The 488,387-nt window shown below is 55.1% G+C and overlaps 148 protein-coding genes across 148 annotated transcripts; 72 read left to right on the forward strand and 76 right to left on the reverse strand.

The window, feature by feature from the left end:
- Positions 1-14,258: 14,258 nt before the first annotated feature.
- CMQ_6227 (uncharacterized protein) lies at positions 14,259-15,468 on the reverse strand (the record flags this gene model as incomplete). The annotated part of the gene is made up of 2 exons (XM_014315292.1): positions 14,259-15,137; positions 15,361-15,468. The coding sequence occupies 2 exons, from the start codon at positions 15,466-15,468 to the stop codon at positions 14,259-14,261; spliced, it is 987 nt and encodes a 328-aa protein (XP_014170767.1).
- A 1,115-nt stretch (positions 15,469-16,583) lies between these two features.
- Positions 16,584-17,528, forward strand: CMQ_6372 (endonuclease exonuclease phosphatase family protein; the record flags this gene model as incomplete). The annotated part of the gene is made up of 1 exon (XM_014315437.1): positions 16,584-17,528. The coding sequence occupies one exon, from the start codon at positions 16,584-16,586 to the stop codon at positions 17,526-17,528; it is 945 nt and encodes a 314-aa protein (XP_014170912.1).
- Positions 17,529-22,120: 4,592 nt separating this feature from the next.
- CMQ_6268 (uncharacterized protein) lies at positions 22,121-23,824 on the forward strand (the record flags this gene model as incomplete). The annotated part of the gene is made up of 1 exon (XM_014315333.1): positions 22,121-23,824. One exon carries the CDS (start codon positions 22,121-22,123, stop codon positions 23,822-23,824), a length of 1,704 nt encoding a protein of 567 aa, XP_014170808.1.
- A 2,308-nt stretch (positions 23,825-26,132) lies between these two features.
- On the forward strand, positions 26,133-27,452 carry CMQ_5992 (uncharacterized protein; the record flags this gene model as incomplete). Its single annotated transcript, XM_014315057.1, has 1 exon — positions 26,133-27,452. One exon carries the CDS (start codon positions 26,133-26,135, stop codon positions 27,450-27,452), a length of 1,320 nt encoding a protein of 439 aa, XP_014170532.1.
- A 536-nt stretch (positions 27,453-27,988) lies between these two features.
- On the forward strand, positions 27,989-31,679 carry CMQ_6388 (zinc knuckle transcription factor splicing factor msl5; the record flags this gene model as incomplete). Its single annotated transcript, XM_014315453.1, has 13 exons — positions 27,989-28,084; positions 28,147-28,371; positions 28,427-28,484; positions 28,547-28,583; positions 28,754-28,779; positions 28,834-29,001; positions 29,247-29,495; positions 29,574-29,784; positions 29,853-30,070; positions 30,284-30,388; positions 30,470-30,588; positions 30,652-30,975; positions 31,041-31,679. The coding sequence occupies 13 exons, from the start codon at positions 27,989-27,991 to the stop codon at positions 31,677-31,679; spliced, it is 2,475 nt and encodes an 824-aa protein (XP_014170928.1).
- Positions 31,680-32,308: 629 nt separating this feature from the next.
- Positions 32,309-35,442, forward strand: CMQ_6200 (peptidase family m28 family; the record flags this gene model as incomplete). Its single annotated transcript, XM_014315265.1, has 3 exons — positions 32,309-32,616; positions 32,690-33,832; positions 33,897-35,442. The coding sequence occupies 3 exons, from the start codon at positions 32,309-32,311 to the stop codon at positions 35,440-35,442; spliced, it is 2,997 nt and encodes a 998-aa protein (XP_014170740.1).
- Positions 35,443-36,814: 1,372 nt separating this feature from the next.
- Positions 36,815-37,452, reverse strand: CMQ_6157 (uncharacterized protein; the record flags this gene model as incomplete). Its single annotated transcript, XM_014315222.1, has 2 exons — positions 36,815-37,267; positions 37,348-37,452. 2 exons carry the CDS (start codon positions 37,450-37,452, stop codon positions 36,815-36,817), a joined length of 558 nt encoding a protein of 185 aa, XP_014170697.1.
- Positions 37,453-37,932: 480 nt separating this feature from the next.
- Positions 37,933-40,771, forward strand: CMQ_6284 (transcription initiation factor tfiid; the record flags this gene model as incomplete). The annotated part of the gene is made up of 5 exons (XM_014315349.1): positions 37,933-38,046; positions 38,197-38,260; positions 38,459-38,637; positions 38,694-39,499; positions 39,580-40,771. 5 exons carry the CDS (start codon positions 37,933-37,935, stop codon positions 40,769-40,771), a joined length of 2,355 nt encoding a protein of 784 aa, XP_014170824.1.
- Positions 40,772-41,316: 545 nt separating this feature from the next.
- Positions 41,317-43,304, forward strand: CMQ_6010 (vacuolar protein sorting-associated protein; the record flags this gene model as incomplete). Its single annotated transcript, XM_014315075.1, has 5 exons — positions 41,317-41,961; positions 42,029-42,184; positions 42,253-42,411; positions 42,495-43,097; positions 43,149-43,304. 5 exons carry the CDS (start codon positions 41,317-41,319, stop codon positions 43,302-43,304), a joined length of 1,719 nt encoding a protein of 572 aa, XP_014170550.1.
- Positions 43,305-43,514: 210 nt separating this feature from the next.
- On the reverse strand, positions 43,515-44,114 carry CMQ_6400 (50S ribosomal protein; the record flags this gene model as incomplete). The annotated part of the gene is made up of 1 exon (XM_014315465.1): positions 43,515-44,114. One exon carries the CDS (start codon positions 44,112-44,114, stop codon positions 43,515-43,517), a length of 600 nt encoding a protein of 199 aa, XP_014170940.1.
- A 390-nt stretch (positions 44,115-44,504) lies between these two features.
- On the forward strand, positions 44,505-45,542 carry CMQ_5949 (putative oxidoreductase; the record flags this gene model as incomplete). The annotated part of the gene is made up of 2 exons (XM_014315014.1): positions 44,505-44,688; positions 44,785-45,542. The coding sequence occupies 2 exons, from the start codon at positions 44,505-44,507 to the stop codon at positions 45,540-45,542; spliced, it is 942 nt and encodes a 313-aa protein (XP_014170489.1).
- A 1,002-nt stretch (positions 45,543-46,544) lies between these two features.
- CMQ_6405 (heat shock protein 90) lies at positions 46,545-48,733 on the forward strand (the record flags this gene model as incomplete). The annotated part of the gene is made up of 2 exons (XM_014315470.1): positions 46,545-46,805; positions 46,874-48,733. The coding sequence occupies 2 exons, from the start codon at positions 46,545-46,547 to the stop codon at positions 48,731-48,733; spliced, it is 2,121 nt and encodes a 706-aa protein (XP_014170945.1).
- A 710-nt stretch (positions 48,734-49,443) lies between these two features.
- On the reverse strand, positions 49,444-51,831 carry CMQ_6336 (serine/threonine-protein kinase-like protein; the record flags this gene model as incomplete). Its single annotated transcript, XM_014315401.1, has 1 exon — positions 49,444-51,831. One exon carries the CDS (start codon positions 51,829-51,831, stop codon positions 49,444-49,446), a length of 2,388 nt encoding a protein of 795 aa, XP_014170876.1.
- Positions 51,832-56,576: 4,745 nt separating this feature from the next.
- CMQ_6103 (DNA primase large subunit) lies at positions 56,577-58,323 on the forward strand (the record flags this gene model as incomplete). The annotated part of the gene is made up of 4 exons (XM_014315168.1): positions 56,577-56,766; positions 56,829-57,388; positions 57,473-58,083; positions 58,155-58,323. The coding sequence occupies 4 exons, from the start codon at positions 56,577-56,579 to the stop codon at positions 58,321-58,323; spliced, it is 1,530 nt and encodes a 509-aa protein (XP_014170643.1).
- Positions 58,324-59,721: 1,398 nt separating this feature from the next.
- On the reverse strand, positions 59,722-59,946 carry CMQ_5937 (uncharacterized protein; the record flags this gene model as incomplete). The annotated part of the gene is made up of 1 exon (XM_014315002.1): positions 59,722-59,946. One exon carries the CDS (start codon positions 59,944-59,946, stop codon positions 59,722-59,724), a length of 225 nt encoding a protein of 74 aa, XP_014170477.1.
- Positions 59,947-62,420: 2,474 nt separating this feature from the next.
- On the reverse strand, positions 62,421-64,218 carry CMQ_6403 (uncharacterized protein; the record flags this gene model as incomplete). Its single annotated transcript, XM_014315468.1, has 2 exons — positions 62,421-63,989; positions 64,102-64,218. The coding sequence occupies 2 exons, from the start codon at positions 64,216-64,218 to the stop codon at positions 62,421-62,423; spliced, it is 1,686 nt and encodes a 561-aa protein (XP_014170943.1).
- Positions 64,219-65,611: 1,393 nt separating this feature from the next.
- On the forward strand, positions 65,612-66,759 carry CMQ_6186 (serine/threonine-protein phosphatase family protein; the record flags this gene model as incomplete). The annotated part of the gene is made up of 2 exons (XM_014315251.1): positions 65,612-65,843; positions 65,900-66,759. 2 exons carry the CDS (start codon positions 65,612-65,614, stop codon positions 66,757-66,759), a joined length of 1,092 nt encoding a protein of 363 aa, XP_014170726.1.
- Positions 66,760-68,800: 2,041 nt separating this feature from the next.
- On the forward strand, positions 68,801-70,486 carry CMQ_6261 (heat shock protein DNAj; the record flags this gene model as incomplete). The annotated part of the gene is made up of 1 exon (XM_014315326.1): positions 68,801-70,486. The coding sequence occupies one exon, from the start codon at positions 68,801-68,803 to the stop codon at positions 70,484-70,486; it is 1,686 nt and encodes a 561-aa protein (XP_014170801.1).
- A 482-nt stretch (positions 70,487-70,968) lies between these two features.
- CMQ_6494 (sterol O-acyltransferase) lies at positions 70,969-72,669 on the reverse strand (the record flags this gene model as incomplete). The annotated part of the gene is made up of 2 exons (XM_014315559.1): positions 70,969-70,995; positions 71,056-72,669. 2 exons carry the CDS (start codon positions 72,667-72,669, stop codon positions 70,969-70,971), a joined length of 1,641 nt encoding a protein of 546 aa, XP_014171034.1.
- Positions 72,670-73,318: 649 nt separating this feature from the next.
- Positions 73,319-74,584, forward strand: CMQ_6270 (choline/ethanolamine kinase; the record flags this gene model as incomplete). The annotated part of the gene is made up of 1 exon (XM_014315335.1): positions 73,319-74,584. One exon carries the CDS (start codon positions 73,319-73,321, stop codon positions 74,582-74,584), a length of 1,266 nt encoding a protein of 421 aa, XP_014170810.1.
- A 419-nt stretch (positions 74,585-75,003) lies between these two features.
- Positions 75,004-79,499, reverse strand: CMQ_5968 (c2h2 finger domain containing protein; the record flags this gene model as incomplete). The annotated part of the gene is made up of 5 exons (XM_014315033.1): positions 75,004-78,020; positions 78,119-78,248; positions 78,333-79,009; positions 79,101-79,196; positions 79,262-79,499. The coding sequence occupies 5 exons, from the start codon at positions 79,497-79,499 to the stop codon at positions 75,004-75,006; spliced, it is 4,158 nt and encodes a 1,385-aa protein (XP_014170508.1).
- Positions 79,500-83,087: 3,588 nt separating this feature from the next.
- Positions 83,088-84,043, forward strand: CMQ_5955 (casein kinase 2 beta subunit; the record flags this gene model as incomplete). The annotated part of the gene is made up of 3 exons (XM_014315020.1): positions 83,088-83,144; positions 83,245-83,490; positions 83,561-84,043. The coding sequence occupies 3 exons, from the start codon at positions 83,088-83,090 to the stop codon at positions 84,041-84,043; spliced, it is 786 nt and encodes a 261-aa protein (XP_014170495.1).
- A 420-nt stretch (positions 84,044-84,463) lies between these two features.
- On the reverse strand, positions 84,464-85,880 carry CMQ_6058 (pap2 domain containing protein; the record flags this gene model as incomplete). Its single annotated transcript, XM_014315123.1, has 2 exons — positions 84,464-85,565; positions 85,633-85,880. 2 exons carry the CDS (start codon positions 85,878-85,880, stop codon positions 84,464-84,466), a joined length of 1,350 nt encoding a protein of 449 aa, XP_014170598.1.
- Positions 85,881-86,483: 603 nt separating this feature from the next.
- Positions 86,484-87,816, reverse strand: CMQ_6106 (50S ribosomal protein l2; the record flags this gene model as incomplete). Its single annotated transcript, XM_014315171.1, has 3 exons — positions 86,484-86,588; positions 86,654-86,727; positions 86,787-87,816. The coding sequence occupies 3 exons, from the start codon at positions 87,814-87,816 to the stop codon at positions 86,484-86,486; spliced, it is 1,209 nt and encodes a 402-aa protein (XP_014170646.1).
- A 1,550-nt stretch (positions 87,817-89,366) lies between these two features.
- Positions 89,367-91,208, forward strand: CMQ_6457 (g2 mitotic-specific cyclin-b; the record flags this gene model as incomplete). The annotated part of the gene is made up of 4 exons (XM_014315522.1): positions 89,367-89,375; positions 89,440-90,864; positions 90,925-91,063; positions 91,120-91,208. The coding sequence occupies 4 exons, from the start codon at positions 89,367-89,369 to the stop codon at positions 91,206-91,208; spliced, it is 1,662 nt and encodes a 553-aa protein (XP_014170997.1).
- A 1,182-nt stretch (positions 91,209-92,390) lies between these two features.
- Positions 92,391-101,290, reverse strand: CMQ_6145 (calcium channel subunit cch1; the record flags this gene model as incomplete). Its single annotated transcript, XM_014315210.1, has 5 exons — positions 92,391-92,708; positions 93,245-93,578; positions 94,517-95,173; positions 95,235-99,496; positions 99,554-101,290. 5 exons carry the CDS (start codon positions 101,288-101,290, stop codon positions 92,391-92,393), a joined length of 7,308 nt encoding a protein of 2,435 aa, XP_014170685.1.
- Positions 101,291-102,803: 1,513 nt separating this feature from the next.
- Positions 102,804-105,570, forward strand: CMQ_6127 (phd finger domain protein; the record flags this gene model as incomplete). Its single annotated transcript, XM_014315192.1, has 5 exons — positions 102,804-102,977; positions 103,064-103,158; positions 103,226-103,346; positions 103,407-103,514; positions 103,597-105,570. 5 exons carry the CDS (start codon positions 102,804-102,806, stop codon positions 105,568-105,570), a joined length of 2,472 nt encoding a protein of 823 aa, XP_014170667.1.
- A 3,541-nt stretch (positions 105,571-109,111) lies between these two features.
- Positions 109,112-110,965, forward strand: CMQ_6002 (hmg box protein; the record flags this gene model as incomplete). Its single annotated transcript, XM_014315067.1, has 3 exons — positions 109,112-109,396; positions 109,514-110,549; positions 110,712-110,965. The coding sequence occupies 3 exons, from the start codon at positions 109,112-109,114 to the stop codon at positions 110,963-110,965; spliced, it is 1,575 nt and encodes a 524-aa protein (XP_014170542.1).
- Positions 110,966-112,777: 1,812 nt separating this feature from the next.
- CMQ_6160 (uncharacterized protein) lies at positions 112,778-113,264 on the forward strand (the record flags this gene model as incomplete). The annotated part of the gene is made up of 2 exons (XM_014315225.1): positions 112,778-112,842; positions 112,904-113,264. 2 exons carry the CDS (start codon positions 112,778-112,780, stop codon positions 113,262-113,264), a joined length of 426 nt encoding a protein of 141 aa, XP_014170700.1.
- Positions 113,265-113,691: 427 nt separating this feature from the next.
- On the forward strand, positions 113,692-119,481 carry CMQ_6121 (adenylyl-sulfate kinase; the record flags this gene model as incomplete). The annotated part of the gene is made up of 5 exons (XM_014315186.1): positions 113,692-114,142; positions 115,878-116,820; positions 117,925-118,045; positions 118,113-118,504; positions 118,869-119,481. The coding sequence occupies 5 exons, from the start codon at positions 113,692-113,694 to the stop codon at positions 119,479-119,481; spliced, it is 2,520 nt and encodes an 839-aa protein (XP_014170661.1).
- A 175-nt stretch (positions 119,482-119,656) lies between these two features.
- On the reverse strand, positions 119,657-120,973 carry CMQ_6016 (vacuolar ATP synthase subunit c; the record flags this gene model as incomplete). Its single annotated transcript, XM_014315081.1, has 3 exons — positions 119,657-120,356; positions 120,427-120,518; positions 120,632-120,973. The coding sequence occupies 3 exons, from the start codon at positions 120,971-120,973 to the stop codon at positions 119,657-119,659; spliced, it is 1,134 nt and encodes a 377-aa protein (XP_014170556.1).
- A 1,184-nt stretch (positions 120,974-122,157) lies between these two features.
- CMQ_6295 (hmg-i/hmg-y, DNA-binding protein) lies at positions 122,158-125,388 on the forward strand (the record flags this gene model as incomplete). Its single annotated transcript, XM_014315360.1, has 2 exons — positions 122,158-124,275; positions 124,783-125,388. The coding sequence occupies 2 exons, from the start codon at positions 122,158-122,160 to the stop codon at positions 125,386-125,388; spliced, it is 2,724 nt and encodes a 907-aa protein (XP_014170835.1).
- A 1,176-nt stretch (positions 125,389-126,564) lies between these two features.
- Positions 126,565-128,304, reverse strand: CMQ_6271 (frp1-like protein; the record flags this gene model as incomplete). Its single annotated transcript, XM_014315336.1, has 1 exon — positions 126,565-128,304. One exon carries the CDS (start codon positions 128,302-128,304, stop codon positions 126,565-126,567), a length of 1,740 nt encoding a protein of 579 aa, XP_014170811.1.
- Positions 128,305-132,592: 4,288 nt separating this feature from the next.
- CMQ_6398 (uncharacterized protein) lies at positions 132,593-133,925 on the forward strand (the record flags this gene model as incomplete). Its single annotated transcript, XM_014315463.1, has 3 exons — positions 132,593-132,814; positions 132,965-133,586; positions 133,657-133,925. The coding sequence occupies 3 exons, from the start codon at positions 132,593-132,595 to the stop codon at positions 133,923-133,925; spliced, it is 1,113 nt and encodes a 370-aa protein (XP_014170938.1).
- Positions 133,926-138,431: 4,506 nt separating this feature from the next.
- Positions 138,432-139,257, reverse strand: CMQ_6153 (uncharacterized protein; the record flags this gene model as incomplete). Its single annotated transcript, XM_014315218.1, has 2 exons — positions 138,432-138,963; positions 139,037-139,257. The coding sequence occupies 2 exons, from the start codon at positions 139,255-139,257 to the stop codon at positions 138,432-138,434; spliced, it is 753 nt and encodes a 250-aa protein (XP_014170693.1).
- A 367-nt stretch (positions 139,258-139,624) lies between these two features.
- On the forward strand, positions 139,625-140,338 carry CMQ_6198 (prefoldin subunit; the record flags this gene model as incomplete). Its single annotated transcript, XM_014315263.1, has 5 exons — positions 139,625-139,646; positions 139,709-139,861; positions 139,933-140,045; positions 140,117-140,234; positions 140,298-140,338. The coding sequence occupies 5 exons, from the start codon at positions 139,625-139,627 to the stop codon at positions 140,336-140,338; spliced, it is 447 nt and encodes a 148-aa protein (XP_014170738.1).
- A 2,784-nt stretch (positions 140,339-143,122) lies between these two features.
- CMQ_6269 (origin recognition complex subunit) lies at positions 143,123-145,589 on the forward strand (the record flags this gene model as incomplete). Its single annotated transcript, XM_014315334.1, has 3 exons — positions 143,123-143,530; positions 143,606-144,704; positions 144,787-145,589. The coding sequence occupies 3 exons, from the start codon at positions 143,123-143,125 to the stop codon at positions 145,587-145,589; spliced, it is 2,310 nt and encodes a 769-aa protein (XP_014170809.1).
- A 264-nt stretch (positions 145,590-145,853) lies between these two features.
- CMQ_6380 (mRNA splicing protein) lies at positions 145,854-147,377 on the reverse strand (the record flags this gene model as incomplete). The annotated part of the gene is made up of 1 exon (XM_014315445.1): positions 145,854-147,377. The coding sequence occupies one exon, from the start codon at positions 147,375-147,377 to the stop codon at positions 145,854-145,856; it is 1,524 nt and encodes a 507-aa protein (XP_014170920.1).
- Positions 147,378-147,731: 354 nt separating this feature from the next.
- Positions 147,732-148,751, forward strand: CMQ_6071 (proteasome regulatory particle subunit; the record flags this gene model as incomplete). The annotated part of the gene is made up of 6 exons (XM_014315136.1): positions 147,732-147,768; positions 147,834-147,859; positions 147,913-148,041; positions 148,098-148,200; positions 148,301-148,314; positions 148,362-148,751. The coding sequence occupies 6 exons, from the start codon at positions 147,732-147,734 to the stop codon at positions 148,749-148,751; spliced, it is 699 nt and encodes a 232-aa protein (XP_014170611.1).
- Positions 148,752-148,801: 50 nt separating this feature from the next.
- CMQ_6095 (m protein repeat protein) lies at positions 148,802-151,818 on the reverse strand (the record flags this gene model as incomplete). The annotated part of the gene is made up of 4 exons (XM_014315160.1): positions 148,802-148,902; positions 149,037-150,099; positions 150,164-151,590; positions 151,659-151,818. The coding sequence occupies 4 exons, from the start codon at positions 151,816-151,818 to the stop codon at positions 148,802-148,804; spliced, it is 2,751 nt and encodes a 916-aa protein (XP_014170635.1).
- A 1,160-nt stretch (positions 151,819-152,978) lies between these two features.
- Positions 152,979-154,284, forward strand: CMQ_6152 (alkaline dihydroceramidase; the record flags this gene model as incomplete). Its single annotated transcript, XM_014315217.1, has 6 exons — positions 152,979-153,062; positions 153,142-153,328; positions 153,397-153,536; positions 153,589-153,769; positions 153,828-153,974; positions 154,130-154,284. 6 exons carry the CDS (start codon positions 152,979-152,981, stop codon positions 154,282-154,284), a joined length of 894 nt encoding a protein of 297 aa, XP_014170692.1.
- A 365-nt stretch (positions 154,285-154,649) lies between these two features.
- On the forward strand, positions 154,650-155,157 carry CMQ_6465 (prefoldin subunit; the record flags this gene model as incomplete). The annotated part of the gene is made up of 3 exons (XM_014315530.1): positions 154,650-154,679; positions 154,760-154,926; positions 154,983-155,157. The coding sequence occupies 3 exons, from the start codon at positions 154,650-154,652 to the stop codon at positions 155,155-155,157; spliced, it is 372 nt and encodes a 123-aa protein (XP_014171005.1).
- Positions 155,158-156,314: 1,157 nt separating this feature from the next.
- CMQ_6050 (uncharacterized protein) lies at positions 156,315-158,173 on the forward strand (the record flags this gene model as incomplete). The annotated part of the gene is made up of 2 exons (XM_014315115.1): positions 156,315-157,868; positions 157,937-158,173. 2 exons carry the CDS (start codon positions 156,315-156,317, stop codon positions 158,171-158,173), a joined length of 1,791 nt encoding a protein of 596 aa, XP_014170590.1.
- Positions 158,174-158,511: 338 nt separating this feature from the next.
- Positions 158,512-159,579, reverse strand: CMQ_6023 (mitochondrial carrier protein; the record flags this gene model as incomplete). The annotated part of the gene is made up of 1 exon (XM_014315088.1): positions 158,512-159,579. One exon carries the CDS (start codon positions 159,577-159,579, stop codon positions 158,512-158,514), a length of 1,068 nt encoding a protein of 355 aa, XP_014170563.1.
- Positions 159,580-159,875: 296 nt separating this feature from the next.
- On the reverse strand, positions 159,876-161,318 carry CMQ_5963 (dor1-like family protein; the record flags this gene model as incomplete). The annotated part of the gene is made up of 1 exon (XM_014315028.1): positions 159,876-161,318. The coding sequence occupies one exon, from the start codon at positions 161,316-161,318 to the stop codon at positions 159,876-159,878; it is 1,443 nt and encodes a 480-aa protein (XP_014170503.1).
- Positions 161,319-161,937: 619 nt separating this feature from the next.
- Positions 161,938-163,080, forward strand: CMQ_6375 (duf887 domain containing protein; the record flags this gene model as incomplete). The annotated part of the gene is made up of 2 exons (XM_014315440.1): positions 161,938-162,471; positions 162,529-163,080. 2 exons carry the CDS (start codon positions 161,938-161,940, stop codon positions 163,078-163,080), a joined length of 1,086 nt encoding a protein of 361 aa, XP_014170915.1.
- A 555-nt stretch (positions 163,081-163,635) lies between these two features.
- Positions 163,636-170,419, reverse strand: CMQ_5961 (cytoskeleton assembly control protein; the record flags this gene model as incomplete). The annotated part of the gene is made up of 8 exons (XM_014315026.1): positions 163,636-163,661; positions 163,709-164,015; positions 164,229-165,574; positions 165,636-165,693; positions 165,750-167,279; positions 167,357-167,585; positions 167,639-167,834; positions 168,760-170,419. 8 exons carry the CDS (start codon positions 170,417-170,419, stop codon positions 163,636-163,638), a joined length of 5,352 nt encoding a protein of 1,783 aa, XP_014170501.1.
- Positions 170,420-172,022: 1,603 nt separating this feature from the next.
- CMQ_6044 (g1 s regulator) lies at positions 172,023-174,414 on the reverse strand (the record flags this gene model as incomplete). Its single annotated transcript, XM_014315109.1, has 3 exons — positions 172,023-172,142; positions 172,213-173,859; positions 173,929-174,414. 3 exons carry the CDS (start codon positions 174,412-174,414, stop codon positions 172,023-172,025), a joined length of 2,253 nt encoding a protein of 750 aa, XP_014170584.1.
- Positions 174,415-175,320: 906 nt separating this feature from the next.
- Positions 175,321-176,942, forward strand: CMQ_6462 (metallopeptidase; the record flags this gene model as incomplete). Its single annotated transcript, XM_014315527.1, has 2 exons — positions 175,321-175,612; positions 175,669-176,942. The coding sequence occupies 2 exons, from the start codon at positions 175,321-175,323 to the stop codon at positions 176,940-176,942; spliced, it is 1,566 nt and encodes a 521-aa protein (XP_014171002.1).
- Positions 176,943-177,576: 634 nt separating this feature from the next.
- On the reverse strand, positions 177,577-179,480 carry CMQ_6094 (helix-loop-helix DNA-binding domain containing protein; the record flags this gene model as incomplete). Its single annotated transcript, XM_014315159.1, has 5 exons — positions 177,577-177,602; positions 177,670-178,424; positions 178,514-178,555; positions 178,928-179,223; positions 179,427-179,480. 5 exons carry the CDS (start codon positions 179,478-179,480, stop codon positions 177,577-177,579), a joined length of 1,173 nt encoding a protein of 390 aa, XP_014170634.1.
- A 2,987-nt stretch (positions 179,481-182,467) lies between these two features.
- Positions 182,468-183,718, reverse strand: CMQ_6163 (uncharacterized protein; the record flags this gene model as incomplete). The annotated part of the gene is made up of 1 exon (XM_014315228.1): positions 182,468-183,718. One exon carries the CDS (start codon positions 183,716-183,718, stop codon positions 182,468-182,470), a length of 1,251 nt encoding a protein of 416 aa, XP_014170703.1.
- A 616-nt stretch (positions 183,719-184,334) lies between these two features.
- CMQ_6202 (uncharacterized protein) lies at positions 184,335-184,688 on the forward strand (the record flags this gene model as incomplete). Its single annotated transcript, XM_014315267.1, has 1 exon — positions 184,335-184,688. The coding sequence occupies one exon, from the start codon at positions 184,335-184,337 to the stop codon at positions 184,686-184,688; it is 354 nt and encodes a 117-aa protein (XP_014170742.1).
- Positions 184,689-188,067: 3,379 nt separating this feature from the next.
- Positions 188,068-188,793, forward strand: CMQ_6190 (uncharacterized protein; the record flags this gene model as incomplete). Its single annotated transcript, XM_014315255.1, has 3 exons — positions 188,068-188,261; positions 188,317-188,399; positions 188,465-188,793. 3 exons carry the CDS (start codon positions 188,068-188,070, stop codon positions 188,791-188,793), a joined length of 606 nt encoding a protein of 201 aa, XP_014170730.1.
- Positions 188,794-189,541: 748 nt separating this feature from the next.
- CMQ_6327 (uncharacterized protein) lies at positions 189,542-191,722 on the forward strand (the record flags this gene model as incomplete). Its single annotated transcript, XM_014315392.1, has 1 exon — positions 189,542-191,722. One exon carries the CDS (start codon positions 189,542-189,544, stop codon positions 191,720-191,722), a length of 2,181 nt encoding a protein of 726 aa, XP_014170867.1.
- Positions 191,723-191,963: 241 nt separating this feature from the next.
- On the reverse strand, positions 191,964-192,642 carry CMQ_6099 (transferase hexapeptide domain containing protein; the record flags this gene model as incomplete). Its single annotated transcript, XM_014315164.1, has 2 exons — positions 191,964-192,158; positions 192,235-192,642. The coding sequence occupies 2 exons, from the start codon at positions 192,640-192,642 to the stop codon at positions 191,964-191,966; spliced, it is 603 nt and encodes a 200-aa protein (XP_014170639.1).
- An 814-nt stretch (positions 192,643-193,456) lies between these two features.
- On the forward strand, positions 193,457-195,184 carry CMQ_6411 (NADH-ubiquinone oxidoreductase mitochondrial precursor; the record flags this gene model as incomplete). Its single annotated transcript, XM_014315476.1, has 3 exons — positions 193,457-193,876; positions 193,957-194,944; positions 195,015-195,184. The coding sequence occupies 3 exons, from the start codon at positions 193,457-193,459 to the stop codon at positions 195,182-195,184; spliced, it is 1,578 nt and encodes a 525-aa protein (XP_014170951.1).
- Positions 195,185-195,574: 390 nt separating this feature from the next.
- On the forward strand, positions 195,575-196,735 carry CMQ_5962 (uncharacterized protein; the record flags this gene model as incomplete). The annotated part of the gene is made up of 2 exons (XM_014315027.1): positions 195,575-195,614; positions 195,705-196,735. 2 exons carry the CDS (start codon positions 195,575-195,577, stop codon positions 196,733-196,735), a joined length of 1,071 nt encoding a protein of 356 aa, XP_014170502.1.
- An 806-nt stretch (positions 196,736-197,541) lies between these two features.
- CMQ_6407 (uncharacterized protein) lies at positions 197,542-198,984 on the forward strand (the record flags this gene model as incomplete). The annotated part of the gene is made up of 2 exons (XM_014315472.1): positions 197,542-198,038; positions 198,114-198,984. The coding sequence occupies 2 exons, from the start codon at positions 197,542-197,544 to the stop codon at positions 198,982-198,984; spliced, it is 1,368 nt and encodes a 455-aa protein (XP_014170947.1).
- A 1,546-nt stretch (positions 198,985-200,530) lies between these two features.
- On the forward strand, positions 200,531-202,592 carry CMQ_6341 (cecr1 family adenosine deaminase; the record flags this gene model as incomplete). The annotated part of the gene is made up of 3 exons (XM_014315406.1): positions 200,531-201,231; positions 201,296-202,201; positions 202,280-202,592. 3 exons carry the CDS (start codon positions 200,531-200,533, stop codon positions 202,590-202,592), a joined length of 1,920 nt encoding a protein of 639 aa, XP_014170881.1.
- A 1,887-nt stretch (positions 202,593-204,479) lies between these two features.
- Positions 204,480-205,235, forward strand: CMQ_6257 (cross-pathway control protein 1; the record flags this gene model as incomplete). Its single annotated transcript, XM_014315322.1, has 1 exon — positions 204,480-205,235. One exon carries the CDS (start codon positions 204,480-204,482, stop codon positions 205,233-205,235), a length of 756 nt encoding a protein of 251 aa, XP_014170797.1.
- A 518-nt stretch (positions 205,236-205,753) lies between these two features.
- CMQ_6316 (translation initiation regulator) lies at positions 205,754-208,140 on the reverse strand (the record flags this gene model as incomplete). The annotated part of the gene is made up of 2 exons (XM_014315381.1): positions 205,754-207,226; positions 207,304-208,140. 2 exons carry the CDS (start codon positions 208,138-208,140, stop codon positions 205,754-205,756), a joined length of 2,310 nt encoding a protein of 769 aa, XP_014170856.1.
- Positions 208,141-214,555: 6,415 nt separating this feature from the next.
- Positions 214,556-218,567, forward strand: CMQ_6176 (uncharacterized protein; the record flags this gene model as incomplete). Its single annotated transcript, XM_014315241.1, has 2 exons — positions 214,556-214,576; positions 214,680-218,567. The coding sequence occupies 2 exons, from the start codon at positions 214,556-214,558 to the stop codon at positions 218,565-218,567; spliced, it is 3,909 nt and encodes a 1,302-aa protein (XP_014170716.1).
- A 1,185-nt stretch (positions 218,568-219,752) lies between these two features.
- Positions 219,753-221,663, forward strand: CMQ_5936 (beta-tubulin; the record flags this gene model as incomplete). The annotated part of the gene is made up of 5 exons (XM_014315001.1): positions 219,753-219,764; positions 220,100-220,123; positions 220,218-220,243; positions 220,319-220,360; positions 220,421-221,663. The coding sequence occupies 5 exons, from the start codon at positions 219,753-219,755 to the stop codon at positions 221,661-221,663; spliced, it is 1,347 nt and encodes a 448-aa protein (XP_014170476.1).
- Positions 221,664-221,885: 222 nt separating this feature from the next.
- On the reverse strand, positions 221,886-222,869 carry CMQ_6232 (uncharacterized protein; the record flags this gene model as incomplete). Its single annotated transcript, XM_014315297.1, has 1 exon — positions 221,886-222,869. One exon carries the CDS (start codon positions 222,867-222,869, stop codon positions 221,886-221,888), a length of 984 nt encoding a protein of 327 aa, XP_014170772.1.
- Positions 222,870-223,793: 924 nt separating this feature from the next.
- Positions 223,794-224,807, reverse strand: CMQ_5996 (uncharacterized protein; the record flags this gene model as incomplete). Its single annotated transcript, XM_014315061.1, has 1 exon — positions 223,794-224,807. One exon carries the CDS (start codon positions 224,805-224,807, stop codon positions 223,794-223,796), a length of 1,014 nt encoding a protein of 337 aa, XP_014170536.1.
- A 1,738-nt stretch (positions 224,808-226,545) lies between these two features.
- CMQ_6048 (protein phosphatase pp2a regulatory b) lies at positions 226,546-228,567 on the forward strand (the record flags this gene model as incomplete). The annotated part of the gene is made up of 6 exons (XM_014315113.1): positions 226,546-226,589; positions 226,857-226,897; positions 226,980-227,077; positions 227,133-227,841; positions 227,901-228,478; positions 228,544-228,567. 6 exons carry the CDS (start codon positions 226,546-226,548, stop codon positions 228,565-228,567), a joined length of 1,494 nt encoding a protein of 497 aa, XP_014170588.1.
- Positions 228,568-230,193: 1,626 nt separating this feature from the next.
- CMQ_5985 (upd-c transporter) lies at positions 230,194-231,524 on the forward strand (the record flags this gene model as incomplete). The annotated part of the gene is made up of 2 exons (XM_014315050.1): positions 230,194-230,491; positions 230,566-231,524. The coding sequence occupies 2 exons, from the start codon at positions 230,194-230,196 to the stop codon at positions 231,522-231,524; spliced, it is 1,257 nt and encodes a 418-aa protein (XP_014170525.1).
- Positions 231,525-232,205: 681 nt separating this feature from the next.
- CMQ_6482 (AMP deaminase) lies at positions 232,206-235,720 on the forward strand (the record flags this gene model as incomplete). Its single annotated transcript, XM_014315547.1, has 2 exons — positions 232,206-235,195; positions 235,246-235,720. 2 exons carry the CDS (start codon positions 232,206-232,208, stop codon positions 235,718-235,720), a joined length of 3,465 nt encoding a protein of 1,154 aa, XP_014171022.1.
- Positions 235,721-235,895: 175 nt separating this feature from the next.
- CMQ_6055 (protein kinase) lies at positions 235,896-238,937 on the reverse strand (the record flags this gene model as incomplete). The annotated part of the gene is made up of 2 exons (XM_014315120.1): positions 235,896-237,361; positions 237,419-238,937. The coding sequence occupies 2 exons, from the start codon at positions 238,935-238,937 to the stop codon at positions 235,896-235,898; spliced, it is 2,985 nt and encodes a 994-aa protein (XP_014170595.1).
- A 482-nt stretch (positions 238,938-239,419) lies between these two features.
- Positions 239,420-240,724, forward strand: CMQ_6313 (branched-chain amino acid aminotransferase; the record flags this gene model as incomplete). Its single annotated transcript, XM_014315378.1, has 1 exon — positions 239,420-240,724. The coding sequence occupies one exon, from the start codon at positions 239,420-239,422 to the stop codon at positions 240,722-240,724; it is 1,305 nt and encodes a 434-aa protein (XP_014170853.1).
- A 132-nt stretch (positions 240,725-240,856) lies between these two features.
- Positions 240,857-241,348, reverse strand: CMQ_6009 (NADH:ubiquinone oxidoreductase subunit; the record flags this gene model as incomplete). The annotated part of the gene is made up of 2 exons (XM_014315074.1): positions 240,857-240,941; positions 241,053-241,348. The coding sequence occupies 2 exons, from the start codon at positions 241,346-241,348 to the stop codon at positions 240,857-240,859; spliced, it is 381 nt and encodes a 126-aa protein (XP_014170549.1).
- A 140-nt stretch (positions 241,349-241,488) lies between these two features.
- CMQ_6310 (uncharacterized protein) lies at positions 241,489-241,713 on the forward strand (the record flags this gene model as incomplete). The annotated part of the gene is made up of 1 exon (XM_014315375.1): positions 241,489-241,713. The coding sequence occupies one exon, from the start codon at positions 241,489-241,491 to the stop codon at positions 241,711-241,713; it is 225 nt and encodes a 74-aa protein (XP_014170850.1).
- A 94-nt stretch (positions 241,714-241,807) lies between these two features.
- Positions 241,808-246,703, reverse strand: CMQ_5945 (DNA replication helicase; the record flags this gene model as incomplete). Its single annotated transcript, XM_014315010.1, has 2 exons — positions 241,808-245,395; positions 245,483-246,703. The coding sequence occupies 2 exons, from the start codon at positions 246,701-246,703 to the stop codon at positions 241,808-241,810; spliced, it is 4,809 nt and encodes a 1,602-aa protein (XP_014170485.1).
- A 607-nt stretch (positions 246,704-247,310) lies between these two features.
- Positions 247,311-248,483, forward strand: CMQ_6220 (uncharacterized protein; the record flags this gene model as incomplete). Its single annotated transcript, XM_014315285.1, has 1 exon — positions 247,311-248,483. The coding sequence occupies one exon, from the start codon at positions 247,311-247,313 to the stop codon at positions 248,481-248,483; it is 1,173 nt and encodes a 390-aa protein (XP_014170760.1).
- Positions 248,484-248,765: 282 nt separating this feature from the next.
- CMQ_6149 (c6 zinc finger domain containing protein) lies at positions 248,766-251,629 on the reverse strand (the record flags this gene model as incomplete). The annotated part of the gene is made up of 2 exons (XM_014315214.1): positions 248,766-250,686; positions 251,235-251,629. 2 exons carry the CDS (start codon positions 251,627-251,629, stop codon positions 248,766-248,768), a joined length of 2,316 nt encoding a protein of 771 aa, XP_014170689.1.
- A 3,347-nt stretch (positions 251,630-254,976) lies between these two features.
- CMQ_6330 (tyrosinase precursor) lies at positions 254,977-256,643 on the reverse strand (the record flags this gene model as incomplete). Its single annotated transcript, XM_014315395.1, has 5 exons — positions 254,977-255,126; positions 255,196-255,889; positions 255,949-256,121; positions 256,189-256,563; positions 256,629-256,643. 5 exons carry the CDS (start codon positions 256,641-256,643, stop codon positions 254,977-254,979), a joined length of 1,407 nt encoding a protein of 468 aa, XP_014170870.1.
- Positions 256,644-259,726: 3,083 nt separating this feature from the next.
- Positions 259,727-260,902, reverse strand: CMQ_6363 (dihydrodipicolinate synthetase family protein; the record flags this gene model as incomplete). Its single annotated transcript, XM_014315428.1, has 1 exon — positions 259,727-260,902. The coding sequence occupies one exon, from the start codon at positions 260,900-260,902 to the stop codon at positions 259,727-259,729; it is 1,176 nt and encodes a 391-aa protein (XP_014170903.1).
- Positions 260,903-264,927: 4,025 nt separating this feature from the next.
- CMQ_6097 (uncharacterized protein) lies at positions 264,928-265,326 on the forward strand (the record flags this gene model as incomplete). Its single annotated transcript, XM_014315162.1, has 2 exons — positions 264,928-265,001; positions 265,119-265,326. 2 exons carry the CDS (start codon positions 264,928-264,930, stop codon positions 265,324-265,326), a joined length of 282 nt encoding a protein of 93 aa, XP_014170637.1.
- Positions 265,327-266,447: 1,121 nt separating this feature from the next.
- CMQ_6273 (2og-Fe oxygenase family protein) lies at positions 266,448-267,517 on the reverse strand (the record flags this gene model as incomplete). Its single annotated transcript, XM_014315338.1, has 2 exons — positions 266,448-267,149; positions 267,197-267,517. The coding sequence occupies 2 exons, from the start codon at positions 267,515-267,517 to the stop codon at positions 266,448-266,450; spliced, it is 1,023 nt and encodes a 340-aa protein (XP_014170813.1).
- An 865-nt stretch (positions 267,518-268,382) lies between these two features.
- On the reverse strand, positions 268,383-268,753 carry CMQ_6467 (uncharacterized protein; the record flags this gene model as incomplete). The annotated part of the gene is made up of 3 exons (XM_014315532.1): positions 268,383-268,507; positions 268,590-268,675; positions 268,737-268,753. The coding sequence occupies 3 exons, from the start codon at positions 268,751-268,753 to the stop codon at positions 268,383-268,385; spliced, it is 228 nt and encodes a 75-aa protein (XP_014171007.1).
- A 628-nt stretch (positions 268,754-269,381) lies between these two features.
- Positions 269,382-270,718, reverse strand: CMQ_6389 (extracellular cell wall glucanase; the record flags this gene model as incomplete). Its single annotated transcript, XM_014315454.1, has 3 exons — positions 269,382-270,215; positions 270,279-270,553; positions 270,619-270,718. The coding sequence occupies 3 exons, from the start codon at positions 270,716-270,718 to the stop codon at positions 269,382-269,384; spliced, it is 1,209 nt and encodes a 402-aa protein (XP_014170929.1).
- Positions 270,719-276,326: 5,608 nt separating this feature from the next.
- CMQ_6426 (major facilitator superfamily transporter) lies at positions 276,327-278,015 on the forward strand (the record flags this gene model as incomplete). The annotated part of the gene is made up of 4 exons (XM_014315491.1): positions 276,327-276,486; positions 276,546-276,668; positions 276,726-276,770; positions 276,838-278,015. 4 exons carry the CDS (start codon positions 276,327-276,329, stop codon positions 278,013-278,015), a joined length of 1,506 nt encoding a protein of 501 aa, XP_014170966.1.
- A 422-nt stretch (positions 278,016-278,437) lies between these two features.
- CMQ_5940 (duf455 domain containing protein) lies at positions 278,438-279,673 on the forward strand (the record flags this gene model as incomplete). Its single annotated transcript, XM_014315005.1, has 1 exon — positions 278,438-279,673. One exon carries the CDS (start codon positions 278,438-278,440, stop codon positions 279,671-279,673), a length of 1,236 nt encoding a protein of 411 aa, XP_014170480.1.
- Positions 279,674-279,917: 244 nt separating this feature from the next.
- CMQ_6126 (ubiquitin-conjugating enzyme h) lies at positions 279,918-280,985 on the reverse strand (the record flags this gene model as incomplete). Its single annotated transcript, XM_014315191.1, has 6 exons — positions 279,918-280,057; positions 280,133-280,429; positions 280,486-280,523; positions 280,660-280,701; positions 280,881-280,888; positions 280,953-280,985. The coding sequence occupies 6 exons, from the start codon at positions 280,983-280,985 to the stop codon at positions 279,918-279,920; spliced, it is 558 nt and encodes a 185-aa protein (XP_014170666.1).
- Positions 280,986-281,732: 747 nt separating this feature from the next.
- CMQ_5952 (3-methyl-2-oxobutanoate hydroxymethyltransferase) lies at positions 281,733-282,719 on the forward strand (the record flags this gene model as incomplete). The annotated part of the gene is made up of 1 exon (XM_014315017.1): positions 281,733-282,719. One exon carries the CDS (start codon positions 281,733-281,735, stop codon positions 282,717-282,719), a length of 987 nt encoding a protein of 328 aa, XP_014170492.1.
- A 197-nt stretch (positions 282,720-282,916) lies between these two features.
- On the reverse strand, positions 282,917-288,545 carry CMQ_5932 (p-type calcium transporter; the record flags this gene model as incomplete). The annotated part of the gene is made up of 4 exons (XM_014314997.1): positions 282,917-283,006; positions 283,077-283,599; positions 283,896-288,440; positions 288,508-288,545. 4 exons carry the CDS (start codon positions 288,543-288,545, stop codon positions 282,917-282,919), a joined length of 5,196 nt encoding a protein of 1,731 aa, XP_014170472.1.
- A 3,405-nt stretch (positions 288,546-291,950) lies between these two features.
- On the reverse strand, positions 291,951-294,707 carry CMQ_6254 (tubulin-tyrosine ligase family protein; the record flags this gene model as incomplete). Its single annotated transcript, XM_014315319.1, has 3 exons — positions 291,951-293,334; positions 293,606-293,671; positions 293,722-294,707. 3 exons carry the CDS (start codon positions 294,705-294,707, stop codon positions 291,951-291,953), a joined length of 2,436 nt encoding a protein of 811 aa, XP_014170794.1.
- Positions 294,708-295,492: 785 nt separating this feature from the next.
- Positions 295,493-296,933, reverse strand: CMQ_6110 (uncharacterized protein; the record flags this gene model as incomplete). The annotated part of the gene is made up of 3 exons (XM_014315175.1): positions 295,493-296,024; positions 296,087-296,491; positions 296,554-296,933. The coding sequence occupies 3 exons, from the start codon at positions 296,931-296,933 to the stop codon at positions 295,493-295,495; spliced, it is 1,317 nt and encodes a 438-aa protein (XP_014170650.1).
- Positions 296,934-297,844: 911 nt separating this feature from the next.
- On the forward strand, positions 297,845-298,781 carry CMQ_6101 (dash complex subunit; the record flags this gene model as incomplete). Its single annotated transcript, XM_014315166.1, has 2 exons — positions 297,845-298,099; positions 298,209-298,781. The coding sequence occupies 2 exons, from the start codon at positions 297,845-297,847 to the stop codon at positions 298,779-298,781; spliced, it is 828 nt and encodes a 275-aa protein (XP_014170641.1).
- Positions 298,782-298,958: 177 nt separating this feature from the next.
- On the reverse strand, positions 298,959-300,260 carry CMQ_6424 (uncharacterized protein; the record flags this gene model as incomplete). The annotated part of the gene is made up of 1 exon (XM_014315489.1): positions 298,959-300,260. The coding sequence occupies one exon, from the start codon at positions 300,258-300,260 to the stop codon at positions 298,959-298,961; it is 1,302 nt and encodes a 433-aa protein (XP_014170964.1).
- A 611-nt stretch (positions 300,261-300,871) lies between these two features.
- Positions 300,872-305,665, forward strand: CMQ_5982 (peroxisomal biogenesis factor 2; the record flags this gene model as incomplete). Its single annotated transcript, XM_014315047.1, has 3 exons — positions 300,872-300,881; positions 300,956-303,585; positions 303,953-305,665. The coding sequence occupies 3 exons, from the start codon at positions 300,872-300,874 to the stop codon at positions 305,663-305,665; spliced, it is 4,353 nt and encodes a 1,450-aa protein (XP_014170522.1).
- Positions 305,666-306,252: 587 nt separating this feature from the next.
- CMQ_6249 (uncharacterized protein) lies at positions 306,253-308,784 on the forward strand (the record flags this gene model as incomplete). Its single annotated transcript, XM_014315314.1, is given in 5 exon segments — positions 306,253-306,344; positions 306,364-306,617; positions 306,833-307,400; positions 307,812-308,060; positions 308,121-308,784. 5 exon segments carry the CDS (start codon positions 306,253-306,255, stop codon positions 308,782-308,784), a joined length of 1,827 nt encoding a protein of 608 aa, XP_014170789.1.
- A 2,341-nt stretch (positions 308,785-311,125) lies between these two features.
- CMQ_6246 (uncharacterized protein) lies at positions 311,126-312,271 on the reverse strand (the record flags this gene model as incomplete). The annotated part of the gene is made up of 2 exons (XM_014315311.1): positions 311,126-311,575; positions 312,206-312,271. The coding sequence occupies 2 exons, from the start codon at positions 312,269-312,271 to the stop codon at positions 311,126-311,128; spliced, it is 516 nt and encodes a 171-aa protein (XP_014170786.1).
- An 852-nt stretch (positions 312,272-313,123) lies between these two features.
- CMQ_6119 (adenine phosphoribosyltransferase 1) lies at positions 313,124-313,674 on the forward strand (the record flags this gene model as incomplete). Its single annotated transcript, XM_014315184.1, has 2 exons — positions 313,124-313,460; positions 313,526-313,674. The coding sequence occupies 2 exons, from the start codon at positions 313,124-313,126 to the stop codon at positions 313,672-313,674; spliced, it is 486 nt and encodes a 161-aa protein (XP_014170659.1).
- Positions 313,675-315,361: 1,687 nt separating this feature from the next.
- Positions 315,362-316,456, forward strand: CMQ_6292 (bax inhibitor family protein; the record flags this gene model as incomplete). The annotated part of the gene is made up of 1 exon (XM_014315357.1): positions 315,362-316,456. One exon carries the CDS (start codon positions 315,362-315,364, stop codon positions 316,454-316,456), a length of 1,095 nt encoding a protein of 364 aa, XP_014170832.1.
- Positions 316,457-316,639: 183 nt separating this feature from the next.
- CMQ_5977 (peptide methionine sulfoxide reductase) lies at positions 316,640-319,011 on the reverse strand (the record flags this gene model as incomplete). Its single annotated transcript, XM_014315042.1, has 5 exons — positions 316,640-317,318; positions 317,668-318,008; positions 318,105-318,208; positions 318,271-318,328; positions 318,409-319,011. 5 exons carry the CDS (start codon positions 319,009-319,011, stop codon positions 316,640-316,642), a joined length of 1,785 nt encoding a protein of 594 aa, XP_014170517.1.
- Positions 319,012-321,164: 2,153 nt separating this feature from the next.
- Positions 321,165-325,325, reverse strand: CMQ_6047 (WD repeat protein; the record flags this gene model as incomplete). Its single annotated transcript, XM_014315112.1, has 1 exon — positions 321,165-325,325. The coding sequence occupies one exon, from the start codon at positions 325,323-325,325 to the stop codon at positions 321,165-321,167; it is 4,161 nt and encodes a 1,386-aa protein (XP_014170587.1).
- Positions 325,326-325,560: 235 nt separating this feature from the next.
- On the forward strand, positions 325,561-327,324 carry CMQ_6230 (benzoate 4-monooxygenase cytochrome p450; the record flags this gene model as incomplete). Its single annotated transcript, XM_014315295.1, has 3 exons — positions 325,561-325,869; positions 325,995-326,444; positions 326,503-327,324. The coding sequence occupies 3 exons, from the start codon at positions 325,561-325,563 to the stop codon at positions 327,322-327,324; spliced, it is 1,581 nt and encodes a 526-aa protein (XP_014170770.1).
- A 1,105-nt stretch (positions 327,325-328,429) lies between these two features.
- On the reverse strand, positions 328,430-329,763 carry CMQ_6397 (uncharacterized protein; the record flags this gene model as incomplete). The annotated part of the gene is made up of 2 exons (XM_014315462.1): positions 328,430-328,746; positions 329,619-329,763. The coding sequence occupies 2 exons, from the start codon at positions 329,761-329,763 to the stop codon at positions 328,430-328,432; spliced, it is 462 nt and encodes a 153-aa protein (XP_014170937.1).
- A 221-nt stretch (positions 329,764-329,984) lies between these two features.
- On the forward strand, positions 329,985-331,642 carry CMQ_6461 (hexose transporter; the record flags this gene model as incomplete). The annotated part of the gene is made up of 3 exons (XM_014315526.1): positions 329,985-330,097; positions 330,161-330,971; positions 331,028-331,642. 3 exons carry the CDS (start codon positions 329,985-329,987, stop codon positions 331,640-331,642), a joined length of 1,539 nt encoding a protein of 512 aa, XP_014171001.1.
- Positions 331,643-333,319: 1,677 nt separating this feature from the next.
- CMQ_6487 (benzoate 4-monooxygenase cytochrome p450) lies at positions 333,320-335,047 on the reverse strand (the record flags this gene model as incomplete). Its single annotated transcript, XM_014315552.1, has 4 exons — positions 333,320-333,940; positions 333,995-334,249; positions 334,349-334,521; positions 334,549-335,047. The coding sequence occupies 4 exons, from the start codon at positions 335,045-335,047 to the stop codon at positions 333,320-333,322; spliced, it is 1,548 nt and encodes a 515-aa protein (XP_014171027.1).
- A 1,434-nt stretch (positions 335,048-336,481) lies between these two features.
- CMQ_6028 (nudix domain containing protein) lies at positions 336,482-337,953 on the reverse strand (the record flags this gene model as incomplete). The annotated part of the gene is made up of 5 exons (XM_014315093.1): positions 336,482-336,634; positions 336,787-336,992; positions 337,121-337,230; positions 337,523-337,683; positions 337,774-337,953. 5 exons carry the CDS (start codon positions 337,951-337,953, stop codon positions 336,482-336,484), a joined length of 810 nt encoding a protein of 269 aa, XP_014170568.1.
- A 56-nt stretch (positions 337,954-338,009) lies between these two features.
- Positions 338,010-338,204, reverse strand: CMQ_6390 (uncharacterized protein; the record flags this gene model as incomplete). The annotated part of the gene is made up of 1 exon (XM_014315455.1): positions 338,010-338,204. The coding sequence occupies one exon, from the start codon at positions 338,202-338,204 to the stop codon at positions 338,010-338,012; it is 195 nt and encodes a 64-aa protein (XP_014170930.1).
- A 1,211-nt stretch (positions 338,205-339,415) lies between these two features.
- CMQ_6471 (heterokaryon incompatibility protein) lies at positions 339,416-341,248 on the forward strand (the record flags this gene model as incomplete). The annotated part of the gene is made up of 1 exon (XM_014315536.1): positions 339,416-341,248. One exon carries the CDS (start codon positions 339,416-339,418, stop codon positions 341,246-341,248), a length of 1,833 nt encoding a protein of 610 aa, XP_014171011.1.
- A 767-nt stretch (positions 341,249-342,015) lies between these two features.
- Positions 342,016-343,825, forward strand: CMQ_6212 (uncharacterized protein; the record flags this gene model as incomplete). The annotated part of the gene is made up of 3 exons (XM_014315277.1): positions 342,016-343,503; positions 343,569-343,601; positions 343,688-343,825. The coding sequence occupies 3 exons, from the start codon at positions 342,016-342,018 to the stop codon at positions 343,823-343,825; spliced, it is 1,659 nt and encodes a 552-aa protein (XP_014170752.1).
- A 438-nt stretch (positions 343,826-344,263) lies between these two features.
- Positions 344,264-345,796, forward strand: CMQ_6128 (exopolygalacturonase; the record flags this gene model as incomplete). Its single annotated transcript, XM_014315193.1, has 4 exons — positions 344,264-344,576; positions 344,646-344,771; positions 344,850-345,149; positions 345,213-345,796. The coding sequence occupies 4 exons, from the start codon at positions 344,264-344,266 to the stop codon at positions 345,794-345,796; spliced, it is 1,323 nt and encodes a 440-aa protein (XP_014170668.1).
- Positions 345,797-345,864: 68 nt separating this feature from the next.
- Positions 345,865-351,340, reverse strand: CMQ_5979 (c6 zinc finger domain containing protein; the record flags this gene model as incomplete). The annotated part of the gene is made up of 6 exons (XM_014315044.1): positions 345,865-347,364; positions 347,821-347,855; positions 348,130-348,339; positions 348,634-349,930; positions 349,988-350,350; positions 350,441-351,340. 6 exons carry the CDS (start codon positions 351,338-351,340, stop codon positions 345,865-345,867), a joined length of 4,305 nt encoding a protein of 1,434 aa, XP_014170519.1.
- Positions 351,341-352,402: 1,062 nt separating this feature from the next.
- On the reverse strand, positions 352,403-353,874 carry CMQ_6041 (nudix domain containing protein; the record flags this gene model as incomplete). Its single annotated transcript, XM_014315106.1, has 3 exons — positions 352,403-353,004; positions 353,068-353,456; positions 353,522-353,874. The coding sequence occupies 3 exons, from the start codon at positions 353,872-353,874 to the stop codon at positions 352,403-352,405; spliced, it is 1,344 nt and encodes a 447-aa protein (XP_014170581.1).
- A 1,596-nt stretch (positions 353,875-355,470) lies between these two features.
- CMQ_6287 (uncharacterized protein) lies at positions 355,471-357,726 on the reverse strand (the record flags this gene model as incomplete). Its single annotated transcript, XM_014315352.1, has 1 exon — positions 355,471-357,726. The coding sequence occupies one exon, from the start codon at positions 357,724-357,726 to the stop codon at positions 355,471-355,473; it is 2,256 nt and encodes a 751-aa protein (XP_014170827.1).
- Positions 357,727-358,171: 445 nt separating this feature from the next.
- On the forward strand, positions 358,172-358,565 carry CMQ_5939 (40S ribosomal protein s21; the record flags this gene model as incomplete). Its single annotated transcript, XM_014315004.1, has 2 exons — positions 358,172-358,285; positions 358,416-358,565. The coding sequence occupies 2 exons, from the start codon at positions 358,172-358,174 to the stop codon at positions 358,563-358,565; spliced, it is 264 nt and encodes an 87-aa protein (XP_014170479.1).
- Positions 358,566-359,346: 781 nt separating this feature from the next.
- On the reverse strand, positions 359,347-360,989 carry CMQ_6093 (major facilitator superfamily transporter; the record flags this gene model as incomplete). Its single annotated transcript, XM_014315158.1, has 3 exons — positions 359,347-360,343; positions 360,398-360,686; positions 360,740-360,989. The coding sequence occupies 3 exons, from the start codon at positions 360,987-360,989 to the stop codon at positions 359,347-359,349; spliced, it is 1,536 nt and encodes a 511-aa protein (XP_014170633.1).
- Positions 360,990-361,636: 647 nt separating this feature from the next.
- CMQ_6179 (beta-glucanase) lies at positions 361,637-363,075 on the reverse strand (the record flags this gene model as incomplete). The annotated part of the gene is made up of 2 exons (XM_014315244.1): positions 361,637-362,326; positions 362,419-363,075. The coding sequence occupies 2 exons, from the start codon at positions 363,073-363,075 to the stop codon at positions 361,637-361,639; spliced, it is 1,347 nt and encodes a 448-aa protein (XP_014170719.1).
- A 336-nt stretch (positions 363,076-363,411) lies between these two features.
- On the reverse strand, positions 363,412-365,116 carry CMQ_6081 (high affinity methionine permease; the record flags this gene model as incomplete). Its single annotated transcript, XM_014315146.1, has 2 exons — positions 363,412-364,825; positions 364,875-365,116. 2 exons carry the CDS (start codon positions 365,114-365,116, stop codon positions 363,412-363,414), a joined length of 1,656 nt encoding a protein of 551 aa, XP_014170621.1.
- An 870-nt stretch (positions 365,117-365,986) lies between these two features.
- On the forward strand, positions 365,987-367,981 carry CMQ_6164 (uv radiation resistance protein; the record flags this gene model as incomplete). The annotated part of the gene is made up of 2 exons (XM_014315229.1): positions 365,987-366,361; positions 366,461-367,981. The coding sequence occupies 2 exons, from the start codon at positions 365,987-365,989 to the stop codon at positions 367,979-367,981; spliced, it is 1,896 nt and encodes a 631-aa protein (XP_014170704.1).
- Positions 367,982-368,169: 188 nt separating this feature from the next.
- CMQ_6064 (uncharacterized protein) lies at positions 368,170-369,237 on the reverse strand (the record flags this gene model as incomplete). The annotated part of the gene is made up of 1 exon (XM_014315129.1): positions 368,170-369,237. The coding sequence occupies one exon, from the start codon at positions 369,235-369,237 to the stop codon at positions 368,170-368,172; it is 1,068 nt and encodes a 355-aa protein (XP_014170604.1).
- Positions 369,238-369,739: 502 nt separating this feature from the next.
- Positions 369,740-371,353, forward strand: CMQ_6427 (mitochondrial translocase complex component; the record flags this gene model as incomplete). The annotated part of the gene is made up of 2 exons (XM_014315492.1): positions 369,740-370,657; positions 370,715-371,353. The coding sequence occupies 2 exons, from the start codon at positions 369,740-369,742 to the stop codon at positions 371,351-371,353; spliced, it is 1,557 nt and encodes a 518-aa protein (XP_014170967.1).
- A 244-nt stretch (positions 371,354-371,597) lies between these two features.
- On the reverse strand, positions 371,598-374,267 carry CMQ_6007 (uncharacterized protein; the record flags this gene model as incomplete). The annotated part of the gene is made up of 4 exons (XM_014315072.1): positions 371,598-373,420; positions 373,663-373,730; positions 373,797-374,194; positions 374,265-374,267. 4 exons carry the CDS (start codon positions 374,265-374,267, stop codon positions 371,598-371,600), a joined length of 2,292 nt encoding a protein of 763 aa, XP_014170547.1.
- Positions 374,268-374,498: 231 nt separating this feature from the next.
- CMQ_6021 (uncharacterized protein) lies at positions 374,499-375,218 on the forward strand (the record flags this gene model as incomplete). Its single annotated transcript, XM_014315086.1, has 2 exons — positions 374,499-374,961; positions 375,016-375,218. 2 exons carry the CDS (start codon positions 374,499-374,501, stop codon positions 375,216-375,218), a joined length of 666 nt encoding a protein of 221 aa, XP_014170561.1.
- A 474-nt stretch (positions 375,219-375,692) lies between these two features.
- On the forward strand, positions 375,693-377,242 carry CMQ_6384 (proline oxidase; the record flags this gene model as incomplete). Its single annotated transcript, XM_014315449.1, has 2 exons — positions 375,693-376,345; positions 376,405-377,242. 2 exons carry the CDS (start codon positions 375,693-375,695, stop codon positions 377,240-377,242), a joined length of 1,491 nt encoding a protein of 496 aa, XP_014170924.1.
- A 126-nt stretch (positions 377,243-377,368) lies between these two features.
- CMQ_6364 (cgi121 protein) lies at positions 377,369-378,030 on the reverse strand (the record flags this gene model as incomplete). Its single annotated transcript, XM_014315429.1, has 2 exons — positions 377,369-377,674; positions 377,728-378,030. The coding sequence occupies 2 exons, from the start codon at positions 378,028-378,030 to the stop codon at positions 377,369-377,371; spliced, it is 609 nt and encodes a 202-aa protein (XP_014170904.1).
- Positions 378,031-378,531: 501 nt separating this feature from the next.
- CMQ_6173 (groes-like alcohol dehydrogenase) lies at positions 378,532-379,603 on the reverse strand (the record flags this gene model as incomplete). Its single annotated transcript, XM_014315238.1, has 2 exons — positions 378,532-379,529; positions 379,579-379,603. 2 exons carry the CDS (start codon positions 379,601-379,603, stop codon positions 378,532-378,534), a joined length of 1,023 nt encoding a protein of 340 aa, XP_014170713.1.
- Positions 379,604-379,825: 222 nt separating this feature from the next.
- On the reverse strand, positions 379,826-384,606 carry CMQ_6500 (nacht and tpr domain containing protein; the record flags this gene model as incomplete). The annotated part of the gene is made up of 4 exons (XM_014315565.1): positions 379,826-381,715; positions 381,797-382,600; positions 382,660-384,282; positions 384,334-384,606. The coding sequence occupies 4 exons, from the start codon at positions 384,604-384,606 to the stop codon at positions 379,826-379,828; spliced, it is 4,590 nt and encodes a 1,529-aa protein (XP_014171040.1).
- A 19,043-nt stretch (positions 384,607-403,649) lies between these two features.
- On the forward strand, positions 403,650-404,081 carry CMQ_6054 (uncharacterized protein; the record flags this gene model as incomplete). Its single annotated transcript, XM_014315119.1, has 2 exons — positions 403,650-403,753; positions 403,889-404,081. The coding sequence occupies 2 exons, from the start codon at positions 403,650-403,652 to the stop codon at positions 404,079-404,081; spliced, it is 297 nt and encodes a 98-aa protein (XP_014170594.1).
- A 292-nt stretch (positions 404,082-404,373) lies between these two features.
- CMQ_6223 (uncharacterized protein) lies at positions 404,374-404,727 on the forward strand (the record flags this gene model as incomplete). The annotated part of the gene is made up of 1 exon (XM_014315288.1): positions 404,374-404,727. The coding sequence occupies one exon, from the start codon at positions 404,374-404,376 to the stop codon at positions 404,725-404,727; it is 354 nt and encodes a 117-aa protein (XP_014170763.1).
- Positions 404,728-405,543: 816 nt separating this feature from the next.
- CMQ_6453 (fungal specific transcription factor domain containing protein) lies at positions 405,544-407,914 on the forward strand (the record flags this gene model as incomplete). Its single annotated transcript, XM_014315518.1, has 3 exons — positions 405,544-407,006; positions 407,218-407,500; positions 407,549-407,914. 3 exons carry the CDS (start codon positions 405,544-405,546, stop codon positions 407,912-407,914), a joined length of 2,112 nt encoding a protein of 703 aa, XP_014170993.1.
- A 306-nt stretch (positions 407,915-408,220) lies between these two features.
- On the reverse strand, positions 408,221-408,903 carry CMQ_6319 (isochorismatase family protein; the record flags this gene model as incomplete). Its single annotated transcript, XM_014315384.1, has 2 exons — positions 408,221-408,283; positions 408,337-408,903. 2 exons carry the CDS (start codon positions 408,901-408,903, stop codon positions 408,221-408,223), a joined length of 630 nt encoding a protein of 209 aa, XP_014170859.1.
- A 316-nt stretch (positions 408,904-409,219) lies between these two features.
- On the reverse strand, positions 409,220-410,376 carry CMQ_6381 (2-dehydropantoate 2-reductase family; the record flags this gene model as incomplete). The annotated part of the gene is made up of 3 exons (XM_014315446.1): positions 409,220-409,396; positions 409,457-410,124; positions 410,178-410,376. 3 exons carry the CDS (start codon positions 410,374-410,376, stop codon positions 409,220-409,222), a joined length of 1,044 nt encoding a protein of 347 aa, XP_014170921.1.
- A 1,970-nt stretch (positions 410,377-412,346) lies between these two features.
- Positions 412,347-412,790, reverse strand: CMQ_6455 (uncharacterized protein; the record flags this gene model as incomplete). Its single annotated transcript, XM_014315520.1, has 1 exon — positions 412,347-412,790. The coding sequence occupies one exon, from the start codon at positions 412,788-412,790 to the stop codon at positions 412,347-412,349; it is 444 nt and encodes a 147-aa protein (XP_014170995.1).
- A 668-nt stretch (positions 412,791-413,458) lies between these two features.
- On the forward strand, positions 413,459-413,833 carry CMQ_6187 (thioredoxin 1; the record flags this gene model as incomplete). Its single annotated transcript, XM_014315252.1, has 1 exon — positions 413,459-413,833. The coding sequence occupies one exon, from the start codon at positions 413,459-413,461 to the stop codon at positions 413,831-413,833; it is 375 nt and encodes a 124-aa protein (XP_014170727.1).
- Positions 413,834-414,417: 584 nt separating this feature from the next.
- On the reverse strand, positions 414,418-415,212 carry CMQ_5975 (alpha beta hydrolase fold protein; the record flags this gene model as incomplete). Its single annotated transcript, XM_014315040.1, has 1 exon — positions 414,418-415,212. The coding sequence occupies one exon, from the start codon at positions 415,210-415,212 to the stop codon at positions 414,418-414,420; it is 795 nt and encodes a 264-aa protein (XP_014170515.1).
- A 457-nt stretch (positions 415,213-415,669) lies between these two features.
- CMQ_6181 (delta-9 acyl-CoA desaturase) lies at positions 415,670-417,792 on the reverse strand (the record flags this gene model as incomplete). The annotated part of the gene is made up of 3 exons (XM_014315246.1): positions 415,670-416,587; positions 416,666-417,299; positions 417,611-417,792. The coding sequence occupies 3 exons, from the start codon at positions 417,790-417,792 to the stop codon at positions 415,670-415,672; spliced, it is 1,734 nt and encodes a 577-aa protein (XP_014170721.1).
- Positions 417,793-422,124: 4,332 nt separating this feature from the next.
- Positions 422,125-424,571, forward strand: CMQ_6318 (tol-like protein; the record flags this gene model as incomplete). The annotated part of the gene is made up of 3 exons (XM_014315383.1): positions 422,125-422,158; positions 422,432-422,857; positions 422,920-424,571. 3 exons carry the CDS (start codon positions 422,125-422,127, stop codon positions 424,569-424,571), a joined length of 2,112 nt encoding a protein of 703 aa, XP_014170858.1.
- Positions 424,572-424,806: 235 nt separating this feature from the next.
- Positions 424,807-430,067, reverse strand: CMQ_6120 (alpha-ketoglutarate-dependent sulfonate dioxygenase; the record flags this gene model as incomplete). The annotated part of the gene is made up of 8 exons (XM_014315185.1): positions 424,807-425,051; positions 425,394-425,472; positions 425,752-425,918; positions 425,971-426,282; positions 426,350-427,549; positions 427,611-428,148; positions 428,882-429,015; positions 429,074-430,067. The coding sequence occupies 8 exons, from the start codon at positions 430,065-430,067 to the stop codon at positions 424,807-424,809; spliced, it is 3,669 nt and encodes a 1,222-aa protein (XP_014170660.1).
- Positions 430,068-430,876: 809 nt separating this feature from the next.
- CMQ_6329 (uncharacterized protein) lies at positions 430,877-431,773 on the reverse strand (the record flags this gene model as incomplete). The annotated part of the gene is made up of 1 exon (XM_014315394.1): positions 430,877-431,773. The coding sequence occupies one exon, from the start codon at positions 431,771-431,773 to the stop codon at positions 430,877-430,879; it is 897 nt and encodes a 298-aa protein (XP_014170869.1).
- Positions 431,774-432,747: 974 nt separating this feature from the next.
- CMQ_6466 (uv-endonuclease uve-1) lies at positions 432,748-434,360 on the reverse strand (the record flags this gene model as incomplete). The annotated part of the gene is made up of 2 exons (XM_014315531.1): positions 432,748-433,995; positions 434,052-434,360. 2 exons carry the CDS (start codon positions 434,358-434,360, stop codon positions 432,748-432,750), a joined length of 1,557 nt encoding a protein of 518 aa, XP_014171006.1.
- Positions 434,361-436,264: 1,904 nt separating this feature from the next.
- On the reverse strand, positions 436,265-436,848 carry CMQ_6425 (uncharacterized protein; the record flags this gene model as incomplete). The annotated part of the gene is made up of 3 exons (XM_014315490.1): positions 436,265-436,293; positions 436,376-436,713; positions 436,814-436,848. 3 exons carry the CDS (start codon positions 436,846-436,848, stop codon positions 436,265-436,267), a joined length of 402 nt encoding a protein of 133 aa, XP_014170965.1.
- Positions 436,849-440,686: 3,838 nt separating this feature from the next.
- CMQ_5947 (uncharacterized protein) lies at positions 440,687-441,831 on the reverse strand (the record flags this gene model as incomplete). The annotated part of the gene is made up of 3 exons (XM_014315012.1): positions 440,687-440,710; positions 440,773-441,507; positions 441,574-441,831. 3 exons carry the CDS (start codon positions 441,829-441,831, stop codon positions 440,687-440,689), a joined length of 1,017 nt encoding a protein of 338 aa, XP_014170487.1.
- Positions 441,832-442,997: 1,166 nt separating this feature from the next.
- Positions 442,998-444,922, reverse strand: CMQ_6040 (general amino acid permease; the record flags this gene model as incomplete). Its single annotated transcript, XM_014315105.1, has 4 exons — positions 442,998-443,703; positions 443,761-443,973; positions 444,041-444,611; positions 444,766-444,922. The coding sequence occupies 4 exons, from the start codon at positions 444,920-444,922 to the stop codon at positions 442,998-443,000; spliced, it is 1,647 nt and encodes a 548-aa protein (XP_014170580.1).
- Positions 444,923-445,472: 550 nt separating this feature from the next.
- CMQ_6344 (class 2 aldolase adducin domain containing protein) lies at positions 445,473-446,394 on the reverse strand (the record flags this gene model as incomplete). The annotated part of the gene is made up of 2 exons (XM_014315409.1): positions 445,473-445,544; positions 445,597-446,394. The coding sequence occupies 2 exons, from the start codon at positions 446,392-446,394 to the stop codon at positions 445,473-445,475; spliced, it is 870 nt and encodes a 289-aa protein (XP_014170884.1).
- A 376-nt stretch (positions 446,395-446,770) lies between these two features.
- CMQ_6075 (benzoate 4-monooxygenase cytochrome p450) lies at positions 446,771-448,602 on the forward strand (the record flags this gene model as incomplete). Its single annotated transcript, XM_014315140.1, has 3 exons — positions 446,771-446,798; positions 446,854-448,333; positions 448,395-448,602. The coding sequence occupies 3 exons, from the start codon at positions 446,771-446,773 to the stop codon at positions 448,600-448,602; spliced, it is 1,716 nt and encodes a 571-aa protein (XP_014170615.1).
- A 155-nt stretch (positions 448,603-448,757) lies between these two features.
- On the reverse strand, positions 448,758-451,292 carry CMQ_6248 (c6 zinc finger domain containing protein; the record flags this gene model as incomplete). The annotated part of the gene is made up of 2 exons (XM_014315313.1): positions 448,758-451,035; positions 451,123-451,292. 2 exons carry the CDS (start codon positions 451,290-451,292, stop codon positions 448,758-448,760), a joined length of 2,448 nt encoding a protein of 815 aa, XP_014170788.1.
- A 348-nt stretch (positions 451,293-451,640) lies between these two features.
- Positions 451,641-452,096, reverse strand: CMQ_6129 (L-psp endoribonuclease family protein; the record flags this gene model as incomplete). Its single annotated transcript, XM_014315194.1, has 1 exon — positions 451,641-452,096. The coding sequence occupies one exon, from the start codon at positions 452,094-452,096 to the stop codon at positions 451,641-451,643; it is 456 nt and encodes a 151-aa protein (XP_014170669.1).
- A 325-nt stretch (positions 452,097-452,421) lies between these two features.
- On the forward strand, positions 452,422-453,438 carry CMQ_6135 (homoserine O-acetyltransferase; the record flags this gene model as incomplete). Its single annotated transcript, XM_014315200.1, has 1 exon — positions 452,422-453,438. One exon carries the CDS (start codon positions 452,422-452,424, stop codon positions 453,436-453,438), a length of 1,017 nt encoding a protein of 338 aa, XP_014170675.1.
- Positions 453,439-453,513: 75 nt separating this feature from the next.
- Positions 453,514-455,280, reverse strand: CMQ_6196 (amidase; the record flags this gene model as incomplete). Its single annotated transcript, XM_014315261.1, has 2 exons — positions 453,514-455,182; positions 455,249-455,280. 2 exons carry the CDS (start codon positions 455,278-455,280, stop codon positions 453,514-453,516), a joined length of 1,701 nt encoding a protein of 566 aa, XP_014170736.1.
- Positions 455,281-455,431: 151 nt separating this feature from the next.
- CMQ_6446 (7-alpha-hydroxysteroid dehydrogenase) lies at positions 455,432-456,506 on the reverse strand (the record flags this gene model as incomplete). The annotated part of the gene is made up of 4 exons (XM_014315511.1): positions 455,432-455,500; positions 455,563-455,699; positions 455,760-456,360; positions 456,411-456,506. The coding sequence occupies 4 exons, from the start codon at positions 456,504-456,506 to the stop codon at positions 455,432-455,434; spliced, it is 903 nt and encodes a 300-aa protein (XP_014170986.1).
- A 422-nt stretch (positions 456,507-456,928) lies between these two features.
- On the reverse strand, positions 456,929-458,590 carry CMQ_6276 (phenylacetate 2-hydroxylase; the record flags this gene model as incomplete). Its single annotated transcript, XM_014315341.1, has 1 exon — positions 456,929-458,590. One exon carries the CDS (start codon positions 458,588-458,590, stop codon positions 456,929-456,931), a length of 1,662 nt encoding a protein of 553 aa, XP_014170816.1.
- A 480-nt stretch (positions 458,591-459,070) lies between these two features.
- On the forward strand, positions 459,071-459,888 carry CMQ_6459 (short chain dehydrogenase reductase; the record flags this gene model as incomplete). The annotated part of the gene is made up of 2 exons (XM_014315524.1): positions 459,071-459,736; positions 459,802-459,888. 2 exons carry the CDS (start codon positions 459,071-459,073, stop codon positions 459,886-459,888), a joined length of 753 nt encoding a protein of 250 aa, XP_014170999.1.
- Positions 459,889-461,558: 1,670 nt separating this feature from the next.
- On the reverse strand, positions 461,559-463,698 carry CMQ_6350 (arachidonate 8-lipoxygenase; the record flags this gene model as incomplete). The annotated part of the gene is made up of 5 exons (XM_014315415.1): positions 461,559-461,741; positions 462,046-462,441; positions 462,500-462,537; positions 462,599-463,187; positions 463,255-463,698. The coding sequence occupies 5 exons, from the start codon at positions 463,696-463,698 to the stop codon at positions 461,559-461,561; spliced, it is 1,650 nt and encodes a 549-aa protein (XP_014170890.1).
- Between the last annotated feature and the right edge of the window lie 24,689 nt (positions 463,699-488,387).

The following is a 488,387-nucleotide window of genomic DNA, read 5'->3' on the forward strand; positions in this document are numbered from 1 at the left end:
AATAAAACTAACGCTGTGTTAAAGGTGTACTTGGGTAGGCCAGGTAAGTCAGGCAGGCAAGGAGGTATCTTCTTAACAGGAGGAAGCAGCCGTATATTCAATAGCTAATTCTTGCCTTCTGCACTCTAAGGGAGTGCGGGAGGCACTCTTTATCGTAGGCGCACCTCTGGCGCACCAAGTGCGTAGGACAGGCGCGACCCCGTTTCTACTTGGCCCGTGCGCTAGCACGTGCTGTGGCCTGTGCGCAGACTGCGCCACGCAGCCTGCGCCACCAGCACCGCTTCTAGTTCACGATGTGCATCTAATACGCTGTGCGCATACTGCGTACGGCTTGCGCGTAGCCTGCGTCGGTCCCCTTCCTGGGGCGGCGTTACAATTGCTCCCCTCCTGTGCCTGACTCCCCTAAGGCAGGTCTTAACGAAAGGCTTGCAACCTTTGTTCCTGGTGGTGGTGGTGCTTGTCCGTTTGCGGCGGCCCCTTTGTGCTTGCTAAGATCGCTGTTAAAGGCAACTTAAGGCGCTTTTAGTTCTCTTTATTTGAGAGGTTAGTCTTATAGTTAAATTAGATTATCGTAGGGTCTAGCATCCGGTCACTTCTTCTAGAAACAACAAATTCGTCTTCTAGCAGCAACATAGCTGCTCTTAATTCTAACGTTCTTGTGCCTGCGGTGAGCGCCTTTAGCGCTCTAGTACCCGCTGCGGCCCTGGCCTCTGCTCCCCGGCACCCTCTGCCCTCTGGCCAAGGTGCTAGTTCCGGCCGCGCGCAACGTGCGCGCGGGGCTTATGCTGGCACAGTTCGTCGTTCGGCGCGGACTGCGGCGCGCGCCGTGCCCCTAGTTAGGCCTTTGGTGGCCCGTTAAGGTGCAAGAGCTGCCCTCGCTGGTCCGGCGCTTCTAGGGTCGGTGGCGGCTGCGCTACTAGCTTACCTCTAAGTTGCCTTAGACGGCTTGTTATGCGTGCGGTGCCTGCACCGCTTTCTAACGACTCTCCTTACAGAGTTGCCTAGGTTCGCGGCCGTGCCGTGTATTTACAGCGTCGCTAGCGCTAGGCGCTGCAACGGCTACCGTGCTAACAAGCACGAGTATTGCGGGGTAAGTCTCTTTTAGTGGCTATAGGCTGCTCTAGTGGCTAATAGAATGCAGGTTTTCCCGCTAATAGTTAGCAACTAGGCTAACTTTAAGATGGTGCTGCGCGGCCTTAACAAGAAGCTTTACAGCTAGGGTTTTCCTATAGTGCGCGCGGCACTTGCGCGTGCTGTAGGTGCTTTTATTGCTACCTTGTTATAGGTAGATAAGTAGTAGCGGCCTACGTTGCTAGGGGTGTTGTTAGCTGCTAACGTTATGTAGGCGGAGCTTAATTTTTGCTAGGGCATTAAGGCCTAGAAGGAAGCTTAAGAGGTAGCCTACTAGGTAGAGGCTTAGCAAGCTTTATTAGCCTAAATGTACTTGCTATTGCTGTATACGCTCTTTTTGTCTTTACTGCCTAGGCTTGCTACTTTAACCTTTTAGCAGCTCTCTTAGCTACTGCGCCTAATGCCTAGTAACACTAGTTATGCTGCCCTTACTACAGCCTTTAATGCTTTTCTTAAGGCGGTGGTAAGGGCGTATATTATAGATAAGGCTTATGCTAGGGTAGCGGCTAGCGTAGCGTTACTTTAGAGGCTTTTTAGATAGTTTTACGTAGTCTCTTATAAGGCCTTTTAGCTAGTTAAATTAATTTAGGCTCTTGCCTATATATTTTCGTCTTTACGCGCTTGCTGCGCGTATACTGCTTAATTGCTGCGTACGTATTTTCTATATCTTTTTCTAGCACTTACTAGTTATATTTAGTTAGCTAGCTTATCTAACATACTAGGTATTTAGTCTAGCCGGCCTTGCGTCTTTTGTCTAAAACTGTTTCTATTTCTTATTTATTGTCTAGGTTTTCTAACGTTAGCATTGTTAAAAGCGCTTGTTCTACGCTTACCTTGCTCTTTTAGTGCTTTAATAGCAAGACTAAGAAAACGTTGTGTAGTTAGCTATATTGTTTTAGTAGTGCTAGTTAATATGCTTGTTTACCTATAGTCCTAAGGATTCTAAAGGGCTTAATGCGTCTTAGTGCTAACTTCTTTATTTTTTTAAGCAAAGGTTTTTTATAGAAAAGCTTACTAGCTCTTTTACTGTAAAGCTTATAGGCTAGTAGCGTGTATTATAATAACGCTTTTAGCGCTTTATCGCATGCTTCTAGTTTGCCGCTAACCTTTTCTATATAGCTTTTAGTTTTTCTAAGCGGTTGTGCACTGCTAGGATTATGTTGCGCGTGTCTTGCTCCTCTTTTGCAGTTGCGCCGCCTTTAAGGCAAGTTTGTAGGTTTGGTTTTTAACTATATAGCGCTTCAAATAGGCTAATTTTAGTTGTTGCGTTAATAGCGTTGTTGCAGGCGTATTGCGCTAAAGATAACAAAGAGGGCTAATTTAATTACTCCTTTATTATAAAGCAGCGTAAGTACTACTCTAACGTCTAGTTAGATCTTTTTGTCTACTTATCTATCTAAGGGTAAAATATAGTTAATAGCCGCCTATAGATTCTAGTTTAATAGCAATATTTACTCTAGAATTCGCTAGTAAATATACTTTCTTAGTTAAAGACTATACCCTCTAGTGTTATACTATACACTAGTTCTATATATTAGTGTATAAAGTATATAAGGCCTTTAGCCGTTAGGGTAGTTTGTATAGCAAAGAAAAGGTTTATTTTTATAAAGCAGTCAACGATTACTAGAATTGCATTTACTTTGCCGCCTATGCTTACTTTAGCTACTAGTAGCCTAGTAATTAAGTTTATAAAGATTTCCTACTAAGGACCCTATAGTAGTGGTAGCAGGTTTAGCTTACTATATTGCACATGCCGTTTAATCGTCTATCTCTAGCAAACTAGGCACAAGGTAATGTAAGCCTTTACATCCTTCTTTATTTCTTTCTAGTAGAAGTAGCGATAAAGTAGTTCTAAGGTCTTAGCAACTATAAAGTGCCTAAAGATCTAGTTGTTATAATAGAGCTATAGCAGCTTTTAATAAAGGACGTATACGCCGCTTATATATAGGCAGTTTTCCTATAGTAATATACCGTCTAGTATAAGGCTTTATAGCTTTATTGCACCTTTTACGCTTATAGTGCGCTTTACGCGCGCCTTAACGACTTGCACCTTTAGGTCTACGTCTTAAATTCTTGCTATTACTTTGCGAATAGCTTTAAAAACTTTATTTTCTTAGAGGTGTGGATATAGGGCAGCAACGACAGCTAGTTACTATAGTAAGCTAGAGTATACTAAGTTCCTATCTACGCCTATTAAAGGCGTTAAACCCTTAATTAGCGCTATAGTAGTAATATCTCTAAGGTCTTCTTAGAGTCTCTTATAGTTGTCTAGCCTTCTTAGTTTACTACGCTTTGCTTGCTTAGGCAGTGCGCTGTTTTGCGCTATAGTAGCTTACTGCGTAAAATCTAGGGCTACTAAGATCTTAAAGGTAGCGCTTAGCTTCTTTTCCTTGCTAGGTCCTTTTACAGGTGCGCGCATCTTGTACGTTTTATTTGCATAAGCTGCGTTAGTAACTAGCTTAGCGCTGTTATCTTTTACAATAGGTGCGCGCATCTTGCGCGTCTCTTATGCTATAGCTGCAGTGCCTGCTAACTATGCGTCTTTCTTTTATACCTTAGTAATAGTTATTCTAACTTGTCTAGGTTTATTAAAGTAATCTAGCCGTCTTAACGGCGCATTAGCCAGGTTTATTACGCCCGGTCTATGCTTAATTACAAAGTTAAAGAGGGATAGGTATATAGCCTAGCAAGCCTTGCGTCTGTTATACCTTAGCTAGGTTATAAAGATGCATAAGTTGTTATAGTTTAATAAGACTTTAATCGTCTCTTTACTGCTATTAAGGTAGTATTACTATTGCTTAAAGGAGTTTATAATTGCTAGTAGCTCTTAATCTAGGGTGCTATAATTTAGCTCTAGTCCTTATAGTTTTCTTAACTAAAAGGCAATTAAGTGCTAGGCTCTCTCTTTGTTTTGTTAGGAGATAATCTTGCTAATAGCTACCTTTAAGGCATTAGTCTTTACGCGTATTGCCTATTCTAGGTTAAAATAGCGTAGCAAAGATGCTTTTGTAAATGCCTCTCTTAGTATTGCAAAGGCTGCGCGCTTCTTACTCTTTAGCTGCACTAGTCTTAGCTTTTTGCCATTTTTGCTGCCTTATAGCAGCCCTAATAAAGAAGACGAGATGTCTAAGTAAGCTTTAATAAAGCGACGATAAAAGTTGTAGAATCTAAGGAAGACTTGCACCTTTTTAAATGTTTGTAGCGTTAGCTATTCTACGATTGCGCGTACTCTGCGCAGGTCTATTGTAAACCCTTCGCTTCTAATAATAAACCTTAGGAATTTAACTTCTTGTTAGTAAAACAAGTATTTGTTGCTGTTAACAAATAACTAGGCTTGCTAAAGACGCTTAAAGACCTAGTCTAGGTGCTTTATGTGCTTCTTGTTATTGCGTAAGAACATAAGGATATTGTCTAAGTAAATAATATAGATTATATCTACTAGACTATGCAGCGCTTAGCTAATATAGTACTAGAAGGTTGCTAGGGCGTTAGTTAGCCTAAAAGGTAGGACTAGGTATTTAAAAAGACTATATCTAGTCTAAAAAGCCGTCTTTTATTCGTCTCCTTCTTTAATCCTTAGGTAGTAATACGCCTCTTTAATGTTAATTTTCGACATTACCTTTATTCTTACTACATAGTCTATAATCTTAAAGATTAAGGGTAGCGGGTATTGGTTCTTTACTATAACCTTATTTAACCCTTTATAGTTAACGCATAAGCGCAAGCTTCTATCCTTCTTAGGCATAAAAAGAATAGGTGCGCCTATAAAGCTTTTTAATAAGTAAATTTGTCTTATCGCTAAGTTATTGTCTAAGTACTAGCGTAGCTTTTTTAATTCTTTTTATAATAAAGAATATATTGTTCTGTATAGTGGTTAACCGCTAGGTAAAAGATTAATTGCATAGTTAGTAGCCTTGTATAGCAGTAAGACCTTAGCGTTAAATAAATTTAGCACGTTGCTATACTTACGCGCTAAATGCATAGGCAGTGCGCCTATGCCTCTTAAATAACCTTTTACTTTTAGGTCGCCCGGCAAGATTATATATACCTATGCGCGCTCTTTGCGCGCTATAGCAAGGAAGATTTCTTATAGTATAAGTTGCATAGTCTTTGTGCGTGCTTTAAACCACTAGCGGTAGTCTGCTAGCTCTAGGTAAACTTTCTTACTTTAGAGGGTTGTTATTAATAGTAATATTATTAAGCCTTAATACTTAGCAAGTTTAGTAACTCTTGCATAAACCTATGTAATCTTATAGGTATACTCGCAAGAGTTCTTTATATGCAAAGGCACCTTTTATGCTTTTGCTACGCTTATAATGCTCTTATTATACGCTTTAAGGGTTAGTACTAACATCTTTATAGATTCTAGTCTTTATAGTCTTGCAAATTTATAGTTAATAGTATTAAGACTTGCGCAAGTATTCTATATAGCGGATACTTCTATAGTTGTTAGTCTAAGAAGAGAAGCTTAAATAAAAAAAAATTACTAATCTTAATTGTCTCTAGTAACGCCTAAAGGTTTTAGTTTATCCTAGGCGTTTCTAGCTTTTTACTTTCTTAGCATTCTTTTTAGTTAGTTAAACTAAATTTACTAATATAGTCTTTTGCCTTTTTAAGCAGTTCTAGGTAAAGTAGCCTTTACTTTTATAGATAAAGCACTTTATGCGCTTACTATTTATATAAGTAGGGTTCTTTTAGTAGCCTTTAGTAGCTATAGCAGCTAGTCTGCCTCTTCTTTTACCTTAGCCTTTACCTTTAGCACTACTATAGTAGTTGCTGCGATTATTTTCTCAATTAGTGTTATTTTTATAGCTGCCTTTATAGCCTCTTTAATTCTTTTACGCCTTTCTACTGTGCGTGCTATTATTATCTTGTTTTAACTAAGCTTTTAGCTTCTTTAAGCTTTAAAACGTTATTGCTCTAGCTACTGGTTCTGCTCTAATCTATAGTATCTTATTTAATTTTAAAAGATCTTCTTTTAATTCTAAGAATAGCTTAAAGAATAGTAACTACGCTTATTCCTCTTTTAATTTAATAGGCAGTTAGTTTTTAAGGAAGGTAAGGTAGTTATTAAAGTCTTAAAAGGTTTGCCTTAATCTTTAGTAAGCCTTACTAATTCTATTAGTAACAATAAAAGCTATATTATAAAGATTAGCTATAAGGGTTAAAGTCTAGGCCTTAAATGCATCCTAATCGCTCTAGGCCTTCGCCACTACTACGTCTATTATGCTCTATAGGCGCGTTTCCTATATAGTGCAGCATAACTACTTTATATATTTAAGCATATAATTAATCTAGTAACTAGCGCTTCTAAACTTATTAAGAGCTAGATAAAAGTATCGCTTCCTAGCCTATAGCCAAGTAGCACGCTCTTAAAAGCTGCTAGGTATCTTAAAGGGCAGTTCGATGCCGCTTTTTAAGATAATATCTTAACTGCAAGAGCTATCTTCGTTAAAGTCCTCGCTACAAATACGCTTACCCTTTGCTTAGGTTACTTCTATATCTAAGAGCTATTGCTATAGGTCTACTATTCGCTACTTTAAGCGCTCCGCTTTACGCAGTCGATTATTTTTAGCAATAAGGTCTACTACCATCTAGTCTATAGTAAGCCTAATAGTTTGCCCTAAAGGGCCTTCGCTCGCATCATCGTTATCTAGTTGCTTATAATCCTTCTTTAAGAGATTAAAGTCTTTATTCTCTACTTCTTTAACGATAAGGTTAAGGGGGTTCTTAACTATTGCCCTAGAGCTGCTCTCTTCCTACGCACTACATGCGTGCAATGTTTGCTTCGTAGTCTTTCAAGGTGCCATTGCTCCTTCTGCCTCTTAACTCAGGTAGCCTAATAGTAGAAGAATTAAGAATTGTTAAAGGTATACTTAGGTAGGCTAGGTAAGTTAGGCAGGCAAGAAGGTATCTTCTTAATAAGAGAAAGCAGCCGTATATTTAATAGCTAATTCTTGCCTTCTACACTCTAAGGGAGTGCGGGAGGCACTCTTTATCGTAGGCGCACCTCTAGCGCACCAAGTGCGCAGGACAGGCGCAACCTCGTTTCTACTTAGCCCGTGCGCTAGCACGTGCTATAGCCTGTGCGCAGACTGCGCCACGCAGCCTGCGCCACCAGCACCGCTTCTAGTTTACAATATGCATCTAATACGCTGTGCGCATACTACGTACAGCTTGCGCGTAGCCTGCGTCGGTCCCCTTCCTAGGGCGGCGTTACACGCTGCTATTAACTACGTTTTAGCAGCTACTTTTGTTAAAGAAAAGAGTTTAGCAAATTAGCATAAATTCTACTATATATAACAAAGTATATATAAAAAGCAAATTGTCTTTATCTTATAGCTAATTACGCGCAAATTTAAGCCTATCCTTTACTATATTCGCCGATAATAGTATTCTATTTATAGCCTTTCTATTAAAGGTATACTTAAGTAGGCTAGGTAAGTTAGGCAGGCAAGGAGGTATCTTCTTAATAAGAGAGAGCAGCCGTATATTTAATAGCTAATTCTTGCCTTCTACACTCTAAAAGAGTGCAAGAGGCGCTCTTTATTATAGGCGCACCTCTAGCGCACTAAGTGCGCAGGACAGGCGCGACCCTATTTCTACTTAGCCCGTGCGCTAGCACATGCTGTGGCCTGTGCGCAGACTGCGCTACGCAGCCTACGCTATAAGCACCGCTTCTAGTTCATAATGTGCATCTAATATGCTGTGCGCATACTGCGTACAGCTTACGCGTAGCCTGCGTTAGTCCTCTTCTTAGGGCAGCGTTATAATTGCTCCTCTTTTGTGCCTAACTCTCTTAAGGCAGGTCTTAATAAAAGGCTTACAGCCTTTGTTCTTAGTGGTAGTAGTGCTTATCTATTTATAGCGGCCCCTTTATGCTTGCTAAGATTGCTGTTAAAGGCAACTTAAGGCGTCTTTAGTTCTCTTTATTTAAGAGGTTTGTCTTATAGTTAAATTAAATTATCGTAGGGTTTAGCATCTAGTTACTTCTTTTAAAAACAATAAATTTGTCTTTTAGTAGCAATATAGCTACTCTTAATTCTAACGTTCTTATGCCTATAGTAAGCGCCTTTAGCGCTCTAGTACCAGCTATAGCCCTAGCCTTTACTCCTTAACACCCTTTACCTTCTAGCTAAGATGCTAGTTCTAGCCGTGCATAACGTGCGCGCAAAGCTTACGCTAGCCTAGTTTGTTGTTTTGCGCAGACTACGGCGCGCGCCGTGCCTCTAGTTAAGCCTCTAGTAGCTTGTTAAAGTATAAGAGCTACCCTTGCTAGTCTAGCGCTCTTAAAGTTAGTAGCGGCTACGCTACTAGCTTACCTTTAGGTTGCCTTAGACAGCTTGTTATGCGTGCGGTACCTATACTACTTTTTAACAACTTTCTTTATAAAGTTGCCTATGTTTATAGCTATGCTATATATTTATAGCGTCGTTAGCGCTAGGCGCTACAACGGCTGCTATACTAGTAAGCATAAGTGTTATAAGGTAAGTCTTTTTTAATAGTTATAGGCAGCTTTAGTAGCTAATAGAATATAGGTTTTCCTGCTAATAGTTAGCAACTAGGCTAACTTTAAGATAGTGCTATACAGCCTTAATAAGAAGCTTTACAGCTAGGGTTTGCTTATAGTGCGCGCGGTACTTACGCGTACTATAGGTGCTTTTATTACTACCTTATTATAGGTAGATATGTAGTAGCGGCCTATATTACTAAGGGTGTTGTTAGCTGCTAACGTTATATAAGTAGAGCTTAATCTTTACTAAGGCATTAAGGCCTAGAAGAAGGCTTAAAAGGTAGCTTGCTAGGTAGAGGCCTAGTAGGCTTTATTAGCTTAAATGCACCTACTATTACTATATACGCCCTTTTTATCTTTGCTACCTAAGCTTGCTACTTTAACCCTTTAGCAGCTCTCTTAGCTGCTACGCCTAATGCTTAGTAATACTAGTTATGCTGCCTTTACTACAGCCTTTAATGCCTTTTTTAAAGTAGTAGTAAAGGCGTATATTATAGACAAGGCTTATACTAGGGTAGTAGCTAGCGTAGCGTTGCTCTAAGAGCTTTTTAGATAGTTTTGCGTAGTCTTTTATAAGGCCTTTTAGCTAGTTAAATTAATTTAGGCTTTTACCTATATATTTTCGTTTTTATACGCTTGCTACGCGTATACTACTTAATTACTACGTATGCATTTTCTATATCTTCTTTTAGTACTTACTAATTATATTTAATTAGCTAGCCTATTTAATGTACTAAGTATTTAGTCTAGCTAGCCTTGCGTTTTTTATTTAAGACTGCTTTTACTTTTTATTTATTGTTTAGGTTTTTTAACGCTAGCATTATTAAAGGCGCTTATTTTGCGCCTACCTTACTCTCTTAGTGCTTTAATATTAAGACTAAGAAAACATTATATAGTTAGCTATATTGTTTTAATAGTATTAGTTAATATACTTATCTACCTATAGTCTTAAAGATTTTAAAGGGCTTAATGCGTCTTAGTACTAACTTCTTATTTTTTAAGCAAAGGTTTTTTATAAAAAGGCTTACTAGCTCTCTTACTATAAAGCTTATAGGCTAATAGCGCGCATTATAGTAACGCTTCTAGCGCTCTATCGTATACTTTTAGTTTACTACTAACCTTTTTTATATAGCTTCTAGTTTTTCTAAGCAATTATACAATACTAAGACTATATTGCGTATATCTTGCTCTTCTCTTATAGTTATGCTGCCCTTAGAGCAAGTTTGCAAGTTTAGTTTCTAACTATATAGCGCTTTAAATAGGCTAATTTTAGTTGTTGCATTAATAGCGTTATTATAGGCGTACTATGCTAAAGATAGCAAAGAGGGCTAATTTAATTGCTCTTTTATTATAAAGTAGCGTAAGTACTACTTTAACGTCTAGTTAGATCTCTTTGTTTACCTGTTTGTCTAAAGGTAAAATGTAGTTAATAGCTGCTTATAAATTCTAGTTTAATAGCAATATTTACTCTAGAATTTGCTAGTAAATATACTTCCTTAGTTAAAGATTATACCTTTTAGTGTTACGCTGTACACTAGTTTTATATGTTAGTGCATAAGGTGTGTAAAGCCTTTAGCTGTTAAGGTAGTCTATATAGCAAAGAAAAGGTTTATCTTTATAAAGCGGTTAATAATTACTAGAATTGCATCTACTTTACTACCTATGCTTGCTTTAGCTACTAGTAGCCTAGTAATTAAGTCTATAGAGATTTCCTATTAAAGACCTTATAATAGCAGTAGTAGGTTTAGCTTACTATATTACACATGCTATTTAATTATCTATCTTTAGCAGACTAAGCATAAGGTAATATAAGCTTTTATATCCTTCTTTTATTTCTTCCTAGTAGAAGTAGCAACAAAGTAGTTCTAAAGTCCTAGTAACTATAAAGTACTTAAAGATCTAGTTGTTATAATAAAGTTATAGCAGCTCTTAACAAAGGATATACGCGCTGCCTATATATAGGCGGTTTTTCTATAGTAATATACTATTTAGTGCAAGGCTTTATAGCTTTGTTGCACCTTCTACGCTTATAGTGCGCTTTACGCGCGCCTTAACAACTTGCACCTCTAGGTCTACGTCTTTGATTCTTACTACTGCTTTGCAAATAGCTTTAAGGACTTTGTTTTCTTAAAGGTGTAGATGTAAGGCAGTAATAATAGCTAGTTGCTGCGGTAGGCTAGAGTATACTAGGTTTCTATCTACGCTTATTAGAGGCGTTAAACCTTTAATTAGCGCTATAGTAGTAATATTTTTAAGGTCTCCTTAAGGTCTCTTATAGTTGTCTAACCTTTCTAGTTTACTACGCTTTACCTGCTTAGGCGGTGCGCTGTTTTGCGCTATAATAGCTTGCTATATAAGATCTAAGGCTACTAAGATTTTAAAGGTAGCGCTTAGCTTCTTTTTCTTACTAGGTTATTTTATAGGTGCGCGTATCTTGCGCGTCTTATTTGTATAAGCTGCGTTAGTAACTAGCTTAGCGCTATTATCTTTTATAATAGGTGCGCGCATCTTGCACATCTCTTACACTATAGCTATAGTGCTTGCTAACTATGCGTCTTCCTTTTATACCTTAGTAATAATTATTCTAACTTGTCTAGGTTTATTAAAGTAATCTAGCCGTTTTAACAGCGTATTAGCTAGGTTTGTTACGCCTAGTTTATACTTAATTACAAAGTTAAAGGGGGATAGGTATATAGCCTAGCAAGCCTTACGTCTATTATACCTTAGCTAGGTTATAAAGGTGCGTATTAAAGGTGTACTTAAGTAGGCTAGGTAAGTTAAGCAGGCAAGAAGGTATCTTCTTAATAGAAGGAAGCAGCCGTATATTTAATAGCTAATTCTTGCCTTCTGCACTCTAAGGGAGTATAGGAGGCGCTCTTTATTGTAGGCGCACCTCTTACGCACTAAGTGCGTAGGACAGGCGCGACCCCGTTTCTACTTAGCCTATGTACTAGCACGTGCTATAGCTTATGCGCAGACTACGCTACGCAGCCTACGCTACTAGCACCGCTTCTAGTTTACAATGTGCATTTAATACGCTATGCGCATACTGCGTACAGCTTGCGCGTAGCCTGCGTCGGTCCCCTTCCTAAGGCGGCGTTACACCTTTACTTTTATAAATAAAGTACTTTATACGCTTATTATTTATATAGGTAAGGTTTATTTAATAGCCCTTAGTAGCTATAGCGGCTAGTCTACCTTTCTTTTTACCTTAGCCTTTACCTTTAGCACTACTATAGTAGTTGCTACAATTGTTTTCTTAATTAGTATTATTTTTATAGCTGCCTTTATAGCCTCTTTAACTCTCTTACGCCCTTTTACCGCGTATACTATTATTATCTTATTTTAACTAAGCTTTTAGCTTTTTTAAGCTATAAAACGTTATTACTCTAGCTACTAGTTCCGCTCTAGTCTATAGTATCTTATTTAATTTTAAAAGATTTTTCTTTAATTTTAAAAGTAGCTTAAAGAATAGTAACTACGCTTATTCCTTTTTTAATTTAATAGGCAGTTAGTTTTTAAAAAAAGTAAGGCACTTATTAAAGTCTTAAAGAGTTTACCTTAGTCTTTAGTAAGCCTTACTAATTCTATTAGTAATAATAAAAGCTATATTATAAAAATTAGCTATAAGAGTTAAGGTCTAAGCCTTAAATATATCCTAGTTGCTCTAAGCCTTTACTACTACTACGTCTATTATACTCTATAAGCGCGTTTCTTATATAGTATACTCTATATATTTAAGCATATAATTAATCTAGTAACTAGCGCTTCTAAACTTATTAAGAGTTAGATAAAAGTGTTACTTCTTAGCCTATAGCTAGGTAGCGTGCTCTTAAAAGCTGCTAAGTGTCTTAAAAGGTAGTTTAATGCTGCTTTTTAAGATAATATCTTAACTATAAAAGCTATCTTTATTAAAGTCCTTATTATAGGTGCGCTTACCCTTCGCTTAAGTTGCTTTTATATCTAAAAGCTATTACTATAAGTCTACTATTTGCTGCTTTAAGCGCTCCGCTTTACGCAGTTAATCATTTTTAGTAATAAAGTCCGCTACTATCTAGTCTATAGTAGGCCTAATAGTCTGCCTTAAAGGGCCTTCGCCTGCATTGTCGTTATCTAGTTGCTTATAATCCTTCTCTAAAAGATTAAAGTCTTTGTTCTTTACTTCTTCGACGATAGGGTTAAGGGGGTTCTTGACTGTCGCCCTAGAGCTGCTCTCTTCCTGCGCACTACGTGCGTGCGACGTTTGCTTCGTAGTCTTTCAAGGTGCTATTGCTTCTTCTGCCTTTTAACTTGGGTAGCTTAATAGTAGAAGAATTAGGAATTGTTAAAGGTGTACTTAGGTAGGCCAGGTAAGTCAGGCAGGCAAGGAGGTATCTTCTTAACAGGAGGGAGCAGCCGTATATTCAATAGCTAATTCTTGCCTTCTGCACTCTAAGGGAGTGCGGGAGGCGCTCTTTATCGTAGGCGCACCTCTGGCGCACCAAGTGCGCAGGACAGGCGCGACCCCGTTTCTACTTGGCCCGTGCGCTAGCACGTGCTGTGGCCTGTGCGCAGACTGCGCCACGCAGACTGCGCCACAAGCACCGCTTCTAGTTCACGATGTGCATCTAATACGCTGTGCGCATACTGCGTACGGCTTGCGCGTAACCTGCGTCGGTCCCCTTCCTGGGGCGGCGTTACACTTCCATTTTCGTATCCTATTCTTACAAAATACGCGCCGTACAGTAGTACAGGACGGCCAACAAACTATCTGCTTTGCTAGCTCCTTATAGGTAATTTTTAGGTGCCGCTTTGCTTGCTAAATAAGGTAACGTTTATCTTAACAGCTAAGCAACGCAGGCCTGCCGCGGCCAGGTCTGTCCTCAAAGCTGTGTGTTTCTGTAAACCGATTAATCGTCTTTAGTAACTATACTGCGCGTGACGCCAAAAGCCTTAGCAACAGCGCCTTGTGACTGGCCGGCGTATACAGCACCACAGATAGCAGCGCGCGCAGCCAAACTTAGCTGGCCTGTAGCCTTCCTTTCGGCCGTCAGAATGGCACCAAATTCGTTGATTTGTGGTGATTCTAAGTAAGGGTAGGTGTTGGGAGTTAAATGAGAAACGCGAAAAATCGCGGAGGTGGTTCCATATTTTTGGAACCCCACTGTATATAGCGCTGCATGTATCTCCCCGCTTTTAGTGCGAGGGCGTTGGCTCTACGGAGTAGTGGGACAGTTCAGCTGGCCTTGCATTACGAGTCTCCGTACGGATATTGCATACACGTCTCCAGGTCATGAATATGGTAACGAGGTCTGTATTGGACGTAAATGCTGTGCGCAACAAGATGCAACCTCCAAAATGCAGACTGTGGACGCCAGTGTGAACCTGGTGCACATATGTGCTCTAAACTTGAAGATTGGTCTGGGTCGAGAATTATGTGCTTGCAAACAGAGAACGGGAAGAACTGAAACAAGGAGATATTCGGAGCGAGAAGCAGAAAAGAAAAGGAAAAGAGGAAGAAAAAAGAGGAAGAAAAAGAAAAAAAAAAACACAGAGGAGGCCGCCGACACCGGTTGAATATGCAAAAGAAAGGGGAGGAAAGGAGGAAGCCTCCACAAGACGGCGTCAGACGGGTTCAGACCACCTCTTCGTCGGGCAGCACAAAGCGGACATGTTTCTTTGGCTTCAAAGCCGTCGATCCAACGGAACCGACGGGCCGATGGGCAAAGTCGAGCAGTCCACTGTCGACAAGCTGCTGTTCCGTCTCCTCCTCGATCGAGAAGACGTCCGGGCTGGGCACGCGCCAGGACCGAGGAGACCGAGGCGAACGGGCTGACCGAGGAGGCAAGGGAGGTCGGCGCCCTGCGATGGGAATGCCTTTCCAGTCGGCGACGCTGCTGGCTGGAAGGTCGTGACGGCTCGCCGACCGACCCCGGGCCGATGTGGGAGGAGATCCCACCAGGGCTGGCAGGTGGCGCGAAGCTTTGGCAGTGGCCGGCCGCAGGACAGGGAACAGAAGGCGCGTAGACGGGGTCCAGCTGTCGCTGTCGTCAGCATCTGCGTCAAGGATGGCCGGAGCCGGCGCTGTCATCTCGTCACGTGCATCGAGCTGGAAGTTGAAGACCGGCTCGGCGTCGTCGTCATCGTCCGCCGCAGCAGCACCGGCAAAGTAAGAGCGCGGAGGCGTAGGCGGCCGCGGCCGTGGCAGGTTGAGATCAGCCAGCGACGACGGACTGACAGAGCGGACAATGGGCAGCGGGTGGGTGACATCCTCAATGCCCGCATCCAGCTCAAACTCGGTAAAGTCGTCGCTCTCGTCGCCGTCGTAGTCGTCCGTGAAGTAGGTCGTCTCGTCATCCTCCTCGACCATCATGGGGGGGGAGAGAAAGTAGGAGAGAGGACTGTCTTTGTCCACGGCTGCTGAGCCGTCGGTGCTGAGGACAGGCCGGAGCCGCACCTCGGAAGGGGGCCAAGATCCCCGCCAGGTCTGCGATGGAGGCACTGGCATGCTGAGCTGAAGGGGAGCAGACGATGGAAAGAGTCTGAAACGGGGAAACAAAAATAGGAAGAGCAGAGGGGAAACGATCGTATCATATATGAGCAGCGTAGCGGGGGAGAAGAAATAGACCGGCCACGGATGGCAGCAGATACGATAGCCTGGTTTGAAGAGTCGATGGGTGGCCCGGTGCCCACCCTCACGGAATCACATGGAGGCATACCAGCTCCAGCCAACTCACGCTACCTGGTAGGCTGGCAGCCTGGCCAAAAAGAGGCGTGGCGAGGAGTGTGGGCGTGAGCATGGGCGTGAGCTTCCGCACGGCGCCGAGCGAGATAGACGGAGACATGGAGGGGGACGAAGAGAGGGGACGAGGGGAGAGAGGCCACAGGAGCGAGATGATTGGGACGCAAATGTGATTCATCACGTATGTACCTCACTTCTACTTATCGTGATGCCCCCACCAAGAGTTTGCCTCTACATATTAGTACGAGTGTCGCGAGTGAGCAGCCGGACAGGCAGTACGAGTACGGAGCAGTGGTGAGACATGGGCGGAAGTGAAGCACGTCAAGGCGGGACGATGTGGGAGATATGGGAGACAGATACGGCGAGTCCTGCTTGGCTGAGACAGAAACCATGGCAGCCACCGCCCCACCCTTCCTTCCCGACAGGCAGTCGACGAGGGGTGCATCTGACAGTGTGTCTACAAGTACGAGTACGAGACTGGCTGTGCTGCTGACCTTTCTGGCTGTGTTGCTATCGCTGATGCGGCCTTCGTATTGTGCCGGACCATCCCATCTGTGCGCAGCGGGCAGGACGGCCATGATGGGATGACGACGTGATGCAGAAAGAGGGCAGAAAGACACGCCTGGCACATGCACGTGAGAGTCAATGGGCGAGCCGCCTGAGCCGCGTGCTCGCATCGAGCCACCCCCCTGTCTTATCTGGTGCCTTGCATATGTGTGCAATCACCGTGGCGCAGACGGCCTGGGTCCTTTTCGGTGAACATCCCGGACGAATGCCCAGGCGCTGCTGCGATGATTACCTTCCGTTCCTGCAGAGCGAGTTTGGTAGTGGTGGGAGAGCCTGAAGAACACGCACTGGACACGGCGTCCAGGGCAGCCTTGCCAAGACGGCCTGGCCGGCAGAAACAAAAACAGACCAAGAAGGCCACCAACTCGGCCGAACAGGCTCGCGATTGCGATGCTCAGAGTACGACACGATACTCAAATACAGGTGCCGTAGCCTGCTCACAGGTCACCTGTTGGCCCGTATCAGCGCTCCGGACACTCCCAGGCGCTATATTAGCGCAGGCTGGGCAGCGGCCTAGGCGCCACTTCACGGTGTGGAGACCCAACGACCTACCAAAGCAATATTTTGGCTGATCGTCAAGCTCGCGCACATCGCCTTTTCGCTTGACTCATCACGTATTCCCAATACCAGACACCTCTCTGACAAACAGCGATGATTGTCCCTTGTCACGACGGAGCCGGAGTCAAGACCGAAACATCGGCCCTGCCGCTGCGCCTGGTCACCTTGAATGTGCGCTACGCCACGCAGCGTCCCTTGGAGGGCGAGCAGCCGTGGCGGGTGCGCTGTCCCAAGGTGTGCTCGCAGCTGCGCTTTGTGGCCACGGGCCAAGACGGCGCCTTTCTGTGTCTGCAAGAGGTCCTGCACGAGCAGATGCTGGACATCCAGGGACAGCTCAACGACAGCGACGACGACGAATGGACCTACATTGGGCAGGGCCGCCAGGACGGCAAGACAGCCGGCGAGTATTCGCCCATCTTCTACCGGCCGCGGCTGTGGTCTTGCGAGCAGAGCCGGATGTACTGGCTGAGCGAGACGCCGGAGCGGCCGTCATGCGGCTGGGATGCGGCGCTGGAGCGCGTTGTCACCGTCGGCCTGTTCCGCCACCGTGCCACCGCGCAGCCGGTCGTGGTCATGAGCACGCACTTTGACCACCTAGGCGTGCGTGCCCGCCAGGAGAGCGCCCGGCTGATCCTCCGGATTGCGCATGCCTGGGGTCGGCCAGCCGGCAGTGACTCGTCCTCGTTCTCGTTCCTCTCCCGGCCCGTCTTTCTCGGTGGTGACTTCAACAGCACGCCCGACGACGGCGCCTACAAGACGATGACGGCCGTACCCGGTGGCATGGTCGACATCGCCGGCCTCGTCCCGCCTAGCCGGCGGTATGGAAACGACGAGTTTACGTATACGTCCTTTGACGAGCCCGACCAGACGCCCAAGCGCATCGACTTTCTGTTCGTCCAGAAGCCCGGCCACATCCGCTTCCCAACATTTTCCGTGCTGGCCAACCGCTTCGATGACGGCGTCTTCCTGTCTGACCACAGGGCCGTCGTCGCCGACATCGAGATCCCTGTCAGCAGCACTGCCAGCAGCAGACCCTAGTCGGGCTACTCGTGCAAAAGAGCCTCGTCGATGCTTGGCAAAGCTCGCCTCAAATCCCTGTCCATGAAGACATGTGTCGTCCATTCCGGGCAATCACTGCGCCCGGCAGCACCCTATCGCAGTCTCATCGAGACCCAGGAAACTACGAGGACAAGGCGAACTGCAGACGGTCGTTGCCCTGCATTTAGATTCTGCTTACCTTGGCCAGGCCCTAAGCCCAGAATGGAGGTCTCGATGGGAGATCTCTTCGGTGTCTTGGTACAGATGACCACCAGTCTTACATGGCACGATGCGAGGAGAGGGAGGGGGGACAATACTCTTTCCAAACAAGGAAGAATGGCGGGGGAAAAGCGCTGGGGTGACGAGGCAAACCGGTTTGGCCGTTGCAAGCTAACCATGCTGGCCACAGCACGCAGCAGACGGACAGCTGCGCACCCGAGGGGCGTAGGCAGACTGAGCACGTCTCTGGGAAAAGGAAGTGGACGCGTTGTGTACATAGTATGGTGACTTTGGGTGGCTTGGGCATGCCGCTATTCCGACTTCCGACTTGCATCCACCCGACACGGCCGCCTCTTTGTCTTCCTTCTGTGCAGATGAATAGCCGTGGAGATGGGGGAAAAGGCGGTGAGTCCAACTAGCGCTGCTGCATGCTGCTGTCTACAGACTCATGTACAACGAGGACAACGATACGTACGACGTAGCAATGAGAGGCTGCCGTGCTCTGATGCTACCATGTATACATACTAGTGTGCTCCGTCTGCGGCTCTCCAGTCTCTTCCATCATATATAGTAGCCACCATCGTGGCTCGTGCGCTCAGTGGATGCTCTGGCTCCAAGATGACGAGATGGGCCAATATGGGTCAAGATGGGTCAAGATGGACCAGATGGGGCAGATGGGGCGGGCAGATGGAGAACGGATCAGGCTGGGGCCCGATGATCGATGGGCGACAAGCCATATGGGGTCCGTGGACTAGACAGCATGTCTTTGCCTGGTGTGGCGAAATGGCGGCCGTGCTGCTACGATGTGCTATCTTACATTGTCCCAGCCTTGCATGACGTCTCTGTAAATTCTTCCAGCACATCTTCCTCTACGCCCTGATTCGGACCTGCCTGATATGTCCACGGATAGACCGGACCCGCATGCGTTAGTGAGTCACTTACTAGCTCTCTGCCGTGTCTCTTCTGCTTTCCTTCTTTCTTCTCCTGTCCGCTCCGTGCTTTCCCACTGCGCTTCCGCAACACTGACGCCGTCCTGTGAATGTGCGAATACGGTCCGTCGTCCTCTGTGCTCTACTACGTAGCCCCAGCGTAATTTCACCCGCAGCTTTTACCCCCGTTAGCGCCAGCTAAATTCACCACGAGCAGCAACAAGTGCCCATTTCACCCTGGTGTTACATTTGTGTCCAACCATCCTAACCAGAGAGGCCGCATAATACTTACTAAGCTGCAGCTAGACAAGCGGCGAATTTCATGCTGTTCTTGTGTCCTTGTCACCACTGTCTTTCTCAGTCATGCATGTCGCAATATTTCATCGCTCCGCAGACCTGCGTCCACCCGTCCCACCCACCTTATATGATGGTGTCGTCTCCCTCCATCAGTGTGTCACAATACGAGCGCGCACACACCCACCTGCTTTCTACGAGCATATGAGCGCCATCGCAACTCATGGGAGAGCTTGATTCGTTTTCGTCAAACATCGGCTCCTGCTGGCTTGCGTTCATGATATGGTCCGCCTGAGCACTTTTGCCTGTCGAAAAAAATGGCCGGAATCTCCCACAATGCCACAGCGGCGCGCCTGCCGTAGTTGTCCTCTATCATTCAGCCTCTGTCCTAATCTCTTGTCATCAAACTGTTTGTTTAGCGTGACATCGGCTCCTCATCGCCGTCGTTGAGGGGGGGGTATAGCAACGCCTCAGATATCGGGCTCCGGCCAACAAGAAGGCAGCAATGCGAAGAGCACAGCCCAGTCGAAACCGGAAGAAAGTGGAGATGAAACGAGAGATAATGTAGTCGAGTGGCAGCTGGAGAGCCGAGATAGGAGGACCATTAGTAGATGTTTCCCCAGGCAGCGGCGTGAGCCTGCTTTTTTTTTTTCGTATTTTTTCTCCCTGCTCCGCTTCGCATACCTTTCAAACTGCGATGCAGGCAAAACGCGGTCCCAGCGCCCCGTAGTGTCGTGCGATTCTGACTACCGACATGTGAACAACTCTGCAGCTGAGACGTCGAGAGATATCTTGCAACTCAGCCGGAAATGGGCGGTCGCATTATTTCTCTCTGCCTCCCGTGGTGGTGCCTAGTGACCATGTCTCTCTTGTTAGCATCTACATCGGGTCCGGCTGGCGGGCTTGCTAGCCACACTGATGGTTGCCGTTGTAACGAATACATAGTACCGTTGTCCCGTAGAGCCTGGCCGTCCTACAAGAGTTGGCGAAAACAGGATGGTGCGGCTTTGCTTCAATATGCGTCTTAGCTGCATCCCAGCGGCCACAGTCGCCAATGAGAGACGTCTCGTGCTGTGCATGAGGGGAGGAGCTGCCCGCATGGTCGCAGCTTCTATCGGGGCAGCCCTCTAGGTAAACTCGCCGCCACTGCTGCCTGGAAACCAGACAACCGAGAAACCATGGCATATTTGGTCATTTTAAAGAGAAAATAAGGGACGCAAGCCGACACCGGGTAGGATACATAAGAACACGACGCCGCCATTATCGAGCCCCCAGGCCTTTGCCTTTTGCGCCGTCCTCGATCCAAGGAAACCTTTCTAACTCTCACAGCTCTCGAACCTTCCAGCATAATCTCTGTTTCTCTGTCTGTTTTTTCCTTCTTTCTTTTCCCGACATCTTTCGTGTCTGGTGCTCTGCTTCAGACCAACAATACACGCCCAAGACTTACGAATATTGTCTGGCCCAGCTTGACCCACTCGCCGACAGTTGGGCACGAAGAGGGTCTGGCAAACGGTGGAACAACGGTGGTGAGTGGATAGAGCGTGCCCATCTTGTTTTTCCCAAGGCCTTTGCGATCGCCTCTCGTCCGTCGAGCACGTTATATGCGCTCGCATATTTGGCAGCAGCCAACGCGGACGCCGGCTCCGTCTCTGTGATCAACCCTGCAGGCGTTCCGTTTTCTTGCTATCTCACGAGCCCACACCCCCTTCCGTTCGGGTTGTCTTGTCTTCGTCTTCTCCGCTCACTCGCCCCGAACATTGACAGCCAAACGATCTCGCAGGCCTAGTTAGCCAAGCCGCGTTGGGCTTTGACTGCATCGGTCAATTCTTACTCCCAAAGTCAGCCCTTGCCCAACTTGCAGCCCTCTTGGGACCTATTCCGCTCAATTCCGTGTGCGACTGTCCCGGCTGCCGTGGAAACTACGCCCAGCTGGATGTACAACACAGGCCAACACCCGTCAGCTATTCGGCAACGTTGGCTGGCTAGAAGAAGAAAAAACGCCCGGTCAGACCACGTTCTGCTGGATCTTAGCACCACCGTCTTCAATCACGCGGGCACATTTCCCCATACTCCGTACTCCAGCGGGCATTCCATTGCCAAGTGCCCTGTACTTCGTTTGCCACTATCGCTATCGATAAGCAACGGCCTGCAACTTGGCAGCTATCTGACGGCCAGAGCAAACAGTCCAGCACTGCTAGCTAGCTTTCAACCCACACCCCTCCTCTGTCGCGCCTGCTCAACCTGGTTCCACTGTCTCACGCCTCACTTCTTGCCCACGTCTTCCTTGTCCCCTGCCATTGCGCTCTTTCTTTGCTTCCCATCCTCGCTTTACGTCGTATGTCGTTCGTTCGACAGACACCCCACCCCCATCCCCACCTCAAACGTTTATTTCTTGCTCAACCTCAGTGGCGGGCCTCCTCTCCGTCTGCCGTTTGTCTCAGTTCAGTCCTCCTTGTCTGGCGTGGCCCTCGTTCCACCACACCCCCCCTCCTTCCTGCACACACTCAAGACTAATCCAGTGGAGGTCATTCAGACTGGGGAAAAAAAGAAATTAAAAAGAAGAACCCAAAAGTAACAACCTCGTCACTGGTGCTGCTCCTCCCCTTCTGCCTTTTGTTCTTATTAAATATCCCGGAGCCCATACTTTTCGCTCGTTCCCCCATATTTCGTTTTCCCCTCCCTTTCATTTTCAGATTTGAATATCTGCAATCCGCTCCAGCCGGTTTGCCTACAACCCTTCTCCTCTGCTTGCGCAGGTTGGGCTTCTACGGCCTATACGACGCAACGCATATATTTCTACCCTTCCTGGCGCCCTCTTGGGACGTCGGATCACATCCACACTCGTCGCTTCGACGAACAAGCATCTGTGGAAAAACGTCAGACGGCTGCTAGTTTGTCAATCATTTACGCTCAGCGTTCGCCATTCGACTTTCACCTTTCCCTCCGGCACCGCCTGTCGCCCTTGATAGCGCTGTTCTTCACCCGCCATTTTTTCACCTCCTCTGCGATCCGGCATCAGCAACCTCACGCTGCCACATTCCTAACACAGCCTGTTCCCACACGTCTGCATATCGGGAAACAGGCAAAATCCCCACCTTTTGACAACGGCTTTGCCGTCACCGCCACCCCCTCCTCAGGCTGCTCACCGCCATGTCTAGGAGGAACACTCAATCGTCAAGAGTAGCTTATATGGAAGAGGAGGACGACTCCGGAAAAGTTATTGGTGTCACATACGCTGCGTCTGCTGCTCCCAGCTCCAACAAGGAAAGAATGAACACAGGAAAATCACGCCGAGGCGAGTCGCCTGGCCCAGTCCACGGCCACAACGACTCGGACTCGACTGCCCATGCCCGACGTGGCTCGAGGTCAAAGCCCTCGCGAGAGCGCGATCGGTCTATTCCACCAGTAAAGAAGGCTGTCACTCTGGCATCGCGGCCTTCCACGAGGCACTCGAGGACTGCACCCGACATGGAGACCGGACACCACCACAGACGCTCCAGAGACGAGGCCGAATACTACGGTATTGATCCCGACTCCATCACGTCGACATCCTCCCGCCCTCGCTCAAAAACTGCTGCCCCAAGGCCAAGCTACCCTGGATTTACACGCCCGCCTGTCTCCAACTCGAGATACCACCAAATGGGACCGTCACCGCCGCAGTATCAGCCGCCGCCGCAGTTTCAAACGCCGCAGTTTCAGCCGCCGCCGCAGTTTCAGCAGCCGCCGCCTCCCATACAACCGTCCTACGGAGCCGGCCCACCACTAAAGCCGCCCTCCCAGGCCCCACTACCCTGGCACCGCCCCCCCCCCTCTCGGTACGCTCCGATGGGACCGCCGCCACCCATGTCGCTACCGTCTGCCACTGGCCAGTATCCTGAATCTATCTCCAGACCACAGAGTCTTCAGCAGCGATTCGATCTGCCTCGACCTCAGACTTCTTTTGGACACCGTCCGCCGCACTCAGCTGAATACACCCCTCCTGATGGATACTATCCCGAAGAGAGACAACAGCTTCCCGACATGCGCCGCCTATCTCTTTCTGCTGCACGTCCTAATTCGGCACGGCTGCCTCCTCAGGATTCTCCGTTTGCGCCGCCTCTCCATGCGCCGCCAAGGTCCCAGCAGATCACTGAGTATCACCAATACGCAGACGAACCATACGACGATGAAAGTGTGTTTCAAGACTCGGCATCTTCCTACTACGACCTTCCTTCCACAAACTATGTGCCGCGCAGGCGACGGCCCAGCGTTGGTCCTACGACTGTTGGTTACGATTCGAGGGCCTATGGCGCAGAGGCTCCGCGCTCTACCGGCGGCCGCCGCGATTCTCTCTATTCGGTACGATCTGTTTCGGGAGCTGGTCTCGATGATAAGATTCGCCAAGCCAGCTCGTACCAGGAAGAAGTCAGTGGCGGTGTGCGGCTCACGGCCGCGACACTAGATGAGGCGAACAGGGTCGGTGGGCCTCGCAGCCGGTCGACGCGCAGCTCTGGCAGCCGAGATGAAAGCGACTGGCGCAATCCGTCGGCGACGACGAGGACTACACGATCGAGCGCTGCCGAAGACGACCGCACCATGAAGGTCAGAGGCCCAGCCTTTATCAGGATGGGAGAGACCGAAGTGCAGTGCGAGATGGGTGCAGAGGTGGATATCACGCCGAGTGGCATCACAGGCAGACGCAGCGAGAGGAACAACTACATCGAGGCAGATGACCACCGAAGTAGGTTTGACCGGCCCGCTCTGCGCAATCGTGCTGCCTCGCAGGCCGCTTCGTACGCCCAGCATGCGATAGCACCGTACGAGTATTCCTACGGTAACGGGCTTGATTACGCTCGACTGCCATACAACCATTAATTCTTCGGCAACTATGATCTGGACAGCTGGGCAGCGTGACGACGCAGGGCGAGCGACCGAAACGTTGATGATGATGACAATTAATGCGAAACGAACTGCTCTGGTTATCTGGATCGTGCTTGAATCCTTGGGGAATGATGTCTTACGTTCTCTCTATACCTGTCTCTCTACCTACCCTTATCAACCTCTGCTTTTGTCTATCTCTCATTCTTCTGAAATCTTGCCACGTGCATTTCTTTCTGGTCTACCAAGCGAGCGCATGAACGAGCAATGATTTGCTTCTTAGCGGATCTGGCGGTGTAGATGTCATGATACATCATCTCATCCGACCTCCCTTTTTTTTCATCAAGAACTATTACTGTCCTTTTGTGTTCTCGTTGTGTTGATGTTACATTGGAAAAGTTTGGATATACTTCAATACTTCCGGTGTGAATATAGAGCAGGGAAGCGAAAAGCAACTGGTTTGCGTTGTGGTTTTATTGTTCGCCATCTCGTTATATTTTATATCAAGGTTTATACATGGCGACACGCTGAACGCCGAAAGGCGCCGTGACCTCAATGGCTAGCGATGTTGAAGAGGCACTCTTCTGTCTCGCCAACAGCACAACCCACCATTGCGACTTGTCAAAAATATTTCGTGGTCTCCCCTTCACGCTCTGTTGTTTAGGATACCCTTCGGAAAATACTGGACCCTTCTATGCGTTTTGTTTTCTAACTACCCATATTGTGTTTCTGAAATGGGTCTATGTGATGTATGCATGTTACTTATTGTCTGTACTTTTTGTCAACCGGCGCTGGCCTTCGCTGGCTTCTGAATATTTGCTTTGTCCGGTACCTAGCACCTCGGGTTATCATCGCTCTGATATCAGCCCCATGTACTATGGAGAAGAGAGTGTATTTTGAAGTTGATTTATCTATTTTCAGTGCCAACGTGACTACTTCTCCATGTTGTCTCACATCGACAGCTATAGCTAACAATGAAGACTAGCAAGCCGTACTCGTATTTAAGATGCATACTAGTACCACGCCTGGGGTGGGCGTTTACCTGTCAGAAAACACCTCCTATCCCTTCAACAGACGCTGATCTCATTTGTATACGGAGTACGAATAGGGGCTTGTCATGCGCCTGGTGCTAATTCCCGCACCAGTGTTTAACTTTGCCCAGGTCACGTCCGAAGGAACAACTATTGCACTCAGTACAAGGTGATGCCATTGAATGCTTAGCTTGCCGCCTAGCCCTTTAAGGCAATCCCATGGTTGATACGGCGATGAAACGTAGCGAAAAGGCGGAGGTCTGGTGGCGGCAAAGAAGAGGGGGAAAATAAGACAGATAATATGAGGCACTCGTGTAAATGATCACACACGAAGAAAGATCACGTACGGTGTTGCGGGTTTTATCGTAACGAGAAAGCGGCCTTGTCACTAGCTTTGATGCTCCGTTATTGTGCCTATGGCGATACTTGCTCAAGGTTGGTAAGATATACCTTACATACGGCGTACGAAGTATACAGGTGTAGACTGTAGCACGATATGAAACGGTACTTTGGCTTCCATATCAACGTGGCGTAGTTTGTCCAAGTCCGTTGCTGGGTTACCGATATGTAAACATACGTCACATCCCCCGCCAATGAGATTATCTACTGCGATAACACACTCATCTGGGATACGGCGTACATATGTACATAGCGATGCAACAAGTACATATCTCCACATAAATGGTATCGGCGGCGAGACCGATTACCAATGAATGAATTTGAGGCAGACTGTTATGAAGGTATGTAAGATACTCCGTACTAGAGCAAGTTTTGCTGCTTTCTTGCTTGGGAGAGTGCTCCGTAAGATACAGTAGTCAACCTCGCAAGATACGCCATTTTTTAAGCTTCTCATAAGCGCCGCATCCACAGTAAGATACGACACAGGGTGTCCTTCGTCCCAGCCCCGTCAGTTTTCCTGTTTCCGGGGTAACCAAGTATGACTGCGCCAACCGCCTTTCCCGAACATACGACGTACATTGACTGTCTGCATCTCCTCCTTCCATTCTACTGCACCTTTTCTTGACAACATCAGCAATCGACCGGCCTCAGATTCTCGGCCAGAACCTCCCTATCTAGACTCTCGGTCTCCTGCTGGGATCGACACGTACAGCACCTAGCCTGTCACCACTTTCATTCCTGGCCTTTACGGCCTGACAATTTTGCGAGCCACTCTGGCGTAGCACGCCGCCAGAGAACTGTTAGGACACATTCCGAAGCTTGCAAACATCACACATTCTAAAACACCGACGCAAGACACATTTCAGCTTACCAGCATGGCGCCTACTCGTGTTTACCATTTCATTTCCAAGCCAGCGGTTCGGCCCGCTGATGTCCATGCCAATGGCGTCTTGGCTAGAGGTCCCGTTGTAGCCAGAACTGTTCTCTCTGCTCGCGACGCGACCATCGACCCAACCGTCGGCACAATCAGTCCACACAGCATCAACAACACTGGCATGTTTGTGCTGTTCGGTATCCTGGGAGCCGCCATCTGCGTCGGAATCATCTGGTTTTTCTTCTGGGCTAGGAACGGAGGATTCCACTTCCGGGAGGATGACTGGGACGACTACAAGTCAACTGTTCTCCGGCGGAAGGGTCCCAACGGCACCATCCTGTCGAATGCTACGAAGAGCACTAAACTGGGTGGAGGGAGCGTTTACAAGGATGCCGCCGACTATGCGGACGATACGACGACGGTGATCACCGCATCCTCGGGGTCGACCGACTTGTCGGGCGTAACGGCTGGGGCCAGTGACATTGCCGGCCGTGAAAGGCGGCGCAAGAAGCAAGAGCAGCGTGAGCGCGAGAAGGAGAAGGAGAGGGAACGTCGGCGGGTAGAGAAGGCACGAGACAAAAAGGACAAGAAGAGCAAGAAGGAACGTTCACGGCGCCAGGTCAACGAGGAGGGTGTTCTGATTGACGAGAACGCCGAGGCCGAAGCGAAGGCGCAACTGCGGAACTACCGGAACGAAAAGGCGGCACGCGTGGGCGGCATCAACCGCGAGAGCGACTCGTCTGTCTGGGATGGATCCACGATCCCGGGCAGCTCGACGGTCGGGACAGAGAGCACGGTCACGTCTGAGCTGATAAGCCACCGCGAGGTGACGCCGACCAGCTCGCCGACGAAGAAGAAGAGGAGCAGTGTGCCGCCAACCAGCAGCGGCGGTGGCATCCGAAAGGTCTACAGTACGGCCGACCGTAACGAGGTGCGCGAGAACGAGCGCATCCGCCGTGAAGCCAGACGTCTGGAGCGGGAGCGCGAGCGTGAAAGGGAGCGTGAACGGGAGCGTGAACGGGAACGGGAACGAGAGCGTGAGCGTGAGCGTGCAGCGCCCGGCCGCCGTGACTTCAGCTGGCAGCACGGAGAAGATGCCGTCACACACCTGCGCCGGATCGAGGAGGGTCCGCACGACGACGACATCACATCCGATGTTCCTGGCGCTTGGCAAGACAACATGACAGAGAGCGATCTCGGCACCAAGGCCTACCACCACTTTATTCCAGGCCTGTCGAACAACGGGTCGGCCGTGGAGGAAGACGAGGCAGAGTACGATCGGCGAAAGGATCGCCGCAGCCGCAATGGGTTCCGGCGCTGAGCGTTGCAAGAATAGGATGATATGCTCGCGGATGTCAGACATGGAGCAGAGTCTGACAGAGTCTGACAAAGCCGGGTTCTCTCCTGACCGTCCAGCTGTCTTGCGGTGATGAATGTGTGTGATTAGCGGCGTTATACGATGAACGAGACGGACTGATGTTTCTAATACTAGCACAGATGACCAGTAGTATGAATGTAACAACCAATCTAGTTGTGTTGACAACTAAAGATGACATCATTCGATGCAGTAGAGCAACAGCGTTCGATATCTCTGACGTGGTAAAGTCACTAGGCACAAAGTCCGGTTGCACTCTGATTTCTAAGCATGCATTGGCATTCGGGTAGATTAGTTATTCAATAGGCCGGCCTGGACAGAGGTTCAGGAATACTACTTGTATTATAAAGCGAACCAACATCGAGCTCGGCAGATAAAAGAGTCAAAAGTAAGCAAGCAGCTGCCGGAAAGCAAAGCCATTGCGACAGAGACATTCCAAATCGCGACAAATGCTTACTAGACTAGCCTCACAACTCAGAACCATGGCAGCCAGCTCAGACATCCACTTGTACACTGCTCAGACGCCCAATGGCATCAAGGCGTCCATCCTACTGGAGGAGCTGGGTCTGCCATACAAGGTGAGCTGTGTTCTGCTTGGCAAAGAAGGCCTCATCGCCTATTCTAATCACAAGACGATCAGGTGACGGCAGTCGACATAAGCAAGAATGTCCAGAAGGAGCCATGGTTTCTCGCGATCAACCCCAACGGCCGCATCCCTGCTATGACGGACAAGTTCACCGATGGCTCGATTATCCGCCTCTTTGAGAGCGGCTCCATCCTCCAGTACCTGGTGGATCGCTATGACACTGAGCACAAGGTCTCATACCCCCAAGGTTCCAAGGAATACTACGAAGTGAACAACTGGGTAGGTCTGCCCCTCCGCTTGAAGAGAGGGGTCTGTACACTAACAGATCACACAGCTCTTCTGGCAGATGGGAGGTCTAGGACCCATGCAGGGCCAGGCCAACCATTTCTCCCGTGAGTGACGAGTCTGGATGAGGTGGAAGTAGTATGGTGTGCGGCTGACAACTTTTCCATAGGCTATGCCCCTGAGAAGATCCAGTATGGTATTGACAGGTGAGTGCCATTCCAATTGCACCCGTTTTTTGCCTGGTCTCCGATTTTGACCGTCTCCCCCACAGATACCGAAATGAGACTCGACGCTTGTATCATGTTCTCGACACCCATCTTCTAGCATCCAAGTCTGGCTTTATTGTTGGTGACAGACTGACCATTGCCGACATCAGTTGTTGGGGTTGGGTAGCTAGCCATCGTATGTCACTCCTTTTCATGTCGAATCAGCTTCCTTACTGACAAGTGCAACTAGACTGGGCTGGCATCGAGCTCGACGATATGCCCTCACTGAAGGCTTGGCTCCAGAAGCTGCTGCTTCGGCCAGGCCTAGAGAAGGGGCGCCACGTGCCAAGTCCCCACACTGTATTGGAAATGGCAAGTCTCTCGGAGAAGGAGTTGGAGGAGAAGGCTGCAGCCGGACGTTCGTGGGTTCAACAGGGAATGGCCGAAGATGCAAAGAAATGAACGACTTCTCTCTAGTGACGCATTTCCACTCGTACGTAGGCAATACCAGACGATAAATCACACTGTATGAAAACTTTAAGCACAATAAATAAGTAGGACTTTGAAGCGTGGCAACTTGTGAATGCTGGTGCTAAGTAAGAAGTTAAACACGTGACCTCCAAACAACAATTTTTAAGAGGCGAACTTCAACCTCTTTTTCAGAAAGTCCTCTCTTCCACCTCAACCTCTCCGTGTCTCGCAAAACAACCACATATTCGCCAACCCAACATCCGACTTTCAAGATGGCTTGGCGGAATCAAGGAATCACGGGCTCGAACAATATCCCTTTGGGGAAGATGCGCCGCTTTGGCGCCGACGCGTCGCCCGAGGACGACCGCCATGGCAGCAGCCGCGCCAGCGAACGTCCCAGCGAAGACCACGATCTGAAGCGCGGTCGCAGCCCCGAGCCGCGTAAGCTCCCAGCCTGTTTCCATTGCATCGTCGAAAGTCCTTTATGCTTTTGCCCTAAAACTAACTTGCGCGTTGCAGGCATCGACGCGGACGGAACGCGCCGACGCAGAAAGCGAAATCGTTGGGGCGAGGCATCGGACAACAAAGCGGCCGGCTTGATGGGCCTCCCGACTGCTATCCTGGCGAACATGACAAGCGAGCAGCTCGAGGCTTACACCGTCCACCTGCGTATCGAGGAGATCACGCAGAAGCTCAAGATCGATGATGTTGTGCCTGCGGAAGGAGACCGGTGAGCATCTGCCCCTTTCTTCGTCGGCTGTCTGAAGTGTTGCTAACGCGTGTTTCTCCTCTGTCCAGGTCGCCGTCTCCTCCTCCTCAGTACGACAACCACGGTCGTCGCATTAACACCAGGGAGTACCGATACAGAAAACGCCTCGAGGAAGAACGCCACAAGCTGGTGGAAAAGGCGTCCAAGATCTTCCCCAACTACCACCCTCCCCAGGACTACCGTCGGCCCACCAAGACCCAAGAGAAGGTCTATGTGCCTGTGAACGACTACCCGGAAATCAACTTCAGTATGATAGCTAATCCTCTAACCTTTCTAACCCCCTCTCCCCCTCCCTTTTGTGCGCGTCGATTCTCTATGGTAATGCTAGGCGCGTTAATACTTGCATGTTCTCCATGCAAGCCATTTCTGTGCTGAGATGACACCTAACCCAATCTAACGCTGCTTTGCCTACACGATATAAATGACCGGATACTAACACTAACCTTTACTACTACTAAAGTCGGGTTACTCATTGGCCCTAGAGGTAACACATTGAAGAAAATGGAGTCCGAGTCAGGAGCGAAAATCGCCATTCGTGGAAAGGGCTCGGTCAAGGAAGGCAAAGGTACTTGGCGTCCGCGGTTCGGAGCCCCACGCCGGGCGCGTTTTAGGCATACGGAATACGTGCTGACCGGATATACGATAGGTCGATCGGATGCTGCCCACTCGAGCAACCAGGAGGAAGACCTTCATTGCCTGATCATGGCCGATACGGAGGAGAAGGTGGAGAAGGCCAAGGCGCTCATCCACAACGTCATTGAAACGGTGAGTCAGGAGTCTGCTTTCCTCTTCGTCAACAAGTGCAAAGTGACTGACAGGACCACACAGGCCGCCTCCATTCCAGAAGGTCAAAACGAGCTGAAGCGTAAGCAGCTGCGCGAACTAGCAACGCTGAACGGTACTCTGCGTGATGACGAAAACCAAGCCTGCCAGAATTGTGGACAGATTGGCCATCGCAAATACGACTGCCCCGAGAAGCAAAATTTTACAAACATCATAATATGCCGCGTGTGTGGCAATGCAGGACATATGGCTCGAGACTGTCCCGAGCGTGCCAGAGGGACGAACTGGCGCAACGATGGGCCGCCTGTACGCCCTGCCGGCCGGCTGGGCCCCAGCAGTGGCGGAGATGTCGTCGACCGCGAGTACGAGGTGAGTTGTCCCCCGACGTCATGTGTGCACACACCAAAAAGGCCTGTACTAACGAGTGCTTGCAGCAACTCATGCAAGAGATTGGAGGTGGCTCGAGCGCACCAGCACGGATCGAAGCCGGCCCTGGGTCTGCCGGCAACGGAGACGGCAAGCCGTGGCAGCGAGGCCCAACAGGTGGACCGGCTCCTTGGCGACGAAGCAACGGCCGCGACTCCGAGGGTGGTCCTGGCGGTCCCGGAGGGCCTGGCGGATCTGGCGGTCCTGCCCCATGGGCCCGTGATCGCGGCTACCGATCCAACGACAACCGCAACGGCGGCGACTACAACGGCGGCGGATCTGGAGGTGGATCTGGAGGCTATGGAGGCGAAGCGAACGGCGGAGGAAACGGCGGTGCTGCGCCCGGCCTTGCTCCGTGGCATCAGGCTCCAGGAGCCCAGTCTTATCCTGGCTACTCCAGCTATGGTGCTCCGCCTCCTCCTCCTGGCATGGGTCCCCCTCCTGGACTTGCCCCTGCCGGGCTTCCTCCGCCACCTGGTGCTCCCGGGTTGGGTCCTTCTGCCGGAGTTGCGAATGGTCTTAACGCTCTTATTCAGCAGTATTCTGGTTCAGGCGGACCTCAGCCACCACCTCCTCCTCCGCCAGGCGACGCTCCCCCGCCTCCTCCCAGCGATTTACCTCCTCCACCGCCTCCTCCTGGGGCTTAGACGGCCTGACTGGGAGTGCCGGGTTACTAACGCTAACGGACAACTGACAAAGAGGCTCAAGACGCTTACCCTGTATTATCATTTTGTCATTCAGGACCTTTGCTTCTTTCTTTTTTTTCTTGCCTCTGTTTTCCGGCTTTCCTTTCTCTGACTGGCCGCCTCCGCCTCCGTTCCAGACGGATGTTTTTTTGGAGGCTGTACACACTGCTGAGACCTCGATTCGCCGAATGCTATGTTACACTAATTGTAGGAAAACAAAACTCAAGGGAGACCTTGAGATGCGTTTGAGCCAATGGGCTTTCAGGCCCAGTCGCAAGTAGTTCTAATCAGATGTTTTGCTCTTGACCTGAGGCCGAAGTTACTCGTGTGATACTGTTTCATTGCAGGGAGGGGTCAAATGGATAGTCACGCTTGGACCAACAAAGAAAGACATCACACGGTGTTCCGTATTCCGTGAATGTCTTGGCTTACGTAACCGAAGCCTTCCGCGGGGACCGTATTACGGAGTAGATATAGCAACGGCGCGCTGACGTGTAATGTGCTCCATAGACACTTCCCTCGCTCAAGCTCCTGGAACTTGGACTTGGCCAGCAGCGCCTTCCTCTCGGCTCTCTTCTTCGCTGACTACAATGTTTCTCCCCAACCCCTTTGCCTTTCGGCCGGCCCAGGTGACCTTCTGGACGACCATCACGTATCTAGCTCTGCTCGTGCCTATCATTTATCTCCAAGAGGCCGTCCCGGGCGCACCAGCAGAGTCGGCTCTGCCGCGGGGAATCAGCCTGTCGGAAGCATGGGCCGACCTGGCTAACCTGACCGGAGCCTACCATCCGGCGAACAGCCATGCGAACGAGCTTGTTCGCAACTTTCTCATCCAGCGGATCCGCGAGATCCTCGACGACAACGGCGTGACCTGGACCACACAGGAGGACCGTGTCGGGTAAGCAGGAGCACAAGCGATTTATGTTTTGTCTGGCAGGGTTGCTAACGCTGTCATGTCATGCGTGTCTCAGCAATGCTGCTTCCCCGACAGAAATCTCGGCGTCACGTGCCGGTGCTGGTGTGGATGCGGTTCTTTTTGACGACATGCGAGCCAACGTGACGTATACCAGCAGCGGCTCCGACGGGACGCGGTCGGTGATGTACTATGAAGGCACGAATGTGTATGTCTACGTCCGTGGCACAGACGATGCGCCCGGCGAGTGGTGGCAGCCGGGAGCCGAAGCTGGGCCCTCGGCGAAGCAACTTGTGCTGGTGAATGCGCACTACGACGCCGTGTCGTCCAGCTTTGGGGCCACCGACGATGGCGTCGGCGTGGTCACGTCGCTGCAGCTGCTGCGCTACTTCACGACACCGGGGCACCAGCCGCGGCGTGGCATCGTCGTGCTGCTCAACAATGCCGAGGAGGACTTTCTGCTGGGCGCGAGCGCCTTTGTCAACAGCCCGCTGGCGCCGTTTATCGGCTCGTTTGTCAACCTGGAGGGTGCCGGTGCCGGCGGCAAGGCGATGCTCTTCCGCTCGACCGACCTGGAGGTCGTCAGCGCCTACAGGCGAAGCCCGCATCCGTTTGCGTCCGTGGTCGCCAGCGACAGCTTCAAGTCCGGCCTGATCCGCAGCGAGACCGACTACCGCATCTGGGTGGACGTGCTGGGCTACCGCGGCCTCGACATTGCCTTTTTCCGGCCCCGTGCCCGATACCACACCACGCAGGACAACCGCAGACACACGTCCAGGAACAGCGTCTGGCACATGCTCTCCAGCGCGCTGGCGTCCATGCAGGGCCTCTCGGGCGATCTGGGCGGCCGGGTCGACTCGCACAGGACCGTCGGCGTCTGGTTCGACCTGTTCGGCAACAGCCTGGTTCTGTTTGCCCTCCGCGGCCTCTTTGCATGGTCACTGACCATCCTCATCGTCTCGCCCCTGGTTCTGGCTCTCGTCTTTTACGTGCTCTACAGAGCTGACAAGGACTATCTGTTTAGGGCGTCCGTCTCGGTCGGACTGATGGAAGAGGCTGCCGAGAAGGTGCCTCTTGATGGGTGGAAGGGCTTTTCTCGCTTCCCTCTTGCTCTCGTTGTGGCTGAGGCATTCGTCCTTGGCGCCGCTCTCCTCATCAAGAAGGTCCAGCCCTTTATCATCTATAGCAGCCTATATGCAGTGTGAGTCTCCCCACTTCTTCACCTTCCCGTGTCTTATAAATGTTCTGACATGTTGCGGTGACAGGCTGGCCCTGATGACCTCGCTTTTTTACTGCGTCTTCTGGTTTGTCATGCGAGGTGCCGACGCTTCACGGCCGTCGGCGTTTCATCGGACGTATTCTCTTATTTGGCTTTACGTTCTCACATGGCCTCTTCTGGTTTATACCGCCGTCGTGGAGGACCAGAAAAAAATAGCGTCGGGTTATATTGTCGCATTCTGGGCCTCGAGTGTCTTTGTCGCTACCGTCGTCTCCTTGCTGGAGAACCTGAGTCTCCAGAAGAAAGGAGCTTATGCGGAAGGAATTGTTGGCGTGGCAGACGCAGATATTTCAGGCTCAAACCCTGCCGAAGACGTCGGTTTGATTGCCCCGGGTCCGGAAGAAGCTGAAGATGGGTCGCCCGTCCACGAAACAACGGATGACGATGACGAGATCCCTACAGAAGCGAGTCCTCTCATCGGTGGCAATGCCAGAAACGGCCGTCCGACAACGTTTGCCACGAATTACCGACGATCTGTCACGGCCATATTGAATGCAAGACGTCATCATGCCGATGGAGAACGAAAGCCGCAGCCCTTTCCCTCAGAACAAGCATGGTCCGGTCGTCTTCCAACCTGGACTTGGCTTGTTCAGTTCCTGATCATTGGGCCGTTCACAATAATCATCACAGCGCAACAGGGTCTCGCCATTGCCTTGTCGGTGCAGCAGACAGGGACGGATGGCTCCAATTTGCTGACGCCGTATCTTCTCATCGCTTTCTTCACCACGTTTGTCTTCCTACCCATCACACCCTTCATCCATCGCGTCACTCGCCATATTCCGATATTCTTTGCCGTCATTTTTGTGGGCACGCTCGTATACTGCTTGTCTTCATTCCCATTTTCTCCTGCCAGCCCCTACAAAGTTTTCATCCGACAGACATTTTCGGCAGATACCGGGACAACATCCATCATCCTTACCGGTCACGAAGCTTATCTCCTAAAAATCAAGGCGGACCTTCCCTTCGCTGTGGGAAAGCCGTGGACGTGTTCGCCTTCTCGGGGACGGCAGACCGGCCTGGTTGACTGTGCCTTGGATGGCACTGGGCTCGAGCCGCACCTTGATGGAACGGAAACGCCCTTCTCGGATAACTATGCAAGACTCGTGACAATCAATGCCACGCGGTCGGAGTTGAAGAACAAAGCAACGATTGAGATCAACGCGGTAAACAGCAAGTCCTGTGCTTTGCACTTTGAAAAGCCATTCAAGCAGGTTTCTGTGCGTGATAGTGCAAACCTCGACACGCGCTTTCCCTGGGCACCCGGTGCCGAAGTATGGCCAATTACAGACGTCACGCTTTGGAGGAGAGATTGGGAGACGCCGTGGCTTGTGGACGTTGAGCTGGGCGACGACGACGCCGAGACAGTGGCATCAACTGTTTTCGGCTCTGTGGTATGCAGATGGGCTGACGTCAACACTCCTGGCACAGTCCCTGCGGTTGATGAGGCGTGGAAGTTTGCACCAAAGTGGTCAGTCGTGTCGATCAAGTCTAATCCGCCTCTCGTGGAGGGAACCAAAGGTTTCTCGGTGTGAGACAGGTGTGGCAACATCTTATTCGTTCCGTAATCGTATGTAATTGGTTTCTTTGTAATGAATCTCGATCTGTTTTTTCGAATGGTTGGCAACGATCCTTTCTGAAAAAAAAGGCGTTGTTCATGTCACCAGTCTTTTCTTATTCGGGAAGAATGCGGTACTGTCCACCTCTGAAGGTAAGAGCGACCCAACTTTCTGAGCCATGACTTTCCCCGTTGTCTCGGCAAATATTATAAATCATGATCGTCTTTCTTCACCTCTCTCTCCTATAATTTTATCTCTCTCACCACTGGTTATTCTACGGGCAGCAAATAAACAGCAACATCGATTCGCCACGTAAAACCAGCAATGAGAGTCTCGGGTTTTGTACGTGTTGCTGTGGCGGCAGCGACGCTGCCCATGTTCGTCTTGGGTTTCGTATCATACTCTAAGCCAAAGCTTGGGTCGATTCATGACTACACTACAGAAGCTGGTTCGCAGTTCAGCAACACGAGTTCAACTGCCGTGACTCCTTCAAAGACTAGTGCCGTCTATCCTATTGTCGGCTACAAGAAAGTGTTTTCCATTGCTAGCACACCACGATACTTTTCCTTGAACCAAACTTGGGAAAATAACCACAGTATAGGAAATATGGTATACATTCTCACGTTGTCGGTTGATTGCTTCTCTAATTGGTATCAATGAGCAGTCAATCTTCTTGCAACCCGGTAAGGATACCGCGGCTTATGGCAATTTCAAGTGCCAATTTTTCTGCAACGAAGCACCCCATTGTCTTTCTTTTCATGGCCAGTTTGGTGAGATTTTCTGAGATCAAAACCAAACTGCACATACATCACCCACTATATGTTGACACCTTTCTTTCTTAAGCCGAACTAAGGAACGATACTGAAAACTTTTTGTGCTCTCGGTTTGATGAATTGTAAGCGAGGCTGGAGAAGTCTGAAACGATGTGATTGACAATACGAGCCACCGCAACGTCCACTTTGAGACGCGGAGGGATGTAAAAAATAGTGGCTAATATGTCTTGTCAGCATCCACCCGCGCTTATACGTTCCAGCTCGCAACGGGTCCTATTTCCCTGTCGCTGGCTACAACAAGCTGGTATACGCGCCAACACCGAGAAACAGCCATCTTTGACATCCAGGCCGAACATCGCTCTTACCTAACAAATAGAAAATGGAAGGTCAACTTGAACTAAGAAAAACAGTATGGGATCAGACGTTCAATGGCTAAAAATGGAAAACAGAACATTGCCACAGGCCCTGATGTTACTATTATACCTGTATGCCAACCGCATCATTCTCGTTGCGAAAACTGACCCAAAACGCCGCCCCCCTTTGATGTAGCTCATATGTGCCAAGTACATGCTGCATCACATATCGATCTCCATATTTGCATCAGCTGCACCCGCTTTTGCCTCCCCTGTGTGCTTTAGGACAGCTCGCATTTTCGCCCACTGCTCCGCCTCCATGTCGCGGTCGACTTTGTTGCTACGGCTGTTGAGCCAGCCAACGTCTAGCCCCCCTATGTCGCCCACGCCATTGGGTTCTAGCGAGACACCAGCAGACTTGGACTCCTTCAGAGATATGATGCTAGCTTCCTCCAGTCCCCAGATCTGTCGCTTAAGCTGCACGTCGACCGAATGTAGAGTAGAAAGAAAAGAATCCATGGCCTCTTTGAAGGCAGCGACTTGCGTTTCGGTGTGGATTTCTGCCGGGTTGGCAAAGTCTTTAGGCGCCTCAGCTGGCTGGGCTTCCGATCCGGCAATAGGATAGGACAACGGCTTGAGAGCTTTGTTTGCGAGAGACAGAAGGGTCGTAATATCCTATATGAAGAAAGTATGGTCAACAATAAGAGCAGAAAAACCAACACAAGGAAAGATGTGCTCAAGAAAGAAGCACCCACATTATCGATGTCCGTTAGCTGCTGCAGTCGCTCTGCGAGAGTGAAAGGCTCCTGTATGCCATCCTTGGCTTCTCCAGACGCACCCCCAGATGGGGCACTCATCATCCGTAGCCTTGATGTTCCAAATTACTGGAACGTCGGTGGTGAAGCGGAGCAAAGTTGGCGGGGGAAGGACAATGCGAGTTCAGTTGCGACAAGACGTCGAAATATCACAGTGTTAATATAGTTATTTGTGCGCACATACTGTGCTATTGTGGTCCGTGCGCAACGCGCAGTCGCGATCGGTCCTGCTCAGAAATGCATCATCATGTAGCCAACCTCTTCTAGCCTGGATCAAGCCCATCAAACTGATGAAACGAAGCATCGCCGGCTGCGCTTCTCTCCGCGGCTCTTCTGATTTTGCGCTTCAGCACAACGAGGGGATACCGGGACAGCGAACAGAACCGAGCACCACGTCAATTTGGTTATTTCCTCGTGAAATGCCCTCAAGCCGACAAATCTGAAAACGCTAGGATTGTCAATGAAAGAGACGCAAGCTTCCCTGGACACGAAGTGACTGCAGACAGCTCTGCGAGATCCGGAATCATGTCTGCACCCAACCAGCACGGCGGCCAGCATGGCTCGGGGGTTGGGCCGTCGTCGGCTGCCACGGCAACTTCGCAAGCAACGTCGAATTCTCCTTCCGATCTGAACAAAATTGTACGTCATTGCGCTCGCGCCTGGCATTGCAAAAGGGCCATCCACCTACACCAATATTTGCCTCGCGTCCTTGCTATTTTCCTGCACATGTACTTTTACACATTCGTGGTTTCAACCCCTCTACTACCCAACTGATGTCCACCCCGCAAGGCTCACGCCGTGCAGAGCACGGTGGGCGGCAAGGACAAGGCGCCGCGGCCAGAAAAGTGCATACGTATGCGGAAGGGCGCACGATAGTACGTTTCTGATGGCACAGGACGCAGGCATCTGAAGTTTTTACCATGTTCAGCCCTGTCCTGTCTATGAAAGCTCATCCGTACTCACTTTCATGCTTGCTACTCTCCATGCTCCCTCAGCTCTGACTAGGCCCTACTTTATGCGGATACTGACCATCTTGTGCTGCAGGTCACAGACTATTTGCTGAAGAAAGGATTCACGAAAACCGAGGCAACATTCCGCAAGGAGTCTGCAGTTGTCAATGCTGACGGCCGGCCCGTTCGAAGGAGAGTCGACGACATGGGTCCCGAGCGCTACGGAAAAGCTTTTAAGCTGCTGAAGAACTGGATTGAGAATGGGCTGGATCTGTACAAGGTACGTCGACCGTCAGCAGCCAGACTACGGCCACGCGTAGACTGACGTCTTCGCAGTTTGAGCTTTGGAAGCTTTTGTGGCCTGTCTTTGTATACTCGTTTCTGGACTTGGTAGAGCAGAATTTCGTGCCAGAGTCCAAGGCGTTCCTCCTAGAGCGGAAGCCAGACTTCGAGGGCAATCACGCCGACGACCTCCGCACATTTGGCACAATCCAGCTGCCCGTCCACATCACGGAAAACCCGACGACCAGAACCTACCGGCAGAACAGATACCGAATTCCACTGAACCAGCATGTCAGCGGCCAGCTCTTCAGCTTCTTGGAGCGCCAGGAAGAGGCTGGTGGCAACGTGATCACACATATCCTACAGGCCCACTGCCAATTGGATTCTACTGCCCGCGGCCCCATCGAGCCATACAGCTTTGAGGCCATTGCACGTCGTGCTCAGAACATGGACCTGGACGAGGCAGACGCTCAGGAGGGCATTTCGGGTGTGTTTACGGGCGTCAGCAACCGGGATGTTCTCAGCGCGCATACGGCACTGAGACTGGGGCCGCTGCCGATGGAGTCCGACCTGCGGGAAGACGTTCGTGCGGAGCTCGAAGAACAAGACCAGCGGCAGCCGCCTGCTGTCGGTGTTCCGTCTCTGGTCTCGGAGTTTGACGCAAAGATCAAGCAGGAAGAGGGCGTGGACGGGCCTTCTCGTACCGACCTCCCGCTACCGCCATCGCGGGCAAGAGATGTTGTGATGGAGATGCAGAAGATTCGCGAAAACCGGGACCGTTTTCGCATTGATGACCACACTGGCGGTGTCGGGGTGCCAGTTTCGGTGTGCATGTTCACATTTCACAACACCAGTGGCAGGTAAGCCGATCCTTTTCTCCTTTATCGTCGTGTCGCAGGTCAAGCCACAGAATGCTGACGTTTATTGGCAACTCGGACAGCGTCTCATCCATGGCCTTCTCCAAGGACCACCGGCTTGTTGCTTATGGCACGATGGACTCGTACATCCGGGTCTGGAGCGTCGATGGCAAGGCGCTGAAGAGCAAGCTGATCGGAGATGAGGACAAGACAAACAACAGAAAGCTAGTGGGCCATTCCGGGCCGGTCTACGGCCTCTCCTTCTCCGACGCCGTGGCTGGGTTCAAGCACAATCCTTTTGACGAGAGGCAAGCCCCGCTAGAGACAGACTCGAAGCTGCTGCTGTCTAGTTCTGCTGACGGTACGGTGCGACTCTGGAGCCTGGATGTGTGGTCTTGTCTCTGCGTATACAAGTCTCACACCGGGCCTGTGTTCCGGGTGCTTTGGGGGCCACACGGTCATTATTTCCTCACGGCTGGCTGGGACAAGACGGCGCGAATCTTTACGCAGGACCACGCCTCTGCACAGCGGCTACTGGTAGGACACAACACGAGCATCTCGGCCATCGCGTGGCATTCAAACGGGACGTATGTTTTTTCTGCATCTGACGAGACAGACAAGACGATTCGCATGTGGTCTGTAATCAAGGGCGATTGCGTGCGCGTCTTCACAGGACACGCAGATTACATCAGTGCGCTAGAGTGTGCACCAAACGGCAGAATCCTAGCAAGTGCCGATACAGGGGGCAACATTTTCATATGGGATATTGAGAAGGGCACTCGTATCAAGCGATGCCGCGGTCACGCAAAGGGCGGCATCCCGTCGCTGAGCTTCAGTGCCGAATCCACGGCTCTCGTATCAGGTGGGCTAGATGGCACTGTCCGTCTCTGGGATGTCAATCTGCGGAAGGACATCAACAAGGGACCCGCACTCCTCGGAGTGGGTGCATCGGCAACGACGGCAGCGGGAGCAGGAGCAGGAGCAGGAGCAGCGACTGATGCAGCCGGCAACGCAGCCAGTGACTCTGTGACAGTCGGCGGTGTACACGACCGAAGCATCACGGTGGGAGGCCATTCGGCACAGGCCAGCACGAGCACGGGCACGGGCACATCGACAGCAGGTGGAGGCGGCGGTACGGGCAAGAAGAAGGGGAGCAAAGAAGTCATGATCACACCGGACCAGATCAGCGCATTTGCCACAAAGAAGACGCCGGTGCTGCGTGTCGAGTTCACGCGCATGAACCTGGTCGTTTGTGGCGGATGCTTCGACCCATGAGTCGGTGACTGCAGCTGTGTTTTGTTTGTAAAGGAGTTGGGGCACAGGGGACGGCGCATGATGCGGAACTTTCGTGTTGGGAGCTAATAGCGATAGCCACCTGGGACACAGGATAGTTTGTAGGATGCAGAAATAATAAGCATGATGGGGTAGCTTTTAATAGATTGCTATATCTGGGAGAGTGGTCAATGGCAAAGCGGGCACATCATTGTTCTGCTATATGTACGGAGTAGTCAGCATACCGTCGCCAAGACAGTGGACATACTGTAACGTCTAGTGGGATGATAGGCAGTTACGCCCGCTCTTCAAGCACAGTGCGGGAAAGGCAGCCAAGCTCCTCGAGCATTTTGAACTAAGCCGATCAGAAGGTCTGTCTCTGGGGCTCATCTTCCTCCAGCGTCATTCTCCTGCCACAACCACGCGCTACCTACGACAGCGACATCAATCGATAGCAGCAGGCCGTCCAAGGTTGCCGCCCTCCTTATTTTTTTGCTTCCTCCGATCAATCCCTGTTCGCTGCTGGGCGCCAATCCGGTTGCGACACGATGGACCCCCTCGAAGAAGCACCCTGGGCCGATACTCCGCAGTCGACGCCGGCCGCGCACGAAGAGGGATCCGCGGCAGCCCCGTCGTCTGGGGCGGACAAGCCGTCTGCTGACACGACATCCTCGGCGCCGGCCTCATCTGGGGGCCGGCCGGCACGCGCGGCCCCTCGCCGACTGGTGGCTCAGCCCACGCGGCTACAGGCTGTCGAAGACGATCCTCTCGGTCCGCTCGGTGCGCTGAGCAGCAGCACATCGACGCTGTTTGGCGCCGATGTTTCGACCGAGCCTGCCGCCACCGGTCTGGAGTCGCCGCCGGCGCCGCCCCTGAAGGAGCTGCCGCTGCGGTCAACCATGCCGGCGGGTGCCGGCAGCAGCTCTCTGCGTGGACCGGCTGACCCGCATCGCATCGACATTGACGATCTCGACGGTGGCGGCACCGGCGGCTTGTTTGACGGCCAGTCGGCCCGTGGCGCCAGAGTGCCGCCGCCCGTGGCCGCCTCCGTGCCGACGCCTATGCGAACAACAAGCCGGCCGAGCGTGACGATCGAGCAGGCCTCCAAGCCGAGCTTCTACATCTCCGTCGGCGATCCGCACAAGATCGGCGGGGCCACCGGCTCGCACATTGAGTACAGCGTGAAAACACAGGTCAGTTCCGATGTCGTGTAGACATGTCTGTCCCTCGCTACAGGTTCTAATAGGCAATATGCGGCAGACCACATCCAAGGCCTACAGACAGCCCGAGTTTGTCGTCAACCGACGCTATCGCGACTTCCTGTGGCTGTACAGCCAGATGCATGCCAACTGTCCGGGCGTGGTGGTGCCTCCGCCGCCGGAGAAGCAGGCCATGGGCCGGTTTGAAAGCAACTTTGTGGAGTCGAGACGGGCGGCGCTCGAGAAGATGCTCAACAAGATTGGCGGGCCCATCCGACGCTGCAGCAGGACGGCGACCTGAAGCTCTTCCTCGAGAGCGAAGCCTTCAACGTGGACGTGAAGCACAAGGAGCGGAAGGAGCCGAATCTAGGCGAGAGCAAGGGTATCATGAGCAGCCTAGGCCTCAGCGTCGGAGGCGGCGTCAAGTTTGTGGAGCAGGACGATGTGCGTTGGTACCTGGGCGTGGTGGCCTGACTGGCCTACGGCCTGTTCCTTGCGCGGACCGACAGCTAACAGACGTTTCGCAGTGGTTTCACGAACGGCGCATCTACCTGGACGCGCTGGAGATTCAGCTCAAGTCGCTGCTGAAGGCGATGGACAGCATGGTGACGCAGCGCAAGTCTATGGCCGACGCAGCGGCAGACTTCTCGGCCTCGCTGCACGCGCTCTCGACCGTGGAGCTGTCGCCGAGCCTGTCGGGTCCGCTCGAGGCGCTCTCGGACCTGCAGGCGACGATCCGTGACGTGTACGACCGGCAGGCGCAGCAGGACATCCTGACGTTTGGCATCACCATTGACGAGTACATCCGCCTGATCGGCAGCGTCAAGCAGGCCTTTTCGCAGCGGCAAAAGGCCTTTTACAGCTGGCACTCGGCCGACGCCGAGCTGCAGAAGCGCAAGACGGCCCAGGACAAGCTCCTGCGCCAGGGCAAGAGCCAGCAGGACCGGCTGAACCAGATCGGTGCCGACGTGGCCGACGCCGAGCGCAAGGTGCACCAGGCCCGGCTGCTGTTCGAAGACATGGGTCGGCTGATGCACAACGAGCTGGACCGGTTCGAGAGAGAAAAGGTGGAGGACTTTAAGAGCGGCGTGGAGACGTTTCTGGAAAGCTCTGTGGAGGCACAGAAAGAGGTAAGCCGGAGGGCTCCCCGATGGATGTGTCCGTTTACTGACTTGGCGCAGTTGATCGAAAAGTGGGAGACGTTCCTGATGCAGCTCGACGCAGAGGATGACGAGACGGCCTTTTACAGACCCCCGGTCCTGCAGTCGGCAAGCCGGCCGGCCGGCGACACAGCCATAGACCGAGCCAGAGCACACATTGACGAGGACTCTGACTAAGCTGGAAGGCCTGACTGTGGTTGCTGCTACTGCTAGGCCTCTGATCATGAGATGGGAGAGAGAGGACAACACAGAGAAAAGGCAGGAAGTCGGACAGTATTCATAGTGTCATGTTGGTTGTACATAGAAGAGGAACCCGCATTGTCTCTGCGGCGCCGGCTCGGCATGCTAATAGCTCTGTTATACAAGTTTTCTTTCGCTGTGCCTGTGCTACTTTTTCTTCTTGTCCTTTCGTGCCTGTTCCTTTGCGCTCAGGCCTCCGTGTTTGGCCGGGTCCTCCTTGGCGGCATAGCCGCTGAGCAGGTCTGCGAGGCTGTCGAACGGGTCCACGACAGCCGTCTGTCCAGGATCAGCAGCAGAAGCAGAAGCAGAAGCAGCGTCTTCGGTCGAGCCGGCGGTCTTGTTCTGCAGCTCCGGCTCAGCAGCCTCTTCGGAGACGTCCTGCGAGGCGTCCCAGCCGCGGCCGAAGCGGTTGCGAAACGCTGCCAGCCGGCCGGCCTCGTCGACCTCGACGTTGCGCAGCGACTTTTCCGTCGGCTGCCAGAGAATGTGGTTGCGGCTGTCCTTTGTGCTGCGGTGCAGCGCATGGGGGCTGGTCGACCGCATCGTAAACGTGCTGCCGTCCGAGAGCTGCACCATCTGCGTGAACTGATACGGCCGCTGTGGCCGCGCAATCAGCCGCGCGTGGCATGCCGGCGTCGTCGACAGGGCTCGCCGGCCGGCTCGTGCAAGACAGCCCGTCGGTGCTGTGAACATGCCGGTGGACAGAGCCATGCGGCCGGATGATGCCTCGCGGAAGAGCGTCGTCATGGTGAACGGAATGAATCGGTCTGAGCAGCGGAGCCGTGTCTCTCACAGTGGGCGGTGCGATGGAAGAAAGGCTTGCTGTCGTGTCGGCGTGTCGCAAAAACAGAACGCAGAACTGGCTCGGGATCAATGGCGATCCGTTTGCTCGAAAGAGAGGCTTTGGGCTTTTTGGCGCTAGTGTTTTTTGCAATTATTTCTGCTTTATTTAAAACTGTCCAGCAACAACTTCCCCCGCCAGCTATTATTATTTTCTTATCGCTATCGGCGGCTTTCTCGCTACACTTCTCTCGGAACATTCTCCTTCGACCATTGCTCTCGCTCTCTCGTCTTGCTTTCCTGCCCTCACGACCGACGCCCCCCCCTGTCAGACGGCCTCGTCTGCTGGAAGATGCGATGCGATGCTGCCGCGCACATGGTCGCGTAGCCGGAAGCGCAGTCCCGTCCCTCTTGTGTCGAGATGTCACCGGCCGCAGTGTCCCGTCTCTGTTTCGCACCTCAGCAAAGAGAGCAACAGCCAGATACGGTGGCCTCTACCTGGCCTCAGCCCAGGCCAAGAAGACTCGTGCTGACCTATGGCGTGAGACCTCCAAGTCCAATTGGCTGCATGTTTGGCTGCACGCTGGGAAATGCAGACCGTATCTGACATTTTATGGTGCCCGTTTTTTGTTTACAGCTCGCTCGATTGGCTCTTGTCGCCTGTTTACGTCCTCGACAGCCGCGACCCCATTCCCGGCCAAGGCTGCCGGAGAGGAGCGTTCCATCCGTGCAGGGGTCGAGGGAGCCCCACCATCGCTGCCCGAAGACCTGCGCCTGCTGCTGCGCCATCTGGCGAGCTCGGTGGTGGTCTGCACGGCGCTTGCCGGCGCTGGCGATGCGCAGCAGCAGGACGACCGGCCGTCTGGCCTCCCCGTCGGCCTTACAATGTCCTCCTTCACCTCGCTGAGCCTCTACCCGAGCCCGGTGGTGTCCTTCAACGTCGCCATGCCCAGCCGGACCGAAGCTGCCATCGCGCAGACGAGACACTTTATGATCCACATCCTCTCGGGCGATGCCAGCGGCGCACGTGTCGCCGACGTCTTCCGCTCCGGAAACGCACACCCCGAGAGTACGGCCCGGGCGTTGGAAGCCTCCGACTGCCGCCTGGTCTGGCCCCCGGAGTCGCTAGACCCGTCTTCCCCAGCCGGTCAGCCCTTCCTCTGCGGGCCGGGCGTGCTCTTCGTGCTGCGCTGCCGCCTGCTCGACGAACCGCTGCGAGGGCTTGTGCCGGTCCGGGACCACGTAATCGTGCTGGGCGAGGTGCTGGAGATCATACAAGGCGGCGCAGATCACGTCGACAGCAACGGCATCCCACGGGTCGGCTTGGCCTATGCCAACAGGCAGTACTGCCAGCTTCCGGGCGCAAACATCCCGGCAGAGGAAACAGACAGGTGACAGGGACAGCTGGGCACCGGCTGCAGTGTACATGTAAGAATATAGGATACTTCAATGAAGCAGTGGCAGGCAGTTAGACTACTACTGTCCAACGGTCACATGACCGTCCTGCTGGGTGTCCAGCCTTGCGTAACCGGCAAGAGCACCCTGGAAGCTTCCACCGCTTTCTCAAGCCCACTTTCTGCCTGGTCAAGCACATTCACGGGCGTCTCCAAGGGAAGAGGAATACTCCGTACACGCAGTGGTTTGCCTCACACTTCCTCAACTTGGCCCCACTTTCCCCTCCAGCCCCAGCCCCAGCGCCATATCAGCCAATCAGAATCTGCATATGGCTGCTGTGGTGATCCACTCTGGCGAATCAGGTGAACCGTTGCCGCCTAGATTCGATAGAAACTCGTAGAATGTCCAGCGAAAGCTCTAGGCTGGAAAGGACCACCAGAAAAACTTGCCCTTTTAAGCTGTTGAGTTCGACTGGGCTTTTCTCCCGCTTCCTTTCCTCCCCTCTCTTTCTCAACTTCATCTCCTATCTCAATCTATTCACACGTCCTCCTCCGTCAAGAATTTGCCAGGTTCGCAGAGACGGACAGCTCATCAGCTGTAGTACACTGCATTGCTGTAAGTAACGTCCCTCTTTATACTCGCCCCGCGATATGGTCTCCATAGCCTCGTCAAGAAGACCAGAAGATTCGATTCACTTCCCCTCCCACTCTACCCCTGGTCCCTCCCATATTCCATCCGTCTCTAGCAGCATCTTTTCCCTACCCTGCCCCGTCTGATAGGTCCCACCGTTTTGTATATTTATCTCTCCTCTGTTCCCCCTCCCACCCCTCACTTTTCTCTATCTTCATACCACCTACTGCTCAACCAACATCCTCTTCCACTTACCCTAAATCTGCGGCCGTATAATAGCAAACACGAACAAAGAAGGCTGATCTTCCTGAGACATCAGCTTAGGCTCACTCCAACTCTTATTCTCCCCTAATTTCTACAGCAGCCGCCAAGATGTCTGGAGAGACTTTCGAGTTCCAGGCTGAGATTTCTCAGCTGCTTTCTCTCATTATCAACACTGTCTACTCGAACAAGGAGATCTTCCTCCGCGAGCTTGTGTCCAATGCCTCTGATGCTCTGGATAAGATTCGGTACGAGTCGTTGTCCGACCCCAGCAAGCTTGACTCAGGCAAGGATCTCCGGATCGACATTATCCCTGATCAGGATGCCAAGACCCTCACTATCCGTGATACCGGTATCGGTATGACTAAGGCGGTATGTCTAAACCATAAACCACCTTACACCACGATGTACCATTTGGGCCAAAACTAACAAGCGTTCAGGATCTCGTCAACAACCTGGGTACTATTGCTCGGTCTGGTACCAAGCAGTTTATGGAGGCCCTCACAGCTGGTGCCGATATCTCCATGATTGGCCAGTTCGGTGTCGGTTTCTACTCTGCATACCTGGTGGCCGACCAGGTCAAGGTCATCTCCAAGAACAACGATGACGAGCAGTACGTCTGGGAGTCCAGCGCCGGTGGCACTTTCACCATCGCCACCGACACTGAGGGCGAGCCCCTCGGTCGGGGTACCAAGATCATCCTCCACCTGAAGGATGAGCAGATGGAGTACCTCAACGAGTCCAAGATCAAGGAGGTCATCAAGAAGCACTCCGAGTTCATCTCCTACCCGATCTACCTTCACGTCAAGAAGGAGACCGAGAAGGAGATTCCCGATGAGGATGCTGTCGAGGAGGAGACCACCGAGGAGTCGGACGACAAAAAGCCCAAGATCGAGGAGGTCAGCGATGATGAGGATGGCAAGGAGAAGGAGAAGAAGCCCAAGACCAAGAAGGTCAAGGAGACCACAATCGAGGAGGAGGAGCTCAACAAGCAGAAGCCCATCTGGACGCGCAACCCCCAAGACATCACCCAGGAGGAGTACGCTGCCTTCTACAAGTCGCTCACCAACGATTGGGAGGATCACCTGGCTGTCAAGCACTTCTCTGTTGAGGGTCAGCTCGAGTTCCGCGCCGTTCTGTTCGTTCCCAAACGTGCTCCCTTTGACCTGTTCGAGACCAAGAAGACCAAGAACAACATCAAGCTGTACGTGCGCCGTGTCTTCATCACCGACGACGCCACCGACCTGGTGCCGGAGTGGCTTAGCTTCGTCAAGGGTGTTGTTGACTCTGAGGATCTCCCTCTGAACCTGTCGCGTGAGATTCTCCAGCAGAACAAGATCATGAAGGTCATCAAGAAGAACATTGTCAAGAAGTCGATTGAACTCTTCAACGAGATCGCCGAGGACAAGGAGCAGTTCGACAAGTTCTACGCTGCCTTCTCCAAGAACCTCAAGCTGGGCATCCACGAGGACTCCCAGAACCGCCCGGCTCTGGCCAAACTCCTGCGTTTCAACTCGACCAAGTCTGGCGATGAGCTGACGTCTCTGTCTGACTACATCACGCGCATGCCTGAGCACCAGAAGAACATCTACTACATTACTGGCGAGTCGATCAAGGCTGTCACGCGTTCTCCCTTCCTGGACTCCCTCAAGGAGAAGGGCTTCGAGGTGCTGTTCCTCGTCGACCCCATTGACGAGTACGCCATGACTCAGCTCAAGGAGTTTGAGAGCAAGAAGTTGGTTGACATCACCAAGGACTTCGACCTCGAGGAGACCGAGGAGGAGAAGACGTCCCGCGAGGCCGAGGAGAAGGAGTACGAGGGCCTTGCCAAGGCGCTCAAGAACATTCTCGGCGACAAGGTCGAGAAGGTTGTCGTCTCCCACAAGCTGGTTGGCGCACCCTGTGCCATCCGCACCGGCCAGTTCGGCTGGTCTGCCAACATGGAGCGTATCATGAAGGCTCAGGCTCTCCGTGACACGTCCATGTCGAGCTACATGTCGTCCAAGAAGACGTTTGAGATCTCGCCCAAGAACTCCATCATCAAGGAGCTCAAGAAGAAGGTTGAGACTGACGGCGAGGACGACAAGACGGTCAAGTCCATCGTGCAGCTGCTCTTTGAGACCTCGCTGCTGGTTTCGGGCTTCACCATTGACGAGCCTGCCAGCTTCTCCGAGCGCATCCACAAGCTGGTGTCCCTCGGCCTGAACATCGACGAGGAGCCGGAAACCGAGGCCGCTCCGACCGACGCTGGCGCGTCTGCTGCCGAGACTGGCGACAGCGCTATGGAGGAGGTGGACTAAGCTGGGACTAACGAATTGACCAATGGATCTGGGTGGATAAAAAGTAAATGGAGTTAGGAATGGTCATGTATCTGCTTATCATGATGCCCGTGTTTGCATTTTCTAAAAAGGCCATTAATCTGATGCCTTTTCTACCACGTTTGTCATGTCGGTGTTATATCTAAACACGTCTAGAGAGCCGGGTGGTGGTATCCCGTATATCAGGCTGTCTCCAAATGAAAAGACTAAATTAAAGATGAAAATGCCTCTCGTACTGCTCTGCCACGGAATGGAACGACAGGTCGGAGTATGTACGTCTAAGCGCCCGGGCTAGAATCCACAATATAGGCGATGGTACCTGTAATAACGTGTCTTGTACCCCCAAGATCCAATCCAGCACTGAATCTGGCAACAAATCATGCCGTTTGTCACAATATCAGCAGCGTGTGCAGACAATACAATGATAACAGAAACATCATTTCCAACAAAAACCAAAAGAGCCAAAAGACTTCAGGGGACGAGCCAGACCTGCTATTTAAAGAAGCAAAACAAAAGCCCGCGAGACCTAGAAGAATGGGTACACCTATACCATACATATCTTACCAACTCCTGCCTGTTCCTGCGCTTTATAACCCTGCGCTAGAGCCGGTTCCCCGCACACAAAGATATGTCTTGCACAGCACACATGCCCCCCCCCAAGATGGATCCTGTTTTCCCAGCCAGACCCTCGGTCACAAAACCTCCTCTCCCTCTTCTTCCTCGCGAAACCGCAAGCCGTCCTCGAGAGAGATGGCATTGCGCACCCATACCTCTTCTGCCACCTTGCTGAGTGACCAGCGGTGGCGTGCGCGCTTCAGCAGGCCTTCGGTGATATCTATGGCTCCCAGCAGGTTTCGCGCCTCGAATTTGGCCCTGTCTCCTTCGTGGCTGCCATCCTCGCCGGCATACTCTACCCAGCGCCACTCGATGCGCGCGATGCGGTGGCTCGTCCGCGATCGCATCCGGTGGGCGTCGCTCATGCCCGGAGTAGGGTCAAAGGGAAGCCGGCCTTCGAGGAGGGCGTACAGAAGCACGCCTAGCGACCATGCATCCGTAGCACGACCGTCGTAGGGCTGGCCCATGATGACTTCCGGAGCGGCATAGTCATCAGAGCCACAGCGGGTCTCGAGCCTCTCGTCGTCAGCGACGTATCGCGAGAGGCCAAGGTCCGTCAGGGTTGTCACGCTGTACGGGTAGGTTGTCCAATTAATGGACGGATTGGCCAACTCCTGTGGCGTCAGGTTTACGAGCACGTCTACGACGAAACGGTCAGCCGGGTTGACGAGCTGGAGAGTGGTAAAGATACGGGAGGTGAAAGAGGAGGTGACGGAGAGAGGAGATGGTAAGAAGCACTCACTTTCCAGCTTGATATCTCGGTGAACGATATGCATCTGGTGCAGATACTGAACCGCTCCAACCAGCTCGGAGAACATGCGTGCAAGAAGCGTGGGGCTCAAGAGGTTGCGGTGTGTGCTCGCTACGTCAAAAAGGTCCCCACCGGGACAATAGCTCAGCACCAGGATGGCCCGGCTGGGCTCGATGTTCCAGGCCTTGAGATGAACAAGCGATGGGTGACGTATGCTCTGCATGACTTCCAGCTCGCGCTTCAGGCTCATCTCCACCCGCTCTTCGGATGCGCCGCCTTTCGGCCCGTGCTCGCAGACCTTTACAGCCACCAGGGTGCGTCGATCGTATCGTGTATGTGGTTCTTGTACGGACAGGTCCTCATCCTCGCCCGTTGGCGTCTGGCTGGTGGCAAGCATGACCCTGCTGAAGGTGCCTTGTCCAAGCAGCTTGAGGGCACGCCATCGGCGTCGCTTCCCATCGGCTCGACCCTTTGCCTCGAAGTACTCGTAACGCTTCTTTCCGGCTACAGGCTTTGCGTCCGCCGGGGCGGTTGCATCCGCTAGAAGCAATGACGACTCGCTGGGCGGTGGGGTTGGTGGCTTCTCGACGGCCGTCAATCCTCGCGACTCGGACAGATTGGGCTCACGACGCATGCGCCTTTTATATGGATCATCGACGTGGTCCGGCTCGCCGTCCGGTTTGCTGTGAGTTGCAGATACAGTGATCATGCGCCTTGGCAGCTGCATATGGTCGGGAGTATACTCGCTAAGGCTCCTGTTGCGTGTATGTGGTAGCTTCAAGTCAGCGCTGCTGTTCATCGTCTGAGAGTGGCCGTCTGCGTTGTCGGCCGGGCCAGCCTTGTTTGACAACAGCTCTGCGTATGCCTTCCTCTTGGACATGTGTACCAGCGCAGACGTCAGAGACTCGCCATTGCTAGTGACTAGAGCAGACTCAGGCTTCCCGGGTGCCATCCTCGATGGAGCCTCACGAGGTGGAGACCTCGTCAGCTTTTTCCAGGGCCCCGGCGAACCGCCCGAAAGCAGTGGCGACGGCAGGGGAGTGACATCGCCCATGGCCGTGATGATGGGGCTAGGGACAGGCGAGCTGGTTGCGGAGCTGTTGCCGAAGCTGTGATAGCTTGATGCCTTGAGGCTGGGCGTACGGCATATAGGTTTGAGCGACGAGGTCGACCTCTTGTGCTGTGGCCCCAATGCGGTCGGCCAGATGCGGCTCGATGCAACAAACGAGTCCGGGTTGCTGTTTGGGACTGCGAGCTCTACAGAAGACCCACTGTCATGTATATCCGTCTGCAGGCGTAAGGTGTAACCGCCGCTGTTGCGGCTGGGGGTGGCGCTTTGCTGCGAGCTGGCTGAGGCACCGCTGGCCGAGCGACCACGTTGCGGCGAGTCCCAAGAAGACGAAGAGGGCGGCTGGTACTGATGTGATGTCGGGGAGAGGGCGGTCGTCTGAAACTGGGACGGCACGGGAGAAAGTACTCGCAGGTGCGCGCAGCTACCTGCGACTGTCTGGCTCGAAATATGGCCCGATAAGCCGGGCGGCTGGAAAGAGGTGTCGACCACGGTTATGGCAGCAACATTGAGCGAGCTGCTGCGGTTGCTATTGTCGTTGGCAGTGAGTGGGACCGTAGCTGTGTCCATAAGTGTGCTGTCAGGGTGGTGCATTGCATCGGCTGCAGATGTGGCCATCGGCATGGGCGCAGGCTGGCGGGCCATGACTGACGGCAACGGGCCGCTGCAGACAGCGTAACGAGCGAGAGAGCCAACGGCCCTTACCGTGACAGGGCCAGGCAGCTCTCGGCGAGGGTGCTTCAACTAGGGTCCCAGGGCTAGGCAGCACGTCGTGAGCGCTTGCGAGGAAGACAGCGAAGGGGGCTAGGGGGGGCTAGGGACGATAAGAACGGAGGAGACGTCGCACACCTGCATACGGCTCGTACTGCACGCAGCCGGATCACAAATCCAAATGGGAGTTTTGTGGTGTTTGGTGGGCAAAAGCCGGAGGAGGTTGGGTGGTGCTGGACGGCGAACGCAGGGAGGCGATGCAGGAGACGCTTTGCCGGATTGCGTGGCTCGGACGCGGCTGTTCTGGCCACCGTTCACGTGGGGTGCGGGCCTAAGGCGGCTGACACAGAAAGGTCGCGTAAATGAGGGTATTCAGCGTCGACGGACAGCCGACTCTGGAATGAAGCCAATATCGATTGTGCTAAAAAAACAAGTCGTGGGCGAGAGAGAACGCTGGCGCCACCATCCGCCGCCGCCTCTGCTGCGTTTTTCCTCTTTCTTTCGGTGCGCGCACACAAAGGCGCGCGATGGCGTTGCAATTGTTCGGAATGGCTGTCTGGAAGTCTGGTCTCGGACCACCGAAGCGATTGGTATTCTTCTTTAGATTAATATTACGGGGTATGTACTTGGACTAGAGATAACTATCTTACGTGTAGGGTACCCCCCCCCCCCCACGCTCCATCGTACCTTCCGTGTCGATGTATCGAACTCGCAGCCACCTCACATTACTCATCGCCCGCAACTGTAACGTAGCGACGGCAGCCACGAGGCGGGGAGTCATCTGTCCAATCACAGCCTTAGATGCGTAATGTCGCTAGTGTGCTAGCCACTGAAATACTCAAGTGCTGATAGCAATTTCACGACTTAAAATTGCGCTATAATGTCTCTCAGGTGAGCCGCTGTGCGGCCGCTGTCTGGATCGTCGGCCAGAAAACGTGCAAGAGAGATTGGTTGTAGGCAGCGCATTTACCAATGTCGCATTGAGCGATCCTTCCTCAGCAGCTGATTCTGAAACAGCGCACCGCGTGACCACAATAGTAGCCCTCGGCTGCAACTGTATCAGTCATGGTCAAAACATTTATCCGGACGTAGCCATTCCATTTCCACCGCGGTCGGTCACTAGTAGCATTTATATATCTGCGTCACGAAACGTGATCACGAATCAGATCAATCACTCCTGATGGTGTAGTTGGTTCATCACGTTCGGCTGTAATTGTAACCAAATGTAACCGAAAGGTCGCCGATTCGATTTCGGCTCGGGAGAGATTTTTTTGTTTCCTTCTCCATAATTTTCTTTGCGCCAGCCGCAGCCTCACATACACTGTACAGCTTCGGGAAAATGAACTTGTTGCTGATTGTCACTCCAAAAAACGCGGCCCGAGTTTTATGCTTTTACAGCATGCCATTTCGCGTGTACGACTTTTTAAGAAGAAGTGTTTCTTTTTACTAGAAGTTTGCCCTACACCAACCAGTTCGCGCAGTCGTGATAAGCCTCTATACTCTGTACAGAGTATTTTGCTCAAGCCCGCAAGTCCAACCTCTCCTCCCCTTCTCCTCAAGATAAGCATAAGCATATTAATTAGTGGCCATACGTTCGGGGTGCTGGTCATACAGGATAGTGGAATTAGCTTTATCGCAGGTCTCCTGATTAGCAAACCCAGCCTCACCTACTCCGTACGTGAAAGGGTCTCTGGAAAAATGAGCCCAGATAAGGAGGGGTCTTGGTGGAGGCACCCCGATTTCACCACCTTTCTCCTTTTAAAAATAGGGCCTCATCCGTAAGCTCGACTGTTCCGTTATCCTGTTTTGAGCAGATGATGCTCCTTCTTTTTGCCCCGCTCTGAACTTGTACCGGAGACTTGTCTTTTAACTTTGGCGTACGGAGTAGAGCCCAAATCTTTCTATTTGTGCATCTCAGGCAAATAGTATCTTAGGTAAAAGCACGCACGCAATCGTGCTGGTTGTCTGATATCTTGGCCAGTGTTGTTAAGCAACTGGCAACATGCCGACCGTGATGCTCGTGTAGGCCGATGTTGTGTGCCAGAGTACGCATCTTTCTAGGGTTCCCCCTGCAATTCGGTCGGGACGAAGAGAAGGCAAGGGTTTAAAAGGGGTTGGTACTTTGCTGTCACAGGGACAGTTAAGATAATGCCGACTTGACGCCGATCCCATATATTGCTAGACTAATAACAGCAAGATATGTGACAGCCATTTTTATACGCTGTACTTTGAAACTTACTCAGCCCTTCCAAGCCATCGCTCGCAATAAGAGAAGTCATATTTTTAGCTAATCGTCTGCATCGTACTCCGTACTCCGTACCTTACCAAAGAACGTAGTGTAAAAATGACACAATACAGGTAAATTTCACTCCGTACTCTGTACTTGTTGAGCTCCTCCCCACAGGTAGACCACCTTGGCTGGAATATGCGCCCTGAGAGTACTCCGTGGTGCGACTAATATTTTCTCAGCCGGGGTAATACTTGTCCTGCCCATTCCACATGTCGATGTGCAAAGGTCTGGCTTTATAAGAGCTGAGATAGGCAGGTTCACCACCTGAGTAGAAATGCTGTTTTATCGGTGCATGTCTGACTCCGGCGCAGTCCCGTTGGCATTTGGTAGCTGTTGATTCCCGCTCGGCTGTTGGTTTAACATCGGCCGAACTGACGAGCAATTATCACAAATCATGTCTGAAAATACAGATGCTTTGGTAATCACTTGAAACCGGCCTTTTTGCCGCCCGGTCATTATTAGTAGAGAGACCAAGTATGGAGCATATTTGGCAGATGTGACATACTTACTTGATGAGCATAGCGATGGGGAAGGCTTTGATTTATGGTAAGTTTGGATCTAACTGGAGTATACAAGATCTCGTAAGTATAAGACAGCATGACATGAGAAACGGCTCTTTTAGCCATGTCTTTAACCAAATAGTCAGAATCCTGGACCAGAATGCCACGCACTTTTTCTAGTTTTGGGAGCACGTGCAAGATTCTATAAGGAATACGGCAACTTCGTCGCAAGACTAGATTCAAAAGTCAGCAATCTTATATTACCTCTATCTATCACATACATAGCACTATTCTCATGTTTCAAGATTTCATTCCTACACAGCGGATAGTCCCCGGGAATAAGGAGGCGCCGACGTAAGGACAGCATTACATCTTAATGTTCCGCTTGAAGACCTAAGAAGACAGGAACCCGTCGTTGGGGGAGTGCGGTAGGACGTAAACTTAAGAGACCTAAGAACGCGATTATACGTCTCTGATTTATTCTAGTCTTTGTCGTTTGTATAATAACAAGGCTAATACATTGTAAGGCTCTTTGTCTTACGGACACAAGTTTAGTAGATGTTGTCCAGGTGCGCCGTAACGATGCTTTTGAATGAACAGTAGTACTATTACACGTTATAGATAATTGATGGCATATCCAAGTGAGAAGCCAGTAAATATATTTGTGATTTGTATGAGGGAAAATACACCGCGCATATCTACAAAGCTCATTAGAATAACAGAATTGTCCATCTTTATCTTATCCTGGAACAAGATATACAACAATGTAGATGCAAAGCATCGGTGTAGTGGTCTATAGCAGCATTTCCCCACTTGTCCGTGACAAAACCCCAAATCTAAATATACCCAATTAACTCGGCAAAATATATGTGAAGCTTGTTGCAAACACGTATTTGTTGCGTACGTGCCTCAGGGGCGCCGTGTCGAAGATAAATTGTAAGAAAATATTCAACAACAGTGTCCTGCGGGATTTGTCATAGAGCCGAATAATCAACGTAATCTCGTCGTACACCAGCCTTGTCTGGCTGGCAGTGGTCCTTCGCAAGGCGGGTACGTCTTCTGCGTGGCAGGAATGACAACAAAGGACTTGGTTTTGCTAATGCATGCCTGACGATGGTGAAAAGATGGTAAGGTGATGCTAAAAAGCAATCCACTGAAATGAACGCGATCTTGCTGCCTTCATGCCTGGTGGCAATCCACGTAATCCTTCGAGGCAGGATTGGGCGTAGCAGAGCTTGATATTCTATCGAAATAAGTTTGCCATCACGTATCATTTTATGTTCTAAGTACTTGGACGTCCTGGAGACTGCTCTTAGAAAGTTATGCTCTTTAGAAAGAAAAAAAAAAATCTCTCCCGAGCCGAAATCGAATCGGCGACCTTTCGGTTTACATTTGGTTACAATTACAGCCGAACGTGATGAACCAACTACACCATCAGGAGTGATTGGACAATTGTTGAGGGAAGTACTAACTCCTGACTACTTATAATTTAGTGCAAAAGTATGAAAACTTGGCGACACGCTAGGAGAAAGAACAGGTACAGCCACTTCAATCAAAAAGCCGAGGAACTGGATCGGTGAGAAAATGGCAGCATGCGCTTTTATTACTAGCTGATATCATATTTATGTCCTTCATAACGGAGTACAGTTTCCGTATCGGATGTGTCTTGACTACGGAGTACTCCGTACCGGTGCATTGGCACTAGTTCCAAGACTTGCTAGCCGATACACGCGGCCTGATTGGTTACTTGGTGTTTTAATGACCCGTCGCGTCAAGTCGCGTCTTCTGTACAGGGTTCATGGTGGCACTTTCGAGAACTCTTTTAACACACGCGCACGCCGTTTCTTCTTCTCTATTCTCAGAGGCTATCTGAACGCACGACAACGACAATGTTGAAACACGAACCTAGCCGTATTGAGCCCAAGAGGCGCAACGTCCTCGATCACCGCAAGAAGCAGTTTGCAGACCCTCAATATCGAGAAGCGCAGTATCCGACTCGCCTCAACTTCTATACCGATTCGCCAACGTCAGATATCACACTCGAGCAGTTTGAGCAATGGGCCATCGACAGACTACACGGTTAGGATATACGCCTACCGCTTCCGTCAGATTTGCGCCGTGCTGACGATATTGCACTACAGTCCTCGCAGAGCTGGAAGCATGCTCGTTTCGAAATAGATCGTCCGCAGAAACAGCATTGCACATGAAGTCGATCATGGAGAAGTATATGCCGTTAGAGGCCAACAGTAGCTCGTCAACAAAGCTGGCTGCTCAGAGAAAGAAAGACCATTACAGTCATTTCATCCTGAGGCTTGCCTTCGCATCGACGGAAGACCTACGGCGGCGGTTCGTACGAGTAGAGACAATGCTGTTTCGGTTACGGTTCGGTGATGATGACACCCGCGAGCGTGCAACATTTATCCGAGGCCTGAATTTAGACTGGGAGATGGTGTCAGACGAAGAGAAGAGCTCGTTGGCGACAGAACTTGCGGCTGTGAGCGCCTCCAGCTTTGGAGGACAGCGGAAGCAGCAAGCCGTCATAGAAGAAGAGAGCTGGTGCAAGGTGGATTGGATGCGGGTGCCCGAGCTTGTTGAAGGCCGTAGGGTGTTTCTCAAGGCCGGAAAAGCCTACGTGCCTTCGAAGGAGCAAGCAAGTATGGTGGCGACCGAGTTCTCGGGTCGTCTGGAGAGGGCGCTTGAGGTATGCAACACTGAAAGACCCGACACAAGCACAGCAGCGGACAGGGTTTGGTGCTGAATGCTAACGTTGCTGGTTTGCTGTCAGCTCACAGCCCGTGCCTTGCCACGATTGGACGAAGACGACCGCCTGACGCCAATTCTCGACCATCTGTCTAAGAACTTCGTTACGCCCGACGCATCATTTTCGGGGGCTGACGGCAATAATTCCGGTGCAGAGATTAATGCACGCAGCATCGATACGTTGGCCCCAGCGCACTTCCCGCTCTGTATGCAGAACCTGCACCGCTCGCTGAGGCGCGACGCACACCTGAAACACTATGGCCGTCTGCAATACACGCTCTTCCTCAAGGGGATCGGCCTGAACCTGGAGGAGAGCCTGTTGTTCTGGCGACAAGGCTTCCATAAGATCACCGATGACACGTTCAACAAGGAGTACCGCTACAACGTACGACACGCCTATGGCGAGGTGGGCGGCGACATGAACCGGCGTGGGGGCGGTTACAGCCCGTTTAGCTGCCAAAAGATCTTGACAGAACACACGCCAGGTACGGGCGACGCTCACGGCTGCCCGTACCGACATTTCAGCATGGAGAACCTCACGACCTTCCTGCAGGGCGTGGGCATCAATGACCGCGCAGTGCTGCAGGGCGTGAAAGAAGACAAGGACAAGCAGAAGTTTCATATGGCCTGTAATCGGTACGTGCCCCCCATCTTATGTGTGTTCTGCTTGTGAAGGGTGAGATAAGCCGGCTAACCTATCGGCTTAGTGTTTTTGAGCATGTTCACAAAAATGAGCTTAGACGAGCAAAGGATGAGAGCGTTATGACAGCTGCACAATTGGAGACAATTGTGCACCCGAACGAGTACTTCAAGCGCAGTTACCTGCTGAAAAGCCTGGGCAAGAGCACGACAGGTGACGTCCGCATGGAGGGATGAGGTATGAGGGTTAAATTATGTATGATATGCAATTTACTTATTAGCATTACATCCGGGCGGACCGGATTGGGGAAATTGCAGCTGGTGGTGTGACCGTCGGCTTAGAAGAAGGAATGCTGATGAGGCGGGGAGGAGCCACGCTTACGGAGTACCCGTTCCCCATCCTTACGACGTATGGTTGCACGTCGGATTGTGCATCGTTGAGTGATACTCCGTAGTGCGGGTGTGATACTCCTTGTCGCATAATGTGACTGCTGCAAAGTGACGTAACCCGTTCTGGGCCATGCCCCGGTGGGCTAGTTTCATTGCTTTTCTGAGGCACGAACCTGCAGCTTGCAATGACACGGCTTGCAAATGCAAGCTGACGCCACCAGGAGCAGTAAGATTTGTTTTGTTCTTGGTTCTTCTGCCGCGTTTCTGGCTCAAAGACCATTGGGATCAAAGTTGGGGGGGGGGAGGCATAGCGGCCCAGCCAGGGCGGTCAGGGCGGGCCAAGTCACCGGAGGAATTAGTCCGAACAAGCCGAATTTTGTGCGTTGGGACCGACAGCAGCAATTACGAAGTACGCAGGCATTGAATTGAGCGCCGGCTACTACGACCGAGTATCTTGCATCCGAGACGGGCACTGTAGAATACATGTAATACAGGGCAAATTACGGGAAAGGACATTGTTCATAGGGTAGATGTAGGCAGTATCTTACTTGTGTATTATTTCTTATGTATCTTGGTACCTTCCAGGGCAGCTATATAAGACCATGCGCCACGCCGCAATAGCGAAAAATAAACATAAATAAATCAAAGAATCCAGCAGCATCCCGGCGGCCACAAAACATGTCTGGCCGATGGTGGCTCAGGCCTGTTGGTGGCCTCATGGGGGGGGGGGGCATGTCAGAAACAGGGTGTCTCGTGTGTAAGCGATTGCACAGGTATGTAGTAGGCACCAGCCTAGCGGATGTTCGGCGAAAGTAGTTGCCGATGCGGGACTTGATGTTGATGATAGAGGCCCCAAAGGATGCCGAGATCTGTGGAATATCCGTGGACTGGGGGTTCCTGGGGGGCGGGCACAAAACATACGGTTTGTGAGGGGCTATGCTTCCTGTCCAAGGACGCCAATCTCAGTCCATTGCTGTATGCTCTAGGAGATGTGACGGTAGCGGCAGTCGGTACTTTGTCAAACTGGCTAACATCGCACTTCGAAGCGGATGTGCCGAGACCAAGGGAGCGGTGCGGCTTGGCGATCTCGCTAGACACCAGGAGAAGGCAGACAAGGGTAAAAGGAAAGGAGAGAGAGGTGACTGGGGGCGAACGAGACGGATTGGGCGAGAATATGTGGCCTGAGGCATGGAGGGAGAGAGAGGGAGAGAAGACGGGCGAGAGAGGTCGGCGGAGAAAAGGTGTTCAGATGTAGCCGACCAGCTTCGCACACCGGTGGCAGTAGTAGATATTGTGGCCAACACGGACCATTCCGTTGGCCGTGGCGTCGTCGGTAGATGTGGCCTCCTTGGCGCGGGCGCACCGAATGCAGCGCATGATCTCTACTGAGGCAGCCGGCAGATGGCAAGTCTCGGCACCGAGGGGCGAAGTGCTGCTGGACGACGAGGGGGAGGGCGAGGAAGAGGACATGTCCGTGTCTTGGGCAAAGAGTGAGTATGGCAAGGACGAGCTGCCGAGGCGCAATCGAAGCCGAGATCGGGAAAGGATAGGTGTTTGAGAGTGCGAGAGTGTGCAGGTGAGATGGGCGTGTCCGACAATGTTTCGAGAGTGTTGTCGGGGAAGAGATGCTGCAGGAAGCTGGGGAAGCCCAGGAGGGGAGACTGCTGCTCGGCCTTTTTAAGTAAGATGCCGTCAGATATGTTAAGTAAGCCGGGGCTTGGTCGAAGGAATGGGACAAGAATGTGTTGTGTTAGTGCGGTCAGATGTGCGACAGCGAGAGTTGCTCTGGCAGTGTCGTCTGGCAGTGTCGTCTCAGGAAGGCATGCACGGCATGAATGAAACAGGACGCCTTTTTGAGTGTGGGAGAGCGAAGGGAGCGCTTATTTTTACTCTTTTCTCTTCCTGCAGAGCGTATTGCGGCCAGACAGAAAGGGGGGGCGGCGGTTTGATTTTTACATATGTAATCACAAAAAAGTACCTCTGCAAAACTCTGCCGCCGATGGCCGGGCGGTCGGGCACCGATTAGCAGTCCAGAACCCGCGCCAGGGCTCAGCGCAGGCGCAGAGGACTCTGCTAGTTAGTGTCTGTCTGGCCTGACCGAATTTCCCATACCAGCTGTACTCGCGCACATGTCGCCCTCCCCAAATCTGCCGCTCGCCTCGCATTAGTGCCCAGTCTTGCCGTGCAAATCCCGCCAGAAGGATGTTCCGTCCCACAAATCCGGCCTGGCTGGCGACCAAGAACCAATGTGCATTTCCGCCCTGTCCTGCTGCATCTCCCGCCATATCTGGTACGTGTTATTGCGATTACTACGCAGCATCCCGTATACGTTCATCCATGCGCCTCCGCTGCTGAAGATCATCTAGAAAAATGACGGCGTCCGCCGCAGGGAACCGGGGTCTGTGGCTGGTGAGTGCCGAGTTTGCTGGCCGACTGGAATGAGGCCGCCCTCGCCTGGGCGTTTCATGTAAGATGATACAAGTACGTTCATCCCGAGAATTGGGTGGCCCATTTGGCGCTCCAGGACCTTTCTCCGCCATAGACTGCCGGCGACCCCTGCTGGCCCACAATTCATGAAATACAGAGGGGACTGAGGCCTGGATGCCCCACCCCAACCGACCTTCCACCAGAGTCTAGACTGGGGCGCCGAACGCCTTTGTCTTCCATTTTTCTCGGCCTGCTCCTTTCAACTCCTTTTGGCACGCGTGATTTCCCAATCCTTGCAGCCAATGCGCCCAGCGATCCGGAAGCCAAAATTCCCGAAGTAGCCCGCCTACGAAGACGGAGTACGTAACCTAGGCAGATGCCGTGGCTAGGCTCGGGCTACTTTGAATGTTGTATAGGATTTTACTATGTAAGATACATCTTTGGAGAGACACTTTGTCAGCCAACCCCCCCCGGGTGGTAAGTAGGTACATACTTTGGGTGGCACTTCGGTAACACGCGCCGATGACAACGGTTTCCCGTAGCCTGCAGCAGCCTGCATCCGCCTCCTGCCATGAGACTGTTCTGGCCCGATCGCTTTGACCGCTGGCCCCGCAAATTGTCACTCGTACTGCAAACGGGTATTCTTGGTTCTGAGAGAACTACTATATTTCTTGAGTGTGCTGAACAACTGCGTTATTCTGGGTATACAAAACATCTACCTAGTCGATAATCACAAGGAGCAAACGGCAACTGGGACAGCCGTCTATACAGTGGCAGCAAATAGTGGAGCTTGGACAAACAGGACGGTAAAAAGGACGGCCAACACCTGATATGTGTGAACTTGATCGCGAATCCATGCACGATCCTCTTATAATTCCCTGATTATGAAGAAAAAAAAGAACCTGTCGGAACCTGGTGGAAATTGCACCAAAAAAGTGCTGCTGCTTGGCCACTCGAGGACTGGTGGGGGGGACCTGCCTTCTATCGGCGATTTGAACCTGCCGGCCAGAACGGACTCGGAGGTCTCACCGGAACACCATGGATGAATGAAACTGCGCCCCCGTGTCGCAGGGCTCTTGTCAGGGCATACCCCTCTGTCCCTGGGTAGTAAAATAGGCCGGCGACTGTAAAGCTGCAAAAAACAAAACAAGACAGAATGAAATCGTCACGTCGTTAAGGGGTCGATGTAGGAGAGCTGAGAAGGCCGCAGCAGAGGTGAGAGGCGGTAGCTGCAGTTCTGATCCGAATTGCGTCTGTGTCGGACCAATCGAGTGGTTGAGGCTGCTGGCGTTTGCTTGGGTATTAGAATACAGTATGGGTGGAGCAGCCGTCAGCATGACCCATGTGCAGCACATGTCCGAACTGCCGGGAGAAAAAGGAGAGTAATGCAGAATGGACGGGAAAAAAGAGAATATTGGTAAAGCCGACGGGCGTTTGGTCGTCAAAGAAGACGGGAAATCGGTGGGCGAGTGCGAGAAAGGAGAGGCCGGTAGGCAGGGCGTGGGATGGAGATGATATTACATGACGACACAGCAGCCACAACCACCCTTCGCATCGTCTTCGTCTTGCGTGGCAGCAGCTGCTGACGCCGTCTGCGCTGGCTTGGGCCCTGATGCCGATATGTGCGTTGTGGGCCCAAGTGGACTTGGAAGAGGGCTGAGGCCTGGCTGGTCTTGGATCTTGGGAATGGTGGAATACGATCCGCTCCGTCCTATTGGCGATGCCGGGTTCTTCGCCTCGATTTTGAGCGGCCAATGGCCTGCCTCTCCAGTGGCCTCTCCAGTAGTCTCTCCGGTGACTTCTCCGGTGGCTTCTCCGGTGGCTGTAGATGTCTCTGCTGCTGCTGACGCGCTGTTTGATGGCTCTGGCGGTGTGAGGAAACCATTCTCCGTCAGCGGCCGGAACTCCTTGTCGTATATGTTTCCAAACTTGCCCTCACGCTCCCACTTCTCCTGCTGCAGCCTCCTCGCCACGGTAGGAAGCAGCTGTTGGTCAGGTGGAAGCCGCGGGTCTGGCCGGTAGGCATTGATCATCCAGGGCGGCTCGCCCTCGGGACGCTTGTGAGCGGCACCCGACAGTTCTCGTTCACCAGAGCGCGTGGTCGGGCGTGCTGCACCTCCGGCGGCGCTGCCATTGGTATCTTTGCCTATCCCATTTCGAGTCTTAGGGCGGCTGGTCGAGTTTGTCTTGGATGTCGTCGGCTTTCGTCCGCCTCCCGCGTTGGCACTGCCGTTGGTCGCTAGCTTCTTCGGAGATGCTTCGGACACGGAGCGTGATGCGTTGCGTTGTGACGGTGGTTCTGTACTCGATCCTGTGCCTCCGTCAAGGGCTCTTCCGATGCTGTTGCTTCGGGACCTAGACTTTAGACCAATGCTTTCCTCGGCACCAATGCTGTTGCCACGCTTTCGGGCCAGCATGGAGTCCCGCTCGATATGTTCCAGAGGGATGGGGGCTGGGCTCTGCTTTGCAACGGGAATTCGCGAAAGACCCTTGGTGCCATTAGTCGGAACAAAGTAAGCTGCGTCGTCGATTTCGTCCGGTCGGCGAAGATCCCAAGAGGGACGACTTGCATCGTGGGGCTTGAGCTCATTAAAGACCGAGCTCCGTCGTGACCTTGATTCCATAGGAATATCCGTTTCCGGCCCGGTCGACCGGTGACCGTTTGCTTTGTCTACGCTCGCGTCCCGTCGCGGCCTGCTCCGTGCCCGAGACTTGGGAAGGATGATACCTGCCGCCTGAAGCTCCTCGCTCTCGATCCTGGCCAGCTTGTCTCGATGAATCCACTTGGAGCTCACGTCGTCGGGGTCGCTGCTGTGTTGCTCTTTGGTGGCGGCCTTTTTGCTCACATCGTTGACAGAAGCAGTTTGCGTGATTTTGGGTCTTTCCATCGGGCTATCGTCCAGGCCTTTCTGACCGTCCCGAGCTGCACCGAGCGGCACACTTTCAGATAGGTGCGTGGATGACGGTGCCGTCTGCTGTCGGAGTAGCGGTTCGCCTCCAAAAACTCCTTTCTCGCTGGCGTCGTACGCGGTCAGGTCGTTGGTCGAAGCATAGTAAGTACCTCCGTTTGGAGCGAACATGGAGCTCTGTGGGGGAGACACAGAGTTAGTCAGGCAGCAATTTTCTCCGTTGACCGAATGTCCTATTGTCTCCACCTGCTGTGGGAGCCCAGCGGTTCGTGATCGACATGTCACTTACATCTACATGTTGGCTTGATGCATCCCATGTGTACTCGTTGCCGTGAGAACTATGAGGGGGCGTGAGTGCCGTAGCGTTGGCGGCTGTCGTAATCGGGGCAGAAGAGACTACTGCCATTGTTACAGTTCCAAGCCGCTGCCGACAACAACCATCAACGCCGTGTGCCGGCCAGACAGGAGGGTCCTATGAACGGAGCAGCGCAGAGATAGAAGCCGCGGGGCGAGATGTGGGAGGCGCATGCAAAATAGGGGTGGTCGAGGAAGGAGGAAAGACGAGAACCCTGGTACCGATTGTTCCGTGAAGTGATCTTGAGCTTCGCCGATGGCGTCGATGGGTCGCCCCTCTTAAATTCTCCCCAATCTCGCAACCGAATAGGGGCGAGGGCGGAGGTCAAGACGGTGACAAGTGCTCCTTTCAATACTATCGGCAGTTGCTGTTAAGCGCAACAAGAGGCTTTGACAAACGGATGCATCAAACACAGCCGGATGGAGAGTTAGCTTGGTAAGCCTAGCTCCTGGATTGTGAGTGGTGGTGTTGAAGCGAACAAAAACGTGGTTGGTCGAACAAAGGAGACAAAAAAAGAAACGAATCGGAAGAGCGAGCGAGACAGCAACTATGAAAGAGGGAAGTGAAGCAAGAAAACGACAGTAAAGAGAGTCAGAAAGGCAGTGGCCGTGGAATGGCGTCAATTGGCCGACAAAATCACGGTCGCGACATTTGGGAGGCGTTTACAAGGCGAAAAGAAAGCAGCTTGACGAGAACGCGAAGAAATGGTTCGTTTGGGGGGAAACGGTTCTGCACTAGCCAAATTGAGGGGCTTTTTTCTTCTGGCCTGGTAGTGATTCAGGGGTTGGTCCCCTGACAGAGAACAAAAACACCTGCTGATAAGATGTACATTGGCTGGCACTAAAACGGCAAGCTGAAGAGGGCAGGGCGAGGTATCTTAGCAGTAGCACAGCAAGTGGACCCAAGCAATAATGGCACTGTCATTCGTGAGGCTACTCTGATTGGAACCAAGCAGGAGTCATCAATCATTTTATATTGCTCGCATATTACCGTTCGTATGCACACCGATGTCGGGTACTACGATACGAGTACAAGTACTTCACAGCTCCACAGTGTTTGGGTGCTGGAATGCGACTGCGTACTCCGTGCTCGTCCTGGCTACCCGTAGAGTCGTGCTTGCCAAGCACGTGCGACATCATTCTTTGAAGCCGTGCGGCATGGCGAAGAACGTGAAGAAGTTTTGGGTTATTGATGGAAGGCACAAAAGAGCGGCGCGAGCGAGCTGCCTGGCCGAGGGACGTCCCTTCCCGTTACGTTGGCGGTGGGGGAGGTGGCAATGGCGGCTGTTGCTCGTATTTAGCGCGGCTTAGGGCGCCGTTAACCGTACTCGTACTCCGTACTCCGTAGTCTTACGTCTATTCCGAGGAATGACCACCTACAAGCGTATCTTGCTCAGGCTCCCTTTGTGCTCCTCCAAGCCAGGCGTGTCGGCGCTGATAACAAGATGCAGCTGCTAGGACCGACTACTGTCAGCACCTCGCCACGTCTGCCGCCTCTGATGCGTCGCACTCGCATCGTGTGTATATCGGACACGCACAACAGCAGGGTGAAGCTTCCCAAGGGAGACGTTCTGATCCACGCGGGCGACTTGACGAACCAGGGCAGCTATTCTGAGATCACGCGGGCTGTTGCCTGGCTCGAAGAGGCACCTTTCGAATGCAAGATTGTCGTTGCAGGTGAGCAAGTGATGCATCTATGGAGACGACCGGCTGCTGACGTAGAGCCGAAAAAGGAAATCATGACATCACCTTGGACCGGGCGTTTTACGCACAACACAACAGGCGTTTTCACAACCAGTCGCCACAGCCAACAGACGAGTGTCTGGCCCTCCTGACAGCAAGCCCCAGCATCACGTACCTGAGCCACGGATCCGCCTCGGTTTTCCTGAAGGCTGCAGGGGGGCCACACACACAGTTCACCGTTTTTGGCTCTCCATACAGCCCTCGGGACGGTACGAGTTCCTGGGCCTTCCAATACGACCGCATGGGCACTAGCATGTCCGGATCATCGCTCTCTTTCCCGGCTGGGCCCGGCACTGTCCCGTATGCGGATGATTCGGCTGCAGCTGTAGGGGTGTGGTCTGCCATTCCTGCTACTGCCGACATTGTGGTCACGCACACGCCTCCGTTCGGACACTGTGACTGGTCTACAGCACGGGACCGGGCGATGGGCTGCGAGGGCCTCCGTCGGGCGCTATGGCAGACACGGCCGCGGTTGGTCGTATGCGGACACGTCCACGAAGGGCGAGGCGTCGAGCGGGTTCGGTGGTCATCGGAGGGCGAGCAGGGATCAGCGGACGGGGCCGGTGGCGAAGTGGCGGTCGACAGCTGGCAGGATCCAGGCAGAGACGGTGGGAAGCTATCTATCGTCGACCTGACGACACGTGGAACCAGGCACAGCCTCGACGACGGAACAGCTGGGCAGGCAAGCGAGGGGAGATGGACACAGGCCGGGGATGGAAAGGGCCGACGAGAGAGCTGCATCGTGAACTGTGCGATCACGGCGACTAACTACCCGCACGTTGGAGGCAAGCGATTGAACAAGCCGGTTGTAGTGGACCTCGACTTGCCGGTGTGGGAGGAGCCGGGGTGACGGGCCGGGCAGCGGTGCGTGATAGCATTGTCCTGCGTGTCTCTGGCGACTGCATAGTGACGAGTGGTCATTTGGGGGCCCTACAGAGAGCTGCAAGACAGGGTTCCCGACCGGGTCTCCCGACAGATCGCAGGCGACCAGAAATGGCGGCCAGCAAGAGGACCAGCGAGATGGCCAGCGAGATGGCCAGCGAGAGGCCCAGAAAGAGGCCCAGCAGCAGCAGCAGCAGACCCGGCGGACAGATAAGCACAAAAAAACACCGGGGGAAGAGAGGGGGAGAGGGGGGCCTATGCAGAAGACGTGCATTCGGTTTGCGTACGACTACGATTGCTACGGAGCATCATACTCCGTAGTTCAGCAAAGGTGAGCACGCTGATTGGCGGGCGAGCGTGGGAGCAGAATGGGCTGAGCGAATGGAAAAAGAGCACCGAAAAGGCCAATGGGGCGGCTGGGAAGCGGCGACCGTCAGTGGCCACAGGCTGCGTGGACCAGCGCTTGCAGCCACTCGCCTGCAGCAAAGGCTGACTGGCAGCCAGTCAACGGCCGTGACGAGACCGACCCACAGCAGGTTTGTTCTCGTGCACCTTTTTTTCTGCACCAATACCTGCACCTACGACATTTCCTGCACCGTTTCCTGCGCCGTACACTGCACCGGTCGCTGCACCTGCCCTGTCCTGCCTTACCACACTGGGCTACCGCGTCCGGCTCGCCACTCCACCCATCGCTCCTGCAGCGTCCACGCAGCGCCACCTCCGGCCTCCACGTATCCGTCTGTACGGAATACTCGTATCTTATTAGCCATGCACCGCGCCGAGCGCTGCTGCCATTCCAAGCCTGTCCGAGCTGCGCTCTTTTGCCCCATCGGCCTGTCTCCAACTATCCCATCCATCTACCATCTGACTCGCCCCCCCTTCTCTAACCCACAACCCACTCCCCTCAGACCCTCTCTTCTGTCCCCCCCCCTGGTCCCCTCCTCCTCTCCTTCTCCCCGCCCTGAAAGCAGGCGGCCCTCCGGTTGCCCTGGCACACCCATCGACAGCACACCGCCAGTCGTTCCCCCCTCATGTGGTGGTGTCAGTCCTGCATCGCTTCTCTCATCTTCTACCTCACTCTTCCACTTCACCCCTCCTACCTCATCTCATCTCTGTCACCTTTTTCGTCTTTTTCTCTCTCTTTCCTGCTCTGTGAACATCTGTCAGCTCCAACATTACAATCCTCCATCCTGCAGGCATTCGCTTGTCCTGTGTGCTGCTCCTCTACCTAGGCGTTGGCCTTCTGACGTCCTCCCACATCCCCCCACACGAACAGTCTCCCCATCTTCCTGCTCGGCTCTCTGCCCCATCTACTCCTCTCCTTCTCCTTCTCTTTCTCTCATTGCCTTGTTTTGTCTTTTGCCCTTTGCCCTGTACGATCTGCTACTATATCTGGCTCCTGCCTCGCTCACCATCTCTTCTTCTTGCACATTCCGGCTCACATTCAAGCCGCTAAGCCTCACTTGAGCCCCTCTGCTCTCTCACACGGTTTACGACTCAGCAAATCCGGCTACCACTCCACGTTGCCAATCCGTTACTGGCACAGTCTCACCACTGCCCGCTTTGCTTATTGGCATCTTCTTATCCTGTTTCTCTTCTACCTTCTTTGCGGCTGGCCCCAGACTTTACCTCCCTACCCATCTCTACTCTGCTTGCTAGGCGACTTTCGGGCAACTCTTGATATTAGTCCGATGTTATAATCAGCCGGAGCTTGAGTTTGCTTCTGCTCCTTTGCGCCAGCCTCTGCCGAAACTGCATGCAAGATCGAAAGCTTCTGACACGCCTTTGCTTTTTTACTTTCACATATCTTTGTTAGCCTCGCCTGTATCTGCATCCAACGGCACTCGTGCCTTCTTTCCTGCCTCCTCTTTTGAACCCCTCATCCACCCCACTTTGTCGCACTCTGGCAGTGCCTTTATGCTTCTCCTCGGCCGCCTTGCTCTGCCTTTCGAAACACACCCCAGGCTACACTACAGTACAGCAATCAAGCCGAACGTTTGTCAGCAAACATGAACCCCCCGCCACCTGATCCGTACAAAGCACTTGGGGTTGAAAAAAGCGCCGACATCACCACCATCAAGTCTGCCTACCGCAAACTGGTCTTGAAGTGCCATCCCGACAAGGTCCAAGATCCGACTCTGAAAGCGGTCAAGCAGGATGAGTTCCAACGCGTACAGCATGCGTACGAGGTCCTCGTGGACGAGACGAAGCGGAGGGAGTACGATCTTGATGCTAAGATGCGGCGGATGAGGGCAGAGGCTGTTCGGAACCCATCGACGCCCCGGTCCACGGCCAAGGATTACGCCGGGTTCAATGTCCGAACTGCCGAACCCCCTCCGTCCTTCAAACCCGGCCCGCCGCCATCTTACTCACCCTATGGCGCGAGCAGTCCTCTGCATGCGCATTCATGGGAGGACCGGGATATGCCTTATCGATCAAAGACAATGTACGATGAGGGTCGCCGAGCCCGCCGCGCAACGAGCTACGAGAAGCCGCGGTCCGAGGTTCCGAAAGAAGAACGGAGGCGCCAAAAGGAAGCGGATGAGGAGGCGGACCGAGGGTGGGCGCGAGAGAGGGAGCAGCGAGAGAAAGACCGGCGCGAACGAGAGAAGGAGCAGGAGAAGAAGGCCCGCAGCGAGCGCGAGAAGGAGGAGAAGCGTGAAAAGTTGAAGAGGGAGCAGGACCGGCGTGATAGAGAGCGGGACCGGACTCGTCGTCAGGAGCAACAGGACAAGGCGCGAGCGCGAAACAAGACGGCTTATGTCGAGCACTACGAAGAATCGGACGAGGAGCGCCGAGCATACAGCAAGAAGAAGACGTCGGCCAGTGGTGCTGGAGGCGGCGGCAGCAGCAGCAGCAAGAAGCACACGGAAACACCACGCCGTGACAGGTCTGCCCGCCGTGATGATGAGCCGCGTACAGAGCCGCGTGTCGAGTCCGAGGCCGAAGCACCGCCAGCCGATGCAATGGAGGAGAGAATGAAGGCCGCTGCTGACTACATGGTCACGAAGCGACGGGGAAGCAAGAACAACATGCCGACGGCGCAGTTTACCGAAGGGACCGCTTACAATTCCCACTTCCCGGATCCGGACGTGACCTGGCACGTTAACGGGGCTTCTCCGCGGCCACGCCGTGCTTCCCAGGAGGAGAAGAAAGTCCGCAGAGGTGACGGCCCTGAAGACGACGTTGACCGCTTCATGGGGACGCCGGAACGCCGGCCGCCGCCACTGACCAAGTCGTATACGACGCCTTTGGGCACGGTACACGTGTCGAACACTTCTGCGCCTCGTGCTCCTCCACTCAATCGAGCCGCGACCATGGGCTACTCGCGGCCGATGCCGCCATCGGTGCCCCCCGCGGCACCGGAAACGGGCCGGGGCAAGCCGGAGCGTCGACGCCGAGGCTCGTTTGAAGCGTTGGACGAGGAACTGCGGTCTCGCCGGCCGTCGGCCAATCCTCGGGTGGTGCACTATCCGCTGGACGAAAGCTCTCCGATCCCACGCACGGGCAAGTCGAACTACTATGGACACGGGAACGACTATTTTCCGGCGCCTTCACGGGCGAAGACGTTCTCGGGCGGACAGGTATACGAGACAAAGCGGTACTCGAATGAGGATATTGTCTACTCGACGGTCAACCATTCGGCGGACCACCACTACTCGTCATCGCACCCGCCTTTTGTGGCGTACGACTAAGGCTGAGAGTACGCCCTTTTCTAGCGTGTAGAGCTGGCAGCCCGGCGCTCTGTTATGATAATGAATGAATTTCGCTACTTTGGTCTTGTTGCTGTTCTTGTTTGGTTTCCTGGCGCACCGGCGTCTTTTCTGGAGAATATTCCTGGACGCCCACCGTTCGTTCAGATTCTGTCTTTGGGGAAGGAAGCTATTGCTTCCTGTGTTGCTACCAAGAGAGATGGGCGTGCTCTTGACTATGATATATCTTGGATATTTACTGACTTTATGACGAGACTACCATATACAATGCGTCCACGTGTCCTTTCTGTCATACACATGGGCTTGAACGAATCCGGTGCCCTATATGCATCTGGTCGTTTGTGCCCCATATGCTACAGTGATGATGCTACGTCAATACGCGTCCAACAGGTAGAAAAAGACGAGAAAGACAATGGGCGCCGGGATGCTCCGATTTTTTTCAGAAAGCCAACAGGCCGAGTGGGTCAGATGAGAACATAGAGAGAACAGATCTGCGGCAGGCCGGGTTAGCAGGCAGTGGCGTACCGGGACAGGGAGAGCGAGCGACATACCAAGCTCAGGCCGAGGATCATGGAGCACCAGAAGCAGACGTTGTTGAGGGTGTTCTTGCCGCGGACCCAGGGAGAATGCTGCAAAGCGACAATGGGCAATTGGGACATCTGGCAGATGAAGCCGTAGCCACGGAGCTTGCGGGTGATGCAAGCCAGGACGATTTCGTGGCCGATGGCACTGATGAGGAAGGTGATGATGGTGGCAAAGGTGCGGCCGATGTGGGGGCGGCTGGCGCTGTAGACGTGGCGGCGGAGGAAGCTGTAGACGGGGATATTCCACTCGCGACTGAACTCCATCCAGTCGGTGCTGTTCCACCAGTCGCTGTAAAAGTGGCGGTCAGCGAAGCGGGTGAGCTCAGCGAGGGCACCGAGGACGTATTCGAAGATGACGAGGAAGACGAGCAGAAAGGTCATCATGAAGGGAAAGAGCAGCCAGGAGATGGACTCGGCGAGGATGAGGACGGATTCGGAGAGCGGGGGGCCGGGCTCGAGACGGGCACTGGCCTCGACGAGGACGGGGAGAATAAACTCCTCGGAGGTGACGGTGAGGAGGAAGATGCAGCCGAAGACGGCGACGATCTTGGAGGCGAGGACGGACCAGCGGATTTTGTCGGTGCGCGGATACTCGAGCTCGTAGCAGAGGGTCGGGCAGAAGATGTAATCGACGTAGTTTGGCCAAGTCAGATTGGCGGGAAAGGTGACATTGCCGAGAGGACTGGTGAGCTCGCGGGCGAGGCTACGGCGCAGCAGCGAGAGGTCGGCGTCGTCGATGTCAGCATCGGCAGCAGCATGATCGGGGCAGTCGTCGGCGGGCGAGTGGTGAAGGCGAGTGGGCGAGACGAGGGCACCGTCAGGGTGGTCGGCATTGGGATATAGATAGGCCGGGGCCTTGGAAGCGGTGTCGGGATGATCGAGAGCGCGAAGACGGCGCTCAGTCTCGGCGAGGTGGCCGTTGTAAGAGGCGTAAGAATGCATCTTCATGAGCAGGACCATGGCGTGCAGCAGGAGAAAGACCTGGGCAGTCCAGGGCCAGTCGAGGGCGAAGGGGAGGACGATCCAGACGAGCAGCCAGACGGCCTGATAGACGTTCTGGAGGGCCTTTCCGCCTTTAGCCCAGGCGAGGCCGCCAGGACGGGCGGCGGTGGTGCGGAGAAGGCGCTGCAGCGGCAGGCTGACGGCAGTGGAGGTGACCATGACGAGATCGGCGAGGGCGAGGTGTGAGAGCTTCCGGGTGAAGAGGCTCCAAATCTGGACACGCAGTGGATAGCCGGTGTCCTTGATGTTGCGTAGCATGCTGGTGAAGGCCATGATGGCGAGGCCGATCCAGAAGAGGTTGAAGAAGCCGCGAAAGTCGCGATGGTCGCTGCTGGGGTCAAAGTGCGACACCCGGCTGGCGAACTCGATCGTGGGAAAGATGCGCTGCCGCTGTTCTGCGCGGACTTGTTTGCGGGCGACCGAGAGGGACTGCACGGATGGCGGCGCGTCGGCTGGCACCGGTGTCGAGCGGCCGCTGGTCGTGGCCGTCGTCGGGTAGGCCACCGTCGGCTCCGGCAGGTCGAGCGTGTCGGCGTGGTGCGGCCGGCGCGGTCGCGGCTGGGCGAGAAACTCGTTCATGGCGACGAAGAGGAGGATGTGGTGAGGCGGATGGAAGACGATGCGTGATGGGTGACAAGAGTGACTAAGCAACAACAGCGATCAAGCACCGAAGCAGAAGGAGCGACCATCGTGCTCTTGGGCAGACTTATACGGCTGCCCCTGAGGCAGGACTGGCGTGGCAAAAGGCCTGCTTTGACGAGGAGGTCGCCCCCACCAACATCGGCTAGCGAGTGGAGGAAGGGAGGATCTCGCGTATGTATGTACGTCGTGTACCTCTTCACCACGTGATGGTCGTGCAGGAAGTGCAGGTTCGGAACCGAGGGATGAGTCACGTGCTGTGAAGCCTCTGGCTATTCACGTGATCCAGGCTGCCACATACAAGGCTGGTGAGCGGTGTGCATGACGAACCCCTGGCAGATAGCCGTAGAATTGAGGGGAGATGCCACGGCAGCCAGCCAACAGCAGTGTCCTCATCGCCCAACGCCGACGCCGCCATTCCACGACGACACGACGACGAGAGCTGCAGACCGACTGACCTGGGTGTTGGCATGAGCGACAGGACCTGACTTTTTGCACTTTCGACGACAGCAGCCGGACACAGGTGTGCGACGGGCCGTCACGTGCCTTTTTTTGTATTTTGTCTCTAGACTCAACGTCTTTCTCGCCCATGGCGATCACGACGACGGCCGAGCGGCCGGTGCGGTTCCTGGGGCTGCGCTACGATGCGGCCGACTCGGACGGGTCAGCGCGGCGGCTGGTGCTGGCACTGCGGCCAGAGTGGGAGGCGGAGGCGCTGCAGTTTGTCCGATTTACCGACGGGATCACGAACACGCTGTTGAAGGCGGTACGACGACGACAGGGAGCAAGCGAGCAGGGCGAGGATGAAGACGAAGACCAAGACCGCGAGGCCATTCTGCTGCGGGCCTACGGGCCAGGCACCGACGTGATCATCGACCGGCAGCGCGAGGCACAGAACCATGAGCTGCTGATGCGCCACGGACTGGCGCCCGAGCTGCTGGCCCGGTTCGAGAACGGAATGCTGTATCGGTTTGTGCGCGGTGCCGTGACGCGGCCGGACGACATGCGCCGGCCGGACGTGTCGCTGGCCATTGCCCGCCGTCTGGCCCAATGGCACGCCATCGTGCCGTGTGTTGCAGGTGAGGAGGAGACTGGCCAGGTAGACCTTCCAGTCGCCCTCCCCGACAAGCTTCGGCCCAATCTCTGGACCGTGATGCAGAAATGGATCCGCGCCCTGCCCACGGCCACCGACGGCCAGAAGCAGCGTCGCGCCCTCCTGCAGCGCGAGCTTGCCACCCTGGCCGCCGATCTGGGTCCACGGCCTGGTCTTGGTCGCGACGGCCTCGTCTTTGCCCACACCGACCTGCTGAGCGGCAATGTCATCGTGCTACCGCCCAAAACGACCACGACCACGACCACGACCACCACCCCCCCCGAGGTCACCTTTATCGACTACGAGTACGCCGTGCCGTCGCCGGCGGCCTTTGACATCGCCAACCACTTTGCCGAATGGGGCGGCTTCGACTGCGACATGACCGCCCTGCCGACCGTCAGCCAGCGGCGCAGCTTCATCGACGAATATGTTCGGACTTATGCGCTGCACGTGACCAACACCACCACCACCACCACTTCCACCATCACCACCCCTTTTGACATCCCCACGGAGTCTGCACGGCTGCAGCGCGAGGTCGACCTCTTTCGCGGTCTACCCGGCTTCTACTGGGGCATCTGGGCCTGCATCCAGGCTACCATCTCCGACATCGACTTTGACTACGCCTCCTATGCTGAGACCCGCCTGGCCGAGTATTGGGCCTGGAAGGCTGAACTGGATGGCAGCCGTGTCGCTTCTGGCGCTGAAATGTCCCTCCGCGAGCGCCGCTGGGCCCAAGAGACTGACGATGCCGGTCACTTGTGACGACCCGGCCACGATCCTGCGACGATCCTGTGACGCGTTCTGCCCCCATGTCCCCTTATCTCTCCAATACCCCCCGGTAGCATCAGCATTAGGCGAAACACATTCAACATGGTCTGGGAGGGAGGTCGCTCTGCTCGGCGTTGGCTTCTTCTTTCCTTTCTTCGTGCTCTCCCAAGTCCTCTTCCCATCAAAATCTCGTGTCCCGCTCAACAGTCCCATTATATTTCTCATGTCCCCCCCCATTGGCACTTCCAAATACAACTCTATTTCCTGCTTTTGAACCTGCCGTGTTGCCTGTCCTTGTCCACAATGTCCACAATGTCTCCTCCGGCAGCCAACATATCCTTACATCTCCTGCTGAGCTATCTCGCACCCCTGGTATCTTGTAAAAATATGGAAATCCTCTGCTGCCTCCTCCACTACCGCTGAATCCCGCCTGCATAATATCCCTCGCTTTGTTCGTATCGTTGCTGCTCGGGTCTCCGTCCTCGCCCGTAACTGCTCTCCTGCTCTGACGGCAGTCCCGGCAGCAGGTGTCGCAGCGGTGGCTCCGTCTTGATCGTTCCCTCCAGCTGCGCTTCCGCTGGCCGGTCGCCACGCTCTGTGTTTGCCGTTGTCGGTGTCTTCGTCAACGTCGTCTCCTCGCCACTGCCACCCGGCTTGTTTTTTGTCGATGTGGATCCTGTGCCCACGGAAGACGACACTGCGCTGCTTGCTGCCGTGCTGCCAGAGCTCAAGCTCGTAATCGTCCCGGCCGTGCTGACCGCTCCGGCACTCCGTGGCGTCGATGGCACTATCACGTTGAGCACACAGTCGTCCAGATGCTCGTAAAACTCCTGTGCCGTCAAAAACTGGCTCTGGCAGATCGAGCACTTGGCTGGCGCCCTGCCGTCCGGCCCTTCTGTCGCGTTCGCCCCGTGTCGAGCAGCCCCAGACCCCAGCGCCATCTTCCGGCTGTTGGGCGGCGTCTGCTCCACGTTGTGAACTGCTGTCAGGTGCCGCTTGAACACGTCTGCTCGGTTAAATGCCTTCTCGTACACCCCGTGGCAGAACGGACACACCATCGTGCCCTTGTAGTGCGTCAGCGCGTGCCGGTTCTTGTCATACTTGCGCGCAAATCCCTTGGTGTGGTACTCGCACGTCTCGATCGGACACTTCTCCGGCCGCTCCTCCATGTGTGTCAGCATGTGCGCGTTGAGGTCCTTAAACACTCGCCCACACTCTGGATGCGGGCAGCGATTCCGGTTCGGTGGGTGGCCCTCTTCCGACTTCACGCTTGCTATTGCTACTGCTGCTGCCTGAGGCATCACCTTCTGTCCTGGGCTGCTCTGGTGCCCGTGGTGATGGGACCCGCTGGCCGGAGGTAGCTCCCCTGCCATCGGAGTACCAAGCGACCGGCGATGCTGAGGCGGTCGCGGCAGGGGCTGCTGCTGCTGCTGCTGAACAGATGGTATCTGCAGCGGAGGCACATGCATCGGAGCCATGTGCATCGCCGCCGGCCCCGACCCCGGCCCCGGAACCGCGTTCGGTGCGGCCATCGTCGGTCCCAGCAACGGCTGCAGCGACGGCTGTATGTGCATCAGCTGTGTCGGTTGTGGCAGCGCTGGCGACGGCCTGTCTCTTGTCGGCGCTGCCGTGTAGTGCGGTGTCTCTGACGGAGGCGAATGGTGGCCCCGTGGCGGCTCCATGTAGTCTCGCGTCTTGTAGTCACCGTATTCGTCGCCGTCCGACGACATCGGGTCCTCCGGCGAGTCAAACGACTGCACCACCTCCTGCATCCAGTCCTTCAGCACCGTCATCGGCGGCCATTCTCCGCTGATCTTTGTTCCCTTGTACGGGAAGTGAGCCCGCCGCAGATGTGCTGCCGCGTTGTAGTACGCCCCGTACCGCTTCTTTGCAAGACATGCCTTGCACTTTGTCAGCGGAACTGCTGGCCGCGGAGAACTGGGAGCCGGCTGGCCCATTGGCTCCACACAGATCCATCGCTTGACCAGAGCCGCGTGCTTGGCGTCGACGTGGCGCCGCAGCTCGTGTTCGCCGCGAAAGCCTTCCGGATACTCGCTGCACTTGGTGCAGAACACCCGTCCGAGGCTCTGCCGCGGATATGCCGCCCGCATCTTCGGCGTCGGCGACGTGAAGCTGTGACCGTTGCTGCGTGTGTAAGAAGGGCTGCCGATGCCCATCGCGTGATCGCGTCCGCCGTTGCTATCCGACCCAATGCTCTGCGGAGACGCAACAAGGGCAGCACCGCCTGACGGAAGGATAGGCGTCGTCGTCCACTGGTCGCCGGCCTGGGGCGGCCGCATGACCGAACCGACAGCTTGCTGTGTTTGTGCTTGTGCTTGTGCTTGTGCTTGTGCTTGTGCTTGTGCTTGTGCTTGTGCTTGTGCTTGTGCTTGTGCTTGTGCTTGTGCTTGTGCTTGTGCTTGTGCCTGAGCCTGCAGCTGCAACTGCATGGCCGGCTGCTCAGACAGCAGTCTGCCCGAACCATCGGCTGACCGTTGCCGCAGGAATCCATGCCAGACACCGCCCGGAAGTTCAGTGCTGCCGAGAAGCAGCAAAAAGTCCCTTGTCGACGACAACTTCCAGCTGTTCCAAGCGTGGTATTTGACGATCATGGACGCCGTGTTGTAGAGCTCCCGATCGTCGTCTGCCATCGCAGTGGTCGGGTCGTCAAGTATCACCGGCAGCCCGGAAACAAGCATCTCCACCATCGCCTTGTAGATGGCCTGGATCGACGCTGCAGGGCTGGAAAGAGTCCCGGCTGTACCGGTTGTGCTCGTGGCAGACTCTCGCCGCTGCGGCAGCGACGCCATGTCGGCCAAGATCGTCCTCGTAATGCTGCATATGCAGAGCGAGAAGAACAGCGACAGCCATTGTCGGGGGTCCACCACCTCTCTCTGTGCCGTCGCTTTTTCAAATGACTGCAGGAACTGGCTGACGCAGCCGCGAACGGCCCGGTGGCGGATATGGCATTCGTACTCGTCGGCCAGGCTTGGCTGGTCTGCGCTGCTGGCAGCCTCCGGCAGGAGGGACGACCGCGCTTGTTGGAGGTCGAAGAAGAGCACCTCTCTCAGCAGCAGCTTTGCCTGGTGCAGCACCGGAAACGACACCGCCTCGGCATGTCTCGTGACCGACAGGAGGCCGCTCAGCTGCAGAAGCTGCCAGAAGTTGTAGGCCGTGCCGCTCATGCCCCAGCTGCAAGCAAGCGCCGCCAAAACCGGTGGCGGTCTCTGCGCACGCTCCTGCGACAAGGAGCCCGGTCGGTTCGGATCCGCCGACGACATGATGGCCAGGTCTTCAGTCCACCAGAAGTCATCGTCAAAATCGAGGTTTGTCTGGACAACCTTAGCCGCATCCGGACTCGTCCGGTGCGTCCTCTCTAGACGGTCGTTTATGCTGAGGCGCCGAGCAAGAGGCGACGTGGCCGGCGTGTCTGCACGACCAGGGGATAAGAAAGCTGCAAGTGGTCGTCTGCGTGAGCCATGGCTGTGTCAAGATCACAACGATCGCTGACGGACAGGGGTTTCCTACCTGGCACCAGGATGTTGACAAGCGAGTCAAGAGGTGCTCGATAGCAGCCAAGAAGCCGCCAGAAGTCCGAGCCCTGAGCAGGATCTTCTGCATTTGGGTAGCACGATGAGCAGGGGTCGTTTGCGTCACACTAAGCACATCTGTCAGTGCACGTTCGGCATAAAGGGGGGGTGGGTATAACAAGCATGGTGCTTCCACCACCACGAGAACGTACCGGCTGCTTTAGGACTTTGCACCGAAGACAAGGCTCGGCGCCCTGCAAGAGCCTAAGCTCCCCGATGGACTCCAGACGAGACGGTCCCCTGCGGCTGCGTTTGAGAGGTGGCAGCAACGGGTCTACCTCGGAGTCCACCGAGTCTCGTGTCGGGTGGCTTGAGGAGTAGTCGGAGATGAGGGAGTAGCCTCGCAAGGTGCCACGGTGCTCCTTGGTCTCGCCGCCTTGCGGCATGGGCGGGGGTGGCAGTTGCAGGCTGCCGCCGAGCCCACCGCCGACCGGGTGAGTGGGTGACGGATAGCCGATAAAGGACGACGACGACAGCTGCTGGCTGCGGGCGAGCGAAGACGGCGGAAGCGACGGTGGAGGTGTGCCTCCCATGGACAGGCCGGAGTCCCGCTTCGCCTGGGTGGAGTGGGCTCTGGTGTGCAGGTCGCGGTCTTCGCGGTGCAGAAAGCCGTAGATGTAGTGCAGACAGTTCTCGTCCGGGCACTTGTAGGAGTGGAAGGCCGCGTTGCCGGGCTCGGCAAGAGGACCGCCTCTTATTTTCCAGGCCCGCATGGCGACATCGCAGCTGGCAAAATTTCGGCGCAGCCAGTCGCCAAAGCCAGCAGGGGCATCATGCATATGGGCCGATTCCAGAGCGTCTATAACGCGGGGGTCGTGGAGGTCGTGGCCTGGACGGACACGCACATAAGCATCACGAGCACAACGAGGCTTTTTCTTTCTTTCTTTTCTTTCTTCTGTTTTCCTTTCACCGCAGCTTACCGTGGTCCAGACATGCAGTCTCAATGCATTCAATCTGATATTGAAGCTGTCGAGCTTCTTCCATCTCGGACAATATCGGGATTCTGTCCAAGAAGCCTGTTCACGGGCGAAATGTCAGCAAGAGAAAACGAGCACCAGAGGCTGGGCATAGACAGACGTACGATGGGAGTCGGCAAAGGCCCGCATAACGCGCAGTTTGTGGCGCAGATGCTCCAGCTCGACGCGCACGTTGGGGCCGTATTTCTGGGGGAGCAAGACAGCAAGCTTGGCGTGGATGTCGGCCTGCTGCTCGAGGAGCGCCTCAATGGTCGGGTCCAGAGGTGCCGGGTTGTTGTAGGGGGTGGTGGCGGGCGTGGCGCCGCGGTCGGCCGTATGGGCTGCAGAGATCTCAGCGGCCATGATGGCGGGCAGATGCGGCTGAGCCGGCCGAGACAGTAAGAGCGGTAGTGGGAACCCACGGGCGTCGAGGCCAGGGATCAGAAGACGGTAGAGCCGGATGGGAAAGAAGTGTGCAAAACGACAGGTGCAGCATCAGCATCAGCAGCAGCAGCAGCAGCAAAGCCGGGCGGGCAGGCTGACTTTGTGTGGCGACGCATGCTCACTGGGCCATGGCCACGTTGCCAGACGAGAGTGACGAGAGAGATGGAGACAGAGACGACGGAGAGAGGCAGACGGACGAGGTGAGAGAGAGAGAGAGAGAGAGAGAGAGAGAGAGAGAGAGAGAGAGAGAGCTTCCTGGGGTCCGATATCGACGGGCTGCCGGACGGTCGGATCTGATGGCAGTTCTCCTGGCTTAGCTCCTGGATCTCTGCGCTCGCATCGTCGGTTGGATCTAGCGGGCTCGAGTTGACTAGATTCGCATCGTGGCCGTCGAGCTGTATCTCGTATATCGACCGGACTTGCAGCTGTCAGTCTGGTCTGTTCTTTCGGGATTGGATGTGGCGCGTTGAAGGCGGTCCTGCCGTCTCGTCGACTTGTCAGACTTGTCAGACTTGCTGTCCGCTTCCCTCGGATCGATTCCACTCGCGCTCTCGTCTCTGCGCTTCCCTGTCGCTGTGTGCAGGGGAGGGGAGAGATTTAATAACTGGATGAGATATGGAGAAGTGGGGCTGTGCCTGAGGCAAGAAGGAAAAGAGCCACCGACGCACTGCAGCAGATTACACACGCCGAGTGTGCTTGTGCTTGAGGTGCTGTGATAGGAAGGAACGATTCGTCTATGAGCGTGTACGGATAATACGTCGTAGTAGGTAAAACTGTTAGGTGAACCGGGGGGAGAGGAAGAGCTGGCTGACGGGCTGTTAACAAGGCGAATTTGAGTACAAAGCATGTTGGCTATAACATGGGCTATAATATTGACAAGGACCAGGACAGAAGACCGGGCCGGGGAAGGGGGGGGGGGGGGGGGACGATATACTATGAGTATCTATCTTACGCGTACGAAGTTACTGTGCGAGGGAAAGTTGCTGCACGGCAGAGCCTACAGGCAGTCGTATCTTACGAGTGACATGCACGAGGCGATGGTGTTTGCATGCAGGGCACACAACAAGAAGGCAGCAGCAGCTCACTGGCAGGCTGCATTCGGAGCAGAAGCAAAAGATGGATAGAAAGTAACAGCAGCAGCAGCAGCAGCAAACAAGAGCGACAGCCGAAGACACGGCAGAGTGAGCGGGAGCAGCAGCAGCAGCAATGTCGTGAGCGACAAGGGACCCTGGCAAGAGGAGAGACAAGGGGAGGGCGATGGCGAGACGAAGACCTGTTGCGACAGGGACTGGCAGAGTGATTGAGGGAAAAGGCCAGACAGGGTGCAGCGAAGAAGAGAAAAAAGGCGCCAGGCCAACTAGTGCTAAAGAGGAAAACCGTTGAAAACGCGGCCGGGCCGCGGCGACTTATGGGGGGAAGAGAGACAAAGAGGCAAAGAGGCATGTGCGGTACCTGTATCGAGACGGTGGAATGGGTCTGGGTACATGCGTTGGGGTGCGTGGACCAGCCATGCTTCATGTACTCCGTGTGTGGGCCTGGGTACCCGCTCAGTGCGGTCGCCGAGTTGCTGTGGCAGGCGCACTACGACAAAGGGGGCCACGCTGCATAAAAAGCTGCTGCCAAACGGCCGAGCTGGTTGCACCATGGATGGGGCCAGTACGGAGTACCACTACCAGTCGCGCCAGTCTGACTCGTACACCAGGATCTGTGGCCCATTTGTCCTCTTGTTCTTTTGCTCTTTTGCCCTCTTGTCCTTTTGCCATTTCGTAATCTTCCGAGACAGTGCGAGCGGGACAGTGTGTCGGCTGGCTGCTGGATGTCTGCGCAAAAGTGCTCGTCTCTCCCGGCAACGAGCTCGCTGTGCATACATGGTGCGAGTAAGATAAGAAACATCGTTCTGTACTATGTAGCGTACGAGCCGCTCGCGAGCCGCACGGTCGCCTCTGCAGCTGGTCACTGTGCACGCGCTGAGCCAGGCCCATCCCTGTCGCTGCAGCTGCAGCTGTCTGGCGCTCCACCCCGCACGAGGACTGGAAAAAGGGCGCACCACTGGTTGGCCAGCTGGTACGGAGTACTACGACTCTGCAATGAGATAACCACGGTAGATGCAGCCAGGCGGCTGTTGCCAGTGTGCGTACGAGCGGTATCGTACGTGCGCAGAGAAGCCCAGAGCACTGCCGCATGCGAGCAACGCTCTGCGCGTACTGAGTACGGCTTGTGTGTGTAATCGCACAAAGCATCGCTTCTGTGCGGCAGACTTGCTGGAAAGTACTCCGTACAGAGTACCCGTTGCCTGTGCTCGCAAGGGACCGTGGCCTGCAATAATAAAAAAAAGGGGGGTTACATTCATAACGTCTAGCAAAACGCCGCCTTTCCTACTCGGCCCATTTCGCCGGCGAAGAAGGAAAAATCGGAGCTGGACCTCGTCTTCATTGGCCCCCCGGCGTTGCATTGAAGAACACAACACCACCGCTCTGCTCGCACATGAGCAGGCCAGCTGCCAACCACAGTCTCTTGCTGGGCCACCGCCGCCGCCGCCGCCGACATCCCCGTCAGAGCCCGTTTCTGGCACTGTCCTGCCTGTATGGAGTACGAGTACGCCTGCGTACATACGACGTACTCAGTAAATTGCCCCCCCCCCTTCGCCGATACGGCCATCGCCGCTGTTTGTTTTTCTTCTTATAATTTTCCTTTCTGGAGAATGCCGCTGCGGAGTACGAGGGTAATCCGACTAGTTGTATGCCTTACACATTATCGTAAGATGTCTGTTCTTACAAAGGACATGGTAGTGTCCTAGCCAGGTACAGCACCCGCTATTCATTTGGCTGAATTCACCCATTTTCCCGGCTAGAACTCAAATTGTAGCTTGCCAGCCGTCGGGCTCGTAATGCTTCGGAGACGCGCCCTCATCGCCCGGAGTCTCAAAACTCAAACGCGCACACGACTGTGCCCCGTACGGAACATGCGCGGACAGACAGAAAAATCTTACGATATGGGACCGTGTAGAGAGAAGACTGAGTCCTGTGACGGCCAAACCTGCCATTGCCTTCGTCCACATAACGGCACAAGGTAACCCTTGCGGGGCACGTCTGCAATTTACCCACTGCGCATTCTCTTCCCCCAGCCGCATGTGTCCAGCTCGCCTCATGGGGGCCTGGCTGAAAGATGTCAGTGGGCCGCCGGAAGAATCGAGTTAAAGGCGCTCGCTCACACACCCCAAGGAGCCCTTCTCCGCCTCTCCCCTGTCCTACCAGCTGAATTCTTTTTTTGCGAGCATACCCCCCCCAGCCCCTGTGGCTCGTGCTTAAAGCACCGCCACAGTGAGTTTGGCTTGGCCGCACCGCCACAGCGTCTTGGGGCTCTTGGGCTTTTTACGCCACGAACCAGCCGCCTAAGCAACAGTTTTGTCACCCCGCCTCCATCACACACGAAAAGGCCGTGCCGGCACGCGTGCATCTCGCCCTTTCCACGTTCGCATCGCCATTCGAGCGAGGCTGCTGTTTGACGATGGACGACTTTGTCAGCGAGACTGACAGCGAGTACACCAGCTATTGGCGCGACTGGGTGCGTTCCTGGCTTCCTCCCTCTACCGCCTCGTGCTCTCCTCCTCGACTTTGACCCTTGAAATTGCCATGTAGCTGACCAGCTGTGCCCATGCTTGCAGTTTATATCCTCCAGAGGAAACGAGTACTTCTGCGAGATTGACGAGGACTACCTCACTGACCGCTTCAACCTCACCGGGCTCAACACCGAGGTCCAATACTACCAGTATGCGCTGGATCTGGTTACCGACGTGTTCGATCTCGACTGCGACGATGAGATGCGCGAGACCATTGAGAAATCGGCTCGGCATCTGTATGGCTTAGTGCATGCGCGCTACATTGTCACCACGCGCGGCCTGTCTAAGATGGTATGCTGCGTGGCCCCCCCTTTTGGCTGAAGAAGGCGTGCGCATTGGCTAACAACAGTCTGCCCGACAGCTGGACAAGTACAAGAAGTCCGACTTTGGCAAGTGTCCGCGCGTCAACTGCCACTCCCATCCTCTCCTTCCCATGGGTCTCTCGGACATTCCCAACGTGCGGCCGGTGAAGCTGTACTGCGCCCGGTGCGAAGACATTTACAACCCCAAGTCTACGCGCCACTCTGTGATCGACGGGGCGTATTTCGGCACATCCTTCCACAACATCCTCTTCCAGGTGTACCCGGCCCTGATTCCGTCCAAGTCCGTGGAGCGCTATGTGCCTCGCGTGTTCGGCTTCAAGGTTCACGCGTCGGCAGCCCTGGTCAGGTGGCAGAACGCAAAACGAGATGAGATGAGGCGGCGACTCCGGAGGATGGAGATCGACAGCGGGTTCAAGGACGTGGACGATGACGACGTTGAGCTGGACGAAGAGGATGAAGACATAGACATAGATGAGCATCACGTGACCGGGGAGAACGGCACCTTGACGGTCATGGTTTAAGGATTGCAGCTCTCGGCGTTGTTTCTTATTTTGCTTCGGATCGTTTATTGTGAGCATTACAGGCATTGCCACCTTCCTGCGGTGTGTTGAATAGGACGGGTTTTCTTTCTCAATGATGACATGGACACGGCCATATTGGCCAGCTTTCACATTTGCTGCTTGGTTGCATGCGTGTGCTCGGTGAAGTAACCAGAAAAGTGAATCCTTTGTTATCTCTCTCTATCCCTCCATGTTCTGTCAAATTTTAACCCAAAATAAAAATATAAACAACATAATCAAGACACAAAGTCTAAAGATGAAAACCAGAGCTTGTCCAGATATGCCAAAAATCGCGGCGCCAGGCGCAGGTCGGCCTAACTGCCTTCGTGTTGGGGGACAGTCTTTACGTAATGTGATCATGAGCCGCGAGCGTTGCCTTTCCTAAGGAGCGCCTCTTCGCGGCTCGAGATTAGACCGTTCAGGCGACGAGTATTGGCGGTAGTCTCCGACCGGACTAGCAAATTCGCCGCCTTCCTCTTCGTCGCCGGAAGCGAACGACCACGGCTGCCGGGGCAGCGCCCAGCTTTGGCTGCCAACGCCAGCCCAGAAAGCCTTGTCCGAGGACCGCGGGCCCCAGGCCCAGCCGGCACCACGGCTCATGGGCAGCTGGTACAGACGAAAGGCGACGATGCTGGTGACGGTGCCGATGAAGTAGCCAAACAGGATATCGAAGCCGTGATGCCGGTAATTGAACCAGCGGGAGGCGGCAATGAAAAAAGAGCCGCCGAGGGGGATGAGGACGAAGACGAGGAGATAGACAGGCGGAGCTGCGCCGCTGCGCCGGACCGAATGGACGGCCTGGTCGCGTGCCAGCTCACCGTAGTTCTTGGCGGACCGGCCTGCCTCGCCGCTGCTGTTGCCGGGGCCACGACGGCGATCGGTGAGCTCGTAAGGGTCCGACCGCGACGAAGCGGACACCAGGGCGGCCGCGCGGTCAGGGAAGGCCGAGAGCGCGCCGACCTGGTCGTATGCAGGCGGGGCGGCATAGGGGAAGACGACGCCGAGCTTATAGGCAAGGTAGAGGGCGAGGTGGCCGAGACCAGCGGCGGATGAGCCGCTGTGGCCGGACGGGTAGCTGCGGAAGCCATCGTGAAGGACATAGGAGTCGGTGTTCTTGCAGATGGATGCGCTGACGAGCTGGCCGTTGGACGTGATGTTGGCGATGCCACCGACGATATACTCGGACAGGTGCGCCAGGTCAGGCTGGCAGCGGGAGATCAGGTCCGGTCGCGGCTTGCCGCACAGATTCTTGACGAAATTGATGATGAACCACTGGGCGACCATGCCGACGGCATACGACTGCAGGGACGCGTAAAACTCCCACAGCTTGCGGCGCCACACGAGCTTGGCAGGTGTGCCAGGCGGGACGGACAGGCCGGGCGTCGTGAGCAGGGAGAAGACGAGGATAGTGGCGACGGGAACGGCGACAGTGGCGATAACGAGAGTGCCCGATGTGACGGTCTCGTGGTGGCGGTACGGGAAGCTGGGAGGCGGGGTCAGAAGCGAGCACCGGAACAGAGAGGGCGAGAGCGAAGACGAGAACGGCCTACGAGATATCTGGGTCCTCTAGCTGAAAGGGCCGCATATTCGGAGTGAGATTGCCCAGATAGTAGCCACCGACGCCAGCAGCCACGATGATGATCCAGTCGACGATGCCTGCCGCGACGACCATGGGCGAGATCCGATCGGAGGACCGGCGAGGGGCCATGGCTGCAAAGGTGACGGGCGATGCAGAGTCGTTGGTAGACGTCTGGAAGCCGGTCGACGAGATGAGCGGAGTGGCGCTTTGGTCGGTCATTGGGGAAGGGAGAGGCAGCGTGGCGTTATTAATGCTCGGCGGAGTGGCAAAGGGGGACTACTGTATGGCCTAGAACGTTGGCACTGCTGGGGCCGTTTTGGGCAAGAACAACAACAAGGCCCCTTCTCCAACAAAGAAGCTGAAAAAAATAGGAGAGGGGACAAAGACTTCAAACGGTCGGTCTGGACGGTGTTCATTGTAGCAATTCGGTGGATCCACCTAATAAATAGCGGGCAACAGGCTTGCAACGTCGTACGGAGCAGTCCGTATTTCTCGCAGATCCCAGGACGAGCAAGATGACATTTGCGGTGGAATTACTCCGTACGGAGTACATAGTAAATGATACGAGTACGAACCGACCAGAGGAGAGCTGGGCGAGGCGGTGCTGAAGCGCACTAGCGAATGGGTTGCCTTGCGCCTCCCCTGACTAGCTGAAGTCGGCTTATGGAAAGACGGCTGAGCCACAGAGGCACACGACGCGTAACAGGCAAGTTTGGAGAAGCATTCGTCTCAGCAAATGCGGGGTTTTCCACGTTGTATATCCTACATTGGAATGCATGCATGCTGGCCCGTACTCGTACTTTGACTGGGAGCTCGTCACGATCAGCTGGATCCCTTGCTCTTGCGCTTCCCCATATTGCGCACCCGCGGGACGACCACCCAGCGATTGATGTTGTGCGTCCGCCGGGTCTTGTATCCGCCCTTGGCCTGTTGCACGTGTCAGCTCTCAGTTCTGCATTCTGCCTCTTCGGCTGCGGCACACATCCACGTACCGGCGTGCCCCAGGGACTAGTTGGGTGGCGGTTGCTCTTGGATTTACCACGGCCACCACCGTGCGGGTGGTCGGCTGCAGACAGGTCAGTTCAGCTCGGGCAGCGGCCGCGGAAAAGCAAGGGCTCGACGTACCTCTATTCATGGCCACGCCGCGAACGGTGGGCCGAATGTTGAGCCAGCGGCTGCGGCCGGCCTTGCCCAGCTGGCGGTACTGGTGGTTGGGGTTGCTGGCGACGCCAATGGTGACGCAGGCGTCCTTGCTGACGCGGCGAATCTCGCCGCTCTGCAGGCGCACCTGGACGAAACGGCCGACCTTTTGGGCGCCGGTCCCGTCAGCCTCACCGTCACTGGCCCATGTCCTCTCCTCCTTGGTCATGACGACGGCATACGTGCCGGCGCTGCGACAGAAGACCGCGCCCTTGTTCGGCTGCGAGCCGACGTTGTAGACGACCGTGCCGATGGGCACCATGTGCAGCGGCAGGCAATTGCCCCGGTGAGCCGTCCGGGCAGCCAGAATGCCGGGATCAATGGTGCCACCCATGCTGTCGAGCAGGTCCTGCGGGATGCCGGCGCGATAGCTCTGCACAATGTCGCCGGCCCGCATGCCCTCGGCCGCCACAATGTACGACTTGCGGCCGGTGGCCTGGTCTGTGATCAGCGCAATGTGTGCTGACCGGCCGGGGTCGTGCTCGATCCGCTCGACCAGCTGCGGTCCCGGCGCCCAGCGCTCAAAGTCCACCGTGCGGATGCGCCGCTTGGCGCCGCCGCCACGGTGACGCACCGTCACGCGTCCCGTGTTGTTGCGCCCACCCTTGCCGTGGCCTTTTTTGGGAAATGTCAGCGGCAGGAACGGCCGCCCTTTCCAGAGGTGGTCGTTGATCGGCCGCTTCAGATGCCGCACGCCCGGCGTCCGCGGCTTGTACGTGCGCATCAGCACCGACTCGCGGTCGATCTTGGTCGGCGCCGGGATCGCAAACTGGCTCGCAAACGCTGCGCTCGCCGGCTCTGCTGCTGCTGCCGGTGGAAGCGTCGATGGTGATGGTGATGGTGATGGTGAGGGTGGCGGTGGTGCTGCCGCTGTCGTCGAGACAAATCGCCGGGCAACACGGAGGCGGGCCCAGCTGGCGCTGGCGGCCAAAGCCCCCGTTCTCGGATTCAGCATGGCGGCGTGCAGTCTTCTGGCGGCAGGACGTCGGCCGGGGATGCCTGAACTGCTCGTTCCGTCTTCACACCAAAGCTTGCCATTGGGAAAAAAACCGGCACTCTTACGACGTCGAAAATGGAACCTCTGTTAATCCGTTCCGCTCTTTCCTCAGCCACACCCACAGAACGCGTTCAGCCACTACCGTTTCTCGCTAAAGTGGCGTGGCCGACAGACGTGCCACGGCAGCCAATAGGAAACCCGTTGCCCTGTGGTTGCTATTGTTGATGGTGGACTCGGCCTATGACTACGATGGGATTGGCTCCGGCGCGCGTCTACGATAGTGCCTCCCCAACCCATGCTCTTTTGGCACTCTTCCCCACCATCCGATGACTTTGGAGGACCTGTGCCGCCCGCGTTCTCGTGGCCTTCGTCACCGCCCCTGTACGATGTAACTACTTTACTCGTATGGACTCCGTACGGTGTGCTCGTACTGAAAAGCAAGGCTTCTCTTGTCCTTTCTGGTGCAGCTTGTCCAATCTCTCTGCACGTCCTGTCATCAGACGCCTGATCCACCCGATAGGGGCCTCTCCTTCCGGCGCCCACAGCGAGAACGTGTGTGGGTGCTGTTTCACCGGATTGGCCCAGCTCATTGGCCCGTAGCACGGCTGCAGGTGCTCCAGTGCTCCTCTCTGCCCCAGCAACGGCACCACCGTCCCCTGTCTCTACGCGTTCGGCGCTCTCGTTGCCCACCAAAGCGCGCTTCGCCCTTGCTTCGGCCGTGCTCTGCACTCGTATCTTACAGGCGCTGCATGTACCGCCACCACCAATCTCTCACCGCAAGGGTACCTGCGGGGCCATACCGCGTTCTTCCTGGCCCTCCTGGCCTGCTTTGACCTGCCTGTCCTATCTGCCTGTGTCTGCCTGGTTCTCTTTCAGAAAATAACACTCACCCACGCCCAAAAAACCAGCCCGCCCTTTGTCTCTCTCTCGACTCCACTGACGCCAAAACATTCTCTTCTCTTTTATACCAAGTCTCTTTTTGTCTGCACGTCTCCATTACCTGTGCATTCCTCTCCGCCTCTGTTTTTTTTTCTTGCTCTCGACTTCATTCTCCTCTCTACCACCTCGTCTGGTCTTTTCGTCACATCGGTCGCCTCTTAGTTTATCGTATCGGCCTCTTCGAACACGTCTTCACCGTAACCGCCTCGAGCCTGATTTGTTGATACATCACCTCGCGACCGCGATCAGCTGTTTGCTCGGCTTCGCTTCATGGTACGCTTTGCTTTCTTCTCTCTCTTTCTCTTCATCGTGCTCGCCTCGTTCCTCCCTATCCGCCGGAAACGGCATTCGGCACGCCAACGTGGCCTGCTTTTCTGCCTCGACCGAATCCACACCGACGCGCAGATTTCTTGACGCGTTCATACTGACAATTTCGACAAATAGGGATAAGGCATTCTCAGCATTGACCCGAGTTGGAATATTTTTAGAGGCGTACGCACGTCTCTTCAAAATACGAATATCCTCCTCAGCACCGCTTTCTGCGTGCCGTAATCCACCACACATCCAAGATGCCTCCGGTGAGTCGCGTAAGCACACCCTCCCACTCTCGGCCCTGAAGCAATGGCTGCTGACCCACACCAGGCACGTCCCGTCAGACAGCGGCTCGTCACCAACGAGAATGACGAGAATGGCGCAGTCGCCGCCCGTATGACGCGTGCAAAGACGGCTTCGCTTCACACGGAGGATCTCGCCGTCCCCGCCAAGCCCCTCCAAACCAAGCGGTCTGCTCAACCCGCTGCTGCGCAGCCCGGCCTGCGGAAGCGCGCCGCGCTGGGCGATGTCAGCAATGTCACCAAGACCGACGTGGTCGAGGCTAAGAAGGCCTCCGGCAAGGTCAGCCTGGTGTCCAAGGCTGCCCAGCCAACCGGAGTACAGAAGGCCACGTCCCGTCCCACCACCCGCACAGCCCTTGCCACCAAGGAGGCGGCCAAGAAGGCCACCGAGGTCAAGAAGTCCGGCCACGGCGCAATCAGCACCGTCCAGAAGAGGAAAGCCGCCGCTGCAGCAGCCGCTGCTGCCGCTGCCGTGGTGAAGGAGGAGACGCCAGCCGACGAAGAGCCTGCCCGGAAGAAGGCCCACACTGCGCCAGCGCGGGCCGAGGAGCCAGTCAAAGCCAAGAAGGAGCCTGTTGTCGAAAAGGTCATCGAGAAGGCTGTCCAAAAGGCGGCTGCCGAGAAGGCTGCCCAGAAAGCCGCTGCTGCCGAGAAGGCTGCCGAGAAGGCTGCTGAGAAGGCTGCCGAGAAGGCCGCCCAGAAAGCTGCCGCTGCCGAGAAGGTTGTCCAGAAAGCTGCCCAGAAAGCCATCGTCGAAAAGGCTCTCCCAGTAGAGGAGCCCGTCGAAAAGTATGAATCGGTCGAATTCGTCTTTCCCGAAGGCGTCAAGGATCTCGATAGCGAGGACCTGCACGACCCGCAGATGGTGGCCGAATATGCTCCGGAGATCTTCGAGTACCTCTGCGACCTGGAATGCAGCTCCCTGCCGAACCCTCGCTACATGAACCACCAAGACGAGCTGGACTGGAAGACGCGTGGTGTCCTCATCGACTGGCTGGTCGAGGTCCACACCCGCTTCCACTTGCTGCCCGAGACGCTCTTCCTCGCCGTCAACATTGTCGACCGGTTCCTCTCGGCCAAGGTAGTCCAGCTCGACCGCCTGCAGCTGGTCGGCGTTACCGCCATGTTCATTGCCGCAAAGTACGAGGAGGTCCTCTCGCCTTCGGTCAGCAGCTTCCGGCACGTGGCCGATGATGGATTCAGTGAGGCCGAGATCCTCAGCGCCGAGCGCTTCATGCTGGGAACCCTCAACTACGATCTCAGCTACCCGAACCCGATGAACTTTTTGCGCCGTGTCTCGAAAGCGGACAACTATGACATCCAAACCCGGACCGTGGCAAAGTATCTGACGGAGATCAGCCTCCTCGATCACCGGTTTATGTCCTACCGACCCAGCCACGTTGCCGCTGCCGCCATGTTCCTGGCACGATTGATTCTTGACCGGGGTGAATGGGTATGCATGATTCCGTGTCCCCTCTGTGCTGTGTCATGAGTTTGCTGACACGATATACAGGACGAGACCCTGTCCTTTTACGCAGGCTACAACGAGGAGGAGATCGAGCCGGTGGCCATTCTCATGATTGACTACCTGGCTCGACCGTCTACCCACGAGGCATTCTTCAAGAAGTATGCCAGCAAGAAGTACTTGAAGGGTAAGGCCCCCAATCACCTGCTCTGTTTCCTGCCACAAAGGTCTAACATGTTGCAGCTTCCCTCATCACTCGCCAGTGGGCAAAGAAGAACGCAACTCACTTCGGCATCACGGATACAGACCTGTCCGTGGACGAGATCTCATGATCGACGTTGTCGGCGATGATGCATCGCAGCAAGGCCACTCAAGCAAGCTCTCTTTTCTTGAACGGCCGGCCCGGTGCACGCATCACTGGATCGGCGTGGGCAACGATCGCACGATGTGCGGCTCGCGATTGGCACGCCGCAAATTTAAATGAACAAAACTTATTTAACCATCACTGGCTTGTGTTGGGGGTGGTTACTAGCGTCATTGGATTCCGCTCTCTTGTCATTGACACCGGCGCCTGGAGTTGACACACGGTTGCAAACTGGATGTGCCTGTTTTATTGACTTCTATTCATATTTCCATTCTTCGTGTTCATGTTTCTGTCTTTCCCTGCGTACCAATGGCTTGCATGCTTTCAGAAGTCCCTGACTGGGATGGTGGTATATTAATTAGGGAGCCTGTCGGCCTGTCTGGCACGAGGAGGCAGGACAAAGTCCACCATTAATGAATGATCCTAGGGTAAGGGTTGGTGAGGCAAGCTTTGTGCAGTGTGAGGGTGGGACAACCCGGAGCTGATGACCTGCATATGTATCTCACATGGTCTGGTGTGGATGCCTGTTTCTGTCTTTCGTGGTTTTGGTCTATGGCCAGGCATATCTTGGGTTTGAACAAAAAGGCACTGAATGAATCTCTGTTACATGATACTACGCATTTTACGGTCCGGTCTGTCTTCTGATGTTGTGAAGTGGAAGTAGAAGTGAAACCAAGGTCGGCTTGTCGTCGATTAGCTGCCGTTAGTGTGAAACTGCAGGCAGGGGTGCCTGGAAGCAGTCGATTAGACAACGGTCACATTCTCGCTTCTTGTGGCATAAAGTGGTCCTTCCGTTGTATTCAAAAACGCATACAGTCATTAATCAAAGCACGGGCGCCCCGCCTTCCTCCCAGCTCGTATAACCGTAAAGCGCCGTATTGCGCCCCTTGTGGCCATTTGAGATCCAGTTCAATCATAGCAAGTCCTTCGTCGACCATCGGTGCACCCTGGGACAGGGGCATACGGTCGTTACGCCGCCGTTTGTGTAAAGTGTAAGTCTCCGGGCTGGAGAGAGAAAGGTGAAGAAAGAAAGAGAAAGTAGGACCAGCGTTTCGTCTCTGAAATGTCCTCGTTGTCGCCCTGCTTGATGTAGGGTGGGTATCAAATAAGAAATATGGGTGAGAGCAGCTGCCCCAGACTGGGAGCAGACTCAGAACGAGCCCATCCGCTCCTCCATACCGCCCCAGTAGACGATGGGGCGCGGTTCGAGAACGGCGAGGCCGCTGCTGAAGATGCGGCGCTCCTCCTCCATGTTGACGATGGAAGGCTGCCGAACGATGACGCTGTTGACGGTGGAGACGGGGGACGAGGTGGCGGAGCCGAACGAGCTGGTGCTGCTGGTCGACGAGGCGGAAGCCGATCGCAGGCGGAAGGATGTGCGGATGCCCTGGGGCGAGAAGCGGGCGGCGATGGCGTGGAAGCGCGAGGACTGCATCATGATGGCTTGGCGATGGTGGTGGTGGCGTGACTGGGATGGGAACAGACAGGAATTTTGGTGATGCAAGGCGGAGAAGGAAAGTCAAAGGCACAGCCTCGAGGTAAGAAACAGAAGAAGAGAACGAAGAGTGAACTGAAAGATAGGACGATATGTCGATCTGCTGCTGCTAGGATGAAGTGAGGCCGATCAAAATCAGGTGGTAGCCGCGGTACGGGAAAACCGGACGAAGAGAAGGGTGCGAAGAGGAAGGAGAAAAAAGGTCCTAGTTGGTGCTCTTGGAGAGAAGAGGAAGCAAGAAGGAGAGATCGGGAGGGTATGGGACCGCTTTAAGTATCATCAGGAGACCATTTGGTGGAGGCACAGAAAGACCAACGGCTACGAGAATAGACGGGCGTAGTCCGCCGCTCAGACACGTAGAGCATGGCCAGGATAGGAAAAAAAAGATCTATCAGACTGCGAGGGGCTACAGAGTCAGGGGGGCTAGAAAGAATGGAGGACTGTGTTAGTGTGGGAGTCGACGCAGGGATGCGGCATTATGCAAGTCCAGTCCGTCGTGGCTTGCGTACGGAGTAGGCGACGGTCGTCTTGCGGTCACGTGCAAGGGGCCGCTGTTTGGGGCCCGGGGTTGCTGAAACACCTGCACCGGTCACCCAGACGGACTGGTGCGGCGAGCGCGATCCGTGCGGCCGCAAAACGTGCAGCCAGACCGAGCCCGGGGTCTGCTGGAGCGTTGGAACGTGTGGGAGCGTTTGAGGTCTGTTGCCGTGCTTTGCCGTGCTGAGCCTGGCCGGAGGACCGTCTTGCCTCTGCAACGAGGACTCGCAGGATGATGCCTCTCGGCCGCGGGCCAGCGCCGATAAGAGGCCACGCGTAATCCAGACGTCGTCCTTCTTGCGTGCTCTGCAGTCATGGCAAGCCGTAGCTTACGAGTACTTTTGCCTTTAGGTAGCCCCGCTTCGAATATTCGGCCATCTTGCTGTAGCTTCGTCCTTTTGACAAGGAGGTACGAAGTACACGGCAGGGTTTGCTTCTTTTCTTCTCTTTACTGTTTCCTTTCTCTTCAAGCTCCCGCTCTGGCTTCCCTCCCGGACGGACACGGCTTGTTTCAACTTCTCCCAACAGGCTCGTCGAAATGAACAAGGGCCGTGGCAACTGTTCGTCCTGACCTCTGCGACAAGCGGGGCTCCTATCCACCCGAACGCGGCCTAGCTCTCCCTGAAAAGTGAAACACCCTGATATAGGCCGATCAAGGCCAACGGGCAGGAAGCGGCCATCCCTTCATGCCTCCGTTCTGCGCTGCAGGGGCAGAACCTGTCAGGACTGTGAAGTCGTGCTGTAGCGCATTCGCTACGCCCCTTTGCATGGCTGCGGAATGCAATGCGCGTATAATAATTCATTGTCACCTCATGACAAGTCGGATGGCGTGGCTGGCGCTGCCTGGTCTGCATTCTTTGCGGAAAATAGTTTGAAAAATGAAAAATGAAAAATGAAAAATCTTTCACCGAGGTCGACTGGCGCATTGAGCGGTACCCCAGCCGACAGTGCCACTCCTTAAAGGGGCGCAGAAACAGATTTAATGCTAACCTGCTTGCAATCCATGTGCTTTGCTCATTGTATCGCCGGGTTGCCCGTCTTCACAGCCATCCGGCGTATGCCGTTCTTTGTATCCTTGCAAACGCATAAACACTTTGTATTAGTCTGCTCGCTCTAGATGCTGAAAATGGGAAACCAAAAAAAAAAGAGCATGCGCCTCGCTTCCGCTCGCTGGCAAACAAAATCAAGAAATAAACGGTGGACAGAAATGCCGCTGGGCCGGTCGAGACCTTGGTGTCTCTCACTTGTTCCAGCCGCCGTCTCGTCGGTGTGTGGCGCTCCTGCGGATGCTGTCCATCCATACGGAGTCGTCTAGCATCGCGCTCACGTGTGCCGGACTGACGGCGCTTCCACGCCTGCTGCTGGCCCCGCTGACCGGCTGGCTGCCCGGCTGGCTGCCCGGCTCCTGCAGGTCGAAGCTGAACGCGCTCGACGAGTGGTGGTGCTGCTGCGCCGACAGCGACTGGTGCAGGAAATTGCCGCTGCCACCGGTACCACCACTGCCGGTGCTGATGGCACTGCTCATCGCGCTCGTGCTCGCCCGCACGCCCGACGTCCACGGCAGGCTCAGCGGGTGTGCGTAGTTGGTGTCGTGCAGGCTGATGTCCATGCTCGCGCCCGACCAAGACCGGTGGTGCAGCTGGCTCTGGCCGTTGCTGTGGCTGCTGGCCGCCCGCGCATCGTCCGCGCTCAGGAATGACGACGGCTTCGGCGGCGACGGGAAGAATGGCGCCGGCCCGGCCGTCGGCGTCGTCGGTGTTTGCTGTCTCTGCCGTACCTTGTTTGTGTGGCCGTCGTCGTCTGCGTCCACCAGGATGTCCGGGATGTCGAGCCGTGGCACCGTCGTCATGCGCGACGCCCGCTTCATCTCGAGGTGTCGTCGGAAGCGCCTGGACCAGTATCTGTCACGTGTTAGCACAAATCATTACTAATGTATGACTAAGCATAGCGAGGCAGACGTACAGCGTATCGAAGAAGCCCTGCACCGTTCTGCGGCGCAGCTCCTCGTCGACGCGCTGCAGGCGGGCACGGCGCCGCAGAAACTCCTCGAGCCGGAGGCTCTTGCTGTCGCTGATGATGTTGTAGTGGGCGATGATCATGAGCACGGTCGTGAAGGAAATGCCGTTGTCGGGGTCGGCCGAGACCATGACCTCCTCGTAGAAGAAGTTGAAGCGACGGCGGCGGCTGCGCACGCGTTCGACGTCGATCTTGCCGATCCGGTCGTTGAGCTTCTTCAGGTCGACGCCGGTGAAGGTGGGCGGCGCCGAAAAGGGAATGGCCAGCGAGGAGTGGCGGGCCAGCGACCGCGAGTCGTCGTTGCGCACGTGCTCGAGGATGCTGCCGACCGAGTCCTCGTGGTCGTAGATGCGCATCTCAAACACGCCCGAGAGTTCGGCCAACAACTGGGGAAAGGCATCGCGGCTGATGAAGCCGGTACCGTTGGGGTCGACGCTGCGCCAGGCCTCCTTGAAGCGGCGGATCTCGTCACGGTTGATGTCGACGAGTCCGCTCGATCGCTGGTAGACATATGAGAAACTCTCGTAGATCAGCGAGACGAACAGGTTGACAAAGATGTACATGCTGATGATGTTCCAGCCGATGAAGAGCACGCGTGCCCAGGCCTTGCTGCCACAGTCACTCTCAAAAAAGGTGTCGGCCTCGACGCAGAGCGGCGGCCGGATGTCGGCGTAGTCCTCCATCAGCTGGTTCCAGCCCTCGCCACAGCTCATGCGCAGCAGCAAGATCAGCGCCTTGGGCACCGTCCGCAGGTTGATATTGCTCGACTCCTGGCTGCCGAAGCGCGTGAGACTGAAGGATTGCGTCATGGCAATGGCAAAGACCATGAAGAAGACCAGCCAGGTGGCCACGAGGCTGCCAATGGTCGACAGACTCGCAGCGGCCGTCTTGAACAGCTGGTCCAGCGCGTCGTTGCGCGGGATGAGCATCAGCACAATGGCGACGAGGAAGATCTTGTGCAGCTGTACCAGCGTGTCTTCACGGTGTAGCGAGAGGAAGAGCACGGACGTGATAAAGGCGCCCGACACGGAGCACATGCTGAAGATGTCCCACGAACTGCGTCGCACCCGACTCCAGCCCAGGCCGATGATGCGGATGGCAATGTTGACCATGTAGACCAGCGTCAGGGCCAGGAAGAGGTAGTCGCGCGTGTTGCTCCACCACATCGGCTCACCCGCGTACTCCAGCACCAGCAGGATCAGGTGTACCACCAGCACGACCGTGATGCCCAGGTACCACTTGCCACGCTTCTCGATCGCCCGCTTGTGGCACCAGCGCTTCAGCCGGTTCTTCGAGTCGTCGTACGAGCTCTTGGACGGCGAGATCTGGCGCAGCAGCTTGCGCAGCTCCAGCCACGACCGCTGGTCGCCCGTCAGGAAGGCCACACCCGTCTGCTCAGTGTAGTTGCGCATGAAGACGGAGATGAAAAGCGTCAGTATGAAAACCGTTGCCAGTAGGTTGAATACGATAAAGAAGACCGCGTTGCCCTGCGCGGCCCCAAACTGCGGCTGCAGCCCGGTGCCGGTGATCGCCTGCGCCTGAAACGACACGTCCACCCAGCCCTCTTGGCTGACGATCTCGAACAGCACCACCAGCGATGCGCCAAAGTCGTCGAAGCTGAAGTACGGGTTCGACGCCACCCGCGGCGCCAGCAGCTGCCAGTCGCTGCTGAATGGCGCGCTCAGGAACTCGCCCGAGCAGTCGACCAGCTGCAACAGGCTGCCATCGTTGCACGTGACCATCTTTCCACGGAACAGATTCAGCCCCAAAACAGCAAACGGGATCAGCAGCGAGATCGATACAAAGGCCGCGCTCAAGATCTTCCACCCGCCCACGATCATAAGCGAGTGGAACGTCTCGCGCGCGCTGTCGCTGATGTTGAGCAGCCGCAGCGCCCGCAACGCCTTGAACGCGCCCACCGCCCGCGACACCGCCCCGTCGTTGGCAAAGAGCGTCGCCACATTGATCCACAGCGTGATCAGCACCACCGCGTCGATCACGCCCCATGTGCTGCGGAAGAAGGCGTTGGGTGTCCAGAGGAAGCCGTCCGCGATCACCTTGACCAGCATCTCGAACGAGAAGACGAGCGCAAACGCCAGGTCCGTCCACACAAACCAGTTCTTGGAGCTAAACGTGTGGCCCGCGTCAAAGTACTCCTTCTGGTACAGCGGCGTGGTGATGCACGCAATGATCACCATCGCCACAATCGACGCATAGATGAACGCCGAGAAGATGTACCACGGGTACTTGTGCGGATCGGTCCCGTCAAACCGCTCCGACCCTCGCCCCGGTCCGACGATGCTCTGGCACATCCGCCGGATTGGATTGCGCGGCGAGAACACAAAAAGCGAGTTGTTGTACGACGGATGGCGCGTCAGGTACTCGCGCTGCGCCTTGCGCCGTGCCGCCGTCGCCGAGACCGCCTCGCGCGCCATCTGCCGCGGGTCCAGCGCCTCGTTGATCGCGTGCAGCCGGATGCTCGAGTAGAATGGGTTCGGCTCGCGGCTGGTCGTTATCCGTACCATCCGCGACCACACTGCCGACAGGATCCCTGGCTGCATCACTGTTGCCTCCTCATGGCCGTGTCCGTGGCCGTGCCCATGGGTCTCCGGCGAGTCGGGCGACTCGAGCGAATCCGACGCCTCGTTCAAGAACTCGTGCACCACCGCCTCCTTCAGCAGCATCTCCATCATCGCCGGGCCGTAGTCCAGCGGGTCCTTGCGCTTCTGCCGCCGACCAAAGGAGAACATGGCCGACAGCGAGAGGTTGCTCGCCGAGCTGCCCAGCTCCTTGCGCTGCAGGAATGCCTTGACCTGCTCCAGCCGCTTCTGGTCCTCGCTGACGTCAAAGTTCTCCTGAATCACCGCGATGAACATGTTGACCAGGATAAAGTATGCCAGCGTGAACCAGCCGATCAGAAAGATGGCCCCAATCCACGCGTTGTGCAGCCGCGTCGTAAATGTCGTCACCGTGTACAGGATCACCGTCCAGTTCTCGCTGGACATTAGCTGGTACATGCCCAGGAACGAGTTGAAGATGTTGCCAAACGTGATCCGGATGTTGTTGCCGTCGTCGTCCAGCGGCGTGATCTCGCCGCGGAACAGCTGCACCGCAAAAATGGCCATGAGGAAGGTGATGAGGAACACAAACAGCACCAGGTTCGCGATACCCGTCGAGTTGCCCAGCACCAGCTTGATCAGGCCCCGCGTCATCGGGATCGCCAGCACCAGCCGGTACGTCCGCAGGATCTGAAACACCGTCAGCCACGCGTACAGCTGCTCCCGGTGCCGGATCTCCGGGATCAAGATCACCGTCGTGATCACCGCCAGGCCGAGGTCGAATATGTTGCGGAACGCATGAGGGAAACGCCGCCAGTCCTGCGCGATGCGGAGAACGATCTCGACGTCTAGCAGACTAGTCACCATGATTTCGATCGCATTGATGGCCGGGATCCGGTTCTCGTGCGCTGCGCTGCGAAAGGCCTGCGCAAACAGCCCGAGCGCGATCATCAGCACGAAGAACCAAGCGATCTTGTCGTAGATCCACTTCAACGACCACCGGCGTAGCGGCGCCTCATCCACGTGAGCGGTCGTAAAGTTCTTCTCGTCCGCCGTGAAAGCGCTGCCCTTGTTCTCCTCGCGGATGAGCAGGAACGACGAAGTGATCACGGCGATCAGCAGGTTCGTCATCCAGAGCATCATCACCACGATGCCGGCCGCAAAGAACAGCGCTGCCGGCAGGTAGTCCGAATCGGTCGTGTAGTACATCAGGTCGCTGAACGTGTTCGCGCTCATGATCACAAACACTAGCTCGAGCGAGTGGAAGATGTCGTCAAAACTGACCGTCGCGTTGTAGGGCGCCGTCTGCTGGAGGCAGATGGACCCACGCGGGCAGATAAAGCCCTTGCCCGACGACGAGCCGTTGACGAGGATGGTCAGATCATTGGGCTCCTTCATCTGGACCCAGGGAAGCGTAGTCGGTTCGACGTCCGTGTTGTTCACGAGGTAACCACCGCAGAACTGGAACGAGTTCGTGTACGAGGCCGACAGGTTGGTCGGCTGCATTGGGTCAAGCCAGACGCACTGGCGGCTCAGACTCGACTTGAAGCTCTGGACGCCAATAATGGCAAACAGCAGCCAGAAGAAGCCTATGAGGAATGAGACCCGCACCAGAAGGGGGGAAGCCTTTTTCAAGCTCCGCAAGATGATCTATACGTGTCAGTGGAGAGAAGGAAAACAGAGGGACAAAACTGGAAAAAAACGTACGGCGTTTCCTTTTGTGATACCCAACAGCCGGAGGATCCGGAGGCAGCTCAGCATGCGGAACAGATAGATGTGGTGGGCGTACTCGATCCCTGTGCAGGCGAGCACAAAGGAAATCCAGAAGGAGACGACAGCGACAAAGTCAAGGCGGTTGAAGCCGTGGCGCAGAAACGCACGCCGGGCAAGCTGCATCCGACGATGCTCGTCGTAGGACTCGGGCGCGCGCTGGCTGTGCATAAAGGTAAAAGAGCGGGCAAAGGGCGAAGGCGTGAAGGTCTCGGTAGGCGGCCGGCGGGTGGACTTTTGGCGTTGCGGCTGGAAGAAGTTGCGGTACTGATCGGTGACGGCGGCTCGGAGGCCGTGACGGATGCCGGCCTTGCGATCGATCGTGCTGTACTCGGGGGCGTTGAAGATGAAGCCGGACACGATGACGCGCACAACGATCTCGGCCGTAAAAACGATGAAGAGTCCGAGCATCGACCAGTTGTACCACGACGAGCTCCACCGATCGGTGCGTGCATTGCCTGGCGACCAGACGTCGGGCGCCGCCTCGACGGCCAGCAGCACGGCTTGGAAGATGATCAGCCCGAGAATGGCCGACTCGACCCACGGCTGCATCAGCAGCTCCAGCATGGCCGTACGGATCGGGTTGTCGGCCGAGAAGATCCCCAGCGACTTGCCACGAAGCGGATTTCCCATCGGCGTCCGGTGTCCGGAGACCGGAGTCGGCAGCGGTGTCATGTTGCCAGGCACACCGGACTTCTCAGCCGGACTGCCGTATGCCTGAGCCGAGTAGGACGTATCGACCAGCATCGGCACCGCGGCCACGTGCTGCGAAACTCGGCCGTCGACGCTCGAATTGCGCGACCGTGACAGCGACCGTGACCGGCGAGCCTGCTCCTCCAACGCCTCGCCACCACCGCTGATGTCAACCACACGCTGTGACACCTCTCGCATGATGGACGCCGTCCGGTGCAGCGCGCCCGACGCCGACGTCGATGCCGACCGCGAGCGCCGGCTATTTGTGCTTGGGGACAACGAGTCGCCGTATCCGCGGCTCTGGCCCGTCTCCAGGTCGAAGCCCAGCATCCGCGTGTCGCGGGACCGCGACGGGCTGCTGTCCAGATCGCGCACCGTCTGAAAGCTGTCCCGCGAGTACTCCTCGGTCGGCGTCACGACGAGCTGCGCCCTTGCCCCCGAGATGGGCTGCGCGCTGGTCGTCAGCGGCACACGATCCGACTCGTTGCCGGCGTCGTGCTGGTCGAGGTGGCGCATGGTCCCGTCCAGGGAATCGTCGAACGACCCGCCAAAAGGATCGTCCAGCGGTCCACCAAACGGCCGGTCGAGCCGTTGGTCGGCGTAGTACGAAGAGGCCGAGGATGTGCGCGGAAACGCTTCGCTTGACAGAGGCTGCAGCCCCAAAGACGGCACTCGGCTCCGGACTGACTGTGAGATATTGGGAGGCAGCGCGAACTGCAGGGCCGCTGCATCGATGGGAGAGTCGACGCTGTCCCCCATCGCGTCGTCCTGGCGAGCATGGTCGCTGTACGGTGCCGGTTGCTGCCAGTAGTCGTCGATGCCGTTCAGACTCGCCGCCAAGTGTGCTGGGTTCACCGAGACCTGCTCGTATGGATTTGACGCTGCCGAATACCCTCTACCGCCAGGGTAGGAGGGATCCCCAGAGCCGTAGCCGCCATCGCGGCCGTGGCCCGAATCGGATTGGTCTCGACGACCAGACATGTGGCTGTGGTAGGTGATTGGTGGCTGGTATTAGGAGAGGGGATTCTCGTGAGGATTCGTCGTATCGTCGACTCATATCAAGGAAAAGAAGGACGTATGGCTATGGAGACATGGCCACAGAGACGGACGACCAGAGAAAGCTGTGTTCGAGCTCTGTTTATTGCGCTGCTCCACACCAGGTCGACAGGCGTCGTGGACGAAGAGGGAGACGAGCAAACGAGCGGTTTATATATGGCCGGCTGAATATGGCCGCTCTCAAATGCAGAGAACAAAGTCGATAAAGATACACCACCCGAAAAGAAGACGCCAATCAGAAAGGTCGTTCGCAACAATGCACAGAAAGTTTCGCTGGCAATCACAATTCAGAGAACATCGTTTGGTGAGATAGGACAACGAGGCCTGGGATCCGTTTTGCCGTGGCGACAGTCCAAAATGCCAAGCGATAGGCCAAACGACAGTGCCTGCAGGATTGGTTGGGGTCTGGTGGAATGGGGCTCTTGGCGTACGAGTCTGCGCCGCTGATCGTGGTCCGGATGAGAAGAATAGGATTAGGAGGCTGTCAAGACGAAGAAACGCGACCGAGCTGCGTCGTCCCTGCTTTACGAGTACGAGAGCAGAGTTCTACAGGGCAGTTGCCAGCTTCTCCAGGGGGAGGAGCTACCCGCTCGTAGTGCGACGCTTGACACAGTGCCGTATCTGACTGGTCCGCCGAGCCTCTGGGTCTGACCTGCATTGGCCTCCCCTGAGTATTGCAGCAGGCTACGTGAAACGACCCCAGAATAGACATGCCGAATATCTCTTGCGCTTCAGAACAGAGGACCGTCCAGCCACCAATGCGGTCGCGAAAGACGCATTCGCGAAAGGCAGGGCAGACGGGCAGTGGCAAACACGACAAAAACATGGCGAAAACTCCAGATGAGCAACGCAGGGAGACACGCAAGAATTGTGCACATAAGACAGAAAAGTCCGCTATAGTAATGTGATATAGCTTCTTACGAGAAGAACCAAACTCCATGAAACAGAGCCAGCGCGATCCCTGCTGCTTCTCGTTCCAGACAACATTGGCGCACGGCTTGTATCATTAAACTGTTCACGTGAGTTTTCACGTGCAGATAAGATTGCCAGGGGAAGCAGGAAAAAAAGCAAGCGCCAATTAGCTTTGCACGCCCAATTTAACCCCTGTCGTCCAGAGCGCGTCGCTGCGTCGCGATTTCCTGCAAGCAAATCACTACCAGTACGAGTACTCCATACTGTACTCCGTACAACCTCCCCCCCCACGACGCAGCTCTACCTCACGACATAGACTGCCAGCAATCAGCAGTGACAACGTGCCGCTCGTTGACGCTGTCCACTCTCCCCTGCGTCCGACCTGCAGTTCTCTTCCGATTCTATATCAACTCTCGCCGAGCTTTCTCTTCCGGACTCGTCGGCGTACTGTCATACCACAGCGCACGGTCTCGCCGGTCATCCAAGCAGCCACTGCGCCCTCCCAGCTCGCTCTCTTTGGCGCATCATGGTGTCCGTCAGGAAGCGGCTTCTCGACGACAGAGGCCCGGCTGCCGCTGCCGACGCGCCCCGGCCATCTCCGGAACTGCGTCGCCTCCGAAACATGTGGCAGTTTGCCTGTCTCTGCCAGTGGCTCTACATCTTCGGCCCGGTCATCAAGCTGGACGCCCCGGATATCGATGTGAGTGCTCTGTGCACCACTGCCTCCTGTCGAGGTCTTACGGCTTCGACCATGCTATTTGGTGCTGACAGGCCTTGGGAATCTAGGAGCTGGAAGCTCAGTGTCTGAGCCCGCATTCGACTACTCTGCAGGAGATCGGGCTGGCAATGCTCAAATATCTGTCTTCGCATCGCGGTCTCACGTACGTATAATCCTGTGTCGTCACCCCTTGGGAGCCATATTGGCTGTCACGTGCTCATCATCGACAGAGCCGACCTGTTTGACGAGTACACGCGGCGACAATACGTGGCCAAGGCGCCCGAACTGCCAAACCCCTTCGGGACCGATGAAATCCCGGACAAGTTCTCTGGGTTTGATGCCTTCAAAAAGGTCAGCTCCCGCCCCTCCTTAGCCCAGAGCCGTCACGTGGTTGCTGACGCCGTGCTCTAGGTTCGCGTCCTGCACCAGATGACACAGTTTATCATGATGAATTCCGAAAAGCTGCGAGAGAAGATGGCGGAGCAGAAAGACGTCGTCGACCAGGACCAGACATCATGGGTGAGTCGCCATGCCTCGCCAACGGCGTGCAGGTCCAGGATGGTTTCGCAGACGTATACTGACATGCAGGTGGGGTGCGCAGCGCATTGAGCCATTCGGATGGGACAGCAACGATGACACATACTTTGTTCTCGACGACAACCGGGTGTACCGCTTAAAAGAGCTGCCGCCCGCGCCACCGAGGCCCAAGAAGAACACCAAGAAGGCCAGGGCTCAGGCAAGGCGAGCCAGCAAGAGACGGCGTGTTTCTACGGCCACGTCCAGCAATGACATGGAAGATGAGGCGGAGGACACCGTCGTAGAGGCCGAGGCAGAGCCAGAGCTAAAAGAGAACGATGAAGCGGGCGACGACGGGCTTGGAGGCATGAAGTGGGAGTGCGTCGCCGTGTCTCTGGACGAAATACGGCAGCTACTCGGCACGATCCCTGGCAGAAAGGACGCGAACGAAAAGATCTTACATAGTAAAATTGTCGACCACCTGTTGCCCATCATCGAGCAGCAAGAGGAAAAGCGCAGGAAGCGCGATAAGGAGCGCGAAAAGGAGCTGCTCAACATGGCGAAGCTGGCCCAGGCGAAGAGATCGAGCCGTATCGCCGGCCGACAAGAGCAGATCAAGCAGGAGGAGCTGCAGCGCGAGGAAGAGACCAAGCGGCGCCACGACGAAGAGGTGCGGCGGAAGGAGGAGCAGAAGCTGCGCAAGCTGGAGAGAGACCGGGATAATAGGCTTATGTCGAGGGAGAACCGGCTGCGAGAGCGGGAGCTGCGCCGGCTGCAGCACCAGGAAGAGCTGTCGCAGCTTTCGGAGGACAGCAAGAGCGTCAGCAGTGCAGGCGGACCTGGGCGCATCTCTGAGCGGCAGCGCGCAGCCGAGATTGAGAAGACCCGAGAGGCACTGCGCGAGCTCGAGCAGGAGGAAGACGAGGAGTGGGTGTTCGACTGCGTCTGCGGCCTGCACGGCAAGGTGGACGACGGCCAGCACAGCGTGTCGTGCGAGCGGTGCAACATCTGGCAGCACAGCCGGTGTCTGGGCATCAACGAGGAGGAGGCAGAGAAAGACGACTTCCACTTTGTCTGCTCATCCTGTCGCCGGCGGTCACGTGAGGCCGAGACGGGAGTGCGGTCGCCCATTGTCAAGATCAAGGTCAACAGGCCGGCAGTGGCGAGCAACAGCGCCAACGGAACGGCTGTCCCGCAGCCGGTTGTCCGCTCAGCGCTGGAGCCTCCGAGAGAAGGCGTCAACTCGGGCATTCCGGTCAAGATCGACGCGGCACCACAGGCGCTGACCTCAGCCAGCAGCAACATTGGAGCCGATCCGGTCCTGAAGCCGGCAGAGACGTCCAACGGGATCCACAACCCCTTCTCGTCGCCGCATCCCGAGCTGTCCCCACCAGGGCTGTCGCCTCGCAAGTCCCATGCATACGACACGATTTACGAGCAGGCCAGCCCTACGCCGGTTGGGCTGATGCGCAAGTTTGGCGACCACTCGCTCTCGCCGAACATTGCCATCCGTGCGCCGGCTCTTCTTCTGCGTCCGACCAACGAAAAGACGGCCGGAGGACCGCCTGCCTCGCCCACCAAGCCCAGGGCTGAAGGCCCTGCCGGAGAGTCGTCCGGATCGTCCCAGCCGTCCGCTCAGACCGTACTTTTCCCGCCGCCTACGCCCTCCTCGGCCTCCTCGACCCGGGTCAAGAACGAGCTGTCCGGGCAACAGCAGCAGCAGCAACGGACGCCTTCGGTGGTCATGACACCACGCCTGCACCATCCGCAAAGAGACGACCCGGGCAGCGGACAGCGGGCCCGGACGTTGTCACCGCTGCTGCCGTCTCACGGGGGCTTGTCCCCGACAAAGCAGTCGCCCTCGGTTGCGAATGACTTCAGCGCAAGCTTTCCCAGCTCGAGCCCGACTCCGCCCATCTTCCCTCCAGCTGCAGCGCTGTCGCCTTCTGCGCCAAAGCAGGACCCCACGCCGCCCATCAAGTCGGGAAGCTTTGGGTACCGACAGGTGTCAGGCGGGCCGCCCTCTGACAGGAAATCATCGCCTGCTGCGAGAGAATAAGGGAAGGGGAGGACATGGTTTTTTTTGGTGTTGCTGGAGTTCGCAAGAGGTCGCCGTCCGACTGTGTGTGGATGGCCATATGTTTAGATATGGGATAGAATGGCATGAATTACAAAAGTGCAGACAGCCACCCGGCCTGTCTTTTGCCGTTGGGTCTCACTTGCTCCACCATCACTCTTGTTCGTTTGTCCCGCTGTACGAAGGACACGTGGGCGGTCAGTCTGAAGTACCGCCGCCTGTCCTGTTCTCCAGCTCGAACGGAGGGAGAGGTTGTCCGCATGCAGCAGGGACTGGCGGCACGACATCCTTGCCACCGCTCGCACCAGCACACCAGCCGAGCTGGTCTATGCCACATGCGGCTGCTGGCGTCCTCGCGGATTACAAAGACCAAACTGTCCGTCCGGCCGCGATGCCGAACAGGTGGGCCGTGCTGGCCGGGCGCTTTTTGCGCAATCATAGCACAGTTGCAGCACGAACGGGTCGGCGGCAGCGTTCGTGCTGCGCATTTGCCCAGGAAGATGGGGAAGCCCTGTCGGTGCACAGGAGCACGAGAAGAGAGGGTCGCTTTCCGGAGGACGCACGCTGACTACACACGAATGAGGGGAATCGAACGAGGTGGGGTCCTGTTATCAGTTATCAGCCAATCCGGCCGACCGTAAGCCATCCGGCTCCATACACAGTACAGTGTACATAATAATAGTAGTGCCCCAGCACATCATCCCTTGATTGCTCCTCTTGCACAAGCGACTCAGACGCCTTTGAGTCCGGACTAGGACAGGGGGCCTGCTGTTCGTATCAGTAGCGCAGGTCTGTTTGTCTGGAGGAGCGGGGCGGCCGGCGTGGCTCTCTCGGCCGCACAAGAAAGCCGGAAGAGGCTTCGCTTGCATGACCTCTCCTGCAGCTGAGCTGCCTTGCCTGCAGGAGAGAGGGGGGAGAAAGCATGCAAGGTACGAGTAGACCGGCCGTTCGCCCAAGCAAATCGCCCAGTAGAATAATTCCCAAAGCGGCATATAGCGGGTCCGAAGGGGGGATTGATGACAGCCGTGTGTGTGTGTAATTCTAGACACTGGAATGCAGAGGCCAGAGAACAGGCCGCTTCCGGCAACAACCGTTGACATTCCGATGGCTTATCAGAATCTTCATCAACGCTTGCATTTCCATCCATGACTGGCACAGTCGGTCCAGTGCAGGGCGCCGGCCTTGAGAGGAGGGGGGACCAGAGAGAGGCTGGATCGTCTCGCATGGTTCCTGTGAGCTTCGTCTGGGCTTCTTTCTTCCTTCTTCCAAACTTGTTTCATTTGTTCTTTTTTCCTTTTCTTTTTTTTTTTTTTTCTTTATTTTCTTTTCCTTTTTGCTTTCCGAGCTCCTTCCGACATCTGACACCCTTATTGTTCCTATTCTTTGCATCTGTGCATCTGTCTTTGCTCTCTGTTATTTTTATCCGCGATCCTCAGGGGCCGTCTTCAGTGGTCGGCGAGGCCCTTTGTTGCCTCCCACGTTTCGTTTCGTCCGTTCCTTCTTTTTTGTTCTTTCCTGCCGACCAGGGGAAGAAGAGCAGCAGCAGCAGCAACGGCAAACAGCGGCGTAGTGGCGCATCAGAGTGGAGACACCAAAGGGCAGACGACAAAGAAGCGACAGGTGAGAGCGAGCAGCAACGGACGGACAGTCACGGAGAGAGAAGGCGCTGCCCGAAACAGCGTAGAACTGCCGTAAAAATAGACCACACATAAAGACAAAATACGAAGTTGCAAAGGCGTAAAAGAAGAGGGGGGGCAGGCAAGAAAGAGACCAGCTAGAGGAGGTGCTGCAGAATGTTCGTGGAGATCTGCCAGGCGGTCGTAGGCCAACCTAAAGCGTCTTGGGGCAGCAGAAATATGGGTAAAATTGGGTACTAATAGTGGACTAGCGCGTTTGCGGCCGTACAGCCTAGCGCAGGTGTTCGTGGGTGTTAGTGGCGGTATTTGCTGCGCCGAAAACGGCAATGGGACAGACGGTGTGTACACCAGCATCGACAGACCAACGACACTACCTTTCTGGCTGTGAGAGGAGCAGGCCGCCAGCCAGTGCGTTGGGCCAGACAGCCAGAAGAAAGAGATAAGCGGTTATACAAATAACGGCCGTTGTCCGGCTCGATGAGGGGCGGATGCGAAAGAATCGGAAAAAAAGAAGCACTCTGCGAACGAACAAGAGCACACGAGAAACGACCCGTTGCGAGGCCAGACGCAGAGCGAAGAGGACCGAGGACCGAAGACCGCAAGCGACTGCCAGCCTTGGCACGACAACCCCCGAAAGCGACGGATCTGTCAGGCTCAGCTGGAGAGTGGGCTCTATGGCATAAGGCGAGACAAGTCTCAGGCCCCTAAACGTCGCTAAAGAACGCGCACGACCCGCTAGAGAACAGCGCCATACCTGTCACGGGCCAAGCACCGCCAGCACCACCGCCGGCAACACCGCCGCCAGTCGAGAGCCTGCGTGAGAGCCGCTGTCAAGCCACAAAGCCTCATTACGAGCGACAAGACAAGACTTGCAGGAATTGGTCTTGGTCTTGATCCCCACAGCCACGCACCCCCCCCCTCGTCTTCTTGTCTTCTTGTCTCTCTTGTCTCGTTTTTGCCTTATTCAGCCGTCGTGTCGACTGGCCGCATCCGCTTCACCTCGTCGACAGAAACGGCTTCGAAGCAGAAACAGGTTTGGCCTAGACCCGCTGCAGCATCACGCTCGAATCTTGCTGGCAAGACGAGCCCGGAATCTAGGAAGAAGACAAGCCGGCACGAAGGACGACACCACGGACGACTTTAACCTGCAGACAACAGACTAGACAGAGCGCAGCCTGCATAGTACACAGACCACAACTTACCCCCCCCCCCCCCACAAAGGACCACCTCAGGCAGTAGCCGCAAAGATCGACCGCCAGCCTTTCTCTCTGGCCTCCCGCCCCGTCTGGCTTACCTTTTGTCCTGCTCCCACAACTCCTTCGCGCACGCCCTCTTGCGTTTACCGCATCTGGTTCGCCGCCTTGTCTCTCACGGCCGGAAACGTTCCCTTTTGCCACCCCGGTCTCCCTTCTCCATATGCGCTCTTCCCCTTCGACCACACAACAGACACTCACACCACCCCCCTCTTCCTCCTGTGAGCTTCTGTCATCCTCCTCCACAGCCTCCGGCAGTAGCAGACAGTGCAGTCTGTCTCTGTCCGTTTTGGTCCAAATCGGTTGCTTCTCTGAACCTGACCCGACCAGCTCCCTTAGCCGCATCAGCTTGGCCTGTCCTCTCGCTCGTCCGCCAGTACACACCGCCAATCACCAGAGATTATCGACTCCTCCACCATTGCTTCTGTCGTCTCTGATCTCTTCCTGTCTATCCTCTCAAACAGACCTTCAACGCTCGCTCGTCATCTGCCGGCCTTTGCTCATCCCTATCGTCTTCCCCCTGGTCCACCTCCATTCCTAACCGCTTTTCTCTTCCTCTCTCCCTCTCCTGTTCTTCCCGCTCTTCCCGCAGCAGTCGTAAAACATTCACACCCTGCTGCACATCTCTGCCAAATGGACCAGACCATTCCTCCTTCCCCTCCACCTTCTCTGTTCGATCGCTCCTCTTCCACGCCCAACGCCTCCTCGAACTACGAAGATCCAACCCTCCTCTCTCACACGTCGGCTTCCGCCTACAGATTCCAATTTCCTGATCTGGCCGGCACGGCTTCGCACTTCGACTCCATGATGGCAAACACACAGGCACCCCATGGCCTCCCGCTCCATTATTCAAACCTCCACCCTGTCGACGACGCCGGTGCATACGAGATCACACCGGGAACTGCATCTGCACCAAATGTAAGCCCCCGGGGTTCTCGGGGCCCCTCAGAGTATCGGGACTCTCAGAGCCCTTAGAGCCCCCTTCGGTCCCGTCCAAGTAAGCGCGCCGAGCTGCAGCTAACCTTGTCCCTACAGCCTTACACTCTGACAACACCCGAGGCATCGCCTCCGACTGCGGTACAACATCTGCCCGGCATGGCCGGTGGCGCAGCAGCCCCAAGAACAGCACAGGAACTCAGAACTCTGGGCGTCCGGTCGGGCCGCATAGAAAAGAACTCGAAGAAAAAGACGGCACCATCCCCACCCGCTCCAAAAAAGGACAAGGCCGCGGCAACGGCAGCAGAAGCAGCAGCAATGGAAACGGAAACGGAAACGGCGGCCGAGGTATCGGGCCCTCCTGGCCTGTCCACGCTGGACAGACCACTTAGCATCCTGACCAAGGACTGGGAGATCCCGGTTGTTGACATTGCCACATACGTCCACCGGTCCGTCGAAGATCGCCGCACTGAGGTCGAACAAGGCAAGGTGCCTGGCAAGATCAAGCGGGCCATGAACGCATTCATGCTCTACCGCAAAGCATACCAGGACCGCGCCAAACGGTGGGCCCAGCAGTCGAACCACCAGATAGTGTCCAAGGTGTGCGGCCAAAGCTGGTCCATGGAGCCGAGAACTGTGCGTACCCAGTTCAACGAATGGGCCAACATTGAACGCGACAACCATCGCATGGCTCATCCGGAATACAAGTTCACCCCATCCAAGCCCCGTAAGAAGATCGGCGACACGTTCGATGACTTCTCTGACCCGGAAGACCCCGACTGGGACGTCGGACGGCGTCGCTCAAACAGCAGAACACCCCTGCGCGACCTGGACGGCGACTACCGACCGTCCCATACTCCATACACAAACCCGTACGCCACTAGCGTGTCCCACTTGCCGTCGTACTATCCTCTCCAACGTCCCTCTCACCTGTCGGGTCCGGCCGGCCACTCGGTGTCCATGGCATACGACACAGACCCATACGGCACAGGAGAACTGCACTACCAGCCCGTTGCGGTCGCAGGAGGCCACCCTCATCAACCCCAACACCCACTGGGTTCTGGGCTGAGCTTCACCACGGCTCCTCAGAGCATGGACCTTGGCACAGCTCACCACTCCATGGACGCTCACCACCGTGCACAACACAACAGCTTTGACTATGGCGATCACTATACGCAGCAGGTTCTGGCACAGCAGCAGCACCAACACCAACATCAAAACCAGCAACAACACCAGCAACAGCTGCAACAGCAGCAACAGCAGCACCAGATGGCCGGTGCCACATCTCACCTAATAGGCTTGGGCCAGCACGTCGATCCAGCTTTAGCCCACTATGACATGTCGGGGCCACTCATCGGCGACAACTGGCAGCCTGGCATGCCCCTTGGCATGCCGCCCAACAGCGCCGAACAAGACATGTACGCTGGTCCATACTTTGCTGAGATGGACGAATCCTACATGCAGGACAACCAACTGCAATATCTCCGCGGGGGTGATGAGACCTGGAAGATCGACACTATCAATGAATCGGAGGTATGGCATCCGGAGTGAGTACCATAAAGGAGGAACGGATAATGTAACTTTACAGCTGGAGCGAAGGCGCAGATGATTGCGCCACCGCACTGGAGGCGGATTCGGCATGGATAGGATTGAAAGTGTAAGAGGGGGAAAATTATGGCGTCCAGGTTTTGAGGCAGCGGAACACTTGTTCTCTCCTGATGTATTCGTCTTGCTTAGCCTCTAATTTGGCTTGGCTTTTGTTCTTTTGGATTTGCTTTTTCTGCTGCTGGTCCATTGGATTAATATGTCACCGGCACTGGCGGCCAGTTTCTAGGATTTTTGTTTGTCATTTCTTGTCTCGTTCTCGCTTTATTGGCGCTGTCTTACATGCTTTTCTTTTTTGCATGGCCTACGGCGTGAGGGACTCGGGTCTGAGGTCTTGAGGTCAGTGTAGTTAGAAGACCTGTGTTGCGCAAGTCTTACTTTGATCAGACTTCTAGGCTTATTTTAGGAAGCAATGGTAATCTTTCATTCCTCTGCGAAGTTGCTTCCCCTTCAGAATTACTGTCGTGCAGATACTTAGAAATTTTTCAAGTATGACGCTCTAAATCAAGGAAGAAGTTGGAAAAATATATTAAAAAGTAGCAATGATCTCGCGTCACCGCATAATATCAAGCAGGGGATGTATCGTTTGTTTACTGAAAGAGAGGAAGTGGCGACAAGCCTGTTCAGGGGTATACGGAGTACACAAGACAATACTCCGTATTAACAAATAATCTTGATTCGGAGCTCGTGTGCCGCTAAGCCCCGCTAGTCACGATTTTGGTAAGATCATTTGAAACAAAAGGCACTCGATAATTGCATAGCAGTGGTATATCGTATGTACATACTTGCTCCGTAGTTCGACAAATGTGTACGCCAAATGGTAAGCAAGTTGAAAGGCATTGTGAATTTGCGAGGCGACAGATGAAGGAACTACGCATAGCAAACGCCGACTCCGATGGTTGGCAGCTGGCTACTCGTTCTAAAGGAATATCACTTTTATTAACTATTAGCACAGCTGTCAGCGATTTTAGTGCTTAATTAAAATACTGCTGGACTATGCGGCTGCTGTCGTAGATACATACTCCGTGCATTACGAATGCAAGATACTAGTTGACAACTCGTCAGCATGCAATCCCCATGGTCAAACAATTCCACACCACTAAACTTATTAGGTAGACTACGTAATAAGATACTAATAGTGTCATGCCACATCTGACACTGTTCTTACTTATATAAGGAGGGTTAGAAAACCAATACCAGCCAGTGCCACAACAGCTCTCCCCACAGCAACGTACAGTGGCTGTCGAAAGCTTCAGCGATTATACGGAGTAGGCTATTCCTATTGTGCGGCCCAGAGAGCATTGTCCACTTGCAAAACACGACTCGCACCCATGTAAGGATACACATTTTATTTAAAAGATCTCAACTTCAGTGTTTTAGTGCCACTGTTGAAGGTGCGAAACCATACCAAGGAAGAAGTTTGAAGATGAAGTTTCTAAAAATGCATCGAGAACACCTACAACGATGCATTCGTATAATAAAAATAAAGATAACATGCTGATTAAGGATGTGTTTGGTACTCCATACATGCAGCCAGTTTCTGAAGAATCGCACGAGGCAGTGCGGAGAGAGCAAGTATGCACGTATCCGACAATTCCAGTATATGGGTTATACACTAGCTATTTCCAAATCACAAAATAGTGGCGTCTTGATCACACGTCGCATCTTCATCGCCAGCAAGCCAGCAACAGCATTCACAGGCACGTGCAAAAGCGGATCCGATTCCCGCCGCTTTCTCACAACCGGCGATCAGTCTGTATGCCCAACATGTCCTGGTTTTCAGCCCTGACGACGGCCTTTGGCTCTATCCTGCTGGCACATGCGTATGCGCTTCTTTCTGCTCTCGAACCCATTGCTACAGACTGACTCTTGCTTCCTCCATAGATGCTACTCGGCGCAGGAGTTTTCTACCTTCCAGTCCCTTCGCTCTTCAGCAGGTGCGGCTTCATCGCCGTCGGACTCTCTTCCCATTGACATTACCATCGAAACCATTGCCGCATTACTCGTCATCAGCCTGGGCCTCGTCCTGGGAACGAACGATCTCCGCCCGATCCACTGGCATGTGTGGGCCGGCAAGATTGAGCGTGAGGGTGAAGAAGGAGCCAAGAATGCTGAGGGCGAGGTGAGCAAGGACTTTATGGGGAACCCGTTCAGCTACCTGGAGACACGGCCAAGTTTCGTCGACGTCCGCCGGCAGAGAAAGGAGTTTGAAGAATGGGTGCGGACGGGTGGCGAGTCGAAGTAAAATTGCAGCAGCTGAACTGCGCCGGGACTGGTTAATAACTGTCTCTGGAAAGGGGAGGGGTGAGACGAAAGTACCAATACTTTTTTTGATGCAGGCGCCGACCTAAAGACGCCGCCGTTTGCCGCACGAGTCTGTACGAGTCTGCTGGAAATCATCTCATATCGTCCCAGCCTCAGTGCGCTTTTCCGGGGCCATTCGGTCTCAATACGCCCACATCTGATAGGCGATGTCTCTGGACATAGGGGTGATGCTCTACATGAAGGGAAGTCACCCACCTGCTCGCTCCTTCCTAGGACTGCAGCCGGACTTGTTGCACGCGCACATTATCACAAACTGTAAATAACAATGCCACATTCCCTCTTCTTTGCCAAAACCATCCTTGTCCTCCCACATTCCACAATACATAAAGTACATTGCACAGTTGACCATGCCTCCGCGTCGATTTGTTGGCCACCGCCCCTCAAAGGCTCCGTTTGCATTTCGACAGAGACGTCCAGGGACCAGCAGGACGCCAGACATACCGGAAGTTATCCAGACGGTGCCCTCATCTCCTTCAGGCCTGTCGCCCGCGCTATCTCACGGTGTTGGGACTGAATTCTCGGACGATGTCTTCGACATAGAGGACGACACTGTGGAAGTAAACGACGTCGTGATGGCGCTCGAGATGAGAAACAATGGCGCAGTTGGCTGTGCATTCTATGTTGCCGCCAATGAGACTCTGTATCTTCAGGAAGATACACGTATCACAGGTCTTGAGCTTGTAGAGTCCCTTCTCCTCCAAGCACAACCTGCATCGGTTATCATTCCGAGTCGTTCGCCAGAATCTGTTGTTGACTACCTTGAGCGACAATCGAGCCGTGATGATGCAGGTGTACATGGTAAGTTGCTCTTTCTAAAAAAAAAACAGGTGGTTTTCTTACCATTTGTTCAATGACATGCTTGCCACATCTAAATATAGCAGAAGACCGAGGAAATTCCTTTACCGTCCGCACAGCTCTGTCCTGTACATTCAGTTCTGAATCTGGCAAAGAACGCCTTGCAAAGCTCGGGAGCCTGCAAACTCATGAGCCATATGCTGCACAATTCGTAACTGCCACAGAGGATGGCTTCCACAGAAGTTGGGACGACGGAGAGGGCGAAGGACACCAGCACAAGAGACATAGACGCAACGGACTCATGCGCCTTGGTACTTCTATCAGTCTTGACAGTGCTATCACTGTAGGCCTATGCTAGCCGACCCTGCCATACTCGAAAAAGTGCTTGTTCACAAACAGTTCTCGCTAACTAAAGCGACTTGCAGCTTGGCTGTGTAAATGCTCTATTGTGTCTCTTGGAGCAAAGCCAGGAGGAAGCCAGCCCCGACAGCTCTCCTCCTACAAGAATCAGGACTGTCCAGATGATATCATACAAAAATTGCATGTTTGTCACTGCAGACACCATGTTAGCGTTACAAATATTTCGCCTGGATGGCCGAAGTAAAATCCAACGGCCCGTGTCGGATCGAAGGGCTAACGGGGAACACGGAAAGCAGCGAGCAGTTTTCGATATATTTCGTGCTTCCGTTATAACCCCACAAGGACACGCCAGGCTGCGGGAAGTGTTTCTTCGGCCTAGCACCGACCTGGCGATCATCGACAGGCGCCACGAAGCCATCTCAGTCCTTCTTCATGCTGACAACACGGGCACTGTGAGCTCTATTCGCGCAGCTTTGAGAAAAATCAAAAACATACACTCGCCGTTTCAACATCTAAGAAAGGGTGTTCTTCTTCCAGGCAGCCGTGTCTCGATGAAGCAATGTGCCTGGACAAGTCTAGGGGCTTTTTGCAAGCATTCGGCAATTCTAGCCCGTCTCGTACAGCAACTGCCACATACAGGCTCTAACTTTGTTGCAGAGGTATGCTAGTCCAACTCATACGGCTTATACAAGATCCAATACACGATCTGTAAGATATATGTGGCTGACAGTGTCTTAATCAGATCTTCTCAGACGTCTCAAGAGAAGAAATTTCTAAATTGGGTGCGAGGGTTGACCGAACGATTGATTTCGAGAAATCCAAGTCGACCGGCTGCACCGTAGTAGCCGAAGGAGTTTCACGGGAGCTTGACGGTTTCAGAAAAAACCACGACAGTCTCCATAACCGCCTCGACAGTATATGTGACGGGTACCGTTCTCTGCTTCCTCTCGGACTGCCCGATGTGATTATTGGATGCATCTTCCACCCACACATGGGGTATCTCGCAGTTACTACCTTGGATCCCAGAACCCTGGAGGAGACTAGAATAGGGCAAGCTCACAGTCGCAGGGGTGGCTTTGACACCTGGGAGGAAGCCCTGCAAGAAGATGGATTGGTCTATTTCAAAACACCGGAGATGGATGGGCTAGACAGCCAATTCGGAGATTTGGCAGGTCGAGTAATCGGTAAGTACTGTCTGCCGTGCTCCTATTCGATAGTTTTGCCCCTTTCGCATCCTCGTATATGTTCATTGATAATGCAGAGTTTGAGGCGAATATTCTCCACAGTCTCAGGCTCGAGTTTCTATCAAATGAGACGGTGATATTTCGGGCCTCAGAAGCAATTGGAGAGCTTGATTGCCTCATGGCTCTGACAGCAGGAGCTGAGAGTTTCGGCCTCTCTCGTCCACAGATGTCGGCCGAAAACGTGCTAGAAATTCAAGGAGGCCGACACATGCTTCAGGAGCTCGGCCTCGGAAAATTTGTTCCTAATGACTGCCGACTTGTGGGAGGGCTAGGGTCGGAAGACGACAGGGATGCCGATGAAAATGAGCTGTTCAGTCGACAGCCTCCGATGCAAGATGCACCAAGTGCCATAATTTTAACGGGCCCCAACCATTCGGGCAAGAGCGTCTATATCAAACAGGTGGCCATCATCGTCTATCTGGCCCAGGTGGGGAGCTTTGTGCCAGCCAATAGAGCGGTAGTTGGCATAACGGACAGAATGTTGAGCAGGATTGCAACGCGGGAAAGTGTCTCGAGGGACGAAAGCGCCTTTGGCGTCGACCTCCGTCAGGCCGCCTTTTCCATCAACTTTTCAACACGGCGTAGTCTGATCCTAGTTGACGAGTTCGGAAAAGGGACAAACGAGGTTGACGGGGCTGCTCTCTTTCATGCCCTGATGGACCATTTTCTGGGGCTGGGTCGCAGGAGTACGCCGAAAGTGTTGGCTGCAACACACTTCCATGAAATATTTGACAGCGGTTCTCTGCAGCAGCACCCAGGACTGAGGCTGGCGCACATGAGCGTCAGTATCGACACGGGTGCATCACAGGCAGAAGACAAGGTCAAATTCCTCTACAAGCTTCAGCCGGGTCACAGCTCCGACAGTTTCGGCTGTCACTGCGCGGCCATAAATGGCGTTGATGCTGCTGTTGTCGACAGGGCCAGGCGGATTGCCGAGTCGCTAGCACACGGCGGGCGGCTCGAAAAGATGTGTCTGGAGCTGCCTGCCGCGGAAATTGGGAGGCTTCAGGACGACGAGAACCGGGCACGAGTGTTTCTTTCAGAGATGGAGCACGAGGACTTAGTACGGCAGAAGTGGTCCAGCCCCCAAGATCTTCTGAGGCGTGTCTTAGACGATCAGGCTGGTTGAGTACATTTGAGTGCAAGTACAGACGTTTTCGACAAAGAGTGGTGGGCGGTCGATGAGAGATGCATGGCCGAACAGCCGAGGTACAACCTCATAGGATCTGTCCAGCTTGAAGAAGAGTATCATGTATTTTTGGGAGTGCGTCACGTCTGAAACGAGAAAGCGTTGCGTTTTAAGCAGACTCTTTTCACATGTATATTACGCGTGCACTCCTGAGAAGGCTGGTGTGAAACGGACCTACTGGTAATCCATACCGTAACTGTTTGATGCTTATAGGGAGACTTATAGGTGGTTTTTAGTTGTATACGGAGTGCCAGGCCAAGTTATTGCTCAGCGGTAAGATGGCTCTCCATTGTGGACGGACCCCCCAGGAACAGGCATGAAATGCAACGCAAAAGCCAGTTATTGAAGAGGAGGCATTGATAGGACAGCAAGTGGAGGTCGGTCTTAATCGGCGTAATATGAATTTACAAGCATTGACAATTCGGATATACGATTGCTATGGCATGGACTAAAAAGAGGCGGAGGAAGGAGCAGAACGGTGCATGATTGATGAGATGCTGGCCTCTCATTGGTGCGATTGTGTATAGTTCCTGGGGCAGCTACATAATAGGCTCCGAACGGCAGTAAGATGCATAGTAGTGTTGGCGATGGATACTGGCTTGCAAAAGGTGCCTGCGGCGAGTGCCCGACAGTGGTGCGACAGATGGCCGGGAACAAGCTTCTTGGGGGTGGATTTCAGCGTGGGCTTGGGCGACGGCAACCAGGGGTCTCCTTGAAACAGGGTCGAGGTCTGGCGTTTTGTTTCTTCTCCGTCAGGCGGGCACATCTGCAACAAGCAGGGCTGGAACGAGTGCGATGGGGCATATTCTTGGAACTGAGACGTCTGTTCTGCGCACGGCAATAGAATTGGACGCGTGGACAGGTTGTCGGCCAAACAGCCCATTAAGCTATAAATCACAAGGCTCTCGTCGTCTTATTTACAGTATTCGATATCATATTATTCCAATACCAATCTGCAACACCATCTTACAATCAGATCTCTAAATCATCAGCCTATCACACAATCACTACACCCAACACGACATCACAAACACTCACCACCACCACACCACATTCAAAATAAAGTTCACTGCTGTTCTCATCTCTGCTCTGGCTGCCGTTGCGGTCGCTCAGGTGAGAAGTCTTCGCCGGGCGCTGCCCACACTGCTTCATCGGGGACAAGCAAGCTAACGAGAGGCAGGACTCCTCATCCACTGAAGTGGCCACCACCAAGACCAAGAAGTCCAAGAACACGGACACGGCAACTGACGCGACCGTTGCGACGGCAGCGACGGCAGCGACGGCAGCGACTGATGCCTCTACCACGTTGGTAGCCACCACCAGGACGAAGGGGTCAGGCAAGAACTCGACTGCCACGACGACCAAGTCAAAGGCAGAGGGCACAACTAAGGTCTCCGGGGCGACGACGACCAAGTCGTCAGGGAAGAACTCGACCAAGACGGGCGAGAGCAGCTCTGCCACAGCCTCATCTACAGGCACTGTGACGGTCAGCGGTGGACAGACGCTGTTGGGTCCTGGCGCTGGCGCCATGATGACGATTGCCGGGCTGGCCCTGGCTTTCACCCTGCTGCTGTAAGCTGGTACGGGGGATATGTGGGATATGGACATGGGACATCAATATCATTAGCATCTATGGAAGACCAAGATTTGTGGTTGGGCGTTTATTATCAGCAGCTACTACTAGCAATCGTTTATAGTGATTATTTATCTGCAGAGCAGGGAATTTTCTGCCGCCGCAGCACTAGTGAGAATGACGTGCCTGGAACCCCGCCATTGGTCGAATTGAGTTTTGGGGCGAGTTTTGTCTCTGCGCCGAAACCGCAGCCGGGTGAAATTTCTGCGACATCCATTGACAGACGACGCAATGGCAACGTGAGTGTTTGCCAGCAGAGAGAGAGAGAGAAAGAGAAAGACAGGAATTCTGACGCTGTGACAGTAACATCACGTGGCATGCCGGGTTGACGCGCAGCGAGCGCAACGCAGCGCGCGGCCAGAAGGGTTTTACGATCTGGTTCACGGGCCTGTCGGCGTCGGGCAAGTCGACGGTGGCAACAGCGCTGGAGCAGCACCTGCTGCACCTGGGCCTGTCGGCATACCGGCTGGATGGCGACAACGTGCGGTTCGGGCTCAACAAGGACCTCGGGTTCTCCGAGAAGGACCGCAACGAGAACATCCGCCGCATCGCCGAGGTGGCCAAGCTGTTTGCCGACGCGTCCACGGTGGCCATCACGTCCTTTATCTCGCCGTACCGTGCCGACCGCGACGTGGCCCGCGCGCTGCATGCGCAGACGGCCACCGCGGCTGACGAGCCGCTCGCTTTTGTTGAGGTCTACGTCGACATCCCGCTCGCTGTGGCCGAGCAGCGCGATCCCAAGGGCCTCTACAAGAAGGCCCGGGCCGGCGAGATCAAGGAGTTCACCGGCATCTCGGCACCCTACGAGGCACCCCTGCAGCCCGAGGTGACGATCCGGACGCACGAGCAGACGGTCGAGGAGTCTGTCGCCCAGATCGTCGCCTACCTGCAGGACAAGGGCCTCATCACAGTGTAGCAAAGCAGACAGGAAAAGAGAAATGATTCATGGCGGCCATTTCGGCCTGCCCTCGACAGAAACAGTTGCTTTGGTGATTCTATGGTTCCACGACTTGCCCGCGCCCAAGAGCGCACGACCGTGTCCGGAGACGGAGAGAGACAAGAGAAGAACATGCGAGGACGAGCAGAGAAGCCTACGGAAATTCAAACTCATAGTACACGTACGCGGTGTACTCGTGGCCATCGCTAAAGCCGACACCGGCAGCAGCCATCTCGGACGACAGAGCGGCATCGTCCTTGGTGATCTTGCCCTTCTTGTCGCGGCCAAAGGCATTGCCGCCGAGATAGGCGTAGGCCGAGTCGAGGGCGGCCTGGACTTTCTTGACCAGCTTGGGCGTTGACCGGACCAAGACGGTGATGAATTCGAGCGGCAGTCCGTAGCGCAGCACCGTCTCGACAAAGACACGCAGCGTCAGCACGTGCATCCACACGCTGACGCTCTCGCTCCAGCCAGTGCGGGCCAGCCGCAGCGCCTCGCCCCAGACCTTGCGCTCCTCACGCTCGACGCGCTCGAGCTCGCGCTGCTCCTCCTCCCGACCGCCCTCGACGTATGTGTACTGGCGTGGGGTCCACTTCTGCTCCCGGCACTTGTGCACAAATTCGGCGCTGTGCTTCTTGAACGTCGTCACCGCGAACAACGCAAACTCGTCGTCCGTGGCCACCTGCACGGCCGACCGCGGCACCACCATCGGCGCCAGCGTCTCGTACTCCTGCAGGAACTCCTTGCGTGCTCCTGTCGGCACTACCACCAGGTGTGTCTCCAGGTATTCCGAGTCCTGCACCAGCAGCGACGGCTTGACGATGGGCGTCAGCGATTTTGTCGCCAGGTTTCCGCTGGAGTCATGTCAGTTTCTTCCCCGCTTTGGTTCCTGGCTTCAGTCTTCTCCTCTCCACGGGAACTCACGTCTGCTTCCTCTGCAATGCTGCCAGATTGCTCTTGACCGAGCTGTACTGGGTGAATTTTGCCTTGACGTCATTGTCGATATTGACGAGCTCCTAGACGAATTAGCAACTTCCTCTCTCTTCCTCTCTTTTCCTCTCTCGCTTCCTCTCACCTTTTGCAGCGTGTCGATGAGCTCGCCCAGCGGCCGGTCTGCCCGATACCGCACCTTGTTCCAGGAAAACGAGTTCAGGTAGCTCTCGGTCGGCTTGTCGTTGACAATCTTCTGCTGGGCAGCCTTTTCCTCGTCGCCGTCGAGGATGTTACGAAGCGAGTCGGCCACGCGAGAGACCACGCCGGCACAGCCAGTGTCGAGCCGGGCCAGGTCGTCAGCCTGCTGCACCAAGGCGTCGAGCGTGCCGATCTTGAAGTCGGGTATGGGGAAGAGCTGCAGGGAGCCGTTGTCGGGCGACACCGTGGCACGCAGCGATGACAGTGCACTGCTCAGGTCGCTGGACTCAAAGGTGCGCAGCGGCAGCGAGACGACAGCGTATCTGGTGAGTGTGGGCATGCTTGCGGTGGTGCTGCTGCATGCCGCAGCAGGAGGAGCTGAGGGCGGTGGAGGATGGCGGCGAGAGAGCACGGGCGGGCACGAGGGGTAATTGGCAACGAGCAATTGGCATTCGACAATCGGCAATCGACAATCGACGTGAGATCGAGGCAGCTCTGCTCTCCGGGTTGGATCGTCCTGCGGCGGGGATGAAGAGTACAAGTACGAGCACTTTGTAGGGATGCGTGAATTTGAGCTAGCCTGGAGATAGGCTACATATGCACTCGCCAATTGGCAGCTGGCAGCAGCTGCCAATTGCTCACAGCTAGCGCTGAGGAGCAATACAGAACACGGAGTACAGCGCCTTCCTCGTTTCGTTTGGCGCTTCGCTTGTCCAAATCGAGAAGGGACCATCACCCCGTGACCGCCTTTTTTTTAAATCGCCCAGGTTTCGCTCCGTCGCGAAATCGCTTCTCACCAGCCTCTTCTTTTTTCTGCCCGTCGAACCAAGCTGCACGACCGTGTCCGTCCGCACAACAACTCGCACCACACGCACAACACGCACATCACGCACAGAACGCACAGAACATACCACAGAGCCCCCAGTCCACCCACGCCCTCACACGCACCGCCCACAGTTCCTTCTCGCTCTTCCCCTCCATTTCTTCGCCCCATCATCCACCACCCCCTCTCTCTTCTCTCTCGAATCAGCATTCTCTCCCAGACGACCCTTCTTGCCCGGCAACAAAACCGAATCACCGCCGGCAAAGCCCAACAGTCACCTGGGAACAGCACCGCCACCGCCGACACGATACCCAGATCGGCCTGGCTGCAGCAGAAGAAGACTACCGGCTCCCCTCTGCCACCAGGACTGGTCCGTCCGTTGAAGAGCGGTGCATGGAGTGACCGTGTGGCGCCTGGGGAAACTCGTGCACCCCTTCTTCGGCTCGTTCCGTCCTCCTCCTTCGTTTCCTCTTCGCCTGCACGCTCGCTACCGCTTCTCCATCCCACGCTACTATGCTAGTGCTCCATCCCATCTGACAGATCTCCTGTCTTGGCAGCCGTTGGCGGCTGCCCCTTGAAGTCCTCTGTCTCTTTTTGCTCCTTCCTCCTTGCTCCTTGCTCCTCACCGAGATCTACAGGCGACCTTTTTCTCTCTCCTCTCTCTCCTCCCAAGGACAGGCTGGGCTGCCACGCACGCCAACATGTCGACATTTACGTCCGCCGTCGGCCTTCCTCCGCTCTCCACCATTGCCCCCAACGTGGCCCACGAATCGGGAGCATCCATGGCTGTTGGCGGGTCCGCACTCAGCTCCCTGTCCGCCATCGAGCACCGCGATGCCCGGATCAAGGATCCCGTGCCCAAGAAGCTCAAGGGCCAAACCGGCAACATCAAGGGCAACTTTGGCGTCATTCAGATGGACCTGACCGGTCACGACACGTCCGTCGAGCGAAACGAGCTTGCCAAGCGGGCTAGCGAGAGCACCGAGATGGCCGCCCTGCGCGCATACCAGAGCGGCCACGGTGTTTCCTCGTCAAAACGCTTCGTCCGCCTCCCCGACGAGCCGCCCTCCTCCGTCTGGGATCCATACTACATCACGACCACCGCCACGGCCCAGGCCATGCAGCCGATCCAGCACGTCCAGCCGGTCCAGTCTGGTCAGAACAATCACAGTACACAGAACAGCCAGGCTGTCGGCCCGACATCCCGCTCACAGTCACTGAGTCCCGGCGAGACAAAGGCAGAGCAGAAGCGTCTGCTGGCTCTCCTCCGCAGCCTGCCGTCACCGGCTGTTGTGGACCAGATTTGCAAGGCAGTCGAGTACTTTGGTGGCAGCCCCAGCGCTGCACCGCCAACAGACGGAGCGTTTCCGCGAAGCGACCTCACAAACGGTCTCGGCAGCACGTTCATCGGTTGGATCGCCGAGATCTTCCCCAGGCTTCCAAACAGCACAACGAGCGCGATCACAGCCGTGCTGACATCACCCCACTTTGCGACAGCAAATGGAAGTACCACGTCTGCGAGGCTGGACCAAGCAGCAGGGGACTCACACGCACCGGGAGACTCGGCCATGGCCGGTGCCCCTGCTGCGACAACAGAGAAACGCCGGAGGGGACGGCCAAAGGGAAGCAAGGCTACCAAGGTCAGAAGGGACAAGGGCATTAAGAAGGGGCCCATGAAAGCCCGCAAGGCTGCTGCTGCTGCAGCCGCTTCAGTTGCCAACGGCGAAGGCAGGACGACCGAGGAGGATGGCTGGGTCGACGTGGACGACACGGCGATGGACGTCACCGGCGGCGTGGCAGACAGCATGTTCTTCCACCCCGGCACATCGATATCCACACCCGAGCGGCAATCTGCTCCCGCTCTGTCCACACCGTCAGCGAGCATGGATGTCGGTACAGGTGCTGGTCCAGAGGTCGGTGCAGGCACGGCTGAAGGAAAGAAGCGCGGACGACCAAAAGGCTCCAAGAACCGGCCAAAGGCAGCGGACGTCGTCGAAGCTCCCAGCAGTAGCAAAGAGATCCCCCCGGCGCCTGCTAACGTCACGCCCATCTCGCCGCCCGCTGTTCCGGGTGCTTCTACGCCGGCGAAGAAGGCACAGATTGGACGACCAAAGGGCTTCACGGCGAAACCAAAGGAGCTTCCGACTCAGACGACATCCCTCGGCAGTGGCAGTGACAACGATTTCGGCCTGTCCCACCTGAACCAGCAGATGTATGCTGCGTCTGCTTCTGCTGCCGTGCAGCCCGCGGACGCTGTGAGCATGGCCACCGGGGCCAAGCGCAAGCGAGCAAAGGCAGTCAAGAAAGACGAGCTTTCCTCGGCCGACCTAGCACAAGGCTACCCGACCGGAGTCCAGCAGCCTTCTGGCCAGCTTGCCGAGATAGCTAACACGAGCACGAACATGAACACGGCGAGCACGAACCCGTCTGCTGCGGTGAAGCGGCAGCGGAAGTCTGCCGACGCGAGGGCCTCGATGCGAGGCAGCAATGCTAGTAGCGCATCTCCAGCCACACAGGCCGCCGCTCACAGCATGGCCGGCATAGGCAGCGACCAGCAGCAGATTCTCGCTCCGCTCGATGCAAGCGATGCCGCCGGGCACCAGCTGAACGTCGCCTTTGACACGCTGTCGTCCCTCGGACAGGCCACACAGCAGGCCGATCCCTCACAGTCGCTCGTTTCACAGCAGCCTCGCCACCAGATGCAGCAGCCGCAATACACCACACAAAAGGCCATGTCGGCCACACCACCGCTTCCGACCATCGAGCAGGGCCAGGCACAGAGCGTGCAGAGCGTGCAGAGTATGCAGGCAGTCCAAGGAGTGCATGGGCTACAGGGAATGCAAGGACTCAATGCTGGACTTTTGCAGGGCAGGCAGCATCCCCAACAGCACCACCAGCACCAACAACAGCAGCAGCAGCATCATCATCAGCACAGCTCGCAGGCGCAGATGGCTGGGCCAATGGCTACCGGCGGTACCATGACCTCACAGCAGCTGCCCCGACCCAACAGAACGCCCCAGCCGTCGTTTTATACTGCGAGCAGACCAGAGGCCACCCCGTTTGGCCAGACGCAGTCGCAACACCAGCAGCAACAGCAACACCAGCACCAGCACCAGCACCAGCACCAGCACCAGCACCAGCACCAGCACCAGCATCAGCATCAGCATCAACATCAGCATCAGCAACAGCAACAGCAACAGCAACAGCAACAGCAACAGCAACAATCGCAAAAACAACATTTCGCACCACAGTATCAGCAGGCCAGCCAATACACGCCACAGCAGCAGTCACCGGTGTTTGCACAACAACAGCGACACCCGTCTCAGAGCATGACTGTTGGCTCGCCCGGTTTGCTGACTCCGAACAGCTCCCACCGATCGCCCCAGTTCACGACGGCGACGAGCACAGCAGGTCTGGGGACGACGCAGAACACGTATGGGGCCGGCTTCGGCTCCTCGACCTACGGTCAGCCGCGCCGGACAAACAGCGGGCCTGGGCCTGCAGGCGCCGGATCGCCGTCCCTCAACGGGCCCTACGGCACAGGTGGCAGTGCTGCTGGAGCCACTTCGGTACCGCACAGCCTCTCTCACCACGGCTCGCCCTCCTCCTTTGGGGCGACAGCACGACAGCAGCCGCAGCCGCAGCCGCAGCCATCGCCCGGAAGCGCCGGCAGCTCGGCAGCCCAGGGCATCCAAGGCTTTCACAACTTCGACAGCCAGTCGCTGTTTGACGGCATCGGCCTGGATGGCAGCACCGGCAGCGGTGGCTTGGGTCTCGGCGGCCCAGGGACCTATAGCTTGGGCGGCAGCGTGCCGAGAACATCGGCCAATCCGGCATCAGCATATGGAGCCCCGCCATCGATGACCTCGTTCGACACAAACATCCGGACAGCCAGCCAGCTGCGGGACCGCTTCTACAACATTCGGCAGTAGCACGACTGCAGCCGCAAGGAAGACCGGCGTTGAAGGCATCTCACCAGACGGCAAAGATCATTTTGGGCAAGCGTTGGGCAGGAGCATGGCAAAAGCTTGAAGGGGCGGTGGGATAGCGGGGGCCTGGGTTAAGAAAATGGGTTATACGGCACATCTCTGGAAGTTTGGAAGGCTTCCCACTACGGATCATTATTGGATAGTATGCTGTTCTTTTTGCGTGGATGTCGGGACAGGGCTGGGAGAGATACTTCTGCCAGCTCCTTGCCGGCGTCTCTGTTTTCCTGCTTCGTTTCTGCTTCTTGTTCTGATTTCATTTGCATTGACGCCCCACGCAGTGAACGACTAACGGCCATGGCATGACATTACCATTGACGACGATTATTAATACAACCGGAACAGTTCCGCTTTCTAATGTACTATACTATATCTTACCACTGAATTCTAGTTTGCATACTACCACTACTCTGCTGGCTGCTGGCAGCAGCAGACAGCAAATGTGAAAAGAACATTATGTTTCTTGTGTGGTATGGATTTCGTCTTTGCTTGTCTACTACTAATAAGCATCTTCCGTCTGAACGTGGGCCCATATCCGGGAGAAGAGCAGTGCGGCGATGCGAGCACAATACAACAGGGGAAAACAAGTAAATCGAACAAACAGATGCTCCCCATCACTTCTTGGCTCAATATAAGCCATGGACAAACGCCTTGGTCCAGCCTCGCCTCGCTCGCCATATTTCTTGTGCCTGTCTGGCCCGAAATTGTACAAATCTATATATTCCTTTGTGGGTGTGCAAACACGGCAAAGTAAAAGAAGGAGGGAAAAGGAAAGTAGGATAAACACAGAAGAAGACCGGCTGGATTTTGTATGCTAACGCCATGCACTGCGCACATCGACTAGAAACGAGAAGGATGCAGAGCTGAAACAAAAGAAAACACGTCATGTTGATACCCCAGTCCGGCTTCCACGCTGAACCGTAAATGGCGCCCGGATCCCCGAGCCCCAAAAGAAAACGCCTAGAAATGCTCAGAGTACAGTAAAAAAGAAAGATTCACGTCTGGAATGCATAGCATAGAAATGCCAAAATTTGAAAAGGAGGGAAAAGAAACGAAATGAATCACGACGAGACCAATCACGACATCCGTCGATCGAGACCGACAGCGGCAGCGTTCTCTTCCTCACGCCGGCAGTCTGAAGTCGTTGACATCATCGTCTATCGAATGCATCGGTGGCCGTACGGACTCGTGAGCGCCGTGTCCATACCACCACTCGTCTTCCTCGGCAAAGCCATCTTCGCGAATCAGCTCCAGCATCACCTGGGCGTTTCTCCGTATGTCTGCTGCCCTGTCGACCACCTTCCGCTTCAGAATGAGAGCCTCGGCCGTCACCATCCACAGCTGCTGCAGAACCGGCAGGTCGGGCAGGAGAAGACGCAACTGATCGCGTGACAGAGGTCCCATCGGCATGCCACCGGCCAAGCTCGTGTGGAATATCAGGTTGTCCATATGCTCCCACGACGTCTCGTCCATGGAGTTCGTGGAGGTCACGTGTCCATCAAGACTCAGCTTAGCTGCTGCCGCCGTGAGAGTGGCAGAAGCATCGTCCTTCATCGTCGTGACCGATCTCTTGCGCCCGAGACTCGCTAGTCCCCGCCGAGGCTTCGCAGCCGGCTCCACGGTCACCTTGGTGATGGAGTTGTACCAGGTGTCCACGGCACCCCTTCGATTGTTGTATCCGTTGATCTCCCAGAAGCGTTCGACCTGGCGGAGTCCACCAATGCACAGCGCTGCAGTATGCACCTCATCGGGAGGCTTGTCTTTGAGGTATCCTCGAAGGGACATCTCCACCCGACCGACATACGACGGCGGCCGCAATCGACGGCAGAATGAAGCCACGACCAAGGGAAATACCTGATGGACCTGCAGCAGAGTCCGGTCATCATACATGCTCATGATCTCGACCTCGATTGGATTCATGGTGTACGGCGTGTGCCGCAAGCCCTTGCCGTTGTGGTCGATGATGTACTGCAGATGCTTTGTCCGGTACGTCTCGAAGAAATGGAAGATGGTGAACAGCAACGGGATTAGGCGCCGGCGCATCCTCTCGCGCTGTGGTGCAAACTCCTGTCTCTGGGCCGCAGTTACCCGCAGAAAAATCTCTTTGGTGACCCATTCGCAAATGTAGAACGCCAACTTGGCGGCGACGTGGAGCCGATGCCACAGGCCGCAGAGATAGCGGAGGTTGAGATTCTTGTAATCAGGAGGATAAATGCGCTTTGCGTATTCGGGTATGTTGTGCTTGAGATGGAAGCGTACAATGGGCGACTCGTTTGCTGTCACCATGGCGTGCCAGGCTCGGGATGTCTGACGAAGTCGTAGGATGTCGGCGAGAGGCATAGATGCTATAACCTGGATCTGCAGCTCAGCAGGGAGGCGGAGGAACAGGAAGTCAAACGGCTGTGACCTGTTCGGCAAGGTTAGCAGGTCGGGACTGAGGCGGGATGCTGGACCAGTCCAGTCGTACGGTTTTCGGTGACCAGCCGATTCGATGGCGGCATGTAGCTGCGTCTCCGAGACAGCTACCGGCGAGTGTATCAACGTCGGTACGGGGATGTGCTGTGGCTTTGAATGAAGTAGGCGGCCAATGAAGCGACTCCTCTTCTGTTTGTGCTCAACATGGGCGGTATCGTCTTGTGGTGCCCCCTGTATGCTGGCGTCTCGCAGTGGAAGAATGAACAGGGATTGGGCCGTTTGCGTAGTCGACGATGCGAGCAAAGAACCGCTCGTAGAGGATTCGCCATTCTGTTGTTGTTGTTGTTGCTGCTGCTGCTGGGCGAATTTTGCAAAGTACTGATTCGAGGCAAACTCAGTGGCCTGAAACGGATTTATGGCCTCTGGCCGAGATGGTGTTGGGGCCATGGTCGTTGTGACAAGGACAAAGGCGTTTGGTCACGGCCTACACACATGTGTTTGCGTCGTGGGTCGGAGGCAAATCTTCCCTAAGTCTAGCAACGAACTCAGACTGTGGAGAGAGGATCAAGGCTTCGGATCGAGAGTGTGATCATTCATGATGCGAAAAACATGACGCTCGAGCGGGGAAGCGCGAGAGAGTCGTGGCTGTCGACTGGCTGTTGCGGAGGATCCGGCAAGACGGCGACAGCTGTGAAGTGGTTCGACTTTCTGGCACGCCAGTCTCTCCGTCGGCAGTCGAACAAGGGCGAGGTAGACGAGGCTGAACGGATTGGTCGAACGAACGAGAATGTCCAGAAGACGTGACTGAGGATGAGGAACAAGGTCGGATCGGATCGAGCAGGAAGACGATGGTGCGAGAATGAAGGACGATGCAAGAGCAAAGCGTTGCGCTGAACAGATTCGGGTTGGCGGGCCGTACCAAGGTGGGGGGGGTGGGAAGAAATATACGGAGCACGAAGACAGTGAGCAGATCCAGATGTGAGGCGACGACGAGAGAGACCGGGGGTAATTATCGGTTGTAAGAGACGGAGATGGCAGAAGACAAAAAGGATAGGATGGGAAATAAGACTCTAAGATTATTGGAAGATGAACGGGAATTAAGGATTTGTAAGGCCTAAAAAGGGAAACACCGCTCGTGGGATGCTCCTGCCTTGGAAGAGCAGAAATAGGGTGAGGGAAAAGGTGGACGACGGCGGAGTGGACTTTCGACGCACTGCAGAGGCCATCGCGGCATGAGCAGCGGGAGGGGGGGGAGTGTGAGAGGGTGTGAGAGGTGTGGGCGTGCAGAAGGGCCACTGGAGAGCGGGCAGGATGACCTTGACGAAGTGCGAGGATGTGGCTACGGCGGTTTGGCCGGCGAAATAGTGGAGAGTATCGGGCCAGACCAGAAACCAAGGGTTCAGGCCACGGGCGGGTCTCCCCTGGCTGAGGTACCTAGAGCACAGCGAGGAATGCGTGGGAGGGTACAGACATCGTAGGCGATGCTGGGTGCGACGACAAGTATCCACCTATGCTTGCCCGAAGTACCGCGAACCAGTCTGAAATGAGGTGTATTTCTCCGTGCGCGCGCCCCCCCTGGTCGCTCTTTCCATCCCCCATAAAATGCCGTCTGAAATTCTGGATTCGGCCCTGCTCCTGCCCAGAGTAGCGCCGTGCTCGTATGAATCCTCGTCGATGCTATCTGCTCGTACGGAGTACTCCGTAAGCAACTTGTATTGCCAGCACGGCGGAGGCGTCTGCAGAGACGAGGCCTGGGCCGGCTATTGGTCTGGGCCATTATTCCAATGAGCACGAGCACGAGCACGAGCACGAGCACGAATACTTCTCTGCAACAACGCCTGTTGCACCTGCTCTGCAGCGTCGGTCGCAATTTAGCCGCGGCCAATGAGCACGTCGCACACTGTCCGCTGCTCTCTCCTGGCACTGTGCGCTTTTGCGGGGGAGCATGCGCGGATCACACAGTAGCCGATAGTGCCGGTGGGCGGAGCGGCATGCTGCCTAATCCATCACCACTCCGACAGATATGCACACTCATGCCGATCTTGTCGAAAGAGGCGCGCCGCGGATCTCTCCTGTCTCAAAGACATGGAAAAAGGCGACGCCGTCGCCCCCTTGCTCTCTTGTCACGGATCGCCATTGCCACTGCCGAGTTGCTGCTTCTCCAGATCACCGCTACTTGAATAGCCGTTAAATTGTAAGCGCAGGCTTTGTACGAGTACGGAGAATGCAACACCAGGTGATCACGGCGTTATTAGTGGGGACCGCCTATCTCTTAAGGTAAGATATGTACGGAGTACTCCGCACCATGTAGTTGTTTGATGAGAGAGGACGAGCATGTAAACCGGCATGAAACAAGCTGGCAGATATGACGCCCAGCCAAAAGGAAATACGCGACAGAGAGGAGGGAGACGTGAGAAGCAATGCAATGATACGCGAGGCGCTACCAAGTATGTATGCCTTCGTCCCACGCAAATCTTCCGGCTTGGTGACCATCCCGCGCCCGTTTCTGTGTATATCTCACATCTCACGGAGTACATACAACGGTCTCTTGGCCAGAGAGCGGGACGGCAGAGCCGCGCCAGAGACGATGTCTCCCTCCCGCCCCTGTTTTGTGTGTGCATCTCTGGTATACGGCCAGTCGGCAGCAGGCCGATATTAAGGTTAGCAGATCTGCAAAAACAGGAGGCGAGGCAATTTGCGTTCTAGCACAAGAGCTGTATTGCCCGATTGCACTGCCCAGTTCTCCAAGGGGTGGCCTGTCTCTGGCCAATTTGGCCGTGCCACAAATGGAGACGAGCAGAATCAAAGTCAGATTACGGAGTAAAAAGCCGTAAAACACAAAAATGTACGGTCGCAGAAGAGAAGAAGAAAGGAGAGACAGAAAAAGAAAAAGAGTCCAGTCATGCTCAGTAAGGATGGCCCACCTTTGGGTGTACGGCCCGACTCCGGCCTTGCTGAAAGAGCGCCGGGTTGGTGGGGCAGGAGAATCGGCCGAGAAGGTGCCAGCGAGCTACTCCGTATTACTGTGTACAAAATGGTGGAATGGCGGGACAGCGAGCATTAATGCGCCCTTCGCGTTAGCAACACACCCAGACAGTCGCAACCATGCGCTGTTTACGCGTTCGGAGTACGACAATACGCTACATAGCTTATGCACGGTTATATAAGCGGCTGCTCACGGCCCCGTTTTTTCCGGTGTTTTTGCAGTGACTTGCCGAAAGACGCCGGGCTCTGACGGGCCTCTAGGTCACTCGCCGCGGTTTTTATATCCCGTGCAATCCGTGCTCGTACATAGTAAGATACGTCGTATATGTCTCGCTCCGTACTAGCTCTCTTCCCATAGCCGGCACTGCACTGTCCCGCCGTGCAAATAAACACAGCGGCCGATCGATGCGACTGGACGTTGCATTTTGCCAAGGGCAGCTCATCGTTCTTCTTTCTTCTCTCTTTTTTCTCTCCTGCAACCCATACCGTTTCCTCCCCACTCTAGGCCCCAGCATTTATTATACTCGTATCTCACATATAAGCTAATTCGTGCCATGCAGTGCCTTCCGTTGTAAGGGTCTACGGCGACTGTCCCGTATTTGGCCTAGCACCACTCGTCTAATATGGGTAGAAGAAACGTGGCCTGGCGGGCGGCAATGTCCTATTTCGGAAGTTGTGATTGGATAAATCAAACACAACTTGTGTATCTTACGAGGGGCAAGAATGTTTCATTATGTAAGCAACCCGTCAGCCGGGTTTCGTCTTGTTCGTTTTCCTTCTCCCGACCAAGACCGGAGTTCGGCCTGTGCCGCAGGGTTTGGCGCCGGCCCCTCCGCAGATGTGTTTTCCGGCCTCCGGCCTGCTTGCCGTGTCTCTCTGCCTTGGCTGGTGCGGCTCTGCTCCGCTGTTTCTGGCTGCTTACGACGTATGGTCTTCTTTGCAGAATTGGACCCCGGATCTATTTTTAGGATATTCTAGACATATCATCGAGAGTCAGGGACACAAGGTGACCGAAGTCAGACCAGAGACACAAGACAAACGCAAGATGAGGTCCAATGCTAGATGCCAGTGCCAGGCGGTCGAGGACGCACAAAAGACGTGCAGTGTCTGCTTCTCCTGTCCGTCATCCTCGCCCTCCCCCATATCTTACCGTCTTTCCCGCCAAGACTTATTTTTAAACATTAAAAGAGGGAACCTGCCATCGCTCGTATGCCCCCAGTCCATCTGATTGGCCCGGCCCATCCATCTGCCTGTCGTATCGTATAATACGAGTACTGGCCTCTTTTCCCCCCTGGGTGCAACCGCATCCGATTGCGGGTATTTGTCGTCATCCTCAAGTAAGCAGAGAGCCACACGGCGGAATCAGAAAATCAGGGCTTCTCCCCAGCTCGCGTCTTGCCTGCCGTCTCCATCTCTGCTTCCCCCTTTAATAGCCGACTGCTCTCTCCTGTTGGGTTGCATGTCTTGTACTCGGACTATAGCCGCCGAACACGTCCGTCCGTCCTCGTTTTGCCCGTCCGAATCCAACCGCATCGACGATCCCTGTTGCGTTGCGCAAAAGGTGGAAGCCAACGCCCCCTTTTTCTTCTGCCGCAGCCTTGCCGCCCGATTGCAGACGCCTGGTCCGGCCCAACATCCGCACTCATTGTCGTCTGCCGCGGCCTGCAGACGAGGGCCTGTGCTTCTATTGGCCTCTCCCACGCTCCGAGTCTGAAATTACTCCGTCCCGGCCTACTGTCGCGCGTCCGCGATGTCTACACACACCAGGTTCTCAACCTTCCCACCCACCCCCGGGGGTGATGACGGCGATATCGGCAGGCCAGAAAGCGACAGCCCGTCCTCCAAGCTGATGCTGGAGCCGTATTCCCCGCCCTTCGTGGTGGAGACGCCCACGTCACCGTCCTCGGCCTTCGCTCTGTCGCGGTTTGAGTTTGAGACGGGCAGGGGAAACGAGGGCACCAAGATCCTGATGGTCGAGTGGAACAGCACTGCAGCAACTGCAGCTGCAGCTGCAGCGGCAACAACAACAGCAACAGCAACGACAGCGACAGCAGCTTCTACCGTTACTACCAGGCAGGACAATCCGACGACGGACAACACTACGAGCTGCCTAGCGGTCCAGGACGACGGCCACGACTGGGCCGGTTGGGAGGTCACGTGGGACGGCAAGACGGACGCCAATGCAGTGCCCGCCCGAAGAAGCACCGGCGGCACTGACGGCGAGGATGGCACGACGCTGCGGGTGTACTTTCTGCTGCCGCCTGGCCAGCACATCCCGCCGCTGGTGAGCATTCGCCAGCGCGTGGGCCGCGTGGGGGGTGATACCGCAGCAGTCCTGTGGACCAAGCCCATGCCGGCTATCTTTCCGGCCAGCAGCAGCACGACGACCGGACAGCGAGGCGTGCTGCATACGATATGGGCGCAGCAGCGACTGGCCGACCTGGCCGCCGAGATTGCGGCCGAGATGCAGGCCAACAGCGAGAGTGTCGGCCTGCAGATCGCCATCCAGGAGCACGCGTGGATCACAGAGCACTTTGGCAATAGCAACGACGCAACGCCGGCTGCAGCTGCAGCAGCAGCGCGATCACCATCCGAATCGGAACCGGAAACGGACACAGACACAGAAGCAGCTGCCGCTTCGTTCTCGCCACACCCTCCATCCGGAAATACGAGCAAGCTCGGCGAGAAGCTCAGAGGCCTGCGGCTGGCGACGTCACCGGCCGACCTCGAGGCCGCGTCACGAGGTGAGTCTCCTCCATGTCGACATAACAGGAGCCCTATCATCCTCACCCCACCCCCCTCCTTTCTCCCCAGCTGACCTCCCGGGAGCAAGCAAAGGATCCGCCAGTACCACCCTCTGGACCCACGTTCACGCCACGCAGCAGACAAGGTCGCAGCCGCAGCAACAGCAGCAGCAACAGCACACGGCCCCGTCACACGTCTACTCCCTCGATGCTGTTCTGCAGGGCGGCCGCATCCAGGCAACCGACACGGCAGATGCGGACGGCGAGGATGAGCTGTTTGCCCTGCCTATGAGTCCGCGCAGTCCGGACATGGTGAAGAGCCCGTTCAGCGTGCTGTAGGAAAGCATGGCCGAGAGCACGGCCGAGAGCACGGCCGAGAGCATGGCCGAGAGCATGGTCAAGAGAGCATGGATCCCCAAAGCCACAGGTTGGACGCCGCATTGCACAGCGTGCCGTTGCTTTCCTCTTTCCTCTGCCCTTCCCTGTCACTTATCGGTTTACCCATTTGTATAGGCGCCTTCCATAGCGGCTTTCTCGTCTCGCTTGTCATCGTTTCTTCCTATTCCTGCTTTCTTCTTTCTCTACTTGGTCCCTTTTCCTCTTTTCCTAACTTTAATCTTGTTCTCCTTCTTCATATAGATCAAAGGGCAAACCAAATCTACGGATATATACAGAATATCATGAGATCACATGCCTCTTGGTCCGAATGTGTCCATCAGGCCGTTCCCCAACCCCCATGTCGTGCTTCTCTTCGTATTTTTGGCTCGAGATGCGGGATACATCCTTGACTGTCGGCTAAATACAGTCAGATCCGATGCCAGAGCCAGGGCCTGCAATTTAGCCTGCTCCAGTTTTCATTCGTTCTTCGTTACAATGCCTATTTCCGTCTGCTCTGCTCGTAAGATACCACCTCCTTGCATCCTGCTGCGGGCAGCAGACCTTGGCTGCCTCGTTTCTAATTTTCGCCTTCTCGTTGATCACCTTGCGTCTTGGCCGTCGTGTCTGAGACCCTTCGAATCGCTCATGGTCCACTCACACGGATAGCTGCACCCACGGTCCCCTCTCACCGCCCCCGGAGCCATGTGATAGCACCGGAAAGTGCAGTATGAGCGCAGAGCTGCCTGCGTGCTCCGTTTTCATATCTTGAAAAGAAAAAAAAGAAAAAAGGGGGGCAAGACGGAGTAATGTCCGCCAAAAATTCGAATCGGCCCGTGTTGTACGGCACCAATGTCTCATGGGTCCCGTGCAAACCAAGGCTAATCACGTGGCGTGCTGGATTTCTGAATTATCAGTCGTCAACCTCTGCCAAAGCCTCTTTCATATCCACAATTAAGAGACATTCTTATCGATGCAGCGACAACAATATCGAACCATTTCGAGCTGCGAATTCGACCCGCCACCGAGCCACCCCTCTCTCCCCGTCCTTGTAAGGTTACTGGCAAGATGTGCGCCAGAGCCTAAACAGGAATGTCCGACAGCCCTCTCGCGCAATGTATAAAAACCACGGTAATTTCGCTGGCTAAATATGCCCGGACCCTCTTGCTCGGCTGATGTCCAGATGCAGCACAGCCGCCGCTTCGCTGGCCTAGCTACGTAGTAGAAAGTACGCGTACGGCTAAGTGGCTTAGGCTAGCAATCGGGTATCGTAGAGAGTCAGCCGGCCTAATATAAAGGTACGGCCGCGTAAACGTTAATCGACATTAGAGCTTCTGTAGCTCGTATATGTAGCTAGTTACATGGTAAGTGTCCGATCGGTGAACAGTGCTGTCAACTGCCATTAAGAAGTGGCCTTTCGGTGGTCCAAGAGCAAGTCGGCATCGGGCAGCTCGGTGTGTGAGCACCGAGCATGGCCCATTACCCCGTTTTCTGAACTAAGCCTTGCCAGCTTCCTGGTTAACTGCTCCATTGTTTTGGCATACCATTTATCCTACTACACGCCTATAGGGCGTATACATCTCAGAAAGCTTGTGCTATTCGATTTAAGCGAGTTTTGTCTGATTTCTCTACTTCAGTCTTATTTGAGAATCTTCGTGGCTTCTAATAGAATAGTCTAGAATCGCAATATTGAGCAGTAGGTAGGATAGAATCGACGCGTCTGTGGACAGTAAATATGACGTTCCCTGGTGTTACGTAGGATCTGACCATCTGCTCCTGCTGGTCTGTGGCACCAAAATGATGTCAGCACATTCAAAACGATGTTTAAAACTGCAGCCTGGGCTCTTAACGTCATCCATAAACTGGATCGCAGTGGATGTCTGACAAAGGACACTCAATCGGGTTTAAACGGCTAGGCTTATATCGGTTTCTTATAACGGTTGTAGTGTATTTGGCCTGCACTCTGAACTCACTGTCAATTTTGACCGTCGACAGAGATCTTTTGCACCAGGGCATTACATGCCACGTCATACAGACATGTATGTGTGTCATGCAACCTGATACTGAATAATTGTTTAGCTTACTGTTTCCCGATAACACAGCATCTCATTCTCTGGCCTTGGCTCGTAATTGCTTACACTATTACGGGGCTCTGATTTACCACCAGCAGAACATATGATTTGGAAGCAAGGGACATGCAGCTAGAACTCATTTATGAAGTTGGCCCGCCTCGTACTCGATCCGGTGCAGGGATATATAAATTCAAAGATATATAGAGCTTTTGCGATTCTTCGGGTTCGAGACAATCCTTTGGACAATAAATATCAATTTTCGACAGAACTAAAAACACGTCATAAATTGAGCTTATCATTCTTTCATTGAGAAAGCGAAATATGTGGAGTATTGGATTTATATTTGATCATTTGAATAACTTCCCTAGGCGGGTTAGAGAAATAGATACATTTCCATCAAAATAACATCACCCCTTGGAAACAAATGGATTCGTTGGACACTTGCCCCAAAAAACAATTGACTTGGCCCTGAAAGACGTAGATAATCTCTCATGATTGCCTCCGCTTATAATGTGCCTCAGTTCATTTGGGTACTTGAGGCAGCTTATGGCAACCCAAGTCGCCTACCAACGAATATCAGCACCGGCGCAAATTGTTATGACTTTTATTCTTTGAATTATCCAGCCCACTCAGCTTTGGTTGAAGGAGAAGCCCATGTTTATATACCGAGTTGTATCAATTGGCAGCGAGAAGGCATTAACAAACACTAAGCATAGCACAGAGTAATCCGTAGCTAGATACCTATTCAGAGGCCATCCTTGTATCTTAACTTACCTTTGTCACCACTAGATATGTCACAAATTGGCAGTGCCACCCATAACAGAGGATTCCTGCGTTGTTCAACTTTTGGTATGAAGGGTGGTGGCAAGAGTCAGCACCATCAGCGGTGGGAATATTTTGCGTCGCTGAGGATGTGCCATTATAATCACACCTTGGGTGATATTAAGCAACCATGTACAGAGTAAGCAATCTTCAAATAACAGTCTATCGTGCATAGCTCTACGACAAACATTGCGTAAGTCTTGTTGCTAATTTCCGAAATTCGGCCGCCGAAGGAATTCATTGTCGTAACTTATGCCAAGTCAATATGATTTTTATGACATGAAATGTTTGCCTAGACTTGTCATCTGAGCTGATAAAGCAACTGTTCTGATGACTCGAATATGATTCAAGAGACCCGCTTGCTTCTTGTGACAAATCGCAGCCTTTAATCGGATCAGACACAGGGGGTATCAGGCTCCTAATACGATTATGGGACAAATCATTTATGAGTAAGACTAAAAGTTCGGCAAAGAAGTCGAAATACAAAGGCAACGATATCAAACTCGACTTTTTCCTTTTGTAGCGATCGCTTTGCATAACAGACTTCACATTGTATCTATTCAAAAAGCCGAGAAAAAAATAGGAGGCCGAGGCCGAATAAACTTACGTGAAAAGTAAGAGCAGCTGGCTTGTCGCTTAGACGTATTGATGCGCGATCTGTGACAATAGCAGCATATCATAGGAGTTTCTTCAACAGACTAGGACCTCAATTTACTATAGCGCATAGCTGTTTGCAATATTATTGACCTTCGACCCCGACTTTCAACAATAAGGGCCATCAAGAATATGCAGTGGGACTTTTTGTATCTATTCTTGAGCAGTTTGGCGGTCACGAGGACTACACGATGCCATTACGACAAGCAGTGATGACTTGCTTTATGATATGTCTTCGGCATAATGATCCCATCAACGGACTAAAATTGACCTGAAAAAGGACAGCTTGTCATCAGCCTACTACAGTGCTTTTCTTTTGGCTCGTTCTACGCATAATTTGAAGAAATATCTGAGCTTCACATATATCGCCATGTCTGCCAGCAATTCACGTACACCTCGCAGTCTGTGACGAGAGCAATGTCAATGTCAGACACAACCGCCCCGCTTCGTCCCTGACTGTTCGCCATTTAGTCCGCCATGCGCAAGAGTCCGTACTGCCGGGTACATTGCGACGACATCCTTCAAATAGCAGAGGAACATCATCGGAGCCGACGGCTGACTAGCTTGAATGGACTTAAGGCTCTATGGCTCTGCGGCTAGTGAATTGGTATTGCTATGCAGCGACTTCACTATGCGGTGTAATTTTCAAACATTATGTCTAATTATCAACATAATAACGGCCATCTGACTTGACCCATTCACCTTTCGAGACAATGCAGACCCAACGACTACAGCTGGGATTCCGATATTAACAAAGCAAGATTGGCTGTAGAAACATACACACACAAAGCATGGCCTTCCGCAGGAATGTCTGAGCCGAATTCTCTGTTTAAGCTGAAGCTAGCAGCCTTGTGAGAGTCTGTGATTTTTGCGTCAGTCTCCAGCTCTCTCGGTTCCTCTCGGCCAGCCGTTCAGCTGCTGGCTATCGCCATCCGCCCACGCGGCCTTCATCCCATCGCTCTCTTCTCTCTTGTCGTAGGTAGTACAGCTTCCGTGCCTCGCGATACCGTCGCACCCAGTCGGCCGCCTCCCGCTCGCTGGCCGGTGCTCCGTCATGGCCGCCCAACGCCGACGGGTCGCCACCGCTGCCGCCGTCCAGGAAGCTCTCCTCTAGTGCCTGGCACACTTGCTCCTGCTCGGCCACGCCGGCGGCCAGCCGCTGGTACAGGCTAGCCGGCGCAAACGGCGCCAGCGCCGCGTCCATGTCCGCCTGCTTGCTGCGCCACGAGCGCTCCAGCGCGTGGGCACCCATCAGCTGAGCCTGGGTTGCTGCCCGCTGGTGTGCCAGTCGTGCCTCGAGCTCCTGCAGGTGGGCGGCGAGCTGCATGTTCTCGTCGAGGGCGGCGGCCAGGGTCGCGTGCGAGGCCGCCAGCGACGGATGACTCGTGACCGTGCTGTGCGTGAGGGCATCAAGAAGCCCTGGCGATGCCAGGATGTCGGCCAGGTCTTGCTTTCTGGTGGGGATAAGCGGTCAGCCAACAGCCCAGAGAAAGAAGACGATCAGAAAGAGGTCAACACAGCACGCACGATTTGTCTTGTAGAATCTTGGGCAGCCAGTTCTCGCCCGGGTCCGGAGTATCCGGCAGCGCCGCAATCTGAGCCTGCATCACCGCCTCTGGAAGGCTGGATGATGTCGCTGGGACCGGCGGCGGTGGTCTGGGCGATTGCGTAGCTGCCGGAGTGCTGCGTCGGCTGACCTCATGGCTGCCAGACTTGGGCGGGGGGATTGGTGCCGTTGCCGTGTACATTTTCTCTTCTCCGGTTTACATCGTCTCCTCTCTGGACTTATTTTCTCCGTAGTCCTGTCTTTGCTCTGCGCCGTGAGGTCTGGAAACGAATGACGAGAGCATCGTAGCTTAGCTCTTGATAAGGAGGCTGGAGACATACATAGCTCTGTGCTTATCGCATTTGTACTGTATATATGCATATCTGGATGTGGGGTGCTGAAAGTCATGTCTACCAACCCCTCATAGGCCGGTTATCTTCATTGATATTAAGCTTTCAGGCTCGACATTCTCGTGTACAGAGCTCTGGACTTTTAAAAGGCTTTTTTCCTGGATTCATTCATCCTCCATAGAAAAAGATACGCACTCGAAACCCGTACATATCGCCATCATGGCTGGCCGACAGGAATCCAGTAAACTTTCACTCTCACCCGTCGTCCTGGTGATTCGAGCTCATTGCTAACCACACCTCTAGTAAATCTCGACAGTCTCAGCCCACAGCAGCTCAGCGCTGTCAAGAAGCAGCTGGACGATGAGGTTGAGCACTTGACCTCATCCTTTTCGCAGCTCGCAGCTGCCCAGGGCAAATTCCGGGAGTGCTTGCGCTGTGTGCAGGGAAAGCCACGGGGTGCGTTATGTACCTGCAGGCTCTTCACTGTTCAAGTCCCACTGAACCCGGAAAAGCTAATTCGACTATAGAAGCTGGGAAGAAAGTCCTTGTACCGTTGACAAATTCCCTCTACGTCAGCGGCACGCTGTCTGATCCGAACCGGGTCATTGTCGATGTCGGCACTGGATTCTATATTGAAAAGGTTCGAACCGCCTTGGGGTCTTTCAGAAACTGTCGTAACTTGGTTCTATGAACTGACATGCAGTTGTACAGGACATCAAGAGCGCTGCACAGTTTTACGAGGACAAGATAACCGAGCTTACTGGGAACATCCAGGAGCTGGAGATCATCGTCCAGGGTAAAACAAACAACTTAAGAGTTGTAGAAGAAGGTAAGCTACTCAACTTTTATTGTTCTGGTACTGTTCCCTGCTTGATTTCTAATAAACGGACAGTTTTACGGCAAAAGGTCCTCGCAAGTCCGCCTGCGGCATGAAGGATCCTCATGACTTTGATATCTTATTATTATAGTCCAGCGATACCATTGCGCTTGTGTTTATCAGTACATGACATACATACATACATGAACGCTTCCACTTGCTCTGCCACCTCAGTCAAACACGATCAAGTCATCGACCAACTGTACAAAACGCTGATCCACGTCACGGGCATCGATACCTCCTGTCATCTTCATATCACTCTGGGTATCATTTTTCGTTATGCTCTCTAGCACTATTTCGGTTGGTACATCTTCCATCGTAAATTTCCTAACAAAATCTTTTGCCCTGATAGTTCTGTGATCTGCCATATCAAAGGGAACCATTTCTGAAAGTTCGTTATCGTTTGTGTCCACGACAGGAATGACCATTTCTGACAATGCACTGATCCCCTCAATGGCGGAAAAGAAGTCTTTGATCCCGTCTCTGGTCTCAGCCGGTGCAAACATGGCACTGAAGTTCTGGCCGAAATCTCTCGACTCTAGCGAGCCATGCTTTTGGTCGAGAGCCTCATCCCAGCTGTCGCAGTGGAGAGAAATACCGGTTGCCCATACATGGGTTTGAGTCTCTCTCGGTAATGACCACTCGCGACATAGAGATAGTTCCAGCAGATACCGTGTGCCTTTGCAACCCACGGTCCATGTCTTCTTGCCGGTGATTCGCTTGATCCTGCTGGGCAGAATAGACTCGTGACGGACAGTTGGAACCGGAAAATCGTCATCTTCGACCACGTAATTGACAGAAATGTAATTCCCAATATTTCTGATTGAGGGGGGAACGTCCTCGAGATTTAGCTCTTGCAAGAAGCACATTCTCCAGTCTAGGCGCCTGCCAAAAACAGTTGGTTTGATGGATTTTTCCGGTACTTTAGAGTGAAGATGGGTACATACTGGTTGAGGCACACCGCTTCCATGTCGATGTTACAATCAGCCATGCGGCGCTGAAAAACACGCATTTGGGACAGCTTCGTGGAGCTGTTTCTAGCCGTATCATAGTTTGGCACGACAAACTCAATAAGGAAAGCTTCGGTACAGATGATCAGATAGTTCCGTGGCTGGGTGTCGTGGAGATATGTCATTGCCGAAGAACAGGGGTCAAAAGTACCGTCTGCATCAATCACCATCTTCTGAAGAGCATAGAACATGTCTCGGTCTCCGATACTGACGGACAGTCAGCTTTTAGGTTACTTGAACCAAAAGGGGCACCGCTCTTACCGGTAGTCAAACATGGTACTCCCCTTGGCTGATGCCCTTTCCAGGAATGTTTCCAAGCCTCTAATCCCCTGAGAAGCATCAACGCCATTGTTTCCAGTTACGTCAACGAGTATCGTCCCCAATTCAAAGTTCATATGAAGACGGCGCGGATTAGTTTTGATATTGTCCGCCACTCTGGAAAAATGGGCACAGAACTCAGCTATTTGTGAATGCGCTGAACTTAAGCCTACCGTCCCCAGCTGCCACCCGTTGGCATGGCCCGGATCCGAATGATGGAGCTGTGTGGGTAACGCAGACTTTATACATGGCATTTCGCTGTCGCTAGTGGCCGTTTGAATCCAGAAGATTACCTGCGGACTATGACTATTACCAGCTTCTTGGATAAGTCCGCAAATTTCTCCGTGAGCCATCCGGACGCTAGAAATAAGAGTGCCATGCAGCACAAGGCTGCGAGGCACGGGTGCTTCATATTCGACCTGTACATGACATCGTTGGCTCACCAGACCGATCAGGTCTACCAGGAGAGGGTCGCAAAAGCCTGCAGGATACTCGTTCGAGACCGGGCCTTGAATTAGGAGCTATAAACCGAATGTGAGAGCAATTCGGACGGATAGTTGTAAATTGATAAACATGCACACCTTCACTTGGGGAACTTTCGCGGGCGAACGAATAGGGGCGCCCAAGGGCTGTGTTATTTGAGCAGGCGCTTTCCCATGTAATTTCACAACTTCCTTATTTTTTGGACGCACGACAGGCAAAGGAGGAGCGAAAGGCAAGATTTTGCCATATGTTGCTGTGGTACTTATTGTAGGATTGGGGGGAGCTTCGTTATTCGGCCATTTTTTATTGCTGTCGCCCTTTTTGGAAGCTCGCCTTTTCGCTTTACGCCCTTTTGAAGGCATATTTAAGTTCGTGCTGTGTAGGTATATTGTTGTACTCTACTTCCGAGCCGTTCGCGGGCTGTTAAATGCTCGCACAGAGTAGTCGCAAGGCTACTGTCGCAAGGAAGGACAGCGACAGAAGTCCACGATGATACGCATATATAATCGTATCTACGGCAATAAAACTTCTGGGACCATCACACATGCTAAGTAAATTGGAGTAAGGAAAGAACTACCGTGGCCGACGTCGCGTGCCTTCCGTCTTCGAGTATCACGATTGTACATCTCGATTCATCTCGGCTCATTCGCTCTTTCTTAACTTGCCTATAGCAGTTAGGAATACAGTGCAAAACGTGCATTTCAGATGTTCGTATGAGTTAAAGAAGGGTGCTATTATCAAGATGAGGTTTGCGACAAAATTGATTGTACTCCGTAATACGGAGTTTTATTTGCAAAATCAGACTTGTTTGCATACTCCGTAGTTGTTGAATTTGGTCGGCTAAGCAACCTAGCAGCGGTTGGTTTAATTGAAACGCGAAAAATCGCGTCGAAGCGCGCCACATTCACTCGGTACTCAGCCACTAATCATTAACGGCCAGCTTTCTTCTAGCTGTACGGAGTGTTGACTTGCATATCAGTTGAATTCTTTCAGAATTGCACACCGCCGCTGACTTCTGCGATTGTGAAAATGCCTCTCCTCAAGCCATCAAAAAAACTGTCCAGAAAGCCGAGGACACGCAAGATAGTGCCTGGGATTTTGCGCGAAGATTCAGACGACGAACTTGGCGACAGTGACCTTCCATGGGAGTGGATATACGAAAATGCAAGCACTACGGCAGAGCCAAACGGGCGAGAAGCGTCTCAGAAGCGGAAACGATCAGAGAAGTCCAGCAGGATTATCGGCGCACGGATGGGCGAGTTCGAGTGCAGACACGGAGACACTGTGTTGCTGAAAGCTGAGGGCTCCAACGAAGCATGGGTCGGTTTGATATGTGACTTCCTCGAAGAGGATGACCAGAAAAAGGCACATTTCATGTGGTTCTCGACCGAGAGGGAGATCCGCAACAAGATAAAGAAGAGGACCGACTTTTTGCCTGTAAGCGGACGGATGGCGAGCGAAGGAACAGGATGGTATAATTAGTGGGAAGGCGTGCTGACATGGAGGTTGCAGAACGAGTTATACATCTCGCCGTCGTGGGATTATAACCCCTTAGCATCGATCAACGGACGAGCGCAGATAATGTCCCTCGCGACTTTCTACCAGAAGTACCCAAACGGCCGCGTGCCGCGAAACGCAAAGGAAAACGGCAAGGTGTTTGTATGTCGGCGCGGTTGTAACACGCGGACAGCAAGCTACACGGAAGAGTTTGTGTGGGAAGACCTGTTCTCGGGCTCGGCAGAAGACATTGAGAATCTAGTTGAGATGATCAAGACGGGAACAAAGGCGACACGGAAGAAGCGACAGACAGCCAAGGACGAGGATGCGGAGGATCCATACGTATTTGCTGGAGACGACGAGGGCGCAGAGGAGCGGGAGTTCCAGACACCCAAGAAGAAGACCAAGACATTTGAGGCTACGACGCCGACGAGCAAGGCACCACGCAGCGCGTCCAAGTTTATGACGCCATCGCATCGGCGGGTGATGGTCAAGAAACAGCTGGAGTTTACGCCGCTGGCGACACGCACACTATCACCGGGCCACTTCCAGGCATCGCCTTTCCAGCGGGCGCGGGCGCAGCTGCACGTGGCCTCGGTGCCAACGAGCCTGCCATGCCGAGAGAGCGAGTTTTCGCTGGTGTACTCACACCTGGAAGCGGCAATCACCGAGGGCACGGGGTCGTGCATCTACATCTCGGGCACGCCCGGCACAGGCAAGACGGCGACGGTGCGGGAAGTAGTGGCACAGCTGGACTGCGCGGTGCAGTCGGACGAGCTGGACGACTTCATCTTTGTGGAGATCAACGGAATGAAGATCACGGACCCGCATCAGTCGTACTCGCTGCTATGGGAGGCGCTCAAGGGGCAGCGGGTCAGCCCGGGCCAGGCTCTGGATCTGCTGGAGCACGAGTTCAGCAATCCGAGCCCGCGACGGGTGCCATGTGTGGTGCTGATGGACGAGCTGGACCAGCTGGTGACCAAGAACCAGGGCGTGATGTACAACTTTTTCAACTGGCCCAGCTTGCGGCACAGCCGGCTGATTGTGCTGGCGGTGGCGAACACGATGGATCTTCCAGAGCGGACGCTGAGCAACAAGATCAGTAGTCGATTGGGTAAATAGTGGCTCGGCCTGCCATGGCGTTTTTGCCTTTTTTGCCTTTTTGGCGTCTCTCCTGCATGCTAACTTTGTTGCAGGATTGACTCGCATTACGTTCCCGGGCTATAACCACGAGCAGCTGATGAAGATCATCCAGTCGCGCCTAGAGGGTGTGCCGGGTAGCATGGTGGACCCGGACGCGATCCAGTTTGCGAGTCGGAAGGTAGCGGCTGTCAGCGGTGATGCGCGACGTGCTCTGGATATTTGCCGGCGGGCGGTGGAGCTGGCGGAGGCGGAGAGCCGTCAGGCGCCGGTGCCAGGGACGCCGACGAAGCCGAAGAGGGGCGAGACCTCGTTGACGGTGGCGGCAACATCCAGCAAGCGGAGCAATAGCAGCGGCCGGGTGACCATCGACACGGTGCGGCGGGCCATTGCGGAGGCGACGTCGAGCCCGCTGCAGCAGTACCTGCGGGCGCTTCCATTTGCGTCGCGGCTGCTGCTGGCAGCTTTGGTGGCGCGGGCACAGAGGACCGGCCTGGCCGAGAGCACGTATGGCGACGTGCTCGAGGAGACGGAACGGTCGCTGCGGATGGCGATGGCGATGGCGGCCGGCACAGCCGAGGGTCGGCCGCTCGAGGTGCTCGGCGGTGCGGACGCAAAGGCGGGTGCTGACGGATCGCGCAAGCACACAGGCGGAGCAGCAGCTGCGGCAGCCTCGCGGGGGGTCCGGCTGGCCGGGCTTGGAGGCGCGGCGGCTGATCTGGCCGGGGCGGGCATCCTGTATCTGGAAGGGCAGCGGGTGGAGCGGCCGAGCAAGATGCGGCTGGCCGTGGGCGATGAGGACGTGCGGTTGGCCTTTCGCGACGATCCGGAGATCAAGGCGACGGGGTTGGTGGCTTGAGTGGAGAGGGTGGTCATTTACTGGGAAAGCATACGGAGTACTCCGTATGCTTATATAATCATTGGCGAGCATTGTAGAGCACTGAAACAATAGAGCAATAGGTACCACGTTTGATTACATAATACACTCGGAGCCCTTCCATTCTAGTTCGCTGTGCAGTCACAATTCAATTACTTAGTATACACGCCGTACGCCTGTTTTCCTACCCGTCTGCCAGCAGCATCTTCGGTCTTGGCCCTCCGTGTCCACCCCCCCGTCTTCTCCCTAATACCGGCGCTGCATCGGCGTCGGCTGCCAGTCGAGCGGATGGGTCTGGGGCGTGGCTTGATCATCCTGGCGCCAGATCTTGATGGTCTTGTCGGCCTCGCCGCAGATGAGACGCATGCCGGAGCGATCGTAAGTGGCGGCCATGATGCCGGACTCGGCGTCGAGCGAGCCGGGCTGCGCGATGGTGTCGAGGGACTGGAAGCGATGGCCGGACTTCCAGTCCCAGAAGCTCATGGAACCGTTGTCGGCGCCGGAGAAGAAGACGTTGTCAGCGTTGACGGCGAGGGCGTTGATGATAGCGTTGTGGCCGGCAAAGTTCTGCATGAAGGCACCCTCGGGGCACTTCCACTGCTTGATGCTGCCGGCGCTGGCGCTGGCAAAGGTGAACTCGGCTGGATGGACGGCGAGCGCGCGGACGCCCTTTTTGTGGTGGGTGAGCACGCCCGACGACTTGCCGGCAGCCAGATCCCAGAGCCGGACGGTGCTGTCGAGCGAGCCAGTGATGACCTGCGGGTCAGCCTCCTGGCAGCGCACGTCGGCGATGGTGCCGGTGTGACCGGCCAGCACGTGGATGTTGCTGCGCGTGCGCATGTCCCAAACCCGGGCCACGCCGTCGCGGCCGCCGGTGACGAGCACGTCCAGCGTCGGGTGCAGCGCCAGCGCGTACACGCCGCTCAGATGGCCGTGATAGTGCCGGATCACCTTGTTCGTCTCCAGGTCCCAGCACTTGACCATCTTGTCCTCACCGCAGGAGAAGAGGTACGGGTGGCGCGGCGACACCGCCAGTCCGCGCACCGTCGAGATGTGGCCCGTCAGCGTCAGTCGCAGCTGTCCCGACGCCAGGTCCCAGATCTTGATCGTCCGGTCACCTGCCCCGCTGGCAAACCACTTGTTGCCCGGCTCCACCGCCAGGCTGCGCACCCACCCCAGGTGGCCCGAGATGACACGCATCAGCTTCCACGGCGCGTGCCACTCTGGCCGTGGCTGCGCCTGCACGTCCTGCATTCGCATCAGCTGCTGTCCTGCTGAGAATGCAGATGTCCCTGTCGCGGCAGCTCCTGGGAGCCGTCGAATCGGCATCAGCGCCGTGCTGTGTGCTTTCTCGTTTGGCTTCTTGCCGCTGCCGTTCTCCTCGATGCCTTCGATCAGCTTCCGTGCCGCCACGTCCTCGCCGGCCCCGTCGCCGCTCGCCACCGGCTTCCGCTGCAGCAGTGCCTTCTTGCGTGCTGCTGCCGCGCCCACGGCTGCTGCCTGCTTCGTGGCTAGCGCTTCGGGCAGCGTCCGCACGTTCGCGTACTCGGCGTTCAGTCGCAGCGCCACCGCCGTCTCTGTCAGATCTGGGTCGTCGCTGCTCGCCGATGCTGGGTCGAGGCGCAAGCGCTTACGGCTGCCATCTGCATCTCCCGTCGGCCGGCTGTCAAAAAAGATCGCCTTGGCCGTGTGGGCGTTGCGCTTGATCAGCGTCGCCAGGTCGCCGCTCTCGACGGCCGTGACGGCGCCCGTGGCCACCTCTGCAGCCATTTGGGGCGGAGACTGTCGTCGCCTGTGGGCGGCTCGAATGCTCGACAGACAAGGCGCGAAGTCGAGAAAGAAGGCCGTCACGTTTCGAGATCTCGTGGAGTGTCGAAGCTTGATGGCGGCGAAGAAGGCGCGACGTGAATTTCCAACTGGATAAAAAAAGCAGGTCTGGTTTAGTGCAAACAGACGCCCCGGTTAGCGCATAATGGGATCTTAGTACCTTACATAACTGCTCTTCGGCGACAACCTCAACTCAACCTTGGACCTTTTATGACAAACTGCGGCATTCATTCTAGTTTCTGATACCTGCTGGCTGAAGAAGGCCATACCGAAGCATGGACACTCAGAGCGAAAAGTATGCGCTTCATGCGGCATGCCGCGAAGGCAAAGGCGAGTGCACTCGATGAATGACTTGACCAAATGGAACGACCGACCGGGGCTGACCACATCTGAATCTAGTGACGGTTGTCGAGTCGCTTTTGCATGTGAGTCCTGTTGTGTCTTTCTCGCGGGGAGACGTATTTTGCTGACTCTCCAGGCCGACCCGAAGCTGGCCCAACGCAAGGACGACGACGGCCGGCTGCCGATCCACTGGGCAGCATCGTCAAACCAGCTGGAGATTGCCCGCATGTTGGTGCAGATCAAAGGCTTTGACCCGGATGTCCAGGTTTGTCTGCCTTATTCGGTGTCTGTGCATACAGGCAGACGGCTGACCCGGTCCAGGACGACAGCGGGTGGACGCCGTTGATGATTGCGGCGAGCGTCAAGGATTCGGAGCCGCTCGTGGAGCTGCTGCTCAGCCGGGGGGCGAGCGTGGATGAGAAGAGTGAGTAGGGAGAGAGGAAGGAGGAAGGAGAGACGAGAAGGAAAGACGAGAAAGAGAGAGGAAAGAGGAAAAGAGGAAAGAGATTGCTAACAGGATGCAGACAATAGTGGACAGGTAGGCTCGCACTCTCCATGGAACGTCGTCCCTCCTAACGCTCGCAGACGGTCCTTCACTTTGTCGCCTCCAAGGGCAAGCTCGAGCTGGCCCGCCTGCTGCTCGGCCGCTCGCCGCCGGCATCGGCTCGCGTACGTGACCGTCGCGGCCAGTACGCGCTGCACCGAGCGGCTGCCGTCGGCTCGGCGCCCATGGTGAATCTGCTGCTGCAGCACCGCAGCCCGCTCAACGCAACAGACAGCGCCGGCCAGACGGCACTGCACCACGCCATCGCTGAGGGCCATGGCGACACGGCCGTGGCGCTGCTCAAAGCCGGTGCCGAGACTGACAAGAAGGATGCCGACGGCGCCCTGGCCATGGACCTGGCGCCCGACAAGGAGGTCCGCAAGTACATCCTCCGCCTGGCCGAGCAGGAGGGCATCGACATCAGCCTATAGGCAGCTTGGTGCACGACCAGATCACATGTAATACCCGATCAAGACTGCTCCTATAAAATACACTGGGGCGTTTCTGCTCCTCCCTGGCGCCTTCCCGATCCGGCGCCGTTGCTGTCCGTCCCTGCCTGCTTGAGTTCCTGCCTCTGCTGTCCTGGTATTCCGACTTTCGATCTCTTTAGCCTCACTTTTATCATCTACATCGTCCTCTTCTTCCTTTCTCTTCCTCTTTACATCCATCCGCCTCCTCCATCCCCCCCGCCCCCCCCCCCCCCCCCCCCCCCCTACCTTTGATCGACCGCTCCACCAGGTCCCGGTACATGGCCTTGACATCCTGCACGTCTGCCTGCAGCTCCTCGACCAGCTCGCTCTTCTCGCCGAGCAGCTCCAGCGTGGTCTCGTAGCGCTCCTGCATCGCGCTGACGTCCTTTTCGAGCGTGGCCACCCGATCGGCTGCCGCTCGGCCGGCTTCGGCGTCCTTGAGCAGCGCCAGCACCTCGGCGCGCGCCTCGTTGCGCTGGCTCGAGATGCGTGCCAGCTCCTCGCGCGCGGCCACCTTTTCGCTTTCGAGCCGTCGGATGGCCGCACTCATCCGCTCCACCAGCTGCACCGACGGGCCTGCCGCCACCGTCGACACCGACACCAGGTCCGTCTGCTGTGGTGTGCCGCCGCTGCCACCGCCACCACCACCACCGCTGCCTCCCATCATGTGCAGCTGCGGTGATGCTGATCGATCCGGCTCATCCACCGCGTCTTCGGGCCCGATTGCCGTCGGCGACATGGCCATGGGCGACATCACTGACATCACTGACATCACTGACGACAGCGGCGGCTGTCCCGACGGCCGCCGCAGCGAGAACCGCTCGGCTGCGTCGCCGTGGCTCGACGGCGTCGACGTCTTGCGAAGCTTGTTCGGAAGGCCCTGCAACCCCAGAAAGTCGGAGCTCCATGTCCGCGTCGGCATTCCGGGCGTCACTCCACCGCCTCCCTGCACCAGCGGCGACTCGGGCCGGCTGTTGCTGCTGCTGCGACCCGGCAGGTCGTCAAGCCAGGTGCGTCGAAGATCTGTCGGTCCTCGACCTCGCCCCTGCTCTCGCTCGCGCTCGCGCTCTTGCTCTTGTTCTTGCTCCTGTTCGAGCTCCTGCTCCAGCTGCTGCTCCTGTCTTTTGCGTGCCTGCACCCTCTGGCTATCCAGCTCGGCCCGGGCCTGCTGTAAAGCTGCCTCTGCTTCTTCCGCCCGTCTGTTCAGAGCCGCAATCCGCGTCTCATGTGCGCCGACCGCTTCTTCTGCTCGCGGCAGTTTCGACTGCACATCTTCGAGCTCCTCCTCCAGACGTTTGGCACGCAGCGCCTGTCTGTCAGCGAATCCAGTTCAGAGTCGAGAAATGCAATCGACACCGACACCAGCCACTTACCGCTTCTCGTGCCTTCTTCCGCATCTCCGACTCCCGCTGCTGTGCCTCGTCACGCTCGGTTTCCAGCCCAGATACTCGCGACAGCAGCGTCGCCTCGATGCCCTGCCAATTCTCGCTCGCAATCGCATACTGGCTCTGTAGAGTCTCCACCTGCCGCAGCAGCTTCGCCTGCGAGTCGCCCTGCGCGCCCGACGATGCCTCTTCGGCCCGCGCCCGTGTCGCCTCCAGCTTTCCCTCCATCACCTGCACCTCCGCCATCGCCTCGACCTCAGCAATGCGCGCCCGCTCCTCAGCTCGCTCTGCCTTCTCGCGCCACTCTTCAACCTGCGCTTTCGCCCGATCGGCAGTCAGCGACTTTTCCAGCCTCAGCGTCGCTACCTGCTCCTCGAGCTCCTTTATCTGCTTGCGTGCCGCCTCCAGAGCCTCGTCTTGCACCTTGGCGGCTGCCTTGTCAGCCCGCTCGATGGCTTCCTCCAGCTGCAACCGCAGAGCTGCCACCGTGCCCTCTCGTGCTGTCAGCCCGGCCCTTGCCTCTGCCAGGTCCGTCTGTGCCTGTGCCAGTTGTCGCCGGCCGTCCTCCTGCATCTTCTCCAATTCTGTCACCCGTCGTGCTTTGGGTCGTAGCGTCTGTAGCTCCGCCTCGGCCTTGGTTCGTGCTGCCCGCAGCTCGCCCGCCGCCTTCTCGTCTTCGGCCATCTTCGTCCGCAGCTTCTTTAGCAGTGCCCGGTGCTTCTGCTCTGTAACTCCCAGATTCTTGCCCTCCTCCATCAGCGCCGCGATCTGCTGGTCCTTCTCCGCCACCTTCTTCTCCAAGCTGCCCGGTGTTGCTGCCTGTCCGGCCTTTTTGGCCGCCTCTGCCGCCTCGCGCGACATGTATTGCAGCTTCGCCTGCAGCGCATCTATCTTTTCCGTAAACTGGTGTGTTTCTTCCTGGTGCTCTTGCTGTTCCTTCAAGAGTGCCTCCTGGAGCGTCTTGGCGAGTTGCGCGCTATCCTCATCCGTGATACTGCCAGGTTCCAAGGTACCTTCTGCTGGCACTGGTGACGTCGTACTGGTTGCGATCTCCAATTCTGCCGCTGGTGCTAGTGCTGCCGTGTCCGTTTGGGTGATCTCTGTAGCACCACTTGCCTCCGTCCCGTCCCCGTTGCTCTCATTTTGGGTATCCATTGTCGAGGGTGGGCTCCTCGCGCTGTCTGTAGATAAGCGTGTGGTTTCAACCGGCTCCTTATCCTTGGAGACCGGTCGAGCGCCGTCGAGAGACGTTCGGCTGGCAATGTCGACGCTTTGCCGCGGGCTGTTGGCTGCTGTAGACGAAGGTGCTGGCGACTGTCCGCGGGAACTGCCCGCATTTTTGGCGGCCACTGCTCGGGCCAGGCGCTCCTGAAGCCGTTCGTTGACCCGACTAGACGAGCCGGACCGTACAGAGGCTGCAGGGAACACGTGTCAGCGCAAAGCCGGGGGACAACGGGGACGGAAGCTGTGAGAGTCGGCATACTGGAGCTCTGCTTGGCCGGCGACTGGGGTGCGCCCGGTGACTTTGGCTGCTTGGACATTTCGTCTGCCTCGGCAAGCATGGTGTCGAGACGGGCCTCGACGCCGGCGACGGCCTGCGAGAGCAGAGAGCCCCATCGCGTGCCCTTGCCTCCGGAAGCCATCACGGCCGATGGCTGCTCGTCCTTCCGGTCGCTCTTTTCCCTTCAGGGCCACAGCCCCGCAGAGGCGTCAGAAGAAGACTGCAGCAGGCACGGGCATCCGCATCCGCATCCGCACTCGAATCCGCCTGCGTTGTAACGTGGAGCGGTCGTGGTCGTGGTCGGCCAGCTCGTCTTGCTCTTTGATGGTTACGGTCGCTGATATTCGCTTTCTCTGCGCTCTCTGGACTCTCGGCTTCCTCTATTTTCTCTTGCTGCGTGTATCATTCAGTCTGGGCGTCGGCTTCGGCCGCTTTTGTGGAGTTTGTTGTCGCGGGCTGTCCGTCTGCTGTTCGGTGGCTGGTCCCAGACTCGGCTACGTTTGGTCGTCACGAGTGGATGACGAGTCCCTGGTCCAATCCGTCAGGCTACGTTGGCGTCTTTTGCAGGATCGTCGCGCTACTCGTATACTCCGTACGCCGTGAGCATATAGTGGGGTACCAGCTCTAGCACAGTAAGCTCCCGCACGGCCTGGCGCAACCCACACTGTGCACCCTGAAGCAGGGGACTAGCGCACATTACGAGTGCAAGTGCATCACTGGAGGCACACCTGTAGTATAACGTATTTTGTGCACTGCAGAAAGCCTCAATTGTCCACTAGCTAACAAACCTTGTTGCCAGAACTGCCAACGTAGCGTGGCGGCCGGATATGTCGGAGGAACTTGCGACGGTACGCGCAGGGCCGCAAGTACGAGTAGTGTCCCCGTGGTCGTTGGCAGGCTGACTGTTCCTGAATGACAATATGATCTCATTCTTTTCCTGCGAGTCATTAATTTAATTCTGCTTTCTTGGGCTGTTCACCTCGTTCTTGGAGCCACCTGCTGCTATTCTTAGTCTTGATACGTGGACGAACTGTTTCGTTACCCACGCGTATACAGTACGTCACGCCTTCCCAAATCTCTTTCACGACAGCTCTCCTCTGATTGGACCGCTTGACCTCGGCATCTTTATTGGGGGAATTGTCTCCATGATGCTTTCCCTTATTACGGCGGCGAGACGGTGTCTCGCTGGAATGTGTCCCAGCATTGACTCGTACTGTTTGGACTGGACCGGAAGCTGCCTCGTCTGTCCTCGTTCAGCAACTGATAACTGGATCAGACTGCAGACCGCACGCCCGTTTCGTCATGTCGTGGTTCCAGCTACCCTACCGTGAGGCTCGTGATGGCTTCTGGGGCGAGCAGACGTCCACGCTCAACTGGTGTGAAGAGGTATGAACCTCTCTGCTTTCTGCTTTCTGCTGCGGCCATTGGCTTCTCCTCCGCGCTGCTGACACCACGGCACGCCCAGGACTACAACATCACCCACTACTGTGCCGAGCTCGTCAACACCCTGACCAACCTTACCTTTATCTGGCTTGGGGTCAGCGGCATCCGCGACTGCATGCGCTTCTCACACCCGAGCATCTTCTTCGTCGCCTTTGCTGGATACATCATTGTTGGCATGGGGTCCATGGCCTTTCACGCCACTCTTAAATGTCTGTTCCAGCCGATCCGGGCCACCCCTGCTCTCCACCCCCTTTGCCATGCTGACACGTGATGGCAGACTCCATGCAGCTTGCCGACGAGCTGCCAATGATCTATGCGACGTGCATCATAGGGTATGCGACGTTCTCGTTTGGCAAGAGCCGCGCCCTCCAGACGGTCGTGGGCCTGTCTCTGTTCAGCCTGGCCCTCTTCATCACGGTTCGTGCTGGTGCTGCTTTGTTTGCGACCTGTCGGACTAACCAGGACACAGGTCGTCTACTACATCACCAAGGATCCCGTATTTCACGAGGTGTCGTATGGCGTGCTCACGGCAGCCATCGTGTTCCGTGCCATGTTCATCATGAAATACCAGCTGCACCCGGCCTTGGAGCTTCGCAGCACAGATCGGGCAGCGGCCATCATGTCGCAGATGTGGAAGATGTGCTTCACCGGTCAGTTTTCCCCAGCGACCGGCTCTTGCTTGTTGTCTCGCATGCTCACCATCTCAAGGCATCGGGATGTTCCTTCTCGGCTTCCTGATCTGGAACCTCGACAATGTGTACTGCAGCCACCTTCTGTCGTGGCGGCAGATCCTGCTTCTGCCATGGTCTCTTGTCCTCGAGGGCCACGGCTGGTGGCATCTCTTTACCGGGCTAGGTAGGTACACCAGGGCGCCATTTTTTTGTGGTGCACAGCTGACATCGTACAAGGTGGTACGTTTATGCCGATTGGGCCGAAGAGCCGACCAGACAGCAGATCGAATTTTGTGTTTCCCCTTCTCCCCGCCCGTGATTTCTTGCTAACAGTAGCAGCGTACTACTTTATTGCTTGGCGTATCTGGTTGCACCGATGTCTTGAAGGTAAAGAAGACGAGTACATGCTGCAATGGCCGTCACCGTATACGTCGGTGCCGCGTGTGGTCCCGATTTATGAAGGGGACAACGGCAAGGACCGAAAGATCCTCTGATTATGGTGCAGCATGACTCCCTGAGAGTAGAGCGTGGTCGACGTAGCCGGCCAACGAACCCCAACGACGTACATCGCCAGCAGACTGCCAGCAGATTGAAGAGCGAACATTACAACAAAGCATACACAGCCCGCCCAGGGCACCATTACAATAGAGACTAGACGTTAGAGATACCTTTTTTCTGTCTTCAGTGTTGCATACATCAACAGTGCGAATAGCATATCATGCAACTATACACTGTATTAGTAGCAATCTCCCGTTGGAATTTTAGCATGGGCTTCCAAAGCGTTCTGTCCATCCCACCTTTTCGTTGACAGCACCATCTCGCCGCTTCGGGTGCTATCGTGCAAAATCACAGTCGCACAATGTCGCTGTCAAACGAGGCGCTGCAGAAGGTAAGCAAGCGGTCGTGCGAGCAGGGCGCACGTGTTCATGTCCATGTCCATGCCGTCTGGCTAACGGACCGGGTCGACAGCTGGTGAGGGAGATCGAGACGCAGGCGATTCAGGCGCAGCAGCAGATCACAGTGGCGCGGTCACAGGTAGCCAGCAAGCAGCGAGAGATGCGGCTGGCCCAGCTGACACGAAGCGAGCTGGCGGCACTGCCGACCGACACGGCAGTATACGAGGGCGTGGGCAAGATGTGGGTTTCTCTTTCTGTCCAATGTTTGCGTCTGCCTCTCTTGCTAACGCGTGCAGGTTCGTGGCCGAGCCGGTGACGGAGCTGAGCGCGAAGCTGGACAAGCAGATCAAGGGCCTCGAGGGCGACGTCGAGGGCCTGGGCAAGCGGCTACACTACCTCGAGACGACGGCCAAGAACAGCCAGGAACACATCAGCCAGATGCTCCGTCGCGGCGGCGGTGAGGCGGCATAGCTGTTGCGGAGCCTGGAGCAGTGCTCTTGTACTTTACGCGCCGCGACAGCGATAATACTACACAAATCGATCTGGACAACCGCGCGTCAACATGCTGGACGAAGAGCCAAGATAAAAAATGGTCGATCCAACTAGACATGGGCCGATGGGGTGCGGTTGAAACATCGCAGCAGCAGGTGGCCCTGTTTGACGGCCCTGTCAGATGACAGCTGAAACGAGAGAGGGTGGATGAGAAGAACAAGCAGACACTACGGAGCACGCGAGCTGAGCACGAGCTGAGCACACGGGAGACAATGTACAGAGGCTTCTGCAACGGAACATGGAACGTGACCCTTCAGCCTTACGGACTATGGAGTAGTGACTCGAGTGATCGTGCCGTATGAAAGAGCCCGGAGACGCAAAAAGGCAAGAGAGGCAAGAACAAGACGGAGACGACAGAAGGAGCGGTCGCTCAGCCACCCCCTCCAGTGTGGCTCCCCCCTGTCACTACTTCCCTTAGCAGGCTTATGCCTCCCCACTTAGGTTGCAGCAACACAAGTGACGACGGGTCAACGACAGCCAATCCTGCTACCCGCCCACACACCATGTGTCCTTGCTTTTTCGCAGTTGCTGGCCGTTTCCCCCGTGTCCTTTTCTTTCTGGCCAGGCCACCTGTGAGGAAAAAATGAAGAAGCGGACCGTCGGGACACAGAAAGGGCCAGAGCTCGTCTGTTAGGTGGGTACGGGCAGCTGAAACGTGCAAGCAGTATGTTGGGCCCGTAGCTGGTTGTATTTGCGTATCGCGCCTGCCGAGTGCTGTGCTGTACGAGTGCTCCGTACTGCTGCGCCTTCCCTGTGGTTCTTCCCTACCGCTGCCAGGGCTCCTTCCACACGAGGACAGACGAATAAATAGCAGTTGGGCCCCGGATCCTGTACACCCCGCTCTCCCAGCCTTCTTTCCTCTTCCCCTCCATCCGTCAGCAAGTATACAAATAGCGCCAGTAGACGCTTTCCCCGTCCTTCTTGTTCCTGTCTTATACACAAACGCTACACCGCTCGCAACCGTGTTCAAGTAGACAGCACCTACATTCACTGCACACACGCAAGGTTACGGTGTGGTTCCTCTACCATCGGCATCTTGCTCTTTCGTTTGAGCGACACATCCGGTCGCCGGCAACATGAGCTACTACAGCAGCGACGACGACATTGACGTCCGCGTCCGTCGTCGGCGGGACTCTTCGTCGCCTGGTCCCCGGCGCCCGCTCCGCGGCTATTATGCGACCGGGCCGGTAGCCAATTTTGTGCCGGAACGCACAGTTGAGCGCACGGTGGCGGTGCGCGAGCGTTCTCGTGAGCGGCGGTCCAGTCCGCCGCCGACTGTGATTGTCAACAACATCACGAATCGTTCGCACGACGATGACGACTTTTCTGACGCGGGCACGGGCGTCCGTGGCGGGGCCATGGTGCGGCGGCCACACTCGCGTGCCCCGTCTAGTGACTACATGACGCGCGAGGAGTACGAGTTGGAAAAGGCGCGGCGCGAGCTGCAGGACCTCAAGATCCGGCAAGCACGCGCGCAAGAGGAGCTCGAGCTGCACGTCCGACGCAACGATCGAGAGGAGTGGGAGCTAGAGCGTGCACGTCGGGAGATTGCGGCGTATCATGCGGAGGAGGAAGAGCGTGCGCGGCGGCTGCGCGGACAGGAAGAGATGGAGACGGCGCGGGCTCTGCATGAGCTGGAGGAGATCAAGCGACGCGAAGAGCGCGAGCGGATCGAGAAGGAGCGCGAGCGGATCGACAAGCTGCGGGAGAAGGATTACCACAGCCAGGCGGAGCTGGACCGGGCGAAGCGCGAGCTGGATGAGATCAAGAGCCGTGAGGATCGCGAGCAGGCCTTGAAGGAGCGTGAGCGGTTGGAGAAGCTACGGGAGAAGGAGTACCGCAACCAAACAGATCTGGAGCGAGCCAAGCGCGAGCTAGACGAGATCAAGAGCCGCGAGGAGCGGGAGCGGGCAGATAAGGAGCGGGAGCGGATCGAGAAGCTGCGGGAGAAGGAATACCGCAACCAGACGGAGATGGAGCGGGCCAAGCGAGAGCTGGACGAGATCAAGCGGCGTGAGGAGCACGAACGGTCAGAGAAGCTGCGGGAAAGCCAGTACCGCAACCAGACAGAGCTGGAGCGGGCGAAACGCGAGCTGGACGAGATCAAGCGGCGCGAGGAACGCGACATGGAGGAGAAGCGGCTGAAGAAGGAGCTGGAGCTTCGGGCGCTGGAGAAGCAGAAGCGTGAGATGGAGGAGCAGGCAGAGCGCGAGCGGCTGGAGAACGAGACGATTGCGCGGTACAAGGCCAGAGAGGCGGAGCGCAAGGCCAAGGAAGAGCGCGAGCGGGCAGAGAAGGAGAAGGAGTACCAGCGGCGACTGCGCGAAGATCTGGCGCGATCGGGACTGGACGAGAAGGAGATCCAAGCGATCCTGGAGAAGAAGAAAATCAAGCGCGAGAAGGAAGAGAAGCACGAGAAACACGAGAAGCAGGAGAAAGAGAAGCACAAGGAGGTGGTCGAGGTGGAGACACGCATCTCGACACGGCCACCGATGCCGATGCCGATGCCTATGACGATGTCGATGCCAATGCAGCCACCAATGCAGGCGCCGACATATACGCGGATGGCCCGGCGGCACCTGTCGATCGAGACGCTCAACTACTATCACGTGGACTACGACTTCGACCAGGTAAGCGGCGAGGAAGGGAAGATGAGCAAAACGAGCAGCGACGTGTGCAGACATGCTGACAATGGCAGGATCCGAACTACATTCTCATCAAGCGCTGGGTGCCAGAGAACGAGCGGGAGGATTGGTGGCAGCACACGAAGACGATCCGGGAGAACCGCCGGGTGGTGCTGAAGATCGAGGACGAACGCCATCACCGCCACCATCTGGAGCCGGAGTACGAGTGGGTGCGCAAGAAGGAGCGGCGCCACAGCCGCAGCCGTAGCAAGTCACCGGGCCTGCTGATGTACCTGGCAGGGGCGAAATAGGCGAGAGACTGAATTGGTTGGGATAGGATTACGTTTTGTTTGGATGTTGACGACCGTGCAGAGAAGACGATTGCCGGTCTCCAGTCAGTTTGTCAGGCAATGAAAGAGGCGTTATCGGAAGAATGTACAGGAGGAACTCCCATGAGATGATTACGATAGTATGAAGAAGAGTCTTTTTATGCCCAGAATGTAGTAGAGAGCGCCAAACACCAGACTCCAAGATATGGATGACTAAGCAAAAGACAGATGGAAGTCCTCTATAACCACGTGACAAGAAGCCGACCGTCATCACGATACGATACACTTTCCGACGAAGCCACCCCGGCTGTTGAAGCCCCTCAAGACCAGCGCCGGTCGGCGCGACGAATAAGCTCCTCATAGACAGTCCAGGCCAGGGCGGAGCTCATAGCCTTGCGGCTCATGCGCAGGGCGAGGCCGTCCCACATGGAACGGGCGCCTTCCTCGGCGAGCATGCGGCGGGCGGTCTGCAGCATATTGCGGTAGCGTGCGGGCTGCAGCTGGATGCGGGTCTTGACGGCGTCGAACGGGTTAGACACGACAGAGCAGGTAGCAGCGGCGATGACGGCGGAGGAGAAGTTGATGCCGGCAGCAGCGGAGAGGGAGACGTGGGAGGCCGAGGTCGATGCAGACGGCCCAGCAGCAGCCCAGCGGTTGAGCCGGCGCTTGACCTGCTCGTAGAGCAAGACGTAGAGGCCGGCATAAGGAGCGTCGCGCAGGGCAGTGGCACCGAAGCCGACAAAGAAGCCGCGCAGGCCGTCGGCACGGGCAATGTCAGAGGCGGCTGCAGCGAGCGAGCGATAGGCGTATAGGCTGCTCTCGTAGCGGACCTTGATGATGGTGAGCGGCATGAGAACGAAGCCGGCGGCAGCACGGGCAACGGCGCCGGTGAGCAGGTTGCCGGTGTTGGAGAGGCGAACGAGAGAAGAGGAAGAGGGAGTGGGTGAAGAAGGAGAAGAGGGAGATGAAGGAGATGACAAAGACGAAGCCCTCCCAGACAGGACTGGAATGGTGGCGGCACTCGACCGGATCGCATTCAGGCCGGCAAAATAGAGAGCCGAGCCAAATCCGGTGCGCAGAGCCGAGGGCACGGTACCGCGATAGAGGCTGGCGACAAAGCTGCGCGGCTGGCCTCTGGCCTCTGGCTGGGACGAGGCATCCCGCAGCTCGGCCAGCACGCGGCGCAGGCTGTGGTGGCCGGCCTGCTGGACGCGAGTCTTGAGCAAGTCGATGGGCTGCAGCAGCACGGCCGAGAGGACACCGGAGCCGAGGCCGGCCAGAAGGTGCGAGGCTGTGATGTGAGCGGAGAGGCAAGGCAGAGAGAGAGACGAGAGACGAGAGACCCTCAACCTACTGGTCTTTGCGCCCTTGCGCGAGCCATCGGCCATGGTGACGTCGGCTCGGTGTGGAGACGAGGTGAGGTGAGAGTCGGCCGCGGTGCGAAAACGCTCGAGCTCGGCCAGGAACGGACAGCCGCGTCGACTAGGACAGACGCAGGCACGGATGCGACGGTGCCGAGCAGGCCATGGCGGGGAGGACAGCGACACGAACGACGGAGGAAAAAAAGGAGGAAACACGGAAACGGAAAATCCCTGCAGAGGCCTGACTGATGTGTGTACATATTTTGCGCTCGCGATTTGCTTAGTCATCCACACTAGTTCACTACGCCCTTCCCTTCAGGCTTTCATCTTTTCTTGCCGTCGCCGACGATGGACTCGAGCCGGCCGGCGAGCTGGCGGTGGCGGCGCACGATCTCAACCCACTCGTCCTCGGCGCTGTGGCCGACGTCCAGTGTGGCCAAAAAGAGGCCAAAGTCAGCGCCGAGGCGGCCGAGGCTGCCGGCACAATAGAGCACCTGAGTCAGCAGGCTGTCGCGGGCAGCCTGATCGCGCACCGTGGGCAGGTAGCGGCGCAGCGTGGCGAGCAGCAGGTCGACGAGGTGGAGGGGAAAGCCGGCGAGCGCAGGCGGCAACGGCTCGAGAGGGTCGTGTGGGTGTAGGGGTGTGTCTGTGTCATTTTCTTTCTCGGACTCGTTCATGTCGCCTGTCTGGCCTATGCCATCGATCTCGGCGTCGGGAAAGATGCTCCGGAACATGGACACGATGGCGAAGCTCTGCTCGCGGAAGATCTCGACGTAGCGTTTGAGGTAGCGTTCGGTCTGCTGGCCGCCAGACCAGGCGCGGGAGCCGGTCGAGGAGGCGAGGGGGGGTGACGATGCGGCCAGACGAGCGCGTTCCTGGTCAGCGAGCTCGCGGAGTGGTGCCAAGGCGTCGAGCATGCTGGTCAGCGTAGCGAGGCGACAGACGAGGAAGACGGCGCCGAGGGTGCGTTCCTGTGCGGGAGTGGACGTGGTAGTCGTTGCCGCGATGGTCGTGTTTGTGGTCATGGTCGAAGCGGTCGCTTCGAGGTCGGGCAGGACGCGGCGCAGCCAGCTGACAGTGCGCAGCGACGCGGCCAGCTTGAGACCGGGGGCCTGAAGCGAGAGCACGAGGCTGGCGGCGGCGGCGCGCATGGCCTCATCGGCAGCGGCGGCGACAGACTGAACGAGGGCCGAGTGGGGGTAGAGAGCATGCAGACGGCGAATATGGCCGTTGAGGTCGAGAGCGGCAGCATAGTTGTAGTGGGCGGCAGCGCCGGCTGACGAGGCCGTGGTGGTCGTCAGCGAAGACGGTGCAGCGGTCGAGCCGGTGGCCGCGGCCAGGAGCGGCGGCAGGTCGAGCACGTCGAGGAGCCGCTCGGCGTTGCGGGCGAGCAAGAGGGCCTGGCGTCGTCGGCCGTTGGTCTCGCCGGTTCGATACGATGCAAAGCGCAAAGAGGCGCCGTCCAGCAGCGGCAGAGCCGCACGCAGCTCGGCCGTGTGAGCGGCCAGCGTCGGCAGGCCGCCACAAAAGGCTGCGTGGTGTCGCTCCGACGCCAGCACCGGCTCGCACGACCGCCGTGCCAGCGCCTGCAGCGACAGCAGCAGCGACTGCGACGCCTGGGCCAGAGCCGGCGGCTCGTCTGCGCGCAGAGACGCCAGCGGCCGCGCTGCTAGGCTGCCTAGATAGGCCAGGGCGTCCGGGTCGGGCGGCGAGACAATGCCCGGCGAGGGCGACGGCACCAGGAGGTCGTAGAGCAGGTCGGCCATGGCTTCCGGACGTCCTCGTCGCGCGTGTCCGAACAAGACACGATGGCGTCACGCAGTACAGGCCTTCGTTTGGACTACGTGTTTATTACATAAGGCAGTTGACACAACACGTGCCGCTGTCAGACACGTGCGAGCTTGCAACGCGTGACCCACCCCACAACCAACACGATAAGATAAGCGCCCAGGCCGCCGTTCCCAACAAAACGACGGCCAGCTGCATGGGGCTGTGACTAGACTGTTTTGTGTTGGTCCTCCGCCTCCTTCTCCGACTGTGAAGAGAGGAGAAGGTGCTCTCGACACGACCACGTTCCCTGCTGGCAACAGACACCTTGCCTTTCTGCCTGGCCACGCACCCTGTGGGCCACCTCCCTCTTTCTCTTTCCCCCTCTCTCTCCTCTCTCCTTTTTCTTTCCCTCTTCCTCTCGGCCTACCACCGTTTCCCCGTTTCCCTGCCTTTGTCCCGGTGGAATCCCTCTTTCGGGTGCTGTCCGAGCTCTGTCTGGCCGGGTTAGTCAGCTCTGGACGTCTTTGTCACCAGTACCATTTTACAACCACAACCACATTCTCAACCAGCACGACCATCCACATTCACAACCACATTCACAACCACAACCACACCATGATCGACCCCTTTCCCTTCCCGCCCAACCCGGCGCTCGGCGAAGCTGTCCGGCCGCTGGCCGCCCGCCTCGGCCTTCACTCGTTTCCCATGCACGTTCACGAGCTTCTCATGGCCACGCTCTTCTACACCTTTGTCCAGCTGGTCGTCTCGCCCGTGCTCTCGCGCGCCCTGATGCCTCACATCTACAACGCCAGCATGAGCCGGCTCCGTCGGGCCAACTGGGATGCCCACGTGGTCTCGCTCGTCCAGAGCGTGCTGATCTGCATCCTCGCCCTCTGGTCCATCGCCGTCGACGACGAGCGTCGCGCCATGAGCGGCGAGCCGACCACCGATCCCGCCACTGCCCTGCCGCTCGCTGCTGGCTGGCGTGGTCGCGTCTACGGCTATTCGGGCGGCGCGAGCCTCGTCCAGTCCATGGCCGCCGGCTACTTTCTCTGGGACCTCGCCCTCACCCTCGTCTACTTTGACATCTTCGGCTTCGGCATGCTTGCCCACGCCGTCAGCGCCCTGGCCGTCTACTCCCTCGGCTTCGTGAGTCCTTGTCTGCTTCCGGCCTGACCTCCTGTCCGCTTGCTAATCCCTGAGCAGCGCCCCTTTCTCAACTACTACGCCCCCAATTTCATTCTCTACGAGCTCTCCACTCCCTTCCTCAACGCCCACTGGTTCTTCGACAAGCTCGACATGACCGGCTCCCGTGCCCAGCTGTACAACGGCGTCGCCCTCATCGTCACCTTCTTCGGCTGCCGCCTCGTCTACGGCAACTACATGTCCACCTGGGTCTACTCTGACATGTGGCACGCCATGTGGGATGGCCCCGGCGAGTTCGCCATTGCCGGCAGCAGCCCCGATCCCATCCCCGCCTGGCTCATTGTCGTCTACGTCGCCAGCAACCTGACGCTCAACTCGCTCAACATCGTCTGGTTCTTCAAGATGATCGCCGCCGTCCGCAAGCGCTTCGTCCCGTCCGCCCACAAGGACGCCGCCGACGACAAGTCCGCCAAGACCGACGACAAGTCCACCACCGACGATTCCACCGCCGCTATAGCCTCCGCCCTGGACGACGCCAGCCCTGTCGCCCGCCTGCGCGCCGTCGGCGAGAGGCTGATGATGGTCGAGGACGACTTCACCGAGATACCGTAACCCCGCCAACTCGGATCGGCTCGGCTCGGATCTAATACGATCATTTACGCCCTACACATGTACTGCTGGGCAGGTAGGCAAGCAAGCAGGCAAACATGCAAGCAGGCAAGCAGACTTTGGCGTGATTCTCTGTACGAGTACTATTTTATTAGAAATTTATCCTTTGGGGGAGACGTTTGGCTCGGGCGGGTTGGAGGACAACCAGGTTTCATTTTCGTTTTCTTCGCTTGCTTTTCCTTATTGGGTCTCGTATTGGCGCTCCTTGTCATCAGAAAGCGCGCTGGGGCCAGCCAAGGGAAACGAATGCTTATTATATATACGGGAAAGCTCTATCTGTCCACTTAAAGAGAAACGAGACGCGTGACAAACGAGCAAGAAAGTAAAGGCAAAAGAGAGAGAGGGATGACGGAAGAGGCCGGAGAGCATGCACACAGCATCCTCTGCCGCTCTTCGGTGGCGCACGTTTGCGATTAAGGCCCTTTCCCGCCGGAGAGAACGGAACACACACATCTTTGACCACATCGGGGCTGTTCATGTAGCTGCCCTGGCGTCTATTTAAAAGCCAAACGGATTGTCGGGCGCTGCACAATTAGCCTTGGACCAGGAAGAGACGGCCGGATACACTTACTGGCTGCTGACAGGTTTGCCCGTCGTCCGGTCGCTTGCGGCATCAGCTTGGAGCCCTCGGTGACGCCGAAGCGAACCGGTGGTGCTGGGCCGGTCTGCTGCGGCATCAGTGGCGCCGGAGCTTGCACAGGAACCGCTGGCGGTGTCATGCCGTAGTTGCCAAAACCCTGTGTGAAGTGGCCTGTCGGCTGCGGCTGCAGAGCCTGTTGCTGCTGTTGTTGCTGCTGCTGGAAGCCCGTAGGCTGCATCATCATCGGCTGTGATGCAAACTGGCCCTGCATGCCCGTCATCATCGGCATCATGCCTGTCTGTTGGGGCATCATGCCCGTCTGCTGAGCCATCATGGCCTGCATCTGCTGCTGTTGTTGTTGTTGTTGTTGCTGTTGCTGCTGCTGCTGCTGCTGCTGTTGCTGTTGCTGTTGCTGTTGCTGTTGCTGTTGCTGTTGCTGTTGCTGTTGGGCAAACTGCTGCTGCATCCGTGCCTGAGTAATGTCGTTGAGGCTCTGGCCCAGTGGTGCCACCTGGCCGGCCACGAGACCGGTCATCTGTGGCTGCAGTGGCGGCGGTCCAAACACGCTCGGCTGGGCCGACAGAGGAGCCGACAACGGTCGCGACGGCGGTGGAGGCGGCGGCAACAGTCCGACTTGGCTCTGGCCGTACTGCGGCGCCATCGGCCGGGCCCGGGCATATGCGCCGGTCTGCTGCATCTGCAGGTTGTTGACCGTCATGCCTGTCGGCTGCTGCTGCTGCTGCAGTCCGTTCATCGTCATGCCCGTCGGCTGCTGTTGCAGTCCGTTGACCCCCATCATTCCCTGCTGCTGCAGCGAGGTGAAGAAGCCCGGCGTCGCTCCTGGCATCGACATCGGCGGTGGCGACGTCACGGCTGGCGCCATCACCGGCTGCGACACCATCACCGGCATCGGAGCCGCCGTCGGCATCGGGTTGAGCTTCTCTGCAGGAAGCGGCTGAGTCAGCAGCGACAGCTCCTGCAGCGATCCTGTGAGGGCCGGCATCACCGGTGGTGCCGGAGGTGGAACTGGTGCTGGTGCCGGTGCCGGCGCTGCTGCCACCGGAGGAGCTGCCGGAGCTGTCGGAGCTGCTGCTGCTGCTGCTGCTGCTGCCGGCTGACCTGTCTCGGCCTGTCGCGACGGCTTCACGTCCCATGCATCGTCATCGAAGCCGCCACCACCTTGTGGCGGCGACGACACGCTGCCGTTGCTCTCGCCGCCCGGCTTTTGCGAAAAGGCCCCCACGTCCACCACGTCGCTCGTCTGCGTCGTCGGTGCCGGCCGTCCGCGCCGCGTGTTGTTGCGCAGTGCTCCACCCGGACCGGAAAACAGGCCGCCTGCATCGGCGTCGCCCTCGCCGGCCGTCTTCTTCGTCCGGCCGTATTTGAGGTCCAGACACCGCATCACCTTGATGATGTCGCCCTCCCGCAGTCCCAATGTTCGCAGCACGGTCGCGTCAATGTCCGACAGCACGCTCTCGTCCATGTTGTCCTTGACAAACGCCTGGCTGTAGCGCTCACACAGCCCCACGGCCACTTCGCACGACAGGAAGAACTGGAACCAGTCGTAGTCCGGCTTCCGCGGCTCGATCGACGCGCCTACCTTGCCCCCCGCGTCCCGCTGCTGCTGCGTCTTACGTTTCAGACTCGACAACGGCTTGTCCTCGTCCAGCGACACGCCCGTCATCCGCTCCACGTACTCGAGGTCCTCCAGCGACATCTTGGCCACCGGCACCGCAATCTTGACCCCGTTCATCTTGTGCAGGCTGATCTTGCTGTCCTTGAGCCCGAGGAACTGCGCCTCCACGCTAAAAGACTTGGTCCTATCGGTCCATGTGCGCACCTTGGTCGCATCGGGTTCTGTTGGTCGCCTCGTCAGTATATGCCAGAGGACCTAATCACGGCGAGAACAGCAACTCACTTGTCTTCGTCCCGGAACTGCCGCCGTTCGCCCGGCCACCCTCGTGCTTAGCCGATCGCTGTTCCCGTTAGCCTCGCTTCCTCTCTCGTCGCTAAACACAGCTGCTGTCCTTACCGGCACCTTCCGCGCCAGATTCAGGGGCAGAGCATCCTCGGGAGAGTGTCCTACCTCGGATCCGCGGCGCGACGACTCTGCCTCGTCCTTGACCGCCAGCCGCACCGCTGCCCGCGTCATGCGCTCCTCCTCCGCCCGGTTATGCGCCACCGTGCCCCTGGACGTGATCGATGCCCCGGCCCCGTCTTTGGCCTTCACCTTGGGCGATACCGGCCGCGGCGTGTAGTTCGGCGAGTAGTCTGGCGACTCCGGCCGTCCAATGTACGACGGCACCGGTGGCAGCACCGTAGCCGCCGACGCTACCGGTCCCGTCACCTCCACGTAGCTGCTCGGCACCACGCCCTCCTTGCCGTTCTTCACCCGCCGCACCTGCGTCCACTCCTCGCTGCGGGTGTCGTCCAGCACCGTCACCTCGTCGCCAGCCGCCACCGTCACCTCGTCGTCACCCTGCGCCATGAAATCGTACAGGATCACGCCCTTCTTCAGCGTGTAGCCCGTGCCGGCCATGATCACCTCGCGCAGACCCTCGGCCCGCGACGCTCCGGCCAGCTCGCCCAGCGCGGCCACAATCTCCTCTGCGGTGTCCTTAGCGCCCGCGTGGAGGTCCAGGCTCTTGCTAGGCCGCACCAGCTCCATAAACACGTGCTTGCCCTCCCGTGAGTAGTGCGTCATCCGCTCTGCCGACCACTCCTGTGACGGCCCGTCCTGAGCCTTCTCCGGCGCGATCAGGATCTTGCCCGTCTTCAGGTTGATTCCCAACGTCGTCGGCATCTTCTTACGCTTGCCCATGACCGACACCATCTCCGAGATGTTATACAGGTGGAAGGCCCCCGGACTCAGCACATTTTCCCGCTCCGGCGACATCTCGTGGCCGCCCTGGTGTCTGTTGGCGTGTCTCCTGCTCTCATCGTGGCCTAGGCCCATCGTGCTGCTCCGCTGCGGCAGTGGTGGTGACAGTTCTCCGTCGTCCTCTGCGAACCGTGCACGCTGCTGCTGCTGTCGCTGTCGCTGTTGCTGTTGCTGCTGCTGCGATGGTGGCTGCTGCGGCCGTGGACGCGTCGGCAGCGGTGGCGACTGAATGCTTTCGTCATCGTCATCGTCGGGAAAGTGTTGTTGGCGCGTCGGCGTGCTAACCGCCGCCTGACTGGCTGGGGCCGACCGCCCGGCCAGCACACCGGCCAGGGCTGCAGCAGGCCCAGGTCCGGTCGGGCTGCGCGGTGGGAGGCGAGGACTGGGCTCGGCCGGTTCGACAGCAGCAGCAGCAGCCTGTCGCGTGGAAAGCGATGGCGGTGCCGGCTCTTCGTCTGCCGCTTCGTGCGCGGCCGACGACGACGCCGGAACACCGCCGGCATCGCTCTGGTCGATGTAGTTGACGGGCACAAAGCCATACTCGCCCTCATAGCCGGCAAGGATCCAGTCAGGGTCTGTCGCGTCGTAGATGGCGAGACGCGCGTCCTCGGGAAACGACAGCTCCTCGTCCGTCTGCCGCGTGTAGTCGTAAAGTGCACGAGCTTGACCAGTCGGTTCGGCCTAGATACCTCTGGGTTAGCACGTCCACATCGTCCACATCGTCCACGTCGTCCAAGGTAACGACAGCTCTCTCTCACCTCCTCAATGTAGTTGGTCGGCACTAGACCCTCAGGTTCCTCATCGTCATCGCCAGTAGCCTTCTTCTTGGCTTTCCACCAGCCGTCATCGCCGTCCTTGCTGAGGACATAGAGCAGGTTGCCCTCGCCGATGGCGAGCTCGCCCTCCGACTGGGGAACGTAGTCGTATACGGCCTTGTAGACTCCGACAAAGACCATGATAGCGGTGTGGGTGATTAGATGGTTGCGTCTGTGTGTGTGAGAGGGTTGTCAAAGCCTTACGAGGACGCAGGCGCACAAGACCGGCGGAACCGGTCGACAGGGGCAAGCAGGCTGCGGCGGCAATCAGCGGGTGCTCGGATGGCGCAGGGCGTCATGCTAGAGGGAGCGGAAAAGTTGAAGCAGTTCTCGTCGTCTCCTGCCGTTCTGCGGCCGGGGAGGTCCGGGAAGAGACGGGACTTTGGACCGAGGCCTGGGGGCTGTTTCAAACCGATGACGGCTGCATTGATCTTGTGTCAGCGGCGAGCCCGGAGCAAAAATAGCAGAAAGGGGGGCAGCCGGAAGATGGCCTGCCCAGACAGATGGAAATTCACGCACGCACCCGACACGAGCCTAGATGGGATTAGGAGAGCTGGAGAGCCTCCTGTCTGGCAGAGCCGGAACGAAGGCACGAAGCCGACAAGCGAGAGCCGATCAGAAACAGGGAGAAACAGCAGGAGATGAGCAGAATAGCAATGATGGATAAGGAGAGGGATAAAAATGCATCGGCAGATGTGCGTGCGCAACGCCGTCGACGGAAGCAGGGTGAGGACTCGATCGAGGTCGACGTGGTGATTGCGATGGGGCCGGATTTGCCAGGAGAGTCTGGGAATGGCGGGAGGAGAAAGAAAAGCTTGTGGTGGTGCTGCCTGCGCTGGAGACTGGCCGTCTGTCCCGTGGCAGGGAGCACACTATACTCGTACGCGAAAAGTGGGCCTCGTGTATGTGGAACCCCTCCCCGCTAGTCATGTGTGGAGCTAAGCTTATGCACGTGATATGGACTTGTCTAGGCGTTGGCATAAGTACCTCCGTACATACTCCGTACTCTCGAGATCTCATTCATGCGTCAGCCGTACCCTACGTATCGTAAGTCTGTCTAATCTACGCACGGTTCATTACAGCGTGTATGCAAACCCCCAATAAACAAGTCCTCTAGCCTTCTCGTAACTGTAGTCGTCCGCTCTTCGCTCATGCACGAGCCCGTGCTGCCTTTGACTTGCGTAATGGCAGATCCTCCTTCACCAGACTCTTGCTCTCCATTTCTTTGGGTTCCTTCTTCCCCGTCTCCTTCTTCTCCTTCTCCTCCTCCTTCTCTTCCTTCTCCTTCTTCTCATTTTTTCCCTCCTCCGTACTCCCCATCCCTTCCTGCAGCTCTTCCGACCCACCCTCCTCCTTCACTGCCGCTTCCTTCAACTCCGTAAACGTATGCTGACTGCCGTGCACGCCCAGCGGTGTCTCGATGCGCACCTTCTGGCCCGCCGGCACCATCTCGTGCTGCAGGTCCCAGCCCAGCCGGCGACACAGCTCCGCCACCACGACGTCGCAGTCGCCCAGCAGGTCGATGTCGAAGTTGATGTGGTGTACCGGCGTGCGCGAAATGTAGATCTGCGGCACGTGCGGCGGCATGAACGGCACCACCTCCGATACGGGTGCCACCTTGAGCGACGTGCCGATCACGACGACCAGGTCCGCTCGGTCGCGGTCGTGCTCCGTCAGCCGCTGTGAGAACTCGTCCGGCAGTGGTTCGCCAAAGAACGTAATGTCCGGCTTCATCACCCCGACGTCGCCGTCCTGGCCCAAATCGTCGTCGTTGTCCGAGCTGCCGTCGCTGCTGCTGCGTCCCCGTCGATTCAGCCGCCGCATCTTTGACCGCCCTGCTCGTCCTCCGCGCGGACGTCCTCGCGGCCGTGGCCCATCTACTGCCGCTGCTGCTGCTGCCGACACCCTTGCACTGTCGACGCTCTCGCTTCTGCTCAGGGACCCGTTGCTGCCACCGCCGCCACCACCACCGCCGCCGGCCTTCCGCTTCCGGCTGTTGCCCGCTGTCGCAGACTGGAACCGGGCCGCGCACTCGGGACAGTGCGGGATGTCGCCAGCCTTGATGGTCGGAAAGATGGACTCGCCATCGACGCGGTAGCCGCAGGCGACACACGATGCCGTGGCAAAGGAGCCGTGGCACTGCACCAGCTTGTCGGGCCGGATGCCGGCCTTGGCCTCCAGGTTGTCAATGTTTTGCGAGTAGTTCGTCAGCAGCTTCTCCCTCTGCTGCAGCATGGCGATGAAGGCGTGTGTGGGCGTGAAGCGGTCGGTGGCTGGCAAAATGTCACGTGCCACCGAGTAGAAGATGGACGGGTCCTCGCGGAAGACGTTGATGTCAAAGACCTCTTGCGGATCGCTCAGGCCCAGATGTTCCAGGCGTGAGTACAGCCCGGTGTCCTTGGAGCGAAAGTCGGGAATGCCCAGCGACGTACTGATGCCGGCACCCGTCAGCACGATGATGTTCTGGCTCTTCTGCAGCAGCTGCACCGCGTCATCGACCGAGTTGTAGCGCTGCAGTTTGGCGCGCTTCAGCAGCTCGCGGCTCAGCGCCAGGCTCAGCAGCCCAAAGTACGACTCGTCCGGCTCGCCCTCGAGGAAGGCTGGTGGCCGCACGCCAAACGCGGTCAGCAGCCTCTTGGCCGAGATCACGCCCGCGTCCACCGTGCGCCGACAGAACTCCTCGGGCCCAATCGCGCGCAGTTCCTGACGATAGCGCACCGCCTCTTCGGGCGTGCAAATCTCGGGGTCGCTGCCCAGGGCGCTGTCGGCCAGCCCGCCCTCTTCGATCAGGTCGTCAAGCACGTCCTCGAAGAGTGACTCTGTCTCCCACGAGTCACCCAGGTCGTTGACGCGCTCCTCCAGCTCCGTCAGGTTGCTATGCGTGTTGTCACCGTCCTGGCTGCCCGCCCCGCTGCTGTCGCTCTCCTGTTGCCGCTTGGACTTCTTGCTGCCTCCGCCACGGCTACCCGCCTTCGCGCGGGTCGGTGGGACACGGGCATCAGGCATGAGGGGCGTGTTGGCGGTATGAATGGGCCGGGGAACGGGGATCCACGAGACCGAGAACAGGAATCGATGGAAGAACGATGAAAATCTGGGTCGGACTTTTTTAGTCCTTTTTTGTTGTGCTGGGGTATGATAGGAGAGGAAAGGCTGCGGTGGGTAAATCGGTTGAGATAGTGATAGTTCTCTTAAGAGCGTGATCCCAATTATGAATCGCGATGGTGACGGCGGACCGAGAGAAATGGAGCAAACCCAGGCCAGGAATTACACAAGCCCTAGAACCAAGTAATACACTCTTGACAGATGGCCAGACAGGGTGTGGTTTTCTTCGTTCAGATCCAACTAAAAGCAAAGGCTCCAAAATGGAAATAAAAGGAGAATCGAGAATACAAACACGTCCCCCAAATCAGCTCATTGATGACGAGAGTCGTGACGAGATTGGAAGAATTACTAGACACGACCCAGGCTATCCAGACGCAACTAGAGCCAAAAGGTGGCGACAGAATACGTTGCCAAGAGCCGACCAGATCCCAGTAAAACCGGGCCGGGACAATTAACAAAAAAGGCAAGCAGGGCAAGGTAGAAACAGGAATGGGACAGAGTCGCGTAAGAGAAAGGCAGAGACGACCGAGCCCTGTGGCGAGGGAGAGAATTAAAATTAATTATGGACTGCAAGAGAGAGAGATATGAGATATGCGAACGGGGAGAAAGGCCGAAAAGAGACCAAACCGACTTGCAAAACACGTGCTGCCGGTTGTGAAGAGCAAGACTGCTAAGACCACCATTGCGAAGATGGAAAGCCAATGCGTGGCAAACAGACTAGCTTGGACGCCAGCCGAGCGCATGGATGGATGCTCCTCGGCTCGTCTGCACTACCACCAAACAAGCGATTCAGGCGACCCAGAATGGCGTGGCCAACAGGCAAGAGCGTTTCGCATCTGTATGGTCGTCTCTTACTTCCTATTGGCTATGCTGGATTGATCTCATAACTTGTACTCCTTATCCTATGTACGGAATCTACGAGTATGTATGGATATGCCTCTAGTTTGTACTTGTGTTGGTTTTTGTTCCGTGCCTCCACATCGGCTCGCCCAGCGACAACTGTCCTTCTCGCGTCCCCGGGTCTCGCCATCTACCATCCGCCCATTATCTCATATTGTTTTAGATGAATAACACGACGGGAAGCCGAGAGGAAAATAATACAAAAATCGACACCAAAACACCATGAAGAAGTCCTGCCAATGCTGCCGAATCCGACCATGCTACCGTGCCGACATGCCGAGGGAGACCGTGCTTGAGCAAGGAAAGAGGTAAGAAGAAACGATGAAGCGGTAAGGAAAATCACCGGGCCAGAAGTGGCGGCTGTTTGGGGGATCGAAGCGGACGGAACGACGCTCGTCTTCGCTTGCATTGTGCAACAAGGAGATAAGCCAAGATGCACCAGAAAATATCAAGGCCCTCAAACGCAAATACTAAGCAACAGAGCTGGATGCAGCCAGAGTGATGCAGGAACGATGATGCGGAAAGTCTATCTTATGCGGAGGCAAGCAAGTAATTTGTGGGTGTTGTATTAGGAGAGGCCTGACCATCAGGACAGTCAAATAGACGGTCACTGCCACTGATGAAAGCCGTACTTCGGGCAACGCGTCAGCTGTTTCAACAAATCGTCAAGGTCCGTCCAGTTCCGGTCGTCATCGGCAAACTTCCGGTGCTTGTGGGACATGATGTGCTGCTTCGTGTTAGCTGCTGCTGCGGCTGCTGCATGAAATAGACACAGGATACAGGGGACATCCACTTACGTCTTCAAAGTCATCAAATTTGTCCTGGCAGTTCTCGCAGTATCCCGGCTTGGGGTCGCGTTTCTTCTGCCGTGGCGCCTGCACCGTAACGGGAGCACTCACCACCCGCTTCTGCTGCTTCTCGTCCACGTTCGACGTGCAGTCGTCGTGTCCGGCGTTCTTTGCACCCAGGTGGGCGGCCGTCGAACGGCTCACGCTGGTGGACCGGCTGCATCCGACCTGCTGCTGCTGCTGGCTCTGGTTCTGCTGGTTCTGCTGGTTCTGCTGATCCACGGTTATCTCCGCAAGACGTCGCGAGCTGAGGTCCTGCTGCGATGTCGGCGCGGTCGTCGACTTCTGCAGCACCTTGCGCTGCAGCCCGTGAATCTCTTTGCTCGTGCCGGCACGAGCACCCAGTGTCCCAGTTGCCGACGAGATCATCTGCGAGCGGATCGCAGACGTGATGCCCGCCGCTTGCAGCCCGGAAGCCACCGGCTCGCCGGCGAAGCACCGCGCTGACTTGGCACGGCTCGTAAACGCATTTTGGAAGTCCATGGCCACAGCTGTGGGGACCCCAGTCACTGCCGATGACGAAACCGAGCCGACAGACGCAGCTGCAGACGCAGACGCAGCCGCAGCCGCAGACGCAGCCGCGGCAGCACTTCCAAAGACACCCTCAACCGGCCCAGCACCACGACGACTCTGGGCATCCTGCATCTCTGTCAGAGTGCGCTTACGGCCAACAGGCTTCGCCGCAGCGGCCGCCGCATATCTGCTCGCGAGTGTCTTCTGCAGCGACGAGCCGGTAGAGGCGCTGCCGGCAACGGCGACAGCCCCAGTACCTGCTGCCGCTGACGCAGCCTCTTTAGCAGCAACTGCAGTCATCCGCATCTTCACTCTGCGCTTCTCGGCACGCAGCTCCAGCTGGTCGGTGTCTTCGATGAATGGACAACGCGACCCGCCGCTGGGCCGCAGTTGGGGCCAATCACCCTCTTCCTTATCGGCAACCTTGGTGTACTCACGAACCATCATGGGCCTCTGCTTCTCCTCAATGTCGTACACGTAAATGTACGGTCCTTTGAAGTAGATCAGCTCACGCGTGGCCACGGTTGGATCCCGATCTGACGGCCCGCTGTGGCGCTCCTTGTCGAGCATTTGCAGGAGCACCTGATCACCGGCGACACGGGATCCTACCGCGTGGCTGGTTGTGCTCCTCGTTCGCTGGCCAAGCTCAGCACTGCGGTATGGATCCGGCTCGAGCAGAGCGTCTAATACCCTCTGTAGCTTGTCCAAAGACCATATCTTCATGCCCATATCCCGAGCCCGCTGCAGAATGTCGGTGCTGCGCGCTGGTTTTGGCTTTCGGATGACATCTTCAACGACGCCGAATGGTGTCAGTGGCATTCGCCGTGTAGTCGCAGTCTCAAAGAGCTTTCGCTTCACGGGAAGAGACGTCGACAGCACGCCAGAGTCGAGGCTGTTTCGGCTTAGCAGAGACGGGTTGATCGTCTGCAGATGTTCGTGCGCAACGTCGGGTGCGTGGTGTGCACTGATTTCCTTCCTGTGCTGCTGCTGCTGCTGCTGCTTGGTCAAAGGCTTCTCTTCCGGCGGAATGGAACGCGTCGTGACAACGTGGGTTATGTCGATAGAGAAAAATTTGTCCTCTCTCTGTTATTGCCCAACGCGTTAGTTTCCACCGGTTGGGCGGCTTTGCGTAGACAGAGACGAGAAACTCACAGCTCCTAGGTGTGCAATCTGCTTGGACAACCGGGTGGTCTGGTCTTCGGGCAGACTGTCAAAGTAGAAGACCAGCTTAGGGAACCGTAGACGCTGGCTCTGCTGCCACCGGCGAACCGCCTCGGCCTCTTTCTCGGAGACCTTCTGAATCTCCTCCTGCTGGTGGTGATGGTGGTGATGGTGAGACGAGACCCGGTCGACCTGATAGATGCGGGACGAGACACCACGCTGGCTGGTCTGGGCCCGCTTGACCGTGGGAGAGCGCAGGGTGATGGCCCGGGCAGTTGTAACAATAGCATCTAGCATCTGCTTCTTCGCGGGTGGCGGATGGCCGTAGTTCTCTTCGCGTTGCATGCTCGCGTGAGACCGTTTCTGCTTGGCAAAGGCAGCAGCTGCAGCCGAGCCGGCGGCCGTCCGCAGAGGCGAGTTGGCGGCATTGGGATTGGACGAGAGCGGCACCCTTCTCGCGGACATGGTCGAGGACATGGCAGAGAAGGGAACGGGCTTGGACGATAGTGATACTGCTGCCATATAAGAAAGAAAAGGCAGGACACGCGAGCTACCACACCGATGCCACTATCATGCTCTGGAGCAGGAGGCCGGGGTGACTCGACAGGCAAGGGTGTTGGAAAACAGGCAGGTCAAGGTGGAGGGTTGAATGGAAGCCTGGAAAAAACTAGACGCCTGACGCGATGCCAAAGATGGGTCGGGTGCGTGTTTTGTCTAGCTTTGGGAAAAGAGGAGCAAAACAAAGGTGGTAACGAGAGGATCCAGCGAAAAAGGCACGCGGAACAGGGCTTAATCACGCCGAGGCATTGATTAGCACAGGGAGCCGAAGACAGTACAGGGGGGGAGAAAAGGAGAATTGGGAGGCGAGAAGGGAGACGAGAGCGCCTTGCTGGGACGAGGAGAGCAGAAGGCAGGGTCGGTGAGGAGAGAATGAGGGGGAAGATGTGAGGGAAAGAGGTGGTGGTAGTGCAGAACACGGAAGAGGTGCTCTTGGTGTGTGTGCTCGTAGCGGTCGGTGGTTGTGTGTGTGAGAAAAGCACCTTCCCTCCATCGCCCACCACGGCCACGCGCTCTCAGGGCGTCTCCTAGGCGGTGCCCGGATTGGTCCGCCGTCAACAATAATAATGCCCGGTAAGGAAAGGTTTGGGCGCTCGGGCCACTGACGCGGACCAACTGGCAACCAGTAGCAACACCCGATGTTTTTCTTTCCTGCATGGAGCCGCTTGCCCAAACCGGAAGGATAGTGGAACGGTTCTGGAAGAAAGAGCGAGTCAACCCCGCTAACTGCGGACGCTGACCAAAAAATTGAAGCCGTAACGAAGTACTCCGTATTATTACTCGATAGCAAATCGCGATACACATCGAATCCGCGACACCACCGCCATGGAACACGCCCTGCCTATACGCCGACCGACGGCAATCTGTCTACAGCAGCTGGGGCGGTTCGTGGCGCTTCCGCTCTGTGCTGCTGCACAGCAGCAGCAGCAGCAATGTCGGCCGTGCAGCGCGCAATTCCACCAGAGCCGATTGATCTCGTCAGCACCGTGCCATCCCAGGCGAAAGGGCAGCTGTGCTCGGCCGAGCCACAGGTCGTACGCCTCTGTCTCGGCAGCCGATCTGCTCTTTGGCCAGCCGGTGCACGAGACACATCCACACCTTCTGGAGGCAGGCGAGCGTGAGTGTTTTTCTGCTGTCCTCTGTCCAGTCCATTGACACCCCGCTGACGTCCAGTCACCCCCGGCATCTCGGCCCAGGAGTACTATGAGCGTCGTTGTGCTCTTGCCGCCGGGCTGCCCGCCGACTCGGCCGCCGTGCTGCCTGCTGCCGACATCAAGTTCCGCTCCGGTGCCGTCTTCTTTCCCTTCCGCCAGGAATCCGACTTTTTTTATCTGACCGGCTTCTCCGAACCGGAGGCACTGGCCGTCGTGCGCAAGACCGGCCCCGGTCGCGAGGACTGTGAATTCTCGCTCTTGGTCCGGCCCAAGGACGCCCGCGCCGAGCAGTGGGCCGGTCCCTGGAGCGGCATCGACGCCGCGCGTGACGTCTTTAACGCCGACGAGACGGCCAGCATCCACGCCGCCGAGACCGTGCTGCCGCGGCTGCTACAGGGCGTGAGCACCGTCTACACCGATGCGCCGCCGCAGTCGCGCGTGGCTACAATCCTGCAGGCTGTCTCTGGCCTCGGCCGGACGCTACCGCTGGCTCCTGTCGTCGCCCAGCAGCGCGCTTTCAAGAGCTCCGCCGAGATCGCAAACATGCGACGGGCTGGCCAGCTCTCTGGCCGCGCTCTCACCGACGCCATGCGCCAGCCGTGGACCCGCGAAAAGGATCTCGCCAACTTCCTCGCCCATGGCTTCACCCGCGACGGCGGCGACGGTATCGCCTACGTCCCCGTCGTCGCCGGAGGTCCCCGTGGCCGCCTTATCCACTATGTCCTCAACAATGCCGCACTCACTTCCGGCGAGACTGTCCTAGTCGACGCTGGCGGCGAGTACGGCACCTACATCACCGACATCACCCGCACCTGGCCCGTCAGCGGCCGCTTCTCTCCTCCCCAGCGCGATCTCTACGAAGCTGTGCTCCGTGTCCAGCGCTCGTCCGTCTCGCTGTGCCGCGCTGCTGGCCGCCTCTCCCTCGACCAGATTCACCGCATCACAAGCGAGGGCCTGCGCTCTGAGCTGACTAAGCTCGGCTTCGACCTCGGCTCCGGCGACTCTGCCCTCAACGTGCTCTTCCCTCACCACGTCGGCCACTATGTCGGCCTCGACGTCCATGACACCCCAAGCTACCCGCGCCACATCCCGCTGCGTGCCGGACACTGCGTCACCATCGAGCCTGGCATCTACGTGCCCGACGACACCCATTGGCCTGCCCACTTCCGCGGCCTGGCCGTTCGCATCGAGGACAGCATCTGCGTCGACGAGGAGGACCCTCACATACTCACGACGGAGGCAGTCAAAGAGGTCGTCGACATAGAGGCACTACGCGAGGTTGCAGAGATATAACGCGCCACGTGCTCAATCTCGTATCAGTAATTGTTCTCGTGCTTTTGTCATAGAACATCGTGTGTATTTCTGCCACACTTGGTTGCCCTTCTCAAGCCCGAGAACAACAATTATCTAGCCGAGCACACGATACAAAACAGTATATGCCAGCGTTCCCGAAACACCGTGACGGTTGGGACAAATGCCCTCTGTCGTTAATTCTTTTTTTTCCCACCCGAATTTATACGTACTTGAGATACGTAGCGCCATTAACGAAAAGAGAACAAGAAACGGGGAGAGCCCCAACCCCAATGGACTTCCGTCCTGACCAAAAGTAGAGACTCAAAATGTACAGTGAAATTAGGAGCGTTTAGGATGTTCCAGTAATCCAGTAATACCAGGAAGCCGGCTTGATTCGCTTCGCAAAAAACAATGTATGAAATCAAGAAAACAGTAGGCAGCTGAGGGCGATTCGTTACTTCCGCGTAAGTATCAACAGAATGCTCGGGGGTCGAATAGCGTTCGGCTGTACGGCATCTGGAAGGAAGGCTGTGCGGCTGCACTCAAAAGCTGTTCAAAAGCCTGCAGTCTCCGTGACAGCTCCTGGTGTTGCTGGATGATTGCCTTGTTTTTTTTTTCCAAATAGTGTATGTAGTCAGTTGCCTTCGTTAGGACCGTACCCTGTAGATAAATCAGTACGCGGTTCCATAAAGAGAAAGGCACAATACTCCAACATGCAGCCCGAAACTCACCTTGCTGACTTTGGGGCCCCGGCCTGGTTGGTTGCTGTCATCTCCGTCGTCTATTGCATTTTCAGGTATAGTACGAAGAGCTGGAACGGCGTCACGCAGCTCAGCGATCTTGTCCTTCAAGTTGGTACGGTACTTCCGCTCAATATCGTTGTGGGCGGTGCGGTCAGCCGACTTGGGCTTTTCCCGTTCCCTTTCCTTTCCCTTCTCGGACTTCGGGTTTAGTGTTGGAGAGGTCGGAGGGGCTGTGCTGGAGTTGGATGGTGTGATCATCGGGTTCATCATGCTGCCAGAACTATTCGACAATTGGCTCAAAGAAACTGGACCCAGCCCCGAACCCAGTCTCGAACCCAGTCCCGAACCCAGACTTGGCCCCAAGAAATTTCCTTGCATGCCGAAGTTCGCGTTGATGTTGCCACCCAGGCCACCCAGAGTGGCGCCCGAGTTCATGGCTATGGCAATCAGGCGCCGCTGTTCATCGTCGCTGAGGCTCGGCGTTTGAAGGCTAATGAGTGAGTCGAGGCGAAGTCCCATTTGTGGTCTTTCCCAGCTCAAGGGCGTTGAATACAGTCCTTCCCTCGGCGGTATCTCAGGTGGTGGCATCGATTCAATCTTGGACATGTGGTCCGCAAGATTTATGGACGAGTACGAGAATCCGTCATCCGATAGCGCCTTGTCGAGGGCACTGTCGTCGAAGCTGTCTTCTCGTTTCTTCTGTCCAGAGGATGGGGTCTGAGACACCAAGGTCGCAGAGCTGTATGTTCATTAGATCTTAGATTTACACCATAATTTATAGTCTGTCCCCAGGCTCGGTCGTGTTTTTGTTTCGGGGCCCAGGCTTACCGCTGTGGTGTAGGGGGTTTTGTCTGTGACAGGGAACCAGAGCTACCCAGGTCAACTTCAGCTAGCGCATCATTCAACTGCTCCTTTTTCAGTTCGTCCTGCTCGTTTTGCTGCTCCTCCAAGCTCTGCTGCTGCTGCTGTTGTTGCTGTTGTTGTTGCTGTTGTTGTTGCTGCTGCTGCTGCTGCTTCTGCTGTTGTCGCTGCTGCTGCTGTTGTTGCTGTATTTGTTGCTGTTGCTGTTGCTGTTGCTGTTGCAGTTGCAGTTGCTGTTGCTGTAGCTGCTGAAACTGCTGCTGCTGGGTCCGCTGCTGCTGCTCTAGTTGCTTCTGCTGCTGCTGCTGCTGCTGTTCTTCATCAAACTGTATCCAATAGTCGACCGAGTCAAAAGGTGTAGTCTCGGTATTTAGTCTCGACCTTTTTTTGTCGTGGCCTTCCCTTGTCCGCTGATTGCGAGGCGGGATAACAGGCCGCGGAGTCTGGCCGAACATGGGTGAAGATGGCATAATTGGGCTAAAGAGGTTAAAATTCGAGCCAGGTGTGGAGGCAGCCAGGGAATCTAGTGATATGCTAGGAGATCCCGATAGAGATGCATCTTTTGGTCTGCCGAGGGTGGCAGCCGCCAGGGCAGACTCGTCCCATAATGACTGCGGCTGTGATGGCGCCGAGCCTAGGGCGGATGTGCTGCCAGACTGGTCAACAGGGTTGAGGGTCTGATAACAGTGTTAGCAAGAAAAGAGCGATTTCAGGCAGTGCGATTATAGAAACGGCTGAAAGGGCGACAGTGGGTGGCATGTTTGTCTCATGTCGTCTGGGCTCAGACGTTGAGTCTCTCCAATCATCATACCCTATCTGCCAGTGCCAGTGGAAGTCATCGCGTAGATGCCTTGTGCTATGAGGAGGCAGATCGGCGTACCTGGTTATTTGGCACGGAAAAGTAGCCAAGATTTCTCAAAAGGTTTGGGTCCATGGCGACTTGCTTAGTTGTACATCCCGACCTGAGAGAAGAAAGATGTTCGCAAGAAGAGATGCCTCAGTTGCACAAAATCCGAGTCGAGATGGCCAGCTGTGAGATCGATCTCGGGAGGTTGTATTCGCGATAAGAAAGACTGTCTCAGACAAGGAGCCGGGATATTCAGAGACAATTGGACACGCGCCTGGCCGGTCGCCAAATGCAGGAGACAGAAAATCCCCTCAGGGCGAATTCCGGCAGAAAACACCCCACAGTAAGACAGCGGAGGGGATATCCTCAGTCTGTACTGGTGGAGACCGCAGCGGGTGGCTTAAGACAACTCTGGTACTAGCCCAGAACGCGATAACTGACAAAAGCTGAGGGTGGGAGTTTGGGAAACGGTGGCGGATGTGGGATCTGCTTTGCGCAGAGGTGGCGACAGGAAAAGTCAGGTGCTTTTTTGGCTGGTGATGGAAGACTTCGGTAACACCGCTGCAATGCGACGGGTTTGTGCAGTAGGCCTTTAGCTGCCGGTGTCGCTAAGAGCTGTCGCATAAATTGGTGTGCGAAGGAAGAGATAGCAAGCACAAGAAGATTGGGAGGGGGGTCAAGGTATCGGAGGCAGGCTGAGGAAAGGAGGCGAAGGTGGGAGAAAACGAGAGGCTTGGGAGAGGTAAGAAACAATTGAATTGCAACAAGCCGTAACCAGCCAGTCTCAAAAGAGCAAAGAATACACCGACGGACAATGGATTCGGAAACCCGATCGGGAACACTTTTGGAGGGGGAGAAGACAAGAGTTTGTTTGGGGAAAAAAGGCGAGAATAAGGGATGCGGTAGAAACGACAGATCGGCTGGCAGACGGCAGCGATGGAAGGCACAGGTAGAGCGACCTGTCCGAAAAGGGGAGAGAGAAAGATTCGCCCCGAAAAAAGGAGGTAGGCAGTTGCTTGAGCAGCGAGACAAGCAGAAAGCCGGTAAGAACAACGGGCGCCTCTGACGTGCGGGAGTGGCCGAAAAATGTCACAGGGACATTGGTCTATAGGCCGGCGGTAGGGACGACTAGTTATTATTTTGCAGGATCGTATAGGGAAGGGAAGATGGGCCCGTGGGCGAAAATGGACAGACGCGTGAGGTCCGAGAGGTGAAATCGTAAGGCGACACAGGTACAGAGTACAGCAGGAGTACGGAGTTAGAGTACGAACAGAGCCTGGGAGTAGGAAGGTTGGGGGTGGAGTGCGGATCGTGAAGGAGAAACGTCTGTCCGACTGGGATGGGAGGAAGAGAGAGGAAGGAGGAAAAAAGGAGCAGAGGAGGGCGCAATTGCGATTGGGAACAGGGGTTTAGCAATTGGCAGCAAAAAAAAAACAATTGGGAAGATGGCCTGATACTTGCCATCCAAGTCCGGGGAGGGTAGGTAAAGGGTGGTGCAGCAATTGTAGCGAAGACGGCAAAATCAGGCCACTCTACCAGGCTTACGGAGGGGAATCGTACAATCGCCAGCGAGCCAGACCATCCGCCAAAAAGTAGCGTGTGGACTGTGCTTGTGTGGCCGAGGGGTTTTCCCTGGTTTCTTCAATTGCAACACAACCTATTACGGAATTGTTGGGTTGATGATCGTGATAGCCTTCTCGGTAGTCCTTCCTTGCCATGCGCACGTTGTTGAGAGCAAAGGTAGTCGTTTCGTGCTTTCCCATGCCCCGTGTCACTTTCTGCCTCGTGCCTGCGCTTTTCGCCAGTGATCGACGCCCCAGCCGGATCCACTGATAATAATAATCTGCCGGCCTCACAAAAATACGGCCCCCAGGCGATACGGAGTTGTATGGGCGCGTTACCAGAAACACGGACTCCTTTTGCAGTTGCATCTCCTATACGACGCAGGACGGAAGCTCGATTATAATGGCAATGGCTTGCTCTTGCGAGCACTCCCGTAATATGCACCTCGGCCTTTGCTGCTGCTCTCTGACCGGACGACAGCCAATAATAAGGTGTGGCCTGTTTCAAGGGCCTCTCCATAGGGCTGTCGCGACCAACAACGGGTCCTTTTCCGTTACGTGTGCCGCAACTCTCCGTTCGACCTTCACACTAATGCACTATAACTAGCAACCGACGTCCAGTGGGAGTCAAAAGCAGGGCGAAAACTAGACTATGAAAAAGCAATGCACGCCAGACAAGCGATGCATCCGCTTCCTTAGATACATGGCTCCAGCCAGCTATGGAGTATTACAGACATGGCTGCTTTGCACTGAGCGAAAAGCAACGGTCACCGCTGTCTGGTTATAAGATACGTCGTAGCAACTACGCTAGCTCCCTTCTGTTAGCGGTTGTTATTCCCTACCGCCTCTGGCCAAGGGTGAAACTACGTCCTCGCATCCTTAGTGCCACCAGAATAGCGAGCGTGGATCCTGCAGGCTCGTGGCAATGTTTATTGATACTGAGCACGATAACACCGTTGTTAGCACAACTACTTGTATACCATTACGCGTTGCTTGTGCAGGCTCTTCCCCGAATCTTCATATCGCGAACATGGGCTGACAGACACATCCTCGACGAGCTATTCCTCATGTATGGACCAGGGGCAGGCATAATCGCTCATAAATTACCACCAGCGTTGTCTTTCTCCGTACGGCTCAACCTCCACCGCTAAAGCGGAAGAGACAATTTGCCGTCCGTTCTAGAACATTGAATCGGCAGGGTCCAGCAGCAGGAGAACTCGGGAGGTGGGTCTTGAGCATGACATTGACAGGCTTGATCGCCGTAGTGCAGAGTGCTGCAATAGTCAACCAAACTCCAGGTCTCAAGATTGTGGATGCGTAGCCACGTTCTATGGCGTATAAGACGGAATCACCACTAATCAAGGCAGGCATATGCGCGTGTTAATACCGTTTGTATTGATTCCTGGCCTAAAACAGAATGTATATGAGGGACTGTTCTCGAAATAAAGCATGATGCATGAAATGGAAGGATTGGTACTATGTATATCTGGAGTAGAACCCCTCCTACCTATTTTAGAAAAAGGAGCGGAAGAGGGCCTGCAAGCGTGAGACATCGTCCACCGGTAGGCAGCCCTCTATGGTAAGGTGTGTATTGAAGCGGAACAGGACCGGTTCGGCTAGAAAAATAGCAGATTCGGCCGACAGTACTGACCGGGGGCTCCCGTCGTGAAGCTGGTTCATGTGGGCCACAACGCACTCGCGGCCGGACTCGGGATCGAATTGGGACTCGCTCGTGGACTCGGCCCCGGAGTCGACAGATTCCCTGTCACGACTGTCGCGGCTGTCGCGGATGGCCATGTACTCTTCCCCGTTAAGCTTGTGGGCAAGGCCTGTGCCGTTGTGTGAATAGATGGGCAAGCAAAGGACGCCTAGCCCAAAGGAGCGCAGGACGACAAATTTGCGGTACTTACTGAAGACAACCCCAAAAGCGGTGGAGGTGCGGTGGGGGTCATCATAGGCAATGGTAGCGTCAGGCCGCAGAAAATTGGACTCGTAGTTGGCGGTGTGATGGGCGGTGCTGAAAATAACGCCGGGATGGAGATGCAGACGGTCGTGGATACGATCTGAGGTTCGGGTTTGGACCATGGCCCGGCCTTCATACCAGGTCTGCTCGAGATTACCCTGTTTGAAGTTACGGGCCGTTGAGACAGACCAAGAGGGAGAGCCTGGGAAAGGGGAGGGAACAGGATAGTGGAAATCGGAGATGCACTCACCATCGCTATTGTCGTGACTGTGATGAGGCTGGGAGAATACTGGCGATTGGTTCAAGAGCTCTCTATCATCTTCTTTCTCCCAGTCGTCGTAGTGATCTTCGTCACTGCTGCTGCTGCTGCTGCTGCTATGGCATTGGTAAGCAACAGCGACAGCAGCAGTGTGCACTCTCTGTGAGGGAAGGTAGCTGTTTTGACTGTGATGCCCTGAGGTCAGCTCGTGGCCGTTGCGGCTGTATGGAGTTGAAGTCGACTTGCATATGCGGTACCGATCATAAGGGGTGGCCAAAGCAGGAGGTCTATGATGGCCATCGGAGTGGTTGCGGCTGTTGTTACTGCGGCCATGATTACCGGTCCGGGCATCGCCTATTTGATGCCATGCAGCCCAAGGAGTGGACGCCACATTCTCGGGAAAGGTGGTAGCTGCGCAGTTGCCAGAGTTATCATAAGTGTGAATGTACCGCGGAGACTGGTATTGGCTGTGATCGTGAGAGCTAGTGTAGTGACGGTGAGAGCCGCTGTGAGACAGCGCGGAATAAGAGTGATGAGACATACCTAAAATAGTTCCGCTGTGATGTCTGTTCTGCACTAGTGGACGCCAGGGAGTATGTATATCTGTATATCTGTCTCACGAACAGTCAGTCCAGTTGAAAGGGGCACTTGGGGGGCAGGGCTGCGGTGGGGCAGATGACTTTGTGCCGGCGGGATATGGATGAGAATGGTTTCGGTAGCATGATGGACAGGGCATTGGGAAAGAGGAGATATTTATGCTTGTCTGTGTTCAAGGAATGTGGTATTTTAAAGGCGGTGGAAGTCTTTGTCTGGCGGATGCTTGCATTGACGCAATGAACATGAAAGAGCAAATTCAGAGAGACAAAGGGTAGACAAGGGGTTGTATAAAAGGGTTCGAACGCGCACAATGGCCCAGGTTGTCAAAGATGATGTTCCAATTGTTCATGAACAAGACATGGCTAGTTCATTGTCCACGGGCTGCACCTATATAGAAACCGTGGACGCACTACCCAGGGCTGGATTTGCTTCAACATAGTCATCAACATCTCTTCACATCGCAACTCCCAACTGACCAGAACGCAGCCATACAGAAACCATTTCCCCTACCCTTCTTTCTTACACGTCTCCTATACAAGCTAATTTCCACGAACAGCATCATGAGGGCTAATTACAACGGCTACATTCCCTTGTCCAAGGAGATGCGAATCCGCTCCTGGCTAGCCGGTGTGCCCGACGACCCGGAGTTGCTGGCTCCGGTTCTTGAGCCGTTCCAAGAGTATGATGGCTTTGTCAGCCGATCAGCGAACATGCAAAAATGGCCGGAACTGTCTCAGTGGGGAGTGCCCGGCAGCCCTGGCCGATGGAACAAAGAATTCGGAGTATTCCAAGCAACACTACCCACGCCTCTGGAGGCTGCGGGCCAGATCACCGATCGCGTAATGTCTACTAACCGGGCCAGGCCCAAAGTCCCAATCCGGTCGCCGAAGCGGCCGATATGGCGGCCGTTATGAATTGTCGAGACGCCTTTTTGTATTGCCCTTATTAAAGCCCCTTTTGAAGGGTGGTGGTATTCGCCAGTTTGAATAAAATAAAACACAGTACGGGGTATATTGATGAAACTTGTGTCCAGCCGTCTGTCCCACTGAAAAGTAAGCAACTCGTGATAACACGTAAATAACACCTGATGCCCCGATTTGCCGACCGGTATACGACTGAATCATAACGGGTTTCGCCACCTTGCCAAGCTTCCGAGCATACCAATGTATACGAGTACGTGTATACAAGTACGAGTATTCGTACGCGTAGGTATCTTAACTGAGTCTGGCCAGAGTCCTAGACAAAAAACCGAGCTGCTCTTTGCGTCCGGCAATTCGCCATGTATTCCCATGCTGTCGTGGTTACCGAGGCTGACAACAGCAGCGGTCAACAAACACATCATCATTGATCACTGCCCGTGCTCTTCAGATCCACCAGCTGCGAACCTTCAAGGATGGTGACGGGTACTCGTAGACATGTGCAAGATACGAGGACGAGTACTCGGTACTTGTCCCAAAATGGCAATCCATCTTGGACAGTGGTGTGAATAAAGGAGAGAATACCCCTACTTCGAGACTTTGCCTGTTTCCAGATCTGATTATGTATCTTCAGATAGCATTTTTTCGCCTGATCTTAAGCCCCGAAAGGGCCGCCCATCTGCCGAGGGTATAGGTTCTATAGTTCGGGGCTCTTCCCCTGAGATTCGATAGTCGGGATATTATTTCCCATGTGTCTGGCCCCCAGACTCGTATGCTCTCAGATGCCATCGGCTTATGCTCCCCCAAGGTGGTGCGTGCCCTCGCGCTCGCCGGACCCTGTAACCACACCTGCAAGACCTATGTACCTGGAATGTACGAAGTACTGGTTCCTGCTTCTTTACGGAGTGCAGTCTGCTGTTTGAACCCATTGTATCAAGTTGGGGAGAACACGACTTTAGGGGAGCGGGTGAAAATGAAAAAAATAGTATAGCATGGTATGAATTCAAGTTCACGTGTTTCTGGGCTTCCATCTGATCATCCCCTGCGGAATCGTTCTTTCTCCTTTCGCAATTCCCGCTCTTGCCGGTTTGGGTTGCCAAACATGTACAAGTGTTACAAATTTCATCTCTCTCTTAGCCACTTGGCTCCAGCATCTCAATAAACGCGAACCTATATTTCAATGTGTGGTTTTTCTGTCCAGAGGCCTGTGTTCGCCCATCGCCTACATGCCGCGAGACTTGGCCTGCTTCTGCGATGATCTCAATTTTCCTCATACAATTATTGGTCATTTCCGAATATGTGTTCCGCTGCAAAGTAGTATCCGATCATCGCTGAGTATACTCTTTCGCGTTCAAGCTCTAGCCCGGCCAGCTTACAGCGGTACGACGTAGGCACGACAATGAACAGCAGTATCATTTCTCACAAATCCAGCACTGGTGTCCGTACTGTACCAAATTCGGTAATCTTTGTCTGTGCATCTGAAAGCATGCCACTGGGTTTGTATCCTTATCCATTTGCCCTTTACAACGGATAACAACAGCGGAAGTTCTACGCAATTTAAGGAATCATTTGGCATCCATGACAGAGCGATAGCTAATAATGCTTCTTTCATCTCATATAGGGCTTTCCTTTTCTTGCAAGCTTTCTTGTCGTCAAGAGAAAACTGCCTCTCTTTGATCTCTCCGTGATTTTTCCTGGCTTACATGGGAGATCAACTTCTCTTGACAGAAATTATCTGACAGCTCCTACCCGCAAGCCAAGTACACCTTACTGTATCTGCATGGCCGATATTCTCACAACAAATGGCGTCAGCATATCAGTGATCTTCCGCACACCCTTTGAAACCGAGCACGCATAAAAAAGCGGAGGCACACCTGCGTGATCTATTGCCGACATATCGGCATCGTGCATGACCAGGCACCCCAGTGCGACAATGCTACATATTAGACAGGCCTCACGCATGAGGCCCCTGTATATGTCTTCTTTAGTGTGTACGTTCAGAATCTGACGCCGCACTAGAAATGTGACGAGTTTTTTCTTCAACGAGTCAAAACAGTAGGACATTTTTCCACTGCTTTAGCTCTCCACGTAATCAAGATCTAGGAAAGTTCTTCCTGACATGATGTGTTTGAATACTGGCTGACATGATATTAATAAGGCCAGCTACCTGTCGAAACGACTCGATGTACGCTTGGTGTACGCTTTGTATACCCCTTCACCTTTAATATAGTCATAACCCAGTTTCTCATGATGGGCAAGATGCATGAGCAGAGTGCCAAGTAATACTTTTGGTTTGAGACCCCTCGTGAACTATATTGTGACTCTGATCAGCAGTGCAGCTCTTGGGTCGCCAATCGGTGGGTCGCCAATCGGATTCGGCTGTGGCGCCTCACCTCTCTCGACCGTCAAATAGCAAAGATCGTCTGGTTGCCATGTTGGGGTCCCATCACATCGCTTCCAATTTACCATCACTCGCCGACTTATCATATACGACGTAATGTGCCAACAAGCGAAAACACCGCCAAACTTTGATTGTCCACACTTCAGTGTGACCATACTAGCCAGTTGTTAATTCGTCTGCTCGACCCTCATTGGTGGCTTAATCGCCTGATTGTGGGTGATGGCTGCTTTGTGCCGAGCATTTCTTGTCTACTGAACGTATTTCAGTGGCCATCTCATCCTGAAGACCCTTTAGTTCTTGAAAGAGACCTAATGAAGGGGTCCAAAGAAAAAAAATCAAATTATTGCCCTTTTCAATCTACGGACGAGCTGTGGCGCCTACTGTTTTACACACCCAGGGCTTGTGCATCAGAGTTGCTCCTGTTTCCAGCAACAGCCTCTCCGCTAGTTGCGAGCCACACGACCGGCATTTCAAGCAAACGTGCACATCGTCACAGCGTTCAGAAGCCAGTTTTGATACGTAGCCATTCGGCACAGTGGTCGGATCCGCAAGCTACGACGTATGAAGTTATATAAGCAGAAAGCCGCATATCCGACTCAATATCAGAAGCGAGCCTCTCTGCTTCTGGGACATCTGTCACCTTTCCTGGCACTTTTCGAAGGACAGCCGTCTTATTCATTGCATTAAGCATTACAGGATCGGACCGGGGAACAGAAATGTGAGGGCTAGGCGGTCACTGGACGAAAGACTACTCCGGCCGAACGACCGGATCGCCTATTACAGGAAGATGGGGTCATACTGACTAGCTGATTTTGCAAGCCAAGTCGGCCGAGTCGTCGGCTCTGCTGACAAATCGGCCATCACGTAATCGTGATATATCTTGGCAGCACCACATATTATTAGAGGATGCTGCGATCCTCTATTGCTCACGACACCGCAGCCAGCTCGGCCACAAACCCTTTACAGCCTACCAATATGTCTGGTACCGACTACCTCAACCCACCGGTCTCGTCCTACGTGTCGCCACTGGCCGGCTACGAGGGCCTTCCACCGCTGAGCGAGGAGCGCGCTGAGGATGGCAAAAGCTTCAAAAACGCACCAGCCGAGCGGCGCAGCCCGGCCTACGACGCCTTTGTCGACCCGCTCGACAAAGGCAAACGGGGTGGCTTGTGAGAAAGAATCCCTCTGTTTCACTCTATCCGCTTCTCTGCTGACAACGTCTAGCGACGTCCACATTTACTACTACCAGAACAATGAGGCCCACAAGGCCTATGCCCATGCTCTCTGGGAGCGGATCCGGCGAGAGTGTAAGTCAAAGAGAAGGACCAATGGAGAGTCACCTTCACTTGCTGATCTGTGTTTCATTTCCCAGTCCCCGAACTGCGTATCTACCAGCTCTGGGACCGTCCTCTCGGTCCCCACCCGGTAGCCATGTTCGAGGTTAACCTCTTCACGCCGGCCCAGTTCGGCGCGTTCATCCCCTGGCTGGCCATCTGGCGAGGCCCCCTGTCAGCGCTTGTGCACCCCAACACCACCGAGGGCACCGAGGGTGATGAAGTGGGTGAGAGCCGTGGTCGCTCGGTCACTGAGGTTGCCATCGAACGTCGCAACCATACCCAGCGTGCCATCTGGATGGGCGAGCGCGTGCCGCTGGATCTTTCGACATTCGACACGATGACTGCGCGGGTGGAGCAGAGCTAAGGAGGCCCGAGTCCTACTCCGTACTACTCCGTATGTATGTAGGATATCTAACTCGTATCTAGCAGGCAGATGATACCCGTCAGCTGTTCTCCACATGACATACACTTAGGAATCCTGCACTCGGTTCACAAGCGCGTTTCGGACGATGCTCGCCTGGTTTTTCGCCGTGCTGGGGCCATGTTGAAGATGACTAAGCATCAGGAGATCTCGTGGTAAGCAGGCGAGCGGCCGAGCCGGCGCTGATTGGCGCAGCCTTCCGGCCGTGTTTGGGCCACAATATGATGACTGGGTGCCGTAAGTGGGGCAAGAGCGCCGTTTAGATCAGGCGGTGGCGCGCTATGCAACTGTCGTCACAGCTATGCATGTAGGAGGGGGGGCATATTTAGCAGGAACCAGCCGAAATGAAGTACGTATGTAGTACGGAGTAAAAAAAATCAAAATTAGTCGGCATAGACGTGGAAAGGGACTGACAGCCGAGCGTAGCCAGCGATAAGCCATGGTGATTCGAAAGGGAAAGGCTGCCATTCAACATACACACACCGACTCTTTGATCGGACGTTTGACCACACGCATATGCAGTGCATGTAACGTATTACTTCATTGACCGATTCTGCTGGCCCTCCTATTAAATCAGCCGTCACCCTGTCCTGTCCGACTTTTGTTGGGCTCTCACTTCTCTATCACCAACCCCCGACAGGTTCACGAAACAGAGAAATATTATCAACCAACACACAACGCACACTTCACTATGGATATCTCGTCGGACGAACCGCCACCTCCATTTGTGCGATTCCTCCCCAAGACGTCGTCGACGACGTCCTTTTACGAGATGCCACACTCACCCCGGCTCAAACTTCTAGTGGCAGCCAATGGCCCGAAGGAGGTGGCCTATGCACAGGCCATTGCGGTACGGCTCTCCAAGGAGCCCAAGATCTCGATTCGGGTGATTGTCGACGACCTGACGCATCGGCTGGCGCAGGAGTTTCCGACGCACGAAAACCGGAGCCTACGACGACACGATCGCGGCAGCGGGTGCGTGATTGGCAACAGCAGCAGCAGTTCGCTCAGCGCGGGCGACGTGGCGCGCGACATTGAGTGCGCGCGCAAGCAGGCGTTTGACCTCGTTGCATGGGCAGACCTGCTGGTGTTGGCGCCAATCGACGCGGACCACATGGCCAAGATGATGGCAGGCGTGACGGACACGCTGCTTCTGGAGTTGCTGCGCAGCTGGGACGCATCGAAGCGGATCCTGCTGGTGCCGGGCATGTCGACACACATGTGGGAGAACCCGGTGACAAAGCGACAGATCAGCAAGCTGCACCGCAAGTGGCACTGGGTGCGGGTGCTGCCGCCGATCCTGTGGCACTACTACCAGCTGCCATCGACGCCGCCGCCAGGCCGGAGCAGCAGCAACATGGGGATGACCAGCGCGGCCAACAGCGGCAACAGCAGCATGAGCAGTAGCATGGTCGGGCTCGACAATGTGGCGGCGGCAGCGGCAGCGGCGTCAGCAGCAGCAGCAGCGTTTGCGGGCGGCCAACACCAACCACAGCAGCGCAAGAGGGTGGTGGAGTGGCACGGGTTCGCGGACCTGATCGGCATCATCAAGAACCAGGCAGACCTGCTGTCGCTGGGCCACGATGTCGATGTAGCAGCAGGGCTGCTGAGCGGACACGGATCGCTGCTGCTGGCAGGCGGAAACGGCAGCGGCAGCGGCAGCTCGAGCCCGCTGCACCGACCTGGCGGCAACTCGAGCGATAGGGACAACGTGGGCGATGGGGGCGCGGATGCGCGGCCACAGCGGCCACGACAGGTGCGGCGACTGCCGCCAGAAGTGTGGACGATGATCCTGGAGTACGCGGACGATTGGGAGCTGGCACAGGCGCTCAACGTGTTCACGCACCTGCCAATGCCGACTTGGCACGGGTGGCGGACGCAGCCGCGAGACACGACAGACGCACAGCAGGTGTTTATGCACGAGCTCGAGTGGACGCTGCTGACGGCCGACACGGATCGAATCTGCGCGAAGCTGGCACAGGCGCCGGCGGCAACGGTGGCGGATTTGTCGGCACTGGCAATCCGGTTGATCTTCAAGTTTTCGCTGACGAACGTGCTGGCTCACATCGAGGCACACTGCCCGCTGGTGTTTCGCAGCTTCGACGGCAAGACGGTGCCGACCAAGGCGTCGGCATATTTTGGGCGGACCGACATCCTGGACTGGTGGGCACGGTCGCCGTCGTTCCTGGAGAAGCAGTACGACGCAGAGGCGCTGGACGGAGCGTCCAAGAATGGCTACGTGCACGTGCTGGAGTGGTGGCGGCGGTCGGGGCTGCCGCTCAAGTACACAGAGGCAGCGATGGAACAGGCGAGCGCTCGAGGTCACGTGCAGGTATTAGAGTGGTGGCGGCAGGCGTCGCTGGTGGGCGGGGCGGCAGCGCAGCCGATCATTGCGCGGCCGGGGCGGTCGTTGATCTGCGCGGCGCAGTACGGCCGGGTCAACGTGCTGCGCTGGTGGGAGGAGCAGGGACGTGAGGACGAGGATGAAGGCGGTGGAGGGCCACCACGGATCAACCCAGGCCACCAGGACGCGGTGTGCAAGGTGGCGTCACGCTGGGGCCAGGTGGCGGTGCTGGAGCTGTGGCGCGAGCTGCGTGGCGACGGCAAGCTCGTGTTTGGGCCGCTGATCCTGGTCGAGCCGACGATGTATTCACACATCGGCGTGCTGGACTGGTGGCGGGCCTATGCGCATGGCGAGCTGCCGGGAATGGGCGGACGGCGGGCCAAGCAGGTCGAGTACCGCATCATGGACATTGAGGAGGCGCTTGAGGATGCGCTGGGCGACCAGACGACGGTGCGGCGTTGGTGGGCGGCCAACGGATTGAACCTGGGCCTGGGCACGAGCGAGTGGATGAAGGCACAGTATCTGTAAGAGACGGCATATCACGTGACGACGTGACGGCGTTTGGGGACCCTTTTAGCGGAACCGCAGCATCAGGAACAGGCATTGGGACAGGCACGGCGCATCGGGAGGACGCATCTTTGGGCACATAGAATGACAGGCCCGGTGGTAATGCAGGCGGTCTTTAGGACGTGTTGAGTGTGCATTGTTTGAATAGCTCATCAGACGCCAATAGTACACCACACCACACACACGTACGCACGTACGCACTTCAACTCCTGTACTTGTCGCGCATGTTGGGGATCAGCTTGCGCAGCACCTCGATGCGTCGGGTCTGCAGCCGCTGGCGAGACTCGGCCGCCGCTGGACGATCGTCGCGACGGCGCCGTCCGTTGCCGAAGACGACGGAGTAGTCAGGGAGGCGAGTGCCGGGGGCGATGACGGAGCGGGGCGCCAAAGTGCAATACTGAAGCAGTCAGAAGCGGGTCAGCAGCGTGTTCTTCTGTGGTCTCGGCTCTCTCGGCATGCTCTGCCCCTCTCACCTGTCCGATGACGGCTCCTCTGCCAACGATGCTGCGGGCTCCCACGACGGTTCCGCTGCCAATCGTGGCGCCGGCCTCGACCTGCGCACCCGTCTCGACCGACACGCAATCCTGCAGCGTTACCGTCGTGGAGGCTCCCCTCTCAGACGGTGGTCCGCCGCCCAGGGTGGCCCGCTCCTCGATGATGCAGCGCCGCCCAATGTTGAGGGGCCCGGCTCGGGCGTCCAGCCGGGCCCGCGGATGCACCACGCTGTCGCTCGCAAAGGTCACCGGAAACGTGCCGGCAATGGCCACGGCGTCGGCCAGCACCACCGTCACGGCCGCGCTCTGCGTGCCGTCGCTGCTGGTGCCGACAAAGACAACCGGCGTGGGCGGCGCCGCTGGCAGCGCAGACGGACGCTTGGACATGGTCGAGAGCCTGGTCAGTTCGTTGTGCGGTTCGTTCGTCGGCTGTCGATGGCAGTCGTGCCTGTCCCAGCCAGTCGGCGGCAGACAAGGCCCGGCCTGGTCGACAGCTGGAGCTTCGCTGCAAAGACTCCCAAAGCTGTCTGCTCACCGCGTCCAGTTATCAACCAATCAGAAGTCGAATATGCAGAATCTCCACTTTTACTCCCTCGGTCGTGCCAGACAGTCGGCCGGCAGAGCCATGCTCGGACGTCTGACAATGGACAGGCTGTGGCACTCGCATGCTTTTTGAGATATGGTATTCCGGTGTGTTTTCATAGAAGCAAGTCGGTTTCAATCGTGGAGCTGTTTGCAAGTGATGGAAGATCTGGCATCCGTCCGTCCGTAGATGTGTCCCAATCACCACTGCTACCATTGCCACCGCCATTCCTTGTCAAATTGTATTTAGAATACATCACATGGCCGCCCGAAATCTACAGTACCGAGTGGGCCAGCATCCAGACGGCAGTGCTGTCACTGGCACGGATCCGTCGCCGAGAACATGCTCCTCTGCCGTATTAGCTTTCGCGGCTCTCTGATTGGGCGTGCGGGTCTCCACCGGAATTGTCACGTGACAAAATTGGCGAGACAGGCAGCTTTTCCGATTCTCCACGAAGGCCCGTCCACCCCAAAAAAACCAAAGCCGTCCGCCAAATCCCTCGGGACGAAGATTGACGCCCTCCACATCGCCGTTGGCAATTGAGCCTCCACCACCGCTCGATCGAGCCGCCGACCAGACCCCGTTCCTATTGACCTGCTCATCCGCATCTCGCACGCCATGCTGCTGTCCCGCAGCGCAGCGGCCGGCCCTTCCAAGGCGTCGGCCCAGACGCTCGCCCGCGTGTGTGTCTCATCGCCGGGATCGTCCGCAACAGTGTCGGCCTCATCGACGGCCTCCTCCTCTCCCGCCTCCGCCTTCAGATCTGCTTCAAGACATCCGTCGTCAAGGCGGGCCTTTGCCACGGTCCAGGACGCCGCGCCGCCAAAGCGGACGTATGGCGGACTCAAGGACCAAGACCGCATTTTCCAGAACCTCTACAGCCGCTACCCGCCCGACCTGAAGCACGCCCGCAAGATGGGCGACTGGCACAAGACCAAGGAGATTCTGCTCAAAGGCCACGAATGGATCATCAGCGAGGTCAAGGCGTCCGGTCTGCGCGGCCGCGGCGGTGCTGGTTTTCCCTCGGGTCTGAAATGGGTGTGTATAAGGTTGGGCCAGCTGGCCTTGTCCCACTATCTCCTTCCCCATCGTGTGTTCTCTCCCCGCTAATGGTCCAGTCGTTTATGAACTTTAAGGACTGGGACAAGGACAACAAGCCTCGCTATCTGGTGGTCAATGCCGACGAGGGTGAGCCGGGCACCTGCAAGGACCGCGAGATTATGCGCAAGGACCCGCATAAGCTGGTCGAAGGCTGTCTGATCGCTGGTCGGGCCATGAACGCCACGGCCGCCTACATCTACATCCGCGGCGAGTTTGTGTACGAGGCCGAGGTGCTGCAGGCAGCCATCAACGAGGCGTATGCCGAGGGCCTGATTGGCAAGAACGCCTGCGGCTCGGGCTACGACTTTGACGTGTTCATCCACCGCGGTGCTGGCGCCTACGTCTGCGGCGAGGAGACGTCGCTGATCGAGTCGATCGAGGGCAAGCCGGGCAAGCCGCGGCTCAAGCCGCCCTTCCCGGCGGCCGTCGGTGTCTTTGGCTGCCCGTCGACAGTGACCAACGTGGAGACGGTGGCGGTGGCGCCGACCATCTGCCGTCGTGGCGGCGCCTGGTTCGCCGGCTTTGGTCGTGAGCGCAACCAGGGCACCAAACTGTTCTGCATTAGCGGCCACGTCAACAACCCGTGCACGGTCGAGGAGGAGATGTCCATTCCGCTACGCGAGCTGATCGACCGCCACTGCGGCGGCGTGCGCGGCGGCTGGGACAAACTGCTGGCCGTCATTCCCGGCGGCTCGTCTACGCCCATCCTGCCGAAGAGCATGTGCGAGGACCAGCTGATGGACTTTGACGCCCTCAAGGACAGCCAGTCAGGCCTCGGCACCGCTGCCGTCATCGTCATGGACAAGAGCACCGACGTCGTGCGCGCCATCAGCCGTCTCAGCCACTTCTACCGCCACGAGTCGTGCGGCCAGTGCACGCCCTGCCGCGAGGGCAGCAAGTGGACCGAGCAGATCATGAGCCGCTTCGAGAAGGGCATGGGTCGCGAGCGCGAGATCGACATGCTGCAGGAGCTGACGAAGCAGGTCGAGGGACACACCATCTGTGGTAGGTTTTTCGTGTTTTTTTTCGTGTTTTTTTTCTCTCCCTTTCTCTCTTCCTTTCTCTAACATCACAGCTCTTGGCGAGGCTTTCGCATGGCCCATCCAGGGCCTCATCCGCCACTTCCGGCCCGAGCTGGAGGCCCGGATGCAGAAGTTTGCGGCAGAGAACGGCGGCGTCCCGCTGGCTGGCGGCTGGCCACACGACACCCGGAAACAGGGTCACCTGGTCGCGCCCGGTCAGTAGAACAGCAGAGTGCAGGCAGCAGAGGACGGCCAGGGGTTAGTCATAATAGACTGGGTCAGAGAACGAGGAGAACATATAACAGCAACGACAAAAAATACTTGTATATTGCGCTTGAGCAAACTGTGTCTTACTCCTTTTCTCCCTGACGAGCAGATGTCCATGTCGTCGTGTCTTACGTCTACGAGCGGTTCTGGCATTACAAGTAATATTACTCGTAACACCGCGACGCAAGACTAACCGCTTTCAGCAATTAGTAATCTCTGGTTCTTGGCACCCACCCGCACATCAAACACACGGCAGTACGCAGCTTCAAGCACGTAGTAGAGCAGAGCAAAGGAAGGCGCTCGTCTACATCGTCGGCACGCGCACCGTCTTTGAAATTCCCCAGCCATGTCGCTGGACCATATCATCCGCTTCGCGACCGATGTCGGTGTGTTTCAGCCTGCGATGCCCTCACGGCCCCCTTGAGCCGCTGCCTTTTTGTCTGGACCATTGCTAACTCCTTTTGCTCCGGGTGCAGTCGGGCTCGAGCGCATACTTCGTTTCTGGCAGTCTGTGCTGATGCTCACCGTCAGCAGCCCGACGCTGTTGGGATGTCTCGTCGCCGTCCTCAGCCCGGCTCTGGGAACGGCAACGGCAACGGCAACAGACCCAGCAAAGTACGGTCTCGTTCTGGCGCAGTACCAACACGTCTTTGTCGGCCTGCGCGACCAGGTGAACATTGTACGGCGTTACTTCCGCATCTTCCGCACCGCCGAGAGCTTCCAGATGGCACATCGGCTGTTCGGCGAGCTGCTGCTGCTGCCAAACGTCGCCGTGGCAGTCAAGGGGCCTGAAAAGGAGGCGAGAGAAGCGACGGAAGACGGGGAAGCCAAAAAGACCGACGAGAAGTCAGGGAGTCACCAGGACCACAAATGCCACAGCCACACGAACCGAAAGAGCCACGAGAGCCTCAGAAGCGTCCTTCCACCCTGGCTCAGCGCCTTTGGACGCGCCTTCCACGGCATGCACCTCCTCCTCGAGCTTGTCACCCTGCCGGATAACCTCAACATCGACGGGCTGTCGGCCTGGGGGCCCGAGACTGCCGGTCGCCTCATCATCGAGTCGCAGCGCTTCTGGTTCCTGTCGCTGGCCTGCAACCTGGCGTCAGGGCTGCTGCGACTCAGCCGCCTGACCAAGGAGCTGCCGCTTTCCGAGGTGCCGATCGAAGAGCCGGCTCAAGAGAGCCCGCTGCCGGTGGGCAGCGACATGATCGACGATCCCGCCGCCCTGTCCGACGACATCTCCAGAGAGCAGGCCCGTCTGCGCCGCATCGCACGTGCCCATCTCAACCAGCGCCGCGCCTGGCGCCGCCGCCTTCGGGCCCGTGCCGCCTTTATCTTCCGCCACGCGCTTGCCGACGGTCTCGACATCCTCTTGTCCGGAACCAACATCGGCTGGCTCTCATTGCATCCGGCCACCGCCGGCGCGGTCATGATGACTACCTCACTGCTGACCGGCTGGGATGCCTGGGAGAGATGCGGAACAGAGGTGCTAAAGAAGAGCGGCTAAAGAGGGAGGAAAGGCAGCCGCTGAAGAAGCAAGGTCAAAGAGAACTGTAAGATGGATACACGACATAGCGTAGGATTTCTCGCCGGTCTTGTGGGTATTTTTTCGCGGAAACACACTGTTCATAGACTAGTACGTTTGTATATACAAAGCAGAAAGATATAGAAGGATAGAAGGGAATGGCAAACGGAACTGTAGAAAATCCAGGTAATCATCGTCAATAAACACCAGCAGAAAGGAGCTTGACGCCTATTGTGTAGGCTGCAGGGCATACACATGCTCAGGCCACAATATGCAGCCTTATCTGAAAAAATGTTGTGTCACAGTGGCCATGTGACTCATGACTGGCATCAACACCTGATGCATGGCCGCAGTCTTGAGCCGCCTCGCCTATATTTCACCAGTGGCAGGTGCTCGACCTGGGATGTCAGCCTTGCCCGTTCTCCCTATTGATTCTGCCGTCACACACCGCTGTACATCCCCCAGTGTCCACTCACGTTATCCGTAACCAGATTCTGCCGCCCAGAGCGGTGAAAATTTTCACGGCTGCAGCCAACGAACTTTTTTCGCAGAATTCGACAGCCTCGAAATCTGACGCAGGGAGACCAATCCGTCCATTTTCACGTCTTTTGTCTTTGTTCTCTCACCCCCCGTCCGACCAACCTCCCATGTCGGCTGAGAACAACACCGGTCGTCCTCCCGCCTGGCTGTTCTCAACCAATTCGTCCACATCCACATCTGCTCGGCAAGTTGCGACCGAACTCCAATCCCCGACACCAAAGCCAACGAGAACACAAAGCCACAGCACCATGGCCAAGGCACCCAAAGCCGAGAAGAAGGCCAAGCCGGCAAAGAAGGCTGTTTCCGAGAAAAAGGAAAAGAAGACCAAGAAGCAGGAAGCCGCCCCCTCCTCGCCTCCTCCGCAGCTGCTGGACCTCGTCGAGACCTTCCTGTCCGACAATGACTTTGCCAAGGCGCACGACGAGTTCAAGCAGCAGCGCGAGATGAAGGGCTGGCTGACGCCAAAGAAAGGCGCCGCTGCTTCTGGCGCCTTCGCTGCCGCCGATGCCCCGAACCAGTCGCTCGTGGGTGTCTTTGAAAAGTGGGAGACCACGCTCCAGAACGGCGAGGCCGCCAGCAAGCGCAAGCCTGTCGACAAAAAGGCGGCTGCAGCCACCAGCTCTGACAGCGACAGCGGCAGCGAGAGTGACAGCGAGAGCAGCAGCAGCTCGGAGAGCGAGAGCGACAGCGACGACGACAGCGATGACGATGTTGACATGAAGGACGCGGCACCCGCGGCGGAGACGTCCGACAGCGAGAGCAGCAGCAGCAGCAGCAGCAGCAGCAGCAGTAGCAGCGATAGTAGCAGTGAGGATGACAGCGAGTCCGAGGCTGAGGCCAAGCCTGCAAAGGCCGCAAAGGCTACCAAGGCAGACAAGCCTGCTGAGACTCCCAAGGCGAATCCTCTGAAGCGGAAGGCAAGCTCCAGCAGCAGCAGCAGCAGTGACGACTCTTCCGACTCATCTTCGTCAGAGTCCGACAGCGACTCGAGCTCGTCTGATGACGGCAAGCACAAGACGAAAAAGGCGAAGCTCGCAGCTGAGGCTTCATCGTCGTCATCGTCGTCTGAGGAGGAGGATTCCGATTCGGAGTCTAGCTCCGACTCAGAGTCTGATTCATCCGACAGCTCTGACTCTGATTCGTCTTCGTCTTCCGACTCGGATGCCTCTGCAGAGGTCGCCGCGGCCTCTGCGGTGGCACTTCCAGAATCGGGCAGCTCGTCGGGATCGGACAGCGACAGCGACAGTAGCAGCAGCAGCAGCAGCAGCAGCAGCAGTAGCAGCGCTGGTGACAAGTCCAAGGCCACAGCGTTGTCCACGGCTAAGAGCGAGTCTTCGGACACGTCCGCCACGGTCGGCAAGACGTCACCGGAGCTCACAGCGGCCGCGCCGGCCAAGTTTCCACCCTTCCCGCCCGACCCGGCCGTCAAGCTGAACAACCGTGGCCGCGGAACGCCAAAGGGCGACGGCGCCAGCGAGCGTTTCTCGCGCATCAAGCAGGACGTCTACGTCGACCCGCGGCTCGCATCCAACGCATTCAACGCGCATGACTGGGGCCGCAAGGCACACGAGGACCTCATCGTGACCAAGGGCAAGGGCTTTACCAAGGAGAAGAACAAGAAGAAGCGTGGCAGCTACCGGGGCGGCTTCATCGACACAGGCGCCCGCAACGGCGTCAAGTTTGAGGACTGAGATGCGCCTAGGAGCAGGAGCGGTTAGGAGTTGTATTTCTTGAAATATATTTGATGCTCTTTCTGCTTTATTATTATCGGCTTTGTTGGCATCTCTTTTTATTTTCCAGCTCTCTTCATCTACAGCACGGCGTTTGATGGAAGACACAATGGGAGAGACGTGGTGTAGTCTGCTGGGCCTACAAAAGTAAGTGTCAAACCACAAGCACCGAGTTAGTTGAAATCAAGCTTAGCACGAGGCGCTGTAGGAAAGGTCGCCCGCTATATTTGGAAGTACTTAATATCCGGCGCGTGGCTTAGGATGCGAAACTCCAGGCGCCAACGGCCTGTAAAATCGCCTGTTCAGGACTTACCAGGACACGATATCCGTGCACTTAGTTCCACTGCTAGGATTGGTCAAGACTAGGTCGGACGGACCTTGCAGTATTATGGTGCATAGGCAGACTTCAGTCCTTAGGGCGCTCAAAAGAGCAGGTGGCCTCCACTAAGCTTTGGCTTCAGCAAGGGGGGCTCCCTTTACAGTGTCGCAAAGAGTCATGCAGCAAAGAGGCCTCGCTGCAAGCGGCCAGCCCTCAAGCAACATTTGTGCGACAAGCAGCTGGACAAATGCCGCCCTGATAGTTGGGACGCAGTAGGCGCGTAATCAATTAAATGTGGACTTGAACGTATTGAAAGCGCTTAGTTTTTTCCCTTTGGCAGGACCAGACTGTGGCTGTGCATATCGATCTGCCGCGTTTGGTCACCGTTGGCAATACAGCCTTCCTCTCTACCTTCTTTCAGGCTTCTCATCGCACGAGCTCACGTCTATCAAACCCTGTCCAGTGCGGTTTTGTGATCAGGAGTGCTGTGGCTGAAAACTTCAGTTTTCGCTCGCCCAGGAACTGTGGGCGTGTCATCTGAACTCTTGTCGATTGGAAACTAAGATATAATCTGCCCCAGCGAACCGCCGTTGTTGGGCTGGAAGCCGTGGCTCTTTCAATACCAAACCGGTTTATGCCAGTTTATTTCCACGTTTTCAAAGCAGCGGTACTTTAATCAACTTCCGTTTTCAGATCTGCCTTTGTCTGCAGGACCGACGAGAGGCCAGGGTGACGGAAGGGAGAGGAAAAAATTGAAAGCGGCCAGTGGCCAGTGGCCTAGCGCAGCCCTGCATCCCATCCATGTGTCCTTGTTTTGATGTCACCAGACTCAAAGCCACAGCTTGTTGGACGCAGATGGATAAAGACAGCCAAGAAATAGAGTGCTGCCCTCGACCTCGCCAGAATCCGCCTCAAGGCCATATGCAAAAGCCTTTCAAAAACGCGGCTAGGACAAAGAAAGCAGCACAGGCTTTTTTTAAAGAGGCACAGCCGGTGGAAACTATATTACAGTCCAAGCTGCCCTCTAGGATGCCAACGTCACAATCCTTACCAGATGTGCCTCACATACGAACAGCACTAACACCACCAGCTTCACCAATTTCACAAACATTCTCAAGATCACCTGGCTTGCCAGACTCACCAACGTCGCCGGCTTCACCAATTTTTCAGGAGAATAAGGCCCTCGGCATGGCATCCACCGTCAAAGGAGATAATAAACCGTTGAGTACCCGGATCGAGGAGTACGAGGCACATCGCAAGGAAATAATCGACGAAGAGGATGGTGTTGCTTTTGACTACGCATGCAAAAAGAATGCAACTGCTGCCGAGATACTGGCTGATGCCGTGATAAGGAAACTGAAGACGGATGATAAGGAAGCCTTTTATGATTCGGCAGCCACGAGAACAGGCTTTGGCAGGCAGGAGCATCCGCATTTCCCAGGCGACCATTTCCTGACAAATGAGCCTATTATCGCTAAGACTGAACTGCTAAAGGTAGCCAAGGCGATGCCGAAGGGCGCACATCTGCACATACACTACAATGCCTGTTTACTACCAACCGTGCTGTTGGAGGTGGCCAAGGGCATGGATCGCATGTTCATAACGAGCGATCTACCGCTCGTGTTGACCAAGACGTCCGAATCAGACAGCTTGGTCGGCACCGAGAATTTCTTCCTCTGCGAAATACAATTTTCTATCCTGTCCAACGAAAAGGTGACCGACCCGGGTGACATTTTCAGCCCAGCCTACAAGCCGCGCCAGACTATGCACTTCAAAAAATTCTTGAAGCGCTTTCCTAGCGCGTTCGGCACCCCGGCCATGGAATGGCTGGCGTCGAAGCTGGTCTTCTGCGAGGAAGAAACCTACGACATCCCTCAGACGTCGAGAGGGTAAGCATACGTTGAGCATTCAAAGCGAGCAGGAAAAGCGAATCGAGCTGATACAAAGACACAGGGCCTGGGAGCGTTTTAATGGACGGACGCGTATGATGAAGGGACTCTTCAATTATGCGACTGCATACCGGGAATACACAAAAGCTTTTTTAGAGAATCTTCTGGAAGACAATATACAGTACGCAGAGATACGGCCAAACTTTATGCCAACCAACCACCTGTGGAGCGACGATGGGACGAAGCAGATCACCAACGCTGGCATCATCGAAATAATCATTGAAGCATGCAAGGCTTTCAAGGCGCGAAAGGAAGATGAGAGGAATAAAGCTGAGCAGAAAAAAGCCAAGCAAGACAGAGCCGAGAAGGACGGAGCCAAGCAGGACGACAAGCAGGACGACAAGCAGGACGACAAGCAGGACGACAAGCAGGACGACAAGCAGGACGACAAGCAAATGCGGCACTTTGACGGTATCAAGATCATATACTGTACGCCGCGATCATTTTCGAACGAACAGATAAAGAGCGCGCTGGATGAATGCCTTGAATTTAAAAGAAGGTGGCCGGGTTACATAGCCGGTTTCGATCTGGTTGGCGAGGAGGCCAAGGGCCATCCACTAAAGAGGTTTGCAGTTGAACTGCTTACGTTTCGACACCAGTGTATTAAAGAGGGCTATGATATCCCCTTCCTCTTCCACTGTGGTGAGACGCTCGAGATGGGCACCGACGTCGATCGCAATCTGGTGGACGCCCTGGTGCTGGGCGCAAAGCGCATCGGCCACGGCTTCGCGTTGCCTCGTCATCCGGTCATCCTGCAGCGGATGAAGGAGGAGGATGTCTGTGTCGAGGTCTGTCCGATTTCTAACGAGATATTGGGCCTGACGCCTCGCATCGGCGGCCATGCCGTCTACAGCCTGCTGGCCAACAATATGCCTTGCACGGTAAACAGCGACAACGGCACGCTCTTCAAGTATGTGTCTTGATGATTTGGCATATTCTGTCTGCCTCATACTGAATGCTCAGCCCTATGCTAACAGCCCCCCGGCAGGTCCACTCTTTCCCACGACTTTTACCAGATCCTGGTGGGCAAGGAAGACATGGGTCTCTTTGGCTGGCGACAGCTGGCCGAGTGGAGCCTGAAGCACGCCTGTCTGAACAAGTCCGAACTGGCCGAGGCCCGGGTTCACTGGCTCGCAGCTTGGTGTCGCTTCATTATCTGGTTGCTCGAGACGTACGGTTTGGCAGACAAAGATACAAAAATGGTACTGGCAGAAATCGCAAATGGAGATAAGAAAGCAGCGATAGCCTTGGACTCAAAACAGACTACTGCGGCAGAAAACCCGGCCACAACCAAGCAGTAGAAATCATGGTCCGGAGAGGCGTGCGATATCCACTTCAATTCTTATGGCAGCTGGGCTTTACGACGGAGTTTCTCCTTCCTGTCTTCAACGTTTAGCTGACACGGCTGCGTTCGGTTCTATCCATTATAAGTGTTTGATTTCCCAATTTATGATTTCATGACACGGATTGCCACCGTTTCGAGGTTGCTTGTAGTTTTATCGTATTACGAGTATGGAGACCCATCGTAATTTATGCTAATATCCGTCACTCTATGACTAGTGAGAGGAGTGCGCAGTGGAAGCGATGGAAAATTACAGGCCCGATTATCATGTCATGCACATCTTAATAGCGCACCCTTCCTGGAATGGTTGCAGACTAATAGGCGAAAATTTTAGGCGACCGTCTGCCAGGGCAAACCAAAACAGGATTTAATTGCTCGCAGTCCAGACCACAGTCGGACGCCGTCTTCTCCGGAAATCGGTTCTCTCTCCCTTACTCGTCCCTCAAGTACCCCAACACTGGTTCATCTGCATAAGCCAAGCTATCTTACGTTGTAGTCCGTCTTCCCATGCTGCGATGAAACGCAAACTCCTGCAGTAGAGAGACTGTTCCGGGGAAAGCAAAACGGAGAGATGAGATATGACTCACACGGTCAGCAGCGTAAGACGGACGCTGATTACGCTTGCCCCTCTATGAGAGGGGGAGGGGCAGGCGGTCCACACCTTGGGAAATTACGGTGGTTTCCCAATCTTTAGGGCTCGCCTTGGCTTTGACGCCCTGCAGTGTTGTCCATACGAGCACTGCCCTTATCGGGCTATGTTTTGCCCACCAGCCGGCTCGTCTAACGGGTCCAGACTGACCTAGGCGTCCTGTTGTAGACTAGCGCTGAAAATGTGACTCACATGCCCGCTCTTTTCGTAGAAACTGTTTTGCGACGCGACAGCAGACAAGTACCGTCTCGAGTCTTTTACATGCATATGTACAAGTGGCATGCTGTCGGTGGGTCGTGTGGGCTTGGAGGGCGCCCTTCCACATGTCGTTTTGTCCTGGCGCTTTCTCGGTTCTTTCTGCCTGTGGCCACCACCATTGCTGCCTGATACATAATTTCGCCCCGCCCACATCTATTCCGATTTTTTTCCCTCCTCCTTCTTTCTCTCCTTTCTGTCTTCACCCAAACTTCATCAATCAAGAGCCAGAACCAGATCAGACAGCAAAGATGCGTTAACCAACCCCCCTTCCCCGTATACCTCACACCCGCCGACAAAATTTCGTCGTCTACGCAATACCGTTTTTTCACTCCCCACTCTTCAACCTCAGCTCCTCCTTCCCAGGTCGATCTGAACGTCTGCTCTGAGCAACTGCCTCGCCGCTTTCCACGTTCCTCCGCAACCATTTCCCCCCAAGACTTTACAGTCTTCATCACGGATTCCCAACCGTCAACATGGCTTCCCTCCAGTTCACCCCGCCTGCCGGCCTCATCCGCGCATCCAGCACAACCGCACAACAACAACCTGAACGTGCCTCTGCAGGATTTTGTCTTGTTCGATTCACCGAAGCAGCCCCAACAGCGTCCACATAGTCGGTTTGCCCACCAGCCTGCCACCTCAGGAAGTGTTAACCCGTATCAACAACATCTGCTGCCTGTCACACCTCCACCGCAGATTCAGCGTGTCAGTCAAATCCAGTCCGCCGCAGGCCAGCCTTGCACTCCGTCTCCATCCGTTTTCCCACGTCATCGGTTTCCGTCTGTTGCTCAGAATCATTTTTACGCGTCTTCTGCTCCGTCTTCTGCTATTGCCCTGAACAACAACAACCAACTGCAACCCGCGGCTCAGATCCGGCCGCCCGTCCCGCCGTTCCCTGTCCAGCACAACAGCACTGGTTCTATCCCTCGTATTCCGAGCAAAATGGTTCTCGAAGGTACGCTGGACCCCACCACCACTATCACTAGCTCGCTGCGCACATTTGCTTACATTTATGATGTAGATTTGACCGACTTCCCGGCCGGCTACGATAGTGCCGTGTTCTCCTCGCCGGCCGTGGGTGTCTATGACCTCCACGCCGGCGGGTCGAGCAACTCGAGTCACGTTGGTACTGTGTCGCCTCACGATCTCTTTCTGCATGACTCGTTTATGTCGGCACCGAACTCGACTGCGCTCACCTCCTTGACTTCGCCCTCGGATTACAATGAGTCTCCGTACGTCGACAGCTACGACGTCTCTCCCAACTTTGGGACTGGCGACGCCGAAGCTGTCAGCGGACAGGATGCAGCATGGTTCCCACTCTTCGATCAGATTAACAATGCGGTCGCCGGCGCTGCGGCTGCTGATGACAAGATATCTCCAGAATCGGACTTTGCTGATCTCTCTGAAGACAAAGTCGATAGCAGCAGTCGCCGGGGGTCGGGCCACACCCGGTCGGCCTCTTCGTCAACAAAGCACTCCTCTGTTTCTGGTGTGAACTCGCGGAGGCGGGATAAGCCTTTGGCCCCCATCGTGGTTGAGGACCCGTCAGACACGGTGGCAATGAAGCGTGCTCGCAACACTCTGGCTGCCCGGAAGTCCCGGCAACGGAAGCAAGAACGCTTGGAAGAGCTAGAAGAGGTGATTGCGAAGCTGACAGCAGAGCGTGATCACTGGAAGAAGGTGGCTCTTAATCAGTAGTCTTGTTGGGACTCGCTCGGCTGCCTTTCCAGCTGATTGTATTTTTGCGCTGTTGTGCTTTTTTCTTTACGGAGGAAGACGGGGTAAAAGTTTCTTTTGAACTGGAGGGAGGTGCGCTTTCTATTGGGGTCTAACATCTCCCGTTTCTTTGTTGTCGTTATCATTTTTACGGATATCGCTCAGTCGCGAACATTTCCTGTTATCATATTGAGCTGTCATCTCGTATACGGTCAACATGAGCATTATATTATTAATACCCAACTGCACTCTGCACTGCACTGCTGCATTTAAGCTATTCCCATTTTGGATCACGTGACATATCATGTGCATTGGTGGCATAAGGTACGGTACTTCGTACTCTGATGTTCAAGCACAATCAACTGCCATTTGATTTGAGTCGATTTAAGATACATAGTAATTGTCCTGCCCACCGAGAATATCCACTAGTATTGATGCACTCCGTATTCGCGTAAATCATCTCGCATGAGCGGGCCTCTCTCGCGGCCACGACGACGGGTCTAGTGGGCCTTGACGACGCCGGCAGCGTTGGCCTGAGCGGCAATGCGCTTCTTGTACTGCTGGACGTCGCCGGGGAACTTCTCGACGGTGCCACCGTCGCAGACCCAGAGGCTGGTGCAGACGTTTTGCAGCATGGTGACGTCGTGGCTGACCATGAGGACGCCGCCCTCGAAGGAGCGCAGGGCGTCGGCGAGAGCGTCCATGGCCTCGATATCCAGGTGGTTGGACGGTTCGTCGAGCACGAGAATGTGAGGGCTAGTGAGGGCGAGACAGGCAAAAGCGACGCGGGATTTCTGACCACCGGACAGGACGACCATCTTCTGAAGGCCAGTGGTGCCGGTGATGCCAAAGGCGCCGAGCTGGCGACGATACTCCTCATCGGTGCGGCCAGGATACTCGCGGGCCATGAAGGAGACGGCCGAGATGGTGAGATCGAGGGCGTCGACGTGGTGCTGGGCGAAGAAGCCGATGCGCAGGCGCGGATTTGTGGACACAAGCCCGCTGACAGGCTGCAGACGGCCGGTCAGCAGATGCAGCACGGTCGTCTTGCCGGCACCGTTGGGACCGACGATGCCGATGCGCGAGTCGAGCTGGACGTCGAGATCGACGTTGCGCAGCAGCGGCACGCCGCCCGGACCGCCATAGCCAAACGACACATCGGACATCTGGACGATGGGCGGCGACAGCTTCTCGACTTCGGGGAAGCTGAAGTGCACGCTGTACTCGGTCTCGGGGGCCTCGAGCACGGGCATGCGCTCGAGCTTCTTGATGCGCGACTGCGCCTCGGACGACTTGGCCGCGTTGTAGCGGAACTTGTCGATAAAGGCCTGCAGGTGAGCACGCTGGGCCATCTGGTTCTCGTACTCGCGGCGGGCCGTCTTCTTGCGCTCCTCGCGCGTCGCATAGAACGAGTCGAAATTGGCACCGCGGTAGTAGTCCAGCCGTTGCGAGTGCTGGTGGATGATGTCGGTGGCGACCTCGTTGAGAAAGGCCCGGTCGTGCGACACCACCAGCACCGTGCTCGGATAGTTCTGCAGGTAGCCCGAGAGAAAGGTGATCGACGGCACGTCCAACATGTTGGACGGTTCGTCCAGCAGCAGCAGGTCCGGCTCGCAGAAGAGTGCTCGTGCCAGCGCCAGCCGCATCCGCCAACCGCCTGAAAACGTCTTGGTCGCAAACTGCTGTCGCTCGGCCGAGAAGCCCAGACCGGCTAGGATGCTCGCCGCCCGCGACTCTGCCTTGTCTGACTCCATCTCCGACAGCTTGCCCTGGATGTCGCCCAGCCGCTGGTCCTGCGCCTCGCGGTCACGGTCCAACCGTGCTGCGTCGGCTGATGTGTCGGCCAGCGAGGCCCGCTGCGTCTCGATCTCCGCCAGCTTGGCCGTAATCACCGTCTGCTCCTTGAGGAGGTACTTTCGCCACACATCGGCGTCGAGGACGGCCTGCAGTGCAGACGTGTCGTCACCCGTGATCTGGCAGCTCGGGTCAGCAGTCTGTTTCTCTCTCTCTCTCTCTCGCCTCACAATGCCTCTCGTCCGCCATCTCTCACCTCTTGCTCCACATGCAGGATCGAAATGTGCAGCGGCACTGCTAGCTCGCGTCTCGACAGCGCCCGCAGCAGCGTGGACTTTCCGACACCGTTGTGGCCGACCAGACCGTAGCGGTGGCCGTACGAAAGCGCCAGGTTGGTGTCGGTCAGGATGCGGATCCCGCCAATGGTGACGTCGATGTTGTCCAGCTTGATGTCCTTGGGCTTGCCGGCTGAGGCATCGCCGGCTGCTCCGAGCTGCAGCGGGTTGACGGCCATGTAAAAGTCCTCGTACGACTGCGCCTCGTCCTGCTGGTTGAGCAGCCGCGACGCCTCGTACTCGACCGTCTTGTACGTCTTCTTGTTCTGCTTGGCCGCGATCTTGCGTTCTGCCTTCTCCAGCTTGCGCCGGTCCACCTTGGACTCAACCTTGCGTGCGTTGACCGACTCCAGATCAACGCTGCCGCCCGTCGCCACCGCCAGCGTCGACGACATGTTGCGCTGCGCGCTCACCTGAATCGTCTGGTCCAGCCGCCGTACCGCTGACGGCGCCCCTCGCCGTCCGTTGGCTCCCGTTGCCTCCTCTGCATATCGTTCTACCCACTTGGCCACCAGCTTGCTGATGCTGTCCTGCTGTGCCGTGCTGGCCGTGTCGCCCGCTGCCGAGAGCAACAGGTCTGTCACCGCCGTCGCCGCATCGGCTAGTGGCTGCGCTGCATCGCCGCCGCCGGCCTCCTCCTCGCCGTCGTCGCCGCTGCCGCCTGACCACGCCGTCGAGGCATGGGTCAGGTAGCCCACCGAGTACTCCGACACCACCGGGTCAATGTTCGGGATGATGGCCCTGATCTCCGTCTCCATCTTGAATTGTCAGACGCGAGGCGGGGCGAGCTGCTGTGGGTGTGTGCGTGGGAGCAAGGGTCGTGTGGCCGCCTCGATGCTGAAGAACCATCGGATTTCCACTTCTGGGGTTGTGAATTTTCAGGCACGTGACTTCGCGATAGCGAACCACAGCGGAGGCCAAATCGCCCGCACCAATTTCGTGGAGCTGCACATGAATGCCCCTAGGGTTCATTGCTATTTTTACCACTGACCCGCCCGCCGGCGTACGCTGACAAGCACGCCTGCATGTGAACTCTAGTCGTGTATCTTCCTCCTGGCTGTGTGCATGTGTCTGACTGGCTGCAGAGCAAATCTTACGATGCAAGGGCAGCTCCACTCCAAGCCCACTGCCATTATCTTACCTGAAGAGCTGGTGCTCCGTAATGCAATCAGAGCATCGCGCCCGGCTCCACTGTCACACTGCCCTGGCAGCTTAGCCGCGCAGGTGACCATCTCTTCAAGAGCTGGGACCCCCCTGCATACATAGCATGAAATTGGCAGACAAAGAAACAGCGCGAAAGCATGTTACATAGTACGGTGCTGTTGTTGTTGAGGGATGAGTGGCTTTGGCGTAATGGTTCTCGTCGGTCCTTTTCTGGGGCTGTTCTGCGTCAAATCGGATCGCATCTGGTCGCCTGTCTCTTGTTTTGTTGTCGTGAGACAGGGCGTCTGTCGTGGCTGCGCCGCATTTGCACCTGGTCTCTTCTTTCTCTGGCCTTCGGGTCGCCAAAGTCGTTTGTATTACCTAATGACGGCCGTCGTGATCGCTGTAGCTTTCGTTACGGAATTGCAAGGGGGCCAGCCCTGCTATCTTGCCGCAGGTAAGATATGTATGTATCCATACTACGAAGTAGGGAAGCACGAAGTACTCGAAGGGATGGCCGAAAAGGCAGGAGCTCGGCTCAATGACATAGTAAGATGCATCAGCTTGTGCTTACTATGTACTATATGGACGACAAGAGGCATATTTCGTCATAGATCCTCCTTGTGTCAAAGTCATCTCCGAAGCAGGGAAGGAGGTTCTTCCTGGCGCAAACGTCCGTGTCGCGTGCCCAGCTAATCGCCGCGTGCCTCTGGTTTTAACCTTTTATTTAATTCCGCCTACCGGCTAGTCGCTGACCGTCCACGCTCTTTTTCTTCAACTCCCACGTCGGCCTCTCCTGGTGCAATCTCCCACCGCAACAATACGACACAACTGCTCTACGATCCACCTGTCCCATCTTGTCCACGGCGACGGTACTCGACGGGTGGCTCTGGGGGCGTCTGGTGAAACCTGACCCACCAAAGCCGGTAGAGACGGCTGCCTGCCTTACTTTTATACGGAGTGCTATGTACGGAGTATGTACGGACTACGGAGTACTCGTATACGACGTACGAACGAGGTTATCATTTTCTCCTGTGTGCTCGTACTTGTAAATGCCCGCTCTCGTCCCGCCCCCTCGTGCCCCCGGCTAGCTTGTCGCGTACCCCGCTGGAGCCGGCCCCTGTTTATTGTGAGTAACTAATATGGTGACGGAACGAGTTGCCACTGGACGACCCGTCGCTCAGAGCTGCATGCCGCCTTTTCCCCCTCTCTCTGCATGTAAGGTGCGAGTGCCTGCCGGTGGCCAGATGAACACTAAACACAAATCTGCTCAGACGGCTCACCTCAGCCAGCGACATTCGGTAATAGAGAACCTATCCTCCATTTATAGACGAGACAGCCACTCCACATCCCGGTTTTCCGGCAGACACTTCCCGAGACAGCTGACTTTTGCGTGAGCCCATCGTATTGTTCATGCTGGCGATCATTGTTTCCATAATCATCCCAGATGCTGAGCTGGCAGCACTGGCATATTGCATTGATACTACTCCCTTGCCTTGTGACACTCGATCACTCAGGTGAGCTGTCGGTTAGGTAATTTCCATGACGGCTACCGGCATTGGAGGAGTCCTACGGGCTTTTTTTGCGTCATGTTTCACGCACTTGCAGCTTTATTTGTCTTGTTATCACAAAGATGTCCAGCTAGACCGCTCTTCCGTCAGCTAATTAGCCCCTACAAGACGATCACGCCGGCAGTCCACCTGACTGTGAAAAGGGACCGCCCGACGCCTGAGCCGGACTCTCTTCTCGAATGACAAGTTGCCTTCTCCTTGGCTCGTCTCTTCCAATGTATATCACTTGCAAACGGGTCGCAACAACATGCGAAATCCGTGACAGCGCCCCGTCCCACAAACTAAACGAGAAGCACAAAGGCCATGTCGTCATCAGCACCTGACCGGCAGGCCAAGGTGATCGGAGAACGGCACAACGGCCGTACGCCCTACGAGTACTTCTCACCGAGCGTCGACGTATTTCCAGACGCCCTGTCCTTGGATTGTGGTGTGTGTGGATAGTCGGCAAAGGACGGTTAAACAAGTAACCAATCAGCCAAGCATCTGGCCCAATTGACTGTTTGGCGAGCTGACACTCTTTTACTAAACCCCCTTAGCGTATATCATCGTGTGGCTTAGGCTGGAGATCAATATGGTGAGGGAATAATATGGCTCGCGAGAGTGGTCCACGTCATCTATCTTGTGTAGGGAGTACTCTGTGCTATGTACGTCGTATGTACGTAATGCAGGCATAGAATATACTCGTACCCCGTCGGCCTGCACAAAGGATTGCCTAATGCATGTGCGTAATTCGTAAGGTTGAGATGCAGCCACATTTCTCGATCTTGCTTGGCCGGATTGACGAGCAACTTTGTAGCGGAGGCATCCACTACGGAGAAATACTCTGGAATTATAGTGGAGCCACCTTATTTTTCGATGCACAAGATACTATGTAAGAATAGACACAGCCTCTTTCAGCTGGCAACAGCTAAATTACAAGTATTCACTGGCTTCTGGCCGCTAGTCTCGAAGTAGTTATCTAAGCAAGATGGCACGCCTCCGACAAGCTGAAAGCGGGAGAGCAACGTGCATAGTAGGCTGCCCAGAGAAAAAGCAAAAGAGGATACAGGCACGGCCTAAGGCGCCAGGCGTCAGTGCAAAACGTCACAAAGAGACGGGACGACGTGTTGCACAACAACATACGTAAGTAAAGGAGTGCATCGCAGCTCGATATCTGTGTCATACGCTGTGCGCCAGAGGCGTCAAAAAGGCGGTGCGATGGCTGACGGCAGCTTGCAAGGCGCGTGCATGAGTGCAGATATGGGAAGGCGTTCCGGTTCACCGCCGAAAGAGCGCCTGTTCTGGCAGCTCACCCGGCTTGCCTACCGAGATACGACGTACTATGTAGGGGCGGATGGGTGGCAGCGTGTGACCTTCCCTGCTTGCTTCGCTTTCCGAGATGACGGTGGGAAAGAATTTTCTAGGGTCTGCAAGAGAACTCCGTACGATGCAACAATGCAATGTTTCTAATTGGCAGAACAACAGCACGTACACCGTCAACTCGGTGCACTTTCTTTTTGTGACAGAAAACGCCAGGGTCCATGTCCGTGGGGCCGGCAGGGCGAGAATATTGGAGCATCGTAATGTTAGCAAGACGGAGCCTTGCTAGGGAGAGAATAGGAGATGGTTTGGAAGCAGACAGCCACGTTGTGCAACAAAGACAGGATACGAGACAAAAGCCATCGCAATTTGAACCGAGGAGAGCAGGTGCAACAATGTGCAAGAACAACCGGAAGGAAATGTGGGCAAAGTAGAGAAACATGACATCTCAAGAGGTGTAATGATATCAACGCTCACTTCGAAGTGGAGACAAGGAAGCCCAGCCGAGGCGTCTTTGACTGTGCTTTTCCCACAAAAGACTGCTGAAACATGAAACGAAGTGCGCTATGGCCGGGACCCAAATAGGCCAGTTCCGGGGCCTTGTGCTACTCGTACTCGTAGTTGCACCGAGTTGCACTGTGCGCTATCTTAACCATAACAATATCAAAGACCGAGATAATCCAATCCCACCATCGTCCTAGCCGGGAACAGCGGCTTGCCGCAGCTTGGCTGCAGCAGCGCGTGCTCCATACGAGTGCTCGTACATAGTACTACGGGGTATGTAGTCCAGCTGGCCAGCTGGCCGACCGGTACTGTTGACCGGAGGCCGAGGTGCCACACAAGCATGCAAGGAGGCCGTCTTCAGAGGCCGTTCTTGGTGGCCGTCCATGGCAAGGTCTTGTTGTTGTTGTTGTTGCTGCTGCTGCTGCTGTGGTGGTTGTGCTTATCAGTCGCGGGGAAGCGGCCTGTTGTGCAGGCCAGAGCCTCACGATTACATCGAAGGTGCCCTTGTTCGCAACAAGCCGTTGACGAGTCGTTCCAACAAGCCGACCAAGCCACATATCTACGCCGGCGAGGCCGGTGGCCCAATCCCGGTGTCTAGTATTATCTCTCGTTGCGCTATTGCTTTTGGCGTTGGCTAGCTGGCCACTTACTCCGTATGCTCATTATGCCCCTGGAGCAGCAATATCAATCTCCCTCAGGCTTCGGGCCGTCGTGCTTCTGCAGAAAGCCACACGTCACACGGGAGAGTCTGGCCGGACAGCCATGCTCCAATGGACACTCGCAGAGCCGGTATCTCTCTCTACCATGTACCGTGCCGTGTCACGCCCTCCAACAGGCCCAACAGCCATCGCTTAATGCCGGCGATGGCGAAAAGAAGCTGGCAGGAAGCACGCGAACGCGGGAACGCTGGCGAGAATACGGCCAGAAACACGCCATCGAGAGGCGACGAAGAGACGCGATAATATAGAATGTGCGATGCTATGCAAAAGTACGCGATGAAATTGCACCGTCGCGCTGGCAGTGCCTATAATCAATGGGGCCTGCATGCAGGACGGCGAAGAATGGCTGCTTCTCTGTGGCCCATAATCTCCTCGCCGCAATCTCCTCGGCCTCTGGTTGGCTTTCAGCGACACACCCAGGCTACGTATCATCCCAAAATCTGGTTGGGCAAATGACAGGTCTCGGGCGATCCGCTAGCAGACAAGATCGATCTGCTCTGGCAGGACCGTCTCCAGCGCATTTGGCGCTGTATCACGCATCCGCCGCATGCCTGCGGCCAGGGCCACAACGGACGAGCGCCGTTGCTCCAGCGGCTAGCGTGTCTCCGTATCTGCACGAGGTCTGCATACCATGTATTCTCTGCGTGTCTGCGTGCCTTCCGTGGCTCGCATATTACATATTACATAGTAGGCAGGCGCGTTCCAGCCCCCCTCTCTCAGCCGGACCCGGCTCCTCCAACGTGCCTATCGTCTTTCCTGGTTTCCCTCCGCACCAGCGCATGTACTCCGTAAGATACTATGCAGCCCGTGTCTCTCGTCATTGGCTCTTACTTCCATCGCCGAGCCGGTTTTTAGCTTGGACACGCTCTGCCGCCCGCGACTTTTGTGCTTCAATGTCTTGTCCCTCCTAATCTGCAGTCTGGCTCTGTCTGTGTGCTTTCCTTTCGTTTTCTCCCGCATATCCTCATTTCTCGTTGCTGACTCTACCTTGTCTCGCCAGACGTTTTTCCCTTCGACTCGTAACCAAGGTTGTGCTGGACAATTGCCGACCAGAGGATTAGAAACGAACAAAGCACGCCAAAGGAACCTTGCTTTCTCCATACATCTCCGCCTCCCCTCTCTCTAGAAACACGCCCCTCCCGACACGAACAGGTACTAAAGTAGCCGTACTTTTCTTACCCCTGGTCTACGAGTATCTTACCAGCTGAGCCTGCCGACCCATTGAGGCATCGCGCTTCTCTGCCAATTGCTTGCCCTAAAGAAGCCTGGCGGCGCGATGCAGGCCACCCCCCCGTTGTCGAAGAGAAGTGAGAAAAGCAAAAAAAGGCCCGGGCAACAAGATCCCGGCAGGACTGGAAGGGCGGAACAGAACAACAAACAACAAAACAGAGGCTCGACAGCCCAGGCCGCCCCTAACCCACTACGGAGTAGCTGTATGTCCATCATGGGTCTCTGCCCTCTCACCCCATTCCTGGAGCAAAAAGGAAAAATATGTACCAGGAAAAGAGAGTAATAGAGACATGCTAGTCGCGTCTCCCGTCACTTTCTTCTAGATTACGACGTGCTCCATTCTTTCCCGTCTCTTTTCTTTTCTTGTCTCATACGAATTGCTGGTCAAGAGATTCGCGGTCTCCCACTAACTCGTCTTGTCCTTATTGCATAGAGCCCAGGCCTTTTCCTCTTGACAGACGCCTTCTCCATTCCGTCCTCCCTTTTCTCCTCCACGTCGTTGTCGCGAGCCGCACGCCTTCTCTTCCTTTCTTACACACACATTCTGCACTCGCACCACCCACTTCCACCCTCGTTTCAAAAAACAATGTCATGACGATGCAAACGACGACATCAATACCGAGTGCCGACCTCCTCTCCACGAGCACCGCCTTCTACGGCCGCTGCGTCCGCCACTCTCCTCCGTCTTAGCGACCCAGAGAGCTGCCATGATGCAAGCAGTGCCAAGCGTAAGTCGCCGTCGCGCCGGGCTTCCATCATGTTGCCCCGTCTCCTTGAGTTTGTTGACATCCGCCGATTAGCGTCGCTGACTCTTAACCTCTCCCGATGCAGCTTGTTGGGACGGGCACAGCCGTTGCTGCAGCCGCCTCCGGCTTGGTATTCGCACAGTCTACCGACGAGCAACCGCGCCGACGGCCTGCCTCCGCTCTTCCAAACTGGTCCTCCGCCTTCGACAATCCCTCTTCTCCATCTTGTCCGATCCCCACATCACGACCGCATGCGAAATCTGTCAGCTATGCCATGAGTACTGAGTACACAGGCTACAGCTACAGCTACAACAGCCAAGATAGTTCGTCTGCTGGACAGCACCCGACGCCTGCCCCCTCAACTGGCGCCACTCTTCCACAATTGGCTGTCGCCACCCCGATCCCTACCCCAAAAGGCGTGGGCCGTCGCCGTTCTCTTATCCACAGAGGCGATGCGCACGCCGTATCTGACGCCTCGCGCGACTCCGTATCGTCTAATGGTTCCTGGATACGGCGTCTTTCCCTCCGGCCACTCTCCCATGTTGAGAGTTCGCGATCAAGCATTGGCCCCGACTCACACTCCATGAACTTCTCTCTCGGCTCTTCTGCTCCCATTGTCTCCCCTGGACCTGCCACCTCTGCTCAGCAGCAGCCTAGAAATAAGCTGGTGAAGCGAACGAAAGCTGTCCGGGATGGAAGCTCAGACTCGCTTAAAAGGCGTGGCTCCCGTTCCCAGTTGCTCACCCTACGACGGCCAGCAACGAGCAATCAGCGCTCTGCTACCCTGCAGCACTCGCCGCTAGCGGCAGACAGCTCCTCCTTCGTCCCATCCACTCCTTCCTATCCCAAATGCTCCTTCGAACGGTTATCCTGCACCCCGGAACTGGACGACGAAGTGACGCGGGGAAGGAAGGACACTATGCCCACAAGGTTGCTGTCGTTCTTCCACGAACGGGTAGCTAAATCATCCGCGTCAAGTCGCGGGAACTCTCCCTTTCCCAGGGAGCGGAGCTCTAGCGTCTCTAGCTTCCAGCGCAATCCACTTCCGACTCGAACGATCCAAGTCCAAGGCGGCCAGTCCTCGCCAGCAATTCTCACCAAGCCGAGCACACTTCGCCCCCTGCGTCTAGGATCAAAGCACAGCAGAACACTGTCTTCTCTGAGCTATGCCAGGGGCACGGGAGAAGAGCACGAGGAATCCTATTCTCAGTTCACACGTGCAAGGCGTTCTTTGTCCATACATCTAAGCTCGCCCATTGGCTGGATATCAAGGGCCAGTAGCTTACGTCGGTCAAAACGGGGATCGGAGTATTCTGCGAGCAGCAATGCCTCCAGCAGCATCCCCAATCTGTCCAGCCCACCCACCAGTGGCAACAAGCGGCATGTCTCTGCTCCATCACCAACGACGCAGCTGCCGTCTCCACTGCACACACATATGCAACCGCGTAGTGTCACTGCACCTACAGATTTACGCCTACATAGGGTCATGGACGAGTCAGGCTTCGCACAGTCTAATCGGGCGTCGCATCGGGATCAAGACATGGTGGTACGACGGAGCAGCCCCATCCCGCCCTACTCATCGGACAGCTCCCGCTTGGTACCCGGGCGACAGCGAAACTCGTCTTCGCCTCTGCCTATAATATTGGACTTGTCAAACTTCAATGACCTCTCTCGGTTAGGTCTAGCTATAAGTACATCAGAAGCGGTCGTACTCTCGGCAAAGGAGGGGGGGAGACAGCGCTCGCAGAGTGCTGCAGCGTTTGCAGGTTGCGCATACCCAGCAATACCGAGAGCGTTTCCACTGGTCCCACACAGCAGAGAGGTTTCGTACGAACGCTCTTTTACTGTTGCCGGCTCGGAAAGTGAAATGCGCGGCTTCGGATCATCTGGAGACGACGACGACACGGACTTTAAAAGTGAAACGCTATTTGACTCTGTACGAACGGCAGCCTCGGCTCGAATTCGAATAACAGACACTCCGATCGAATCGATGTTTGACGAATCGCCACCGGGCACAGCAAGCAATACCAAGTCTAAGCGATTATCTATACAGGAGATTTTAGGCCAGTCTTGGGACAGCGATACCAGGATTCTTGAGGAAGACGAGGGAGCTTCTACGCCCATGAACGCAGCGGTTCGCAAATCACTGACACCTACGCTGCCTGGTGATCAAGTGCACAGTTTCGGAGCCTTGAACTCTGGGGCAAATGCCATTCTTGCGTCATCTGCAACAGCTTATCGGGTAGATCCCAGCCTCGCATTTGCGCATGAAATGAGCTTTGCTAGACTATCGCTGGACGACGATGATGCTGACGATGACGACAATGAAGGCTGGGCCCGCATTGATGACAGCGGCGTGACAAACAACCTGTCGCCGCCTTCATCACAATCGAACTCGCTTCGTGGCTTACATGGACTGCACGCAGCTGGCATCGATATCAGCGGTAGCCACCGCGCATACCCCGGCCAACGGCCGGCACTGGCATTCATGAGTGGGAATGGTACTTCTGAAGCGGGCACTCACTGCGGTAGCTCAGTGCACGAGATCGAGCGGGTGCGAAGCAACCTGTTTGACTGGAGCGAGTCTACAGCACAGACGGATAAAGCTCACGCGGATGGTCACTCACCCCGGCCGAAGACGGTGCATGGCAAGCAAGAGATGGATCTGCGGGGTGGACGCCCGTCAAATCGAAAAGGGCCAGGAGCTGGTCATGTGCGGAGTCAGAGCGTGCCAGCTCTGGCAGATTTTATAGACGGAGCAAAGCCGACCACATCCAAATTTGGGACCTGGGCTTCATCGGGACCTAAGAACCCCAGCGAGGACTGGGATGACGATTTCGACTTTGAGGCAAACGGTGATGATGACGCCTTTGTTGCTTTTGGCAGCAGCCAACTGGGTGAAGCAGCAGGTTCGATCAAGGGCCCTTCTACTCCCTTTGCCATGATAGTACCGGCCTCGATTCAGGCGACACAACCAACCGTCAAGGCCCATTCGGGCCAGATACGAGAGCTGTCCCTTTTGGTGGACGGACTAAAGCGTCTGTGTCGCCACGCCCGAGACCTGGAAATCGTCAACGAATCACCTGCGCTATGGAAAGAAGCCGAGAACATCATTGCATTGGCGTCGCCCGATGAAGAGGTAGAAGGGACAGCGCCGACCAGCTCTGTAGAAACTGATGATACCGGTACCCACAGCGATGGTGACTGGAGCCGCCGAACGTCAGCCGAATTTGGGCTCTCGAGCACCGATGCCCGCTTTGTGGACGACGGCTTTGATGCGGGCACCTTGAACAGTTTCGACGACGTTTTAAGCTCGCCTCGTTTATCGCATCAGTCGGCAACATCGCCACCGCACGAGATGAGCAGGACCGCTGTCGTTCGCGAGCGTCAGGGCTTGCGCAGGCGATCGGTCTTTTCACCCGAAGACGACATCTTTGGTGGGGGCTGGCCATTGCGCGATGAGACGGCAGTGGGAGTGACTGAGCAGCAGAACGTGGAGGAACAGGAACAGGAACGACCTCGGACTCCCGAACGACCTATGGCTGCCAGCGAGACTCCCGATAGTGCGATGATCGAGTCTATCATGGAAGCCATGCAGCAGCAGCGGTCGACATCAGCTCCGATCAGAAAGTCGCCGGTCAAGACCAAGTCTACGGAGCTGTTCTTCAACACTAACACGCTGCAAGAACTTGTGAAACGGGCCAACACGCTCTACCATTCGCTGTCAGACCTTGTGCGCCGAGCAGAGCTCCTGACGCAGAGCCCTTCTTGCACCCCGAAGCACGACCGGCCTTACCGACGGGATGATGGTAGTCCCGCCTTCACACGCGTCTTTACTGACCCGTCGACTCCTTCCAGGCGGCTGCCTAATAGCCAGAGCGCCGGCTCATTGCTTTCACGAGCATCGCCTTCAGTTGAGTCGCCCGCATCAACAGGCATCAGCCGGCGCCTACAGCTGATGACGGTGAACTGATGTCATGTACCCGGGACACACGATAGCCCATAAGACTTGGCATAGGAGATCAACGAAGTTGATGCATAATCGTGTACAAATACACAAATGGGGGTAGAGATAGTGTTTAATACCTGCTCTTCACGGCGTTCTTTTTTTCTTCTTCGTTTTTGGTGTTCGTTTCATTTGTCTACTTTTCATTTCGGCTTACGGAATTGCATAGAAAGGGACAAAACCGCCATAGTGAATCGGCTGTGTGACCTTTGAGCATTTTGCATTTGGCCTGTTTTGGTTTTCGTTTGGAGGGAAAGCATTCATCGAGGGTACAAAAGATCGGACCGGACCAGGCCCCCAAAAAGGGAAGTTGAAGAGAACCGAGTGAGCAGACTGAGTTGACGAGCTTAAAGGGGTTTAAAGAAGCGGCCACTGCCCTTGGCAGTGGTGGAAATCCATGGGATAAGGTGGTTTTTTGATTCTTTTCATCATGTCTGATTGACGAAACTGGTAGAAAAACGTCTTCATCCATGAACAAATATCGAGGCTAATGGGAATCGGCCCTCCTCGCTCTGTCTTCATGTTTACATGCATAGAGTCCAATGACATTACGCTTTTCAAGATGCTTGTTGATATTGAGGCTTATGTTATTGTTGATATGATATATGAGTCGTACGCCAGGGGTGTTTGTAGCAACTGAAAAGAACGCTCATAGCTCTGCCAACGCGGGGCACACACGCTAGCCCAAAACAAGAATGTAGCTGTGCACGGGCCAGGGGGCGACCAGAGACGCGACTGAAGGTAAACAGTGGATGGAGAACGCGCTATCGCATTCGCTGGATCTTCATTTGTTCCTGCCTGAGGCAAGGTCAACGGCGGTGAACGCTCCGTAATATGAAGGGGAAGGGGAAAAAAAGGAGGGGTGTTGAGAGACAGGGTCCACTTGTAATCAGAAGACAACAAATGAACTGCCCCTATTTTCAGGTCCCTATTGCCTCTCCACACGCACAAACCACTTGCTGTCGCCCAGCACACAGACCACTGTAGAGAGCGACCCAATTTCGTCTAAAGCTATTACTTCCCAACTCCTTTTTTCCTTTTTTTCATATTCCATCCTCTCACACCTACATAATACAACGGCGAAGGAACACCGTTTCGCACTCACGTCGACCACTGCATACCCTTAACAACATCGAACACCAAATCGCCAACATGCGTGAAATCGTAAGTTCGACCCCTGTTTGCTTGCTGCCGTTGTCCCCTCCAGCAAAGGCCTCACCGTCTCTTCGCGATGAAGACGGGGTCGAGATACGGAGACGTGAGACGGACGGAGTCGGGCTTCGGTGCCTGTCCGACATCGTTTGCACTCCGGGTTTTTGACCCGTTTGCTTGATCTTGATCTCGAATCTCGTTGTCGATGGGCCTGGGGAAGGGACATATCTGTGTCCACTTGACTTGCGACCTGGAGACAACGAGAACATTTCTTGATAGCAGAAGTGCCAGCTGCCTTCACGTTGTGTCCTACACAGATTCGAGAATCTCAACTAACGTTTTAACAGGTCCACCTCCAGACTGGCCAATGCGTACGTTTCGCCCTACTCCGAATCAATCGACCCCTACAGGCCCCCAGGCTCCGACGAAACAAACCTTAAACTGACACGGGCTATGGCATAACAGGGTAACCAGATCGGTGCCGCTTTCTGGTAAGTTTTATCTGAGCTATAAATAACGCATCTGGGCAATCAGCTTGAAGTGACAAATTCTAACCTACTTCACAGGCAGCAGATCTCCAGCGAGCACGGTCTCGACAGCAATGGAGTGTAGGTTTCCGGTTTCGGAAGAGTCTATTGTGGTGTATATCATCTAATATGTTCTATCAGGTACAACGGCACGTCTGAGCTCCAGCTGGAGCGTATGAGCGTGTACTTCAACGAGGCCTCGGGCAACAAGTATGTGCCCCGCGCCGTCCTGGTCGATCTCGAGCCCGGCACAATGGATGCTGTGCGCGCCGGTCCTTTCGGACAGCTCTTCCGGCCTGACAACTTCGTTTTCGGCCAGTCGGGTGCCGGCAACAACTGGGCCAAGGGTCACTACACGGAGGGTGCCGAGCTTGTGGACCAGGTGCTCGACGTCGTCCGCCGCGAGGCTGAGGGCTGTGACAGCCTCCAGGGCTTCCAGATCACGCACTCCCTGGGCGGTGGCACGGGTGCCGGTATGGGCACCCTGCTAATCTCCAAGATCCGCGAGGAGTTCCCCGACCGGATGATGGCCACGTTCTCGGTGATGCCGTCGCCCAAGGTGTCGGACACGGTTGTGGAGCCGTACAACGCGACTCTATCGGTGCACCAGCTGGTGGAGAACTCGGACGAGACGTTCTGTATTGACAACGAGGCGCTGTACGACATCTGCATGCGTACGCTGAAGCTGCCGAACCCGTCTTACGGCGATCTGAACCACCTGGTGTCGGCGGTGATGTCGGGTGTGACGACGTGCCTGCGATTCCCGGGCCAGCTGAACTCGGATCTGCGCAAGCTGGCGGTGAACATGGTGCCGTTCCCGCGTCTGCACTTCTTCATGGTCGGCTTTGCGCCGCTGACCAGCCGGGGTGCGCACTCGTTCCGGGCGATTACGGTGCCGGACCTGACGCAGCAGATGTTTGACCCGAAGAACATGATGGCGGCGTCAGATTTCCGCAACGGTCGCTACCTGACGTGCTCTGCCATCTTCCGCGGCAAGGTGTCTATGAAGGAGGTGGAGGACCAGATGCGCAACGTGCAGAACAAGAACTCGTCGTACTTTGTGGAGTGGATCCCGAACAACGTGCAGACGGCGCTGTGCTCGATCCCGCCGCGCGGCCTGAAGATGTCGTCGACGTTTGTCGGCAACTCGACGGCGATCCAGGAGCTGTTTAAGCGCGTGGGCGACCAGTTCACGGCCATGTTCCGGCGCAAGGCTTTCCTGCATTGGTACACGGGTGAGGGCATGGACGAGATGGAGTTCACGGAGGCCGAGTCCAACATGAACGATCTTGTCTCAGAATACCAGCAGTACCAGGATGCCGGTGTGGACGAGGACGAGGAGGAGTACGGTGTTGAGGAGGATGGTGTTGAGGAGCACGAGTAAGCGGCAGTTGTGTGTTATATGGCGCCGGCGAAGGGCATTCAGTGCCTTTCTGCACGGGCGGGCTGCGAAACTGCGGCGGCCCTGTTGTGTCTCTTCTTCGTGACTTGATCACCTAGCCCTTTCTTAACTTAATTTGAAACGAACCAGAAAGACATATTTAGTCTCAATCTTAGGTCGATGTCTTGAAAGTAGTAGTGCAAGTAGCGGGCTAAGAGCTTCGGCTCATTGGCCCGGTCTCCAGGAGATGACAGACTGGATGGAACCCCGCCAGAAGGAGTCGCGTTTGTGACTGTCTTTGGCAGTGCTGTAAGCTTCTTTGTCGTAGGCATGTCGCTGTGGTGACAGCGGTGGAGTTGGAGGTGGTGCCGGGCTGGAGATGACAGCAGCAGGAAGCTGTCGGAGAGGTGAAGGCGGCAGCTGAGGTAATTGCAAAGCCTGGGGTTGTGGCTGACGCTGAGGCTGGGGCTTTGGCTTGCGCGCGACAGGGCGGTTGTTGCTGCTGCTGCTTCCGCCGAGCTGTACGGTCTGCAGGGCGAATTCAGTTTCCATCTTGCGGCTCGCGAGAGCGGCGATGGCTTTTGCAATGGCCGAGTCGACGGGGTAGGGGCTGTCGCCATTTTTGTCGTCGTCATCCACGTCGCCGAGGCTGTAGCTGTAGCTGTAGCTGTAGCTGTGACGGTGACTGTGATCGTTGCCGACTCGTCTGTGGCGCCGGGACCAATCGGTCCTTTGGTCGAGCAGTGCGTTTTCAGCCTGGGCCAGCGGGCCGAGCAGCATAGCGCGCATCTCGAGGTCGCCCTCAGCCACATAGCGGGGGCCGTCGAGGCTGTCGAGGCTGTCGGGGCGATGGTTCCGTTGCTGCAGCCGCGCATCGCGGGCGGCGAGTCCGGCGATACGCAGCCGCGCGATCTCGTCGTAGTCGTGCACCTGTCGCGAGAGCTGGAACGGACGCAGGGCAGAGGCTATCTCGAACGGCTGCTCGACCGGCTGCTGTAGCAATCGTAAGGGTGGAGGGGGGGACGTGAAGATGCGCCGTCGGCGGCCGGTCGTGGCGATGCTGATGCGACTGACCGGACGGCTGGCCAGACGGCATGACGAACGTCGACTAATGGACGTCGCCGAGGAGGTCGATGGCGGACGGGTCGACGACGGCGGAAGGCGGGGATAATGCCCCATAGGCGGGGCAGCATCATCGTCAGCCGCCATGATGGGATGGTGCGTGACAATGGGACCGGCGGCTCTCCAGGCGGTTAGCGAGACAGGCAGAGCAGCAGCGGATTGTCGGCGCCGTGGATGTGGTCTCGTCCTGAGGATGCAGTGTTGTGGATGATGGTGTCAATGCTGTTGTAAGATAGTTGCTTTACTCGCAAATCTGGGAATGTAGAGCAGTGAAGAGAACAGAGAAGAAATCGCGGCGCACGAAGAATAGATTGCAGCTAGACCTGTGAACGGAGAGAAGAGAGAGAATAATACCAAAGAGTGTGTGTGCCAAGAAAGATCTATTTTTGGGACGAGTGGGCTGCCGCTGTTGGGCTATTCTTACTCAGCAGCTGCTCCCCCTTGCCGCATGGAGGAAGTGGTTTCACATACGAGCTCGACCACCTGTCTCACGTACTGCGACCGCTGACTGACAAAGGGCCGGACAATACGGAGTACTCCGTGTATAGTAAAAAAAGGACAGGAGGCCTTGTCTCGTCTGACTTGGCAACGATGCCTCTTTTAGAGCAGAAGCAGAAGCAAACCAGCCTTTAATGGCTCTGTGCTATGTGCCAACATGAACCATGTTGTCCATCGCTGACTTCTCCGTCGGGCAATGTCTGCCACACACATGTCTCTTCAGACAGGCATCTGGTCTGGTCGTGCCCATCTGATACGTGGCAGCGGGCGCATGGCCCTGGTTCATCCAAGCACCTGCCATGTCGTCGACTGCGCCACGTCTACAAGTACGAGCAGGTCTGCCCCCCATCCGTCCCGGACAGTTGTCCGAACAGAGCAGTGCACGGCACTTTGGGCATAGCTGCGATTTCCCGTAGCCTACAATACAAAGAGTTCGTTTGTATTGATGATGTCATCATCGTTTTTGGGCGGGGCTGTGGCGTGATGAGTCATCACGTGAGATACAGGAAGAACTCATTGGCTGCCCCGAAGGTGGCCCAGGATCTGCTGCAGCCGACCGAGTGCCCTAGTGCTGTGCGAGGGGCCATCTGGTGGCTTTATTGAAGCCGCCTCGTCCAGCTGCTCAACCTCGTCGCGCGCCTCTGCCACCAGCGGGGCCAATCCGCCCCAGACTTCTTCATCGTAGCGCGTGAGCACATCGCGCCACTGGCCCAGCCACAGCCGAGTAGCCTCGGGCGACTGGCCGACACCCAACAGGGTATGACTGTCGCCGTCGCTGCTGATGCTTCCGGGGGTCGGACGCATAAACGCGGGGGTGAAGTTGAGAACGTGGTCCCAGGAGGTGACTGTGGTGGTGGAGCTGACGGCCAGCGGGCTGCTGCCAAAGAGCGCCCGCTGCAGGCCGGCCACCTCATCCTCGGCCAGCTCCACGTCCTGCCCGTAGTCTGGCTCTTCCTCTGCGCCGTGGCCACCAGCCAGCAAGTGGACGACGTCGATCCCGTCACGGGACTGCTGCTCGGCGACAGCGGCAGAGAAGGAGGTCGGCGCCTCCGATTCCGGCTGGACAGCCGGAGGTGCAACGTCTTGGAAGCCGACCAGTCCCGGGAGGTCGTCTGGAATCGAGGTGTCGATGTCGGCGCCGTCCAGAAAGCGAGCAAACGCGTCCTCCTGCGCGGCAATGTGCTGCCGCGTGTGTCCGGCCACGAAAGCCGTCGACGACGTAGCCGCGTGTCTCTGTTCTCCCGACTGGTCTCTGGCGTAGCCTTCTGTGCTGCTGCTGCTGTTGCCGCCGGCTGGCGACGGCCCTGCCTTGCTGCTGCTATTGTTCGAGGCAAGCCCGACCAGATCGCCGCTGTGAGGCCGGCCAGCTAAGGCGTCACGGCCCAGGCCAGCGGCCGACCGGACGATGCGTGACAACACAGACGGACGCTCTGGATCTGTGCTTCCCGATGACGACGTCGCGGCTGCGGCTGGGGTTGTGGCCGGGGCTTTGCCTTTGGGGTCCGGTGGGGGATTGCGGTCGTCCATGGCAAAAGAGTGGTACGTATTCGTAGGACGTCCTGGGCCTGCTGCATCATGGTTTGTAGGATGGAGTCGGACAAAGACGACGAGGTGCGCATGGCCCCCAAGGAAAGACGGGATCGGGTGACGGGAGAAAGAGACGGTCAAAGCACGTGAATATTCAAGAAGGGGGGGACGGCAAGAAAACGGGCTGAAGGATTTCCCAGCACTAGCACTAGGCGACTGACTGGGGTCTGGAGAGCTGGAGAACGAGAGAGAGAGAGAGCAGTGCTCTAGCTCCCCACGACGACGAGGGGGGCGACCGAGAGCAGGAATGAAAAAAGAAAAGCGTAGAGGAATAGGAAAAAGAAAAACAGAGAAAAGAAGAGTAACGAGAGAATAGGCGAGATAATGAGACAAGCAGAACAGCCAGATGCAGCAGGTACCGTCAAGTACACGTGAGCAGCATAGCTCGCCGGATAGCTCCCAGATCAGCTTGCTAAGCTACCGGATTAGTACTTGTCACGCCTGGGCCCGACGTATGCAGCAGCAGCAGGACCAGGCGAGCTGGGCTACCCCGCACATACCACTTTTGCTCTGGCCCCTCCCCGTAAAGTGATTACTACAGTGCTCCGTATAAATGTAGGATAATATCTTATCTTACTGAGCAGCAAGGTCTGTTGCTCGCTGGCCATCCGCTGGACAGGCCCGCCAGGCCGCTCTCGGGCGCCCAAGCACGCAACGCCTCCGGCGATTATCGCCCGCCACTCGCAATTTTCTGGGCGCACTCCCGCCTTTTCTCTCTGCCTCTCGTATGCTTTTTTTCTGCCGTAGCCGGGACCTTTCCCCCCCAACTCTTTCCTCGTCCCCATTTCCCGTTGATATTGGCACCTGAATCCCCCCCCATCTGCATCCAGGCATTTATTGTAGGTTTTTTTTTTCAAACTCCTTCGCCGTCCTTTTGCCTCGACTTTCTCTGCATTCCCTCTCCGTCCGTCTCCGCCTGCCTCTCTCTCTTCCGGAATACACAGTTTATCCCCTCCTCCCTCCTCCTCCTCCTCCTCCTCTCGACCGTTTCCCTCGAACCTGCGCGGCCACACCTTCCTCAAGTCGCCCACCGCCTTCCTCCGGTATTTAGCTTCGTTTGTCGCCAAACACAACCTGAAGGTGCCACTAAGCCCAACCCGCATCTCTTCCCTCACTCTCACCACCTCTCTTCCTGGCCCTCGTCCCTCTCTGCCTCTCCGTCCGTACATGTGCCGCTCCGCGCACAGCTTCCCCAAATTCCCATCTCCTCCGCTGCCTCGCACACATACCAGCACATCAGCACATCTGGCCCCGCCTACCGGCCGTTATCTGGAAACACGCGCCTGCTCGGTGTGGCCCATCTCCATCTTCCGATTCCTATCGTCCTTTTTTTCTTGTCTACTACACCGTCCGTCTGACGCGACAGCTTCCCTCGTCTGTCCACACCCCCACACCTCCCTGCCCTTTCTTCTATCACTTGTCTCTTGTCGTCTTGGTGGCGCTCCATCTCTCTTTGTGCCTGGCTTTGGATATATCTTTGACACTCTTTCGACACCTCTTCTGCAGCTCCCCCCCCCTCTTCGTCGACCTTCGATAAATATCTCGCGTTTTCTGGGCCAGATCTCCGGCTCCGTGCTCGACCCACTCCTTTCCTGCCTCCGACACCGATACACGCTTTTTGTCGTCGAACAGGGAGGATTTTTGTGCCGCCCTCCCTCGAGAAGCTGGGTCAGAAAACATGGGGGATACAGAGCCGAACTCCCCCACGTGGAAGTTCACACAGTACGTCATATGAAGCTCAGGCCGCGTTTTGATGCAGCCCGCAATGGTGGTGGTGGTGGCTGCCAGATCCTGTTATAATATTGGTGCTGTGTTGTGCAGTTACTGTGCTGCTGGGTCGCTGGGTCGCTGGCCATTTTGGTTCTGCAAAGCTTCTTCCAGCTCTTTCCCAGATCACCGGATCTCCACCACCCTGCTCCATCCTAGATTGTCTTGGCACCAAGCATGCTTCTTTTTGCCACCCAATGGCTGTGGCTAACAATACCACAGATGCTTTGGTGATAAGGGAGACGTGGAGGATATCACAGAAGGTAAAGCGTGATGCTGCTTCCCAAATCTGGGGGTGGGACAAGATGGTAGGCTGGAACAGGGTCGGCTAACACATTCTCGCAGCGGATATCATCTCCACCGTTGAGTTTGACCACACCGGAAACTACCTCGCAACGGGCGACAAGGGTGGGCGCGTTGTCCTGTTCGAGAGGAACGAAACAGTGAGTACAGCCCTAGAACGCTGCACCATAGTGTAGGCGTCCTGTTAGAGAGCAGGACGGAGAGCGAGCGGCTGCTGATATAGGGCCGGCGGCGTCCCCCCCCCTCGTGCAGAAGAAAACGTGTGAATACAAATTCCACACCGAGTTCCAGTCCCACGAACCCGAGTTCGACTACCTCAAGTCCCTGGAGATCGAGGAGAAGATCAACAAGATAAAGTGGTGTCGGCGGCAAAATGCGTCACACTATCTGCTTTCCACAAACGACAAGACCATCAAGCTATGGAAGGTGTTTGAGAAGTCGCTCAAGGTTGTGGCCGAGAACAACCTGTCCCACGACCTGACACCCGGCGGCCTTGCCGTCGGTGGCGGGGCACCACGGCCGTTGCCCAGCGTGCACTTCAGAAATGCAAGCGACCTCAAGCTGCCACGCTTGACGCACCACGACACCGTCGTTGCGGCCGTCCCCCGCCGGACGTACGCGAACGCCCACGCATACCACATCAACAGCATCTCAGTCAACAGCGACGGCGAGACCTTTATCAGCAGCGACGACCTCCGCATAAACCTGTGGAACCTAAACATTCAGGACCAGAGCTTCAACATTGTGGATATCAAGCCAGCGAATATGGAGGAGCTGACCGAGGTCATCACTGCTGCCGAGTTTCACCCCCTCAGCTGCAACTGGTTCATGTATGCCAGCTCGAAAGGCACCATCAAGCTGGCCGACATGCGGGAGAGTGCGCTCTGTGATCAGCATGCCAAATGTGCGTCACCTAGCCTTTCACGTGCGCCTGCGAGTGCGATGCTAACCTGTCCCAAATAGTATTTGAGCAAGAGGAAGATCCACAATCCCGCTCGTTCTTCTCCGAAATCATCTCCTCCATCTCCGACGTTCGCTTCTCCTACGACGGCCGCTACATCCTGTCCCGCGATTACCTGACGGTTAAAATCTGGGACGTGAACATGGAGCGGCAGCCGGTCAAGACCATTCCCATCCACGAGCACCTGCGGCCACGGCTATGCGACACATACGAGAACGACAGCATATTCGACAAGTTTGAGGTTGTCTTTTCAGGCGATGCCAAGAACGTCATGACGGGGAGCTATAATAATAATTTCATGATCTATCCGACCGACCCCGACAAGGAGATGGAGGTTGTATTGCAGGCGGACAAGTCTGCTTTCAAGGCCAAGAAGGTCGGCGTGCCCACGCCGATCAACTCGTCGACGAGCCCGTCGGCAAATGGAAAGAAGGACAGCTCCAGAGCGGGAAGCCCTGCGGGACAAGGCCAACGGATGCGGAAGGAGACGGATGCGGACCAGATCGACTTCAACAAAAAGATCTTGCATATGAGTTGGCATCCATTCGAAGACAGCATTGCCATTGCCGCGACGAACAATGTGAGTACCCCAAACCCGGGTGTTTGCGCCATTCACGACATCGATATTGACTAACCTCTGTACAGCTGTTTGTCTTCTCTGCTCTGTAAGCGTACCTGGGAAAAAAAACAGGTACATTTGTTGGGCAGGATGCGTTTGGAGACAAGGGCCGTTTGTTTGGTTTCCAAAGCTGCTGGCAAGAGGTTGGGCTCTCTTTATATTCTGCTAGATGGCATGAATGGATAGGAAATCAGCATGCATGGCCATGGAGCTTGGGGGGTAGAGAGTCATCACGAAGGGGCTTGGTGGCGGCTGTGCAGTTTGCCGCATGCGAGCGGTTCACAAGGGCAATGCGCAGCAGACAGCATACCCTTTCTCTTTGCATGAGACTATATGGCATGAAGGCAGTCCGTGATCGTGGCGCGGTACCGTGTACAGTCCCGTACGAGTAGATTCTATACATACATGGGGGGAGGAATGCCAAGCAGAGAAGCAAGTAAAAGTAGACGGCGTAAAGTGACGTTACTGACGGCTGTGAATGGGGCATTAGGATATTGCTTGTCGGGAACCTCGCAGCACCGATAGCTAGTGGGCGATCTTAATCTCCAATTGGGATAATATAAACGGAGCAGTCGGGAATACGATACCACGATCTCCGTGCTCGTAAGATACGACGTACTCGTACGGAGTACTCCGTACCAATTATGATTAATACGAGGCAGGTTCGGGACGCGTTAGCAGGTTCTTACCAGGGAGCTGTGGCTCCGTGCCCGATGATTAATGGGCTGCATTACTGACACGGTGTCAGCTGTTAAGCATGTGCGCTGATTACTATTCCGTTGCTGCCGGGCTGCTAGATACGCCCAAAGGCTGCAGCTGCTGTTATTTGTTAGATGGAGGTTGCATTGTGCAGTCAAGGAGACCGTTCCTTCCTCCGCGTTGCCTTGCTCTCTCTCTCTTCCGTGAGCCCTGCTTTCATTTCACAGTACTCCGTTCAGGCTCCTCAGACTCTGCCTCTTATTTTCCATTTCTCCGTTTCCGTTTGTCTATTTTATTGCAGAAGATGACGCTACCCAACCATTTCGCCCCCACATAGCGATCCTGTTGCCCAATTGATACATTCACCTAGCATCTCTACCGCCGAGTTTCGCAGGGTTTTTTTTACTGGTCCCTCTTTCCTACGGCAGAACAGCCTGGGCCAACTTTAATACTGACAGGGACAGTTCCAGAGAGACCAGACTAACCACTGAAAGAGGGGGGTGTGCAGACGCACAGAAGCAGCACACATATCCACCTTGGGACCCAAGAACAGGACCCAAAGAACAAGACGCCGAGAGGGCGAGAGAGGACGGGCAACGTGACATGGCCCTTCCAGGCACTGTTCTGACTGCCGAGCTGGACACGATTCAGACCGCGTTCTGAGGACGGAACGAAGAGTTGTCTGTTTACCATTTTCCTCCCTTCTCTCCTTTCAGGGCCATTTCCTTCTCTCTGCATTGCACGCTCTCCAGCAACATCGGACGGATCGCATTCGCGCACATTGTCAGCTTCGCATTTCACGCGCCTTCTCTTTCATATCGAAAAACCGTCGCCTCTTTCGTTTACCTCTGCGAGCAACGCAAGCGTCCATATTCTCTGCTGTCGAGCGCCAAGACTTCCGTATCTACACCGACCCACCGGCCCTATCGTCTCACTGTCACCACGCCCACCGATTCCATCATACCGCCACCGTGTCCATGACCTCCAATTCCTACCCTCGCCGCCGCCAGACTCCGCACAAACCCCCCAAACATGCGGCCCCGCCTCCGGGCCCTCGAGTGATCAACGCCGCCCCTTCTCTGGAAAAGGCTGAGATGTATGGGGTTGACGATGATCGGCCCGTGTTTTCGCGGGCCATGGCTCTGGCTGGCCGCATCTTCATCGAGACCATCCCGCAATGGATCTCGGTCGGCGCCATGCTAGCCCTCATCTTTGGCGGCTGCTGTTCGAATGTGTTTGCGCTCGAGGCCATTATCAAGGTTGAGCCTGGAAGTGGTGGGTTACCGTCCTTCCCTGTCATACCGTCTGCCTGCCACCGCATTGGCTGCTCTCCTGCTGATATGCCACAGGCACGCTCCTGACGTTTGTCCAGTTTCTGTTTGTGGCCATCACCGGCTACATCTCGCAGCTGGACCGCGACCACCCCCCCTTCTTCTTGCGTCCGAACAAAGTGCCGCTCCGTCGATGGCTGGTCAACATAGTACTCTTTTTCAGCATCAACATCCTGAACAACCACGCGTTTAGCTACAACATCTCCGTCCCCGTCCATATCATCCTGCGCTCTGGCGGAAGCATCACTACAATCCTTGCCGGCTTTCTCTACGGAAAGAGGTATTCGCGTATCCAGGTCGTCGCTGTCCTTCTGCTGACAATTGGCGTCGTGATGGCTGCCTGGTCGGATGCGCCGGACAAGAGCAATGCTACCGAAGACAGCGACGAGGCTACGGACCACGGGGTTCGTTTTCTCAGCGGCCTGGCCATCCTGTTCGTGGCTCAGGTGCTGTCGGCCATCATGGGGCTTTACACGGAGGAGACGTACCGCAAGTACGGTCCCCAGTGGCGGGAGAACCTGTTCTATTCCCATCTGCTATCGATGCCACTTTTCCTCCCGTTTCTGCCGTCGCTCGTGCGCCAGTTCGCACGCCTCGCCAGCAGTCCACCGCTGACATTACCGTGGGGCGAGACGCTGGATGCGGCACCTGTGGCGGCAGGGATCCGCAAAAACGTCGAGCGCATTCAGATCCCGAGCCAGCTGGTGTTTCTCATGATGAACGTCCTGACCCAGTACGCCTGTATCCGCGGCGTCAACCTGTTGGCGGCGGCGTCGTCGGCGCTGACCGTGACGATTGTGCTGAACATCCGCAAGCTCGTCAGCCTGCTGCTGAGCATCTGGCTGTTTGGGAACCGTCTCGCACCGGGCACGCTCGCGGGAGCGGCGGTGGTATTTTTCGCCGGCGGGCTGTACTCGCTGGACGGTCGCAGGAAACCGGTATCGCGCACAAGGGCGGCCAGTGTCAAAGGCGGCTGACGTTGGGCGCGACGGCTTGGAAAGGGAGGACTCGGCTCACCGGTGGCTGTATGTGCATATATCTTGGCAGACACGCTCTAGTCATTAGTGGGTGACTAATAGACGATCGTCTTTGTCGCAATCATCGAGGATGAGACTGCGTGATGTACCAGTGACGTCTTTCAGGTACACTCACTGCCTCTAGGACCATCCGGGACTTAGCGTGCTACGGCTGTCGTCGATTTTGTCTGCAACCTATCGGCTTTTGTGTCGTCTAGCTGCATTCTGATCACACCGTCGCAGCTGCCAAGCCTGTTTCCCGACCAGTTGGTATTACAAGGCTCCTTCCATCTCTGCCCATTCCCCCTTCCCTGTGTGTAAATATGAGCTGGCTTCTGCTCACCGCCTGTCCTGGCACGTGCATCGAGACATTTTCGATTGTCTCTGATGTGACACATATATTCGAGCATATGTACAGACGTTCTGAGGGGCATCACTCGTTAATACTCGCTACTTCTTCCTCTTCTTCCCCGCTCCCTTTCCCAAGCCTGAGCTATATTACTTGGTGGACCCGCATCCACAAAGACATCTGATTTTCACCACGGTTCTTCCTATCTCTAGGCTTTGGGTCTTATCTTCTTCTTTACATACGTCTGCTGTCTCTCCATCGGCTTCACCTTTACGCACACGAAGCCAAGGACTATGAGCGAATTCCAGGCGCCGAAATTTGGTGGCAGGCCCGCTGAGAGCGCAACAGACTTTCTGCGTCGTCTCAACGTCAAGTGCTTGACAATCGGCTGCAAGTCCGAGAGCGACAAGGATGATTTTCGGCTCGTGTATTTTGTCGACGGCCTCCGAGATGGGGCTAGAGCTTGGTACGATGACGAGCTGTCAGCAGCAGAGCGCGAGTCGTGGCCGCTGCTGGCTAAGGCGTTCTGCGAGCGCTGGGGTGGTCGCAGCGAGGATGACGGCCAGAGGGACGAGGGGACCGAGAGAGTTGGAGCTGCAGGCGAACTGATTGGTGACGGCGTCGACACGGTCGTTCCCCACTACGACGACGACGACGACGACGCTGCGGTGACGGCCATTATTGCAGCCGGCACAACACAATCCCCGACGGCGGCTGAGCTGCCTCTCGAGGGCGGCATGCTGCTTCGAGATATGCCTCAACGGACGGCATTTTACGACTCTATCGACGAGCGTCAGATGAGCCAGAGCGATGCCAAGCTGTTCTACCAGAGGAGCCAGCTAGACCTGCAGCAGCTGAAGCAGCCGGCGCTGCAGTTTGATCCCGTCGGAAGTCCACTCGTCAGCGTGCCCACCGCCTCGTCTGTTGCTGACCCAAGCCACGGCTTACCGCCATTGCCAAGCAGCGATTACGGCTTTGGCGAGGTGGATCTTGACGCAGCAGCAGCTGCTGTTGGTGCTGCAGGTGGTACTTCGACTATGCCTGGCGAAAGTGGGCCTTCGAATCTGGGTGCTACGGCAGTAACAGCAGGCATGACAGCGACTGCTGCGGCGGTGACGCCGATCATGGCTCCATCAGCCACGATGATACCCACAGCAGCAGCCATGGCTTCGGGGTCATTGGGTGGTGGCTTGAGCTCGCTCACAGGGCTGAGTATCGGTGAGCCGTCAGGGATCGGCAGCAGAACGTACGCCGATGCGGATCCGCAGATCACGACGGAGCTGGCGGCGATCTTTGTGGACATCAAGAAGTTTATCGATCTGCGACGCAAGTACATCGGTCTCTCACTGCAGGGGCCGACGGACAATCCCAAGGACGACCCCAGCTGGAGGATCTACCCACCCCCACCAGATCCGGCTTGGGTGGCCGAGCACGGCACCGGGACGCACGATGCCAGCAACGGGGCAGACAGCCTCGCTGCCAGCACGGTGCTGCCGGAGCAGACGGGCGACGGCAGCCAGGCACAGGAGGCACAGCCGCGGCCTCCTGCACAGAACAAGAAGCGCAAGCCTGGGCAGGACATCGGCGAGGACTTCAACATGGACGACCTGATGCCGCTGCCGGGCGAGAGCAAGATGGTGTACCGGCTGGACAAGAACAGTGTGTACCAGGTGTACGAGGACGAGCAGGTGGCAGCGGCAGCGGCAGCGGCCGAAGAAGGAGCAGAGAGCAGCGGCGCGGAGACAGGAATGACAGCGATGCCGATTGTGCAGGTGCCGACGCTGCGGGAGTTCTACATGGACCTGGAGCCGATCCTGGCGCTGTCTGCGGACGGGCCAGCCAAGAGCTTCGCGTACCGGCGGCTGCAGTACCTCGAGGGCAAGTTCGGACTGTACACGCTGCTGAACGAGTACCAAGAGACGGCAGATACGAAGCGGGTGCCGCACCGCGACTTTTACAACGTGCGCAAGGTGGACACACACGTGCACCACTCGGCATGCATGAATCAGAAGCACCTGCTGCGGTTCATCAAGAGCAAGATGAAAAAGTGTCCGGACGAGGTGGTGCTGTACCGCGACGGGCAGCTGCTGACACTGGCGCAAGTGTTTAAGAGCATCAAGCTGACGGCATACGACCTCAGCATCGACACGCTGGACATGCACGCCCACACGGACTCGTTCCACCGGTTCGACAAGTTCAACCTCAAGTACAATCCGGTTGGCGAGTCGCGGCTGCGGACCATCTTTCTCAAGACGGACAACGACATCCAGGGGCGGTATCTGGCCGAGATCACCAAGGAGGTGATTGCCGACATGGAGTCGAGCAAATACCAGATGGTGGAGTGGCGCATCTCGATCTACGGCCGGTCGGCGGACGAGTGGGAGAAGCTGGCGGCCTGGGTGGTGGACAACAAGCTGTTCTCGCACAACGTGCGCTGGCTGGTGCAGATCCCGCGGCTGTTCGACGTGTACCGGGCGAGCGGGCTGATGGGACGGTTCGAGCAGGTCGTGGCCAACGTGTTTGAGCCGCTCTTTGAGGCCACACGCAATCCGGCAGCGCATCCGAAGCTGCACGTCTTTCTGCAGCGGGTGATTGGGTTTGACAGCGTCGACGACGAGAGCAAGGTGGAGCGGCGGCTGTACAAGAAATTCCCGGTGCCGCGGGCATGGGACTCGCGCCAGAACCCGCCGTACAGCTACTGGATCTACTACATGTTTGCCAACATGGCGACGCTGAACGCGTTTCGACGACGGCGCGGCTTCAACACATTTGTGCTGCGGCCGCACTGCGGCGAGGCTGGCGACAGCGAGCATCTGGCCGTGGCGGCGCTGTGTTCGCACAGCATCAGTCACGGGCTGCTGCTGCGAAAGGTGCCGCTGCTGCAGTATGTCTTCTACCTGGAGCAGATCGGCATCGCTATGTCGCCGCTGAGCAACAACGCGCTCTTTCTGGCGTACGAGCGCAATCCGTTCCACCAGTACTTCAAGCGCGGGCTCAACGTGTCTCTCTCGACCGACGACCCGCTGCAGTTTGCCTTTACCAAGGAGCCGCTGATCGAGGAGTACTCGGTGGCCGCACAGATCTACAAGCTCAGCCCGGTCGACATGAGCGAGCTGGCTAAGAACTCGGTCCTCCAGAGCGGCTACGAGTTCGCCATCAAGCAGCAGTGGCTGGGGCCCGACTTCCACCTGCCCGGCATGGCCGGCAACGCCATGGTCAAGACCAACGTGCCCGACCGACGCGAGCACTTCCGCTACAGCACCCTGATGGAGGAGTGGGAGATGTGAGTCGAGCGCTGTGGTGACAATGCTTAGTCATTGCTGACATAATCAGGATCAAAAAGTACACCAGCACCGGCTCGACCGTGGCAGCCAGCGCTCCGGGCACGGCGGCACCCCGGTCGCCGGTTGCGCCCTCGCCGCTGCCAAAGAGAAGCACCTCTGTAACCGGAAGCAGCCCGGTGGCCAGACACCGGACGACGAGCTTTGCGGCTCTGCCAGCAGCCGGCCAGCTGCAGAGCCCCTATCTGGGCCCGACGTTGACGCCGGGGTCTGCCTCGGCTGCTGCGCTCGGCATCTCCGGGAACATGACACCCTCGTCGCTGCTGGCGGCGACATCCTCAGCCACGTCGTTGCTGCCACCGCTGCCACCACCCACACTCTCCGGCAGCGAGCCGCGGTACTTTCCGGGCGTGGTGACACGCAGCCAACGGCGCAACAGCATCAGCAACGGCATCAGTGGCAGCAGCTTGAAGACGACAGCAGCAGCAACGGTGCGGCTGCCAGACGACAAGGTGGCAGAAGAGTGATTTGCATTTGCATGCTTGCTGCCGTATAGTGTGAGAAGTCACGTGAGCTCTGCGATCAATATCAATACCACTCTGCCTGTGCCGCTGTGATGCAGTGCAGATGTATACAAAACAAAGGAGAAACATCCCAGAAGTCTATGTGTGCTCGCCCCATTATCCTTGTTCATGTCTTCCCCTATAGCAAGCTTTCGTACTTGTCCAGTCCTGTCTTGCCGGGCAGCGCCGACATCATTGCACCATTATTGTTGTTGTTGTCATTGTTTGAATTCAGGCTCATCATGCCCATTCCCATGCTCATGTTCATACCCATATTCATGTTTGACCCCATCATGCCTACAGCTCCTGCACCACTGCTGGCCGACGGTGCCAACCCGAGGCTCGCTCGGTTGTAGTTGGGAGCTGCCATTGAGGAAGCAGCCGGTGTTGCCGAGAGCGCTGTCATGCTGGCCATGCCATTGCCAAAACTGCTGCTGCTGCCGCCTGGCGGTGGCGCCAGGCTAAAGGCGGGTGGTGGCGGCAGCGAAAAGGCTGACGATGCTGGTCCGTTGTTGTTGGGGGTGGTCCAGCTACTGCCGCTGCTGCTGTTGCGGTTGGCCATCATTGGCCGTGCCGGCAGCGCCTGGGAGAACTGTGTGGACGACGGGGTCATGGAGGGAAAGCCACCGAGATCGGACGGAGCGGGTGGACGGGCTGCGGGCATGGAGGCAGCGGTGCTGCTGGGCGTGGACCAAGAGAAGGAGGGCGTGACGACAGCAGCAGCAGCAGCAGCAGCCGACGCGGTGGCGGTAGCAGACGACGACGAGCTCAGCCGAGAAGCAGGCAAGCCGCGGGGCGAGCGCAGCGGTGGTGAAGTTGAAGAGCCAGCCCAGGTGCCCTCGAGGATGCCGCTGGTGGCAGCAGTGGTGCTGCTGCTGGCGGTGGCCCGTCCCTTGACCAGGCGTTCAAAGTCGTCCTCGGTCTCGCCGGCGCCATCCCAGGCAGACAATTTGTTGTCGGTGACACCGAGGGCAGACAGATCATCCATCAGTGAGGGGGTGCCGTTGCGGGAGATGGAATCGAGGCCGCCATCATGGCCGGAGCCGGTCGACAGGTCCTGCAGTTTGCGGGACTGTTCGTCCTCGACGCGGGCGGACAGCGAGCGGATCAGCTTCATGAAGGCTTGAAACTGCTGCAGGTTGAGCAGCGGCCCCAGGGCCATGGTCCAGAGGATGGGCAGGATCTCGAGGGCGACAAAGTCGGCGTCGGCGGCGCGGCCGACGACACGCAGAACGCGCAGGGCCTCGACCATGACGGCGGGCTCCTTGGTGCGAATGGCCTTGACGAGCGGGACGATCTTCTCCTGCATGGTGTACTTGTCGAGGGCGGTGGAAGGGGCGGATGAGTGGGCGCCATTCAAGCCGTCGTCAGCATCGGGATCACCGTCAGGACGACCACCACAGAGGATGGCAAAGGCTTGCAGGCCGCGGACCTTGATGGCAAGGCTGCTGGTCTTGGTGAAGATGGCGCCGACGACGGGGAAGAGCTCGTGCTTGACGGTGCTAAAGTCGAGGACAGGCAGCATGACGGGAATGCTGCGCAGGGCAGCATCGACGACAGACGGCGCAGGCGACTCGAGGGCAGTGGCCACGATGGGGATAACGTCTGTTTTTTGTTTTTGTTAGTGCCGAGAGGGAGGGTGGGTGAGAGTGTGGCACGCACCATCTTTGAAGTCCTTGCCGGTGGTGTTGGCGGCTAGAGTGGACAGATGCTCGAGGACAACCATCAAGGCGGCATCCCGGGCAGGATCACGTTCGGGCTGCTTAGCATTGGCAGCAGCAGCGGCAGCAGCAGCAGCAGCAGTACCAGAAATGGTGGGGACAGAGCCAGCAGGACCAGCAGCAGCCGGAGTGCCGGCAGCAGCAGCGCCGAGGAAGAGGACCTTGAGCCCAGGCAAGACACGATCAGAGACGGCGCGACGAGCAGACGGTAGCAGGTCGACCATGGCGAAGATGTTGTGCAGGATGGCGGGTGCGAGTTCGCGGTCCTTGAGCTCGTCGAGCAGAGCGGGCAGCAGCTTACGCTCGACGACGGAGCGGGGAAAAGAGGGCAGGACCTTGCGAAGGCCACGCAGGAACTGAGTCTTTTCGCCGTGGGTCTTGGCAGGAAAGGCGTCGAGAAAGCGGATGGTGGAGACGAGGATGTTGTCAAAGTACTCGCTGGTCTGAAACTCGCGGGCAGTCATGCGCTGGGCAGGACGACGGGCGATGAGCCGAGGCAACACATGGGCGACGAGATCGCGAGGAAGAGGGCGAGCAGCGAGAAAGTTGTTGGCTGGCGAAGGAGTGGAAGAAGGCGAGGCGAAGAGACGGCGATACGCGGCGACGCTGTTGGTGTTGTTGCTAGTGACAGCAGCAGCGAGCGGCGAACGATGAGGGTCGTCGTAGAGGGCGACACAGAGGAGGCCGAGAGCGAACATGTCGGCAGCCGGGCCGAGCTGACCGTCAATGACGACGTCAGGAGCAGCATAGTCGAGGCTGGCGAGCACAGAAGGTGGAAGCCGGAGATCACCACCAAAACAAAACATGTCAGCGACAGCGGCGGTGCTGCTGGTAGCCCCAACACTGAAGCCGAGACCGCTGAGCTTCCAGTCGGACTTGGCATTGACAAGGACAGCGTCGGGGGTCAAGTTTCCGTGCACGAGGCCAGCTTTTTCATGCAGAAACTCGAGGGCCTTTCCGAGCTGCAACAGGCCTTTTTGGATCTCGAGCACGTCCATCTCGTCGCGACGACGTCGTCGGGTCCGCGGGCTGTCTGTCGCCATCTCGACATCGCCCTCTGCCAACAGGCTCGCCAGCGATGCCGTCACGGCTTCTGTGGCAAACTGCAGGCCGCCGCCGCGAGTCTCTTCGACCGGCTCGACCAGCTCCAGCACGCTCGGGTGGCGCAGCCGGGCCAGTGCCGATGCCTCACGCTTCAGCCGGGCCACCACCTCGTCGGCTGCCCGCCGGAACGCCGCCGCCCCCGCTCGCTTTCCCAGGCCGCCGCCGCTGCTGCTGCTGCTGCCGTGCGCGTCCAGCACCTTGCGGTCAAAGACAAAGACCGAGCAGGCCTTGCCGCTCGACCGGTGCCGGGCATCGTACACCTTCCACGGGCCGGCCGTGCAGGTCGGGGTGGCGGCCAGGCTGTAGTGGCTGTTGATGTTGGTCGACGAGATCGACTTGAGCGCGGACGAAAACATGGTGGAGGTGGAAAGGAGGCAATGGAGACAGATCGAGATGCGGTGGAGAGGAGGCCAATCGGGTCCAGTCGCGATGGACAATGACACGATCGAGTCGACTGCCGATAACGTGCCTCACGTGCCGTACCGTGTCGATGTCCGCATGTCGCTCAGGCTCGTGTGCAGGGGATCAGGTGCTGTCGTGGTGCTCGACCATTGCCAGTCGAGGCCAGTTCGCGATACACTGCAAAGGCTGGTTGTCATGTGACCAGTCACGTGGTAACCGAAAACTCCGATAGCGCACGTTTTGGCTGGAAAAAAAGAAAGAGGCGGCTGCGTGGTGACTCCCGCGGACACCTGGCCAGCTCCGCAGGTCGTTCTTTCCTGCTCGGGTTCCACTCCACCAATTTTGTCTCTCTCTTCTTGTCTCCCCTTGTCTCTCTCTTTTTGCCTCATATTCTGTCTCTCTTCTTTCATCCGTCCACATCTGTCCCCTCGTCACAATGCTCCGGCCATCTTTCCGCCGGCTCGCTGTGGCGGCCTCACCGCTCCGGACGTCAGCCACGGCCAGCCGGACCGGCAGTCTCGCCCGACAGCTATCACGACCAACATCGACGACGCAACAGCAGATGGCACGACGAGCAGGCATCACCGGACAGCGGCCATACAGCGCGGCAGCGACAGCAGCAGCGACGCTGCCGGACATCGACCCGGCCCGGCTGGTGATTACGGAGACGACGCGGCCGGGCGAGCTGCAGAAGCACGAGGATCTCGTGTTTGGACGGACGTTTACGGACCACATGATGACGATTGCATGGAACGCAGAAGACGGCTGGCAGGCGCCGCAGGTCGGGCCGTACCAAAACTTGTCGCTGGACCCGGCCACGTGCGTGTTCCACTACGCCTTTGAGTGCTTCGAGGGCATGAAGGCCTACAAGGACAGCCAAGGCCGGATCCGGCTCTTTCGCCCAGACATGAACATGGCCCGGCTCAACCGGTCGTCGGCACGCATTGCGCTGCCGACCTTTTCGACGGAGGCGCTGACGAGCCTGATCGCGCGCTTTGTCCAGCTGGAGAGCCGCTTCATCCCGGACCGTCGCGGCTACTCGCTCTATCTGCGGCCGACGATGATCGGCACGCAAAAGACGTTGGGTGTGGGACCGCCCGGATCGGCGCTTCTGTTCGTCATCGCCTCGCCGGTCGGGCCCTACTACCCGACCGGCTTCAAGGCCATCTCGCTCGAGGCCACCGACTACGCCGTGCGAGCCTGGCCTGGTGGCGTCGGCGACAAGAAGCTGGGCGCCAACTACGCCCCGTGCATCGTGCCGCAGCGTGAGGCCCTCAGCCGCGGCTTCCAGCAGAATCTCTGGCTCTTTGGCGAGCAGGAGTACGTCACCGAGGTCGGCACCATGAACTTTTTTGCCGCCCTCGTCAACAAGCAGACTGGTGCCCGCGAACTGGTCACCGCTCCGCTCGACGGCACCATTCTCGAGGGCGTCACGCGCGACTCTGTTCTCGCTCTCGCCCGCGAACGTCTCGTGCCCGAGGGCTGGACCGTGTCCGAGCGCAAGTACACCATGCACGAGCTCGCCGAAGCCGCCGCCGACGGCCGCCTGCTCGAGGCCTTTGGCTCCGGCACCGCCGCCATCGTCAGCCCGGTCCGGTCCATCAGCTGGCGCGGCAACTTGGTCGATTGCGGCCTCCGTCCGGACCAGGAGTCGGGCGAGATCACCACCCGCATGAAGAACTGGATCGAGGGCATCCAGTACGGCGAGGAGGAGCATCCGTGGAGCGTCGTGGTGGGATGAGCCTCTAGAGACAATGTAGCAATCCAACACGGCCATTGCAAGTAAAGTAAATCATCGATTCAGGTAGCAAAACAAAGCGATCCGTCCCAGCCTTCTACCGTCTATCGGTCTTCTCTGCCGTCTGCCAGCCGTCTACTTCTTCTCCGGGAACGGGTCGGCCAGGATGCCCTCGGCCTCTAACCGCCGCCGTGCCTCCTCGAGCGCCCAGGTCTGGATGCTGCGGCAGGTTAGCAATGCCGGACGATGCGAAGACTGATTTTATGATTGTTCAAGTTCCAAAAAATAAAAATAAAAATAATAAAAATAAAAAAAAACGAACCAGACTCACGAGCTGTCCGGCTTAAAGGGCACGATCGCTGCAAACAGGACCAGGCTGCCGCAGAAGCCCCAAAACATGGGTTTCTCCCAGCCCTCGTTCTTGTACTTGTCGCCTGGCTTGACGCCGAACAGCCAGCCGGTCGGCGCGTCGTACGGCGACTCGTGGTGGTGGCCGGCCGACCGTCCGGCCGCCGTGCTGGAAAATGCCGCGCGCCCGCCAGCTGCTGTGGTCGTCATCGTGGTCGTCGTCGCTGGGCGCCGCGCAATCGATGCAGCCGCGCGCCGGACCGCCGAGGATGCCGTCATGACGGAGGCGATAGGATGAAAAGAGAAGCAGAAACAAAAACAGAAACAGAAAAAAAGAAAAAGAAAAAGCGAGATCAATCCGGCCGGAGACGCGCGGAAAACTGGTCTTGGCCCCGCCGACAAGCGGAACACGGCGCGGAATGGAATGGGGAAAAAAGAGGACAGAGCGGAGAGCGGAAACGGTCCAGAGGGTCGGTCACGGACAGGCAATGGGAGAGGAGTTCGTCGTCGTGGCCAGCTACGCTTGTCTGGTGTCGGTCAAGAGGAGCGTCAAAAATGGTCATCCTCCCGTTTGGACGCCGCCTGCTGATTGGCCGGTGGCGGAAATCTTCGGAACCACTGGCGGGCCGGAATGGGTCACGTGAGCTTTCCAATGTCTGTATATCCTATTCTCGCCAAGTCTCCAACGTCCAAAACACGTAGACCAAACGCCAATTGACCTCCCTTACCTCGTCCCCATCAATACCTCCCCCCCATCATGTCGTCCAGGATCCCCTGCAACACCGGCCTCCCCTTGAGCAGGATGCCCTCGGCCGGCCGCACCCGCCGCAGTGGCTGCCGGTTCTCCTTGTCCCGGCTGCTCCGTGCCAGAGGTGATCGGCCAACCGCCGCTGGCGACAGCATGGACGATGGCGGTTGTGTGGCCGGCACGTCGTCCAACCGGTGGCTCTCGAGCGCGTCGGCTGGCAGGTTGTAGATCCAGTCGCGGGCGTCCATGAGAGCGACGAAGCGGGCGAGCATGTCGCCATTGGGATCGGGATTGGTGTCGTTTTCTTCTGTACTTTCGTCTCCCCATCGTCCTCCACTTCCTCCTCCTCCTCCACTCAACGTGCTCCGACTGCCGACCACCAGCAGCTTCGTCTTCGCCCGCGTAAAAGCCACGTTGATCCGCCGCCAGTCCTTGAGCAGCTCACCGATGCTGCAGGCTTCGTTGTTGCGCACCAGCGACAGCACCACCACTTCCTTGTCACGACCCTGGAACCGGTCCGCCGTATGCATCTCAAGGCCGCCACCACTGCCACCACCCATCCCGCGCAGCCGATGGCGCAGCAGCGCCAGCTGCGACCGGTAGTGCGTCATGACACCAATGTCCGATGCCGCCACGCCGACGGCCAACAGTCCGGCCACCAGCTGGGCCACCAGCTCGGCCTCGCACGGGTTGACGATCCGGTTGCCCTTGGCCTCCTCGCGGCTGCCCGCAATGGCGTCCGTGTTGACAAAGACCACCCGGCAGGCCGGCTGCAACAGGTCCCTCAGCCAGCAGGGCTCTTCGGGCCTACCTCGGCAACCAATCATATCACGTGACCCTCCCCCATGACACACCCCTAGGCCCTCCAGCTGCACTGCCAGGCTGCGGTGCCGCAGCGCCTCGTAGCCGCAGCGCAGACGGCCGCCGTATATGAGCGTGTTGCTGAGCGTCATCACGTCCTCGCACATGCGATACTGGTGCGCCAGGCTGGCCACCGATGCCGGATGCGCGTCCGACAGGCGCTTGAACAGCGACACGTCCAGGCCGCCGGCCCGGGCCTCGTCGTTCTGCACCAGCGGTGGCAGCTGGTTGTGGTCGCCGACCAGAACAAACGTGCGTGCCATGCGGATCGGCCCTAGGCAGATGGGCAGCGTGATCTGGCTGGCCTCGTCCACGATGCAGTAGTCAAACGTGCGCTCGTGGAAGAGCGCGTGACCGATGCCGAGACACGTTGTCGCCACCACCGGACTGTCGTGCCACGCCCTGCGGATGGCCTCGAAGCTGGTCTGTGTTGCTGGTGCCTCGGCCAGCACGGCAAAGTCGCGCACTTCGGGGTGCACCTTGGCCGGAGCTCCGAGCCGAAGAATCGATATCTCCGAGTGATCCACTTTTCCCACTTTCTCGGCCGAGCTGCCCGGCTTCAGCTTCAGCAGGATGTTGTCCACGGCCGTGTGCGTGTACGAGGCCAGCAGCACGCTCTTGCCCTGTCGCACCAGCGCCCGGATGATGTGTGCGATCGTCGTCGTCTTGCCGGTGCCCGGCATCCCCAGCACCAGCGCGTAGTCCTGTGCACGCATCACCTTGGCAATCGCCTGGCGCTGGTCCACGTTGAGCTGGCCGTCTGAGCCACTGTCTTCTGTCTCTGACCGATTCTCCGTCTTCACTTCTGCCCGAAACCGTGGCGCCTCTAGGTCGACGACCAGCCGTCGGATCGCCTCGGCCGCGTCGCCGGCCTTTGGGCCTGCCATGATCTGCACTAGGTTGTTGCGCACCGTCGCCATCCCGTTGCTGAACTCGTCCTTGTCCAGTCGATAGCGTGTCGGCCTTTCTTTCACCTGCTCTCCCTTCGCTTCTGCCTTTTCGCGCCCGCCCACCTCCATGATCCCGGCAAAGACCTGGTTCGTCTTTTCGTCAAAGCCAGGCTGCCGGATCCGCGCATTGTGCAGTCGCCGGTCCACGGCCACGTCGATTCGTTGTCGTCGGACTGCTGTCACAAACCCAATCGCCAGGGCAAAGTGGCCTTTTTCGTCCGACACCACCACCGGCTCGCCCACCACCAGCTGTGAGTCCATAAAGCTGAAGCCTGCTGGCGGGTCCTCTTTGACGAAGGAGTAGTGAAACCGGTTGATCTTTCCACTGGATGCGGCTTGTTGCTCTCTTCCTCCTTTCCCCCCCACCCCTCCCTCTCCACCCTCTCCCCCTAACACCACCTCCCCGAAACAGCGTCCCAGCCTCTCCCGCTCGGCACTGCTCATCGTCCAGAGCTCTCGCCGCAGCCGCTGGCTCTCGCGCTCCTCCTTGGTCAGCAGGTCCTCCCAGCGCAGGAAAAAATCGCGATGCTGGTCCGTCAGATGGCGCACGGCCTCGTCAAACGGCGCGCCCATCCCGCTCGTCTCGCCGTCGCCGCCGTCGGCCAGCCGGTGGTACACAAAGCAGGCGGCCTGCGCGCAGCACCGCCCGCACGCGTTCGCGCTGCGCTTCATCGGCGGCAGTCGCACGCTGCGCTCGCGCACATGGCCGGCCAGCTCGTTGCGCTGCATGATCATGTGGCGCAGCTCGTGTCGGATTGCCGGGACCCGCAGCATCTGCGAGCTCTCCATGTAGAAGAGCACGCCGTACTGCACCGCAATGTCGTACCGGTCCGTCAGCAACAGGTTGTACAGCACCGTCTGCGCCTGATGGCTGCTGCTCATGTTGCGTCCCGTCTTGAGCTCAAACGGCACCGTCAGTGTTGTCGTCTTTGTCGTCTGGCCCCCTTGTTGGCCCTGCTGGCCCTCCTCCATCACCACCTGCACGGTCGCGTCAATGTTGCCCTTGAGCCCGTACATGGGCGACCACACGTGCTCCTCCACGTCCAGCAGCTTGTTGATGCTCATCCGCACCCGCTCGCCGTTGCGTCCTTGCACGATCGAGCTTGTCTTGGGTGTCGTCGCCAGGAACGTGTCGGCCCAGCCCTGCAGCTCACGCGTCTGCGTCAGCAGGTGCTCGCGCGCTGCTGCCGCCTGCACCCGGATCGTGTACAGCTTCTCCAGGTGCTTTTCGATCGCCCGGTCCACCGTCGCCGCCAGAAACGCCCCGTCCCACCGGTTCGCCATCAGCGCGTCCTGGAAGATCTCGTGCAGCACCGTCCCATACACCAGCGCCGGTGTCGGCTCGCTCGTCGCCTTGACCCGGTCCTGCAGCACCGCTCGCCGCGTGCACGTGAACGAGTCGGCCACCACCGTTGCCGACACCAGCTGGTCCGGGTGCAGGATCAGCATATTGTGCTCGTTGTCCACTACGCATGTCCGCGTCTGCCCGTCAAACTCTCCGATCACGTGCACAAACGCCTTCTCGCTTGCGGCTGTTTCGGCCCAGTCGCCGCGTAGCCGCACCGTCATCGCCGCCTGGGACCGTTCTCCCTGCACCACGAGCACCTGCGCGACTGTTAGCCGGCCGAAAGCACAGCCACCACCGGACGCGAACAGACTCACCTTCTCCTGGGCCTCTCGCCCGCGCTCGTCCGTGTACCAGCTCGTCGTCACACTCGTCACGAGATATCGCTGGATCACCCTCGGCTTGGGCCCGCTGGCGGCGCACTACACGAACACAAATAGTCTCCGTTTAGCCTCTTGCTTCATCGTCTCGTCGTCTCATCATTTGCGTCTACCTGGATGCTCTCGTACGCTTGGGATATCGGCCCGTGAAACCGTTGTGTGGCCGGCCTGCGAGACCGCCTGTGTCGCCGCCTTCTCTGCCGCGTCAAAGTCAAAGTCTGCTCCAAACTCATCGCCGTACATGTCTTCCATGTCGTCTGCGGCGGCTGGCGGCGTGCGTGGCTGCGGCCCCCGAGTCTGCGGCAGTCGTGGCTCTGCCTCCATCTCGGCCATCAGATCCTCGGCTGCCGCGAAAAGGTCGTCGTCGAGGTCTTCAAACTCGTCCGCGCCCCGACTCTCCTTGCTCCCCGGCCGTGCAGGTTCCGGTGCAGACGGCGCTATGGATGCATCGATCTCGGCCAGGATGTCCTCGTCAAAGAAGTCATCGCCGTAGTCGGAGAGCGTGTCGGCGTCTGTCTTGGCAGGCTCTGCTGGAGCCGGCTGACCAAACGACTCTGTATCTACCAAGGTCTCGGTGGTGTTAGCCTGTGGTGCAGGGTGTAGCTGCTGTGCTCTCGGCTCGTGCCCAGAAAAGAAGGCGTCTGCTTCGTCGGCGATCTCGCCCGGCCGTGGCCGAACGGGTGGCCGGACATCGTCCACGCGCTGCCGCTTTGCCACGGGCGTGCCGCAGCTCATGGCGCGGCGCAGCGTCGAGTCGCTGCGGGGAGATGGATCGTCGTTGGCATGTGCCGTCTGTGGTCCCGGTCCCGAGGACTGTGTTTTTGTTGCTGCTGCTGCTGCCCTGGTCTTGACCGTACCTGTGCCGAGGGCCGTGTGGTGGCGCGTGAGCCGGGTGCGGGCCACGGGCGGTACCGGATTCGCCAGCGCCGTCTTGAGGGCCTCCTTGAACTTTTGCACGTTCAGGGCCACCTTGCGTGAACGCGCGCTGGATGGAGACGACGGCGGCGACAGGCTTCGTGGCCGCTTGGCACCGCGACTGCCGCCCAACGGCGGTGCGGCCACGGGCTCCGGCAGCTGAACCGTGCCCGCATCCGTGTCTGCGTCCGTCACCCACGACAACTGCGCGTTGGGCGATATCCCCAGCGACTCCCGCACACGTGGCGCCACCGGCGTGCCGGCCAGATCTTGCCACGCAAAACGGGCTCGCGGTGTCGCCACGTGGATGCTGAGAAACTCGGGCGTCACCTTGTCGGGCTGCGTGCACGGCCTGTCGTTCTCCTTGTCCGAGTCGGCCTGGTCCACGCTCTTCTGGCAAGGCCGGGACGCTACTGCGGCTTCGTCTTCCGGCATGGCCGTGCTCTCACAGCTATCGGTGGCCGGCTGGAACGCAAACTGCTTCAGCTTCGTCTTGGTCGTCGTGGATATCTCAACGGGCGGCGGCGGCGGCGGCGGTGGTGGAGCATAGGTTGAATGGCTCTTGGCCCGTCGCCATTGCTCGCCTTGATTCGGTCTCTGTTTCAGTCAGATAGAAAGCCAACAGACAGCTGGCCAAAAAAGGGGATACCCACCCAGGATCGGTTCTGCTTCTCCGACAAGGACTTTTGGAGGGGAGACATGCTAACCGCTCAGGCCACACCATTCGTGGGAGGAGCTGACTGGCTGAGGACCTTGTGGTCTTGTTGTGTGCTCCATTATGAAAATCGCGGGTGGGATGCTAGCTGCTGCATAATAGGCATAACCGGAGACGCGACTTCGACGCGTGTTGCCCCGGACCGTTGTATTTTTGCAATTAAATTCAGAATGGTCTCCACGACGCGTGCAGCCACGCTGTGGCGGTGCAGATCTGCGCTTACTGAGTTCACGTGATGTGATCTCATATCTTACATAGTTGCAGCTCCCCACATCCGGTCGTTCCAGCAGGCTCACCAGCCGGAAGCACCATCCAAACGACGACAACATGGACGACAACAGCGACGGCAGCGCCGCCGACGGCGGGCTGGACGCCAATTCGATCACCAGCATCAGCAATCTGCACGTCAAGTCACTGGGAGATCTGGCACGGCTGTCCGGCCACCTGCCGATCAGCTGGCCGGATCTGCCGCGCATGCCCTTCTTCGGGCCTCTGCTGGGCTTCAACGACCAGTGGTACCGTGCCGCCATTGCGCTGAGCGTGCTGGAGACGCGCTGGCGCGGCAATCGGTCGCTGACGCCCGAGGAGGTGCAGGTCGTGGCCGGCCAGACGGCCAAGGCTGTCGCCACCATGGCCTACGAGGTGCCCGTGCTCTTCGGCACCACTTGGCTGTACGAGCGTCGTGGCCGTGCCACCTTTCGCTTCCCCTTCTTTCAGCCTGGCGCCTCCTTCAACCCCGGCGTCTTCCCCTCCGCCCGCTGGCCCGCCCTTCAGGGTACCGCCGCCCGCTCCATGTGGCACCTCGCCCGCGTCTGCCTCTACACCAGCCTCTCGCACTTTGCCCTGCGCACCCTCTTCATCTCTTACGCCATGGCCGTCAAGAACGTCGAGTTCGAGCGTGATCCCCGCCTCGGCTCTCTGCGCGCTGCCATCCGCGACCACATGGCCGACCGCCTGGCCAGCCGCGAACAACAGCTGCATCCCACCAGAGGATCGCCCGGTTTGCCGCTGCCACCACCGGGACATTCCACACAGCCTTTGGCCCATCCTCGTGAGACTGACAGCTCCGCCTTCATCTCTACCTCCAACACCCCCACACCAGCTCCCGTTCAGCCCTACGATGATCTGTCCGACGAGACCGACAACTTTGCCGCCGACACCCATGACGAGGCCTCACCCGTTGCGCCCATCGCCCGTCACCGTGGCTGGAAGCGTGACGTCCGCCCAGACGACGGCGCCAACAGCGGCTCGGCCTGGGACCGCGTACGCAATCAGGCCTCCTCCGGCGAACCCCGGCCTGTCCCGGTTGCCCACAGCTGGGGCGCCAGCCGGAGAGCAACGCCACAACCGGCGGCCGCGAGCCAGAAACCCACAGACGACGACCGCTTCTCCGAGTTCTCCGTCGAGAAGCCGACTGAACGCCAGATCGAACAGAAAGAGTTCGACGCCATGCTGGAACGCGAACGCCAGGGCCAGGGTGACGAGAGAAGGAGGCCGTAGCCGTAGCAGATATTCAATCGGTCTCAATATGGCATGACTTAATAAACGCACTTTTAAAAATTGTCCCCCATAACATAAATACGCTCTATGCAACTCAGGGTATCGCAGAATCGAACAGCCTGTACATAAGTGCATGCCCAAAGCACCAAAACCACATACAGGAGCCCTGACAGCGTGCAAAAAGTTCCCGTCCTTGAATCCTAAAGGGTCAGAAGTGGATGGATTCCTGCCTGCCCACTGTCGTATCTCGTCGCATGGCATCCAGTCACTTGTCTCCTCGTCTCATTCCGGCACGCTTGCCATCCCCGATCCCGGCACAAAGTGCCCATACACTCCGTCGTCGCTGCTGTCCGTCGACTTGGGGCTCTGCACCCCGTTAATGTCCACGCCCGAGAAACTGCCAAAACCTTCGTGCTGGCCCAGCGTGCCAAACCCGTTGCTGTTGCCGCCGCCCATCCCCCCGATCCCCATCCCCAGCGCCAGGATGCTCTGCCGCCGCGCCGCTTCCATATCGACCGCGCTCGAGCTGCGGCTGAAGCTCGGCTTCTCCGGCAGCTTCTTGAGCAGGCCCGTGCTGATGTCCAGCATGCCCATCGCAAACTCCGTCAGGCCCTTGCCTTCACCTGGCTTCGAGCTCACCGAGAGCGTCCAACGATACTCGCCCAACCGTCGCCGGTACCACTCGGCCTCCTCGCGTCCCGGTGATGTCGCCCACAAGAGGCTGCCAAACGTTCCGATCAGCGCAAAGTTGGTCTTGGACGCAAAATACCAGAATGACTGCAGATGGTTCGGCGTCAGCCGGTTAACAAAGTCCATTGCTGAGATCAGCCGCGCCTTTGCCGCCGATCGGCAGATGTGCTGCACATATGGATCAGGCCCATTCTGGCTGCCACCGCCTCTGCTGGTCCCGTTGCCGTTGCCGCTGCCGCTGCCGCTGTTCGAATGCACCGGTGACGCCGGCGTGCTCACCGTCGAGTGCGTCATGCCGCCTGGTGGCGTCATCGACCGGATGATCCGTCGGTGCAGCGTGATCTCGGCCGCAAAGTACGCTAGGTGTAGGTAGCCGATGCTACACAGCCGGCCGCTGCTCAACGGCCCCGATGAGATGGACGAGTCCATCCGCACCGCTGTCGGCAGCGCCGAATACCACTCTTTAAGCTTCAGCTGGATCGGCTTGGCCAGCGCCAGCACCGTCTGCGTGCCCTGCGCCCCTGCCGCCGCCACATTGTGCACCGCCTGCAGCGTGTAGAACGTCTCCAGGATCTCTGCCAGCACCTGTGTCAACTGCACCATCTGCGCGAACAGGATGCGGCCGCGCTCGATCTGCAGCCGCTCTTCTGTGTCCTCCTCGTCCCACTCCACATCCTGGAAGTCGTTCGGCTGCAGCTGCCTCACCGCCCAGTTGTTGGCAAATATGTGCGATGGCCGCCCGTGCACAAGTGCCCCCCATTTGTCCTGCATGTACAGTGCCCACGCTAGTCGCTTGCGCAGTCCACGTTCCCACGGTGGGATCTTCCAGCCCGAGCAGTCCAAGTGCAGACCTAGCTCCTGCCCAATAGCCGCCAGCTGTGCTGTGGGTGCCCACTGGTCACCCTCGGGCCGCTGCGACAGCAACAGTCCCGCCTGCACTGTCGAGAGTTTGGGTCGGAACATCGCATCCGCCAGCGTTGTCCGCACAAGCCGCTCTAGCTCGCGCATGTTGGGCCGCGGCTGGCCGATGAGCTCCTCGTCCTGGTCCCACCAGTTGATCGCCAGGATGTATATGGTCGCGAGCAGCGGCGGCGAGATCTCGTGCGGCGATGTCTCGTACTTCTCGTAGAATACTGTTTTCTGGATGATGGGAAAGGCCGGATGCACCACACGGAAGTATATGTCGACGAGCCGGCGTCCATTCGGACCTACGATTCGCTCAATTTCCTCCACATCATCGGCCACGTGCTCAAAGCCGGGCGTGTTGTAGTCTGGCAGAAGCAGGAACGTGTCGCTATCGCTGACCTTGCGGAGCGTGCCACGGGCCAGAAGGCTCTCGTCTTGCGGGTCAAAGGGCGAGAGATTGATCAGAGACGGCTCGAAGTCGGTCGTTGGCCCGATATATTGGGAATACCGGTCCTGCTGTAGGCCTAGTGTTCGTTTCAGCATAGTGGCACCGCCAAAGTTGGCCATGTCCTCTGTGAGCGAGTTGCTGGCGGCTGTGCTCGAGAAACTGGCGTTTTGCCGTAGTCGTCTGTTATCATATCGTCCAGAGAATCTGTGCGCCAATCAAACATTAGGATCTTGGCCATATAGAACCAACACTGACGGTCTGTGCTCTCTGCACGTACTGCGACCCGTCCGCGTATCTCCAGTGCACAATCACAACCAAAGGAGACGGAAGGGGCAAAAAACCAATAAAAATCACGGACGGTCATGTGAAGTGTAAGGCTGCTAGGGGGTGTGGGGGGGATAGGGGTGTGGGAGACAAATCAGGCACTGCCTCAAGAGGCAATAGTTTTTACGACGTAAGGAGAGAGAGGGCAGAAGGTAGAACAGGAGAAACGGGGGGGAGGAGACGGGAAGGTGGGAGCACAAGCCATAGTGCTCTAGTATGGATAGTTTGGGGGTGGTGCATTGGGGTGGGCTTTGGTAATCCACATCTCCCGATTGGGGTGTCTCAACTTTGGGCGTCTTGCGAGGTCTCGCGAGGTTTTGGGATTGGGGAATGTTTTTGGAGGTCTTGGAAAGTCTGTGAAGTCTCGCTTAGGTTCGTCTTACCCTCTCTTGCTGTTGCCATCGTCCGGATCGCCGGCCAGCTTCCTCTTGCGAGGTTGGGGGCTTTCTGATAAAGAGCATTCGAAGTTGCCCACCTGGCAGGACACACAGACGTCATCGTCCTCGCCCATAACGCAGCGGATACGACGTCTCTGGCAGGCCTCGCAAGGTGTTGCGGCAAAGGTGGTAAAGGGAGAGCTGGAAGCGGACAAATCGAGGCGGGCGAGGCTTGCAGGATAAGAATCGGCGCTGATGCTGTCCTGGCGGCTCGGCGGGTGGGAGCGTCGAAGTGCGGTGAAGCTTGTAGTAGCACGACCGAGAGGATCGGAATATGAAGAAGCAGGCTTGGGAGCTATGGGAATAGGCGCCGTTCTGGCCATGGCACTCGGGGTGGACATGGCGTCCGTAATAGGTCCCAGCGATGCCGAAGACCGTGGGACAGCAGAAGGCGGAGATATCCACTCTCACCAGTAACCTGACCGGGCAGTCCGTGGGGACCTGGCTCGGGAACGCACCGAGCGAAGCCAGGTAGCCACACAAACACGAGATCTTCTGATAAGCACCAGGGTCCCGCGGCTGGCTGCTCAAAACGGTGTCTCGTTGCGTCCACTGCTTGCCCGTTTCACGTTCCGGCACAGGCCCTGGTCAGACAGGCCCGCTTTGTGGGAGCTGATAAGAAAAACAGGACACCTTCCTCAGCCGCTCGCTCGCTCGCCCGGCCACCAGAATACGGACAAGATAAGGCCGTCTTTTAGGAAGGGCGATGCGACCCAGAGAAAAACAGAACTAGGAAGTCTGTCCCAGCGCCAAGCGGGGTATGAAATATGCAAAGACTGCTTCTGTTCCTGGGGATGGATCTGGACGTCTGTCTTGCCAGAAGAGCAGACGACTGCACGAGATCGCGGCAAAGCTCGCGTGTCCGGGTGAGCTTTCTAGACGGCAGAATCACCGGCAGCTCCGATAGGACAGTCCTCACGTGCCCTCGCACAACTGAGACGAGCGGTATAGAAAGGTGAAACTTTCTCTGACGTGGCCGTGAAAACTACGACGAGAATGCAGCACCACTGCGTATGGAGCGTGTGCTATACGCCGAGACCCGAGAAAGCAGAGGAAGAAGGCGAACGACAGCCCGGCGCGATGAGCCGTGGCTGGCCAGATGTGACAAAGCCGTTTGTAAACGTTCGGAGAAGGTGTCCAGTAACGGGACGAGAGAGAGAGGAGAAAACGGGGGGGAGCTCCGGGGACGGTTAGGTGACAATTGAGACGAGGACGAGATAAGCTTGGCTTATCGGCGTCATTGGGGTGATTATATCGAGAAATGGGAACTGTTCCGTAAGGAGATCGAACAGAGTGGGATGGGCGCCTGCAGGACACCTCATCTGGCAAACAAAGCTGGCAGAGAGGACGGACTGGGTAGACGGGGAGATAGCGATATAAAGATAGGATATGAGATGGTGGGGGTCGGCTTGTTTAAACAAGTGCAGAAAGGGAAAGGGGACAAAGTGAGCAGATCTAGCAAGTCGAGATGCCGGCTCTAGAATTGGCGCCAAAGATCTAGTGTCTGTGTGAGGCAAAGGGGCAACTCGTGCTAACTGCTTAGGCTATTGCAAGGCCATACGTCGCACTGGCTCTGCCGCAGCGCACGGGATTCCGCGTGGTGCTAGTGCTGTGCGTGTTAAGTGGTGTCTGTCCGTGATGCCGATAGGAGCCGTGTTGGTTTTTTTTTTCATCCTTCCTTGCAGCTCTGCTCATGAAGGATTCCGGCACAAATTTTCCTCACCGACAACAGCAGTATTTCCACCGCCCGGCGGCAGTGCTCACTCTTTGTCAGCTTCGGCGGTTCGTCGCTTCCGCTTAAGCAAATTACGCATCTTACGACAGGCGAGTTCCCGTCTGCACCTGCCCGTTTGCCAACTGATAAGAGCCCGAGCTGGGACGTAACAGCTACGTCGTAGAAATACGAATTGGAAGGAACTGGCCTTATCGGCTGCATTAAAACACAAAATACATAATGGGAAAGCACAAGCCGGGGCTAGATACGAAAAGCGCAAATCACAGTACAGCGTGTTACCTACAATGGTGGCAGTACTCCGCAAAGAGCGAAGAGAGGGCGGGGAGATGTGCTGCTCCTCTGTATGCACAGTACACCATCGCGCACGGCTGGTATACACAAGTACTTAGTACAGCATGGCTGGGCTTATCAATACCGCGACGAATTCTGCGCTCGGAACGTCTCGGGTAGAAGCGACCTGCCAGGGACCCGCAGCTCTTTGTTCGCATGTCGAGAATACAGTGTCCATGGGACAGCATATCGGCAGCGATTTCCAGATATTCCCAAGGTCAGCGTGTGGGGTCCAGTCAGAGACAAGGCAATTGGAATTGGCAGGCAACGTCACAGACGCTATTACCAAATAGAAAGCGCGAAACGGTAAGGCCAAAAACACGCTGCGCCTGCGATGGATACATTTAACGTAATGGTTCCGGCCATCCACCGCATCCACTTCATGCACAGCAATCAAACAGTGACATCATAGTTTGCGTTGCACGTGCCCAGCCTGGAGCGTCTACTCTATTAAGCGCACCAGGCGAACAACCGCAAAGAATGAGAAGCAGACCGCCGCGGCCAGAGACCATGGGATGAGATCGGAGACCAGATGGCTGCACAGCCAGGACGTGCGCGATAACACGGCGTCGGCCAGGCCGCAACAGATCAGGTGGAACTAGACCCAGACTGCGAAATTGCGGATTCCAACTATAAATCGCACAGAGGTCCAGGTTGGGGTTATAATGTATCGTCAGACTCGGACGAGATACTGACTCGGACGAGATGCTCGTACTCTTCAAGTCCAGATGGACTCACGTGAGCCATCCCTGTATGTCAAAATTGTGGGGTTCCCGACCCTTCCAGATGGTCTGCATCTCATATGGTGGGCACCCTGCATTGCACAGCGCGGGGGCGTCTGCTACATACGAGCAGTATTACTCGTACACTGCCTGCGCACGCGGCTTTCACGCGGCTCTGTGCACGATGCGGCAACTGCCCACACTTTGTTGCTGCTCGTTGCTGCCTATTTGGTAGCAGCCGAAACCATAGTCTGCCTGTGGCCCAGTTAGGCCTCTGCAACTCCTCTACGACGTAGTCAGCCGTTGTCGCGGGGGTCAGCCCACGAAGTTAACCGACGGCGAATGCCTGCCTACCTCCCACGATACTTGTTGCCCTCGTGCATAGGCCAGTCTCAAACAATATGATCACAGTTCCAATTTCTTTCTCTTCACCAATTGGATCACTGCCATTTCGGTAGAATACGACTCGGCCTCGCTATCCACTTCTGCGCCTGCATTCTCCGCGTGGGAGAACAAGTATGAGAGGACGGGATGACAGACGAAACACGAATAACCCCATGCTCAGACCATTTCGTGAGGACACCTTCTACTTAGTTCTTGATCGTTTACATCGTCTCCCCCCGCCCCTAACAGCAGGATACTGCCGCGCAAATTTGTCTTAACTCATACGCTTTCGCATAAGACAGGCTGCGTCCGTGTTGGTCTCTTCCCTTTGCAAAATCCGCATTGTCCGGTTTTTGACATCACGGCACCATGTCGGCCGAAAAAGTAACGGTCTCACGCCGGTCCCAGATCAGACCAAACACCACCTCTCCTCTAATCCAAATCATGTGTACAACGCAATATGGGACCATGCCCATCCACACATAGCACGCGAATCTCATACGAGCACAGCGTGCATCTAGACCAACAAACCCGGCTCGAGCAGCCAATGAGTGATGGGACCATATTCTGGAAAATCGTCACTTGTAGCAGCTGGCTTGTAACTGCGTTGTTGCAGCTCGACATGGAGGCTCGAGACCGAGTCGGTCGGAAAGGACGTTCCATCGTCCTAAACACTCATTAGATGAGACGACAGAAAACGAGCACAAAATAGGAATGGTCACCAAGCAGAACCTACCGACAGGACGACGATGCGCAGTTGCTTGTGCAGCTGTGCAACAACAGAATCGGAATCAACGAACGACGGGGGCCTAGATCCCCGCTCTTCGGCTAGCAAGGCATGCCGTAGCGGCACCAATGTGTAGCTGGTGCCTGTCGACGGCATGGTTAACAGAGAGGCACCGCCAAGCTTGTTACTGCTGGTGTTGGTGCTTACACTGCCGTTACCGCTGTTGTCTACAAGATGCAACTCAATCGAGCACGGCAGCGGCAGCTGGGCCCGGTCGACGGACAGTTCGATGGAATAGTCGGTGGTGTCCATGATATTATTGCGCTTGGCCTTCTGTTGCCATCGGCGTCGACCACTTCCTGATGCGGTATTTGCGGCCTGTCCGTACAGGCTGTTGACGGCCGCGCGGGCAGAGGCGGCCAGCTCGTCAGGTGACAGGGACCAGTCGGGCAGCTCGGGGTAGGTGTAGCCGAATGTTCGGGTGGCCTCCACAGAGCGGCTGGTATGATAGACGGAAGTGCTATCATCGTCGCTGCTGTTGCCAGGAGCCCGAAAGGGCAGAAGGGGACTGTCGGCGGTCTGGAGCCCGGCGGCTGTACCAAAGACGGAATGACCCATTTGGCCCGAAGTGAACACGGAACTGTTAGGGTGGATAGCTTGCCAGAGCGCAAACAGGCGGTCGACGTTGGCATGATGGAGGAAGCTGGTAGTCAGTTTCGCGGCGCTTTCCCATTTCTCAGCCCTCAGCACCGGCGTACTCACAACACTGGATCGAAACCCGAATAGCTCAAATCACCCATGTGTCCGATACGTCCTGACTCCGACAGACAGCCTATATCATTATGCACATAGTTGTGCGGGTCCTCGAAGCTAGCACCTGCATTGGCTGTGGAGGCCATGGACTCGAACGTCGTGCTTTGAGTGAAGACGGCATACTAGGAGAGAGTCAGGCACAGCCACCACGGGGCCTGGGATATCTCGTCGGCCAGTTTTGACACCTACCACTTTTCGTGTCAGCATCGGCCCGTCACCAAGGAGCACGTTATCGGCCTTGGTCGTATCGCTTTTGCCAACTGCTGCGCCACTCGTAGTTGTGCAACGTTTTGTCGCACTGAATCGAGCGAGAAAGCCGCCGAAGCCACCACCTTTGAAAGGGTAGTTTGGAAATTGGTAGCCGTACAGTGGATTGGGCATAGTGTCTGGGCCCGCTGGACCGTTAAAATGAACCGTCGGAGCAATTACAGCATCAGGCAATGCCGCATTGCTGGCCCAGTCCCAGAAAGGCAAACGAAAAGTCTGGGCGGCCGCATCATATTCACCGATAGTATCGTTAGGGTACTTCTTCGCAGCTTTGCGCGCATAAGAGGCGAGTATTTGCTTATAAGTTAGTCAAGTCGTGCTGCTGATAAGGTTATAGACCAGGCTACAGCTAAGAAACTTACCTCGAACAGCGCCATATACGGACGGTGCCAGGTAATAAACGTTGTTTGCTACATGCAAGTTAGCGGACTGTACCGTGGTACGGATGATTTTCTTTGGGACCTGACACCATGAGGACAGTATCCCGTTGTGGAACCGCCAGACACTTGGCCAACACCATCCCATGATGTGTATGGAAGACCGTGAATTCCTACAGCCCGTTAGTAACAAAACGGGAAATCTAACGGTTGCCGTTGCCTTAAGAACGAGTCTAACCAGCTATTTGATAATATGACTCAACCTCGGTCATTTTGTCGCTTTGAAAGAGATCCAAAGCCTGGACGAGGAGGTCCCTTTGAAAGCCTCTATCAGTATGGCTATGCGTATAATGATCATAGAGATATTACTCTGACATACCAGTGTGCACCAGCCTCATCAGAGACATCGTCAATATTTCTCCGGCTCGGTCGTTCACCAGTAGTGTGGTCAACCCCGGTAGAGACACCAACAACAGCAACAGCTTCAGCTGATGCCACTGGGGAGAAAGCCATCGCTACCCAAATAGATGTGACCAGACCCCAAAATGAAAAGTAAGTGAAAAGGGTCGATGTGCGCGTACTTGACGTGTCTAGATGCATGGTGTCGTATGAATTTGATCGAGATAGGGCGACAACCTCTCCACTTCAAACAAGGCAGGAACAAAATATATTTCTTGTCCAAGTGAACAAACAACAGTTGGGAGAGGCGATCATCCAAAAGAAAAAAGAAGAAGCAACGAGTGAGGAACAAGGGACGACGGGGATTGTATAGGGCTCACATAAACAGGCTTATAAATACCTCCGTCATCGGTTCTTTACAAGTGTGAGTCGCCACCAACTTATATACCAGTGCCGGCCAACGAGCATATGATTGCGAAGATACACCCAGCCTGCACCTGGATCAGCGAGTGCTGCAAAAGACTCTTGGCCCGGAGAAAAGTTTGGTGGTCTCACCTGGCACGGAGTCAACGAAATGCAAGGTGATGATGTATATGGCATACATTCACGTGAACACCGCAACCTCTCGTTCTAAGAGAAAAGTAACTGCTTCGTATAAACAGGGGGACTGTGGAGTGGGAACGGAGGACAATGGGAAATATTGAAATGATGGGATGTGCTGGAAAATTCTATGGCTTGCACAGAGCCCAGTGAAAAGTCACAGGAACAAAAGTGTTACGGCACAGAAAAATAAGAGGCAAGCACAGGGAAGTACCAGGGTTGCAGAGTGTTTTGTCAAGTGATAGGGCCGATTGCTACGTGTCGGTGAAGCCCCTGCATCTCAATGGACAAGGGGTCTGGATTACTTCACAGATGCTGTCTGCCACTTGGTGGGCATATTCACACCAAAGGCTGAATAAGAAGAAGGCAGAGTGGGGACGATAAGGCGTAACAAAGTTTGGTGCCACTGGAAGAACTTAACTGAAGTGCACTGCAGTATACAAGAGCGTACGAGAGTTCGTATGCTGCCTGCATTCGTATATGCTTGGGTGTAGAGTCTGTGCACTCTGTATGAGTGGACGTGTGAGCGAGTGTGAACAAAGCTACTCAAATCCAATCGTTCGCAAAAACGACCTTGGATGGATCGCACAGGAGAGTGGAAATGGACAGCAAGAAAAGAGAAGTCAGGATAGGACGGCACCAAAAAAGGGAAGCGTTTCCGTAGCTTTCAAAAGCTATGCCGAAAAAAAGGCAACATAAGTGTCGAGAGAATGGCACGACATGTGGCCGGAGTGGTGAGCACGAACCGTGGACATCCAAGCGGTAATATCATAGTACCCAAGGAGGCAGACATGATGAAACGAGGCATGCAGAAAACTGTATATGTCCCCAGCACTTTCTTAATATTCTGTTTTCCGCTATTGTGAGCCTCTCCATCACGGAGAGGCTGGTGTGAAAAGCAGTGGTCGACACGGGAGAAGCAAGTAGTATCCCTGTGGTGCAATGTAGGACGGCATTGTGCTGATTGTATTCCTGGATCCGTGGAGAGTCGGTCAGACAGCACCGTCCTTCTGTTCAACCCACGACTGTGTTTGTCTTCTTAGCGAAGAGCTGGCCTCGGATCATTGCTAGGACATTTGAATCTCCAAACGGATGCAACAAATACTAAAGGGGCTAGGTGTTGGTCAGCGCATCGGTAGTCCCGAACTCCTAGGGCGTTGGTCATCCTGTGTGACGTTTGATTCTGAATACGTTCCCCTCTGGTAGAAGACTGAAAAAAGAGAGCATGGGGAGCATTTCAGCCGAAATTACTCCGTGAAGTCTCGGATTTTAGTCGGTCGCACAAGCACCAAGAGGGAAGGGGCAGCACATACTATGTCCCATTTGAACGCTGACCATCCTTTTTCTTTCCTATTCAGGATGCCGCCTGAGAAGGGGGTCAGGCAGAATTGCATCTAGGAGAAGGTGCGATGGAGAAAGAGACATTGTGTGGAACTAGAGTGAGAGAAAGGTGTGCGATCCCAGTGCTGAGCTGAGCTTCCGCACCGAAATCCATTTCTCTTCTGTGGTATAATGCCGAGGCTAAAAATATATCAGAGAAGCATCTGTCGGTTCGCGAGACACCTGGTTCCACGACGACGTTGTGTCCCCGGACTCCCTCATTTTTGCCCAAGCTTCCACATAACAATGCTGGTCTTACGGGTTCCGTTGAAGACACAGAATGTCTTAGCAAATGATCAAGGGTCTCAATGCTTATGGTAACGGCTGTATTCATTCTTCGTTTCGCTTCTGCTTCCTGTGGGAATCTACACAAGATCTCTTCCATAATGCATTATTTCTCTTTGCAAGCCCAAATGTATATCCAGTCCCTTTCTTTGTCCTACTCCCCTTTTCTCTTTCGCGTTTGTCTTACAGACCCAGAAAAACTAACCAGGAAGAACAAACTAGCAAATGCAAATCAGAAACAAATCAACGCCGGGGCCTCACTGTGCCTGTCTAACAGCAGGAGGTACAGGGCTCAAACCAACAACAAAGAAAAAACGGCCAAGAATGTGGGGAAGAAAAGCAGAGCCAAAAACAAAACGCTGGTAGTGACGCGATGAGGAGGCGGTTATGAAGGATACTCCCAACAGTCCACCGTTCCATTACAAGGACTTCTCCAGCATGACCAGTTCCCGGAAGCCCTCTTTCCACTTTGTGGACTGCTCGACGGTCGGGCGCGGCAGCGGATGCCGCGTGTACCCGCCATAGCCAGACCAGGCCTGCATACCAGTCTTGACGCCGATGACGCCACCCTGGATGGCGGTCCAGTCGCCCTGGGCCACGGTCTCCTGCATAGCCCGCGCACCGGCCAGGTCACCTTTCTGGAAGAGCTCCATGGTGCGGACGCAGGCCTTGGGTGCGATATTGGCCAGACCGGCCAGGATGCCGTGACCACCGACCGCCAGCGACTGCACAGTGAAGTCGGCAGAGCCAGCGAGGACGAGGAAGGGCGGACTGGTCGACGTCTCGTCGGCCGACTGTTTGCTGGTCATCTTGCGAGTGGCAGCGACGACGCGAGCGAGCTTGCCGGTGTTGCCACAAGTCAGCTTGACACCGGCAATGTTGGGGTGTGCAGACAGGCGCACGATGGCGTCGGACGATAGATCGACACCGTTGGCACCGCCAGGGTAGTTGTAGATGAGGATGGGGATAGGCGAAGCGTCGGCGACGGCCTTGAAGTACGACTCGATCGTCTCGGACGCAAAGAGAGGTCCATAGTAGGAGGGCGGCAGCACCAGGGCAAAGTCGCCACCGCTGGCCCAGGCCTCGTGGCAGTATGCAATGGTTTCGCGTGTGCTCTGGCAGCCACAACCGACGATGATGGGCAGGCGAGAGAAGCCGGCTTCGTCGAGGGCAACACGAGTGGTGCGTGTGACAAGCTGGCGCTCAGCGTGCGTCAGCATCACGGCCTCGCCGTTGGAGCCCTGTGTGGCCAGGCCGGCAACACCGGAGCGGGCCAGTCGCACGGCATGGCGCGCAACAGTGTCCGTGTCAACATCTTCAGTCTCCGGGTCGAAGAAGCAGACCGTCGGCACATACACGCCGGGCTCCAGCCGACGGACTTCTCTGCGGCGGCCGACAGCGGCAACAGCATGAGAGTCGCCTAGTGGCAACGTGCTGTCATACGAGCTGCTGAGCGGCGAGGCCGACTCGAAGCCGACATCAGCCACGTCGAGGTGGGCCGTGGCTGGCGTGCTTGTTGGTGCCCGGAACGGAAAGCGGTTGAAGCCTGCCGTGTAGCTGCCAGACGGCGAGGGGGCATCGTTGTGTGGAGACATGATTGTGTATAGAAGAGGAGGATGGAGGATGAGACAAATGGTTGAGCAAGAGTGTGTTGTTGTGGAAGTGGCAAGAAGGGCAGATGGAATGGAAGACGGCGATGATGATGGTAAATAAGAAGGGAATACTTGTCAACTCGACAGGCAAGGAAGGGGATGTGCCAGATATATACCGGAGTACCGGCAGGCGTACTCAAGGAGACGCCGACGAGACTGGAGAGACATGGACAAGAAGAGTAAGATGACTGGGGGGGGGCGTGTGCCAACACTTGCTAGTGTCGGAGAAAGTTGGCGCAAATCTAAGAAAGGATACGATACTCAAGCAAGGATATCTTACGCCCTGGCCTGGTCGGGCTAAGAAGCAAAACGGAACCAGGACTATCCACAGGGCTGGGAGCAGGTGGTAGCATCGGAAGCATGTCCATCTCCTCTTGTTCTTTGTTCGTTCTTTACCGTTGTTCGGCATCTCTGATGCCACCCATGCTTGTACACCCAAGTCCTGAAAGTGCCCTTAGACCACAGTCAGATCAGGTTTGGTGGCGTGGCGCTGATGACGAAGAACACGGCCCTTGTTGGCCTTGTTTCATTTCCAGCTTGGGCTGGCTACCATCCGCGGGCGACATCTGAGGACTGCCGACATCCCACGGCGTTTGTAGAGTCTCCAAGCGATCTGTTGCCCTGGCAGAAGCCGGGCTCCACGCTGCCCGTTTTTTGAATTTGTCTCTCCCCCTTTTCTGAATGGCGGTGAAGCCAGCAACGTCAGACAACGGCCGAGTCAGAGAGGGCAAGGAAAGCAAGAGCGAAAGTGTGTCAGGAGGACAGCAAAATTGGGGCTCGGGAGAAGTGGCAGCTGGGGATGAAGAGAGTACGAGTACTCGTACTTGGCGCGAGCAAGTGGGCAAAGCATGTACTCCTGATGTGGTATGTCAAGCATCTGATTGGACTGGTCCGCCTTTCATCTTCTTTTTCCGGGCAGAAAGAAGCGGAGGAGAGCACGAGCACCTGTACACGTACGGATTTAGCGTATGGAGACGTACTGTTGGGAGGGGGTCGTTGAGAAAAGTGGTTCTGTGTGGGGGTTAGCGCGAAGAGAGGCGACAGGGGATTAGGGGAAAGAGAAGGGCCTGTCCACGTAGTGGCATCGCATCTTACAGCGCAGAGGGTGGGTGCTCCAACAGAGAAGAGGGAAGCCGGCAGGCTGAGGCTCTACGGAGTAGGGAGGCCGGGGTGGGGGGGGGGGGGGGGCATGGGAGAGAAGAAGGCAGACAGACAGGAGGTGAGAAGAAGGCGACAAGGTCTGCGCGAGATCGTGATGAAGATGGGCTTGGCCTAGCCAAGAGGGGAAGCCGATGGCGGCCTTGATTGCGCACACCTCGATTGAACCCAGGCACATCGTCGAGACTCCCCCACCCCGGCCCATAAAAAAGGGAAAAATAAAGAAGGAAGACAGGGGGTGCGCTCACTAACACACCGTGTTGCTGGTGCTGGAGGATCCACCGGTCGCTTCCGGAGAGGCTCTCAGGCCAGTTCCTGCAGAGGTCTGCCCAGGCTGGCAGGTGGATGGCCTGCCTGCCCGCGGATGCCGCTGTCGGCCATTGGAGCTGCCGGGCAGAGGATCGGAGGCGGTCGGAGGCTGGCAATAGGCTGTCGGCGGAGAGGCAGAATGAAGCAGCGGAAAAAGAAACGGAAAAAGATGGAAAAGAACTGGAAAAAATCCATGACGAAACTACTCGTACACCAGAGGGCGGCAAAACGGAAGCCGAACGTATGACCTCCACGAGTCACCCGCCCGTTCGCTTGTCTGTGCCGTGTCGGGCCAACAGGCCAGGGCGTATGTTTCTGAGCCTCACCTCTCCAGCTGGCCGCAGACAGAGGTAAAAGAAAACAAGAAAGGTGCACATCTCAGCCTCATCAGCAGGGCCCGCGAAAGCCACACGCTCACCGCCAGACGGGTCGCAGAGGCTTTACTGGTTTACTGGCTGCCAGCAAGCCACGGGATGGAGCGAAATGGCATGAGCAGATCGCTGTCGCCGACGACGCGGACACGCATTTCTGACGGCCGGGTCGATCGCGCAGGATACATCACCATCTTCTCATCAGGTGATCACGCTTACGGAGTAGACAACGCGTCTTGTCCTCTTCGAGTACGATACGGGTTCCACCGCACGCCCGAGTCGGTCGGTTTCTGGAACTCCGTGTCCTGCCTGTGCAAAAGACGCCTTCCTGCCTGTAGTGTCTGCTGGCTGTATAACGTATCTCGAATTGGCACGATGCTGATGAGCGGTATTACGTGGGGGGCGAATTGGCCTGTCTGCAAGCGGTTAGGGCACCTGTTGGGGGAGCGCAACATGCGACGTACGATGTATGGCGTATCTTACGACGCGGACGCCGCCAGCAGGAGCCAAGAGCAGGGAGCAGGGACGCTGTGCAGAGGACGTGCTCGCAAGTATCGTACATACTGAGTAGTAGAAGCTGGCCAGCAGAGACGGGTGGAGACTGCTGTACAAGGACAGGGGACGAAGGCCGGATGATAGATAAAATAAGACAAATACGACGTACGCGATGAGAGATAAAACAAGAATGGCCCATTTCGATGGGGTCCCAGGATCATGGCGCTGGATTCACCTCGCTCGATTGTCGCCGTGGGGGTTTTTCTGGGCAGAGAAGGGGCCAGTAAATACGGAGTACTCATATGGAGCACAGCGCTGGCCCAGGAGGCCCACAAGGGGCAGGCAATGCGCTGTGGAGGGACAGCAGGGCAGCCAGACGGGAGGACTCGGGCTTGTTCCCAGGCCGTCTTACAGCGGGCTGGCAGCCTGTTTGCGCTGTGATTTGCTGCTGTTGCGGGCATTTGTCGGCCCCCCGCCAGGCGGTTTCCCCTACTGCCAGACAGGCAGGCAGAGCCGGCAGGCCGGCCCAAACAAAGGAAAGAAAAAGAAAAAGAAAAGGCTCTCTCTCTCCACTTCCTTCGCTTCTTCCTCGCGTTCTAGACGGATCGATGTCAGGAGGACAGCCACTAACCCCCACACTACGGAGCACGATACGCAGACCAGGATAGTCTGTTCTCCTGGCCCACAGGCCCAAATTATGTCATCCCAGGAACTGTCTCAGCTCGCTCTGCCACACTCCCACAACTTGTCGTCGTTGTCGTCATATGACGCCGCAGAGTCCGAGGCGATGCTCGTATCCTGGATCACCTCTTGTTCATCTGTAGCTGCCCAACCGAGATGAAAGAGGACTGACAATGGCCTCTAGTTGGGTAGCAACAGCTTCGTCAAAATAAACCTCCGCACTCTAATCCTCCGCACGATGCCAACCTCTCCACCCACACTTTCTTGAGAACGGCCGTTCTTGTCGTCGCCTCCCCCATTGAAGGCCGGCTACAGCCAACTAATGCCGGCCAAGGCCAGCTAGGGAAACAGATCCGTCTGTTCCGCTGTCCTACGTTCACATAGACAGGAAAACCTGCTTGCAGCCTCGCATCGCTGTACTCGTCATTCAAGACGAGCCTGTCGCGATCCTACACGATGCTATTCTCATCTTTCCCATCTCGCCCACCACCTCCCTTCATCCTAGGTCGGATGTGGAAATAATACCATCCCAAGACAGCAAACACCCTGCCATCTGTTTCTGTTTCTTTTTCTCCAGGCGTCCTGTACTGCCTATACGAGAACGGTATACCCCGTACCCCGGTCTTCCCCGCTTCCTACCGGGTCGGTTATCGACTATCGGCTGCAGCCTGTTTTCTTTGCCACCACTCTGCCCAATGATACTTGCTAATATGTCGCCGAAATCTGATCAGAAGCACCCTTGGCTTTCCTCCTGCACCCCGCACTGTTCCTTGACAGTGCTGTAACTGTCTATTTCTCTGCTTCGAGCTCATCGCGTCGAGATGTTCGGAGCGGCTTCAAAATGACCAGACGGCAGACAGCGCCCGACTGATTTCCACAACGCCACACACCACATCTGCCAGCCAGTCGTCCGAGCCAGACTCGGCGCAACACGTAGCCAGACCTAGAGGACATATGATGAAGAATAATGACCCGTCCTTTTCCGGCGGTGATCTGCCTTGCCGCGTTCTCTCCTTCAGCCCGACGGGGTCAGCTTGTCAGCCGTCTCGCTACAGATCAGGCCAACGGTTGCCTTTCCGGCCTGCACTCTGGGTCTGGCAGCAAGACGTGTGGCTCTGACAAAACCACGATGGCCTCCCTGATAGGCAGGCGCAAGGTTACAGGGTGAGCAGAGAGCACCTTGTGCCCTCTTTTGTGCGGTCCATTATGACAGGAGGAAACGACTTCGACAGTGAGACGCATCCTCCTTCTGGCCTGCTTCTCGTCGGACAGCTCGTCCTGCCCGCAGGAAGCGGCAGCCGAGACTTCCGCGTCTGGCCCTTTCCCGTCACCGCCTCCCAGACGGCCGTGTGAGCATCGAGAAGAATACGAGCAGTCGTTGCGCAAAGCGGGCTGTATGCAACCAGGACTCATATTTACAAAGTCGGAAACATACGGCCGGATCAGTTTAGACGACCGAGCCAAGCACATCAGGACCGATGAAAGAGCCGTGCTATGGCATAGTATCTGACCACAGTCGTGCTGTCCAGCACGCCATGACGTCCAAAAGGAAAAAGAGGCAAGAAACACCAAGAGCCCGGCCCGGGTTGTCTTCTTTCCTGGCTGTCAGCCCGGGCCGGCTGTTATCACATAAGCCTGATGAATATCGCTCGAGTCCCAGTTCAGTCCCATGACTCCGTCTACGTGTTCCGACAGAACCTTTGTCCTTACGTGGGGGACAGTGGAAGAATGCAAGATGTTCCCCACACGTTGTGTGTTCCTGCCGAGGAAATCACCACCACTCGTACTTGGGTCAGGATGTTTGCTCTGCTCGTATACTACGTGGTTCCCTGCCGTCCTCTCTCTCCTCTTTACCGCCCCCCCAATCGGCAGACTGCCAGCAAAGTACCAGTACAAAGTCCACTCTGGGAAAACCAACTGCTCCAATTCTGCCGCAACGCGGATGACCACCGCTGCACATTATGTAGCCGAAACTCCAAAATAGCTGCCAGGGGGGAGGGGTGTCTTTTCTACGGGCGCTAGGCCAGTGGGTGAGTGGGTGACTTGTCTCTGCGACCTGTCTCTGTGACTCGTCTTCGTGACTCGTATGCGGTCGGTCTTGCAGCTCCGACGGTACATGTAGTTCCCGCAGCTGAAGCAAGACTGTTACCTGCACGTCGGCCCCTTCTAGCTACTTGACGATGGAATAGAGCCTAAAAGGCAAAAACGGCAAAAATCCCGACTCTGCTCTCGTCGGAATTAATTGGGCCAGACAGGAAGGGAAGCACGACGTTTGCCGCATTCGCTCTTCCCCTCCCCACAAAAGTCATCACACGATCAGACACTTTTTTCCGATGCTCGTTTTACTTTGCCATTGCTTCTGCCATATACCCTGAGCTGACACATAACAACCAGAAACAGATTTAGCCTCGGAAAGTCGGTCACCAGGGCATCTCCGCGGAAGATGAGGACAACAGGCACATGCAAGGATCTGTTTACACAGAGGCGGTCACGGTCTGCTTCTGCCTCTCTGCCCGCTCAAATGTCGTGCCCAGCCGCTCCAGCATGTGATCCTGGACCGTCAGGACGTCGCCCGCCGGCTCGTCCTCCGTCCCTAGCGGGATCAGCTTTGTGTCCAGGTTGCCGTCGAAGAAAAAGGGCAGCGAGTAGCGGTCGGTACCGCTGTAGTTAATGACCCGGTGCAGGTTGCTGCGGTAGGCGCCGCGAGTCCACAGCGACAGCATGTCGCCGACGTTGACGATATAGGCGGCCGGGTTGGGCACGACGGGGACCCAGGTATCAGTCGCCTGGTCGAGCACCTCGAGCCCGCCCTTGTCGTCCTGGTATAGCAGCGTGATGGCGCCAAAGTCGGTGTGGGCGCCGGCGCCGAGCTGTTTCGGGGATGCAGAAGTTGGCGACTCGTTTGTCGGGGGGTAATGCAGCATCCGTACGCTGCACAGGGGATCGTTGGAGGTGAACTCGGCAAAGACGTCGTCGCCGTACGGCAGGCCGCGGGCCAGGATGTCGAGCACGGTACGTGACAGGCTCAGCGCGGCCGCGTGATATTCCTCTAGAGGCTCGCGCAGGTCGGCAGAGGCGATAACCGATGTCGGCGGGAAGATGTTCTCGCCCACGAAATGTGGATGAAGGGAGACGCACGGATCGTCGGCAGGAACGTGTCGGCCGACATAGTAACCCTGCAGAAGTCAGGAGATTGTTGGTGAGTTGACGCAAGACGGCTCACCTCCTTCATATCCGGCAGAGTCTCCGGCTGCAGCGCCTGCGATCCGATCAGCTCGTAGCCCCGGCTCTTGAGGATGCCGGCCGGTCGCAGCGCCAGTTTGGCCTCCAGCGGCAGCGCAAACAGCAGCCGGGCTGCCTGCAGAACGCGTTGCTGCAGCTCGGCCGGCACGTCGTGGCCGACGAGCGAGAAGAAGCCCGTGGTCATGCAGGCGTGGCGGACGTCGGCGATCACTTGCGCCGCCGCTGCCGAGGCCGGGTTGGCGACATATGGCGCAATGTCAATCGTCGGGATGACAAAATCAGAGCTCGCGTCGATTGCCATGGTTCCAACGCGTTGGCTTTGTCGAGGTGGTGTGGTATTTCTTGTTCGTCTCAGAAAGACGTCGTTTGTTGTCGTCCAGCTCTTTCATTCATTCTTCTGTCCGCCCTGCTCCTGGTCGCCGTATCTGGACGGAAATAGAGAATCCGGACAGCGCCGGCTCCCTATCTGTTTACAGGTCCGCTCGTGGGCTAAAGGCTTAGGGAATTGCTGCAACTTTGCAGTTTCCCCACGTCCCAGAAGCTTCACGTTTCAACATAGCTCGTACGACGATCGGCAGTTCTCTGTAACACAGCGATCGCATCACGGAATACACAGCTCCGTCTCTCGTATCGCCATCGCGGTGCTGCGTGATGTCACTCGTCCCAGTGGCTCTCTGCCTAATCAGACGAGAGGGGCTTATCAGCTACGGCACTTGCCGATATTGTAGTAAGGCGCCTCTGCCCTCTGGCTACGACTGCGGATGTCTGCCTTTCGAGTCTGATGTGGGGGTAGAGAAATCGTGTGGCTACTTCGCACCAATTGCCCTGTCTGATTCCCAGTTGACGGTCGGTCCTCAGTGCGCGTGCCCAATGCCAGAGAAGAAGTCGTGGCCCAACAAGTCATGGTGTGCAGCAGACGGCAGAGACGGCATGAAATGTTGAGTTGGCACCGGTGCAGCGGGTCGTGATGAGGTACACGTTGTGGTCAGTCACAGAAGTCGCCCGTGGTACCGAAGTCGTCGATGGATGCGTACTCAGATATGCGCAAGATGCTGCACGTGTTGGTGCTGAGCCGAAGTGCTTCCACGAGGCCGGCATCTGCCCTGGGCGTGTCCTTGTGGCAGGCTTGGGTATTACCGATGAAGCTGACATCCATGTGGACATTGTTAGTGGGGACGAGGTGTCAGAGCAGACAAACCCGCCTCCAGGAAGAAGAGCCGCCGGTAGCAGGTTGCGTTCACGGACACGCTCTGGGTCGTGACAGAGATATCGGACGACAAGATGGCCGCATCTGGAGAGGAACATACGTGTTGATGGAGAGCCAGAAGCTTCGTCGCATCGTTGCACAGGAAGAAAGATGCTATCCAGTCGACTTGGACAGGAGCTGTGCGGAAATTGTCGTGACATGTTGGTCGCAGCTTCCCTCTTGGTCTTGGTCTTGGCTGCCTGGATCCCGTGACTGTGTGAGAGTTGTATGGAACGATTACGACAGCTTCGAGAACAGCCAGATGATCACGAACTGATCCTCGCCGGCCATTGCCCAGCCATTGTTTTTAGCCACACAAACAAAAGCCTCCTACGCAATACAGGATGACCGCTGGCCCGTTGCCGTCATGCGTGACAGCAGTATGTAGAATACGTAGATCGCCTAGGTGGACCCTGATGACCCACAAAATAGCAGTACGGAGGACAGAAAGAGACAAACTGCATGAACCCAGCCAAGGCTCTCCGTTCTGATGGCTTGCTCCTTTGCTGACTGGTACCTGGACTAGCGCCACGAGATCTAACGTCTTGAACACGTGCACTTCGCATACACATAAACTCTACGAGTCTTTGGCACTTGATGACAGGATTGTTGGCAGTCTCTTCCCTTTACCATATAATTAAGCTTTGTTTATATTCGCCTGCTTTGTAGCTAAGCTATGCCCAAGGTTCGCTCTAATCCAATTGTCATTCCTACTTACTCAAGAACCCACGGTCTCGGTCTAATTGCTCGGATGCCCTCCACAGAGGTACGCGTAACGATATCACGTCGCATGTCTGTTGTTCGTATCCAGGAAAGACTCCGGAAGCGGCAAAAAGAAAAAGAAACAAAAAAATGCAGGAAATAGATATCACAGAATGCTAACACCACGTATCACGCACTAGATCTCAGGTCCTGTCCTTTACAGCAGGGCAACGGCAGCCAAGAGAGCGCTGACAGCGCCGAAGATGCTCATGGAGGCCTTGCCACCAGCGCTGGTAGTAACGGTGGACGAGGTGCCGCTCGCCGACGAGCTGGCGCTGGTGCCAGTGGCCGTGCTAGACTTGCCGGTCGTGGTAGCCGTGACCAGCGTCGAGGTCGACTTGGAAGAGCCAGTGGCGGTAGCGGTGGTCTTGCCGGTAGCGCTGGTCTCCGTGGTGTCCTTGGTGGCCGACGAGGAGTCCTTGGTAGCCGACGAGCCCTTGGCGGAACCGCTGGAACTGGCGCTGCTGCTAGAGCTGGAGCTGGAGCTGGCGCTGGAGCTGCTGCTAGAGCTAGAGCTCGAGGCGGCGGTGGAACCACCAGTGTTGACCTTGATGTTCTCGTACGTGCCGGTCGTACCCTCATACGTGTACGACGACGCGTCCTTGACACCGTTGCTGTTGTTGGTGATCTTGATGCTCTTGTAGTAAGCCTTGTACGGGCCGTTGTTGTCATCAAAGGGCGTCAGACCGCCAGCCCAGGTGATGGTACCCTTCGGCTGCGTCGACGCACCGCCGTCCCAGGTGCCGAGCTTGATCTGCATCGGCGTCTGCGGGAAGGTCGCGCCGTTGTTGGCAGAGGCGGACGTCAGGGTGCGCGTGACGGCGCCGTCAATGGACCAGACAATGGCGGTCGGCGACCAGTCCACGGTGTACGTGTGGAAACCCGTCTGCGGGTTGCTGACCTTGGAGAATCCACCGCGGTCAAAGACCGTGTCATTGCCCTTGCTGAAGTAGTTGGTCTGCGCCTGAGCGGTATCACCACCAAGCCACTCCTGTCCTGATGTTAGCATGGATCGTCACGAGAAAGATGAATAGACAAAAGCGGGAAGTCGTACCCAGTCAACTTCGTCAAGGTCGTCTGACTCCAGCACAAAACTGGACACGATACCCGTGCCAGGGGCGACCTGGATCACAGCCTCCACGGTGCCGAAGAAGATGTACTTCGTCGAGGTGATAGTCGGGGCATCGCTCTCCTTGGAGATGGTGAACACGGCACCCATGTCTTTGTCGTACTCCAGCGTGGTACCGGCAGCAATGGTGAAGTAGTCATTGGCGCCCTTGGTGAAGTCGATGGTCAGGGACTCCGGGAAAGCCTCATTGTCGGGGCACTCTGAGGACAGCGTCAGTAGGCGCACAATGCTTAATGCATCAGATTCGCGTCAGAAAACAACTTACTATCACCCTTCACTGGGTTGCAGGCAGACGAAGTCTGGGCAGACACCAGCTTGCTGGCCAGGAGAAGCAGGGCCGAGGTGGAAAGGACGTTGGAAAGCATCTTGGAAAAGTATGGTGTTGATATTATGCAAAAGGTATGGTTGAAGGGGGGAAGAAGAAATGGACGAAGTCGAGAGTACGGTCACTCCAAAGAGATCAGCTGCTTGAACGAGAGACTTTAAAGGAGAGGCGTCGGTGACAGACGATCGTGAAGAGGAAGAAGTTGCGAAGAGGAAGGAGAGAGGACAGTCGAGGAATAAAAAGGAAAAGACCGTGACTGGGGCTGTGGCGTGGAGATTCGCCTCTATTTAGACTCGGTAGCATAACTTTCTTTCCTAGCATGCGGCAGGGGTCGGAGGAAATTGTCTCCATCGTACAGGCTATATCAATTTATCACGAGAGGCAAAGGTACTGTGTACCAGGTACGCAAAGCCAAGGCCGTGGGATACAAATCCCCACAGCGCGCCACTGCCAGATGCGCTGGGCACTTCTGGGCATTGCTGGGCATTGCTAGGCATGCAGGGAGCCCAAAGGGCTACGCTGGGCGCCCAGAAACTGCTGAATGAGCAGTATTAGCCAGTCAACTCGCTCGTAGCGTTCTTCTGGCGCACAGCATGGAGAAACGATGGGACGGCAGGCAGGAGACGCTGGCCGCATTTCTCGTACTAGTACTACGCGCTAATAAAAATACGACAGAGCCCCTGACTAGGGTGGAATGCAAACTATTTCCCTTTTTGGAATAGAGCCGTGGCGATCTATAGGCACAGCAACGTTTTGAAATACGAACATCAATGAAATGCGCGCGCGCGAGTGACACCTCGGCGGTAGAATACGGCAGCGGTACAATTCGTCGGACATACTCCGTATCCAGGCCCAGGCATCACGAGCACGATGTCATCGGATCCGAGCAAGCGAGCAGCGAAAAGAGGACGCCTCGTAAAGAGAAAGCGCCGTCGACAGGCAGACAAAGACTACGAAACTACGGAGTATGGGTGCAGCACAGTCTACGGAGTACAGAGTACAAGTTTGACGGCCACGCGAACGCTAGACCTGAACTAGGCAGCGAGGGAGAGTGTGAGGCAGAAACATGGTACCTGCGTCGAAACAAAGCAATCTCCTCACCAAAAGGGGGCAGCTCTGCGAGAGCTGTGAATGGCTCAATGCGACTCATCCTGCGGCAGCATATCGAAGCGCGGATCCTTGGCGGTGAATAAAGTGTCCGAGTGAGACCTAAAGCGGCGAAGCCACAAGACGGAGTCCTTAGCCGTCGTGACCAACGACTCTCAAACACAAAGGAGACGACGTAGAAACCGCGTGATGCGACCGGAAGAAGGAAATGTTAGAGCGGCGGCTATGAGAGCCGATCTCACTCTCCGTGTGTGGAGCGCGGCTTCACACTGTGTGCAACGTCCCGTAGTCCCGTTATTGGTGGGCTGTGTTGGCAACAGATACGAGCTTTTGCAATGACCGCCGCCACATACTATTGGCGGAGCAGTCCGGAAAGCGCGATGCCCTTTCTTTAGGGGAAACTAGGGAGTATTCGTACGTATTCTCCGTAGGGTACCAAGCTTGCCACTCTAAAATTAGGCCTCCGTATTGGAGAGGATCTACTCGTACATAGTACTGAACTCGAAGAACAGCATCACCGTTGAGGCGCAGAAAACGAGCTACAACATGTCTGTGGGCTTTTGGCCCGCCTTCTGTTAAACTATGACGACAGAAAATGCCAGACGAGCATGCCACAGGCCGCAGCCACAGTCGGACAAGATCCAGATCTCACATGGGTCCAGGAAATGGGAGAAATTTGCCCAAACGCTATAATAGCACGTCTCCGACGTGGTACGGAGTACTCCTATGGAGCACAATTTCTACAGAGTACAAGCTTACGGAGTACGGTGGTTTGCTGTTGTAATGACCTGTATTTCGTTTCCCTGCCATCTGTTACTGGTGTCCACTTCTTGCTCTATGAGGGAAGCTCGGCGAACGCTATATTCTAACGGCCATCAGCACAGGCACTCTGCTGCCTTGCGGAGACTCCGTAGAGCGATTGTATCTCAGAAGGCCCAGGATTTTAGATGAGTAGGGAGCGAATGTCATCAGATCCATGGATATGTGCATCAAAGGGCTGAAACCAGGGGAGAAAGCTTGGCGGTTTAATACTGCCTAATCGCACTTAGCGGGAGGGAAAGACCCACGATGAAACAAGGCAGCGCAACAAAGTGTCCGTGTGCCCTTCGACTCGGCGTCCTTTGGGGGAGTAGCGGATTTCATCACGGAGCTTGGGATCGTCCGACAAATTGCCGTATTCTGACCTTTTGGCTACTAGGTGACAATCCAATCCAATATGGACGACTCAGCCCTCACGATGGCTTATATAACCGCATCCTAGCAAGTAAATATACTAGGCTTATTATGTATGATACCATAATCCTAGTGGTACGAAGTACGACGTGCGATACAACCCAGGGGCCCTTGTCCCCGGTTTTATGGTCGTAGTGTAGAAGGTAATGGGCCGAGCAATGAAACCCCAGCATGCTTTTGCGAGTTCAACCATATACGTCGTAGACATTGAAAATGCTTTCAGCTTTGAGTACTCTGTACTTCGTACCAGTACACTTCTACTATGTAGTGTTCTATCAAAGTAAGCGTCAGGAGGCCACTTCAAACTCGCGGCTCTGCTGTATCGCGAAGTTTCAGATGCATCCGAGCTCCAAGCATGCATATAACAGACCGAGTATTCTGTAACGGTTCTGTGTCTAGTCCCCCTGGGCCCGTCAGGTTGCACATCTCGCATTGTATTTTGGCTTACCGACAGAGATGCAGCAGATGCATCGCGACTGGTCAACCCCCGTCCTCCGGTATAGGCTTCTAGCAACGGCCGGAACATTCGGTCTACAGCTCTTTCTACAACGGACTAGTGCTCTGTCCAAGAAAACCCACGAATTTTTACTGGAATATATGTGGCAGGTACCGGCTAACTCGGAGAAAGAGATGGATCAAGCGTGTCGGCCGTTGGACATGGACACCGAGAAAAGCAAGCAAGACGAGAGGAACATGTTACTGGTTGTTCCTCGTGTGAGCCTCGCGCCTGGATAGGCTACTTAATTAACTACAATGTCAGCATTACAGGACTTGAATTGCCGCCAATGAATTCACCTCCTATATTGTGTTACCAAAGTAGACGAAGCTACACAGAACATGCAAGTCATACAAGTACGCCACCAATATATACACCTCTACACCCTCAACATGAGAATTTGTGAGAAATGACTAGCCACTAAGACTAGCCATATCAGACATACCAACTGCCTAGGATCCGTATGTACGGTCTCATTTTTATTGACCGTCTCAGATGGTTTGCTTTTGCGAGAAACATGGTGAAGCGGTCGAGGGGGTGTAGCAGCCGTTATATTGGCTGGGAGAACGTAGGACGGTTGGCCGCGGCTCATTGTAATCTAATATCACTTTTCACAAAAATGTATCGAATATTGCAATCTTCAGATTGCTTTCTGACCGACTCGCAAGGATATTGTATAGGTCATGATCAATCAGATTACTTCCGTAACAACTGGAACTGACGTTTTTAGTCTGTTGGGTATGTATGTTGTAAGCCGTAATATGTTCGGCTGGATAAAATTGTAATTTTATAGCTGTTCTTGATCATGCTTACTTTTCCTTTCTTTGCAAGAACCACCCTAATAAGTATAATTGAGACGAGGCGTACACATAGTATGATATACAAAGCTGACCGTAAAAAAAAAAAAAAAAAAACAGAAGCTCAGCTACAAATAGGAGAGAATGCGCAATGCCGATGAGCGCTCAAATGTTTTTGGGAATAACAGAAATTAGGTTTCGATAAGGTTTCCTAAGGAGTCGTAGGCGCTATAGCGGCTTTTGAAGTCTCTTACTTGTACAATGTCACGTGATACAGGTACAGTGCAGTACGTGCATTGGCTGGGAGATTGTGGAGCGGAATATAAATGAGCCGTGAAATTATGTGGGCCTGTCAGGTGGACAGTTTTGGAGACTTTTCACAAGCAGAGAGCAATTCTCGTAATCTCTGGCAGTATCGGGAATGTCTAGGTCACTGCTAAGAAACCTCTTTGCTAAAGCTATCATGACATCAGAGAAAAAGTTCAGTCACGCTATTTCACATCACGGCAGTCATGTGCCTTGTGACGATTGGAGGCCTTAATAATGAGAAAAACCCCCGCCCCACACCTTGCATTCACCCTACGACGTCACCGAAAAGTGGAACCCCGAGAAAGACTGGTGCGACAAGACGGCGATGAAAGCGGACTTGGCTGACTATGCCCAGGAGGATGCGTGACTTTTCGGCGTTCTATCCTCACAATTTCCTTCCTCCTACTCAGAATCCCACTCTAATCGCCAGCCTTAGTATTAGCCCTATGACTGTTTTCTTAGGCTGTTTGTCCACTTGCATGATTTTTCGACTTCCCCATATTGTTACCGGTCGCGCTCCACAGACAATATTGACATGCCACCTTTACGCATTATCAAGCGGTCTGGGCCATCTCGATCGCAGTCTCCTGCTAGCTATATCCGGCTAATCTGTTGTATGTATGCACAGCTGTCATCTATAGTACTCGTACTCCGTAGACAGTTGCCAATTACACAAAGCGCAATCGTAATTCAACGAGTGAAAACTAACGGCAAGCTTTCAGGTTATTGCCGGGCGGCCGGCAATATGACGCTTCCTAAAACCGGTTAAAGTCAGGAGACCTAATATGTAGAGCCAAGACGGCAGGGATTGCACGTAGTCCTGGATCTTGCCTTAGGCCCACGGGAAGCTGTTGCGAGGCGCCACAAACACAATGCTAGTAGAGATATCGCACGTCAGACTCCACCTAAAGACTGCGAGTGCTGACATAATATGCACATCGTAACAGGATTTTCGTCCCGCTGCCTTGTCGTGACCGCAAAGGGAATTTGGATAGGTCTTTTTAAGAGCAGGGAGGTGGCATCATCTGACGATGTACGACGTATAAGAAAGAAATTGGCAAGAAAGCCATCCCCAAATGGCACTAGCGGCCCAAGAACCAACAGTTTATTGTCCAATGGATAGGTGCCAAATGACCGCTAAGGAGGGACTAAAGTCGGGGAACTTATGGCCGAGTCCTTTTCCCCATACCCCGCGCACTGATGCTTTCGGCGTGGATTTACGGAGTACGGAGTATGTTGCATTTTCTTTTTCTTTTTCTGTTTTTTCCCTTTTTCTTTGTAAACGAGTCATCATGGCTGTCGTAACAGCTTTTCACACTTTCCCGCATACGGACTTTTGGCGGGGAAAGTACGTACACACACGAAAAAATATGACTGTGTTACAGGCGAGGCAGATAGCAGGAAGGCTCCTTCCCCCCAATGTGTTTCTTCGGAGAACAGGATGCATATTAGTAGTAGACCTCGGCTCCCCTCCTGCCGTGTCAGCAGTCGTCTCTTTATAATTCTGTCCTCTTCCTGCAGTGCTCTTTTGTCTGTGTTCATCCCATCGCACTTCCATCAACAAGATTCTTCATTCACCCGCCAAGTCTTGGAGTCCCTCTGCCAAGCCGGTGACTGTCAAAATCCCCGCACAGTTCATCAACATTTGCCAAGCTCCCGCTTCTTGGCAGCTCTTGTCCTCTTGGCAAAGCTCCCACACTATCAACATGGAGAAACCAGTCGAAGAGCACCGGGAAGTTGGCACGTTCGACGCCGAAGCCATTCCCGCTCCCGAGGGCTACCAATATATCGACATCGATCCAGTTGTCGAGCGCAGCCTAGTGCGTAAGCTGGACCGGTCGCTGATGCCGCTGTTGTTTGTGAGCTGTACGTCTGTCCATGTCCCCGTGTGCCTCATTATTCGTCTGCTGACCGCCCGCCACCAGATCTCCTCGCCTTCCTCGATCGTTCCAACATTGGCAATGCCCAGACTGCCGGCATGGGCGAAGCACTCGGCTTTAACGATGGCCAATACCAATGGCTTCTGACAATATTCTACATTCCATACAGTGCGTTCCGGTTACGTGTTCTCCCGTTTCTGGCTCTCGTATGCTAACATCAGCCAGTTCTCTTCGAATGGACCGCTGTCATGTGGAAGATCGTGCCGCCCCGTAAGAAGTTCCATCTACCCGTCTTTCCCATGATTGAGCACTGTCCTAACATGCCTTTGCGCACTAGACCGCTGGGCCGGCATCGCCGTACTCATCTGGGGCATCGCAGCTACGCTACAGGCGACTGCTTTTAGCTGGTCTGGGCTTATGGCCTGCCGCTGGTTCCTCGCCACTGCCGAGGCTGGCTGGGGCCCCGGTGTGCCATACCTGCTGAGCTTCTTCTACCGGCGCCACGAGCTGGGCGCTCGCTGCGGTATCTTCTTGTCGGCAGCGCCGCTGGCCACCACCTTTGCCGGCGCACTTGCCTATGGCATCACGTCTGGCCACTCTAAGCTGGCCAACTGGCGGCTTCTGTTTCTCGTCGAGGGCCTCCCGACGCTCGTCATGGCTGTTGCCATTTTCTTTTTCCTACCGGACTCGCCTGACACGGCCAGGTTCCTAACGCCGGAAGAGCGAGAGGTTGCGGCTGCTCGTGGCGTCTTGCAGACGGGCCAAGAAGGCCATAAGCGCATCGGCGGCATCAACCTGGGCGAGGTGCTTTCGACGTTCAAAGAGCCGCAGACACTTATTCTGCCGCTGATGTACTTCTCGTGCAACGTCTCGTTTGCGTCTCTTCCCGTCTTCCTGCCTACCATCCTCACCACGATGGGCTACTCGAAGATCAACGCTCAAGGCTTGACGGCACCACCCTACTTCCTGTCGTTCCTCGTCTGCATTGGCAGCACATTCCTTGCCGACCGTCTGCGCCAGCGCGGCCTTGTCATTGTCGTGCTGTCTATCATGGGCGGCATTGGCTACCTCCTGCTGGCCACTGTGCACACGGTCGGTGTGCGCTACCTGGGCGTGTTTTTGGCAGCGGCCGGCGTGTTCCCTGCCATCTCTAATATCCTGCCGTGGGCGACCAACAACCAGTCTACAGATACGAAGCGAGGCGTCAGCGTTGCCATGCTCAACATCATCGGCCAGTGCGGCCCCATTCTGGGGACACGCATGTTCCCTACTGGGGACAGTCCGTACTATGTCAAGGGCATGTCTGTTTGCGCAGCCTTTATGTTCTTTAACGCCCTGCTGTCGTTATCTCTGCGCCAGTACCTCGCATACAAGAATAAGCAGTTTGCGCTTGCTGAGGCCGAGCAGGCAGCAGCGGCAGAAGCCGCTGGCGAGGACACTAAGCCTGACAAGGCTGATTGGGGCCCGGCTGGGCCGGAGATGATGGGTATCGCTGGATATCGCTACATCCTTTGAAAGACATTTATTGCGGGCTGGTACGCCCTGGTCATTTGCAAATAAGTGGTATACATGCTGACAAATGTCTATAAAATGTGGTATAGCTGGCAGGCTAGAGGCGGATTTGGCAATAAAGCTACGATTGATGATTAAGACTGAACAAGGACAAAGCGGGTCGGATTTACTGATGTTCCGCCATTGCAGTCCGTAAACGGAGTACAGAGTACTCCGTACTTTCAGTGTATTATTCGCCACTACTCCGTATCCCCTCTGAATATAAACCCTTCCACCGAACAAGCCACGACAGAACTTGATGTGTTGATGATCGATGGGCGAAGGCTGCCTGGAAGCTTTCTGTCGGCTGAACTGACGAACGAGATAAACCCGCGTGGTCCTGCAGCCACTTGTGCTTCAGTCTGCCGTTGGCTGCCAACGCGACGATGCAGGGCTTCAACATGGGGCGGTACGTGCCGCCGGAGCAAGAGGGCGTGGTAGCGTCAGGCAACCGGCTGCACGGGGTGCGGGCGAACAAGGCGACAGCGGCGGGTGTGCCGGTGGTGCGATTCGAGATGCCCTTTGCGGTGTGGTGCGACGGCTGCGAGGCGAAGACGGCAGCACGGCATCCAGTGCTGATCGGCCAGGGCGTGCGTTTCAACGCAGAGAAGCACCGGGCGGGTGCATACTACTCGACGCCGATCTGGTTATTTCGCATGCGGCACCCAGCCTGCGGCACCTGGCTAGAGATCCGGACGGACCCGGCGACGACGTCGTATATGGTGGCCCAGGGAGGCCGAAGGCGGCGAGAATACGACGACGACGACGGCGACGAGGGAGCAGAGGGAGCGGGAAGCGATCCACAGGCGCGGGCGGCAGCCTCAGCGGCAGCCCTGGCTGGGTTGTCGGCGGAGGAGGCGTCGCTGTCGTTGTCGTCCTCGTCGGCAGCTGACCGGGCCTCTGCCTTTGATCGTCTGGAGCGCACCATTGTGCACCGGGTCGCCGTCGACTCGGCCGCGGAGGCTGCGCACCATCGCATCGACGGCCTCGCCGCCGACAGCGCTCGCCGCTGGCAGGACCCCTATGCGCGCAACCGGGCGCTGCGGGCGGCCTTTCGCGCTGGCCGCCACGCCCGCGAGCAGCAGGCCGCTGCCGATGACGACCTGCGCCATCGCCTCGGCGGGCTCGACCTGCCCCTGCTCCTGCCACCGTCGGAGGAGGACGCGCGACGGGCAGCCCTGGTCGACTTTGGCACGGACGGCACCGCGGCCGTACACGCTCGCTCTGATCGCACCGTACTCGCACAGCCGCTCTTTGGCGGCGTGGGAGCCGGAAAGACGACGGGCAGCACAGACAAGATCACAACGACAACCGGATCCGGCAACCGCTTCGGTACCGGAACGGCCGTGGAGAAGCGGCGACGCGCCGTGCGAGACCATCTCGCCGCAACGGTGGCGACCAACACCCGCCTCAAAATAGACCCCTTCCTCGACGGCCTCTTTGACGGCCGCGTCGGACGACGGCAGACGGACACAACAGCAACGACAACAACAACGGAAACACCTCCAGCTGCAGGCACAATCCGTCTGCCGGGTGTGAAGCGGAAACGCGCACTGGACGACGGACCCGGGCCGCCAGCATGCAAAAGCATGCCGGCGTTGGTCAGCTACGACTCGGACTGACTCGGGAATTCTTGGCTTGACATTCTTTGCGTGATACCCAATTAGACTTTGATTCGTTTCTGGAGGGGTGCTTTCGACATGCAACAGGTCCTGTGCTTCGAATGAATACGAATATGTGCTATCCTAGACAGCACGACACGATTACCAGACAGGAGTTTCTGATTCCTTCCCATCCGATAGAGAGTACGCCAACATGCAAAAGCCAAGGGAATGAAGGGAAAGCAGAAGATGACAGGGTCGCTGTTTATACGTCGTCCATCTGGCCGGCCGGCTCGTCATCGTCGTCGTCTCCGAAGCTTCCCACCGACGACATGTCATCATCGTCCTCGGACTCGGCGCCGGCATCGTCGGCCGCCTCCTTACTGGCGTATTTTTGGACGTACTCTGTCGAGCTGGTCAGACGGGGAGACTGGTAGGTTTACGATCGCGGGCAGCACATGGAAAGGCGCAGAGACTCACCCTTGACCTTGGCATCGTAGCTCCGGGGCTCGCGCATCAGCAGGGCGGCAGCCTCGCCGTTAAGCGGGTCGGTGGGGTTCGGGTAGCGCAGCAGCTGTGGCAAGAAGACCTCAAAGATGTTGATCATATCGTACATGGGTGACCAGGTCTGGTTGATGACGTCGAGACAGACAGAGCCTGACAGCTCGTCAATGTTGGGGTGGAAGATGCGGTTGATGAAGCCGATGCTGGGCGACTTGTAGGGATACTGGTCGGGAAGCTCGACGTGGACCTTCCAGGTGCCGCCCTCGAACGGGGCTGTAGCCGTTAGCCAGACGAGCGGACGAATCGGGCGGGAAGGAGGTTGTGCGCACTCTCTGCCGGTCCCTTGAACCGGACGTAGAATTCCTGCCTGTAAACATGCGCCGAGTCAGAGAGCCGGTCTCTCGTTGTGGAGCGGAAGACAGAACGGGGGCTCACACTGCAGCAGAGCCACGGTCAGTTCAAGCCCGGCAAGATCAGCAGACCCAAAGCAGGGAGGACACCCACTGTTGTCGTTCACCAGAGTGACCTCATAGTCGCTCATCAGCCTTGTTGTCGGGAGTTAGTGGCAGCACGGTCAAGGGATCTCGGGAGAGAGAGGCAAGGGGCAGCCGCCACGGTCATACATCCTGGAAAGAATCTGGTCAGCACATCTTCAGGACAAGGGAGGCGAGGGGACGAAGGCCGAGGGTCGAGGGGTGAAGGTGGCGCGAAGACGGCAACCCACTTCATAACCTGAAGAATGTTGTCAGCACGCAGAGAACGATGGCGAGGAGGGGACGAGAAGCCAGACACTCACATCAGTCTCGATCCGGCGACGAGGGCTGCTCATCGTGGCGATGGTTGGTATGCTTTGCGGGAGGGAGGAGCAATGGGTTTTGCTTCCGCGCCGCGACGGGAAAACGAATGTGTTCGGGTGTGGTGGATCGATGCGCTGCGAGATCGGGACTCCGGAAACGGCCGCGAGATCGGCTGAGCCAGTCGAGCTGAATGGGCGGTAGGTCGGCTTGGGAGTCGAGAAAGCGGTGCTTCAAGAAGAGAAATGTATCTGCGTATGTATCTGCGTATGTCGCGTGGCGACAGGAGGTCAAGAATGGGGCAGAGGCACTGTTGATCAAGGAGAGCTGGAACGTTGTGAGAGCCCGAGTTCAGGCACCATTTCGACCGATTTGAGGGTGAAGGGGGGGGCGTGACTTTGCTGAGTCATAGCCGCTGTACGAAGTACGTCATGGTGCGATTTTGAGCCACAGGCCTTGGCGACCTCGGTTCCTGGTATTGATTACATAAGCCAATATAGATAGAAATTGGCTCCGAACTTGTATTAGTTGGTATTTTTCCGGCCTCGAGGACTGAATTGTACACGGTAAATACCATCCTGGTTCTGCCCATAAAAAGAGGAGATGAGCGACGGGTCCCGAGGAAACAAGACCAGTGTTTTCCTGTCCGCACACGACGCGGTGCAATCGAATCCGAGGCTTTTGCTGGTGTAGCGTAACGACGCCTGTGTGCGAACCGTCCTGCACACAGATCCACATCCACACACAAACACACGGCGAGCATGAGCAGAGCAGCAGCCAGCATGCTGGGGCGACTGCGTCCAGGGCTGGCGGGCGGAAAGCGGTGGCAGGCGGAGCTGGTGCGGCAGCTGTCGGGGAGCAGCAGACGATGCAGCGCGCACTCGCCGATGGGACAGTCGGTGGAGGCGGGACGCAAGAAGGTGACGCTGACGTCGTTGCGGGCGCAGTACGATCGGGGCGAGGCGATTGCGGTGCTGACGGCGCACGACTTTCCGTCAGCGCACGTGGCAGATGCGGCCGGCATGGACGTGATCCTGGTGGGCGACAGTCTGGCGATGGTGGCGCTGGGAATGGAAGACACGAGCGAGGTGACGGTGGACGAGATGCTGCTGCACTGCCGATCGGTGGCGCGGGCCACGCGGACGGCCTTTGTGGTGGGCGACCTGCCCATGGGCTCGTACGAGGTCGGCCCAGAACAGGCGCTCGCCACGGCCATCCGCTTCGTCAAGGAGGGTCGCGTGCAGGCCGTCAAGCTGGAGGGCGGCCGCGATGTGGCCCCGTCGATTGCTCGCATCACCGCTGCCGGCATCCCGGTGCTGGCCCACGTCGGCCTGACGCCCCAGCGCCAGCACGCCCTCGGCGGCTTCCGCGTGCAGGGCCGCACGGCTGGCAGCGCCCTGCGCGTGCTCGAAGACGCTCTCGCCGTCCAGGATGCCGGTGCTTTCGGTGTTGTCGTCGAGGCGGTGCCGGCCGAGGTTGCTGCCATCGTCACCGACCGGCTCGACGTGCCCACGATCGGCATCGGTGCCGGCAGCGCCTGCGATGGCCAGGTGCTCGTCCAGGCCGACATGACCGGCAACTTTCCGCCAGGCCGCCACCTGCCCAAGTTTGTGCGCCAGTACGGCGACGTCTGGGCCGAGACTCGTCGTGCCATTGAGGCCTATGGCCGTGACGTCCGGTCGCGTGCCTATCCGGCTCCCGAACACTCGTATTCCATGCCGGCCGAGGAGCTGGCCATGTTTGCCAATGCCGAGCGACGACGGGAGTAGGTGTGGCAATAGGCTGTTTGGCTTGGCTGCATGGATGGCGTTTTGGATAAGCTGTATGCAGATCTAGTGTCAGGTATTGTGTTGGTTTGTGTGTTGATCTGTCTGCGTCGTGGCTGCATATCGAGCCTCTAGCCTTCTTATTTGACTGCATGTACGGAGCAGTCGTGTCGTCGTATCGTCGTGGCGTCTGTCGTGTCTCACTCGTCTTTCCTTCTTTCTCCACCCCATCTCTCCCCATCTCCCCCCACCTCTCTTCTTCCTTCTCCTACTCCCCCCTCACCCAAATGCTGGCGTCAGCGAATACGCCACGTTCAGCTGGTCGTTGGCGTCCCGGAAGCACCGATGCAGGTTGCCCACCACCTCGTCCAGGGCCGGCGCGAACGTCGAGTTGACGTACAGGAACACGCTCTCGCCTGGCCGCACCCGTAGCGCCCGCCGCACATACGCCACCACCGCGTCGAACCGCTGCGTCGCCGCAATCTTGCGCCGCACATCGCCACCACCGCTGCCATTCAACGGCGGCGCCCCGACTGCCTTGAATCGCACCACGACCTTGTCGTGCGCAAACGAGCCTGCCGCCGCCAGCGCCGCCGTCGCGTCCCGCGGCAGCTCCAGCAGCATTGTCGACGCGCTCATCGTCAGCGGTAGGTCTGCTGTCTTGTCGTCGTCCGCGTCGTCGTCCACGTCCACGTCCACGTCCACGTCCACGTCCACGTCCACGTCCACGTCCACGTCCACGTCCACGTCTGCATCCATGGCATCGTCCAATACCGCCGACGCATCCTTCTCGCCCCCTCCAACTGTCTGTCTCGGTCCTAGGTATGACATCGCACCGTCGTTGCTCTCACTTCTCGCCCTTTGCAGGAGGACTGGCTGCCGACTCTTTCAAATCGACAAGTCATGTCGAAAGATTATGTAATCACATGGTGGGGTCGTCTTACTAATCACTCAGTACTCACTCATATACTCTGACACTAATAACGGATCATGGATCTGAACGAGATATTACAAATATGTGCAATGGCTGCGGCACCCGGCCGTAGCACAGCCTCTCTAAACCGGAAACGAGGACGAAACAAACAAGACACGAACGCCGTTTTATGGGTCATGGTATCTTAACGCCTGACTTTAGATCCTTTTCTCTCCTCTTCCGGAGATGCCTCCTCTCCTCCTCACTCCTGTGCCTGTCCACTCCCGCCCTCGTCGCTCTCGTTTGGCTGCCGCGAGGCCGACGATGTCGCCGACACTGCCGACGGTTCGCGCGACAGCAGCGGTCGTCCGCTCGTGCCGGCGCTGCTGCCGGACCGATCGACGGGCGACCAGCCGACAGCCACGCTGCCGGCGATGATGCCAGCCATGACGGACGGCGCGCCGAGTGCGGAGTTGGACCGCGACCGCGACGGCCGTATCGACCGAACAGACCGCATTGACCGCGACCGCGCGTGCTGGGGAGACGTCGGGTTGGATGTCGCTGCCATGCCACCGAGACCGAGACCAGTCGTGATGATGGAGAGCCCACCAGACGTGCCGCGCGTCGATGTCTGTCGGGGTGACGCACCACCACCGCCCAACGAGCTGAAGCTGTTCTCGCGCGAGGGCGTATGCGGCGGCCGCGGCCCTTCGTTGCCCTCGACATCCTCGACGGCGGATCCCGAGTGCGATCGCGAGTGCGTCCGCGACGGCGCCAACGACGGCGTCTTGGATCGTGGCAGCACCGCAAACGTCTCGCGTGGGTGCTGCAGCGCGTACTTGAGATTGTTCAGCCGGCCACCACGCATGCGCCGCAGCCAGGCTAGCTCGTCGCGCACTTCGGTCAGCGCCTCCGGATAGTTGCGGAACCGCTCGTCGTCTAGCACCACGTGACCACCGTTGCTGTTCGCATTTGCGGCTTCTGATTCGCCCGTTGTTCCGGCTGCCGCTTTCTGGTCTGCTCGCCGCATCACACCCTTCAGCCAGGCCGGCACCAGCTGCTCGCATAGCTCATCCGGCACCAGACGGATCAGGATGCCCATCGGGATGGAGATGAAGCCAAAGGCCAGCGCGTAGGCCCACATGACGCCCGTCTGGTGGTGGATGTTGAAAGCCACACCGCCTACCATGCAGATGAGCACCTGGCCGCCCATCATGATGGCGCTGATGCCCAGGAAGAAGTAGTTCTTTGTCAGGCCCTCAAAGATGTTGAACCGGTTGTCCAGTCGCCGGTTGTTCCACTGGTTGAACACCTGCATCCACACAAACGTATTGAACACCAGCGTCTGCACCTGGTCGTCTGTCGCGTCCTGGTCTGACGACGGCAGGATCTGCTGTCCGCCAAAGTAGAGCATGAACGTAATCGCTAGCTGGTACAGCGCCTGACCGATGATCATCTTCCACATCGTCGTCGAGATGATCGACGCCCCCTTGCGCTCCGGCAGCCGGTCCAGCACCGTTGGGTGTGGCGGGTCTGTCGCCAGTGCCAGTGCCGCCAGCGTGTCCATGATCAGGTTGACCCAAAGCAGCTGCACTGCTGTCAGCACGCTCGTCTCGTCGCTGCTCGACACGGCCGACACAAATGTCAGCAACACTGCCGTGATGTTGACCGTCAGCTGGAACTGCAGGAATCGCTTGACCGCGTCGTTGACCGCCCGTCCCCATCGCAGCGCCTTGATGATCGATGCAAAGTTGTCGTCCATCAGGATGATCGCCGATGCTTCCTTGGCCACCTCTGTGCCTGAGATCCCCATGCTGAAGCCCACGTCCGCCAGCTTGAGTGCCGGCGCGTCGTTTGTCCCGTCGCCCGTCACCGCCACCGTCTCGCCCATCTCCTTCAGCCGCTGCACCAGCACCCGCTTGTCCTCCGGGCTCGACCGTGCCAGCACGTGTAGCCGTGGAATCACGGCCACCTGCTCCTCCCGGCTCATGTTGCGGAATACCGGCCCCTCCAGCACCTCGCTGTTGGTCTCTCCCGCCTGCAGAATCCCGCAGTCCAGCGCGATCGCCTGTGCCGTCAGTCGGTTGTCGCCTGTCACCATCCGCACCACCACCCCTGCCCGCTGGCAGTCTGCCACTGCCTCGCGCACGCCATCGCGCAGCGGGTCCTTGATGCCCACCAGGCTCACAAACGTCATCTCCCGGAACACGTCCTCGAACACTACCTCGTCCGCCCCGTACCGGCTCTTGCGTGCCCATGCCGGCGGCCATTGCGGAAAGTCGCGCGACACCAGTCCGATCGTCCGCAGTGACCCCGACGCGTACCGTTCGATCAGCGCTGACAGCATCGTCCGGTTCTCCTCTGTCATCGGCCCCGCTGCTGCGTCACGTGCCGGCTCTCGTAGCACCTGCGTGCACTGACTAAGCAGGATCTCCGAAGCGCCCTTCACCAGAAGCCGTGCGCCTTTGCCGCCCGCCAGCTCGACCACCACACCCATGCACTTGCGTCCCGAGTCGAAGGGGATCAGCTGCAGCGTCCGTGCCCCATTTTCCCGCTCCTCTGCTACCGGTCCCATTGCCAGGTGCTCCCGCCCAAACGTGAGCAGCGCCGACTCTGTCTTGGACCCGACAAACTCCATCGCTGCAGTCGCCACCGGCGCCTCCTTCTTCTTGCTCTTCAGGCCCAGAAGGCCCTTTTTCTTCTTCTGCTTACTCTGGTCGTCGCTCTCGCTTTCGCCCGCCGACACGTTGCCCTCAAAGGCCGTTGAGTTGAGCACAATCGACTGCAGTAGCAGCTCGCGCACTTCCTTGCTCAGCGTACTCGTAAGCTCCTGTGCTGACAGCTCGCGCGAGCTCTCTTGTGATGGTGAGTCCGGCGATGATGCCTCCCCCTCGGCCACGCCGCCAAACCGGTGCGCCGTGCCCACCGTCCCTGCTACCACCCGCATCCGGTTCTGCGTCAGCGTTCCCGTCTTGTCCGAGCAGATCGTCGTCGCGTTGCCCATCACCTCGCATGCCTTCAGCTGTCGCACCAGGTTATTCTCCCGCAACATCTTCGCCGTCGCGTAACTCAGCGCCAGCGTCACCGCCAGCGGCAGTCCCTCTGGCACCGCCACCACGATAATCGTGATCACCACAATGAAGATGTTGATAAAGTCCTGTCCTTTTTGCGCTGGCGTCACTGATGGCGGTTGTTTCGGCAGCCGCACCAGAAACTCGATGAACAGCACGATGAACAGCAGCAGTGCTGCCGCACCGCCCATCTTCGCAATGTAGTCCGCGATCACGTTCAGCTTCATCTGCAGCGGCGTAATCTCCGGGTCGTCCTGCAGAGACATCATCGTCTTGCCGTATGTCGAATGCACGCCCGTTGCTGTCACCATGAACGTGCCCACGCCCTCCATCACCCGCCCGCCCGACTGGATGAAGGGGTCCATCTTGCGCAAGCCTTCGTTGCCGTCATTCTTCGCAATCGCCGCCCAAACCTCGTCGGCCGACCGCTTGCGGATCAGGTCTGACTCGCCCGTCGCCTGTGACTCGTCGCACTTGATGTTGTGGCCCTCGATCAGCACTCCGTCCACCGGGATCATGTCACCCGTCTCCAGGTGCATCACGTCACCCACTAGCACCTGCATGATCGAGATCTCCTGCAGCCGCCCCGAACGCACTACCTTGACCAGCCGGTCCGTCTTCTTGCGGTTGAGCTTCGCAAACTGTCGCTCCTTCTGCCAGTCGTTCAGCGAGCCCACCACCACCACGATCAGGATCGCCACAATGATCGCCACGCCCTCAATCCACTCCACTGGCGGGTTCGCCGCATCGTGCTTCTGTCCAAACGTCTGGTACAGGCCCACCGCCAGCGAGACGGCCGCCGCGATCGAGAGCATGATCAGGATCTTGTCGTTGAACGTGATCCACACTAGCTGCAGCAGTGACTTGGCCTTCTTTTCCGGCAGCCGGTTGTCGCTAAACACCCGCTTCCGGTCCACAAAGGCCTTGTCCTTGCTTGGTCCGGAGGGTACTGGTCTTGACGCGTCCACTGCCACCGGTGTGTCTGCCTTCTTGCCGTTGCCCAGCCCGTTGCCATTCTCGCTCGCAAACTCGCGCGCAGGCCGCGTGGCTTCCTCAAACGACACCGCCTTGCCCACCGTCGTCTCGTCCACGCTCAGCCCGGCACGCCGGTCAGTCTGCAGGCCCTTCTCCAGTCCACTGAGGCCGCCCACAGCCCAAAAAGCCGATAGGCTCTTGGGCTCAAACATTTTGTTCATATGTCCCGGCGCAAAGGCAAACGGGTTGTCGATCACCGTGAAGTCGTCGTCTTTGCCCTGGTCCGGCCTGAGTGCTTGTGGGTCGTGGATGATGTGCTCGTTTGTCACGTTCACCGACGTCGACTGCGACCACGACCGCTTGCCGTCGTCGCGACTGTTGCTACCACCGCCGCTGGAGCTGCCAACCACCGTGTCGCCCTGGGACACGGCCACTGACCGGGCTCCGTCGTCCGAGTCCACCGAGTTCTGTCGAGACCGACTCCTGTCTGGCACCTCCAAGAAGCCGTGCGTCCGCACCGGACTGGCCATCAACACGTTGTGCGGGCTGGTCGGCCGGCTGTCCCGAGGTCCCACCCCATTGGACGACCCTGGTGTCGAGCCCCCTCCCGGCCAGTTGCTTGCCAGCATTTCGGCTGCTGTGAGTGGGCTCTGTGAGCCATCGTCTGATACGTCTGATATCATCAACGTGGGAGACTGCGCGAACGCCGGAGTGCCGTCGGTCTGCATGTTGGGAACGTATGATGTATCTATCGTTATGGTAGGGCTGACCGTCCATGTGTTAGCTGCACTGTTGCTTGTTATTTGATGCTTGGTATTCCTGGGAAACTTACGCCCTTGGCCGCCTCTTATCATTGCTGCTGTCTGCCATATTGTGGGCTGTGCGTGCCTGTTGCTTGCGGAGTACTCCTACAAGCAGGCAGAAAACGTCAGCTTTAGTACGTAAGCCCGTTAAGCCATAGCTTTTTTGCTGGACGGAAAGGCATACCTGTGTACGCGCCCGAACCTAGAGGCTTGGCGAAGGCGAGGGCAACAGGTTCCTCAATTTCACCAGAGGCTGTGTCGTTTTGTCCGTGGTGATCGTCCAAGGCAAATATCTTATGCTCGTATAGAGAGCTAAGCTGCTGCTACAAGCATCTACCAGCTTCAAGTTTCCAAATCGCTTGAATGGGTTGCCTCCCTAGTCGGTGGCACAGCTCGCAGGCGCCGCAACTGTCGTCCTGAAGTGTGCTGTTGTGAAAGAGGATGGGCCATACGCTGCAGGCTGGAGCAGCTTGTGCTTATTCTTGCCAGGTCTTGTGCTTTCTGTGCTGATGAGAGCTGCCTTTATGAATAGATGTCTTTCCACGGAATAAACGATCCGGTTGGGGGTCCAAATGAATTTGACCTTTGATAAATAATATCGAGATGCGGAATCCAGAAGGCAGCCGTACTATACTGTGGTCTGAGAGTCCGGCTAGTCGAGATCTGTCTGGCAGCGACAATTGGCCTGAGGGGGCAGTGCACTCAGAGATTGAAAAGCAGAAGAGAGAGAGCGAGAGAATGACGAGCCAGAGGCGAAAGAAACGGTTGTCTTAGCTGACAAAACACTTGGCAGTACGGAGCTCTCCGTATCTTGTTTTATTCCCTTTTTGCCCTCTCCAACCGCCTGTTCTCGCTCTTCTTTCTTTTCCTTGCTTGGCAGAGCAATTTGTTGCTAGTGAGTAACATACATAATGTTAGGCGTACAGGTACGACAAAAGAAGGGGGACCGGTCTCTTTGGCCTTGAGAAAAAAGAGATGGAGAAGGGGGCTGTGCAAGATGTCGATAGCCAATCATGGATCCAGTCCGTGTGGGGCTTAGCGCCGCCAAGGCTGCCGGGTCGCGAATACATCACCTAACTTTGGCGCCACTGAAGTCTGGCTTGCTCTGACGACGGTTATAAATCGCGCACTGTATGGGCCGCGTACTAGGATGGCAGCGTTACACTCGGCAATGTACATATGTTGGCACTGTGAATCGTACTGTATATAAGTGCGAGGAGAAATCTGCCATATCGTAAATGGCGGCCCATCATCTCGACGCAGGAGCAATCAGAGCAGTGCAATTTGTGGCTCAGTGCCAGCCTGTGCTCACGTTGAACCTGACGCAAGCTAAGCAAGGGGTACCACCACGGGACACAGCGTACTGGCGCCTTCAACATGTGAGATATCTTTCGAGTAAGAGACGGCAACTAATGCGGGCAAAGCGCAGCCGTACGTGCTAGACGTCGAGCACTGGCCAGGCCAACGTCTAGGCGACTTTGGTGTGCGAACTAACCGATAAGAGCAAGACGAAGCAGCCAGAAGACCCACAGAAGTATCGTTGGAGGCCACTATAATGTCTCGACGGGAACGGCACTGTGACAATTGGCTGGTCTGGAAGAGCGAGAGGAAGGACGAAGGGTGAGCTAGAGAGATGGCACATTTCGCGGGCGTTGCACAGCCTCGAACAGGAGCTTGGCAAAGGCCGATCGTAAGTACACTCAGAAGGTGCTTGGTGGTTGTCACCGCTCGTACTGAATATGTACTCGTAAATGAGATAGGATATATCGGATAAGAGCCAAGAGCGGGTTATATTGCCGCTGGTATTGGCACGAGGCATCTTTCAGCTAAACGTGCAAGGCTGAACGGATTATCGCAAGAGGCAGCCGGCCAAACTGCATCGCACTTTGCTAGTGAGGTACGTTATGTGATTCCGGGGAGGAGCCACGACCACACCGACGGCCAGCCCGACACCTGCTAGGCCGTAGGGCCGGCTTGCCACCGTGCCGAATGGTTTTCGAGCTCCCCTTTCCGATCTGAGATAAGAAATTTCGTTGGTCGCGCCAAGAACGTGCTAATTCGACAGCTACTAGAATGGGAAGTTGGCGAGATGACATGATGGGCCGTGCCATCAGACGATAACGCTGCACTAGCAGTAGAGAAAGAGCAGATACTTCGTACTTTCGTACTTGGTAGAGAGAGAGACAGAGCCAGAGAGAAGGAAACAAGCAGAGGAGGGGAAGCAGGCGGGTTGCAGTCGTGCCGCCTGCCAAGCCGAGCGGTTGGGCGTGGCAACCGGGCAGTGCATAGTTAGTGGATGAGATGACAGTACAATATTGAGATTTTGATAACAACAAGGTAGATTGATATCTTGCTTTGATGATCAAGCGTATCGTGGCTCTTGGAGCGACGCCACACGTGGCAAATGCATGTCACGTGCATTGAATTCAATCTTAGGACGGTGATGTGTTCGTTCCAGAGCAATGCGAAAGATGAGAATTGCTACTATGTAAGCCCAGCTTGCTTTCCAGCGCTTGCAGGGGCCGGAAACGGCTTGGCGCGGCGTTGGGGAGAAAATGCGTCGACACCCAAGCGTAACAAGGAGCTAATCACCGGCTGCCACAAAGCGGTACATCAGCAGAACAGAAGCCGAATTGTTTTGTCTGTGGAGCAGAGCGTGGCAGATCGACCATGGTCTCGCCGCTGCTGTCAGAACGATAAATGGGAGTGGAGCCGTGCCCAGGGAGGTGGCGTTTGGGGCCAAATCCCAACTGCGACGCTTCATCTTACTTGGACGATCGCAGGCCTGCGGCAGCAGTGTTTGTCGACCTCTTCGGAGCAGATTCTCTTTGCGGCCAAGAGGGGGCTGGGAGTGGGGATTTCGTCCTCGTTCTGTCGCGGAAGCTCTGGCGGGCAGGCGATGCAAACAGGGGCAATTTTATGCTGGCCGGCCCCTAATAATGTTCAATGTCTAGCCTGCCGACTCGCTGTCGTTGCTTATTGCGGGGCTCATTTCAGAGATCCCAACAGGGGACCTGACCTGCCGGATTGGTATACGCAATAATACGGAGCCATAGTCTGCGATACAGCATGTTATGCTTACGTAACCGGTCGAGCCACGAAGGGTCCCTTGTGTCGGCGCCGAGGTCAGTGACGAAGCCGTTCACGCGCAATGAACAGAACTCGTCATGTGCTGTGTGCCATTCATGGGTCGAGACCCGGTGAAAGCGCCCAGAGTTGGGCCGCTCCCGTTCCATCCTCTCTCCGTCGCTGTAGTCTATCTGGGATGGCACATGTCCAGGAACGGAGACGTGTCGCACAGCCCAAGTACCATGAGGCAAGCCAAGCCAAGCCAGGCTGTGCCTCGAAGCTCTGTCCGGATACGTGGCTGCTGCTTCACCGCTCCACCATCTCACCGTCTCACCGATTTTTCCTCTTTTTCCTCTTTTTTTTTTTTTTTTTTTTTTTTTTTTTTTTTTTTTTGGCTCGCCCCTCACCGCCGACCCAGGTCGAGGTTCTTGACAAGCACGAGCAGTCCGAGACGGCCGGCGTCGTCGTCGTCGTCGCCCAGGAGCCGACGCACGACCAGGCGTAGTGTGTCGGACCAGAACTGGGCGACGACAGACTGCAGGGCAGCCCCGGTCTGGCGGAAGTCAGGGAAGGCGTTGACCTCGAGCAGGTAGGCGGTCGCGCGGTCGTTGTCGTCGGGGTCGAGGCCGATGAGAAAGTCGAGGCCGTAGACCTCAAAGGCGTGCGGCAGCGGCTGGAAGTGGATGGGCATGCCGACAGCAGCAGCTTCGAACAGCTCGCCGGTGACGCGGCAGATCTGGTCGAAGATGGCGGACGAAGACGAAGACGAAGACGAAAAGTCGAGGTCCCAGAACAGACGGACGGCGTCGCCCTTGTCAGCCTCGTCCTGGAGACAGGTGTTGGTGAGGTGGCGAGCCAGACGGTCAGCATCGTCGACGTCGTCTTCGCTGCTGCCATCCGCGGCACCGACCCACGGCGGCTGATAGGCGGCGGCGGCAAAGAGAGCCAGCATATCGCGGCAGACGTAGACCTGCAGGGCGCCGACGCAGAGGACGTAGACGCGGACATGGAACTTGCGGCCGTCGGTAGCTGGCAGCAGCAGCGGGGGATGGATGTAGGGCTGGGCGACAAAGTGGCGAAGGTGTGAGGTGGTGATGTTGTTGTTTTCTTGACTGTCGTCTCCATCGTCGTCGTCGTCGTCGTCATCATCGTCATCGTCGCTCTCCTCCCCCTCCCAGCCGTCAAAGACAGCCTGCAGCTCGTCCATGGTGCTGAACAGCCGGATGCCCTGGCCGCGATCGCTCATGCTCGGCTTCAGGATCCACCAGGCGCGGCGATCGGGTGGCAAGCCGTCATTGGCCTCGAGGCTGGCGCGCAGGTCAAAGGCCTCGACCAGGGCGTCGTCGAGGAATTCGGCGTAGTCGACCTCGAACGACTCGGTGCGCCGCACGTGGCGGGCCAGCATCGATGTTGGCCGCTTGGCCACCCAGTGTTCGACCGTGGAGGCGAGAAAATGCTTGCGAATGAGCGCCTTGCGGAAGACGTAGCTGTTGATCCGGACCGACGACGGATGGGCGGCCGCGTACGCAAAATCGACGGCCTCGTATGCGGCCACCTGCACGATCGGCGGGGGCGCAGATCCGGGACAAAGAGCACCGGCCATCGCCAGGCTGGCCTCGAGCGATGCGGGCTCCTCGTCGACCGCTTGGCTGGCTGGCAGCAGCTGCAGGCGATAGCCCGACGGCACAGCCGCGCGCACGGCGTCTAGCAGGATCGGCTGCACGTAGGGATCCTCGTAGGCGATCAGGGCGCAGAGCGGCTTTGGCTCTGGCTGGAGAATGGCATCCCTAGCACAAGGCAGACGGCCGCGGATCAGCACTGGAAGGACGACAACAGAGCAGCAGCACAGCAACAAAACAAACACGTGGAAGACGTGCCGGGTTCATGAAAGAGAAACGGCGGCAGGTCCCCTGCAACAGGGCCATGTCTGCTTGTCTGGAGGACTCTATAGGATCTACCATACGACCCTCTCTTGTTCGGTTCCGGCAGTGCATGCGCCTGCCTCTCGCTCTCTCGGCCTCCGCTCCCGACGTCTGGCGCAGCGGCCATGGCACTCACAGCTGAAGCTCGGTCCCGTGCAGCTCGGTGGCTGCCTGGAAGAAGTTGGCCTTGAGTGGAGAGACGCTGTGATGTTAGCACAAAATACAAGACAAAATACACAAAACACAACACACCTCGTCAGTCCCTCGCGGACGGCCCAGCCATCATTGCCGGCCGGTGCATCCTCGACGCTCTGGTACACGTCGTCGAACCGCGGCTGCCACTTGTAGAGGCTGTGTCGGAGGCTGTTGCAGTCGCCGTCGGTCTCGGTCTTGGCTTCGGTCTTGGTCTCGATCTGGGGCCTGGCCGACGCCTCGCCGCCGTCGCCCTCGCGCAGCTTCTCCTCGGCCTGCGAGGCCTCGCCGTCGATAGCACTGGCACTGGCACCGGCCACCTCCACGAAGCAGGCGCTGTGCCGCCAATAGTTCTGCAGCACCGGTGCCCAGACGGTCTTGTGACCGGCCACGCCGGCGACCAGCGGCACGTTGACGCTGTAGAGGTCGACACTGCCATCAGCCGGCCAGGCCGCCGCCAGGGCCGTGATGACGCGCACGGCGTGACGGCTGGCCTCGGCCACTACGGCACGATCGTGGTCCGTGTCGCGCTTGAAAAAGGCAAACGATACCGCGATCGCCCGGACGCCGCAGGCAGCTGCCTCGAGCGCGCCGCCCAGCGTGCCGCTGCTGAGTGCAAAGACTGCCGTCGTGTTGCGGCCGTAGTTGGGCCCGCTGACGACGAGATCGAATGGGCCGCGCGACCGGAAGACGTGGTGCAGCCCGATCTGCACACACGATGCCGGCGTCCCGTTCACCAGCACCCATTCCTCCGGCTTGTCTTGGCCTCCGTCCCACGGCCGCTCATGCACGGTGCCCCCGTTGTCCGCCTCGCCTGCCGCTGGTGCTAGGCCCGCCGGCGTCGCCTTCGACCCTGGCGGCCGGTAGTACGTCGGCTCTACCGTCTGCCCGATGATGTGCGCCTTGCCGATCCACGATCGCTGCGTGTGCGGCAGACACACCGATACTCGATGTCCCGACGCTTGCAGCTCGCGCACCAGGCTGTGCACGTATGGCGATGCGTGCTGCGACGGCGGACCGTCGTCGTTGACGACCAGAATGTTCATCGCGAGGTCGATGTGGTGGTGAGACGTCGATGTCGGCTGGTTGTGCCGTATGAACAGATCACTCTCGACGCGAGATGTGTCGAGATGCTGCTGATCCAATGGACTATTGGCCTACTCCCAAGACCACAGACTCGCACGCAGACAGGCAGTTCGTGCAACACAATGATCAGACTCGTCGCTCCTCTCTGCTCTCAGGTCGGTTTTCTACAGTCGTCACAACACGTCTGAAAAATCACTAAATTCGACCTATAGCGGGGGTGGGGCACCCACAGAATATCGTCCACGCTATCTCCTAAGAGCCTAATGGCGACATTAGCAATGCCGAGCTCCTCCGGCTTTACGGATCACATCACCGCCTGTTGCTTTGGTAAATCTGGTCCATTCTTTCGTCTCCCATCCTGTCCACTCTGGGGCCCCGTTCTGCCCTGATTAATAAAAACCCCAGGCACTGGGCACTGATCCTATAAAAAAAGATAGATGTCCGCCCTTTGCTCGATTGCCCTCGGTCTTGTGCTGCTCGACCGTTGCCTAGTGAGAGCTAATGAAAGTATGTATGTAAAATGAACATGACTAAAAGTGCAAGGGGATGTGAACCGCGGCTGCGACAATACTGAAGAAAAGGTGAGGCTGAGAAGAGAAGAGAAGAGAAGCGGAAAACAAAACAAAACAAAGGAACTAAGAAAAAAAAGAAAGAAAACCCATTCAAAGAGAGCATCTGGGTGTGGCCAGTCCGATTGATAACGCCAAAAATCGAGTCCTGAGAAGAGCGTCCAGAGATAGACTGTCTAAGACGCCCGGGTGCGCTTAGCTGGTGCCGACGCGGTGGCCCCCAGCTCTCCTGCCGACCGCTTGTGGCCTGCTGCTGCTGCTGTGCTGCTCTTAGTCTGTCGCCAACCGTCGAACGGGCTGCGCTTCTTAGCTCGCGTTGCTCGTGCTGAGATCGGCGGCGATGCCGGCGCAAATCGCGGTGCTCGTGGCGGTGTGCTGGGCGTCTTTGCAGCGACCAGAGTGCTGTCCTGTGTCTCGTGAGTCTCTGTCTCCTCCGTCTCCGTCTGCTCCTCCTCGTCGGCCACGTCGTTGCCCTCTTCGATATCCGTCACGGCCTCTTCGTCCTCGGCCGTGCCTGCAAACGGCGCCTGCAGCTGCTTCTCGGCCTTCTCGTTTCGCGGAAACAGCAGTCGCGGTTTGATCGCAGACCGCGTCAGACGTCTCCCTGCTCCTGCCCTCTCCGGGCTGCCCATCCTGCCGCTGGCCCCCGGGCTGTCCTGCTCCTGTGCAGACACATCGGCGAACTTGCGGAAGATTCTCTTTCCACGGCTGGACACGTATTAGCGATATTGTAGTCACGGCATCAGAAGAGTGAAAAAGAGAGAACGTACAAGACATAGATGAGGCCGTCTTCGCGGCGAGTGGCCTCTTCGACCGACTGCTTGCCTTCGCCTGGAATCGACACGTGGTTGCGTCTGCTGCTGCGGCGCCGGGTTGGCGGCTGCGGCTGCTCTGTTGCCGGCAGCACGGCGCCGTTGCCGTAGAAAGGGTTCTCCATGCTGCCATCGGCCTCGGGCACGCGGTCCTGCGAGTCTGTAAAGATGGGGATCGTCTCCTCCTCCTCAACTGCAGTGAAGCTGTCCAGCGTGTAGCCGGTATACTTCTTGGGCCGTCCGCCTGTCTTGCGCGAACTGCTGGTCGGCGATGCCATCACCTCCTCGACGTTGGTGTGGAAGAGATTGCGGGCAATGGCCGCGATGTTGGACTCATTCTGCGACGCGGCGTGCACCTTCTTGCTCGGCGTTTTGGCTGGCGTCGGCAGCATTCCCAGGCTGGCACGGTGCGCATGAGCGTGGACTTGCTGGGCAGCAGAGAGCTTGCTGCCACGGCCAAGGGACCCTCGGGCGTGGACGAAGATGCCATCGTTTTCTTGCGCGGTGTGGACTCGGGCGAGATGGCCGGACCGTGAAAGAGCGCCTTGGTCACGCGAGGCGAGCGGATCTGCGCGCGGGTGTGTGCGCGTCGCGGCGTGGCAGGTGCCGCAGGTGCTGTCGGGGCCGTTGATGAGGCCACAGCAGCGGCGGCGGCAGCAGCTGCAGCAGCAGCAGCAGCGATACGAGATGATTTGCGAGGAGAAAAAGGCTCCCACGAATCTGCGAATCCGTGCTTGGGCGTGGTAGGAGTGTGAATGTTGGGCGGCGGAGACGGCGTCGCGGCGATTATGCGTGTGGTTGCCATGGTAGTAGAGGGAGGGAGGGGAGAGAGAGGGAAAAAAAGGAGGAAAAGAAGGACGAAAAAAGGAGTCGAAGAATTGAATGAGTTTGCTGAGGATGTTGGAAATGTCTTGTTTTGGCGGTCAGAGATGGGCGAGTCGAGGCAGCACCGCGATTCCAAAAGTCAGGCGCAGTGTCCAGACGTCCGTCCAAGAGACGACACGGCTTCGTCTTGTGGGAAAGGGGCCGGAGAAATCGGACGGAGTCGATGATCGGCTGCTGTCGGTCGTTTGTGCTGTTCTTTTTTCGCCTGTCGGCTTCAGCCCTGAAGAAAAAAACAGGCTGTCGATTGACTCGATCGGGACGAGGTGGGAGATTGACGGCAGGAAGCGAAAAATGCTGGAAATAGCGAAACTCGTGGTGACAATAGCAGAATACGAAGCGCAAAGACGAAAAAGGGAAGAATGCGAGACTGGTGGGAAAAGTGGATGGTGGCTTTGGGCGAGGACGACAGCGAGGTGGATGGCGCAGAAATCGGTGGCTGGGAAGTCTCTGGCTGCTGTGGTGCGGCAGGTCCCATTGTGCGGTCAAGGAAGCAAAGTGGAGCATGGCTCTGCGAGCCCCCTGTTCCGGCATGAATGGTGCTGGCAAGCCGCCCGACAGCCAAGGCAGCAGAGGAGCGAAACTGACGCGTCCGCGGCGCGTGCAGAAACCGCGCTAGTCTGTGTTTGTGGTCTGATGGGCCAATGGCGAGCAGCCCATCTGCGGGGTCAGCCTTGCTGCAGCCTGCAGCCGACGAGGATAGAAAGAGGGACAGCCGATAGACGAGAGAAGGTCATTGCGGCCCTGAAACGGTAGACAGGACTGACGCCACGATCTTGTCGATCTCGTTTCCGCCGCCACGGACAACGATCCACCGGCCAACTGCAACTGCCGATGATGGACGACTCGGCCCTCTTCTCGTCGCCGGTGCGGGACTACCGGCCACGCTCGCCGCACACCCCACGAACACCACATACACCACGCACACCACGCACGCCGCAGTCGCCGCCGCCAGGCGCTGGAGCTTCCTACGATTCTGAAGAGACGCGCGAGACTGCTCTGCAGCGCGAGCTGGCTGGCGTGCGCCAGGTCAATGAGGCCATTGAGGGCATCCTCGGCACGTTGGAGCAGTCTAGAGGGAATATGAAGGTGAGAAGACAGGACAGAGACAGACTGGACAGAATGGATAGAAGAGGCAGAATGAACAGAAGAGACAAAAGGATTCGAAATAAAATAACCAAAGAAGCTAACCCCCCAGACCGTCTCCCAAACGGTTTCCAATGCTTCCGCCCTCCTCAACACCTGGACCCGTCTCCTCTCCCAGACCGAACACAGCCAGCGTCTCATCCTCGACCCGGCTTGGCGTGGCGCCTCTCAGGACCTGGCCGAGGCTGAGGCCGAGGTCTTGCAGCGCCAGCAAGAGGCCGAACGCCGTGCCCAAGAGGCCCAACGCCGTCGCGATGAGGCCCGTCGCCAGGCCGACGATGATGACCGCCGTCGACTCGCCGGCCACTCCTCGTCTGCATCTGGATCTGCATCTGGATCCTCATCTGTCTCAGCTACCCGCCGCGGCTCTGGCCTGCGTAGTCGCGGCCGCATCACCTACAGCGCCAGCGGCATCTTTCGGCGCGGCAGCACCGGCGGCAGCTCAGCTGCTGCAGCTGGCTCTGGCACCAGCCGCTATGGACGGGGCGCTAACACTAGTAGCAGCAGCACCGCCGCCGACAACAGCACCGCCGGCCCCTCCTCCGCCTATGGCTACCGTGGCAGCTCCGGCATCGGCCGCGGCGTCTCAAGAGGCAGCAGAGCCGGCGGCCGTGGGGTCCGTTGACAGAGAGAGAAAACCGGGATGAGGACACGTAACGATTCACGAAGGATGGCATAGACAGAGAGAGGCTCATGTGCTGATGTACCAGAAGCGACAATTTATTCGTTTGTCGAAACAGACCAAGCCCAGTTCCCTGACGCCGTTCTCTATATACACAACCCTGTACACCGTCCATCTGCCCTACTTCTTCTTGAAAAACTCGCTGAGCTTCTTCATACCGCTCACGTTGACCTTTTTGAGGTCCCGCACGCCACGGCTCGCCGACGCCTTGCGGCGCCGCTCCTCTTCCTCGCGCTTGCGCCGCTTCTCCGTCCGGTCGTCCTCGTCCTCGTCCTCGTCCAGTCCCCGCTTGTGCGAATAGTCCAGCGCGGCCGACCGCGCCAGGGTCACCTCCTGCTTCACGGCGGCCAGCCGGCTGAGATAGGCGTCCAGGGGGGCAAAATCGGGGAGTTCGGCGGCGATGGTGGAGGCAGACAGCCGCTCCTTGAGCGCCGTGGTTAGTGCTGGCGGCACGTAGCTGGAGCAGATATAGTCGAGCGCCACGCGCAGCCGCTGCAGCGCGACGACGTCGTCGGACGCCTGCATGGCCGTGCGGATGGCCGGGTCGATGCTGGAGGCAGATGTGGAGGTGGAGGCTGTAGAGGTGATCGTGGCATCGGTCGCTGTCGAGGAGTCACCAGAGTCGGTCGGTGTGGATCTTGTCGTCTCTCCCATCACCTCTGCCCCCGTGTTTTCTCTCTGGATGCTCAGCACCGGTGCTTCCAGCACCTTGGCCACAAACCGCTCCTCCATGCTGCATGGCAGATGTGTAGCCATGCGGCCAGCTTTGGCCAGCAGCTCCCGCAGCAGCCGGTCCTCGTTGAGGCGGAACATGGGCTCGTCGCCGGCCTCGACGGTATCGCAGACAGCTGCTATGCGGGCCTCCAGCAGGCGGCGCACGCGCGGCTGCCGCCGCAACAAGTCGGCCAGGTGGGACGACTGCGGTGGCAGGGCATCCAGGTGGTCATCGGTGGCGAGAAACATGCGCTTGGCGGACGAGGACGCGGCCAGGGCTGGAAGCACGAGGAAAAGGGGGTCCACGGGCGAGGCAACGTAGAGATCGGCGCTCTTGGTGATGAGGGATGGAAAGGCGTCTGTTTGTGGTGATGCTGGTGGTGCTGGCATCGTTTCTTCCTCTGCGTTTGTATCTGGTGCCTTTTCTGCTTCTATCATCCAGCTGCGAGGTGTCGTCGCCGGACAGGCAATCCGTGTGAACTCGTACATGCCCGTCTCTGGACACACAAGATACCGCGTCGGCCGTGCCGCATAGCGTGGATGCGGCAGCGTGACGATGCGGGCATCGGCTGTCGCTCGCTTCGGCAGGATGAACAGCTTCGGCGGCTCGCCGCTCTCGGCTGGCAACGTGTACTTTGAAGACGATGCCGGCGCAGCCACTGGCACAGACACGGCAGCACCCCTTGATCGGGTCGCACGGGGAGCCATTGCGCTGTTTGGAGATACTGTCGCTGACCGTTTGCCAGCTGAAGAGTTCTGGCAGAAAGACTCCGTTCAGGCTCACGAGAGGACCCAAGCCAATTAGAGTATTACATAAGCAGACGCGTCTTTTGTGAGAGGACCCGCGTAGGCAACGCGCCAGATTGCGCATTATCTCCGTCCTCATCAAACACACAACTTTCGGTCTAGCCTCCCCCTCTGACGAGTCCATAGTATCGCAAGCCACAAGCTACCATTAAGACCCTGATGTCATTGGCCAGGACAAGAAGGCACAAATTTGCAAAGTACATGTCTAGGACTTGTGCTGGCGGAGTCTATAGCACGTCACAGCCGCCCTCTCTTTTTTTGCGGCACTTGTCCACTTTTCTCGGTTCTCTCTATTTTTTTCTACCCGCCAAATCGACTGGACATCTCCGCGACAACGGCCTGCTCACCATGCGTGGCCGGTGCATTAACGCTATAGTATAGACAACAAGGCGACGCCCCTGCCTGCATGCGCACGGGAAACAGAGGGCAACGGATAAGGTCGGCGTGTTCTTTCTGAAACATCCAGACGTGAGACGATCTCGACCTATACCTCTCTATCGAACCTGAACATCATGCTGCCGAGTAAGAGCCGCCCTGCTGCTTTCTTTCCTCTGCGCTTTCGCATGCATTCGTACTTGCTTACACCTGCTTTCCAGAGTCCCCGGCAGCCGAGCCCCAGTGGCCTCCCCGATCTCCCCGTGATGTTCTTCTCAGTACGCCCAGCGGTCGGGCACGGCTGCAACGCATGGCCGCGCAAACGTCCCCCTCGCCGCTCCGGACACGTGCTTACAGCGTGGGAAACGACGGCCTGAATGAGGACGGAGACGGAGACGGAGACGGAGACGGAGACGAAGACGAGGACGAAGAGACGCTCCAGCTCAAGCTGCAGGAGATCCAGGCCAAGTTGCGGCTGAAGAAGCTACAATCAGCCAAGGCACAAAAGTCAGCGACAGAGGCCGCGGCCATACGACCGTCGGCGTTTTCCGCATCAACATCATCGACACCAGCACTGAGGGTCAACCCGCTGCCACAACGGCCGCGCTCGTCTCCCACGAAGGCGGTCGAGGTGCCGGCATCGCCCGTGCGGCGAGCCCAGCCGGCGGCGGAGGCGATGCTGGCATCGCAAAAATCGCCGCGACGTGTTCTGCTGGGCATCGACAAGGGTCTGCGCGGTCAGGACGTGTCGCTAAAGCGGCCGCCGTCGGGGATGCGACGAGGACTGAGCCTGACGGAGGGCTCGCGAGCAGCCAGCAGTCTGGGTGTGGTGGCCGAGACGTCGAGAGAGGCCAGGCAGTCGGAGTTGCGGCCGCTCAGCTTCAACGAGCGGCTCGCGGCAGCACGGGTGCAGGAGACGGCCTTGCAGGACCGGAAGGAGAAGATCCAGAAGCTGCGCAGCGGGGCCTTTGCGGTGGGCAAGGAGGAGGTCGAGGTTTACAAGACGCGGGCAATGGACATTCCCTTGGCTCCGGAAAAGCCGCAGCAGTTCACCCGCGAAGACATTATCGACGTTGCCGTGAGAGGGAAGAAGCCGCCTGGCGACAGTCAGCTGCTGCATCGCAGCCGGACGATGCCCAGCCTGCGAGCTGATGGTGATGGTGACGGTGAGGAGAGGGCTCGAAGCGGGACGCCAGCGCCAGCGCCAGCAAACAGAGCGGCCGACGGAACAGGCGACGGAACGACGGCGGATTCGCCATCGTCGTTTGAGCCATACAGCGGGTTCCACCTGTCGAGACGGATTCTGCCACACACAGTGGTGGCGCGAGCAGTGGCAGGCAAGACGATATACATGTTGCAGGATCTGCTGCGGGAGGTCAAGGCGCCCAACTTTGAGCTGCCAGACGTGGAGACGGACGTGGTGGTGCTGGCAATCGTGGCGTCCAAGTCGGATCCACGAGCACATAAGCCGGTAAGCAGCGGTGGCGCCGACGGAGGATCATCGGCATCGGCATCAGCATCGGCGGCGGCGAAGAAGAAGGAGGAGGACCGCGGCAAGTACATGGTGGTGACGCTGGTGGACCTGACATACCAGGTGGACCTGTTCCTGTTCAAATCGGGCTTTGAGCGGTACTGGAAGCTATCGACGGGAACGGTAGTGGCAATCCTGAACCCGGTGGTGATGCCGCCACCACCAGGACGACACGACACAGGGCGATGGGGTCTGGTGATCAACTCAGACGCGGACACGATCTTGGAGATTGGGACGGCGCGGGACTTGGGCTACTGCAAGTCGGTCAAGAAGGACGGACATCTGTGCAGCGACTGGGTCAATGCGAAGCGCACCGAGTTTTGCGAGTTCCACACCAACGAGGCAGTGCGACGGATGCGGGCGACCCGCAACGAGATCAACGGAGCGGCGGGCTTTGGTGGCGGGCGACAGCAGCAGCAAGGCGGACGGCCGGGCAGCAGCTTCTCGTCGCGTGGGACTCGCAGTCGTGGCGGCAGCGGCAGTGGCTGGGGCGGCCGCGAGCCGACATCCAACACGGGCTACGACTGGACAGCACACAGCCGATACTTCATGTCGGGAAGCGCCAGCGCGAGTTCGCTGCTGGACGGCGACGGTGGCGGATATGCAGACAAGGTGGAGCGGCAGGAGGGCATCAAGCGGCGGCTGGCGGCCAAGGAGCGCGAGACGGACATTGCGCGCAAGCTGGGCGAGCTGGGAGCGGGAGCCGGCCGCGACTACATGCAGCTGACAGCACTGGATCGAGCGGTGGCAGCGGTAGGGAAGAACAGGGCGGCGACACCGCGCGAGGGCAGCGGATCTCGAGCGGCGATGGCGACGGCAACCACGGGAATGTCGGCAGCTGAACAGGCGGCAGCATCGCGGGCGAGCTTGTTGGCGTCGGTGGCATCTCGACGAGGAGCAGCAGCAGGAGCCGAAAACACAGGACGATCGACGTCATCGGCAGCAACATTGGCGTCTCACGTGATCCAGCTCGGTCCGCTGACAAAGCGCAAGCGATCGCAGTCGGTGCTATCGTCGCGGTCGCAGTCGAGCGTGACAGGTGGCGAGACGGAGCCGACAGCACGTGACCGGATGGCTGGACTCGGCTGGGGATCGGGGCTGCGAAACAAGCTGGGCCGCATGAAGGAGGGCGAAAGGCTGACGCCGGCGACGATGACGAAGACGACAATGTCGGCCGCATCAGCATCAGTAGCAGCAGCAGCGGCGGCGGTAGCAAAAAAGGGACCGTCACCAGAGCGGTCGCCAGTGCGGAAGAAGACGAGATTTCTGCTGGGTGGCAAGGGGATCCGCGAGGCTGGACGCGAGAGCCTGGGGATTCCGGTGTTGGACCACGGCAACGACGACGACGACGACGAGCTGATCATCATATGAGGGCACATACTGTTTGGGATCGGATGTATTACTATTACGAGCAAGGACGGGAGATTGTTTATGAGGCTAGGCTTACTAATGAGGAATGAACAAGTACAGATGTAAGATACGCTCTTGTGCTAGCAGTGAACTCCGCACTATTTCTTACGTATGGGCCAATCAGCGGTGACGGTCCGGCTGCGGAGGGAAAGCTTGGACCAGGCGACTGCCCCATACCTCGGCTTTTCAGGTGGTTGCCCCCTGCGGCAGCAAATTGACCCCTTCCCTTGTGAGCGGATATTCTGACATTCCCACGGAAGACATCCAACGCGACTAGCAACACAAAGGCGACAGCGGCGCCCGAATTCATCAGAACAACGCGGATGTGGACCCGATGAACAACCGGACGAGCTCTGCTTCGGCGCCGTCGTTTGCGGAGGCGCAGCGGCGGCTGGCGGAACGACGACGCGACCGGGAAAGAGGAGGCGGTGGACAATCAGCTCCTCTGAGGGGAGTCGGTAGCCGGCCAGCTTCCGAGAGACACGGGAGAGGCGTGGGCCAGTCAGCGCTTCTGCAGCGTGTAGGCGGCAAGGCGATGGCGGCGTGGGAGCGGCTGGGCGGGTCGTCGCTCTCATCGCTGTCGTCGCTGTCACCGCCTTCGTTTCGCGTCGGGCAGGTGGACGCGGAGCTGCTGGACGAGGAGCTGCTGTCGCTGATGCAGACGCAGGTGGGCGAGGCGCTGCGGCACGTACGAGGCGGCACGCTGGGCGACGACTGGGGCGCGGAGATTTTGCTGGGCCTGCGGGCAGCGCTGTTTAAGCTCTCGGTCTGGGACCACGACGCGACATACGGGGCAGCGCTGCAGAACCTGCGATTTGCCGACGCGCGGCAATCGGTGGCGCCGGGCGTGGTGGTGGCGCCATCGCGCTGGCAGAAGGCGCTGTACGGCGTGGCCACGGTGGGCGGACGATACGCGTGGACTAAATGGGAGGACTGGCTGCGCGACAACGACGGAGGAGACGAGGACGAGGACGAGGATGAGGCTTACAGCGAGGTCTACAATGACCGGACGCGCGGGACACGCATCTCGGCGCAGATGGTGCGGCGGCTGGCGCGCGTGACGGGCTGGATGACGGACGCGTACGCGGCGGCAGCGCTGGTCTCGTTCCTCGTGTTCCTGCGGCACGGGCGCTACCGCACGCTGCTGGACCGGGTGCTGCGGATGCGGCTGGTGCCGCCGACAAGTCAGGTCAGCCGCGAGGTGTCGTTTGAGTATCTGAACCGACAGCTGGTGTGGCACGCCTTTACCGAGTTTCTGCTGTTTGTGCTGCCGCTCGTCGGCATCCAGCGGTGGCGGCGCTGGGCGGCACGGACGTGGCGGCGAGCACGATCATGGGGGAGCAAGGGGACAACGGCAAAGGAAGAGATGGGGACAGGCGGCGTGCTCAGCTTTCTGCCGGAGCGCACGTGCGCGATCTGCTACCAGGACCAGAACACGGCGACGAGCGAGGCAGACGTGCTGGCGCAGGCGGCCGCATCGAGCGGCGTGGTCGGCTCAGCCGAGACAGACGTGACAAACCCATACGAGGCAGCGCCGTGTGGCTGCGTCTACTGCTACGTGTGCGTGGCGACGCGGATCGAACGCGAGGAGGGCGATGGGTGGACGTGTCTGCGCTGCGGCGCGGTGGCACGCTCGTGTCGGCCCTGGAGCGGCGACGTGCTGGAGGCAGCCGGGAGCGGTGACGGTGACGAGACGGCAGCAAGAGCATTGGGAGCAGTGGCTACAGTGACTGCAGACCGACCGTCCACGTCTTCATCGACTGCATCCCACCACCCGCACAAGACGGTCGGGTTTGCCGACGACGTCAAGGCGGTCGACGAGGACGAGGACGAGGGCGAGGACGGCAGCCAGGACGAGGTGATCGTGGATGAGGCCGAGGACGGGAACGGACTGGCAGATGCAGACACGAGCGCAGGCGCCGTCAGCATGAGCGACTCGGGATCCGAAGCGTACGAGGAGGACGAGGCGAGCGGAGAGATGGACGCGTGAAGGATTTCCATGGCTGGCAGTGGCCTGATGGAAGGAATGCGGGCGCGCTCGTATGAGACATCGTACGAGCGGCACTAATCAGAAGCTGTGCATAGAAAGGCGTTGGCTGTCGGGACGGGAAATGGGAAACGGGACAATCGGCAGGCGTGCACAACGGGCATTGGGTTTTGTGCTGCTGCCAACTGCCAATTGCAAACGGCAACAGATGGCAGGGTGGCATTGGAGAGATGAGCTGTCGTGTTCGATAGGAGATCAGATGAGATTGGAGGGTCTATCGGCCACGAGTCAAAATTCGCAGGGCCGTCTTTCCGGGCAGCACGACATCGTACATGTTTACTACTCGTAGCGCCAGAGCCCCACCCTTGGCACGAGCCCCGTGACCAGCCGGGCCCGCCTGATAAGTGGCAGGTGGCAGGAAGCTTGGTGGTCTTGATAGCGGGCGAGGTTGGCCGCGCCTTCCGTTTCAAAGGCACCTGTCTTTTCGGCGTGTCTTGACGTGTCTGGGCCTTTTTCATTTTCTGTCTCGTTCTTGTCTCTTTCGCTTTTTCTCTTCTTCTCTTTCTGGCATTCTCCCCCATCATCTCGCCATGCCCGAGTTTTTTTCCTTTACGCTTGGCGCTGAGACGAACCCGCGTGTGCTGCGCGGACCGGACGAGGAGTCACCGCTGCTGGTTGGCCGGTTCCGGGCTGTGGTGCAGTCAGACAGCGGACGAGCAGGAAGGGGAGCAGGAAGAGGACGAGCAGGGCGAAGAGCCGGACGAGCTGGACGAGCTGGACAAGCAGGAGAGAGCAGCCGGGATGGCGGCAACCCACACCAGCCCCATGCCAGACGGCATCCGCGCTGGCCGTCACGCTGGCCACAGCGCTGGCCGCTTGCAGGGGGACAGATCGGACAGATCAGTCAATACGAGCGAGGACGGCCATACGGGGCCGTTTCGACGTCGTGGGGGTCGTGGGAAGCGGCCGAGCAGGAGGACGATGAGGATGACGGGTACGATGAAGATGACGAGGACGACGAAGAGGGGGCCGACAGCATCGAAGTGGACGACGACACCTGGACGCTTCCCGGTGGAAAAGACGCACGACGACCACCACGCCGACGACGACGGGTCCTGCAGCGATGCGGCCGCCACGTGCGGGATGTCTGGCTGACGCCGCGGCCGGCAGCCGTGCACCGCGTCATGGGCCGCTGGTGGACGCGCTGGGCGCTTCTGGTGGTGCTGCCGGCCGTCGTGGCGGTGACCTGGTGTGCGGTGCCGATGCCGCAGTGGGCATTGGCCGATGGCGAGAACGGAGGGTTGGGCAGGAACGGCGAACCGAAAAGACCGCCCGGTCACGGCGAAGCCCGCGTTCGCATCGGCTTCTGGCACTTCCTCCTGGCCTACTACGGCCCCTACAACGGCGTCGCGCTCGTCTGGATCACCAAGGTCTTCAACCTCTACGGGCTCAACTGGTGGGCTGACTCGCTCGGCTTTGTCGCCAGCGCCGTCCTGCTCGCTGCCGCCTCGCTCGCCGCACCTGCCCTGTTCTTTGTCGCCGCTCCCCAGACGGCTCGCCGGCTGCTGTCACACAATACCGTCTGGGTCACGTGGACGTTTGCCGTCATGGCCGTACCCGCGGCCGCTGCCCTCGCCCTGCTGCTGCTGCATGAGCGCCATCTCGGCCTGCGCCACGCCCTCTCGGCCACCCAGCGCATCTTCACGACTGCCCGCTGGGCCGGCGAGCCGGACGGACAGTCGCCACAGCTCCGGGCCTCGAGACAGAGCCAGAAACAGAATCAGAATCAGAAGCAAAAACAAACGCAAAAACAGAAACAGAAACAGAAACAGCCACAACAACAAGGCCCCGACAGAGAGCAGGAAGCAAGACTGATCAAAACAAACCAGGATAGACAGGCCGACCTCGTCAACAGCTGCGTCCTGCCTCCGTCTTCTGGCTCCTCTCAGTTCTTCCCGGCCGATAGCCCTCGATCGGGCTCTCCTACAAAGTCTGCCATCATCGCCACCTCTGTCCGTGCCACTTCCTCCTCTGCCTCTTCCTCTTCCTCCCCCCTTCCCCCCCTCTCTCCCTCCAACTTCTCCTCCCTCGCCCCCCTTCTTCCCCTTCGTCCTGCCGTCGCGATGCGCCGCTCTTGGCTGCCCGCCAGTTTTGTGCGCTTCCTCTGGCTCGTGAGTGCCCTCTTCATCTCCTTGCTCGTCTTTGAGCTCGGCGAGGCCTCTGCCTCGCTCTTTCTTTCCGCTCTGCCCGCCATGCGCCACGAAACGGTCTATGCCGTTGTCTATGTCTGGGGCTGGACCGTGACCGTCTTCCTGCTCGACCTCCTGACCGCCTGGATCCTGGGTGGCCATCAAGGCGAACGTGTCGGTAGCTATCCATTGGGATGGGTCTTCAAACTGTGAGAATCCATCCTCTCCTCTTTTTTCCTTTACCTTCCTCCCTCTCACTAACCCTCCAGCTACTTCATGCTCACGTACCAAACCTACGTCCGAGCCCTCTACGCCCGCCTCCGCTCGCCCTCCCAGGTCATCATGCTGCAGGTCCTCTCCTCGTCCACGCTCATCGTCCTGACCCCCGTCCTCATGTCACCCTGGACCCATCGGCTGCTCGTGGCCCTCGGCCTCAATGGACTCGCCTACGGCGCCTACCAAAAGGTCTGCGCCCGCAATGTCTTTGTGCGCTTCGTCGCCGAAAACGCCACCATGCTCGCCTTCCTCGGCGCCCTGCTCGTCCTGCACTTCGGCCCCAATCGCGACGTCTATCCCTACTTTGGCTTCGACGACGAGCCTGTCAATGCCACCGCCAACGCCTTGGGCAGCCTCCTCGATCGTTTCGCCAGCCAAACCTACGGCTACACCCCCTCTCTCCCTGACTACCCTGTCCCACCCCCGCCCGCCTACACCTTCTCCTTCACGCTCTATGCCGCCACCATTACTTGGGCCTGCGAGCTCGTCGCCGCCGTCCTCGTCTCTTCGCTCATCCTCTGCTTCTACGGCATCGCCGTCGTCGCCGAGGCCAAGGCTGATCTCGCCGCCTGGCCCGAACTGCTCCCTGCCAGTGTCGCCGTCACCGTTCATGTCCTGCAGAATATGCTCTTCTCCATCATCCGCCTGCGCTTCTGAGATCGGAGAGAATTGAGAAGCCCCAGAACAGCTGGTTATGCCCCTCCACCTCTCGTCCAATCATGCCCCGTCCCACTCCTCCTTACAAACCACCCCCTCCCCACCCTCTTACGGCCCGATGGCTTCGCCCCTCCATCCTCTCCTTCTTCCTCTCTCGGCACTCCGACTCGGTCTGCCTTTCGCCAGCCGCTGTGCTCTCTTTATCTCTGCATTGGGCCCGTCCAGACTGGGCCAGGCCAGCGTGCCTCACCGCGTCATGTGTTCTACACCAGCCTAACTCCGTCTTGTTGTTCCTGCCACTTTGCTCTGCTATACGTGTGCCCTCCCTCCTTGGGTCTCGCTATCATGCATGTGTTTCACCTGTGCCTTGTCCGCATTTCTGCGCCATCTTTCCTCACAGCGGTTTGTCAATGATACCCCCTCTTACATAGATCTCGTTCCTTTCTCACCTGCACATACACAATGCAGACGATAATGATGAAACATGCCCCTCCGTGCTCGCGTGCTGCCAATGACCCTGCCGCTCCTTGCCATTCTTGATGCCCAAGGACGTCCCGTTCCAACAAGTATACGTTGTCGTAGCCGTCCAGCCGTCGTCCGTCATCCGTTGCCTGCTCTGGAACAGTCTGTCCGTGTTACCCAAAAGTGCTGACGGTGCGCTGTCATCTCTTCGACAGCCAATACAAACGCAATGCGAGATACTGCTGAGCAGCGCAAGACCTGACTGGTTGGGCTGCACGATATGCTTAGCTGCCTTTGTCATTGGCCGTATGGCAGCCGGTAGGCTGATTCTGTCGGCCGTCCTGGCAAGGCGCCATCCTGATTGTTAATGGCTTGACCGGATGAGGAAGCTCTGGCATATTTGCTTTGTGCAGTGTATGCGTCAGTGACTGACGCAGCTTTTTAGTGCCCAAAGTGGAACGCGTATAAGCCGCGAGTTGAGCTCGCTAAATGCTGAGCGAGGCTTTGAACAGGTGGATTTATTTCCCTGGGCGATAGCAAGACCAGGTAGCAGGGCAAAGCGGCCATGTTCTACGTAAAGCTGCCTAACAAGGGCAAACCCGAGTAGATACGAACCAGCAGTCAGAAGAGATGTGCTTGGCTCGCTGAGGAAAGAATGAGACAGCTTGATGCGCTTACAGCAACTGGTGGGACTTCTGCCTTTGCGCTGGCAGATACACGAGGCGTCTGAAAAAGTTAGAAAGCCCTGATGTCTCAGCATGGCTAGATAAGTAGTGCATGCTATGTAGTAGCAGTCTATCGTAGCCGCTTTCCTGGCCGCTTTTACGAGCCGCGGCCAGCCGAAAGAGGACATCGGCGCGCTGGCTTGCAGCTGACTTGCAGCTGGAAATTAGCTCTTCAGGACTGCGAAAACGACATGTCCAGAAGACGGCCCCTTCTCGCGCACCGCCCCATTTCACGCATCTGCCGCCTGCACGCGGATGCACACAATGTTGACTATGGGTATGACCATGCCTAATGACGAATTGCACAGTTAGAGTTGGATGATACATCGGTAATGAGCACGCGTTAAAGCACGACACCAACAGCCGTAAGTTGGACGTGCGATAAGAGGCCATCAGTCAGGGCTCATAGAGCTAGCGTGTTGTCTCATCCTTGCTGCTGACGCTCGCTTTCGATAGAGACACGGGAGATCCCGGTGCCCGCTATCCAGCGGTTTTGCTTACTGCAGCCGTTCTTGCCTCTGGCATCTGCTGGCAGATATGCATGTTTCCCTTTCTTGCGTATAGAGTCTGCCTGCTTGCGTTACGGAGTCAGGAAGCGGCTGGACCGGCTGGACCGAGTTGCCAGTGCCACCCAACAGAATAAACCCAAGCAAGGGGCAGAAATAGATAGTTGACGAGACACGAGCGGAAGCGGGCGAGCCGAGCACATTGGCTCGTCGTATTCATTGGGGATTTCAGGACCCCACAGACGAAACAGCAATGCATCGTTTTCCAGCATTCGGTAATGGCGGCGCTCACACCCGACCGTCGCGGTGGACTCCTCCAGTGCTCTGAGTGGCTCCGTGCGAACGGGAATGGCGTGAGTGGGCTGTGTGGATAGACGGCTAACGCTGCTGATGCACTGATGCAGGCGGCAAGCGTGGGATTTGGCTCTGTGCCAGCGACAACATGGCCAACCCTGTCTAGGCTGTCTAGGCTGTCTAGGCTGTCTAGGCTGTTTCGAGAGCCGGTGAGCCGCATTGGTGTGATTGTGGTGCCATGTTCTGGAAGTAGGCGAAACGATGAAGGAGGCCGGCGAGTCGTCCGAGAGGCCTGCACGGCTGCCCTCAGCTGCTGTTTTGCCAGACGGATGCGACGTGGAGCCGGGCTGACCACTATCGCATGAGGCATACGACGAACGTGAGGCCGGGTCCACCGTGCTGTACGTCGTATGTACGAGTACTCCGTAGCAGGATGTGCGGGAGATACAAGGCAAGGGGAGGGGTGGAGAAGTGGGTTAGAAGCGGGTGGTGTGGCTCCAGAGCGATGGTGATGGGCTTCTCGAAGATACGTGTGCCAGCCAGCCCATACGACATGGCTGCAAGTCCGTGGACGGTAAACCGACCTGGTGCGCGTGCGTGTTCCTGGTCCACGGCTGATGGCAGATTTTGTGCAAAGTTCACGGAGGGTCGAGGGGGCGAGATCGTTCTTCTGACTCGGAGGACCTGGTGCATGGGTTTCTTGTCGTCAAAGACAAAGTCGAGCGGTCCATCAATACGATAAGCCTGCTGCGGCCCACCGCCTACCATCGGCACACGGGCCTGCAGTTGCCTGATCTGCCTGATCTGCCGCACACATGTGCGGCGGCTCGCCCACTTCTGGGAAAGAGCGCCCGGGGCGAGGATGAAGAAACGGTTAGGGGGAAGGAGCGACGGCGAGTTGTTGCGACATGTAGATTACAAGTACGAGTGGCTTGCCCGCTGAGAATGAGCACTCTCACCGTCATTTGCGCACGGCGTTATGCAGCAGTTCTTGCTTTAGCATCTCCTCCAGGTCGCCGCTTCTAGCGGCGCCGGCTGCAAATGGCGACAAATGACAGAGCAGAGCCAGCTTTAAAAGTCAGCCATAAATTGGTTGTGGCACTCGCTCTCCGTGATGGTGGGTCGGAAACGGAAGGTAAGATACTAGTGGGAAAGAACGGGGGGAAGGGAAGACCATGCAAGACAGAAGAGGCAAGACAGCAAGGACAGCGGGGAAGGCAGGGCAAGACAGGCAACTGCGACGCATATACTCCGTACTGTAATACATGGTAGGACGGACAGGAAAGTTGGCGTTATCGACCCCTCGTCAACTGGCGATATCTCATTTCCTCCTCTCTTTTCTGCACTTCTTACTCCGTATATCGTGCATCGTCCACGTCCCCCCAGTCAGCTCCTTGGTGTTGGCCTGGTAGCGCAGGCGTCTTCATCGCCCACCACCTCGGTCAGCTGGTCGTCGCGCAAACCCTCTGCGGGCGGCTCCGACTTGTCTGGCCTCCTCATCCTGCCCCTTCATTCTATTTTATTTGCCTCGTTTTTACACCACCGCGTCTGTCTGACACAGCATCCTGCTATCACTCCCCGACCCCCCCCCCCCCGCTTATCGTTTATGGCCAACCTGTTTGCGCTTATGCCGTCCTCAACCTGGCCTCTTCACATGTATTAGTCGGCCTCTCCATTTTATTTTAATCTACTGCCTCCTAATGCTGTTTCTTTTGCACTAGCGCTCGCGTTCATTTATTCGCAAGCCTCTAGCTCGCTTTCTTCCGCTCCTCTGTCTGCACACCCCTCCACTACAGCCTGGCCTGGTTAGTTGGCACCAACAATTTTTTCTTCCTCTTCCTCTCTCGGATTGCGACCTCGTTCTTCAACCGCCTCAAGCACCGCCATATTTGTCACCCCTCTACTGTCGGGGTTTCTGTCTCTCTCGCTCCGCTCTCTCTCGTTTGTCTTCCGTGTACTCCTTTTCTCTCTACCCCTCCACCTCGCCTACTTTATCCCTCCCTCTCCTTCTTCCCTCCTCCTCTCCCCTCCTTTCCCTCCTTCTCCCCCATCATGACCTCACCGGTCCCTCAGACTGCCCAGAGCCTGGATACAAGTCTAGACGTTACTCAATCCGTCCCATCTGCTGCTCCGTCCACTACCACAACGGCGCCTGCTTCTTTTGCGACGACCGCGACAACACCATCCGCTGAAACCATTACCAACTCCTCATCCGCTCAAGATGCCTCGGGAGGACAGTCCACCACCGCCGCCGCCGCCGCCGCCGAACTCGCCAGTGCAAAGATAAGCCTCTTCGGCGCTCTTCGCCGTTTCGCTGACTTCCCCATCAAGGGTGTCACCTTTCTCGACATCATGCCCCTCTTCCGCGACCCCGCCATGCATGCAAAACTTCTCCGCGCTCTCGAGCTGCAGGCTCTCCACTTTGCCCCTTTTTCTGCCGCCTCTGGTTCCTCCGCTCCTTCGGTCGATGTCATCGTCGGTCTCGATGCCCGTGGCTTTCTCTTTGGCCCGGGCCTTGCCCTGAACCTCGGTGCGGCTTTCGTTCCCGTTCGGAAGAGGGGCAAGCTCCCGGGCCCTTGCGTCACTGCCAGCTACGAGAAGGAATATGGCGCAGACTTTTTCCAGATGCAGGAGGATGCCATCAAGCCGGGCCAGAAAGTTATTATCGTGGATGACATTATCGCAACAGGTGAATTCCATCCTGCCAAGTCCGCTGTCACATGCTTATTTTGTACTAATGTCCCCCCTTCGCAGGCGGATCCGCTGCGGCAGCAGCCGAGCTTGTTCGGCAGGTAGGCGGCCAACTGGTCGGCTACCTATTCATTCTCGAGATTTCCTTCCTCAAGGGTCGCGAGAAGCTCGGCGGTGTACCTGTTGTTACACTCCTCGAAGAAGCCGAATGAGTCCCTGCACTACTTGCTACCTCTCCCATCTGCTCGTATTTCAACAATCATAAGGGCGACCAACAAAGAAACGGGGCGACGATATCTAGAAACGCGAAAGAGGCCACCATACGCCACTTTTACCAACACTGCATGATTCACCCACCGACTTATTATCGACCGTGCCGCTTACCCAGACTGCGAGGACGACTGCACAATTTGCTGCCCCCCGTTCTGTGATGTGATCCCGCTCATCACGACTAGCTTTCTCCATTCAACAACGACAGGAAGGATTTACAGAAGTTTTTTTGAATTTTGCTTTTCCAAGTCTGCTTTGTATGACATGGCATGACAAAGAGTCATGTCCTAGAATATTTACGTTGTGCTTATCTAGCTACCCCCCGTCTTTCTCTCTGCCTTTCCCCTGCTTCTTCTTGCTTGGTCTTCTGTCAATGTGCTTGTGCGAATGTGCAGAAAAGCGTCAGATATGCTGGACATGTCATTGAAATTGGCCGCATTGTGCACCCGTAACATCAATGCGCATGGTGACTCGGCAGCGGGCATATCGACAGAGCCATGCTGCGAGCTGCCTCAAGTACGTGTAGCATATAGACAACAGTGAGGATAATAACATGAGTGATACAGCGTAGTTGCAGGACTAGACGGACTACATAGACCTGAACGTGCCAATGCTATCTAAACATATAGAATCAAATAATTTACCATTCTACGAAGTACTACTAGCGGAAATTGATACCAGGCGAGACTCCAAAGCAAAGAGCCGAAAGTCCTGCCGAATTTTGACAAAAAGTCTAACATACGTGTAGCTTCGAGGAGGGTGCATTTAATGTGGTACCATGCATCGGACCTGGGCCAGGCCTCTCCGATCGATCCGACCAAGCTGGAACGTCTCCACCGATAGGCTGGCATTGCTCCGTACAAGTACGGAGTACATGAGAATAGGCTTCCCTTTGCCCCTGATTCATCGTCCGACTAACCGTCCAACAGCCCCTAATGGTACGGGCAGTCTAATAATAGACAAGAAGTCTTACCATTCCCCGTCGTCGTCAGCCAAAGCACGACACGGCACGGATCGGCGTACGACGCGTTTCACAGGCGTAGATATAGAAGACTCCAATCAGAAGGTAACGTCAGTCTTGACGACACAATACGCTACAGTATAGAAGTACGCCTGCAGTGAATCTCAAGAAGAAAACAGTCTACGGATGGCATTCAGGAGAACAGTCGTGCCATATCTTCCAAGGATTCCCTCCTTGGGTATCTTGCTCTTCACAGGCCGCATCAGATGACGATAAGCGTCAGCCAGCCTTGTGCGGCTCACTTCGTTCCATAAGGGTTTTGGTACGGGAGTATTGCTGGAACACTTCGTGTGCTTCTATACTGCTTAGTAAAGAGTGGATTGACCACTGGGAGCGCAGACAATTCTAGAAAGAACGATGGCGACGACGACCTTAAAAGCCGATCGCTAACCCCGCCAAGTGGGCACGTGCAGGGAGTTGCCTGTCGATTAGTCAAGCACCGGAGCTTCTTCCAAAACTTGCCGAACGTCATTTTGCCTCTCAGACACAGTTAAAAACCAGACAACAACTGGCCACGGCCTGCAAAATTTTCGCCACAGCCTCCTCAGCGACTTCGACGAGATCTGATACTGCATCTGTGCAGGAAGACGAAACATCGCTTGATCAAGATGATGCCATTAGTGACATCGATAGGCCAGGCAGCGGCGATGCGACGCCTGGCACCGCAGCTTAGCCGAGCCGTGGTGCTTTCGCGGACGGCGGCGGCTCAGGCAGGACCCCGGGCGGGCGGCTCGGCGGTGCGGGCATTCCACCAGTCGACACGGCTTGGTGCAGGCTTCTTCTCATCGGCGACACGGACCTCACTTCTCCCGTCGTCGGCCAAGACGGCAGCAAGCCGCAGCCTCATTTCGCGGCTGGCCGGCGGCAGGCGGAGCTATTACCAGCAGACACAGACGGCGGCAGGCGGCCAAGGGGTGCTGCGCAAGGTGCTGGTGGGTGGAGCGATCTTTGGTGGGACGCTGGTGCTGACTAACGCGATGTTCAACCGGGAGACGCGCGAGGACGGGGGGATGCCGGTGTTCGAGCGCGAGTACCTCAACAACACGTTCCTGCACACGGGTCTGGGTGTGGGCATCATCGCGATGACGGCGCGACAGATGGTGCAAAGCGGGTTCGTGTACCGGATCATGATGACGAACCCGTGGGTGATGGCGATCGGCGGCATGGCGCTGAGCTTCGGCACGATGATCGGCACGCGGGCTATCGACCCGGACAACTACCTGCCCAAGTACGCGCTCTGGACGGCGTTCAACGCGACACAGGCGGCATTTGTGGCGCCGCTGGTGGCGTTTGTGCCGGGCGCGCTGCTGGCCCGCGCTGGTCTCTACACGGTGGCCATGATGGGCTCGCTCTCGCTCGTCGGCGCCACGGCCAAGCAGGAAAAGTACCTCTACCTGGGCGGCCCGCTGCTGGCCGGCTGTGCCATCGTGCTGGTGTCGGGGCTGGCGCCACTGGTCATCCCGGCGACGGCAGTGCGGGCATTGGCCTTTTCCGAGAATATCTGGCTGTATGGCGGCCTGGCCGTGTTTGGCGGCTTCACGCTCTACGACGTGCAAAAGGTGCTGCACCACGCGCGGCTTGCCGAGCGCGGCGTCATCAAGCGCGACCCCGTCAACGAGAGTATCTCGCTCGAGCTAGACTTTCTCAACATCTTCATCCGCATGGTGCAGATTCTGATGATGCAGCAGAACCGGCGGAAGTGAGGGTGAAGCATGGGTTTGGAACGGTTTTCGCTTTTTTCAGTGTTCTGTGTAGCTCTCCCGTCTTCTCCACTGTTTCTTTGTAGCTCTCTTCTCCATTCCATACAATAAAGGACCATAATATACAGAGTCCGCACAAGCCAGTTCCATCCGTCCTCGTCTGCCTCCGCGAATGTGTTTGTGCTCCTACTTGAGCTCGGGAAAGGGCCGGACGTGATGGCTTGAGCATTGGTAGCCGTCCGGGTTCTTGACGAGGTACAGCTGGTGGTACTCCTCCGCGTCCCACCACTGCTGTGCGGGCAGGATCTCGGAGACGATGCGGCCGCCCCACCACTGGGCGTTGGCCTGGGCGGTGATCTCGCGGGCGATGCGCTCCTGCTCGGCGTCGTGGAAGAAGAGGGCGCTGCGATACTGGGAGCCACGGTCGGCGCCCTGTTGATCGGGCGTCGTGGGGTCGTGCATGCGGTAGAAGAACTCGACCAGCTGACGGTAGCTGATGCGGGCGGGGTCGTAGACGAGCCGCGTGGCCTCGGCGTGGCCGGTAGTGCCGCTGCAGACAGAGCGGTACGACGGGCTGGTCGTGTCGCCACCGACGAAGCCCACGCGCGCGTCGTAGAGACCGCCGTCCGCTTTAAAGTGCTGCCGGTAGGCGTGCTCGACGCCCCAGAAGCAGCCTGCGGCGACCGTGGCGATCTGGGCGCCCGGGGGCGTGGGCGCAGACGCTGCAGACGCAGGCGCAGAGGTGCCTGAGCCGTCGACGATGGACATCTTGCCGGAGCCGCGGACAGACAGGTGGACGAGGCGGGTGATGGCGCTGAGGAAAGCTGTCATGAAGCGTGAGGCTGTAGTGGATGTGGTGGATGTGCTGCGTACGAGCGATTGCGAGCTAGTTTAGACAAAATCTCTTCTCTGCGTCTTGGCCAGGACGTGTCGCTCTTTATAGGCGGCCTGCGACCGGCAATTCGGGCAGATTTGGAATCAAACTCAGATGCTGCTGCAGTGAGAATCTTGGAGCAGAACTCGTTCCAAGTGCTTACGTAATGCGGGGTGCATCTGAAAAAGGACAGTATCTTCGGGACCTTGTCTTAACGAAAAATACACTGGACCACAAGCATGGATTCAAACAACTCGACAGGAAATAACAAGCAGCAAACAACTAACAGCAAAAGAAAAGCCATCAATCCTGCTTTCATACATTCTCATCCTTCACATACACCTTCCCCTCCTTCTCCTCCACCCCCTCTTTGGACACATGCCAGGACGGCACTGGTGCCAGATCTGCTCCGTCTGCTCGTGGATACTCCGGGTGCTCTGCATAGATGGCCGCATCTATCTCCCCCATCTTGTCGTAGGCATTTTGTAAGGAGCAGACGGTGTCGGGGCTGCGCTGCATGATCACATCGCTCTCGGCCCGGATCCGTATCAGCTGCTTCCACAGCAGCCATTGCTCCGGAGAATGTCGACGCACGTCGCCGGCACTTCGAAAGAAATCTTCGGTCATAAAGTGAGTAGTTGTGTCCTCGTCGACGCGACCGGGGATCATCGTGGCGCAGAACTGCTCGCCGCAGATTATGATAGCTTCTGCAACATGGCGCAAGTTTCTGCCAAAGAGTAAAGTACTCTCCAATTCCCTACCCACATAATCGCATACCTGGTCGCATTCCATCTCCCCGAGACGTGCGACGTGGGCGAGAAATGTGACTTTGTTTCTCTCTCTCTGGAGGGCTTTCGTCCTCGAAGAACTTGGATCGAAACCTGGTCATCAGTCAGCATCCTCGTGCCCTCCCGCGTGCCCCTGTTCCTATTGCCGCACTTACTGTCCCATTGGTCTCTGAACAGAAACCAGAGATCGTCAATGCCACTTCGCCTATACTCCTGTCCGCAAGAGCGCAAACATCAGAACATGGCACGAGCAGCAAGATAATCTTGTCTCGGGGACGCGACACGATACTAACCTCGGGACCGAGACTGTTCTCGCGTCCTCGGAAACACTCCTTGGTCAAGATGGCGGCGCATTTTACCAGCGTTTGCATCAGCGGATGCATTTGCACCAGCGGATAGTCCTGAGGGCATTGCTGGATGGCTTCGTAGTACCAAGTGAAAATAACCTGTGTCTCCTCAGGAAACATCTTGAACCAGGCGTAAATGCACTCGGCCAGCATATATGCCTTTTTGTCTGGGTCGCCTGGAAACTCGTAGATGGAGGTGACGGACTGAATGGCAAGGCTTTCCCGCACATACCACAAAGCCTCGCCCTGACGATCTGTGCAGATATAGCGTGATGGCCATTTGAAGACGGGATAGTTATACGAGTCGTAGTCGTCGGATCCTACACTGGAGTCCGTCTCCGCCTCTGACCCCGACTCCGACTCTGGCTCACACTCCATCTTCCCGTCGTTCTCCGTATCTGAAAGCTCTGGCTCGGATTGACTGTCCCACCGTTCGAGATCTTTCATCTGACGTCGCTCCCAAACCGGCTTTGTCGTGGCTTCTGGGACATCCGTAGCCGTTGAGATCTCGTCCGGCGACGCCTTTTCCATCGATTTTGCGTCCGTCATGTTGCAATTCGGGCAATTTATGGTCAGTAAGGAAACTGACGAGGGAACTGCCACAGCACGGAGAGACTCGACGCAGGAGAGCTGCTTTATAGCTATCTCAAAGTCTGTCCTGCTGCCCTTCCGCTATCTCTCCTATTGCGAGATGTTTTCCGCATCCGGCTTCACCCATCCCTTCTCTGCCGTTGGTGCAACAGGCAACGACAAAGAAGTCTAGCCATCGTCTTTCTCCCGCCCTTTCCAAAGTTGTGTTGGAATCAGAGGGTTGCTGCATGCGGACATCCCCGACCTGCAATAGATGAAAGAGAGAAAAGGAGGATATGGAGCTGGGATGGCTGCCTGGCGGCGTTGCCGACACTCTGACTGTCTTTAATGAGGAGAAAAGTGAGCCATCCCATTTTAAGCGAGAGTCACACCGAGCTGAAAATCCAAGCCCACATCTTGTCACATATCACAGTTCGCATGCCTTTTCGCTTCCAGTCATTACTGACCACACCTTTGAAAAACGAAGATGAGGAAAGCGATCGTTTGATATTCCACTAGAGGGATTCACCGCCATGTTGACATGTCGTGCGAACCTTGTGGCAACCCACGCTTCCAAATAGCTCTGTTCACAGATATGAACGTTCTGGAAGCTCTGGCCAGTGATCATGAACATGTCCCGCTTTTCCCTTTCTCGTGGGCCGTGAGCTACAGGGGAGAGAGTGCATACTTAAAAAAACGGGAGGAAAGCTGCAAGAAATGGAGAGGGAGAAACTTCTCAGACGCAACCGCGCAAGAAAGGACTACCAAGAGATATCACAACATCAGCGCCAGCTAAGAGTCTTCCCAACCAGTTTCACCCATCATGGTCCTGCAAGTTTCAGTCGATTTACCAGATAAGGACCCGGAACAGCCATCCCCTATGCCATGTCCGGGCTCAGCTGTCTCATACGTGAGTGCCAAGGACCCGGTCTCTGACCTAGATCGGACTTTGAGCTAACTCTCTTGTAGTACAGTTTCGATGGCATTGCATGGAACGAGAAAGATGCGAGCAAGACCTCGCAAGTGAGAAGAGGGCAGACTTGGATTCTTGCTTCCGAAGTGAGAGCTCAACAGAGCACTATACCTCCTCTTATTCAACATTCTTACCCCTCAAATTTCTATAATCGTTCACCGCAGTTGCCTCTCAGTACAGCCCCCCAAAGACTCCCAAGTGACACGATCAGATCAAATGCCCCGGTCGGATGGATGCATCATCCACTCATACCTGGTCAGACTACTGCTTGGGCTCCTACGGCTTCCAACGAGACGGCTTCCCGGCCGAAGGGGACGGCTTTTAAGCCAAACAAGATCAATAAGAAAAAGAAGAAGAAGCCGCCGAATTATAACCCTGTCGGAGGCGTACGAGCAGTCTACAATTGTAGTGATCCTTCCAAATTTGACGTCATATGTCATGACCCAAGAACTGGCACGACACGATATGGAAGACATTTGGACAATTTTGCCATGGCCAGGAAACATGAAAGAAAAACTTCTTTCGCGCCGAGTGCATCGACAGAGACACCTGATAAGCAACCGTGTCCGGAAACGGGATCGTTGGATGGCAAAGAGATCAAGGAGGATAGTGTGGAGAAAGGATCGACTCAAACGGAGGATTTGACGTCAAAAAGCAGGCTTTAGTGGACTGATATTGGTCCTTCTTTGGCTATCTGGTTTCTGATTCGTGGTGTTGGAGAGATGCGGCTGTATTACATGGATACCTATTGCGGTAGATGGGCTTATACTTTCAATCGAGATTCATTTAGTGACAACGTCCAACACCTACAGTAGCGATTTCAGAAAGACCAAATACACCCTTTGTGCTGTTGGAAGGGCGTGACGGATTCGGAAGCCCAATAGTTCGAGGTCATGTAGCTTGGCACGAAGTCCGCGATCTGGCCGTTGGTTTGGTGCTAGCGTAGAGTATACAAGAGATGAAGTGCGGAAGAAGACACTAGGTAAATGATATCCGTAAAAGGCAAAAAGTCCTTGGCTCCATGATGAGCTTCTTGAGTCTGGGCGACTCCGTGATAAACAAATTCACCGCCTTCCGGCAGAACCAGGTCCCGTCTCCTACGTACTCCGTACAAGATCCCGTAGACTGTTCCTATCGCTTACATAATCACCATCTACCGCTACTCCCGCGCAAACTTGACGCTCTTGCGCCGCTCGCGTTCTCTCGGCTCACCGCCATACCGTCCCGGGCTTGTCCCCAGAATCCGGGTGCCGTCTCGGCTGGCGGTCAAGGAGTCGCGGACGACGTCGACGGCCCTGCTCTGGTGCACTTCGTGTCCGTCTGCCCGGACGTCCTGGTCTCTGTTCCAGTTTCGGCCTGGATTGGGGTTTTGGTTTTGGTCTTGATCTCGGTCTCGGTCTCGTGCCCGCTCGCGCTCCCTCTCGCGCTCAGCTGCACCGCCCAGCTGCAGCAGCGACGGCGCCGAAGCCGAGGTGGACGACTTGCCTCCCAGGGGCGAGAGCACGGCAGACTCGCCAGTCTCCCTCTCTCTGGCCTCCCGGACCTCTCGGACGGCCGAGGAGAGCTCTTCGCTGCGCCATAGCGCGGTCTCGGCGCGCCAGCGGCCCGGCAGACAGGCGTGGCCGCAGCCGTCGAGCGGACAGCAGCCGTCGGAGAGGTCATCCGATTCGGTCGTTGTCGTCTGTCCGTCTCCGTGCCAGCGTGCCAGACAGGTCGAGTGGCCCCCGTGGCCGCAGCCGACACAATGCCACCAGGTCGACATGGGGCGCTCGTGCTCGTCTTCGTCAGGCTGTCCCTGTCCGCCTAGCGGCGAGGCCTCGCGGTGGCCACAGACGGCACAGGGCCCCATGACGGCGCCGCAGCGCTCACATCGCCACAGGCTCACGGCGACGGTCGGGTCACGTGACTTATGGCACTGCGGACAGGTGTAGCCGACAGCGACACCGTGCTGGGCCTGCGACGTGATGGCCTTGTACATGGCCGTCTCGCCGTCGTCGGTCAGCAGGGGCGTCGGCCTGGCGGCGGCCCCCAACAGCTTGCGCAGCAGAGCAGCCTGCAGGAAGAGCTGCATGCCCATCAGCCGGGCGTGGTGCTGGCGCAGGATGGCGGCTGCCTGAAGCGGGTCGATCACGTCGGCCGGCACCAGCGGCCGCAGCAGCAGGACCATGGCCGACGCGTTGAGCGGCGACGTGCGGGTCTCAAACGCCAGCGCCCGCCGCACGATCACGTACGGGTTCAGCGCCGGGCTGACGTCCGGCTCGGCTCGCGCGGCTTCCACGCCGACATCTGCCCCGCCTGCTGTGGTTGTGCTCGACAGCGCAAAGGGAAAGGGCGGGTCGTCCGGCCAGGCGAGGTAATCGTCTTCGGTAATGACGTTGGGGTTCGTCTGGTCGGTCTGGTCGAGCCTTTTCGTTTTGTCTGTCTTGTCTGTCCTTTCTGTCCTGTCTATCTTTGGTCCGCTGCTCGCCGTGTCCTGCGTGGCCGACGGGTAGTACGTGTCGTCTTCCAGGGCGGCCGAGCCGGCCCAGTCACGCGTTGGTGACGAGGCCAGATCGGAGCCGCTCCATTCGAGCGCCATCAGCGCCTTGTTGAGGTGGACGAGCCGCGACGGCCGCAGTGACTCGCGTGGCCGCCCGACGATCGACATGGGTGTCGGCGGATTCGGGACCGAAGTTGCTGGCGTTGGCCGGTCGTCTGAGATCTGCGAGATGAGAAAGATCTGCTCCGAGTCCTGCCGGACGATCGGGCGACGCTGCTGCTGCTGCGGCGGCGGCGGCTGTTCCTGCACGTCTGTAAAGTTGGACGCGGTCGAGTCCTTGCGGCTGCTGGCTGGCGGTCGACTGGCCGAGGAGCGTGGCACGTCGACAGCCCGTGCTAGCACCTCGGTGTCGTAAAAGTCGTATCCCTCGAGGCTGGACACGTGCGTGTTGTCGCTCCCCTGGCTGGCTTCCGAGATGGGCATCGAGCTGAGATGGCGGCGCGGTGGCAGACTGGCCATGTAGTCGTGGTGGGCTGCGGCCGGGAGGGTAAACCCACCATCTGGATAGCTGCTGCTGTTGCTGCTGAGACCACCGGCCGGCTGTGTTGGCTGTGCTGGCCGGGCCAGTGGCGTCGGCATGTTGGACGTGCTCTCGATCTCCTCGGTCAGCAGCGAGCGCGTCGACGACATCGTCACGGCAGTTGGCGTCAGCAGGCCGCCGTTCTTTCCGGTTGTGACCGTCGTCTTGACTGCGTCATCGCTGTCGCTGCGGCCTTTGAACAACCGCTGCTCCCGGTGGTACTCAGCCCGTCGTCGCAGCAGCAGGTCCATGGCAAAGGCTAGGATGCGCCACACTTGAGCTAGGCGGAATTGGCTGACCTCCTCAGCTGCCCGCGCATAGCAGTCCAGGATGACGGCCAGACGCTCTGGCAGAGGGGCAGCAGCTGCAGTCCTGTCGACCGTCACAGCTGCACCTGGAATGCCGCCATGATCAATCAGCGCGTCTAGGTAGTGCGACGCCAGATATCCATAGACGTCCTGGCGGGCAGCCGAGGGCACGTGACCAACTGCCATGATCTGCTGTGGCCGGTAAGTGCCGGTAGCCCGTAGGGCTTGTTCGAGCGAGAGGACAGGCGGCTGGGCAGAGGCAGTGTTTGTATTTGTATTGTTGCTGTTGCCGTGGCTGTAGTGGCTGCTGTTGCTGTCGGGCGTGTGCAGCTGCTGCTGCTGGCCCGAGGACGGAGGTGTGGAACCGCTGAGAAGCGGCTGGATGGAGCTGGCACGGCGCTTGCGCAGGCGACGGCCACGACGTCGAGGAGTGAGGAAGCTGCGGAGGCCGTCGTCGTCAGAGTCCGTGGTATTGGTGGTAGCAGCCGACGTGGAGGGCGTGGAGGGTGTGGAAGGGGTATTGGCAGCAGCAGCAGCGACAGCAGCAGCAGCAGCGGTGACGAGGCGTGACCGCATGGGCGGACGCTCGTCGAGAAAGGTGAGGACATCGCCACGGGCGGAAAAAGCGAGGGTCGAGACGGCGGAACGGTCGAGAACGCGGGCGGCAAAGGCGACGTCGCACTGGGAGAAGAGGCCATCCTGACCGGCCGTCCAGAGCAGCTCGGGCGAGGTCCAGAGAAGGGCCATGGGCGAGCAGCCAAAGTGCTCGACGACACGATACGGCAGCGTAGGTCGAGCGAGGTCCCAGACGTGCACGGCGCCGGTGCCACCACGTTTCGGAGCCGCCGCCACATCGTAGGACACGGCCACCTGGGCTGCCCGCAAGCCCTGGCTCGAGGCCGACCATTGGGCCGGTCGCCAGGCCACCGCTGCCACCGGTTCGGCCGTCATGAGCGAGTGCTGTGCTTTTTGTCGCTTGTCGGCTGTGCGCGAGACATCCCAGACGTGACACTTGCTGTCGCTGCCACCGCTCAGCAGGTGCTCGCCGTCGGGATGCCACGAGATGGTCGTGCAGGCCCGGTCGTGCGCGTTGATCCGCAGAATCGGTCCTGTTGCCCGTCGGATGTCCCATTTGAGCACCACGCCCTGCTCGGTCCCGCACGCAAAGTAGAACCCGTCGCGTGGCGACCACTGCACCCGGCGCACGCTGTCTGCATTGCACCGGAACGCCTGCACAGACCGGAATGTCGGCCCTGTCCGTGAGGCAATTGCTGCTCGGATGTCCAGACAGCGCACCACGCCGTCCTGTCCGCCCGAGAGCAGCAACGAGCCCCGGTGCGGGTTGATGTCCAGCGTGTTGATCTGCCGCGAGTCCTCTTGCGTCAGCACAAAGTCCACCGCCCCCCCGTTGGTATTGCCGCTGCTGCTGCTGCTGTTGTTTCCACCTGCTCGCCCTCCGCCTGCTGTCGCTGTCGTCGTCGTCGTCGCCGTCCCGCCTCCCATCGTTCCTAGCCGGCCGAGATCGTACTGGAAGATCTTGCCCGCCAGACAGGCCGTGAAGATGCGCGTGTCGTTCGCTCCTCGCCCCCATTTCACGTCCCGGATCGAGAGCTGGTCCGACATCGATGCCGTCGTCGTCCCCGTCCGTGATGATGCCGACTGCTGCGCCGTGATCAGTGCTCGCAAATCGATCCCCTCCTTCACCTCCAGTCCCTCCAGCCGGACTGTCTTGAGAATGTGCCGCCCTCCCAGCACTGCTAGCCGTCCGTCTGGCGACCGGTCCAGCGCCGAGATCGGCACCCCCGCCTGGTACACCGCGTCCTGCCGTCCTGCAGGCCGGTATGCCAGCAGCACCGGAGGGGGACCTCCTCCTGGGGCTGCTCCATCTGCCGCTAGCCCTACGCCTGACGCCTCGTGCGGCGAAGTCGTCGGCTTGCTCAGCAGCTTGCGCATCGTTGGTCGCTTTTGTACACCACAGACGCAGTCTGTGGTGTCGGCGTTGTTGTCGATGGATGCAAACCGGTCTAGGGTTGTGCATGTTGGATCGATTGCGCAATGAGTGGAGCTATTCTATTGTCCATTTGGATCACATGACAGCCACGAGCCTATACTCACGTGATGACTCCCCACACAACCGCCGCTAGCAAGTGTCGATGCAAATTTGCGCCCTCATTCGCTCACTTACACCATGCTCGTCTTCCTACTGGCTCTGCTCGTCCTGTGCCTCTGCGTATACAGACGCTGTTTCCACAGCCTCGCTGCCGTTCCCGGGCCACCGCTGGCTGCTGTCACCGGTCTCTGGTATGCCTACCATGTCCGCAACGGGCACATGCTGCGTCTCGCACAGACACTGCACCAAAAGTACGGACCCGTCGTTCGTGTCGGCCCAAATGAGCTCTGGTTCGACTCGGCCGAAGCAGTCAGACTGATCTACAGTACCGCTCTCCTCCCCTATGCTTCCGGTAGAACAGCATTGACGCCAGAGCAGATCCGAGTCATGGCTTTGACAAGTCCGACTTTTACCGTAAGTCCTCTCTTCTTCTCGGCAGCCTCTCCTTTCTCGGGCAGACCTGACCGACAGTGGCGACGGCCCTCTTCCGGCCACTGACCAGCTGGCGCCACCCCCTCCGCCCGACGTCTCCGGACACGCTGGACCTGCTGTCGGAGCGCAACACCAAGCGCTACCGACTGCAGCGCCGCCTGATCGGTCCCGTCTACCACGAGGCCAACATGCAAAAGTTTGGCGGCGCCGTCGACGCCGTGCTGCAGCGTGCCGTCGCCGAGCTGCAGCTGCTGGACGGCGCTCGCGTCGACCTCAAGGAGTGGATGCACATTATCGCCGTCGAGTGTCTGGGCGCCGTCGTGCTCTCATGGTCGCCCGGTTACATTCAAGACCGGTCCGATCATGGCTCCAGCGCGGCCGGCTACTACAATTGGCGCCGCAAGAGCGTCTTCGGCCTCTTTCCCGTCCTCGTCCTCGTCGACCTGCACTCACGATGGGTCAGCCGTGGCTTCGCTGCCGTCTGGCGTCTCAACTACGAGCGAAGGGCCGACTACAAGCCCTTGTTTGCGGTATGTCAGGCAATGCCCTCGAAAAAAACGAGCTCTAACTCTCCAGGCTGTCGGACAGCGCGTGGCCATGCGGATTCGCAGGGCCCTGCGGCCCAAGGTCCGACCGGCGAGCGCCAAGCAGTCTCGGAAGCCATCTCCGGCGCCTCGACGGGCCAACGACCTGATGGCCGACCTGCTGGACTTGCACGAGGCCAAGCCCGCCTTCAACGAGACGTACCTGCGCCGTCTCGCTGTCACCAACTTTGGCGCCGGTCACGAGACGCTGTGCTCGGCCCTGACGGCCATCGTGGCCATGATTGGCTCGCACCCCGACGTCTTCCGTCGCGTCGCCGCCGAGATCCGCGAGGCTGCCACTGCTGCTGCTGCCATCACGTCGGCTCGTCATGTCCACGACCACCTGCCGCTCACGTGGGCGAGCATCCGTGAGGCCCAGCGCCTGCATCCAGCCATTGCCATGTCATTGTCGCGAACGGTCCCCTCCGCGGACACGGGGCCTCCACTGCGTCTGCATGGTCATGTTCTGCCGCCAGGCACGACGGTCGGCTGCAGCCCGGCAGCCCTGCATCGGAATCCGGCCATCTTTGGGGCCGACGCAGACGTTTTCCGCCCCGAGCGCTGGCTGCTGCCAGACGACGCCGACGAGGTCCAGCAGGCCCGGCTGCGCGACATGGAACGCCTCAGCCTCGTTTGGGGCGGCAGCTCGCGCACGTGTCCGGGTCGCCACCTTTCCGAGATGGTCCTGTACAAGACCGTGGTCGCGCTGTTGGCCGCGTTCGATATCGAGGCCTTTATGCCGTCCGACGACCAGATCCGCTACTACTTCCTGGCCATGCTGACGGGCGCCCAGGCAGAATTCCGGACGCGCGAGCAGAAGAGATGACGAACACACAAGATGGAGACACGCGGCCGTAAGCGGACCGTCCGCTGGTTCTTGATATGGCCAGTAGATAAGCCAGACAATAGCAACGTCGTACATATACAGACGGATTCGCCGAATACTGTGGGAGGACGTGCTGACCCGTATTTATTTTCGCGACCTTTCTCCGTACTCCGTACTCCGTAAATGCAGCAGGATTGCGCTAATTACTAGCAGATCCACTTAGCATGGGGGCCCGGAGCACAGACACCTTCCTACGGAGTATGTATCAGGCCCGACCTACCTCAGCATGTACCATCTGCCGGCCCGTTGTGGTGGCTGCCGAGCTCACCCGAGCTCGACCGAGAATGACGGCTATCCAACGGGTATGTCAAAAGGCTGGACTGGGGACGATCGCCAAAGAACCATGCGCCCTGCATCCTCTAGCAATAGCGGCAAGCTTCGAGCAGCAATGGTGGCACGTGTAGTACGATGGGGTCCGATTTAGAGTCAAGCACGTGGCGATGAGCACGTCGAAAATCGGTACAGTCGGATGCGAGGGAACAGGGGTCTTCTCTTCAATGTATAGACTGCCAATACGGATGCATCAAGGTGCTAAAACACGCGTCATACTCGACATATCATCTCTTTTATTCACAATCATTGCTTCGTACGTGTCATATCTATCCAGTGCTATGTACACAGCCTACTTCTCAGGTCAGGATGCAGGGAGTCCGCCGGCCAGCATCGCCGTTCAGCATGAGGTCGACATTGCCGGGTAGCTCTTAAAGTCACGCTCGACCGAGACGTTGGAAAAGTCATGGCACATCTAGCGGGTTAGCCGACGAGACAACAGTACAGGAAGCTAGCTCCTGCGACTTGGCGTGCCAGAGCCGGTTGAATGAGCCTCGTGCAGGGCCATCGGCCGTGGGTGCGACCGGACCTCGACTTGGGCCCGGGACCAGTACAGCCGCAGGATGCAGGGAGACTCGGCCGGCCATCCTGGGGCTGTCAGAAGTGGAATGGAGAGGGAATGGAGAGAGGAAGTGGAGAAGAGGAGAAAGATGAGTCAGACTAATAAATGAGAAGAAAGTCCCCCCGCACTCACATAGCCGTCTAGATCGGTGAACTAGGCCTCGGCCGTCTCCTTGGGAACGGTGTCGCACATGACAATGCAGCCGGCCTTGCGCATGCGCTCCTGTACCGCTTCGCTTGGGCAAATGGTCTCGTCGTACGACAGCTCCGGGATGCCAGCCGTCTGCTGGACTGCCATCTCGGCCGTCAGCTCCTCCAGCCGGGCACACACGGCCAGCCAGCTCTGGCGCAGCGCCGCCTCGCTGTACTTCGCCGCAATCTCCTGCTTGTACTTGGCCTTGTCTGGGTACAGCTCCGCCCATTGGGGCCAGGCCTCCTCGGGCTTCTTGATGGTTGCAGGATATTCAGATGCTATGTAGGATATCAGACCGGATTGGAGTCCACTGGACTAGAGCGGCCTCAAGATAGCGATTAACGAAGCGATATCCACCACACAGTAGGGAAGCACATGGCTGTACTCCGTAGGCTAGACCATTTATAGCCCCCGTGGCAACAAGACACTATGTACACTACCGTTTCGCATGAGCTCTGCTGCCTGCCGGACGCAAGTCCCAAAACGGCACAGAACCCACAATACCCCATCGAAAAAGTGGCAACACTAACTGAGGGTGGCCCTGTCGAGTGAACAAGCTTCCTGCCGTCCTCTTATCTGCAGCTAATTGCTTGTCCTTTGTCTTGTATTGCTTGTTCGTCCGGCAGCTGCCAAACGGACCGCTGAGAATTTCTATCGAAGTGGAGCACGAACACTTTGCCACTCGGTGTATTCCTTGAGCGATATGTTCACCGTCGTGTAAGAGGTTCAACAGAGGATCGGTGTGAGAACTACGGCTTGTTCAAAAATACATAAGTCGCAGTCTCCGCTTCAGCCGCTTTTTTCCAGCCATTCGTCTACGTGTAACCAGCATCCCTCCAACTGATACATGACACGGGTACATTGGTCAAAGAATGGAGGCTTGTTGTGCGCTACTATCGTAACGAACATTAGAAACGCCTAAACGGCATAGGGCACGCACTTACGGAGTATATAGCACTCTATAGCGCCTCGCGACTTTGTGGAGCTTTTTGGTGGAAGAATCCGGCGTCTAGACCGCAAGCAGCTAGCTCTCATGATAGACCAATCAGAGTACACGCCTGGGACCCGTCAAATGTGACTTCCCGCTTATCATTGTCCAATTTACAATCATCCTCTTTTCAATATCTTGTGTTCCTTTTTCCTCTTCTACCCCGTAGGCGGACGATCCGATCTCTTGACTGGCTTGGCCTTATCTGCCACCCCCTCTTGTCCTCGTCGGCATTGCCACCAAAGCCAGCAGAGCTAGCAGCAGAGACCCGCCTCAAGATGACCCCCGTGTTCAGACGCGACCACATGGCTGCTTTCGGGAGAGCTATGGCGAAAAGAGGATCTTGCATACCGACTGATAAGGCTGGCCTATATAGCCAGCAGCATCGCAAGGCCTCATCTGTGTCGGCCCCAGGTCTGCTCCCAGTCTCTCTGTCTCTCGCCCACGTCTCCTGCTTTGCTGTCTAGCTCCAACCACTCAGACAAAGCGTGTTGCCGACCTCGCGTCTGCACATCCTCGCCTCTCACCATGGGTCTCTTTGGCAAGACGCTGATGACCACCAACTCCACATTCAATGTGTGGCTGTTGCTGTGGTCTGCGGGCATTCTGTCCACGAGTCTGGGCTTTGACGGAAGCATGATGTGAGTCTTGACAGGCTTGTCGTCTAGAAGATGGCTTTGGCACATCTGCTAATGCCCTGCCAGGTCGAGTCTCAACATTCTGCCCTCCTACACAGACTACTTCCACCTCGACACCACTACCCTGGCGCTTCAGTCGGCTGCGTCGTGGGCTGGCAGCACCGTCGCCGGTATCTTCATGGGCCAGGTCGCCGATTTCTTTGGCCGCAAGAACGGGCTGTTGATCAGCGCCCTGCTCACCATGATCGGTGCCATCATCCAGGCCTGCTCACAGAACATCGGCATGTTTGTGGCCGCGCGCTTCATCGTCGGTATCGGCAACGGTGCCACCTACGCTTGCGGCCCGACCTATCTGGTCGAGATGTTCCCGCTGCAGTGGCGTGGTATCGGCCTGGCCATCTTCCAGGATTTCTTCTACATCGGTGGCCTCATCTCGTCCGGCGTTACCTACGGCACCGCCAAGATGAACTCCACCTGGGCCTGGCGTCTGCCGTCGGTCCTGCAGATCGTGTTCATGATCATGGGCGTCATCGTTCTCCCGTTCATGCCCGAGTCGCCCCGCTGGCTGCTCTACAAGGACCGTCACGAGGAGGCCATCGAGTCTATCGCCGCCGTCCAGGGCAACGGCAACCGCGATGACCCCATCGTCCTGCTGACGTACCAGGAGATTGTCGAGACGCTGAAGCAGGAGGCTGAGGCCCACCAGAAGACCAACTTCCAGCAGCTGGTCAAGTCTAAGCAGAGCATGCGCCGTCTGATGCTCGTCCTCTCCGTTGCCATCATCTCCATGGCCTCAGGAAACAACATTGTCACCTTCTACCTCGGAAAGATGCTGGACAACGCTGGCATTACCAACAGCACGACCCAGCTGGAGATTGTACGTACTTGTGCCTTGTAACTCGACTGTTACGCCGCATCCTCTAACATTACTAGAACATTATCTTGAACTGCTGGTGCCTGGTTGTCGCCTGCTGTGGCACGCTCCTCGTTGACAAGGTCGGCCGTCGGCCGCTGGCCATCTGGTCGTCCGTGGCCATGACCGCCTTCCTCTTCATCATGGGCGGCCTGACCAAGCTGTACGGCGACTCGACCAACACGTCTGGCATCTACGGCACCGTCGCCATGATGTTCCTATTCATGGGTGCCTACAGCTTCGGCTGGACTCCGTTGTCCCAGCTCTACCCGCCCGAGGTGCTCAACTACTCCGTCCGCTCTGTTGGCATGGGTGCCTACACCTTCCTGGCCAACGGTATCGGCCTGATGGTCGCCATGGCATTCCCCTACGCCCTCGACGCCATCGGCTGGAAGACGTATATGATCAACGGCTGTTGGGACGTCCTCCAGCTCGTCTTCGTGATCATCTTCTGGGTCGAGACCCAGGGCAAGACCCTCGAGGAGATTGATGAGATCTTCGACGAGCGTGCCGCTACCGCTGGCATGGTGCACATCCAGGACGTCATTGAGGGCCGTGACGTCGACGTCGCTATCAAGAACGCTCATGCCGTGTCTGTGAGCAAGGTTGATGAGGCTGGCGCTACTGCTGCTTGATTGTGTTTGATGACTGTTACGTAAGCTGGAGAACGCTGGCCGGGAATGGCAGATGTATTTAATTTACAAGATCGATGCACTCGAAAGTGCTCGATGGAATGTCGTGATCATCTCATATATCACGAGTACCACATACTGCATTGTCCCGAGTGACGTTAGCGTTTACATATTTTGCCATTACTATTCGGCCGTCTGCTTATTCTGAACAACACAGATATCATGAGGCTTAGAAGAGACTCAAAACCACAGCTCAGGCCGCGTAGGCCATGTGATCTGGAGGTGTCAGTCATCTTGACATGAGACGATCAACGTGGAAAAGGTGGATATCAGTCTTGTTGGGATAGTGGCAGCCTCATCAGCGCGACTGCAGCTGCGTATGCAGGATGAGGTATGCATCAGGCCCGATACGGCAGGTGCGTATCAATGAGAGGAGGCTGCTGTCGATCTTGTCAGGACCGGGTGGACAGTTGCAAGATTCTTGGGAGCCACTGCGGGGATACCATAGAAAGCTAGCGCTTTGGGCGTGGGCCCACTGCTACTGTGCTTCCAAGGCCGCGGTGTCGGTGACCCAGCCCAGGAAGGTTCAGCCTGCATGAGTGACATTGTACAATGCCGTATCGCGGAGGGGGGATGGTTGAGCTATACGGCAGTGACAAGCGTCTGATTACTACTAAGAGAGCAGGACAGAGTCATGAAAACGGCTGTCGTAAGAAGCGGGAACCCGGTGTCCACAGTCAGTCAAATAGCATAAGGAAAGTGACCAATTGTAGATCGGTGTACGACAAGTGATAGGCAACATAAAAGCAGCATGATAAGATCATACACAGATCTGATACCTCGGCCATAGCGGTCAACGGAATGTACCATTCAAGTTTGAAACTCTACACTTACGATGTGTGAAAAACAAATAGTTGTAGATTCGTTGCTACGTGCCGTGTAATTCTATATAATGCAGTTCCTCTCTACAACGAACGTTTCGAGTCGTCCTCATATAAACGGCAGATGGCTAGCAACTAGAGAGGTCAATAACCGGGAAGGTAATACAAGCACGTACGAAAAAAGATACAGGTCCAGAAGCATCAAGACAAGAACTATCTTACGAGTGTAAAACAATGGACTCACATGCCTGTATTGGAAGAATATAATGAATAATAGCATCCATACGCGCAACAACTTGCAACGCATTATATTTCGAATCAAATGGCGCTCTCGGCACCAACAGGGTTTGAATAAGGAACTGGATTACTAACTATATAGCCAAGCTGTGGCCATGTCCACATGGTGTAGATGAAAAACAATTACTACTGTTTGAACTCGAGCTAGATCTGTCTATTCTCATTATTTGCATGCATCCGTCTTGCTTTAAAGCAGATAAGCAAATCGTGATACCCCCTGCTCCGAAATTTATTTTCACTACTCCGAAGGGCTATACCAATTATACCTTCGGTATCGTGCATCGGCAGCCACGAATCACATGCCATATATCAAGTACCAGGCGGATTACGGACATCTTGGAAGTGCTCAAGTAGACAAAATCACTTATTCATAGGAAGGAGTTCCCATGCCTCCTTCCTCTTTCGCTAAAACACTCTTACTAATCAGACATTTGGAATCTCTGCCATCATCACTTCTATCGCTTAACATGCATCCCGATCATCACCTCGTGCCTCCCACCTCTCACGAAAACGTCAGCAGGACCTCCTCTCCGATAACGCGGGAATTAAACCACTCCAGAATGTCGACGTGATCGCGCACGGTAGTGGCACCGCGCAGGGCGTCCGACTGGGCGAGTCGAGCCGTTCCCAGCAGCATCTCGGACATGGCGAGGTTCTGGCCGATGCAGGCGCGGCCGCCCTTGCCAAAGGCGAAGAAGGAGTTGAGCATTCGCTCAGTCGGCTGCAGCCAGCGCTCGGGTCGGAAGGCGGTGGCCTCGGGAAAGACGGCCTCATCCTGGTGCAGCTGAAATGAGGCCACGCCGACAGAAGTGCCGGGTGGGAAGACGTAGCCGCCAAAGGCCCAGCCAGCCGATTCGGTCTTTCCGCCGGCTGGCACAATACGAGGCAGCCGTGTGGGCGCTGCCCAGGACAGCCGCAGGCTTTCGCGCACGACGCCGCGCAGGTACGAGTTCGTCGTGATGTCAGTCGCCGGTCCGTTGGCCTCGACCTGGGCGGCCAGCTCCCTCTGCAGCCGAGCATACACGTCCGGATGCCGCGACAGCTGCCACAGCATCATGGCCATATTCATGCCGCTCGAGTCGGTGCCGGCAAAACAGACATCCTTGCACTCGGCCTGCACCTGCTTGCGCCAGGCCATCTCCTCGGAATCCATGCTCCCGTCGCCGCCAGACTTGGCTCGCGTCTTGGTACCGGCGGCCAGCAGCCGGCTCGCATAGCTGCCGCTGCCCGGTACCGCTGTCTCGACCAGCCCGATGGTGTACTCGTCAATCTTCTGCATGGAGCCGTCAGTGTCGGGTGTGACCATGGTGCCGGTGAAGCGGTCAATCAGATCCATCAGTTTCATATCCCAGCCCGGCAGCCAAGCGTGCAGGTTGAAAAAGGCGCCCACACCCACAAAGGCGTCGACAAACGGTGCTGCCGACATGTTTTCGTGTCCGTGTCCGTGTCCGTGTCCGTGTCCGTGTCCGTGTCCGTGCTTCTCAGCCGCCTTCTCGGCCCCGGCCTTGTCCATCGTCGCCAGCTTGGCCATCTCGGCCAAGGCCCCGTACGTCTGCTTGAAGAGGTGCGTGCTGACGGCATCCAGGGCCAGGGACCGGCCGAGCAGGAGCGCGTTCACCGGACGACCGGTCGCACGGCTGTGGTCTGCGTGCAGCTTGACACACTCGACAAAACGCTCGACAATCATGGCGACCGCATTGTCCCCTCCGCCTCCGCCTTCTTCGTCTTCGCCCACGCCCGACGCTTTCCGGATGGTGCCCGTGGCAAAGAGTGGTGCCACGGCACGAGCCCGTGGAAGGCGAGAGTCCCGGGTCAGCGACGAGAAGAGCGTGGCGTGACCGTCGACGTCAAACTTGGAGTAGTTGGCCGTCTTGGCGAAGCCGCCACGCTCCACATAGATCGGGTTGACGGCGTCGGCATCGGCAATGTCCACATCGTTCGGTCCCACACGCAGTACGGGACCATACTTCTCGTGCAGCCGGAAGACGGCCGTGCACTCGTCGCCCACAAAGGAGTGCCAAGCTAGCCAGAACGACGAGCAGGCGGCCAGCCAGGGACCCGGCACACGCGCCAGTGGGTGAAACCAGAGCCGGTAGATGCAGAGGCTCACTGTCGACAGCACTGCAGCAGCTGTGAGGATGGCCGGAATGACCAGCACAACTGGGATTCGGTCGGAACCGGGCAGCCGCGCCCAGGCAGCCTGAGCACCGTGCCACAACAACGCGGACATTGGTGGAGTCTATAGATGGGAATATCTGGTCTGAGCGGCAACAATGGCTGGCTTCGGAGGCCCACTGGTGATCCTGTGCAATAAGCAAGCACAGACTTTTCAGTTGGTCGACTGTTGTGTCTCCTCGTCTACACTCGTATCAGGACGGACTTTGCACTTCTAAAAGGCAGCAAAACGGACGGAAGCCGTGGCACAGTGTGCCTACCAGCGGATCCGCTACTATCTGGCAAAGATATCGGGCGATAAAGCGTGCGGTATAATGGGGATCAGAGACTTATAAGTCGCAGCAGCCGACCGCAGATTTCCGCCCCACATCTTCTCACCAAAGATAGTAATGTCGGACTTTCCGATCTGCGATTACTGTCTGGGACATGCAGAAGCAAAACGACATTCTTGGACAGCTCTGACAGGCAGGATGTGGCAGCTCAACGGTGTATACATCGGCAGTCATTCCTGCAGATCCAATAACACGGGGCAACTTCGATTTCGGAGAAATACGTAACTGAAATTAGAGCTTCCAGTAGGGCTCGGTGGGTCTGTGAGAGAGTGGGCCATTTCGTCCGCGATTTATACGTAATATGTTCACGCTCAACGTATCATGAAGAAGTACTACTAAGTATATGAGCAATAGAGATATTCCTACCCCGTCCTCCGTATTTCTAGTTTATTTCAGGGGAGGAGCGTGGGCTGCACCGATACGCAAGACCCTCTCTTGAACTGCTTGATCCGTTTAATAATGCATATAGGAGCCGATGTGCTGGTCCGGCTGCCGGAAATAGATCATCGGGCCGATGTCCTTGGCCTGCCGCGAGGCGGCAACTTGCATCACATCATACCATAGATCGCCCAATAATTACCTGAATCTAAGGAAGCTTTGGGTGATGCTAAAGCTCAATGAGCGCGTTTTCCGTGTTCCCAATAAGCTTTTGCTGTCAATATATCCCACTTTGTGACGGAAACAATACTCCCAGGTTAGTACACAGAAGGGCGTAATCACCGAGAATTTTGTATCATTCGAACGACTAAGTGGCTTGTCGAGGTTTGCCACGCAGGAGATGTCTGTCTCCAAGCCAGATCTTGTGGACTTTGGAACCAACGAGAAAGGAGAACGGTCTGAGGAGTTCGTTCATATCCCACTTACCGAGGCTCAAGAGGCCACCTAACCGGTATAGCCCTTTGCCGAGATTTTTGCATTCATCACTTCACAATGACCTCGACGAAAAAGTCCTTCAAGCCTTATCGATCTAGTTGGACTTTGGCGCCACCATGGGGCTTTCTCAACGCCCGGGGGCCGGTCCGGACAAAGCTGTGGTTTGTGCTAAACTTTGTTTCTCTATATCAGCGACTCTAATACTACTTCTAATGAAAAGGAAAGTACCAACAAAAACAAAACTCGACACTAAACTGTAACATCGTGTGGGAAAGGACAACAGTTTACTCTCGACAGCCATCGAGGTCGATCCAAGGAGGGTTTTGTAACTGTTCAATCATGTGGATGATGGGGAGGAAAAGGCCATCGGCGGCATCAGGGCCCTTCTTGGCCAGCTCTTCTATGACCGACCATCGCTCCCAACGCCAGCCTTCGCACTTGAGAGGTTCAAGATTCTAGCCGATATGTCAATACACACCAACGACACATCCTGGCCCTTTGACTGCACCCAAGCTCTTCTCTCATCGCGTTCTTTCCATCAATCCGCATTTATTTATTTATTTTTATCTTCAGTCCTTTGTTGACGTACCTGGGGTTGCTGCTGCTCGTCCTCACGGACACAGACAACACATATTGTAATGTAATGCTTGTTGTCTTGCCCAAAGATGTCGTTGGTCACGGCGATGATTCCCAACGGCCGTACCCTGAGACCTGTCTCTTCAAGCGTCTCGCGGCGAGCACAGGCAAGGCTGTCCTCGCCAAATTCTAAGTGGCCACCTGGAAACTGCCATTTTCCTGAAAGTTCGTAGAGTCAGTTTCTCAGTGGAAAGGAGACGCGCCCGTGCATAATTCCGTAAGGCTTATTTTTGACCTTGCTGACTTTCCAACCATGGGCACAAATTAGAATAGGTATATTCACACACCAACACCATGGGATCCCTTCCTTCGACCAATGCAAAAGTGCCCATCGAGGCTCTTGATGACGGCAGCGACGCCGACGCGCGGCTTAGGAGCGGAAGTTGTGTCTGCCATTCTTTTATTCTTGCTTCAGCTCTCAGACTGCTCACTTTCATATATTTCTTGAGGGTTTGATGGAAAAGTTGTGCTCGAAAAGCGTAATATGTGATTTTATGCGTGAGCAAGTTCTGTTGAGTCCCCGATCTTGCGAGATCGGTACGAGATGAACCTTGCCAAAATTATGACTCACAAAAGTTCCTTTTTTCACAAGCTATGTAACAACTGATAAGAAATGCAACTATTTTAAAGCCCGTAATTGGCTTGAGATGTTGCAAAACTGGTCCGCAGCCACAATCGGTATGACAAACTGGTCAATCTTGCGCCGCGGCCGTTGGTCGGCGTCAATGACCATAAGGGGGTCGTCAATGGCCATAAGGAGGTCGTCAGTAGCCATAAGGGAGTCGTCAGTCGGTGTCACCACCTCGACGCCAGCGTAAGACGATGACACGTTCACCAAGATGCTTCCCGTCTTCTTATTGGTTTCGCTCCGTCAAAGGATTGAATATTCGGGCGAGTGAGCAGGTATTTCCCAGGTGTTTCGCTTTTCTCATCCACCCACCTGCACTGGCGGTGCTGCAGCTACCACTATTGGTGACACCGCCGCTGCGGTCAAGACTACTGCATCTAGCACTGCTACGGCCTCCTCATTTGGTACGATGGCTGCCTCCGCGGTTACTAGAGCGGCTGCCAGGAACTGTGCCATAGTTGGCGCGGCCGTCGCTGCTGGCAGCCTCTTCATCATAGCCCTGTAATTGTGGCGGTGGAGATGTGCCAGCTGTTCGGATGGGATAGCCGCTAAAGATGAATCATGACTTTCTTCGGGCTGGTGGCGATGGTAGCCAGCACGAGGAGAAGTTGTGCAGGTAGAGATAGACAGTCAATATTGGCTCCGTTTTTCCCTATGAGTGCCTTCAAGTCTCCTTGCTTGAGCACGTCGTATAGATCGGCGTTGAAGGGCATGCCGTCCATGTCGATGGAGCAGACGGTCATGTATGAAACAAGCGCACGCGGAGCGGAGCTCGCTGGTCGGCTGGAACTGGTCAGTAGTTTAAGCACCTAGATACAACTTCTGATATCTCGGCACAACTCCCATCGAAGTCCGTACAAAAAACCACAAACACCACTCTAATTAGTCTGCTGCTGTTTCTTGCTGCCCAACGACTCGCCTTTAGGCCTGCTTTCTTGCTGCCCAACGACCCACCTTTAGGCCTGCTTAACCGGATGGAAGGAAGGGAGTTACGTATCTTGATAAGAAGGCCTAATTTCTCCCTATTGTGTAAGTTTTTCAACTCAATTTATAATTGTGAAGCTTCCAACACTGACTTCGCTTGATTTTCGTGTGTCTTGCCGTGGTGAAAGTAGGCGCAGAGCTCTGATTATTGGATGGTTGTATCAATGAAATCAAATCGTTTCTAAAGTAGTAGATCGAAAGGATATTTAGGCTAAAAAGAGCGTGGATTAGCGTGGTGCATAGGACGATCTTGACCTTCTCTAGGCCTTATCCCGTGGTGGCAGTATTGTGGTTTAACAGTGATTGGCCTAACGGAGTATAACTGGCCAAGGTCTATAGAGGGGTACAGAAGACAACTTCTCGGTCTTATATAAAGCTCTGTTCCTTTCCATTTTGTAGATATTCATGTACTCGGTCTTAACCTAACTGTTTGATTTTGCCTCATGTTCTTTGACGTTTCACTGTTGTTCTATCGTACATATTTTGCGCTTAACGTTCTGCCATTTCTACTTGCTGTGTCCGCTTCACGTTGTGTTCTTTGGCAACTGTTCCTATGGACCACGCAGAAAAGGAAGCCGTGTGTGCGACTAACCTGTGCCAGCTGTGCAATACCGTTGGAAAGCTCACTACAGACACAGGGCATTCTTTAATCCTGGGAACCCTTGACGACATCAAGAGCCGCGTCTCATGTACGATGTGCCGCGTTTTGGCAGTGGCCATAGAAAGCCATCGTGCCAACCGGCCTTACTTGTCTCATGATGGGATTATGGAGCAATTCCTAATCACGGGAGTGGAAGGGCTACCGGTTGACCAACATACGCATAACTACGACTGTGTCTGTCGCTATGGCTATCGTGTTGACTCTCGCATGTTTAACCCTCCGCAGCCCATTGCTATAATACGCCATACCCATCTGCGAAGTGGCTGCGTCCCCGGTAGAGGTGACTGCAAATTGATATCACCAAGTGCGATGGACAAGCTATACATAGAAGGCGAGACTGGTTATCACGAAGATGGCCACTCGATGGACATACCCCGAATTCGCTCATGGCTTCGGCTGTGCGAGGAGAAGCATGAGAGGTGCCGGCTTCTGCCATATGGAACGAAACCCTCGATAGCAAAACTGACCGTCATCGATGTTGAGCTCATGTGTCTCACCGAACAGGCGGCCCCGCGCTACTTCGCCCTGAGCTATGTGTGGGGGACAGGAGCAGTATTCCGAGCGGTAAGCGCCAACGTTGAGAGGCTTAAGATCCCTGGCGAGTTGGAGAAACTGGGCAACCAGATTCCTCTGGTCATCCGCGACGTCTTTCTCCTGATGCGGCGTCTGGGCGAGCGCTATCTCTGGGTCGACTCTCTCTGTATTGTCCAGGACTGCGAGGACATGAAGCTCAAGCTCATCGGGAAAATGGACATCATATACGCCGAGGCAGCCTGCACAATTGTCGCCCACGGAAGCTTTGATGCCAACTCTGCCATTCCCGGTATTAGACAAGGTACGCGGCGACCTTACCGGGTCACAGCCTCCAACTGCCATAGCGCAGCGGCCGGGATCCAGAATGAAATGATAGTCTGCTCTCCGTGCGACTACACTCAGTTTTCGACCGCCTATGACACACGGGCTTGGACCTTCCAGGAGCAGCTGCTTTCAAGGAGGAGGCTGGTTTTTGGCGCCGATGAAGCATTTTTTAGCTGCCAGTCACAGGACGCAAGCGACTGGTGCGAGGAGCCCCTTACGTACAGTGACCGCGAAGCAAAAGCCAGGCCTTCAAAAGTCCTTTTCGACACGGACGGCTCTAGGGTCGCATTTCTGCCGAACTTGAACCCCGATCTTACAGGAATGGCTGATACAACCAAGACACGGCAGGCCCTCATGTCTTTGTCTCGGCTGGTCTCTAGCCGCATCGACAGCAAAGACAAGGCTGAAATGTTCAGCACCATCTTCTTCGCATACACCTCAGCCGTGACACACTATACCGGCCGGCATCTCACCTGTCAGTCCGACATTCTCAAGGCCTTCTCCGGCATCCTGTCAACCATCGAGCGTACCTGTGACTTCGGTCCAGACTCGACCATATATGGTCTTCTTGGGAACTACCTTTTCTATTGCCTTAACTGGGTGGGTAAGGCGGTGGTGCGCCGTCCGGGATGGCCATCCTGGTCATGGATCGGCTGGGAATCTCAGGCGTTCTTTCTCGAACGTCACAACCCGGCTGAACTAGCTCCTCAAATAAACGAGGCGTACTTGGTGGACCGTGGTGAAGTAAGGACGTTTACGCTTAATAGCGAGGCTTCTGCTGCTAATGACAATGCTTCAATTTCGCAAGTCTCTGCAGCAGGCCTTAGCTCTTCTGCACAACTCCAATGTCTCTCCAGTCACAGCCCGGACCTCCCGGCTCTCGCATTTTGGGGCCAGGTGACCGCCCCGGGTGCGCTCCAGATCCGCTTCCATCCGACTCGGAGGCATCAAGTTCGCTTATGGGCAAGTCGGGAACCCTATCACAACATCTGTGGGCACATGCACGAAAAGTATGACTTGGACGCCAAGAACCGGCCGACCGACGCAGAGTTTGACCAATTCCGATTGGTGTACCTCTCGCACAGCTCGCGGCGCTGCGTCTACCATATCTATAAGGATGTCGTATGCGGAGGCTCGTGTAACTCGTTGGTTGTGGCCCAACTTAAGGGACCGGCCTTAGGTAGTCCCAATATTGTGTACTGCGAACGAGTTGGAATGGCGGAGGTGTGTGGAACTGCGTGGAAAGATGTGGTCAAAACTCGCGAATTTGTTGCTCTAGTTTGAAGAGAGTAATCGTTTAGCCATAATCAAGGCGTTGTGAACAGAAAGTACTTTTATGAGATTTATGAAGATTATTTTAGTTAAAGGGAGCGCGTATATCGCCCCAAATATCTGCTTATTCCCCCCCGTGACTGGTGGAAACATGGGGCTGTGTATGGAGTACAAGAGCCACAAGACAGTCTAAAAGATACATTAAACCACAGGGACCTAGTGTACGGAGTACTTTACGGACAATGCTGTCTAGCCCCTATGATCAATTATGAGATACTTATAGCAACGAAATGGCATTGCTTTATAGCCCGCTACCGCCTACTCTAACCTAGTAACGAGCTTGCTATTCCAAATAGCTTTCGTTCAGTAGCTATAAAGCAATTTAGGCCTCTAAAAGCGAAACTTACAGCTTATTATCACGTCTGTTATAAGTTAAAAGTATATTTACACCCTAATATAGCAAAACACCCACACAAAACGGCAAAAAACCAGTACCTAAAATTTGTATTTAATGTATCTTTTAGACTGTTTTGTGGTTCTTGTACTCCGTACACAGTCCCACTTTTTCACTAGTCGTAGGGAGAATAAAGCAAATGCCTAGGGCGATATACGCGATCCAACATTAAGAGCTCCGTGATTGGTCAGCACCAAGTGCACGGACCGGTTCTTATCCGTATCGTACATTTTGGACATGGAGCCGCAAAGACGCGAAAGAGGAACGAGAGCTAACTTTCAGCGAGACGGCAGACAAACTATTCTGTTCGATCGACACAGACAAAATGGATCCAGGACGAGCAGCAATGATTTCGGGCACGAAGTCGCCGACTGGGAGAGACAGAGACATCACGGCCCCTCGACGGGACACAAACAACCGGATAACAAAGCCGTCTTGGGAGAGGCGGCCGCCAAATACGACGTCGACTGCAGGCACGACAACACGAAATGCAAAGAGCGGCGGAGGCGGCGGAAACAACTATATGACAGAGGAGCAGCTGTCGGAGAAGTTTGTGGCCGAGGAGGACAAGTTTGTGCTGCGGCAGTCGAAGAAAAAGGCGGACATTCGGGTGCGGGAGCGACGAGCGAAGCCGATCGATTTTCTGGCATTCCACCTGCGGTTTGTAGACTCGGACCGCGACGTGTTTGACGACGAGCCGACGGATGTGGAGACGGACGTGCCGGGGCCAGAGGCGGTGCTGGAGAGCGCGAACGCGGAGCAGCTGGCCGAGCTGGAGGCGGACATCCGGTCGTTCCACACGTTGGAGCAGAACGGGGCGAACCGGGCGTACTGGCAGGCGATGCTGGTGCTCTGCCGGGAGCAGCGCGAGCTGGTGGGCGGGCCGCAAGGGGGGGAGGCGCGGCTGCTGAGCACGGTGGCGGGCGACATTGACCGGATTCTGCGGCCGAAGGCGCTGGTGCAGCTAGAGGCGCTGGAGGCGAGCATCCGGGCGAAGCTGCGGTCGGACGAGGCCATCGACACGGACTACTGGGAGCAGCTGCTGCGGCGGCTGCAAGTCTGGAAGGCGCGGGCGGCCGTGAAGAAGACGGGCGCGGCGGTGCGGACAGCACGGGCGACGTTGCTGCGGGAGCGCGACCCAGCCAAGGCGGAGGCGGTGGAGAAGGGACTGCCGGTGGCCTCGGCCGGCGAGACAGTGCGGAGCGAAGAGGAGACGGTGGCAGCAGACGACGACATGGCCGGCGGCATCGGCGCCGGGCTGGACGACGACGAAAACGAAAACGGGACGGCCGCGCCGCCGGGAACAGCCCGGTTTGCGGCCGTCAGCGGCGAGGATTTCTCGCAGGCAACCAAGGCGCTGTACGACCGCGAGGTGGCGCGCGGGGTGCGCGAGAACGAGGAGATCTTTGCGGCCGAGGAGGTGGTACCGTCGGCCGGCAAGCCCAAGTGGGCGGACAAGTACCGACCGCGCAAGCCGCGATACTTCAACCGGGTGCAGATGGGGTACGAGTGGAACAAGTACAACCAGACGCACTACGACCACGACAACCCGCCGCCCAAGGTGGTGCAGGGCTACAAGTTCAACATCTTCTACCCAGAGCTGATCGACAAGACCAAGGCGCCGACGTACCACATCATCCGCGAGGGTGGCCGGCGGCGAGGCGAATCGTTTGCGCCGGCCGGCGAGGAGGACACCTGCCTGATCCGCTTCTCGGCCGGACCGCCGTACGACGACATCGCCTTCCGCATCGTCGACCGCGAGTGGGACTACAGCGCGAAGCGGGAGCGGGGGTTCAAGAGCAGCTTTGAAAAGGTAGGCTTGGATTGGACTCGGGCGTGTCGGCCAAGTGTTGCGTGTGCTAACGATCTCAACCACAGGGCATCCTGCAACTGCATTTCCAGTTCAAAAAGGTAAGCACTCGGTCGAGACGGTGGCGGATGGCTTGTTTCATTGTACACGTTGCTAACAGACGCCTCAGATTTACTACCGGAAGTAGATATGGGATGGAGGGAAGCGAGAACTGCATACCGATTCTGGACTGACCACAACTCCGGCAAACGGAACGGCCAGGCAGGGTCATAACGGCGCCGAGACGTGTGATAGCAGGACGAAAATCGCCATGGAAGAGGCTTAGTGGAGCTGCCAAGGCATAAGGCGGAGAATGACGCCCACAACCATAGAGTATCGAATAAAACCAGCGACGATCTGAAATTCAGACGTGGGTCCATCAGACAGCAATGCTGGAGCAATAGCGGATAAACAGCCATTGCAAATCCACCAATCGTGCCTGCAGTGTACCCCTTCCTGCCCCATGGGGAAAACGGGGCTGTTCTGGCCTTGTGCGTTAGGGCGACACTATGCTGGAGGAAACCCCGCTTTGGCTGTCTCTGGTGACACTGTTGATTTCGACGACAATCTTGAGTTCAGGCTGAAAAGCCCCTCACAGCGTGCAAAATGTCAGAGAGGGGGAGAGCGGAGAGAAGATGACCAGGGTGTCGGACTGAGAGACATATAAGCAAGTCGCTCATCGAGACTGGTGGATCAAAGCCAGTACTTTGTTTTGCATCCAGCCATGAGACCGCTCTCGCTGCTCTTTGTTTTCGTATCGGCTGTTGCGTCCGGCAGCACTCGTCCGCCGTGTCTGAGTCGACGGCCGGCCGTGGTGCCGCGTCCTGCACATCCACGGCTGCCCGTGCCTCAGCCGCCGAAGCGATCGCGCGTGTGCGAGGTGCAGACGCACGGCGACGGCCAGACGGACGACTCGACACTCATCCTCGAGGCCCTGCACGCCTGCAACAATGGCGGTCACGTGCTGTTTGGCCGGGACGCCACCTTTGTCGTGGGCACGGCCCTGGACCTGACCTTTCTGCAGCATGTCGACATTGGTGAGGAGATGGATCCAACGCCCACCTGCTGACTGCTGAGCTGACAGCTCATTGCTGACTGCTGGCCAGACATCCAGGGCCGCATCCTCTTCTCCAACGACACGGATTACTGGCAGGCCAACTCGTTCCGCTTCGGCTTCCAGAACGTCACCTCCTTCTTCAAGCTCGGCGGTAAGGACGTCTTCCTGTATGGTGGTACGTCGTTTCTCTTCCTCTTTGTCTCTGCCTTTCCCTCTCTCTCTCTCTCCTCTCCTTCTCGTGGTAACCCTTCAGGTGGCACCCTTGACGGCAACGGCCAGGCCTGGTATGACCTCTATGCCGCCGACATCTACACGCTTCGGCCCGTCTTGGTGGGCATCGACGGACTGCACGACAGCGTGATTGCAGACCTGCAGCTGCGGTATAGCCCAATGTACTATAGCTTTGTGGCCAATGCGAGCAACGTCGTCTTTGACCACATCAGCATCGCCGGCGCCTCGACCAGCAAACACGTGGCCAAGAACACTGACGGCTGGGACACGTATCGAAGCCGAGACGTGACCATTATGAACTCTGTCATTGACAATGGAGATGGTGTGCTTTTTTTCTCCTCTTTTTCTCCTCTTCCTCCCTCTCTCTCCCATCCTAACTTCCCAGACTGCGTCTCCTTCAAGCCCAACAGCACCGACATGCTGGTCCAATCGCTCGTCTGCACCGGCAGCCATGGCATCTCTGTCGGCAGCCTAAGCCAGTATCCCGGCACCTTGGACATTGTCGAGCACATCCACGTGGCCAACGTCAGCCTGCACAATGCCACCAACGGCGCCCGCATCAAAGTCTGGCCCAACGCGCCCACCGTCCTCGCGGACGATCTTCAGGGCGGCGGTGGCAGCGGTCGCGTCAACAATGTCACGTACACCGACATTGACGTCGCCAACGTCGATGACGCCATCGAGATCACCCAGTGCTACGGCCAGAAGAACCTGATGCTTTGTGTCAGCTTTCCGTCTGCCCTGACCATCAGCAACGTGCGCTTCCGCCGCTTTACCGGCACTACGTCCGCCACGTATGCGCCCGAGATCGCCGCCTTTGCCTGCTCCTCCACCGCCGTCTGTGGCAACATCTCTGCCGTCGACATCGCCGTTACCAGTCCCCAGGGCAGCCGCCAGGCCTACTGCCTCAACCAGGACACCACCACCCTCGATGTCGACTGCACGGACGTTTGGAAGGGCTTCAACTGAACTGGGAGGCACGGTTGAATGGCTGGATCGTGTATCCAGTTCTTTCTTTGTCATCGTGCGCTTCTCGTCTAAAACTTCCTCTTCTTCCGTACTGGTGCCGCCTGCTTCTCTACTACCTGCTGGAGCCGCTCCTTTTGCTTCGCCGCGTCTTCGGCCTTCTTGTCCTCTGTAGCGACTCGTACCGCAGCCGCTTCTGCTACCGCCTCCACTGCTGCCGGCTTCTTGCCCTTGCCGATCCTTCCCAGGCTGCGGCCACCTGCTGACTTGGGACGCACTGAGACGTCTGTTGCAGACAGTGCCGCCTGCTGCTGCTGCTCTTCCGCTTGTTTCTTGGCCGGTGGTTCAGCCGTGTCTCCGGCCTCCGATGCCGTATCGGACCCGTCTGCTTCCCCGACCCCCTTGGCACTGTCTGCTAGCGGTGGTGATGGCACGGCTGCTGCAGCCTCTGGTTCTGCGGGTGGTGGCGCCGGTGGTGTCGATGCTCTCTTCTTGCCAATGGCTCCTAGCCTGCCGAGCTTGCCAGCTTTGCCAGTCGGCCTTGGTGGTAGTGGTGGTGATGGTGAGACCGCTCTTGGAGTCGGTGAGGATGGTGGCTCAGCAGCAGCACCTCTGTTCTTCTTTGGCGTCTCCCGCTGGACGTAGTCGTCGTCCGCGACAGCAGCAGCATCTTCAGCCGGAGGAGGCTTCTCTGCCAGGACCGTCTCCTTTCTCACCGTGGGCTGCAGCGAAACGCCCAGGCCGCTGCCGAGCGTCTTCCACCAGCCGTCCAGCCGGGGCTCCGAGGGCTCGCCGATCTCACACGTGAGCGAGTCGCCATCGCCAAGCGCTTCTTCCACCAGCGATCTGTCCGCTGTCGTCTCCTCTTGTTTCTGCAATTGTCTTCGGAGACTGTCAAGAGAAAAGGGCGCCAGCCCGGGCACGCGCTCCTCCATGGCCGCACGCATCAGCTGCTGCTGCTGCTGTGGATGTCGCCCTGCCAGCGCCGGAAACACGCTGCCGAGCCCGGCGCCCAGCGCCTCGAGCTTGTCGGCCAGCCGGCCGATCACGACGTCCTTCTCGCGCAGGGCTGCAGACAGCGCGGTCGCTTCACGCGCGCGCACCAGCCGGTCGTGCAGCAGCGGCCGCACCAGCTCATCCGCCACCGCGCTGGCAGACTGCCGCCGTGCCAGGCACATGGGCCAGCATAGCGGCCGCAGGCCTCCCGGCAGCTCCACGCTCAGGTGCAGAATCAGGTTTGCACCATCCGATCCGTCTGCAGAGGCCAGGCTCAAGCTCAGGCTCGTCATCCCGTGCTCGGTGTGCTCCGGCTCCAGCGCTGCCCGCAGCTTGTCCAGGAAGACGGCCATCTGCTCGGCATCGTAGCTCGGGTCGATCGGCGTGTCCTCGCGGAAACCACGCATGCAGATGTCACGGCGACTCAGCTCTTCCGTCCAGACGTGCACCAGGTCGGACACGTGCACCGCATACGAAGCCACCCCAAACGTCGCCGACACCACCAGCTGCGGCACTTGCGCATGTCGCGCCGGCAGCGGCCGCCATGTCCGCTGCTCGTCCATCCCGTCGTCGCGCTGTCAGTCGTGTTGCTGCTGATCAAACAGGAATGCGTCACTTCGTGCAGAAAAGTACTCGATAAAAAGCTGTACGGCGTGCTTTCACTTGGGGAAGGCGCAGCCCAACCTCCTCCATCCATCCATTGCACGTGTTTTGTCCGATGACTCAGCCGTCTACTGGACCATGTCACGCAAAGCAGCTGGAAGCTATTACAAACAACAACTTCGTACTAAGATCTTGGGATTAAAGCTTCATGCAACTGTAACATGCTTTACGCACTACACAACCGGGTATCCGTTAACCTTTACAAAATAACGGCGCGCAAAAACTCGACGAGGTATCTCTGCTCCCACGGTACAGCACATGAAAAAAAACGAAAAAAAACCGCAACGAACAAATACAGACGACTCCTATATGCACCATCCATCCATTACCTCCTTACCATCCAATCCAACCCCGTCATACATGCTTACCGTGTCGTTCGTAGGTTTGCCTTTTCCGACCGACCCTGCCGCCCACATGTCTAATTGTCTCTACTCTATTTCGGTACCAACGCCCTCACAACCCTTGCGAGCTCCAAACCCCATTCGACATCCCCCCCAGGTTCTGCCCAAAATCTTGCCAGTCAAAATTGTCATCCATGGTGATGTCCTCGTCGACGAGCGATCCCGGGAACTGCTGCTGCTGCATTTGCTGATGTTGCTGCAGCTGCTGATGTTGTAGCTGCTGTGACGATGCCGGACCCGGGGGCGTCCACAGCCAAGCTGGCGGGTAGTCCTTACCCATGCCATCAACGAGCGCTGTAGAAGTCGATTGCTGCGACGACGATGTCGTGGGAACATTGCTCCCATTGCTTCCTCCAGTTCCGTTGCCCATACCGCCGCCAAACGATGCATTTGCAACAAAGTGGGAGAGCGCGGTATCTTGGCGTGGTATATCAGAATTTGCATAGGTCCCGTACAGATTGCCTTCCGGCAGCGCCTTGGCAAGTTCTTCGGCCATGTACACCGGATATAAGTCCGATGACTCAAATGTCGGCTGCGCGAACACGCGGTCCAGAATGTTGTTGGCCGTCACCTCTGTGCTAACGGGCAATTGCTGCTGTTGTTGGCATTGCTGTTGCTGTTGCTGCTGTTGTTGCTGCTGTTGTTGTTGCTGCTGCTGTTGTTGATGTTGTTGTTGCTGCTGTTGATGTTGCTGTTGCTGCCGTTGCTGTTGCTGCTGCTTCTGCTGCTGCCGTTGTCGCCTTCGTTGTTCTAATTGCCGCTGCCCATCCGACTGGGCACTCTTCTCGGTCTTGGCTGCGTCCACACTGTCAGCGACCGACCCTTCGCCCGTCGAGGGCGGTGCCGGTGACTCGGCCGCCAGCTCAGGGGCTCCCATCAGTTCGAGCCACTGTTCCCGCCAGTGAAAGCCGTCAATACCGCCCTCGGCGGCAGAGAAGATGGTAGGTCCAAGGCGGACGTGGTCCTCACGGTCCAGCCGGATGACTTCACTGCGGTCCGCCCGGAGCCGCTGTATCTCAGCTTCACGGTGCTTGCGTGCTTTGTTGTACAACATCTTGAATGGCAGCCAGATGGACGCGTTGGCCGTCATCTTCTCGATCTCCTGCGACTTGGGGCCCGCCATGATCGCGGAGATCGCCTGCCACGACCGCTCGACAGACGCGCTCCAGGGCCGTCGCGACTCTTCCATCAAGATGTATGCCACCGCGTGCCACTGCATGTACGTCTTGAACAGCCAGCGCCACTGCTTCGTGCGCGAGTCCGTCGTCAGGCTGGTGGTGTACTCAAACAGCTCGGTCGAGCCGGTGAACAGTCGGTCACGCAGCTCCCGCGACATATCCTCGTTGCTCCCTGTCGGAAATAGAATCGGCTGGTACACCGCCAGGGTCATCCGCGTGCAGATCACGCGAGCAATGATGCCGGCCACCCAGAAAATCGGATCTGACGCCGTCTCGCTGCTGCCCAGGTACTTCTCTTGGATGTGCTCGTAGATGTCGTGGATCATGCGTTCCCGCTCCTCCAGGCTGGCCGTGGCGTCTACGGGATAGATCGAGCCGATGCCCCCCGACTGCATCACATGCATCCGGCGCACCACGCTGAGAATCTCGTACCGGATGAGTGCAAATGTGACGTCCGTGGCGCCCTTGCGGGGGGGCGGAAGCGTGGTGCTCTCCGGGCTGATGTCGCTGTCGTTGATGTTCAGTGGCAGCTGCGTGTCGAAGCCATGCTCAAGAATGGACAGATCCGTTCCCAGATCCTCGGCCGAGCGCATGTCGATGATGCAGATCGCCCAGAACAGGCGCCGGCGCATCTCGACCTCAAAGGGCGAGAGGCTGGGGAAATTGCTGCCGTCACGGTGCAGTCCGATGGAGTGGCTGATGCGAATAGCGAGGCCCGTCATGGTCCACGCAAGTCGGGTCTCGTCATTGCGCCGGATAAGGACAATGTAGATCACAAACGCCTGCAAGACAACCAAATCGGCCGAGACGAGGAACTGGGCCTTGGCCAGAGCCTGTTCCAGGGCGAAGCGGTACTTGTTCACCAGTGCCTCCTTATCGGCCATAAAGTTTATTTTAATCTGCAGTCACAAGTCAGCGTGGGAGAGCCTTGGGGGAGCAAGGGTATCGAATCTCACCTCATTTTCATCTAAAGATGTAACGGCAGCATAATAAATAGCAAACATCAATGCCTCCGCTGCAGGAGAGATGTCATCCAAGTTTGTGCGTGCATTCCTTATGAGCTTGCTGGTCGAGACGGTGTGCAGCACCTTGACCACGGGATCGACGTTTTCCAGATACACCTGCCAGATATATGGAATTTGGGACGGCAGCGGATGCAGCGGTCGCAGGTCGACCGTAGTAGACTGAAAGCCGAAACAAAAGGCGTGGTGGTCTGCTTCTGGTCGTTCGTCGGTGTCGTGAGGCGGCGAGCTCTCAGTCTCGGAAGCTTCAGTCTCTGGCTCGGAAATCCGCTGGGCTTCTGACCGCAACTCGTCCAGCTAGTTACCGTTGTCAGTCATCCGCAACACAAGCAGAATCAAGACAGACAAGAGGAGAGGGGGTGTGATCGAGATTATCACGATACATACCTCGTCGCTGATCTTGCTCCAAAAAGCGCTGCTGACATAGCGCGAGCGCCCATGATCGTTGATGACGAGGCGGCCAAACTGTCGCTCGCCGTCCTTTCCAGGCTTCATCTTTCCGTTACTGTCGCTGATCAGTCGTCCAGGACTTCCGACGGCGGGCATATTCGTCATCATGGGCGACTGCTGTCCTCTTCCGGCGCCGTTGGCAAGGCCATGACCACCATTTGCGATGCCGTTGCCGTTGACGGAGCCGTCGGCACAGCTGCTGCCGTTCATGCCTCCGACGATGCTGCCTTGGGTTCCGTTGATGGCCTCGGGCGAGCCGCCGTTGCTCGAGTGCTGCTTCGTGGCCTCCAGCTCAACCTGTCCGCTGAGCTCCTCGACAATGCCTTCCAACTTGCGCAAGCGCTTAAGCAACTCGATCTCGCGCTCAGTCGACTGGTGTGGGCGCAGAGCGCTGGGGTCTTTGCGGCGCGGCCGGCGCGGCGCACGTTCGGGTGCGGGAAATATGCACGGAATCAAGGCGCGGCGACAGTTGGAGCAGGGCATGTGCTTGTCACAACGGACCTTGCGGCGACGACAAGTAACGCAGCTGCGCGGATTCAGCTCGATGCCAGGAATGGCTGTGGGCGTGTAGACGGTGGCGCCAGGGATCTGAGGCAGTGGCTGGCCGATACCGGACTGGCTGAAGCCATTCTGGCTGAGCACGCTCGGAGAGTTGATGAGGCTCGGTCCATGGGTGGTGGTGCTGCTGGCCAGACTAGCCAGGCTGGTCAGGCTGGTGGTGGAGGGAGCGATCTGGACGAATTCATGCTGAGACGGGGCGTTTGACGGAGACGACTCAGCATCGGGGGTGAAGGCCAGAGGTGGCGTGTGGTTTGCAAATGAATTGCCTCCCGCCATAGTGTTAGCGACCCCTGTGTGGTGCTCGGGGCAGTCGCTAGAGAAGATCCAGAGGGGAAGGGAAGGGTAGGGGAAAATAAAAGGAAGAAAATAAAAGAATCGTGTTGAAGGAGCCCGGTTATGAAATGCCAAGCCGGGAGACAGGGGGGGGCGTGTGAGGTAGAGTTGAAGAAATAGGGAGAAGGGGAGGAAAAAAATAGCGAGAATAAATGGCAGAGCAGCCTAGAACAGCTACAATGGCCGAAGGGACAAGAAAACAAAAAGAAATAAAAACAGACAGGAAAACGGTAAAAAAAACGAGAGAAACCCAAAATGGATATAGCGATTAAGCGTGCCAAGAGAGGAACAAAGTCAAAACAAGACCCTGAACCCCCCCTTTCTGAAGGAGGAGGGTAAAACGGGTGGCAGACGCGTTGGGCCAAAAGGGAGAAGCTTATGATCGCCTCATGTCTCAGGTCTTTTCACGGCTCAGTCGTAAGTGTGTGTGTGTGTATCTCATTGCAGCGTGGGCAGCGCGAGCATTCTGTCTGTTGACCGTTTTGATTCCAGGCAGTGAGAGAGGGGTCTTATTTTGGGATGTTTAGATGAAGAGGGTGATAGCGTGGAAGGGAAAGTCCGTCATTGGGTGGCGGTGGAAAATTGGGAGCGCCTATGACTGGGTCGGCAAAAAAAAAAAACCAGCAGGAGGGAGCTAGGATCGAGGAGGGATATGGACAAAGGGCGTGGAAGCAGGGACGGTGCTTATGTCATGGCCGATCTAAGGCGCTGAGCGGGGCGGAATTAGCTGGAAGCTGCTAGGACCGAAGCCGCGGCGTTTTCCTTGGCGATAACGGCAGAGAAGTGCAGCGAAGTGCGCCCCCAAGATGGGCAATTCGGGAATTCGCTCGTGGCCCGATCACGTGCATTTAACCAATTTCGGAGCAGGACGGAGTTGGCAGAGAAGCCATAGTAAGCGTCGTGCGTTGCGACATGGCTTGTGCGTCTTTTCCCTATTTATCTCTGTACGGCGACCCCCTGGTCAGAGAGGCGACCCGCCGCGGATGCGCCGTAGAAGAAGTGCGACTACAACCTTGTTTTGCCCTCCGGTCTCACCGCCTGCGCCGCTGCAGCTGCTCGTATGGCATCCAGCACCTCTGCCCGCGACTGCAGCTGCACGTCCCGAGGCGAGCCTGACGATGTGCTGCCGACCACCATCACGCGATGCAGGTCGCCCGTCCTGCCGCTGTTCCTCAGCTCTGGCCCGGGCTGGTCCAGCCTCAAGGCGGTGCGGCCGTCGGGCAGCCGTGCCAACATGCGCGGACTGATCACCAGCTCGGCCCAGGCCTGGCCGGCTTCCGGTCCGCTTCCTTGGCGCAGCAGCTCGGCCAGCCGTTGCCGCTCGCCGGCATGGTCTGCCATCTGTCCGTCTGACCTGCCGAGAATCGGTGCCAGCAGCGCCAGGATGTACATCTGCGGCGGAAACAGGATGATCTCGTTGCGCTGCGCCCGCTGCACCCACGTTGCCGCCGAGGCACACTCGGCCGCCGACACCTCCGTCTGGTCGGCCGTGGCTTTCATCCCTGTCGCGGTCGCTGCCAGCGGCATCAGGTAAAGGTACATCTGCGTCGTGAAGCGACGTGCCAGGTTCGGCGGTGTGATCCAGCGCGTAAACGGAATCAACCCGTCTAAAGAGACTGGTCAGCAACGAGAAAGAGGATGGATGGATACGGTGCTACACGCAAACGCACCGCTGTCGGCCTCTCCACCCACGCTGGCCAGCCAGTCAACAAACCGCACCTCCTTGCGCTCGACCTGTTTCCGTCCTGCGCCGGCTATGTCTTCGGGCACCTGCAAGAGCAGCCGCTCATCCGCTGCCGGCTCGCCAGCACTGTCACCCCGGCTCGTGCCCCGTGGCCGTGCCAGCAACACGCCGCTTTCCTCAAACGTCTCGCGGATGGCTGCCAGCCGGTACGCCGGGCCGTCCACATGTCGCTCGGCACTGTCGCTGGCCGGGATCAGCCCGTCCTCGTGGAAGCTGCTGAGGTTGCCACCCGGGAACACGTGGGCCGCTGCAAACGTGCCGTTTTGTATGCGGCGCAGCAGCAGCACCTCATTGGCCGGGGATATCACCACGATGCTGCACGCCCGCCCGTCAGCGCTTCTCTCTCATGTCCGAGGCCTCTGTTCGGCTCAGCAACACACCTGGCACTCGGCGCTGCGGCGCTCGGCGCTGCCGGATTCCGAACCTGGGCCGATCCTCGGCCCTTCTGCGTACCGGCCATGACTCGAGGAGCGGTCAGATGCTCTGGCCCCGAGTCTGTGTGCACCGCTCGAATATTGCTCCGTCGTGTCATAGCCTTGCTTAGTCGATGCGCTAACGGCCACCAGTGTAACCGCTGTGCAGCTGGCCGGAAGACGGTCTGAGCAAGCAGGGAAACAGCACGCCGACCGCATGCAAGGGCCTGCAGTGGTGGATGTCGTGGTGGGTGCAATGGTGGGTGCAGTCGTGTCCGCTCACGGAATGGGCCTGTTCGGATGGGCCGGATTCCACGCATGGCTGTGGCAACGTTGAGGAGGCAGCTTTTGTTGGTCGTATCGCCTCCTGAACGTTGCCCGATGCATTGTCAAGAGTCGATAGACGTTGGTCGGCTAGCCCACGGAACTACCGAGGTTCATTGCATTAGTGTCTTGTAGGCGTAGCTCTGTTCCGCTACCCCACATACGGAGTTTCTCTGGGAGCTAACACTTTGCCACATCATATCGAGCATGCTATGTAAGACACGAGTACCTGCACAACTCGTCATCGACATATCCGATTCGGGACCTCGGCCAGTGTCTAACGGCTAGTTCGTGAAAGTTCCGTCTGAGGATACACATGTCATGTTATAGTAGCGATCAACCATAGGCACGAATGAAACGGCCAAGAGCAAGAGGATGGGGGAAAGAGGGGAAAAATAAAACGGGATAGCAGATCAGCTACTCCGTACATAGTAGATGTCTGTGTTTCGTACGGAGTACATACATCCCATTGCAGATCTATACCGCTAACAATTTCTCCGGTGTTGTGACTCTATGTTTGACTCTACCCCGCAGGGCATCATACTGTACAAGGCTTAGGTTTTTTTTCTTATTTTTACCTGTGTCGCATAGAGATAGTGGAGGAGAACGGAAACAAGACCCATCGAGATGTCTCTCGTGCTTCTGCGTTCGCTTATCATGAAGCGTTGGCCTATCTTCTTAACCCGTATGATATAGGATAATACAACCTAAGTCCGGTGTATACCCGGACGATATAGTACTTTCGGATTACGTGACCCAATAAGATTTCGATGGTGTTCCACTATGGCGTCAACGCTTGGTCTTGTGCTCATGATCGCCAATGTCGCAAAGGTTGAACGCCGTTTTGGTTTCCTGAAGTATTGCCGTGTCTAAATTTATTGCCCTGCTTTAGAGATACAATTGTATCTTTGGATACTGAGTCATGCACAGTTGAGATGGTAGGTGATGGCCTATATTGTCAGACTGGAGTACAACCCAAAATAACAAGCTAAAGGAGTATGGAGTACGGAGTTTAAGAAATATGGAAAGAGTTAGGGTTATATTGAGCTGCATCAACTAGCAGAGCATGGCTATAAGTTGTCAGAATTCATGCTTACCTTTTTTCCGCCAAGAATATGAGCACTACGCAAGAACTGCAGATATGCAGATCGGCTCTGGGATAATCACTCTACCTCGTGCTCGTACACTGAGCCGAGAGCTGTTGTTTGGTACGTAAAATATCATAAGCAGCTGCACATCTATGTGAGCTTGACAAAATCGCCGATCAGGCTGAAGCTGAGTGGCTACTGGAAGTAAATCTCGACAACTGGCCAATTAAATTGTAACTTACGATAGATAGCTTCAGTCTGCTCGTAAGATGTCTGACGCTTGCGCCGGAAACAAGCCGGCACTTCCCTAGTTGATGTCCGATGGTGGGGAAAATAGCACAAGGCAAAAACGGGCCCAGTTGCATTTCGAAACGTATCTTTACTCGAATCTTACGTTAATGCTCGCCGCAGTGCCAAATCAGCGGGTTAACGCCAAACGCCATTAGTAATTGGCCCAGTCCGAGCATCGTACCCAACGTCCCAAAATCCGACTACCGCCCCATATCACAACTTTCTTTCTGTCCCGCGCTGGGTGCACAGCCAGGTGCAGCAGATGCTCTTGGACTCACACCACTTCTTGACTTGAAGCGCAGTCACCGTGTCGGTGTAGCCCACCCCAGATAGCGGGCCGTCGTTCAGCCAGGCCGTGAACGGCTCTAGGATAATCGTATCGTACATCAGTATCTTCTCGTGCCACGAAGGCTTCAACGGGTCGTTCGTCCGGGGCATTGCGGTTACTGTTTTGGTGATCAGCGCAAAAAGCTCAGACTCCTCGCCAGTCAGTGCTGCCGCAAGCGACATGTCCTCGTCGTCTGTCGGATCCGTCGAGAGGTCATCGTGGGACGAAGGCGAAGACGGCGGCTCAGGCGAAGAGGACAGCCGGCCATCTGACTCTGAATCTTCAATCTCAAAAATAAGCGGCTTTGCCTTGGTCCGTGGCGTTCTTGGCCGTCCCACCTTTCCGGTGTCGGCTGGAATGGCGGTGGCGCTTGGGCCCGCGGCGTCGTTCGGTACCGCTGTGGTGGCTGCTGTTTTCTTGCGTTTGGCACCAGATTTTCGCTTTGATATGCTGCTGGGGGCTGCTGCACTCCCCGGTGTCAAAGTGTGAAGGGCCCTGGAAAGCGGCTGATTCTTGGCTTCCCAGCACTGGCTCAGCAGCGAGACCATGGCTTTGCGCCCTCGTATTGGCTTGTAACCGAACGAGGCCACTTGCACGGCCATTTGCGTGGCTGTCAACTCCTCAAAAATTGGCCGAGCTGTCTCCGTCTGTGCTGTCCTCTGGTCTAGGCTAGGCAGACTGTCAACCTGACGTGGGGGCGAGGCGGTGACAGGGTCTCTGCTCTCTGGCGGAGACTTGACCAGGGGCTCCTTGCTCAGAACCTTGTCCGCTTGCTCATTAGGCTTCTCACTAATGGTCGTCTCGAGCTTCTTCTGCGTTTGTGCTTCCGCAGCTCGCTGTGCTAGCACGATGGCCTCTGGGTCGTCGGGAAAGCTGATGTCATCTTCAAGATCGACCACGTGATCGAATGTCAGCTTGCCGTCCATCCGTGCGCCCACAGTCCAGAGCCTGGGTCGTGTTGCGGTTGCTGTTGCTGCTGTTGCTGCCCGAGAGGGCAGGTCAACCGAATCCATCTCTGCGAAAATGTCGGGGTCTCGCTCGTGATGGTTCGACGACCGCAAGGCCGTATGCAGGGCGCGCAAAAACGTTGGCGATTCGTCTCCCGCCAGCTGACTCGATGTGCCAAAGACAAAGTCCTGTGCTGAGGACTCCGCCAATGCCGACTGTGGAGAAAGCAATACGGCCTGGCCTGCAGGGGCTGTATTCTTGCCTCTCTTGACCTTTTCTTTCGGCCGTGCCTTCATACCTTTCCGTGCCTTGGTCAGGGGTAGGCCTGGATTGATCACGACGTCCTTGGCTCTGCCCGTGGCAACTCTGCTCTTCTTGGCAGTCGCCTGCGCACGAGCGCCGTCATCGGCCGAGGATGGCGTCACATAGGCAGCAACAGCCAGCTCCGTGATCGTGCGAGCCTTTCTCTTCGGGGCCTTTGTCTTCACAGGGGAAGCTCCGCCGTCGTTAACTGGTACCATATCAATCGCTCTCCGCGCCGTGAATGTATCTTCCTTCTCCCCAACCGGGCGTGCTGTATCGTTGGCTGTGTTTGCGGCGTCATCTTTGCACGTGAAGCTGTCTCGGAGGCTCTTGAAGATTCCCTGTTGCTTGTTCATGGCGGTCGACTTACGGGGAGACGACCACGCCTCGGCAACTGCGGCAGAGGAGTCGGAGGAGTTGAGAATGATCGTGTCTGCTGGGGGTGGCGTCCAGTCTCGTCGCCTTCGCAATGCTGACTTTGCACCCACCACTGCATCCTCGACCGCGGCGGTGGTGTTTGCGTGACCAGGCTGCTCGGAGACACCAGGAAATGTCCAATCATCGATGTAGTCTGACTGTTTCTGACGTGGTTTCCTGTCCGTGGGAGATCCACGATCGTTCTCCGACGCTCTCTGGCCGCGCTTCTCTTCTGTGGGTGATGGGCTGGACTCGGGCGTGGAGGGGACAAGTATAAAGTCGTGGGAATATTCGCCATTGTTTGCTACCACGCCGGTGGAAAAACTCGTACGATCTCTACCGGGCGACACCTGGTCTGGCGTTACTGACCTCCGGTGCTGAAAGGACGGCAGCTCGGGGGATGATGGGATCACAATAGACCCAGCCTGGTCGTAGTGCCCACCCAGCAGCAGATTCGTGTTGACGTGAACCATTGTTGGGCGCTGGGGGGCACAGATGCGCAGAGCGCATTGGATCCGACTTAATCGATGCAGCGTTGTTAGTTGCAAGAGGCTCGTCGGTAACATCCAATACACGCTGAGCTGGAGACGTGTTGGATTGGGAGTCGCCGCACGGATGATGACAGAGCTAGTTGGAGGGGCGAATGAACGTGAAGAGCACAAAGGCATGGCGGTCAGAAATACGTGGGGCTATCGCGAATTAGTCGCGCGGTCAGATGATGGGTCAGCTGACATACTTAAGCCCCAGTAGTCCTAGTCCACAAAAAAAAATCGAATTTTGTGCGGCCTGTCCAAAAAATTATCCCAGAAGGACCCCCTCCTGAAAACAGCAACCGAAATTCTTGTTTCAATCCACGCGAACCAGCTCAACGAACCCCTTTTTCACCACCACCACCCAACCACCCCCGAATCATTCAAAATGGAGAACGAGAGAGGCGAGATTGTCGACCTGTACGTGCCGCGCAAATGCTCTGCGACCGGCCGTATCATCAAGGCCAAGGACCACAGCTCTGTTCAGATCTCCATCGCAAAGGTAAGAAGATAATACAAAAATGCCACCAGATGGCACACCCGTGTCTGCCGAAAGCAGCCGCGTACCAGCAGTCGAAATCGTGGGATCGTGGGATCTTGGGGCTCTGGACTGACAGCTCGCTCCTGTACAGGTTGACGAGAACGGCCGCGCGATTGCGGGCGAGAACCACGTCTACGCGCTGTCCGGCTTCGTCCGTGCCCAGGGCGAGAGCGACGACTCCATCAACCGCCTCGCTCAGCGGGACGGCTTCCTCAAGAACGTCTGGAACCCGATCCGGTAAATGTTGCTCGTTGCAGACATGACTTCAGGAGCGGCGCGCGCGTGATGAAAAGGCACGGGGTGGAATCGAAATGAAGAACACGCACCAAAAAAAAAACGAGAAAAATAGAGCCAAACGAATCCACGATATCCCGTCCAGTTATTCTGCGTGAGGGCTGGCGATGCCAGGCAGCTGTCAACAATATGAATGTGGGCATCGGCCTGCTCTTTGATCTGGCCGTCAAAGAGACCAATTAGCATCATGGGCGGAAGGAAAATAATACATTTTGGTGTATCAAAACGGTGTTCTGTCTGCTGCTTTCCGTTTTGCCTCTGCCTTTGCACTACGCAATACAACCAACAAAACTCGACCAGAACCAAGATGATATCGTGTGACTAGATTTCCTTGCTTCTAGCTTCTTATGGTTTCCTTTTCCTCTTTATTTATGTCCAGCCCATCTGCCCACTGCCCGTCGCTATTCCTTGAAGCCCTCTTTTCCCCAAACCGGCTAGTAAAGTCTCCTTGGATGCATGCCTCAGTGCGCCCTTCGGTGGGTATCCTTGGATTCTGGGGCTGCTCTGACAGCCTCCGTTGCCGCAGATTGACCTTTTTCTACTGGCCTTGATAAAGCCGTGCTGTGCTAGGATGTCATCATGGTACAGATACGGGTCAGACATTTTTTCTATTTGTTTCGCGAACTATCATTCACGAATACGGAGTATTTTCCCGTGTAATTTCGCGTTAAAGCAACGAGTTCTTTGACTCTGTGCCTATCCTTCCCCCCCTCTGTCTTCTCGCCCCTCTATAGGAACCAGCGGAAGTCCGGCGACGAAGGACCGTTGTAGAGCTTCTCCGTTGGGATGTCCTTGGCCTTTACCTTGAAACCCTGTTTGCGATCGCGCCGCTTGTTGTCAAAAATCATGTACATGCCGAGCAGGAAGGTCAGCACGGCGCCGGTTCCACCAAAGGCAGCAGTCGTTGCCAGCGCGGGCAGATAGCGGGGTGCGTCTTGCTTCCGGAAGATGTTGGAGCTGACGAGGCCCATGACGTTCGCGACAGGAACGCCAAAGCTGGTCAGGACAACGCGGCGGCCCTCGTGCACAATGTTGTTGTTGTAGAGCACGTCCAGCAGCACGCTGGGGGCGCTGGTGCCCCAGGTCATCATGAAGCAGGCAAAGTAAGCAACATGCAGGTCAGTCTCGACGTCGATGGCGGCGTAGATGACGAAGCCAATGAAGGTGAAAAGGAAGCCGGCGACAACAAAGGGGAAACGCAGGCGGGTGTAGTCGCTGGCAAAGGCCAGGATGAGAAGCATGGCGGCACCCGATACGTTGGGCGCAACTGTGTAGAGATTCGTCTTGACGGTGGAGTACTTGAGGCGGGCGATGATCTGCGGCAGGAACAGACTGACGCTCTGCAGCGGTACGCCGAGGCAGATCTCAATGCCCAGGATGGCCCAGCTGGTGGGCTCGCGGAAGATGCGAAAGGCCTCACGCCACACAAACGGCTCGTTGACAATGCCGGAACTGTCGACGGCCATGCGGTGGTAGGCCAGCTGCTTCTCCTTCTCGTCCAGGAATGTCGCCTCAGCCGCCGAGGCCGGCAGGTAGAAAAAGGCAAAGACGGAGAAGACCACCGTAGCCGAGCCTTCGATAACGAACAGGTACCGCCAGTTGGCCATGTGACCCGACTTGATATGGAAGACGCCAAACGCCAGAAGGCCGCTAAAGGCCGACGCGATGTTGGAAGCGGCGTAAAAGATGGCCAGACGGCGGGCAAGCTCGCCACGGCGGTAGAACCTAGGGTTTGGTAAGTCAAGAGCGAAGCAGCAACCAATAAGATAGATTACGTACATTGTCTGGTAGTAGATGACCAGCGGGAAAAAGGCCGACTCGCTCATGCCCAAGAACCAGCGCAGCGTCATGATGCCGGCATAGTTGGAGGCGGCAGTGGTCAACAGGGTGAAGGAGCCAAAGGAGAACATCATGATTGGCAGCACACGGCTGGGGCCAAACCGCTTGCCCAGAATGCCGAGAAAGGGCGCGGTCAGCACGTAGGGCACGAAGAAGACGCTGAGAAGAATGTTGTACTGGTTGCCGACCAAGCCGAGCGACTTTTCGAGACCAGCTGTCTTGGCATTACCTGTGATCTGTCAGAATGTGGATGAAGCATTGGCCGTGAGACAATGGGCGCACCTAGATTGGACTTGTCGAGCGCATTGAAGAGGTACATGACGGCCAGGATGGGCAGCAATCGCATGTCGAACTTCCGCACGAGGGCGCGCTCGGCCTTGTGGTCAAGCACGTGTGGCGTGTGCTCGTCGTCGACGGCATCCGGGGCTTCGCTATCGGATCCCGTGCTAATGACGGCACCATTTTTGACCGTGGTGTCGGTCCGCTCGAGATCCGAGTCGAATGGGACCTTGATCGGGTCTAGACTGGCCATTGTGCTAACAGAGCCTGGCTGTGGCTTCTATCTTGACAGGCTTTTTGGTGGCCGAAGCTGCAGGAGAGTAGTCGAAGGCGGAGAGGCAGTTGGCGAGACACACAGAACGAGCAGAAGCAAGCAGAAGCTTCTTCGCTTCTGAATCGGGTGGCGATCGTCGCCTTTATAGCCCTAGACGCACAATGCAAGAGGCATATCTCGCTTCAAGACCCGATAAGAAGCCAGTCGGCACGCCGTCCCGGCCACGGTACTATGCAACGACACCGTAGCTCTGACGGCGGCTTTTTGGTAGTTTGATAGGCCTGTTTAGCGGACTATGCCGAGCAAAGATAATAGGGATACATCGGGAAAATGGTCGCTGCCACATGTTTCGGTGCTCGTGGCACTGTGCAAAGCCCCTGCCAAAAGTATAGAAAGGCCGGCCAAGACGATAAGAACATTGCGATCTGCAGATCTGGAATATTAGCTTTTGCCATTATCTACATCTAGTAGACGCCTACATAGAGGAGATAACGGCAGCTTGTTCTGCTTCTGGAAATGGGTCTAGGCAAGGCCTTAGTGGTGTAGACTAGGGACTTGGCCGAACTAACCCCCCACCTAGCCACCTGGTCAACTTGCCGTTGTATGTTTGGCTTAATACCCCAACTTTACGTGGGGTACTTCGATGCTTTCATTTCGCGTATCTTTGGCTTCAGCTTAAGCGATTCTCCTTTTGGATTCCAATGGCTGCCGAACGTCGACCCAACGTCTCCCCATCTGACGTTGGACCAGGTTACCGACGTGCCGGGACTTTTGTTCAATATGGTGGCTGGGTCGCCGGCCTTGTTATCGCAAGGCCCAGCTTCGTTGCTGTCCAGCCAGTTCATGAACTGGCTTTCATCGTTCCAGATGCTGAAGACAAGCACCATGCCGCGCTGGAGCGCCTGGCCCATGCCCTCCAGCCCGCCGAGCTTCTCAAAGACACCATCCCCACAAAAAGCGTCGTCGATTACCATGGCTGCGGAAACTGAGGACGACGCGCCTGTAATGACCTCGTCGTTCTGAATGTACAAGCGGCGGATCTCCTTCAGAACGGGCTGGCCGCCTCCACTGTTGCTACTGTCGGCAAAGAATTGCGTGACAACCGTGAATGGCTTGGTCGTGTCCACGACGCCCTCGGGGCCGTAGAAGTTGTGGTACCCTTGGCCGTAAGTGTTGTAGACGCAGCCGCTCTTGTCGCAGATGCCACCGCTGTCGCCACCAACGCAGTCCTGGCCAGAACAGGCATACACCCCGGTCGTGTTGCAGGGGTGGGGGGTCAGGGCTGTTGCTACGGTGTTAGCTTCCCAGACATCCAGCTCGTTGCAGCAAGCACCTCTGCTGTTAGTATTGGCCTGCAGGCGGTCAGCTGAGCCGGCAAACATACTCACATATGCGTTCACACGCTTACTTCGCCGTCGATAAAATTCATCACGGGACACTGTGCGTCGCAGTAGCCAGTACCCATGGACGCACCCGCACTGTTGAGATCGCTCCTGCCGCCGCTGAGACTCATCTCCGAGAGATAGAGCGCACCATTTGTGCCACACGGCATCTTAGACAGGTCCACGTCGAATGTGAGCTCCTGGCCAAAGAGTTGCAGGTCTTCGTAGTCGCCATCTTCGCCGAGCAGATACACGCGCGGGCTAGACTCCTGACCGTCAATGTACATGTCCAGTGTGAGCGAGCTGCTATCGCTGCTGGACAAGCTGTTGGACCATGTATGCACACCCGCAGAAGCGTAATTTGCGCCTTCGATTGCACAGTTGCGCGCGCAAGTAATCGCGTCGGGGCAGATGGTCTTGCTTAGTTCGCCACTGGGCACGGTGCAGCTGTCGTAGCCGTCAACGACGTGAATCCAACGGAAGCTGGCGTCAAGCACCACGGATGTGTTTTGCGGTAAGCAACCCTCTGCGGCATTGCATCGCCATGTAGTAAGTCGAGGAGGGATCTCTGCGATTCTGTCCCCGATTTGCTGTGCCTTGGTGGCTAGCCTGAAGAAAGTAGAAATGGAGGCTAGCATCAGATGAATCGCATTTCGAGCGGTGATCTTGTAGTGAGTACTCATGCTGATTATGGGCGACAAGTGTTTTGGGAAATTCAACGTTGATGGAAGTTAATGTAGATTCTGCTATGAAATCATAAGGAGAACAATCCTTGGCTTGTTGCTATGGCGCAAGTTTCACGCAAAACGGAAGGAAGGTACAACCAGCCGGCCATTTCCGAATAGAAATGCTTCTCCCCCCGGAAAAACGATGTAAACCGGAAGGAGGCCAATCTGTGAACGGAACCCCTTTCGAAGGTACTCTCGCCGGCGGTATACACAGCTACACAGCAGTGAATAATCTGCAGAATATGATCTTTTTGTGTATTATAACGTAAAGTGAACGAATCGGTCATATAATCACAGTTTCTTGATGCGCTTGAATGTAGTCACGATGGTGCCGTCGGCCAGCTCGACTTTGACCTGCTCCAAGTCGTATTTACCTAGCGACGGCAGAACTTTGCGCCATACAAGCCAGTAGACGGCGCCTAGGCTGAGCACGACGATGCCGATGATGGGATAGAGCCAGTACGGAAGGCTGGTGTCGCCCTTGCCGCCCGGGGGAGTCAAAAAGGGGGCGACCAGCAAAAAGGCCTGGCCGGCGAGAAAGAAGACGGCGACGGAGATCCAGACGCGAAACGGCCGAGGCATATCGGGATGGCGCCAGCGATGGATGAAGAGTCCAACGGCGACAAAGGCAGCGATGATGCTGGACGGATAGCCCTCGACGTCGACGATAAAGTTGAAGGCGTCACCAAAGGGGATGGCGACGATGACGATGAAGCTGGGGATGAAGTGCAGCAACAAACCGGCAGAAGGAGAACCGGCGGGCCATGTGCTGGCCCAGAAGCGTTGGAAGGGCATGACGCCCTCCTTGGCCAGCTCCTGGTTGACGCGGGCCTGCGCAAAGGTGATAGTGAGGACGTTGCCGAGGGCGGAAATGGCGACAAAGACGCTGAGCACGCGCTTGGCCGTGCTGCCAAAGACCTTGCCGACAAAGTACGAGGCGACGGTGGTGCCGCTGTGGGCGATCTCGGTGGGCGTGGCGGCGGAGAAGTAGGCGACGTTGGCGAGGAGGTAGAGCACGCCGCAGATGCCGAGGCCAAGGGGTCCGGCGATCTTGAGGGTGCGCACAGGGCGCTTGACCTCGTTGAGGACGTACGCGGCATTGGACCAGCCGGCGTACGAGTTCAGAACCTTGAAGAGCGCGGAGGCATACAGGTTGCCCGACGTAGCGCTGTTGGCAAAGGCGTTGCGGAAGCTGGCGTGCGGATCAGGAACGGCCTTGACGCCGCCGGCCAGCACGACCCAGCCGGTGACGATGATGAAGAGTAGGATGATAATCTTGACGGAGCCGATCACGTTCATCAGGACGACGCCGAGCTTGGGCACGAGCGTGTGGATGAGCGTGACAAAGACAATGACGGCGATGGCGATGCCGCGCTTCTCCCACTCGCCCGGACTGCGGCCGGCAGCAATGACAAGATTGGAGGCGAAGACAATGCAGCCAGAGGCTGTGAAGCCCAGGGCGATGGCCTGCACAGCAAAGATGACGGTGGACAGATAGCGCGGGCGGCGGTAGACGGCCTCGAGGTAGTTTTTTTCGCCGCCGCTGCGCGGATACATGCAGCCAAACTCGAGCCAGACCAGGAGGCCGCAGTAGGAGAGGACGAGGCCGAGAACCCAGAGCATCAGGGCCGCACCGACGCTGCCGACGCCCTGTGTGATGGACGAGGGCGTCGAGAAGATGCCGGTGCCGATGATGCGACCGACACTGTCCGTCAGCAGGGAGGAAGAGGCAAAAAGAAGAGCCCAGGTCTTACATCAAAAAGGTCGTCGAAAAGAGGCCCAGATGTCGACCCATGCCACCGTGCGCCGATTCTTCAAGCGACAGCTCGCCTGCGTCGCCCGCATCAAATGGTTGCTCATCGGCCTGGTAGTCGGCCGCGATGGCTGCAGCCGGATGCTTTTGGGTCCGAGACTCGGAGGCTCCTATGGAAGGCGGCCGGGCCGGGCTTCGCTGTGGCCATAGCCGTAGCCGGGCTGTAAAGTCTTGCCAGTGCATGGCGAGAAATATGTTATTGTACGAGGAAACGAGCTGCCCTGCAGCGAACAAGGATATTGAACGCGAATAAGGAGAACAAAAAGATGAAATAATTGTGAGGGTCAGGCCTGATTATATCGAACTCAGAGGCAATCACAGGAGAAAGCAGGGCTATATACAGGTTGGCATGGCATTCCCGCTGTAAAAGTACTTGTTCTCTGGCCAAGGTTATTCAGCCTATAATTTTACACGTACCTGCTGTTTGATGACGCAAGGCAGGAAGCACGTCAGTTGCGTTGCTGCAGACTCCAAAGGGAAGGTGCCTAAACTGCGGGCCGATTGTACAGGGCAGTTAGTCGGTGTGTGAGAAGGAACGACGACCATAAATCTTATTAGTGCTGATGCTGGAAAATGGCGACATATGGCGTCAAGTTTCAGGCGGGCATGCATGTGCTCGCAGAGACGGCTGCTGCAGCTCTCGAAGATGGGGCTGGTGCTGGAGGCCAGGCTAAGAGCGAAATGGCTAGGCGCTGAACCTTAAATGTCGAGGGCGGCGAGCCCCACTAGTTCGATTACGTCAGCATCTGGCTCGAGCGAAACAAGGAAGAAAGCGAGAACGCAAAGCAGAGCTGCAGGAGCGACGCCATCCTCTCGTCCTGCAGCCAAGCGCCACCAGCCGACCACACGTCTCTGGGACCGAACCAGGGCCTGCTACGGGACCTGATTGAAGATGCCGGAGCGGCGAAAGCGGCCGCAACGAAGCACCAACGACAGCGTGACCAAACGACCAAACGACCGACGTTTTTGTTCCCCTTTTTGTCCTCTTCCCACCCCTTCTTCCCTCCTTTCGACGGGCCTCGCTACGGGGGCCGAGGCCATGCTCGCCCGACCATGGCGCACCAAGGCCCCTCATTTCTCCTGCCGCAGAACCGGAAGCTCCGCCATCTGCGCGGCGTCTCGCTTCGCAACCTGACCTTTGCGCGGCCGCGTGGCCGCACGATTGACGACAGCAGCATCCAACGCTCCTCCGACACGCGCGAGCCCCTGCGCTTTCCCCCCTCCCTCGCCCATGCCCACTCCAGCGACGACATCCGGGTGGATCGCGCCCGCGGCCGTCGCGTCACCCTGTCCGGCACCAGTGCCAATGCCCGCCAGCGCATCCTCGAACAGGCCCTCGAGCCCAACACGGCCGATGCCTTTTTTTCCCTGCACCACCACGCCGCTGTCGAGCCGATCTACGTCAGCGAGGTCGAGGACAATGCCACGGTACGACGCTGTCCGCCAGAGCGAGCCCGCACCACCTTCTCACCCTTCCTCTTTCATGCCGCGCGGCTGGCCTTTTCCCTCATGCTGACTAATCACTAGAACTTCAACTTCCGTCTCTTTGATCTGACCGACGTCGACCCGCACGTCTCGCGCGGTGCGCGGCTGGTCGTCAAGGTCTGGGTCCGCCGCGCCGGCGTCTGGTACTTGCTGATTGAAGACCACGTCGACCTACGCTGCCTCGGCTGCATCGGCCCATCGCTGCAGGGCAAGAGCCGCGGCCCCGGTGCGGCGACCAGCAGCACGGCCGGCACGGCCATGCACTTCCCGCCCAACAGCATCGTTTTCCATCTGGTCGACGGGATCTACATGTTTGGCGTGGGTGCCGACGGCGATGCATCGTCACCGCTGCCACCACCGTCGAGGAAGCAGGCACCCCCGCTCTCGACGGCCTCCTACACGGCCCTGATGCGGCTCGCCAACCTGGAGAACTCGCTGCAAGACGCGCTCGCATCCCAGGTCCGTCTGGCCGTTCAGATCGACGACCTGCTGCGACAGCTCAGTGACGCCGAGACCACCGCAGCGACGGCCGTGCCCGACGCCGAAGCACGCACCCGTCGGGTCCTCCGAGGCGCTGCCCACCAGCGGCGTGGCGCCGAGCTGGCTCGCCAGAAGCGTGATGACATCGGCCGGTCGTTGCGGGCGCGTCGTGCTGCCATCGCCGCCGGCCGGGCGCTGCAGCAGACCGCGCTGGACGACATTGAGCATGCAGCCCGCAAACTGGCTGTGTCACGTGAGACGGCCTTGCAGACGGCCGACGACATCCGCGGCCAGCGGCGTCGCGTGTGCGAAGATCTGATGCGTATCTTCGCCATCGAGCCGATACCACCACCGCCGGACGGCCAGCAGCAGCTGCCACCGCCGCTGTCGTTCCAGATCTGCGGCATGGCGCTGCCCAACACCGATTACGGCCCGGCACTGCTCTCGGGCAGCAGCGCGGGCGGCTTCGTGGCCGAGGAGGTGCTCTCGGCGGCTCTCGGCTTCGTTGCCGTGCTGGCCCATGCGCTGCAGACGTACCTCGGCGTCGTGCTGCCATACCGCATCACGCCCTACGGATCGCGCTCGGCCATCCGGGACGACATCAGCAAGATCCCCGACCAGCAGCGCGACTTTCCCCTACACATGCCACGAGGCGGCCTCGGCGCCCAGTACCGCTTTGACTACGCCTGGTTCCTCCTCAACAAGGACATCGAGACGCTCTGCAGCGCCCAGGGCATCCGCGTCGTCGACATCCGCCACACCTTGCCAAACCTCAAATATCTCCTCTACGTCTGCAGTTCCGGCTCCAAGGAACTGCCCCAGCGCAAAAAAGGCGGCGTCCGTGGTTTGCGGGCATTACAAAAGGCCGCTACCGATGATAGCATCCCTAGGAATCTGGCGGTTTCCGCAGAAGGAAAACAGCAACAGCAGCAGCTACCACAGGGCTGGGACGCCAGCAGCAACGGCAAGACTGCAGCTTCGCTGGCGCAGGCAGTCAGCCTGAACCTGCCGTTTTCCGACGACGGCGCAGTGCTCACGCTGCGGACAAAAGGCATGCGCGAAAACGTGGACGGCCGATTGTAATCCTGTTGTATTCCCTTGTCTTATGTATACACTAGAAGCAGAGAGAAACCGAGCGATGAGAGGAACACATGGGAATGACACCGAGTCTTGGCATCCATGTGTCTAGCTACATACAATACATTATGATTCATGAGTATGACAGTCTATTGTTGACCCTTTGATCCGCAATGTGACATGCGGAATGTTGGCTATGCTGCAAGCACGAGCTCGCTGCCTTGGTCGAGAAGAGCGGCGATTGCCTCCAGGGACGGCTGTGTGGTGGTGCTGTTGGTGGCTGCACGGCTGTTGGCCTCGTTATCGGCAGTTTCGGTCCAGCCATTGCGCGGGCCCCAGACAATTTTCTTGCCGTGGTCCCGGGCGACCTGGACGAGCGCCTGCATGATAGGCGCGGCCTTGCGGACGCTCTCGTAGCCGTCTAGCTCGACGACCTCGACGGCGCGTGCCTCCTTCAAGATGTCGTCCAACAGGCCGCTCGAGAAGGCTTCGTAGAAGCCCGGCTTGCGGAAGCCGTCCAGCCAGCTGACGCTCGGGTCCAGCTGCACGAACACGCGGATCTTGCGCACATTGGCGCACTCGTGCAGGCCCAGCTTCCGCGTCACCGCCCAGCACTTGGGTGGCTTGTTGAAGCCCGGACCCAGCCGCAGCTCCAGTTCTGTCAGGTCGACACGCTGGTTGCGTCGCAGCCGCGCCAGCAGTGGCCGCCGCGTCTTGAAGAAGCGGCCCGGGTACGTCGGAAAGATGCGGAAGACGTGTGCGCTGTAGAAAAAGTGCGACGCCTCCACGTAGATGTGCCGGCACGTGCGCAGAAATGCCAGCTTCCGGTGCACTTTGCGGTAGTTGTCCGGCGAGAGGTCCAGCACCGGATCCACGCCCTCAAAGTGGTAGCCGTACACCCGTACCCGCAGCTCGGATGGGAGCTGCAGAAACGGAAACGGCTTCGCCACCTTTTTCCCCGCCGCTTTGTCCTCCTCTGCTGCCTGTGCCACGTCTGTCTCGGCGACCTCGTCGGCAGTGCCTGTCACCGGATCCTCCGTCGGGTCATCGAGGGTCAGTCGGTGAATAGGTATGGTGCTGATGTCGAACTTGGCCTCTTCTCCATCGTCCTCGTCCGAGGAGTGGTTGGAGATGTGGGCAGAGCTGGAAGGTTTCGTGCGGCTGGAAAGTTGCGGCTTTGGTACGGCTATAGGCTTGGAGAGCTTCGGCTTGTCCTTCCTAGCCGTTCCTGCTTTGCTCCCTGAAGCTGTCGATTTCGGCATTGTAGACAAAATCTTCGGGCCGTCCTCAATATCGAGGTCGGGCTACGCAGTGTGTGTTGGTCTAAAAGGCTGTCTGTATTGCCTGGAAGAGGTAGGTCAAGAGAGTGGCGCCATTGTGAGTGCAGATCGCTCTTCAGACGGGTGGCCACCCTCTAGATAGTAGCACCCGCCCCGGCCATGGTGCCTGCGAGTGTGTAATTAAAGGTGGGCAGACGACGTCGATGCTGTATGCTCCGTGCAGGGAAGACAAAAGATTAGGAATAAGGCTGGAGAGAGACCCTTGGCGATGCACCTATCGCTGAAGTGATGTGGAATGGCGGGGCGGAAAAACCACATTCCGGCGGGTGCGCACTTTCCGAATGCGGGACCGCCATGACCTAATAAATTTTTCGAACGAGGCTGTATGGGCAGACCATTGGGAATCCTGACAGCGTCGCGTGGTTTATGTTCTCGTTGGCCAGACGCGAGTCCATTGTCCATTCCGATCCTCACACTGCCAAACATGTTTCTGCGAGCCGCATCCCGCGGCCTGCGGGTGCCAGTCCTAGCACCAGGCATGCTCCGATCTGCGATTGCCCAGCCGAGACCAACGACGGGTTCGATTTCGGCACGGATTCCAGCACGATGCCAGTATTCGACGCGGCCAGACAAGCCAAACAAGCCAGCAGGCCGGCCTGACTCCAGAAAAAATAAGCCGGCCGCTGAAGCGCCCAAGGAAGACGTCCCGGGCCCGGTCGAAGAGGAGATTCCACTGTCGTCTCTGCCCGACCTGACGCAGGGCATCCCGTCGACGCTGGCACAGGAGACGGCCGGGGTGACCGACAAGGCGGCACTGGCAGTTCTGGAGCAGACGGCGTCTGCGGGAGGCCGCGGAAAGGGCGAGCTGCCGGCGTCGGCGTATGTGTCGTCATCGGAGCGGCGGCGTCAGAAGGTGGCCAACTACCTGTTTGCCGGTGCATTTGGGCTGGCCATGGCCGGCACGGCGTACCTGGGCCGCGACTGGGACGAGGAGGAGGGCAAGAGACACACAGAGGTGCCCAACGGCTGGGGCGTGGGCCTCTGGTGGAAGCGGGCATCGGCGCGGATGGGCGAGCTGCTGTCGTACTACCACGAGCCGGCATTTGAGAAGCTGCTGCCGGACCCGGATCCGATCTATGGGCGGCCGTACACGCTCTGCATCAGCCTGGAGGATATGCTGGTGCACAGTGAGTGGACGCGCGAGCACGGCTGGCGCATCGCCAAGCGGCCGGGCGCCGACTATTTTCTGCACTACCTGAGCCAGTACTACGAGCTGGTCCTCTTCACGACCGTGCCATTTGCCATGGGCGAGCCGATGCTGCGGAAGCTGGACCCATACCGCTTCATCGTCTTCCCGCTGTTCCGTGAGGCGACCAAGTACAAGGATGGGCAGATTGTCAAGGTGGGTGGACCTGCGGCAAAGGTGTGCTTCGATTTAGGAAGATGCTGACCGATGCAGGACCTCTCATACCTCAACCGCGACCTTTCCAAGGTGATCATTCTCGACACGGACGCGGGCCACGTGGCAACACAGCCAGAAAATGCGATCGTGCTGCCCAAGTGGACGGGCGATCCGAAGGACAAGCAGCTGGTGGGCCTGATCCCGTTTCTAGAGTACATCTTCACGATGAAATACGGCGACGTGCGCAAGGTGCTCAAGTCGTTTGAGGGCACGGACATCCCGACGGAGTTTGCGCGGCGCGAGGCGATCGCGCGGGCCGACTTCCAGAAGCAGCTGGAGAGCCACCGCAAGAAGCGGGTGCACAAGAGCGAGGGCGGGATCGGCAGCCTCGGCTCGCTGCTGGGCCTGAAGACGAGCAACATGAGCGTGATGGTGCAGCCGGACGGCGAGCCAAACCTGGCCGAGCAGCTGGCACAGGGCAAGATGCTGCAGGACATTGCGCGCGAGCAGGGCCAGCGCACATACGAGCTGATGGAGAAGGAGATTCGCGAGAACGGCGAAAAGTGGCTGAAGGAGGAGGCCGCCATGCAGGAGAAGATGCAGCAAGAGGCGATGCAGAACATGAAGCAGTCCTTCAGCGGCTGGTTCGTCCAGCCGTCGAGTCCGGCAGCGGCAGAGGCCCCAAAGAAGCCGTGAAGGGCGGTGTGTTAATTTGCCTGACGGCCGTGACGCCGGTATCATCTGGCGGGTATTGTGTTTTGCATGGATGGTGCAGTTGGTCTTCTTGTCCAATCTCTTCTCATATTCCCAGGGGTTCCTAATTGCTTAGTAGGGAGTTCGGTATGTACATATATTGTGTTGGAACTAGAGAGGGTGGGAGGATGTATAAACGACAAAAGATGGGGACTATGAATAGCGAGTCGTTGATTCCACATGTGTCCTATGTAGCCGCCTTGGACGGACGTTGCTTTGCGGTCCCGGCCGCCACGAACTTCTTCGCAGATGACACCGTCATCTTGGCGGTGGGTGTGCTGCTGGTGTTGGCAAAGTCGGCCGGTGTCTGCAGGATGGCCGTCTCGACGAGCCGGGCGAGGCCGTAGACGAGGACGGCGGCGAGGACGAGGACATCGAGCACGTGGACGACCCACCAGAGGTGCTGGCGGCCGAGAGCGCAGGTGGCAAAGTCGAAGCGCCACTCCCAGGCGGCCTCGTCGAACCAGGCGCTCAGCAGGCCGGCATTGCCGCCATAGTCGCCCATCATGCTGCGCACGGTGATTTCGCGCACGCCGGGGAAGCCAGCACGGCCGACAATCGTCTTGTTGGTGGCCGCGTCCCAGCGGACGGCTTCCCAGACGGGCCCTTGCGACTGGTTGACGTAGTGGAACGTGTCGCAGCCCTCGTGGTCGTGGCCGTTGAGGATGACGCCGACACGGCCACGACCACCGGCCGGAGCACCGGGATCGCCGTGCATACCGAAAATGCCCTCGAGAAAGCCGCGGCTGGCATCGGCACTGAGCTGGTTCTGCTCGGCCAGCAGGCCGCCATCATCGTCGGGGCCAAAGGCAAAGTATGGCTCGTCCACGCAGGTGCCGGCCGGCTTGTACAGCGGTACGTGGGTCAGCACGACGGTGAAGTGGCCACGGAACTCGACGGCCGACGCCGTGTTGATCACCGCGTTGATGAAGCCGTACGTCTGGTCCTGAATGGCGGCGCTGAGCGCCGGCGTGTCGAGGTTCATGTCGTTAAGGTTGACGATACGCAGCTCGGGCACCAGCCGGTTCGACCATGGATTCGTCTCGCGGTCGAACAGGTCGTGCTCGCTTGCATTCCCGCTCAGGGCTGCCAGCGGCAGCTCGAACCGAAGCTCGTAGTTGGCCTTGCCAAAAGCCCGCTCGAATCGGCCCAATCGCTCCTCCGTGATGTCGCCCGCATAACCAATATCGTGGTTGCCCGCCACGTTGATGATCCGATCCGACCAATCGTCCGTCTCGGACTCGTTCGTCCCGTTCGTCCCGTTCGTCTCGCTCGTCTCGTTTTTGCTCACGAACCCCCCCAAGTAGCCCGACAGGGCGTACTCGTCGGCCGGGTAAAGTGCCAGGCTGTCGGACACACGGCGGCCACCCCGCACGACACGATGCCAGTAGCGGTGGGCGCGCTTCTCAAACTCGTCGTCCGCCACCCACTGGCTGCCCAGCAGGTCGCCCAGCACAGCCACATGTGTCGGCCTGGCCCACCAGCGCATCGTGCGGTAGATGTGTGCGAGATAAAAGTCGTTGCCCACCAGGTCGATGCGCTTGCGCACCGAACACGCTGTGTTGGGCACGTCCTCGAACCAAAAATCCACCAGGTCGTGCAGCGTCTGCTGTATCCGTCCCCGCAGGCTCAGGCCGCTGCTGCGAAACATCGCATGCTCCATCGCTCGGACCAGGTGTGGGAACGAGTCGCCGTGTGCGTTGGGGATCGATGTGTCGCCCTCTAGCTGCGGGTCGCCCAGCGCCAGCAGCCGGAACGGTGCCAACCTGCCGGCTGCTGTCGGTGCTGCCGGCAGGTGCTGTCTCGCGGTCGAGAGAAAGGCCGCCTGGTCGGCTCCATCTCTGCTGCCATTGCCACTGTCACTGTCGTTTTGCGGCAGCGGAAACGCACAGCCGCCGATCACCGGGTACAGGTACAGGTATGTCGTCAGCACGGCCGACAGGGGCAGCAGCAGGAGCAACGCCAGCCGAAGCCGAGCCAACGTGGTCGAGCCGGACATGTGAAGATGAGCTGCATGGGGCGTCTGCTATGCTGGGAAGAACGACAATGCCCGACGACGCGTGTGCGGCTGAACTGGAATCAAGAGACGAGCAAAAATTAAAAAGAACAACCGCTGCTGTGGCCTTTGTCACTGCCCCCCTTTTCCTCTCGCTCTTTATGGCCGACTGGGGGTTGTGTTCTCCTTTTTGATGACCCTAACATTTAATTGTAGGTGGGTGTCCCTCTATGAAATTAAACGCGTCTACACTAACTGAAGTGACAGACCCACTTTTCCAGAGGAAGGCAGAGGACGACGACGGTTTCCGTGCCAGCTTGAGCACTGAAGAAGTACGGAGTAATACGGAGTACTCGCGAGACACTTTGAGACACCTTCTTGCCCCCTCACTCCTCTTCGTCCTGCGTCGGGATCGCAACTTCAAAAAATGGCTCTTCCTCCATCATCTCGCTCGTCTGGATCTGGAACGCCAGAGCTGCATTATCCTTCAGCTTCAGGCTGGCCGGTGTTTGGCTGCCGTTAATATTCAAAGGCTTCCAACCATACGACAAGTCTTTCGGGTTCTTGGGCAGGGCGTAGAACACTCGGTATTCCTCTCCTTTTACCGGCACTTGCGTGCGATCCGACGCCAAGACCGACACTGTCAGTCCGTCTGGGTAGCACTCGCGCAATACATCAAGCAGGTCTTCTGATATGGTGGAGAAGGGCGTGAGAGGGTCGACCGAGAGGAAGACAGTATGGATGCCATACTTGAATCTCAGCGCGAGCGTGTCGTCGGTTATCTTGGCCTGGCGTCGATGACATTCGTTAGCTTTGTCTTGACTTGTCCGCGAACAGTTGTGGCCGGAATTGTATTACCATCTTGTCGTATTGCCCGGTTGTGGCAAGGGCATGGTGTGAACAGTCAAGGGAGAGCAAGCTCAAAGAGCAAAAGAGGCATCACGAGCGATTATCACTGTAAAAGATATATGCATGTAAACGACTGCTGTGGAACAGAATACGCCGGCCAATCACAGTGCGCCAAACGGCTAAATTCAATTCCATCCAGCAGAATCAGAGTCAGAACTGTTACGGTCTGCACACAGACAAACGATGGCGACAAATGACGGAGGAGAACGGCGAGCGACAGAGGCCAGCACCGCTGCGGCTGCTGCGGCTGCACCAAAGACTGCGTGGGACGATGCGGCCTGGGCCCAGTCCCGCCTCTCCCTGCCAGATCCCATTCGCATTCCTCTCGCGGCCACGGCAGCCTTTGCGGTCGGCATGGGTCTCGGGGCAGCGCAGGGCAGCACGATGGCTGGGATGCGGTTCCGTGCAGAGCACGCGCACAAGCTTCCGCAGACGACGACCGGCTGGTACCTCTACCACAAGTCCAAGAACTACCACGTGGCCCACGGCGGCATCCGTGAGGGTCTGAAGATGGGCGCCCGCGTGACGGTCTGGACGACGGCCATGTTCGCGATCGAGACGCTGTTCGACAAGTACCGCGGCCAGATGGACCTGGCCAACACCGTTCTCGCCAGCGTCACCGTTGCCGGTGGCTTTAGCTTGTGGAGTAAGCTGGCCGTCTGGAGCATCGTGCCATGAACGGATTGTTAACCCCAAACAGACCGGTTCCCTCTGGCCACGGCTGCACGCACGACGAAGACGGCTCTGCTTGTGGGGCTGGCCTATGGAGGCGTGCAGGACCTCGCCAGCGTCCTGAGAGGCCGACCTGTCAGCTATGTCGACTTTGTCAAGAAGAGATTCCGTCGCGCCGGAGCCGGAGACGTGGCGCCACCAGCAGATAGCCAACAAGAGCACTCGCTGTGATGCAGATGCTCGATAGTGTGCTCCGTGCCTCCAGACCAGACCAGTTGAGCCGACGGCCAGCTAAGCCGCTACCGACGTCGGCAGCTTGTCCATTTTTAGGGCGATTTGGCAATGGGCGCACGGCTACTGGCGGCATTTGGGCCAACCCCAGGTGGGTCTCTCGATGATCACTGCCGCACGGCTTATGAGACAAAGTGCCGCGGCCAAGGATAGCCACGGCGAAGACGTGCATGGCGCGTCGCCGATGTGCGCTCATCGGAGATAATGAGAGGGAAGGGACGTTGGGCTGCAGTGCCGTGCCTGTGTATTTATTTACTCCAGCAGCCCGATCTGGAAGCTGCACTGGCCGTCTCTCTATGACGATTTCCTGATAAGGATTGCCTGGCTGTCGAATCCCAATACGTATCAGCATCTTTTTACCCCATTTGCTGCTCTTTCAGAACCCATTTCCTCCGTCAAAAGCACCCATTTAGAATGCCGTCAGTGGCTCCGCCTCGCGTCCGCCTGAAGGCTCCGGCCTGTCTCCAGGCCCGATCACGGCCTAGACATCAGCCAGCCATGCTCCGTGCATTGGCCGTCCGTCTCGTCCAGACGACCAGAAGCCGGCAGAGCCTGCGTGCGACTTCTGCAGACGGATTGGCAGCAGCCAGCAGGCCCAACGAACCCGAGCACAAGTCTCTGCAGACGACAAACAAGCCGGCTCCCTTATCGGTGCTGCCCCTCACCAACGTGATGCGGTCGTATTTTGTCACCTCCATATCGTCATCCAAGATTCTGCTGCCGCCGTCACTAGCGCTCACAACTTGGATAGCAAACAGCAACAACGCGCTGCTCAATCCGGACAGGAACCCGATCCTGCACTACATCCTCAAGAAGACGTTCTATGCGCAGTTTTGCGCTGGCGAGACAGCGGCCGAGGCCCGGAAGACCATAGCTGGCCTAAAAAATATCGGCTTCAGCGGTGTCATTCTGGGATACGCCAAGGAGGCCGTTCTCCAGGACGGGGAGACCGAGAGCCTGTCTGTCAAGGGTGCCGACGAGGCCACGAAGCAGGAGATTGCATCCTGGACAGAGGGCACGCTGGAGACGGTGAGAATTGCAGCACCGGGAGATTTTGTCGCACTAAAGTGAGTCTCCTTTGCAGTTGTAGGATGCAGCGACCGCTCGCTAACATACTCTCCCACAGATTCACGGGTGCCGGCCGCGAAGCACTGTACCATTTGTCGGAACGCAAGCCACCAGCACCGGCTCTGGCCGAGGCCGTCGACAACATCTGCGACCTGGCTCTCTCACGGAACGTGCGGCTCTTGTTTGACGCAGAGCAGGCCTCTCTGCAAAAGGGCATTGACGACTGGACATTGGCATACATGCGCAAGTACAACGCGGGCAAGCCGGCTTTGGTGTATGGCACATACCAGGCATATCTGAAGTCGACACCGAGCACGCTGTCAGGCCACTTGCGGGAAGCTCGCGATGGTGGTTTCTCGTTGGGAATCAAGCTGGTCCGTGGCGCGTATATCGGTTCGGACCCAAGGCAGCTGATCCACGACACCAAGGCCAACACAGACATGGCGTACGACGGAATCGCCGAGGCCGTACTGCGGCAGAAGTGGCAGGCACCGCTGGTGCTGACCGAGAAAGGATCAAAGGAAGCTTTCCCTAACGTCAGTCTGGTGGTGGCCTCGCACAATGCTGTCAGTGTCCGCAAGGCCAAGGCCATTGTGGCTTCTGGGGAGGCCAAGATCGATGTTGCTTTTGGACAGTTACAGGGAATGGCCGACGAGGTTAGCTGCACGTTGATACCAACGGAAGCGATCACGAAAGAGGTGGCGGCGGCAGCACCTGAGTGCACACGGGTGCGCCCATACAAATACCTGGTATGGGGGTCGACGGGCGAGTGCATGAAGTACCTTTTACGGCGGGCACACGAGAACCGCGATGCCGTTCAGCGGACTAAGGACGGCCGCGACGCAATGCGTGCTGAGCTGTGGAGACGGACCAAGAGTGTCTTTGGGCTGGCCTGAGGAACACAAAAGAAGGGGGCTACTGCAGCGTTGCGTTTATTAGGATTTTATGGAAAGTAATGCAAAGCGAGAGGTATAAAACAACGAGCAGACAGTCATAAACATTGCCCTATAGCTTGCCAGAGCTTACAATCCTCGCAGTGCCATGGCGCCCAGTGTCAAGACCTCGAGCTCCCTCCGCTTTTCGGCCGAGTCTGTACGGCCGGCGAGCGAGGGAACAGAGTTTAGCTTGAAGTACTTTTTGACCTTGTGGACGTCGGTGCCGCTCTCGATGGCGGCCTCGGACGGTGGAACGGCAGTGCCCTCGACGTTGCTGCTGAGGTGCAGCCAGATGTCGTCGGCGGTGGTGGAGGCGTTGGGCAGCAAGATCTTGACGACCAAGACGTTCTTTGTGTCGGCAGTGACGCCGAAACGGCGGTAGGCCTCGGCGATCTGGGGACGTTAGTGTAAAAGAGGAAGACTAGAGAAGGAGGAAGAAAACACACATTGAGCGACGGACTCAGCGACAGCACCGTCTCCGAGTGCACGTTGGGTGTCTTGAGCGAGCCACCGACGTGGGCGAGGATGGCCTTGTGGACGGCGGCGAGCAGGTGTGCTCGTGACACCACCGTCGACGCGTCCACGAGGGCGTACTCGAACGCGGCATTGCGGGCGACCAGCTGCGCCTGCAAAAAGGCGGCGTTCTGCACGTCGCGGAAGAGCACCGCGTGCACGGCGTAGCCCGGCGGAAGGTGCTCGACAGCCACCGTCTCGAGGGCCGAAGCGGCAGCTGTGGCGGTGGCAGACATGATCTGGCAAGCAGGTCGGCCGGCGGGGTCGAAAACGGACGAAAAAGTGGCAGAGCGAGGTCGCGATCCTGAGGCTCAGCACTTGGTGGGGCAGAAGAAAAGAGTGCAAGCAGGGCCCACAATGTGCGGCCTTACAGCAGTTGTGCCCGGGGTTTTAGCGTCTGTATTGCTGTGGGGTTCGACGTGTATAAGACTATAGGCGACACATGCTGTAATTATGGGTGCTTCGGGACTTCCGAGCTATGTGACTTGTACAGAGTATGAAATCCCCCACTAAATAGGCGGGTCTAGACATTCTGCCACATGGTACAAGCATCTTTGCATTGCACTGCACAAGTCTTATATATGGCCCAATTCGTTCGACACGACGAGAACGGATTGTAGAGAGGGTGCAACCCCGTTTATTTCGCCAGCATCGGGATATCTACGGGTGCAGCGCCCTTTTGAAGTAGCTGGATAGATATGTTATACCGATTGCACCTATCACCAGTCTCCCTGCTCTTACAGCACGTCCTGTCCGGCGCCCTCCGTGTCGGCAATGCGGAAGACGTACTTGACAGCGTGTGCCTTGCCAGCCTTGAGCCGGGCGAGGGCGTCCTGGATGCCGGCGAGGCCACCGGGCTGGACCTCATGGGGCTGAGGCCGGAGCCAGCCCTGCTCGAGGGCGCGGGTGAGGTAGCGGCTGTAGATGTAGCCGAAATCCTTGTGCTTTCCGTGGACGGCGCCGACAAACGTCCGGACGCGTCGAATCGACGCCGGGATGTTGTCATGCTCGACCCACGGCAGCACCACGTTGATCGTGCCGGTGGGCTGCAGGGCCTGGCTGACGATGTAGTTGCTGTGGTGATCGGCCACGGCGTCAAAGGCATGGAAGACCTTTTGGCTGCCGACGGCCGCCCGAAGTGCCGCGATGGCCGCCTCGTCGCCGCCCCGGTAGTCGACGATGGTGTCGCCGCGACTGCGGTCCAGCAGCGTCTCGACATGGGCGGCCGAGCTGCCGGCCACGGCGATGATGGGGTGGATGTTGCTGCGCGCGGCCAGCTGCACGGCATACGACCCCACGGCCGTCGCGGCGCCATACACAATCAGCGGCGTCGGCTCGCGTGCGCCGATCCACGGCTCCGGCAGCCGCTGGTCCGCATACAGGCCGATGGCCGCCGTCATGTAGGCCAGCGGCAGCGCCGCGGCTGCCTCCATGGTCGTCGTGGCCGGGATGTGCATCGTCGTGTGCGCCCACGCGATCGCGTACTCGGCAAAACTGCCGTGCGGCGTCTTCATCTCGTGGAAGGCCGCGACCCGGTCGCCTGGCTGGAACTCCCGCACGTTGGCCCCGACACGCACCACGATGCCCGCCAGGTCGTCACCCTCATTCTTGCTCTCGCCCGTCCATTCCGGCACCTTCCAGTCCTTCGGGTTGCTGCCCGACACCACCACCCGGATCAGCACCTGGCCCTCGCCCGGCTCCGGAACGGCCGAGTCCACTATGGCGACCACGGGGCCTGTCGGTCAGCATGGCGCACGGCGTGGACGCTCGACAGGAAACCTCACCTGCAGATACGATTGCTTCCTTCATCTTGACTCTCGTGCGCGGATGAGCGTTGGCTTGTCAGTACGCAGTAGTCACGAAAGATTCGGATGGCTTTACGTCGTATGCTGGACGTCGGATTAGTAAGCTTATAAATGCACAGCTGTCGATGGGCGAATAGTAAATCCGCGAGTGTAAAGCCGGTGAAAATTCCGAATTAGCGGCAGTGATGTTCAGCTGAATAGTATAAGACTGGTACGGAGTATATGCTCATGTCGACTTGTCGGCTCCACCCATATCCTCCTGTCCGTCGACGGACTTGTCATTCTCTACGTATCCCCATTCGCGCTTCAGGTCTGCCAGCCAGGTCTTTGTAGACACAGCCTCTCCGCCGACACACACTCCCCCTTCGAACTGGCCGCCGGTCCGTGTGTTTCCGCTGACCACATCTAGAGTGCGTTGCTTGTCCCACTTGGGCAGGAGAAGCCATTCGTGGCTCTTGTTGCACACGAGTCCGGAGACGGTCGGGCTCTTGAGCTGTCCCTGCTGCAGCATCTCGAGACATTGGTCACAGAAGCCGCGGTCGTAGCAGAATTTGCAGGCGTGCATCGCATTCTCAAAGTCCCATTTCCTGCCACATGGCCCATCGCACCAATAGCCGAGACTGCCGAGATTTTTGCTCACAGTGACCTGGCGCAGTCTCGCCTGGATTTCTTCGTACACGCCGACAAGTGTGGCGTCTGCACCTACTCTAATCCGCTTCCCCACGAGGCCGAGAGCCAAATCGATCTGCTTGTTCAGAGATGATGAATTGTCCTCCTCCTCTATGGCCCTGATCAGACCAAGGCTTGCGTCGCGTGCCGGGTCCTCTTCGAAATCGAGCAGCCAGGCCAGGACGTTTCCCTTGTCTGGTCGTGGAGGCAGCATCGAGAAGGCCGAGATGGCATTGCGCTCGTCGCCGCAGTGCATCAGGATACAGGCGATCATGTAGATGGCGTCCGAGTCATTCTCTTCCGTGTCGTCGGAGAGAAGGTCAAAGGCAGAATAGAGACATCCCTTGACCACAGTTCGGGCGCTTGTCCACTCTCGGTTGATGGTGTAGTAAGACGCAAGATACGCCTTGGCTGCCGACATGGAAAAGAGCCTGCTGCGGGTTTCGGCCGTCTGCAGGTGCTTCAGCCGCTCGACATCTTTCTGCCGCACGGCCGTCTCGTCTGACGCTCTCGCCCGGTCAAAGTGGTAGGCACTCAACAGTCGGGAGGCTGTGCTGTAGTTGGACGACCAGTCCGAGTCGATCTTGACGTCGAGGCACTTGCTCCAGCAGGCAATGGCTGACGTGGCCGATGCCGTGTCGTTGCTGTAGTGGTAGATCGCAGCGCCCTTGTAGAGCAGCATCTCGGCCATGGTCGGAAGATCCTCGGCCTTTTGTGCCCTGGCGATGGCGCGGTCCAGCTCTTGCAGAATGCGCGCGAACAGGTTGCTGTTCTCGGAAATCGCCGTGAAGAGCTTCGGAAGCACCGTCTCGTGCTGCCAGTCCCCAAACATGTCGCTGACAATGTTGCCAAAGCGGCCTGGCTCATCTTGCACATCTGAGGCGCCGGTCAGGTCCTCCAGGAACTCGGCTGCATGACTGCCGTCATCCGACATCAGATGGAGCTTCAGGAGAGCATAGCATGAGGCGTGATCGTCTGGAGAAAGACCAATCACCTTTTTCATGTACTCGGCCGCACGCTTGGGCTCGTTCAACGAGGTGTACCACGTCGAAAGATGCGTATAGATGCGGATCAGAATCGGCCTGTTCACCCCATCGTCTTCGTCGAGCAGCTTCAAAGCCTCATTTACACGGTCACACGCCTCTGGCAGTTTTCCCTGCATTGCCAACGCCTTTGCCAATCCCTCGTAAACTTCCGCGCTCGCGTCGCCGAGGCTGAGAGCTGAGTGGAATGCATCGACTGCTAGTCCCGGTCCTTGGACCTCGTAGAACGTCTCGCCAAGGCGTCTGTACCAGAGAGAGTCCAGCTCGGAAACGACAAGGACTTGTCGGCACCAGTCGGCAGCCGACTCGACCGTTATTTCGGTGACTGACTCAGCGACTGCCTCGGAACTTTTTGAGCTATCAGGCGTGTCACTTGGCCTTTCGGTGCTTTCCGGTGCTCCCGACTGAACGGTCAGCAATATGCCCCTGCCGGTATTTTTTTTTTCAAAAAAAGCAAATAAAAAAAGAACAAAATAAAAACTTACCAACATCAAAAGGCCGCGCAGCCACTCGTACGAAATGCGCACCTCCCAGTCGGTGTCTCGCAGCCAGTGTCGTGCCACCGTCTTGGCCAGCTTCGCCAGAAGTGCTCGGTTTGGTCTCTGGTCGGCCTCGACATCCCTGAGCCATTCGCGGTCCAGTCGGCCGAGGCGCGAGGTGACGGACGGGTCGGCGAGCCAGCGCCGAAATACCCGAACCTCGTCATCTTCGCGGAACCAAACGAGAGCGTCGCAGCTGCCCCAGTGCCTCTCAATGACCTCGCCAGATACGACGAGCGAGAAGAGACCTTCGCCGACCATCTGCTTCTCCGCCGGCGTCAGCGCATCGATGCCCGTCGCCTCCTCCAGGACCTCCAGGTGCTGAGGCAGATAGTTGAGGAGGTATGACGCCAGCGGCCGTGTCCTCAGGTCCGGCGCCTCGGCCAGGATGGAAAATGTCTGCTGGACAATGCTGAGGTGGGCGTCGAAGCGGTTGACCCCGATGGTGCCCTTGATACCGGTCTGGTCGGTCAGCTGCTGGAAGCCCAAGGTGTCCTGGTTGGCCTTTTGCATGAAGCTCCAGAGAAACGACTGCACACTTGTGAGGTCAGCCTTGGCGATGGTGATGGTGGCCGAGAACGTGGGCGCCTCATCCACCACCCGTGACTGCGTCCTCTCCTTCTGCAGGTTGGCCTCCATGTCTTCGGCAATGTCGACGTAACCGTCGGACAGCACGTGGAAGATCTTGCCGTATTTTCCCTTCAACTTGTTCGTCAGCTTGAGCAGGGTCCGTGTCTTGAACCGGAGAGACTAGAGACGATCAGTCAGCCAAAGTCAACACAGCATCGTCTGAGTCGGACGGAACTCACCAGCGCGGCATCCAACAGGTCGAGATGGAATGTGCAGAAGCCAAAGATGACCCAGACGAGAAGCTCGTTGAGCTCGGCGATCTCGCGCGCCTGCAGCGTCTCTTCCAGCGTGCGGATGACCGTCTGCGAGATGGCCCTCTCATCCTTGCTCGACTCGTCGAGCACCCGGTCCACATCAGTCTCCTCGCCGTCGTTGAGCACCACCTCCTCGATCTTGCCAATGGCAGACGTCACCTTGTAGTAGCTGCCACCCACCTCGTTGGCCAGCCGGTCTCGGATCCGCGTCCCAATCCTGACCGAGCTGTCGTCGGCGTCCTGGAACATGTCCTTGGCCTTGAGCTCGTGGTCGATGTACCTGCGAATGTCCTCGGCATTGTGCTTCTCCATGTCGATCTTTGGCCATTTGCACGCACCCATGGTCGCAAGACTGTCCGGCCTGACTGACAGGAGCACTCGTATGGGTGATTGTTCTGAATCCAGCCGGTCCAAGATGGCAAACAGCATCTCCATCGTGGCCCGCTGTCCACTCGGCAACGAGCCTAGTCCGTCTAAAAGCAGAAAGTGTGCCGTCGTCTTGGCCCTCGGCACGCACGCGCTGATCAGGTCCCAGAGGCCCTCACAGGTGGCGTCATGGAAGAACGTCTCGGCATCGGTCCGGCCGTCACACGCCTGCGACATCTTCCTGGCACAGACACCGTCCTGCTCGGCCAGCTGCATCGCGATGCACTTCAGCGCCGTCTCTACCGGTCGCCGGTCCTCGTCACTCTTGCCCGTGAAGCTGGGGAAGAAGTAGGATGCGACCAGGGTTCGAGGCGATTGTCTGTCCGGCGCCTCGTAGATCGATCGCAGGTGGTGGCTGATGGACGACATGACGACCGACTTGCCCGTGTTGGGATCGCCGTTCAGCAGGAACATCGGCTTCGCCTCTGCATTGTTTCGCTCGGCCCACTCGCGAAATGCCGGATTTCCGTCCGCATTCACCATCCAGCTGCCCGTGCCAGGGACACAGATATGCCAGAGCTCGTCGTAGGCCTCCTTCGACGCCTTCAGTGCCTTTTCCTGTATGCCAAGCTTGTCTCGTATGTTGACCAGGTGCTTCCGCCTTGTCTCCTCCGACTTCCGCTTGTCGTCTGCGTCCCGAAGACCGATCACGTAGACGGCCATCTCTTCTATACGTCTGCCCGTCTCGGATGCTTCCGTCAGAAAGGCCGTGAGGCTGCTATTGCTCTCTAGCACCGTCTTGAGCGTTTGCGTTGCCTGCACCGAACCATGTGCTGCTGTCAGCGTCTTGAAGTGCTCAACCTCACTCTTGACGCCGGAGTCGTCGTCTAGGAGGATGAGCTTCGTCGCGGCCTTGAACTTGCGCCACCTCCCCGAGTTACGCAGCTTGATGTAGAGCGCGCATATGTCAATGAAGCTGATCATCACCCGCTGGATGGCCTGCTTCAGCTCAGGCTCGATGTTCTTGAACTGTTCGATCCTCTCGTATATCCTGAAGACGCCGAGACTTGGACCAAGCGTCTCGAACAGGCCGTCCACCGCACTGTGGAAGTCCTGGATGTTCTCTGGCACGTCCAGAAGAAGCGACAGCGCATTGAAGCAGAGGCTCGACGGCGCAAATACCTGGCATCACCTTAGTCACAATGGACGAGCGCATAAGAGGCTCCAACGTACCATCTCTGCCCCTTCTGCAGCCACTCCGCCCAGCAGTTTCAGACACCGCAGAATGTTGATTCCATACTGCTTGGCCTTGTCTCTTGTCGATACCGTCTCTGTCGACAACGACGGCGCCGGCAGCTGGCGCTTCTCGATCTCTGCAATACAATCGTCCAGCGTTTTTGCAGGCTTCAGGCTTAACGTCGTCCCGGTCCGTTCCTTGAACCTGACTGCAGCCTCTTGCCACATCTCGGCCATCGAGAGGTCCTGCTGAGAGTCTGCATTGTCCATACTTGCCGCCTGTAGCTCGCTGTTGTCAAGACTGGTAACGATGCAAGCACACTACTTCGACAGAGTAAGAGGACGTGCAACCTTATGGGCTGCCTAGCAGACTCCACATCCATTGGTGGTCAGCAAAAGTAGCATTGTGACCCCTGTCTGCTTAGCCGCAAGGCACAGCCTCACAAAGAAGGATGCATGAAAACGCCCGCTCGTGGCGTTGTATTGGGCCGGAAAACCCCATGACCCCATAGGACGCTGCATTATGTCTCAATTAGCTTGCTCAAGTGCATATCTCGTAAATGCTTCAGGACAACGCTTTTGCACATTTAATTCAATTTTTCTTACACTCAACAGGCAGAATCTTCGTAAACATGTATTTATGCGTATGCAGTGCCATTCTAGACCTCACACAGTAAGGACCCTCTCTAGACGAGCCTGATCGTCCAAGCTGTAAGGCTAGCAGTCGATCTGGAAGGTGTGATGATCCGACAGGGTCTTAGCCCAGGCACCGTACTTGAAGCGTGGCCCCCAGAAACGTAATCGATATGGCCTGTCACGCTGGCCCAGGACCACGACGGCGCGATATTCAGTCATAGACGGTGGCCACTCGAACTGGGGAACACAACTCGGCGGAATCGCTCAGCCAGTATCGTCTCACTGGCATATTTATGAACACGTGCCAGAGTTCTCTTATGCAGCAATAATCCGAAGACAGTTATGTTAGACGAGTCCCACCTTGTTTCTCTAGTCGTCCCAGTCGACGGTGGAATCCTAAATGATACAGACCAAGTCATCTAGTGGTGGTCCACTTTTAGAACTCGACAACTGAGTATAGCGTCTCGGAATATCATGGAAATGTCTCCAAGCTTCATCTCTTTCTGAAACGAGGCCAGGCTGTTGTTTCTAAGCTGAAAGAGAGCCCCCCCTGCAGTGACTCAGGTATATATATTACCCATGGCCTCAACGCTTTTCGACAAGGCGTAGTTTCCCGACATCTATCGGAGCAGCTCCGTTGCTGTTTCAGCGAAACTCTTGGTGCAAGCTGAAATTGTTCTTGAGCACACCTCGGGACGATTTCGCCGCCTCTCGGCTTCTATGGCCAATTAGATCACCTTCTTTACCTACTTTCTCTGTTCTCGTGGCCTTTTTTTAGTCGCACTTTGTACTCCTCTCGATATCGTTCCCGCGGTCTGCATCTCAAACGTGCATATAATTGGTTATCATTCCGATTTGCTTCATGATGCCGTCCTATACAGTGTCTAGCCAATACGTGACGTTGTATCAAGCTTTCCATATTACTTCACTCCGCCTGCACTCGGGTTATATGACGTGGCTTTGCCTTGCCAAGGCCTGCACCACCAAACATGTGGCATGCCAAGCATATGTGCACTTTCTCCACAAGACGGCATGACCACACGGTACTTGTATCGCCTGTTTTCCGACACAATTCTTTCCCGAATCCATAAATTTTGATGGCCCGAGCACAACTACGAGCAATGCGACAGCTTTACCACGACCGCTTACCAATACGCAACTTTTCAAGACCCAATAACAGATACAGGCTTGCCAGATTTCTGCCCGGCCTAATGGACGGCTTAGCTGCAGAGAGATTCATGCTGTACTCGGGAAACCCGCGGCGCAAAAGCAGAAGAGGTAGTGCCTGAAATAGATCAGAGCGTTTATGCCGGCAAAAATTCAAGCCTTGGAGCTATTAAGGGATGCTACATCTTCCAAGATGCCGACACAAAAGTTACGCATTGGGAACATCCCGACCCCTGCATGAGACTCGACAACATATGGCAGCTCTTCCCGACGAAGTCGGGACTAGCAGATGTTTTCTCGGGAAGAAATGACCAGACGGCCCACGGTATAGGCTACTTATTTAAAACAGCCCTACGATACTTGCGAAGTGGGATAGCGAGTCGGACGTTGTGGGCTACGCATACGGGCCCCCTGTCATGGGTTGCGGCTGCGAGTCCGTGCTTTGGTCATGTTGCACGGGTCATGTTTCCATCGGACCAGATCCACCCCGAATACGCAGCACCGGTCGCCACTGTACATCTGCTGAAATGCTGGAATGCTGGCTACTCGCTCAACATGTGCACCGATTTCATAATGGCGCTGTGGTCTCTGAAAAGTGCCATCTTCTCTGTCTTGGATTCCCAACTTCGCCCAGACCGGTAGTCTGCGCACCAGCAGCCTCAGCTACTGTTTCGCCATTGGTGCTTGTACCTCCTCCGTACCGCCTTACTCTCTTGAGATATGGGGAGTGACGTGTGACTTTTTTTGCAGCGTCAGTGGCTCTCTCTGTCACGAGGATGTCGATCCCTTGCCCGATGTGCGCCTCGGGGCCAGGTAGCATTGGACACGACCTCTCTGTCCAACCGGAGAGAGCGTTACCCTTGGTGCACGCTGTCCTCTCCGGACTCAGTGGCAAGAGCAGCTGACCGACTACGTGTGGGACATTTCGAAAGGCAGTGTATCAGAGAACCTACCAAACCACTTTTCCAAAACGTTCTGACAGTTGCAGCAAGTAGTGGCAATGAAACAAGGCCACTTGGGACTGACTTCTACAGATGCACAGCCGGGTAAGCTGGCCAACCCTCTATTCCTTTGTGCGGTAGAACCTGATCATTGTGTGTGGGAGATTAGATCTATGCTGTCCTTGGTTGCAGAGGCATGGCCATGACCCGACTAAAAGACTTGGACACGTTCGAAGCTGTTAGATTCGTCGACAGAGAAGAACGCCTGAGACCTGTCCCGCCGATGGGTCAGGTCGTGTACAAGTTCTTACAACTCCTGAACCAGAGGCTGATCTCAACATTCCGGCAGGTCGCAAACACTGGCCCACAGCTCACACCAGTTCCATTGGAGTGGGAGCGAGAGACTCGAGAAAGCCACCCGAGTCGATCCGGCTGGACTCTTGTCCTCGGAAAGTCTTATATCTACGACTAAGACTCCCTTGCTTTACAGAAGAAGAAAGTTTGGATGCAACTGGTTGCTTTATAATCACACCGACAATATGGAAACACGGTTACAGGATGATTTTGTCATGACTGGCAAGATTGTGGCTATATCGTGCAGGACTCGAAGCATCTGCTGCGATCAGGCGGAGCTCAGTGGGCCTTGACAGCGTGCAGCTGCTACAGAGGCTTTGAGCTGAGCGGACGTGGCGGTGAAGAAAACCGGTGTAAGAAGCTACCGGGGGAGATAAAGAAGGAAGTCCTGTTTCGCCAATGTAAGATACCTCGTTTTGATCACCATGATTATTTAATACGTTTTTGTCTTCTGGATTTCACAAAGGCTTTGTAAGTATTTTTATCCCGCGGAGAAACTAAAAGGTCTTGTCTTTGTAGAAACAAACGGCATGGCCCACTAATCAACTTGCGTAAAAAAAAAAGCATGCTTTGGGGCCATGCAGCATATATTAGACGTGGCATGCGAAAAAATGAGTCCTATCAATAATCTAGAATGTATTTTATTGCCGAACTGAGTCCGCTACAGCAGACAAGTAGTTTTATTGCCATACGCTGTCGCGGCGGGCCTTTTGATACGTGTCTAACAAGGCAGTGTACTCTGCTCCACGTTTGTAAAGGTGCTCTGTACCCACCACTTCCGAGCCGTGGGTTAGCTGAGGTAGTCGTGTGGCTATGGCTTAGGTCGCACGCTTATATACCGGACTCGGGCGACCTGAATAATGAGCAAGTCTTAACACCGTTTCTCCCAAACTCAAAGACATATGGCCCCTCTCAACATCTTTCAATATGTTTTTCTCTCGACGCTTATCAAAGTGGCTGCCTAGCTTTCTTATCGCTAAAACGGCAGCGTCTCTTGGCCGTCTCGTGCTGGATCCTGCATATCCCGAGAGCTGCTATATCGACACGATCGAATCAGACAAAGACGGGCAAACAGAAAGAGTCTCGGAGATTCGAGTAAATTCTTTTCAAACTACCACAACCGAAGCCGAGTCATACGGACTTTCTGCGCTCCTTACCACCCTTCTCGGAGCCACATATAAAACCAGACAGGAGCAAAGCATCGACATTGCAGCTGATGGGTGCACTACACGGAGCCTGAATGATCCTTATAGAAGCTTTCAAAATGCCACCGAGCGTAGCGAAGTGGTTGACTGGCTCTACGACGCGTGGAAGAAGCGTAAACCCGTTTACTATATAACAGGCATTCAGACCTTGACCGACGCCAACATTAAATTTCGGACTGCAAGTACCTTCGAAGGGGGCTTGAATGTTAGCCTCCCTACTTCTGTGACTGTAGCAGCAGCTACTTCGGGTGCTGTCCTCATTCCCGGCTGCGACGCAATGGACTTAGAAGTCGGTATATCGAGAAAAAAGGAGCCAAGTCGAGAAAGCGGTGGGTTCATAGCGGGAGAGCATATATATGCCATTCAATTTCGCAAGGTCCGGTTCTCTTGGCTTAAGAAGCCAAAACGCGCCAACACAGGACTTATTCCGCACGACTGGAAGATTTTCATCGGCACCAGGGGTGGTACTATCAACACAGATTCGGATTCAGACTCGGAGAGCAGTCAGGATGAAGGAAGGATGTTCACACTTGTGCCACAGCTTTCTCCCGACAATACGGAATCAAAATTCGGCCTGTTCATGAAAAATATATCGTGAAGATAGCCTGAATTACTGACGCTCATGTGTTGAGAAATACCAGTGTCTGGAGATATCTGAATTGAGCTATTTTAGACTGGCGTGTGGGCGAAATCGCGTCCCCCCTTTTCCTAACTGTTACGTCTTTCCTCTCTCCCATATAATCAGCGCCATACATTTGGCATATTCGTATAGACAAGGCGTTATGACTCTCAATATGGCCGCAGAGAAATAAACCATTATATCCCGTGAAATGCTGAGTTAAAGTTTTTTTTTTTTTATAGAATATCGGAGAGGCAATCATTAGAATCGAGGCCTGCGGAATCCTTAAAGCGCCTCCCATCGTAAGGCGACGTGAGCCATGTGCAATCGCATTGATATTAGAAGTCCATTTTGTATGCATGTGTACATGCAACTGTCATTGGCCATATGTACTTTAGTTAGCCAGAGAGTCTCATACATACGACGTAATACTTCATAAATGTCACCCTAGTTTCGAAATAGGTGGACCTAGCCGCCTTACACTACATAAGATACTGTGGCTTCTACTCCGTGCACCACTAGTCTGTCACGCACGTTCTGCGTGATCACCAGTGTAAGACCCGTACGGTAATCCTTGTGGGATATTCGTCCGGACCGGTTGCACGTATCGTAGTAAGCTCTAAGGCCTTCAGAAGATCTAGTGATGGTATTTCGTTCGGTGGTTGACTCATTGAAGACCAGACTGTGCGCAGTATGCGCGCAGATCAGGGCTTCGTCTTATCTAGTAATTTCGGCGGCCGAGGTCAAGTCAGGTGACCTCGGGGAAATCCACACGCCCCCTTCTTAAACGAAATCGTCCCCGATTTCTCCATATTATATACAAAAAGGTACTCCCAAAACAGTGTGATTTGCTAGCAATTTGGGGTACCGGCCAAGTCACTCGTGTGTTTGGCCGGGGGGGCAGGAAGATAATAATAGGGGCGGTGAAAAATAAAACAAGGAAAAGTATAAAAAATCGTTACTTACAAGCCAGCTTTCTGGCTCCAGCGTCTTCGGTCAGCTTCCAGCATCGTTTTCGAGCCATACCAGAGGCTCGGGACGGGTTCGTGATCCCAGACGTACGCCGGGAAGACGTTATCGGGATGCTGCGGATTCGGGAGTCTGGTGCCGTTGGGCGTGCAAAGCTCAAGGCGGCCGTTCGGGAGCACCTGGGTCACCTGGAGCGGTCCTTCGTAAAAAGGCTCATGCTTGTGCTTCCGGGGTCGGGCCCGGAGCACCCAGTCTCCGATACCGAAGTGACGAGAGGCGGCTTTGTCAGCTTGCAGGAGGCCTCGTATGGCCATCCGGACGTGCTTCACGGAGGCCAGCCGATCCCGAATACCACCAAGGTCCGTCAGATCACGGGCCCGCTGTTCAGCTGCTTCCGCCTCCTCTGCACGGGTGAGCTCCCGCACGTACTGCGCGTGCGTTGCGTGCACGGGAGGCTGGCAGCCGAAGGTCAGGAAGTACGGGCTGTAGCCGTGCTCCATAGGGCGGTGGCGGTATATGAGAATCGCCGTACTAACCAGGTTCGGGATTGTAACGCCGGGATGGGTCTGCATTAGCGGGTACAGTATGCCCTTTAGGGACCGGTGGAAGCGTTCGATCCGCCCGTTGCTTTGCGGCCGGTACGGGGCCGTCGGCAGAAGGGCGATACTTAGCTGCTTGCAGCGGGCACTATATGCTCCGGTCTCCGAAAAGGCAGTGCCGTTGTCCGTGATTAGCTGCAGGCCCGTCACCATAATCTCTTTTGGAGCTCCGTGGCGCTGGATTATCGTTTCTAGCAGCGCCAGAGCCTCTGCTGCGGAAGGTGACGTGCATGGCCGCACCTCCGGCCAACCGGTCGCGTAATCAACGGCGGTGGCTAGGTAGATCGGAGTCTCTCTCTCCCGGGCCAGAGGGCCGGTGAAGTCGACTCCCCACCGGGAGAACGGAGCTGCCGGGGGCGTTGGCTTCAGCGTAGTCTCTAGGTTTGGCCGGGTCTTATTAATCTGACAGCTTGCGCATGTCAGACTTACTCGACTGGTCAATACCAGGAGATACGGATGCCAGTAGCGGCCATTAGCTATCCCAAGAAGCACACCGGCGCCGCAGTGGCCTTGCTGCTCGTGCAGGGTCTGGAGGCGCTGTAAAAGCTCCTCCTGATCCAGTACCTCGAGCGGGCGGTCTCTGTCCTTGATGACGTAGAGGGCGCCGTTGATGATCCCAAAGTGGGCCTTGATCCAGGCCAGTGGCAGTCGCGAGTCGGGCTTGATATCACGCAGCAAAACGTCCATGATCTCCTGGATATCCCATGACGTCAATGTCTCCAGACTCGGCCCTGGCGGGCTAGGTCTAGGAGCCGGCATGGGCTTCTCCAGTGCTGGCGGTGCCAAGGTCCCGTTGGCCGGCCGCCGGAGGGTCTCCGGCGGGGGTTTCATCGGTTGCCACCGTGGAGGGTGGGTCCCGGTAAGGTCGATTGGGTTGCCCTTATAGCTTCCCGCGCGGGTCAGATCTATTGGCTCATCACGGTCTCCGATCGAAGTCACCACTTCTGCTTGCGGAGGGCGTGATAGCCAATCAGCGACGACGTTTTCACGGCCTGGGCGCCACTTGATGACGGGGCTGAAGTGCTCTATTTCGTTCAGAAACTTCATTAGCCTCGGGGTCGGTTCAGCCTTCGTCCTCATGCCGGCCAGGCTCTCGTGGTCTGTCAAGACGGTGATATCAAGGCCTTCGATCCAACTGCGCCACTTGCGCAGGGCCACGATAATTGCGAGTCCCTCCCTCTCCTGCGTTGAATAGCGTTGCTGCGTCGAATTCAGCGCGTGGCTCATGAAAGCCACGGGGTGAAGCACGGTACGCCCTGGGTAGCCGACTTTTGGGTGCGGTTGGTACAGGGCGGCGCCGATATATCTAATTGACGAATCAACTTCGATAATAACAAGCCGCCAGTAGCTGAATGGCTTCAGCAAAGGAGCCGTTGTCAAGGCCTTTTTCAAAGCTTTAACGGCCTCCTTCGCCGCGGGGCTGAATACTATTATCGTGCCAGGTCGAAGGTTGCCCACGAGGAGGGCATTGAGAGGGAGTGCGATCTGAGCGAAAAGCTTTATGAATGCGCGGTGGTAACCCACGGCGCCCAGAAAACCTCGCAGATCGGTAATCGTATGCATTACCGGCCAGTTGACGATCGCAGCGACCTTTTCGGGATCAGTTCGCAGACCCTGAGAGTCGACTATCATGCCCAAAAGCTTAACGCTATTCACAAACCAGCGGCATTTGCGTGGTTGGAGGACTAAATGGGCCTCATCCAGCGTCTGCAGCACTGCGTCTGTGTACTTTTGGAGCTCCTCTCGGGAGTCTGCGAATATGCACAGGTCGTCGATCAGACCTGCGCAGTACGCGCGATGCTCCTCCATTAGCTCATCGATCAGCTGCTGGAAGGTAGCAGGGGCGTTGGTCAAGCCAAAAGGCATGACGTTGAATTCGTACAGGCCCCAAGGGGTGACGAAAGCGGTCTTTTCGGCCGAAGCAGAGTCCATAGGAATCTGCCAAAAGCCGTCCCGGAGGTCTAGGAGCGTATACCACCGGTGCCCAGCGGCGCGCTGGAGCTCGCCGTTGACGTTCGGAAGCGGGTAGGCGTGACGCTTCGTGCGGCGGTTTAGCGGCCGGTAGTCGATACAGATCCGGACGGTGATACCGGGGGGTAGCCGGTCCATGGTCGGCAGCTGTTGGATCTGCTCCGGGGAGAGGCGGGGAAACTTGGCCCGGCCCTTGGGTACGGCCAGGGCCCGTGATGACCACGGGGACTTGCTCCTGCGTATAACGCCGTTGGCGACGCCGTCCCGAACGAACAGCCGTATCGCCAGCTGCTGGAGCGGACTGTATTCCCGTGATCCCGTACGTATCGGGGGAGAGTCTCCTGTATCGATGACGTGACGGGTCCGCCTGGTGCGGGCCACCGCTCTACCTTTCGGGTTGAATAACTCTGGGTATTTCGCTTGAAAGGCGATCACCTCCGGAGGTAGAGGGGGGTCTGCGGGCGCTTCTGGCGCCGGTAGAGGGCTAGTCTCGACGTTAAAGGTGTGTTCACCAACGTGATACGCTGTCTTCGTGCACGGAGACTGGCGGAGGGGGATGCCTGAGGCAGGCCGTATTCTGGCGGCCTCTGGCGACGTAAGGCATATCGTGCCTCCGGGCTTGCATAAGAAGCCCAGTTTTTCTTGCACTGACCGGCCTATCAGGAGGTCTCCTGGTATCCGGTCGTCTGGCACGATACCCACGCAAAGGGAGATGGGAAGGCTTGGTGCTAGGCTGTTAGGACCGTCGAAAAGGAGGTTAAAGTCGATGACGATATCCTCTGTTACGGTGGGCCCTGGGCCTATGCCCGAAAGCACCGTTGGTGTTGCTGGCAGGCGCGTATTTTGTATGCGCTGCGCCAGGGATTCGGTAGCCCAACAGGCTGCACTTCCATTGTCCCAAAAGATGCTGAAATTCGCATTCAGCGGCTGTTTTTTCTTGTTTTCGTCGTTTTTCTGCGTCTTCCTTCGTCCTTCTTGACTGACGTTTGGCACTTGCGCCGCGTCAGTCGACTTCGCTGTGCTACTAAGGCACCCAGGGTAGAGGTTGTGACCTCCAGAGGACTCCCTGGGAGGTCTGAGCGGTGGGATTTCACCGATCAGAGTCATCCAGTATGCACAGCTTCTTCCCTAATCAACGTCGGTATCGTAATCAGTAGGTTCCCGCAGGAAGTCAGGGTCCCACGTGCCGTTGCTTATTTCAGCTTCATCGGCCTGATCCTGCTCCTCCTGATCTGCTTCACCGTCGACGTATTGGAGACGTTCAACCGTACCGTCTGCCTTGTGCCAGAGGAGGCCCTCCTGCGTGGTATACAGGGTGGCGTTTTTGATCAGCATGCGGCGGTCTGTGATCTGCTGACCTCTCTGGCGGTCACGGGGTGCACGCAGCGCGCTCCTTGCGGGAGGCCTGCGCGAAGACGTAGACGTCGCTTTAGTATCAAAAGCGACTCTCTTCCCTGGGCTCTGACGTCTGGCGGGAGGTTCTTCGCCGCGCGGTGAGCGGCGGCGTTGGGGACAGTCAGCAGCGAAGTGACCAGTCTGACCGCACTGGTAGCACTGGGCTGCTTTTCGTGACGTGACTGCCATCGGACCATCCTCCTTTTTAGCTTGCTGATCAGACTCCTCAGCACCGTAAGGTGCTTCCACGCTGATCGAATTCGTGGAGGGTGTACCCTGCAAGCTGAAAAGACCGAACATCGCGGCGATCCCGCGATAGTAGTCTGTTAAGCTCGTACGAAGCTCCTCTATCCAGAGGCCGTACGTCGGTCTGCCGTAAGGGTCAGTCCACGGGAGGGGCACGTGCTTCAAAGCATTTCGATCTGCTTGAAATAACGCAGCCTTTACGTCGGCTAGACGAACGGAAGGCGGCTTAAGCACAAGAGGCGCGAAAGCGAGTTGATTACACCATTCGTTAATGCATTCGATCGGGCCTCTTTTATCCAGCGTCAGGTTTATTGCACGATCCCGCTCCCAGACGTATTGTTCAAGGCCGCTTTTCGATATCACCGCGAAGACGAAGTGATGCCATTCAGCGCCCTGAGGCCAGTTGTATAGGTGGGAAAGGGGTCCCGTGCAGCTGACGCCTGCGTATACGCACCACTCCGTGACGGCGATTTGCTGCTGAAGCAATTCGCTTTGAATCTTCTTAAGCTTCACGTGCAGCTCCGGGTCGTTGGTTCGATCGAAGGAGGGCAGGGTAAGCTTTTTCCGATTCATCGTCGGCGGCGTAACCTGGGGTTCGCCTTGGGAGACGTGCCAGAGTGGTGGGAAGATGGCGCGCACCAGTTGCTCACTGGGTGCGCGCCCGTATCCAGGCTGGTACTGGTGCTCCTGAAAATATTGGTATTCAGAAGCAAGGTCCTCGGCCGTTGACGTCGTTGCCTGCGTTGCTGCCGCTCCTCCTGCTGCATGAAATCTGGTGATATTACCAGGGATGCCTAAGGCAGCTTGCGGCGAGGTTTTGAATAGTCTCGTCGCAGGCGGCGGGGGAGGTGTAGCGGGAAGGGTCTGGGCAAGGGGTCGTGGCGCCGGGCTTGGTGATACCGTTCGAACTGTCACCGGGGCCGGCGGCGGTACTGGCAGAGGCGGCGCTTGAGCAGGTGGCGCCGGTGCTGGCGGCGCCGGTGCGGCTTGTGCCGTTACTAGAGTTAGAAGCTGCTGTAGGAGAGCTTCTTGGTGCGCGTAACGATCGTTGGCAGCAGCGTTTTGAGCGCGCATTTCGTCCTCTAGAGACTGGAGACGAGCTTCCTGGTCTGACAGTCGGCCAAGGTGCTCCGAAAGCCGGCCTAAGAGCTGGGGACTGGAGGACCTAGTAGGGACTCCGATCGTGACGTCGCTGTCACCTTCGTTGCTAGGTCCGGGAGTCCCGGGCTCGGCGGCAGCGGCGGCTCTCTTTGGCGGCATGACGGCGGGTTAAGGGGTTTTTTTTTTTTTAGTTTTTTTTTTTTTTTTTTTAAAAAAAAATTTTTGTTTTTGTTAAAAAAGCAGAAAAAATCGTATAAATATCGGATTTGCTGGAAAAGAGGCAGCAAATTCGTCCCTTGCTAATTAAAGCAGTAGATCTTGTTCCAGTAGATACTGGTACAAAAAATCGATTTTTTGTGGCTTCTACTCCGTGCACCACTAGTCTGTCACGCACGTTCTGCGTGATCACCAGTGTAAGACCCGTACGGTAATCCTTGTGGGATATTCGTCCGGACCGGTTGCACGTATCGTAGTAAGCTCTAAGGCCTTCAGAAGATCTAGTGATGGTATTTCGTTCGGTGGTTGACTCATTGAAGACCAGACTGTGCGCAGTATGCGCGCAGATCAGGGCTTCGTCTTATCTAGTAATTTCGGCGGCCGAGGTCAAGTCAGGTGACCTCGGGGAAATCCACAATACGTCGTAGTGGATGGCAATGCACGTGTCTCCACATCCATTATATCCGGCCTTATCCTGTACGAGGTTTCTTTCCGACCCTACGGGCAGTTTCTTTCTGCCCAACCTAACAGATAAGGGAAGATGATTCGTCACGGCTGCCGCTGTTAGGCAAATCTGCTGTCTGCAGCTATCTGCCTTGTTACGTGAAGTTGAATCAATAAGGACGAAATAACAAGTGGCTTGTTCCAATTTGTTGACTGACCTATACTCGTGCCACGCCCCACCTATTTGTTGACGAAACGTGCACCACCTAAGGTGCTGCTGGACACCTTTTGAATCAAGACGCTCTTTACACCAAAAGGCCGGGTTTTGAAAAAACACCCATGACAACTCTTAAACAAGTATAGTAACTAAGCGGTCTTTATAATGATGAATATTACATAGTTAAGACATTATTTTAACTATACATGGAGCTTGTTATATAAATTTATAGTATTTTTACTATCCTTACTTATTTTTAACCTTGTTAATAGTATATTACCGTAGAAAGACTTAAAGCTATTTACTTGTATAAATAAATGTGCAACACTAATAGATTCTCGCTGTACCATGTAGATGTCTGTAGATTGACAGATTACGATATCGGCCAAGTTTCAGCACGTCTATCTATGTACTTGTAGACAAGAAAACTTGGATGTTGAATCTTTCTGTGATACTAAAGAGGAAGCAAAAAGCAAACAAAAGAACCAAAATAGCGGTCAAGGAAACAGGAACGAGAAGGCGATAGGAATAGCTAGCTGCGCAGGGTTAGAGTCAGAATCCAGAAAAACAAGGAAAACATCAAAGCAAAAAAAAAGAAAAAAGACGGATGAGCCGATCAACAAGCATGACAACCCCGTATTCGATGGGAAAAAGCCCGGAACAAATGCGTGTGGGCCACCCTTGTTTCTGACACCGGAATTCATACCAAAGGAAGGGTTTGAATGCGCAGTTCTGACGTATGCCACTCAAGGGGTCGACCGCCGTTCATAAGGACCCCGCGGTCACGTGTCTCGAGCTGATCCAAAATGTACTGTAAGTCTTCGGATCCGTTTCTGGCGGCACCTCTCTGAATGCTGTTCAGACCGAAGGGCAATGCTGCTGGCCTCCTGGTAGCAAAGGCCTTCAATGTGTCGACAATTGCAACATCTCCCCCGATGGGCCGAAGACTCTCTTCGAGGCACATAGTTAGGCCTTGTTCTATCAGAGCTTCTCCTCCGCTACGTATGAAGCTGGAATCCTCATCGTCCGGCCAGATCTTTTGGATTCCAAACTCGGGCGAGAGGTCGAACAACGCCACGTAGAGGTCATATGCGGTAGAGTTCTTGATACGCAAGAACAGCCGGGTGCCCTCCATTACCTGAATGTTCAAGTCGTCAACTTGTATCAGGCCGGACTGGCTGCAATCGTCAGCCTCGCAGATGCCACTGCTGCTAACACTGCTGCTGTCGCTATAGCTCCTGTCGCTTCTGCTGCTGGCACCACTGCTACTGCTGCCATCGTCGCTTCTGATGTCGCCAATGCTTTCGCCGATCATATTCATGGCTACAGGTCCCTCAGAGTTACAAATCTCCATAGCGAATCCCCGGTTGAGCTGAGAATGACTTTTCAGGGTTTGCACTATTCGGTACTGTGCTATGTGCATGATCCGCCTCAAAACCTTCGATTCCGCATCCTGTTCATGTATCGAAATGGGAATGAGAAGAGCGTTGAGGATGGGCATCGTTCGTCCTGTACTTTCCAGGATTTCATAAACGCCCCGTTCTTTGTCCTCAGAAATAAGGACAGAAGAGTCTTTGAGTGGACCGTCGTTCAGCTTGAGTAACTTGTAGTGATTGTCTTGGCTGGCTCTCAACGCAGAGGTGAACTTTTTGAAAGCCAGAGTGTTATGTTGCATGAATCCGACACTGAACTTCTTGTTCAAGGGGAGACCGGTGAGAACTGCCTGACATCCATAATCAAGCCCAGTTGCATCATGGCCCTCAACTATGCTGGCCTGGGAAGTGTACAAATACACGTTGGTGACGACCGCATGGGCCAGAAGAGCGTTTGTCGATTCAAAGTCCAGACAGGTATTTGCAAAGATAGAGTACTCTGCTCCTTTACAAACGCCATGTATTGTTCCCGCATCAAGAATGACTGTTGTCATTTCAGGCATGATATTCACCTCCTGAACCGTGATCGTCATCGTAGTAGGAACGTCCAGAGAGCTGAAGAAGAACTTGCTCTTGTCTCCTGTAATCAGCGGGACCTGATCGTCGTGTTTAGAGCACACTCTGGCGCGAACTTTTCGAAACAGCATATCTGCAGACATATCCTCTTTACTATCCTTGCGCAAAGACTCCAAAAGTGAATGAGTCAACAGACCGACCGAAAGTCCATTCCTATCGACGTGCTCATTCGCAACCTGGTTCTCACAGCAAGCTGCGAGAAGGGTGTAGCCGTGCGGCTTCAAGCTCAAGGGATTTGGCCTCTCTGCATTGTCAAATTGCAGGATGTTTCCGTCTCGTATTTCAGCCGGTCTGAATGTGACCAGGATCTCTTCCCGCGTAGCAGGGAAGTCTCCAAGGCCTGCCGACCGATATTTTTGTGAGACTCGCCGTGTGGCATGCGCGCCTGGCTGTCGTGTGAGTCCACCGGAAAAGCAGCAATCAAGAACGATCGTCACGGCCAATCCTTTCTGTGCCATCTTATGTAGCATCAGGGCCATCTCGAGATCGCGAATAAAGTTTCCTCCCCCAAAAACGTCACACGGCACAAGGCACTCGTCCGTGGCGTTTTCCCCTTTAAGCTCTGGAAAGATAGTCGTGGCGAGAGCCCCATGACCGGAATAATGGATGTAGACATGGTCACCTGGCCTGGCCGTCTCAGTTATATTGTGAAATGAATCCACAATGTTCCGGTAGGTTGCTTCCTTGTAGCTCCCGGCTCTTCTTTCTGTTGTAAAAAACCCCACGTCCTTTATTGCAGCATAAAACCAGCTGAAAGCGTTTTCAAAAAACTGGACTGTCCCACTGGAAGATTCTGGTGAAAGCAGCTGCGTGATGTTCGTCTCTGGAACCTTCATAGTGCCGGTGAGATATGCTCTCATTTGTGCGATATCTTCATTGCAACCGTGCAAGGGGTTGAAGGAAAGGGGGGCACCACGTGCATCAAAGCGCCGTGTGGTGTATTCCATCTGTGTATCTACCCCGATGAGGAGGGCGAATTTTTTCGGCCCCATTTGCAATGAAGTCGTCATCTTGATTTAGGCCAAATTGAGTATCCGAAAGGAGGGAATTGAATGGGGAGTGTTTTTCAGCAAGTTGAGTGCTGTCTGGGCTTGGGGTGAAAAAGCTTCCAGAGTTCGAACTGAAGTTGTTGCCCGCTTCATATATACGTTCGCTTGGTATGTTGGGCAGTGCTGGTGAAAATCTGTGCTCGTGTTTCTAACCATCCCAAAGATGCCGTTATCCAATCGATCTGTCGTCCGCCTCACATAATGGACGAGAAGAAAAAGTACGGTTCATCACCGCATTGAATTGAGGCTCTACAGATATGAAAATAAAGAACAACTGTTGTATCAACTTCATGCTACGACTGAGATCAGAGAGGGCTGCATCCCAAAGATGACATGAACGGCAGAGCCTCATTTTCGTTGGTTGGTCTGTTTGATTGTGACCACAACCACTCCGATTTACACCGGCTCAAGACTTCTGTCCGCCTCACTTTCTGCGGTGTAACACCTACTGTCTCGGTGTTGTCTCTGCCTGAATTTGGCATTCAGGCCTTAGATGCGCGGAAGAAAATAACTTTTCCATGGAATCAATCAGAAACCTCATCGTCAGCTTATTCTCTACACTTTCTCACCCGTCTTTTTTAATTATCCCATAGAAAAGAACTTAAAAAGAGCCGCAATGTCGCACTTGGGCGCCTATGAAAACCGTAGTAAGATTCTTGGCGGTGTAACTTAACTTTTGGATAGGAAGAATGAACGGTATGGTGGGTAGCAATTATGCGCCGAAAGTATCGAGTCGATTGATAAACTCAGCCTCATCCCCGCAAAATTCATGCTTTATGCTGCCTCCTTAGAATTACTTATTTGTACCAAGTACGGTGCCCCCCTTCTCCAGCTACCTATCCTACCTCAAGCTCTGTGTACTCCGTAGTTGTTACGGAAATAGACAAATACGTTAAAATGCATAGTATATAAAAGATCTGCTTATCTGCTATGCTTACGTTTGATTTTATCATGCGACGCTGACCGCGTAAGCAGAATACACACAAGAACAACACATTTTATTTCAAATATGACGTGTAAAGATAGTACGGGTAGTAATGCATGTTACCAATAAGACTACAGCGATATCTTTCGACGCTATATTGTTGTTTAAGGCATGGCTGCATGCTCAAATGCACTCTCCGCACTAGATGGCGCAACCATTAGGCACCAATGCAGACGACATGATTATTGTCCAATCATATTAGTTTTGCAGCCCGACGGTATGCCTCTGTCACTCGAGGCTGATATCTTGTTCGTCGAAATGGCTGCATGCATTGCCCGCCATTCAGGTTCTGGGCTGGGCTATTAGAATTACCACGACCGTAGCAGCAACCACAGACGGTTAGATTCAGCATGTGTTTTTCTTATCTTAGCTTAGACTTAGAACTATGTCGACTAGTACGCAGAGTATGATTGTACTACTCCGTATGTTCCATGCCGTATTTCCATGGTTGTCTTTGAAGCGCTGTCGTTAACCCCGTCATTAGCCGTGCTCGTGAGCACTATACCTTCCCCTATTGCACGCTGCCCTCCCCGGACTTAAGGGCAAGAGCATCTAGCAGACTGCATATTAGACGTGCCGAGGGGCAGTGCATCAAAGGGCCTACGAAACCCTTATTCCGAGATATTTCGACAACCGCAACGACTAGTAGCAACGGACTAAGGCAATACGTGACTAGCTTACGTAAATGCACTGCCAGATAGACCAACCGATCCATTATTTCATTAGGCGGCAGATAGAGGATTCTTATATACGTAATTTCCGACGGGGAAGCAAGTCTAAGACCTGTATCGTCAATATGTCAGGCCGTGTATAAATACAACTACGAATCTAGAGGGGCTGATATCCGACATTCGACAGCAGTACTATAGGCTAGGTTACAGAGACTTACCTACGAGTAGGGCCAGTGCCCTTAGAGTGGGATCGGGCTACCAACTTAACCAAACGGCTGACGAGTCTTTGTGCGGCTAAAGATAGAGCTTTTGGAGATGTTATCAACTATAATCCACACTTTTTTAGAGGCAATAATTCAGTGAGGGATCCCGTTGCAGGAAATTGAGATTCAGGTTCTAAGCTGTACCCATCGCTAACTACAAAGAAGTTGTCCAACTTTGACACTGCACAGGATCTTGGGACACAAAAACTACAGATCCTAAGCTACTGAGTAAGACTCGAAGAAGACCGTCCCGAGTCGAACCAGCTAGACCCTTACCTTTAGAAAGCCCTATATTTTAATATCAGACTCGCTGTCTTGCGCTACAGAAGGAAAAAGTAAATCTGAATACTTGCCGAGATAAGAGACGATTCTAGACAATATACCTCATATCAATTCCTCGCCGCTATCAGAGGCCTAGCAGGTCAGCACCGACCCTGACGTTGGCGCTAAATACCTTTGCACCAGCCAGCGCTAGCACTGTGTTGTGTCCGGTTATCAAAGGTGAAATTGATGATCTTAATTCAAATGGCACAACATTTTGTCAAGAACTTGGAGTTATAGATGTTAACAATACTACTCCGTATACATCAAACTAATAGTACGGATACACGACCCAGCCCGATTCTTATTACATCTAAGACTTTTAGATATCAAATATCACAGAAGCCAAGTTTGTTAATCATTGAGCAACACTACACTGTAGTTTCCCACCTGTTTCCGCAGGTATCATTTTAATATCTGTGACAAACTACTTCTTCAGTAGTCAGATTTCTCTCACAGATAACGGACGGCATAATATACTAGTCAAGAATATAGCAGAAGAACTTTACCGGCTGTTGTCTGAAAGTTATATTCTGAAAAAATAGCATCATCGTCGTCTGGTGCGACCTGGCCTTGCCAGATGGATCTCATCCGCGCGATCGAAACGATTTCTGGGCCCTGACGGATCATATGGTGGTATAAGACGCCCTGTATCTCTCTGTCTCGGTTCGTGATGGTACGGGTAACCTTGGCTGCTCCAGCGCCTTGGCCTGGAATATTTCCCCTTATATTATGAAGGTGATAATCGTAGTTCATTGTTGGGAACTCATAAAGACTTTGGCCACTGGGAAAGTGCTTCTCTAGATCTCTGTAATGCTTTGGGTACCGCTTACCCGAGCGTCCAGGTCTGATGGGAGGTGCAGCCTGCATATGGCGCTCTACGCTGGAATATCGACGCTCATGCACACCTGCACCAGCCTCTTGGTGACGTTGCAGACGGTAGGCCTAGGTGACAGGTCGAACGTTGGATTAATATCGTTTTTGGAGGACGATGGTACAACCAAGAAGTAGATAATACTCACATCTGGGTGCATAGTCTGCTCCGAAAGTTCGTTGCCGGAGAGGCAGCACCCCATCATGGAAAGAAGCAAAAGCGTTGTTATTATAAACAAGAGTTGTGAAATCTTTGGCAAAACGAAACAGAAAAAGGCAAAAAGAGCAGCAGCCAGGTATAGTGAGTTTCCTGACGTCCCAGGGCATGGAAATGGCCATTGAAGGCTTTACATACACATTACGAGTGGCTTTAATTGCTGTATTTTGCAAGGTACATTTCTGTTGCTCGTACGAAGAGAAAGGACCAGGCTGGACCTTTTCACGGCGAGCCGCTTCATGGGTCAACTGATGGCGAACCTGAGGAGCGGCTACAGAAGAGGCCCCCCTCTGTCTTACTATGTTTTACTTCAGGGAGCGGTGCACGAGAACGACGTCTTATCATTAAATAGGCCAACGATCGTAGGTCCCGTTACCGCGACCGAAGGATTGGTGAGGATGTACTGTAGCGAACTAGAAGTGGTAGTTGAGGTAAGTTCTAGGGCTATTTCGGGAGCATTTCAAAAAAAAAAAAAAAAAAAAAAGCCGTGGTCCAAATGGAATCATGGCGTTAATGGCTCTGTTTGCCAGCCATAGAGAAGCAAAGTTCAGTTGGTGGTTGCCTCTAATGTATTGGATGGTGGGAAATCAAGCGGGGCACAGCTGACTAACTGCACACAGACGGTGGGGCAGTACCCACCTACACGCCCTTCTTGTCCTTTTGATTTGTCGTTTATTTTTATATCTCCTTTAAGAAAGCGCTTCTCTCCAGCACAAGGTAGCCTTTCCACCTCAGCCGCGGTATCTCGGTTCCTTTCTCCCCCATTTCAATTTTCCTTTTATTTTATCAATCTTTATGTTACTCTTAGTTTTTTGTCTTTTTTCCCTCTGCATCAACCCTTCAGCATGTCCGCACTCAATCCAAGTGTAGACCTCGTCGACAATGCAGCAGCCTATAACGCTGCCATTGCTGACGCGGAAGCAGAAAAGAAGAAGAACCGCGGCTCGTAGTTCGTAGCGCTCCTATGAAAACAACATAAACTCATTCCACGGCAAACTTTTAAAGGCGGCACCGAATATTCAGATGTCAAGGTGGCGTCGATCCTACGCGACTTTTTGCAGCCGGACTGCAAATTGCCTCCCAGTCAGGTGGTGACGTCAATCTTGGAGCTAATACCTACAGATGCATCTGAATATGGCGAGGTTTGCGGATTTGGCCAGATTTGCGTTGAGCTCGCTGAGCAAATCCCCTACTACCACCCATCGCAGCTTAAGCTTGTTAAGCTCCTTCAAGAGCTTGGACAGTCCTCCAAGTTCAAGTCCAAGTATCCGCTCTAGGTTTGTTTTTCTGTATTACTGGACCTTGGTAGAACTTTACTTACTTTTTATACACGTGTTAGAACTCTAGAGATACGATTTACCAATCGTTTCAACTTTTGGGAGAGTCTATTAGTGACGTGTCAGGTATGTCTGTTTTATGAATGGCTTGCCTCCTCTCTAAAATTAACCTGGCGTCTTTTCAGGGCCAGATAAAGAGTGCCCCAACGAATGGGTTAATATCAACGCTTTTGAGGCCAATTTATTTGCGTCGGGCATTTGGGGCTTTACGTCCGGTCCGTCTTTTACCGTGATGCGTCATGTTTTTGAGACACGGAAACGAGATGAGGAGGCCTGGGAGAGAGACGCAGAGATCATGGCAGCGGCTCAGTGGATCCTCTGGCACGGCCAGACCATGTTCAAGTTCATCATCTACAATGACGACAGCAGTAAAGACGATGCGCGTAACAAAAACCATGGATTATACAAAGTCGGCGATGACCTTGGTGGTACTGAGACCTTTCTGCCACGTTCCGTTGAGCGGTGGCGCTACTGGAAGGCGCGCTTTGAAGCAGTTGATAACTTGCCGGCTACAGATGAGTGCAAAACGCTCGCCGCACGCTCAGCCCGGATGATGGGCGCTTTGGAGGATAACATGTTGTTTTAAATAGTAGGCGGAAGAATTTAGACCGTTTTTCTTGGCAGGATGACTGATAAATATTTTCTTGATAACTTGAAAACTGTTGCTCTGGATGCTAGTGTTGACTCTTTTAAGTATTCAGGAAACTAATGATACTGTCCTTCCTGGCGTTGCAATACACAATTGAAACTCTTTTCTCCGCTGTACAGTCTAGACGGCCGTGCAGCTAGTGAAAGACGTCAGTGGATTCAGTACACAATTCAGTTGTCAGTGGTCAGAATTAAGTGGTCAGAATAAATGAATACTAAGTCAACTTACCATCCACCTACTTCTTGTGCACCCTTAGACAGCGATAATGGCGACATGGGAGCTTGTGTGCAGTCCGATAGCCATCGGTAGAAACAATGGAACGTGAGACAGACAACAAGCATATAGATAGCTTTTCTCGTAAGAAAGACGCTAGAAGAAAACCACGTAGATGCCCCGTATAATAGGCCGGCTTAGTGGTTTTTTTTGTCTTTATTGCGCTGTCGGCAATTTAATCTGAAGATAATCGCTGGACTTACAGAGTAGACACATGCAAAAAATACAAGAACGCAATGCAAAGTATACAAACTAAACTCAAACAGACGAAACACTAAAAAAGATAAAAAAGTTCAAGTCACAATGCACGTTTTTTATGGAAGAGAAAGGTATAATTAGGTTACAACATCTGTGTAGCCAACAGCAAGCTGAAACGGCTCTCAGCAGCACGTGCCCGTTCACGTGCCGAATTCTTCCATCTTATGTTTTCGATGCGTTTCGCCGTTTTCCCACGCGCCCGTCTGACGGATAGGCAACACGATGTATCCGTCCATGACAGCGCCCCAGAAGCAGCGCCGCCAGGCGACGGCCTGTGACTATTGCCGCTCGCACAAGGTCAAGTGCGACGCCGAGCAGCCGTCCTGTCGGAATTGCGTGCGTCGCGGCATCGAATGCGTCACCGTGAACCTGCGCAATCCCGGCCTCGACGGAACACGCCAGCTCCCGCTGGGACGAAGGCGAAAGGATGCTCCGAGGACGCTGGACAACAGCTCGGCCGTCTGGGGCGAACGGATCGACACGGCTGCCAGGCCGGCCGACGAGCCAGAAACGGTCAAGTATCCACCCTCACCCCTGCAGCCAGCAGAGCGCACGTTCGAAGCTCGGTCGCCCAGCAGCATCCTGCCTGGCGTCTTTACCAGTCCGTTCCACGAGGACACGCGCGACCCGACCGCAAGCGTGTCCCGGACAGGTTCGCCCAGCACCCGGTCGCTCAACAACAGCACCCCCAGCTTGCCACTGCTGGCAGACAAGAACGGCTTCCGGGCTCAGGCCGTCGGCAGCGGCAGCAGCCTCTGTTTCCTGGTGCAGTGGCTGGACCTGTACTTCTCGCAGTGTCCCACCTGGACGCCCATCTTGCCGTTCATCCAGCAAGGCCTGGCATACTCGATGGAAGTTCCGCTGCCCTTTTCCGTTGGGCCACCCCTGTTGCCATCCAGCGAGACGGCCAAAAAGTACACCGCCCTGTTCTTCTCCCGAGTTCACCCGGTCTTCCCCGTCATCAACCGGGATGCTTTTGAGGCGTCGCTGGACGTCCTCCGTGCAAAGGTCGCCTGTGTACCGATGAGCCTGGAGTCTCGTGACTATCCTCTGCTGGCCTGTGCATATGCCGTCTTCAGTGCAGCTGCGGACGAAGAAGCTAGCGCGGTGTCTCCAGAGGGCACAAAGTACTTGCAGGGAGCGTACCTTTTATATGGTCAACTCGTTGCCACGCCACACTATACTTCTGTGCAGGCGCTTCTGCTGCTCACGTTGATCCTCTACAACCGCAGCAAGAATGGTGCTAGTTGGGGCACTCTGAGTCAGGCAGTCCGCATCGCCCAGTCCATTGGCCTTCATCGACATGTCCCTCCGTCCGGCTCTGTGCCGGCGACCTTGCCGATGACACCTGGAAACGCAGCAGACGAAAACTTGTTTTCCCGAATCTGGTGGGCTGCATACACGCTGGAGCGCATGATGGAGCTGGAGAGTGGACGACCGTCGGCTATCTACGACGGCGAGTGCAATCAGATCATTCCGACCGTCACGGCTGGCACGCTGGCTCCCGGGTGCTCGTTTGATTACTTTCGTGCCCTCGTTCAGTTGTCACAGATCCAGTCCCGCGCCATCGTTCTCCTCCACAGCAACAAAACACAGCGCAAGTCCTTCCGACTAATGTTGCGCGAGCAGGGACGGATCGACCGTGCCCTTGTGGACTGGACCGAAGGCTTTCCAGAGTCGATTAGGTTTGTGTTTCTATTAGCCAGGAAAATCTCTCTCTTTTTCCTTTTCTTTTCTTCCCATTTCTGACAAAAACGAGACCTGGCCGAGATATATTCTGTGGCGCCGGTGAGCTACACTTGGCTACCTACGTCTCTCTTCGTTACCATCAGACGTAAGTCTTATCGTTGTAAAGCTCTGCGTGGCCGATGGACGCCCACTAACATAGGTGTAAAGGATGATTGCCCTGCACCGGCCGGCACTAGTGTCTTCTCCCGGCTTTCTGCGCAACCGCATCAACGAGTACTGCGCCGGAACTCCTTGGCGAGACCGGCTGCACTTCAGCCTATGCATCGGCGTGGCGTCGGCACGTGCCATGCTCAAGGCCTACAACGATCTGCTGATGTATGTCGGCCCGACGCGTCTCATCACCGCCAATCAGATCCTCCTGGCCACTCTTGTTCTGGGCATCTATATAACAAAGAACCCGCTGAGCCGTTTGAAAAACTCCGACCTAGCGGTATGTCTGTTCCTCTCCATGTTTGATGCCATCCAAGCTGATAGTCAGATGCTTTCGACATTCTCTGAGAGCATTGAAGAGGAGTACGTGATGATGGGCCAGGACTTGGAGTTTGCAAAGGGCATGCAGACTCTCCGACAGCAACTTAGCGACAACATCGGCAGCCACCGACCGGGTCCCCTTGGTATCGACCAAGTCGCAGAGGCTGCAATCCAACCGAAGGGGGTGGAGATGGACTCGCTATTGCCTGGATTTGACTTCAACACTACTGTGGACTTCAACACTGGCCTTGCCAATCTAGAAGACTCCTGGTCGCATTTGTGGAACGAAGACTTTGGCGGATGGACGTACAGCAATGACGAGCAGGATACGACAAATATGTATGTGTTGGGCCTCCCACAGTCATGGACATAAGACCGGACTGGCTAGAGGTTTAGTTTGGTAGGAGAGCTTCGTTCTAGAAGCGGTCAGTACTTCTCAGCACCAGTTTAGGTACAAGTTCGTCGGGGTAAGCACTTGTAGGCTTTGGTGAGCTCAACAGCGTACTCTGGAGTAACACGATGCAAGAAGAAGAAAGTACGTAAACAACATTGTGCTATTCGAAAAAGTGTGATACAGACGAGAAGGCTTGTAAAGAACGAACGAGAAGCATTGAAGTTTGATGACGTGCAGTCTATATCGGCCAAACTGCTTGACATGTGAGAACTGGGAGTTCTGCTCCTACCGGATGTCCTTGGACTCGACGATGACAGACACAACATCTGCCACCTCGGCAAGAGAAACCTGCGGTCTGTCAGCTGAAAAGTATGCTTCTAACGGCAAGAGGGATAACGTACCCGAACAAGCTCCTCAGCCGTGGCACCGGGAATGTCACGGTCGCCAATGGCATCACGGACGGCGTAGACGTCGTATCCAAGCTCGGCAGCCACGCGAATCGTGGCAGACACACAGTTGTGGGCCATGTAGCCTGGGCTGTCAGCACTGGATGTCCAGTATGGACAGTGGAGTGGCACCCTACCGACGACAGACAGCTTCTTCTTGCCTGTCTTTACCAGAAGCTCCTGCAGGTTAGTGCCGGTAAAAGCGCTTGCGTGGGTCTTATGCACCACCTGCTCGTCCTCGGCCGGCTCAAGCCCGTCTAGGATCGCAGCTAGAGGCGTGCCGGGCGTGAAGATGGGTGCTCCCTCAGGCACGTCCATGACGACGTGGATGACGCTGCTGCCAGCCTTACGGTAGCGGTTCAGCAGCGCCTTGATGGCCGTGTTGGTCTCTTCTAGACGGGCAACCTTCAAAAGGCCGGCGGCATACTCGTTCTGGGCGTCAATGATGAGGAGAATCGAGTCATCGATCGTCGGTGGCGTTGAGGGCGCACCGAGAATAGAGCGTATAGTCTGGACAGACATTATGTGGTAGAGAAAAGGATGGTGGCAAAAGGTAGATGGCTGAAGTACAAACAGTAGCGAGTGGTATGATAGCAGACTATGCGTTTAGAGTATGGATGTAGACGATGAGATGGGTGCAAAGAGAAAATGTGCCTTCCCAGATCAAATAGACAAATATTAATACAAGAACAGCCTACTTGGACATGCCACCGAGCCGATACCACGATTTCGGTTGGGACATCGGCTGGGACATCGGGTCGGACAAGGAGCACTGACAACTCCACCGAAACTCCGCCGATCGCTCTGTCTTCTGCAGCAACATGTTGCCATTCCCAGCTCATGCCAATTGGGCTCGGGCGGACTCTAAAGTAATCAAGCCCTTCTGCTCCTTTGTGCGCCATTGCATAGCCCGCAGGATCCCATACAGAACCGTCAAAGTCGGCGCAGGAACGCCGAGCTTCCGAGCCGTCCGAAGTGGCTCGCCCACAATGTTCTCAAACTCGGTATAGTTTCCCTACAGTCAGACAGTTAGCAACCGACACGACCGATTGCGCCACCCACCTGCACTCGTCACCTTTTCCACGTCTTGCTGCATGCTCGGCTTGAAGTAGATCTCGATCGGCTCAGCCTCGATGATCTCTTCGACGAGTTCCAACGGCAGCACATGGCCCTGGGCCTTGGCAATGGCCACAATCTCCAGCATAGCCGGTCGCAGCAGCTCCACGACGGGCGACCGGGCCAGGCGGAGACGCCCCGAGTCCAGCAGCGTCACGGCCGCAATCGAGTTGTAGCAGGCATTGTAGATCAGCTTCCGCCACCGCGTCCAGGCGACCTCTTGCGCTGTCGCGCCAAACTCCACCACCACCTTGCCCGAGGCCCCGTACATGGTGGCAAATCGTTGCGCCGTGGCCGTCTGCAGCTCCGCCGGCAGGTTCGCGTTGTCAAACGGGCCAATGTGCAGCCGGTCCCGGTCGTTGTGCACGATCACGCCGTGACTCGTCTCGGCCGCGCCGATGCGCGAAACGCCCGAGATGACGACATTTTGCGGAAATGCCGCGATCACCGGCACCTCGATGTTCAGTCCGTTCTGCAGCAGCACAATGGCCGTGTGGCCAGCCGTCACGGCTGGCGCGATAATGTCCACCACCGTCGGCGACACGTCCGCTACGTTCTTCGTCGACACCACCACAAAGTCAAATGGGACAACACCCTCATCCGACACGTCTGGGACCTGGCTGACGACTGCTCAAGTTAGCGTTGTGGCTCACGGCCGGCGGAACTGGCTCGACACCCACTCTTTTTCGGCTTCCACGCCTTCACCTCGCCGTGGTCGATCGACGAGATATCGAAGCCCTTTTCGCTGACCGTGCTGAAGTTGGACCGCAGCACAGCCGTGACTTCGGCCAGGCCTCCCGATTCGAGCGCGTAGGCGCCCATCGTCCCGACGCCTCCGCTTCCCACCAGAAGCACGTTTGCCTTGCTACTGATTGCCATCGTATCTGTCCGCAACAATACTTCTGGACTGCCGGTTTTATGGAATACAGTAACGATACAGTTGGCGCTTAAATACACCAGAGAAAGAAGACAGCAGAAAGCACGACCATATAATGCGCGGATAATCGCAATCTCCGACAGACTCGGCTCTGCGCAGCAAGTTGCAAAAGTCCTTGAAAACCGGCCCGGTCCACAAAAACGTTATCGTTGTTAGGGCCGTTCTCGGACGCCTCTATTCGGCGCTTCTTTTGCTCCTGTGCTGACAGTACTACAGGCCATCAACTGTATGTCCAATAACCAACAATACACACCGAGGCTTTTCAGGTTACCCATGCCTTACCAGCCTTTTGTTCTGCTCGCTAAAGTTTGGCAATTATAGCTACTTGCTTGCCTATTTAGCTATATCTAAGCAATTATATGAGACGGACCGGGGCTTTGACTTCGCTGGACCTGATCTGATCTAACCAAAGACCCAATCGTATCCGGTTTTTCTTCTTCATGGGGGCTTGCTGGAACGATCGTCACAGATACTGTAAACATGTTTGAGGTGCTACATTGTTTGCTTAAGCGGTCGGCACGAGGCTACGCTTGTTGGTAGCTGGCACGCAGTACAGAAACGAAGTGAAGCTCATGAGAACGTTCAAGAAAAAAAAAAGCAATTCTCTTTGTGTCTGCCCTTGACATTTAGGATATATTGTCGACAGCACGATTTATAATGGCGGTAGCTATGGCACCACCGAGCGGCTACAAGGTAGAAGTGGCCTCACTGGGCAGCATTTATGATAGACACTAAAGCAATTAGGGGATGTGTAAATGTATCGAACAAATCATGCTAGGGGCTAGGAGTGGGTGTGACATACCTATGCCCATTTGTACGTGTTTAGTTGTAAAAGCTACAAAAGGCCGCCATGTACCTAGGACTAATTGGTAAAATGAAATTAGTTGGTTATAGTCCTGCCTACCATGATGGAAGGTAGAATCCTACTTTGGCACATTGTGCAGGTGGATTGACTATTTTAATACCAACACCACCTGGTATAATGATCGATTGATATGGGGTATAGTTCGCTGATATGCAAACGAGTTAGTGGACACATACTTTTGTCTAGTCTAACGTGAATTGCTACATAGCAGCTATTACTGGGTAATCGGAACCAGAGACCCGGACCTGCACTACCTCTACCACTCCGGCACAAGTTTGTATGCGCAGGTTGCATGCCAAGGCGGCAACCTAGGACATCTGTCACCATACTAGTATCAAACTGACTTTGGGAAAAGTGGCAGAGGTAACAGTAGACAGTATCAAGTAATGCGGTAGATCCGATAGCATAAAAGAACATCGTCCACGCTTCTTATGCCCGTATGTTTGACTTCTAGGCATTGACCTGCCGATATTCTAGATACGTCCTGAAATATACCTTCATATATGTCTCCCTTTTCCGTACACGGAATCCGTGCGTCTATAATTTGTTTCAAAGTGACCTTGCTACGAGCAAGAGGCCAATAAAGTAGCTGTAGTTGATAGTAGAGCATTGGGAACTACGGCCAGCGACTAGAAGAAGGTACGCGATGCAGCAATGCACTATTTCGAGAGGGGAACACGCCGTTTTGACGGACAAAGAGCTTATAAGACGAAAAAAGTGGCGACTTGGGACTTTCTTGAGAACAGAGAGATTTGTCCCTAAGTAAAGATACACGTTTCTGACTTACACTTACACTTACCTAAAAGGCCCCGGAATACTTACGTCGTATATCGTCCATCTGTCGTTCGCGTAGCATCGGGTCAAGAAGCGGCTGACCTCTTGTTGCCAAAAAATAATCTTGCGGGTTTGCGTGCCGCACAGAGACATATGCCCAGTAATATGGTATCACCCAGCCGTCCCCATTCGACAATACCAACCACTTCGTCACCCGTCGCTGATATATTCGGGCTGCTAATGTCGCCGTGCGTCAAAACGACAGCGTGCCTTTCACAATGAAAGGTAAAAAGGTCGGCGAGGTCGGGGGGCCAATGCTCTGTCAGCTTCGCTATAGGTTTGCGTGTCGATGCCGTTTCGAAGCTCGGTGTAAAATTCAGAGACCGTCGTGAACGGACCCCATAACGACTTGGTCAGCCAGCGGCGATCGTCAATCGGCCCACCACTTGTACTAGCGACGCCCACATCATCCGGCGGTCTGACGTAGCGAAGCTCTTGTATAATACCGTGTAACTGCTTGAACTTCTGCGCCTTCGACGCGTCGGAACGGCGAGTCCATCCGCCTTGAAGCATTTCCCCGTCTATACGCTTCATCACAATGTATGCTCGGCCAGCGCGCTCAAAAGCACAGTATATCTTGGGGACTGGAATCGACGTGCGCAACGCCACTAGCTGCATCGTGTGCGCCTCGTTCAGCCGAGAGTAAACAGACCGCATTTGATGCAAAACTTGAATACAAACAGTGCGTCGCTGGGGTGGTTCCAGATCCGACGTAGACAAGGTAACGTCTCTACCCAGACTGCGAAAGTGTCAGCGTGCGTCCTCACCAAGCTTCGGAGCCTCTTTAAACGTGTGTCATCTTGCTCAGCGAGGCAAGTAAGCGAGACTCACTCTGGGCCGCTAAAATAAATATATTCACTTCTGAAAATAAGGCGCAGTGGTAAGCGAAAGTGCAGCGCATTTCTCTGCACGTGATCATGCGAGCCGCGGCAACGTCCCTTTACGAGTAAAGCAAAAGTGATTACTTTATTGTGCACTGTACTTACTGCGACGTAGCAGTCGTGACTCAACGGAGGAATCTGCTCCAGAATACCAGTCGACATGCCTTCCTATGTCTCAACGTACTCAGTAGACATGATGTTTATACGTAAAAGAAAAAGAGGGGTGTAAGCGGGGTGTACGTCACGTGATATGGCCTCATCTTCGGATCTGCAAATTCCGTGCTTCAGAAATGACGGTCCTTCCCACCTTGACCCCTCTTCTCCTGTGCATTAGTAGACAAACTGTACACAGGATTTCGAAATTTCACAAGACGACAGCATAAAATCCGTTTTTCCATACTCACCACTGCTTTCGCGCAAAACCCGGTTTGCTTCAGCTCCAACATGTCGGACAAGGTCCAACACATTAGCTCGCTCGCCGAGCTCAACGCGCTCTTCGCATCCACCACCTACGTCGCCATTGATTTCACGGCCACCTGGTGCGGTCCTTGCAAAAGCATTGCACCCATCTACTCCGGCCTCTCTACCAAGCACAGCATCCCCAACGTCCTTGCTTTTGCCAAGGTCGACGTCGATGCGGCCCAGGATGTCGCCGCCAAGTACGGCATCTCGGCCATGCCGACCTTTCTCTTTTTCAAGGACGGCAAGCAGGTTGGCGTGAACGGACAGCCCTCTATCCGTGGCGCTGACCCGCGTGGTCTGAGTGCCGCCGCCGAGAAGCTCGCCAGCCTGGCAAAGGCCAAGGCTGGCCAGTCGTAAAGTGAACCGGCTTAATGACTCGATGACTTATCGTATACTACTCATATGCCATCACAATTCTACATATGCAAGGAGTTTGGGGTCCCAGCTGTCTGGTGCTAGGATATAGCTACAAAGCAAAATACACACGAAGCGCTTAAAAGAAAAGATTTTCCGTTTTAACTTTCGTTCTATCGGTGTTATATGTTGCAGGTTTTAGGCGTTGACATACAGTGCATTATAAGAAATAGTGTATGCGGGAACGGATAGTTTCTGATAAGGGAAACGTCTTCTAGCAGATTTAGGTATACCCTCTACGTTACCTGGGGTGGGTGAGCATCTTGCAAGTGTACCTTGACATCAGTTTACGCGTTTTTTTCTGAAGCCTCTAAACATACACGTTCCGATTGCTACTCGATGGATAACTAGGTTATATAATTTCCGAAAAAAAAAACCCCCCATGATGGCCGTTATGATGGAGATAGTATATAGTGTGGAGCGTACGGGCTGGACCGCAAGTCACGGTTGAAGCGTGAGTTGGACCGCTACAGTCAACTGGAGAGAGCATTAATTTCTAAAGCCGCTTTAAAAACACAACAGAATGTTCACAGTTGCTCAAAATCTTTGGGCAACTCCGAGCCACTGACCCAGGCCTGAACACCGGCGGCGAATAAGACAGGGAGTTGTATGTGCCACGGGTGATAGCCCTCACGGACGACAACGGCCTTGTTCTCGACACCAGTCTTGGCCGACTCCTTCAGCACCAGCCCCATTCCAGCAATTGCGTCTACCTGGTCCATCTTGCCCCCGGCGATGACAAGTGTTCTCACCCCAGACTCGGCCACAGCGCGCACGTCGTCCATGCAGAAATTGCTGAGCTCCTGAACCATGACCTTGAATCTATCCCATGAAGCGTTCTTCTCCGTTTCCGCAATCCACTCCTCGTTGTCGATGCCTTGCTTGCGAAACATCATCGCCGTGAGTCCGGGGATCTCGATGTTCTCGAGAAACCAAACGAGCCTCGGTCGTGACATTGCCCACTTGAACATCCCCGTGTACGGATACGCGCCGGTGGAAAACAGGGAGAGGACGCCATCGGGATGTCTCGGCGCAAGTTTCAAGGCCACGAACCCGCCGAAGGAAAAGCCGACCACGTGTGCTTTTCCGCCGCGTGCATGCTCTCGAATCATCTTTTCCGTTTCGTCCGCCGCGGCCTCCAAAGTATACGACTTCAGTTCCTCAGAGCCTGAATGTCCTGGCAAATCTACCAAGATAAGGTGGTAAGAAGCCAGAGACTCTTGCTTGGCGACGACTTTCCATTCCACGTGACTGCCTGCCCCACCATGGAGGAAGATGATGCTCGTGTGTTGGTCGGTGTTGCGCTCTTCTAGAAACAGCATCTTCACGCAAAGGCGAGAATAATGTTTCGATTGTGTGTTGCTGAAGAGAGCATGTTTGCGAATGTGACGACCGTTTACGCTGTTACATCGCATAAGCACGGTCGCGGAGAAACTGCGTGCCGTGCTGAACGTCTGACACCGACAAAAACCGCATCCAACGCAGTACAAGGAACAATCGTCAAGATATGATACGAGACATGGGAAATCTCCAAACGGTGATTGGCCACTTGGACTTGTCAATGAGTACAACTTTCAGCATAGATTACTGCAGAGACTAGCGATAACCATGAAATTCGTAAGCAGATGGACGATGTGCAAACATGTCCTGAATGATGCGGTCTATTTGGGAGCGAAAAATTACAAAACAATAAACCCTTAAACAACCGGTGGGTGGGTGAGGAAAGCAGCCAAACTAAATCAAAAGAAATATCACGCTGAGTCTTTTGCTTTTCCCCATCTAATGCAAGCCGCTCGTGCGGGTTTCGGCCATGTACTTTTGACATTGGACCAGGATGCGGACCTGGTCGCCCACCTCGCCAAGGCGGTCGATCACCTTGCGGTTGCCGTCAACAAAGTTGAAGATGGTGTAAGGAACGCCAGTCTCGCGCGAGAAGGCCAGGCCGAGCTCCTGCACGCGGCGCAGGTTGTGGCGCGGCACGCGGGGAAACAGATGGTGAACAGCCTGGAACTGCAGGCCACCGTGGATAAAATCGAGCCAGGCCGGGCAGTCGACGTCCATGGTGGTGCGCAGCTGGCGCTGGGCAAAGGACTCAGACTCGCCGAGCTCAGATGTCGACATACCCCAGTGGGACAGCGTGATCTGAATGTGCAACGGCATAGTAACTATGTGCGAGACGAGAACGAAGGCAACGCGGACCGGCCAGTTCGGCAGCGTGCGCCACACCAAGCAGTAGCCAAAGAGGAACCAGAAGCAGGTCATGAAGACGATCTCGGTCCACCGAATCCACCAGGCCTTGGTGTTGCCGAGCGCAGATGCCTTGGACGACAGGACGTGCAGCCAGGAGAGAAAGTAGAGATTGAAACGAGCAACGCCCATGATGGGATAGTACGTGTAGCTCTGGTACGGGACCAAGAAGTTGGCCACGGCATCCCAGGCAAATGTGAAGTCGTAGTATGTCGAGTAGACGGACCTGAAGAACGATGGGCAGGTGGCAAAAAGCGGCACGTTCTGGATGTCCGGATCGTGTTCCGGGTGGTTCGTGATGAGATGATGGACGTTATGGCTGCGCTTCCACCAGCCGATGGACAGCCCGCAGCAGAAGTCAGCGACAAAGAGGCCGATCAACGTGTCAACGACAAAATTCTGGGTGATTGCTCGGTGTCCAGCATCGTGCGCAGTAAACATAATTTGGTGCTGTTGAATACGAGGTCAATATCCACCTGAAACGGGAAGCGAGCAAGGAAGGCGAAAGGTGAAATGGAGAGAACCTACCCAAAAAAGTCCCAGGAAGACAGCAGAGGTTATGTACCAGCTGTAGTGCAGGGCAACGAGGAAGAGAGCGAACAGACTGGTGTACCGGACCATTTCTTTGCCGTATTCGATGTACCTGCACTCGTAGAGGCCCTCGTCGATGACCTGTTGGTGCATGAGCCGGTATTTGCGCACAATGTCCTGCTGCACCAGGGGGTCTAGAGACGGGTAGTCGCGGAGGCCCTGTTCGATCTCTTGCTGCACGGCCCAGTCGGTGTATTTCTCAGGCGTCATAAGGATGGTGGGGATGTCTCCCGCCCTCCCACCGCCAGCGAGCAGACCGGTCTTTTCGTCGGCATCGTCAAGGCCGGCTACCTTTTCGGGATCGGGCGTGCCGGGGCTCCGAATAGCCGCGACAGGCTTACGGGCAAGACAGGGACTGAGGTCAATGACGTGGTCACACCCAGTGGATGCACCGTCATCGGATAGAGCCGCATCGAGAACGTGGAGGGTGGGACTGTCATCGCCTAGTGAGATGCTGGGCCGGCGGTAGATGCCTCCTCTTATTGGTGGTGTCATGTTGGCCCAGGGTCCCATTGGCTTCCGGCCTATCCGGTAGGCTTTCATCGTGCTGATTGTCCCAGCAAAATGGTACCTGCAGATTTAGTGTCAGCACCCCATTCAAAATGTACCTCGTCTTATTCAGGCACAGGATGGGCAAAAAAGGAAAGCGGCTAGAAAGCTAGGGGGAGGACATTCAATGACTTGTCACGGCTGTTGCCGTGGATCTTGAAACTTAATCGCAGTGCACAGTTCCTACCTAGTCAAAATGGTCCCTCCCGTCCTACCTCCCTTTTGCTTTTGTCTTTGTTCTCAATCTCATCTTGGGCAGTGCAGCGACAGCGACGGAATGGGGCTCAATTGGGTAAGGGCACGAGGATGTGAGATTTTGTGGAAATTATTTACGCCATGATTTCGTCGGTTGCATCTTTGCCAACAACGTGCTGGATCGCCAGACGGCCACCAGGATGTTTGTCGGCCCACGAGTCGAGTCGCAGGACGTAATCTTCGAAGATGACAATAATGCCACCGTCTGCAATCATGCCCTCGACCGCTCGTGGCGACAGGATCTGGTCGCGGCTCGACATCTTGGCGATGCGAGGAAGGGAATCGGTAATCTGGATGGACGGATGCTCAATTGCCTGGTGAAGAACGGCTGTATTTGGTTCGTGAGAGTGAGCGCGCCTCGGATGTGCGATCGACAAACTTCGTTTACTGTTTATTTCGCAAACGAGTGAAAATATCCAGAAACCCGCCTGTTCCTGCTGGTATGTGGCGAGATAATGAGTGAAGTGAGCGATTTTGAATAGAAAATATGGTCGCCTGAGCAAAGAAAACGGTCCCGTCGATTCGGGTGTGACGCAGGTAGACAGCAGCAACAATGACAGTCTGACAAGATGGCGCCGAACTGAATCAGAACAGACTGGACGACAAGCTGGCTGTACTTGTACTGATGGTACGCAATGTGGATGCAGGCACGAAGAGGACAGGCCCCGGGAAATAGGAGACGTTCGCTTAGCTCGAGCAGTCAACAGCGATGGGGACAAGGAGCTATTCCAGTCCGAAGTCCAGACGACGCCAGCATGTGAATTGGCGGTCTTGCGGTCGTCAATGTCCGGCTTGCTTGGTTCGCAATACGAATACGCGACGACGCCGCTTCCTTGTATTATTTCCCGCTTTTTCCTCTTTTCCCTCTTTTTCCTCTTTCTCCCTCCTTGATTTTCTCCTTGTGGCCCCCCTTCGTTCCTTCCCCTTTTCCTTTCCTTCTTTCTCCTTTCTACTTCCGTCTTTTCCCCGTTCTAATCTCACCCCTTCCTGTTACTGTACGTCCCCTCGTTGTATCTGTCGCAAATGCATACTAGCCAACTGTCCTTATCCGTCCAATCCTGCTAGCTTCTCCGCGTTTATTAGGAAAATTCAAGAAAGAAGGGTCTAGGCTGGACGCACGCGCGTATTTTTTTTAATAAATAAAGGTGGGATGTGGCTTGGCTTTGTTGAGAAACGACGCGGCCACCTGTCAGTAGCAGTCTAACAGCCCTGTTGTTCACAATGCGCCTTGACAGGTAAGAAAGAGGGCAATGAAAAGGCAACGATTGGCAGTACTGTTCTTCCATGACTCATGATAGCAGTCTATCTGCTGTCTGTCAACAGATTGGTCTGTGGTGCCGTTGTCTACTTTCCCGTATGTATTTTTGATGCTTTTTTGCCCTCTGTATTTTCCTTGTATCTTACCTTCTATATCAAGAAATTCCCCTTGTCTGCATGATCAGCACAGGCTAGCTAGTCGGTACGGGGGCAATCAGGGGACGACACACACTAAAGGGGCTGTGAAATCTGAGGGGCTCCCTCTTCCCCCACTTAAATCTTGGTATGAAATACGTCTAGATGTGACGTACGACGTGCAACGTACGACGTGCACCCGGGCCGTACGACGTAGGCAGACACTGAATAAATCAAAGGTGCGTTACACGATACAACACGGGCTACGATACGGAGACAAAAGACGGCACGGCAAGTGTACGAGCACGTCTGCACCTACGCATTAAAGACGCTAATAGTCACGGAGACTCTTTGTAGCGGTCGGTCTAGGCAGCCATTTAAAAAGGCGGTACGGGGTACGAGTACGAGACATTTTACTCTGTACTCCGTATGCATACCTTGCTTGTATCTACATGCTTAACATTGTACGGTTCTGTGTCTTTTTAGAGGCGCCTACGGGGTGCTCCGTGCATTTCATGATGACTTTGGTGACGTGTTGACCGCTTCTTCCCTGTTTCCAGGCCAGATCCTCTCCATGGCCTGATCAACAAACCATGTTCTTGCAGCAATACAATCATCAGGCCCTGGCTATTGGAGAGAGCAGTGACCTACGGAGTATGCAGACAAGTCGTCGGCCGAAGGGGTAAGGGCACGGACCTTACTTTGGGCCCCCCTTTCAAATATTCCAGCTTAAGTACGGAGTACTCCGTATCACGTCGTAGTCTCAGCCATTTCTAGAGCTCATCTATTATGGGGTTGAAAAAGACCAGGTACCAGTTTGATATAAATTTTGCTTGATTGGGGTTTCAAATTCCCCACTTGTTTTTTTTACCTAATTGAGATTGTCAACCCCCTTTCCAAATCACTGTACATAGTAGAAGCACGTGGCCAGCGTTCATATTGATTCAAGTTACTAATACTCCGTACGTTCTCACGGAAATTTTGCGAAGAGCCTCGACTCTATCTTATCTGATTGTGCCGTTGGATTACGTACGAGTATGTACATACAAACAAACATAAACATGGCCTATTACGGAAATGTATTTGCACTAACTATCTTCCACTCCGTACCTGAATAATGCTTATTATGTCAGGATGCACGGAAAAGTTTTATTTTTACTTGACACGTGAAGTAGCGCGTGTACATAATGCTGCCCCAGACGCGAATTAGCACTAGAGCGCCACCTTTCAGCTGAGTAAATTTCTCGGAGGCGTCGTTGACGCGGACACTATCGTTTGGCCGGCATTACGGACTCGGCATTGGCAGTGCGAATGTAGCCCACATGTCCCCCGCAGCCAGATCATCCCTTTGCGGCATTCCAGGTGGACTGTTGCAGGAGGGCAATTGCGGCCGAACCTGTTAGTGGACTCCGGTTCATAACCGATCCATGTAACATTTTCCGGTCCCTGTCGCGAATGAGTAGGAAGCCGTCGGTGCTCATGACAAGAACAGCGGCCATTTTTATGCATCGCAACACGGACCTGATCTCGGTCCCGAGGGCCTACGGCATCCTGTAGTGGGCAAACTTGCGGCTATCGGTGCTTAAATCAATAACAATTACCGAGGCTTGCAGGGTCTTTGAATTCCTACGGAGCCATCGTAGCTGCGAACAACGATAGCCTTCTTGTCGGGGCGAGTGTCATTGCGAACCAGGGTACACGGTAAGGAGCACTCCGTACGGAGTACTCCGTAGCAAATACGAACAAAAGGCAGCACAAAACATTGAAGCTGCAAGATCAATGCGCTGAGCCCTGCGATGTGTCAAGTCTCCGTCTTGGCAAAGCTTTGTTACCTACGACGTATGCACATCCAACTGCTATCGGTCACGACCTCTAATTTCCGCTTGCTTCTCGTAAATGAGACGTACCATTGAAAGTTTTTCTATGCAAGCGGTCTGAGTAGGAAAATTCGACAATAGACGGGGAATTAGACAGAATAAACGGGGCAGAACTGCTACGGGCGAACCTTGACAAATTCCCACAGCGTGTTTTCGTCCTTCGTTGCAAAGATCCCAGTGCCATCAAATCGAGCGGCTACATACTTTTGAGTGAACCAGTCCAAGGTCTGAATCCAATAGTAGCCATCCGCATTTCTGGCAAAGAAGAAACTTTCCCGCCCTTTATGGTGCGGAGCTTTGGCACCGAAATTTCGCCGGCTGTCACGGCCTAGATACTTTTCTTCTGCCACATTCCTGAACCCTTTAAATCCATTATTTTTGGTGCAAAGCCACTACCAGTTTTTGTGAATGGTTTCCTCGGGGCGCATGGTACTAAGAAACTCAAGATACAGGTCACCGTCATCAGACGTCAGAACACGATTTCGAATCTTGTCAACAATGAGAAAAACGTCGTCGGCGCTAGGATCAGACCTGCGGGTGACGGTTAGTGACCCAAAGGGAACAATTGCATCTTGCTGACGATTGCTGCAAGAGGTTGTAATATTTGAGCAATCACCAACGACTGCGGCGGTTTGGGGAATGGGATAGTAGAAAATGTAGTCGATGATACAGAGAAGTGCTATACAAAATACAAGTAGCCCCTGAACAGTAGCGAAGTTGCAATCATTGGCTGCAGGCCAACTCATTGAAGACGATTCTGCAGCTGTCTTTCGCAGGGCCATATTGAGTCGCTAACAGGTCTCGAATGCTTTGGTGCTGGAAGTAGATGTGCTTGCGCCGTACCAGAAAACGAGTCGACAGAAGTTGTCTCGATGTCGAGTGCGCTCGGGAGGACGCTCTATCAGAACACGAGACTCACGGCTGTTCGGTTCAAACGCAGCTATCCGTTTTTGGAGTATCGAAAAGAATATCGCAGCAATGGTGGTGTAGTCGTTAACAGCTGTAACCGTCTCAATGAAGCAACTAGGATGGATTTAGCCAAGTGCAAGATTTTCTGAACAGGTTGCCCCTCTTTTCCCCGCTCAAACGTCGCTCAAAAGCGGCACAATAGTATTAGAGAGAAGAAGAAGTTTATTACTCCGTACTCGTAGCTTTCTGGCTTTCGGCCTAAATCCCCTTGTTGCCTCTCGTGGCACACTGCCAGTCATGGCACGTTTGAAGTTGATTCAAGGCTTTGTTTACAATTACACGTGTATACCCAAGACACTTTCAGCTTATGTAAAAGACCAAAGGTGCTTTGAACGACCAATTCTCTGCCATCTAATGGTCTACACGGAAAGCTGCAAACAAAAGGGATGTGCGGGAGTGCTTGTCTCGGTATAAAGTCCACCATAGACTTGAGATCCACGGTACGTCTATTGGCTGGTTTGATAGCCCAATCGGTGGCAGATAACCGTTTAGCTTATTTTCCCTGTACGAAGCCGTCGTGTTTTCTGCTGGAAATTGCTGCTCAACATCTACCACTGGATGTAGAGCTTCACGATGCCACTTGGGCGACTCAATATACCCCCGGATTTCCCGCCGGTGCATTCGTGTCGCCACTGTGACACTCTGATTCTCGATGCACTAGCGATACGGGAGATAGATGAGGGTGAGAGTGAGGATTCTATCCAGATCTTTGACGAAGATGGCGTCTCTATGCGTGGACCTGATATTCCATCGCTTTCTTTCGCCGAGGCTATGGAAGCGGCACGAATACAAGAGGCGAAAGCCGACTCGGACTCGGTCAATATTATCGAGTCCGACGAATGGACGCCATTCAGCCCGGATCTGACCACCGACGAAGTGCGGAGATGGGCAGAAGACGGCTGCCTATTCTGTGCTGAGCTCATATCATCCGAAGGAGTGGAAGAAAGCAGTGGCAATTCTACGATGGTCTACTGGATGACAAACGAACCGTACGAGAAGATGGGCATTATGGTCTTATTTGCGTCTCGGCAGGAAGACGGGTCCGTCAGCGATGCCTGGGGCTGTTTCAACCTGCTCACATTTCCAGGTACGTGCTATATTAGCTGGACGACGAGCATGCTGCTGGCTGACGAGATGCGCGGACTGAAGGCGGCGTTGCTTCACAGGTGATACCCCGGCATCCGATCAACACCGACCCGGCATCTGAGCAGTCATTTAAGCTCGTCAGAGGGTGGCTGCAGACCTGTCAGAGTAGCCATGAGGGCTGTCCGAAGGTGACATCAAAGTTCATGCCGACTCGAGTGATTGAGATTGTGGGCGATGGAGAGGACGGGATGCAGCTGCGGCTGCTAGAAACACGTGGGTTGATTGTCCAATATGTGGCCCTGAGCTATTGTTGGGGCGGGGAGCAGGAGCTGAAGACCACGGCTGCGGTACTGCCCCGGTTCAAGGAGAGTCTTCCGGCCTTTGCGAAGCTGCCAGCGACGATCCAAGACGCAGTAAGGGTGACGCACGAGCTGGGCCTGCGCCACCTGTTTGTCGATGCCTTTTGCATCGTGCAGGACGACGGCGACGACATGCAGCAGCAGATTGCGCAGATGCCCGCGATCTACAGCGAGGCGGTCGTGACCGTTATCGCGTCGAGAGCGGCGAGCGTGGCTGATGGGTTCTTGCAGAAGAGGCCGTCGTCGCTGCCAGACACAGACGAAGAACGCTACGAGGCTGCCTTCCAGCTGCCGATGCGATGCGCCGGAGGCGATCTGGACAGCGTCGTCCTGCTTCGGCTCGCCTACAAGGGCCTGACTACAGATCCGATCTACACGCGCGCGTGGACGATGCAGGAACAGCTGCTGGCAACGCGCATAATTGCCTATAACCACAACCACACACGCTGGGGCTGCTGGTCTGCCCACACGCCCACCGACGGCTGGATCCAGGCCGGAGGAGGCGACGATTTTGTCCAGGCATGGGAGCCGGCCGTCTTTCGGGCCCCGTCGCTGTCGTCTGGGCCGCCTGTCCGTCCGGATGTAGAAACCGTGCGGTATGGATGGCGTCGGCTGGTGATGCAGTACACGTCCCGGTCGCTGAGCTTTCCGGGCGACAAGCTGCCAGCTATTGCCGCGGCGGCTGTTCGTGTTGGTGAGGCCTTGCGCCAGGACGACTACGTTGCCGGACTCTGGAAGTCCAGCCTGATCCATGACCTGTTCTGGAAGACGGTGCAGACAACGCGACAGGTCCGGCCGAGAGAATTTCGGGCGCCGTCATGGTCTTGGGCCGCTGTGGACGGCGAGATTGACTATTTTGCACGCATCGTGGATCTGAAGTCAGCGACAGTCGAGGTCTTGGATTGCCGTGTCGAGCCGGCACATCAGATGCTGCCGTATGGCGCGGTCAAGGGCGGCTGCTTGGTCGTCCGGGGGCGATTGCGGCGTGTCGTCTTGCAGCTCGAAGCAACCGACAGAAATTTTTTTCATGCCACGGAGCCGGACCGAGAAGGATTGGAAGCTATGCTTCCGGTGTCTTTTGACGCGATCGAGCCGGAATTCGCAAACACTGCCGGAGATTCCATAGATGTTGCCCTTTTGGAGCTGCACGACGAAAGTTCGGGAGAACCAGTGAGCCTTGTCCTGCGTGATCTTGGTAACGATACGTTCTGTAGACTGGGTGTATCGTTTCGGTCTGCTATGGTGAGATTTCAGATCGGCGACAGTGTAGACGACGGTCGGGAACTGGCAAGATCGCATCTCGACTGGGTGAAAGGGTTTGAGAAGTGTGTCCCAACGACGATTACTATTGTGTAGAAGTGATGCACAATGTTTGGCATTTTCGATGACATTCATAGGAACAATCCAACTAGTCTAGTGGTTACAATGGTTCTAACATCCGGCCTTGTAGTCACGGGATGTTAAACAGATAGTTGTATATGTCGTGCCGCTTTGCTTATCCCGGACCAGATTCCCATTTTGGGACATTATTTCGGAGCTGGATTGCTTGCTACCACAAATCCACAGTTTCATAAACGCCTGGGGGTCCTCGTCATTGCGTATGACCATGTAGGTTGCATTGCCGGACACGATCGTGCCCTGAACAGGCTTCCAGTTCAGTGAGTCGGAAGGTGGGAGTACAGCGGCCGCTGCGGAAGTCAGTCACGTGATGGGTGAGGTTCATGGGGGGCCTCGACCAGTCGGCGTAGAAGCAGGCCGAGAGCAAGACGCAGTGCGTGGCCTCGACATCCTCGAGACCGATAGAGCCGTCACAAAATCCCTCTGGGACGGTCACAGCTAAATATGTGGTAGGAGCAGTCACTTTCTCACTGCGTGCAGAGATAGTTGCCCGTGCCAGTGGAAAGCATCAAGCCACAGCCGAATTGGTGATATACTGTTTCATACTAGCGGCTGCTAGGCTGCAGTCGTTGACTTAATGAAACTGTTTGTGTCTTGTTCGAACCACGAAAAATACGGTAAGGAAACCCTTTATTGAAATACATGTAAATTTTCATACAAATCAGCGGTAAAAGCACAATTCGATATCTGCTAAATGTAGTTTGGTCTGAAGGATGCGACGTAATAAATTATATCAACCACCGGGATACATTCAGTTGTAGAGTTGGATATAGACTAAACCAACGACAGAAATATCGACCGAAAGATCAAAGTCTGGCTGCTCCGTAGTTGTGGCTGGATGTCCGCCACATGAGTTAACCTGTGCGCATGGTTAGCAATGCTGGTATTAGGGAGCTGTTCGACATGGGGCCACCGAACAAGACTTACATCCTCCTCCTCCTCCACCACCACAGCCACCACCACCACCTCCACCTCCACCGCAGCCACCGCCACCACCGCCACCACCCCCACATCCACCACCCCCACATCCACCACCGCCGCTGGCACAGCCTGTACCTCCCGCAGCACCGCCGCAATTCTAGAAAGCCACAAGTTAGCCGAGAGGCAGCAATGAGAGATTCGACGGACTGATACTTACACCACATCCACCAGGTCCACCGCAAGCGCCAGCTGCAACGCCACTACCGCTACAGGTGCCACCAGCACAGCTTCCCCAGGTGCCCGAGCCGGTCGGCACACAGCCCGGATCGCCACCGTAGTACATTCCGGGAGTGAAGTAGCCCGGGTAGACGTAGGGAGAGTACACTGGCACGTGTCAGCAGTCTGCATGTTTCAGCAGGAGAGTTGGTCGCCTTACTAAAGTACGCGTAGCCCCAGTGGTCGTAGTACTCGTCGCGAGGCGGCAGCTTGCGGCCGCGCTTCTCGGCCCGTTTGACGGCCTTGTTGTAGTTCTGCTCGAGGCGGCGCATCTGGACGTCATGAGCTTTCCGCGCGACGGACGAGCTGACGGTATCAGCAAAGGTGACTGCGTTGTGGGCCGAGATGTGGGCAGATCGATCTGGCGGGCAGAACTGGGCCTGGCCGGATCGGTAAAAGGTCTCGGCGATGCGGTCTTGCTTGGAGACGCCGAGGAGCTTGCCGGCTGAGCTGACGTGGGCCGCTCGGATGGCTGACGGTCAGTCTGGAGAGAGAAAGAGAAGGAGCGGGAAAGAGAAACGAACATTCACAGTACCAACAGGTGCACTCGCTGTAGACCTCGTCGTACTGCTGCTGGTACATCTTGCTGGTGAACTCAAAGGCGAGGTTGAGGCGGTCCTCGTCGATCTTGTCGTCGTGGTCGATGAGCTTCGGCACGCTCAGGTGAGGCCGGTACTTGGTCAGCCGGAGGCTGTATTTATAGTAGGCCTGCGGGCTGAGCTGGTGCGTGTGCCAGGCGAGATCGACGTCGAGCGTCGGCACGCAGGTCTGCTCCGGGTTCTCGGCCATGATGCTGAAGAAGCGGCCGTACTTGACCACGAGCCGGGTCATGGTCTCAACGGCCGCCGGGCTGTGCAGCCAGTCGATGCGTCGCATCTTGTCGCCAAAGACGCCCTGGCGCAACACCGCGCCGACGAGGTCGAGCGCAAATGGGCCTACGTTGTCCCAATATCGGCTCATCAGCCGACGCACTGCCAGCCGCGACTCGCGCGACAGCTTCTTGGGCCGGTATCGCCGGTCGGCGACGAACTTGAAGAGCTTGTCGGCATCTTCCACAATCTCCTCAAACTTGGCGCGCACAAGCTCCATCGTTGGGGGCGGCTTAATTACGCCAGTTTTGTCGTCCAGCTCCGGCCGCGCCGGGATCAGGCTCAGTGTCCAGCCCAGCATCTCCGACTTGATCAGCTTGTTCGGATATGTCCGTGGATCGTCGCCAACGTTACCCGCAATGTCCTCTGGCTGTCCTGTATTGGCTTTGAGTACCGTGCCTGGCATCGGCTTGTCGCTGCGGATGAGGTCGCTTGCGTCTCGCACAAACTTGGCGACCGAGAGCAGCCGGTTGTCGATCGGGGTTTCACACACCATGCATTTGACGAGAAACTTTCCGTCGCCGTAACCCGTGCCAACCAGGTCTTCCTCCTTGTCTTCGTCGCTCTTCTTCTGGTTGTCCTTGTCCGTGCCGCATGTTGTCCAGGGCACTATCACCTTCTGCTGGCACGCCGGGCACTTCAGCTCCTTTGTCATTGGGTCGTCCACGTTGTCCCAGCTGCAGCCCGTCAGCTGTGTCCATCGCTCCTTTGTCGTGTCCGGAACGCTGTAGTCAAACTCGGCCTGAATGGATTCGTTGACTATGGCCCAGGGAAAGCCGGCCGCCCAGAGACCGCTGAGGCCGTCGCGCATGCAGTCTTCGAGAAAGTTGCGCGGGTTGAGCATATGGGCATGAAATACCATCATGACATCTGTATGGAATAGCTGTCAGCACGCAACCACAACGTCGCCAAGGCTACGCCACCAACGTACCTAGTGGAGGGATCATGTCTTGGCTCCAAGTCATCGGTTCGCTGGCCGTGGGAAAGGTGCTGTAATGGGGGCTTTTCTTCTGCCCCATGTGCGTTTGCTGCAAAATGTTCTTTGGAAACGTGTTCCACCAGGCCGTGTACCGGTCAACTGCCCGTGTGACGAAGAGAGACCACCTCTTCTCCCTCACAAGACTCAGTCGGGCCTGCAACCGTTCCTGTTCTGTTTTCGGCTGTGGCTGGCCGTCCGGCAGCTTTGGCTCAAAGCTTGCAAGGGCACGCGAATCCCACAGGCCCCAGAGGCCATCTGTGTAGCCAATGTCCTCCTTCAGTGCGTGCAATGCATAGAGGAAGCGAAGGTGAGCTAGACATTTGTCGTTATCTGGATCTCCAACAACATTTGACAGCTTCAAATTTCCCAGCGCGGCAGCCAACTGGTCACCCGGATCGGCAGTGCTGTCGTCCCCGGGCGACTGAACAGAATAGGCGGGTGGGACACCGGAGGAGGAAGTCAACTCGTGGGCTTTATCCTTGGCCGCCTCCTGTTCCTTAGACTTGGATTTAAAAAAGGACGGCATCTTGGTCCTGCTGCGTTGTGGTGTGATGTTGCTTGAAAGGATATAGCGCTTTGCCAAAATGTCCTTTTCAGAGGTGTAGTGCCTCGTTCCTTCTCGGCTATTATGTGCAAATATACGCCCTCCTTGTCGAATCACTGGATAATGCTTGAATGAGGTTGGGCTGACTGACTTGTGAGGCGGAGCAGTTTGGTACACCGATGTGATTTGAGTTTAGTGCACTCAATTCGCCTGATTCTCGATAGACTCAGGCAGGTCTGACCTGTCGTGTGCCCCGCCTTCGGCCTTGTAGTGTACCCCGCTAGCTCTAGCGCTGATACAAAGACCGAACCACGACTGCTTTCAGTAATTTACAGCGCCTATCCCGATACTGCCCGCAATTTGTGCCTTGATTTGCGCCGGCGGCATCTCGACCAAACCGTGGATATTAGCGTATGAACCCCAGATCTACAGCGATTATCAACCGGTGCCATACATAGCCGCAGAGAAGCCTGCCTTGTGCCCAACATTGGAGTGGTCGGTGACCACAAAACAAACACGTCTGACAAAAGGCTGTGCAGAGACATTGTTATGGATTTTGGTTTGTTTCTGCCTGCACAGCCGCTTTCTCGGTTATCTCTGCTCCTTGCGATTGGACGAGAAACATGCCACCCTGCACTAGGTAAACACATCGCCTGATTTATGCTGCCGTGCTGCTGACCTTGCTTTTCTCAGATTGTATTTCCACTTTGTTCGCTTCCGCCTCGACGATATGAGCAATTGGTTCGACCACCCGCTTACCCTTTAGCCGGTCCTCTCTTTCATATCGGCTCTCGCTTTTCGGGTCAAAGAAGGCTGCGGGTTCGTTAGCAAATGCGCCATGCAGACCATGGATATGAACGAGAACACATACGCTTCTCGCCAAACACAGTTGTCCGGATGCCGCGCCGATTCGCCTCGTAGCGACCGGGGATGACACGATGGATTGTGCACCGATTGTCCCACATGGCCACGCTGCCGACTGTCCACTTCCAGCGGACCAAGTGGTCGTCGGCCGAATGGATGTGGCCCGCAAAGAAGTCGAGAAGCTTGTCCGACTCGGGCTTCTTCAGCTCGGCAAAACCGATGACGAAGCCTAGGTTGATATTCAAGGCTTTGAGGCCGGTGACTGGATGTGTGCGAACGGCCGGGTGATGCGTATCGATCGGTGGCCGGTTGGGTCCCGATCCCCAGAGGTCGAGGATGGTGTCGTACTGCAGCCGAGAAGTGTGCACGGCATGCAGCTCGTCCACGAATCTCTTCAGCGCTTCGCTGAGCTCGTCATAGAGGCCATACTGTGAGACCCAGGCGGTGTCGCCGCCAACGTCCGGGTGCTCCTCCATGCGCAACATTGAGTACGAAGGCGGGTTCAGCTCAAAAGAGGTGTCGGCATGCCACTCAGACGAGCCCCAGGGCGTGTACTTGGATATCTCCCGGTGATCATCACGGCTGCCACGAATAACAACGTGCTTAGTGTCCCTCTGTGCAGGGTGGCGGTCCAAGATTCCATAGTGCTCGAACACCTCAACTTGCTTCTCTGTAGTAAGGTCCTGGTCTCGAAAAAATACAACGCCACGCTCGGCAACCAAGAGGGCGAGCTCGTCTAGCTGCTGAGGTGTAAGCTGCGAGATTTGCACGCCTTCCAGCACGGTGCCGAGAGACTCCGTCAGATGTACAGCCTTGGCAGCTGAGAACAGTGCCTTCTTTTCTGGATCAGCAAAGCTCGCCCGGTCCTTGTCGGGAGTGAACGCTTTTCGTAACGGCTCCGGAGGGGTCCAGTCACGGATCTTGGGGTTGAAATGGGGATGGATCGAAATGGGAAACCCTGAATCGGGCGAGATGTGTTTGCGAGACTCGAGATTGGCCATTACGATGTTTGTGGAAGACCAAAACAACTGTAATGGTAGACTGCACGTTGAAATGCAGTTGGAACTTTCCAATTTTCACAAAGAGAGAATATATCAAAATTTGTAAGGAGACAATATGTTTATCAGTAAGTTCGTTCCCCGCAGTTCATAGGACTGGCAAAAGACCGGACCGCATCTATGCTACGAAGATTGTGGATCGCGCGATAACATGTGTGGATGAGCACATGTGAGCACGACATCTACAGCCTGTTGGATGTCTCGCTAAAGAACTTAATTTCCATGTTGTCACTTCTAGAGACTAATTAGCATTCTTCCAAAGCTGAAGATGAAGTCGTATCACGGATAGGCTGTCTTTGCTGAGTCAGCAGAAAGGACATCCTGAAATCTGTTGTCCACACGACAAGATGAATAGGTTTCGGACCCATATAGACTCAGAATTTACTAGAGTATTTCACGTACGGCCATAGATACTGGAAAGCACGGGATCCCGTCCGCTCTCCCCTAGTTAAACCAGTAATCGGCGGATTAGTAGTTGGGTCGGTGACGACCAGCGAATACCCGCTGCTGTACGTTTTTGATATTATTTTTGCTCTTATTTGTTTATGTATCCTTTTTTCATGCTATTGCTCCATTTGGACTCCATTTTTTTTCCAATTGTGTATATTCCAATCACTATGGAATATAAGGAACGCGTATCAGAATCTATATGCTGCCATACTACAGCCTCAAACTACCCGACAATCAAATTAGAGCGAAACGTGTGTTAAAGCAAAAGAGAAAGTAAAACATAAGAGAAGAACGACAGAAGTTTAAATCTTTGCCACCGCCACAATTGGCCCACCGGCGCCGGCTTGGACAAAGGCGACCGCCTCGACACCACCAGGCATGGCCGAGCGAGCCGACGGCAGGCTCACGGTCACATTACCACCGCTCCACTCGCCAATTTTGGTTAGGCTAGTGACGACGTTGCGGTGCAGCAGCTTCTTTCCCTTGTTGACACCCTTGCCGATCTTGACGGTCTGGTCATCGGTCTGGTAGACGGCCACCATGATGTCGTGGGTCATGACGGACGGCGGAGGCGGCTGAGGCGGAGCCTGGGCCATGCCCTGATGGCCTTCGTGGCCGACGAGGCCGCCGAGCCCGTCGAAGCCAACATGCGTGTATCCGGTGATGGGCACGGGCGCGTCCGAGTCGATGTGGATCTCAGTGTCGTTGGCGTCGAGCAGGATGTGGAAGGGCATGGCGGTGTGGACGGCCTCACGAGCGCGCTGAACAACCTCATCCATGTCGGCGGCCCCGTTGGCGCCCGAGGTGTCGGCCACACCGTTGACGACGACCTGTGGCGTGAACAGGCTCTTGCGCTGCCAGCGACGGAGGTAGGCTCGCTGTCGCTGGTCCCAGGTGCTGCGGGCGAGTGTGTCTTTCCAGTCGCCTCCGTCGAAGGCGGTGACGTTGTAGGTCAACAGCAGCCGGTTGGGGCTGTTGGCGGCGGCCTGAATGCTCGGAACGGCCGGCGGGCACGAAGCGCAGCCCTGGGACTGGAAAAGCTCAAGCAGGGCCGGTGGCTCAAAGTCAATGAAGCAGGCGTTTGTGTGCACGTGGTCCGGGCTGTCCATGAGCGGGCTGCCGTTGTCGTCCAGAGCCAAAGCACAGACCAAAGGCGGCTGCTTCTTTCGGCGGAACAGCCGTCGGAAGATGGAAGCCATAGTGGAGGAGATTGTAGAGGGTAGAGAGAGAGTGGGTAGACAGAGACAATGGTTGAGATTAGGAGCTGTTGTCGATCTTCACAAGAAACTGAAAATGGAAGACCTGGAGACCAACAGATCAAGACGAAAGTCAGTATAGCAAGGGAAGAGGAGGGATGGAGGAGATGCGAGAAGTAAGGTTCAACCAAACCAGACTACAACGTCCTCTACTGTTTTATATCCAGCAAAGACGGAGGGAAATTGAGATTCGGGTGCACCACCCGGTATTTTTGCAATGTCCCTGTCCCACCCGGATTGTCAGCAGCTGCCAACGCCATTCGCAATTGAGCGTGGACCGCCTTCGGCGGACGTCAGCTTATGCTCCGCCGAGAAAAAGTACGCCGTCAGCACCAATGTCGACGCACTGCTCTTCCCCTGCCGCTGTGTGGGTATCGGCATCGCAGTATGCTTTGCTGGATGGAATCATGGCCGTGAGGAATCAAAGTCGAATACGTCCTGAATTGGGAGAACTGCACAGCCCAATGCGTTTTCAAGGTGGATAGAATCTCACAAGCTTGAAAATAAAAGCAGTGTGAGATCTATCAGAAAGCTTCCGGCCCCACTTCGTGTTCCTGCCATATCGGTGGTGAGACGATGGGGGGACAGCTGGGCAGTTTCTCGCCTGATGAGCTTTCCGTGCCGGCGTAAATAGCTGGTATATCCCGATCATTTTCCATGCGGCGCAAGAGACATCTTTCTTGCAGTACATGTTGCTGATTGGCCTTGGGTAGCATCAGTTCGGGCTTGGCGTCAGATACAACATGACAATATATGTGTCTAGGCTGATAATTGCCGGCTGACACGAACTGCTTGCAAAATTGTTTAAACTTGACGATCTAATGCATTACAAAGCCTCCCTGCGTATCTTATAAAAATAACTGCATGTTCTATTGGTCGTCCGGAAAGCGACAAGCTAACCGAATCGTGACTGCTGTTCACTCCTCTTCCTCTTTGTCTTCTTCCTCCTTATCCTCAACCTTTCTAGACTTCTTCTTCGGCTTGAGCCAATCTTCGTGTCCCTCCGGCCAGTATACGAGTCCTTCCGGCCCGCCTACATCGACCCCATCAAAATTCTTAACAGCGGTAGTATCTCGCTCGTGTGGCGGCACGTCGCCGATGCGCTCAAATCCCGGCAGTTGGAAGCGCCGCATCAGATCAAACACAGCCTGCTCCTTGTCCTTGGCCTCGATCATCAGGTCGGCATCGGCCAGACATGGAGGCAATGTGACGACTCGTGCGCTATGCTTTCGTCGCTGATGTGGTGTCGCCAGTGGGCCTGCACTGGGCTCCGAGTAGTGCATCTTGGGTGTGATGCCTTTGGCCGTCCAGGTGGCCCGAATACGCGCAGCGAGATCTGTCCGTGCGGCGACTGAGGGTGGACTGGTGTCTAGATCGGCGTCCTCGTTCTCGCTCTCGTTATCACCCTCTTTCTCGTTCTCGTTGTTGACGTGGACGATGCTGTGGTGGTGATAGTCAAGCACCAGCGGAATGCCGAGCTCCTCACAGACAGGCAGAAGGTCGTGCACGCTCCAGGCGACGTCGTCGTTCTCAAGCACCAATCGGGCTCGTACCTCATCCGTGAGCTTCTCGCGGTAGACCTGGGTGAACCGCCGCAGCGTTGCCGCCTTGTCACCAAATACACCGCCCATATGTAAGATCATCACGGCGTCGCGGTCCTGTTGTGGCGGCAGCTGCAGCAGTCGCAGCATCTCAGCGTGGTAGGCCAGGTCGCGCAGCGCTGCCGTGACCACGTCCTCGCGGGGTGACCCCAGCTGTGTATATTGTCCCGGATGAGTCGTCAGACGGTGGCCGTACTTCGCGGCGACGCATCCGGCCGCCGCCAGTGTCTCGGCTGCAAACGGCGCCAGCGCATAGCCATGCTCGCCATGGCTCGCAAATGGAAACATGTCAGAGCTCAAGCGCAGGAACCGGATGCCGAACCGCTCGTTCCACCGCAACATTGCCGCCAGGTCTCGCGCGTTGGCCAGCCCCAGCGCCTCGACATATCGCTGGCCACGGCACGTGTCTGCCGGCTGTGTCCGGTCTGGCCGGTTCTTCGTCCGGTGCGGTGGCTGCTCCGGGTCTTGCAGCGGGTGTCGTTGCTCCAAAATGGAGGAAAGGCGACACGTGCGCGAGCAGAACACCGGCGGCGTCGCCGTCCGCAAATAAGTGTTGAGACAGGCCTGCAATGGTCAGTATACATGCAGAGTTCGAGAGCCAATGTGCAAGGAGATCCTACGTAGCCTAATCTGCCTTTCCAAGGAAGTGGGAGGTTTCCTCCTTCCAGAGGCGATTCATATTTTAGTCTTGGGCCAGGCTTCACAACGTCCACTTTTGCCTTTGTTGTGAGCGTGGTTTTGGGCTTGGTAGTCGTTGCGATGGGTGTATACGTTGTGTCCTTCCCTGTGGCCTGGGATTTAATCCTTTTGGATGCTCGAGTGGATTTTCGCTCTTCTTTGATCACAGTGGTAGATGCTGCGCTGATCTTGACATCGTCTTCATCGACACGCACGCTAGATAATCTTGCGCGCGTCCTCTTTGTCGCCATACTGACAAGGCTAGGTTTGGCTGTAGTCGAAACGCGGTAGATTCTTCCGAAAAGAGTGCTGTAGGCGATATATGACCGCATAGTGTACTGTTAAAGAAAGGTTACGAGACGGATTGGAGATCTACTTTGATGACTTGCGCTCTGTACTTCAGCCCAGGCGGGGGCGAATATGCTGCCTTGTGGAGTAGATCTGCAACCAACATCCGAGATCGACATCGGGTGGGTCTTGGTACTGGATCTGAGATGTACTTCTTGTTGCGTCATTGCTCAGTTCCTGCTACGAGAACTATAAACGTCTGCCTCGTCGTTGTTCTTTTCCCGGATCGACAAGTCTGATGCATCGTGCGGCACGACAGCGATGTGTTTCCTGCTCTTTGGACCGGCTCGGCTTTCGGTTCTTATGTGACTCGATATTTGCTACAACAATCACCAGTACATCGGTATCACGGCAATTTAGTGTGCACCATTAGCTTTTGTAGTGTTGTGCTTTCCCGTGCAGAGTGTGGTGTGTTTTCATCGTTGTAAATGATATCGAGGTCGAACTGTCCTGGTTTGCTGAATAATTCGAAGCTGTAAGCGAAGGCAGTGTCGCGTGACGAGGCTTAAAGCTATCGATGTAGCATTCGAAGCCAGAGGTGTATACTACCAGACAGCAGTCTGGTCTAGAGTAGGTGTGTATGAAAGCAGTATATCGGCGTGGGCGATCGTGCGGTGGCAGCCTTGAATCGGTAGGATGAATGCATACCATAAAACTCGCAATAATGGTACTAGATCACTCGACTTTGTCCATACGGTCGCCCATATGAAACTGACCACAAGATCAGTATCTCTTGCGAAGACTGATGGTCTCTATGATATGCAATCCAATCAGTTAGCGGAAAGGGATTGGAGAGTCACAGGTAATATGAACTTGCTATCGTTGCATGTCTGCCAAGTAGATGAGACTCTTCCGAGTAAACGCGACGTCGTCAGCCAAACAGTCAGTCCGTCTCGTCCTTTCCAGCCAGGGACAAACAAAACACCGGACGTAACATTGAAGCATGCGCCGCCATAACTGGAGCTCCAAAGTACGACTTTTTTGTCACATCGCTCTAGGCCAAGCAGAGTACATGTAGTTATGCACAGGTTGGCGTGTTGCAGCAGTTATTATGCTCGACCGCCAGATACCTGTCATTGCCACGTACGTCTTCGTTTTATAGCTCTCGCCACCGCTTTGACAAACACAAGGATGGTTGCTTTTTCTTTTTCGGCAAGCCGTATCAACGAAAACTTACGCACAGACAAATTACTGGCAAAAGGTGGACTTCATTGATCAGACTCTTACGATTCAAGCCGGCACAGTTCAACAGTCACATGATATATCACGTGACTTATTTTAATGTTTAAAAAAAAAAAAAAAAAAGAGCACTCGCACTTGCTGGCGCCCAAAAAAAAAAGAAAACTATCTACAGGATCACCATAATAATACAGGAAAAGTATGCAGCAAATATATACAGCAAAAAAACAAAGGAAGCAAAACTCGCTCGCTGGCTATAAAACAAAGAAAGCAAAACAAAAAGCAAAACAAAAAAAGCAAAACAAAACATGCTCGACTAAAAAAAAAAAACAAACGCTGAAGTCGCTATCTAGAGATACAGAAAAAACAATACCAGAAAAACAATGCAGAAAACAAAAACAAAAACAGGAACTGCAAAATATGTACAAGATAAAAATGCAGAATGTATATACAGGAACAAAAGCAAAACCCCTTCCTTTGTCTCTGCGCCCGCCGGATCAAACCCCCTGAAGGCCCGACCCCAACGCAGTCAGCACTCCCTCCCCAACTGACTTGCCCACCAACAACGCAAAGACAACCAATAACAAAAATACGAGCATCGTCTGGTTGCTCGTGTAAACACCCGGCATCACCACAGGTCGCCTCTCCCAACTGCCCCTGGTCCACTGTCGGTCGTTCCCACTGACGGGCTCCCCATCTGGGGGCACTTGACCTGTCACGTCAGTCAATTGGGACGTACCTGTACTGTTCGTCGACGATCCGTTCGATGAGGGCCTGCAATTGAGACGCCAGATAAATTCAGAAAAAGATCCGAAGGGCGGAAGAGTGTGAAGCGCCGTGCTGGATGGCCGCTCGGTGAGCGATGTGCTGGATGGCCGCTCGGTGAGCGATTCCACAGGTTGTTCGCTTATCGGCACAAAGGGGAGCTGCTCGGGATTCTGCTGCTCTGCCGGTTGTGTCTCGGCTTCCGTCCAGTTGTCTTCGGTCTGCGTAGAGGCTGTCGATGATTCGTAGGGCGACGGCCAGTGGGACCTGGGGCTGTCGGGGCGCAAAAAGCCCACGATGAGTACCGGGTTCCTGTAACAGATCAGAAATGATCACAATTGAAAGATATAAAGAGAGAGCATGATCTGTGAAATATGCGTGGACAGTGGTTGATTGATGGGGGTGTACGAACTGTAAGATGTTGTATAAAGCTGAGGTGAAAGTCATGATTGCGGTGATCCTGGAGAGTTGCAGAAGCCAAGCCAAGCCAAGCGAGGAACAATGCTTGGTATTTGTAGCTCTCTGCTGGGAGTGGGGAGTGGGGGGGAGGGGGGGTTCTTTCCTCAGTAATGCATTCTAATCTTTCCTCTTTCAAGGAAACTTTGAACTTATTGGACCAGGTTTGGAAAGAGTAAAGAGGTCGAGAGAGGAAGGAGTAAACCACTAAAATGCGACTGCTTGCATGAGGTATCGTTAGCCCAAGAACGGTAGGTGCAGTGGCAGCCAACTATTTGTACCACAAGCAAGAACGATCTTGATATGGAACATGAAGTGCCATTTTACGGGTTAATATCAGAGATGAATACCAATTTCCCTTGTATTATCGTTTTCTCGTCGTCTTGTACACTATTTCCAAAACGCTTTGATACCTAGTAGGTAATCCCTTTTAGCTTCATCGCCGCTTCCTGAGACCTGCTGCTTCTCATTCTCTCCGAAAAAGTACCGACTCTTGTTTCTTTTCGGCCATGGCCATTGACCTTCAAGCGGCATGTCATCATAGACGGCATTGATGAAATTGTGAGGGCTAAATGGACTGTATAGATAAGCTAGATGTTCGTTTTGTAGTGCAACACAAACATCAAGCTTTTCTAATGTAAGATCTGCAGGGCGAAACCGAGATAATACTCGCATATCACCGGAAGAGCTTGTAGCTATCAAACATGCGGTCCAACGGCAGTCTTCCGATAAATCGGTCAAGAGATAGCGGCGGTTCTCGTATGTTTTTCCGGGAATTTGTACTTCATCAGGGTACATTATATTGTTGGGTTTCCATTTGCAGTCGACTTGAGCCCCATTTAGCTCTGGGACAATGTTTTCCGAAGACCAATGGAACCCCTCGCGCATCAAGCGAGGCACATCTGGAGTGTATACCAAGAGGACTGCAGTCCAGGTCTCGGGACCATGTTTCGCCCCTTTGAAGCTATTTGAGCCATATGCAAAGAAAATAGCGCATTCTGCTTTGTCTCCATCATCAAGCCAGGTATCTTTGTTTTTCAAGTGGAATATTCTTGATAGCTCCTGCAGAGTTGGGGGCTGAGAAGACGACCCTGTTTCGACTGTGGAAGATATGGAAGGCGTGTAGACCGTCGTCCCGGGCGTGTCGACCGACAAGCAAGAAGAATTCGGCGACATAGCGGAGTCTATCAATGGGTTGGAGGGCCGATAAAGAAGGAAACAAATTGGAAAAGGGGGGTCGATATCACGGCGGAAGGAACGGATGGAAATTTGTTGTAAGGAAAGGGGAGTTTGGGGATTAGAAATGGAAGGAGTGAAGAGTGGAATATGGAAGAGAAGGAGGTACTGGCGAAAAAGCTTGAAAGGTAAATTAAATAAGCGTAACGTATTGCTTACGCGAAACCCGGTGTGTTCGAATGGTTTCCATGTTGTTAGGTTGACTAAGAGTAGAGCTATGATTACTCCCGTCTCTGTATCTTGCTACAGCTCTGACACAATGTCGTGCTCACCCGCTCTCGTCGACTAGTACTTTGGTAATTGTTTGTCAGCAACCTTCTATTTTTGGGGAGGTTCTCATGTTCGTTCTACCATGACCACTTATCAAAAGTATTGGTGTTGCCATTCATTATGCATCCTTTTCTGCCTCTTATAGCACTCCAGCGGGCCCTTCTCTCCGATGGCAAATTCTTGATCTTCTACGCTGGGCAAGGCACTTCAGTCACAATGGTACAGGCGTTTCGAGAACAGGAATAATTTAGTAATATGATAATCAAGAAACACTTATATTAGTACGACCGGTAAAGAACTCCTTATGTTTTTGCTCGTATTTCTTGATACGAAATGGCTATATGATTTTGATTTGAGACTTGTTTAGAAACTTCCGAAAGGAGAAAGCTGGCTAATATCTATCTGCAAGCTATCAACGAATAAAATTACACAATATTGGGCTCAAGGTTAATGTGCGAATTGATTGAGCAATATGTTGGAACGTCTCCACTCGTTCGAGCAAAGTACCGGGGCTCTGGCTCTAGCACTTGAAGTTCCGGCTCCGCGCCTGCTTCAGTATTCACAAACACATGGTGTATGACTGGAGTTGTAGAAAGTCAAGCCTTTGTCAAGTAAAAGACATTGGCCCGCTAAAAGCCATGCCCTTTTCACAAATGTTGTATTAAAAGCTGCGGGGCCACGGGCTACACTGCCCGTATGGTGAAAGATGCTGCTAGGAGGCTCAGAACTGATGCCGAGCACTTCTGAAAAACCCGACCGTTTGCTTCTCCAAAATGACACCACAGCTCAGCGAGGGCCGGTGCTGTTTTTGGTCAATCTTTGTTCTTTCTAAAAAAGGCGTTCTTTGGCTGACGTGCCCCAGAACAGCTCTCATACTGAGTCAGACATCCTAGCCACGACCCAATCTCTCGTCATCCGGTTGAACCTTCTTCTCTACCTCTTCTGATAGACTGTTGCGATGGGAAAATGACAAAACATGTTCAACTGCTATTGGACTCATGGGCCATAAAAGAACAGTTGGGCGCGGCAGGCCTGTTCCTCCGCAGGAGACAGACCATGTCATTCCTCTGTGGCGGCAGTGGGCAACGGTCCCAGCCCGGTGCCATCCTAGAATTCCACCATCTCGAGTGGTACTGGCCATTGCTGCACGGCTACCTCGTGCTGGCCTGCTGGCTCCCTGTGCCGCTCATGTCCGAGCCAGTATGGATGAGCACGTTGAAAGTGTTACTATACGAGCTACCTCTGACAGTGGCGCCATGGAACCCCAAATAATGGCGCAGCTCTTCCGTCTCAATATTGCTTCGGGTGCGGATGCAGGTGTGGGTGTAGGTCTTGGCTCGCCGAGACAGCTGAGTACAGCACACCACCAATGTCCCCCAAGGTATGAGTTCCATTCTCTATTCTACTCCCACCCATAATGGCTCGATTCCATTATGCCAATCCGTGATGTCGGGAATGAGGCCTGATTTTGCCAGAAACCCCCATTCGAAGTAGCAGGTAGGAATTCGGCATTTGTTCTGTCGTGTCGGATGGCGGCACTGGAAATATTAGGGCAGAATTTAGTGCTGGAGGCCGCCCACTGTGCGTCAGATCTACGACGTAGTTGTGATGGTAGATGTTTCTTGACAATGTAACAAACCTCTACTGGCGATGATCGACCCCTGTGGAATTTATCTATCAACAGCAATTCCAAGATAAATATAGAATCAGAAGACGACATAGAGTTGGTGTAGAAGCGAGGACTGTTGCAAGATACTAGGCAGGAGACAGAATGATCTAGCCAAAAAAAAAAATGGCAATTGCCCTTGAAAATGCACCATGAGCAACACCGGGCGGTCGTTAGGCTAGGCGACCACTGAAAACATAAAAAAAAACAGGTAATACAAAGGGCTCAGTCGGGGATCGAACCCGAGACCTCGCACATTTTACATTTTGATGTAAAGGGGACAACCCGAAGCGCGAATCATACCACTAGACCACTGAGCCGGTCTCTGTTGGTTGACCTGCCGCCGTTTCATTGGCACATGATGCCCAGCGCCCGGATTGATGATTCGACGAAGCGTCACTACAACGACAATTTGAATACCTCGCCCCACCACAATTATTATCGACTCACATACATAGTTGGATACCTGATGATAATATTGAAGACTCATGTCTGCTTACTTGTGGCTGGAAGGACAAAAATATAAATAAAATTGAAGCAGAGCCGCAATTGTCTCGTGACTGAACAAGTAAAGCACAGGCACTTTCACAAGCCAGTCACAGATTTCTGCAGAAGCATCAATGTACTACTCAGTCCTTGTTGACAGGTTGCACATGTCTAAACTATGTATTTATCTTCGTTCTGTACTGTAGCAAACATATGTGTATGGGCACAGAATCGCTGTAAAAAGGACCTGCTTGTACCTCTCTTGGTGTCAAAGGGAAAGTGATCTCTTCCACCGTGAAGCCAGACCGCGATGCCGAGGTCATAAATTTCTCGAAGGTTGTTCTGTTACGCTCCGTGGCCGCCACCAATATGACAACATGAGGAAACAGGTCAACCAAGTCTGTAAATGTTGCTATGAGGAGAGGTATGACACTGCCGTCGTAGGTGATATCAGCCCCTAACACGATGTCCACCGGCCGTCCTCCTCTCCACTTCGACTCTTCCGTCCCGATAAGTGCGTGGCCCCATTTAAGGCCCGCTACCGTGGCCTTCGTCGAGCCCTGCAGGCCGTTCAGAAAGAAGCTCTCGGGTAGGTTATTGATGACGTCATCGGATCCGTCAGTCGCGAGCACATCCGCAGCTCCCAAATACTGAGCGCACAGGATAGACAAATAACCTGTCCCTGCCCCAAGCTCCAGGACGTGCTTTCCTTTTATATAATCAGGTCGACTGCATAGGTATTGACCCATGTGAAGTGCAGCCTCCCATGTCGCCAGTCCAGTCGTCCCTTGCGCGGAAATGATCGTGCGGGATTCAAGAAGCGTTATTTTTGGGCAATCGTCGGACGCCTTAGTAATATCTCTACCACCGCTCTCATCGAGTGCAGAAATGGTGTATACAACGTAAGTTTTTTGCTGGGCGGCTGCCAATTCAGAGGGCAGTGGCTGGCTGAGCAGTTCCGACATGCGCTCCATCAGGCCATCATGAACCCCCTTCATATCATGTTAGTAGAGTGAAGCCCGTAGTCTCTCAGTTAATTGCAACTATGGCGTACTAACGTATTTATCCCAGTCTTCGATGCCGGCTTCAACGTTCCCGACAAGTTTTTTAAGAGTTTTGAGTTGGTACCGAGGTGAGCCACAATTGTGCCGTGCTTCTGGTCCCCAGAGACTCTGATAGATAATTTCCTGAACACTGTCTTCTTTCAAGTACTGCGCGTCGGGATATGTCAGCTGCTGTTCAAGCTGCAAGTACTGGCGACAAAACCTCCGGACTTGGTTCTGTGCCGCCTCTGAAATGGAACGGTCCGACGACATTCAGGAAGAGACTCTGGGCGGTGCTAATTGATTTGAAATAAAGAATAAGAAACTGCGATCACGTCACGGGGATAGTTTCTTAAGTGACTATTTTTGAACGAAAGCGAAAATCAAAACCACATTGCTGACAAAATTTTCTGGGTCGGGCGGAACAAGACACGTGACAGCGGCCAGCAATGTTCACCGAGTCGGTGGGGAAAGAAAGTATGGACCGCTCTTCTGACTTGCAGCAAACGGCGCCTGCTCTCGTATGTCTCGCTACTGGTCAAGGACGGGACACTTCTGCCCTGCCATCGTACTTCCATTCCTGGCTATTTCCTGATGGAGGGGGAGGGGTTGCCAGCCGCGGGATGTATCATGTACTGAGTATGGCATAATGCATCTGCCTTTTGCGGCTGCCCGGAGGCCGTATTCCGTAAGATGCGCATGCACCATTGCATATCATTTTTCAGTATTCCAATCCAGTTTTTGTGGATTGTATATTTATGGTGCATTTACATATGCCTCACCAGGAATGTACGATTGTGCAAAGTGCATGTCATCAGGCCCATGGCCGGCCAAACTTCGTCCATCGGCCTTCTCTTTCCCGGACCTTACGTCCATAGACACAGAATACGACTCGAGCGATGTCGAGCTGCAGCCAAACCCAATGTCGCGCCAGTTCCGCGAGAGAGAGAGCGAAGATGAAGACAACTCGTGAGCCCAGCATCTGCTCTGCCCATCCGGCTTACCCGTACGATGAATGAGACGCTCTACAATGCCCATTTCCAGCTACACAGCTGCCTTCTCCGTTGACCAAGCAATGCCATAAGATAATAAGTGTCTATATCGACACAGGCTATCAACACCACCAGGCGTTCATACGTGCTCAAGCCGCGGCTCGACAGATGATCGAACAGGGCTCTGGTGGGTCGGTTGTCTTTATATAGTACAATTCCGGCCATCGACTAATTTTGAACAGCGTACAACCCGAGCGGACGGATGGGCTGTCCGGCCGGGCTGACATGGATGACTGTGCTATTCTTAAGTGACGCAGGATCATACATTAGTGGCATAGATATCGTTGTAGATGAGGGTTAAATAGTCTTGTAAGGTGATATTTGCTCCTTATGACGCAAAAATGTTCGTGTCTTCATTAATAGCTACTCAACTAGTGGAATCCCAGCTCATTCGAACAGTTTATCGATATACTTTCCAATCTTGCCACGCTGCCGAGCAACGTACATAGCCTCGTAGTTGTCAATCTCTTCTTTCAGACCACCGAGGCTGATATCTGCCGTACCTGGCCGCACATAAGAGGTACGGAAGACGAGCTTCCAGACAATAAATAGGACGATGAAAAAGCCAATCATGGCGTAGTCCAGCATGAACCACTTGATAGACCAGCGGCCAGAGATGAAGACATCATAGCCACCGGCAAGAAGCATAAATGTGGTGCCAGCCATGGCGATGTAGGACGTGTACGGCTGGAAGCGGCCCTTGTAGGGCAGCGTATCGCGCGAGATGTTATTGCGGGCCAGGGCGGAGTAGAAGTGGCGGTAGATGGCAGCGGCGCAGAGGTAGTTGATCAGCTGGCAGCAGGTGACAAGGTCGACGAGGTAGTTGAGGACCTCGGCCGAGGAGCTGCTAACTTGCAGGAAAGCGAGGAAGCAGAAGCACAGGGAGAAGAGGAGGGCGTAGATGGGGACGCCGGCCTTTGTGCAGAAGGAAAAGAAGCGAGGGGCGTGGCCCTCGAGCGACATTCCATGCAGAGTGCGGGTGGCAGAAAAGAGCAGACCATTGCCGGCACTGAAGATGGAGGTCATGATGAGGGCGTTGACGAGATGGGGCAAGCCGCTGATTTTCAGGCGCTCCATGGCGATAACATAGGGGCTGCAAATGTGTATTAGTCTTTATAGAGAGACAATCAGGAGCGGCAGATGGACTCACGATGCTGCACCGGTTCCGGAGCCACTGGTGGTGCCGCCGAGGATGTTGCTCAGGGTGGTGTCGTTGTAGGGGATGACGATGCCCATGCAAAGTGCCGAGCCGACAAAGAAGAAGAGGATGCGCCAGACGAAGGAGCGGAAGGCAGGCGGCAAGGCCTTGCGGGGGTTCTCAGCCTCGCCGGCAACCATGGAGATGTACTCGGGACCGCAGACGCTGGATCGTGTCAGAATCGGGGTGGCAGGAGCCGGTAGCAGAGGGAGAGGGAGAGGGAGAGACGTACGAGAAGCTGGCCTGGTACATGCAGGAGATGATACCGCAAAAGCGACCGGTGTTGCCGGTGACGATGTGCTCGACAAAAGAGCCCGGGTTTTTCCAGTAGCGGAAGCCGTAGCGGTCGTGGATTGGGTTGCCGCCGAGCATGGTGATGAAGGTGAAGAAGAACAGGCCTAGCATAAGGAGGACCTTGAAGATGGAGAGGTAGAACTCGCTGATGCCAAAGTAGCGGACGGTGGCGACATTGAGCAGGGTGTAGGCAACGATCATGGCCATGATGATGGCCGAGACAGGCACATCGTCGGACCAGAAGGTGATCATGATGTTCATGGCGACGATCTCAAAGGGCACGAGAAAGGCCATGTTGAGGAAGAAGTTCCAGGCCATGGCGAAGCCGAGCGCACCGTCGACCCACTCGCTGCCGAAGCGGACAAAGGGGGACGGCACGGGAACGTAGGTGACCATCTCGGCGAAGCACTCGTTGACGGCCCACATGATGGCACCCCAGATGATAAAGGCGATGAAGAGGCCGGCAGGGCCACCCTTGGGCAGGGCAGAGCCCATCTGCACGTACAGGGCTGGGGGGGTTAGCGGAAGAAGGAGACCATAGAACGATGTAAACAACGGAAAAGGAGAGGAAAATCAAGATATTCAAGAATCAAACAAAACAATGATATATCCAACAAAATTCAACAGACGCGAAAGCACAGCGAGATTGACAGTACTACGTACACGTTCCAATGGCTGCTCCAATTGCAAACATCTGCACCTCGTTACCGCGTAGCTTGCGGTGCAGGTGCTGGGAACCGGCCGAGACATTGGTAGCCTGGCCCTCGGCCACATCGCTGTCGGCAGTTGCCACCTTTTCGTCGACACTAGGTATTCCCATCTTGCCAGAGTGATGATGAGGAAGAAGATGAAGAACGGGGAGGGCGAGGAGGATGCAGACTCAAACATGCTCGACGAGGCGACCCAATTTTGACTTATATACAGGTTACGCCCCTATGCAACTCTCGGCGATCCTTCGGTTACCGGCTACAGGGCACAATAGAGCGGATTGTGGGGTGTCGTGATAAGGAAGCGTCCTTATTTTGTGTGTCTCCGGCACGCAATCTCACACGGACCCGCCGCTTATCTCTTGCGTCGGATTAACCGCTGTCACGGGCATTACAGGTAGTGCGTATGTCCTGTCTAGCGCAGCCTTTAGCGGAGTGTGGGCGCTGCTCCCCTGCAGGCCAGGCGGCTATAGCGTATAATCCGGATTAGTGCAGCACATTACCGCTGGAACGTAGTGGAGACAGCGCGTGGTCTTCCGCTGTGACCAGGAACAGATCCCTGCATCGACAGGCGGGGCGCGTGGTTTTTACACGTGTGTACGGAGCATGTGTGTTTATTTGTGTCACTGCAGACTAATGATGATACGGGTACAGGCGATAGGGCTAACGCTTGAAGTCGTCGGACCGGAACTCCTCGTACTTGTACTCGGGCTGGAACTCGACATAGAGGCAGTCCTGGGACGTTAGCATGGGAGCAGGGAGGGCAGGAGCAGACGAGCGTGCTTACGGGCGTGCTGGCCATGCGGAAGTTGTAGGCGGCCTCGTCGTCGCTGACGATGGTCTTGGGCAGGCCAGCGGCGTCGGCGAGCATCTGGACGCGGCAGCTGCGCTCCATGAGGCAGAAGAGGAAGGCCGCCTCGTCGACGGTGCGACCGGTGGTGAGGAGGCCGTGGTTGAGCAGGATGGCGGCCTTGTTGTGGGCGCCGAGGCTCTGAGCGATACGTTCACCCTCGGACGCGTCGTTGGCGATGCCGCCGTACTGCGAGTAGACGGCGTGGGCACGGTAAAAGTAGCAGACGTCCTGGTTGATCATCTCGAGCGGACGGCCAAAGGCCGAATAGGCACGCCCGTGAACGGAGTGCGTGTGGCAGATGGCGTGGATGTCTGGCCGAGCCCGGTGGACGGACGAGTGGATGGAGAAGCCGGCCGCGTTGATGGAGCCGGCCGTGTTGCCGCCGACGACTTCACCGGCCAGATCGACGCAGATCATGTCACTCGCTCGCATCATGCCAAAGTGCACGCCCAGCGGGTTGATCCAGAACCGGTCCGCGTGCTCGGGGTCGCGCACGCTGATGTGACCCGAGATGCCCTCGCTGTATCCCTCGCGCGCAAAGACGCGGAAGGCCGCGGCCATGTGCTCTAGCTGCCACTGCCGCGTCTCTGCGTGCGTCGCGAACACCGGGATGCCCGGCAGCGCTTTGCCGCGGTGGGCCATGGCCGCCAGCGCCTCATCCTCGGTCGCCAGCGACATCTTGGGCTGCTGGGCTGCCGTCACCGTGGCCGTCGACGTTGCAGAGGGGGCCATTTTTGTCTGTGTGAGTGTGTGTGCGTGTGTGGAAGGTACAGGGTAGAGTGGTCTGGCCGTTGTATTGTGATTCAAGGACTACACATTGCAGACACAATTCTGCCAAATAAGGACCGCTATAATATGGGCTGTCTGCCTGGTCAGTGCACGCTAATACCCCGCAGTAGCGGGCGATAAGGCCTGTGAGCGTCGTATCGGCCGACAGCCATATCCACACATCCACACCTGAATCCTACGAGAGTACGGAGTACATAGTGTTGAGTTACGAGTCGAATTGCTTGGCGCAATGGTGCTCTGCTGGTGCATCTTCTGTCTCTGCACAGTACTCCGTACTTTCTGCAGCTGCTTGTGCAGACGACTAGAGGACCAGACAAACATGGCCATCCAAACGGTCGCTTATGCAGGTATGAGTCCCAACTAAACCAACTTACAGAGCCGCCTGCAGTCTGACAAGCGCAGGAGTCCTGGCGGCTGCAGACCACGCGGCGGCCGTGCTGAGCCTGGCAGGCCTGTCTGTGGTGCTGCTGGCCATTCTGGTGTACGGGCCGCTGTGGGTGTCGCCTCTGGCGTGCGTTCCGGGCCCGAAGCTGTTTGCGCTCTCGCGCTGGCGCCTGGCTCTGGAGGACTACCGTGGCTCGCGTACGCGATGCATCCGGGCGCTGCACCTGTCTTACGGCTCTGCTGTGCGGATAGGACCAGCCGAGGTCTCGTTTGCGTCGCTGGCGGCGCTGCGTGCCATCTACGGCGCTGGCTCTGGCTTTGAGCGCACCACCTTCTACCGCATGTTTGACGTCTACGGCCGCCAGAACCTGTTCACGTTTGCGCCCGTGCGCCAGCACGCCGCCCGCAAGAAGCTCGTCGCCCATGCCTACTCCAAGACGGCCGTGCTGCGGCAGGACGGCGCTGCCGTTCCGCTGATCGCCCGCAACGTGCGCTCCTTCTTGGCCCTGCTCGAGCAGCGTGTCCTCGCCGGCGAGCCCGACGAGATCTTCCGCAGCCTGCACTGGTTCAGCCTCGACAGCATCACCGGCTTTCTCTACGGCACCGATCGCCACGGCAGCACCGACGCCCTGCGCGGCAACGAGGCCCACCGACGCCTCCTCGACGATATCCTCAACCCGGAGCGCCGTCGCCTCAGCTGGTTCGCCGTCCACCTGCGCGCCTACACCGCCTGGCTGTACTCCCGCACCGGCCTGCTCGATCGCCTCATCGTCGCCCTCGGCCTGCTGCCCATGTCCCGGCCTGCCACCTACACCGCCATCCGTGCCCACGCCCTCGCCTCCTGGCTCGGCTACGAGGCCGACGTGGGTGCCGGCAGGACCGTCTTGCCCGATGGTGCCACGGATGCCTCCATCATGCAGCGGCTGCACCACCACAGCCAGGCCGGCGCCAAAGCCGGTGCTCGCAGCTCGCTGGATGGTCTCGACATCGCCTCCGAGCTGGCCGATCACTTCCTGGCCGGTATCGACACCACTAGCGACGCCAGCATGTTTGCCATCTGGGCTCTGTCACGGCCAGAACACGCTCACTACCAGGCCCGCCTCCAGGCCGAGCTGGCTGCCCTCGACTACGGATGTGGTGTCAGTGAAGACGGCCAGATTGCCGCTCTGGACGAGCACGGAAACCCGACAGCAGATGCGGCTGACCGGTTGCCCTTCCTCGACGCCGTGTTGCGAGAGACGCTGCGCCTCTATGCACCGCTTCCGGCGTCTGAACCTCGCGTCATGCCGACTACCGACGTCGTCATCGACGGTGTTCACATTCCCGCCGGCACTGTCGTCAGTATGGATCCCTACACGCTTCACCGCAATCCGGCCGTCTTCCAGGACCCGCTGGCCTTCCGTCCCGAACGCTGGCTCGGTGAGTTTGGTGACGTCTCCGAGATGCGCCGCTGGTTCTGGGCCTTCTCCAGCGGTGGCCGCATGTGCATAGGCATGCAGTAAGTAGCCACAGGCCGAAGAGGGGAGAGAGAGACGTGTGATAATGCTGACTAATCACAGTCTCGCCATAGCTGAGATGACCATGTTGTTGTCTGCAATCTACCGGAAATACTCGACAAAGCTGCACGCACGCCAGGAGGGCGTCAGCCCTGGAATCACCAGCCGCTTCGAGGTGTTCAGTGACAGTACGCTGTCCAAGGTCTCGGTGAGTGGAACCTCTGCCTCTTTTGTCTTTAGCTCTCTTTCCCTGATCGTGACAGGAACATGAATGTTGGATCACATTTGAAAAGGTCGGCACCAGGAAAAGACAGCAATAGAACTGAGTGAAAATTGATCTATATCGCTGGACAAACTATATGAAATCTAGAACTTGGTGTGGTCAAGAGTACGTGCAAACGATGCTACACAGAATAATCACGTGACTCAGGCGTTGTCCTTGACGTCGCGGTACCGCTTGCAGATCTCGGCAATCATGCCACGAATCTTGCGGGCGGCAGAAAACTTGACGCTGAGGGTGCCGAAGAGCTCGATGGCGAGCTCGAGGTCGTCGATGGCGCGGGTTTCGCGCAGCACGCAGGCCAGACTGTCGGGTTGGGCGGTGGTGGCGTAGATGAGCGAGAGGGTGGCGGTGAAGAGGGAGAGGAAGTTGAGCCAGTTGTAGGCGAAGCGACGCTGCTGGTGCAGGTTGTAGGCGTGGCGGACAGCCATGGCGGCGGCGCTCTCGAGGATCTTGACCCGCTTGGCATCCATGACGGGGAAGAGCGGCGAAGGCCGGTAGATGGAGGCGAGGTGGGTGTAGTAGTTGAAGTCGTACCAGGTACTGCTCAGATGGGGCACCCGGCTATCGACGTCGGGCAGCGGGAAGGGCATGTTGCGGCGCCAGTCGATGAGCTCCTGGTGCAGGGCCGTCAGGACGGACTCGCGCTGGGCGGCCGACAGCTGCAGCTGGGCAGCCTGACGGCTGGCCGAGGACGAGTAGACCTGGCGGGCAATGCGGCTGGCGATCTGGCGCAGGGCCAGAATGTGCAGCGGAACGCACATGATCGACGGCTGCAGCTGGCTCTGCGGCAGGATCTGCTCGGGCGTGATACAGTCGTCGTCGACGGCGGCAAACGGGGTCACGTCAATGTCGTCGTCGTGCAGCGCAAACGGCCGACCGAGCGCGATCGACACGACTCGGTCCATCATGTAGATGGAGAAGAAGATGCGCTTGCGTCGTTCGGCCACGTCGACTGGCAGCTTCTCGTATGTGGCTGCCGTGTGCAGGCCCAGTCCGAGGGCCACGCGCGCCGACATGCCGACGAGAAACCAGGTGTTGGGCCCGAGCTGGTTGAAGAAGGAGTACGACACCTGCAGCGTCAACACCTCGAGCGCGGCCATCTCGTCCAGCGCTAGGGCCTGCTCCGAGTACTGCAGCGCCTTGTTGTAGTACAGCATCGGCTCCGACTCCTCCGTCAGCGAGACGGACGAGAAGGCGGTCGCCCCGATCGCCAACACCATCCAGATGCGGAAGAGCGAGAGCGCCGGCAACGTGGCCGCGGCCGCCTGCGGATCCTCGCGCATCAGCTGCAGCGTCGCCATGAACTCACTGCGCACGATGATTGGGTAGAGCGTGTTGGAGTGCGCAAAGTAAAAGTCCACCAGCACGCCGATGTGCGCGTCGTCACCGATGCCGCCAGCCACCGTCGTGGGCGGCCAGCTGAGCCCGCTGAGAGCCGCGCTGGGCTCGATGATGTCGGTCAGGAACACATCTCCGAAGAGGAGCGGGTACACCGAGATACTCTCGCCGAGGCTGTGCAGCACGGACGAGTTGAAGAGGTCGGACGGCGAGTCGAAGTCGACCAGCTGCGGGTCGCTGCCGCAGACGAGGTCGCCGACCGATCCGTTCTCGCCGCTCATGGCTGTGGTCGTCTGGGTGCCATTGCCGCCGGCAGCCACGGCGCCGGTGCCCATGCCTGCCGTCGGCTCGCTGCTAAAGACAAAGTCGGCCTTGTCGGGCGTCAGCCGGCAGAGGATCATCTGGGTCAGCTTGGCAAAGGAGACGCCCGAGGACGAGCCGACGTGACGCTCGGCGGCAGCCTCGAGCGAGAGTGACTTGAGCTCCTGAGCAAACGACGGTGACTGACCGGCCGGCGGCGGTGGTGGTGGTGGTGGACCCATGCCGGGGGGCGAGCCGCGGTAGGTTTGCGGGGGTGTGGGCACGTGACTTGAGGGTGAGTTCGCGGTGTGCGATGTGTGCGAGTGGGCGTGGGAGCGAGGCCGGCGGCGCAACTGCGGGCTGGCCGGCCCGGGGCCGTAGGGCGACTGCTGCGGCATCTGCAGCTGAGGCTGGGATTGCGGACGCATCATGGAGGCCGGTTCGTCGGTAATGCTGGCCATGGACGAGCCACCGGCCATGGTGATCTCATCATCGGGTCGGCCGGTGCTGCTGGGCGGCGGGGGTCCCAAGAACATGTCACAGGCATCAGCGTCGTTCTGCGCAAGCTCGACCGCGTCGGAGACGGCGGCGTTGGGCAGCGAGGACGACAGGGCCGTCTGACACTGTTGAAGATCTCGATCTCGATCCGGGTCCAGGTCCTGGTCCGGGCCTCGTCCCTGCAACGACGACGGCTCGGACTGGCCGGCCTGCTGGGGGGTGGATGAGGCTGTGGATATATGCTGTTCCAGCACCTGCACGCGGGCTTCCAACGTGCGGACGTATCTGATAGAAGAGCAGAAAGAAGAAAAAGTCAGCCCATGGCGCTCTGGCCGGTCTGCCGGTCGGCTCGTCGGCTCGTCCGCTGCTCACGCTATCGGGTACGACGCCGTCGTCTGGCTCTCATTGTCCAGGAAGCTGCAGCGCACGCGGGCCAGCTGGCAGTTCTTGCAGGCCGGCAGCACGCGGTCGCATCGCTTCTTGCGCTTGTGGCATCGGGCACACGAGGTGCGGGCCTCTGGCGAGAAGGACGAGGCCGACATCGTGACTCGTCGTCAGCACGCTGATGGACCAGCAGACAGGACAGAAAAAGGCGGGGGGTGGTGGGGAGTCTGTGCAATTTGAGCGCGTCTGGCTGGGCGGCACCGTCGAGATAACCGGTCCTGCAGGGATTTGCTAATGGGCAGTCCTGAGTGGCCGACGCACGGTCTTTATCGTCAGCTGCAGGACGCGGGGCGCTGATTGGACAGGGAGTACGACACGTGACGGAAAAGCAGTCATGAATGTACGCATTAGGTAATATTACGTAAGCCACGAAGCACAGATGGAAGATAAGATTTCTGTTCTTATTGTGTTCTTTTTTGTTTCTTTGTCCGAGCTCTGACACATGTTTACATCTCGACGACGGCGACGGCCTTGACCTCGACGACCATGCGCGGGTCCGGCAGCTCGTTGATGCCGATGGTGGCGCGAGCCGGGGCGACAGAGCGGGTGGGGAAGACCTTGTTCCACTCCTCGTTCATGCCGGCGTAGTCGCGCTTCATGTTGACGACGTAGACGACGGTGTCGATGAGGTTCTGGACGCCACCCTTGCCGCCGGTGGCAGCCTTGACGACGGCATCGATGTTCTCGAGCACAGCGGCGGTCTGCTTGCGCACGTCCAGCGTCAATGAGCCGTCCGCATTTTCGGTCACGCCGGGCCACGTGCCATCCGGCTTGACGCAGGCCGTGCCGGCAATGTAGATGGTGCGGTGGGTGCCGGTGGGCGAGAGGCGGGCGTTGGCAAAGATGCTGGCCGGCTCGGGGCCGCTGGGGTTGACAATGTACGCTTCGCCGTTGGGGGCCATTTTGACGGATGGATGTGGTGAGTAGAGGGTGTGTAGGGTGGTTGTAGTGTGTAGGGAAGTAGTGGTAGAGTGAGAACTGCAGTGTTTCGGTTCTGATCTTGTTGGCTTGTTACAAATAGGGCGACAGAAAGGTCCGTCTATCTGGCAGCATCGCTATGTCCGCACAATGCGGCGTCGGTCTTTCCGATTGTCGGCCGTCTGCAGATACGAAAAGGCGCCAAGGAGAGAGCGGAGCTGTCTGGAGCAGGCAGCCAGCCAGCCAGCCAGCCAGCCAGCCAGCGAGTCCGTCTGCAAGCGAGGCAGCAAACCAGCCAACAACGACACCATGGCTGAGGCGCGATACCACTTGATCCGGGACTTTGTCTTCCAGGACGGCACGGTGCTGCCGTCGGTCTCGGTGGCGTACCGGGACAGCGATCCATCGGGGACGCGGACCAAGACAGCGCTGGTGGTGACGCACTTCCGGGGCCGTCTGCCGACGGTGTGCACGTTCTCGTCAGGGCCTCTGACGGCGCTACGTGAGCACCGGGTGATCACGGTGGCGCTGTTCGGCAACGGCGAGTCGGCCGGGCCGTCAAATACGCCGGGCTTTCCGCAGGCGACAGCCGAGTACCGCGACTGCGTGCGGGCACAGCACGACCTGCTGGTGGCCCTGGGTGTGGCCGAGCTCGACGTCGTCATCGGCTTCTCGATGGGTGGCCAGACGGCCTATCACTGGGCGCTGATGCACCCGCAGATGGTCCGACACATTGTCGTGATCTGCTCATCGGCCCGCACCAGCCGCCACAACCACCAGTTCCTCGAAGGTCCACGGGCCGCGCTCGAGAACGCGGCCGACTACGTGCCCATGACGCAGCGCCAGGTCGATACGCCGCCGTGTCGCCGCGGACTGCACGCCTTTGGCAAGGCCTACTCGGCCTGGCTCGCTAGCGCCGACTGGTTCGACCAGGAACTCTACCGCGCACTTGGCTTCGACAGCCTCGCCGCCTGGGACCACGTCTTCACCGGCGCCAACTACGATGGATGGGACCCTGATGACCTGCTCACGCAGCTCGGCATCTGGCAGCGCGGCGATGTCACCGTGCTCGCGGACCCCGTCGACGGCCGGCCCCCGTCACTGCAGGACACCCTGGCCCGCATCCAAACGCCCGTGCTGCTGCTGCCCAGCCGCAGCGACCAGTACTTCCGCTGGGAGGCGGCCGAGCGCGAGTCCCGCTGGCTGCCCCGGGCTACCCTCCAGGTCATCCCGTCGGTCTGGGGACACATGGCTGGCATCGGAGCCAACCCAGTGGACGCGCAGTTTATAGACCAGCAGATCATGGCTTTTCTGGCGGAGAAATAGCGTACACTATGCTGTTTGTGTATGTTCATGTTCATGTTCCAATGCTATTTTGTGTATAGAATGTATTACGTAATCTCAATCGCAAGTAGTCCCCAGCTTCGCCCGTCCCCTCTCGAACAGGGCGGCAGCCAGGATGAGCTGGTCGTCCTCGAAGCGGCGGCCGACAAGCTGCATGCCTACAGGCAGGGGAACGTCTGGGCGGGCGGCGTGGGCAGCGAATCCACAAGGCACGTTGAGGGCGGGATGGCCGGTGACGTTGAACGGGCTGGTGTTGTTGGTGGTGCCGACGGCGTAAGCCATTTTATCGCGGACGGACATGTGGGCGAGGTCGAGTGGCAGCGGCTTGGCGACATCGGGAGCGCAAGGAGTGACGAGCACGTCGACAGTGGCGAGAGCATCGTCATAGGCAGCGCGCAGGGCGAAGACGAGGCGGTGGGCCTTGGCCTCGAGGCCTGGTGGCAGGAGGCGCTGAGAGGCAGCCTGGCTGAGCAGGATGTTGACCGCGGCCGGGTTATTGGCATGCAGGTGATCGTAGGTGGCCTGGTCGGCCGGCCAGCGAGCAGGAGTCGGGTGGATGTGTGGCGAGAGGTACGACAGATGGCCAGAGCAGCGACCCTGCAGCAGCCAGGTCGCCATGGACGGACGGGTGGCCGCATTCCAGATGACGGCACCGTCTGCGTGCATGGGCACAGACACGTCGACGACCTCGGCGCCAGCCGCGGCAAAGCTGGACCGGGCCGCCTTCAAGACAGTGTCGCGGACAGCATCGGTGAGGCCAGGCACCTCGAAGCCCTGGCGGAGGATGCCGACACGGAGAGGCTTGGCGGGTACAGCGGCCGTGGATGTGCGAAAGGCAGCCAGCAGGTCACCGTATGGCTTCACGTGCTCGCGCAGGGGCGACTCTGGCGTCATTCGGGGGTCCAAGCCATCGTAGCCGGCCATGACTTGAAGCAGCGCGGCGATGTCCTCGAGCGAGCCAGCCAACGGGCCCAGATGGTCGATCATCGGCGACATGGACGCTGCTCCAGTGTAGGGCACCAGCCCAAACGTCGGCTTGAGCCCGTAGATGCCGTTGTAGGACGCCGGGATGCGCACAGAGCCGGCCTGATCGGTGCCGATGGCCAGCGGTACCGTCGTCGTGGCAGTCGCGTCCCCCAGAAGAGAATGCGCCGCCACCAGAGCGGCCGATCCGCTGCTGCTCCCGCCGGCCGTGTGCCCGTGCAGCCGTGGGTTGTGCACCGGTCCGCTGTAGGACGTGTAGGACAGCGGCGACGCACACCAGGCCTCACACGTCGAGGTGCCGCGCACGACCACCCCGGCAGCCAGCAGCCGGACGACGGCGGTGGCGTCTACGGGCGCCAGGTCCCAGCGGCCATCGTCGGCAAAGAGAAAGGGCGACGTGCCGATGGTGGTCGGCAGACCGGCCACGGCGATGTTGTCCTTCACGGCCAGCGAGCGGCCCTGCAGCCGGACATTGGAGGCGGCTGTCGTCGGCGCCGCAATCGCGCACCGGTGGCTCCACGCATTGAACGGGTTCTCTTCGACCAGAGGAACGGAAAAGGCTCGGTCGGCCGGCTGTGGCATCAGCGACGGCGGCGTGTAGTCGGGCCCGTCATCTACCTTGGCCATCACGGCCAGAAAGGACTTGAGCACTGCCCGGTAGTCGTCCTGGTCCTGCTGGGGCGCATCGTGCACACCTACGGCTGCCAGCAGGCCGGCATAGTCCGCGTCGGTGAGCGTCGGCCTGGCAGAAGACAGATTAGACTGGGAGCAGTGGGAAAACACAAGGCAGCCACAGGGACAGACGTACTCGACAGCGCCGGGGATCACTACAATGGACATTTCGGAATCAAGTGCTGTGCATGGGAAAGGACCAGCAAAGGTGTGCCCTGCCTACGGCTGCTGTCTGGTTTATGGCTGGAGATTGGACGGGCGGAAAGGCCGATGACAGATAGCCGATGGAATTCATGAACCGCTACTCCGTACTTCTACGCTATTCCTGCCCATTGGCCACCAGGACCCGCCCGCCATCAATGCACAGGTTGATGCCGTCAATGTATGCCTGGGATGTGTCAGCAGACGTGCCTTGGCAGCTGTGTGCAGGAGAGGACAAGAGAAACGTACGCCTGCACGGCTGGCGAGATAGAGCACTGCGCCGGCAATGTCTTCTTCGTTGCCGGCCCGTTTCGCCGGCACCTTGTCGAAGAGGTTGCTGAAGATGTTGCCCTCGGCCCCGACCGGGTTCATGTTGCTGGGCACGACTAGAGCAGCATGTCAGCATCCAGACACGACGACCACGGCATGCACCCGAACCGACTCACATCCCGGGTTGATCCCGGCCACCCGAACGTAGAAGCGGCCGAACTTGGCCGCCAGCAGCCGCACCAGATGGTCTGTCGCCGCCTTGCTGGACGCGTAGCTCGTCAGGTCCACGTTGGTCACGTTGTGCATGCTGGCGCACGAGCTGGTGATGACGATGACGCCGCGGCCATCGCTGCGCCCGGTGCGCCCGTTGCCAAGGTCACGTGCCGCCGCCGCCGCCAGAAGCGGCAGTAGGGCCACCGACAAGAAGTAGTGCGCCGTCGTGTTGACGGCAAACGTGTCGGCCCAATCGCCGTGACGCGACGACCACATGGATGCCTGCAGTTCGGCCAGCGGCGCCGTCAGCACGTCGCAGGCCGTCGGAGGGTCCCGTCGGATGCCCGCGTTCGAGATCAACATGTCCACGTGCTGCTCCAGCCCGCTGATGTGTGCTGCCAGGCCGGCGATCGCCTCCTTGCTCGACACGTCGCAGCCGTAGCCCAGCGCGGAGCCGCCGCTGCCACACGTCTCCGCCAGTGCGTTCAGCTCCGCCACCCGCGCCGCGATGGGCTCCGACGGCAGTGCTACCAGGTATACCTTGGCCCCGTTCGTCACCAGGCCCTGGCCGTGTCAGCTGTCGGCTCTCTCGTCTCTCTTCGCCTGTTACTCACCTTGCAGATCATCAGCCCCAGCCCGCTGCTGCCACCCGTCACCACGGCCACGTGCCCCTTCACCCCAAACAAACTCTCGGTCGTGAGTGAGGCCATGATGCTGTAATCGTCGTCCTGTGATGTGCAAAGTCTGCCGATGCCTCCTCGCGTTCCGTCTTTGCAGTCGCGACCTTGCAGCTTTAGACCCACGATTGCTCCGCTGTCGGCTTGGTCGGATAGGCCGACCGGCTGTGGTCAATCAGCTTCGCTCCGATGCCACTTATGTAGGAGCGATTAGCATCGCTTCTAGCGCCCGATGCACTGATAGGAGTCTCGGCACTATGTCTGCTTGCATCGCAAGTACTCCGTACTCCGTACAGGCGATAAGCCCTACGAGCCGCACACGGACCACTTGCAGTGTTGGAGTTTCTTCAACTTCACTTCAGTCTCGTCATAAATTTTACTCGTTTTTATTGATGACTAATATTTGGTTCTGTATCCCCACAATTTCCCATCTAATGCACACATCCACTCTCCCTCTACTCCTTGTAGTGCTCCTTCGTCCGCTCCTCGGCCGCAAAGAGGCACTCGTCCAGGGCAGCCGCGTCGCGCGGGATCAGCTTGACCTTGAAGTAGCGCGGGATGGCCACCAGGGCGGTCTTGAACTGGTTGTACTCGACGTAGTCGGTGTTGGGCGGCGCCTCCTCGCTGGCCACGATCTTGTAGGACGACAGCAGGCGGACGAGGGCGGTGTAGAGCAGGCGGCTGGCGATGAACTGGCCCGAGCACGAGCGCGAGCCGGTACCGAACGAGAGGTGGCCGAGCCCGTCGATCTCGGCCTCTTTGGGCGGGTTGATGCTGGAGAGCCAGCGCTCGGGGTTGAACTTGTGCGCCTCAGCACCGAAACGGGTGCTGTCATGGTTGCCGGCCTGGGCGTTGATCAGGATCATGGTCTTGGGCGGGATCACCGCGCCGTTCCAGTGCACCTCGGTGACGGTCTTGCGCGGCAGGCTCATGGAGCTGACGGTGTAGAACCGACCGGCCTCCTTGATGATCGCGTTGATGTACGGAATCTTCTCCTCCGTGTAGCTGCTGGCCCAGGCGTCGCGCACATCGGGGTAGTACCGCCGGATGTCGGCATACGCGCGGTCCTGCCAGGCCTGGCCCTCAGGCGTGGCCAGCGAGCCGATGCAGGACGTCAGCGTGCCCGGAATGGTCTCGAAGCCGCCCGAGACGAGCGACAGGCAGATGGACGAGACCTCGACCCCGTTCAGCTTCGTCTCCTGGTCCTTGAGGATGGCAGCCGAGATGCACGGCTTGTCCGTGCCCTCCTTGATCATCGCGCGCACCTTGTCCAGCAGCAGGTTGAGGTAGGCGTCGCGCCGGTCGCGCAGCTCTTTCGACCGCGCGTTCTTCTCGTTGTTGGGAAAATACCGCATGATCGGCACGTAGTCCTGGTAGTTCTCAGACGCGCTGCGCAGCAGCGAGATAGCCGACCCGACCGTCAGAATCTCGCGCAGCAGCTCGTCGTACACCGCGTCCATGCGGATGCCGTAGCAGAGCGTCAGCGTCGTGTTGAGCGCATACCGCTGGATATACGGCCGCACGTCCACCTCGATCGTGCCGTTGCCGCTGTCGCGCTTCATGTCCCGTAGAATGCAGTAGCTCTCGAGGTCGAACATGGGATAGTAGTTGCGCAGAGCCGGCCGGCCCAGAGCCGTGCCCGCCGCCTTGCGCTTCTTCTTGCATGACTCGTCCCATGGTGACGACCCGATCGTGAAGCCCTGCGTGCTGCTGATCACGCCGTGGAACGTGTACAGCTTCGGCCGGTCGATCACCGCGTTCTGGTTGCCCAGCAGCATCTTCTTGCAGTCGTCAAACGAGTTCACCACCACTGCCCGCGTGTTGCCCAGCTTGATCTGGAAGACCGAGTGTCCGTACTGCTTCCACCACTTCTCGCACGTCGTCGCGTGGTCCTCGCCCAGCTTCAGCAGGTGCCCAAACACCGGCACCGCCCCCGGAATCTCCGGCATGCCCTTGATGTGCGGCACATCCGTCGCGTACATCACGTTGTACAGCACGTACGTCAGCACCACCACTGCCACCGCCGTCGCAATTGTGCTGGCCTGCTCATGCTCCTGGAACTGCGTCCAGTAGTTCTTCAACAGGCTCACGGAGAGCGTGTCGAACTTGGCGTCCATCGTGGGCGGGGTGATAAGAGATCAAGGCGGGGAAGAAGAGAGGAGATAATCAAGGAAGACGACTGAGCTGTCGACTTGCAAAAGACAGAGTCGGCTGGCTGCAGACTTATAAGTTGGAAGGAAAGAAAGCAGGGTCTGTTCCGTTCCGCCCAGTCGATTGGCTACTTGGCTGCTCTTGGTCTGGAAGAAGCAAGTTCAAGTCGACCAGAAGTAGTCATCCTGTCCATTCATATCTCTTTTTTTACAAAGAGCCTTTCGCCGCTGTCCGCCGGCCAGTCAGGCCATTCCTGCGAGCAGGCGGGAGCCCCGACCGGTACCGTAGCTCCAGATAAGCGCGCCCGGTCGGTATCTCCGCCACAGTTTGCGCACTGTTCGGACACTGCTTTTCGCCCGACATAAACCGATAAGTGGCTAGACATTACGAGACGCACGTCTGTCGGGACCGTCAGCATACCAACGAGCCCCTCACACAGCAACATCATGTCGTCCTCTACAGAGCTGGTCGTCCTCGTCACGGCCGGGTCAGCAGGACTGGGTGCCGCGGCCGCGCGACTGTTTGCGCGCAACGGCTACCATGTGATTGTCAACTATGCGAACAACAAGGCGCGGGCAGACGCGCTGCTGGCCGAGCTCAACGGCACCGACGGCCAGAAGACGCACGTTGCCATCCAGGCGGACCTGACGTCGCGCACAGCCGTCGAGCGGCTGGCTCGAGAGGCACAGGCGGCCTTTGGCCGTCTGGACGTCGTCTTCTCCAACGGTGGCTGGACTGAGTTCCGCGACACCACCCGGCTCAGCGACAACGTCTTTGATGAGGACTGGGACCGCGCGTTTGTCATGAACGTCAAGTCGCACATCTGGCTGCTGCACGCCGCCGAAGCAGCCCTGGCCGAGCACGAGGGCGCCTTCATCACGACCGCGTCCATGGCCGGTGTCAGCGGCATGGGCAGCTCGTTGGCCTACGCAGCCTGCAAGGCCGCCCAGATCCATATGATCAAGGGGCTGGCCTGCATGGTCGGGCCCAACATTCGCGTCAACACGGTGTCGCCGTCGATGTTGGAGACCGAGTGGGCCGAGCGCTTCTCGCCAGCCCAGAAGAAGGGCTTGCTCGAGAAGAGCAAGCTGAATCGCTTCGTCACAGTAAATGTAGGTGTCTTTACTTTGCTGTGCCCGATCATGTGCGAGCACGTGCCATGGACTAACAGGTACAGGACGTGGCCGACCAGGTCTTGGGACTGGCTAGAAACAGGAGCATGACAGGGGTTAACGTGATATTAGACGCCGGCATCGGCTTGTAGTATGGGTATCAATACGAGTAGTGGTTAGAGGAATAAGTGTTTCTACAGAATAAACATAGGTTAAAAAATAAGAGTCCACATCCGGTTACCTCTAAAGGCCACAGAAGTAGGCTGATTAGTGTATTTTAGTTGATTGGCTAGAGATCGATGCAGCCCTAAAAAGTATACAACCCGATTTCCACCAGGATTATGGTTCTGGAGACCTTTTTTGCCCTATTTTAAAGTAAGCTTTACGGAGTACAATGACGTCCAGTCTTTAAAAAACGGTGGCAGAGCTACTTGCAGCCAATTGAGCCGGTAAAATATGCAGGCTGGGGTAAGAACACCTAAAGAAGGTGCGGAGAACCTGTACTAATGCGAGTAGCGTTTGGAGTCGTTTTCATTGAAGCCTTTCGGTTGCAAGGGTTACGAGCTTGGCTTGACACAAGATTATGGCTGGATAAAGCCTTTGTTCTGTGGTACCAGACACTGAGTATGTAAGAATTTCGCGTATTGCGCCACGATGCAATTACTAAGGCTGGTGTTGCAATGCATTGTACAGATGAGCACTTTAACCGCTTTGAAGGACAAAGCAGCGTCCCAGGTCTTGTAAAACAGGCTCGCGGAACTGTTCTGGAGCTAGGACCTGCCATTGGAAATCAGCTTGTACGATTTGATACAACCAAGGTAGACCGCATCTACGGCGTTGAACCGAACTCCTTTTTCTTTCCTGATCTCAAGGCCAGGATTGCCGACTCCCATCTACAAGACAAATACACAATCGTACCTTGCGGAATACAGGATACTGATATCCTCGAGGATAACGGTATTGTCGCTGAGCACGTCGACACGATTGTGAGCATACAGGTCCTCTGCTCCGTCCCAAATCCGGAAGCAGTTGCCAGAGGCTTGTACAAGCTCCTGAAACCTGGGGGCAAGCATATTTTCTGGGAGCACCATCACAGCCATGACCGCCTTACAAGCATTATTCAGAGCAAGTCTAATGGTTTTTGTGGCCAAAAAGATTAGAATACTTGGACTAATAGCTAACTTGAATAACAGGTGCTTGGAACCCTGCTTGGCGCTTTGCGGTTGGAGGCTGCAATCTCAACCGAAATATGCTTCACATACTGAAACAGGCCGGCGACTGGGTCAATTTTTCGACGATCGAGGGCGATGAGGAGGAATGGAGCATTCTGCCTCACATTTGGGGAGAGTTGATCAAGAGCAGTTGAAAGCTTAGTGCCATGGCGACCCGGCATTTTTATTTTGGGAAGCGAAACAGTCTCGGCAGAGCACATTGGCGCCAGCCGACTGGGAGGCTACGGAAACACTACTTACTGAGAAGCTAGCTATACTATTAAGATTTTGTCCTTTATGACTGCCTGCAAGTACATGGATAGAGGATATAGCCTCCGAAAGCGACAGCAAAGGAAGCCGAGAAGCAGTGCTTACACAGTGCATACGCTGCGACTGTGTGAACCGGGGAACACGATCGAGACGCGTACATGACTGAAAATCCCGAATGACAGCTTAACTGTCAGGGGCATTCAGGGCCGAGTCCAGAAATGTGTGTATTGTTCTCTAATTTATGTGCCGACACTAATAGAATGAGACTATCAACCCCAAAAGTGATAACGTTGCTGAAAACAAGAGACCTTTGGTTGCCGGGTTTATGAAGATCTGACGGTCTAGATAGTAATCGAGAAAGGAGCCACGTTCGGATCCAAGGCCTTCCATATAAAAGGCATGCCCTGGCTAAGGCCATTTTCATCAAAGCCCCTGGCCTGAAGTTGACTGCTGAACTTCTTCATTTTCATCATAAACACGTCATTTGCAGCTCGTGTTTCCTCATTCATCAGAGCCAGCATGGACTGGTCGTCAAACATGTGAATAAGACTGCGCTTTGTTCCCACAAAAGTCGGTCGTGAAAAGAGTGAGACGACGATTAGCTGTTCAATTACCTTCTCAAGCGGAGGCAGAAAATCTACAATGTTGGTATTGTTGCGCTTCTCTGTCGGTAACGCGCTGTAGAGAGATGTTGGGCTAATTGGCAAAGTACTGGAGACCTGCAAAAGCTCGTTGGTGTTTACGGCATGATGAGCCGAGGATACTAAGTGAGCCTTGACACAATCAGTTCATCAAGTCATCCTGTGAAGTGCTTCCGTGTGGTCTTACCACATGCGTGAGAACATCCACGAGAGAGTCGATAGTCTTGATCTCTGATGGAAAGTCGATAACTTGTGCATCGCCCATGCACTCAGCCACCCAAGCTTGAATCTCCGCATCTGCAGCAACTTGACCGTTCGAGGAGTAGTATGATTTGACGAAGGAAGACATGAACTGTCGAGTAGCGGTGTATACGATACGTGCATCCTCATGGAATGGGAAGTGTTCAATAGGTGGCCCTTGACAGGGACCGATGAGTCCGCGGGACTTGAGATCGGTCTCAAAGTAGTTTGACTGGAAGCGCCCTGCCTTGCTGCTATATAGACGGTTTGTATAATTGTTCGCTTCTGAGCCCGTGAAGGGGAAAACGAGATCAACGGCCCCACCAGAGAAGAACAAGAACCCCTGTTCGAAAATGCGATTAGTATCAATTTCAACCCCAGCACTGAAATTAGTTTCGAACCTCGGCAAGAAGGGGCAAAGAGTACGCCTCGTATGTGACTGAAGGAAGTTGCGTCAGCAGCTGCAGCTTCACCGTTGACCGAAGATGGAGGTAGCTCACGTCGGTTCAGGACAGCAAAGAGCGGATGTTCCCGGCTGAGTGTACGGATTGCCGCAGCCCACACAATTTGCATGACAAAGTGTGTTGCGGCAAGATGGTTCCATTGTGAGAACCAGAAGTCGTTCACATTGAACATGATCTTTGCCAGCAGCCAGTCATTGGTGCTATCGAGTGGTGTGTATACCAAGTTCGAACCGACATTAGTGCGGATCGCCAGGGGGAGAAATTTACCCGAGGAAGCATCAATGTAAAAGTATGCTTCACAGGCGGCAGAGTAACGGCCGGTAGACTCTAGACCCAACTGGTCCCGATAGTCGGCGTAGAACAGCCGGCCTTCTAGATAAAGCTGTTCTATGCTCATACCAGTGATTGCGTTGGTGATACTGTCATCGACTGCGAACGGGAGACTTTCTGACCCGAAGCGTAGTCTCCGGACTTGGTATGGGCTACTCGATAAACGCTGCATCGAGAACAGAAGATCCTGCGTGTAATTTGTCAAAATGCCCAAGTCAGTTCCATTGGGCAACGAGTTGAGCCATTCTCCGGTGTAAAGCTTGACGTAGTCCTCTAACGTTTGCAGGCCACTATACTATCGACGTTGTCAGTGTTCGGCCACCAGAGGGGTGTCTCGTTTTGTTCAGCCCGGGTGAACTCACGTTGGCGGCGTCCGTAATGGCCTGCTTGCCATCAGCCTTAGCTGCCAAGAGCGGAAGCGTTATATCCGTTGTCATGTTTGCCACATCCAGAGCATTTTTCGCAACACCAAGTTCTCCACCCGGATACAGTGGTCCACCTGTACTGAGCGTCGTGTATATGAAATTTTCCCGGACGGTGTGGAGGGCCTCCGCCCTGGCTGTCGAGTTCGCGGATTGTTGTGTAATGCGATAGGGCTCATCAACCAGCGGGCTCAGTAATTGCTTAAGAAGAAGAGCTCCATTTTCTGACGCAACGGGAATGCTTTTTTCAAAGTTTTCCACCAACGTGTTCAACATAACATCGACAAAATCAGTGGCAGAACGGCGATGCTCTTTTGTCGACAACGGAACAGCTGAGGCCGAAGCAACGACGGCCTGCAAGAGAAGTAATACCCAGAAGGCCATAATGTCGGGCCACAACAATTTTCAACGCTTGCTCGCCGGGGATGGTCCACCACCGACCAAGCATTGCGACCTCTGTCCATCCCCTTCTTATATATGGCCCGTAGTCTGGTGAAACGGGGCACGAATAATCCTTCGCGGAAGCTGAACTCAGCTGCTGGTGGGTCTAAGGATTATCCCAATGGACCCTGCAGGAGCGCAAATTATCACAAAAAATCCCACACGTGCTACTCGAATCGTGCCACCTATACTAGCATAGTCTACACATCTCGCACAAAGCCGGTCAAAATCCAATTCCGGCCAAATGCAAGGGAGGCGGACTTCTCGTCCTAGGCCCTCTTCTGACTGTTGTGCCCACTAGGATCGCGAACTTGATTGAGTAACTACTTCCTTCGTCCCAATATTGGACAACTGTTCAGGCTATTTCCGGTTTGCGACAGTGTTGGCAGCAAGGCCCAATCGTATGCACTCATGATGCAAGCCACATTTCTTATTTTGGCCGGATATACGGAGGCGTTCATTATACCCTGCCCTCTCTTTTTTCTTGTATTTCAGTTGGGTATCTTTCGTAGACGGCTCACATAAATTTGCGTGTTTGTGACTATCCCTACTCTTACCTGCAAGCAACGTATAAAGTGTCTTCCTTTCCAGGCATATGCCATAAATGACAAAATTTGTGGACCTGGGGGGGGTTTATCGGGTTGCACCTTACGTATGTCGGCTTAGCTTAACAAATCCTACGTCGTATGGAGTACCGAGTACACTTCCCTCTCCGTAGGATCGGAATTTCAGGGCTGACACTGCAATTAGATTGGCACTTGCTTGCAGTATCCACCGACTCCTTCAACCTAGTCTACTCCGTACTCCGCTCATGTATACTACTAGGTCTTACGGAGTATGTTCTACGTCATATGAAACAGCCCTGTATCGTATTACTCGTTGGCTGTTGGCCTTGGGTGATTTTCACGACCCTGAAACTATTTATGAGTACGTCCACTCAGGTGGAGATTATGTGTTTTACAGAACGCCATTTTAATGATGTAAAACAGCCATATGCAATTATCGTGTGAAAAGCGATATATGTGGGTCTACGGAGAATAAGAAATATCAATGGACTGTTGAAGATTGCTGACTGGTTGCGAATATGGTTTGAAAACGCTCCGATACAAAGCGGGAGAGGAGAAGAGTGAGCGGAGAGGTGACATAGGAAAGACAGACTGGCAAGTCTGTATGGGTTGTTTGATGCGTTAAGTGCTGTACATTATGCTGGTACATTGTTTTCGCTATCGGCTGAAAACAGCTTCGGATTTAAATTGCTAGGCACAATACATGAATAATTTTTTAAAAAGGATTTGTCAACTACAACACGACATTGAACGCTTCAATTCTTGGGGTTGTTGCACCCGAAGAGGCTGTAAGAGTATCGAAGGCCAGGATTGATATAAATTCAATGGAGGTGCTTTAAATTCTGAAGCGCAGCCTGGCGCCCCTCCCACTAAGTGATTGCGATTAGTTGGGCTTGTTGAACAAGCCTTTGCCTCCCGAGGGCCTTAGCCCCCTCTTATATTGGGCTATTTGAGGGCAACAGTCTGTGTGCACGGATGACTAAGGTTTCCCCCCCCCCCCCGAGCGATAAGGATTTGGCCGGACAAATAAACGTAATTAACTGTTGCACGTGACCTTGTGGGTCACGGTGCAGACTTTTCACTGCCGCAGTGCATCCACTAGCTTTAGCTTCCTTTTAAAAAAAAAATCCCATGCTTTTCTTCCTAGAGGTCATGAGCCCTCTTAATCCGCATTTGTTTTTCATCAAAAGCATCATAATTTTAACTTCATAAGCTTCTCCGACATCGTCGGCTTCGTTGAAGCTTTTTCCCGGTCATTTTGGCCAGAAATTACCTCATTTGTGCCCTTTTTGCCCATTTGCGGCAACCTGCAGCTTTGTTTTACATCCTTGCATCCTTTTATTTAGAGCCTCTTTTAAGCGTTATTTATTACCTATTAGTCTTTCTTATCGCTAACCTTCTCTAGGCAGCGTCTTCTTGCTGTGCAGGATTATTTCCTTTAACTATTTTAATTAAAAACGTCTAGACTTTAGTCTAAGGCGAAGATTATTTTCTTTCACCCATTTTTTACCACCTTTTATTAGTAAGGCTGTTCTTTTTAGTGATTATTATTGTAAGGGGGTGGTGTGCAATGCGTGGTCACGAAGGCTTAACCTGTTTGTACTGTTGTATTAAGACTTCAACTTAACGAACTATAGGAGACTGGTAGGCGAAGGCCTGCCAGCTAATATATACGTGGCTGGAAGATGCGGTGTAGCGCAAACCCAGTGGGGGCGTGGCACAGCTAAGTGGCTGTGCTAGTCCCGTGCAACGTGTCAAGATAGTTCGTTAAGTCCGTCGCTTGGTAAGCGACTGGTTGCCGAACCGGTGCGTAGGGACGCGTGTGTAGAATACCCTTACAATTATAGAGTACACTACTTCTCTAGGGTCGGTAATGCACCTCCCTATGCTAGATAATACTGATTTTAGCCTTTAGAATAACTCTTCTATCGATCTTAAATCAACTTAATGTAGAGGACTTTATTTAAGGGCTAGTGCCACTACTAGTCGTAGTAACCGACGTTCTTAACGTTAAAACAAATAACTTTAAGGTAGCTTATAAGACTTAGAGACTTTGTTAAAACGTAGTAAAGAACTATATCGCTGTTACTATAGATTATATAAAGCATACGCTGCGCATATTCGGCTACTAGCTAAGGGCTCTTCCTTATATTGATTACCTAACCGTCTATGCCTGTTTTTATAAGATAAGCGAAGTCGTTCTTACTAACTTTAATGTTGAATTTGTAGAGCTAAAGATGTTGTCTTTTAATACCCTTACATCCTACCTTAACAGGTTTGCAGACCTAGCGTAGCAACTATTAGTTACGCTATATATAGTTATAAAGGCCTATAAGCATAGTATTCTATATAGCTAATTCGAGTCTACCTTCCCGATTTGCGTTGCTTAGTAAAAGCTAAACTTGCAGAATTAGCGTCTTAAGTATGCCGCTTTGCTTTGTAAATTGTCTGCGCTTTATTGCTAGATAAAGCTTATAAAGACCTTAATGTTAATAGTAAGCGTTAATTAGCAACGTAAAGGATAGAATAATAATAACGGTAGTAGCTTTAGCTATTATAATAATAATAATAATAATAATAATAGAAGGAAAAAGCTAACTTTATAAAAGCTTTTTACATAACGTTAGTCTTGTTTTTAGACACGTTTTCTTATACACTTTATATATAACTGCTGTTGTTTTTAGCACTCTTCCTAGTAAAGCTTTTATTATATATACTCTTTTTATTATTTAAATAGTAAAGCTAGCTATTTTTAGCTTTACCTAAAGCTTTATAGAAACTTTAGTTAAAATTAGTTATCTTTAATAGTAGTAGTTAAGGCTAGCATAAATATCTTTAATAATAATACTAGCATTAGCACTAACCTTTCTAGCGCTTTGTTTAGTAAACCTATTAAAGAGCTTCTTTACCTTAGTTTTAGTAGTATCTCTTTTTTTACTACTACTTTTACGCTTAGAATGTTAGTTATAAATAAGATTATACTTAACTTTAAAGCTTTATACTATACCTTTAATTTAGCCTACTAGTTTACTTAGATTTATAAGCTTAATAACTTAATTTATAACTTTACTATAGCTAGAGTTTTTATTACTACTAAATAGGGCAGTCTTATTACCTTTTAATGCTTTTAAAAGAACAGTTTAGTTTTATATATTACGCTTAAATTTATACTTTTTACTCTTTTTGCGCTATATAACCTTCTCTCTGCTAACTCTTTACTTAAGAAGGGTATTTATTATAATACATTTAATAGCGCTAATATACTAGTTAGTAATAATCGCTTAGTTAAGTACACTATACTAACTAACAAATATAATGTAAATTAGTTAACCCTTGTACTTAATATAATAACGCTTTTTATAGCCTATTCTATAGCTACTATTAACTATTACGCTATATATAAAAGACTTCTTTATACCTCTTATAACGTTATTAAATTAGCTTATTACTAGGCTAGCATTACTCTTTTTAGCCGCTATAATACATACTATAAAACCTATTATTTAGCTAAGTCTACTAAGATTATTAATTACCGCTCTCTTATAAAGCTAACTACGCCTAGTTAGCTTATTTAAATAGATATAATTAAAGTCGAACCTAGGTATATAGGTTTTTACTATTTACTTTATTTTATTAATGTCTTTTTAAGTTATTACTAGCTTAGCTTTATAACTTCTAAGGCTAATATCTATAATGCTTTTTATTGCTTTATAGCTTACTTTAAGACGTAGGCTAGCTTAAAAATTTAAGCAATTAAGTATAACAAAGGCATAAAGTTTTAGCTTATAGCTTAGCTTTTTTAGACTTCTATAAAGGGTTAGTATATAATGCGTAGTTATAAAGGCTTAACCGGTTTATACTATTGTATTAAGACTTTTTATACTATTGTATTAAGACTTTAACTTAATAAACTATAGAAGACTAGTAAGTAAAGGCCTGCTAGCTAATATATACATAGCTAGAAGATGCGGTGTAGCGCAACCCCTAGTAAGGCGTAGCATAGCTAAGTAGCTATGCTAGTCCTATACAACGTATTAAGATAATTCGTTAAGTCCGTCGCTTAGTAAGCAACTAGTTGCCGAACCGGTGCGTAGGGACGCGTATATAGAATACCCTTACACTATCCCCCTTCTTCTTAGGTAACGCCCCTATTAGCCTAAAGGTGTATACGCGGTAGCTACTTGCTTATTAAAAAGCCTCCTCTTATAAAGTTAGGAAAAAGAGTTGAGCGCTCTAGGTTATTAGCTATCGCCGAGCGGTCGCGGACCGCTTGCTTATGCGACTGCATTTAGGTAACGTAGAAGCGTATACGTACTACTTAGTCTATAGCGGCAGTAAACGCTGGATCCTGCCTAATGCATAGGTTGTTCTATTTGTTAGAGCTCCCTAGGAGGCGTGCAGCTTAGATCCTAGTTAGGGAACGCTTAGGTTGCCGCTAATAGGTGTTGTAAAAGGGCTAGCCTTAGACACTAGGTATATAGAGGTGTAGTATACGCTAACTAAAAACGGCGGCGTAAGGCTTATAACTTCTAACTACTAGCAAGGTAGGATAAAGGTAATAGCGGCTGTTTGTTGCTTGCTAATTATAAAACTATTACTTACTAGATAGTAAAGGTAGTTTGCTATTAAAACGTCTCTTTATTTAATTTTAAACGTTTCTTACCTTACTATTAAAGCAAGGTTAAGTAAGTTTTTAAGATGTATTTAAACGTTTAATAACGCAGCTTCTTTATTACCTTAAGGTATAAAAAGTAGGTATATTTTATAATTTAAGATAAATTTATCTATACTTATAAGACTACTTTTGCCTCTTTAGCTCTTTTTTCTTTAATTTTACTTATATAGTAAGTTAATATAATAGTTTATAACTTTATATAGTAGCTAGTTAATAATTGCTTATAGATAATGTTTAACTAAACTTGCGTTTAAGTCTTAATAGACTTTTTTATAGATATAAACCTTATAAAACGCTTTTTTAAGTATATATATTATCTTTTAAAAGTATAGGTCTTTACTAGTATAGTGTTTACTAAGTAATAGCTAACTTTATAGTAAGCTTTATATTTAAACTACGTTTTTAAGGCTTATTTAAACGTTTACTATAAATTCTTATATATAGCTATGCTAAAGAACCTAGCGCGCTATATTGGTTATATAGCTAATAATATATTATACTTACTAGTAAGTATATTAACTTATATATGCTAATAGCTAATTGCTAACTAATAGCTTTTTAAAAAGATTAAAGGCTTAGCTTAATATATTTAAAAAATTTTAGCTAGTATAAACAAGTTACTACTTTAATAGATAATAGTTAATAATATTATTATAGCGCTAAGCGATTACGTAGTAATTACTTAAAGGTTAATAGCCTTAATAGTAGTAACTAAGGAACTTAGCTATGCCTTATAAAAAGATAAGTTAAAGCTTTTAGCAATTAACTAGCGCTCTTAGCGCAAACGTTTTAAGATAGTATAATAAGCTATATTACACCTTAGTATTCTTTACTAGTACTAGTAAAAGCTAAAGCTTACCTATAAAGGTTAGTATATAATACATAGTTATAAAGGCTTAACTAGTTTATACTATTATATTAAAACTTTAACTTAATAAACTATAAAAGACTAGTAAGCAAAGGCTTGCTAGCTAATATATATATAGCTAAAAGATATAGTATAGCGCAACCCTAGTAAGGCGTAGTATAGTTAAGTAGCTATACTAGTCTTATATAATGTATTAAGATAGTTTATTAAGTTTATTACTTAGTAAGCAACTAGTTGCTAAACTAGTGCGTAAAGACGCGTATATAAATGTAAGGGTATTCTATACACGCGTCCTTATATACTAGTTTAGCAACTAGTCGTTTACTAAGCAATAAACTTAACAAACTATTTTAACACGTTGTATAGGACTAGCATAGCTACTTAGCTATGCTACGCTCTACTAGGTTTGCGCTACACCGTATCTTCTAGCTATGTATATATTAGCTAGCAGGCCTTCGCCTACTAGTCTCCTATAGTTTGTTAAGTTAAAGTTTTAATATAATAGTACAAACTAGTTAAGCCTTTATAACTACGCATTGCACACTACCCCTTATATTCTTTAACTTTTATTCTATAAGGAGTAATGTCCGATTATAGGGCGGCCACTCTGCGATTAGCACGCGAACTGTTAGAAGCTAAGGACGTGCCGATGCTACCTTCTACGCTAATGCACGGCAGCCACACCCTGCGCGTAGCATTTGCAGGCACCCTAATCTTGTCTGTTAAGTTGGAAATAAGACCGGTACACGTGCCGCTTAACGACACCTTGCCGGCTAAAAAGCAGCTATAAAGCGATGAATACACTTGTATTATATAAACGCTAGAGGCATTAACTAATATTATAGCTATAAGGGTTATAGGGCCACCGCCTAGCAGTTGCTACCATAACGATAAGCTACTATAATATAGCATTAGAAGGCTAGAAATTAGTGCCTTTACTATAAAGATAAAAGAGTAGTTAGCGACGATAAAGGACGCTTATAATACTAATGTACATAGTAACGTGTTAAAAGATATAAAGATTATTTAGGCAGGTAGTTAGCTAACTACTATACTAGCAGCTAATTAGCAAAAGCACTATAACCGACTTTATGCTAGTAAACCCTTAGTTGCACGCCTTATATAAACGCACTTCGTCGCGTTTATTCGTTAAGAACACTTAAACCTTAAATTCTAGATGCACTGCATTTATAAGGAAAGCTAGACGCTTTAGCAAAGCAGCGAGTTGCTAATAGCGTACTAGCGGAAATAGGACTACTTATAATAAAAGATTAGCAACACCTTTAACTAGGCAGGCAAGATTGCCTAAAGGTATTAGTAAGGGCTTAACGACTACTTAGCGAAGTAGTATTAGAATAAGACTATCGGCAAGTCTTTTAGTATAGTAATAAAGATTGCTAATGCTTGTAAGGAGTATTAGTCCTAGGGCTAAGAACGGAAGAAGAGATAGGACAACTAGAAGCAGGCAGTTATAGTTAACGGCGTGCTAGCTAGCAGGCTAATAAAGAAACAGCGCTATAATAATAAAAAGATAAAGAACCGCGGTTCTATAGGGAGCAACCTAAGCTTACAACCGGTTGCCGGTTAAGGTTAGTCTACTTCCTAACCTGCTAACCTTAGTAGTTTAAATAATATTAACGTTGCGTTAAAGTGCTAGAATTATAGTAAGAGCAGGCATACCTCTTAAGAGTGCTTTAAGCCTAAAACCTATACATAGGTTAAGAAGCTTTAAGCAAAACTAGAAGACAGTCTTTAAGAGCTTAACAACTAAGAGGCAACCTACTTTAACTAGGAAAACTAGCAAGGTTAATAAAGAAGCCTTATTCTTTATTAACCCTACCGGCATAGCTAACTAAGGATGTAATTCCTTACTGCTATACCCTAGCTAAGGCATAGACGCTTAGCAATCGCTAAGCTGCCGTCGTTGTAAACCTAGATTATTATACTAACCTAAACGTAGTTAACTTAAAGGTTGTTTAACGGCTTAGTTTAAAGCTGCTTTAGCAGCACTTAAACTTAAACTTAGTCTTTATTAATAGGAAAGCACTATAAGCTTATAGCCTATATAAGCTAACTATTATACTAATAAAGGATAAGGTCTCTTACGCGTTAATATAAGTCTTTATAGCTGTTTGCTAAGCGGGCGCTAACCGCGGAGACATTATCTTAAGTTATAAAGAACTAGGGTTTTTAGGCGTTGTTATTAATACTATCTAATAAGCCTAGTTATTTACTATTATAGTTTTTAAGACCTTTAAGCAAATAAGCTAAGGCTTATATAATAGTAAGGAGTTGTTTGCTATCTACTTAACGTAGTTAAATTTAAGTCTTTATAAACTAGACATCCCTACTATAAGAAGGAAACACCTTATTCTATAAGGATTGCATTATTATTCTATTAGCAAATAAGCTATAGGTAAGGCTAATTAGTCTACACTACAACTCCCTTATAGTAGGCTATATAAAAGTCTATAAGACTATAGAACTCTTTACTAAGAAGTACTACTAGCTAAATATAGCTACTAACGTTCGCGCGTTTATCACTAACTATTCGTTATGCATAAGCAATAAGGTCTTATAGCACAAGCTATATAGATACCTCTAGTCCTTACCTATGCTTATTTAGCTATTCTAGTATATTAGTATAGATTTTATAACCGGTCTTAGGTTAAGCCTAGGCTTAGACGGCTGTCTATATAACGCTATCCTAGTAGTAGTTAATTGCTATATAAAGTATAGTATATTTATCCTTACCTAAAAGACGGTTACAGCTGCTAAGGTTGCCCGACTTATCTACGACTGTGTAAAGACTAAGTTTAGTATCTTAGAAGTAATTGTTAGTAATAGGGACAGCCTATTTACTAGCTAATTTTAGTAAGAACTAATACAACTTTAAAGGGTCTAGCTAATAATATTAATAGCGTACTACCTATAGATACACAGTAGCACTAAGATCTTAAACTAGACCTTAGAGCGCTTCTTATAAACGTTCTACGGTTATTTATAACATTAGTAGACGTAGGTGTTAAGTACGGCGGAGTTTGCATATAACAACACTCGCTACACTATAATAGGGACTTTCTTATTCTATGCGTTATACGTATACTACCCTTATTTTATAGACAACTTCCTCTTTACTAAGGCTGCGGTAAAGGGCGTGTAAGAGCGTGTTAGTCGGCTATAGGCTGTTTAGTAAAAGCTAGAAGTGTTATAAGAAAAAGCGATTCGCTAATAAGAGAAGAGCTATAACAAGCGACGCTTATATAAGGACTTTATTAAAGGCAAATTTATAGGTTTATTAACAAAGCACCTAAACTTAGCTAGCTTAAAGAAGCTAAACCTAACCTTCTTACACGTCTATATTATAAAGAGGCTAGGCTTAGTTACGTATTAGGTTGCCTTACTATTATAGTATACACGCTAATATAACGTGTTTTACGTCTCTTGCCTTAAGCTGTAGACTACTATAATAAAAGACAAGGAAGAGCTTTTGTTCCTAGAAATAGTAGAAGACTAAGAGGAGTATAAGGTTAAAGACATTATTACTTACCTTAGCAAAAGGTTGCAAACCTAGTTCTTAGTAAAATAAAAAGGCTAGCCGGCTAAGTATAATACCTAAGAACTAGAAAGGCACCTAGCATACGCTAGCCGCAAGTTATAGTCTTACTAAAAGACTATAAAGCGTACTTATAAGAAATAAAAAGACTATAAGGCAATAGCTAGCTATATACAAGCTAATTATTAGTTAACTACTCTTACTATTTTTATACGATTGCATACTATAAACTACTTATTCTAGCTTTAAGAGCGCTCTCTAAAGCTATAAACCTAAAACACACAATTAGTAAGCTATTGCTTAGCTACTAGCTACTTATTACTATCCTTCTTTATAAACGTCCTCTTTACCCTTTTATCTCTTTTCTTAATACTATCCTTTTTATCCTCTTTCTTGCCGCTAGGCAAGCCTTTGCTAGCTAGTATATAGCTACTACTAGCTGCTAACTAGCTGCCTGCTAGCGCACTCTTACTAAATACTACTACACTACTACTACTAGCTGCCGCGACTACCCTACTACTGCTAGCTATAGCACTAAAAACAGTCTTAGCGCTACGCTAGCGCTTAGCTAAGGTTAGCAACTTAGCATAGGACTGTCGCTTGCTAGGCGCCGCTAGAGGCAGCGGCTAGGGAAAGACTACTACCTAGTTAGTCTAGGCTAGCTTAACTAGGGCCGCTATAGTCTATAGGATTCGCTTAAGCGGCCCCTTTACTTTTATAGTATAGTAAAGCGTGCTGCTATAGCTAGCTTAGATAGCTATAGCGCGCTAGGCTAGGCTAAGCATAATAGAATAAGGATTAGCCTAGGTAACAGGTTAGCGATAACTTAACAATAAGAATTAAGGGACTTGCTATTGCTTTAAGGGTAGTGGCAACTTAGGTCTACGCTTATAATAGTGTGCCTATGTCTAAGGACGTTAGCGGCAAGAGCTAGGCTACCTTTGCCGACTACTACGCAGGCGTTAAGGTAAGCTCTAGCTCTTGCTAGTACTAGTAGAGAACACTAAGGCGTAATGTAGCCTATTATGCTATCTTAAAATGTTCGCGCTAAGAGCGCTAGTTAGTCGCTAGAGGCTTTAACTTATCTTCTTATAAGGCGCGGCTAAGTTCTTTAGTTACTGCCGTTAAGGCTATTAACCTTTAGGCGATTGCCGCGTAATTGCCTAGCGCTATAACAATATTGTTAACCGTTATTTGCTAAAGTAGCAACTTGTTTATACTAGCTAGAAATTCTTAAATATATTAGGCTAAGCCCTTAATCTTTTTAAGAAGCTATTAGTTAGTAATTAGCTATTAGCGCATATAAGTTAACGTACTTACTAGTAAGTATAATATATTATTAGCTATATAACTAACGTAACGCGCTAGGTTCTTTAGCGTAGCTATATATAAGAATTTATAGTAGACGTCTAGATAAGCCTTAAGAACGCAGTTTAAACATAAAGCTTACTATAAAGTTAGCTATTGCTTAGTAGACGCTATGCTAGTAGAGACCTACGCTTTTAAGAGATAGTCCGTATACCTAGAAAGGGCGTTTTATAGGGTTTATATTTAAAAAAAGTCTATTAAGACTTAAAAGCAACTTTAGTTAAATATTATCTATAAGCAATTGTTAGCTAGCTACTATGTAAAGTCGTAAACTGTTATATTAACCTACTATATAAGTAGGATTAAAGAAAAAAGGGCTAAAGAGGTAGGAGTAGTCTTATAAGTGTAGACGAATTCGTCTTAAATTATAGAATACACCTACTCTTTTATACCTTAAGGCAACAAAGAAGCCGCGTTATTAGACGTTTAAATGCATCTTAAGAACTCGCCTAACCTTGCTTTAACAGCAAAGTAAAAAACGTTTAAAATTAGACAAAAGGACGTCTTAGCGGTAGACCGCCTCTGCTGTCTAGTAGGCGACAGTTTTACAATTAGCAGGCAACAAACGGCCGCTATTACCTTTATCCTGCCCTGCTAGTAGTTGGAAGTTATAAGCCTTATGCCGCCGTTTTTAGTTAGCGTATACTATACCCCTATATACCTAGTATTTAAGGCTAGCCCTCTTACAACACTTATTGGCGGCAACCTAAGCGTTCCCTAACTAGGATCTAAGCTGCACGCCTCCTAGAGAGCTCTAATAAATAAAACAACCCGTGCATTAGGCAGGATCCGGCGTTTACTGCCGCTATAGACTAAGCAGTATGTATGCGCTTCTACGTTACCTAAATGTAGTCGTATAAGCAAGCAGTCCGCGACCGCTTAGCAATAGCTAATAACCTAGAGCGCTTAACTCTTTTTCTTAACTTTATAAGGGGAGGTTTTTTAATAAGTAAGTGGCTGCCGCGTGTACACCTTTAGGCTAACGGGGGCGTTACCTAGGGAGGGGGGGAATAGTGTAAGGGTATTCTACATACGCGTCCCTACGCACCGGTTCGGCAACTAGTTGCTTACTAAGCGACGGACTTAACGAATTATCTTAATACGTTGTATAGGACTAGCATAGCTACTTAGCTATGCTACGCCCTACTAGGTTTGCGCTACACTGCATCTTCTAGCTACGTATATATTAGCTAGCAGGCCTTTGCCTACTAGTCTTTTGTAGTTTGTTAAGTTAAAGTCTTAATATAATAGTATAAACCGGTTAAGCCTTTATAACTACGCATTGCACACTACCCTCTTATATTAAAATACTTTTACACTATTCCTTTTCTTTCTAAGTAACGCTTTTATTAGCCTAAAGGTGTATACGCAGTAGCTACTTGCTTGTTAAAAAACCTCTTTTTATAAAGTTAAAAAAAAGAGTTAAGCACTCTAGGTTATTAGCTATTACTAAGCAGTTGTAGACTGCTTGCTTATATAACTACATTTAAGTAACGTAAAAGCGCATACGTACTACTTAGTCTATAGTAGTAGTAAACGCTAGATCTTGCTTAATGCATAGGTTGTTTTATTTATTAAAGCCCTCTAAAAGGCGTATAGCTTAGATCCTAGTTAAAGAACGCTTAGGTTGCCGCTTATAGGTGTTATAAAAGGGCTAGCCTTAGATACTAGATGTATAAGAGTATAGTATACGCTAACTAAAAATAGCGGCGTAAGGCTTATAACTTCTAACTACTAGTAAGGTAAAGCAAGGCAATAGCGGCTGTTTATTGCCTGCTAATTATAAAACTATCGCCTACTAGACAGTAAAGGTAGTCTGCTGCTAGGACGTCTCTTTGTTTAATTTTAAACGTTTCTTACCTTATTGTTAAAGTAAGGTTAAGTAAGTTCTTAAAACGCATTTAAATATTTAATAACGTAGCTTTTTTATTACCTTAAGGTATAAAAAAGCAAATATATTCTATAATTTGAAATAAATTTATCCGCACTATAACGCCGCCCTAGGAAGGGGACCGACGCAGGCTACGCGTAAGCTGTACGCAGTATGCGCATAGTATATTAGATGCACATCGTAAACTAAAAGCAGTGCTTGTAGCGCAGGCTGCGTAGCGCAGTCTGCGCACAGGCCACAGCACGTGCTAGCGCACGGGCCAAATAGAAACGGGGTCGCGCCTGTCCTGCGCACTTGGTGCGCCAGAGGTGCGCCTACGATAAAGAGCGCCTCCTACACTCCCTTAGAGTGCAAAAGGCAAGAATTAGTTATTAAATATACGGCTGCTTCCTCTTGTTAAGAAGATACCTCCTTGCCTGCCTAACTTACCTAGCCTACCTAAGTATACCTTTAACAATTCTTAATTCTTCTACTATTAGGCTACCTAAGTTAGAAGGCAGAAGAAGCAATAGCACCTTAAAAGACTATAAAGCAAACGTTGCACGCACATAGTGCGTAGGAAGAGAGCAGCTCTAGGGTAACAGTTAAGAACCCTCTTAACCCTATTGTTAAAGAAGTAGAGAACGAAGACTTTAATCTTTTAGAGAAGGATTATAAGCAACTAAATAACGACGATGCGGGCGAAGGCTCCTTAGGGCAGACTATTAGGCCTACTATAAACTAGATAGTAGTAGACCTTATTGCTAAAAATAATTGACTGCGTAAAGCAAAGCGCTTAAAGCAGCGAATAGTAGACTTATAGCAATAGCTCTTAGATATAGGAGTAACCTAAGCGAAGAGTAAGCGTACCTATAGCAAGGACTCTAATAAAGATAGCTCTTATAGTTAAGATATTATTTTAAAAAGCAGCATCGAACTGCCCTTTAAGACACTTAGCAGCTTTTAAGAGCGCACTACCTAGCTATAGGCTAGGAAGCGACACTTCTATCTAGCCCTTAATAAGTTTAGAAGCGCTAGTTACTAGATTAATTATATGCTTAAATATATAAAGCAGTTATGCCGCACTATATAAGAAACATGCTTGCAGAGCATAATAGGCGTAGTAGTAGCAAAGGCCTAGAGCAACTAGGATGTATTTAAGGCCTAAACCTTAACCCTTATAGCTAATTCTTATAATATAGCTTTTATTGTTACTAATAAAATCGGCAAGGCTTACTAAAGACTAGAGTAGACCCCTTAAGACTTTAATAACTACCTTGCCTTCCTTAAAAACCAACTGCCTATTAAATTAAAAGAGAAATAAGCGTAGTTGCTATTCTTTAAGCTACTTTTAGAATTAAAGAAAAATATTTTAAAATTAAAAAAGATACTATAAACTAAAGCAAAACTAGTAGCTAGAGCGATAACGTTTTAAAGCTTAAAGAAGCTAAAGGCTTAGTTAAAATAAGATAATAATAGTATACGCGGCAAAAAGGCGTAAAAGAGTCGAAAGGGCTATAAAGGCAGCTATAAAAATAATACTAATTAAGAAAATAATTATAGCAACTACTATAGTAATACTAAAGGTAAAGGCTAAGGTAGAGAGAAAGGCAGACTAGCTGCTATAGCTACTAAAGGCTATTAAAAGAACCTTACTTATATAAATAGTAAGCGTATAAAGTGCTTTATTTATAAAAGTAAAGGCTACTTTGCTTAGAACTGCCTAAAGAGGTAGGAGACTATATTAGTAAATTTAGTTTAGCTAACTAAAAAGAATACTAAGAAGGCAAAAAACTAAAAACGCCTAGGACAGACTAAAACCCTTAGGCGTTACTAGAGATAATTAAGATTAATAATCCTTTTTTTATCTAAGCTTCTCTTCTTAGACTAACAACTATAAAAGTATCCGCTATATAGGATACTTGCATAAGTCTTAATACTATTAACTACGAATTCGTAAGACTATAAGGACTAGAATCTATAAAGATGTTAGTACTAACCTTTAAAGTGTATAATAAAAGCATTATAAGCGTAGCAAGAGCGTAGAAGGTGCCTTTGCGTATAAGGGACTCTTATAGGTTTATACAAGAGTTACTAAACCTACTAGGTATTAAGGCCTAATAATATTACTATTAATAATAACCCTCTAGAGTAAGAAAGTTTACCTAGAGCTAGCAGACTACCGTTAGTAGTTCGAAGCATGCATAAAGACTATACAACTTATACTATAAGAAATCTTTCTTGCTATAGCGCGCAGAAAGCGCGCATAGGTATATATAATCTTACTAGGCAACCTAGAAGTAAAAGGTTATTTAAGAGGCACGGGCGCACTGCCTACGCATTTAGCGCGCAAGTATAGCGACGTGCTAAAGTTATCTAACGCCAAGGTCTTACCGCTATATAAGGCTACTAACTATGCAATTAATCTTTTACCTAGCAGTTAACTACTATATAAGACAATATATCCTTTGTTATAAAGAGAATTAAAAGAGCTACGCTAATACTTAGACGATAACCTAGCGATAGGACGAATTCGCCTATTAAAAAGCTTTATAGGCGCACCTATCCTTTTTATGCCTAAGAAGGACGGAAGCTTACGCTTATGCGTTAACTATAGAGGGTTAAATAAGGTTATAGTAAAGAACTAATACCTACTACCCTTAATCTTTAAGATTATAGACTGCGTAGTAGGAATAAAAGTAATATTAAAAATTAACATTAAGAAGGCGTATTACCGCCTAAGGATTAAAGAAGGAGATGAATAAAAGATAGCTTTTTAGACTAGATATAGTCTCTTTAAATACCTAGTCTTACCTTTTAGGCTAACTAACGCCCTAGCAACCTTCTAGTACTATATTAGCTAAGCGCTATATAGTCTAGTAGATATAATTTATATTATCTACTTAGATAATATCCTTATATTCTTACGCAATAAGAAGGAGTATATAAAGCACCTAGACTAGGTTTTTAAGCATCTTTAGCAAGCCTAGTTATTTGTTAACAGCAACAAATGCTTGTTTTACTAACAAGAAGTCGAATTCCTAAAGTTTATTATTAAAAGCAAAGAGCTTGCTAGGCTATATACCTATCCTTTTTTAACTTTGTAATTAAGCATAGACTAAGCGTAACAAACCTAGCTAATACGCCGTAAAGACAGCTAGATTACTTTAATAAACCTAGACAAGTTAGAATAACTATCACTAGGGTATAAAAAGAAGACGCATAGTTAGCAGGCACCGCAGCTATAGCGCAAGAGACGCGTAAGATGCGCGCACCTATTATAAAAGACAATAGCGCTAAGCTAGTTACTAACGCAGCTTATACAAATAAGACGCGCAAGATGCGCGCACTTATAAAAGAACCTAGCAGGAAAGAGGAGCCAAGCGCTACCTCTAAGATCTTAGTAGCCTTAGATCTTATACAGCAAGCTACTATAGCGTAAAACAGCGCACTGCCTAAGCAGGCGAAGCGTAGTAAACTAGAAAGGCTAGACAACTATAAAAGACCCTAAGAAGACCTTAGAGATATTACCGCTATAGCGCTAATTAAGGGTCTAACGCCTTTAATAAGCGCAGATAAGAACCTGGTATACTCTAGCCTACCGTAGCAACCAGCTATTGTTGCTACCCTACATCTATACCTCTAAGAAAACAGAGTCTTTAAAGCTATTTGCAAAGCAATAGTAAGAATCTAAGACGTAAACCTAAAGGTGAAAGTTGTTAAGGCGCGCGTAAAGCGTACTATAAGCGTAGAAGGTATAATAAAGCTATAAAGCCTTGTACTAGATAGTATATTACTATAGGAAAACTGCCTACATATAGGCGGCGCGTACGTCCTTTGTTAAGAGCTACTATAGCTCTATTATAATAACTAGATCTCTAGGTACTTTATAGTTACTAGGACCTTAGAACTGCTTTATCGCTACTTTTACTAGGAAGAAATAAAGAAAGACATAAAGGCTTACATCGCCTTATGCCTAGTCTGCTAAAGACAGACGATTAAACAGTACGCGCAATATAGTAAGCTAAACCTACTACCGCTACTATAAGGTCCTTAGTAGGAAATCTCTATAGACTTAATTACTAGGCTACTAGTAGCTAAAGCAAGTATAGGCGGCAAAGTAGATGCAATTCTAGTAATCGTTAACCGCTTTATAAAAATAAACCTCTTCTTTGCTATATAGACTACCTTAACAGCTAAAGGCCTTGCGCACCTTATGCACTAATATATAGAATTAGTATATAGCGTAATACTAGAGAGTATAGTCTTTAACTAAGGAAGTATATTTACTAGTAAATTTTAAAATAAATATTGCTATTAAATTAAAATTTATAAGCAGCTGTTAACTACATTTTACCTTTAAATAGATAAGTAGACAAAGAGATCTAACTAGACGTTAGAGTAGTACTTACGCTACTTTATAATAAAGACGCAATTAAATTAGCTCTCTTTGTTATCTTTAGCGTAGTATGCCTATAATAATGCTATTAACGCAACAACTAAAATTAGCCTATTTAAAGCGCTATATAGTTAGAAACTAGACTTGCAAACTTGCCCTAAGGGCGGCGCAACTATAAAAAAGCAGCAAGACATGCATAATATAGTCTTAGTAGTGCATAACTGCTTAGAAAAACTAAAAGCTATATAGAAAAGGTTAGTAGCAAACTAAGAGCATATAATAAAGCGCTAAAAGCGTTACTATAATGCACGCTACTAGCCTATAAGCTTTATAGTAAGAGAGCTAGTAAGCCTTTCTATAAAAAACCTTCGCTTAAAAAACAAAAAGTTAGCACTAAAACGCATTAAGCCCTTTAAAATCCTTAAGACTATAGGCAAACAAGCATATTAACTAGTACTGCTAAAACAATATAGCCAACTATATAACGTTTTCTTAGTCTTACTATTAAAGTACTAGGAGAGTAGGGCAAGCGTAAAATAAGCGCCTTTAATAATGCTAGCGTTAAAAGACCTAGATAATAAATAAGAAGTAAAAGTAGTCTTAAATAAAAGACGTAAGGCTAGCTAAACTAAATACCTAGTATGTTAAACAAGCTAGCTAACCAAATACAACTAGTAAGTACTAAAAGAAGATATAGAAAATACATACGCAGCAATTAAGCAGTATACGCGTAGCAAGCGCGTAAAAACAAAAATATATAAGTAAGAGCCTAAATTAATTTAACTAGCTAAAAGGCTTTATAGAAGACTATATAAAACTATCTAAGAAGCCTTTAAAGCAACGCTACGCTAGCCGCCACCCTAGCATAAGCCTTATTTATAATATACGCCTTTACTACTACCTTAAGAAAGGCATTAAAGGCTACGGTAAAGGCAGCATAACTAGTGTTACTAGGCATTAAGCGTAGCAGATAAGAGAGCTACTAAAAGGTTAAAGTAGTAAGCCTAGGCAGCAAAGACAAAGAGGGCGTATATAGCGATAGCGAGTGCATTTACGCTAATAAAGCCTACTAGGCCTTTACCTAGCAGGCTACCTCTTAAGCCTCCTCTTAAGCCTTAATGCCCTAGCAAAAATCAAGCTTCGCCTGCGTAGCGTTAGCAGCTAACAACACCCCTAGCAACGTAGGCCGCTGCTGCTTATCTACCTATAACAAGGTAGCGACAAAAGCACCTATAGCACGCGCGAGTGCCGCGCGCACTACGGGTAAACCTTAGCCGTAAAGCTTCTTATTAAGGCCGCGCAGCACCATCTCGAAGTTAGCCTAGTTACTAACTATTAGCAGGAAAACCTGCATCCTATTAGCTACTAAAGCCGCCTATAGCTACTAAAGAGGACTTACCCCGCAACACTCGTGCTTGCTAGAATAGTAGCCGTTGCAGCGCCTAGCGCTAGCGACGCTATAAATACACAGCACGGCCGCAAACCTAGGCAACTTTGCAGAGAGAGTTGTTAGAAAGCGGTGCAGGCACTGCACGCACAATAAGCTATCTAAGGCAACCTAGGGGTAAGCTAGTAGCGCAGCCGCTACTAACCCTAGAAGCGCTAGACTAGCAAGGGCAGCTTTCGCACCTTAACGGGCCACCGGAGGCCTAACTAGGGGCACGGCGCGCGCCGCAGTCTGCGCAGAACAACGAACTAGGCTAGCGTAAGCCCTGCGCGCACGTTGCGCGCAGCTAGAACTAGCACCTTAGCTAGAAGGCAGAGGGTGTTAGAGAGTAAAAGCTAGGGCCGCAGCAAGTACTAAAGCGCTAAAGGCGCTTACTGTAGGCATAAGAACGTTAGAATTAAGAGTAGCTATGTTGCTGCAAGAAGACGAATTTGTTGTTTTTAGAAGAAGTAACTAGATGCTAGACCTTATAATAATCTAATTTAACTATAGAACTAACCTCTTAAATAAAGAAAACTAAAGGCGCTTTAAGTTGCCTTTAATAGTAATCTTAGCAAGCACAAAGAGGCCGCTGCAAACAAACAAGCACTACTACCACTAAGAACAAAGGCTGCAAGCCTTTCGTTAAGACCTACCTTAAAAAAGTTAGGCATAAGAGGGGAGCAATTATAACGCCGCTCTAAGAAGGGGACTAACGCAGGCTACGCGCAAGCTGTACGTAGTATGCGCACAGCGTATTAGATGCACATTGTAAACTAGAAGCAGTGCTTGTAGCGTAGGCTGCGTAGCGTAGTCTGCGCACAGGCTATAGCACATGCTAGCGTATAGGCTAAGTAGAAACGGGGTCGCGCCTATCCTACGCACTAGGTGCGCTAGAGGTGCGCTTATAATAAAGAGCGCCTTCTACACTCCCTTAGAGTGCAGAAGGCAAGAATTAGCTATTAAATATACAGCTGCTTCCTCTTATTAAGAAGATACCTTCTTGCCTGCCTAACTTACCTAGCCTACCTAAGTATACCTTTAATACGCACTTATAAGACTACTTCTACCTCTTTAGCTCTTTTTTCTTTAATCTTACTTGCATAGTAGGTTAATATAATAGTTTATAACTTTATATAGTAGCTAACTAATAATCGCTTATAGATAATGTTTAACTAAAGCTACTTTTAAGTTTTAATAAACTTTTTTATAGATATAAACCTTATAAAACGCCTTTCCTAGGTATACGCATTATTTCTTAAAAGCGTAGGTCTTTACTAGCATAGTATCTATTAAGTAATAGCTAACTTTATAGTAAGCTTTATATTTAAACTATATCCTTAAGGCTTATTTAAATGTTTACTATAAATTCTTATATATAGCTACGCTAAAAAACCTAGCGCGCTACGTTAGTTATATAGCTAATAATACGTTATGCTTGCTAGTAAGTACGTTAACTTATATACACTAGTAGCTAATTACTAATTAATAGCTCTTTAAAGAGATTAAAGGCTTAGCTTAATATATTTAGAAATTTCTAGCTAGTATAAATAAGTTGCTACTTTAGCGGATAACGGTTAATAATATTGTTGTAACGCTAGGCGATTACGCGGCAATCGCCTAAAGGTTAATAGCCTTAATAGTAGTAACTAAGGAACTTAGCCGCGCCTTATAAGAAGATAAGTTAAATCCTCTAGCGATTAACTAGCGCTCTTAGCGCAAACGTTTTAAGATAGCATAATAGGCTGCATTGCGCCTTAGTGTCCTTTACTAGTACTAGTAAGAGCTAAAGCTTACCTTAACGCCTGCGTAGTAGTTAGTAAAGATAGCCTAGCTCTTACTACTAATGTCTTTAAACGTAGGCATACTATTATAAGCGTAGACCTAAGTTACTATTACCTTTAAAGTAATAGCAAGTCCTTTAATCCTTATTATTAAGTTATTACTAACCTATTACCTAGGCTAATCCTTATTCTATTATGCTTAGCCTAGCCTAGCGCGCTATAGCTATCTAAGCTAGCTATAGCAGCATACTTTACTACACTATAAAAGCAGAGGGGCTGCCTAAGCGGATCCTATAGACTATAGTAGCCTTAGTTAAGCTAGCCTAGATTAACTAAGTAGTAGTCTTTTTTTAGCCGCTACCTTTAGTAGCGCCTAGTAAGCGATAGTTTTACGCTAAGTTGCTAACCTTAGCTAAGCGCTAGCATAGCGCTAAGACCATTCCTAGTGCTATAGCTAGCGGTAGTAGGGCGGTTATAGCAGCTAGTAGTAGTAGTATAGTAGCATATAATAAAAGTGCGCTAGCGAGCGGCTAGTTAGCGGCTAGTAGTAGCTATATACTAGCTAGTAAAAAGAAGGATAAAAAGGATAGTGTTAAGAAGGAGGATAAAGGGGTAAAAGGGATGTTTATAAAAGAGGATAGTAACAAGTAGCTAGTAGCTAAGCAATAGCCTACTAATAGTGTATTTTAGGTTTATAGCTTTAAAGAGCGCCTTTAAAGCTAGAATAAGTAGTTTATAGTGTGTAATTGTATAGAAATAGTAAGAGTAGTCGACTAACGATTAGCTTGCATATAGCTAGCCGTTACCTTGTAGTCTTTTTATTTCTTATAAGTACGCTTTATAGTATTCTAGTAAGACTATAACTTATAGCTAGTATATACTAGGTGCCTTTCTAGTTCTTAGGTATTATACTTAGCTGGCTAGCCTTTTTATTTTACTAAGAACTAAGTCTATAACTCTTTGCTAAGGTAAGTAATAATATCTTTAACCTTATACTCCTCTTAGCTTTCTACTATTTTTAAGAATAAAAGCTCTTCTTTATCTTTTACTATAGTAGTTTATAGCTTAAGGTAGAAGACGTAAAACACGTTATGTTAGCGTGCGTACTATAATAGCAAGGCAACTTAATATATAACTAGGCCTAGCTTCTTTATAATGCAAACGCGTAAGAAGGTTAGATTTAGCTTCTTTAAGCTAGCTAGGTTTAAGTGCTTTGTTAATAAACCTATAAATTTACCTTTAATAAAGTTTTATATAAGCGTTGCTTATTATAGCCTTTCTCTTATTAGCAAATTGCTTTTTTCTATAAAACTTCTAGCTTTTGCTAAACGGCTTATAGCTAACTAATACACTTTTACACGCTCTTTACTATAGCCTTAGTAAAGAGGAAGTTGTTTATAAAATAAGGGTAGTATATATATAACGTATAGAATAAAAAGGTCTTTATTATAGTGTAGTAAGCGTTGTTATATACAAACTCTACTATACTTAACACCTACGTTTACTAGTGTTGTAAACAACTATAGAACGTTTATAAGAAGCGCTCTAAGGTCTAGTTTAAGATCTTAGTGCTACTATCTATTTATAAGTAGTACGCTATTAACATTATTAGCTAAACCCTTTAAAGTTGCATTAGTTCTTACTAAAATTAGCTAGTAAATAAGCTATCTTTATTACTAACAATTACTTTTAAAATACTAAACTTAGTCTTTATATAGTTATAAATAAGTTAAGCGACCTTAGCAGCTATAACTATCTTTTAAGTATGGATAAATATACTATACATTATATAGTAATTAACTACTACTAGGATAGCGTTATATAGACAGCCGTCTAAGCCTAGGCTTAACCTAAAACTAGTTATAAAATATATACTAATATGCTAGAATAGCTAAATAAGCATAGGTAAAGACTAAAGGTATTTATATAGCTTATACTATAAGACTTTATTACTTATATATAACAAATAGTTAGTAATAAACGCATAAACGTTAGTAGCTATATTTAGCTAGTAATACTTCTTAGTAAGGAGTTCTATAGTCTTATAGACTCTTATATAGCCTACTATAAGAGAGTTATAGTATAGACTAATTAGCCTTGCTTATAGCTTGTTTACTAATAGAATAACAATGCAATCTTTATAGAATAAAGTATTCTCTTTTTATAAATAATAAGTATTATTCCTCTAGCTTTGTCTAGCCTTTATAAATAAGTTATCTAGTAATTAGTCTTAGCCTTAAGCGTTGCGAATAGTATTGTATAGTTTAAGGGAGCACTAAGGTTGCAACAGCCGTTCTTGGCTAGTAGCGACCTACGCCTTTTATACTAATAATAATAGAGCTCTTAGCATAAAGAGCCTTAACAACTAGTCTACGATTTATAGCTTGCTAAGAAGCAAGGAGAGCATGTTATTATATATAATATTACCTTTTATATAGTCTAGTTAGCGGGATAAACTGTTTGCTAGGTTAGTAAACCTTAGGTAGTGCTTAATCTTAAAGTTAAACGCTAAGAGGTAGAATACTTATTAGGCAATTTAGTTCTAAAGATCCTTTGCTAATACCTTAATAACGCCTTTTAGCGCCTAGTGGTTAGTTAGGACTACGAATAGGTTCTTTAAACCTTCTAAATAGTAACGCTAGTGCTTTAAGCTCTTAATAATAGCTAGGAGCTTTTACTATCTTACTCCTTACTATATCTTATAGGCTGTTAGCTTGCGCAAGTAGTAAGCAACTAGTCGCTACTTACTATCCGCAAGCTAGAAGATAATGCTAGAGATAGTATAGCTTAACGTATCTGTTTCTACCTACGTAAGCTTTATATTATTATAGTAGTAAAGAATTATTGCTGTTATAAATACTATCTTTAGCAATTTAAAAGCAACCTTTACCTTTTTAGTTAATACGAATAGTTGCGTAGCAACGGCTTTACGCTTGCGCAGTAGGCTAGGGCCTATCTTTATTAACTTTGTTAGGGCTTATACAATGTAAGAGTAGTAGGAAATAAAGCGTTTATAGAAGTTTGCAAACCCTAGGAAGGATTATACGTCTTATACGCACTTAAAGGCCTTTTAATTAGCAATAGCTTTAACTTGCTTAAGGTTTATAGCTAGCCTTTTTATAGTAATAATAAACCTTAAGAAATTAATTTCTTTTTTAAAGAATTTATACTTCTTAAGATTTGTATATAGCTACATAGCCTTTAGCCGCTTAAAAACCAATTAAAGGTGCTTCTTATGCTCCTCCTTAGTCTAAGAGTAGATTAAGATATTATTTAGGTATACCTTATAGACTATACCTACTAGCCTTACTAGTGCGCGGTAGATATATGCTTAAAATGTAGCTAGCGCGTTAGTTAGTCTAAAGGGTATAATACAAAACTTAAAGAGCCTATATTTTGTTTAGAACGCAGTCTTTTACTAATTAAAGGCCTTAACCTAGATCCTATAGTACGCTTTCTTTATGTCTACCTTAGAGAATACCTTTACGCTATCTAAGCGATTTAATAGCTTACTAATTAATAAGAGGGGGTAGCGGTCTTTCTTAGTTACTTAATTTAGACCTTAGTAGTTAACGCATATACATAAAGTACTATCTTTCTTTAGGACAAAGATTACTAAAGCTTTAGCTAGACTATTACTATAAGCAATCTACTTATTTGCTAACAACTCGTTAATAAAGCAGCAAAGCTTCTTTTGCTAAGTAGAAGATAGCAGGTATAAAGGGCTATATAGCACCTTTACGCTATCTTCTAGCTTAATTAAGTGCTTTGCGTTTGCTAATAAAGGTAGTTTCTTTACCTTATTAGTATTAAACACTTTAGTAAACGGTTATATGCAAAATAGTAGTTGCTAGCTAAGGTTTAGTAAAGCTAGATTATTGTCTATAGTAAGAATGTCTAGTTTATAAGGACTTAAATCTAACTGCGTTAAGTAGATAGCAAATAACTCTTTACTATTATATAAGCGTTAGCTTATCCGCTTAAAGGTCTTAAAAACTATAATAGCAAATAACTAGGCTTATTAGATAGTATTAATAATAACGCCTAGAAACCTTAGTCTCTTATAACTTAAGATAATGTCTTTATAGTTAGCGCCTACTTAGTAAACAGCTATAAAGAC

The sequence above is a fragment of the Grosmannia clavigera genome (genome assembly GCF_000143105.1).
Source record: "Grosmannia clavigera kw1407 unplaced genomic scaffold GCSC_167, whole genome shotgun sequence".
Classification (NCBI taxonomy): Eukaryota; Fungi; Ascomycota; class Sordariomycetes; order Ophiostomatales; family Ophiostomataceae; genus Leptographium; species Leptographium clavigerum.